The sequence below is a fragment of the Eurosta solidaginis genome, chromosome 4 (genome assembly GCF_040869045.1).
Source record: "Eurosta solidaginis isolate ZX-2024a chromosome 4, ASM4086904v1, whole genome shotgun sequence".
NCBI lineage: Eukaryota > Metazoa > Arthropoda > Insecta > Diptera > Tephritidae > Eurosta > Eurosta solidaginis.
This window is the reverse complement of record NC_090322.1, coordinates 19843880-20414644: the sequence shown is the minus strand read 5'-3', so window position 1 is coordinate 20414644 and position 570765 is coordinate 19843880. Positions and strand designations below refer to the sequence as shown.

The following is a 570765-nucleotide window of genomic DNA, read 5'->3' as shown; positions in this document are numbered from 1 at the left end:
TGGTTGCAAATACAAAAAAAAAAAAAAATTATTAAAAATACATTAAGGCAGTTCAGAGTTTTGTGCATTTGATATTGGAAACAATTTTTTTTCATTTGAAAACCTTTTTTAGATTTTGTTTTGATTGACAATGTTGAAAAAATTAACTCTGGTTTTTGATGTTGCGTATTTGCAATGATGGAGCAAATGCATATCCATATACATTTTTCGCCTTTTATGTAAAAGTACTACACCAGTTTACAAATATAACGATGGTAGACCATTTGCACAAAATCCTCAACTAACCAACTTTTTTATATGCCATAAAATGAGATTTTTGCCTCTATATATAAAATACCTCAATTTAATATGGAAATATTAAAACATTTTCATTCATTTAAATTTTTTAATGAAAGCGGTTTTATTTACCTGATTTACAGAAAGTCTATTTTATTTTCAAACAAACAACATGAAAGTACAAAAGGAATCATTATTTTCAATAAACATTACAAATTCAACATTAAAACAATAACTCACAATAATTTAATTAGTTGTACAAACACAATAATATCACAGGTTCAGGACAATCGACACGTTCATTTTTCTTATTTTCTATTTTTGTTTTTATCATTTTTTATTATTGCTGTATAAGCGCTATTTGTATTGTCAATGTCTTCTTTAAAATTCATGACATTCGTCATATGTTGTTGGATGCGGAGACTTTCCAGTGTCATCCTCCTTTTGCATCTTCTCTCAACATCTAAAATTCTTGCGTTCCCAAAATCAGCTGTATGTGGGTTGTCGAAGCAGCTAACAGATAAACACTGAACGTACTTGTAGGAAAAGTCCTGGCTATGACAAAACAAGATGGACGTGTTCCGGTAAGAGTACTCAATGAGTTTAAGTCACCATTCAAACTGACAAAAGGAGCTATATTGGGAAGATGCCAAGAGGCTCGAGTAGTTATTAATTTTGAACAAATGCAGGAAAACGTTTAAGCTAGCAAGATTAATCTTTCTAATGACATGACGGCATGGACGGAGGAACTAGAGGAAGACCATCGAAGGAAGGCAAGGAAATTGCTCCTAAAATACGCAAACATATTTGACCAAGATGGTTCCAAACCAGGCCGCACCAACGTTGTGAGACATCAAATTGATACTGGAGATGCGAGGCCGATCCGTTAAGCGCCTCGTAGTGTTCCACTGGCGAGGCGGGAAGTTGTGAGTCAAGTCGCACAAGAAATGAGTGACAGCGGCGTCATCGAACCATCAGCTAGTCCATGGATCTCACCGGTGGTACTTGTGAAGAAGAAAGACGGAAAAATGAGGTTCTGCGTGGACTACCGCAAGTTGAATGACGTCACGAAAAAAGACAGCTACCCATTGCCAAGAATTGACGGCACTCTGGACTCGTTCTATGTTACGAAATGGTTTTCCACACTGGACTTGAAAAGCGGCTACTGGCAAGTGCAAGTGAAGGAGGAAGACAAAGAGAAAACAGCCTTCAGTGTCGGTGATGGTCTTTGGCAATTTACAGTGATGCCGTTTGGACTATGTAATGCACCAGTTACTTTCGAAAGACTCATGGATCAGGTACTGAAAGGACTACATTGTAAAACATGCTTAGCGTACCTAGTCGACATAATCGTATTGGGAAAGAACTTCGAAGAACATCTGAAGAATTTGGAGGAGGTTTTCCAAAGAATAGCTGGTGCTGGTCTGAAACTTAATCCCAAAAAGTGTTCTCTGTTCAAGAAGTAAGTTAGTTACATGGCTCATAAAGTAACAACGGAGGGCATCTGCACCGCGAATGAAAAGATAGAAGCAGTAAAGAATCGGCCAAGACCACAGAATCTTCATGAGTTACGAAGTTTCCTTGAGCTGTGCACATATTACCGCCGATTTGAACCAAATGTTGCCAGCGTAGCCCATAGCCTCCACGAGCTTACAAGAAAAAATAAAGCTTTTGAATGGAAGAAGGAGCAAGAAGTGGCTTTCCAAACATTGAAAGAGCGTTTGTGCACTGCCCCAATGTTGGCATATCCGATTCCAGGAGCAACATTTATTCTAGATACCGGTGCGAGTGGATATGCTATAGGAGGCGTTTTATCATAACTGGTCGATGGACAGGCGAAGGTTGTTGCATATTACAGCCGTTCAATTGGGAAACCAGGGAGGAACTACTGCGTTACACGGAGAGGGCTGTTGGCATTGGTAGAGTGCATTAAACATTTTCATAAGTACCTCCACGGGCAGCGATTCCGCGTCAGGACAGAACACGCAGCGTTGAAATGGCTCCTGCAGTTCCGTAATCTGGAAGCTCAATTGGCACGATGGATCGAGCGACTCCAAAGCTATGACTTTTCCATTAAGCACCGAAACGGTAGTACCCATGGAAACGCTGATGCGATGTCACGAAGACCATGTCGTTTGGAATGCAAACATTGTTCAAAAGCTGAGGCTAAAGAAGACATTATAGATGTCCTGCTAAAGGAACAACTAAGGAAGTGTCAGCTAGAAGATTCAGATCTGTCGCATTTTATGCGAGGGCTCGAACGAAACGAAAAACCAAATAGAGAGGAGATGTCAGCAGAGAGTCCTATTGCCAAGTCATATTGGGCACAGTGGAACAGTTTAGAATTGATATCCGGTTGCCTGCATCGAGTATGGGAGAGGGAGGATAGTCAAAGTAAGAGGAAACTGAAAGTTCTTCCAAGGAAAAGGATTCCCGAAGTTCTCGGTGAGCTACATAACGGTCCAAGTGGAGGTCATCTTCTAATCACGAAGACGCTCGAGAAAAGCAGAGATTCTATTGGCTTGGTTGCCGTCAGATGTTCACCGAGTGGATTGCCAACTGCGAAGTTTGCAGCAGAGCGAAAGGGCCCAAACACGAAGTTATGGCCAGATGAAGCAGTATATTTCAGGTGCACCATTTGAAAGGATCGCCATGGATGGCGCAGGTACATTTCCTACTAGCAACCACGGAAACAAATACGTACTGGTTATGGATTATTTCGGTAAATAGCCAGAGGTATAACCAATCCCAAACCAAGAAGCGGAAACAGTAGCAGAAGTGGTTACAAACGATTGGGTTGCAAGGTATGGTATACCAATGCAGTTACATTCTGACCAAGGCAATGTGTAAGAAGTTGGGTATTCGAAAAATACGGCCAACTGCATTGCATCTTCAGTCCGATGGTATGGTGGAACGTTTCAATAGAACATTGGAGGACCATTTAATGAAAGTAGTAGACAAGTACCATAAGGAGTGGGATACACAAATATCATTATTCTTGATGGCCTACCGATCGGCAGTACATGAGACAACGGGCCAAACTCCCGCAAAGGTAATTTTTGGCAACTACCTTCGACTGCCAGCTGATTTGAAGTTTGGGATAGATGCCGATGCGGAGAGAAATGTCAAGAATTCGGAAGGTTTTGAGTAAGGAGATTTGATGCTGTTATACGACCCACAACGAAAAAGAGGTTTGTCCCCGAAATTGCAGTGTAATTGGGAAGACCCATACAAAGCTGTAAAACGGATCAACGATGTAGTTTATCGCATACAATACAAACCATTGGCAAACCACGAAGCAAAATGAAAGTGGTTCATTTGGAAAGGCTGGCAGCGTTTAGATCAAGAAATTTGTCTGATCGGGACGATGGTGGAGAGCAGTGTGACGAATATTACCATCACTAAGCCGATACTAAGCAGCTACTCAAAATGTACATAAACACGTTATTCATCATTTACCCACATACATACAAGGCAACGAAGAGATAACTCACACACAGATCACACAGTCATCAGTTGAAGTAGAACTCACATATACACGCGCAGATGGCTATGCGAGAGGCTATAAACTACAGATACACACGTGACGCGTATAGCTGGTAACCAAGTAGAAAGTTCTAGCAGAAGAAACGTCTAGATATTTGGACACAGAGTATAAAAGCAGCGAAAGCTGAGTAGTCATTAAACAGTTTGACTTAAGCACGCTATCAGTTGCGAAGTGAAATTTAATTGCGAAGTACTTTCAAAGTAGTCTAATAAAGACCATTTTGTAATACAGAATATTGAAGTGTTTTATTCAACAGTTTAGCGATACGAACGTAAACAGAACGTTGCAAATAGGCGGAATTTCACGTTTCGTTACAATATTGCATGATGGGAAAAGTTATTCAACACACAACAGGAGGACAAGGCAGGAGGTATACTAATTTGGTGGAATATTAATTGAGGTTCTGGCTTTAGTATTGATCCCTTAAAACTGAATTGTTTGAGCTGTGAGAAGGTCCGTTTTGGCAACCTATCATTGAATTCAACGCTGCTTCGAACTTTAGTCTGGGGCTCCGAAGCCGAATAGATCGTGTAAACATCTGCTCAAGCCTTCGTTGACAGTAACGATACCAAGCGAGCAGCATGTGCATGTTCTAACGAGCATAACGTCTTCATTATAGGGCGCACGTTGTTGCTTTAACGACAAAGGCAACCCCCAAATGCTTTGGGGGAGTGTTGGGTGTTGATAGTCCATTGCCGAGTATAGATTTGGTTCGATCCATTAAGGTTCTAGCAGGACCATCTCACACGGTAGAAAATATTCTAATAGCCATTTACCTGGAACTTATCATCGTGGGCGGCTCACTTATAGATCAATGGGGTCATTGTACAAAGGTTTAATGTAGCCATAATCCCCGTGCTGGGCTTTATTTATTTTTATATTTTTTCAGAAAAAACGTAGTTTTGTAAAGCGACCACATTTTATTTGTAAGGGCGTTCAAGATGGCGACCTTAGAGCGAGAAACTGCTTACATCCGTCACCTTCTATCGTTCCATCATGACTTAACATGAGGGGTTAAACTCATACAGTTTTTACAAATTTTTGAAATTAGCTCTGAGCTAAAAAAAATAACTTGCCGTTCTGCAAGTGGGCCTAAAAACCTAAAAAGTTTTAAGACCGTGTTCAAATTCGAACATGCTCGACTTTTTAGTAGCCAAAAAATAGTTTAGTTACAAAATTCAAATCTTCGCTTCCTTTTAATATCAAAAAATAAACTCGTTTTTTTTATTGTCTTAATTACCTGTGGTTTTTTTGTTTCAGATACATAAATATAAGTGACAACAACTACCAATACCCGTGCGATATTTGTGGCAAACGTTTTAAAACAACATCGGAAACAAACATACATAAACGAATTCATAGCGGTGAAAAGCCCCATAAATGTGATCTTTGCGAAAAGCGGTAAGTTATCATAAAAATCCGCGTCCAAATATGTATGTATATTTCACCAAATTTTTTCTAACTTTATTTTCTGCCTCTATTAAATAGATTTGTACAAACTGCGAACCTAAGGGAGCATATGCGTACTCATACCGGTGAAAAGCCATATAAATGCAAATACTGCCACCGGTGCTTTACGACAAAAAAATTACTGAATCAGCATTTACGCGTACATCTCGGTGATAATACTTATAGATGTAACTTTTGTCCCTTAGCTTTTCGTTTTGCTTTGGAGCTACGGTTACACTCAACTACGCATAAAGACGAAAATCCAGAGACGCGTGAGCGAAATATGAAGGCCTTAATGGAAATAGAAGCTAAATTAAAGCAGCAAGCGTTGAGAAGGAAATTATTAACATAGCGTAAATTGTAGGGCACTGTTATCCAAATTGCAACGCCGCATACCTTTCTTAAATCAGAAAACTTTTAAGTATAGAGACTAACCAAAAAAACAAACAATCGAAAAAAAATTACTGATTTTCTCGATAGCCTCTACCGACTTCATCGGTAATTATTAGGTGTTCGATTAGACATTTGTCGGACACGGCCGGATCGACCACTATAGCATATATCCCCCATACAACCGATTTTTCAAATATGATTTTTGTCATATCTTCCTCAATTTATCAGATTGAAGCTTCAAACTTCACCACATGCTTTCGTATTTTGCACATATTGTTTTGAAAAATTTTATAGATCGGTCGTATAAATAAATAAATGTAAGGCGCGATAACCTCCGAAGTGATCTAAGGCCGAGCTTCTCTTCCAATTTGCGTCGTGCTCCTCTTGATTTTCCCTACAAATTGGCCGGACGGGACCTACATGTTTTATGCCGACCCCGAACGGCATCTGCAAGGCAGATGAGTTTTCACTGAGAGCTTTTCATTGCAGAAGTACACCCGGAGCGCCTGCCAAACATTGCCGAGGGGCGACCCCGCTTAGAAAAATTTTCTTCTAATTGAAAAACCTTATTTCTAAAATTTTGATGTTGCTTTGTCCGGGGTGTGAACACAGGGCCTACGGTGTGGTAGGTGGAGCACGCTACCATCACACCACGGTGGCCGCCAACATATCAACATAGTCCAGCGAATTAAAACGCAGCGGCTGCGCTGGCTAGGCCATGTTATGCGAATGAAAGATGATGCTCCGGCCTAGAAAGTGTTTCTATCGGAACCCGCCTATGGAAGCAGAGGTAGAGGGCGGCCCCCACTCCGTTGGAAGGACCAGGTGGAAAACGATTTAAACTACCTTGGTGTGACCAATTGGCGCCAGTTGGCGGAGCGGAGGAGCGACTGGCGCGCCTTGTTGGAGGGCCATAACCGTTTAGACGGTTAAGCGCCAATTAAGTAAGTAAGTAAGCATTATATAAGTAATGTGGGATTGAAAACGGCGGTTTTTCCAATTGCCCAGACAATATGTAAAAAAATGTTGGATTAATGGGTTGGCGTCCAAAAGCTTTCATCATAAAACTAGCCAATTTTGTTATATCCAAAATAAATATATCCACTATTTTGGATTACGTTATGGCTATGCACTGATTATTTTGTACATCAAGTACATTGGTGGCTACCGCCACGGTGATGGACACATTTTTTTGCGGGTACACATACAACAACAACCACATGAAAATCGCCAACTTCAACTGCAAATATCTCCGAACAGAGCTAAAATGTTTCTTTTCCGCCTTGTGGTTGTTTAATTTTGATTTTGTTTGTGGGTAAAAGTGTTTTGCGCGGAATAGTTTTGGTCTCCAAACCGGTGGTGCATCCAACCAGGGTAATTTTTTATAAGCGCGGCCAAAGGCTGCCAATGCAGAAAGGTGTTCTGCGCAAAACTACTATCGATCCCACCCCTAGTTTCGGAGCGCTTCGGGCCATTTTTCGGGTTTTTTGGAAATATCTTTTGACATTTCGGATTCGTGGTCCTGGGATCAAAACGCGTCTTTTTACACCTCTCCCGATATTTGGTCGAGTTTTAGCAGTTGTGAGCTAAAGTAAAGAATAACCAAAATCGGTTCAAATTTGCATGTGGTTGTAGTTTTTTGCCAGATTTGTTGTACACGCACACACACTAATGCGGAAAGGTGTTCTGCGCGCATTTAGTTTTGATCCACAAACCGGTGTCGGACCCACCCATGGTAATTTTTTATAAGCACGGCCGAAGGCTGCTCGCGCCCCACGGCGCCACCAACTCATACGGCTGCTCCCACTCGTACCCACAATCTCCGTAGTAGAGTCGGGAGCAATGCCGGGCATCAGTCCCTGCCCCCGTCGCCCCTCCCCCACCCGAACCCACCCCCATTTTCCGGCAGCAATTGTGTAGGTCAGGGAAACAGACTCGTAAGTCCCTACCTCCCTTTGCAGTTTGTCAGCACAGACTATATATGTTTGCGACATCCGCCCAATGCTGCTCCTGCCATGGACGGTGCCACTCTCCTAGATGTTCTGGTCTCCGCGACGGCAACCCCCCGACGGGTTTCATTGCGCCAATGTGCCAGGCCGCATACCCAAATACACCGGGTACCCCAATGCTTACCCAAGGACGTCCACTCCCAGGACCACAACAGCGTCCTAGACTTCCACAACCCAGGCGTAGTCACCCGTCACTTACTCCCAGAGTGACGACGTCTCCCCCCATGCACTTCAGAATTCTGCAGTTAAACTGTAATGGATTAACTGGGAAGATCAAGGAGATAGTCGATTTCATGAAGCGGCACAACATCCGCATTGCTGCGATTCAAGAGACTAAACTCACAGCAAGATCTGCTCTGCAGACCTGTTCTGGGTATAATGTCCACAGAAAAGATCGCGAGAGCGGAAATGGAGGCGGCCTCGCGTTTATCATACATCACTCTGTGCAATATCATACAATTGATCCTGGCATCGGCCGCAGGGACAGTGTCTTAAAACGTCAAGGCTTATCTGTCCGGTCAGGCGATGCAAACCTAGAAATCATCAACATCTACATCCCTCCTGCTATAATACACTTCCACCTTGCGCACTTGTGTGTATTGAGCTTAGTATGCAATTGAAAATATTTGGATTTTTCAAATGCATAGTAGGCGAGGTGAAAAAATAATTTAGTTTGAGTTTTGGTAATTTGAATTGAAGGTGATCGAATGTGAAGTATCGTTGTTCATCTTATATGTAAATTAATAATCAAATTTTAAAAAAATACATTTTAATTATTAAATAAAATATTAATATAAATAATTATAAAATATACGTGTATGTGTGTTTTAATTAAAGCGTATTTGTGTGTAATGGTGCATAATTGCACGTAAGAAGACATTCCATTTATGGAGTCTTTATATGGCGACCGTGGGCCGGAGCCTTACAATAAGAAAAAACAAAACGAAAAGCGGAACGAAGAGAAATACTAATATTAATATATTAAGTGAACGAAAAAGGAACATAGAGAAATACTAATATTAATATATTAAGTGAACGAAAAGCGGAACTGAGAGAAATACTAATATTAACATATTAAGTGAACGAAAGAGGAACATAGAGAAATACTAATATTAATATATTAAGTGAACGAAAAGCAGAACTGAGAGAAATACTAATATTAACAATGGTATAAAAAGAATGGAACAAGTCAGCACTGAATATTAGCAATAATGAAACAATATATTACGAAACAATATATTACGAGCGGAAATCATACACTATTACAACAACAACAGCAACTAATAATGATTGCAGAATTGGGTATGGCGCACAGTGTACGAAACATGTAGTTTAGCAAATATAAAATAAATTTTTTTTTTCTTGAACTAAAATTTTCTTAATTTATATTATTTACACTTTTGCACATTTATTATAGTACCACCACACACATGTACTCATTACATATTTACATACAAACTATTACTAATATAATTTATCTAAATATTTAACAATAAAAAAAAAATTTAAAAAAAAAAGAAATAAAATTTAAATAATAATAATAATAATTAACATTTTACTAAACTTTATTTTAAATATATTAAAATATATTAACATATGTATGTACAAGTGTACATGTTAATGACAGTGGGCTGGTGTTGATGAAAATTTTAAAATATTTCTTTTTGTTTTTATTTGTTTTTGAAGACAAAATTAAAACAAAATAATTGAAATAAATAATTGAATTCAAATTATTTAATTTTTCTTTTTGAAAATTTACTTTTGCCCTACTGTCCTATATTCACATGTGGTAAAATTTACTTTAATTTAATACAAGTTTTTTTATATAAGGCAGTGTGTGCGTAAAATGAATATGTTACTTTTGAAATAAAGCGATACAATTCTCAAAGATGTGGCTTGAAAGCGATGCGTCAGTAATATAAAAAAATTTATTTTTCCCAAATTTTGTAAGCTCAGCGGAAATTTCATTTTATTACGATAAATTACACGGTAATTCTTTTACTATTACATATTCAATATTCAATTTAGTTTGCTTTTGTTTTGTTTTTTTTTTATATGTGCGATTCTAATAGTCCACATACATTTTCAAATACTAGAATAGAATTTAGTGCAGATAGAGATTCATTATTTGAAGACTTTTTAGGGTTTGATAACACAAATCATTCTACGCAAACTTCATCTTCTAGTTCGATTTCTAATTTTGACCTAACTTCAAATTCTAATTCTTATTTTACTTCTGATACTATTTCAAATTTTAACGATTTAAACATGGCTACTCTTGAGCAAAAGAGGTCATTCATTAGTACTTGTGCCTCGATTATTCGAGAAAACTATAGCGGTGATCCGTTATCACTGGCCTCGTTTATAGATAAAATTGATTTAATAGAAGATTTAACTGATGTATCTTTAACTACTACATTTATATCATTTTTAAAGTCGAAACTCGAAGGCAAAGCTCGCGAAGCTCTACCAACGCAAATAGATTCTATTAGTCAGATTAAAGATGCTTTACGTAGCAGAATTAGGCCAGATAACTCGAAGGTTGTTGCGGGTAAAATTGCGGCCTTAAGGGTAAACAATAATAATTTTACTGATTTTTCAAAACAAGTAGAAGATCTTTCTGATTCGCTAGAACGCTCTTTGATCATCGAAGGTATGACACAGGCAAAAGCTCATGAGATGGCGGTTGAGCAAACTGTTACTGTTTGTAGGTTGAACAGTCGTTCAGATATGGTGAAGTCTATCCTTGCATCAACAACTTTTAAGGATTCAAAGGATGTTGTTGCTAAAATGATTATTGAGCGTGAACAGGAGGTAAAAGAGCGGCAGGTGTTAGCGTATCGCTCACGTCCGATAAGATCTAATAGTTTTCGCGGGAATTTTAGAGGTAATAATAATTTCGGATACAATAACAATTTTAGATTCAATGGTAATGCAACTAGACCTAACAATAATTTACATTTTCGAAATACTAATTACAATGGAGGTAACAATAGGTATAATAATTACAACAACAATTACAATAGAAATAACAATCGGTCTGTAAATAACAGTAATTCAAATAATCAACGTGTAAATAACAGGAATTCAGTCAATGTTCGTCCTTTAAATGCCGAAGCCCCTCAGGAGCGAACACTGAGGGAGCAGGTGCTATTGGGTTAAATTCTTTTAAATCAATATATTGTCTAAATTTAAATTATTCTGACTTCATCGAAGTCAACTGTAGTGATTCTTATAAAATATGTTCTTTTCTTGTAGATTCTCAGGCAGATATTTCACTTATAAAAATTTCTAGTTTAGCAAGTGACGTAATAGTAAATAACAGTAATGTAATAAATATAACAGGTGTAACAACAGACACAGTAACAACTTTAGGCACAGTTAGTACGAACATAGTAGTTTCAAATATATTATTTCCTCTGACTATTCATGTTGTTGATGACAACTTTAATATTCCTTCGGATGGTATAATAGGAAAAGACTTTTTAAAAGCAAACAAATGTATAATCAATTATTCGAATGATACAATAACGATAGGACTAGGGAGAGAAAGAGTTAATATTTCAATTTTGCATTGCACTTCAACAGATACTCTTGTAATTCCACCAAGATGTGAAGTTTTTCGTGTTTTTAGTTTGAATAAATCGGAAAATCCAGTTTTTGTCGATTCTCATGAACTTTGTAGTGGTGTTTTTACCGCAAAATGTGTCATTGATACGGAACATCCTATTTTAAAAATTATTAATACTACTGATGAAGTGAAGTATGTTAAAAACTTCAATATTCAAACTGAGGACATAGAAAATTTTGATATCTATCGCATAAATGAAACATCTGTTGATTCAAAACGCATAGAAGAGCTTAAGTCAGTTTTAGTAAAACAAATACCTTCGTATGCAAAAGATAAATTACTTGACTTATGTTTGAAATATTCAGATATTTTTGCTCTAAAAACAGACTTAATGACGATTAATAATTTTTACGAACAAAAATTAAGACTAACGGACAAGACACCAGTGTACATAAAAAATTATAGATTGCCATATTCACAGCGTGCTGAAATAAATAAACAGGTTGATAATTTGTTAAAAAATGATTTAATTGAAGGAAGTTGTTCAAATTATAACAGCCCATTGATTTTAGTACCGAAAAACGACCCAAATGGACAAAAAGCATATCGAATGTGTGTAGACTTTAGAGCAGTCAATAAAAAACTTGTTGCAGATAAATTTCCTTTGGCACGTGTTGATGATATTTTGGATAACCTTGGTCGAGCTAAATATTTTTCGACTTTGGATCTTTTTTCGGGTTTCCATCAAATTCCATTACATAAAGATTCGAGAGATATAACATCATTTAGTACAGATCGTGGATCTTTTCGTTGGAAAGTTTTACCATTTGGACTAAATGTTGCTCCTAACTCATTTTCAAGAATGATGTCAATAGCATTTTCCGGTATTGCACCTAATCAAGCCTTTATGTATATAGACGATATTATAGTCATTGGATGTAGTGAGACCCATCATTTAAAAAATTTGGAGAAAGTTTTTGAGACATGCAGAAAGTTTAATTTGCGGCTTAATCCTAATAAATGTAATTTTCTTAGATCTGAGGTAACATTTTTGGGGCATAAATGTTCAGCAAAGGGTTTGTTACCTGATGATTCAAAAATAGAGGCAATTAAAAAGTATCCTAAGCCGCGTGACAAAGACGCAGTTAGAAGATTTGTTGCATTTGCAAACTATTATAGGAGATTTATACCTAATTTTGCTTGTTTAGCGGCACCTTTGAATCGTTTGAGTCGGAAAAATGTTGAATTTAATTGGGATACCTCGTGCGAGCTGGCATTTGAGAAACTAAGAAAAAGTTTAATGTCTCCAAAACTTTTGCAATATCCAGATTTCACTAAAGAATTTCTAATAACAGTTGATGCTTCGAAAATTGGGTGTGGTGCGATATTGAGTCAAGATCATAATGGTAACGATTTACCAATTTGTTTCGCTTCAAAAGCATTTAGCAAGTCTGAACAAAATAAAGCAATTATCGAATTAGAACTTTTGGCAATATATTTTGCAGTTAAGCAGTTTCGGCCATACGTTTATGGTACACACTTTATAGTGAGATCAGATCATCGGCCGTTAGTTTATTTATTTAATATGAAAGATCCTACGTCAAAACTGTCTAGAATACGTTTAGAGTTATCTGAGTATAATTTTACTATAGAGTATATAAAAGGTAAAGCGAATGTAGGTGCAGATGCTCTTTCTCGTATAACTATAGATGAGTTAAAAAATTCGACTAAACATATATTGGCAGTACAAACAAGGTCAATGACAAAGCAAAAAGAGGAAATACAGATACAAAACGATAACCGACAAATACAGACAGAAACATTACAAGTTTACGACAAATTTGCTTATAATTTTTCAAATAAAATCCCGAGAATAAAGTCGAATATAAATTATGATAAGAATGGTGATATTAGTAATATAGAAATATGTGCGCACTTAAAACATAAAAAGCTCGAGCTACTTAATTTTGAGATTGTTAACAAAATAGTGAATTTAGATGAGCTACTTTTGAGGCTGGAACATAATGCCGGCAATCACAATATTAAGAATATTGAATGGCAGAAAGATGATAATATTTTTCATCATTTTACTATTGCAAATTTTAAAGAAACCGGGAATAAAATTTTAAAACATTTAATAATTATATTGACAGAGCCAGTAGAGACGGTAACTGATGAAGACGCGAAATTAAAACTTATGACAGTTTATCATAATGATCCAATATCAGGTGGTCATTGTGGATATAAGAAGTTATACGCGAAAATACGTACAAAACATTTTTGGAAAAATATGACGCGCGATATTGCTAAATTTGTGAAAAATTGTGAAAAATGCCTGTTAAACAAAGTTAAGCCCAAAACAAAAGAAAATATGGTGCTTACACCAACACCTTCCAAGCCTTTTGATATAGTAGTTATAGACACGATAGGACCTTTGCCTGAGTCGAATAATGGGAATAAGTTCGCAGTTACCATTATGTGCGATTTGAGCAAATATTTAGTTACAATAGCTATTCCAGATAAGAGTGCAAAAACAGTTGCATCTGCAATTTTTGAAAGTTTTATTTTAATTTATGGAATAATGAAATCTATTAAATCAGATTTAGGTACAGAATTTAAAAATGAAATTTTTGCGGAATTGACTAAACTTTTGAAAATTGAGCATAATTTTTCAACACCTTATCATCATGAAACTGTTGGTACTATTGAAAGGAATCATCGTGTATTTAACGAATATTTAAGAGCTTACCTTGACGATTCATTTCCCGAATGGGACGTTTATTTAAAATATTTTACATTTTTGCATAATACAACAACAAGTACTGTTTTTGATAATCTATTTACACCTTTTGAATTAGTATTTGGTAGAAAAGTTACTTTGCCAAATGAGTTAAAGAAGGAAAATATAGATCCAATTTATAATGTTGAAAATTATGCAAAAGAGGTAAAATATCGTATGCAAAAGTCACATCTACTTGCAAAAGAATTAATTAATAAACATAAAATTAGAAATAAAAATGTTTACGATAAAACAACAAAACCTTTGACTATTAATATAAATGATCGAGTTCTAATAAAAAAAGAACCTAGAGATAAACATGCAAACATATATCAGGGCCCCTACACTATAACAAAAATTGATGGAGTTAATGTAACAATTTTTGATAACAAAATTAAAAAGAAAAAATTAGTACATAAAAATAGAATACATAAGATAAAATAAATATTCTTATATTTTAGTTTTAGCATAGACTAAAATTTAGTTGTTGGATTAATGAAAATTAAAAAAAAAAAATTCAAAAAAAAAAATACTAAATGAATAAATTGTTTAATAATACAAATTGAATTTAATATTTGAATTATTAACATAATGTTTAGAATATAAGTTAGTAATTATTTGTAAATTACTTAATGTAGTATTAACCTAATATAGTATTAACATAGTAGTAATAATAATAATTAATAAATAAGTTAGTCTGGTTTTTTTTTCTAAATAATGCATATTCGTTCATTTAAAACAATTAATCTTGCAGCTGAATAAGCAAGAAGGACGTGACAAAACTGATCAATTTGTCACATCCTTCTTTTCGAAAGGAGGGTGATATAATACACTTCCACCTTGCGCACTTGTGTGTATTGAGCTTAGTATGCAATTGAAAATATTTGGATTTTTCAAATGCATAGTAGGCGAGGTGAAAAAATAATTTAGTTTGAGTTTTGGTAATTTGAATTGAAGGTGATCGAATGTGAAGTATCGTTGTTCATCTTATATGTAAATTAATAATCAAATTTTAAAAAAATACATTTTAATTATTAAATAAAATATTAATATAAATAATTATAAAATATACGTGTATGTGTGTTTTAATTAAAGCGTATTTGTGTGTAATGGTGCATAATTGCACGTAAGAAGACATTCCATTTATGGAGTCTTTATACTGCCACCTGTTGCCCCAGTGGATACCGCCCTAATATCAGCGCCTTACTCACTGGCAACAATCGCATTATTTTAGGCGATTTCAATGCCCATTACGATCTATGGCATTCAAACTTGCGAGCGGACAGTAGGGGTGAGATGTTGGAAGATCAAATAGAAGAAACGACATTCTGCACAATAAACGGAGACGCCTCCACACGTATGGTAGAAAGCTGTCACAGTTCGCCGGATATATCAATCGTGAGCGCAGGACTCGTAAACTGCGTCAACTGGCAGGCGATGGCAACATTGGCATCTCACCACCTACCCATACTTATTTCGAGAGAACGTGACCTTATAAGACAGCTCGATCCCGGCGACCCCCAAATAAGGGGTATAAACCAACGCATCAGATTGCTTGTGGATGAACACAAGCGGGCGAAATGGGAGGAGCACCTGACCGGTTGTAACCTCTCTACCGGTATAGGTAAACTTTGGTCCACAAGTCCCTATCGAATCCGTCTAGGCACAATGACAAAGTTTCCATCGCCTTTGGCGATAAAGTGCTGTCGGATGCGAAAAAATGCACGAGCGCTTTCTCCCGACAATATATAATGCATTCTACGGTCGACAAAGATAGACGGAAGGCCAACAGACACGCACATAAACATAAATTCAGCGCGTCACCAATAGCCATCACCGCCAAAGAGGCGACTCGGGATTTTTCCCGACCAAGGACTGTCATTTCAGTGTAACCCCATTTAATTTGTTGCGTCCCTCCCACAAATTGTCATCCTCCCAGCAGCTCCTTGCAGCAGGACTGCTCCATATTCTCTTGCTCCGGGAAGGTACCGAATCCAATCCGGGTCCGTCTCCTGACCCCGGTCCTGAGAAATGGTTTTGCTGCATCTGCCGGAAAAGAATCTTTTTAGGACGGTCATACTCTGTTCAGTGTGTCTCGTGTAAGGGATGGTTGCATCGGACAGGTTGTTCTGGGCTTGATCCCAAAACCCGACGTCCACGTAACTTTTATAAATCTTTTGTGGCTCCTTGCTGTTCACGCCCAAGGGCGTCCCGTAGTCTACGTCTAAGCCCCCCCCACTACCTTCCAACAGCCCCGCTGCTCAGCAAGCCACAACAAGTACCCGCTGCTGCTCGCGCCCCACGGCGCCAACAACTCAAACAGCTGCTACCACTCATAACTACAATCTTCGTAGTAGAGTCGGAAGCAATGCTGAGCAACAGCCCCTGCCCCCGTCTTTTCCCCCCTATTTTCCGGCAGCAATCGTGTAGGTCAGGGAAACAGACTCTTAGTCCCTACCTCCGTTTGCACCGTTTGCCAGCACAGAATATATATGTTTGCGACATCCGCCCAATGCAGCTCCTGCCTTGGGTGGTGCCACTTTCCTAGATGTTCTGGTCTCCGCGACGGCAACCCCCCGACGAGTTTCATCGCGCCATGTTGCCAGGTCGCAAACCCACATCATCCGGGTACCCCAATGCTTGCCCAAGGACGCCCAGTCCCAGGGCCACAACAGCAATTGCGTCCTGGCCTTCCTCAACCCAGGCGTAGTCACCCGTCACTTACCCCCAGAGTGGCGACGTCTCCCCCCATGCACTTCAGAATTCTGCAGTTAAACTGTAATGGACTAACTGGGAAGATTACGGAGATAGTCAATTTCATGAAGCGGCACAACATCCGCATTGCTGCGTTTCAAGAGACTAAACTCACAGCACGATCTGCATTGCAGACCTGCTCTGGGTATAATGTCCACAGAAAAGATCGCGAGAGCGGAAATGGAGGCGGCCTCGCGTTTATAATACACCACTCTGTGCAATATCACATATTTGATCCTGGTATCGACCGCAGGGACAATGTCTTAGAGCGTCAAGGCCTATCTGTCCGGTCAGGCGATGCAAACCTAGAAATTATCAACATCTACATCCCCCCTGCCACCTGCTGCCCCAGTGGATACCGCCCTAATATCAGAGCCTTACTCACTGGCAACAATCGCATTATCTTAGGCGATTTCAATGCCCATCATTATCTATGGCATTCAAATTTGCGGGCGGACAGTAGGGGTGAGATGTTGACGGATCAAATAGAAGAAACGACGTTCTGCACAATAAACGGAGACGCCCCCACACGTATGGCAGGAAGCTGTCACAGTTCGCCAGATATCTCAATCGTGAGCGCAGAGCTCGTAAACTGCGTCAACTGGCAGCCGATGGTATCATTGGCATCCGACCACCTGCCTATACTTATTTCGCTCGAGCGTACCGCCGACTTCATCGTCACCGAAAAACGCACTTTCATAAACTTTAAAAAAGGAAAGTGGGAAGAATATAATGTATGCCCCGCTTGCAATGTGTCCCCACACGACACCAACCATCTCTTTAATTGTAATGTGGAACCAACGCCTCTAACACCCCTTTCATTATGGTCCACCCCTGTTGAAACAGGAAGTTTCCTTGAGCTCCCGTTAGAGGATATTGATGACAATTTGTGATCGGTCGCACCTATTAGGTGGGGCGAAGCACTGCTACAACAACGACAAGGCCGCCAACGCAGAAAGGTGTTCTATGCAAAAAAATTATCGATAAAAGTCTAGTTGAGGGGTCGACTGCTAATACGCTACCAAAAATATCGAGAGGTATCAAACGACGCGTCTTGACATCAGTATTATTAATCAGAAGGCGAAAAATAAAAATGTTAACTCGTTCAAAATATATTAACGAAAAACCGAAAAATGGTCCGCGGGTTCCTCCGAAACCGGGGGTGGTGTCCATAGTATTTTTGCGCAGAACACCTTTCTGCGTTGGCGGCCTTCGGCCACGCTTATAAAAAATTACCCTGAGTGGGTCCAACACCGGTTTGGAGGCCAAAACTATATCCGCACAAAACACGTATGTTCACAATTTTTTTGTGGCTACATTGCAGCAACCACATAAAAATCGCTAACTTCAAATATCTCCGAGGTCAATACGCGTCTTTTGACACCTCGCTCGATATTTTTGCTAATTCTTGACGACAGCACGACATTGCGTCAAAAAATATCGAAAGAGGTGTCAAATCAATTAATTTTATCTCGGTCCGGAGATATTAGCAGTTGAAGTTGGCGCTTTTCATGTGGTTGTTGTAATGTGTACCCACAAAAAAAGTTGTGAACGCAGAAGGACATTGGCGGTAGCCACGGCTATACCACACACCCGGACTTGGCATGGTGTAGCCCAGGGTTATTTTTTATAAGCACGGCCGAAGGCCGCCAACGCAGAAAGGTGTTCTGCGCAAAAATACTATGGATTTCACCCCCGGTTTCGGAGGGACGCTGCCAATCGATAGAGGTGTCAAACGACGCGTCTTGACATCAGTATTAATAATCCGAAGGCGGAAAATAAAAATCTTAAATCGGTCAACAGATATTAACGAAAAACCGAAAAAGACCCGCGGGTATCTCCGAAACCGGGGGTGGAATCCATAGTATTTTTGCGCAGAACACCTTTCTGCGTTGGCGGCTACGCCAAGCCAAGTCCGGGTGTGTGGTATAACCGTGGCTACCGCCACGGTGATGCACAAAATTTTTTTGCGGGTACAAATACAACAACAACCACATGAAAATCGCCAACTTCAACTGCAAATATCTCCGGACAGAGCTAAAATGTTTTTTTCCGCCTTCGGATTATTGTTCTCGAGATTAATACGCGTCTTTTGACACCTCTCTCGATATTTTTTGACGCGTATTAGCAGTCGACCCCTCAACTAGACTTTTACAAATTTTTAGAAGAAACCATTTATGTGCTTCTTAATTCACTAATTTATTCTTACCCGGCAGGTCACACGCGCTGGCACCAACCTCCAACGAAGCATATTGAAGATACCTCTCTGACTAAAGAATAACGATCAATTAAACCAAAACGATAATACATCCCTGCATGAGAATGAATACGAATCCATGCCACGATCGAACAACTCAACGCCAGCTGTACTGATCTTAGTAAGGTCATACATGTGCTCAAATATGCTATGCAATAGTAACGAAACGTTCGGCAATATAACAGAAGTATGTATCGATAGCATTGAGAAGACAAAAACGAGACGTACAGCGATCGTGAACAAGCTGATTGCGGTTCCTATCAACATGATTCTGATTTTGATGAATTAAGTTCACAGGGTGATGACAATGATCAAACATTACCAGCGCGAGTCAGAAGGTCATAATTCGTTTATAGAGAGAGCACACATATACAAATGGGGAGTGGCACAGCAATAACAATATCAACGGGGGCGCTGGCAACGGCACCAACACCGGCATTCTATCCAAATTCTGCAGAGTAACACGACGGAAAAACCAATGGTTATGAAAATGCTGATGTGATATTGAGCAGATGTAAGGCTCTGATATTGAGCAGATGTAAGGCTCTGTATGGCTATACACCAAAATTGACCCTTGAGGCATGTGTTACAAAACAGTACTTATAAAAATTTGGGCCAGGATGCCGACAATGGAGCTGGATATAGCTTAAATGTATAAAAAACGTAAAAGAATTTTTCCCATCCCACAAAATAAGGGAAATAATTGATTTCCACATAAGTACACCTGAAGACCCCCCGCCATTTACCTCAACTTTGCAGTAAGAAGTTAAAAAATAATAATATCCCATGGCCAGATGGCATTCCAGTAGAAGCCAATGAAAAATCGTAAAAATGTGCCCAGAGGTTATACTGGTAAATATGTATAATGTATGTCTTAAGGACGGATTGTTCCCCGAAGCATGGAAAAGGCAGTGGTTTGTGTTAATTGGTAAAGGCAAAGGAGAACGGAACTCACCATCAGCATGCCAGTCGTTATGCATGCTCGACACAGCCGAAACACTTTTCGAAAGGCTCCTAAAGCCACGTAGCGCAAGCGTCATAAAACAAGCAAGAATACTATAACCAAAGCAGCATAGCTCCAGGGCCAGAAAATGCACTTGGGGCGCAATTGACGGCGACCTTAGAATCGTAGAAATAGCACAGCGAGGTTAGGATCAGAATATACCCGCGGTAGGTATGCCTGTCGTAAGAGGCGACTAAAATACCAGATTCAAGAGGCTGTGTAGCGCAACCCTTCAGGTTGCCAGCGCAATATATAGCTCCTCCAAACCCAATTGTCAACCTGTGTGTTACCGGAGCGTACCGGATCTGTATCCGGCAAAGGACCATCACATAACACTCCCCAAAGCCTTCGGAGAGTAACTTTATCGCTAGAAGGCAAATGAAATGTGCTTGAAGTCATTTATTATGAACAAATGTTAGAATCTATTATATTCTTGTAAAGTTAAAATTAAATACATTAATTTTGTAGTTTTAGATTGCATTGAATTAATTTGAAGTAAAATGGTCTTTTTTCATGAATGTATATAGAATAGTGGTGAGTAGTTTTATATGATCTTGCCCAACTCTGTGGTTTTTTAAATACTCCGTACCTGGAAGTTGAACCCAGAATCTCGGCTAAGTATCTTGACCAACTACATCATAGAGAGATTCTCTGCTAAGTATCTTTACCAACAATACCATATCGGCATCAGAAATCATCGTCGCTGGCGGCAAATTTCTTTCCATTCTCGTTTTTGCATCTACAGCAATCACAATATCAAAAAATACCAGGCGCGCAAAACTGCATAAGCGGACGCCACTCACTAATGCGTGTGGGTGTTGTGTGTACAAATTTGTTGCTTCCTGTAAGTCATTAAAACGGGCATTGCATACTTATAGGCTGCATATGTTAACTTGTGTATGCACTTCCGCTCAAACAACTGAGTTGGCTTTGAAACATATGACTTCTGCCTAAAAGTATGCAATGTTTGTTTTCATGCATGAGATATTTTAACGCACACACATAGGCAAGTTAGTTATCTGCTTTTGTAGTTCTGCGTGCCTGGTAATAAAAGCGATCGTGGTAGAAACAAATGGAAAAATTGCAAATTATTGAAGGACCAAAGAAAGCACCAAGCAAAGTTTGTAAATTTTGTTTGTTCCATTGTGCAGCTACTTACTTGTCGATAAATCTAAAACTTTATGTAAAGTTCCATCATTGGTAACGTTTTACAAGACGGTGCACCACCTTTTTTTTATCGAAAATTATCAAAGGTGGTATCAACAGACGCGTCTCAACCTCCGTTTTTAGAATCTGAAAGCGAAAATTTTAATTTTTATTTGTGTCAAAAGATATAAGCAAAAAAACGGTTCAAATTTTCATGTGGTTGTTGTTTTTTGCCAGACTTATTGTACACACACACACACTAATGCAGAAAGGTGTTCTGCGCGCATTTAGTTTTGATCCCAAACCGGTGTCGGCCCCACCCAGGGTAATTTTTTATAAGCGCGGCCGAAGGCCGCCAACGCAGAAAAGTGTTCTATGCAAAAAAAACTATGGATCGGGCCCCATACTTCGGACCCTCTCGGGGTCTTTCTACGGTTTTTTGTAAATAACTTTCGACAGAAATAAAATTTTTGATTTCCGCTTTCGGATTCTTAAAACGGAGGTCGGGACGCGTCTTTTGATACCACCTTTGATAATTTTCGATAAAAATTAGGTGGTGCACCGACTTGTAAAACGTTACCCCATCATTAACCCTTCTAGGCGATTTTTTTTTTTTTTGTATTTTATAGACACCCCTTTTACTAGATTAAGACACGATTTGATTCAAGGTTGCTTCAACGGCTCGAGAGATGGACAGTAATAATGGAAAAACCGATTAATGCACTTAGCGCCGTAACCGTTAATGATAGAACCATGAATCATATTTTTTCTTAATGTAGCCTAAGGCCTTTGCTGCTATGGCTTTATAGCTATATTATAATTTCATATTATAATTTTAGCTTTTGAATAAATAAATAAATAAATTTTTTCTTAACCTACAAGTGAGTAGCTACACATATAATGAAATAAAAAAAAATGTTGAAATTTTTCTTGGTTCAAGAGATATACACAATAATCGGTTTGGTCATTCGTAGTTGTCGACAGGCCGATTATTGTGTATATCTCTTGAACCAAGCCGAATAACAAAGATTTTGTTTTTGCAATATGTAGGTATAATCTGGTAGTTTAATTTAATATTTGATAAAAAGTTCCATCATTAACCCTTATATACAATCTGCTTACGCGTAGACAGATTAAAACTGAGCTAGGTGGATGCGTGATCCGCAGACCGGTTGGCAGAGGCACTCCGCAGTGAGGTGTTCTCTCTCCGCTACTTTGGGTGGTGACCGTCAACCAACTACTACGCCTCATGAAATCAGAAGGTCACCAAGTGATCGCGTATGCAGCTGACATCTGCGTCACCATGCAGGGGAAATGTCCGCAAACTTTTGCGACCTAATGGAAGGGGCACTATCCAAAATTTCGCACTGGGCCACAGCCACAGGTTTGGAAGTCAACCCGGATAAAACCGAGCTCGTCCTCTTCACGAGGAGGTACAAAGTACCAAATCTAACACCGCCAAGAATTGGGGGTACGTTTTTAGCGTTTAGCGATCAAGTCAAGTATTTGGGAGTCATTCTGGATAGGAAGCTATTATGGAGTGACCATATAGTGGAGCGATGCAAGAAGGCAGCAGCAGCGCTGTTCACCTGCAAGGGGGCAATTGGCACCTCCTGGGGATTCTCCCCTAAGGTGGCCTACTGAATTTATACAGCCATTGTGCGCCCGTTTCTTCTTTATGGTGCCTAGGTCTGGTGGCCTGCACTAGCTAAAACTACCTATCTTAAAATGCTTCAAAAGGTGCAACGGAGTTCGGAGCTCTGCATTACCGGGGCTCTCGTCTCCACTCCATCTGAAGCACTCAACACAATGCTATACCTTCCACCTCTTGACCTGGTGGCGAAGGAAATAGCGTCATCGCCGCTCTACGCATAAGGGAAACAGGTCTCTGGTCAAATGGATCTAGTGGACACGCAACAATCATGGGCACGAACGCCCCAGTCCCAATACCGGTGCGCACTGACTACTGCACGCCAAAGAACGTATTCGTTAAAAACTATACTATATACATATATACCATCGCGACAGGACTGGAATACCAGACAACATACGGTACCGGGTGCCATCAACATATTCACGGATGGTTCTAAGCTTGACGGGAAGGTGGGAGCAAGTCTCTTTTCGCCGGATCTGGGTCTAGAGGTCTCTTCTCGCCTACCAGATCACTGTAGTGTTTACCAAGCGGAAATGCTGGCAATACACAGGGCTGTGAACCATCTCGGGTTTATGCCTAAGGATGGTAAACGGGTGTTTATTTTCTCAGACAGCCAGGCCGCATTAAAGGCCCTGGTCTCATTCGTCGACAACGCAAAGTCGGTCACTGAATGCCGCAGATCTCTTAAAAAGATGGCTCAGCACTTCAGTATCAGCCTTATATGGGTACCTGGGCACAGGGATGTTGAAGGCAATTGCAGAGCAGACGAGCTGACCAGAAGAGGCACCACCGACCATATATTTCCGGGAAATTATTCGGTAGGTATACCCATGGCCACTTTCAGGCTTCGTGTGAACACAAGCATTATAAGAATTGCAATGGACTATGGTCAGCCATATCATCGTGTGAGACATCCAGGCAAACCTGGCCCTCATATGACAAGGGGGACACAGGAGCGCTTCTGATTTTAAACAAATCAGGTCTATCGTCCCTGATAAGGGTTCTAACAGGGCATTGTTTAATAGGCACGCATGGTGCTAGAATGGGGGCAACGACCTTCGACTATTGTCGCAGCTGCAGATGAACAGAAGAGGAAGAGAGTGTCCAGCACCTTCTCTGTCATTGTCCAACGGTTAGTAGGCGTAGGTAGGCCATCCTTGGTAAACCTTTTCTACATGACCTCGCTGAGGTCTCTAGCTATGAAGTAAAGCCTCTAGCAAAATTTGTAATTTCCACGAGGTGGTTTCACCCGCTTTAGGCAGGGTAGGGGTTCCCTTTGAGACCGTATAGGGTATTACAATGGGCCCATTGGTGGCCTAAGTAATGAGCTATTACCATAGTGTCCAGCTCAACCCTCGCAACCTAACCTTACCTACATACTGCCTCGAAAATTTTCATCTTATTTGAGATACAAATGCGAGGGTTCAGACCTGGTAAATCTACCCGCGAAAAATAATCGTCATCGCCTCTTCGTCGATTTTAAAGCCGCCTTCGGCAGCACGCCTATATGCCGCTATGCCTGAATTTGGCTTCCCCGCAAAACTTATACGGCTGTGCAAAATGACGCTGAGCAACATCAGCTCAGTCAGAATTGGGAAGGCCCTCTCCGAGCACTTCGAAACTAAACGGGGTTTCAGACAGGGTGAACCCCTATCGTGCGATTTCTTGTATTTGATGCTGGAGAAAATTATACTAGCTGCAAAACTTAACCGCTCTGGGTTTGATGGTCAATGAGGACAAAACCAAGTAACTGCTGTCACCGAGCAAAGAGTCGGCGCATATGAGCCCTTGCAACCACGCTACTATTGGCAGCCATATTTTCGAAATAATAAGACTTCGTTTATTTGAGAACCAGCATCAACACTAGCAACAAAATCAGCTCCGAAATCCAGCGAAGAATCACTCTTGCCAATAAATGCTACTTTGGACTAAGTAGGCAATTGAAAAGTAAAGTATTGTGTTGGCAAACGAAAATCATACTCTACAAGTCACTTATCGTTACCGTTCTGCTATATGGTGCAGAAGCATGGACCATGAGAACATTGGATGAAGCGGTTCTGGGAGTATTCGAGAGAAGTTCTTCGAAAGATTTACGGACCTCTAAACGTTGGCGATGGCGAGTACCGAAGAAGATTTAACGATGAGCTGTACGAGCTATACGCAGACATCAATATAGTCCAGCGAATTAAAACGCAGCGGCTGCGCTGACTAGGCTATGTTATGCGAATGAAAAATGACACTCCGGCCAAGAAAGTGTTTCTATCGGAACCCGCCTATGGAAGCAGAGGTAGAGGGCGGCTCCCACTCCGATGGAAGGACCAGGTCGAAAACGATTTAAACTCCCTTAGTGTGACCAATTGGCGCCGGTTGGCAGAGAGGAGGAGCGACTGGCGCGCCTTGTTGGACGGTCATAACCGTTTAAACGGTTAAGCGCCAATTAAGTAAGTAAGCAGTGCGGATTCAGGATTTCATATCGTAGCTTTCCCAATTAAAATAATTACAACAAAACAAAAAGCTCAAGGAAAAACTTTTTATGTAATAGACTTAAATGAAGAAAAAAATTTGATGTTAGTTTTTTTTTTTTATAAAAATCATAAAATCAAAACAAAAAATTAAAAACTGAGAGCGGTGAGAAATTAAAAAAATTTTTAAACGTCATTTCGGCTCTCACCGGTTTTACCTTGTTATATTTGTATCATGCTTCGGCAAGGACCGAAAACTATTCAGATCTGTTTATTTCTTCTGCATTACTTTTCAGCTAACTACGATTCAACTAATTTAAACCAAAAAGTAAGTTAGGCTATTTCCATTGGTAATACATAACTGTTATAATAAAAATATTCCCGATCTTCAGTACCTCACATTCAGCTGAAAGCCAACCCTCAAGTGGCTTTTATTCTGGTTGCGTGAAATCAGTTCGCCAGACGTTACATTTATTTGTTTTGTTTTTTTTTTAGAAACTGCTAGAGCCCAAAACAATATCTGAAATTTGGCGTCAGAAAATACATTTTTTCTCATATTTCAAAATTTTTGCTGACTTTGAATAATTTCGATTTAAGTTTTTTTTGTTTTAATTCCACAGTGGTCAGAAGTCAACTAAAAGTGAGTTATACTCTGATATCTCGTAAAGTAGTCAACTATATTTAACTATTGATAATTTTTTGCTGTAGGTTATGGGCATGGTTCTGAGCCACACATCATATCATACTTTTATTTAGTTATTTATGTACATAATAACCTAAATTCAAAATTTTGATGTTGATAGCTAGGACATAATTTATTACCAATCCGTCGTCCCTTTCTCATATCAAGAGTTCTCAACGTTCATGCAAAAGCGTACAAAATTAATAGTAAATCCGTTTTGTTTATCAATGAATGTGTTATTAGAATCGCTGAATTGTTCTTAACTGATTATATCAGTGCTGTCAGAATGGACGTTATTTCGAGCAGCTGCATTCCAACCAACCGTCCAAATCATTGTTTTTGATAATTTAGCGCAATAAGTACGAGCTTGTTGTAATCCTTATAATAGTCCTTGTTTTTCTGTAGTGTGGCCTAAGGTTTATCTGAAAGGTAACATTATGTATAAGGGTTATAACTCATTTACAATAAAGGTCACATAAGGAATTATTAGAAGTCATTAGTAAGAAAATAACTACCTTATTAGAAGGCTTATAGATCAATTAAAATAAGGCTTACATAAGGAGATAAATATACCACTTTTGTAATACGAGCTTTTATAGAAGGATATAACCCACTACAAATCAAGCTTATATAAGGCGTTATAATACGATTGAGTAAAAGAATCTAATTAGAACAAATATAGATTTCCAATGATCCGGGTGAAAAAGAAACTCTTTTAGCCATGTGAATCCGATAACCTGAGTAAATTTTAAGATATCTTGTTGACATTTTATATGTGGATTCCGTGGCACTCATCTCTCATGGCTATTTAAAATGAGCGACATCAGACAATACCCACGCCCACTTTTTATATATATACATTTTAGAAAACCTCAAAAACGTGATTATTCAGTAAATGATGCAGCTACAATAACCAAATTGCATGTGTTGGTTGAACCACTTACTTCTAATTAAAATATTCAATAAGGGCGTAGCGCCGCATTTTTAAAATATTATTGGTCATAACTCAAAAAAGGTTTAAGATGCCATTACAAAACTTGGTAAGCTACTTCATTGTCTTAGGGAATGAGTCTGGAAAAATTACCGAAATTGGTAAAGGGCCGCGCGCAGTTTTATATAGAAGAGATTTAAAGAGACCGTTAAAGGATATAACAGGCTATATATCTGCAAAAAATACTTCTACAGTGTATTTAGGCGATTCTCGGTAAACTGTACAATTTCACCGGCGGATTTGGAATGAAAATTTTTCTCAGATAGAAGTTGTCCGGATTTATTTTTGTTATCATTGTGTAATAAAAAAGCTAAGCTGTTCACCATTCTACTACAACTATAATGAAAAAAAAGTTATTCATAAATATGTAGAATAGGGTGGCTGCTTAATGCTGGTGTTAACTATTTAGTATATAAATTGTTTTGCGGACTAAATTTGACCTTTTATGTGCTTTTATGTTTGATTCAAGGTTGTGGGTGTTGCTTAACATAATTTTTCGTGAGTTGGTTTGCTTGCTTCACTTTGCCACTGGCCTTTTCTTCTTCATATCTTGCTCGTTGTTTTTCACAGTATGCTGCATGAAGAACTGGGTTTTCTCTGATTTTCAGCCTTCTCAGTCGTTCAGCTTTTTTTTCCAGGCGTTTATTTCGATGAGCTGTACTTTCTTCATTTTTTTTCTTTCTGGATTTTTTCGCTCTTGAATTTTGCATATTTGATCCTTTATTCGATTTCTCTTCAATGCGGTAGACATTTTGATTTTTTGAGAATGCGCCATTTTTGAGAAATCCTGGAAGCGACGTTTCTAAATATTACGAAGTTTTAACATGTGATTAATCCTTTATTTCTCCTCTTTGTTTCACTTCAGATGCAAAATAATTATATAATTTTGCCACGTAACTAACATACAAATGCATACCAAGCAACTGACATTTCGACTACGTGCTCTACGCTTGTACTTAAAGTTTTTTTATATTCTATACCTTGATTTTTTCGTCTCAATGAAACCTTTCAGGATATAAAATAACCGGTATGATAAACTTATTTTCTGTTTTTTTTTTTACATCGTCGTTTTCCTCACTTTACTGCTATGCCAAACACTCAAGTGTCATTAACACCGAAACTTGTAAATACAAAAAATGTCAGTGCGATCGTCCTCTGTCATAATCTATCTTTCGCAGTGTCAAATTATACATCACATGGTGATAATGACAGCATAATGGAAAGTGAGCGAAATTATTCAAAACTGATGGACATGATTCAATACGTAATTTATGTTTCGAAATCTCCTTTTTTCATCACAAATCTATTCGTAAACAAAAGTTTTAACGAAAAACAATAAAATCATGCCAATTTATCGTACATATTTTTGAAATAAATCAATGATACTTTGACCGATATTTGAAAAACGTTGTTGAGAACATGCCACTCAACTGACATTTGGGGTATATAGTATAATCTCATAGACGTTCTATTCAAATATTTGACTGTTTATGCATGTGCTCTATTTAAACACATTAAAACTAACAAAATAACATCAAACTTGTACAGCCAATTATTAATTTTCCTGCTAATAATACCAATGGACACAAATTGTACAGTTTACTGAGAATCGCCCATTTATTTCATGAAAATTAAAAAAAATTCACAAATGGAGGGGAGGGTTTCCTCTTTTTCTCCAAGTTATTTCTAACGTTTCGAGAGACATAAGTAGAAGACCAGTTAAGTCTCTTGACAAACTTCGGTACACATATTTTCCTCATAACAGCTGATAGAACTTTTAAGAAAGGTATCGATACCGGTACTCATTTAAAATACTCGGATCAAAGTATCAACTCTAGTGCTCATACTCAGTAAAAGGTATCGAGTATACTCGATCCATGTGAGTACTTCGGAATTTCTACCAAAAGTGAAGAAACTTTTTTCTAAAGCGAGATCGTAGGTTTCGAATTTAGGAAAAAACAAGTAAGGAAGTTTAAGGTTGGACAAAACCGAACATTATATACCCAGCTGTCTGTTACATAGCACTTTCTAACGTTCCGAGAGCCATAAGTAGAAGACCAGTTAAGTCTCTTGACAAACTTCGGTACACATATTTTCCTCATAAAAGCTGATAGAACTTTAAAAAAAAGCATCGATACCGGTACTCATTTAAAATACTCGGATCAAAGTATCGACTCTAGTGCTCATAATCAGTAAAAGGTATCGAGTATACTCGATCCATGTGAGTATTTCGGAATTTCTACCAAAAGTGAAGAAACTTTATTCTAAAACGAGATCGTAGGTTTTCAATTTAGGAGAAAACAAGTAAGGAAGTTTAAGGTTGAACAAAACCGACCATTATATACCCAGTTGTCTGTTACATATATTTTAAGAATACGTTTAAAGAGAAACGTCACGAACGAAATGATTTAAAAGAAACATACATATTCAAATATCGTGTTCCGTAAGAGGCTATACAATATTTGCTATATTTAAAAATGACTTATGTATGTACTGTAGAATGCTTTATTTTTATTAATATAAATATTAACAGAAATGATTCAAAAGAAAATATTATAGGTATGTATCTTGATGATGTAAAATTGAATAATTATTTCAAATTTTTTAAAATTAAAATATTGATAAAACATATTGTGACGAATATTATATATGACTAAGTGATACTCACATCACTAAGCGGTTATTAAATAAAGGCACAACAATAAAGCAAGCAACCACTCTTACACTCGCACGTAAACTAATCAATCATCATGTACACACATACATACAAGGTAGTAGAGAGATACTCACAAACGCATGTCATCATCAGCCGAAGTAGTACTCACATATACACACGCATATGGATACAAACTACAAATATACATGTATATAGCTGATAACTAAGCATGAAGTTCACGAAATTATTGGACCTTAGTAGAAATGGGTGAACGAGGAAACCGAGAGTATAAAAGCAGCGAAGGCTGAGTAGTAAGCAAGCCGTTGGACTGAAGCACGCTATCAGTTGCGAAGTGAAGTTTAATTGCGAAGTACTCTTAAAGTAGTCTTATAAAGACCATTTTGTAATACAGAATATTGAAGTGTTTTATTTAACAGTTTAGCGATACGAATGTAAGCAGAAGGTTGCAAATAAGCGGAATTTCTCTAAATTCGTTACAATATTAAAATTACAAAGTTCAAAGTAACTTAGTCAATATAATTTAAGAAACCTACATGTACTTGCCAAATTTCAAAAAAAATTGGTCGATTTTTGATCGCCTTATAGCATTTAAAGAAACAAGTTATTTTAGTTAGAAAACAATTTTTTTTTAAACGGGGTCGCCCTCGGTGGTGCTTAGGCAAGCACTTCGAGTGTACTTCTGCCATGAAAAGCTTCTCGGTAAAAGTTCATCGGCATAAAATATGAACGTCTCGGCCACCCAATTCGTAAGGAAAATTAAAATAGCACGCCGCCTTAATCTCCTCTGAGGTAAAACGACTCAAGTATTTTTTTATGGCACTAAACGTTTTGTGGGAGGAATAACTAAATAGAAGGGGATCAGATCGATTTTCATTTTTTTAACTTTCATACTTCGCACTACCATATCTCTACTGATAGTGTTATTACGTATCATGTATATATTACAAATTTTGTTAAGATTAAAACTGCAAGAACCTTTTTTTAAGAAGTCGGGGTCTTTACCAGCAGCATAATGACCAAGTTGAGATTCCTGTGAAGGTCTCAAGGGTCGGGTTATCTCGTTAGGTCACGTTATCTTGCTAGGTTTGCAGCTTCGGCCGGGAAGTGTGGTTTGATTTCAGGTATTCCACCGGTCGGAATGAATAGTGTCGAAGCTTAACTGATGGCTTAACAAGAACTTAGCACATGTGATATACATAGGCTGCTGAATTGTATTCTTAAATCCAATTTTTATATAAGAAGCAACAGCAAATCATTCATAAGGGGTTTTAAATCATAGCACGTTCGACGAAGGCGACCTTGTCAATTGCCTAAATGTGGTTTTTTCCAAAATATTTTAATTATATTGTGGCTGAAAACTTAAATAAAATCCAGTGCTTCTTATTTATAATTTTTCCAAGATAAAAATATTATCTGTCAAATAAACTTCAAGTGGATGCAGTGTGGAGGGTGGAGCCGTGTGCAGAAGTCCACGAAAGTGGGGAAAGCTTCTGACCGCCATTCACCTGGAAATGGCCAGAGCGATCCTTTTGCATGCGGTTCAAGCAGCTCACTACTGCCGGTCGCTTGCGGCCAAGTATCCTCTGGGTAGCGGTGAGCTAATGTGAGAAGGCGACAACCTGGCTAGGCGACTCTGACATAATCGGTTTAAGGGCTAAGGGAGATCTCATCGGCAGCGTCTGTACACCTCTAGGTGCGGCTGCAAGCGGGCGTCTGTCTTGGAGCAAGCGGCTCGCTATATAAACGTGCAAGTAATATTTTCACCCCTGCTGAGCGGGTTGAGCGCTGGGCTTGGGATCCGCCACGTAAAACCATACTCCAATGAAATATAACAACAAGCCTCGGATAAATACACTCTCTATGGATCACGACCATGGCAAACGTTTGAAGGACAATGAATTGAGGGCATGCACCTGGAACGTCCGCTCCCTGAATGGGATTGGTGCAGATGCCCGGCTGGTTGATGTCCGCGTCAAAGCAAAATCTGACATCACCGCCATCCAAGAAATGCGTTGGACGAAGCAAGGAAGAAAGATCAAGAATTGTGACATTTATTGGAGTGGCCATACGAATAAGCGCAAGTTCGGCGTCGGATTCGTGGTGGGAGAGAGACTTTGTCGCAAAGTTCTGGCGTTCACGCCTGTGGACGAGCGTCTCGCCGCTATCCAAATAAAAGCAAATTTTTTTAATATGTCATTCATCTGCGCCCATGCGCCAACAGAGGAGAAAGACGATGAGGTGAAAGACACGTTTTATGAACAATTAGAACGCACATACGAGCGCTGCCCCCGTCATGATATAAAAGTCGTGCACGGCGACTTTACCGCCAGGGTGGGCAAAGAAGGTGTTTTTGTCCCTACATTCGGAAAGTTCAGCCTATACAATGAAACTTCTCCTAACGGACTGAGGCTAATTGACTTTGCCGCTGGTCGAAACATGGTCATATCCAGCACAGGGTTCACGCATAAAAAGATACATCAAGCTACATGGCTGTCTCCTGATCGAAATACTCGCAATCAGATCGATCACGTTGTGATAGACGGGCGGCATGCCTCCAGTGTTTTAGATGTGCGCACGATCCGAGGACCTAACATCGACTCGGACCATTATCTCGTTGCAGCCAAAATAGGCACCCGCCTCAGCGCGGCTAAAACCAAGGAACAAAAAACAAGGAAAGCTGGACGTTGAAAAGCTTCAATCACAACAGACTGCCAATGATTTCACAACTCGACTCTCACACCAGCTCTCTCAGAGCACAACTCATCCTGAAGGAATACAGGAGCAGTAGGAGCATATCTCCAAAGCACTTCGTACTGCCGCCGAGGAAAAAATTGGTTACCGGCGGTCCCGAAAAACAGCTGGTACGATGAAGAATGCCGCGTTGCAACCAAAAGAAAGACGCTGCCTACAGGGCTACGTTAAAAGCGAGCGCCACAAGAGGAGTGTGTGAACGCTACCGTGAGTTAAAAAAGGAAGGAGCGCCTTTCAGGAAGAAAAAATCCTAAGCAGAAAGGCGTGAGTGCAAGGAGCTGGAGCTACTAGCCACCAGGAATAACACCCGAAAATTTTACCAAAAAATACAGCGACAGACGGAAGGTTTTAAGATCGAGGCAAACTCCTGTAGGAACGAAAACGGCGACCATGTAACTGATGTCCAGAGAGTGCTTAGATTATGGAGGGAACACTTCTCTGCTCTCCTAAATGGAGGCAGCAATTCACCGCGCAGAGATGAAGAACCCGATCCCGCAATCGATAATGACCAGATTGAAAAACAACAAGGCCGTGGGCGCTGATGGATTGCCTGCGGAGCTATTCAAGAACGGCGGCGAGGAGTTGGTAAGGCGCATGCAGCAGCTTCTTAGCAAAATATGGGCGGAAGAGTGCATGCCCGACGGTTGAAATGTAAGTGTTCTTTGCCCAGTCCACAAGAAGGGGGATACTGCAAAATGCACAACTATCGTGGAATCAGCCTTTTTAATATCGCATATAAGGTCCTTTCAAGTGTATTGTGCGAAAGATTGAAGCACATCGTGAGCCGACTGATTGGACCTTATCAGTGCGGCTTCAGACCTGGTAAATCTACCATCGACCAGATTTTCACAATGCGCCAAATCTTGGAAAAAACCCGTGAAAAGAGAATCGACACACATCACCTCTTCGTCGACTTTAAAGCCGCCTTCGACAGCACGAAAAGGAGCTGCCTATATGCCGCTATGTCTGAATTTGGTTTCCCCGCAAAACTTATTCGGCTGTGCAAAATGACGTTGAGCAACACCATCAGCTCAGTCAGAATTGGGAAGGACCTCTCCGAGCCGTTCGAAACTAAGCGAGGTTTCAGACAGGGTGACCCCCTATCGTGCGATTTAATTTGATGCTGGAGAAAATTATACTAGATGCAGAACTTAACCGCACTGGAACAATATACTATAAAAGCGTGCAATTACTGGCATATGCTGATGACATTCATATCAACGGCCTCAACACCCGCGCTGTTAGTTCTGCTTACTCCAAACTGGAAAGAGAAGCGGTAAATATGGGTTTGATGGTGAATGAGGACAAAACGAAGTAACTGCTGTCATCGAGCAAAGAGTCAGCGAATACGCGCCTTGGCAACCACGCTACTGTTGGCAGCCATAATTTCGAAATAGTAAAAGACTTCGTTTATTTGGGAACCAGCATCACACTAGCAACAACATCAGCACTTAAATCCAGCGAAGAATCACTCTTGCCAATAAATTCTACTTTGGACTAGGTAGGCAATTGAAAAGTAAGGTCCTCTCTCGGCGAACGAAAATCATACTCTACAAGTCACTTATCGTACCCGTCCTGCTATATGGGGCAGAAGCATGGACCATGACATCAGCAGATGAAGCGGCTTTGGGAGTGTTCGAGAGAAAAGTTCTTCGAAAGATTTATGGACCTCTACGCGTTGGCGATGGCGAATACCGAAGAAGATTTAATGATGAGCTGTACGAGCTATACGCAGACATCAACATAAAAAAATAAAAATAAATGTAAGGCGCGATAACCTCCGAAGAGATCTAAGACCGAGATTCTCTTCCAATTTGCGTCGTGCTCTTGATTTTCCCTACAAATTGACCGGACGGGACCTACATGTTTTATGCCGACTCCGAACGGCATCTGCAAGGCAGATGAGTTTTCACTGAGAGCTTTTCATGGCAGAAATGCACCGAGAGCGCCTGCCAAACACTGCCGAGGGGCGACCCCGTTTAGAAAAATTTTCTTCTAATTGAAAAACCTTATTTCTAAAATGTTGATATTCCTTTGGCCGGGGTGTGAACCCAGGGCATACGGTGTGGTAGGCGGAGCACGCTACCATCACACCACGGTGGCCGCCAACATATCAACATAGTCCAGCGAATTAAAACGCAGCGGCTGCGCTGGCTGCCATGGTATGCGAATGAAAGATGATGCTCCGGCCAAGAAAGTGTTTCTATCGGAACCCGCCTATGGAAGCAGAGGTAGAGAACGGCCGCCACTTCGTTGGAAGGACCAGGTGGAAAACGATTTAAACTCCCTTAGTGTGACCAATTGGCGCCAGTTGGCGAAGCGAAGGAGCGACTGGCGCGCCTTGTTGGACGGCCATAACCGTTTAGACGGTAAGCGCCAATTAAGTAAGTAAGGATGCAGTGTAGGTTTAATTTGGGACGTGGCTCAATTATATGTTTGGCTCATCCCATCAGCCGATTTTATTTATTTCATTGCATGGTCGATGGGATTGTCAAAAAGAGATGGCAAACTCAAAATGAAACCAACACATTGCCAACATTTTCTTACACATACAAAAACTGCTAAGTTTTATGTTTCCATTCCATACCATTCGCACCAATACTATTACACAGATTTTGACAATTTGAACAGACATATTTTGTTATTGTACAGATGAACCAACCATATAGTTGAACCATGTAAAATAGCAAAATTGATATTTTTAAATAAAATTACTTCAAGCCATGCCGACAAGGGGAAAATAAAAATTTGTTGGGCTTTTTCTTATGATCTGGGTCCGTATCGTGTAATACGATCACGTATCGAAAAACGCTTTCACTCAAACAATAAATATGATCCTGTCAAGCTATTCGTAAAAATCAGAACGAATTGCAATTAGTACACGTAGCCACTATTTAGCATATTTCCTTAATCCGATCCACCATTTAAGAGATGTTGCCATATAAAAAATTGTTTCGATCACGGATCACAGTATAACACAATACCGGCCCTGGATTCCGCGCTTTACGGAGAAATTAACCTCAATATAATGAATGCCATGTTACCTATTAACTTTCGATTTAGCCTCATCATCCCTTAAAGCTGCCATATTTCGCTCACGCATCTCTGGATCTTCGTCTTTATGCGTAGTTGAGTGTAACCGCAGTTCCGAAGCCAAACGAAAAGCTAAGGGACAAGATTCACATCTGTGAATATTCTCACCGAGATGTACACGGAAATGCTTATTCAGTATGCTTTTTGTAGCAAAGCACCGTTCGCAGTATTTGCATTTATATGGTTTTTCACCGGTATGAGTACGCAAATGTTCCCTTAGGTTCGTAGCCCGTGAAAATCTATTTAATACAGGCAGAACATAAAGTTAGAAAAAATTTGGTGAAATATATGTATTAAGACTAGGATTTTTATGATAACTTACAGCTTTTCACAAAAATCACATTTATAGGGCTTTTCGCCGCTATGACTTCTTTCATGTCTATTTAAGTCCCATGTTGTTTTAAAATGTTTGCCACAAATATCGCACGGGTATTGGTAGCTCTTGTTACGTATGTTTTTGTATCTGAAAAAAAAAAACAAACACAAGTAATCAAGACAATAAACAAACGAGTTTATTTTTTGATATTAAAAGGAAGCGAGGATTTGAATTTTTAACTAAACTAACTATTTTTTGGCTACTAAAAAGTTGAGTATGTTTAAATTTAAACACGATCTTAATATTTTTAGGCCCACTTGCAGAACGGCAAGTTATTTTTTTAGTCCAGAGCTAATTTCAAAAATTTGTAAAAAATGTATGTTAGGTGATGATGCGTTTCTCGCTCTAACGTCGCCATCTTGAACGCCCTTACAAATAAGAATGTGGTCGCATTACAAAACTAGGTTTTTTCTGAAAAAATATACTGTAACGAAGCTTTTTCGTGCCCCGTTGCTTCTTTGATATTTGCTGGGGTATACTCGCCGTGCCCAGGGTTCGTTTACAATAAATTTGTATTAAAGGGGCACCTTGCAAATCGATTTCATATAAAATTCACTTTATTGCTTTACCTCTATGTACTACAACTGTAAAAATATAATAAAAGAAAGATTTGTGTATATTCTTCACTTCGCTTTATGCTTGCTCCATGATTGGTGGTGGGCTAACGGTCCTCTCGTCCCGTTAGGATCGTTCCGTTAGGACGCCCTGCTGGGTATGTGTAAATGTATCTCAGTGACGCCGTGCGTCGGCGTGTTTCTCTTACGGTTAGCGACTGCGTATCTCTGCTGCGGCCAACGTCGTATGTTAGCGTTGCGCTGCTGCGACCAGTGTCGTATGCTCGTATAATTCTGCTGCGGTGCTGTGTCGCGCCTTACGTCGGCGTCTACTTGTATTGCTGAGGCGATGCTCTGTCGCCGTGTTCCGTTAGACGGGTCCCGTTAGTATGTGGCGTCGGTGCCTTGACGCGCCTTACGCCGGCGTCTCTCTCTTCTGCGGTGCTCTGTCGCGCCTTACGTCGTTGCCGCTCTGTTGCGGCCTCTGCCGGCGTACTTCTACTGACGGAGGTGATCGAAAGACGCCTTCGCGGTTGCGCGTTACTGTGGCGGGGCCTTTGGTCTTTGGGGGGTGATGCGTAGAGAAGGTCAACCGCAATCACCATTCCACGACTCGCTCCTATGAAGTGGATTCCTATTGCATAGAGCAGGTCAACTGCAATAGGGATATACTTCGCTAGTAGCTCTGGTCACGACCACAGCTCCGTGCTGACTTGAAGCGTTTACTTGTATTACTCTGCTGGTGTACCTCTACTGACGGAGGTGAGCGGGTGTCACCTGTCGCGGTTGCGCGTTACTGTGGCGGGGCCTTTGGTCTCTGGAGGGTGATGCGTAGAGAAGGTCAACCGCAATCACCATTCCACGACTCGCTCCTATGAAGTGGATTCCTATTGCATAGAGTAGGCCAACTGCGATAGGGATCTATTTCGCTAGTAGCTCTGGTCACGACCACAGCTCCGTGCTGACTTGTATTGCTGAAGCGTTTATTTGTATTACTCTGCTGCGCCTTGCGTCGGCGTCTATTTGTATTGCTGGTTGTTGGGTGATTCTCTGTCACGCCTTGCGTCGGCGTCTACTCGCGTGTGCTGAACGATACTCTGTCGCGCCTTGTATTACTCTGCTGGTGTACCTCTACTGACGGGGGTGAGCGGGTGTCACCTGTCGCGGTTGCGCGTTACTGTGGCGGGGCCTTTGGTCTCTGGGGGGTGATGCGTAAAGAAGGTCAACCGCAATCACCATTCCACGACTCGCTCCTATGAAGTGGATTCCTATTGCATAGAGTAGGTCAACTGCGATAGGGATCTACTTCGCTAGTAGCTCTGGTCACGACCACAGCTCCGTGCTGACTGACTGCTGTGCTGCTGTGTCGCTCCTTTTATTGCCTTGTTTGGCATTGCTGGCTCAAATGGTTGCGTTGGTATGGTTGCTGTTCGATGTTGCGAACGCTCGTTGCGTTGCTGAAACTTGTTGGTTGGTCTGTTGCTATAGCCTTTTGTGACTGGTTGTTGTGTCAATGCTGTGTTGAACTTGTTGGTTGGTCTGTTGCTATAGCCTTTTGTGACTGGCTGTTGAGTTATTGTTGTATCGAATATGATGTATGCTGTATTGGACTTGTTGGTTGGTCTGTTGCTATAGCCTTTTGTGGCCACTTGTTGTGTTAATGTCGTGTCAAATATGTTGTGGGGTCGTTTTGTGTGGGCCAAATTAATGGGGATTTATTTGGTCCTCACAATACAAATAAATAAAGCCCAGCGCAGGGATTATGGTTACATTACACCTTTGTACAATGACCCCATTGATCTATAAGTGAGCCGCCCACGATGATAATTTTCAGGTGATTGGCTATTAGAATATTTTCTACCGTGTGAGATGGTCGTGCTAGAACCTTAATGGAACGAACCGAATCTATACCCGGCAAAGGACTATCAACACCCAACATTTTCCCAAAGCATTTGGTTTGCCTTTGTCGTTAAAGCAACAACGTGCGCCATACAATGAAGACGTTGTGCTCGTTAGAACATGCACATGCTGCTCGCCTGGTATCTTTACTGTCAACGAAGGCTTGGCCAGATGTTTACACGATCTATGCGGGTTCGGGGCCCCTGCCTAAAGTTCGCTGCAGCGTCGAATTCAATGATAGGTGGCCAAAATGGATCTTCTCACAGCTCAAACAATTCAGTTTTAAGGGATCAAGACTAAAGCCAAAACCTCAATTAATATTCCACCAAATTAGTATACCTCCTGCCTTGTCCTCCTGTTGTGTGTTGAATAACTTTTCCAATCTTGTAAATTGTAACGAATTTAGTGAAATTCCGCCTATTTGGAACCTTCTGTTTACGTTCGTATCGCTAAACTGTTGAATAAAACACTCCAATATTCCGTATTACAAAATGGTCTTTATTAGACTACTTTGAAAGTACTTCGCAACTGATAGCGAGCTTAAATGAAACTGATTACTGACTACTCAGCTTTCGCTGCTTTTATACTCCATGTCCAAATGTGTAGGAGTTTCTTCTCCTAGAATTTTCTACTTGGTTACCATCTATACGCGTCGCATGTGTATCTGTAGTTTATAGCCTCTCGCATAGCCATATGCGCGTGTATATGTGAGTACCACTTCAACTGGTGACTGTGTGAGTTTTCTCTTCGTTGACTTGTACGTATGTGGGTAAATTATGATTAATGTGTTTATATACATTTTGAGTGGCTGCTTAGTATCGGCTTAGTGATGGTAATATTCGTCACACTGCCCTCCACCTAAGTCTGATAGCCCCGATCAGAAAAATTTCCTGATCTAAACGCTGCCAGCCTTTCCAAATGAACCACTTTCATTTTAGTTTTGGTTTGCCAATGGTTTGTATGCGGTAAACTACATCGTTCATCCGCTTTACAACTTTGGCCTTCCCAATTACACTGCAATTTCGGGGACAAACTTTTTTTTCGTTGGGGGTTGTATAACAGCACCAAATCTCCTTGCTGAAAACCTTCCGAATTAATTGCTTTATCGTATCTCGCTTTCATCTTGTCACTCATAATCTTTGTTCGTTTCCTTACAAGATCGTGTATTTCTCTCAGCTCTTCTTCCAAGACACCATTTCTTGACATTTATCTCCGCATCGGCATCTATCCCAAACTTCAAATCAGCTGGCAGTCGTAGAACATTGCCAAAAATTACCTTTGCGGGAGTTTGGCCCGTTGTCTCATTCACTGCCGATCGGAAAGCCATCAAGAATAATGATATGTGTGTATCCCACTCCTTATGGTACTTGTCTACTACTTTCCTTAAATTTTCTATTGAAACGTTCCACCATACCATCGGACTGAGAATGGAATGCAGTTGTCCGTGTTTTTCGAATGCCCAACTTCTTACACATTTCTTGGAACACAGCTGATTCAAAATTCCTGCCTTGGTCAGAATGCAACTCCATTGGTAGAGCATACCTTGCAACCCAATCGTTTGTAACCACTTCTGCTACTGTTTCCGCTTCTTGGTTTGGGATTGGGTATGCCTCTGGCAATTTACTGAAATAATCCATAACCACCAGTACGTATTTGTTTCCGCGGTTGCTAGTAGGAAATGGACCTGCGACATTCATGGCGATCCTTTCAAATGGTGCACCTGAAATATACTGCTTCATCTGGCCATGGCTTCGTGTTTTGGGCCCTTTCGCTCTGCTGCAAACCTCGCAGTTGGCAATCCACGGTGTTTTCCAATGTAATCCTTTCAGTACCAGATCCATGAGTCTTTCGAAAGTAGCTGGTGCATTACACAGTCCAAAAGGCATCACTGTAAATTGCAATAGACCATCACCGACACTGAAGTACCACCGGTGAGCTTCATGGACTAGCTGATAGTTCAATGAGGCCGCTGTCGCTCATTTCTTGTACGATTTGACTCACAACTTCCCACTTCGCCAGTGGAACACTACGAGGAGCTTGACGGATCGGCCTCACATCTCCAGTATCAATTTGATGTTTCACAACGTTGGTGCGGCCTGGTATGGATCCATCTTGGTCAAATATGTTTGCGTATTTTAGGAGCAATTTCTTTGCCTTCCTTCGATAGTCTTCCTCTAGTCGCTCCGTCCATGCCGTGATGTCATTAGAAAGATTAATCTTGCGAGTTGAAACGTTTTCCTGGATCTGTTCACAGTTAATAACTACTTCACCCTCTTGGCATCTTCCCAATATAGCTCCTTTTGTCAGTTTGAGAGGTGACTTAAACTCATTGAGTACTCTTACCTGAATACGTCCATCTTGTTTTGTCATAGCCAGGGTTTATCCTACAAGTACGTTCAGTGTTGATCTGTTTGCTGCTTCGATAACCCACAATTTGTTTGTCCCACAATCTCCATCAACCTTCGCCCAGTTGACTGCTTCTGATTTTGGTGGTATTTGCTGACTCTCTTCCACCAGCACTCGTTTACTGCTGTAGCACTTCTCGTAGCCGAAATTAAGTGGCACATCCATGTTCTTGTATCGCATTGTCTTGCTTTGCAGGTCGATCTTGATGCCATGGTCGATTAAGAAGTCCACTCCAATTATGATTTCATCAACAATCTCTGCCACTATAAAATTGTGCACTACCGTGACGTCCCCAATTGCTACTTCGCATGCTACTTCTCCTAGAACCGTGGTATCTTCTCCAGTAGTTGTACGCAATCTTGCTCCATGCAATGGTCTTATCTCCTTGTTACTAAATTCGATCGAATGATGGAATGAGATGCACCCGTATCCACAGTCAGTAAACGTTCCCTTCCATCCACATGTCCTCCGACAGTAAGATTGTTTGACCTTCTTCCAATTTGCTAGATAGAGATTATGGGGCATTCAATTGAGGGAGCCAGCTGTCGCCCCTTGCGGCTGACTCGCTTTAGTTTAACGACTGAGTGGATTTGGATATTTGCTCCTCTCCTTCAGCTCTGCGTTTACGGCCACCCATATTGTTGGAACTATTAGGACCGGTGCTGCAATGACGTGCAATATGACCTGGGTTGCCGCACTTGAAACATTTAACTGCAGTATTTTTCTGCTGCGTGCCATTCAATGCTTCCAAAATTGTGTCTACCCACTCTGGTCTTTCTACTTCCACCCGATGGGCTTTGTACGCTGGTTTACTTTATATTGAGGCAGTCTCCTGAGTCAGTGCATGGGATACCGTTTCAGCAAATGTTAGCTTTGGGTTTGCGTACGTAGCCCGCTTCGTTTCGACGTCCCGTATTCCATTAATAAAACTCTGAATTTTTACCCTTTCGGTGTATTCCACGGGTGTGTCCGCATTCGCTAAATGTGCCAGCCTTTCAACATCCGAAGCAATCTCCTGCAGTTATCATTAGCTTTTTAATAACGGTTTTGCAACTCAATTTGGTATATCCGTTTTCTATGCTCGCTTCCATAACGTCTCTCGACAGCGGCCATCAATGCTTCATAACTGTTCCGTTCGTACTCTGGAATAGTCTGTAAGATTTCCGCTGCAGATCCTTTCAATGCCACGAACAGTGCAGCAACTTTATCTTCCGCATTCCAGTTGTTCACTGCTGACGTCTTCTCAAACTGAAGCTTAAACACATGGAAAGGAACAGAACCGTCAGAGGATGGTGTTTTTACCTTTGGATTATTCCCTGAAACCGCTGGGCGATTTAGTTGCAACTCCTGTATGCAACCTCTCAAAGCATCTATATCGGCATCAATTTTGTTCTCGAGCTGTACAATTTTTGTATCCTGTGCTTCCAGCTTTGATGTTACCCTTGCTTCCTGTGCTTCTAACTGCGAAGACATTTGTGCCACTTGCAATGATAAGCGCTCCCCTTGTGCTTCCATCTTAGATGTTATGCGGTTCTCCTGGGATTCTAATTGTGTTTCCATCTTGGATGTTATACGTGTCTCCTGTGATTTTAGTTGTGTATCCATCTTGGATGTTATACGTGTCTCCTGTGATTCCAGGTGCCATGACATGTTAGTGGATATTTGTGAAGACATTTCGGACATTTGCGCCGATATTGCAGCCAAAATCGTGTTCAAGTCTGTGTTCGCCATCGTCAACTCCTGTTGAGCTGGTGTCTCTTTAACTCACTTAACTTCGCCATGTCCTTGTTGTATTCAAAATCTTCGGAATTTATTCAACAATTCCTCTTCTGACACCAATTGTAACGAATTTAGTGAAATTCCGCCTATTTGCAACCTTCTGCTTACGTTCGTATCCCTACACTGTTGAATAAAACGCTCCCATATTCTGTATTACAAAATGGTCTTTATTAGACTACTGTGAAAGTACTTCGCAATTAAACTTCACTTCGCAACTGATAGCGTGCTTAAAAGAAACTGATTACTGACTACTCAGCTTTCGCTGCTTTTATACTCTGTGCCCAAATTTCTAGAGGTTTCTCCTGCTAGAATTTTCTACTTGGTTACCAGCCATACGCGTCGCGTGTGTATCTGTAGTTTATAGCCTCTCGCATAGCAATATGCGCTTGTATATGTGAGTACTACTTCAACTGATGACTGTGTGTGATCTGTGTGCGAGTTATCTCTTCGTTGCCTTGTATGTATGTGGGTAAATGATGATTAATGTGTTTAGAGGAGTAGACTGTTAATACACGTCCAAAAATGTCAAGATAGTGTTCAAAAGGCACGTTTTGACCTCGGTACCAATAATAATAACCCCGGCCGCTCTAAAACCCTGGGCAGGATCCAATTCTCTTTTTCGAAGAACACTTTTGTGCATAAAATTTTAAACGAATTTTTTCTTGCAAATATCTTTTGGTATCAGTGAAATCTTGCAAGTAAAACATGTCTTTTGACAACTCTGCCGACATTTTTGGTCGTTTATTAGCATTCGACCCTCGTGCTAGAATATTAGCAGCAAAATTGATGCGTTCAAAAGAAATTTATAACATGCAAACGTTTCAAAATTTGAAAAGGCAATCTTCATTTCACAATTTTTGAGATGAAATTGCGCAAAAATCAAGCTAAATACACTGCTTTTTGTATTTTAGAATTATTGAAAAAGTAGAAATTTAAGTACTTTCCCCATTCTCTTGTGCTCTCAAAATACAACCTCGAGCTAAGGGCGGTCGATTTGACAGATGTCAAAACATCCTCCACTTTCTATCATTCCATCATGTGTTAGATTAAGTCTGAGTTAAAAAAATTAACTTGCCGTTCTGCAAAATGGACAAATGAAAGAAAAGAAGGGGAAGTATAGGAGAGGAATTGGACGGAAAGGAAAGAAGAGGAAAGGAAATAAAAGGAGAGGAAATTACAGGGGAGGAAAGGAAGGGAGAAGACAGGACCGGACAGGAAAATGGAAATGAAAGAAAAGGAAAGGAAACGAAAGATAAGGAAATGATAGGAGAAAAGAGGACAAGAAAGGAAAGGATTGGAAAGGAAATGAAAAGAAAGGTAGGAAGGGTAAGAAGGAGAGGAAGGGAAGAGAAGGGAAAGGAAAGGAAAAGCAAGGCAAGGAGAGGAAATGAAAAAATGAAAAGAGAAAGGGAAAGGAGAGGAAATGAAAACAATTAATTAAGATTATTTGTCCTAAACTTTCATCCATGCAGTTTAATTTTTTAATAATAATTTATTGTTACGATTAAAATAAGTATTTGATCCGAGCTTTTCATAATAAGCAAATAAAAGGATAGGAAATTACAGAGGAGGAAAGGAAGGCAGAAGACAGGACCGGACAGCAAACGAAAGGACAGGAAATGAAAGAAAATTATAGGAAACGAAAGAAAAGGGAAGGATAGGAGAAAGGAGGAGAAATTAAAGGATAGGAAAGGAAATCCAAAGAAAGGAAGGAAGCTAAAGAATGAAAAGAAAGGAAAGGAAAAAAAGGAAAAGAGAAAGGGAAAAGAAAGGAAAGGATATGAATTATCTTTATTTTTTAATTGAACCATTAATTCAAATTACCATTTTTAAACATTGCAACCTGTGTGAAACAAGGTGCGGGTTGCTAGTAATTTAATAAAAAAACTAACACTCATTAAAATTTACAAATGTATAAAATAAAATAAAGTAAAATAAAATAATATGTTTTTAACTAGCGAGACAGGCTCATTTGCTTCATACAATTTCTTTTATTTTTTCTCCAACATCAATAACTAAAACAATGAAAAGTGAAAAGGAAACGAAAGGAAGGAAAATTAAGAAAAAAGAAAAGAGAGAAGAGAAGGCAAGGGAAAAGAAAAAGAAAAGGAAGAAAGGAAACTATGCGCTTTTTACAAGGCGTCATGTTCAAAACATGATTGAAAATAAACAATATGTCCAAAAAACTAATTTCTTTGCTCTGTAAAAACTTTTATCAACAATATTTTTTTAAGAAAATAATTTTAATTCCAATAACAAAAAGCTCAATCTGACTTATAACATATATTAAACTGAGTTTAAACCACACAACTTATTTGAATACACAAAGTGATTTTTCATATTCATACTTCATATTTTTAGCAATTCACAATATAGCTGTCAAAACGGGTTTTTTGCTCTTGTGAGTCATGATGGATTCCAAACTTAGTTTCAATCTTCATTTTAATGCTACAGTGAATAAAGGTGGTAAAAAGAATTTTACGACCCTTACATAACTAAAGCACTTTTTACAACATTAGCTAGGCCAATATTAGAACAGGGCTCAATAATTTGGAATCCGCGTTATCAAGTCCATGCAGGCAGTCTCGAATCAATACAAAAACAATTTTTACTATTTGCCTTAAGACATTTTCAATGGGACTCCTTATATGAGCCCTTTATTTTGAAAGTGGTACAAGTCGATATCTCGAAAACGCCTTCACATATGTATACAACTAAGAGCCACTCCCTTTTAAAACCCTCATTAATACCTTTAATTTGATGCCCATATCGTACAAACACATTATAGTCACCCCTGGTCCACCTTTATGGCGATTTCTCCACCTATAGAACTAAGGTCCACTCCCTTTTAAATTACTCATTAACACCTTTCATTTGATACCAATGTCATACAAACACATTCCAGTGTTACCCTATGTTCATTTTTCTACTTGGTGATTTTCCCTTATTTAGACTGGGTCGATTTATTAACCGATATCGCGCCATCGATTTTTCGATAGGGTTTGGGGTCAGGAAAAAAAGTTCCACTACGCATACCCAAACAAATAATTTTCGAGCCAGCGAAATTTCATTTTTTTTACTTTTTTCGACTTTGATTTTTAAGGTTTTTTTCATGACCTACTAAAAAAATTTTCGTATGTATACCCTGTCCGACCCAAAGATGTCCGCTAAAAACATTTTTATTTATATTTTTTTTTTTTTCAAAAAAACTTTTATCGACAACGTTTTTAGGGGACATTTTTTTCAAAAAAAACTTTTATCGACAACGTTTTTAGCGGACATTTTTGGGTCGGACAGGGTATACATGAAAATTTTACGATGAAATGAAAATGTTTTTAGTAGGTCATGAACATGATCGAATGAGCCAAGATCCTGCATTCCGGAATTGTTGTATTTGTAATCGAATTTGAGAAAAAAGTTGGATGACGTAGCGCTTTTGAAATTTTTCGATTTATTACATTTCTCTCACGGTTCACTATCAGTGTTCGTGGTATTTAAAACTGTTACCTGAGTAAACGACTACGCCGGAGTAAAAATTAAATTTTCGGAGTACATTTTTTCTTCCTTTTTGAAAGCGGGCGAACAACTAACATCAAAATGATTTGGTGGCTTGCCAATCCCTTCGATTGTGTGTTTGCCATGAAAATGTCTCATGATGAAAATGATGAAATGTATCTGCCTTATCAGATGCACATGGAGTCGGCCTAAAACGTGTAGGATGAACAATTAATGGTCCCATTACCCACCACATTCTATCTCCCCAGATATTTATCGCGAAAAAATATTGTTATTATTATTTTCTGTTTACCATACATATTTCATGCTCTTTTAATGACAGACGGTTTCAAGGCCGGTGCAGATTCCTGTAGGAACGATAATAGCGATCTGGTAACTGACGTACAGCGTGTGAAGGAAGACACCGGGTTCGTCTTACGATCGCCTATGATGAAAAGCACTCCCCGGCATCAAATATCACGGCTAAAAAATCACAAGGTGCCCGCCGGGCTGTTCAAACATGTAGGCGAAGAGTTGGTATAAGATAAAGAAGCAAAAAAAGTGGGTCTTGCAGTAAATTTGGACAAGACGAAGTACTTGCTGTCATCGCGGCGTTTGTAGCCACGTCACTGTTGACGGATATAAATTCGAGACTGTGAAGGATTTCGTTCATTTGGGAAGCAGTATTAAAAGCAAAAACAATGTCGGCCTAGAAATCAAAGTGCTTCCTTAGGCAATTGAAAAGTAAAGTCCTCTCGCGACGAAAAAAATTCCCGTTCTAAAAGTCACTCATCATACCTGTCCTGATGTATGGCTCGGAATCATGGAAGGTGTCCTATCCGTGATGTCGACGGCGAGTATAGAGGGAGGTATAATGATGAGCAATATGAGCTTTACGCAGACTTTCCGATAGTGAGGCGATTGGAAATCCAAAGGCTTCGCTAGCTAGAGTATGTTATGCGGATGACCGAAAACGCCCCGGCAGTTTGTAAACAGAGGAAAGTGAAAATCTCACTGAGTTGGCAGAGGCCGTTGGAGGAAAAGTTGACCTCGCTTGGTGCCCCCAATTGGCGACTGTTATTGCAAAACAGGGTTAACTGACCTCATTGACTCAACGTACTTCATTTTTATATAAAACTTCAAAAAGTGCTGTATGTTGAATTTTGGCAGGATTTACATATCGCGCCCGGACACATTTATTTTGCTTACATTTTACTCCTTCTTTTCTCATTCCGTACGAAAATAGTACAAAAACTGTGAGTAAAATGTGAACAAACATGTCTTAAGACACACACAGGGAATTCACGTCATTTCATCCAATCGTCACTTGTAAGCAATCAGCTTTTCATACGTATACAATAACAAGTAAGGAAGGTTAAGTTCGGGTGTAACCGAACATTACATACTCAGTTGAGAGCTATGGTGACAACATAAGGGAAAATAACCATGTAGGAAAATGAACCGAGGGAAACCCTGGAATGTGTTTGTATGACATGTGTATCAAATGAAAGGCATTAAAGAGTATTTTATGAGGGAGTGCGCCATAGTTCTATAGGTGGACGCCATTTAGGGATATAGCCATAAAGGTGGATCAGGGTTGACCCTAGAATGCGTTTGTACGATATGGGTATCAAATGAAAGGTATTAATGAGTATTTTAAAAGGGCGTGGACCTAAGTTCTATAGATGGACGCCTTTTCGAGATATCGCCGTAAAGATGGACCAGGGGTGACTCTAGAATGCGTTTGCACAATATGGGCATCAAACGAAAGGTGTTAATGAGTATTTTAAAAGGGAGTGGGCCTTAGTTCTATAGGTGGACGCCGTTTCGAGATATCGTCATAAAGGTGGACCAGGGGTGACTCTAGAATGCGTTTGTACGATATGGGTATCAAATGAAAGGTGTTAATGAGTATTTTAAAAGGGAGTAATCCTTAGTTCCATAGGTGGACGCCGTTTCGAGATATCGCCATAAAGGTGGACCAGGGGTGACCCTAGAATTTGTTTGTACAATATGGGCATCAAACGAATGGTGTTAATGAGTATTTTAAAAGGGAGTGGGCCTTAGTTCTATAGGTGGTCGCCTTTTCGAAATATCGCCATAAATGTGGACCAGGGGTGACTCTAGAATGCGTTTGTACGATATGGATATCAAATTAAAGGTATTAATGAGTATTTTAAAAGGGAGTAATCCTTAGTTCCATAGGTGGACGCCGTTTCGAGATATCGCCATAAAGGTGGACCAGGGGTGACCCTAGAATTTGTTTGTACAATATGGGTATCAAAAGAAAGGTGTTAATGAGTATTTTAAAAGGGAGTAATCCTTAGTTCCATAGGTGGACGCCGTTTCGAGATATCGCCATAAAGGTGGACCAGGGGTGACTCTAGAATGTGTTTGTACGATATGGGTATCAAATTAAAGGTATTAATGAGGGTTTTAAAAGGGAGTGGTGGTTGTTGTATAGGTGGTCGCATTTTCGAGATATCGCCATAAAGGTGGACCAGGGGTGACCCTAGAATTTGTTTGTACAATATGGGCATCAAAAGAAAGGTGATAATGAGTATTTTAAAAGGGAGTATTCCTTAGTTCCATAGGTGGACGCCGTTTCGAGATATCGCCATAAAGGTGGAGCAGGGGTGACCCTAGAATTTGTTTGTACAATATGGGTATCAAAAGAAAGGTGTTAATGAGTATTTTAAAAGGGTGTGGGGCTTAGTTCTATAGGTGGACGCCTTTTCGAGATATCGCCATAAAGGTGGACCAGGGGTGACTCTAGAAGAAGTTTGTACGATATGGGTATCAAATTAAAGGTATTAATGAGAGTTTTAAAAGGGAGTGGTGGTAGTTGTATATGTGAAGGCGTTTTCCAGATATCGACCAAAATGTGGACTAGGGTGACCCAGAACATTATCGGTTGGATACCGCTAATTTATTTATATATGTAATACCTGGCAAGATTTTAAGGGTGTTTTATTTCGCCCTGCAGAACTTTTTCATTTTCTTCTACTTAATATGGTAGGTGTCACAACCATGTTATAAAGTTTTTTCTAAAGTTATATTTCGCGTCAATAAAACAATCCAATTACCTTACCATGTTTCATCTCTTTTTTCGTATTTGGTATAGAATTATGGCATTTTTTTCATTTTACGCAATTTTCGATATCGAAAAAGTGGGCGTGGTCATAGTCGGATTTCGTTCATTTTTCATACCAAGGTAAAGTGGGTTCAGATAAGTACGTGAACTGAGTTTAGTAAAGATATATCGATTTTTGCTCAAGTTATCGTGTTAACGGCCATGCGGAAGGACAGACGGACGACTGTGTATAAAAACTGGGCGTGGCATCAACCGATTTCGCCCATTTTCACAGAAAACAGTTAGCGCCATAAAATCTATGCCCCTACCAAATTTCAAAAGGATTGGTTAATTTTTGTTCGATTTATGGCATTAAAAGTATCCTAGACAAATTAAATGAAAAAGGGCGGAGCCACGCCCATTTTTAAATTTTCTTTTATTTTTGTATTTTGTTGCACCATATCATTACTGGAGTTGAATCTTGACATAATTTACTTATATACTGTAAAGATATTAAATTTTTTGTTAAAATTTTACTTAAAAAAAAATTTTTTTTTTAAAGTGGGCGTGGTCCTTCTCCGATTTTGCTAATTTTTATTAAGCGTACATGCAGTAATAAGGGTAACGTTCCTGCCAAATTTCATCATGATATCTTCAACGACTGCCAAATTACAGCTTGCAAAAGTTTTAAATTACCTTCTTTAAAAAGTGGGCGGTGCCACGCCCATTGTCCAAAATTTTACTAATTTTATATTTTGCGTCATAAGTTCAACTCATCTACCAAGTTTCGTCGCTTTATCGGTCTTTTGTAATGAATTATCGCACTTTTTCGGTTTTTCGAAATTTTCGATATCGAAAAAGTGGGCGTGGTTATAGTCCGATATCGTTCATTTTAAATAGCGATCTGAGATGAGTGCTCAGGAACCTACATACCAAATTTCATCAAGATACCTCAAAATTTACTCAAGTTATCGTGTTAACGGACGGACGGACGGACGGACGGACATGGCTCAATCAAATTTTTTCTCGATCCTGATTATTTTGATATATGGAAGTCTATATCTATCTCGATTCCTTTATATATGTACAACCAACCGTTATCCAATCAAACTTAATATACTCTGTGAGCTCTGCTCAACTGAGTATAAAAACTTCAACCAAAATATAATAGGTAGTAATACTATTTAGTTTTCAACTCGACCCAAATAAATGTAGTAAGAGGTAAGAGCGGAGCAAAATACTCCGATTGGAATAAAGTCTGAACGCTGCATCAGCAACGAAACATGTTGTCAAAAGCGTGACGTCACGGCGAGAAAATTTATTTCACAGCCAACTATGATTTTTTGCTCTCTCATTTTTTAATGCGGGATCTGTTTATTGGTTCATGGTGTAATACGATCACGTATCGAAAAACGCTTTCACTCAAACAATAAATATGATTTTGTCAAGCTATTCGTAAAAATTAGAATGAATTGTAATTAGTTACCGTAGCCACTATTTACATATTTCCTTAATCCGATCCACCACTTAAAAGATATTGCGATGTAAAAAATTGTTTCGATCACGGATCGTATAACACAATACCGGGCCTGGATTCCGCGCTTTACGGAGTAATTAACCTTAATATAAGATCACAGTCTACGGAGTTTATGAATGCCATTTTACCTATATACTTTCAATTTAGCTTCTTCTTCTCTTAAAGCTGCCATATTTCGTTCACGCGTCTCTGGATCTTCGTCCTTATGCGTAGTTGAGTGTAACCGTAGCTCCGAAGCCAAACGAAAAGCTAAGGGACAAGATTCACATCTGTGAATATTATCACCCAGATGTACACGTAAATGCTTATTCAGTATGCTTTTTGACGCAACGCACCGTCCGCAGTATTTACATTTATATGGTTTTTCACCGGTATGAGTATGCATATGCTCTCTTAGGTGCTCAGCTTGCGCAAATCTATTTAATACAGGCAGAAAATAAAGATAGAAAAAATTTTGTGAAATATATTAGGACGATGATTTTTATGATAACTTACCCCTTTTCACAAAAATCACATTTATGGGGCTTTTCGCCGCTATGACTTCTTTCATGTCTATCTAAGTCCCATGTTGTTTTAAAATGTTTGCCACAAATATCGCACGGGTATTGGTAGTTCTTGTCACGTATGTTTTTGTATCTGAAAAAAAAAAAAAAAACACACAAGTAATCAAGACAATAAAAAAACGAGTTTATTTTTTGATATTAAAACGAAGCGAGGATTTGGATTTTATAACTAAACTATTTTTTGGCTACTAAAAAGTCGAGCATGTTTAAATTTAAAAACAATCTTAGTATTTTTAGGCCCACTTGCAGAACGGCAAGTTATTTTTTTAGCTCAGAGCTAATTTCAAAAATGTGTAAAAAATATATGAGTTTAACCCCTCGGTCATGATGGAATGATAGAAGGTATGGATGTAGCCAGTTTCTCGTTCTAACGTCGCCATCTTGAACGCCCTTACAAATAAGAATGTGGTCGCTTTACAAAACTAGGTTTTTTCTGAAAAAATATACAAATAAATAAAGCCCAGCACGGGGATTATGGTTACATTACACCTTTGTACAATGACCCCATTAATGTATAAGTGAGCCGCCCACGATGATAATTTCCAGGTGAATGGCTATTAGAATATTTTCTACCGTGTTAGAGGGTCGTGCTAGAACCTTAATGGAACGAACCGAATCTATATCCGGCAAAGGACTATCAACATCCAACATTACAAAGCATTTGGGGATTGTCTTTGTCGTTAAAGCAACAACGTGCGCCATATAATGATAACGTTATGCTTGTTAGAACATGCACATGCTGCTCGCTTGGTATCTTTACTGTCAGCGAAGGCTTGGCCAGATGTTTACACGATATATTGGGCTTCGGGGCCCCTGCCTAAGGTTCGCCGCAGCGTCGAATTCAATGATAGGTTGCCAAAACGGATCTTCTCACAGCTCAAACAATTCAGTTTTAAGGGATAAAATCCAGAACCAGGGACTAAATCCAGAACCTCAATTAATATTCTACCAAATTAGTATACCTCCTGCCTTGTCCGTCCTCCTGTTGTGTGTTGAATAACTTTTCCCATCATGTAATATATTAAAAACTACTTTAATACTCCAGAAGAGTAGTAGACTGTTAATACACGTCCAAAAATGTTAAGAGAGTGTTCAAAAGGCACGTTTTGACCTCGGTGCCAATAATCTGAACAATAACCCCAGGCCGCTCCAAAACCCGGGGTAGGATCCAAGTCTCTTTTTCGAAGAACACTTTTGTGCATAAAGTTTTAAACGATTTTTTTCTTGCACATATCTTTTGGCATCCGTGAAATTTTTCAGGATATTGATACCGAAGTAAAAACATTTTTTTTTTACAACTCTGTCGACATTTTTGGTCGTTTGTTAGCATTCGACCCCTGTACTAGAATATTAGCAGCAAAATTGATGCGCTCAAAAGAAATTTATAACCTGCAAACGTTTCAAAATTTAAAAAAGCAATCTTCATTTCATAATTTTTGAGATGAAATTACGCAAAAATCAAGCTAAATATACTCCTTTCTGTATTTTAGCAGATTAATTTGCACCACTCAGCTTCCGCCTCGCTCGACTTAGCGATATACATCGCAGAAAACGGAGTGGACATATCTCTAATCCAAGAACCCTGGCTGGTTATTGGCAGTTCGCGGAAACGCATAGAACGGGCCTTGTCATCGGACATCATGAGTTATGGGGAAGCAGCGACACAAACGCACGATGTGAGTCCATTTTTGACTACTTACTACTAACCTAATTGTATGCAACAAAGGCAACCAGCCAACGTTTAGGAATAGAATTAGAGAGGAGGTCATAGATATCACCCCACAAACTCTCCCACTGTAAGAATCGATGACTGGAGAGTGTCAGACATATGTTCCTTCTCGGGTCACAGTAGGATACTCTTCAACATCGATCTTGAAGAGGAAGTTCCCCGGCCATATAGAAATCCAAGAAAAACAGACTGGAACAAATATTAAGAAGTAGCTCACAAACTGGCATCCACGGAAATGGAAGTCAAACGGGGAGCTAACAATATAGACAGAGCGGTAAACCAACTGACAACTATATTGACAAGCACTTTTGAACTCTGTTGTCCCCTTACTAGACCACGGGTAAGACCTAGAACTACGTGGTGGAACAGAGCTAAGCCAACTCAAGTCAACAATAAGAAAACTCTTCAACAAAGCCAAACATAGCCGGCTGGAAAAGGACTGGGATGCCTACAGATGTAGCTTTAACAAATACAAAAGCTGCATCAAGAAGGCAAAAACGATATCATAGGAGCAATAGTGTGAGAACTTGGCGACGACATATGAGGCGTCAAGACTGCGCAAAATACTATCAGGATCTAGTTCAGCCCCGAGTAGCATAAGGAAGTCTGATGGCTCATGGACCGTCTCCTGTCAGGAAGCTCTAAGAGGTTTTGATGGAGACACACTTTCCGGGATGCACGGATACGACAGGCATGACGATGCCGGAAAACCGCGCATACCCTCCGGAAACCGACGTCACGGACATCGTTGACCGGGATAAAATATCATGGGCTATAAAATCATTCGAACCCTACAAATCGGCGGGACCGGATGGTGTGATACCGGCTATATTACAAGCCGCTTGTGACGAACTGATACCATATATACACGCCATCTTGTCAAAATGCCTACAAGATGGTTATGTACCTGAATCCTGGAGAAATGTGCGGGTGGTTTTCCTTCCCAAAGCAGGAAAACTTAACCACTCGGAAGCCAAAAACTATAGACCGCTAAGCCTCTCCTCCTTTATCCTTAAAACACTGGAGAGACTTATGGATCTACACATTAGCAACAATGTCAATCTCTGGCAGATAGATGCAGCACAGCATGCATACCAAAAAGGCAAATCAGTTGAAAGTGCCCTTCATGAAGTAGTCAGTGCCATCGAGAACTCACTAAGCTGCAAGGAATACACGTTGGCAGCTCTTCTCGACATTGAGGGCGCTTTCAACAATGTGCAGACAGAGGCCATCTGCAAGGCTCTTACACGATATGTAACCCAAAGCTCTATAGTTGCATGGATCAATTCTATGCTTAGGAGTGGAGTTGTCAACGCGACTTTAGGGACTGTTTCTATTGGCAAAATTACCACCAGAGGCATCCCCCAAGGCTGGGTGCTATCGCATCTTCTCTGGATACCGGTGGTCAAAGAAATTCTTGAAATTTGTAGCAGAAAAGGAAGAAAGGTAGTAGGGGTAAACCCAACAAAAACCGAACTTGTCCTGTTCACGACAAAGACTAAGATACCCTCTTTTAACTTACCGAGGCTAAACGGCACAACGTTAAACCTATCTCCAGAAGCGAAATATCTTGGAATTATACTCGATTCCAAGTTAAGCTGGAGAACGAACGTTGAGATGAGATCAAAGAAAGCTCTAGCAACATACTACGCCTTCAAAAGGGCTTTTGGGCGGAGCTGGGGACTGGCACCACATGTAATTCATGGCATGTACAGCAGTCATTCGACCGATACTAACATATGGAGCTCTAGCCTGGTGGAAGGCGCTAGACAAAAAGAGTAATCAACAGATGATCGGGAAGGTACAAAGGCTGGCATGCCTGGGAATGTCAGGCGCCGTGAGCAGCGCGCCTCAGGAAGCGCTAAATGTAATATTTCACTTGACGCCATTACAAGTCTTCGTGCAGGGATTAGCCGCTAGAGCAGCTCTACGACTAATAGAATCCAACATGTGGAAAACAGCTATGCACGGACACGCGACGTTTCTGGACGATATGACGAAGGGGCAATTAAACGGAATAATAACCGACCTAACAACCAAAACAAACCACATCACAGCGGTTTTGGACTTCCAGGTTCAGAACATACGATATCCTTCAAGGGAGGAATGGGAAGTAGGCCTATACAAAGGCAGGGGCATCACAATATACACCGACGGCTCGAAAATGGAAAAGGGAACTGGAGCTGGGATGTACTCGACACATCTACAGCTAAGCCAATCATTCCGACTTCCTGACGCATGCAGAGTATTCCAAGCCGATGTCTATGCCATAGACAGAGCGGCAAAGCTGCTCCAAGATAGCGCGGTCTCCAACACCGACGCAACAATCTTTGTTGACAGCCAAGCCGCCTTAAGGGCATTAGAGTCCAACATGATAAAATCGGATATCGTACGGAGGTGTAGAGCCTCTCTGGCTTCCATAAGTCATCTCAATGTCTCCCTTTGCTGGGTCCCTGGGCACAGCGGCATTGAAGGGAATTAACTCGCGGATGAGATGGCTAGGAAAGGTTCCGACTTAGACATAAATGAGGTGGACAGCTCCGACCGACCACCGCTTGTCTTCTATGGAGAATCGACGAATATGAGAACAGGGCAACGGACTCGCTAAGACACAACAGGGTTGACTGCGAAATCTCAAGGTCCTTATGGCCATGCTTCGATAGGAAGGCCACCAGCTTCCTTCTCAAACTGAACAAATCTGCGGTGAGGGTACTTACAGGTGTCATCACAGGTCATTGTGCTATCGCACCAATGCTCTGACGCTGGCGAGTACCAACAAGCTCCTTCTACAGAAGCTGGCAGGATGAGGAGGAAGAGGAGTCGATCTACCACTTTCTCTGCCGAAGCCCGGCGCTTCAAAGAAGAAGGCTTAGATTTCTGGGCTCACGCTTCTTCGACAGCCTGGCAGAGGTTGGGAAGGTGGACGTCTCGCTTATTCTTGGGTTCATCAGGGAAAGCAAGTGGTTCGTTGAGGACCGCTAGGAAGTAATGGGGCTAAAAGAATTTGCCGCCACCTTGTACTTACTGAGGGCACTCACAATGGACAAAAATTTCTCCGAGTGGAAGTGTGGGTATCACCCACGCACGCCCTCTTAACCTAACCTAACCTAAGTACCTTCCCCATTCTCATGTATGTACTTCCAAAATAAAACCTGACCTAAGGGCGGTCGAATTGACAGATGTCAAAACATCCTCCACCTTCTATCATTCCATCATGTGTTAGGTTAAGTCTGAGTTAAAAACTTAACTTGCCGTGCTGCAAACCTTAAAGAACATCATCCAAACCCTCTCTCTCCAAAACACAGTTTTTCAAGAGCAAAAAACCGTTTTGACAGCTATATTGTGAATTGCTAAAAATATGAAGCACAGCAGTGGGTGATGAAAAATCGCTTTGTGTATTCAAATAAGTTGTGTGGTTTAAGCTGTGTTTAATTGTAATATTTTCTTTAAAAAAATATTGGTGATACAAGTTTTTGCAGAGGAAAGAAAATATTAGTTTTTTAGACGTATCGTTTATTTTCAATCGTGTTTTGGACATGACGCCCATGGTGGAATATCCACGTGAAGTAAGAAGTGAATTATCTCGCTCTAAATTCTTCTTTGGTCATTCGGCTATCTGAAGATTGGTCACTTGGGTATCTTTGATGTTGGCTTCCATAAGTAAGGCTGTGTTAAACTAATACGTCCATATTTTTGATATTTCCATTATATATGTATGTTTAATTTGTTCCCAAAAAATGAGACAAGGTCTTTGTTAAAACAAATTATTTGCATTCACGTCATATTCAACCAAGAATATTTCCCTGTACAGTGCTACTGAAGACTTTTTCTCATTCCTACAAGAACACCAAAATTTTCGTGTTATATCTTATTTATGAAAATACTTCGCTAAAATAATGGTATTCTAAATATACAAAAAAATTTAACTCACTGTAGCTGTTTTGCCCTATAAATCAGACCACTAAGATGAAAGGAATGTTACACTAAAGAATTTTAATTTAGAATATATGAATCCAGCTCTCTTCGGATCAACATCTTCTGGTTCTATGTCGACTGCCGCTCGGCAATATATAATAACTTGGTAACATTGGAAATACGTCATGAATTCAACTGTCAAGAGTTTTTGGGAGATATTCTGATTAACTTTGTTATTATACCCCTCAAAAACAAATAAACAAAGCAGATGAACATAGCACATCTATCTTTTATGTCCGGTTTTTCAATGAAAGTTTCAACTGCAGTTGAAATTGAGGTCACTTTACTTTGGCCGCATCCATTGAATTTTACTTCTTTTCACAGTTTAAGTGGCCAAACTGATTTTTTTTTAATCGATCCTAAATGTAATGTAAACTTGCACTGATATGCTGAAAAAATCAATTTCTGTAATGGCTTTCGAAGAAAGGTTTTTATTTTTCTACTCCTATTTATTCAAACCGGGTAAAATATTTATCCTCTTCTGAACCTCGAAAATACATCCCTACCGTTTCAGATATCGTACATCTTCTGTCTTTTTTATTTACTTCACCTGGTGATTCCACCATGAGCAAAGGCTGCAAACATTTTTGTGTTTCATTCAACCACCGTGGTGTGATGGTAGCGTGCTCCGCCTGCCACACCGTATGCCCTGGGTTCACACCCCGGGCAAAGCAGCATCAACATTTTAGAAATGAGGTTTTTCAATTAGAAGAAAATTTTTCTAAGCGGGGTCACCCCTCAGCAGTGTTTGGGGCAAGCGCTCCGGGTGTATTTCTGCCTTGAAAAGCTCTCAGTGAAAACTCATCTGCCTTGCAGATGCCGTTCGGAGTCTGCATAAAACATGTAGGTCCCGTCCGGCCAATTTGTAGGAAAAATCAAGAGGAGCACGACACAAATTGGAAAAGAAGCTCGGCCTTAGATCTCTTCGGAGGTTATCGCGCCTTACATTTATTTTTGTAATTTTTTTTCTTCGAATGAGTTCAGGAGTGCAGTCTTTTCTTTCACTACAGAATGAAGACTTGGTTAACTTTTAAGCCCAATTCCTTAACATGGAATGAATGAATGAAGAAACAGCATTCTTAAATCAATGATTTAAAATTTCAGATGATTGCCCAGTTTTACAGCTCTGCTATAATTTGAGTAAATTTAAAAAATAAAAACAAAACTGAAAAAAAAAATGTAAAAAACGTTTTTAAAATGTTGATATATGTATAAAGAGATTATTATTATTAAGCCTGGAAGCACTGAGACCGTTGTGCAGATCTATTGTGCATGACCTTTCAGCCTAATTTTATATGTGGAGGCTTTTGATGTATCTAAGGACCTCTTCAGGATTTTTACTCCATATTACATCGGAATTAAGAGTCAAACCACCTAGATGGGAGTCTCTGCCTTGCCAGAGCGACGCGTTCGTAGAGAATGTGAACCGGCGTTTCATCCTCCAGCTCACAGAAACGACAAATTTGAGTATCGGATAGATTTAACTGACTTAGATATGTTGTTGTTGCTGTAGCGAAAAGGACCCTCCCCGGATAGGCGAGGTTGGCAATTGGGTTGGAGAAGCTATATATTGCGCTGGCAACCCCTTGAGAGGGTTGCGCTGAGGACTGCTTAGATTAATGAGTTTGGCTGATACTTGTTTTTGGCTCCCAGGTCATTAAGGGTTTCAGTGTAGTCATGCACTAGCTTAGATGTAACTGTGTAGGATTGCAAGGCACACAGGGCCGACTGGCTGTCCGACATAATGTTTGTAAACTTTGCAATTTTTCTGTGATATCAATCACCCTTATCGCGAGTTTTTTTTTTCGCCCGAAAATATTCACAGTTTTTGTTCACCCTATCGCAAAGGGTGGCGAAAGAATTTTTCGTGTTCGAAAAAGATTTCACCATATCGGCAACTCTTTGTTCGGGCGAAGTGAACAGCGCGGAAAACGAAATTTGTTCACTTATATTTTACAGGCGAACGAGAGGAAAACAAAATGTAAGTAATTTTGTTTTGAAATTTGGTACTCTTATAATTATATGTACTTTTAATATTAGAAATAAATCAATAAATATTGCACAATCGGAAGCTGAGTGGAAAAAAGTGAAATTCCTGTATTGCTGTAAATTCTATTTTTTATGACAACGTATCAGTCGGCCAAGTTATCCAGTGTGGACAAAGCAACGATTCCAAAATGTTGAGCACCTCACTGAAACAAGATCGGCTAGGACCCACTTCATGGTCCTTTCCGACGCCTTTTCCCTATGCGAAAAAACGAAGACATGTACTCAATTTTACAATTGGTGGAACTCCAAATTTTTGCTTCAATGCACAGTGTTTCGTGTAGAACAAGCTAGCTGGACAAAATTATTTTATGAGATTTTCCGTTTCATATGCAGTCATTTATTACAACTACGTCATTTGTTTCAGCCATATTTTCTTTTTTTTATTTTTTTCCAAAATTTTACTTCATATGCATACATTTGCTTATTTCATATACAGTAACTCATGTGAATAAGTGACATAGGTCCAAAAAAATTTAAAGGACTTAAGAATATTACTTTATTGTACTTAAATTGAATGGACTACAAATCTCAATACTCTAAAAAATTTTAAAAATTCCGAAAAAAAATTAAAATTTTTTATGAAAATACGTCGAATTTTTCAAACATTTTTTATATATAATTTAGTTTTTGTTATAGATCGTGACACATTTTCTTATGGGAAATTAGTTAAAATAAATTTGCGAAAGCGAAAATTGTAAGAATTGTCCAAAAAGGGGTGTCTACTTATTTATGTGAGTGACTGTACATATGTACATACATATTTTGTATTTATTTGAGTATTTATCCTGGCACTACAATTTTTACAAAATTATTTTAAGTACCAGTCAGGAATTAAAAGTGAATTACAATAATAATAATAACAATGTAAATAATTAAATTAATTATGTGAAAATTACTTACTACAAAAACTTAAAAGTAAAGTATCATACAAAGTATGATTAATAGATTAAATTAAATAAAACCTGATCCAACAACAAGTTATAGGGTAGGTTATCTTTTATAATTATGTTATTATTCGCTATCATCACTTTCATTCGATGAGTCACTTGTGGAATAGTCATGAGCATCAGCATCACTACTGTGAAAGCTTGAACAACTGGGGTATTTCTTGACTCCTCAACATTATCGGGGGACAGTAAATTTAAGACTTCTGAAGTCAGACATTTAAATTTTTTCTTAGGTATCTCCCAAAAAATGTTAACTAAAGGATCCGATATTATAAGCAACATATTCATAAGATCTCTATTCGTGGCTTCACGCGACTGCTTTTGTGTGTTATCGTCCCTGAATCGTCTCAAATCTTTGTTACGGGCTTCCTCAGAAAGTTGACCAATAGGTAAAATTGCTGATTGTATAATATCAGTACTATGCACTAAGATTTTATGAACTGTAACAGGCATATTAAACCATGGATAGAGATATATGTATAGTTTTTTAGTCTGGACCGCAAATTTTTCAAATTTTTGGATATTTATATTGTACGCAGATGCTAATGCGCGAAGGAGACTGTCGAATCTTTTGATTGGCGTTACATCCAATCCCGTATTCTCAGCACTAGCCTCAGAATTTTCAACAACCTACGAGCAGTGTTGCCGTCATCGGTATTGCCGAAACCTGGTTTTGGTTTATCTACTATCAATCCAAGTACACTTTTAAATTTATTCTGGATTTCGTTGGAACGTAGCTTTACACTCTCTTTATCTGCCTCATTCCTAAGCTGCCATTTTTTTACTGCAAGGCGATAACTTATGTGAAGCAAGCATTCAAAACATCTTATCCATGCATGGAGAGTAGACAAACCAAAACCAAGATTATCTAGGTTAGGCGTAAAGTCCCGTAACTCATTATTCATATCTTTTGGAGTGGCACCACAAATATAACACTTTTGTGCGGAAGAAGTTTCAGTCAAAGAATTGCAAACTTTTCTGTCAATCATTGTAAGAAGCATATTGTGATTTACGGAAACTTTGTATTCTTCGAGCATGTACTTTGTTGGCAACAACGCACTTATCTCCTCTAAAACTTTGTTCGTTTCAAAAAGAATAAAATCTTTTGTTTCTTTAGAAAAAATAAATTTAATTGGTAGAAGAAGGTCGAGGATTCTGCCAAACAATGTTACCTTTTTCATCCTGTAATTGAAGAGGAACGAAAGAAAATATAAACAAAAACTCATCAGTGTCAGAACTGCATGTAAACTTTTGCTTATATGTGCTATGGCCAGAGCTTCCATCGCAACCCCACTTGCTGATTAAAGTATACGTCAAGTTTGTAGGTAATAAACTAACAAAAACTTCTTGATTTGCTAAAACTAAACGCATTTGCTAAAACTAAAACACAGTTTTATCTAATACGGACTGGACTTTAATTTCCGCACGTGTTTCACCCACATCAATTTCATTTGGATAGCATTCTGCCTTAGCTTTTCTTAAACTATAAAATAATGGATAAACCTTATGGCCTGCCTTGATGCTCCACTTCCAAGTCGTTTTGTACCCATGAGTCGTCGACTTGCTATCCACGTAGTATGCTAAAGCTTCTACATTGCTCAATTATCTTGCCTCTGGCTCACATGTCATCTTTTTGCCGGATATTTGAGTGGTTTACTGTGATTTTTTTTATAATGTTAGCAACATTTCTGTTGCCGGACATACGCGTTGATATTTCTGCCGCATAAAGTAACTCACCAGGACTTCTAGATTGCAAGAGGTCATCCACTCGACGCCGTTTGGTTTTTTCACTGCAGCTAACAAAGTCCTTCTTTCGTTTTCCGGGGTCGGGCTTACCTGAAGAAGTGGTGGGTTGGTCTGATAGCAACTTTGAATACACCGTTATTGTAAATGTGAAGTCTGGACTCGAAAGCCACTCCGAGTTTTTATTCAAAAATCGCTCCTTATGTCTTCCAGAAGTGTTCCACTTTTGATCCAGCTTTGACGAATATGCCGATATTTGTAAGCTTAAACTTTTTATCGAATACTCGGCTGCTTCGCTTAAATCGTACTTAAGTACAACAAAACTCAATAATTCTTTATATCTGGTTTCCTTCGAATGTTGAACCCAAATGTCAAAAAACTCCGTTCTTGGTACGGTTATAACTAAACTGCTTTGTGTTGTTGATTTTCCGACAGGGTGAATAGCTGATGGTTGTTGTGCTGCCATCTTAAGTATCGTTGATCGTTCTGATTTATCAGTTGTGCAGTATTTATATTACATTCAGGTATTGGCGTAGATGCTACCAAATGGGGTTGTTTTGTGTAGCGTTCCTGTGTGGTTATACCTGCATTAGGATTGTTTTGTATGTACCTGTTTTTATGCCTTGGTGACTGGTGCGGTAGGTTGTAGCAGGTTGAAGTCAGTGATCTTCGCCTTTTTGCTATTGGTGTGCTCTGGTTGACCTTACGCGTTTATTTTTGTGTGTTTTATGGCTACGTGTTTGTTCCCTGTACCTGGGAATTGGTTTTGCCGTTTGTAGATCAGTTTTAAAGGTTCAAATATCTCGTCGGAGCTGGTACGTACATACATCCTATTTTATATGTGGAGATAACAAAATCTACAAAAAAAAAAAAAGTAAAAATAGATGTGCAAAGAATTCGCAATGGTTTTTTCTTTCTACTATTAGAGAATACTTCCGACTATAACATATGTAAAATTTAGTCCGACTGTCCGCGGATGTATGTAACTTTTTTGTCCCTAAATTTAAAAATATAGAGAAAAAATACCTTTTCTTATTAATAACGGAATGTTAAATATATTGAAAATACTCTAATTGCAAAAGAATTACTAATTTTACTTACCTTCGGGCTTAGAATACATCAAAAAAATTATATAAAAGTGTTCACTTAAAAGAAATATGAAGCTTAATATTCAACAAGAATTTTGCAAATTAATCAATGCATTTTACGGTCACTCCTGCCTTCTTACTTCAATTACTCAATATATATGAGCAAAAATACCAAAAAAAAAAGCAGAAATCCCGTTATTTTGTTTGTTTTCTTTCATTTCTCATTACACTTTTCTTGGAATAAGAACTTTGTTTTTGTCCAGCTAGCTTGTTCTACACGAAACACTGTGCAATGGTGGCAAGGAGTTGGTAAGAATAACTAGCAAATATTAGAATGCCGACTTGTTTAGCCTGTAATATTGGCGAAAGCTAATTGAAAAAAATTAACTTGTTATTCAAAAGTGCTGAAAATAGTAATTTTTAGCTTACAGTGAATCATTTAACTCCAAAGGGTTAGAACTGTCCCTTAATTGCCTCCGAATCGCTTTCACATTTATATTCTCCTCGAGCTCAATCAATACCAACCTAAGTGCAATACTAAACATTATTTTATAAATTTTTTATTTATATTTTTGTTGTATTTTAAGGAAATATATACTTGGTTACAAAATTTACACAATTGTAAGTAAATTATTTGTTCACTGCCAATTCGCAATAGAGCATCAGCTGTTTCGAAGTGAACTTTTGTTCGCCCGAAAATGCCGATAGGCGTGAACTTCGCGATAAGGGTGAATAACAACAATTACATAAAGCAATATGAGCATGCCTCGCTAATTAAATACAGATGATAACATTGATATAATAGTGAACAGCGGAAGCACTGTTAATATGTATAAAGAGTCACGATTTGGTAATGTAGTCAACTTAAATTTGTTTATTTCCTTTTTGCAAGTTCCCTTTAATGGTTGACCGCAAATTTCAGTACTTAAGTGCGCAATCTTGCAATCTGTTTTTGAGTAGCCCTCTGTGAAGGTAGAGTCTTGAAAGTTGGAAGTCCTCCGATTTTGAATATTTTGTGGTCAAGTTATAAGTCAATTCCCACTAAGCTAGGGACTTGAAATTTCGAACATAATTTAAAATTTTATTAAACTTAAATACTTGAGATATATGTTTCAGGCAGTGATTGAACATGCTACATTACTCCGGAGCCTTTTTTTTGTTTAACTCCGGCTCTGAACATAAACAGAGCATAGAGCAGAGGCGTAGCATAAAAAGTGATAGCATTTCTTATAGTCTTCTACGAGCTACAAAAAATTAAAAATCTTTCACGCAATAGTTGTGCACCAGCTAAATTGTATTTTGAAATCCAACTTTTATATAAGAAGCACCAGCAAATAATTCATGAGGGTTTTCAAATCATACCACTTTCGACGCAGACGACCTTGTGAATTGCCTAAATGCGTTTTTTCCAAAATCTTTTAATTATTTTGGGGCTGAAAACTTAGAAAATAAAATCCAGTGCTTCTTCTTTATAATTTTTCCAATATAAAAAAATTATACGTCAAATAACCTTCAAGTGGATGCTGTGTAGGTTAAAATTGAAAATGATATCGCATATTTGGTTAGGTTTACCTAAATTTAGTCAGTATAGAGTTACTCACTTTATAATTCAAGTTTTGTCTGTGATATTAATTCAAGTTACACTTTTTAAGCGGGGTGACCGATAAGAAAACAATTTTTTTACTTTTATTGAATAAATGAGAAGTTAATATTTAACTTTGACTTTCACTTTAACTTTAACTTTGACTTTGACTTTAACTTTAAACTTAACTTTAACTTTAAGTTTAACTTTAACTTTAATTTTCAATTTATCTTTAACTCTAACTTTATTTTTAACTTAACCTTTAATTTTAACTTTCACTTTAACTTTAACATTCACTTTAACTTTACCTTTAACTTCCACTTTAACTTTAACTTTATTTTTAACTTTAGCTTTAACTTTAACTTTCACTTTAACTTTAACATTCACTTTAACTTTAACTTCCACTTCAAATTTAACTTTAACTTTAACCTTAACTTTAACTTTAGCTTTATTTTTAACTTTAACTTTCACTTTAACTTTAACATTCACTTTAACTTTAACTTTGACTTTAACCTTAACTTTAACTTTATTTTTAACTTTAACTTTAATTTTAACTTTAACTTTAACATTCACTTTAACTTTAACTTTATGATAGAGATCCAATTTTATGTATTTGGCCTGTTGCTTACTCCGAACCTATTTCGAACCTTTTTTGACAAATATCCGTTACGGTTTTTTTTTTTTTGATTTAGTCGCAAAGCCCGCGATAAAATCTATGCAATAGCTTAAAAAGCAAAATTGATATTCAAAAAAAAATTACTTCAAGACATGCCGACAAGGCGAAAATAAAAATTTGTTGAGCGTTTTCTTATGATCTGGGTCCGTATCGTGTAATACGATCACGTATCGAAAAATGCTTTCACTCAAACAATAAATATGATTTTGTCAAGCTATTCGTAAAAATTAGAATGAATTGTAATTAGTACACGTAGCCACTATTTAGCATATTTCCTTAATCCGATTCACCATTTAAGAGATGTTGCGATGTAAAAAATTGTTTTCGATCACGGATGGTATAACACAATACCGGCCCTGGATTCCGCGCTTTACGGAGTAATTAACCTTAATATAAGATCACAGTCTACGGAGTTTATGAATGCCATTTTACCTATATACTTTCAATTTAGCCTCTTCTTCTCTTAAAGCTGCCATATTTCGTTCACGCGTCTCTGGATCTTCGTTCTTATGCGCAGTTGAGTGTAACCGTTGCTGCGAAGCAAAACGAAAAGCTAAGGGACAAAACTCACATCTGTATATATTATCACCAAGATGATTTACACGTAAATGCCTATTCAGTACACCTTTTGTAGCAAAGCACCGCTCGCAGTATTTGCATTTATATGGTTTTTCACCGGTGTGAGTACGCGTGTGCTGCCTTAGTTTCGAAGCTTCTGCAAATCTGTTTAACAAAGGCAAAAAATTAAGTTAGAAAAAATTTGGTGAAATATGTATATTAGGACGACGTTTTTTATGATAACTTACCGCTTTTCACAAAAATCACATTTAAGGGGCTTTTCGTCACTATGAATTAGTTTATGTCTAATTGTTTCCGATGGTGTTTTAAAATGTTTGCCACAAATATCGCATGGGTCTTGTTTGTTCTTGTTACGTATGTTTATGTATCTGAAAAAAAAACACAGGTAATCAAGACAATAAAAAAACGGGTTTATTTTTTGATATTAAAAGGAAGCGAGGATTTTAATTTTGTAACTAAACTAACCATTGTAAATAATAACTAAGTGTGATATCTTCTGCATAGACGTCAAAATTCCAAAGTGATTGGGTCACCTGATTTGTAATTGACTATCGCTGTCTCATTCTGTATCTCTTTCTATCACCCGCTGAAGATAGGCACCGTCATATTGAACACCCTGTCAAAACGCTAAAAAGTAGCCATATTGAACATCCTGTCAGGCAGTTGACAGATAAGATATCACACTTAGTTATTATTCACAATGAAACTAACAATTTTTTGGCTACTAAAAAGTCGAGTATGTTCAAATTTAAACACGGCCTTAAAACTTTTTAGTATTTCTAGGCCTACTTGCAGAGCGGCAAGTTATTTTTTTAGCTCAGAGCTACTTTCAAAAATGTGTCAAAAATGTATGAGTTTAAACCCTCATGTTATGTTAAGTCTGAGTTAAAAAACTTAACATGCCATTCTGCAAAAGAGCCTTAAAGAACATCTTCGGCTTTTATCCAAACCCTCTCCTAGCAAAAACACAGTTTTTCAACAGCAAAAAAAAAACCGTTTTGACAGCTATATTGTGAATTGTACAGCAGTGAGTGATGAAAAATCGCTTTGTGTATTCAAATAAGTTGGGTGGTTTAAACTCAGTTTAATATAGTTTATAAGTCAGATTGAGCTTTTTGTTATTCGAATTAAAATTATTTTCTTAAAAAAATATTGTCGATAAAAGTTTTTGCAGAGCAAAGAAATTAGTTTTTTGGACGTATCGTTTATTTTCAATCGTGTTTTTAACATGACGCCTTGAAAAAGCGCGCGGTTTCCTTTCCTTTCTTCCTTTTCTTTTCTTTTCTTTTCTCTTCTCCTCTCCTTTCTTCTCTTCTCTCTATTCTCTTTTCTTTCTTAGTTTTCCTTCCTTTCGTTTCCCTTTCATTCCTCTCCTTTACTTTCGCTTGCTTCCGTTTTTCCCGTCATTGTTTTAGTTATTGATGTTAGAGAAAAAAAGGAATTGTATGAAGCAAATGAGCCTGTCTGGCTGGTTAAAAACATATTATTTTATTTTACTTTTTTAGGTTGTTTTGGTTTTACTGGTCTGTAATTAATTAATTATTATATTAATTTGTTGTCTTCACGTCAAGGCTTCAATGTGTGGATCGCTGGGTTTTGAAATAGTCGGCTATACGGTATGTGAACTTTGTTTTTTTTTCTAATTTACTCGTTTTCTATGTATAATAATTTAATATAATATAACTTGTAAAATATACATTTTACAAAAATAACAAACCTGGCCATGAAGACAACAAATTAATATAATAATTACTTCGCTTCCCAAGGTAGTCGGTTCCATGTAGCGGAGCGACTCGGGATTTTTCTCGACCAAGGACTGTCATTTCAGTGTAACCCCATTTAATTTGTTGCGTCCCTCTCATAAATTGTCATCCTCCCAGCAGCTCCTTGCAGCGGGACTGTTCCATATTATCTTGCTCCGGGAAGGTACTGAACCCAATCCGGGTCCGTCTCCTGACCCCGGTCCTGAGAAATGGTTTTGCTGCGTCTGCCGGAAAATAATATTTTTAGGACGGTCATACTCTTGTCAGTGTATCTCGTGTAAGGGATGGTTGCATCGGACAGGTTGTTCTGGGCTAGACCCCAAAACCTAACGTAACTTCTATAAATCTTTTGTGGCTCCTTGCTGTTCACGCCCAAGGGCGACCCGTAGTCTACGCCTTGCTCACTGGCAATAATCGCATTATCTTAGACGATTTCAATGCCCATCACAATCTATGGCATTCAAACTTGCAGGCAGACAGTAGGGGTGAGATGTTGGCGGATTAAATAGAAGAAACGACGTTCTGCACAATAAACGGAGACGCCTCCACACGTATAGTAGGAAGCTGTGACAGTTCGCCGGATATATCAATCGTGAGCGCAGGACTAGTAAACTGCGTCAACTGGCGGCCGATGGTAACATTGGCATCCAACCACCTGCCTATACTTATTTCGATCGAGCGTACCGCCGACTTCATCGTCACATGCTTTCATAAACTTTAAAAAAGGAAAGTGGCACGAATATTAATCCTTTACAGACAAACGTTTTACTGCCCTCCCTATCCCTACTGATGCTCGCCAAGGGGAGCGTGCTTTCCGCAAGGTCATTGACTCCGCCTCGGCTCGCTTCATTCCCGCCGGTAGAATTCCCGAAATTCGGCCTCACTTTCCGGCGGAGGCCGCAAATTTAGCGAGAGAACGTGACCTTATAAGACAGCTCGATCCCGGCGACCCCCAAATAAGGAATATGAACCAACGCAACAGATTGCTTGTGGATGTACACAAGCGGGCGAAATGGGAGGAGCATATAAAAGGTTGTAACCCCCCAAAGCAGTGGGCCCAGACGGCATAGCCATGCCGATGCTTAAAAGCTTAGGGAAAGAGGGTTTCAAATATTTAGCGCATGTCATCAACCTGTCTCTTTCCACCTTTGTCATTCCCGAAAAATGGAAAATGGCCAAGGTGGTCCCGCTACTGATGCCTGGGAAACCTGCTAGCATAGGAGAGTCATTTCGCCCGATATCTCTTCTATCGCCAGTAGCCAAGACACTTGAAGCCACCATAGAATAGTACTCGTTGCGCTAGACCTATCAAAAGCTTTTGATTCGGTCAACCATGGCACGTTACTGCAAGACCTGGAAGGGTCTACCCTTCCCCCAAGTCTTAAAAGGTGGACCGCAAATTATCTGGGTTGTCGGCAGGCATCGGTGCAATTTAGAAACGAAACATCAAAACCAAGAAGAATTAAACAAGGGGTGCCACAGGGTGGTGTCCTATCCCCACTTTTGTTTAACTTCTACATATCAAAGCTACCTTCGCCACCAGAAGGAGTTACTATCGTTTCCTACGCCGATGACTGCACAATAATGGCCACAGGCCCAGGCCCACAGATCGATGAGCTTTGCAAAAGAATAAACGGCTACCCCCATGATCTCTCCGGTTTTTTCGCCTCGCGAAACCTGGCATCATCACCGACTGAATCCTTAGCGACCTTATTTACAACATGGACGTCCCAAATGTCGGCCATTTTGAACATCCACGTCGATGGCACTACGCTGCCGACTGTCCCAAACCCCAAAATCTTGGGTGACGTTTGATGAGGATCGACATTTTGGTGAGCATGCAGCCGCAATTGTACCGAAAATCCAGAGCCGTAATAAAATGCTCAAATCTCTTGCTGGCAGTACTTGGGGAAAAGACAAAGAAACGCTCATTACCACCTACAAAGCAATTGGCCAGCCGATTGCATGCTACGCGTCCCCTATATGGTCGCCAAGCCTTATAGCTACTCGCTGGAAGAAGCTACAGGCCGGTCAAAATACTGCTGTCAGAACCGCCACGGGCTGCCTTCTTATGTCCCCAGAACACCACCTACATAATAAGGCGAGAATACTCCCCATCAGGGAGAGAAATGAGATGCTAACCAAACAGTTCCTGTTGAATACCCAGAAACCTGGGCATCAGACATCTGATTGATGAGCCAACACCGCCCAGGGGCATAAGGTGTCATCTCCGTAAGCATTATGAGGAAATACGGCACCTGAGAACTAAGCCGTATGAAGCCAAAAAACATAAGCAGGTCCTCAGCGAACTCCACAAACAGGCGTCGGACCTTTATGCCAGGAATTGCCCGGTGAATCCAGTACTCAAAGAACAGTACCCAAAACTTGCGGAAGAGGAACGAATACTCCCCAGGGAAACGCGAGTCACTCTAACTCAACTTCGATCTGGATACTGTACAGATTAAACTCTTACCTATCCAGAATCAACCCCGACATACAAAATGTATGCCCCGCTTGCAATGTGTCCCCACATGACACCAACCATCTCTTTAATTGTAATGTGGAACCAACGCCTCTAACACCCCTCTTATTATGGTCCACCCCTATTGAAACTGCAAGTTTTTTTGGATTCCCGTTAGAGGATATTGATGACAATTTGTAATCGGTCGCACCTATTGGATGTGGCGAAGCACTGCTACAACAACAACAACAAGTTCTAATTTTTTTATTAAACTGTTATGCTTTATTATTGTACGATCAAACGAACTTACCTGAGTGAATTTCGATCGTAATTATATTGTGACGAATATTAGCAACACTAAGGGATACTATCATCTCTAAGCCGATACTAAGCAGTCACTTGTATCTACATAAACAAATCAATCATTATGTCCACAAATATGTACGTACACGCAGCGGAGAGAAACGCACAAACACATGCATATATCTTATCTTAAATGCTCACAAAAGTAGGCAATCATTTGTGCAAGTATCACTCACATATCCACGCGCATATGAGAAGCTATAAACGTAGTTTATAGCTGGTAATTTTATAGCTGGTAATTATGTAGTAAATTCTAGAAACGCCTAGAAGCATGCGAACGAAGGAAGGAATTAACGTGAACGATGATGTCTTTCATCCTGATAGGGACGAGACAACAACAAAAATTGAAGAGAAAAACGAAACATCGCAGACAGTTACGAGCACAGACTTCAACACGATTTTGGCTGCAATATCCGCTCAAACATCGACAGTGTCATATCAACTAGCAGAACAGAAGACAAGTATAGCATCCCAACTGGAATCGCAGGAGACACGCATAACATCAAAGATTGAAGCACAAGAAATGCGTATTTCAGAAATTTCGACACAGATTACATCAAAGATGGAAACACAACTGAAAGAACAAGAGGCACGCATATACAAGTCGAAGCGCAGGAGGCGCGTATATCATCAAAACTCGAAGCGCGTATGGACGAGAAAATAACGCAGTTTGAGGAAAAAAATCGAAGCCGAGGTGCTTCGGATGCTTTGAGAGGTCGTATACAGGAGTTGCAATTAAATCGCCCAGCTGTTTCAGCAAGCAATACGAAGGTAAAAACTACATCTTTTGATGGCTCTGTTCCTTTCCAGGTATTTAAGCTTCAATTTGAGAAGACGTCAGCAGTTAACAACTGGAATACTGAAGATAAGGTTACTGCGCTGTTCGTCGCATTGAAAGGACCTGCAGCGGAAATCTTGCAGACCATTCCAGAGGGAGAACGAAACAATTACGAAACATTGATGGGCGCTCTAGAAAGGCGATACGGAAGCGAACACGGGAAGCAAATACACCAAATAGAATTGCAAAACCTTTACCAAAAACTAATGACACTTTGCAGGAGTTTGCTTCGGATGTTGAAAGGTTGGCTCATTTGGCGGACACACCGTGCCTTATCATTGGAATACGAGATGTTGAAACGAAGCGAGCGACATATGCAAACCCAAAACCCACATTCGCAGAAACGGTATCACATGCATTGACTCAGGAAACTGCCTCCCTACTGAGTAAACCAGCATACAAGGCTCATCGTGTGGAAGTAGAAAGACCAGATTGGGTAGACACAATTTTGGAAACATTGCAGGGTACGCAGCAGAAGAATAATTATGCAGCCAAATGCTTTAAGTGTGGAAAGCCAGGGCACTTTTGTGCGTTATTGCAATACCAACTCTAATAGTTCCAACAATGTGGGTGATCGTAAACGCAGAGTTGAAGGAGATGAGCAAATCTCCAAATATACTCAATCGTTAAACTAAAGCGAGTCAGCCGCAAGGGGCGACAGCTGGCTCCTGCAATTGAATGCCCCATAATATATATCTCGCAAATTGGAAGAAGGTCAAGCAATATTACTGTCGGGGGACATGTGGATGGAAAGGAACGTTTACTGACGGTAGATACGGGCGCATCTCATTCCATCATCAGATTTAGCCAACAAGAAGATAAGACCATTGCATGGAGAAAGATTGCGTACAGCCACTGGAGAAGACACGGTCTATGAGAAGTAGCATGTGAAGTCGCAATTGGGAACGTCACGGTAGTACACAATTTTGTAGTAGCAGAGATTGTTGATGAAATCATAATTGGAGTGGACTTATTAATCGACCAGGGCATCAAGATCGACATGCAAAGCAAGACGATGCGATATAAGAACATGGATGTACCACTTAATTTCGGCTACGAGAGAGGCTACAGCAGTAAACTAGTGCTGGTGGAAGAGAGTCAGCAAATACCACCAAAATCAGAAGCAGTCATCTGGGCAAAGGTTGATGGAGATTGTGGGACAAACAAATTGTGGGTTGTCGAAGCAGCAAACAAATCAGCACGGAACATACTTGTAGGAAAAACCCTGGCTATGATAAGATGGACGTATTCCTGTAAGAGTACTCAATGAGTTCAAGTCACCACTCAAACTGACCAAAGGAGCTATTTTGGGAAGACGCCAAGAGGCTGAAGTAGTTATTAACTGTTAACAGCTCCAGGAACACGTTTCATCTAGTAATACTGAACTTTCAAATGACATCACGGCTTGGACGGAGGGGCTAGAGGAAGCCTATCAGAATAAGGCAAAACAACTGCTCCTAAAGTACGCGAACATATTTGAACAGGATGGCTCGAAAACAGGCCGCACCAACGTTGTGAAACATCAAATTGACAATTGGAGATGCGAGGCCGATCCGTCAAGCTCCACGTAGTGTTCCACTGGCGAAGCGGGAAGTTGTGAGTCAAATCATACAAGAAATAAACGACAGCGGCGTCATCTAATCATCAGCTAGTCCATGGAGCTCACCGCTAGTACTTGTAAAGAAGAAGGATGGAAAAATTAGGTTTTGTGTGGACTACCGGAAGTTGAATGACGTTACGAAAAAGGACAGCTACCCATTGCCAAGAATTGACGACACTCTGGACTCGCTCTCTGGTACGAAATGGTTTCCCACACTGGACTTGAAAAGTGGCTACTGGCAAGTGGAGGTGAAGGAGGAAGGTAACGACAGAGGGCATCTGCACTGAAACGAAAATATAGAGGCTGTAAAGGATTGGCCAAGACCACAGAACCTACATGAATTGAGAAGTTTCCTGTGCAAATATTACCGCCGATTTGTACCAAATTTTTCCAGCGTAGCCCATAGCCTCCACGAGCTTACAAGGAAAAATAAAGCTTTTGAATGGAAGAAGGAGCAAGAAGTGGCTTTCCAAACATTGAAAGAGTGTTTGTGCACTGCCCCATTGTTGGCATATCCGATTCCAGGAGCAACATTTATTCTAGATACAGGTGCGAGTGGATATGCTAAAGGGGGCGTTTTATCACAACTGGTCGATGGATAGGAGAAGGTAGTTGCATATTACAGCCGTTCAATTGGGAAACCAGAGAGGAACTACTGTGTTACACGGAGAGAGCTGTTGGCATTGGTAGAGAGCATTAAACATTTTCACAAATACCTCTACGGTCAGCGATTCCGCGTCAGCACAGATCACGCAGCGTTGAAATAGCTTCTGCAGTTCCTTAATCCAGAAGGACAATTTACCATTAAGCATCGGAAAGGTAGTAGCCATGGAAATGCTGATGCAATGTCACGAAGACCATGTAGTTTGGAATGCAAGCACTGTTCAAAAGCCGAGGCTAAAGAAGACATTATAGATGTCCGGCTAATGACTATAACATGTACAGATGAATGGGACAAGGAACAACTAAGGAAGTGTCAGCTATAAGATACAGATCTGTCACATGTTATGCAAGGACTCGAACGAAACGAAAGACCAAATAGAGAGATGTCAGCAGAGGGTCCCATTGCGAAGTCATATTGGACACAGTGGAACAGTTTAGAATTGATATCCGGTTGCTTACATCGAGTATGGGAGAGTGAGGATGGTTAATGCAAGAGGAAACTGATAGTTGTTCCCAGAAATAGGATTCTTGACCGACTCAGTGAGCTGCATAATGGTCCAAGCGAAGGTCATCTTGGAATCACGAAGACGCTCAAGAAGATTAAACAGAGATTCTATTGGGTTGGTTGCCGTCAGTCGATCACTGAGTGGATTGCGAACTGCAAGGTTTGCAGCAGAGCGAAAAGGCCCAAAACCCGAAGCCATGGCCAGATGAAGCAATATAACTCAGGTGCGCCATTTGAAAGGATCGCTATGGATGTCGCAGGTCCATTTCCTACTAGCAACTACGGAAACAAATATGTACTGGTGGTTATGGATTATTTCAGCAAATGGCCAGAGGTATACCCAATCCCAAATCAAGAAGCGGAAACAGTAGCAGAAGTGTATATAACAATTGCTTTTTAGTCTTTTTATTAATGATGTGTTCAATGTATGCAGATTTGTAAATATGCACGCTTATGCTGATGATATTCAGCTGTACTTGGCTGGTGACTTTAGTGCAACTCCTGATCTTTGCCTTAAAATCAATAGCGATTTGTCGGCGATATTTGGTTGGGCTAATAACAATGGCTTGTGCCTCAATGCCGGAAAATCGTACTGCTTGCCCATTGCGAAAAAGGATGCTTCGAGGCTTGAAATACCTAAAATAAGCATCGGGAACGCTGCTATAACAACCGTCAATAAAGCTAAAAACCTTGGAGTTGTGTTGAACTCGGGATTCACTGCGATCGATCATGTTAACACAGTAGTGGGTAAGGTATATGGGACTCTTCGTAATTTGAGGCAAACTGCGCCCTATACACCTCTTCAAATCAGGAAAAAACTTGCCATCCAACTCATGGTCCCAATCATTACGTATTCTGAGTTAGTTTACAACAAGCTTGACTCAAGCTCGGCTCATAAAATTGAGGTTGTGTTTAATCAAGTTACGCGTTATGTTTATGGACTGGGCAAGTTCGACCATATATCAGCATGGAGAAATCGAGTTTTAGGATGCAACATATTCGATTACCATAAGACTAGGAGCTGCATTTTTCTTTTCCGTCTTATTTCAACAAAGACGCCGCTGTACTTATACGATAAAATAGTCTTTAATAAATCGACAAGATCGTGCACCTTAGCTGTCCCTATTTTTAACTACGTAGAGTCTACTAGGTTGTTTTTCGTCAACACCATACGTCTCTGGAATTCTATTCCTACTGCTGTAAGAAACTCTCTGAACCAAAACAACTATAAACAGATTCTTTATAGTTTTTTCTCTAGTGATAGCACTTGAGCTTTTTATCTATTGGCACTTTTGATATCTACATATTTCTCTATACTCCTTAACCTTTCTGTTTCTACTTCACTCTCATCTATTTTCTATATTTTGAAACACAGCTTAAGATATAGAACTATATATATGTAAGTTAATTAGTATTATATAAACGACAATGGTTATGACATCTGTTCGTTGTACTATAAAAGATTTCATTATCTTAATGTACTAATAATTAAATTGCCTAAATTGCCAAATTGGGTTGCAAAGTATGGTGTACCAATAGTGTTACATTCTGACCAAGGCAGGAATTTCGAATCAGCTGTGTTCCAGAAAATGTGTAAATGTGGGCATTCGAAAAACACGGACAACTGCATTGCATCCTCAGTCCGATGGTATGGTGGAACGATTCAATAGAACATTGGAGGAGCACTTAAGGAAAGTATGGTCAAGTTCCATAAAGAGTGGGATACTCGTATACCAATATTCTTGATGGCTTACCGATCAGCAGTGCATGAGACAACGGGCCAAACCCTTGCAAAAGCAATTTTTGGCAATGACCTTCGACTGCCAGCTGATTTGAAGTTTGGGATAGATGCCGATGCGGAGAGAAATGCCAAGAAATCCACTGAGAAATACACGATCTGATAAGGCAACGAACAAAGATTATGAGTGACAAGATGAAAGCCAGATACGATAAATCAATTAATTCGGAAGGTTTTCAGGAAGGAGATTTGGTGCTGGTTTACAAACCACAACGGAAAAAAGGATTGTCCCCGTAATTGCAATGTAACTGGGAAGGCCCATACAAAGTTGTAAAACGGATCAACGATGTAGTTTACCGCATACAAACCATAGGTAAACCACGAACCAAAATGAAAGTGGTTCATCTGGAAAGGCTGGCAGCACTTAGATCAGGAAATTTTTTCTGATCGGGACGATCAGACTTAGGTGGAGGGCAGTGTGACGAATATTAGCAACACTAAGGGATAATATCATCTCTAAGCCGATACTAAGCAGTCACTTGTATCTACATAAACAAATCAATCATTATGTCTACACATATGTACATACAGCAGCGGAGAGATACTCACAAAAGTATGCAATCATCAGCAAAGTAGTTCTCACACATACATATGCATATATCTGAGATACTCACAAAAGTATGCAATCATCGGTGGAAGTATTACTCACATCTAAAAGAGTATAAAAGGAGCGGAAGCTGAGTAAGAAGCAATCAGTTTGATTTAAGCACGCTAACAGTTGCGAAGTATAAGTGTTACTGTGAAGTATTTTCAAATAAAGACCATTTTGCATTATTGAATAGTTATTTATTCAACAGTTTGGCGATATGAACGTTAGAAGAAGGTTGCAAATAAGCGAAATTGCACTAAAGTCGTTACAATATGAATCTAAGAAATAAAAAGATATTTTCAAAATTAGATCTTGTTAGAGCATATCACCAAATTGTCAGCACAAACTTTTCAAAGATTCATCAATGAAGTTGTAGGTGAATTAGATTTTGTTTACGCGTACATTGATGATCTTTTAGTCGCAAGTGAGAGTGAAGTGCAACATTTTAAAGATCTCCGTATACTTTTTGAAGGTTTGTCTGAATATGGTTTGAATGTTAAACCAAATAAATGCATTTTTGGTGTTACTAGAATTGATTTTCTAGGGCATAGTATTTCTGAATTAGGAATACGCCCATCTGAAAATAGAATAAAAGCTATTCGAGATTTTGAACTACCAAAATCCATTAAACAAACACAAAAGTTTATTGGTATGGTTAACTATTACCATAAATATATTTCACAATCAGGAGAATTTACTGGAGTTATATATGATTTAATTAATAAATCAAGTAAAAAACGAGACAAAACTCTAGTTGTAGATGATAAATCTATTATAGCGTTTGAATGTATTAAAGACAAATTTGCATCTAAGGTCTTGTTAAATCATTTTAGCAAAGCTGCAAAACTAACTTTAATTCTAGATGCATCCAATACGGCAGTCGGTGGTGTTCTACAACAAAATTTTAACAACAAATCTGAGCCTCTCGCATTTTTATACTCAGCGTGCTTTGCACACAGAGTATATTAACTTTGACTGGATAACGGTTGGTTGTACAGGTATAAAGGAATCGGGATAGATATAGACTTCCATATATCAAAATCATCAGTATCGAAAAATAGTAAATATTGAGATATCTTCACCAAATTTGGTACACGAGCTTATCTGGACCCAGAATAGATTGGTATTGCAATAAGCGAAATCTGATGATATCCTCGCCCACTTTTTATATATATAACATTTTGGAAAACACAAAAAACCTGATTATTTAGTAAATAATACACCTAGAATGTTGAAATTTGACGTTTGGGCTGATATTGAGACTCTTGATACAAATCTAAAAAAATTTAAAATGGGCGTGGCACCGCCCACTTGTGATAAAATAAATTTTACAAATATTATTAATAATAAATCAAAAATCGTAAAACCTATCGTAACAAAATTCGGCAGAGAGGTTTCCTTTACTACAAAGAATGCTGTGAAGAAAAATTAACGAAATCGGTTAAGGACCCTTTATATAAAAGATTTTTAAAAGGGTCGTGGACGGATAAAATAAGCTATATCTTTGGAAAAAAGAGCTTTATATCAATGGTATTTCATTTCCCAAGTGTATTTATAACAATAAATAGGAAAAACCTCAAATTTAAAAAATGGGCGTGGCACCGCCCCTTTTATGGACTAAGCAATTTCTATGTTTCGGGAGCCATAATTCGAAGAAAAATTAACGGATTGTAATAAAATTGGGTACACAAATTTTTCCTATAGCAGGAAATATTTCTAGAAAAAATGGACGAGATCGGTTAAAGACAACGCCCACTTTTATATAAAAGATTTTTAAAAGGGTCGTAGACGAAAATAATAAGCTATATCTTAGCGAAAAAGAGCTTTGTATCAATAGAATTTTACTTTGTAAATTGAATTATAACATTAAATTGGAAAACACTAAAATTTTTTAAAATGGGTATGGCACCGCCCCTTTTATGACTAAGCAATTTTCTATGTTTCGGGAGCCATAACTCGAAGAAAAATTAACATATCGTAATGAAATTATGTACACATATTTTCCTTATAGCAGAAAATATTTCTAGTAAAAATGGACGGGCTCGGTTAAAAACGACGGCAACTTAGATAGAAAACAAGTTTAAAATGGTCGTAGACTAGAATAACAAGTTAAAACTTATCAAAAAATAGTTTTGAATCAATGATATTTCTTTTATCAAGTTTTACTCTCAGAGGAAATGGGGAGACATTTTTCTTTTAAACGTTAGGTGCCACGTGTTATGTAGAAAAGTAATTTATCTGAAATGAAATGTACAATTGAAGCTCACGCTGAGTATATAATATGCGGTTACACCCGAACTTAGACACCTTTACTTGTTTTCGAAGAAACTTTCTCCAGCTGAAATGAAATATAGTGCTTTCGATAGAGAACTATTAGCAATTTATCTTAATATTAAACATTTTCGATATCTATTGGCAGGACGAGAATTCACTGTGTTTACTGATCATAAGCCCTTAATTTTCCCTCTCAATTCAAAAACCGAACGAAGTCCACGACAAACCAGACATCTTGAATTTATTGCACAATTTACAAGTGATATTCATCATATTACTGGGCAAGCAAATGTGGTAGCTGATACTTTATCTAGGACATTTAAAATAGAGGCAATTCAAAATTCAGAACTTAATTTTAAAATTTTTTAAAAGGAACAGCAACAAGATGATGAACTAAACAATCGTTTATCTCAACAATCATTTCAAAATTTAAAATTAGTTAAAATTCCTGTCTTCAATTTCAATATATGGTGTGAATCATCCGGAGATTGTCCTAGACCGTTCGTTCCAAATAATTTACGCAAAATAGCATTTGATAAGTTGCATGGGATAGTGCAAGTTAGCAACGCTTTTCTTCTCACGCCCGAAATTGCTGATGATACGTCTACCATTGGACGCGTGATCTGATACTTCCTACCGCTGGCTACTAGCACTAACTTTACAACATTATTCTCACGCCTAAACTGCTGACGATATGTCTACCATTGGTCGTGTGACCAAACACTCCACATAGCTTGCTATAAGCTTTACCTTTAGCAACAACAATATTGACTAAACCCGAAACTCACTTCCGTTCACATCAACGCGCAACAATAAGAATTCTCAAGCACCAAACTACAGCTACAGTGGCAACAACAACATCGGCTAACATCAGCGGCTAAGCGCAAGCAGTTAGGTTATGTTAGAGCTAAGTTATATTGTTAGAATTAATTCATTCTATAAAGAATCGTAATAAAGAGAACACGGCTCGATATAATAAGTGTCGCGTGTTTTATTTACTTGCATCCGGGTACTAAAGCTACTCGCCTTTTAATTATAAAAAAGATATTGTGGGCCAAACATGAATAAAGAAATGAATAGATGGTCCAAAGAATGTATTAGTTGTCAAAAATCGAAAGTTTATCGACATAAGAAGCCACCAGTTAGTAAAATTTCAATACCTTTTCCTATTTAAAAGGGGTCTATATATTAACTATTGTCGATAGATTCACACGTTGACCAGAAGCATACGGATTAAGGGAAATTTCTGCAGAAGCAATTGCAAATAAACTTTTACGTGAATATATACCTCGGTTTGTTGTAACTCTAGAAATAACTACTGATCAGGGTGCTTAATTTACTTCAAAATTGTTTACAGAATTAACAACGTTGTTAGGCAGTCATCAAGTTACAACGTCAGCTTATCATCCTCAAGCGAGTGGCATTGTAGAGCGATTTCATAGACAATTGAAATCTTCTTTAATGGCTACAAATGGAACCGAACCGTATGGTGAGCTACCCCGAATACTGTTAGGCTTGCGATCAACATTTAAAGAAGATATTTCTGCTACACCGGCTGAAATGGTTCTTGGACAAAATTTACGATTGCCCGGTGAACTTATTTGTCCAACATCTGAAAATTCATCGGCAAATGAAATTTTGGGAAAACTACGTGAAAAATTTAGAAATGTTCATTCGAGTTTAAATCATCACAACTCCAATGTTGGTATTTACGTTCCGAGAGATTTACAAGCATGTAAATTTGTTTTTGTTCGTTTAATTAATAAGCATTCTTTACAACAACCTTACGAAGGTCCATACAAGGTATTTTAAAATTGAAATTATTAATGAAATTAAAACTATTCCGTTTTTATTTATTCCGATTGACAGGCAAAAACCAGCGATTATTAAAAAGTTTCCTAACAACTCTAACAATTATCACAATTACAATAGAACAAAAAAGCAAGTCACATTTCATTTATTTAATGTTAATTCTCTAGAAGGGGGATTAATGTAGGGTCTCTATTATATTATACATTTTACCTGTTAACTTTATATACTTCGCGAATTCAATAATTTTATTTTCATTATTTTGAATTTTTAAATATCAAAAATTTTCATTCTATAAATAATCATAATCAAATATACATTATACCTTTAGGCGTTTGTCAATAAAATTTTTTTACTATAAAAATATATAACTGGTTTCTACCAATTCATTGAATTTGTGAATACGGTTTCTAATACTACAGTTGTAACCTCTCTGCCGGTATGGGTAAGCTTTTGGTCCACCGTAAAGTCCTTATCGAATCCGTCTAAACACAATGACAAAATTTCCATAGCCTTTGGCGATAAAATGCTGTCGGATGCGAAAAAATGCGCGAGCGCTTTTTGCCGACAATGCGTAATGCATTCTACGGTCGTCAAAGTTAGACGGCCAACAGACACGCACATAAACATAAATTCAGCGCGTCCCAATTACCATCACCGCCAAAGAGGTTGAGGTGCCATCGGCCATGCTAAATCATCTAAAGCAGTGGGCCCAGACGGCATGGCCATGCCTATGCTTAAACTCCTAGGAAAGGGTGTTAAATATTTAGCACATGTCTTCAACCTGGCCCTTTCGACCTTTGTCATTCCTGAAAAATGGAAAATGGCCAAGGTGGTCCCGCTACTAAAGCCTGGGAAACCAGCTAACATATAAGATTCATATCGCCCGATCTCTCTCCTATCGCCAGTAGCCAAGACACTTGAAGCCATTTTGCTCCCATACTTTCAAGCAAATTTGAAACTAGCCTATCTACAACATGGCTTTATAAAATTACATAGCATAACCACCGCGCTAAATGCCGTTAGCACCCAGATAAATTGTGGTTTAAATCAAAACCCCCACCATAGAACGGTACACGTTGTGCTAGACTTGTAAAAAATTTGATACGAAAAATTTGCACGTTACTGCAAGACCTGGAAGGGTCTAACCTTCCCCAAGGCTAAAGGTGGACCGGAAATTATCTGGGTGGTCGGCAGGCATCGGTGCAATTTAGGAACGCAACATCAAAACCAAGAAGAATTAAACAAGGGCGGGCACAGGTGGTGTCCTATCCCCACTTTTCTTCATATCAAAGCTACCTTCGCCACCAGAAAGAGTTACTATCGTTTCCTACGCCGATGACTGCACAATAATGGCCACAGGCCCAGGCCCACAGATCGATGAGCTTTGCAATAAAATAAACGGCTGCCACCTTGATCTCTCCAATTTTTTCGCCTCGCGAAACCTGACATTATCACCCACTAAATCAATGGCGACCTTATTCCCATGGACGTCCCAAATGTCGATCATTTTAAACATCCACGTCGATGGCACTACGCTACTGACTTGCTTACACCCCAAAATCTTGGGTGTGATGTTTGATCAGGATCTACATTTCGGAGAGCATGTAACCGTAATTATTCCTAAAATCCAGAGTCGTACTAAGATCCTCAAACCTCTTTCCGGCAGCACACCATATTGTGGGACGGGTACTATAAGTGACTTGCAGAGCATGATTTTCGTTTTCATATGGAGCACTTTTCTTTTTAATTGCCTACCTAGTCAAAAGTATTATTATTATTATTATGATTTATTAACATAATTAAATAAATTAACTAGTTAAATAGACTAGTGAGCACTAGCTGCCAGGGCTATCGGCTTTATATTATAACTTAAATATATTGTCACGGATATTACCATCACTAAGTTATCCCATCACTAAGGCGATGCTAAGGCCACGATAAGCAATATTTACGTCAATAATCAAATCATGTATACACATATATAAGGCAGCCGAAATAAGTCACACACAGATGCATTTACTTATACGCCTATGTATGCGCGAGAGACTGTAAACTACAAACATTCACATCAATAATTCAATCATTATGTATCTACATAAACGAATAAATAATTGCGTCTACATATATGTACCATGTACGTATACGAGCAGCGGAGCGGCAATGAACAAACACATGCATATATCTTATCTGAGTTGTCACAAGAGAGAGCAATAATTTGTGCACGTAGTTGTGGCTGGCGATTTTGTAGCCGAAAGTAACTTGTAAGTTCTGGAAATCGAAGAGCCTAGAAGTATGCAGCGTAAACTATAAAAGCGGGGCAGGCGAGTAAGAAGTAATTCAGTTTCATTTGAGCTATCAATCAGTTTGGTTATTAAGCCAGCTAGTTGCAAAGTATAAGTGTTATTGTGAAGTACTTTAATAAAGGCCATTTTTCCATTATTCAATATTGGAGTTATTTATTCAACAGTTTAGTGATTCGAACTTGGCAGAAGGGCAAATAAAAGGATTTGCAGTAAAATCGTTACAATTGGTGTCAGAAGAGGAATTGTTGAATAAATTCCAGAGGACAACAAGGACATGGCAAAGTTCAGTGAATTGAAGATCCAGCAACTAAAGAAGGAGTTGGAGAGCCGTGGATTGAATACAAGCGGCGTTAAACTTGAACTTCAGGCACGGCTACGAGAGGCAATGGAAGCAGAAGGAATTGATGTGGAAGAGTATGACTTTCATCTTGATGGCGAGGAAATAACAAAAATGGAAGAAACACCGCAGACAATGGCGAACACAGACTTCAACAAGATTTTGGCTGCAATATCTGCTCAAACATCGACAGTGGCTTCTCAACTGGAATCGCAGGAGACACGCATAACATCCAAGATGGAAAAACAACTAGAATCACAGGAGAACCGTATAACATCGAAGATTGAGGCACAAGAAACGCGTATGTCAGAAATGTCGACACAGACAACATCTAAGATGGAAACACATTTGGAAGAACAGAAGACATATTTGGCATCTCAACTGGAAGCGCAAGAGGCACGTATATCTGAAATGTTGGCACAAATTTCGGAACAGGTATCATCGCAGCTCTTTGTGAAACTGGAAGAGCAGGATGCAAAAATTTTACAACTCGAGGACAAAATTGATGCCGAAATAGAAGCGTTAAAAGGTCGTATGGAGCAGTTACAACTAAATCGCCCAGCTGTTTCAGCAAGCAATCCAAAGGTAAAAACACCATCATTTGACGGTTCTGTTCCTTTCCAGGTCTACAGTTTGAGAAGACCGCAGCAGTGAACAACTGGAATGCGGAAGATAAAGTTGCTGCACGCTTCGTGGCATTGAAAGGGCCTGCAGCGGAAATCTTACAGACGATTCCAGAGTACGAACGGAACAGTTATGAAACATTGATGGCTGCTGTAGAACGACGTTATGGAAGCGAGCATAGGAAACAGATATTCCAAATTGAGTTGCAAAACCGCTACCAAAAAGCAAATGAGACATTGCAGGAGTTTGCTTCAGATATTGAAAGATTGGCTCATCTTGCAAATGCGGACGCACCCGTGGAATACACGGAAAGAGTGAAGATTCAGAGCTTTATAAATGGCATACGGGACGTCGAAACGAAGCGAGCCACATACGCGAACCCAAAGCAAACATTTTCTGAAACGGTATCCCATGCATTGACTCAGGAAACGGCGTCATTATTGAGTAAACCAGCATACAAAGCTCATCGTGTGGAAGTAGAAAGGCCAGAGTGGGTAGATACAATTTTGGAAGCTCTGAAGGGATCACAACAGAAAAATGCCGGAGTTATGAAATGTTTCAAGTGCGGTAACCCAGGTCACATTGCACGTCATTGCAGTAGCAATTCCAATAGTTCCAACAATGTGGGTGGCCGTAAACGCAGAGCTGAAGGAGACGAGCAAATCTCCAAATCCACTCAATCGTTAAACTAAAGCGAGTCAGCCGCAAGGGGCGACAGCTGGCTGCCTCAATTGAATGCCCAATAATCTCTATCTCGCAAATTGGAAGAAGGTCAAGCAATCTTACTGTCGGAGGACATGTGGATGGAAAGGAACGTTTACTGACTGTAGATACGGGTGCATCCCATTCCATCATTCGATCAGATTTAGTCAACAAGAAGATAAGACCATTGCTTGGAGCAAGATTACGTACAGCCACGGGAGAGGACACCCAGGTAATTGGAGAAGTAGAATGTGAAGTAGCAATTGGGAACGTCACGGTACTTCACAATTTTATAGTGGCAGGTATTGTTGATGAAATCATAATTGGAGTGGACTTCTTAATCAACCAAGGCATCAAGATCGATATGCAAAGCAAGACGATGCGATATAAGAACATGGATGTGCCACTTAATTTCGGCTACGAGAGAGGCTACAGTAGTAAACGAGTGCTGGTGGAAGAGAGTCAGCAAATACCACCAAAATCAGAAGCAGTCATCTGGGCAAAGGTTGATGGAGATTGTGGGACAAACAAATTGTGGGTTGTCGAAGCAGCAAATAAATCAGCACTGAACATACTTGTAGGAAAAACCCTGGCTATGACAAAACAAGATGGACGTATTCCGGTAAGAGTACTCAATGAGTTCAAGTCACCATTCACTTTGACCAAAGGAGCTATTTTGGGAAGATGCCAAGAGGCCGAAGTAGTTATTAACTGTGAACAGCTCCAGGAACACGTTTCATCTAGTAATACTGATCTTTCAAATGATATCACGGCATGGACGCAAGAGCTAGAGGAAGCCTATCAGAGTAAGGCAAAACAACTGCTCATAAAATACGCGAACATATTTGACCAGGATGGTTCCAAACCAGGCCGCACCAATGTTGTGAAACATCAAATTGACACTGGAGACGCGAGGCCGATACGTCAAGCTCCACGTAGTGTTCCACTGGCGAAGCGGGAAGTAGTGAGTCAAATTATACAAGAAATGAGCGACAGCGGCGTCATCGAACCATCAGCTAGTCCTTGGAGCTCACCGGTAGTACTTGTAAAGAAGAAGGATGGAAAAATGAGGTTTTGCGTGGACTACCGGAAGTTAAATGACGTTACGAAAAAGGATAGCTACCCATTGCCAAGAATTGACGACACTCTGGACTCGCTATCTGGTACGAAATGGTTTTCCACACTGGACTTGAAAAGCGGCTATTGGCAAGTTGAGGTGAAGGAGGAAGATAAAGAGAAAACAGCCTTCAGTGTCGGTGATGGTCTTTGGCAATTTACAGTGATGCCTTTTGGACTTTGTAATGCACCAGCTACTTTTGAGAGACTCATGGACCAGGTACTGAAAGGACTACATTGGAAAACATGCTTGGTGTACCTGGACGACATCATCATATTGGGCAAGAGTTTTGATGAACATCTTAAGAACTTGGAGGAAGTTTTCCAGAGAATAGCTGGCGCTGGTCTGAAGTTAAGTCCCAAAAAGTGTACGCTGTTTAAAAAGGAAGTAAATTATTTGGGCCACAAAGTAACTACAGAAGGTGTCTGTACAGCGAATGAAAAGATAGAGGCAGTAAAGGATTGGCCAAGACCACAGAACCTACATGAATTGAGAAGTTTTCTTGGGCTATGCACATATAACCGCCGATTTGTACCAAATTTTTCCAGCGTAGCCCATAGCCTCCATGAGCTTCCAAGAAAAAACAAAGCTTTTGAATGGAAGAAGGAGCAAGAAGTGGCTTTCCGAACATTGAAGGAGCGTTTGTGCACTGCCCCAATGTTAGCATATCCGATTCCAGGAGCCACATTTATTCTAGATACAGATGCGAGTGGATATGCTATAGGAGGCGTTTTATCACAACTGGTCGATGGACAGGAGAAGGTAGTTGCATATTACAGCCGTTCGATTGGAAAACCAGAGAGGAACTACTGTGTTACGCGGAGAGAGCTGTTGGCATTGGTAGAGTGCATTAAACATTTTCACAAATACCTCTACGGCCAGCGATTCCGTGTCAGGACAGATCACGCAGCGTTGAAATGGCTTCTGCAGTTCCGTAATCCGGAAGGACAATTGGCACGGTGGATCGAGCGACTACAAAGCTACGACTTTTCCATTGAGCATCGAAAAGGTAGTACCCATGGAAATGCTGATGCAATGTCACGAAGACCATGTAGTTTGGAATGCAAGCACTGTTCAAAAGCCGAGGCTAAAGAAGACATTATAGATGTCCGGCTAATGAATATAACATGTACAGATGAATGGGACAAGGAACAGCTAAGAAAGTGCCAGCTAGAAGATGCAGATCTGTCACGTGTTATGCAAGGGCTCGAACGAAATGAAAGGCCAAACAGAGAAGAGATGTCAGCAGAGAGTCCCATTGCGAAGTCATATTGGGCACAGTGGAACAGTTTAGAATTGATATCCGGTTGCCTTCATCGAGTATGGGAGAGTGAGGATGGTAAATACAAGAATAAACTGATAGTTGTTCCCAGAAAGAGGATTCCTGACGTGCTCAGCGAGCTGCATAATGGTCCAAGCGGAGGTCATCTTGGAATCACGAAGACGCTCGAGAAGATTAAACAGAGATTCTATTGGGTTGGTTGCCGTCAGTCGGTCACTGAGTGGATTGCGAACTGCGAGGTTTGCAGCAGAGCGAAAGGGCCCAGAACACGAAGTCATGGCCAGATGAAGCAATATAACTCAGGTGCGCCAATTGAAAGGATCGCCATGGATGTCGCAGGTCCATTTCCTACTAGCAACCGCGGAAACAAATACGTACTGGTGGTTATGGATTATTTCAGTAAATGGCCAGAGGTATACCCAATCCCAAACCAAGAAGCAGAAACAGTAGCAGAAGTGGTTAAAAACGAATGGGTTGCAAGGTATGGTGTACCAATGGAGTTACATTCTGACCAAGGCAGGAATTTCGAATCAGCTGTGTTCCAGGAAATGTGTAAGTTATTGGGCATTCGGAAAACACGGACAACTGCATTGCATCCTCAATCCGATGGTATGGTAGAACGATTCAATAGAACATTGGAGGAGCACTTAAGGAAAGTAGTAGACAAGTACCATAAAGAATGGGATACCCGCATACCATTATTCTTGATGGCTTACCGATCAGCAGTGCATGAGACAACGGGCCAAACCCCTGCAAAAGTAATTTTTGGCAATGACCTTAGACTGCCAGCTGATTTGAAGTTTGGGATAGATGCCAATGCGGAGAGAAATGTCAGGAAATCCACTAGTGATTTGGAAGAAGAGCTAAGAGAAATACATGATCTGATAAGGCAACGAACAAAGATTATGAGTGACAAGATGAAAGCCAGATATGATAAAGCAATTAATTCAGAAGGTTTCAGGAAGGAGATTTGGTGCTGTTATACAACCCACAACGTAAAAAAGGTTTGTCCCCGAAATTGCAGTGTAATTGGGAAGGCCCATACAAAATTGTAAAACGGATCAACGATGTAGTGTACCGCATACAAACCATCGATAAACCACGAACCAAAATGAAAGTGGTCCATTTGGAAAGGCTGGCAACGTTTAGATCGAGAGATTTGTCTGACCGGGACGATCAGACTTAGGTGGAGGCCAGTGTCACGGATATTACCATCACTAAGTTATCCCATCACTAAGGCGATGCTAAGGCCACGATAAGCAATATTTACGTCAATAATCAAATCATGTATACACATATATAAGGCAGCCGAAATAAGTCACACACAGATGCATTTACTTATACGCCTATGTATGCGCGAGAGACTGTAAACTACAAACATTCACATCAATAATTCAATCATTATGTATCTACATAAACGAATAAATAATTGCGTCTACATATATGTACCATGTACGTATACGAGCAGCGGAGCGGCAATGAACAAACACATGCATATATCTTATCTGAGTTGTCACAAGAGAGAGCAATAATTTGTGCACGTAGTTGTGGCTGGCGATTTTGTAGCCGAAAGTAACTAGTAAGTTCTGGAAATCGAAGAGCCTAGAAGTATGCAGCGTAAACTATAAAAGCGGGGCAGGCGAGTAAGAAGTAATTCAGTTTCATTTGAGCTATCAATCAGTTTGGTTATTAAGCCAGCTAGTTGCAAAGTATAAGTGTTATTGTGAAGTACTTTAATAAAGGCCATTTTTCCATTATTCAATATTGGAGTTATTTATTCAACAGTTTAGTGATTCGAACTTGGCAGAAGGGCAAATAAAAGGATTTGCAGTAAAATCGTTACAATATGTAATTAAAAGAAGGAGTTTTTGTGTTGGTTTGCTAGATTGTTGCTTTAATAGCTCTGATGAAATTGTATATTGCGTTTAGGTTGTCGTTTGTGGGATTTTTTAGAATGGTTATCCAATTTTTCTTTAGATAGATGTTTCTTGTTGCTTGTAGTATGGTACAGTCGGAGAAAATATGTTTCAAGGTTAATGTATTTTGGCAGAGTGCGCATGTTGGTGCAGGCTCCCCTGAGAGCAGATACTCATGCGTACATCTTGTATGCCCAAGGCGAATGCGGGAATAGATTTCAATTTGTTTTTTCCAGATGTTTGGTGGATAGGTTGGAGATACCACCTCTTGGTTAATTGATTTATAGTGTTGGTGGTTGTAGCTATTCCATTTTTCTTTGTCTTCTTGTCGTAGACGGTGTAGAATATACCGGCGCATATAATTTTTTTCAATGGTGCTATCTGCCGTTACAGGCAAGTTGCTAGCTGATTTAACTGCGGTGTCTGCTGCTTCATTGCCTGAAATATGTACATGCCCTTGTATCCAGAGAAGTATAAGTGTTTCGCTGTTATCAATAAGATTATCTCTGATCATCTGAATTGTTTTTGACGAGATTTTTGGGTTAAGGACTGCTTTCAAAACCGACAGGCTATCGGTGCATATGATAGTTTTGGTGTTTTCTTCTATTGCTATAAGTATAGCATGCTGTATGGCTACGGCTTCAGCGGTGAAAGTTGAAGCAATATCTGTTAGGTTTTGTACCCTCAGTACGTAACTGTTAGTGTCTACGACAGAGTAGCTGGCGGGTTTGTCTACGGTTTTTGACCCATCTGTATATAAGAATTTCCATTTATTTTCGTCGTAGTAAGCTTTCCGTTCCGTTTCCGTAGAGTTGTAAATATATGATAGGTGGTGTGTTATGTTTTTTGTATCTGGACAGGCTGAGGTCGCATGATGTTTTTCGGATCGCCCACGGAGGGTTATTGGTTTGAGCCTCTTCTTCAACGTATAGTACTCCCAAGTTTGTTGCGGTATCGAATATTCTATGCAGAGCAGATCGCAGTCTTGGACTGCTACCAGGCGCACTTTGCATTATCATTTTTACGTCTTTATATATAACGGAATCGCATTCAATCATTATTTTGGGAGTTAATCGTGTCTCTATATGGTGGATTCTTTCTTCCAGTGTGGGTAGATTCGTTTCTGCCAAGATGTTTCTTACTGGTGTTGTTCGGAATGCATAGGTGCACAATCTTGCTGTTTGATGGTAACTCGGACTTAGTATTTTAAGAGTGGATTTCGGAGAGTTTCCGTAAAGGAATAGCCCATAGTCGATCTTACTTAAAACTAGTGCCTTACTGAGATAAATTAATGTATTTATGTGAATGTGACATTTTTTGCTTGAAAGATATGATATAAAATTTACTCTGGCAGCTAATGACTTCTTTAATTCTAGACAATGGTTATTCCATCTGTAATTATTGGAAAATACAATACCTAATATTTTAAGATGCTTCACATTCTCTACTTCGACATTGTCAATTGATATTTTTAAATTGTTAAAATCGCATTTGCTTGCGTTTTCTACATACGTGAAAGTTTTTTGTTTTGCGCAATGATATTTTGGCTCCAGAATATTTAGACCAATTCACAATGTCGTTCGATATATTTTCAAGTATGTTTTTTGTTTCTTTAGCATCTCTCTTGCAGAGAATGTACAAGTCATCTGCATAGAGACAGTGCTCTATGGAGTTGTTTGTTTTGATAATTTTACTAATTTCATTAAATGCGATAGAAAAAAGGACAACAGATAGGGAAGATCCTTGAGGGATTCCGTTATTAAGTGGGTAGACGTTGGAGAAAGTATAACCAATTCTTACCCTGAGTTGTCTATTTGATAAAAAGGATTTGACAAACTGAAATATTTTTGGGCCAATGCCCCAGTTATGCAGGCAATTGAGAATTACATGTGAACCAATTCGATCAAACGCTTTTTCGAAGTCAACCGAAAAAATAGTTGCGTGATGACGGGCAGATAGTGCTTTGCAAACGTAGTGGTCTATATGAAGTAGAGCGTCTGTACATCCTCTATTTGGCTTGAATGCTACTTGGGAAGAACCAACGAGATGTTGGGTTTCCCTAAACCAAGATATACGATTAGCTACTATTCGTTCCAGAGTCTTTGAAAGGCAGGACAATAGTGAGATCGGTCGATATCCGCTAGTTGAGAGTTGGTTTTTATTCGATTTAGGGATGGGAATTATTGTGGCTGTTTTCCAGCTTTGTGGAATTACACCGCAGTCAAAAATTTGATTGTAAAGTAATAATAGACGGGACTTGGCAAAAGGAGATGTTGACTTCATCATGGCATACGAGCCACGGTCGAAACCTGGCGTTTTCCCATTAGCTTTTCCGAGACACATTGTTAACTCTGTGGTTGTTATTTGGGTTTCGATGGCCCTAGCTTTTGTGTGAATGTTGGTTATTGAGGAAAGATCGATTACTTGGCTTTTAGCTAACTGAAATTCGTTTGCGAAGTTGGAGTCAGACGAGTAGTCGGACCATTCGGAGACAAATATATTTGCAATGGTATTTGGATCAGTTGTGGTTATATTGTTGGTTTTCAACGCTATTGGGGGTTTCGCTGTTTTTTTGTTGTCGAGTATATTAATTTTGTTCCATATTGACGAGATGGAAGAGTTAGGGTTAATAGATTCGGTGAACTGCCTAAAGTTATTTTTCTTTTGAATTTTCATTTCTTTGCGGAATTTTGCATTGTTTTTTTTTAAAAGAACTAGATTTTGAGTAGTGGGATTATTTTTGAAATCGTACCAAGCTTTTTAAATATAAACGAGCTCTAGGCCAAATATTTGTATATTCTTAATAAAACACAATACGTGAATTTTTGATATACAATTATATTATTTAATTTGTCGATATTTCGACTTCAGTCTGAAGTCATCATCAGGACTAGGTACGAAAAGAACAAACATACATATTAAAATCATAAAAATACACATTTGCACAAGTACAGAACTTACATTTTTGAATGCAATATGTCGACTAGTGTAACAAAAATATAAGTTTACGAACAGTGCAAAGCAAATAACAATAAAATGTAAATAACACACAGCCGTTATCATAAACAAAAAATGAACATAAGCAGAAAGTTATCTAAATGAGTAGTGAGCGCCGCTCAAGTGATATCAGCTGCAGCCTGCAGGTGAACTCTTTGGTAAACAGTGGGATATGCTCTTATCTATTATTGTTGTTGTTGTTGATCAGCTGCCTAAAGGCAGAGGCAATACCAATTGTATCAGATTTGAAGTTCATCCGTTTGTCGCTGGGTGTATTTATTATGTGCAGCATCTCTAATATGTAGCGTTTGCCAACAACAAATAGTGGGTTCCCTTTATTCAAGGTGATAGCAGACGGAGAAGACTGCATTCAAACTATCAAAGATAATGAGCAGCAAGAGATTGAGAGGAATAATTTAACAACACTAATACGGGATCATCTTAAGAAACCCAAAAATAGCGCGCGCGACAAATTTGTTTTAGATACCCTACACTCGGCCAAAACTTTTCTAAAAAACAACAAAGACTTATTGGTTCTGAATGCAGATAAGGGTAATGTTACCGTGTTAATGGATAAGTCGGACTATGAAAAGAAGTTACAACTTTTGGTAAATGACATTTCGGCATACCGGGTATTGAAACGAGATCCCACTAACAAATTACAAGAAAAAAATAACGAAATTGTAGAAAAATTGTTTAAAAACAAAGTTATAGATTTAAAAGAGAAATACAAACTAATAAGCAAAACGTCCAATGCACCTAGATTATATGGCCTGCCCAAAATTCATAAAGCAGATATCCCATTGAGACCTATTTGTTCGTCTGTCAACTCCCCTTCGTACAATTTATGCAAGTATGTGGTTAATATTCTCACGAACATAACCAAATCGTCCAAATATAACGTAAAAGACTCAATTGAATTTAAAAACAAAATAAAAGATACATACATATATGATGATGAGAGTCTCGTGTCATTTGATGTCATCTCACTTTTTCCCAGCATTCCCGTAGATCATGCCTTAGAAATTATAGCATCTAAGTGGAACCAGATAAAGAGCCACACCACACTCACAAAAGAACTTTTTCTAGAAGTTGTTCGTTTCTGCATTAGAGATAATAGATATTTTAAATTAAACAATAAAATTTATGAGCAACGCTGCGGTATGCCCATGGGTTCCCCAGCATCCCCCGTCATAGCAGACATTGTAATGGAAGAATTACTGGAGAAATTTGAAGATGACTCCCCTTATAAGCCACGTTTGCTTACCAAATACGTCGATGACCTTTTCGCAATTGTGAAAACTGATACGGTGGAAGAATTGCTAAATATTCTAAATGAATACAACAGGAGTATTAAATTTACAATTGAGGTGGAGAAGGACGGAAAACTACCGTTTCTCGATACTCTTATTATAAAAAAGAATAACCAATTATGTTTTGATTGGTATAAAAAACCTACCGCGTCAGGTAGATTAATTAACTTTAATTCTAAACATGACAAATCTACAATAGTCAATACGGCCAGAAATTTTATCAACAGAGTTCTCTCGATCAGCGATGAAGTTTATCATAAAGAAAACATTAAAATAATAATAAATGTTCTAGAAAATAATGAATTTCCTACACGCATAATAAAAAACTTTATAAGAGATTATTATAAGAAACCCACTGCGAGGAAAAATGCCGAAAATGATAAAATATATAAATCGACTACATATGTGTCAGGCCTGTCTAACAGAATAAAATATTCAAATATTTATGACAAAGAGAAATATAATTTAGCCTTTACCTACAATAATACGTTGCGACAAATTTTCAGTAATACCAAGAGTAGAATAGATAAATATGAGAAATCGGACTTGATATATAAAATTCTATGTAATGGTGACGGGTCCCACGTATGCGACAAAGTATATGTGGGGACTACTAAATCGAAATTAAAAACGAGGATTTCCGGGCATAAAACGAATATTAAAAATCGCAACAACCCTAATGATGGCAAAACGGCGCTAACACAGCATTGCAGAGAAACTGGACACTCTCCCAATTTAGAAAATGTAGAAATTCTACAGCAAGAGAGGAATTACAACAAACGCTACATATTAGAGATGCTGCACATAATAAATACACCCAGCGACAAACGGATGAACTTCAAATCTGATACAATTGGTATTGCCTCTGCCTTTAGGCAGCTGATCAACAACAACAACAATAATAGATAAGAGCATATCCCACTGTTTACCAAAGAGTTCACCTGCAGGCTGCAGCTGATATCACTTGAGCGGCGCTCACTACTCATTTAGATAACTTTCTGCTTATGTTCATTTTTTGTTTATGATAACGGCTGTGTGTTATTTACATTTTATTGTTATTTGCTTTGCACTGTTCGTAAACTTATATTTTTGTTACACTAGTCGACATATTGCATTCAAAAATGTAAGTTCTGTACTTGTGCAAATGTGTATTTTTATGATTTTAATATGTATGTTTGTTCTTTTCGTACCTAGTCCTGATGATGACTTCAGACTGAAGTCGAAATATCGACAAATTAAATAATATAATTGTATATCAAAAATTCACGTATTGTGTTTTATTAAGAATATACAAATATTTGGCCTCGAGCTCGTTTATATTTAAAAAGTTATAATTCAAAGGCCGTAAACAACAAAAATAATCGTACCAAGCTTTCATTTTTTCTGATCTTAGTTCTGCTAGGTCCCTGCTCCACCAGGCCACATTATGTCTTTTAGTATTTCGAGCTTGTGGGATAGATTGGTTTGCGGCTACTCGAATGGCTTTAGCGAAGTTTGCTGCATCGTGATTAGTCGCGGCTGTAGGAGTTCTAATTTCTAGCTCTAGGTCTACCAATCTTGCAAAGGTGTCCCAGTCGGCGAGGTTTAGTAAGAATTTCGGAAGATATTTAGTTCTGCTTGCTTTTCAAGACAATTGGGAAGTGGTCGCTATTATACAGATCGTCGATCGTTTGCCAGGAGATTATTGGAAGAAGGGAGGGTGAACAGAGTGAAATGTCTATATGTGTAAAAGTGGCGTGGGTGGAAAAGTGAGTTGCGCTACCATCATTCAAAACGCATAGGTTGCATTTTGTAATTGAATTTTCAACAAGTCTTCCTCGATGATTGATCACACTAGATCCCCATAAGTTACTCCAACTGTTGAAGTCTCCTAAAACAATGATAGGAGTATTAATAGCCGAAAAACTGTTTGTTAGGTCTCTGCTATTGAAGGTTTCATTTGGTGGTATGTAAATGGACAAAATAGTAAACTTAATATTCATTTCAACCTCGACGGCAACCACCTGAAGTTGGGTGTTAATATTTATTCGTTTGTGAGGTATAAAGTCTTTGATTAGAATGCTACTACCTTGTTTTGGCTGGGTGTTTGAGGCGGCGTTAGTAAAGTAGCCTTGGTATCCTTTAGGAAGTATTGGAGTGAAATTATTGTTACAGTGGGTTTCTTGGATTGCTATGATGTAAGGGTTGTAGTGCTTGAGAAGTATTTGAAGTTCTGAGTAGTTATTTATGAAACCTTTCATATTCCATTGAAGAATATTGAAGTCCATAAGTGCAGAAAAAAAATTTAACTATACAATTTTTGTAAACAAGGGTTTACAAAAACGATAGAATATATAGCAATGTAGGCGGTGTGTTTGCTGTTTAGAATAAAGCTTTTTCTATGGATCTTCCTAGGAAGAGTCCATAGAGTCGTCTATGTGTTTAGAAATATTGACAAAATCGTCATTGGTTTTTAGTAATTTTTGGGTAAATTGGGAAAATGGGGATATATTTGGAGATTGTTGGGATAAGGAATCTGGGGTTGTTAAATTGACAGAGCTGTGGGGCTCTGGGTGGTGGAAATTGGGGTAGGGAATGAGGTAGATTTATTTGATTCTGTGGTGGTTATGTTGTTGTTTTTGGTTGTTGTGTTGGATGGAGGTTTTTCTACTTGAGTTGATATTGGTTTAGTAGTGTATATACATATTTTGTGAAGGTGGTGGGTTAGTATTTGTTTCTGAAATGGATGAGGAGTTGGTTTTTTTGATAGGATTGGATGTTGTGTTGGTTTTTTGAGGAGGATGAGTTGTTTTGTTGGATTTTTTAGGATTGGTTTTGCTCATGTTAGCGTATGAGGCTGCTTGTTGTTGGAAAGGGAGTCTTTCCTTGTACATTCGGCGAGCTTCTCCGATGCTGCACTTCTCCAGCGTTAATATTTTGAGAATCTCTTTGGTTTTGATGTATTCGGGACACTTCCTATCTGATGATTGGTGCTCACTAGAGCAATTGGCGCAAAGGGTTCTTGTACATTTTTCCGGCGAATGGGGTGGGAGGTTGCATCCATTGCACATTGGGTCTTTTATGCACCGTTTTTGGGTATGTCCAAGTACTTGGCATTTTTTGCAACGCATGGGATTAGGTATATAAGGTTGTACTTTTACTTTATACCATGCGATATCAACGGATTCTGGAAGACGGAAAAGATCAAATGTGAGGACCATTAGTCCGGTGATGGTGGGTTTGCCTTCCATTAGACGCGAAAATTTATATACACCGGTGACATTTTGGCTTTTCATCTCGTTTACGATTTCATCTTCTGGGACGTGTTTCAAGCAAGGAGCGTATATTACACCCTTGACAGAGTTTAAACTGTCGTGAAGTTTTACGTTGATTGGGCATATATTTAGGAAGGTTTTAGCTTTTAAGAACTTTTAAGCGACTTTAGTATTGCGTGCTAGAATTAGGAGGTTGCCGTCCCTAATCTGCGAGATCGATTCTACTTCCGTGGAAATAGATTCAACCCACTTTTTGATAGCGAATGGGCTTAATTGTGAAAGACTGGTGTTATTATCATCAGATGATATTAGGATAAACTTGGGGTTATTGGTTGGGGTAGCTTTGTGGGGTAGTAGTGGAAAATCAAGTTGTGTACTGTTTATTTTTTTTCTTTTTTACCGGATTATCATCGAGATCCGCCAAAGCGGAAAATCGATTTGGTGGCCTATCCGTAGGCCACGGCATGTTGGCAAAATAGCTATATAATTTTAATTTTGTTATATTTGGTTGCTTGAAATTATACACGAGCAAATCATGTAAGAATGTCAGTAAAAGAATTGAAAAGTAAATAGAATAGCGGTACTTAGCACAGTAGTCAACACTAATACACGTCTGATCGCTTTGAATGATAGTCGGCGACTGACAAAAGTAACATTTATTGGCAAGAGTTATTCGCAATAACACTTTCCTTTTTTGGTTTTTCATGAAGATCTTTTAACACAGAGGTCAAAATATGTTTTTTTGTCAACTTATCCGCTGCACTATTTGTAAGACATAGCGAATCTCCCTTATATTTTAAAATATTACAAATCTTTCAAACAAAATGGTAAAAAGATTTGCCACAAATAACAAATTTTCCTTTGAATAAGGCTTAACGGACAAATTGCAATCACCAAAAAAGAAACATATAGCCTTGTTGTTCACTTAACTCAAACTTGTTATATATATGTAACCTTCTTCCAATATGTCGCCCATTTTATTGTAAACAGATATTTTCTATGTATTTCAAAACTTTATTTTGTTGGGAAAACGCAAACAAAGTTTTATTTTACATAAAGTTGCATTATAGAGATCCATATAGGATTCCAAGGCATATATGTCCCCTATTATGGCCTTTCTGAGTATTCTATAAATGTCAGCATAATCTTCTTAGTTGGTAGTAGTTGTTTAAAGATCTAAAAAAGTCAAATTTTTGCGATGTAATAGGATTTTGATATTTGGACTGTCGGTTTCTATCACAAACAGAAACTCCAGCGGCTTAGGGGATCAGAATATACCCGCGGTAGGTATGCCTGTCGTAAGAGGCGACTAAAATACCAGATTCAAGGGGTTGTGTAGCGCAACCCTTCAGGTTGCCAGCGCAACCCTTCAGGTTGCCAGCGCAATATACAGCTCCTACAAACCCTCAACCTCACCTATAAGCGGCGAATCCTGTTTCTTTAACAGACGAGGCTCTGGCGACCCCAAGCTCCTCCTGGAACTTGTGATGGAAAGGGAGGGTTGGCCTGAAGGTTTAATGTGGCCATATAAATCGTTCCCGATATGGTCGGGCTAGCACCTTAATGGTGCTGTTACCGGAGCGTACCGGATCTGTATCCGGCAAATGCCCATCACATCGATAACACTCCCCAAAGCCTTCGGGGAGCAAACTCATCGGTACAACAACAACATGCAGGTTTGTAGTCCACTCAATTTTATTCTAGTAAAGTAGAAGTAATGAGTCTCTCCAAAAAAGGGTAACTTTTTTCTTACATTTTCAAAGACAATTTTCTACGTCGAATACTCTCCAATTCGAGTACTTTCCGAGCCACCTTAACATGATGCGGGCATCGCGCTAGGTATCCTAACGCAACTCCTTATGGTATCCTATCTTGGCTAGGAGCGAGTTAATAGGCGCGATATACATAAATAAAACAAAAATTTGGCATTATAATCCTTATCATACTTACGGTACAGTTAATTCTTGCTCTTCCGTTGTAAGTTGTTCATTGCTCACAAAGGTTGTTGAATTGCTGTATTCAGTATTTTCTTCATCATCTTCAATGGGCTCGGTTTTGATATATTCGCTTAACTCGCCTTGCGCTTGGATTGTGTCGCTATATTCAGTATTTTCTTCATCATCTTCAATGCGCTCGTTTTTGATAAATTCGCCCAACCCACCTTGCGAATTTTCACAACAATCCAGTAATTGTTCGTTTTTTAGTAAATGCTCAGCAGTACTCCATTGTGCTGATTCCGACTCAATTGCTTGCTGTCTGCCTTCAAGAGCCGTTTCGGTTTCTGGAAGAAGTGAGTTTTGAGAAATGCATTTGGGCTGGCACCTGCTCAACGGGTATGAATCGGTATCGTTCGGTAAAACTTTATGGTCAAATTCTGCCTCCATCATCGACTTGTTTAAATCATCCCATTTTTTAGAAAACATTTCTCGCATCTTATGGTCGGATTGCACGCACAATTTTTGGAACCGATACACACTTATCAATTGGTGCAAACATTTACAACAAATTTTTTTTGGTAGCTCGTCACTTAGCTGCACTTCGACTATTTGGGGTATTGTGCGGGATAACAAATCAGCTATTCGTAATTTGTCGCATTCCTCAATAGTTTCAAAGATGGACTGATGTTGTGGTTCAGTGCTGCTTTCAGACGCGAAGGCTTCCAGTTTAATCATACATGTCCGACAGAGGTAATCGATATATAGATCACTTGTATCCATTTGAGCGAGCGTATTTGCTTCAGTAAAAATTATAAAAACACTACAGTAAAACACTATAAGGCATACTTGGGGATGAAACGATATTAGAAAATACAATTAGGTAGTGACACTTTTGGCCCGATACCAAGAAAATTTGTAGTCGATACTTTTGCATCGACAACTCAGGTATCGTAGAAAAGCACAAATCAAATGGAGATAACGCATTCACGAGTTCAAAATTGCTTCGTTCTGCTCAAATACGTCACACTTGAGCGCTTGACCGAAAGAAAAAAAAAGAGAGACAGGAAAATGACGTAAAAATGCCATTAAAAAACAGCTGATCTTTTGTTTACATGCGCAATGCATAATCTTGTGTGTGTGACTTGTGGGAGAGAAGTAATTGTATCGACAAGCACTCAATACCATTGTGCCCGATACGCTGTTGTTGTTGTTGTTGTAGCGATAAGGTTGCTCCCCGAAGGCTTTGGGGAGTGTTATCGATGTGATAGTCCTTTGCCGGATACAGATCCGGTACGCTCCGGTACCACAGCACCATTAAGATGCTGGCCCGACCATCTCGGGAACGATTTATGTGGCCACATTAAACCTTCAGGCCATCCCCTCCCTCCCCAACCCCAAGTTCCATAAGGAGCCTAGGGTCGCCAGAGCCTCGTCTGTTAGTGAAACAGGATTCGCCGCGGATAGGTGAGGTTGACAATTGGGTTTGGATAAGCTATATGTTGCGCTGGCAACCTGCAGGGTTGCGCTACACAGCCCCTTGAATCTGGTATTTTAGTGGCCTCTACGACAGGCATACCTACCGCGGGTATATTCTGACCCCCTGACCCGCTGGGGGACGCTCGTATCAATCAATTTGATTATTACATATAAGTACCTATATGACATTATTTTATTTTGTCTCAAAATCCAAGCTAGAAAAACTGACGAAACTTTATCGGAACTTCAAAATACAAAAACAATTTCTACCCTGATAAAGCGAGCCCACTATTCCCCAAAAAGTAGTATGTTTAAGATGTTTTTTTACATTAACATTTTTATCAACAAAAACAATGTAAATAACACGGGAAAATTATTCCGGTCCTTGATGGTTCCCTTTTTTCACAAGAAAGTTGATTTTAGTTATGCTTCTATGCACAAAATTTTGAAATTAAAAGCAAAATTTTCATTTGTCAGAAAAAAATAAAGAAAAATGCCCGAATGTCAAAAAACCTATCGAAATACAAACCGGTTCATTTGTTTTTAATGATGTAGGCTGTATTTTTCTGGTATTTCGTTAGCTTTTTTAAATACAGTTTACACACTTACACCAGTGTTGAAACCGTGTTAGGAGGAAAGGCGTCAGACAATCTCTGTTTTTATTGCACTTGTCGCGCGAAACAAAATAATAGACACTCACACTTACGTAAGAGAAAAGGTACCGCTCCCGGCCTGACTGACGACATGCGCGCGCAGCCATACACACGCGCTTGATGATACATAAGCTGCAGCGCGACGTCGGACGGTTGGCCGCCTTAAAAATAGTTAATTTCCCAATTGGATTCCTATAACTGGCAGTGATGCGCATACGTTGATACCCTTTCAACCATATCAGATAAATTTTTGAAATGAACAATAGCCGTGCTTTTTTTTTTACCCGCGTATACGTTTACGTTTACGCGTAAAAAAAAAAAACGTTTATCATCGCTTAGATAATGGTTAGGCGATCCATTTAGCGGCAGTGGTTAAATAACTAGCTACAGCACAGGGTGTACGGAGAAGCGGAGATGCAAACTTCTGTTGTATGGCTGTGTATAACATAGTTGCGATGAATTGTGGATACACACCATTTTTTGAGGTGCAACAAAGGATTAGTGTTGGGGTGAAACATAGACACATATTTCAGTTACATCTGAGTATAATGGGTATTGAAATTTATGCGCAGCAATTTCAGAGGTGTATTTAAAGTTTGACGCTTAGCAGTCCATATAAAGTTTAAGCGTAAACGTCTAAAGATGTAAAAAAAAACACGGCTAATAAATAACCTAACCAGTCTTAAATGAGTAGAAAATATACCGGATATCTCACGTGGTGCTAGAATCGTAAGTGATGGAACCTTGAATCAAATTGTGAATAAATCTTTAAGGTGGATATCTATATCAAAGTATACATTTTGAAAATCTTTCTTGGTTCAAGATATATGTGGCGATTTAAGTGCTGGGTCATTTGTGTACCGATATATTCCCATTTTGGCTTTGAAGGGTTAATGATGGAACTTAAATCGAATTGTGGCAAAACGGAAATTTAGAATCTTTGCCATTATGCTTAGTTCAAGAGATATATACAATAATATGTTTATCGGCAACTACCAAACTGATTACTCTCTTGATTCAAGAAAAATTAAAAAAAAAATTTTTTTCCGATGGGCGACCCCAATTAGAAAAACTTATTCCTCATTTAAAAAAAAGAATGGATCACCTCGTTTTTAATTGACTATCGCTGTTTCATGCTGTATCTCTTTGTATCACCCGCTGAAGATAGCCGACCCAATGCGTTGCCATATTGAACGCCCTGTCAAAACGTTTTTAAGCTGGAGACATTGGTGATTTATCGGTAACCGTATCGGTAACCTTATAACAGCTGATTCGACCAACCTTATGAAAATCAATGCAATCGATTATTGGTGCCGCTAAGGTCGTAACCGTATCGTAGCCAACCAATTGGGTTTTGGTTTACCGTCGTAACGACAAACAGCTGATTACGTTAGGGATACGGATACAGCGATACGACATACGGCACCAATGACTCCGGCTTAAGTTTTTACTTACTTCTCGTAACTATCAAAGTAGTTTCTTGATTATGAATTCGTGCGAAGTATTAATCACCATTTCCAATTTTTATTCCGCACGCGGAAGTTTCAAGTTATATTCTGCGCTTTAAGAGTTGGATCACAAACCCACATCGTCACGTCAATTAGCACAGCATATTCTGGTGCGTACTAAGCAAAATTTTTGGAAGAAACCATTTATGTAATTCTTAATTCACTAATTTATTCTTACCCGGCAGGTCACACGCGCTGGCACCAGCCTCCAACGAAGCATATTGAAGGTACCTCTCTGACTAATGAATAACGATCAATTAAACCAAAACGATAATACATCCCTGTATGAGAATGAATACGAATCAATGTTACGATCGAACAACTCAACGCCAGCTGTACTGATCTTAGTAAGGTCATACATGTGCGCAAATATGCTATGCAATAGTAACGAAACTTTCGGCAATATAACAGAAGTATGCATCGATAGCATTGATAAGACAAAAACGAAACAAGCAAATATTGATGATCCGTACAGCGATCGTGGACAAGCTGATTGCGGTTCCTATCAATAAGATTCCGATTATGATGAATTAAGTCGGTAATAGTCTAGTTGAGGGGTCGACTGCTAATACGCTACCAAAAATATCGAGTGAGGTGTCAAAAGACGCGTATTAATCTCGAGAACAATAATCCGAAGGCAGAAAAGAAAAATTTTATCTCTGTCCGGAGATATTTGCAGTTGAAGTTGGCGATTTCCATGTGGTTGTTGTTGTGTTTGTACCCACAAAAAAATTCGTGAATCACCGTGGCGGTAGCCACGGTTATACCACACACCCGGCCTTGGCATGACGTAGCCCAGGGTTATTTTTATAAGCGCGGCCGAAGGCCGCCAACGCAGAAAGGTGTTCTGCGCAAAAATTCCATGGATCCGACCCCCGGTTTCGGAGGTACCCGCGGGTCTTTTTTCGGGTTTTCGTTAATATCTTTTGAACGCGTTAAAATTTTTATTTTCCGCCTTCGGATTATTAATACTGATATCAAGGCGCGTCGTTTGACACCTCTCTCTTGGTAGCGTATTAGCAGTCGACCCCTCAACTAGACTATTACTTTAAGTTCACAGGGTGATGACAATGATCAACCAACCAGCGCGAGTCGCAAAGGTCATAATTACTTTCTAGAGAGAGCACACATATACAAATGGGGAGTGACACAGCAATAGCAATGTCAACAGGGGCGCCGACAACGGCACCAACACCGGGATTCTATCAAAATTCTGCAGAGTAACACAACGGAAAAACCAATGTTTATGAAAATGCCGATGTCGCACCACTGATATTGAGCAGATGTAAGGCTCTGTATAGCTATACACCAAAATTAACCCTTGAGGCATGAGTTACAAAAAAGTACGTATAAAGATTTGGGCCAGGATGCCGACACCGGAGCTAGATATAGCTTAAATGTATAAAAACGTAAACGAATTTTACCCCTCCCACAAAATAAGGGAAATAATTGATTTCCACATAAGTACACCTGAACATCCCCCGCCATTTACATCAACTTTGCAGTAAAAAGCTTAAAAAATAATAATACCCATTAGAGCAGGTCGATTTAAAAATCGCTCATTGCTCGTGAAAATCGTATTCTAGGGATCAAAATAAGAAACTTTGCCGAAGGAACCATACCTCTAAAACGAATTCTGATGTCCCCCAATTTGGGTCATACTTTTGGGTAGGGGCAAATTTTGAAAAATCGCACATTGACCCATTTAGAGTGATCCAATCGAGTCCAAATGTATGACCGCCTCCACTAACTTTGGAGGGCCGACCCACCGATGCCAGTGGCACACCCCCTGGAACCCCCTGGGGGTTCACCATACAAACATTTCAAAAAATCGCCGGTTTTGCACTTTACATGAAAAAATCAGCTAAATGGCTATGTTTTTCTTTATTTTTACTTATAATAATATCTATTTTTTCTCTTAAGAAATTTATTTAGTCAGAACATATATAAATGAAAAGATTAATTTAAGTGAGTTATAGAAAAGAAACTAAAAAAAAATATTGTTTGAAGTCTTTTTTACTTTCAAGTCTGGGCAATTTCGCACGGCTCTCTAATTTCGTCGCCATAACAGCCTCTACATTTTCCGGTATAACCCGTTTGGAAACGCTAGCTAGCAATTGAACATGTCATTCCGTCCCTTGTATGTGTGATGGAATTTTTGGATTATTAAACGGTGGATCATCTTGATTTAAATATTCTTTCAATGTATCGTACGGAATGCTTCGCGTGAATGGTGGTTCAAATACGATATTTATATCATTCAAATTGATCATTTCCGTATAACTTGTGCAATTAAAGTTTATATCTGGTTTTTTATATACTCTAAGTTCCATTGGCTCGTCAACATCGGTTCGATAGCGTAGAATTTTCTTGATGGCACAGTCGCGCTTTTCTTTGCTATCATCAAACAACATTGATAACAAGATTTTTTCCGAATGCGCATAATATGAATTATCTTTAATTACTTGATAGAAGATTTTGCGTAAACGAGGTTCTAGAAATCGTGACCAACCAATGAACTTGAAAAATAATGCACTGGCGTACACGACAGAGCTGTAATACTTGATATTGAAGTACATTGGCACATAACATTTAATTATAAATTCAACCAGAATTCTTAAATTTGCATCTGGATTTTCCGTTGTCACATATAATCGCAATAATCTAGCGACCTTGGTGAGCCACCGAGAATGTACAATTTTCCCTGATTTGATGTTAGCCAGATCCACCGGAACCACGCCGCTAGAAATTGCATGGGCCATGTCATAGAAGTACTTCGAATCGGTGGAAAATTCAATTTTTTCTGGAGCAGGGGGCATATTTTGCAACTCAATTTTCTAGAAGCCGTCCACCACCTGAAAATATATAATAATAAAATAATTAAAAATGGTTGACAATTATAATAAATGAGTGATAGCAATAACTTACCGGAAGAGTTTCACAAGTTTCGATTTGACGGCTCAGTTTTCCGGTTGCCGATCTTGGTCCAGTGCTGGTTGATTTATCCAAAGCTTCAAACAAATGCCGAAATGGAAGTTCGTTGAAGTGTAGAAGGCAAACGAACCAATGCAATGGTCTTTTTAACAGCAATTCGAATCGTCGTATAATTCCACCGTGTGGGCCAGTGTTTGTTGACTCACCGTCAGTGCATATTCCAATTAATGCATCCAGTGATATATATTTATCGTTGAAAAAACCATTTAATTTGGTTGTTTTCTATTCAGCGGTTTCATGTCCCAGTCTTACGTAACCAATCAATTCAGAATTTGGTTCTTTCAAAATAACAAGATGAAGGTATTTTACCATCCTAGTGTGATACTTCTCATCAATTTTATCTATCGTTAAAGTATCATCTTTTCTGCCATCGAATGAAAACGCTAACAAATTGGTTTGCGAAGCACTTCTTGTCTGCATTTCTCTTTTTCTCTGCGAACTTTCGATTTATCCATGATGAGAGGTTTCCCATGCTTATCTTTAATTTTAAAATCTTGCAAAAGAGCGGTTCCCAATGCTGATGCTACTCTGTCAGGCACACCAAATCTGTCACATACCAAGGCGAAGTTAAAACAATCGTATCTCTCCGTGTATTGTGAACTTGTGCTTCTATCCATATCTTCTTGAACCGGTGGCGGTGCGTATGTTGAATCATCGGGATCTTGGTATGTTGGCATTGATGACATAGACGTTGCTCCTTGCTCTTCAGTTTCCATCATAAATGTATCCATTGTTAGTCTTCTCTAATTATGTTGATCGTGCAAAGAGGCGTTCGGGAACCCAGCCGCATGCACATGGAGCTGCCTTCAAATCGCATTTACATGTTCCAATGTAAAAAATTGTTTCCAGAGATTTTACATACTCTGTAAATTGTTGGGTGTTGTTTCTTCTCTTGATTTGCTCTTGATACTTGTCAAGCAATTTATTCATTTTATTAAATACACTTTTTTTCAGCATTATTTCCATACCAAGTTTTTCCCAAATTCCAATCAACTTATCTTGTACTTGAATAGTGAATGATTTATGGGAAAACTTTTTTTGTTCTGTTTTAGCACGTTCGCTTAAGTAAAAACAATATCTCAAGATATCCAGATGGGTTGGCAAATTAAGATCAGTTAAATCAGTAGACACACCAAAAACAGTAACATCATGCTTGGGTATATGACTCATTGGGTTTTCGATAGTTGTTGATGTAGTTGCTTCATCTTGCGGTGTAGAGGATGATGGATGTATTGTAAACTTTTTGATTTGGAATGGTCACTTCACTTATTATTTTTTTAAAATATTTTTTTATCTGAAATTAGCACTTCACACTTTGAGTTCTTCACAACGACTTAATGCATTCACAAAAACTGTTGCGTTATATATGGTCTACGAGACGAGGTAATAAGAATGAAATGGTAATTTCAATTCTACCTGCTGTGTCTTGTGGTGGCTTAAAAAAAACAACACAAGCAATTGTGTCACAGTAACACCTTCATTTTTTAAAACGGTTGAATAAAAAACCCACACAACTATGTATGTTTACGACATGCAAATGCATCACAGTGATGCCTTGGTTTTAAAATGGTTGTAAAAACGCTAATTTCTAATAATTTTTTTTAATTTCTTTTCTATTACTAAGTTAAATGCATTTTTTTCATTTACATATGTTCTGACTAAATAAATTTCTAAAGAGAAAAATAAACTCCAAAAAGAAAAAACATAGGCATTTCGCTGATTTTTTCATGTAAAGTGCAAAACCGGCGATTTTTTGAAATGTTTGTATGGTGAACCCCCAGGGGGTTCCAGGGGGTGTGCCACTTGCATCAGTGGGTCGGGCCTCCAAAGTAAGTGTGGGTCAGTCATATATTTGGACTCGATTGGAGCACTCTAAATGGGTCAAAGTGGGATTTTTCAAAATTTGCCCCTACCTAAAAGTTCGACCCAAATTGGGGGACATCAGAATTCGCTTTAGAGGTATGGTTCCTTCGGCAAAGTTTCTTATTTTGATCCCTAGAATATGATTTTCACAGAGCAATGGGCGATTTTTTTGCCTCCCCACAAATCGACCCGGCCTAATACCCATGGTCAGATGGCATTCCAGTAGAAGCCAATGAAAAATAGCGAAAATGGGCCCAGAGGTTATACTGGTAAATATGTATAATGCATGACTTAAAGACGGATTGTTCACCGAAACATGGAAAAGGCAGTAGCTTGTGTTAATTGGTAAAGGCAAAAGGGAACCGAACTTGCCATCAGACACAGCCGAAACACTTTTTGAAAGGCTCATAAAACCACGTAGCACAAGCGTCATAGAAGAAGATAATCACCCAACAACTACATACTCACACAAACAGCATAGCTCCAGGGTCAGAAAATGCACTTGAAGCGCAATTGAAGGCGACCTTAGAAGCGTAGAAATAGCACAGCTAGGTAACGCTAAATCCAAATGATTTGTCCTCCTTTCAACCTTAGACGTAAGAAACGCTTTCACAGCGCGAGATGGGCAGTCGGTTTAGAGCAGCGATTTCAAATACTATACTACCTACAACCCGTCATTAAAAGCTACCTCAGTGATCGCATGCTTATATATGAAACTTCAGAGGTTCCGCAAACCATGAAAGTCACATGCGGAGCAGCACTGGAATCAATTATTGGTACTGACCTGTGGAACGCCAATTACGATACAATTTTCAATTTTGAAATGCCAAAAGATTCGTTCTTAGTATGATACGCAGACTACAGAGCTGCACTTAGGTAAAAGTCGCAGATCGATATTGTTTTCGCAACTTCACGTAAACTGATCGATTAGAAGGCAAATGAAATGTGCTTGAAGTCATTTATTATGAACAAATATTAGAATCTATTATATTCTTGTAAAGTTAACATTAAAACAATGTATTAATTTTGTAGTTTTAGATTGCAAAATTAAAATTGATTATTTTGAATTAATTTGATGTAAAATAGTTTTTTTTCATTAATGCATATACATAGATAGAATCGTGGTGAGTAGTTTTATATGATCTTGCCCAACTCTGTGCTTTTTAAATCCTCCGTACCTGGAAATTGAACCCAGAATCTCGGCTAAGTATCTTGACCAACTACATCATAGCGAGATTCTCTGCTAAGTATCTTTACCAACAATACCATATCGGCGTCAGAAATCATCATCGGCCGTGGCGGCATATTTCTTCCATTCTCGTGTTTTGCATCTACAGCGATCACAAATATCAAAAAATACCGGGCGCGCAAAACTGCATAAGCGGACGCCACTCACTAATACGTGTGGGTGTGTGTGTACAAATTTGTTGCTTCCTTAAGTCATGAATACGGGCATTGCATACTTATATGCTGCATATGTTAACTTGTCTATGCACTTCCACTCAAACAACTGAGTTGGCTTTAAAACATATGACTTCTGCCTAAAAGTATGCAATGTTTGTTTTCATGCATGAGATAATTTAACACACACACATAGCAAGTTAGGTATCTGCTTCTGTAGGTCTGCGTGCCTTGTAATAAAAGCGATCTTGGTAGAAACAAATGGAAAAATTGGAAATTATGAATTTTCTGCACTGTGGAAGGTAATTATGGCAAACCCATTATCAATTGATTGATTTCTGCGGCCCTACAAGGGTTAATCGGTTTATCGATAGTGACTGTCAATTTGCAAAGTTTGTAAATTTTGTTTGTTGCATTGTTCAGCTACTTGTCGATCACAATTTTATGTAAAGTTCCATCATTAACCCTTCTAGACGAAAACGGCATTTATCGGTACACAAATAGCCCAGCACCAAAACTCTAGAACCAATCAAAATTCTCAAACAATGTTTTTTGTATTTTATAGCCACCTATTACTAGATTAAGACACGATTTGATTCAAGGTTGCATCGTTAACGGCTCGAGAGATGGACAGTAATAATCGAAAAACCGATTAATGCACTTAGCGCCGTAACCGTTAATGATAGAACCATGAATCATATTTTTTCTTAACCTACGGCTGTATAATACGAAGACAAATTTTTGAAAATCTTTATTGTGTACCGATAAATTTCGATTTTCCGCTGAGGGGTTAATAATACACGTTCATATCAAGTTGTGGATTGGTCTACAAGTGGGTTACTATATATTGCAAAAACAATAGGAATTCCTGCATCTATTAACGTGAAAGCAAACAATCCCGGTGAAGCATTTGATAACATTACCAAATTGCCTGATGATGATTACGTTGGCGTTTTCGAAATGGGTCCATCGCAATATGCCAGTAAATGTTTCTTTCTTTCTTTTCAGTTTCTCTTAGAAAACATAATAATTGAAATTCAATTATTATAAGCCGGTGTTAAGCTCATGAATTCTTAAATATAAGTATAAACTGAACACACCATTAAACAAACATACACAAACAATGTTTTATTTTAAACCTTTTCATATTTTTTTCGTTTTTATTACTTTTTTTATTTTTTTTCAAATAGTAATTTAGGTAATTCGTGATCTAAATTGTATTTAAAGTTTTTAGCACATAAAATAAATAAAGTAAAACATATGAAAATGAGTTTTATGTGCCCATTTTGCAGAATTCTTTTTTGCTGGATTAACATTTTATTTTTGTAAATTGTAGATTTAATAACAATTTCAACATTTGTAGTTCCATGAATTTCTTTGCTTCGGTAGCCAATTTCACTTGCATTTCTTTGTTGTCGTTTTAAGTTTTAAGTTTATGTTGTTATTTGCTATTTTATTATAAACTATTTGTTTTTTTTTTCATGCTTCTATTTTATAATTTAAGTTCAATCTAATTTTTATCGACATATTTTATTTGTAGTACATACTTTTGTTTTTATTTTCAATCATCTGTTATTTAATTTTTTTACCAAATTGTAATTATAAGTAATAATAAAGGTTTTGAATTAAAATTTTGTCACCGTTTAATTTTAAAAGGTTTTAAGATCTTTATTATTGTAATAAGAGTGCAGGCTGCTAGCAGCAATGCAAGTGAGTTTTTTGTGAATCGAGCCTCCGTATCAGTGCACAGGCCACCGGACCAAACCACGCCCTTCATTAAAAGTCCAGCATTATACTCGAATTGGTCGGGGCCTTTTACTTCATTTGGGAAGAAGTTCGCTTCCTTGCCGCTTTGGACAACGTTGCTTTTATTTCGCATAGTGCAGTGCGCGCCTGTGAACGAACGTCTCGCCGCTATCCGAATAAAAGCAAAATTGTTTAATATATCATTCATCTGCGCCCATGCACTGACAGAGGAGAAAGACGATGAGGTGAAAGGCGCTTTTATGAGCAACTAGAACGCACATGCGAGCGCTGCCCCCGCCATGATATAAAAGTCGTGTTTGGCAGCTTTAAAGCCAGGGTGGGCAAAGAATGTGTTTTTTGCCATACAGTCGGAAAGTTCAGCCTACACAATGAAACTTCTCCTAATGGACTGAGGCTGATTGACTTTGCCGGTGCTCGAAACATGGTCATCATATCCAGCACGAGGTTCATGCATAAAAAGATACATCAAGCCACATGGCTGTCCCCCGATCGAAATACTCGCAATCAGATCGACAACGTTGTGATAGACGAACGACATGCCTCCAGTGTTTTAGATCTGCGCACGATCCGAGGACCTAACATCGACTCGGACCATTATCTCGCCGCAGCCAAATTACGCACCCGCCTCTACGTGGCTAAAACCAGGGAATAAAAAACACAAGGGAAGCTAGACATTGTTGTTGTTGTTGTTGTAGCGATTAGGTTACTCCCCGAAGGCTTTGGGGAGTGTTATCGATGTGATGGTCCTTTGTCGGATACAGATCCGATACGCTCCGGTAACACAGCACCATTAAGGTGCTGGCCCGACCGTCTCGGGAACGATTTATATTGCCACATTGAACCTTCAGGCCATCCCTCCCTCCCCACCTCCAAGTTCCATGAGGAGCTTGGGGTCGCCAGAGCCTCGTCTGTTAGTGAAACGGGATTCGCCGCTCGAAGGTGAGGTTGACAATTGGGTTGGAGAAGCTATATATTGCGCTACACAACCCTTTGAATCCCGGAAGCTAGACGTCAAAAGCTGCAATCGCAACAGACTGCCAATGATTTCGCAACTCGACTCTCACACCTGCTCTGTGAGAGCACAACTCAACCTGACGGAATGCAGGAGCAGGGGTAACATATCTTCCAAGCACTTCGTACTGCCGAGGAAAAAATTGGTTACCGGCGGCTACGAAAAAACAACTGGTACGATGAAGAATGCCACGCTGCAGCCGAAAGAAAAGACGCTGCCTACAGGGCTACGTTAAAAGCGAGCGCAACAAGAGTGTGTGAACGCTATCGCTAGTTAAAAAGGGAAGCGAGACACGTTTTCAGGAAGAAAAAAGCAGAGGCAGAAAGGCGTGAGTGCGAGGAGCTTGAGCTGCCAGCCACCAGGAATAAGGCCCAAAAATTTTACAAACAATTTCGGCGACAAACGGAAGGTTTAAGACCGGGGCAAACTCCTGAAAGAACGAAAACGGCGACTTTGTAACTGATGTCCAGAGAGTACTTAGATTATGGAGGGAACACTTCTCTGCCCCGAGAACCCGACCCCGCAATCGATGATGATGGAATAAACGTCCCCCAACCCGATTATGACGAAATCAGAATAGCAATAACCAGATTGAAGATCAACAAGGCCGCGGGCGCTGATGGATTGCCTGCGGAGCTATTGGAGTTGGTAAGGCACATGCATCAGCTTCTTCGCAAAATATGGGCGGACGATTGCATGCCCGACGATTGGAATCTAAGTGTCCTTTGCCCAGTCCACAAGAAAGGGGATACTGCAAACTGCACCAACTATCGCGGAATCAGCATCTTAATATCGCATATAAGGTCCTGTCAAGTGTATTGTGCGAAAAATTGAAGCCCACCATGAATCGGCTGATTGGACCTTATCAGTGCGGCTTCAGACCTGGTAAATCTACCCGCGAAAAAAGAAGCGACATCACCTTTTTTTAAAGCCGCTTTCGACAGCACGAAAAGGAGCTGCCTATATGCCGCTATGTCTGAATTTGGTTTCCCCGCAAAACTTGTACGGCTGTGCAAAATGACGCTGAGCAACATCAGCTCAGTCAGAATTGGGAAGGCCCTCTCCGAGCCCTTCGAAACTAAACGAGGTTTCAGACAGGGTGACCCCTATCGTGCAATTTCTTTTATTTCATGCTGGAGAAAATTATACTAGCTGTAGAACTTAACCGTTCTCTAACAGTATTCTATAAAAGCGTGCAATTATTGGCATATGCTGATGAAATTGATATCATTGGCCTAAACACCCGCGCCGTTAGTTCTGCTTACTCCAAACTGGAAAAAGAAGCGATAAAGATGGGTTTGATGATCAATGAGGACAAAACGAAGTAACTGCTGTCATTGAGCAAAGAGTCGGCGCATATGCGCCCTTGCAACCACGCTACTGTTGGCAGCCATATTTTCGAAATAGTATCAACTGAAATACAGCGAAGAATCACTCTTGCCAATAAATGCTACTTTGGACTAGGTAGGCAATTGACAAGTAAAGTCCTCTCTCGGCAAACAAAAATCATACTCTACAAGTCACTTATCGTACCCGTCCTGCTATATGGGGCAGAAGCATGGACCATGACAACAGCAAACGAAGCGGCTCTGGGAGCGTTCGAGAGATAAGTTCTTCGAAAGATTTATGGACCTCTACGCATTGGCGATGGCGAGTACCGAAGAAGTTTTAACGATGAGCTCTACGAGCTATACGCAGACATCAACATAGGCCAGCAAATTAAAACGCAGTGGCTGCGCTGGCTAGGCTATGAAAAAAGACACTCGGCCAAGAAAGTGTTTCTATCGGAACCCGCCTATGGAAGCAGAGGTAGAGGGCGGCCCCCACTCCGATGGAAGGACCAGGTCGAAAACGATTTAAACTCCCTTGGTGTGACCAATTGGCGCCGGTTGGCAGAGAGAAAGAGCGACTGGCGCGCCTTGTTGGACGGTCATAACCGTTTAAACGGTTAAGCGCCAATTAAGTAAGTAAGCAGTGCGGATTCAGGATTTCATATCGTAGCTTTCCCAATTAAAATAATTACAACAAAACAAAAAGCTCAAGGAAAAATGTTTCATGTAATAGAGTTAAATGAAGAAAAAATTTTGATGTTAAGAGTTTTTTTTATGAAAAACATAAAATCAAAACAAAAAATTAAAAACTGAGAGCGGTGAGAAATTAAAAAATGTTTAAACGTCATTTCGGCTCTCACCGGTTTTACCTTGTTATATTTGTATCATGCGTCGGCAATGACCGAAAACTATTCAAAGCTGTTTATTTCTTCTGCATTACTTTTCAGCTAACTACGATTCAACTAATTTAAACCACAAAGTAAGTTAGGCTATTTCCATCTGTAATACATAACTGTTATAATAAAAATATTTCCGATCTTCAGTACATCACATTCAGCTGAAAGCCAACCCAAGTGGCTTTTATTCTGGTTGCGTGAAATCAGTTCGCCAGACGTTACATTTATTTGTTTTTTTTTAGAAACTGCTAGAGCCCAAAACAATATCTGAAATTTGGAGTCAGAATATACATACATTTTTCTCATATTTCAAAATTTTTTCTGACTTTGAATAATTTCGGTTTTTTTTTTTAATTCCACAGTGGTCAGAAGTCAACTAAAAGTGGGTTATACTCTGATATCTCGTAAAGTAGTCAACTATATTTAACTATTGATAATTTTTTGCTGTAGGTTATGGGCATGGTTCTGAGCCACACATCATATCATACTTTTATTTAGTTATTTATGTACATAATAACCTAAATTCAAAATTTTGATGTTGATAGCTAGGACATAATTTATTACCACTGCGTCATCCCTTTGTCATATCAAGAGTTCTCAACGTTCATGCAAAAGCGTACAAAATTAATAGTAAATCCGTTTCGTGCATGATACAAAAAAAGGAGGTAGTTCCATTTAGTGTGACGTTAGCCACTTCACTTTTGCGGGGACAATGACAATGACACCAAAAACAAGCTACCAGATTGAAAAATGTTACGAATTTTTCTAATTTTGATGGATTTCATATTAACGAATAATAATAAATTACTTTCATAGTTATTTTAAATAAAAAAGAAAAAAAAATGAGCCCTATGCCTTGGAAATATTTTAATACGAAATATCAGCCTAGAAAAGAAGGTTTTTAATAAGTTTTTCGAGTTCCCGAAAATTGTTTTGGTGGAAGAAACATGGATCGAAGTATGCAAAGCAAGGGAATATAACCTTCTTAAATGTCCGTACGTTTGCTCAGAACATTTTGAGAAAACATACACGTTTGTCGATTGCTTGTCAAAGGAGGTCCTTATAAACCGACACCGCAATTTCTTGATAAATTGGCTACAAGTCCACGTTTTTTATTTATTGTATAATTCAAGCGTTGGCCTTTGGGACGGAATTGTTAAACCATTTTTTAGGGAGAACATTACCTTTTAGCTCTGCAGGTTAGCCAGTAGTTATTGCCCGTTGTACCAGGGTTCACCTTGGGGCTGCCCCGCATATCCACATTCTGTGCCCTTTTAGCATTTACATAGATGGGCAGACTTTGGAGGTACACTTTTTCTGAACATGCATTAAGAAATATTCATTGTAGGGGCATGATAATAGGGCCATGCTAGAACAACAGAATTTTTCGTGTATTTTTTTTTCTGTCTAGGGGTCAAGCTGCCATAAAGATATGAGTCATTAACCAATGTATGAGTATTATCCACTATTTTTCAATGAAATTGCATGTTTTACTGGATTCACAATCGATATATATGCTCATAAATCGTGCTAAAGCATATTATTATTGTCTCAGATGACCACTGCGTTTTCATCCTAAAGGAAATTTCCATCTCGAAAAACCACAATTTCGCCTTACACTGTCCCGGTATGGCAACGCTTCTGGCAAAACAACAGATATTATGAAACTTCAAAAATCCCCAAATTCGTCAAAAAAATTTGAGTGGAACTACCTACTTTTTTGTATCATGGTTTCGTGCATCATTGAATGTGTTATTAGAATCGCTGAATTGTTTTTAATTTCTTAATTGATTATCACTGCTGTCAGAATGGACGTTATTTCGAGCAGCTGCATTCCAACCAACCGTCCAAATCATTGTTTTTGATAATTTAACGCAATAAGTACGAGCTTGGTGTAATCCTTATAATAGTCCTGTACTGTGTGGCATACGATTTATCTGAAAGATAACGTTATGTATAAGGCTTATAACTCATTTAAAATAAAGCTCATATAAAGAATTATTAGAAGTCATTAGTAAGTAAATAACTACCTTATTAGAAGGCTTATAGATCAATTAAAATAAGGCTTACATAATGAGGTAAAGATACCACTTTTGTACTACGAGCTTTTATATAAGGATATAACCACTAAAAATCAAGCTTAAATAAGGCGTTATAATACGATTGAGTAAAACAATCTAACTAGAATAAATATAGATTTCCATATATCAAAATTATCCGGGAGAAAAATAAATATTTTTGCCATGTGAACCCGATCACTTGAGTAAATTTTAATATATCTTGTTGACATTTTATATGTGGATTCCCTGGCACTCATCTATCATAAATAAAATAAATGTAAGGCGCGATAACCTCCGAAGAGATCTAAGGCCGAGCTTCTCTTCCAATTTGCGTCGTGCTCCTCTTGATTTTCCCTACAAATTGGCCGGATGGGACCTACGTGTTTTATGCCGACTCCGAACGGCATCTGTTGTTTCACTTCAGATGCAAAATAATTATATAATTTTGCCACGTAACTAACATACAAATGCATACCACGCAACTGACATTTCAACTTTACGTGCTGAATACTACGCTTGTAGTTTTTTTATATTCTATACCTTGATTTTTTCGTCTCAATGAAACCTTTCAGGATATAAAATAATCGGTATGATAAACTTATTTGTTTTCTTGTAATAACATACCACGTAACTGACCTGTTTTTTTTTACATCGTCGTTTTCCCCACTTTACTGCTATGCCAAATAGAGGTTTACGCCGGTCACTTAATCGGCGGCGACGGCGTAGCCTCTATTATATACCGGCGGCGGCGGCGTGTTCGGCGCGTCGACAAAGTGATCGGCGTAAACCTCTGAATTGAATGGCTGGACTTCAGAGTATCACATTGTCCACAACTAATGAATATGGAAACATACTACTGACGTCAATGGTATGTTTGACGATCTGGAACAACATCATTAACTTGCGCATGGCTTGTAAAGCGAAAATTTAAAAGAAAAATATTTGGAAAAGTTTTGTTTATATGTATTTAAGGAAATCGACGTTTCGACCATTTCGAAAAGATCCGCGGTTTTTGCTTCTCGCGGATCGTTCAGAAAATTTTCTTCCAGAGAGGGAGAAATACTTAATATGGTAACACTTTTATAACGTAGTTTCACTGAAGAAAATGTTCTGGGCTGACTATAATACCCGTCGTCGGCACGATGTCTTTAAATCATTTGTGGCTCCTTGTTGGTTACGCACAAAGGCGACTTACGGTTGCTATTGATAGTCTATTAAAAGTCATGACTCTCGTGGCACAGTTTTAACGATTAGCATCAATGCTTCAATTGGCTCTTTTTAAGAGCTACAATTCCCGACGTGCGAACAGTGGCAATCCCGACCACCAGTCGCTACCACGCATCCTGGCCCTTATACAATATGCCAGCACAGAAGCTATAGAACTGCGACTTCTAACTCATACCTTCGTCGACTTCACTTTTCTAGGAGCTCTAGGTGTAGCTCCGAAGATTTTCTGACGGATGTTTTTGTCGTGCTATGCTTCCGAGCTACACCAAAAAAACACCTTGAAACATTAGGAAGTAACTATTCATAAGCAGTCTAAGTGGATATCATTGCATAACTCATGGGCGAAAATCGTATAATCCTTGGCGCATCTACATAATTTAAACTTGCAAGGACCGTGGATAAAAGTTGTAAAATGTAGACCAAAATTTGCATACGTTTGTGTTCGATAAATTTACTTAATAGTCTTCATTTCCGGCCTTATGTTATAAGAGCTCATTATGGATAACCGCTTTCAGTTTTCAGACTAGCTCGACTTTCCCCTACGTTAGGGTAGCAGAACACAAGGTCATCTGTTCGACTGTCCTGAGAAAGCTTTTGCTTCACCACTTTGAGTGTTCTTGCGAAGGACAAAGCCTTACCTGGTAAATATATGTGCTTGTATCCACATTTGTAACAGCAGCCGTAACGTGTAGGTGATATTTAAACTTGGTTGATAGGCTATAATCAATTAGATTCACTCCAAGGACTGGTTGGGGATAGGGCCACCAACTTTAGGAAATGTCAAACCGGGAGACTTGGGTGTCGAATGATGAAGTGTGAAAATCAAAATTAAAATTTGAAACGCTATTTTATAGTTAAGCAAATAAAGTGATTTTTCCAACCCTTCTGTTACATGTTGAAGATATATACAACTTAACTATGAGCCAAGAATCATTTCAAAGGAGAATTCAAACCACTGGAGCATACTAAAGGATTGTTAATCACTTATTTCCCTTACTCTTTCGGCCACTCGGGATACAAAATTGACTTGAGGACATTTTGAAAATGTGTTCTACATTTTGAGACATGGTAAGCTTTTAAATGTATTATATATAACTTTTCTTTAAGTGTTTTGTTTTAATAACTTGGTGAATTCGGTAATGCGAAATCCGGGATTGAAAGCGCCTGTTTTCTCAAATAACTTTTGACCGGTTAGTAAGTATTAAATTTCGCAATAGGATTTTTATAACTGGCAGTGATACGCATCCCTTGATACCCCTTTCGACTATATCGGACCAATTTTCGAGATGAACAATAAATGGCCTAGACAGTCTTAAATGAGTATAAAATATAGTAATGCGCCGAACGCCGCCGCCGCGCCGATAATTTTGACAACCGGCGGCGGCGTGCAAAAAAGCACGCTAATCGGCGGCGGCGGCGGCGTTTATCGGCGGCGTATATCTCTAATGCCAAACACTCAAGTGTCATTAACACCGAAACTTGTGAATACAAAAAATGTCAGTGCGATCGTCCTCTGTCATACTCTATCTTTCGCAGTGTCAAATTATACATCAGATGGTGATAATGACAGCATAATGGAAAGCGAGCGAAATTATTCAAAACTGATGGACAAGATTCGATACGTAATTTATGTTTCGAAATCGCCTTTTTTCATCACAAATCTATTCGTAAACAAAAGTTTTAACGAGTGACAAAAAAATCATGCCAATTTTTCGTACATATTTTTGAAATAAATCAAAGATACTGTAACGAATTCAGGGTAATCCCTCTTATTTGCAACTTTCTACTAACGTTCGAATCACTAAACTGTTGAATACGATTTGGTATGAGTGATTGACGCGAACAGACGTGTTTTTGCTGCGCTCTAGTGTTTTCTTTAAACTTGTGCTTTTGTCAAGTGTCGCTTAACAATTAAGATTACAATTTAAAATTGTGATAGAGACATTGACTTTCTTAGTTTTTCTATGTTTATCATAGTTAATTAATTGCAATATTATGCCTTGTTTTTGTGGCCATAGAGCGGATCGCGCCCAAACCTCGGCGCAATGTGAAAATTGCAGAGAAATTTACAATATGAGTTGTGTTGTTGGTAGCTCGCCTGCCGACCTAAACCATCTAAACAATGCTGAGAATATTTACATTTGTGGTTTGTGTGCTCCATCTCAACAAGATGAGTCTATTACTTCATGTTGTTGTTGTAGCAATGTTTCGCCCCACCGATCGCCGCGACCGATCACAAATTGTCATCAATATCCTCTAACGGGAGTCCAAGGAATCTTGCTGTTTCGACAGGGGTGGACCATAATGAAAGGGGTGTTACGAGGAATTGGTTCCACATTACAATTAAAGAGATGGTGGGTGTCATGTGGGGACACATTGCAAGCGTGGCATACATTTTGTATGCCGGGGTTGATTCTGGATATGTAAGAGTTTAACCTGTTACAGTATCCAGAACGAAGTTGAGCCAGAGTGACTCGCGTTTCCCTGAGGAGTATGCGTTCCTCTTCCGCAAGTTTTGGGTACTGTTCCCCGAGTACTGGATTCACCGGGCAATTCCCGGCATAAAGGTCCGACGCCTGTTTGTGGAGTTCACCAAGGACCTGCTTGTGTTTTTTTGCTTCATACGGCTGAGTTCTCAGGTGCCGTATTTCCTCAAAATGCTTACGGAGATGACTCCTTAAGTCCCTAGGCGGTGCTGGCTCATCAATCAGATGTCGGTTGGGATGCCCAGGTTTCTGAGTATTCAACAGGAACTGTTTGGTTAGCATCTCATTTCTCTCCCTGATGGGGAGTATTCTCGCCTCATTCACCATCTACAGGTGTTCTGGGGACATAAGACGATAGCCCGTGGCGGTTCTGAGCGCAGTATTTTGGCAGGCCTGTAGCTTCTTCCAGTGGGTAGTTTTTACGCTTGGCGACCATATAGGGGACGCGTAGCACGCAAACGGCTGGCCAATTGTTTTGTATGTGGTAATGAGCGTTTCTTTTCTTTTCCCCAAGTACTGCCAGCAAGGGATTTGAGGATTTTATTACGGCTCTGGATTTTCGGAACAACTGCGGCTGCGTGCTCACCAAAATGTAGATCCTGATCAAACGTCACACCCAAGACTTTGGGGTGTAGGACAGTCGGTAGCGTAGCGCCATCGACGTGGATGTTCAAAATGGTCGACATTTGGGACGTCCTAGTTGTAAATAGGGTCGCGGATGATTGAGTCGGTGATAATGCCAGGTTTCGCGAGGCGAAAAAACTGGAGAGATCAGGGAGGTAGCCGTTTATTCTGTTGCAAAGCTCATGGATCTTTGGGCCCGGGCCTGTGGCCATTATTGTGCAGTCATCGGCGTAAGCACCGATAGTAACTCCTTTTGGTGGCGAAGGTAGTTTTCGAATGTAAAAATTAAACAAAAGTGGGGATAGGACACCACCCTGAGGTACCCCTTGTTTAATTCTTCTTGGCTTTGATATTTCGTTTCTGAATTGCACCGATGCCTGCCGACCACCCAGATAATTTCCGGTCCACCTTTTAAGACATGGGGGAAGGGTAGACCCTTCCAAGTCTTGCAGTTACGTGCCATGGTTGATCGTATCAAAAGCTTTTGATAGCTCTAGCGCTACGAGTACTGTTATATGGCGGGGCTTCTGATTTAAACCACAATTTATCTGGGTGTTAATGGCATTTAGCGCGGTGGTGGTGCTATGGAGTTTTCTAAAGCCATGCTGATGACAGGCTAGCTGCAAATTTGCTTTGAAGTGGGGGAGCTAAATGGCTTCAAGCGTCTTGGCTACTGGCGATAGGAGAGATATCGGGCGATATGGGTCTCCTATGTTAGCTGGTTTCCCAGGCTTTAGTAGCGGGACCACCTTGGCCATTTTCCATTTTTCGGGTATGACAAAGGTGGAAAGAGACAGGTTGAAGACATGTGCTAAATATTTGAAACCCTATTTCCCTAGGCTTTTAAGCATCGGCATGGCTATGCCGTCTGGGCCCACTGCTTTGGATGGTTTAGCATGACCGATGGCATCCTCAACCTCTTTGGCGGTGATGGTAATTGGTGACGCGCTGAACTTATGTTTACGTGCGTGTCTGTTGGCCTTGCATCTATTTTTGTCGACCGTAGAATGCATTATGTATTGTAGGCAGAAAGCGCTCGCGCATTTTTTCGCATCCCACAGCACTTTGTCGCCAAAGTCGATGGAAACTTTATTATTGTGCCTAGACGGATTCGATAGGGACTTTACAGTGGACCAAAGTTTACCTACACCGGCAGAGAGGTTACAACCTCTTAGGTGCTCCTCCCATTTCGCCCGCTTGTGTTCATCCACAAGCAATCTGATGCGTTGGTTTATATCCCTTAAATAGGGGTCGCCGGGATCGAGCTGTCTTATAAGGTCACGTTCTCTCGCTAAACTTGCGGCCTCTGCCGGGAAGCGGGGCAGAATTTCGGGAATTCTCCCGGCGGGAATGAAACGAGCAGAGGCGGATTCAATGACCTTGCGGAAAGCACGCTCCCCTTGACGGGCATCAGTTGGGATAGGGAGGACAGCAAAGCGGTTGTCTGTAAAGGATTTGTATTCGTCCCACTTTCCTTTTTTAAAGTTAATGAAAGTGCATTTTTCTGCGACGATGAAGTCGGCGGGACGCTCGAGCGAAATAAGTATAGGCAGGTGGTCGGATGCCAGTTGACGCAGTTTACGAGTTCGGCGCTCACGATTGAAATATCCGGCGAACTGTGACAGCTTCCTACCATACGTGTGGGGGCGTCTCGGTTTATAGTGCAGAACGTCGTTTCTTCTATTTGATCCGCTAACATCTCACCCCTACTGTCCACCCGCAAGTTTGAATGCCATAGATCGTGATGGGCATTGAAATCGCCTAATATAATGCGATTGTTTTCAGTGAGTACGCAGCTGATATCAGGGCGGTATCCACTGGGGCAACAGGTGACAGGAGGGATGTAGATGTTGATGATTTCTAGATTTGCATCGCCCGACCGGACAGATAATCCTTGACGTTCTAAGACACTGTCCCTGCGGTCGATGTCGGGATCAAATATATGATAATGCACAGTATGGTGTATGATAAACGCGAGACCGCCTCCATTTCCGCTCTCGCGATCTTTTCTGTGGACATTATACCCAGAACAGGTCTGCAATGCAGATCTTGCTGTGAGTTTAGTCTCTTGAATCACAGCAATGCGGATGTTGTGCCGCTTCATGAAGTCGACTATCTCCGTGATCTTCCCAGTTAACCCATTACAGTTTAAATGCAGAATTCTGAAGTGCATAGGGGGATACGCCGACACTCTGGGAGTAAGTGACGGGTGACTACGCCTGGGCTGTGGAAGGCCAGTACGCGATTGCTGTTGAGGCCCTGGGACTAGACGTCCTTGGGTAGGCATTGGGATACCCGCTGTATTTGGGTATGCGGCCTGGCAACATGGCGCAATGAAACCCGTCGGAGGTTGCCGTCGCGTAGACCAGAACATCTAGGAAAGTGGCACCGTCCATGGCAGGAGCTGCATTGGGCGGATGTCGCAAACGTATATATTCTGTGCTGTCAACGGTGCAAAGGGAGGTAGGGACTAAGAGTCTGTTTCCCTGACCTACACATTTGCTGCCGGAAAAGAGGGGAGAAGAAGACGGGGGCAGGGGCATCACTTCATATAACTCTTCTTTACAACAACAACAAGCTACTCTAGTGCAAATGCCTAATCCGCTATCAGCTAATGATAATTTTGCTTCACATAACTCTTCGTTACAACAACAAAAAGCTACTCTAGTGCAAATGGCTAATCCGCTAACTGCTAATGATAATTTTGCTGAGTTGAACATTTTTAACTCTCAATTGCTTTTTGCTATGACTGTTTTGCATAAAGATAATGAGTGCTTACGAGAAAAAACAGATTATCTTCAAGCTGAGGTTCGTGACTTGCATTGTAAGCTCACTGAGAACAATTCTATTTTGTCTCATTTGCTCACGAAATTTGAGAAATTGTGCTGTGTAAACAGCAACTTGTCTACATCAAAGCAGTCAGCTTCTTCTTGCGTGTCAACAGTCGCTAGTGGCTCTGTCGATAGTACTGTTCATCCACCGTCGACACTGATGCCTAATAATGCTGCTGTTGCTTATACTTCACCTGCGTCTGGCTCTGCCGACGGCGTTGCTAGAGCCGTCGAGAGACTATACAACCAGACTGATACTGCTTCCTATGCACATCCACCGTCGAATATTCTGCCTCATGATGCTGCTGCTGTTGCTACCTCTTCAAGTGCGGTGCCTATTGTTAATGCGGCTGCTACGCAACTTACGTCGCCTACTCCGGTTACTGTTGGTAAATCCGGTAACTGAAACGAATGGAAAACAGTGCGAAATAAAAGGAATCAAAGAAATAAAAATTTAAATAAAGATAAAAATGAACATAAAATTCTAAACGACAATGGTGATCATGACGCTGGTACAGGTTCAATGCCTGAAGGTGTTAATATTAGTAATAATGCAGTCACGGTGAATGACAACATTAGACCCATCCCGCCATACAATAACAATACTTCAACCCACGAGCCTATTGTTGATGCTGTTGAAATTGTTGATAATGAAAATGGGCAGTTGACTGAGGTGATGCGTAGTGGGCGCAGGAATAATAATAATAACAATCAGGCTCGCATTATTGGTACTAGTGTTTGCACTGACCTTGATGTTGTCGATCGCTATAAATGGCTTCATATTTCCTCTTTTTCACCATCTGTGTCAGAGGTTAATATTATAGATAATGTGGCTAGGCAAACAAAGATAGAGGCGAAATTTCTATCATGTGCCAAACTGGTTAAAAAATATGTTTCGCTGTCTACTCTGACTCGAGTGAGTTTCAAGTTGAGTGTTCCTGAGTCGTCGTATGAGAAGTGGTTATACTCAGATCTTTGGCCGGTGAACGTCGTGGTAAAACCTTATCAGTTTTTTCGAAGGGCTCATCGGAAGCCGCTACGGAGGTAGTAAGGCGTGACTTCCCCCTATTAAAAATATCAATTTATAATCAAAATCTGTCTGACATGAGGACCAAAGCATACCTGGTGTACAAGTTTAGTGCGCACATAGATTATGACATCTTCGTATTCGGGGAAACATGGATTAATGAAAAATTAAGAATTCATGAGCTTAACACCGGCTTATAATAATTGAATTTCAATTATTATGTTTTTTCTAAGAGAAACTGAAAAGAAAGAAACATTTACTGGCATATTGCGATGGACCATTTCGAAAACCGCCAACGTAATCATCATCAGGCAATTTTGTAATGTTATCAAAGGTTTCACCGGGATTCGAACCGTGAATCACATGGTGAAACTGCAGTAGCCTTTAACCACTAGGCCATCCTGCTGGTATTTGTTTTCATGCTTAATTCAGGTTTTCTCATTTCTACACTAACAACACAATTGAGACATTCTGTCTCTATATTGATTTGTGTGCCGTGTAGATTTGTTTTTGTAAAGTTCTTCTTCGTTGCGAATGAGAAGCTTTGTCAACTCGGGCTCAGTTGTACATATTTATGTATGTTTGTTTAATGGTGTGTTCTGTTTATACTTATATTAAGAATTCATGAGCTTAACACCGGCTTATAATAATTGAATTTCAATTATTATGTTTTTTCTAAGAGAAACTGAAAAGAAAGAAACATTTACTGGCATATTGCGATGGACCATTTCGAAAACCGCCAACGTAATCATCATCAGGCAATTTTGTAATGTTATCAAAGGTTTCACCGGGATTCGAACCGTGAATCACATGGTGAAACTGCAGTAGCCTTTAACCACTAGGCCATCCTGCTGGTATTTGTTTTCATGCTTAATTCAGGTTTTCTCATTTCTACACTAACAACTGCAGTTTCACCATGTGATTCACGGTTCGAATCCCGGTGAAACCTTTGATAACATTACAAAATTGCCTGATGATGATTACGTTGGCGGTTTTCGAAATGGTCCATCGCAATATGCCAGTAAATGTTTCTTTCTTTTCAGTTTCTCTTAGAAAAAACATAATAATTGAAATTCAATTATTATAAGCCGGTGTTAAGCTCATGAATTCTTAATATAAGTATAAACAGAACACACCATTAAACAAACATACATAAATATGTACAACTGAGCCCGAGTTGACAAAGCTTCTCATTCGCAACGAAGAAGAACTTTACAAAAACAAATCTACACGGCACACAAATCAATATAGAGACAGAATGTCTCAATTGTGTTGTTAGTGTAGAAATGAGAAAACCTGAATTAAGCATGAAAACAAATACCAGCAGGATGGCCTAGTGGTTAAAGGCTACTGCAGTTTCACCATGTGATTCACGGTTCGAATCCCGGTGAAACCTTTGATAACATTACAAAATTGCCTGATGATGATTACGTTGGCGGTTTTCGAAATGGTCCATCGCAATATGCCAGTAAATGTTTCTTTCTTTTCAGTTTCTCTTAGAAAAAACATAATAATTGAAATTCAATTATTATAAGCCGGTGTTAAGCTCATGAATTCTTAATATAAGTATAAACAGAACACACCATTAAACAAACATACATTAATGAAAAATTTTTTGATTCTGAGTTTTTTTGACTCCAACCTTTTTAATGTATTTCGCAAGGATCGTGATGCAGAAAAACTGGCCTCAATCAAGGCGGTGGTGTTTTAATTGCCGTCAAACGTGAAATACGGGCTCTTTTGGTGCAACTAAAAATTGATGATTCTTTGCTGGACCAGATCTGCGTTTGCTTAACTGGCACCACCTCGCAAGGTTCTCTGTATGTTATGGCATCATATGTACCACCTTCGAGCGAACTTGAGTTATACAAGGCTCACGCAGACAATATTGGTTCTTTAGCTTTAAGTGATTTAAGTGATAACCATATCTGTGTGCTAGGTGATTTTAACCTATGTAATGTCAATTGGTCACCCAGTTTATCTAATAACGACCTTACGCCTCCTAATCTTTCTGGAAGTCATGAATTGTACCTCATTGATAATTTATTGAGCCTAAATTTATTTCAAATTAACAATAATGTTAATTCTCTAAACAGACTTTTGGATCTTGTATTTATAAGTGATAATATTAATTGTGAAGTAAGGGAGTGCATGAACCCTATTACGACTAGTGACAGACATCATTTGCCTCTGATTACTACAGTTAATTTTTATTGTTTTGCTTCGGAGAATTTTGAAAGCAGTGTTTCTTTCAATTTTAATTCATTTGATTTCTCCGGTTTTGATGATTGCTTATTTCAAATAAACTGGGAGGAGCTACTTGAGGGACTTGATAGCGCTAATAGTTTCCGCACTTTTAAACTATTTTATACAACCACTGCTTGGATTGGATTCCGCTTAAAAGAAAAATACCCTATAAATTGCCATGGTATTCAAGAGATTTAGAGAAATTGAAGAATCTTAGGAACAAATACCTTAAAAAATTCAAGAACACAAAGAATCATTTGTTTTTTATAAGCTTTTATTTAGTTTCACTTTTGTTGTCTGTAATGGAAACTTGCAAGTTAAATTTGATACACTTCCCGGTGTCCGATTGAGCTGAAATTTTGCACACATGTATAACTCCGATGGCAATGCAATATTACTTTGTTAAAATTCGATAAATTAATCGATAACACAGTTATCGGTAAAGATTTGTATTTACTTTGGCATAACAGCCTAAGTCCCATACAAACCCGCCGGTACCTATCCTTGGATTGTGATATTTGGACGTGGTGAATCACGCGTGTCACGCGTGGTGAATCTCAACGCTTGCGAAAAGCGGAGACACAACCCTCTGTTGTATTTCTGTGTATAACCAACATAGCTGAATTTTCAAGGCTGTTTAACTCTGTAATCTTTTCTGTAATTTATTTTGCTTTTGGAAAAATTACCTATTTGAAAAAAGCTGGCTGAAAAATATTGGCATAACAGCTTAAGTTAAAGCAAGAATGGAAAATCTTGGAAAATTTGAGCAGATGTGGCAATTTCGCGCGTCCGTTGAATGAAATATTGACAATCTGCTGATCATCGCTAGGAAATTAGCGACATTCCATCAACTAAGCAGCACTTTAGCAATACTACTGTTATTATTTGGCCGCTCAAACACACATATATTAATTGTGCATTAAATCTAAAATATACAAATACACCATAATAATTTACACGGCCAAAGCCATAATAATTTACACGGATCATCAATTCTTTCTCTGATTCAAAATCTGAACTACCAGCGCTACCGTCAACAGCTCAGTGTCATCATTGCCAGTAGCGCCAATAACACCAAACTCGTGCCTGACACACAAAAGTCGTTTCACTCAATAGCGCAAGTAAAATGTACTACGCACTCACTACTAAGTAGCGTCAAAAATTCGCTTGGAGTCATTTCGTCAATGAGCTACCATTGAGCTGGCACCGCATTGGCGCTGGCGCCATGCAATTTACATCACTAAAATTGCGCGAAAGCCCAGGCTCATGACTTCAATACTTATATTTACTATGCTTTAAACTTTGAATACACCGCTGAAGTTGCTGCGCATAAAATGTGTACTAATAAATTCCAATCCGCATTATATCAAAAATTTTTGAATATAAAGATATTGCATGCGCGAACTTCGGTGGATAACAAAATTCTAGTAGGTCACTTTCACCACACCAAAAACTTTAACACAATTTTTAACATAATTTAAGCACAGAAATACACTGATTGGAGTTTTAGTGAGTAAAAGTTAAAATTCTGAACATATTAGCTGAATAAAAACTGTACAAATAATTATTAAATAACAAATACAGACAGTGGTAGTTTAACAAATTCTGCTGTGGTAAGTGGTCAATGTGACCTACTAGAATTTTGAGAAGCTTGCCTCACACGATTTTTCGTCTATGCAATGTCTCTATATTATATCCTTTCTGATTATACGCAGATGTAACTGAAATATGTGTTTTTGTTTCACCTCCTTTACTTATATTTAAAGCTTTTCTAAGAACAAGCTTCTATTACTTGTTAATAAAACGAACTAAAAAGTAAAAAATAAAATTAAAGAAAAAAAAACTTTTTTAAAAATAAGCTTTTATTATTTTGGTTAATAAAATTAACTAAAAAGTAAACAATAAATTGACTCTAAAGAAATATAACACTTTATAAGTTCATTGTAAGCTTAAACGATAATTATGCTTTTTCGTCTGCGACAAAAAAATTCTATATTGTACATAATTATATATTTTTAACATTAAAACTTTACACCTAAATTATTAAATCTTACAGTTTATATCACAGTCCTAATTGTTCTAATAAAAGCGTGTTACATTGCGATAGCAAGAAAATGAGATCCTAAATGTTCTTAATTATACCATCAAAATTTAACACGTTTTTTATTAGAACAATTAGGACTGTGATATAAACTGTAAGATTTAATAATTTAGGTGTAAAGTTTTAATGTTAAAAATATATAATTATGTACAATATAGAATTTTTTTGTCGCAGACGAAAAAGCCTAATTATCGTTTAAGCTTACAATGAACTTATAAAGTGTTATATTTCTTTAGAGTCAATTTATTGTTTACTTTTTAGTTAATTTTATTAACCAAAATAATAAAAGCTTATTTTTAAAAAAGTTTTTTTTCTTTAATTTTATTTACTAAATACAAGTTTTATCTTAGGAGTTTCAACAATTTGCATAAGTATCCATACACCAATTACATTCGTAACATTGAGTCGAACATTAAATCGAACCCGAAATCCTTCTGGAATTATATAAAGTAAAAAAATGCTGCGCCAGTGTCCCAACAGGTGTTTTTCTCGATGATAATTGTGCGAATTCTCCAACTGAAACAGCCAATTTATTTGCGGAGTTGTTCAAATCGAATTTTTACCCAGAAGATAATAGTAATCAAATATTTGAATTTCCGAAGAGTCAGGACTGTGCTGTTAACTTTGGATCGCTATGTCTCTCTTCCGAGGATATTAGTAAAGCCATTATTAAATTAAAATCCTCCTATCCGTCTGATGCTGATAGCTTGTACCCTATAGTGCTAAAGTGCTGTCCAGCTATAATATATCCGTTAAGACTGATCTTCAATAAATCCTTGTCTTCTGGGACGTTCATTAATGATTGGAAAATAACTTCCATTACCCAGTCTTTAAAAGTGGTAACAAGAACGATGCCCGCAACTACAGGCCCATATCCAAGCTGTCTACTATTTCCAAGATTTTTGAGCATGCCGTCAATGCAAAGCTAAGTTTTGCTGTTAAATCTCTCATTTCTCCCTATCAACATGGATTTGTCGCTGGCAGATCAACTGTTTCTAAACTTGCTATCTTTAGTGACTATTGTATAGTCATTTTCTGCTGGGTTTCAAGTGGATTGCATCTACACAGATTTCTCTAAAGCTTTTGATAGAGTTTCTCCTAGAGTTTTACTAGGAAAATTAGCTTTTCTTGGCTTTCATTCCTCGTTTCTGCAATGGATTGCCTCTTATATATTTAACAGGCAATGTGTTGTTAATATTGATGGTGTATCCTTCGGGCCTTTTGTTGCCACTTCCGGTGTACCCCAGGTTAGTATATTCGGACCATTATTTTTTATTATTTTTATCAACGACATTAGTAGTTGCTTCTCGTTCGCCAAATGTTTGCTTCACGCTGAAGCTATTCTCAGCAATTAAGGGGCAGATGATGCCTCAAGATTACAAAATGACATTAAGAAACTCTATCACTGGTGCGAGGAATCTTATCTTTCCTGGAACCCCGCCAAATGTTTCCACATAACTTATGCGAAAACAACTAGTACATTACATACGATTTACAGAATTTCAAATTGTGAGATTCAGTGTATTAATGAGATTAAAGTTCTTGGTATTACCTTTGATAGTAAGTTCTCGTTTAACAATCACGTAAACTATATGATTGCTAAATCATATTCTATGCTTGGTCTCGTTAGGCGTAATACTATAAAATTCTCAGATCCGTATATGATCAAGTTATTATTCATGGCCTTTGTTAGGTCGCGTTTGGAATATGCAGTTTTTATTTTGAGGCCAAGCCAGCAGACAGCTGTAAATAGAATAGAGCGTATACAGAAGATCTTTCTTAAATATGCTCTTCGACCTTTAAACTTCTCTGAACCTATGCCTCCTTATTCTTCTGGTCTCTTGCTATTAAACCTTAAGTCCTTGTTGGATCGTAGATCTATTATCTGCTTAAGTTTCGCTTATAACATTATTAAGGGGTTTATTGACTGCCTGTATTGCTGAAGCGGTTTCGATTTAATGTTCCTCAACGTTCTCTCCGAAATTTCTATCCCTTTTATGGTGATAATCTTAGAACTAATTATGCCTGTAATGCTCCTATTGCCTGTGCTATAAGTGAGTTTAACTCACTGAGCGTTACGGTTTCCTTGGATTTTTCACTACCAAGTTTAAATTTTTAATTATTTTAAACTCTGCATTTTAAGTTCTTCGGCCCATATATGTATACAAGTTTCATACTTTAAGCTCTACATTTAATTTAAGAACTATTTAATATATTTAGTCTGTAAGGATTTATTCCATTGACTGCAAATAAATGAAATGAATAAATAACTCCACTATTCAATAATGCAAAATAGCCTTTATTAAAGTATTTCATAATAACACTTCTACTTCTCGACAGATAGCGTGCTTAAATCAAACTGATCCGTCGTGCCTCAGCTGCTGCTTTTATACACTTTGATTTCCTCGTTGACATATTTCTAGGCGTTTCTATTTCTAGAATTTGCTACGCGTTTACCAGCTATAAAACTACCAGTTATAGCTGGTGCACGTTATAACTTCTCATATGCGCGTGTATATGTGAGTGATACTTCCACAGACGATTGCCTACTTTTGGGAGTACCTCAGATAAATATATATGCATGTGTTTGGCCGTCTCTCTCCGCTGCGTGTACGTACATATGTGTAGACATAATGATTGATTCGTTTATGTAGATACAAATGACTGCCTGCTTTATTGTTGTTGTGGCTTCATTTACTTAGCATCAGACCTGTGATGCGAGTATCACCTAGTGTCACTAATATTCGTCACAATACTTTGACCGAGATTTGAAAAACGTTGTTGAGGACATGCCACGCAACTGACATTTGGGGTATATAGTATAATAATTGTTGGCTGGTAGGATCGCCAGTTGTAGAATGCTTTATTTTTTATTAATATAAATTTTAACCGAAATTATTCAAAAGAAAATATTATAGGTATGTATCTTGCTGATGTAAAATAGAATAATTATTCGAAAATTTTTGAAAATTAAAATATCAGTATTAAAATTAAAATATTAATAAAACATATTGTGACGAAATTAGCATAGCTAAGTGATACATCACTAAGCGGTTATTAAATAAAGGCACCACAACAATAAAGCAAGCTACCACTCTTACACTCGCACGAAAACAAATCAATCATCATGTACACACGTACATACAAGGTAGCAGAGAGATACTCACAAACGCATGTCATCATCAGCCGAAGTAGTACTCACATATACACACGCATATGGATACAAACTACAAATATACATGTATATAGCTGATAACTAAGCATGAAGTTCACGAAATTACTAGACCTTAGTAGAAATGGGTGAACGAGGAAACCGAGAGTATAAGAGCAACGAAAGCTGAGTAGTTAGCAAGCAGTTTGACTTAAGCACGCTATCAGTTGCGAAGTGAAGTTTAATTGTGAAGTACTTTCAAAGCAGTCTAATAAAGACCTTCCAGAGAATTAACATTAAATAAATTAAATGTAATTTTCTTTTTCGTTCCAATGTTATTGTGACAAGTGTTAGAGTTGTTAGGTAACGTTTAAATAATCGCTGGTTTTAGCCTGTCAACCGCAATAGTTGTAATTTCATTATCAATTTCAATTTTAAAATACTTCTTGTTCTTTTGAAATACCTTGTATGGACCTTCATGTGGTTGTTGTAAAGAACGCTTATTAATTAAACGAACAAAAACAAATTTACATGTCTGTAAATCTCTCAGAACGTAAATACCAACATTGAAGTTGTGATGATTTAAACTCGAATGAACATTTCTAAAATTTTCACGTAATTTACCCAAAATTTCATTTGCCGATTAATTTTCAGATGGTGTAACAATAAGCTCACCAGACAACCGTAAATTTTGTTCAGGAACCATTTCAGCCGGTGTAGCAGAAATATCTTCTTTAAATGTTGATCGCAATCCTAACAGTATTAGAGGTAGCTCACCATACCAATCTCTGGTTACATTTGTAGCCATTAAAGAATATTTCAATTGTCTATGAAATCGCGCTACAATGCCATTTGCTTGAGGATGATAAGCAGACGTTGTAACTTGATGACTGCCTAATAACTTTGTTAATTCTGTAAACAATTTTGAAGTAAATTGAGCACCCTGATCAGTAGTAATTTCTAAAGGTACACCAAACCGAGGTATATATTCACGTAAACATTTATTTGCAATTGCTTCTGCAGAAATTTCCCTTAATCCATATGCTTCTGGTCAACGTGTGAATCTATCGGTAATAGTCAAAATATAGTGATACCCCTTTGAAATAGTAAAAGGTATTGAAATTTTACTAACTGGTGACTTCGTATGTTGATAAACTTTCGATTTTTGACAACTAATACATTCTTTGGATCATCTATTAGTTTCTTTATTCATCTATATATTTTTTTATAATTAAACGGCGAGAAGCTTTAGTACCCGGATGCACTATCCCATGTAACTTATCAAATGCTATTTTGCGTAAATTATTTGGAACGAACGGTTCACGACAATCTCCGGATGATTCACACCATATACTGAAATTTTAAACAAGGAATTTTAACTTATTTTAAATTTTGAATGATTGTTGAGATAAAAGATTGTTTAGTTCATCATCTTGTTGGATAGCTTTTGAAAATTTTCACAAATCAAAGATGCTGTCTTAACCAAATTAGTAATAATAGAATTTTCTCCTTTTGAATTTTGAGAACTATTTACCAAAGCGATTTCATTTTTGCTGATAATTTCCAACAATGTTGTTGCAAACACAAATGTTACGTTTTCTTTATTTTTATAATTTTCGCATAAAAGAAATATGATTTTGATCTGTCGATTTTTTTTGTTGTTAATTAACGTAGCTTAACGTTGTAGCTACAATGCATTTAAGCCTTTACGCAAAAGCGACGGCGGCTGATGTTGTCAGTGTTATTAATGCTGGTTGGGCTCTTGTATGTCTAAAATGTCGAACGTCATTTGTGATTTTGAATTGCGAAGTCGGGTTTATGTTGAATTACTAATCGTTTAATGTTGATTCATTTATATTAAAGTAGATGCGCTTAGTGCTGTTGCATATAAAGTTTGATTGATTATGTGATGCGTTGCGTTTGGTATTTTGCTGATTTTTATATTTGAAAGCGTTTGTTTAATTCACTGATACATATACATATGTATTAATGTTTATGATTATTTAGTTAAGTGCACTGGTTTAGAGTTAAATGCTTACTCAACATTGCACAATTTTGCTTAAGTATATGAGTTGATATGTACTAAATTCAAAAGTTGATCTATCGATAATACTCATTATTTGTATATTCTTGATATTTTACGCACGGTTCTGTTCCTTTTCAGGTCTTTAAGCTACATTTTGAGAAGACCGCAGCAGTGAACAACTGGAATGCTGAAGCTAAAGTTGCAGCTCTGTTCGTGGCATTGAAAGGGCCTGCAGCGGAAATCTTATAGACGATTCCAGAGTACGAACGGAACAGTTATGAAGCATTGATGGCTACTGTTGTTGTTGCTGTAGCGATAAGGTTGCTCCCCGAAGGCTTTGGAGAGTGTTATCGATGTGGTCCTTTGCCGGATACAGATCCGGTACGCTCCGGTAACACAGCACCATTAAGGTGCTAGCCTGACCATCTCGGGAACGATTTATGTGGCCACATTAAACCTTCAGGCCATTTCCTCCCTCCCCACTCCCAAGTTCCATGAGGAGCTTGGGGTCGCCAGAGCCTCGTCTGTTAGTGAAACAGGATTCGCCGCGGATAGGTGAGGTTGACAATTGGGTTTGGAGAAGCTATATATTGCGCTGGCAACCTGAAGGGTTGCGCTACACAGCCCCTTGAATCTGGTATTTTAGTCGCCTCTTACGACAGGCATAGCTACCGCGGGTATATTCCGATCCCCTGACCCGCTGGGGTTGATGGCTGCTGTCGAGAGACGTTATGGAAGCGAGCATAGAAAACAGATATACCAAATTGAGTTGCAAAACCGAGCGAATGTAAGCGATTGTAAGCCCTATTCTATACTATAGAGTTCTTGTTTGTTGGAAAGCCACACAAAAAACAACATACCTCAAAACATTAGAGGGGGTATGCAGACTATCGATGCTTAGCGCCCTGAAAACAACCCCGACGGCTGCACTGTCTGCCATTCTGCACATCCCACCTGTGGACCTGGTAGCAAAGAACAAGGCGTTAACGACCGCAACCAGGCTCGGTGCTTCGGGCAGCTTGAGCGCCGACCATATGGCCATAGGAGTATAGCGTCATCAATCACAAGACGAACAGACTACATGATTCCCTATCTGCGCTTCGAGGGAGATCTTAAAGCCACAATAGAGGTGGACGGTTGGCGCAAGGGTGCGCAAATGGCGGACGAGGCGAAACATGTGTACACCGATGGTTCAAAAGTAGTGGAAGGAGTAGGGTCTGCGGTATACTGCGCTGATCCGGAAATAAGCAGATCCTAAAGGCTGCCGGATTACTGTAGCCTTTTCCAAGCGGAAATATTAGCCGCAACCAAAGCAGTAGAAACCCTGGAAGAGAATAGCTTAAGCTGCAACCGTGTTAACGTTTATATTGACAATCAAGCAGCAATTAAGGCAATAATCTCGCATAGCACAGCATCTAAATGCCTGTTAGAGTGTAAGCAGTCTCTGGAGAGAATCGGGACAGGGAGAAGCATACATCTATAATGGGTCCCAGGGCATATGGGAATAGATGGGAATGAAAAAACGGACGAACTAGCTAAAAAGGGGCATCCCTTGAAGCTTGCTCCGTAGATGTCCCAATTAGATTGGGCGAGATTAAGCGAAGGCGAGAGATGCACATGATCGACCAAGCGGGAAAGGCGTAGGTTCAAGCGCGGGGCTGTAAAGTGTCGAAGATTATGTGTAGGTCTTACAACCCTAGACTAACACAGTTGCTCCTATCATTAAAAAGAGAGGACTGTAGACTCATGACGGGTATTCTGACTGGACACTGCCTTCTGGCGTCACATGCCTTTAAATTAGGCTTGGTCAGTGATAGCAGATGTAGGAAGTGCGGGTTGGAGGAGGAAACGATCGAGCACGTTCTGTGCTCGTGCCCTGCACTTGCCAGGCTAACACCCCAGCTATTAGGAGTGATACAGCTGTCAGATCTAGAAGCAGCAAGTGGCTTAAGTCCTAGGAAGCTTCTAGTATTTGCCAAGAGGACGGAGTTATTTTATAACATAGGTCCTGGTTTTTGATAGGGTTTTTCAGTTTGGTCGTTAAAACAAACTTCTGGTAACACTACGGACTCAATCAGTCTATGTGAGGTCCTCATGGACCGGCCAGTTCAACCTACCAACCTACCTTGCAGGAGTTTGCGTTGGATGTTGAAAGATTGGCTCATCTCGCAAATGCAGACGCACCCGTGGAATACACCGAGAGGGTTAAAATTCAGATCTTTATAATTGGAATACGGGATGTCGAAACGAAACGAGCTACATATGCGAACCCAAAGCCAACAATTGCTGAAACGGTATCCCATGCACTGACTCAGGAAACTACCTCACTTTTGAGTAAGCCAGCGTACAAAGCTCATCGCGTGGAAGTGGAAAGGCCAGACTGGGTAGACATAATTTCGGAAGCACTAAAGGGGTCACAACAGAAAAACTCTGGAGTTATGTAATGTTTCAAGTGCGACAACCCAGGCCACATTGCACGTCATTGCAGCACCGGTCCTAATAGTTCCAATAATGTGGGTGGACGTAAACGCAGAGTTGAAGGAGATGAGCAAATCTCCAAATCTACTAAATCGTTAAACTAAAGCGAGTCAGCCGAAAGGGGCAACAGCTGGCTCCCGCAATTGAATGCCCCATAATCTCTATCTCACAAATTGGAAGAAGGTCAAACAATCTCACTGTCGGAGGACATGTGGATGGAAAGGAACGTTTACTGACTGTAGATACGGGTGCATCTCATTCCATCATTCGAGCGGATTTAGTCAACAAGAAGATAAGACCATTGCTAAACCATCCAAAGCAGTGGGCCCAGACGGCATAGCCATGCCGATGCTTAAAAACCTAGGGTAAGAGGGTTTCAAATATTTAGCGCATGTCTTCAACCTGTCTCTTTCCACCTTTGTCATACCCGAGAAATGGAAAACGGCCAAGGTGGTCCCGCTACTAAAGCCTGGGAAACCAGCTAACGTAGGTGAGTCATATCGTCCGATATCTCTCCTATCGCCAGTGGCAAAGACGCTTGAAGCCATTTTGCTCCCTTATTTCCAAGCACATTTGCAGCTAGCCCCTCATCAGCATGGCTTCAGAAAACTCCATAGCACTACCTCCGCGCTAAATGTCATTGGCACCCAGATAAATTGCGGTTTGAATCAATATCCCCACCATAGAACAGTACTCGTAGCGTTAGACCTATCAAAAGCTTTTGATACGGTCAACCATGGCTCGTTACTGCAAGACCTGGAAGGGTCTACCCTTCCCCCAAGTCTTAAAAGGTGGCCCGCAAATTATCTGGGTGGTCGGCAGGCATCGGTGCAATTCAGAAACGAAACATCAAAACAAAGGAGAATTAAACAAGGGGTGCCACAGGGTGGTGTCCTATCCCCGCTTTTGTTTAATTTCTACATATCTAAGCTACCTTCACCACCGGAAGGAGTCACAATCGTTTCCTACGCCGATGACTGCACAATAATGGCCACAGGCCCAGGCCCAAAGATCGATGAGCTATGCAATAAAATACACGGCTATCTCCCTGATCTCTCCAGTTTTTTCGCCTCGCGAAACCTGGCATTGCCACCGACTAAATCTTCCGCGACCTTATTTACAACATGGACGCCCCAAATGTCGACCATATTGAACATCCACGTCGATGGCACTACGCTACCGACTGTTCTACACCCCAAAATCTTGGGTGTGACGTTTGATCAGGATCTACATTTTGGTGCGCACGCAACCGCAATTGTTCCAAGAATTCAGAGCCGTAATAAAATCCTCAAATCCCTTGCTGGCAGTACCTGGGGAAAAGATAAAGAAACGCTCTTGACCACATACAAAGCAATTAGCCAGCCGATTACGTGCTACGCGTCACCCATATGGTCGCCAAGCCTAAAAACCACCCACTGGAAGAAACTACAGGCCTGCCAAAATACTGCTCTCAGAATCGCCACGGGCTGTCTTCTTATGTCCCCAGAACACCATCTGCATAATGAGGCGAGAATACTACCCATCAGGGAGAGAAATGAGATGCTGACCAAACAGTTTCTGTTGAATACCCAGAAATCTGGGCATCCCAACAGACATCTGATTGACGAACCAGCACCACCTAGGGGCCTAAGGAGTCATCTCCGTAAGCATTTTGAGGAAATACGGCACCTGAGAACCCAGCCGTATGAAGCGGAAAAACACAAGCAGGTCCTTGGTGAACTCCATAGACAGGCGTCGGACCTTTATGTCGGGAATTGCCCGGTGAATCCAGTACTTGAAGAAAAATATCCAGAACTCGCGGAAGAGGAACGCATACTCCCCAGGGAAACGCGTGTCACTCTTGCTCAACTTCGTTCTGGATACTGTAACAGGTTAAACTCTTACCTATCCAGAATCAACCCCGACATACAAAATGTATGCCCTGCTTGCAATGTGTCCCCACATGACACCAACCATCTCTTTAATTGTAATGTGTAACCAACGCCTCTAACACCCCTTTCCTTATGGTCCACCCCTGTTGAAACGGAAAGTTTCCTTGGACTCCCGTTAGAGGATATTGATGACAATTTGTGATCGGTCGCGGCTATTCGGTGGGGCGAGCATTGCTACAACAACAACAACAACCATTGCATGGAGCAAGATGCGTGCAGCCACTGGAGAAGACACCACGGTTCTAGGAGAAGTAGCATGTGAAGTCGCAATTGGGAACGTCACGGTAGTACACAATTTTATAGTGGCAGAGATTTTTGATGAAATCATAATTGGAGTGGACTTCTTAATCGACCAGGGCATCAAGTACGACATGCAAAGCAAGACGATGCGATATAAGAACATGGATGTACCACTTAATTTCGGCTACGAGAGAGGCTACAGCAGTAAACGAGTGCTGGTGAAAGAGAGTCAGCAAATACCACCAAAATCAGAAGCAGTCATCTGGGCAAAGGTTGATGGAGATTGTGGGACAAACAAATTGTGGGTTGTCGAAGCAGCAAACAAATCAGCACCGAACATACTTGTAGGAAAAACCCTGGCTATGACAAAGCAAGATGGACGTATTCCGGTAAGAGTACTCAATGAGTTCAAGTCACCACTCAAACTAACCAAAGGAGCTATTTTGGGAAGATGCCAAGAGGCCAAGATGACCAAGATGGCTCCAAACCAGGCCGCACCAACATTGTGAAACATCAAATTGACACTGGAGATGCGAGGTCGATCCGTCAAGCTCCTCGTAGTGTTCCACTGGCGAAGCGGGAAGTTGTGAGTCAAATCGTACAAGAAATGAGCGACAGCGGCGTCATCGAATCATCAGCTATTCCACGGAGCTCACCTGTGGTACTTGTGAAGAAGAAAGATGGAAAAATTAAGTTCTGCGTGGACTATCGAAAGTTGAACGACGTTACTAAAAAGGATAGCTACCCATTGCCAAGAATTGACGACACACTGGACTCGCTATCTGGTACGAAATGGTTTTCCACACTGGACTTAAAAAGCGGCTACTGGCAAGTGGAAGTAAAGGAGGAAGACTAAGAGAAAACAGCTTTCAGTGTCGGTGATGGTCTTTGGCAATTCACAGTAATGCCCTTTGGACTATGTAATGCACCAGCTACTTTCGAGAGACTCATGGATCAGGTATTGAAAGGACTACATTGGAAAACATGCTGGGTGTACCTGGACGATATCATCGTATTGGGCAAGAACTTTGATGAACATCTTAAAAACATAGAGGAAGTTTTCCAGAGAATAGCTGGAGCTGGTCTGAAACTTAGTCCCAAAAAGTGTTCTCTGTTCAAGAAGCAAGTTAGTTACTTGGGTCATAAAGTAACGACGGAGGGCATCCGCACCGCGAATGAAAAGATAGATGCAGTGAAGGATTGGCCAAGACCACAGAATCTGCATGAATTGAGAAGTTTCCTTGGGCTGTGCACATATTACCGGCGATTTGTACCAAATTTTGCCAGTGTAACCCATAGCCTCCACGAGCTAACAAGAAAAAATAAAGCTTTTGAATGGAAGAAGGAGCAGGAAGTAGCTTTCCAAACATTGAAAGAGCGTTTGTGCACTGCCCCAATGTTGGCATATCCGATTCCAGGAGCAACGTTTATTCTAGATACAGATGCGAGCGGATATGCTATAGGAGGCGGTTTGTCACAACTGGTCGATGGACAGGAGAAGGTAGTTGCATATTACAGCCGTTCAATTGGAAAACCAGCGAGCAACTACTGCGTTACACGGAGAGAGCTATTGGAATTGGTAGACTGCATTAAACATTTTCACAAATACCTCTACGGCCAGCGATTCCGCGTCAGGACAGATCACGCAGCGTTGAAATGGCTTCTGAAGTTCCGTAATCCGGAAGGAAAATTGACACGGTGAATCGAGCGGCTACAAAGCTATGACTTTTCCAATGAGCATCAGAAACGTAGTACCCATGGGAATGCCGATGCAATGTCACGAAGACCATGTAGTTTGGAATGCAAGCACTGTTCAAATGCCGAGGCTAAAGAAGACATTATAGATGTACGGCTAATGACTATAACATGTACGGACGAATGGGACAAGGAACAACTAAGGAAGTGTCAGCTAGAAGATACTGATCTGTCACATGTTATGCAAGGGCTCGAACGAAACAAAAGACCAAATAGAGAGATGTCAGCAGAGATTCCCATTGCGAAGTCATATTGGGCACAGTGGAACAGTTTAGAATTGATATACGGTTGCTTGCATCGAGTATGGGAGAGTAAGGATGGTCAATGCAAGAAGAAACTGATAGTTGTTCCCAGAAAGAGGACTCCTGACGTGCTCAGCGAGCTGCATAATGGTCCAAGTGGAGGTCATCTTGAAATCACGAAGACGCTCGAGAAAATTAAGCTGAGATTCTATTGGGTTGGTTGCCGTCAGTCGGTCACCGAGTGGATTGCCAACTGCGAGGTTTGCAACAGAGCGAAGGGCCCAAAACACGAAGTCATGGCCAGATGAAGCAGTATATTTCAGGTGCACCATTTGAAAGGATCCCAAACCAAGAAGCGGAAATAGTAGCAGAAGTAGTTACAAACGATTAGGTTGCAAGGTATTGTGTACCAATGCACAGTGTTTCGTGTAGAACAAGCTAGCTGGACAAAAACAAAGTTCTTATTCCAAGAAAAGTGTAATGAGAAATGAAAGAAAACAAACAAAATAACGGGATTTGTGTTTTTTTTGATATTTTTGCTCATATATATTGAGTAATTGAAGTAAGAAGGCAGGAGTGGCCGTAAAAAGCATTGATTAATTTGCAAAATTCTTGTTGAATATTGAGCTTCATATTTCTTTTAAGTGAACACTTTTATATAATTTTTTTTTATGGATTCTAAGCACGAAGGTAAGTAAAATTTTTTAATAGTAATTCTTTCGCAATTAGAGTATTTTCAATATATTTAACATTCCGTTATTAAGAAGAAAAGGTATTTTTTGTCTATATTTTTAACTTTAGGGACAAAAAAGTTACATACATCCGCGGACATCCGGGCTAAATTTTACATATGTTATAGTCGCAAGTATTCTCTAATAGTCGAAAGAAAAAACCATAGCGAATTATTTGCACATCTATTTAAAATTTTTTTTTTGTAGATTTAGTTATCTCTACATATAAAATAGGATGTATGTACGTACCAGCTCCGACGAGATATTTGAACCTTTAAAGCTGATCTACAAACAGCAAAACCAATTCCCAGGTACAGGGAACAAACACGTAGCCATAAAACACACAAAAATAAACGCGCAAGGTCAACAAGAGCACACCAAAAGCAAAAAGGCGAAGATCACTGACTTCAACATGCCACAACCTACCGCACCAGTCAATAAGGCATAAAACAGGTACATACAAAGCAATCCTAATGCAGATATAACCACACAGGAACGCTACACAAAGCAACCCCATTTGGTAGCATCTACGACAATACCTGAATGTAATATAAATACTGCGCAACTGATAACAAATCAGAACGATCAACGACACTTAAGATGGCAGCACAACAATCATCAACTATTCACCCTGTCGGAAAATCAACAACACAAAGCAGTTTAGTTATAACCGTACCAATAACGGAGTTTTTTGACATTTGGGTTCAACATTCGAAGGAAACCAGATATTTTTATTTTATTTTTTTATTTAAAGTTTAAGCTTACAAATATCGGCATATTCGTCGAAGCTGGATCAAAAGTGGAACACTTCTGGAAGACATAAGGAGCGATTTTTGATTAAAAACTCGCAGTGGCTTTCGGGTCCAGACTTCACATTTACAATAACGGTGGATTCAAAGTTGCCATCAGACCAACCAACCACTTTTTCAGGTAACCCCGGCCCCGGAAGACGAGAGAAGGACTTTGTTAGCTGCAGTGAAAAAACCAAACGGCGTCGAGTGACCTCTTGCAATCTAGAAGTCCTGGTGAGTTACTTTATGCGGCAGAAGTATCAACGCGTATGTCCGGCAACAGAAATGTTGCTAACATTATAAAAATATCACAGGAAACCACTCAAATATCCGGCAAAAAGATGACATGTTAGCCAGATGCACGATGCTTGAGCAATGTAGAAGCTTTAGCATACTACGTAGATAGCAAGTCGACGACTCATGGGTACAAAACGACTCGGAAGTGGAGCATGAAGGCAGGCCATAAGGTTTATCCATCATTTTATAGTCTAAGAAAAGCTAAGGCAGAATGCTATCCAAATGAAATTGATGTGGGTGAAACACGTGCGGAAATTAAAGTCCAACCCGTATTAGATAAAACTGTTGAGCGTTTAGTTTTAGCAAATCAATAAGTTTTTGTTAGTTTATTACCTACAAACTTGATGTATACTTTAATCAGCAAGTGGGGTTGCGATGGAAGCTCAGGCCATAGCACGTATAAGCAAAAGTTGACATTGTTATTATTATTATTGTAATTCACTTTTACATTCCTGACTGGTACTATAAAATAATTTTGTAAAAACTGTAGTGCCAGGATAAATACTCAAATAAATACAAAATATGTTTGTACATATATACAGTCACTCACATAAATAAGTAGACACCCCTTTTTGGACAATTCTTACAATTTTCGCTTTCGCAAATTTATTTTAACTAATTTCCCATAAGAAAATTTGTCACGATCTATAACAAAAACTAAATAATATTTAAAAAATGTTTGAAAAATTCGACGAATTTTCATAAAAAATTTAAATTTTTTTTCCGAATTTTTAGAATTTTTTAGAGTATTGAGATTTGTAGTCCATTTAGTTTAAGTACAATAAAGTAATAGTAGCCGTGCTTTTTAACACGCGCGTATACGTTTCGTTTGTGCGTGTAAAAAAAACGCCTATCTTTGCTTAGATAATGCTTAGGAGACCCATCTAGCGGCTGTGGTTAAACAACTAGCTACAGCAACAGGGTGTACCGAAAAGCGGAGACGCAACGCTCTGATGGCCATAGGGTATAACATATAGCTGAATCAGTTGCGATGAATTGTGGACACACATAGAATACATAGAATTAGTGTAGAGGGCGAAACAAAGACATATATTTCATTTACATCTGAGTATAATGCGTATTGAAATTTAGTAGGACAAAATTTATGCGCAGCAATTTCAGAGGTGTATTTATAGTTTGTCTCTTAGCAGTCAATATAAAGTCTAAGCGTAAACGGATATACGCGTGTTAAAAACACGGCTATTATTAAGTCCTTTAAATTTTTTTTGGATATATGTCACTTATTCACACGAGTTACTGTATATGAAATAAGCAAATGTATGCATATGTAGTAAAATTTTGGAAAAAAATAAAAAAACAAGAAGATATGGCTGAAAAAAATTACGTAGTTGTAACAAATGACTGCATATGAAACGGAAAATCTCATAAAATAATTTTGTCCAGCTAGCCTGTTCTACACGAAACACTGTGCAATGGAGTTACATTCTGACCAAGGCAGGAATTTTGAAACAGCTGTGTTCCAAGAAATGTGTAAGAAGTTGGGCATTCGGAGAACACGGACAATTACATTGCATCCTCAGTCCGATGGTATGGTGGAACGTTTCAATAGAACATTGGAGGAGCATTTGAGGAAAGTAGTAGACAAGTACCATAAGGAGTGCGATACACACATATCATTATTCTTGATGGCTTACCGATCGGCAGTACATGAGACAACGGGCCGAACTCCCGCAAAGGTAATTTTTGGCAATGACCTTCGATTGCCAGCTGATTTGAAGTATAGGATAGATCGCGATGCGGAGAGAAATGTCAAGAAATCCACTGGTGTCTTGGAAGAAGAGCTGAGAGAGATACACGATCTGGTAAGGCAACGAAATTGCAGTGTAATTGGGAAGGCCCATACAAAGTTGTAAAACGGATCAACGATGTAGTGTACCGCATACAAACCATTGGCAAACCACGAACCAAAATGAAAGTGGTTCATTTGGAAAGGCTGGCAGCGTTTAGATCGAGAGATTTGTCTGATCGGGACGATCAGATTTAGGTGGAGGGCAGTTTGACGAATATTAGCAACATTAAGAGATACTATCATCTCTAAGCCGATGCTAAGCAGTGACTTTCATGCACATCATTAAATCAATCATTATGTCTACCCATATGACCATACGAGCAGCGGAGAAGAGATGCACAAACACATGCATATATCTTATGTGAGATGCTCACAAAAGAAGGCAATGATTTGTGAAAGTATTACTCACGTATACACGCGCATATGAGAAGCTATAAACGTAGTTGTGGCTGCTGATTTTGTAGCTGATAACTAACTAGAAAATCTAGAATAGAAAAGCCGAGAAGTATGCAACGAGGAAACAAGACAGTATAAAAGGCGGTAACAGTAGAGGCACGACAATCAGTTTCATTTAAGCAAGCTATTGGTTGTGAAGTATCAGTGTTATTGTGAAGTACTTTAATAAAGGCCATTTTGCATTATTAAATATTGGAGTTACTTATTCAACAGTTTAGCATACGAACGTTAGTAGGAGATTTGGAATAAGCGGAATTTCAGTAAACTCGTTACAATATGAACGTCTCGTCCACCCATTTCGTAAGGAAAATTAAAAGAGCACGTCGCTAATTGGAAGAGAAGCTCGGCCTTAATCTCCTCTGAGGTAAAACGACTCAAGTATTTTTTTATGGCAGTAAACGTTTTGTGGGGGAATAACTAAATAGAAGGGGATCAGAACTATTTTAATTTTTTTTTAACTTTCGTACTTCGCACTACCATATCTCTACTGGTAGTGTTATTACGTATCATGTATATATTGCAAATTTTGTTAAGATTAAAACTGCAAGAACCTTTTTTTAAGAAGTCGGGGTCTTTACCAGCAGCATAATGACCAAGTTGAGATTCCTGTGAAGGTCTCAAGGGTCGGGTTATCTCGTTAGGTCACGCTCTCTTGCTAGGTTTGCAGCTTCGGCCGGGAAGTGTGGTTTTCAGGTCAGGTCGGAATGAATAGTGTCGAAGCTGAACTGATGGCTTAACAAGAACTTAGCACATGTGATATACATAGGCTGCTGAATTGTATTCTTAAATCCAACTTTTATATGAGAAGCAACCGCAAATCATTTATAAGGGTTTTCAAATCATAGCACGTTCGACAAAGGCGACCTTGTGAGTTGCCTAAATGTGTTTTTTTTCCAAAATATTTTAACTATTTTGTGGCTGCAAACTTAAAAAAAAAAATGCAGTGCTTCTTATTTATAATTTTTCCAATATAAAAAAATGATCCGTCAAATAAACTTCAAGTGGATGCAGTGTAGGTTTAAATTGGGACATGGCTCAATTATATGGTTGGCTCATCTCATCAGCTGTTTTTATTTTTTACATTGCATGGTCGATGGGATTGTCAAAAGGAGATAGCAAACTCAAAATTAAAGCAACACATTGGCAGCGTTTTCTTACAACATACAAAAACTGCTAAGTTTTATGTTTTCATTCCATTCCATTCGCATAACACCAACACGGAGATTTTGACAATCTGAACTAACATATTTTGTTGTTGTACATATGAGCCAACCATAGTTATAGTTGAAACATGAATTGGGATTAAATAAATCTCTACATTTAAAGCTTGACATGGAGACGTAGTGAAAATGATATCGCATATTTGGTTACATTTATCTTAATTTTGTCAGTATAGAGTTACCCGCTTTAAATAAAAATACCAATAGGACAATAATATTTTGGAATTTTATAGTTATTTTATAGCGCGGTATTCAGATCATAACGCACGAAAACCGCATTTTTAACGAAAATGTGAAGAAAATGGTAAATAAAAAAGCAAAATTGATATTTAAAAAAAAAAAAACTTCAAGCCAAGGTATAAATATTACAAGGTAAACCCGGTGAGAGCCGAAATGACGTTTAGAATAATTTTAAAATTCCCACTGCTCTCACATTTTAATTTTTTTATTTTGGTTTTGTTTTCATAACAGAAATATAACAAACTGTAATATATTTGGTAATTCTATACGACAGCATGACACGTCCAAAAATATGAAAAGGGGTATCAAAAGACGCGTTTTTGATCCAGGATCGCGAATCCGAAAGCGGAGGTAAAAAATGTTGGGTATGTCAAGAGATATTTGCAAAAGAAATTTTGATAATTTTCATGCGGTTGTAATTTTGATGATTTTGGGGTACCCACAAAAAAAAATAACATAAGTGAACATAAGTGTTTTGCGCGGATATAATTTTGGTCTCCAAACCGGTGTTGGACCCACACAAGGTAATTTTTTATAAGCGCGGTCAAAGGCCGCCAATACAGAAAGGTGTTCTGCGCAAAAAAACTATGGATTTCACCCTGGGTTTCGGAGCACTCCGGGGTCATTTTTCGGTTTTTCGTTAATATCTTTTGAACGATCTAAAATTTTTATTTTCCGCCTTCGGATTATTGTTGTCGAGGTCAATACGAGTCTTTTTACACCTCTCTCGGTATTTTTGAACGCGTATTACCAGTGTCATGATGTCGTATAGAATTACCATATATTTTTGCTTTCTACCATTAATATTATGATATTTTATCCAATTTCGGAATTGTATTGTGGTTTCCCGCAAAAATAAGCATCATGCCACGATCATCTTCTGAGGAATTGTCTTCAACAAATTGTTGTGCCAAGGTGTACGTAAGACATACATACCTAGTAATAATAAAAATTTGGTGTGACATATATCCGAGGAGATTAAGGTCTAGCTTTCCATCCAATTTGAAGGCTATGTATCGTGTATTCATTTTTCTACAAACTGGCTCACCTAAATACATGTTCTATGCCGAACCAAAACTTTATCTGCTAAGGCGGACGAACTTTTGGTGCCAAGGTAATGCCGAGGGACAGTCGATACCACTTATACAAATTTTCTTAAATATTTTTGATGGATAGGCCAACACACTAGCTCTAGACCACGGCCTCAACGAACTATCACACTCCAACTGAACGATGCTGTTTAGCTAAGCTGCGAAGAGTTACAGCGCTTTTGCTGGCGTGGGCAAGTTATGGGAAGATCTCGACTGAGTTTGGAGAAGCTGGTGGGGGAAGACTTTGATCTCTCTTGGTGCCCCCTGTTGGCGTCAGTTATTGCGAAACAGGGTTAGCTGGAGTGACTTGTTACGCAACGACCAGCATCTCCTAAACGGTTAAGCGCCAATTAACGAATTTATCTTCCAACCGCGAGGAACATTTGACACTACTGATCTCTTATGAAGTCAAGTTTCAGCATATTTAAGGGTTAAAGAAGTATTAACCAAGTGAAGAAGGATGAATGAAAAATCAATAGGGGTGGTCTCCAACATTCGCTTCTTAATTAGAAGAGGTTAAGAAGAAAGGTCCCCTACAAGAATACTGACTATCATATGACTATCATCTGATTGTCAGCAATGCCAACCTAACGATCAGCGGTTTCTATTTGGTGTTCTCAATTCCGATTGTAAAAAATCGATTCGAAGTCGATTTCGAATCGTTTTCATTCCGATTCGGTAACCAGTTTAATCAGCTGCTTTTGTTTATGTGTTTTGGTTTAAGTATCATAAAATTTTATTTTAATTAAAAAATGCCTGCAGATATGGTTTTTGATGCGCTGACGCAAGAATACGTGCTATTGTGCGTGCGAATCGTAAAAATGCGCTGGATCGGAATTCAGAACAGGTCGACTTCATTTCGATCAGCATCGATTTGTTTGCCTAATAGATTTCTTGATAGAAGTTTTTAAAGAAAGATTTATTATGCCAATTTAACTCAAATTTAAACAAAAAATACACACAACTCTTCCAAATAAAATGAAGAATTTAAAAAAAATTATTTGAAAGACAAATATCGCAACATTTGTGTATAATCTGCCAATTAATTTTCATTCCGACTGCTCAGAGGCAATACTTTTCAAACCGATAATTTTTGGTCGGAATCGAAATCCAGAACAGGCCTGATAACTAGCTTTAATAACATTCGCCGCAGCGCAACCACAACCAAGTTAACGTGTTTTCAAAAGCTCTACGAGAGGTAGAGACAAAAAATTTAAAGAAAATCGAAACAGTAATTTTTGAGTGGTTCACGCGCGTCGGATTCTAAAAAGTCGTATTAAAAGAATTTTTGGGAAATTATATACATTTTCTAAAATATAATAAAGAGGCTAATCACCAACGCTTCTGTAAGCAAACACATCGGGTTTTTAATTAGTGCCTTCGTAACAAAAACATGAAGTTTACGATGGCGCGTGGCCATTTTAAAGCTACTGTGAGTGCAACCTCAATAGACTCCAATTTGGAGTCGTTTCATGGCGACCGTGACCGTGTGCCTGCCTGCAAAATTGGCGGACACGAGATGACGTAGCGGCAGCTACGATAAAATATAAAAAAGCTTAAAACAGAAATTTTTTGATGAAATGAATTCCTAAGTTCGTGCTAGTGGCCAGCAACGTATAACAAAAACTTACAAAAAACCCTCAAAAAAAAAAAAAAAAAAAAACTTGTAAAAAAACTACAAAAAAAAACATTTAAAAATTTTCAAAAAACTACAAAAACAAAAAATTTAAAAACTCAAAAAATTACAAAAAACTATTAACAAGTTTACAAAGATTTTTTCATTACAACATAAAATTCTAAAGAACTATAATAAGAAAGAATTTTATATTTGAATTTTGGACAATTGAAATACAAACAACTCGTGAAATTTAACAAATATAGAAATATATTTGAAAAAAAAGGCTATATAGCTGTTTTTGACCAAAAGGTTTCGAAGTCCCCTTTAGAAAATGTGCGTTTTTGAGGTGATTGTACAAAAATTGCAAGTGTACGGTATTAATAAAGTGCTGGTGGCGTGAGTTAGTAAAATCAAAGGCATTTAAATAACGGTTGAGAGAGACTTGAATATACATATGTATGTATTTAAATAGAAAGTACAGCCTGTGCCAAGCGACAAAACAGTGCATCAATAATTTGGTTCATAGCGGTACGCAAAACTCTACCGAAAAAAAAACCAATAGAAACAAAGAAACTGTAATAGCGGTAAACAAAAACACGCCACCACAGCACAGTAACACACATACATATATGCCAAAAAGAAGTAGCGAAAAATAACGCTAAAATCATCTTTAACTAGCAGCAGCGAAATCACAGCACGAGCATGGAAAGACGAAGAGTAGCCAAAGCCAGCAGCAGCAACAAAGAAGCAACATACATAAGTATATACTAACACCTACGTATATATATTCTTTCATATACATACATTAATTATATTCTTTTAAATTTTGATACATATATTTAACTTGCATATAAAATCAATTAACACTAATGTTTTTCAATTTTCTTATATGGTCATTAGCACACAAATATTATTCCCAATTATTTCTCTTTAAATTTAAATTTCAAAATTGTTTTTTTAAACAATTTTTTTTCTTTTTCCCAATAAATTTTTCACATAAACCTAAATACATATGTATTGGAACACTTAAATACATACATATATGTATACATATGAAATATCATTTTAATAATAACCATCTAAAACATATTTATATGTACTGTTCTTTCTTATTTGGAATATTGGTTTAAACATACAGTTTTGCGAAAAAATATAAGCGTTTACTTGAATTTCTTTTGACACAAAAGAATAAAATAATAAATTTGCACTTATAAACCCCTTTTGCTATTTAAATGCGTTTCCCGACGGAAAATATAAAATTTTTTTTTTATTAAAAGCCTGCTATGAAAAGGCTAGCAATAATTTGGAAATACAGTACCTACCAACAAATTCGAAAACCCTTGTACAATTATTTTGCAAAAAAACATTATTTTCTTATAAATACAAAATAAATTTGTGCCTACATTCTTTTGCTTTTATTTAAAGCTACAGTGCCAACCAACATTTTTCATAATAACTTTAATACAATTTCAACTTCGAATTTTTTTTAATATTGTCGATTTTTAGAAATTTTTCTCTGAAACTACAGTGCCTTCTACAAATTTATAAAATTTTTTCGATTTTTTTTTGCATCTGTGTCTACAAAATATTTTTTTCATAAAATAAACCTACAGTGCCTATAACAACGTATTCTGAATCCTCTAATGTGAATACCTCGTTACCAAGTGCCTATAACAACAATTTAACATTTACTCTACTTACAAACTTTTCAAAGTCTATATTTTGAGTGTCACCATAAAGCCATTGCCGCCTCTTCCCTTGAGCCAAACTAGATTTTTTTGATAAACCTACACATTTTTTTTTCAACTTTGCTATAAATTCTCAACACAAGTTATCGAATGTTACTGTAGATGTCAGATTCTGAAAAAGATTTCCATGACGCGAGCTCAGAGGAAGCATCATTTACGTATAGCCCTCCACCAAGAATATCCTTAGGTGAAGATTTTCGGGGGTTTAATAACGAATCGAGCACAACAGACGCCTCAGATAATAGTACAATCATTAGCGTAAATAGCAGCAATACAATTTCTAACGGAAGCAGCAACGATACAATATCCACTAATCGCGTGAACACAACTGCTGATAGAGATATAAACATGGTTACACCGAAACAGAAAAGAGCAGCTATTAGCCTATGGGCTTCTATGATGCGCGAAAATTATAGCGGAGACCCGTTATCGCTTCCGTCTTTCATTGACAAGATAAACCTAATAGATCTTTCAGATGATTCACTAACGCCAACACTAATAGCTTTTCTCAAATCAAAGTTGGAAGGCAAAGCGCGCGAGTCATTACCAACAGAAGTTAGTACAGTTATTCAGATAAAAGAAGCGTTAAGTAGCAAAATAAAACCCGACAACTCCAAAGTTGTCGCTGGCAAAATCGCAGCATTAAAAATCACCAATAACAACTATGCCGAATTTGCAAAACAGGTAGAAGAATTGTCTGATTCGTTAGAACGCTCTCTTATAATAGAAGGCATGACCCAAGCAAAAGCCCATGAAATGGCCGTGGAACAAACAATTAAGGTTTGTAGACTCAACAGCAGATCAGACATGGTCAAATCCATTTTAGCTTCGTCCACCTTCACCGATTCGAAAGACGTGGTCGCGAAGATGGTAATAGGAAAGGATAACGAAGTAAAAGAGAGACAAGTATTGGCATTTCGCTCTAGACCAATACGGGCAAACAATTTTAGAGGTAACTTCCGTGGTAACAATTTTAGATACAATAACAATAATTACAGGTACAGTAATACAAATAGGCAAAGTACTAGTTCAAATTATAGAGGAAATAACAATTAACGAACGCTCGTTTCGCCTCAGAGATGAATCGCTGTGTATTTGCACTGTGTTAAACGATGGCAACATATCATTTGAGAATTGCTTTCGCCTTTCTTTTTGACATAAAGTAAGAAAAGTAAAGGCCAAACGAAAATGATAAATAATAGCATTGCTAGACGAAATCGTTCGGAGGCGAATGGTTCCTCTAAGGTTTCGTTCGCAATACAGAATGATGCCCTAAATAACTTTTACCAACAAAAACTTAGACTTTCGGACAAAACACCAGTTTACATTAAAAATTACAGATTACCGTATTCACAGCGCAGAGAAATTAATAGACAAGTTGACAATTTACTGCAAAATGATTTGATTGAACATAGTCATTCGAATTATAACAGCCCGCTAATATTGGTACCCAAAAAAGACCCAAGTGTACAGAAAAAATACCGCATGTGTGTCGATTTTAGGGCAGTTAATAAAAAACTAATAGCCGACAAATTCCCGCTAGCACGCGTGGATGACATTTTAGATAACCTTGGTCGAGCAAAATATTTTTCTATTTTGGACTTATACTCAGGTTTCCACCAAATCCCGTTACATAAAGATTCGAGATACATCACCTCTTTCAGCACTGATCGTGGTGCTTTCCGTTGGAAGGTTTTACCCTTCGGTTTAAATGTCGCGCCTAACTCGTTTTCACGAATGATGTCCATTGCTTTTTCCGGTATTTCCCCAATCCAAGCCTTTTTATACGTAGACGATGTAATAGTCATAGGGTGTAGCGAGTCTCACCACCTCAACAATTTGGAGAAGGTCTTTCAAACATGTAAAAAGTTTAACTTGCGTTTAAATCCCAAAAAATGCAATTTCATGCGCTCAGAAGTCACATTTCTAGGGCATAAATGCTCGTCCGAAGGACTGCTACCGGATGATTCGAAAATAGTTGCAATTAAGATTCGTTGCATTCGCTAACTACTACAGAAGATTCATACCCAATTTCGCATCAATAGCAGCACCTTTGAACAGACTGAGCAGAAAGAAAGTAGAATTTAAATGGGATGACCAATGTGAAAGTGTGTTTGAAAAACTCCGCAAATCTCTCATTCCCCCTCAAATACTGCAATATCCGGACTTCACAAAGGAATTTACTATTACAGTTGATGCGTCGAAGATTGGTTGCGGTGCCATTTTGAGCCAAAATCACAATGACAACGACTTACCAATCTGTTTTGCTTCAAAATCATTTAATAATGCAGAACAAAAAAGGCAATAATCGAACTGGAACTTTTAGCTATATATTTTGCTATCAAACAATTTCGACCCTATGTCTATGGTACGCATTTTAACGTAAAATCAGATCATCGTCCTTTAGTTTATTTGTTTAACATGAAAGACCCTCTTCAAAACTTTCACGCATAAGACTAGAACTATCGGAATACAATTTCACTATAGAATATATAAAAGGAAAATCTAATGTCGGTGCAGATGCATTATCTCGAATTTCAATTGATGAACTTAAAAACTCAAGAAATCAAATTTTAGGGCAATGTCGAAACAAAACAAACAACAGCAACAAAAACATGAAGACATGGACGAAGAAATAAAATTACAAGTATACGACAAATTTTCATACCATCTCGATGAATTACTTTTGAAGCTAGAAAAAGAAGCTAGTATACGCGGTATTAAACAAGTAGAATGGCAAAAAAATGATAATTTTTTCAAATATTTTTCGATATCGAATCTAAAAGTGACCGGGAACAAAATTCTAAAACATTTAGAAATTATATTGACTGACCCCGTAGAAACAGTGACCGACAACGACAAAAAACTTAAACTGATCACAATCTACCATAACGATCCCATAACAGGTGGACATTTTGGAAGCAAAAAACTATACGCGAAATTACGTACTAAATATTATTGGAAGAATATGACACGTGAAATTGCAAAATTCGTAAAAAATTGCGAAAAATGTTTGATAAACAAAGCAAAACCAAAAGACAAAGAAAGAATGATACTTACGCCAACTCCCTGCAAGCCTTTCGATATCGTCGTTATGGACACTATAGGACCCTTACCTCAGTCAATTAATGGTAATAAGTTCGCAGTTACCATTATATGTGACTTAACAAAATATTTAGTAACAATACCAATACCCGGTAAAAGCGCTAAAACTGTCGCTTCTGCCGTTTTCGAATGTTTTATTTTGATATACGGCACTATGAAATCAATAAAAACCGACCTTGTCACAGAATTCAAAAACGAAATATTTTCAGAATTAACGAAACTTTTAAAAATTACACATAATTTTTCTACACCATATCACCACGAAACAGTTGGCACTGTTGAAAGAAACCACCGAGTTTTTAATGAGTATTTACTTACTTACTTAATTGGCGCTTAACCGTCTAAACGGTTATGGCCGTCCAACAAGGCGCGCCAGTCGCTCCTTCGCTCCGCCAACCGGCGCCAATTGGTCACACCAAGGGAGTTTAAATCGTTTTCCACCTGGTCCTTCCAACGGAGTGGGGGCCGCCCTCTACCTCTGCTTCCATAGGCGGGTTCCGATAGAAACACTTTCTTGGCCGGAGCATCATCTTTCATTCGCATAACATGGCCTAGCCAGCGCAGCCGCTGCGTTTTAATTCGCTGGACTATGTTGATGTCTGCGTATAGCTCGTACAGCTCATCATTAAATCTTCTTCGGTACTCGCCATGTTCAACGCGTAGAGGTCCATAAATCTTTCGAAGAACTTTTCTCTCGAACACTCCCAAAGCCGCTTCATCTGCTGTTGTCATGGTCCATGCTTCTGCCCCATATAGCAGGACGGGTACGATAAGTGACTTGTAGAGTATGATTTTCGTTCGCCGAGAGAGGACTTTACTTTTCAATTGCCTACCTAGTCCAAAGTAGCATTTATTGGCAAGATTGATTCTTCGCTGGATTTCAGTGCTGATGTTGTTGCTAGTGTTGATGCTGGTTCCCAAATAAACGAAGTCTTTTACTATTTCGAAATTATGGCTGCCAACAGTAGCGTGGTTGCCAAGGCGCATATGCGCTGACTCTTTGCTCGATGACAGCAGGTACTTCGTTTTGTCCTCATTCACCATCAAACCCATCTTTACCGCTTCTTTTTCCAGCTTGGAGTAAGCAGAACTAACAGCGCGGGTGTTTAGGCCGATGATATCAATGTCATCAGCATATGCCAGTAATTGCACGCTTTTATAGTATATTGTTCCAGTGCGGTTAAGTTCTGCAGCTAGTATAATTTTCTCCAGCATCAAATTAAAGAAATCGCACGATAGGGGGTCACCCTGTCTGAAACCTCGTTTAGTTTCGAACGGCTCGGACTGAGCTGATGGTGTTGCTCAACGTCATTTTGCACAGCCGTATAAGTTTTGCGGGGAAACCAAATTCAGACATAGCGGCATATAGGCAGCTCCTTTTCGTGCTGTCGAAGGCGGCTTTAAAGTCGACGAAGAGGTGATGTGTGTCGATTCTCTTTTCACGGGTTTTTTCCAAGATTTGGCGCATTGTGAAAATCTGGTCGATGGTAGATTTACCAGGTCTGAAGCCGCACTGATAAGGTCCAATCAGCCGGTTCACGGTGGGCTTCAATCTTTCGCACAATACACTTGAAAGGACCTTATATGCGATATTAAGAAGGCTGATTCCACGATAGTTGGTGAATTTTGCAGTATCCTCCTTCTTGTGGACTGGGCAAAGAACACTTAGATTCCAACCGTCGGGCATGCTTTCGTCCGCCCATATTTTGCTAAGAAGCTGCTGCATGCGCCTTACCAACTCCTCGCCGCCGAACTTGAATAGCTCCGCAGGCAATCCCTCAGGCAATGAGTATTTACGGGCTTATTTAAAAGACAACTTCGATGATTGGGACGTTTATTTACGTTATTTCACTTTTTTGCATAATACAACGACAAACACTGTATTCGATAGTAAGCTAACACCGTATGAATTAATATTCGGAAAAAAAGCAAATTTGCCACTCGAAATGCAAAAAGATGAAATTGACCCAATCTACAATATTGAAAATTACGCGAAAGAAGTAAAATATCGTTTTCAAAAAACAAACTCACTCGCGGAAAAATACGTTAAAAAGCACAAGGTTCAAAACGAAGTCGGATACAACCGGGACTCGCAGCCAATATCGGTTAAAGTTCATGACAAGGTTTTATTACAAAAAGAACCTCGCGATAAACATGCTAGCATTTACCAGGGTCCACACGTCGTAACAAAAATCGACGGCGTTAACATAACATATTTTGATAAAACAAAGAACAAAGAAAAGACAGTACATAAAAATAGGATACGAAAATTGTAACCTAAATAGCTTAAAAATAAAAAAAAAAAATAAATGTAAGGCGCGATAACCTCCGAAGAGATCTAAGGCCGAGCTTCTCTTCCAATTTGCGTCGTGCTCCTCTTGATTTTTCCCTACAAATTGGCCGGACGGGACCTACATGTTTTATGCCGACTCCGAACGGCATCTGCAAGGCAGATGAGTTTTCACTGAGAGCTTTTCATGGCAGAAATACAATCGGAGCGCTTGCCAGACACTGCCGAGGGGCGACCCCGCTTAGAAAAATTTTCTTCTAATTGAAAAATCTTATTTCTAAAATTTTGATGTTGCTTTGCCCGGGAGTTGAACCCAGGGCATACGGTGTGATAGGCGGAGCACGCTACCATCACACCACGGTGGCCACCTAAATAGCTTGGGAATACAAAAATCAATATTTTTTTCAAATAAATAGTATTTTTCTAAACATACATTAAAACGAAATACATAACATTTACCTTACAACAAAAAATATATCTTAACTTTACTAGTTAGTATTAAACATTACTCACCTTAGCATAAAATTTAATAAGTAGCTAGCAATAATAACCTACTTTAAAACGTAGAAATTTAAGTTCTTTTAAGATGTGAACTTTATTTTTAATTGTATCAAGTGTTTTGAACGAGCGAAAACGAGGAATGGATTCAGTAATACATAAATTCGCTCATTCAAGGCAATTTACATCATCTGGGTCAAGAAGAGTTGGTCAAGATTGATCACCTTGACAAACTCTTCTTTTCCAAAGGGGAATGATGTAATGGAACCATGCAAATATATTTAAAACCTACATAGCATAATACGGCCCTTAGGATATAAATAGTAATAGAACTAGCTTTAATGACATTCGCCGCAGCGCAACCACAACCAAGTTAACGTGCTTTCAAAAGCTCTACGAGAGGTAGACAAAAAATTTAAAGAAAATCGAAACAGTCATTTTTGAGTGGTTCACGCGCGTCGGATACTAAAAAGTCGTATTAAAAGAATTTTTGTGAAATTATATACATTTTCTAAAATATAATAAAGAGGCTAATCACCAACGCTTCTGTAAGCAAACAAATCGGGTTTTTAATTAGTGCCTTCGTAACAAAAACATGAAGTTTACGATGGCGCGTGGCCATTTTAAAGCTACTGTGAGTGCAACCTCAATAGACTCCAATTTGGAGTCGTTTCATTGTTTTCGATCACGTATCGTAGTATAACACAATACCGGCCATGGATTCCGCGCTTTACGGAGAAATTAACCTCAATATAAGATCACAGTCCAGGGAGTTTATGAATGCCATGTTACCTATTAACTTTCTTTAGCCTCATCTCCCCTTAAAGCTGCCATATTTCGCTCACGCGTCTCTGGATCTTCGTCTTTATGCGTAGTTGAGTGTAACAGTAGCTCCGAAGCCAAACGAAAAGCTAAGGGACAAGATTCACATCTGTAAATATTATCACCCAGATGTACACGGAAATGCTTATTCAGTATGCTTTTTGTAGCAAAGCACCGTTCGCAGTATTTGCATTTATATGGTTTTTCACCGGTATGAGTACGCAAATGCTGCCTTAGGTTAGTAGTTTTTGCAAATCTATTTAATAGAGGCAGAAAATAAAGTTAGAAAAAACTTGGTGAAATATATTAAGACGAAGATTTTTATGATAACTTACCGCTTTTCACAAAAATCACATTTATGGGGCTTTCCGCGGCTATGACTTCTTTCATGTCTATTTAAGTCACATTTTGTTTTAAAACGTTTGCCACAAATATCGCATCTGAAAAAAAAACACAGCTAATCAAGACAATAAAAAAACGAGTTTATTTTTTGATATTAAAAGGAAGCGAGGATTTGAATTTTCTAACTAGTGGAGTATGTCCAAATTTTAAACACGGTTTTAAAAATTTTTAGTATTTTAGACCCACTTGCAGAACGGCAAGTTATTTTTTTACCTCAAAGCTAATTTTAAAAATTGGTCAAAAATGTATGAGTTTAACCCCTAATGTTAGGTTAATTCTGAGTTAGAAAACTTAACTTGCCGTTCTGCAAAAGAGGCTTAAAGAACATTTTCGACTTATATCCAAACCCTCTCTCAGCAAAAACAGTTTTTTTGTTTTTTTTTTTAATGAACGTTGTGGCAGCGCGCTGCCTTCAAGTGACCCAAAGAAACCAGGCTAATCCTGTTTACGCGTTCAATTTATATATATACATATATAATAACTTTTTTTTTTTTTGCCGAGTGTTTGATGGGCTCCGCTACAGAAGATATTTCATGAGCCAAGCGTAATACATGAAGGGAATGGAAGCAAACGTATTATACATTAATTATTAAGAGAGGTGAGAATAATCTTTTTTATAGAAAAAAGGGAGTCCGAGCTATCAAATGTGTTTGAGTGAGAGTTATAATCTTGGCATAAACGCCGAAAAGGCTCATTTTGTGTGAAATTTGTTCTACATTGTTTCAGCAGAAGAGGTTTGAAGTGGCTCGATGTCCGAGAGGGAACTCAAAAGTTCACTTCATTCAGAAGGAATGGGCTCGAAATTGATCCATTTAAAAGTTTTGTCATAAATTTACACCAAGCATTTCCCTTCGACTAACAAGGGTTGGAAGATTGATTAGCTTTAATCGGTTAGTATAAGGTGGAAGATTATATAAGGAGTTCCATTGAAAATTTCTTAACGTAAATAGTAAAAACTGTTTTTGTATTGATTCGAGACTGCCTGCATGGACTTGATAACGCGGATTCCAAATTATTGAGCCGTGTTCTAATATTGGCCTAACTAATGTTGTAAAAAGTGCTTTAGTTATCTAAGGGTCGTTAAATTCTTTTGACCACCGTTTAACAAATGCAAAAACTCCTTTGCCTTTATTCACTGTAGCATTAACATGAAGATTGAAACTAAGTTTGGAATCCATCATGACTCCCAAGAGCAAAAAAAACCGTTTTGACAGCTATATTGTGAATTGCTAAAAATATGAAGTACAGCAGCGAGTAATGAAAAATCGCTTTGTGTATTCAAATAAGTAGTGTGGTTTAAACTCAGTTTAATATATGTTATAAGTCAGATTGAGCTTTTTGTTATTGGAATTAAAATTTTCTTAAAAAAATATTGTTGATACAAGTTTTTACAGAGCAAAGAAATTAGTTTTTTGGTCATATTTTTTATTTTCAATCATGTTTTGAACATGACGCCTTGTAAAAAGCGCATAGTTTCCTTTCTTCCTTTTCCCTTGCCTTCTCTTCTCTCTTTTCTTTTTTCTTAATTTTCCTTCCTTTCGTTTCCTTTTTATTCCTTTCCTTTACTTTCGCTTGTTTCCGTTTCTTCTCATCCTTTCATTGTTTTAGTTATTGATGTTGGAGAAAAAATAAAAGAAATTGTATGAAGCAAATGAGCCTGTCTCGCTAGTTAAAAACATATTATTTTATTTTACCGTGGTGTGATGGTAGCGTGCTCCACCTATCACACCGTATGCCCTGGGTTCACACCCCGGGCAAAGCAACATCAAAATTTTAGAAATAAGGTTTTTCAATTAGAAGAAAATTTTTCTAAGCGGAGTCGCCCCTCGGCAGTGTTTGGCAAGCGCTCCGGGTGTATTTCTGCCATGAAAAGCTCTCAGTGAAAACTCATCTGCCTTGCAGATGCCGTTCGGAGTCGGCAAAAAACATGTAGGTCCCGTCCGGCCAATTTGTAGGGAAAATCAAGAGGAGCACGACGCAAATTGGAAGAGAAGCTCGGCCTTAGATCTCTTCGGAGGTTATCGCGCCTTACATTTATTTTTTTATTTTTTATTTTATTTTATACATTTGTAAATTTTTGTGAGTGTTAGTTTTTTATTAAATTACTAGCAACCCGCACCTTGTTTCACACAGGTTGCAATGTTTAAAAATGGTAATTTGAATTAATGGTTCAATTAAAAAATAAAGATAATTCATATCCTTTCCTTTCTTTTCCCTTTCTCTTTTCCTTTTTTCCTTTCCTTTCATTCTTTCCCTTCCTTTCTTTTGATTTCCTTTCCTATCCTTTAATTTCTCCTCCTTTCTCCTATCCTTCCCTTTTTTTCGTTTCCTATAATTTTCTTTCATTTCCTGTCCTTTCGTTTGCTGTCCGGTCTTGTCTTCTGCCTTCCTTTCCTCCTCTGTAATTTCCTATCATCTTATTTGCTTATTATGAAAAGCTCAGATCAAATACTTATTTAAATCGTAACAATAAATTATTATTAAAAAATGAAACTGCATGGATGAAAGTTTAGGACAAATTATCTTAATTAATTGTTTTCATTTCCTCTCATTTCTCTTTCTCTTTTCATTTTTGCATTTCCTTTCTTTGCCTTCCTTTTCCTTTCCCTTCCTTTCCTTTCCTTCTTTCCTTTCCTTCCTTTCTTTTCATTTCCTTTCCTATCCTTTTCTTGTTTCTACTTTCTTGTCCTTTTTTCTCCTATCATTTCCTTATCTTTCGTTTCCTTTCCTTTTCTTTCATTTCCATTTTCCTGTCCGGTCCTGTCTTCTCCCTTCCTTTCCTCCCCTGTAATTTCCTCTCCTTTTATTTCCTTTCCTCTTCTTTCCTTTCCGTTCAATTCCTCTCCTATACTTCCCTTTCTTTTCTTTCATTTGTCCTTTCGAAAAATTATACCAAATAATATAGAAAATCGCACTGTATGGTACTTACCTTTGCAATAATATTGATAAAAAATTTATAAAAAAGCTCACTTTTGTTTTGATTTTAAATAAAACAAAATAAATTATTAGCACAGCTTAAACAACTTACATAGTGTTAACTAGTAAAGAAAAACGAACGTCTTCTCTGATTCACGCCTCTCCGTATAATAATTTTATTTGCAAAATCTCCAGTACATAGTTGTCCACATATATATATATGTATGTGCGTATATACATAGGTTCATATAGGATACAGCTAAGGTTATTGTTTTATAAATAAGTACATAAGTGCAGTTTGAGAAGTAGCAAATAGTAGCACAAAGGAAAACAAGCAAGAATGCCAAGGGCTGATAGGGTTGCCGTGAGACTTCAAATACTTAACATTCCGCCCACCTCGTCCGAAACTGGGACGAAATCATGTTAACACAGACCGCCCACCGTCTGCTATACTATTTGCAATAGGTAAGATCGAGAGTTTGGTGATTGGTCGTTTAAGGGTGGTTGATTTTGTTTTGACAGTAGCGACTCGAGCGATGCCGTCTGACCCTGGATGGATATCCACTATTCTACCCAACGGCCATTGCGTAGGTGGCAACCGTTCATCTCGTATCAACACGAGTTGTCCGATGGCTATTTCACTTTGTTGGTGCTGCCATTTGTTTCTCGCTTGAAGCCCTTGTAAATATTCGCTCGACCACCGTGCCCAGAAATCGTGGTACATTTGTGTTAATTGTTTCCACCTGCTTACGTGAGTCATCTTGGCGTTGAGCGAACACGCCTCTGGGTTGCTGGTTAAGGCTCTGCCGATTAAAAAGTGGCCCGGAGTCAACGCCGTGAGTTCGTTGGGATCGTCGGTTATGGCAGTTAATGGCCGCGAATTCAAACAGGCCTCGATTTGTTTTAAGACTGTGTAAAACTCCTCAAATGTCAATGTAGTGGTCCCAACTACTCGCTTCAGATGCACCTTCATGCTTTTCACCGCCGCCTCCCAAAGCCCCCCAAAGTTTGGAGCAGCAGGTGGTATAAAGTGCCAGTTAATTTCGCGACGCGATGTGTATGATGCAGCTGCTCTAAGTTGTGCTTGCAGAGCCTTTCGTTCGCTGACCAAAAGGGTGTTTGCGCCTATGAAGGTGGTACCATTATCGCTGTACATGTCGGTGCAGAGTCCCCTCGTAGCAATGAATCGGTTCAGCGCAGCGATAAATGCTTCGGTTGTCATGTCGCTGACAAGCTCTAGATGGCAGGCCTTTGTTGCTAGACAGACCAGTACGACTACATATCCTTTGTATGCACGATGCCCTCTCCCCTTGGTAGTACGGATATGAAATGGACCTGCGTAATCCACACCGGTGTGCCCAAATGGTACGGAAATATTGCATCTAGGAGCGGGTAATTGGCCCATCAGCTGCGTCTGTGATTTACAGGACTGTCGGAAACAAGGCAGGCAATTCCTGATTATACCTTTGACTGCATCGCGGCCGTTTATCACCCAGAATCGTCGTCTGATGTGACTCAGTGTCGCTTGCGTTCCAGCGTGGAGTAATGGTTTGTGTGCATGTTTAATGAGTAAAACAGTTAAGCTGCTGTTTTTTGGTAATATCATTGGGTGTCGCTCGTTTAATGATAAATCAGCGTTTTTGAGCCGCCCACCAACACGTAATATACCTTCTGAGTCCAGAAAGGGATCTAGGCTAACCAGTTTGCTCTTTTTCTCTATGCTCTTGCTTGCACGTAGCTGTCGCACTTCAATGGTATACTCTTCTTGCTGTACTCGTTTGATCCATGACTTCAGCGCGGCATAGCGTTCAGTCCATAGGCAGTATGGTGTTGTGGAGTGTGGCCACCCAAGAGTAATAGCAATGAAACGCTGACACCAGGCCGTTATAACAAGCACCTTATCAAGATCCGAATACCTTTCGAGAATGGACACATCAGCCGGTTGCGTGTTTAGCACTTTAACAGATTTAGTTTCTGGTAGTGTATTAGGAGTTCCTGGATGCAGTTGTGGCCATCCGTCTTCAGGTAAGCGTAGCCATGGTGGACCAGTCCACCAGAGTGTATGGTTTATTAGCTGATTCGGCGATATTCCCCTCGATGCGCAGTCAGCTGGATTGTCATCTGTGCACACATATCTCCACTGTTCATTAGACGTGATTTCATGGATTTGAGTTACCCTGTTGCACACAAACTCTTTCAGGTTGCCGGGATCGGATCTGATCCAGCCAAGTGCCGTGGTTGAGTCGGACCAAAGATATGTGGCGAATTTTTGAAGTTTAAGTACTTCCTGAACCTTCGCGATAAGCTTGGATGCCAGAAGGGCAGCGCAGAGTTCAAGCCTTGGTATGGTCATCCTTTTAAGTGGTGCTACTTTAGTTTTAGCTATAAGCAGTGTTATGTGTATGCCAAGTTCCGAAACCACCTTTAAGTACACCACCGCGGCAAAGGCTTGTGTCGATGCATCTGCAAATGTATGGTATTCCAGTGCAGTGGCATTGCCAGATGTGTGTATCCAGTGTGGAATTCTTAGAGTGCGTAAGTTTGTTAGTTCTTTGCGAAGCGACTCCCATTCGCTTTGGATTGAAATAGGCAATTCCTCATCCCATTCGATTCCAAGGGTCCAAAGATGTTGAAATAATATTTTCCCTTTGATAAGCACTGGAGACAGAAACCCCAGCGGATCAAATAACTTAGCGATATCCGAGAGGAATTCTCGTTTGGTGACCCGCCGATCGACAGGGTTGAGTTTTATGCTGTAAGTGAAGCTATCAGCGTGTGTCATCCAAACAATTCTTAGTGCCTTGGATTCAGTTTCCGTACCAAGCTCATGGGAGCCCTTCTCCTCCCGATCGGTAGGGTCAATTTCATAAAGAGCGCCAGGACAATTTGAGTTAAACTTACGAAGCTTGAATCCTCCAGCTAGCAAAAGTTGTTGTAATTCGCTCCTGAGTTGATTGACGCCAGCTATGGTTTCACCACCAGACAGAACGTCGTCGACATAGAATTCTTGTCGTAGAGTGTTGCAAGCGAGAGGGAACCTATGTTCTTCGTCTTTGGCGAGCGTCTGCAGCACTTTCATCGCAAGGAATGGCGCACAATTGGTGTCATAAGTAACCGTTAACAAGCGAAAGGTTGAAGCTGGCTCCCGGTCGTCAAATCTCCATAAAATGCGTTGCAGGTCAACGTCGTCGGCATGAACCTGTATTTGCCTGTACATTTTTTCAATATCCGCTGTGAATGCGATACGGTACCTTCGCCAGTTCAAAACAATAGAGGCGAGATCACCTTGTAATTTTGGACCGGTGTACAGACAATCGTTCAATGACAGTCCTGACTCACTGCGCTTGGATGCGTTAAACACTACGCGTAGCTTAGTTGTTGTTCTGGAGTCTTTTAGCACACTATGATGGGGGAGATAATTGGCGCGCCCGGTTGTCGTAGCATCCTTAGCGAGTTCCATATGACCAAGTGAATAATATTCGGACATAAAATCATGATACAACTTTCGCACTGTAGCATCACGATGCAAACGACGTTCCATCGTGTTCAAAAGGGATAGTGCAGCTCCTTGAGTTGATGCGAGTTCAGTGAGATGCGACTAATTTTTGACAGGAAGTCGTACCACATACCGACCTGTTGCAGTGCGTTGGGTGGTTGACTCAAAGATGGCAATGCAAAGTGTTTCATCTTTGTTGAGGGTTTGTTGAACCGTTACCTCTTCTTCCTCCCAGAACCGACGAATAAGCTCGTCAAGCTCTAAACTAGTGGAGTAACAATCATAAGCGGGTTTGAGGAAAGGACTGTCTTGTGTTGGCAATCTACCAAAGATGACCCATCCTAATTGTGTTTTTTGCGCGATTATGTTTGAGTTGGGACAATGCTTTATATCGTTAAGTATGATAGCAGCATAGTCACCTGCACTTAGAATTACGTCTATAGCTCCAGACTTATGGAAGTTAGGATCAGCAAGCTCAAGTTGGCAAAAGGTTGTGAATTGCTCGGGAGGTCTGCTGACGGATGGACATGGGTTTCCCACGCGTGGTAATACAAGCGCATGGCAACGCTTTTCAAATGTAGATGTAGTCGAGTGTAGCGTGAACTCAACCGAGCCAGTCGTTGTGGTCAATCTTTCGCCATTTGCACCATTTAATGGTATGCGCAGCGGCGACTTTAGTAACCTCAATTGGGTTACAGCGTACTCGCTGATAAACGTTGCTTCGGCTCCGCTATCTAGCAAGGCACGGAGCACCATTGTGTGACCGCTGTCAGAACTTACTTCAATTAATGCTGTGCCGAGTAGTACTGAAGGAATATCATATGCAGTCGCCTTGGCGATTGATGCGTTGTGTGTAGATATCGGCCGTTGGTTTGAGTTAGCTGGCATAGAGCTGAACTGATTTGAAGAGGTATTCGTGTAATACTCATGTAGCATTGTGTGATGAGTCAAATTACACTTTTGGCAACGGCCGGTTGAAGGGCATTGTTGGCACTTATGATTCGGTCGTAAGCAGTTTGAGCATAGTTTCGACTGTTGTACTACCTTGTAGCGCTGTTGTGGCGTTTGGTTTCGAAAACTTGTACAGAAAAGGATGTAATGCTTGCCCGCACAGCAAGGACAGTTTGATGTGGTGGTGTGATACGTCCTCACACCCGGCTGTTTCGATTTCGGATCGTCCTTAGATGTTAGACTGTTTGGCTTAGAGTCCGAAAAACTTTGCATAACTTCTAATGATTTGGTTTGGTTTTCGATGTATTGGCAAAACTCCTCAAAAGTTGGGAGTGTTTTCTTGGCAGAAATAGATAGCTCCCAAGCACGCACCGAGGCACTGTCCAATTTGTGTACAACCGTGTAGATCAACCAATCGTCCCAATGTGCAATTGGACGCCCAAGTTGTTCCAATGCACGCAACGATCCAGTGACTTTGTCAATTAATGATCGCAAACTCGCAGCTGATTCCTTTCGAATTGGTGTCAGTGTCATTATTTCGGTGAGATGTGCATTGATAATGATCCGCTTGTTGTCAAACTTGCGTTCTAGGAGCTCCCAAGCTACAGCAAAGTTAGCGTCTGTTGTTGCGATATTATCCAATGAGGTTTTAGCTTCACCGGTGAGACTGTCCTTTAGGTACTGTAAGCGCTGCGTGTTGGATAGGTTTCGACTTTGGATAACAATTGATGTAAACAAATCCTTGAAAGGATACCAACGTAGAAACGAGCCGTCAAACGGTGGGATTTTGATTGGTGGTAGTCTTTGACTTAACTGCACGTCAAGTGGCGTGGTTGTTGTCGCATTCTGTGACTCTGAAATGGTAGAAGAATTAGTAGCTGCCTCAATCATGTCGTTCAACTCTCCTAATGTTTCCGTGTAAATACGCTCGATTTCAGTGTAAGCATCCAAAATCGGTTGAGCCAGCTCACTGGTTGTGGCGTCTTCAGCAGCACTTGATACGTCATCGTACCCCTTTACATATTTTTCCCAGTATTGGCAAAGCAGCGAACGACGACCGATTAAGAAGCCTTTGGTTTGCTTGGTTTTGGCTGTTTTGCGTAAATTTGCCATGAAATTCATGATTAAATTTGCAACACATGTTTGTTGCTTTATTAAAGTCTTCATGGTGCTATGTACCGCTTTGTGGACGTGCAAAAAATTACCAAAATACCGGCGTAGAGCTGAAATATTGCTTCAAGTTGAAGTATAAAAATATCCAGTTAGAATCACGTGATATTTCCACAGTATGTATCCGTTATGTGTAGAGCAGCAATTATCGCATTGTTTGAATGTACGTAGCTTGCGTAGAGCAAAACGTAGATACCTGCGAATAATCTGCGTATAATATACACAAGAATCGTTCGAAAGGCCTTTATTTTTTAAGTTAATTATACGGCCGTGATTTTTTCCTATGACTTTTCAAAGGTCGCGGGCTTTTTTCCCCGCAAGGGATGCCAAATGTTAACTAGTAAAGAAAAACGAACGTCTTCTCTGATTCACGCCTCTCCGTATAATAATTTTATTTGCAAAATCTCCAGTACATAGTTGTCCACATATATATATATGTATGTGCGTATATACATAGGTTCATATAGGATACAGCTAAGGTTATTGTTTTATAAATAAGTACATAAGTGCAGTTTGAGAAGTAGCAAATAGTAGCACAAAGGAAAACAAGCAAGAATGCCAAGGGCTGATAGGGTTGCCGTGAGACTTCAAATACTTAACACATAGAAATTTTAATAAGAAAATTTGTGAAAACTGTTCTCTCTAAAATAACTCCTTTAGGGCTGCCATAAAAAGCATTAAAAATAGGATACTCATTTAATTTGTCTTTACGATCAACATACAAATTAGCGTAAAAAATATATTGAAGAATTAAATCTTCTTAGTGTACAAATACTAGCATATACATGCAAACATACAAAAAAATTTGTTGAAGAGTTTTAAGGAAATGTTCAATATTTTTAACGAGAGTATTTTTATGTTGCATTAACTTGGCAACACGCATAAATATGTATGTACAATGTACAGATGATGTTCTGGGTCACCCTGGTCCACATTTTGGTCGATATTCCGAAAACGCCTTCACATATACAACTAAGGGCCTCTCCCTTTTAAAACCCCCATTAATACCTTTAATTTGATGCCCATATCGTACAAACACATCATCACATAGAGTCACCCTTGGTCCACCTTTATGGCGATATCTCGAAAAGGCGTCCACCCACAGAACTAAGGCCCACTCCCTTTTAAATTACTCATTAACAACTTTCATTTGATACCCATATTATACAAACACATTCCAGGGTTACCCTATGTTCATTTTCGTACATGGTGATTTTCCCTTATTTAGACTGGGTCGATTTATTAACCGATATCGCACCATCGATTTTTCGATAGGATTTGTGGTCAGGAAAAAAAGTTCCACTACGCATACCCAAACAAATAATTTTCGAGCCTGTGAAATTTCATTTTTCTTGACTTTTTTCAACTTTGATTTTTAAGGTTTTTTAATGACCTACTAAAAAATTTTCATATGTATACTCTGTCCGACCCAAAGATGTCTGCTAAAAACATTTTTATTTATACTTTTTTTTTCAAAAAAACTTTTATCGACAACGTTTTTAGCGGACATTTTTGGGTCGGACAGGGTATACATGAAAATTTTACAATCAAATGAAACTTTTTTTAGTAGGTGATGAACAAAACCTTAAAAATCAAAGTCGAAAAGAAGTAAACAAATGAAATTTCGCAGGCTGGACAAGGTATACATATGAACATTTTTTTAGTAGGTCTGAAAAAAACTTAAAAATCAAAGTCGAAAAAAAGTCAAAAAATTAAATTTCGCAGGCTCGAAAATTATTTGTTTGAGTATGCGTAGTGGATCTTTTTTCCTGAGCCCAAATCCTATCGAAAAATCGATGGCGCGATATCGGTTAACTTTCGTCCACACAAATCGACCCTCCCTAATGTACATACATATCGCACACTAACTACAAAAGAGTCATAACTTAAAATTTTTCAAAATCGGTTTTTTCCATAAACCAATTCACAGTACACATCTCTAACTGCCCCTTAAATTTCGTTGTCATTATTTTCTTCTTTAACTGGAAAATTACCGTTATTCCAGTTTTGGTGTTGATTGCATCTCTTGCGCTGTATCAACTAATGAGTACTATTTTTAGTTGTGTCAATGTGCTTAAGAACACGTGAACATTTTTTTTACGCATAAAGCGTATTATTTTAAATTCTGACTATCTTGTTGCAAAAAACTTTTAACTTTGTTGTGTATTAATTAGAATTGTGTCTTTTTATACGTAAAGAGTAAATTTGCTTGTATTATTGTGAAATAAGCCTTTTTTGATGAAATAATTGTGAATGTACGATTAGTAAGTTTTCTTAGAAATAGTCATAATTAAAAATTGCTATATATTTTGTCCGTAAACAAATAATTACAACAAAATTTCGTCCGTTCATTTTATAATGAAGGTCTCCTTCTTTGTAAAACTGGATTTCAGTATAACATTACAGACGTTTTCACATAAATCGTTTTTCTTCTCTCCTGAACATTTTCATTTTTCAATTTTTGACTAATTGGTAGTTAGTGTGCGATATGTCAAGCTGATATGATAAGAAAATACATACATACATCCATACATATAAATGTACTCCCGAAGTTAAATAACTCTGCGAATGCTATGTATGTACGTATGTGATGCATCATGCCTCACTCAAAAGCAATTTGCGCGAACAGTTGACAGCGAACAACCACACACACGCATTTTTTGGTAAAAATGTTATTTTGTTTAAACAATTTGGCTGATATAAGAAAGAAATCAAGTATTTCTTTTGATGCAGAACTAAGGTAATTATTTCAAAGTTTTACTGCAAAGTAGAATTTTTTAAATCCATCCATCCCTTTATTAGTTATAGCTATGTAAACAAAAATTTTATGATTTTTTACTACATTTTGACAATTTGCCACGCCCCTATAACACATACCTTCAAATTATATTGAAAATATCCATCTCACGTAGGTAAGATTTAAAATGCAAAAACCCCTTTTAAAATCGGAGCATTCTGTGTGAAGTGATGGGCGTACAATGACGCTTAGCGACTTTATTTTATAAGATTTACTAGAAGACCCGGCAGACGTTGTCCTGCCCTAAATTTGGCCAATCTGCATTCATTTTAATAAGCTTTTTCCGTCTGACCACATTTTGGCCTATATCCCGAGACCATAGTCACCCAGGGGTATGAAAATTACCTTCTAATAAAGCACTCATCAACAGCTTACATTTGATATCCACATTTTATAAACACATTTTAGGGGTACCCGGGTCCTCGTTTTCGCCTATATCTCGAGACCCTAGTCACCCAGGGGTATGAAAATTACCCTCTACTAAAGCACTCATCAACAGCTTTCATATGATATCCATATTCTATAAACACACTCTAGGGGTACCCGGGTCCACGTTTTGGCCTATATCTCGAGGAAATATGCTCTTTTGAGTATTTTCCCGGCAAGTATTCGAATTTCTCTCACCTTTTAAACCTTACCTAGACCTCCACGAATAATTCAAGACCAAGATAAGATAAATCCGTTCAGCCGTTCTCGAGTTTTAGCGAGACTAACGAACAGCAATTCATTTTTATATATATAAATAGATTGCTGCCAAAGATTTCATCATGATTACAAATTTTATTTTTCCCATTGTAAATCTTAACAAGCAGCGCAACTAACAGCTGATCGCTCAAAATTAGCACACCCACAAACAGCACTAATGGCCATATTGCAAAAATCTTTCAGAAAATGCAAGTTACATTTTGAAACAGCCATAAACTGTGATAATTTTGGAATATATAGCACTTAGGACATTTGAAGTAATTAAGAGAAAATATTTGCTTATATTCAAGCATTTAGTTATTTTTTCTACATTTATCTGTAATATTGAAACATAGATTGAAGGTATATTAATGCAACGCAACTCTGCTCTTCCTGGTTCTTCATTCCACTCCATTCGACTGCCTTCTTTACTGCCTTCCACTGTATTCGTAACATAACCTCAATATATATACTATATAGTAAACAATGACCCTCCCCGTGTTTAGATTCGATTTCGAGCTGTATTTTTAATCCCGCAGCCCAGCCATTTATAAAAAAAATTATTCCTAATGTATAAGATGAACAGCCATTAAAATCTAACGCCTATTTTATTTTAGTTTATTCAACTTGAATATTCTGTTGTTGTAGCAGTGCTTCGCCCCATCCAATAGGCGCGACCACTCACAAATTGTAATCAATATTCTCTAACGGAAGTCCAAGGAAACTTGCAGTTCCAACAGGGGTGGACAAGAGTGAGAGCGGTGTTAGAGACGTTGGTTCCACATTGCATACCACTCGTATGGTAGGAAGCTGTCACAGTTCGCCAGACTTATCTATCGTGAGCGCAGGTCTAGTAACCTGCGTCAACTGGCAACCAATGGTGACTTTGGCATCTGACCACCTACCCATACTCCTCTCGCTCGAGCGAGCTACCGACTTCATCACCAGCGGAAAACGCACTTTAAAGAAAGGAAAGTGGGATGATTTACAAAACTTATACTGAAAATCGCTTTGCTGGCCTCCTTATACCGACTGATGCTCGTCAAGGGGAGCGTGCTTTCCGCAAGGTTATTGAATCCGGTTCGGCTCGTTTTATTCCCACCGGAAGAATCCCGGATATCCGGCCATATTTTCCGGCGGAGGCCGCAACTTTAACGAAAGAACGTGACCTTATAAGACAGCACGACCACAGCGACCCCCAATAAGAAGCTAAGAAACTTGAAGCCATTCTGCTTCCCTATTTCACTGCAAATTTGCGTCTTGCCAATCATAAGCATGGCTTTCCAAAATTACATAGCACTACCACCGCGCTAAACGCCAGTAACATACAAATAAATTGCGGATTAAATCAAAACCCCCCTCCATAGTACAGTACTCGTTCCGTTAGAGCTGTCAAAAGCTTTTGACACGGTCAACCACGGCACGTTACTGCAAGACCTGGGTCCTCCCTACCCCATGTCTCAAAAGGCGCACCGCAAATTATCTCTCTGGTCGGCAATCATCGTTGCAATTCAGGAAAATAACATCCAAACCAAGAAGAATTAAACAAGAGGTACCACTACCGTCACCGCTAGAAGGAGTCACTATCGTTTCCTACGCCCACGACTGCACAATAATGGCCACAGGCCCAGGCCAACACATCGATGAGCTTTGTAATAAAATAAACAGCTATCTTCCTGATCTCTCCTGTTTCTCACGAAACCTGACATTGTCACCAACCAAATCATCGGCGACCTTATTTAGAACATGGACGCGCCAAATGTCGACCATTTTGAACATCCACGTCGATGGCATTACGCCACCGACTGTCTTACACCCAAAAATCCTGGGTGTGACGTTTGATCAGGATCTACATTTCGGAGAGCATAAAACCGCAATTCTTCCTAAAATCCAGAGCCGTAATAAAATTCCAAAATCTCTTGCCGGCAGCACTTGGGTAAAGACAAAGAAACGATTACTACTTTCAAAGCAATTGGCCTGCCGATTGCATGCTACGCGTTCGCGATATGGTCGCCAAGCCTAAAGGTTACTCACTGGAAGAAAATACAGGCCTGCCAAAATACTGCCCTCAGAACCCCTACGGGCTTTCTTATGTCCCCAGAACACCACCTACACGATGAGGCGAGAGTACTCCCCATTAAGGAGATAAATGAAATGCTGGACAAACAGTTTCTGTTGAAAACCCAGAAACCTGGGCATCCCAACAGACACTTGATTGATGAGGCTACACCTCCCAGAGGCTTAACTGATATCATCAGTGAAATCCTCAAAAAGGCGTTGGACCTCTAGGCTGGGAATTTCCCAGTTTTTAAAGATAAATAAAAACAATGCAAATAACACGGTAAAGGGGTCGGCTATACACTAAGGTACGAAGTGGTTTTATTCGTAAACCAAAGGGGTTTGACCTTTGAAATTTTGCACGTAGGTTCTCAGAAAGTTCCCCAACGAGAATCAGTGAGTAATGTTTAATTGTTATTAACAATTTACTAGTAATTAATTGTTAAAGTTACCATGGTATAACTATCACTTTTTATCTACATACGAACACTTTCACAAGAATTTTATACATAAGTACACTTTATAATGTTTATAAACAATGAACAACTATTTTCTTTTGTTTAAATTTACGTATTGCTGTAAAATTTTATAATTTATTTGTTTACTTCCCGCGAATACAAGCATACAGCCATTTTATCTAATTCACTGCTTGCTTGGTGCTACCAGATGCTTTAAATTGTACCAACGAATTAAAAATATTTTAAATAGTACCAACGAGGAAAACGGTCCTTTTTCCGCTTCCCAAGGCAGTCGGTTCTATGTACCGGAGCGACTCGGGATTTTTCTCGACCAAGGACTCTCATTTCAGTGTGACCCCATCTAATTTGTTTCGTCCCTCACACAAATTGTCATCCTCCCAGCAGCTCCTTGCAGCAGGACTGCTCCATATTCTCTTACTCCGGGAAGGCATCGAATCCAATCCGGTTCCGTCTCCTGACCCCGGTCCTGAGAAATGGTTTTACTGCATCTGCAGGAAAAGAATCTTTTTAGGACGGTCATACTCTGTTCTCAGTGTGTCTCGTGCAAGGGATGGTTGCATCGGACAGGTTGTTCTGGGCTTGATCCCAAAACCCGACGTCCACGTAACTTTTATAAATCTTTTGTGGCTCCTTGCTGTTCACGCCCAAGTGCGTCCCGTAGTCTACGCCTAAGCGCCCCCCCCCCCCCCCCCCACTACCTTCCAGCAGCCCCGCTGCTCAGCAAGCCACAACAAGTACCCGCTGCTGGTCGCGCCCCACGGCGCCAACAACTCAAACAGCTGATACCACTCATAACTACTACCTTCGTAGTACAGTTGGTAGCAATGCGGAGCATCAGCCCCTGCCCCCGTCTTCTCCCCCCCCCCCCCCCCCTCTTTTCCGGCAGCAATCGTGCAGGTCAGGGAAACAGACTCTTAGTCCCTACCTCCGTTTGCACCGTCTGCCAGCACAGAATATATAGGTTTGCGACATCCGCCCAATGCAGCTCCTGCTATGTTGCCAGGTCGCAAACCCAAATCATCCGGGTACCCCAATGCTTGGCCAAGGACGCCCAGTCCCAGGGCCACAACAGCAATTGCGTCCTGGCCTTCCACAACCCAGGCGTAGTCACCCGTCACTTACCCCCAGAGTGGCGACCTCTCCCCTTACGCACTTCAGAATTCTGCAGTTAAACTGTAATGGACTAACTGGGAAGATTACGGATAGTCGATTTCGTGAAGCGGCACAACATCCGCATTGTTGCGATTCAAGAGACTAAACTCACAGCAAGATCTGTATTGCAGACCTGCTCTGGGTATAATGTCCACAGGAAAGACCGCGAGAGCGGAAATGGAGGCGGTCTCGCGTTTATCATACACCACTCTGTGCAATATTATATATTTGATCCTGGCATCGACCGCAGGGACAATGTCTTAGAACGTCAAGGCCTATCTGTCCGGTAAGGCGATGCAAACCTAGAAATCATCAACATCAACATCCCTCCTGCCACCTGCTGCCCCAGGGTATACCGCCCTAATATCAGGGCCTTACTCACTGGCAACAATCGCATTATCTCAGGCGATTTCAATGCCCATCATGATCTATGGCATTCAAACTTGCGGGCGGACAGTAGGGGTGAGATGTTGGCGGATCAAATAGAAGAAACGACGTTCTGCACAATAAATGGAGACGCCCCCAGACGTATGGTAGGAAGCTGTCACAGCTCGCCAGATATCTCAATCGTGAGCGCAGAACTCGTAAACTGCGTCAACTGGCAGCCGATGGTAACATTGGCATCCGACCACCTGCCCATACTTATTTCGCTTGAGCGCACCGCCGACTTCATCGTCACTGAAAAACGCACTTTCATAAACTTAAAAAAAGGAAAGTGGGAAGAATATAAATCCTTTACAGACAGCCGCTTTGCTGCCCTCCCTATCCCGACTGATGCCCGCCAAGGGGAGCGTGCCTTCCGTAAGGTCATTAAATCCGCCTCGGCACATTTCATTCCCGCCGGGAGAATTCCCGAAATCCGGCCCACTTCCCGGCGGAGGCCGCAAACTTAGGGAGAGAACGTGACCTTATAAGACAGCTTGATCCAGGCGACCCCCAAATAAGGGATATAAACCAACGCATCAGATTGCTTGTGGATGAACACAAGCGGGCGAAATGGGAGGAGCACCTAAGAGGTTGTAACCTCTCTACCGGTGTGGGTAAACTTTGGTCCACCGTAAAGTCCCTATCGAATCCGACTAAGCACAAAGACAAAGTTTCCATCGCCTTTGGCGACAAAGTGCTGCCGACAATATATAATGCATCCTACGGTCGACAAAGATAGACGGAGAGCCAATAGACACGCACATAAACACAAATTCAGCGCGTCACCAATCACCATCACCGCTAAAGAGGTTGAGGACGCCATTGGTCGTGCTAAACCATCCAAAGCAGTGGGCCCAGACGGCATAGCCATGCCGATGCTTAAAAGCCTAGGGAAAGAGGGTTTCAAATATTTAGCGCATGTCTTCAACCTGTCTCTTTCCACCTTTGTCATACCTGAGAAATGGAAAATGAAGGTGGTCCCGCTGCTAAAGCCTGGGAAACCAGTTAAAATAGGTGAGTCGAAACGTCCGATATCTCTCCTATCGCCAGTGGCAAAGACGCTTGAAGCCGTTTTGCTCCCTTATTTCCAAGCAAATTTGCAGCTAGCCTCTCATCAGCATGGCTTCAGAAAACTCCATAGCACTACCACCGCGCTAAATGCCATTAGCACCCATATAAATTGAGGTTTAAATCAATACCCCACCATAGAACAGTACTCGTAGCGCTAGACCTATCAAAAGCTTTTGGTACGGTCAACCATGGCTCGTTACTGCAGGACCTGGAAGGGTCTACCCTTCCCCCATGTCTTAAAAGGTGGACCGCAAATTATCTGGGTGGTCGGCAGGCATTAGAAACGAAACATCAAAACCAAGGAGAATTAAACAAGGGGTGCCACAGGGTGGTGTCCTATCCCCACTTTTGTTTAATTTCTACATATCTAAGCTACCTTCACCACCGGAAGGAGTCACAATCGTTTCCTACGCCGATGACTGCACAATAATGGCCACAGGCCCAGGCCCACAGATCGATGCGCTATGCAATAAAATAAACGGCTACCTCCCTGATATCTCCAGTTTTTTCGCCTCGCGGAACCTGGCATTATCACCGACTAGATCTTCCGCGACCTTATTTACAACATGGACGTCCCAAATGTCGACCATTTTGAACGTCCACGTCGATGGCACTACGCTACCTGTCTTACACCCCAAAATCTTGGGTGTGACGTTTGATCAGGATCTACATTTTGGTGAGCACGCAGCCGCAATTGTTCCGAGAATTCAGAGCCGTAACAAAATCCTCAAATCCCTCGCTGGCAGTACTTGGGGAAAAGATAAAGAAACGCTCATGACTACATACAAAGCAATTAGCCAGCCGATTACGTGCTACGCGTCACCCATATGGTCGCCAAGCCTAAAAATCACCCACTGGAAGAAACTACAGGCCTGCCACGGGCTGTCTTCTTATGTCCCCAGAACACCATCTGCATAATGAGGCGAGAATACTCCCCATCAGGGAGAGAAATGAGATGCTGACCAAACAGTTCCTGTTGAATACCCAGAAACCTGGGCATCCCAACAGACATCTGTTTGATGAACCAGCACCGGCTAGGGGCTTAAGGAGTCATCTCCGTACGCATTTTGAGGAAATACGGCACCTGAGAACCCAGCCGTATGAAGTGAAAAAACACAAGCAGGTCCTTGGTGAACTCCGTAAACAGGCGTCGGACCTTTATGCCGGGAATTGCCCGGTGAATCCAGTACTTAACGAAAATTATCCAAAACTCGCGGAAGAGGAACGCATACTCCCCAGGGAAACGCGTGTCACTCTTGCTCAACTTCGTTCTGGATACTGTAACAGGTTAAACTCTTACCCATCCAGAATCAACCACGACATAAAGAATGTATGCCCCGCTTGCAATGTGTCCCCACACGACACCAACCATCTCTTCAATTGTAATGTGGAACCAACGCCTCTAACACCCCTTTCCTTATGGTCCACCCCTGTTGAAACGGCAAGTTTCCTTGGACTCCCGTTAAAGGATATTGATGACAATTTGTGATCGGTCGCGGCTATTAGGTGGGGCGAGCATTGCTACAACAACAACAACAACAACACGGACCTTTTTCTTTCAACTCCGTATATTTATTTCACGAAAAAATAGGAAATTTGGAATAAAAAATTGCGCGATTTTTAAAAATAAATTACGTTTACTTCATAAAAAAAGAGAAAATCTGGAATAAAAAATGGCGCGATTAAAATAGATTGAGTCGTTTTTATTTATACATATTTTGAAGTCTGGTAGCACCATATTTGCTCAATTCACTGCGTTTTCTTGAATTTTTTTGGTAACTTTAATATTAAATTGTGGGTGGGGGTGGTGTTTTTCGAAAGGGGGAGTCACTCCCACCACCCTCTCACCCTGGTCCCACAATGTATAGTCTACCCCGGCAAAGTTATTTCAGTTTCTGATGTTTCACTTTTTTCACAAAACATTTTATTTTAGTTGTGTTTTTATCCACAAAATTTTCAAACTAAAAACTAAATTTTTATTTGTCAGAAAAAATAAAGAAAAAACGGCCGAATGTCTAAAAAACCTATCGAAATACAAACTGGCTCATTCGTTTTTAATGAACTAGATTGTATTTTTCTTGTATTTCGTTAGTTTTGTGAAATATAGTTTACACACTTGTACCAGTACTGAAATCTTGTTAGGAGGGAGGGCGAAAAAAACATAAGAGAAAATACAGAAAAAATAAATATAAAATTAAGGGTATAAACTTGAAATGAATGCACACTTTTCTTTCATTCAGTACTAAATACTTTTTCCGCAAGGTTATTTTTTTGTACACCTTCATAGCTTACAGATTTGTTAAATCAATTTAGGAGTTGGATGCAAAAAAAATGTAAAGCGGGTCAATGGAAATAATAGCCCCGTCTAATTATTCTAGTAGTTTATTATAAAACAGTTTGTTGGTTTCCTTTTTAGGTATATCTCGCAGATAACTTATATAAAAGCACGGGGCTCTTGATTATATAAAGTATTTCAAGATCATGAAGATATTGTAACGAGTTTTGGGAAATTCTGATTGTATTGCACCTTCCCTATCGTTCGAATCGCTAAACTGTCGAATCAATAACTCCAATATTCAGTTTTGCAAAATGGTCTTTATTTAGACTACTTTGTGAGTAGTACTTCACAACTACAATTATACTTCACTAATAGCGTGTTTAATCAAACTCCTAGCGCTGCTTTTATTCTCTCTGTTGCCTCGTTGACATAATCCTGCCAAGGTCTAGGCTTTTCACGAACGTGCCTTCTGGAACAGTTATATCTCATACTTGGTAATTTAGCGATATGCGTGTGTATATGTAACAACTTCTGCTCTTAGCTGATGATAACGTGATGTGTGATGTGAAATAATCTCTTTGCTTCAAGCTGCTGTTTATGTGTATGTGTGGCTGCTTGATTTAATGTGTACATGTACATAAGTGTGACTGCTTGCTTTAATGTGTACATGTACATAAGTGTGGCTGCTTGCTTTGTTGTTGTGCATTTATTTAGTAGCAGCATAGTCTATATATATAAAAATCAAATTGTGTGTTTTCGCTATGGAAACGTATTTCCCACACTTCAATCATCACCAAATTTTGGCTATAGGTTCCTTCGATCAACAAGAAGGTTTTAGGATAAAAATAATTTCGATATATAAGAGGCGTGTGGCACCTCCCATACAAATGAAATCTTTGGTACTGCATAACTCTGAAGGTATAAATGCCAGAACATTGAAATTCAGTGAGGAGTTATATGAGGTCGTGGTACCTCCCATACAAATGGAATATATCATACTGCATATCTCTGGGTGTAGTAATGGTAGTATAATGAAAATTGGTAAGGAGCTATATGACGTTTAGTCCTAACACCTACAGTAAAATGTGGAATTGGGAAAAAAGGGGCCTTCGCTACAAATATGGTTTTTCAGAACTATGGCTGCCGTATAAACTGAGATTATTTTAAAACCTACAGTTTGACTGCATTGTTGAGTTTGGCTGTTATTCCTTTTGGACGTTTAAAGTAATCTGCCGCCGTTAAAAAAAATTTGTTAGCTTCAGTCTATCTACATCTTCTATAAAAATCAAATTCTGTGTGTGTGTTCCCTATGGAAACGTATGTCCCACAGGTCAATCATCACCAAATTTTGGCTATAGGTTCCTTCGATCAGGACGAAGGTTTTTCATATTTCAGAATTAAGAATTTTAAATTAAACTTGTTTTTTGGCTATGCGAACGAGCAAGCTTAGCTCCCAAAAATTATCAGGTTAACAAAATCAATGATCGCATTCAAAACCAAATTACTGGTGAAGTGACGAAATATATATCGATCGACACAGTTACAGATGAAGATCAAATTGTGAATTATCCAATTGAATTTCTAAACTCTTTAAAACCACCTAGAATGCCTGCGCATATATTAACTTTAAATTATTTTATTTTTATTAATTAATTAAATAAAATTAAAATTCGCTCACCAAACATGCTCCTTCGGAATTTAGACCCACCACAATTGTGCAATGGAACCAGACTTTGCATTAAGAAATTAATGCCGAATGTAATCGAAGCAACAATTATCAGTGGTAAAAGCAATGGTGAAGATATGCTCATACCACGGATCCCAATGATTCCTACAGATTTGCCATTCAATTTTAAGCGCTTACAGTTTCCTGTACGTCTTGCTTTTGCAATTACAATCAACAAAGCACAAGGACAATCGCTTACTGTTGCAGGATTAAATTTAAAGGGTCCGTGCTTTTCTCATGACCAGCTATATGTTGCTTGCTCTAGAGTTGGAACGCCAAAAAATTTGTTTATCTTTGCACCGAACGAAAAAACCAAAAATACTGTGTACCCACATGTATTACAATAAGAAACAATAATAAAAGGTTTTAAACGAAAAGTTCACCAAATATGCGTACAAAATTCAATTCAATTTACAGAACAATAAACTAAATTATTAACAAACAAAACAGAAAAAAAGGCAACATTCATTCGATTTCGGGCGTTACAACGTACTCCGGGTAAAGCTAGTGATGTATAAAACTGCTAATAGTCGCCACATTATAGTCGCATTTTGGTAAAACTTCGCAAAGACAATCTATTGCTTTCTTGCTATATGTCAAAATATTACTACATGTCCTATTTATTTTGCTATTTTTGTAAAATGGATTTTGTAAATGAACACATTGTGAATTGACCAAATAAAATAAATTGTGGACATTTTATGGCTACAACAACAAAAATAGACATTAGAGTTTAAGTTATTTCAATTTAAATAAATCAAAGTGCATAGGTCTATTGGAAATTCCGTTGGAGATTCCTAATTCCGATAAAATTATGTCCATTTCCTATTCATCTGTGACCAAAAAAAAATGTCCATTGGTGGAAACTCTTCAGAGGTTATTAATTTCCCTCCTCACAAAAATAATGAGTGGCTTCATCGGACTACGGTTTTTTTACAGCTGATGTTTTGACAGTCTTTGGCGGGATATAAATGCAGGACGCGAGTGATTGAGAAGGACCCTTAGTCTATCTGCCTATTTGCACGGAATTGTTAAAATATTGAAATTGCTTTTGAAGGTTGAATTCTATCTTATCTGAGCAGATTTGTATTGAAAGTCAATTTTCTTTACTGTCAAAAAAGCTACAAGCCACATACAGAGCCTACGTTAATTGACTGTAATTACAAACTATTGCATTGTGGCGAATATTAGCATTTCTAACAACACTATGCTGTTAGTAAATAAACACCACAACAGTAAGTCATTTACACACATAAATAGAAGGCAACGATGAATATTTCACACAAATAAACAGCTGCTTAGGTTAGGTTAGGTTGAACTGGCCGGTCCATGAGGACCTCACATAGACTGAATGAGTCCGTAGTGTTACCAGAAGTTTATTTTAACGACCAAATTGAAAACCCCTATCAAAAACCTGTACCTATGTTATACACTAAATCCGTCCTCTTGACAAATGCTAGAAGCTTTCTAGGAGTTAAGCTATTTGCTGCTTCTAGATCTGACAGCTGTATCACTGCTAATAGTTGGAGTCTTAGCCTGGCAAGCGCAGAGCACGAGCACGAAACGATCATCGATCGTTTGTTCCTCCAACCCGCACTTCCTACAACTGCTATTACTGACCAAGCCTAATTTAAAGGCATGTGACCCCAGAAGGCCGTATCCAGTCAGAATACCCGTCATGAGGCTACAGTCTTTTCTTTTTAATGAGAGAAGCAACAAAAACAGAAGCTTGAAGCAAAGAGATTATTTCACATACATATATGTAGTTATCAGCTAAGAGCAGTAGTTACTCACACATACACAAACATATAGTTAGAAGAAAAACATAAACTATAGATATAGCTAAATAACCAAGCATTAGATACAACTGTTCCAGAAGGCATGTTCATGAAAAGTCTAGACCTTAGGAGAAAGAGGTGAACGAGGCTAACTGAGACTAGAAAAGCAGCGCGGTGCAAGCCATAATAAGTCAGTTTGATTTTAACACGCTATTAGTGAGGTACGCGAGTATCGTAATTGTGAAGTATTCCTACAGTAAAGTTGTAAATAAAGGAGATATTGCTATACTGAATATTTGAGTTATTTATTCGACAGTTCAGCGATTCGAACGATAGAAGAAGGTGCAAAACAATCAGAATTTCCCAAAATTCGTTACAGTATTTAGAAGAATATTTTTCTTAGAAAATAGAGAAAAATAGTATTTTGCTATTGCAATTTGCAAATTTACAAACCAGTATAGATACAGTATTCGGCCATATACCGCTAAGAAGAATGCATGAAGGAACTTGTACTAAGAACTTTTATTGTGAATTGCCTTTTCTTCAATTGTTTAATCACCAATTGAGGGCGTACAAATGTAGGTTAGTACTTTTCAATGCAAGCATAAATGGTACATTGGCAACACTTATTTAGAACGATGACAATTTTCGGAACAAGGATGTTCGAAATATTTGTTATTCGCTTTTTTTATTATTAAATTTTTCGAACTATTTCAATAAAAAATATTTGTCCAGTTAACTCCCTTGGGCTTTATTACCATTTAAATAACGAAAAAACTGGTCATACCGGTCAATAATTAAACTTTGGTATTGATATTTTAGAGTGGCTTTAATCAAATGCAACCGTGTGATATTTGAGTGGGTTTTGTGCATGTACGACATTTTTCATAATTGATTGGTACTAGAAAAGTGTGTGCACACTTAGCAAAGGCATAGTGGGATAACCAGGTGAAGTAAGCCGTCAATCTCGCTCTAAATTCTTCTTTGTTCTATCATTCGGCTATCTGAAGATTGTTCACTTGGGTATCTTTGGTGTTGGCTTCCATAAGTAAGGCTGTCTTAAACTAATACGGCCATATTTTTGATATTTCCATTATATATGTTTAATTTGTTTCCAAAAAAAATTAAACAGGTCTTTGTTAAAACAAATTATTTGCATTCACGTCATATTCAATCAAGGATATTTCCCTGTACAGTGCTACTGAAGACTTTCGAAAAATGTTTTTCTCATTCCTACAAGAACACCAAAATTTTCTTATTACACCTTATTTGTGAAAATACTTCGCTAAAATAATGGTATTCTAAATATTAAAAATAATTTAACTCACTGTTGCGGTTTTGCCCTAAAAATCAGACCACTAAGATGAAAGGAATTTTACACTATAGAATTGTGATTTAGAATATATGTATGAATCCAGCTCGCTTCGGATCAACATCTTTTGGTTCTATGCCGACTGCCGCTGGGCTGGTCTATCCCCCGGCATATTTTGGAAAATAATAACTTGGTAACATTAGAAATACATCATGAATTCAACTGTCAAGAGTTTTTGGGAGATATTCTGATTAACTTTGTTATTATACCCCTCAAAGACAAATAAACAAAGCAGATGAACATAGCTCATCTATCTTTTATGCCCGGTTTTTCAATGAAAGTTTCAACTTCAGTTGAAATAGAGGTCACTTTACTTTGGCCGCATCCATTGAATTTTACTGCTCTTCACAGTTTAAGTGACCAAATTGAATTTTTTTTATTCGATCCTAAATGTAATATAAACTAGCACTGGTCCTTTATATTCCCTTTTGAATATGCGTTAGGTGGCACTGACATGCTGAAAAAAGCAAATTTCTGTAATGGCTTTCGTAGAAAGGTATTTATTTTTCTACTCCTATTTTTTCAAAGCGGATAAAAACTATCCTCTTCTGACCGTCGAAAATACATCCCTACCGTTTCAGATATCGTACATCTTCTGTCTTTTTTTATTTACTTCACCTGGTGATTCCACCATGAGCAAAGGATGCAAACATTTTTGTGTTTCATTCAATTACTTCATTCTTTCTGCGAATGATTTCAGGAGTGCAGTCTTTTCTTCCACTACGGAATGAAGACTTGGTTAACTTTTAACCCTAATTCCTTAACAAGGAATGAATGAAGAAACAGCATTCTTAAATCAATGATTTAAAATTTCAGATGATGCCACAGTTTTACAGCTTTGCTGTAATTTGAGTAAATCTAAAAACTAAAAACAAAACTGGAAAAAAATGTAAAAATTTTTTTAAAATGTTGATATATGTATAAAGAGATTATTAATATTAAGCCTGGAAGCACTGAGACCGTTGTGCAGATCTATTGTGCATGACCTTTCAGCCTAATTTTATATGTGGAGGCTTTTGATGTATCTAAGTACCTCTTCAGGATTTTTACTCCATATTTCATCGGAATTAAGAGTCAAACCACCTAGATGGGAGAGTCTCTGCCTTGCCAGAGCGATGCGTTCGTAGAGAATGTGAACCCGCGTTTCATCCTCCAGCTCACAGATAGACAAATTTCAGTATCGGATAGATTTAACTTACTTAGATGATATGTTGTTGTTGCTGTAGCGATAAGGACCCTCCCCGAAGGCCTTATGAAGTGTTATCGATGTTGATGGTCCTTCGCCGTATGCAGATCCAGTACGTTCCGGTACCAAGCCCGCTCATCTAGGGAACGATTTGTTATGACCCATGCGACCTTCTAGTCCCCTAGATCCATGAGGAATTCGGAGTCGCCAGAGCCTCCGTTGTTGTTGTTGTAGCAGTGCTGTTAATGAAACAGGATTCGCCACGGATAGGCGAGGTTGGCAATTGGGTTGGAAGCTATATATTGCGCTGGCAACCCCTTGAGAGGGTTGCGCTAGACAGCCCCTTGAATCCATGTGGTATTCTAGTCGCCTCTTAAGACAGGTATACCTACCGCGGGTATATTCTCACCCCCCCAACCCGCTGGGGTACTTAGGTGATATTGTAGACCACAGTGTCCCGTACAGTACCCAGTGAGAGTTCGTAGCAGGGAGGACTGCTTAGATTAATGAGTTTGACTGATACTTTCGTTGCCGGAAGTATAAACAGTTTGGCCTGTGTTTGCCCTGGGCAGTCAATCCAGTGACGTCTGAATTGCTTTATTTCCCAGTTACTTATGGTTTCCCTGGTGTGTGCTTTTGTGAGTCCACAGAAGGGTTCTGGACTACAGAATGCTGCTTTAGCACCCTGCTTTGCTAGCAAATCTGCATGTTCATTACCTTCATGTCCCTGATGTCCGGGCACCAACCCTAACAAAACCTTATTTTTGGCTCCCAGCTCATTAGGATTTCAGTGCAGTCATGCACTAGCTTAGATGTACCTGTGTAGGATTGCAAGGCACGCAGGGCCGACTGGCTGTCCGACATAATGTTTGTAAACTTAGCAATTTTTCTCTAATATCAATAACAAAACAATTGCATAAAGCAATATGAGCATGCCTCGCTAATTAAATACCGATGATAACATTGACATAATAATGAACAGCAGAAGCACTGTTAATAATACAAAGAGAGTCACGATTTGGTAATGTAGTCAACTTAAATTTGTTTATTTCCTTTTTATAAGATCCTTTTAATGGTTGACCGCAAATTTCAGTACAAAAGTGCTCAATCTTGCAATATGTTTTTTAGTAGCTCCCTGTGAAGCTAAAGTCTTGAAAGTTGGAACATACTTCGGAACCCGATGAGAACGCGACATGAGGAAAAGAAATTTCGCTTGGTGGTGCAAAAATCGTGATATTTTAAAAACTTCTCCGATTTCTAATATTTTGTGGTCAAGTTATAAGTCAATTCTCGGTGTGCTAGGGACTTGAAATTTCGAACATAGTTTAAAATTTTATTAAACTTAAATACTTGAGATATATGCTACATTACTCCGGAGCCTTTTTTTTGCTTATGCTCCGGCTCTGAACATAAACAGAACATAGAGCAGAGACGTAGCATAAAAAGTGATAGCATTTCTTATACAAAAAATTATAATCTTTCACGCAATAGTTGTGCACCAGCTGAATTGTATTTTTAAATCCAACTTTTATATGAGAAGCAACAGCAAAACATTCGTGAGGGTTTTGAAATCATAGCACGTTCGACGAAGACGACCTTGTGAATTGCCTAAATGCGTTTTTTCCAAAATCTTTTAATTATTTTGGGGCTGAAAACTTAAAAAATAAAATCTAGTGATTCTTCTTTATAATTTTTCCAATATAAAAAAATTATCCGTCAAATAAAGTTCAAGTGGATGCTGTGTAGGTTAAAATTGAAAATGATATCGGATATTTGGTTAGGTTTACCTAAATTTAGTCAGTATAAAGAGTTACCCACTTTAAATAAAAATACCAATAGCACAATAATTATTTTTGGAATCTTATAGTTAAGCGCGGTATCCAGATCATAATGCATAAAACCGCATATAAAAAAAAGCAGAATTGATATTTAAAAAAAATTACTTCAAGCTATGCCGATAAGGGGAAAATAAAAATTTGTTGAGCGTTTTCTTATGATCTGGGTCCGTATCGTGTAATACGATCACGTATCGAAAAACGCATTCACTCAAACAATAAATATGATTTTGTCACGGTATTCGTAAAAATTAGAATGAATTGTAATTAGTTACCGTAGCACTATTTACATATTTCTTTAGTCCGATCCACCACTAAAAAGATATAGCGATGTAAAAAATGTTTTCGATCACGGATCTTATATCACAATACCGGCCCTGGATTCCGCGCTTTACGGAGTAATTAACCTTAATATAAGATCACAGTCTACGGAGTGTATGAATGCCATTTTACCTATATACTTTCAATTTAGCCTCTTCTTCTCTTAAAGCTGCCATATTTCGTTCACGCGTCTCTGGATCTTCGTCCTTATGCGTAGTTGAGTGTAACCGTAGCTCCGAATCCAAACGAAAAGCTAAGGGACAAAACTTACATCTACGTGTATTATCTCCCAGATGTACACGTAAATGGCCATTCAGTGTGCTTTTTGTAGAAAAGCACCGGTCGCAGTATTTGCATTTATGTGGTTTTTCACCTGTATGAGTACGCAAATGCTCCCTTAGGGCCGCAGATCGTGAAAATCTATTTAATACAGGCAGAAAATAAAGTTAGAAAAAATTTGGTGAAATCTGTATATTAGCACAACGTTTTTTATGATAACTTACCGCTTTTCACAAAAATCACATTTATGGGGCTTTTCGCCGCTATGAGTACTCATATGCTGGCTTAGGGATGTAGCTTGTGAAAATCTATTTAATACAGGCAGAAAATAAAGTTAGAAAAAGTTTGGTGAAATATATTAGGGCGATGATTTGTATGATAACTTACCGCTTTTCACAAAAATCACATTTATGGGGCTTTTCGCCGCTATGACTTCTTTCATGTCTATCTAAGTCCCATGTTGTTTTAAAATGTTTGCCACAAATATCGCACGGGTATTGGTAGTTCTTGTCACGTATGTATTTGTATCTGAAAAAAATAAAAAACACACAAGTAATCGAGACAATAAAAAAACGAGTTTATTTTTTGATATTAAAAGGAAGCGAGGGTTTGAATTTTGTAACTACACTATTTTTTGGCTACTAAAAAGTCGAGTATGTTTAAATTTAAACACGATCTTAATATTTTTAGGCCCACTTGCAGAACGGCAAGTTATTTTTTTAGCTCAGAGCTAATTTCAAAAACTTGTAAAAATGTATGAGTTTAGGTCATAATGGAATGATAGAAGGTGACGGATGTAAGCAGTTTCTCGCTCTAACGTCGCCATCTTGAACGCCTATACAAATAAGAACGTGGTCGCTTTACAAAACTACGTTTTTTCTGAAAAAATATACAAATAAATATGATTAATATGCAGCCCTGCATTTCGACTTGGATTGGAATTTTTTCGATTCGGCAATTTTGGTATTCTGTGTTCCAATCTCTTTCGATCCAACTTCGAATCGTTCGATTTTTTGTATTCTGCATTTCGATCGTATTTCCGTTTTTCTAAGTTGCAAATTAGTTGGCGGAAAAATATTTTCTTTTTATTTTTTTATTAATTTATAACAGAATTTTAACAAAAATGTAAGTAAAACTTGTTAAGAAACGTAGAAGGCTTGATGATGATTGTTTTTTATACGTTTCCAGGTCAAAAACAATATGTCGATGTCGAAGTCCTTGGACGTATTTGCCCCGCAAAAGTATCTAACACATACTTGAAAGCATCCTTGTTAAGTCGAAAGTTTTTTTTGAACCTAAATAAGAAAATAAGTCATTAAACTTTACTACTTTTAAGTTCAATTTCTTACAATTCGTCACTCATCTCAAATGGATTACACAAATCTCGCAATATTTGCCTTTCCATTCTCGCCTGGCAATTTTCGTATGCGTTGCTTTCCAACTCCATAAATAATGCCGCGGCTATTGATTCCATTATAATAGACAGCTATAATTTGTGTCTGTTCGTTGGGTCCAGTTATATGCCAAAGCAAGCTGCCGGCGTAGAGGAAGGTGAAGCGAAAACGCAAACAATCCTTGCGGAAAGAATAAATAAACCTTTATAAAGTACTTTAGGCCAGTGCAATGAAATTAGCATTCTTAAAATTCAGAAAATGTTAACTATATTCGTGCAGGAATCCGTTTTAACAAAACTCTGTGGCCACGGCAGGGAATTGGCCAAAAGAACGACAAAAGCACACTTACAATTATGAAAGCACTTCACTCGAAAAAATATAACAGTGCGGCAATATATTCTAATGCTTTTGTTTGTACAAAATGACGTGGATAATAAAATATAAACGTTTTTCAGTGTTTTTACAAATTTTCTTTAATTTATTTTGTTCCAATGTTCACACATTCCGTACCAACAGCTAATTTCGAAAAATCATTTGCTCTTCCTCTTCTCTTTACGATTCCGTCGTAATGCAGAATACCAAACTTCGATTAAAGCGGAGCGTAGAACAGGAACGTAATCGAAATGCAGAATAGGGGTGATGATTATTATGGTTACATTACACCTTTGTACAATGACCCCATTGATCTATAAGTGAGCCGCCCACGATGGTAATTTCCAGGTGAATTGCTATTAGAATATTTTCTACCGTGTGAGATAGTCGTGCTAGCACCTTAATGGAATGAACCGAATCTATACCCGGCAAAGGACTCTCAACACCCAACACTCCCCCAAAGCATTTGGGGATTGTCTTTGTCGTTAAAGCAACAACGTGCGCCATATAATGAAGACGTTATGCTCGTTAGAACATGCACATGCAGCTCGCTTGGTATCTTTACTGTCAACAAAGGCTTGGCCAGATGTTTACACGATATATTCGGCTTCGGAGCCCCTGCCTAAAGTTCGAAAAGCAGCGTCGAATTCAATGATATGTTGCCAAAACGGATCTTCTCACAGCTCAAACAATTCCGTTTTAAGAGATCAAGACTAAAGCCAGAACCTCAATTAATATTCTACCAAATTAGTATACCTCCTGCCGTGTCCGTCCTCCTGTTGTGTGTTGAATAACTTTTCCCATCATGTAATATATTAAAAACTACTTTAATACTCCAGAAGAGGAGTAGAATGTTAATACACGTCCAAAAATGTCAAGAGAGTGTTCAAAAGGCACGTTTTGACCAATAATCTGAACAATAACCCCAGGCCGCTCCAAAACCGGGGGTAGGATCCAAGTCTCTTTTTCGAAGAACACTTTTGTGCATAAAATTTTAAAGGATTTTTTTCTTGCATATATCTTTTGGCATCCGTGAAATCTTTCAGGTTATTGATACCGAAGTAAAAACATGTATTTGACAACTCTGCCGACATTTTTGGTCGTTTGTTAGCATTCGACCCCTGTACTAGAATATTAGCAGCAAAATTTATGCGTTCAAAAGAAATTTATAACCTGCAAACGTTTCAAAATTTAAAAAAGCAATCTTCATTTCATAACTTTTGAGATAAAATTGCGCGAAAATCAAGCTAAATACACTCCTTTCTGCATTTTAGCATTATTGAAAAAGTAGGAATATAGCGACCTACTGATCGCAATCGATCAAACATCGCTGCAAGCCATAAAGAGGCTCAACGGGGTTGTTAGGTGTGGGCTGGGCTCCCTTAAGGTCTTTGTGCCTGTTAACAGGCTAGCTGCCCAAAGGGAGAAGCTCGCGGTGGTGCAGATTAATTTGCACAACTCAGCTTCCGCCTCGCCAGACCTAACGATATACATCGCAGAAAACGGAGTGGACATAGCTCTAATCCAATAACCCTGGCTGGTTAGGGGCAGGGTTTGCGGATTAGGGCTAGACAGGTACCGTCTACTTGCACCACAAGAGGGTAAAATTAGAACATGCACTGTAGCAACGGAGACCTCGTCACTGTAGTATGCGAACAAAAGCAGGGGCGCAAGCTGCTGCTATCGTCCGCATACTTCCGTTCGAGGGCGATACGCCACCACCGACACCTGTCCGCGAACTGGTGAAGTTCGCGGAAACGTATAGAACCGGCCTTTTCATCGGCTGCGACGCCAACGGACATCATGAGCTATGGGGGAGCAGCGACACAAACGCAAGATGTGAGTCCATTTTCGACTACTTACTTACTACTAACCTAATTGTATGCAACAAAGGCAACCAGCCAACGTTTAGGAATAGAATTAGAGAGGAGGTCATAAATATCACCCTGGCCACAGACTCTCCCACTGTAAGAATCGATGACTGGAGAGTGTCAGACACATGCTCCTTCTCGGACCACAGTAGGATACTCTTCAACATCGATATTCAAGTGGAAGTTCCCCGGCCATATAGAAATCTAAGGAAAACAGAATGAAACAAATATTAAGAAGTAGCTCACAAACTGGCATCCACGGAAATGGAAGTCAGACGGGGAGCTAACAATATAGACAGAGCGGTAAACCGACTGACAACTATATTGACAAGCACTTTTGAACTCTGTTGCCCCTTACTAGACCACGGGTAAGACCTAGAACTACGTGGTGGAACACAGAGCTAAGCCAACTCAGGTCAACAAGAAAACTCTTCAACAAAGCCAAACATAGCCGGCTGGATGAGGACTGGTATGCCTACAGATGTAGTTTTAACAAATACAAAATCTGCATCAAGAAGGCAAAAAGAATATCATGGGAGCAATACTGTGAGAACTTGCCGATGACATATGAGGCATCAAGACTTTGCAAAATACTATCAGGATCTAGTTCAGCCCCTAGTAACATGAGGAAGTCTGATGGCTCATGCACCGTCTCCAGTCAGGAAACTCTCGAGGTCTTGATGGAGACACACGTTCCGGGATGCACGGATACAACAGGCATGACGATGCCAGAAAACCGCGCATACCCTCAGGAAACCGGCGTCACGGACATCGTTGACCGGGATAAATTATCATGGGCTATAAAATCATTCGAACCCTACAAATCGGCGGAACCTGATGGTGTGTTACCGGCTATATTACAAGCCGCTTGTGACGAACTGATACCATATCTACACGTCATCTTCTCAAAATGCCTACAAGATGGTTATGTACCCGAAGCCTGGAGAAATGTGCGGGTGGGTTTCATTCCCAAAGCAAGAAAACTTAACCACTCGGAAGCCAAAAACTATAGACCAATAAGCCGCTCCTCCTTTATCCTTAAAACACTGGAGAGACTTATGGATCTAGACATTAGAAACAATGCCAATCTCTGGCAGATAGATGCAGCACAGCATGCATACCAAAAAGGCAAATTAGTTGAAAGTGCCCTTCATGAGGCAGTTAGTGCCATCGAGAACTCACTAAGCTGCAAGGAATACACGTTGGCACCTTTCCTCGACATTGAGACATTGAGGGCGCTTTCAACAACGTGCAGACGGAGGCCATCTGCAAGGCTCTTACACGATATGGAACCCAAAGCTCTATAGTTGAATGGATCGATTCTATGCTTAGGAGTGGAGTTGTCAACGCGACTTTGAGGACTGGTTATATTGGCAAAATGACCACCAGAGGCACCCCCCCCGGCTGGGTGCTCTCGCCTCTTCTCTGGATACTGGTGTTCAACGAAATTCTTGAAATCTGTAGGAGAAAAGGAAGAAAGGTAGTAGGGGTAAACCCAACAAAAACCGAACTTGTCCTGTTCACGACAAAGACAAAGATACCCTCTTTTAACTTACCGAGGCTAAAAGGCATAACGTTAAACCTATCCCCGGAAGCGAAATATCTTGAAATTATACTCGATTCCAAGTTAAGCTGAGAAGGAACGTTGAGATGAGATCAAAGAAAGCTCTAGCAACATACTACGCCTGCAAAAGGGCTTTTGGGCGAAAATGGGGACTGGCACCACATATCATTCATGGCATGTACAGCACAGTCATTCGACCGATACTAACATATGGAGCTCTAGCCTGGTGGAAGGCGCTAGACAAAAAGAGTAATCAACAGAGGATCGGGAAGGTACAAAGGCTGGCATGCCTGGGAATGTCAGGCGCCGTGAGCAGCGCGCCTCAGGAAGCGCTAAATGTAATCTTTCCCTTGACTCCTCTACAAGTATTTGTGCAGGGATTAGCCGCTAGAGGAGCTCTACGACTAAGAGAATCCAACATGTGGAAAACAGCTAAGCACGGACACGCGACGATTCTGGACGATATGACGAAGGGGCAATTAAACGGAATAATAACCGACCCTAACATCCAAAACAGACATCACAGAGGTTTTGGACTTCCAGGTTCAGAACATACGATATCCTTTAAGGGAGGAATGGGAAGTAGGCCTAGACAACGGCAGGGGCATCACAATATACACCGCCGGCTGGAAAATGGAAAAGGGAACTGGCGCTGGGATGTACTCGACACATCTACAGCTAAGCCAATCATTCCGACTTCCTGACGCATGCAGTGTATTCCAAGCCGAGGTCTATGCCATAGACAGAGCGGCAAAGCTGTTCCAAGATAGCGCAGTCGCCAATACTGACGTAACAATCTTTGTTGACAGCCAAGCCGCCTTAGGGGCATTAGAGTCCAACCTGATAAAATCGGATATCGTGCGGAGGTGTAGAGCCTCTCTGGCTTCTACAAGTCATCTCAATGTCTCCCTTTGCTGGGTCCCTGGGCACAGCGGCATTGAAGGGAATGAACTCGCGGATGAGATGGCTAGGAAAGGTTCCGACTTAGACATAAGTGAGGTGGACAGCTCCAACCGATCGCCGCTGAATTGTGTCCTAGGGAGAATCGACGAATATGAGAACAGGGCAACGGACTCGCTATGCATCAATAGGGTTGACTGCGAAGTCTCAAGGTCTTTATGGCAATGCTTGGATAGGAAGGCCACCAACTTCCTTCTCAAACTGAACAAATCTGCGGTGAGGGAACTTACGAGTGTCATCACAAGTCGTTGTGCTATCGCACCAATGCTGACGTTGGCGAATACCAACAAGCTCCCTCTGGAGAAGCTGTCAGGATGAGAAGGAAGAGCTCTGCCACTTTCTATGCCGATGCCCGGCGCTTCAAAGAGGAAGGCTTAGATTTCTGGGCTCACGCTTCGTCGACAGCCTGGCAGAGGTTGGGAAGGTGGACGTCTCGCTTCTTCTTGGGTTCATCAGAGAAAGCAAGTGGTTCATGGAGGACCGCTAGGAGGTAATGGGGCTAAACGAATTTGCCGCCACCCTGTACTTACTGAGGGCCCTCACAATGGATAAAAATTTCTCCGAGTGGAAGTTTTGGGTATCACCCACGCACGCCCTCTTAACGTAACAACCTAAGTACCTTCCCCACTCTTATGTACTTCCAAAATACAACCTGGAGCTAAGGGCGGTCGATTTGACAGATGTCAAAACATCCTCCACCTTCTATCATTCCATCATGTGTTAGGTTAAGTCTGAGTTAAAAACTTAACTTGCCGTTCTGCAAACCTTAAAGAACATTTTCGGCTTATATCCAAACCCTCTCTCAGCAGTTTTTCAAGAGCAAAAACCCGTTTTGACAGCTATATTGTGAATTGCTAAAAATATGAAGCACAGTAGTAAGTGATGACAAATCGCTTTGTGTATTCAAATAAGTTGTGTGGTTTAAGCTCTGTTTAATTGTAATTATTTTCTTTACAAAAATATTGGTGATAAAAGTTTTTGCAGAGTAAAGAAAATATTAGTTTTTTAGACGTATCGTTTATTTTCAATCGTGTTTTGAACATGACGCCCATGGTGGAATATCCAAGTGAAGTAAGCCGTCAATTGTCTCGCTCTAAATTCTTCTTTGGTCATTCGGCTATCTGAAGCTTGTTCACTTGGGTATCTTTGGTGTTGTCTTCCATAAGTAAGGCTGTGTTACATCCATATTTTTGATATTTCCATTATATATGTTTAATTTGTTTCCAAAAAAATTAAGCAGGTCTTTATTAAAACAAATTATTTGCATTCACGTCATATTCAATCGAGGATATTTCCCTGTACAGCGCTACTGAAGACTTTTTCTCATTACAACAACAACAACAACTTTTTCTCATCCTACAAGAACACCAAAATTTTCTTATTACACCTTATTTATGAAAATACTTCGCTAAAATAATGGTATTCTAAATATAAAAAAAATTTAACTCACTGTTGCGGTTTTGCCCTAAAAATCAGACCATTAAGATGAAAGGAATTTTACACTATAGAATTGTGATTTAGAATATATGTATGAATCCAGCTCGCTTCGGATCAACATCTTTTGGTTCTATGCCGACTGCCGCTGGGCTGGTCTATCCCCCGACATATTTTGACAAATAATAACTTGGTAACATTAGAAATACATCATGAATTCAACTGACAAGGGTTTTTGGGAGATATTCTGATTAACTTTGTTATTATACCCCTCAAAGACAAATAAACAAAGCAGATGAACATAGCACATCTATCTTTTATGCCCGGGTTTTCAATGAAAGTTTCAACTTCAGTTGAAATAGAGGGGTCACTTTACTTTGGCCGCATCCATTGAATTTTACTGCTCTTCACAGTTTAAGTGGCCAAATTGAATTTTTTTTTATTCGATCCTAAATGTAATATAAACTAGCACTGGTCCTTTATATTCCCTTTTGAATATGCGTTAGGTGGCACTGATATGCTGAAAAAAGCAAATTTCTGTAATGGATTTCGTAGAAAGGTATTTATTTTTCTACTCCTATTTATTCAAAGCGGGTAAAAACTTTATCCTCTTCTGACCGTCGAAAATACATCCCTACCGTTTCAGATATCGTACATCTTCTGTCTTTTTTTATTTACTTCACCTGGTGATTCCACCATGAGGAAAAGCTGCAAACATTTTTGTGTTCATTCAATTACTTCATTCTTTCTTCGAATAGGCGGCCACCGTGGTGTGATGGTGGCGTGCTCCGCCAACCACACCGTATGCCCTGGGTTCACACCCCGGGCAAAGCAACATCAAAATTTTAGAAATAAGGTTTTTCAATTAGAAGAAAATTTTTCTAAGCGGGGTCACCCCTCGGCAGTGTTTGGCAAGCGCTCCGAGTGTATTTCTGCCATGAAGAGCTCTCAGTGAAAACTCATCTGCCTTGCAGATGCCGTTCGGAGTCGGCATAAAACATGTAGGTCCCGTCCGGCCAATTTGTAGGGAAAATCAAGAGGAGCACGACGCAAATTGGAAGAGAACCTCGGCCTTAGATCTCTTCGGAGGTTATCGCGCCTTAAATTTATTTTTTTATTATTTTTTTTCTTCGAATTAGTTCAGAAGTGCAGTCTTTTCTTCCACTACAGAATGAAGACTTGGTTATATGTTAGGCCTAATTCCTTAACAAGGAATGAATGAATGAATGAGGCATTAGGCCTAAGCAAACAGCACTCTTAAATCAGTTATTTAAAATTTCAGATGATTGCCCAGTTTTACAGCTCTGCTATAATTTGAGTAAACCTAAAAACTAAAAACAAAACTGGAAAAAAATGTAAAAAAATGTTTTTAAAATGTTGATATATGTATAAAGAATTTATTATTATTAAGAAGCCTGGAAGTACTGAGACCGTTGTGCAGATCTATTGTGAATGACCTTTCAGCCTAATTTTATATGTGGAGGTCTTTGATGTATCTAAGTACCTCTTCAGGATTTTTGCTCCATATTTCATCGGAATTAAGAGTCAAACCACCTAGATGGGAGAGTATCTGCCTTGCCAGAGCGACGCGTTCGTAGAGAATGTGAACCGGCGCTTCATCCTCCAGTTCACAGAAACGACAAATTTGAGTATCGGATAGATTTAACTTACTTAGATGATATGTTGTTGTTACTGTAGCGATAAGGACCCTCCCCGAAGGCCTTGGTGAGTGTTATCGATGTTGATGGTCCTCCGCCGGATGCAGATCCAGTACGTTCCGGTTCCAAGCTCGCCCGTCTAGGGAACGATTTGTTATGACCCATGCGACCTTCTAGGCCCCTAGATCCATGAGGAATTCGGGGTCGCCAGAGCCTCCGTTGTTGTTGTAGCAGTGCTGTTAATGAAACAGGATTCGTCACGGATAGGCGAGGTTGGTAATTGGGTTGGAGAAGCTATATATTGCGCTAGCAACCACTTGAGAGGGTTGCGCTACACAACCCCTTGAATCCATGTGGTATTTTAGTCGCCTCTTACGACAGGTATACCTACCGCGGGTATATTCTCACCACCTTACCCGCTGGAGTACTTAGGTAGGTACATTGTAGACCACAGTGTCCCGTATAGTACCCAGTGACAGTTCTTAGCAGGGAGGACTGCTTAGATTAATGAGTTTGGCTGATACTTTCGTTGCCGGAAGTATAAACAGTTTGGCCTGTCTTTACCCTGGGCAGTCAATCCAGTGACGTCTGAATTGTTTTGTTTCCCAGTTACTTATGGTTTCCCTGCTGTGTGCTTTTGTGAGTCCACAGAAGGGTTCTGGACTATAGAATGCTGCTTTAGCACCCTGCTTTGCTAGCAAATCTGCATGTTCATTACCTTCATGTCCCTGATGTCCGGGAACCAACCCTAACAAAACCTTATTTTTGGGTCCCAGGTCATTAGGATTTCAGTGCAGTCATGCACTAGCTTAGATGTAACTGTGTAGGATTGCAAGGCACGCAGGGCCGACTGGCTGTCCCACATAATGTTTGTAAACTTAGCAATTTTTCTCTAATATCAATAACAAAACAATTGCATAAAGCAATATGAGATGCCTCTCTAATTAAAAACCGATGATAACATTGACATAACGAACAAGCTACATTATTCCGGAGCCTCTTTTTGCTTATGCTCCGGCTCTGAACCTAAACAGAGCATAGAGCAGAGGCGTACCATAAAAAGTGATAGCATTTCTTATAGTCTTCTACGAGCTACAAAAAATTAAAAATTTTTCACACAATAGTTGTGCACCAGCTGAATTGTATTTTTAAATCTAGCTTTTATATAAGAAGCAACAGCAAAGCATTCGTGAGGGTTTTTAAATCATAGCACGTTCGACGAAGACGACCTTGTGAATTGCCTAAATGCGTTTTTCAAAAATCTTTTAATTATTTTGGGACTGAAAACTTAAAAAATAAATACAATAAATATAAAAAAATTATCCGTCAAATAAACTTCAAGTGGATGCAGTGTAGGTTAAAATTGAAAATGATATTGCATATTTGATTAAGTTTACCTAAATTTAGTCAGTATAGAGTTACCACTTTAAATAAAAATACCAATAGCACAATAATTATTTTTGGAATTTTATAGTTAAGCGCGGTATCCAGATCATAATGCATGAAAACAATGAATAAAAAAGCAAAATTGATATTAAAAAAAAAAAAATACTTCAAGCCATGCCGACAAGGGGAAAATAAAAATTTGTTGAGCGTTTTCTTATGATCTGGGTCCGTATCGTGTAATACGATCACGTATCGAAAAACGCTTTCACTCAAACAATAAATATGATTTTGTCAAGCTATTCGTAAAAATTAGAATGAATTGTAATTAGTTACCGTAGCACTATTTACATATTTCTTTAATCCGATCCACCACTTAAAAGATATTGCGATGTAAAAATTTTTTTCGATCATGGATCGTATAACACAATACCGGCCCTGGATTCCGCGCTTTACGGAGTAATTAACCTTAATATAAGATCACAGTCTACGGAGTTTATGAATGCCATTTTACCTATATACTTTCAATTTAGCCTCTTCTTCTCTTAAAGCTGCCATATTTCGTTCACGCGTCTCTGGATCTTCGTCCTTATGCGTAGTTGAGTGTAACCGTTGCTGCGAAGCCGAATGAAAAGCTAAGGGACAAAACTCACATCTGTATATATTATCACCAAGATGATTTGCACGTAAATGCCTATTCAGTACACCTTTTGTAGCAAAGCACCGGTCGCAGTATTTGCATTTATATGGTTTTTCACCGGTATGAGTACGCATATGCTCCCTTAGGTTCGCAGTTTTTACAAATCTGTTTAACAGAGGCAAAAAATAAAGTTAGAACAAATTTGGTGAAATATATTAGGACGAGGATTTTTATGACAACTTACCGCTTTTCACATAAATCACACTTATGGAGCTTTTTGTCGCTATGAATTAGTTTATGTATATTTAAATGCGATTTTGTTTTAAAATGTTTGCCACAATTATCGCACGGGTATTGGTAGTTCTTGTCACGTATGTTTTTGTATCTGAAAGAACAAAAAAATCACACAGGTAATCAAGACAAACAAAAATAACAAGTTTATTCTTTGATATTGAAAAGAAGCGAGGGTTTGAATTTTGTAACTAAACTAACAATTATTTTACTACTAAAAGTTGAGTATTTTCAAATTTAAACACGGTCTTAAGATTTTTTAGTATTTTTAGGCTCGCTTGCAGAACGGCAAGTTATTTTTTTAGCTCAGAGCTAATTTCAAAAATGTGTCAAAAATGTATGAGTTTAACCCCTCATGTTAGGTTAATTTTAAATTAAAAAAACTTAACTTGCCGTTCTGCAAACCTTAAAGAACATTTTCGGCTTATATCCAAACCCTCTCTCAGCAAAAACACAGTTTTCAAGAGCAAAAAAACCATTGTGAATTGCTAAAAATATGCAGTACAGCAGTGAGTGATGAAAAATCGCTTTGTGTATTCAAATAAATTGGGTGGTTTAAACTCAGTTTAATATAGTTTATAAGTCAGATTGAGCTTTTTATATTGAGCTTTTTGTTATTCGAATTAAAATTATTTTCTTAAAAAAATATTGTCGACAAAAGTTTTTGCAGAGCAAAGAAAATATTAGTTTTTTGGACGCATCGTTTATTTTCTATCGTGTTTTCAATATGACGCATTGAAAAAGAGCGTGGTTTTCTTTCCTTTCTTCCTTTTCTTTTCTGTTTTTTCTCTTCTCCTCTCCTCTCTTCTCTTCTCTCTATTCTCTTCTCTTTCTTAGTTTTCCTTCCTTTCGTTTCCCTTTCATTCCTCTCCTTTACTTTCGCTTACTTCCGTTTTTTCCCGTCATTGTTTTAGTTATTGATGTTAGAGAAAAAAAGGAATTGTATGAAGCAAATAAGCCTGTTTGGCTGGTTAAAACACATTATTTTATTTTACTTTTTTTATTTTGTTTTGGTTTTACTGGTCTGTAATTAATTAGTTATTATGTTAATTTGTTGTCTTCACGTCAAGCCTTCAATGTGTGGATCGCTGATGTTAAATCGTCATGGGTTTTGAAATAGTCGGCTATACGGTATATGAACTTTGTTTTTTTTTTTTTAATTTACTCGTTTTCTATGTGTAATAATTTAATATAATATAACTTGTAAAATATACATTTTACAAAAATAACAAACTTGGCCATGAAGACAACAAATTAATATAATAATTACTTCGCTTTCCAAGGCAGTCGGTTCCATGTACCGGAACGACTCGGGATTTTTCCCGACCAAGGACTGTCATTTCAGTGCAACCCCATTTAATTTGTTGCGTCCCTCCCATAAATTGTCATCCTCCCAGCAGCTCCTTGAAGCCGAACTGCTCCAAATTCTCTTGCTCCGGGAAGGTATTGAACCCAATCCGGGTCCGTCTCCTGACCCCGGTCCTGAGAAATGGTTTTGCTGCGTGTGCCGGAAAAGAATCTTTTTAGGACGGTCATACTCTTGTCAGTGTATCTCGTGTAAGGGATGGTTGCATAGGACAGGTTGTTCTGGGCTAGACCCCAAAACCATAGGTCCACGTAACTTCTATAAATCTTTTGTGGCTCCTTGCTGTTCACGCCCAAGGGCGCCCCGTAGTCTACGCCTTAGTCCCCCCCCCCGTACCTTCCAGCAGCCCCGCTACCAGCAAGACAAAACAAGTACCCGCTGCTGCTCGCGCTCCACGGCGCCACCAACTCATACGGCTGCTCCAACTCACACCTACAATCTCCGTGGCAGAGTCGGTAGCAATGCCGGGCATCAGCCCCTGCCCCCGTCTTCTCTCCCCCTATTTTTCGGCAGCAATCGTGTAGGTCAGAGAAACAGACTTTTAGTCCCTACCTCCTTTTGCACCGTTTGTCAGCACAGAATATATATGTTTGCGACATCCGCCCAATGCAGCTCCTGCCTTGGACGGTGCCACTTTCCCAGATGTTCTGGTCTCCGCGACGGCAACCCCCCGACGGGTTTCATTGCGCCATGTTGCCACTCCACATACCCAAATACACCGGGTACCCCAATGCTTACCCAAGGACGTCCAGTCCAAGAGTCACAACAGCAGTTGCGTCCCAGCCTTTCACAACCCAGGCGTAGCCACCCATCACTTACTCCTAGAGTGACAACGTCTCCCCCGCTGCACTTGAGAATTCTGCAGTTAAACTGTAATGGATTAACCGGGACGATCACGGTGATAGTCGATTTCATGAGCGGCACAACATCCCCATTGCTGCGATGCAAGAGACTAAACTCAGAGCAGGATCTGCTCTGCAGACCTGTTGTGGTATAATGTCCACAGAAAATATCGGGAGAGCTGAATTGGAGGCGGCCTCGCGTTTATCATACATCACTCTGTGCAATATCATATATTTGATCCCGACATCGGCCGCAGGGACAGTGTCTTAGAACGTCAAGGCTTATCTGTCCGGTCAGGTGATGCAAACCTAGAAATTATCAACATCTACATCCCTCCTGTCACCTGTTGCCCCAGTGGATACCGCCCCAATATCAGCGCCTTACTCACTGGCAATAATCGCATTATCTTAGGCGATAGTAGGGGTGAGATGTTGGCGGATGAAATAGAAGAAACGACGTTCTGCACAATAAACGGAGACGCCTCCACACGTATGGTAGGAAGCTGTCACAGTTCGCCGGATATATCAATCGTGAGCGCAGAACTCGTAAACTGCGTCAACTGGCAGCCGATGGTAACATTGACATCCGAACACCTGCCTATACTTATTTCGCTCGAGCGTACCGCCGACTTCATCGTCACAGAAAAACGCGCTGTCATAAACTTTAAAAAAGGAAAGTGGGACGAATATAAATCATTTACAGACAACCGCTTTGCTGCCCTCCCTATCCCGACTGATGCTCGCCAAGGGGAGCGGGCTTTCCGCAAGGTCATTGAATCCGCCTCGGTTCGCTTCATTCCCGCCGGTAGAATTATCGAAATTCGGCCTCACTTTCCGGCGTAGGCCGCAAATTTAGCGAGAGAACGTGAACTTATAAGACAGCTCGCTCCCGGCGACCCCTAAATAAGGGATATAAACCAACGCAACAGATTGCTTGTGGATGAACACAAGCGGGCGAAATGGGAGGAGCACCTAAGCGGTTCTAACTTCTCTACCGGTGTAGGTAAACTTTGGTCCACCGTAAAGTCCCTATCGAATCCGTCTAAGCACAATGACAAAATTTCCATCGCCTTTGGCGATAAAGTGCTGTCGGATTCGAAAAATGCGCGAGCGCCTTCTGCCGACAATATATATTGCATTCTACGGTCGACAAAGATAGACGGAGGGCCAACAGGCGCGCACATAAACATAAATTGAGCGCGTCTCCAATTACCATCACCGCCAAAGAGGTTGAGGACGCCATCGGTTACGCTAAACCATCCAAAGCAGTGGGCCCAGACGGCATAGCCATGCCGATGCTTAAAAGCTTAGGGAAAGAGGGTTTAAAATATTTAGCGCATGTCTTCAACCTGTCTCTTTCCACCTTTGTCATTCCCGAAAAATGGAAAATGGCCAAGGTGGTCCCGCTACTAAAGTCTGGGAAGCCAGCTAACATAGGAGTCATATCGCCCGATATCTCTCCTGTCGCCAGTAGCCAAGACGCTTGAAGCCATTTTGCTCCCCTACTTCAAAGCAAATTTGCAGCTAACCTGTCATCAGCATGGCTTCAGAAAACTCCATGGCACCACCCCCGCGCTAAATGACATTAGCACCCAGATAAATTGCGGTTTAAATCAAAACCCCCACCATAGAACAGTACTCGTTGCGCTAGACCTATCAAAAGCTTTTGATACGGTCAACCATGGCACGTTACTGCAAGACCTGAAAGGGTCTACCCTTCCCCCATGTCTTAAAAGGTGGACCGCAAATTATCTGGGTGATCGGCAGGCATCGGTGCAATTTAGAAACGAAACATCAAAACCAAGAATTAAACAAGGGGTGCCACAGGGTGGTGTCATATCCCCCCTTTTGTTTAACTTCTACATATCGTTTCCTAGTCGGTGACTGCACAATAATGGTCACAGGCCCAGGCCCACAGATCGATGAGCTTTGCAACGTAGACGTCCCAAATGTCGACCATTTTGAACATCCACGTCGATGGCACTACGCTGACGACTGTCCCACACCCCAAAATCTTGGGTGTGACGTTTGATCAGGATCGACATTTTTGTGAGAATGCAGGCGCAAATGTACTGAAAATCCAGAGCCGTAATCTCTTGCTGGCAGTACTTGGGGAAAAGACAAAGAAACGCTCATTACCACCTACAAAGCAATTGGCCAGCCGATTGCATGGTCGCCAAGCCTTAAAACTACTCACTGGAAGAAGCTACAGGCCTGCCAAAATACTGCTCTCAGAACCGCCACGGGCTGTCTTCTTATGTCCCCAGAACACCACCTACATAATGAGGCGAAAATACTCCCCATCAGGGAGAGAAATGAGATGCTAACCAAACAGTTCCTGTTGAATACCCAGAAACTTGGGCATCCCAACAGACATCTGATTGATGATCCAACTCCGCCCAGGGGCTTAAGGAGTCATCCCCGTAAGCATTATGAGGAAATACGGCACCTGAGAACTCAGCCGTATGAAGCCAAAAAACATAAGCAGATCCTCAGCGAGCTCCACACACAAGCGTAGGACCTTTATGCCAGGAATTACCTGGTGAATCCAGTACTCAAAGAACAGTACCCAAAACTTGCGGAAGGGGAACGCATACTCCCCATGGAAACGCGAGTCACCCTAGCTCAACTTCGATCAGGATACTGTAACAGATTAAACTCTTACCTATCCAGGATCAACCCCGACATACAAAATGTATGCCGCGCTTGCAATGTGTCCCCACATGACACCAACCATCTTTTTAATTGTAATGCGGAACCAATGCCTCTAACATCCCTCTCATTATGGTCCACCCCTGTTGAAACTGCAAGTTTTCTTGGACTCCCGTTAGAGGATATTGATGGCAATTTGTGATCGGTCGCACCTATTGGATGGGGCGAAGCATTGCTACAACAACAACAACAGAAAAATCTCCAAGACCACTCAATCGTTAAACTAAAGCGAGTCAGCCGCAAGGGACGACAGCTGGCTCCCGCAATTGAATGCCCCATAATCTCTATTTCGCAGATTGGAAGAAGGTCGAGCAATCTTACTGTCGGATGGCATGTGGATGGAAAGGAACGTTTACTGACTGTAGATACGGGTGCATCTCATTCCATCATTCGAGCGGATTTAATCTTCAAGAAGATAATATCATTGCATGCTAGAGCAAGATTGCGTACAGCCACTGGAGAAGACACCACGGTTCTAGGAGAAGTAGCATGTGAAGTCGCAATTGGGAACGTCACGGTAGTACACAATTTTATAGTGGCAGAGATTTTTGATGAAATCATAATTGGAGTGGACTTCTTAATCGACCAGGGCATCAAGTACGACATGCAAAGCAAGACGATGCGATATAAGAACATGGATGTACCACTTAATTTCGGCTAGGAGAGAGGCTACAGCAGTAAACGAGTGCTGGTGAAAGAGAGTCAGCAAATACCACCAAAATCAGAAGCAGTCATCTGGGCAAAGGTTGATGGAGATTGTGGGACAAACAAATTGTGGGTTGTCGAAGTAGCAAACAAATCAGCACCGAACATACTTGTAGGAAAAACCATGGCTATGACAAAACAAGATGGACGTATTCCGGTAAGAGTACTCAATGAGTTCGAGTCACCACTCAAACTGACCAAAGGAGCTATTTTGGGAAGACGCCAAGAGGCTGAAGTAGTTACTAACTGTGAACAGCTCCAGGAACACGTTTCATCTAGTATGGTCTTTCAAATGACATCACGGCATGTACGGAGGGGCTAGATGAAGCCTATCAGAGTAAGGCAAAACAACTGCTCCTAAAGTACGCGAACATATTTGACCAGGATGGCTCCAAACCAGGCCACACCAACGCACAGTGTTTCGTGTAGAACAAGCTAGCTGGACAAAATTATTTTATGAGATTTTCCGTTTCGCATGCAGTCATTTATTACAACATCATGTTTTTCAGCCATATGTTCTTTTTTTTTATTTTTTTCCAAAATTTTACTTCATATGCATACATTTGCTTATTTCATATACAGTAACTCATGTGAATAAGTGGCATAGATCCAAAAAAATTTAAAGGACTTAAGAATATTACTTTATTGTACTTAAATTGAATGGAATACAAATCTCAATACTCTAAAAAATTCTAAAAATTCGGAAAAAAAATTAAAATTTTTTATGAAAATTCGTCGAATTTTTTAAATATAATTTAGTTTTTGTTATAGATCGTGACAAATTTTCTTATGGGAAATTAGTTAAAATAAATTTGCGAAAGCAAAAATTGTAAGAATTATCCAAAAAGGGATGTCTACTTATTTATGTGAGTGACTGTACATATGTACATACATATTTTGTATTTATTTGAGTATTTATCCTGGCACTACAATTTTTACAGAATTATTTTATAGTACCAGTCAGGAATGTAAAAGTGAATTACAATAATAATAATAACAATGTAAATAATTAAATTAATTATGTCAAAATTACTTATTACAAAAACTTAAAAGTAAAGTATCATACAAAGTAGAAAAGACAATAGATTTAAATTGAATAAAACCTGATCCAACAAAAAGTTATAGGGTAGGTTATCTTTTATGTTATTATTCGCTATCATCACTTTCATTGGATGAGTCACTTGTGGAATAGTCATGAACATCAGCAACACTACTGTGAAAGCTTGAAACAACTGGGGTATTTACTGACTCCTCCACATTATCGGGGGACAGTAAATTTAAGACTTCTGAAGTCAGACTTTTAAATTTTTTCTTAGGTATCTCCCTAAAACTGTTAACTAAAGGATCCGATGTTATAAGCAAAATATTCATAAGATCTCTATTCGTGGCTTCACGCGACTGCTTTTGTGTCCTATCATCCCTGAATCGTCTCAAATCTTTGTTACGGGATTCCTGTGCTTCCTCAGAAAGTTGACCAATAGGTAAAATTGTTGATTTTATAATATCAGTACTATGCACTAAGAATTTATGAACTGTAACAGGCATATTAAAGCATGGATAGAGATCTATGTATAGTTTTTTAGTCTCGACCGCAAATTTTTCAAATTTTTGGATATTTATATTGTACCCAGATGCTAATGCGCGAAGGAGAGTGTCGAATCTTTTGATGAGCGTTACATCCAATCAGTACTAGCCTAAGAATTTTCGAAAAACCTACGAGCAGTGTTGCCGTCATTGGTATTGCCGAAACCTGGTTTTAGTTTATCTTCATCAATCCATTGTATGTACCTGTTTTTATGCCTTGGTGACTGGTGCGGTAGGTTGTGGCAGGTTGAAGTCAATGATCTTCGCCTTTTTGCTTTTGGTGTGGTCTTGTTGACCTTGTGCGTTTATTTTTGTATGTTTTATGGCTACGTGTTTGTTCCCTGTACCAGGGAATTGGTTTTGCCGTTTGTAGATCAGCTTTAAAGGTTCAAATATCTCGTCGGAGCTGGTACGTACATACCTCCTATTTGATATGTAGAGATAACTAAATCTACAAAAAAAAAAATTAAAAATAGATGTGCAAAGAATTCGCAATGGTTTTTTCTTTCGACTATTAGAGAATACTTGCGACTATAACATACTATAAAATTAAGCCCGGATGTTCGCGGATGTATGTAACTTTTTTGTCCCTAAAGTTAAAAATATAGGGAAAAAATACCTTTTCTTCTTAATAACGGAATGTTAAATATATTGAAAATACTCTAATTATGAAAGAATTACTATTAAAAAATTTTACTTACCTTCGAGCTTAGAATCCATCAAAAAAATTATGTAAAAGTGTTCACTTAAAAGAAATATGAATCTTAATATTCAACAAGAATTTTGCAAATTAATCAATGTATTTTACGGCCACTCCTGCCTTCTTACTTCAATTACTCAATATATATGAGCAAACATTTCAAAAAAAAAAAGTAAAAATTCCGTTATTTTGTTTGTTTTCTTTCATTTCTCATTACACTTTTCTTGGAATAAGAACTTTGTTTTTGTCCAGCTAGCTTGTTCTACACGAAACACTGTGCAACGTTGTGAAACAACAAAGTGACACTGGAGATGCGAGGCCGATCCGTCAAGCTCCACGTAGTGTTCCACTGGCGAAGCGGGAAGTTGTGAGTCAAATCATAAAAGAAATGAGCGAGAGCGGCGTCATCGAACCATCAGCTAGTCCATGGAGCTCACCGGTAGTAGTGTAAAGAAGAAGGATGGAAAAATTAGGTTTTGCGTGGACCACCGGAAGTTGAATGACGTTACGAAAAAGGATAGCTATCCATTGCCAAGAATTGACGACACTCTGGACTCGCTCTCTGGTACGAAATGGTTTTCCACACTGGACTTGAAAAGTGGCTACTGGCAAGTGGAGGTGAAGGAGTAAGACAAAGAGAAAAGAGCCTTCATCGGTGGAGATGGTCTTTGGCAATTTACAGTAATGCCCTTTGGACTATGTAGCTACTTTCGAGACTCATGGATCAGGTATTGAAAGGACTACATTGGAAAGCATGCTTGGTGTACCTGGACGACATCATCGTATTGGGCAAGAACTTTGATGAACATCTTAAGAACTTAGAGGAAGTTTCCCAGAGAATAGCTGGCGCTGGTCTGAAACTAAGTCCCAAAAAGTGTGCGCTGTATAAAAATGAAATAAATTATGTGGGTCACAAGGTAACGACAGAGGGCATCTGCACTGGGACCGAAAAGATAGAGGCTGTAAAGGATTGGCCAAGAACACAGAACCTACATGAATTGAGAAGTTTCCTTGGGCTGTGCACATATTACCGCCGAGTTGTGCCAAATTTTGCCAGCATAGCCCATAGCCTCCACGAGCTTACAAGAAAAAATAAAGCTTTTGAATGGAAGAAGGAGCAAGAAGTGGCTTTCTAAACATTGAAAGAGCGTTTGTGCACTGACCCAATGTTGGCATATCCGATTCCAGGAGCAACATGTATTCTAGATACAGATGCGAGTGGATATGCTATAGGAGGCGTTTTGTCACAACTGGTTGATGGACAGGAGAAGGTAGATGCATATTACAGCCGTTCAATTGGGAAACCAGAGGGGAACTACTGCGTTACACGGAGAGAGCTGTTGGCATTGGTAGAGTGCATTAAACATTTTCACAAATACCTCTACGGCCAGCGATTCCGCGTCAGGACAGATCACGCAGCGTTGAAATGGCTTCTGCAGTTCCGTAACCCAGAAGGACAATTGGCACGGTTGATCAAGCGACTGCAAAACTATGACTTTTCCATTGAGCATCGAAAAGGTAGTACCCATGGGAGTGCTGATGCAATGTCACGAAGACCATGTAGTTTGGAATGCAAGCAATGTTCAAAGGCCGAGGCTAAAGAAGACATTATAGATGTCGGGCTGATGACTATAACAAGTACGGATGAATGGAACAAGGAACAAAAAAGGAAGTGACAGCTAGAAGATACAGATCTGTCACATGTTATGCAAGGGCTCGAACGAAACGAAAGACCAAATAGAGAGGGGATGTCAGCAGAGAGTCCCATTGCGAAGTCATATTGGGCACAGTGGAACAGTTTAGAATTGATATCCGGTTGCTAGCATCGAGTATGGGAGAGTGAGGATGGTCAATGCAAGAAGAAACTGATAGTTGTTCCTAGAAAGAGGATTCCTGACGTGCTCAGCGAGCTGCATAATGGTCCAAGCGGAGGTCGTCTTGGAATCACGAAGACGCTCGAGAAGATTAAACAGAGATTCTATTGGGTTGGTTGCCGTCAGTCGGTCACTGAGTGGATTGCGAACTGCGAGGTTTGCAGGAGAGCGAAAAGGCCCAACATCCGAAGTCATGGCCAGATGAAGCAATATAACTCAGGTTCGCCATTTGAAAGGATCGCTATGGTTGTCGCAGCTCCATTTCCTACTAGCAACTTCGGAAACAAATATGTACTGGTAGTTATGGATTATTTCAGCAAATGGCCAGAGGTATACCCAATCCCAAATCAAGAAGCGGAAACAGTAGCAGTGCAGTAGTATGCATGATACCTCCTTATGTCAATAAGTTTGTAGTGTTATGCAGCATACTCTAATACGCCAATGTACTTTCTATGCAGACCACCCATGATACATTCACATACAATATCGACCTAAATACATTTCGTTTACCCCAACACAGCGGGAGTTCAACATCACTTTCTAATGCCGACAGCAAGACCTGTATCTGGTTACAATTCTACTGACGTATTGACGAGTTCGTTAATAGCACAACAGAGTGTCAATGACAACTCGACAATACGCCTGCCAAAATATTTCTACAGTTACAATTTGTTAAAATAGATCGAACTAATATGCTGACTCAGTATGTAAATGTTAAGAATGCAATGTATTAGTGTTAGTGTAAATATGTATGTGTAGACTAGATAATTTTGTATAAAAGGAAAGACAATTATCAAATAAATTCAATCGCTTTCCAACGTTACTCATCAGTGTTTTTATTCAATCACATATTACATGGCGACCCTGCCAAACTAGATTAAAATTGGCAAAGCTGCTAAAAAAAATCTAGTTGGAGGAAGATCCTGCCAGTTCAATCTTTGATGAATAAGGTTGCTGAACAAGCAATGCAAAAAAAGATCTAAACTGACCAGAGATCCTGCCAAGTTTTTTTATTTACTCAAAATTAATGGCCACAAACTTGGGCCAAAAAGCTTTATTTGACAAGCAAATCGAAGCTAACCAATAGAAAAATTTGAACTGGTAATGAAGATGGATAAAGAACTTTTTCATCAAACCGCATAAAGAGTGGAACAGAAATGGTAATAGAGATGGAGAAAGAACTTCTTCATCAAACCGCATAGAGAAGTGGGATTCCACATTAACATATCAAATTGGCAACAAAACCACAAGGATTCCCGTTTTGGATGAAGAAAATCACAACATAACCAGATGCAATTTAAGTATCTAAATTATTCTAATGATATATAAAATTAACTTATTTTGTTTTGTTGATTTTCCGACAGGGTGGATAAATGATGTATATTGGAAAGATTTTCCGTCATCCTTTGTCAAATTTGGGTTTGAGACAAACCGGTTTCGGCGTTGTGCCATCATCAGTGTCGATTTTCGTTCTGATCTGTTGTTGTCGTTTGTCTTGTATTTATAGTTCGTAGGTACATGAGCAGGTATTATCAAAATTGATGCTTGTGTATATTTAGTTAGTTAGTTAGTGCGTTAATTGTTTTGGGTTTATTTGTTGTTGTGTGCTTGTCTGTTGTACCTGTGTACACAGCAACAAATAAACACAAAACAATTAACGCACCAAAACAACAAACCCACAAAGAAGATCAATCGACTTAAATTACGGATTTTTAACTGCCCAGTCAGCCACACAAATCGATCAGTAAAAGCCACCCTCGGTTCTGAATAAACACACAGCACATACACATAACTAAATATACACAAGCATCAATTTTGACAATACCTGCTCATGTACGTACAAACTATAAATACAGGACAAACGACAACAATAGATCAAAACGAAAATCGACACTGATGATGGCACAACGCCGAAACCGGTTTGTCTCAAAACCAAATTTGACAAGGGATGACGGAAAATCGTTCCAATATACATCATATAAAATTAACATTAAGTCTTAGAATCAATTGAGCGGCCTTATGGACTAGAGGTTTACGCCGATCACTTTATCGGCGGCGGAGGCGTGGGCGGCGCGCCGGCATACGCCGGTGTTCTTACTTTTCTTGATTTTTCTATTTAAAAAAATAATATTTAGGAAAGGTTTTGTTTGTATGTATTTAAGGAAATCAACGTTTTGGCCATTTCGGAAGGATCCTGGGTTTTTGCCTCAAAATCTCGCAGATCGTTCAAAAATTTTCAGGAGTATCTCCTTGCGGAGGGATTTTCCCTCGTTCACTTACTCCAGAGAGGCTTCGAAATTAACCCCGGTCTTTGGAATTGGTACTGCTGCGTCTGCTGAAAATAAATAGAGATACATAAAATGGTCACACTTTCGCCTGTATATCTCGCGCAAAGCGTAGTTTCACTTGGGGTTAACTCCTAATAATAGTCGCGAACACAATTTCTTTAAATCATTTGTTGCTCCTTGGAGGTCACGCACAAAGGCGACTTACGGTTGCTATTAATGGTCTATTAATACTCGTGACTCTCGTGTGTTCGCATCGGGTCATTTTATTCATTGTTCAATATTAATTTTTTGAAAAAAAAATATGCAAAGTGAGAATATAAATTTATCATATAAATTTTCTTTTAGTGTTTTGTTTTAATAACTTGGTGAATTGGGTGATGCAAAGTCCGTCTTAAGCTGACATCGAAAGCACCCCTTTTTTTAAATAACTTTTCAACAGTTAGAAAGAGTTGAATTTCGCAATTAGTTTCTTGTAACTGGCAGTGATGCGCATCCGTTGATACCACTTTAGCTCATATCCGACCAATTTTCGACATGAACAATAAATGGCCTAAACAGTCTTAAACGAGTAGAAAATATAGTAACGCGCCGGACGCCGCCGCCGCGCCGATATTTTTGACATTCAGCGGCGGCGTGCCAAAAACGACGACTTCGTTTTTGCTTAGGATTCTTTTTTTCAATTAGGACTAGGAGAATTCAGAAACTAATTTTAGTAAAACGAAAAGAATAAATGTAAAAATTTAAAGAAAAATATTGAAAAAAGTAAGGAAATATAAAGGAAATTAAAATGCCTTATTTTAAATGTTAAAATATAACGGAATTTTTTTTTTTTGAAAAAAAGGAGAAGAATAAAAAATTTGCAAATAATTTGTCAAAAAAAAAATGTCAGATCATTATAACTAAATAAGTAAGTAAATTGGAATGCTCAGGTCATCCTAGTAGATACGGGAGCAGATAATTCAATCATAAAAAAGAATCAAATAGAGAATCATACAAAAATAAATACAACGCAAATAATAGAATTAAAGGGCAAAGGTGAAGGTATCACCAGCACAATAGGCACAGTCAAAGCGGACTTAAAAGGTGATCCCATTTATCAAAAATTTCACGTCGTACAAGACGACTTCCCAATACCATGCGATGGAATCATAGGTTTGGACTTTATTAAAAAATATAATTGCATTATGGATTATGGCAAATCAGAGGATAAACTAATCCTAAGACCATATGATTTTCCCCAAACAATAACAATGCACCTAACAAATTGTCTGTCCGTCAATACAATTACGATCCCTGCTAGATCTGAAGTCATTAGAAAAGTAACAGTAAACACTGATAGTAAAAACATCTTCATACCCCATCAACAATTATCTGCAGGCATTTTTATAGCAAACACAATCACAAATAAAGATCAAACTTTCGTCAGAATTATTAACACAACAAATAAAAACGCAACTATTCAAAATTACAAAATTAATACTGAACATTTAGATGACCGCAAGTTAGCAACGCTTTTCTTCTCACGCTCGAAATTGCTGATGATACGTCTACCATTGGACGCGTGATCTGATACTTCCTACCTCTGGCTACTAGCACTAACTTTACAACATTATTCTCACGCCTAAACTGTTGACGATATGTCTACCATTGGGCGTGTGACCAAACACTCCACACAGCTTGCTATAAGCTTTAACTTTAGCAACAACAATATTGACTAAACCCGAAACTCACTTCCGTTCACATCAACGTGCAACAATAAGAATTCTCAAGCACCAAACTACAGCTACAGTGGCAACAACAACATCGGCTAACATCAGCGGCTAAGCGCAAGCAGTTAGGTTAGGTTAGAGCTAAGTTATATTGTTAGAATTAATTCATTCTATAAATAATCGTAATAAAGAGCACACGGCTCGATATAATAAGTGTCGCGTGTTTTATTTACTGGCGCCCTACAAGGATTCACCAAATTTTACCTCAACCGGGATTTAACTAATCAAAACAAGGAAGTGTCCGATAATGATCTGGATGCTAACAATTACATTGTAAGAACAAAATTTATGAATAATGCGAGTGTTCTTTTAAATTTATTGATTTGTAGTGAAAAAACTTAAAAATAAATTAGGAGAAGTGATACAAAAAACAATTGCGTACGAAAACAATTATAAAATCAATATTTGAAAATTTTAGTGAACGCATGTCCTTTTATTAAACGCACAATTTTAAATAAATTTACCATCGAGTTGCCCTGGCGTACTATACTTTACGGTTTTCGATCCCGCCTTGCTGTTTTTTTTTGTTTTTGTTTTTGTGGTAAACTCGTATAGCCCTATAATGGATGCTGAAGCATTTCAAGCCGCTATCGCGGCGCTCTTGAAAATAATAATGCGCAATATGACGCAAAAATTTACGAGTTAACAAAAAAAATTGAAAAGCTCGAAACGGGCCCAAAAATAGAGACTTATTCGGAGGTAAATATGAAAAATTCATTTCCAACGACTTTAGAGGCGGTAAAGAACCTGCCAGAATTCAAAGGTGATAGATTAGCATACCCTTCATGGAGACGATTAGCGTTGTATATGGACAAAGTGTATAAAAGAGCAACAATCTATATCCAAGCCCTCCTTATAATTAGAACAAATCAAAAAACAAAGGTGACTGGCCAAGCCGACCAGGTTCTATCCGAATATAATACTGTACTCAATTTAGACGCCATAGTGGCGAGGCTAGACCACGTATATGCAGATAAAAGGCCGTTACACGTACTGGAGCGACAGCTTAGTACCATGAGGCAAGGAAAGTTGAGTATTAGCGAGTATTATGATAGAATTGAAAAACAGTTTACACTGATATCGTCGAAGATAATGATGGAAAACAAGTCAGGAAATAATAGATGTTTTGCTCAAAAAATATAGATCCGATGCTCTTCGGACTTTTGTATCAGGTCTACAACCCTCAATAGGTAATATTATTTACTCAAAAGGTTCGCAGGACATGCCACTGCGCTTGCGATGGCTCATGAAATAGAGAGCAACCGGTGGAGATACCAGTTTGCTATCTCCTTCGAAGAATTCACCTACAGGCACCCACACAAAAAACCTTATTACTAACAGGTTTCCAGGGGAGAAAATAGAAGTTCCAAGGGACCTGTTCCAATGGATGTAGATCCATCGCTATCTCAGTACAAAAGAAATGTGCGAACAAACGACTTTAACCAAGCAGGAAATTGTCAATTCTGAACACAACAGGGCATACAGGCATTACATAGAGAACCTTTGTCAAATTTTGAACCAATACTACTTCCCAGAAATGAAGGAAATGTTAAAGTCCGTTACGAAAGGTTGCTCTGTATGCCAGGTGTGCAAATATGACAAGAAACCCAAGCAGCAGCTATTACGTGAAACGCCTATACCTACCGAAATAGGTGAGATCCTACATGTGGATATTTTCTCAACAGAGAATAACTTGTTTCTTAACTGCTTAGATAAATTTTCAAAATTAGCCATAGTGAAGCCAATTAAAACAAAATCTATAATTGATGTAAAATCAGCTCTTTTAGAGATTCTTACAAATTTAGGTATAACCCACTATAAAGTACTTCCGCTTCACAGCAGAAGCAACGGTCAAGTAGAGAGTTTTCACTCGACTCTGATTGAAATTGCCAGATGCTTGAGGTGTGAGAACCCCACAATGGAGTTGACGGAGCTGGTGCTTAAAAGCACTTCAAAGTATAACAATACCATTCACTCTACAACCGGTAAAAATCCTTGGAGTATTATTAAATCCATTACAGAGAAAACGAAATCCGAAATTATTGATAAGTTGAAAGAGAATCAAAGTAGAAGTAATAAAATACACAATAAGAAAAAGGAGAAAAAGTGCTTTTAAAGGTAAATCATAGATTAGGGGGTAAAATTAAAAACATTTTCAAAGAGGTTGAAGTTAGAGAAGATTTAGGAACGACCGTTAAATTAAAAGGCGGACGTATAATCCATAAGGATAACATTAAAGTAATAAATCATATCTTATGGGCACGTAGTGCATTCGGTTGTAAATCATGGGAAGGTAGCTATTGCGAAGGGACATTTCTTTATCATCCATGCCGTTAATTTAAAACAATATGAAGATATTTTGAAGGAAAATGAAGAACTCTACGAAGTCTACGGCAAGGAAAAGGCGAAAAAACAATTTTGGAACACGATATAAACCAAATTAAAAAGCTTCTTTCTTTATTTAAAAATTCAAGGTCGAAAAGATCTATTAATTTAATCGGATCTGTTTGGAAGCTTATATCTGGCTTCCTAGGCAACGATGATTTGGTACAGTTGCATGCCACGGAAGAGGCTCTCATAAAGACGGAAATACGCAAATTAACAATCAAAATTTGCAGGTTCAGATGAACGATATAACAAACAAAATCAATCAATTGATTAAAAGAACAAACGCAATACCTAAGCATGATAGTGAAAGCAGTAAGCTAGTAGAATTAAGTATGATAAGAAATAGAATTATAATATCCGACTTGACTAATATTGTAAACAGTACAGCACTTTCTAAACTAAACATCATAAATCCTATGATATTTGACCTGTATGAAATAAATGAGTTAATAAAATTAGATTTTATAATTTCAATAGCCGATCTAATGCTGTTAGCAAAAGTAAAAATTTATTCATCGGAACACGAAATCAAATACCTTGTGAAATTTCCTAAACTTAGTGAATGTTGTAACTTAGTTAAGATATACCCCGTTATTCATAGCGGTTCATTTTTAAATTTAGAAACTAATATTATGGGTAGGTGTATTGAAGCTGTGAAAGCGCTTACCGCATGCCAATCAGCCGCAGACATGTTAGTGTGCATATTGTGTTGTTATTGTTGTAACGATAAGGTTGCTCCCCGAAGGCTTTGGGGAGTGTTATCGATGTGATGGTCCTTTGCCGGATACAAATCCGGTACGCCCCGGTACCATAGCACCATTAAGGTGCTAGCCCGACCATCTCGGGAACGTGTTAGTGTGCATCGAATCCGTAGACTCGTCATGTGTAACCGCACTACTGAACAATAATATAGCAACATGTCAGACAATAACAGCAGTCGGAATACCCAAAATACAGCATGTTGATGATGGTCTCGTGATATTCAACGAAGCCTCGGCTGATGTGCGAGAAGATGGTAAAACTACAATGACACTAGTGAAAGGAACCTACTTGATTAACTTTAAAAATATTTTATTGGTTAATGACTCAAAGTTTGAAACCAGCCAAAGCCCAGCACATATCGTTGAGCCGCCAAAAAAGATATCGATAAACATCTCCGACCATAAAGAGCCCCTAACTATTGAGTATTTCAACAACCTTCATATAATCAACACTAAAAGGCTAAATCATATCGCAGTCGAAGCTGAGCAGAAAAATGCCGTAACCTGGCTATGGCTCGCACTTACGTTTATTTCAATATGTTTCATTACATTTCTCCTGATTAAACTAAATCGAAATCCTAAAATAACTGTTAACAATAAAACCTACGGAGGAGAGCGTTCCATTAGTGTGGAAGACATGCAAATAGCTACAATTAACGCTATAAAACAAGTCAACCGAAACAGGGACGTCTCAGTTTAAGAGGGGGAGAAGTTAACAACGCTTTTCTTCTCACGCCCGAAATTGCTGATGATACGTCTACCATTGGACGTGTGATCTGATACTTTCTACCGCTGGCTACTAGCACTAACTTTACAACATTATTCTCACACCTAAACTGCTGACGATATGTCTACCATTGGGCGTGTGACCAAACACTCCACATAGCTTGCTATAAGCTTTAACTTTAGCAACAACAATATTGAGTAAACCCGAAACTCACTTCCGTTCACATCAACGCGCAACAATAAGAATTCTCAAGCACCAAACTACAGCTACAGTGGCAACAACAACATCGGCTAACATCAGCGGCTAAGCGCAAGCAGTTAGGTTATGTTAGAGCTAAGGTATATTGTTAGAATTAACTCATTCTATAAAGAATCATAATAAAGAGCACACGGCTCGATATAAAAGTGTCGCGTGTTTTATTTACTTGCATCCGGGTACTAAAGCTAATCGCCGTTTAATTATGAGAAAAATATTGTTGTACAAACATGAATAAAGAAATGAATAGATGGTCCAAAGAATGTATTAGTTGTCAAAAATCGAAAGTTTGTCGACATACGAAGTCACCAGTTAGTAAAATTTAAATACCTTTTCCTATTTCAAAGGGGTATCACTATATTTTAACTATTATCGATAGATTCACACGTTGACCAGAAGCATACGGATTAGAGGAAATTTCTGCAGAAGCAATTGCAAATAAACTTTTACGTGAATATATACCTCGGTTTGGTGTAACTCTAGAAATAACTACTGATCAGGGTGCTCAATTTACTTCAAAATTGTTTACAGAATTAACAACGTTGTTAGGCAGTCATCAAGTTACAACGTCAGCTTATCATCCTCCAGCGAGTGGCATTGTAGAGCGATTTCATAGACAATTGAAATCTTCTTTAATGGCTACAAATGGAACCGAACCAGAGACTGGTATGGTGAGCTACCCCGAATACTATTAGGCTTGCGATCAACAGTTAAAGAAGATATTTCTGCTACCCCGGCTGAAATGGTTCTTGGACAAAATTTACGATTGCCCGATGAACTTATTTGTCCAACATCTGAAAATTCATTGGCAAATGAAATTTTGGGTAAATTACGTGAAAAATTTAGAAATGTTCATTCGAGTTTAAATCATCACAACTCCAATGTTGGTATTTACGTTCCAAGAGTTTTACAAACATGTAAATTTGTTTTTGTTCGTTCAATTAATAAGCATTCTTTCCAACAACCTTACGAAGGTCCATACAAGGTATTTTAAAATTGAAATTGATAATGAAATTAAAACTATTCCGTTTTTATTTATTCCGATTGACAGACAACTCTAACAATTATCACAATTACAATAGAACAAAAAAGCAAGTCACATTTAATTTATTTAATGTTAATTCTCTGGAAGGGGGAGTAATGTAGGGTTTCTATTATATTATACATTTTACCTGTTAACTTTATATACTTTGCGAATTCAATAATTTATATTCAATAATTTTATTTTCATTATTTTGAATTTTTAAATATCAAAAATTTTCATTCTATAAAAAATCATAATCAAATATACAGTATACCTTTAGGCGTTTGTCAATAAAATTTTTTTACTATAAAAATATAATGGTGGTTTCGACCAATTCATTGAACTTGTGAATACGGTTTGTAATACTACAGTTGTAACCTCTCTGCCGGTGTGAGTAAGCTTTTGGTCCACCGTAAAGTCCTTATCGAATCCGTCTAAGCACAATGACAAAATTTCCGTAGCCTTTGGCGATAAAATGCTGTCGGATGCGAAAAAATGCGCGAGCGCTTTTTGCCGACAATGCGTAATGCATTCTACGGTCGACAAAGTTAGACGGCCAACAGACACGCACATAAACATAAATTCAGCGCGTCCCAATTACCATCACCACCAAAGAGGTTGAGGGTGCCATCGGTCATGCTAAACCATCCAAAGCAGTGGGCCCAGACGGCATAGCCATGCCAATGCTTAAAAGCCTAGGTAAAGAGGGTTTAAAATATTTAGCACATGTCTTCAACCTGTCTCTTTCCACCTTTGTCATTCCTGAAAAATGACCTACTAAAGCTTGGGAAACCAGCTAACATATAAGACTCATATCGCCCGATATCTCTCCTATCGCCAGTAGCCAAGACACTTGAAGCCATTTTGCTCCCATACTTTCAAGCAAATTTGCAACTAGCCTATCATCAACATGGCTTTATAAAACTACATAGCACAACCACCGCGCTAAATGCCATTAGCACCCAGATAAATTGTGGTTTAAATCAAAACCCCCACCATAGAACGGTACTCGTTGCGCTAGTCTTGTAAAAAATTTGATACGAAAAATTTGCACGTTACTGCAAGACCTGGAAGGGTCTAACCTTCCCCCAAGTCTAAAGGTGGACCGCAAATTATCTGGGTGGTCGGCAGGCATTGGTGCAATTTCGGAACGCAACATCAAAACCAAGATGAATTAAACAAGGGGTGCCACAGGTGGTGTCCAATTCTCACTTTTCTTCATATGAAAGCTACCTTTGCCACCAGAAAGAGTTACTATCGTTTCCTACGCCGGTGACTGCACAATAATGGCCACAGGCCCAGGCCCACAGATCGATGAGCTTTGCAACAAAATAAACGGCTGCCACCTTGATCTCTCCAATTTTTTCGCCTCGCGAAACCTGACATTATCACCCACTAAATCAATGGCGACCTTATTCACAACATGGACGTCCCAAATGTCGACCATTTTAAACATCCACGTCGATGGGACTACGCTACTGACTGTCTCACACCCCAAAATCTTGGGTATGACGTTTGATCAGGATCTACATTTCGGAGAGCATGCCATATTGTGGGACGGGTACTATAAGTGACTTGCAGAGCATGATTTTCATTTGCAGAGGGAGCACTTTTCTTTTTAATTGCCTACCTAGTCAAAAGTAACATTTATTTGCAAGAGTTATTCGCAATAACACTTTCCTTTTTTGGTTTTTCATGAAGATCTTTTAACACAGAGGTCAAAATATGTTTTTTTATCCGAATAAGTTGACAACTGTTTGCAAGACATAGTGAATCTCCCTTATATTTTAAAATATTACAAATCTTTCAAACAAAATGGTAAAAAGATTTTCCCAAATCGACAAATTGCAAGCACCAAAAAAGAAACATACAGCCTTGTTGTGCACTTAACTCAAACTTGTTATATATATATGTATGTATGTAACTTTCTTCCAATATGTCGCCCATTTTATTGTAAACAGATATATGTATTTCAAAACTTCATTTTGTTGGGAAAACGCAAACAAAGTTTTGTTTTTCATAAAGTTTCATTATAGAGTTCCATATAAGATTCCAAGGCATATATGTCCCCTATTGTGGCCTTTCTGAGTATTCTATAAATATCAGCATAATCTTCTTAGTTTGTAGTAGTTGTTGAAAGATCTAAAAAACTCAAAATTTTGAGTTTAATCAGTTTACAATTAAACGTGCGATGCAGTAGGATTTTGATATTTGGACTCTCGGTTTCTATCACAAACAGAAACCCCAGCGGCTTAGGGGATCAGAATATACCCGCGGTAGGTATGCCTGTCGTAAGAGGCGACCAAAATACCAGATTCAAAGGGTTGTGTAGCGCAACCCTTCAGGTTGCCAGCGGAATATATAGCTTCTCCAAACCCAATTGTCAACCTCACCTATGCGCGGCGAATACTGTTTCACTAACAGACGAGGCTCTGGCGACCCCAAGCTCCTCATGGAACTTGGGGGTGGGGAGGGAGGGAATGGCTTGAAGGTTTAATGTGACAACATAAATCGTTCCCGAGATGGTCGGCTAGCACCTTAATGGTGCTGTGGTACCGGAGCGTAGCGGATCTGTATCCGGCAAAAGGACCATCACATCGATAACACTCCCCAAAGCCTTCGGGGAGCAACCTTATCGCTACAACAACAAGAACAACATCACAAACAGAAATTCAAACATAACATTGTCCAGCACTTTTGGCGTTTATTGCTCAATTAATAGCCGAAACTACGCGAACCAAAAAAAGTTTTCGAAAAAATTCAATAATCGAAAAGTATCAAAATTTGCAGGAAAGTCTCGAAGCATGCAGTTTTGTCCCCAGCAGGTTATGGGGTCAGAATATACCCGCGGTAGGTATGCCTGTCGTAAGAGGCGACTAAAATATATTTTATAAGGGCCTGAAATATTTCAATGAACTTCCTAATCACATAAAAAGTAGTAATAACTTCAATACCTTTAAAAAAAGCTTATTGGAGCATTGTAAAACCCTTCCAATAAGATAAAGTTTTTTTTCTTTTATTTTTTACATGACATACCGATACTGGAGCGCGAAAAGGGAATGGTAATACTGGTAGCAGCAAAATACAATGCACCCGGCCCTAAGGAAAAGAAAATCAGTCGCCACCTGTAACTCCAGACAGTTCCAACAACAAATTTCGCTGGAATTCGGTATTTTCAGCCTATATTTACTGTTGCTGATCGGGATCACTCGCATTCCGACAGCATTAATATAACAATAAAATTATATGATGTGTAACCAAAATAAGGTCAAACAAAAGTTGGAGCAGGGGGGATTGGAAACACGTCCTTTTCAACCTCCCAATATATTTTGAGATGTGCTGATCGGAATCTTCATGCGTTCCGACAGCGTCTTTACTAAACAAAGTTGAGGGGTGATTGGGTACACTTCAATTTCCAACATCCAAAGACAAATTTAGCTGTGTTGATCGGAGACCAATACATTCCGACAGCTTAAAATACAAATATAATTGAAAAATACAAGTTCCAAATTTTGTTGCCTTAAGCTGGGAGCCCTGGAGGATTGGAAACGCGTCCTTTCCAAACTTCCTTAAATGACTGGCTCCCAGACTCGTCCGTTTGTTACGCCAGTAAATATGCTGATCGGAATCACATGGCATTCCAACAGCATATTCAATAGAAATAAATGATATAATAATAAATTGTACTTAGTAGTTCAAGTTTTAGGCCTAAACAGCCGTAATAATAAATAAATTAAATTGAATTAAAATACCAGATTCAAGGTGTTGTGTAGCGCACCCCTTCAGGTTACCAACGCAATATACAACTCCTCCAAACCCTCAACCTCACCTTTAAGCGGCGAATCATGTTTCTTTAACAGACGAGGCTCTTGCGACCCCAAGCTCCTCATGGAACTTGGGGTGGGGAGGGAGGGATGGCCTGAAGGTTTAATGTGGCCATATAAATCGTTCCCGATATGATCGGGCTAGCACCTTAATGGTGCTGTTACCGGAGCGTACCGGATCTGTATCCGGCAAAGGCCCATTACATCGATAACATTCCCCAAAGCCTTCGGGGAGCAACCTCATCACTACAACAACAACAACAACAACATGCAGGTTTGTAGGCCACTCAATTTTAGTCTAGTAAAGTAGAAGTAATGAATCTCTCCAAAAAAAGGGTAATTTTTTTTTTTCTTTTCTTTTTTTTTCTACATCGAATACGCTCCAATTCGAGTACTTTCCGAGCCACGTTAACATGATGCGGGCATCGCGCTAGGTATCCTAACGCAGCTCCTTATGGTATCCTATGTTGGCTGGGAGCGAGCTAATAGGCGCGACATACATAAATAAAACAAAAAGTTAGCATTATAATCCTTATCATACTCACGGTACAGTTAATTCTTGCTCTTCCGTTGTAAATTCTTCATTGCTCACAAAGGTTGTGGAATTGCTATATTCAGTGTTTTCTTCATCATCTTCAATGGGCTCGGTTTTGATATATTCGCTTAATTCGCCTTGCGCTTGGATTGTGTCGCTATATTCAGTATTTTCTTCATCATCTTCAATGGGCTCGTTTTTGATAAATTCGCCTATCCCTCCTTGCGAATTTTCACAATACAGTAATTGTTCGTTATTTAGTAAATGCTCAGCAGTACTCAATTGTGCTGATTCCGACTCGATTGCTTCCTGTCTGCCTTCAAGAGCCGTTTCGGTTTCTGGAAGAAGTGAGTTTTGAGCAGTGCATTTGGGCTGGCAACTGCTCAACGGGTATAAATCTGTGTCGTTTGGTAATACTTTATGGTCAAATTCTGCCTCCATCATCGACATGTTTAAATCATCCCACTTTTTAGAAACCATTTCTCGCATCTTATGGTCGGATTGCACGCACAATTTTTGGAACCGATACACACTTATCAATTGGTGCAAACATTTACAACAAATTTTTTTTGGTAGCTCGTCACTTAGCTGCACTTCGACTATTTGGGGTATTGTGCTGGATAACAAAACAGCTATTCGTAATTCGTCGCATTCCTCAATAGTTTCAAAGATGGATTGGTGTTGTGGTTCAGTGCTGCCTTCAGACGCGATGGCTTCCAGTTTAATCATACAGGTCCGACAGAGGTAATCGATATATAGATCACTTGTATCCATTTAAGCGAGTGTATTTGCTTCAGTAAAAATTATAAATACACTACAGTAAAACACTATAAGGCAGACTTAGGGATGAAACTATATTAGAAAATACAATTAGGTAGTCACACTTTTGGCCCGATACCAAGAAAATTTGTAGTCGATACTTTTGCATCGACAACTCAGGTATCGGAGAAAAGCACAAATCAAATGGAGATAACGCATTCACGAGTTCAAAATTGCTTCGTTCTGCTCAAATACGACACACTTGAGTGCTTAAGCGAAAGAAAGAAGAGAGATAAAAACAGGGTAACAGAAAATGACGTAAAAATTGCCATTAAAAAACAGCTGATCTTTTGTTTACATGCGCAATGCGCAATCAGTTGAGTGTGATTTGTGAGATAAAAATAATTGTATCGACAAGCACTCGATACCATTGTGCTCGATACGCTCGTATCAATCAATTTGATTATCACATATTCCCATATGACATTACTCTATTTCAATTTGTCTCAAAATCCAAGCTAGAAAAACTGACGAAACTTTATCGGAACTTCAAAATACAAAAACAATTTCTACCACGAGATAGCTAGTCCACTATTCCCCAAAAAGTAGCGTGTTTAACATGTTTTATTTTTACATTAACATTTTCATCAATAAAAACAATGCAAATAACGAATGTCAAAAAAACCTATCGAAATACAAACCGGTTCGTTTGTTGTTTTTTTAAACTAGGCTGTATTTCTCTTGTATTTCGTTGGGTTTTTTAAATACAGTTTACACACTTACACCAGTGCTGAAATCGTGTTAAGCTGCAGACATTGGTGCTTTATCGGTTACCGTATCGGTAACCTTTTAACAGCTGATTCGACCAACCTTATGAGAATCAATGCAATCGATTATTCGTGCCGCTAAGGTCGTAACCGTATCGTAGCCAACCAATTGGGTTTTGGTTTATCGTCGTAACGATAAACAGCTGATTACGTTAGGGATACGGATACAGCAATACGTCATACGGCACCAATGACTCCGGCTTTAGTTCAAGAGCTATATACCATAATATGTTTATCGACAACTACTAAACTGATTACTGTGTATATCTCTTGATTCAAGAAAAATTAAAAATTTTTTTTTTCCGATATGCGACCCCAATTAGAAAAACTTATTCCTCATTTAAAAAAAGAATGGATCACCTCGTTTTTAATTGACAATCGCTGTTAATTGATGTATCTCTTTGTATCACCCGCGGAAGATAGCCGACCCAATGCGTTGCCATATTGAACAAAATGTCAAAACGTTTTTAATTGGCTATCGCTGTTTTATTCTGTATCTCTTTGTATCACCCGCTGAAGATAGCCGACTCAATGCGACGTCATATTAAACAAACACCCTGTCAAAACGCTGCCAAAATGCTAAAAACTAGCCATATTGAACATCCTGTCAGGCAGTTGACGGTAGTGTTGGGCGATACAGCGATTTTTGAATCGCGGCTATATTTTACAGCTTATAGCGATCGCCTTAAATTATTTCTCACAAGGTAATGTGCAATTTGGATATAAAAAAGTAATGTTTCAGTTTGTTTGCCGGAGTAGAATGGATGTATTACACTAATTTAGTTTAGAATACAGAATATATGAACCAAAATTGCAATAAAAAGAAAAAATATGTACTTTTTATTGTAAACTGATGTAATGCGAAATTCCAATTTTCTGACATATTATGCAGGAGTTATCGTCCTTGATATTACTTGCCGAATATGTAATTCATAGACAGGATTTAGCGCTTTTACAACGTACGAAATCGTCTGTCTTCAACTATGCTGAACGGCTGCAAATCGCTTATGAAAATCATATGTATGGCTTCGTCAATTTCCTTTTTAGCCTTTGCGGAAATTCTTATATTATTTAGAGATTATGTTATTTTTGTTTGCTGCAAAGTGGGTTCTGAGAACATGTTAAGTTGTTTTAACTCAGATTCTATTTTGTAAATAAAGGAGTTTAGTATGTTGTACACTTGCTTCGGTAACTGTTTCCAGCTGAATTTTTTACTGAAAGTACGGTTGAGGTTGCCTTTGCATTACCGCTGCCATTGGGAGTTCGACAGTTGGATGACAGCTTTGCATATGTTTTTTTAAATTACTGTGGAATGTTTTGTACGAAATTTTTTTTTTGCATATATTACATTTTGCATGCGTTTCATTTATGGGCTCGTAAATTGGCACATTCCACTTTTTTACCATAGTTTGCTGTCATCTTTCACTCGGTATTAAAAACGATTTTTACTTAATTATACAACCCAATTTTCGCGGTCAACCAGATCAAAACGTCGTTTATAAAAATATCAATTCAAAATAACGTCGCCAGAAAGAGCAAACTAGCTACAAGTAAACACCACGGAGTGCTGCTAGATGGTTTTTCATTCTTCATGAAGAAATATCGCCGCAGTCCCTATTGGCGAAATGCCGCGAAAGGTGATTGTCATTCAAAAGAATTGAATGAAGGAAAATAGCCAATCACTGAGATATCTATCACTCCCCATCAGGGAGAGAAATGAGATGCTGACCAAACAGTTTCTGTTGAATACCCAGAAACCTGGGCATCCGAACAGACATCTGATTGACGAACCAGCACCGCCTAGGGGCCTAAGGAGTCATCTCCGTAAGCATTTTGAGGAAATACGGCATCTGAGAACCCAGCCGTATGAAGCGGAAAAACACAAGCAGGTCCTTGGTGAACTCCATAGACAGGCGTCGGACCTTTATGTCGGGAATTGCCCGGTGAATCCAGTACTTGAAGAAAAATATCCAGAACTCGCAGAAGAGGAACGCATACTCCCCAGGGAAACGCGTGTCACTCTTGCTCAACTTCGTTCTGGATACTGTAACAGGTTAAACTCTTACCTATCCAGAATCAACCCCGACATACAAAATGTATGCCCTGCTTGCAATGTGTCCCCACATGACACCAACCATCTCTTTAATTGTAATGTGGAACCAACGCCTCTAACACCCCTTTCCTTATGGTCCACCCCTGTTGAAACGGCAAGTTTCCTTGGACTCCCGTTAGAGGATATTGATGACAATTTGTGATCGGTCGCGGTTATTAGGTGGGGCGAGCATTGCTACAACAACAACAACAACAATATCTATCACTCCTCGTGTTCCAATGACACGTGAACCATATACGAGTAGAGATTTAACATGCAAATGCAACAACAATGTTCACATCTCTATACGTATCTGGTTCATGTGTCATTGGAACACGAGGACTATCACTATTACCGATTTTTCATTTGCGGTGATACAATCACCGATGTTACCATCGGCTGCCAGTTGACGCAGTTTACGAGTTCTGCACTCACGATTGATATATCCAACGAACTGTGACAGCTTCCCATAGTGTACAAGTACAAGTGTGTTGACTTATCTGTCAAGCATTCTGACAGGCACTCGCTGGATTCGGCAGACCGAAAATGACAGCGAATTCAGAATGGATACCATTACCGAATGCGCCGAATGATTGAAAAAGTCGAGACGATTGGTGGACTTCGGAAAAACATAACGGGAAATTCTGGGTTGTCGTCGTTGGTTTGGTTGAAAACGGTAAAAAAGTGTTTTGTGCAAAAACGTAAAACACTGAAACAGGGTTTATGTAGGCGCAAAAGTGTTGCTGTAGTGCACAATTTTTTTCACTTTATTTCGTGGCGGAAAAATTTACTCTTGTACCTGAGGGTTTTTTTTTTACTTTTCCTGCCATGGCTCAATTATATGGTTGGCTGCCGTGGTGGTAAAAAAAATTATTTGTTAAATAATAATTACACATCACTTTCAGTTATATGTTCAATAAATGAATCTAGTTTAGCGCATTTTTTCGCCACAACACCCAAGAATTGCAAAGTTTTATAATTTCGCTCCATTTCATTCGCCTAATACCGTTTTCCCACAGAAACTTTATCAAATCACAATTCTATTTAATGAAATAATTAAGTTTCCCTTTTCATACAGGCGCTTTTGTTTCATTAAGCGAACATCTGTCAACAGCCCCAAAAAATAATTCGTTTTTAGAAAAAATAGATAAATTGAAAGCAGCCGTTTTCTTTTTAACTATAAATACAATCAAAATAAAATGCATGCGGAACTACCCAAAGATGTTGCTCCTAACCAAATATGTGACTAATTTCGAAAAAGCCATATCATCTTTTGCAGCAAATGCAGCGAAAATTAAATTTAGAATTTTTTCGTGTTTTTCTATTTTTTGTAAATTATTGAAAATAATTTATTTTTGATTGTCATTTCTTACATTGACAATTAAATTCTAAGCTCTAAGCAAAACCGATTCAATTTTTCACTCGATTAGGCATTCAATAAAGCAATAATGAGATAATTAAAAATTTGTATTTTGTATGGAAGATTGAGTTCAATTAGGTCTTTAATGGAGAAAAGTTCATTAATTATTTCATTAAGCCTATGTGTGAAATTGGCATAACACCGACACATAAAACATAATTTCATGAAAAGCAAATAAAAATTAACATAAAATACATCAAACCGTTCTACATTTCTACAAATATGCCGATATTTAGAATTATATATGCCGATATAAGAATTCAAAAAGTTATTTTGTCAAAACTTTTTACACAGAATATAAATATTTGAGTTGACAAGTTTCTAAATTTTTAGCGTTGAACCTTTACATACATACACGAAATTACAAAAATTTATTTCCACGTTTCTACAATAGTGTATAAGTGAGATTTAATTTATACATTATTATTAAATTCGTCTTTTTTACAACAATCAAAAGAAATAACCAACTGAGATTTAACCTGGCTTTATGGATAAACGTCCGTGCCATTAAACCTAACCAAAAAAAAAAAAAAAATATTGAATTTTAATAATATATTCCTTTATTTCTTTTCTTTTCCAGGTTTCTAGAGGCAACAAAGGAAACTTATTCGGTAGGTATTTGTATGAAGTGTTATATTATGTAGTTATTGTCAATTTCTAAAATGTACATTTCTGTAAGTTTATGTGTAATACTAATAATATTTCGTTTTATTTCAGATATCAACATTTTCCCACCAACAACAACAACAACAATTTGGTAAGTTTTAAACATAAATATCGTCGCCAACATGGCCAGAAACATGGTTAATGCTTTACAGATAAAACTCCGTCCAAAAATGTCGAGAGTGTTGTCAGAAGACGAAGAACCATTTTTCTGGCGAGAGGCCGGCGATATGTAAATATTGTAAATTTGTGAAATAACTTATGGTAATTCTTTACTTTAGCTCACAACTGCTAAAACTCGTCCAAACATGTCGGGAGAGGTGTCAAAAGACGCGCTTTGGACTCAGGATCACGAATCCGAAGGCGGAAATTCAAAGCTTTATTTCGTTTCGGAGATATTTGCAAACAAAATTGAAAATTTTAATATAGTTGTTGTAATTTTGATGATTTTGTAGTACCCACAAGAAAAACTGTGGGTAAAAGTGTTTTGCGCGTTATAGTTTTGGTCTCCAAACCGGTGTTGGACCCACCCAGGGTAATTTTTTATAAACGCGCTCTCGGTAAGTTAATCTATTTATTTATTTTTCTTATTCCAGACAAATGGTTAATAGAGTATGCATCGGTGGATGTGGATAGGAGTTCCACTACATGCCTTTCCATTGGAGGCAGAAATGTGAGTAGACTATTAATGTTTAAATTTTTTCTATATATTATACAAAATTTTACCGGTAAAAGTCTAGTTGAGGGGTCGACTGCTAATACGCGTGCAAAAATTTTGTGTACAAATAGTTTTTGCACGCATTTAATTTTGATGCCACCCCATTGGTGGACCGGTCAGGGTAATTTTTTATAATCGCGGCCGCAGGCCTCCAATGCAAAAAGGTGTTCTTCGCAAAAATACTATGAATCCCACCCTCGGTTTCGGAGGGACTCTCGGGTCATTTTTCGTGTTTTTCTTTAATATCTTTTGAACTAGTTAAAATTTTCATTTTCCGCCTTTGGATTATTGTTGTCGAGGTCAAGGCATGTGTTCTGACACCTCTCTGCTTTTTGATTCGACGCCTATTAACAGTCGACACCTCAACTATACTTTTACCTTTTTACCAACTATATTTTATAAATTTTCAATTAAATTCCATACCATACCATACCATAATACCTGTATGACACTACTTTATTTTGACTCGCCCACTCAGCATTTAAATGATTGAATTTTGAATTTCCTAACATATAAATACAATTTGATTACTCTTTCTGACTAACCAAATATACTTACATTTGATGATCAATAAACCGAATATAGCTTTTCAGTCAGATTTTGGAAACATATTTGAATCAAATGTGTTTACTTTGGGTGATCAAAAATTTATAATCATTTTTAATTCAGCTTTCTGAATCTTTTCTGACCATATTTGTTGACTGAATAGTGAATTTTATACTTGTTAAAATTTTAATTTTCATTAAAAATCTTGTTTCTTTCACATACCTACACACATTTTTTCAATCATGAAGTTCAGAAAAAATGTGTAGGTATTTAAAAATTTTATTATTAAGATATTCTTCAAGACAATATAATGCAAATGCTGCTCGTGGCCGAAGATTTCCGCAACCATTTCTCCACCTTCGGCTTTCCAGAAAATACATAATCTTAATATATAAAAAACACGTGTCACACAATTGAGGCAAATGGACTCCTAAACTTCTGAACCAATTTTGAATTTGTTTTGCACCCCGTGTGTAGTTTGATCTAACTTGAAACATAGGATAGGTGACTGGGTGACTAGGGTCTCGAGATATAGGCCAAGACGTGGACCCGGGTACCCCTAGAGTGTGTTTATAGAATATGGATATCAAATGAAAGCTGTTGATGAGTTCTTTAGTAGAGGGTAATTTTCATACCCCTGGGTGACTAGGGTCTCGAGCTATAGGCCAAAAAGTGGACCCGGGTACCCCTAGAATGTGTTTATAGAATATTGATATCAAATGAAAGCTGTTGATGAGTGCTTTAATAAAGGGTAATTTTCATACCCCTGGGTGACTAGGGTCTCGAGATATAGGCCAAAACGTGGACGCGGGTACCCCTAGAATGTGTTAATAGAATGGAGGGAGGGCAGCAAAGCGGTTGTCTGTAAAAGATTTATATTCTTCTTTATCATACACCACTCTCTTCAATATCATATATTTGATCCCGGCATCGACCCCAGGGACAGTGTCTTAGAACGTCAAGGATTATCTATCCGGTCGGGCGATGCAAATCTAGAAATCATCAACATCTACGGATGTCACCTGTTGCCCCAGTGGATACCGCCCTGGCATCAGCGTTTATATCAGGCATTATCACCGACTAAATCATCCGCGACCCTATTTACAACTTAGACGTCCCAAATGTCGACCATTTTGAACATCCACGTCGATGGCACTACGCTACCGACTGTCCTACACCCCAAAATCTTGGGTGTGACGTTTGATCAGGATCTACATTTTGGTGAGCACGCAACCGAAATTGTTCCGAAAATCCAGAGCCGTAATAAAATGCTCAAATCCCTCGCTGGCAGTACCTGGGGAAAAGATAAAGAAACGCTCATGACTACATACAAAGCAATTAGCCAGCCGATTACGTGCTACGCGTCACCCATATGGTCGCAAAGCCTAAAAATTACCCACTGGAAGAAACTACAGGCATGCCAAAATACTGCTCTCAGAATCGCCACGGGCTGTCGTCTTATGTCCCCAGAACACCATCTGCATAATGAGGCGAGAATACTCCCCATCAGGGAGAGAAATGAGATGCTGACCAAACAGTTCCTGTTGAATACCAAGAAACCTGGGCATCCCAACAGACATCTGATTGATGAACCAGCACCGCCTAGGGGCTTAAGGAGTCATCTCCGTAAGCATTTTGAGGAAATACGGCACCTGAGAACCCAGCCGTATGAAGCGAAAAAACACAAGCAGGTCCTTGGTGAACTCCATAAACAGGCGTCGGACCTTTATGCCGGGAATTGCCCGGTGAATCCAGTACTTGCGGAAGAGGAACGCATACTCCCCAGGGAAACGCGTGTCACTCTTGCTGAACTTCGTTCTGGATACTGTAACAGGTTAAACTCTTACCTATCCAGAATCAACCCCGACATACAAAATGTATGCCCCGCTTGCAATGTGTCCCCACATGACACCAACCATCTCTTTAATTGTAATGTGGAACCAACGCCTCTAACACCCCTTTCCTAATGGTCCACCTCTGTTGAAACGGCAAGTTTCCTTGGACTCCCGTTAGAGGATATTGATGACAATTTGTGATCGTTCGCGGCTATTAGGTGGGGCGAGCATTACTACAACAACAACATCATCACTTTCAGCATGACAACATCCCATAGCACACTGCCGAAATTGTTCAATAGTGGATCTTATATAACACTCCCCACACCTTAAAAACAACCCACAATTACCGGACTTAAATCCCATAGAACATCTATGAGATCATCTTGACAGAAAGGAGAGAGAGCGCCATATAACATCAAAAAACTTACTAAAGGAATTTATAAAGGAAGAATTTGACAAAGTCGGTCCTGATGTTACAAAAAATTGGTGCCTAATCGGCTTCAAGAAGCCGTAAAGTCCAAGGGACGACAAAGCAAATATCAGAGACTAGCATATTTCATTATTTTTATTAATTAATTCAAGGTGACACTTTTGTCCACATAATTTATTACCTATTTTAATTAAATCGTGTCTATTTAAAATATGGAAGCGTTGATTAAAAGCTTTTCAGTACTATAACAAAGCTAATACATTTTAATAACTAACAAGACTTGAATTAAAAATATTTCAATAAATTTATGGGTGTGGCATATTATTAAAGAGCACATACGTTAAATGACGAACACTTTTGTCTATATGTGTACATTTTTTTTTATTTATACAAAAGATATTGTAAATGCTGATCGTAACCGAAGATGTCCCCAATCATTTCTCCACCTTCGGCCTCCAAGAAAATACATAATGGTTGGACAATACAAAGTTTGTGAGCTATTTGAACCCCAGATAAGTGAAACTCTCCTGACATACCTGAATACGGCTTCAACATCCCGTACCTTATCGTTTTTTAAGATATTGACGATCGTAACTGAGGGTGGATGTTGTAGTCGCAGGTGTATATCAGTCAAGTTTATTTGCGACTTACCTTTGGTTCAAGTAGCTCACTTCCGCATGCCTTCTTGAAATATGATTATCATGTAGTATCTTAGTTTGTATGAGATAAGAAGAATAAATCATGATGATCGTATTCAAAAATCTCAACCAAAACGATTGAAATATGTTCACGAATATGAGCAGAAAATGACCGTGAAAAGCAGTCGAATATTACTCTAAAACAATTAAAGTTCAACAAAGATAACATCCAATTCAGCGCTCTTAAAACTTGATTGGCCTCTGAGGCATGCATAGATTATAATAGCTCTCTTTATCCCAAAAGTCTCCACCCTTCCAACGACACCAACTTTTTGCCTGTATCGCTTGTAAATCATCGCCACCCGTGTAATGAGGATCCAATATCAAAAATTTTACTTTTCCTGTTTGTGAGCAGTAATCAATGCCGATAATAGTATATGCCAACACACCACCACCTATCATAATTGGCGTACCTTCTGTTTGGAAATGCATAGCTAGGCCGGAAGCTAACGTTGCAACATCGGCACCAGAAGTAGCATGATAATGATAGTATTGATAGTTTCCTTGAATAAGATATTGTTTGCCATCAATAACGTCACTAGGGCGCAACCCAATATGTGTGTTCATTAAGGGTGTTAATTCTCCCAATTCCTTACGGAATATACAGCGGTTGACACGACGAAAATATGGGCGTTACGGGTAAGCCAAAATGACGGTGCAACTTTTTACGTTTTTCCAGTATCCTAGTTCGTCATCCGATAAAGTGACCAAATTTATCATTTAATTTAAAAAAAGGAACTACAATACTAAATACATACCTGAGGAAAAAAGTGATACCTAGAGGGAATAAGTAACTGCGGCTTTTCTGTAGTTTCTTCCAGCTAATCTACCATACTTTGTTGGAATAAACGTAGCGAACGACATATGCTCTCAATAAGTATATCATACAGTCGGCTTACTTTTGTATTTTTGCAAAGGATAGCCATTGCTTCGATTTCTAGTGGTACGCAAACTTTGTCTTCCTCTCGTTTTACACACATAGCAACTGCCGGTGGCGGAGTACCTATGCTGCCGTTCTCACTGTCTGCCATGTTTCGTTCTCGTGTCTTGCAGCGAAGCACATTGATACCTCAAATATCAAAAACGCTTGCTAATGGTAAAGTCGCAATTCCGTTTTTCTTTTTATTTTTCTTCTCCACATTTTCACTTGTACCATCGCACTGCTGATTGCTTTACTAACTGCCATCACTGCTATGAAGGTATCATTGGTAATACCCTGGCCCTGGGCTCCTGAGCTTGTCAAAAAAAATTTTGTAGATTCCAAGCAAAAGGCTAAGCTGCCACCTGAAAGAATTTTCCGCAAAATATGCATTTCTCGTCGTACATCCTATAAGTAAAAGTTAATGAATACATATAAATGGCATAGGTATCTCTTCTCTTACCTCCACTCTTTGCTGCGTATAAGAATTCACACTACATTTCAGTCCTCTGAAGCAGAAATCTCGATATAACTGATCTGCTTCCATTACTTCATAAGGCTGCTCCTCCAATTTACTGTGCATAAAAACTGATGCAGGGAGTCCCACAAGTGTACCCAGCTCGCAGTGCAATAATATTGGATTGTCTGTAATGTCCACGTCATTTAATATTTCTCCAATCTCCAAGTTTCACCAACCCATAGATCCAATTCTGCTGGAAACTTGATTTGGATTTGTTCATAATTCAAATAACCGATTGTAGATTAGGGCAGTAAAATTGCTTGGCAAGAACCCCTTCGTTGATTTGGCGATCAACTTTCTTTTGTGGAAAGCCTAAAAAAATTAATTTGAACATATAAGTAACATGTAAAGAAATATTGAATAATGAAAAATGAATTAACTTACCAAATAAAAAAGTATAAATAAATGTTTACAAAAATACGCCGTGTTGCATTTTCAAGTTGCTTTTATGCACAAGTATCTTTTAAAATCTTTAACACGTTAGTAAAACTTTTGCAAAAATAAATTGTAACCCGGGTAAAACTTAAGTTAAACTTTAAAAAATGTATTTATAATTATATAATTTATATTATAGACACTTATTTATTTGCTATTTTTAAAGTTTTTGAAAATATTCAAAATCATTACACCTTTTAACATTACTTAATTATTTTTCACTATCGAATGCAACCCAGCGCAAATTGTTGTACTTGAGACCAAAAATGCGACTCTAGACCTGAGATTTCCATCAGGTAAGCAAGGCTGTTAGTAGTTTTGACGTTTATCGCTTAGTGAACACACTTGTATAGGTACACTATGCAGCTTCCTACCATACGTGTGGGGGCGTCTCCGTTTATTGTGCAGAACGTCGTTTCTTCTATTTGATCCGCCAACATCTCACCCCTACTGTCCGCCCGCAAGTTTGAATGCCATAGATCGTGATGGGCATTAAAGTCGCCTAAGATAATGCGATTTTTGCCAGTGAGTAAGGCGCTAATATTAGGGCGGTATCCACTGGGGCAACAGGTGGCAGGAGGGATGTAGATGTTGATGATTTCTAGGTGTGCATCGCCTGACCGGACAGAAAGGCTTGACGTTCTAAGACATTGTCCCTGCGGTCGATGCCAGGATCAAATATATGATATCGCACAGAGTGGTGTATGATAAACGCGAGGCTGCCTCCATTTCCGCTCATGCGATCTTTTCTGTGGACATTGTACCCAGAACAGGTTTGCAGTGCAGATCTTGCTGTGAGTTTAGTCTCTTGAATCGCAGCAATGCGGATGTTGTGGCGCTTCATGAAATCGACTATCTCCGTGATCTTCCCAGTTAGTCCATTACAGTTTAACTGCAGAATTCTGAAGTGCATAGGGGGAGACGTCGCCACTCTGGGAGTAAGTGACGGGTGGCTACGCCTGGGTTGAGGAAGGCCGGGACGCAACTGCTGTTGTGGCCCTGGGACTGGGCGTCCTTGGGCAAGCATTGGGGTAACCGGTAGATTGGGTTTTGCGACCTGGCAACATGGCGCAATGAAACCCGTCGGGGGTTTCCGTCGCGGAGATAAAATATTTGGTAATAGTCTAGTTGAGGGGTCGACTGCTAATACACGAAAATATCGAGAGAGGTGTCAAAACACGCGTATTAATCTCGAGAACAATAATCCGATGGCGGAGATATTTGCAGTTGAAGTTGGCGATTTTCATGTTGTTGTTGTTGTGTTGTATCCACAAAAAAAATTGTGCATCACCGTGGCGGTAGCCACGGTTATACCACACACCCGGACTTGGCACGGCGTAGCCCAGGGTTATTTTCTATAAGCGCGGCCGAAGGCCGCCAACTCAGAAAGGTGTTCTGCGTAAAAATACTATGGATCCCACCTCCGGTTTCGGAGGTACCCGTGGGTCTTTTTTCGGGTTTTCGTTAATATCTTTTGAACGAGTTAATATTTTTATTTTCCGCCATCGGATTATGAATACTGATGTCAAGACGCGTCGTTTGACACCTCTCTCGATATTTTTGGTAGCGTATTAGCAGTCGACCCCTCAACTAGACTATTACCAAATTTTTCTTTTCCGCCTTCGGATTATTGTTCTCGAGATTAATACGCGTCTTTTGATACCTCACTCGAAAATATTGGCCCAACTTTAGGGTGGGGCCCCTAAACTGCACTAATACCAAAAAAAATTGTGAACATAAGTGTTTTGTGCGGATATAGTTTTGGTCTCCAAACCGGTGTTGGACCCATCCAGGGTAATTTTTTATAACCCGCCCGAAGGCCGCCAATGCAGAAAGGTGTTCTGCGCAAAAATACTATGGATTCCACCACCGGTTTCGGAGCGCTCCTGGGCCATTTTTCGTTTTTTTGGAAATAACTTTTGACAGAAATAAAATTTTAAATTTCCGCTCTCGTATTCGTGGTCCTGGGATCAAAACGAGTCTTTTGACACACCTCCCGACATTTTGGGTCGGGTTTTTGCAGTTGTGAGCTAAAGTAAACAATTACCAAGACCCGTTCTTTGGTATCTCTCTCAATATTTTTGGAAGCGTATTAGCAATGTCATGCTGTCGTAAAGAATTACCAAATCGTTCCCGAGATGGTCGGGCTAGCACCTTAATGTGTTACCGGAGCGTTCCGGATCTGTATCCGGCAAAGGACCATCACATCGATAACACTCCTCAAAGCCTTCGGGGAGCAACCTTATCGCTACAACAACAACAACAGGCGTTTGTACGCTTTAGCCAAAGTTCACATTATCAGGTATGAAATAGTGAATATTAGCATTTATGGCAAAGTCTAATGCTGTTCATTCCAGAATTTCCCTTGGCTATGAAATGTGTTCAAAGAGAAAGCAGAAAGAAACGCAACACTTCTACCACTTACCTGTTTGGATACCTTAGGATTGAAACTGAATTTAGAGCAATTTAACTAAAAACCTTAGAACGGTGAATTTAATACTCGTATTATAGATAACACAAAAGCAAAATCATTAAAGTTAAATCTTGAATGTTTACAGCAATTCCTGACGTTTTAAATCTTCATATGTATTTCGATTTACCACATTCCCTAGAGAAGCTTTAAACTCTTCTTCCTGATCAGCTATCCAACGTTCACTTTGCTTTGAAGCTAGCCGAACGTTTTAGGGAGTGTTATCGATGTTGATGGCCTTTGCCGAATACAAATCCGGTACGTTCCTGGAATAAAGCACCATTAAGGTACCAGCCCAACCATCTCGGGAAAGATTAGCATGAGCATATTAAACCTTCTAAACCATACCGCCATATTATGCAGGCAATGAGTTTTGAATTCGAAATCAAGAAAAGATATGTAGCTGCCTTCAAAATGTTTGTGATTGTGTAGTATAAGAACTAATCATCATAATAAGGTCTTCAGGAGTAAAGAACACGCATTCATAAAAACAAATAGTGTTGAACATTTACAAAACCGTCAACCGAATATATTGACACAGCTGCCAGCTCATTGTGCATAAGTACACTATGTGCCAACTGATCAATGGGAATCTGATGTAAGCGTAAATATCTGTTTTTATTAGTATAACGAGATTATTATACTTGTACTTACAGTTGAAAGAGAATGTATGCAGGTTCATTAATACGTACGTAGAAAATCAAATTTGAAAAACGGCCAAAGCTATTAGTTACTCTGTACAAAAGAAAATTTCAGATGGTGATGTTATACTAACAATTGACTGTTGAGTCCAAACGTCTATCGCATATGCATATCGTTCGTGAAAGTAAAAAAGTTGCATATTATATTTAATACCGAGATAGCAACATAATAACTTAACCTATTTTGTGACCAAGAATTAAATAATGTCACGATTAGTTTTTTAGTCAAGATCGTTTCCTCGACTATTCGACTGTAGAACAACTAAAGCTTTATTAACAATTAACTTAATTGTCCAAGTCAAGGAAAATGTGGGTGTGATGTTTGATCAGGATCTTCATTTTGGAGAGCATGCAGCCGTAATTGTACCGAAAATCCAGAGCGGTGCAAAACATAACGAGCACATCCTCAGTGATATCCACAAACAGGCGTCGAACCTCTATGCCGGAATTGGCCGGCGAATCCAGTTCTTAAAGAAAATACCAAGAACTCCCAGAAGAGGAACGCATTCTCCCTAGGGAAACGCGAATCGATCTAGCTCAACTTCGATCTGGATACTGTAACAGATTAAACTCTTACCTATTCAGAATCAACCCCGTCATACAATATGTATGTCCCGCTTGAAATGTGGCCCCACATGACACTAACCATCTTTTCACCTGTATTGTCGAACCAACGCCTCTAACACCTCTCATTATGGTCCACCCCTGTTGAAATAGCAGTTTCCTTGAACTCCCGTTAGAGGACATTGATGACAATTTGAGATTGGTCGCACCTATTGGATAGGGCGAAGCACTTTACAACAACAACAACAACCACTCGTCCATTAAGCCCTCATCTCCTTGACAGTACCTCATCCAAGCCTACTTCCTTGATGGACCCTAGAAGTTCTCTTGGCTTGAGGAATTGAATGTGGAAATGATCTGGCCATGGTGGGCCCATAAACTTAGCCCTACGTCTTGAGATTGCGTCGCATTCCAGGAGGATATGGATCACAAAATCAGCATGTACTATTCGATAGTATGCCCAGTTTCTGCATACGTTCAGTTCTACAATGTCCAGTAAAATAACTGTTAGGATTCTTTCGTTTTCCTTCGAGAGGCCTATTATTTCCCTGTAACGACTTGTGCTATAACCTCCTAACAGTATTGCGCCAGTGTTCTTTTCTCTTTCCCTCTTCAGCTTCCAAACAATACCAACAACAACATGACACTCCAATAATCTGATCAAGAGACATATACAATGCAAACCCCTAACTAATCGCTAATAACTTCACAAACAAACTTAACGTCATCTCCTCTCACTCAAATAACACAACAACTATTAAATGAAAATAACTACTTCATGTCTGCTTCCGACACTGAAGAAGAGCCACAACTATAAATTTAAAACACAAAGAACAAGCTAAAAAAAAAAAAAATACCTAAAAAAAAACAAAAACTAAAAAAAAAAAACAAATTAAAACACAAAAAAAAAAAAAATTTAAACAAACTAAAAAAACATTATGGATTTTAAAATCGTACTTCAACAACATCTCCGAACTTAGCCAGCTAGTAAAGGAGCAAACTCCGTCATTCGTTTCACTGCAGGAAACACACTGCAAATACAATTTTACCCCATTCCCTCTGCGTGGATACGACTCCTATTTTCAAAACTCATCTGCCAATACAACAGGCAAACAAGGTGTAGGTGTGCTTATAAAAGCCAACATCCCACATAAACAAATCTTCTTACAAACCGATTTACAAATTATAGCCATCGAAGTCAATCTTAATATCAAGTTTACCATAATATCATGCTACTTTCCACCAGCGGAACAAATTCCCACAAAAGAAGTAATAGATTTACTAATACCATTCAAACACCAATAATCGTTTTAGGGGACTTCAACAGCTGGAATCCGTTGTGGGGTTCACCAACATACAACAATCGAGGCAAAATTATAGAACATATTATGAACCAATCAAACATCAAGCTACATGGCTGTCTCCTGATCGAAATACTCGCAATCAGATCGATCACGTTGTGATAGACGGACGGCATGCCTCCAGTGTTTTAGATGTGCGAACGATCCGAGGACCTAACATCGATTCGGACCATTATCTCGTTGCAGCCAAAATACGCACCCGCCTCAACGCGGCTAAAAACAAGGAACAAAAAACACAAGGAAAGCTAGACATCGAAAAGCTTCAATCACAACAGACTGCCAATGATTTCGCAACTCGACTCTCACACCTGCTCTCTGAGGGCACAACTCATCCTGAAGGAATACAGGAGCAGTGGGAGCATATCTCCAAAGCACTTCATACTGCCGCCGAGGAAAAAATTGGTTACCGGCGGCCACGAAAAAACAACTGGTATGATGAAGAATGCCGCGTTGCAACCGAAAGAAAAGACGCTGCCTACAGGGCTACGTTAAAAGCGAGCGCGACAAGAGGAGTGTGTGAACGCTATCGTGAGTTGAAAAGGGAAGCGAGACGCCTTTTCAGGAAGAAAAAAGCAGAAGCAGGAAGGCGTGAGTGCGAGGAGCTTGAGCTGCTAGCCACCAGGAATAACGCCCGAAAATTCTACCAAAAAATACGGCGACAGACGGAAGGTTTTAAGACCGGGGCAAACTCCTGTAGGAATGAAAACGGCGACCTTGTAACTGATGTCCAGAGAGTGCTTAGATTATGGAGGGAACACTTCCCTGCTCTCCTAAATGGAGGCAGCAATTCACCGCGCAGAGATGAAGAACCCGATCCCGCAATCGATGATGATGGAATATATGTCCCCCCGCCCGATTATGACGAAGTTAGAATAGCAATAACCAGATTGAAAAACAACAAGGCCGTGGGCGCTGATGGATTGCCTGCGGAGCTATTCAAGTTCGGCGGCGAGGAGTTGGTAAGGCGCATGCAGCAGCTTCTTAGCAAAATATGGGCGGACGAAAGCATGCCCGACGGTTGGAATCTAAGTGTTCTTTGCCCAGTCCACAAGAAGGGGGATACTGCAAAATGCACCAACTATCGTGGAATCAGCCTTCTTAATATCGCATATAAGGTCCTTTCAAGTGTATTGTGCGAAAGATTGAAGCCTACCGTGAACCGGCTGATTGGACCTTATCAGTGCGGCTTCAGACCTGGTAAATCTACCATCGACCAGATTTTCACAATGCGCCAAATCTTGGAAAAAACCCGTGAAAAGAGAATCGACACACATCACCTCTTCGTCGACTTTAAAGCCGCCTTCGACAGCACGAAAAGGAGCTGCCTATATGCCGCTATGTCTGAATTTGGTTTCCCCGCAAAACTTATACGGCTGTGCAAAATGACGTTGAGCAACACCATCAGCTCAGTCAGAATTGGGAAGGACCTCTCCGAGCCGTTCGAAACTAAACAAGGTTTCAGACAGGGTGACCCCCTATCGTGCGATTTCTTTAATTTGATGCTGGAGAAAATTATACTAGCTGCAGAACTTAACCGCACTGGAACAATATACTATAAAAGCGTGCAATTACTGGCATATGCTGATGACATTGATATCATCGGCCTAAACACCCGCGCTGTTAGTTCTGCTTACTCCAAGCTGGAAAAAGAAGCGGTAAAGATGGGTTTGATGGTGAATGAGGACAAAACGAAGTACCTGCTGTCATCGAGCAAAGAGTCAGCGCATATGCGCCTTGGCAACCATGTTACTGTTGGCAGCCATAATTTCGAAATAGTAAAAGACTTCGTTTATTTGGGAACCAGCATTAACATTAGCAACAACATCAGCACTGAAATCCAGCGAAGAATCGCTCTTGCCAATAAATGCTACTTTGGACTAGGTAGGCAATTGAAAAGTAAAGTCCTCTCTCGGCGAACGAAAATCATACTCTACAAGTCACTTATCGTACCCGTCCTGCTATATGGGGCAGAAGCATGGACCATGACAACAGCAGATGAAGCGGCTTTGGGAGTGTTCGAGAGAAAAGTTCTTCGAAAGATTTATGGACCTCTACGCGTTGGCGATGGCGAGTACCGAAGAAGATTTAATGATGAGCTGTACGAGCTATACGCAGACATCAACATAGTCCAGCGAATTAAAACGCAGCGGCTGCGCTGGCTAGGCCATGTTATGCGAATGAAAGATGATGCTCCGGCCAAGAAAGTGTTTCTATCGGAACCCGCCTATGGAAGCAGAGGTAGAGGGCGGCCCCCACTCCGTTGGAAGGACCAGGTGGAAAACGATTTAAACTCCCTTGGTGTGACCAATTGGCGCCGGTTGGCGGAGCGAAGGAGCGACTGGCGCGCCTTGTTGGACGGCCATAACCGTTTAGACGGTTAAGCGCCAATTAAGTAAGTAAGTATTATGAACCAATCGGACGTTTTCTATCTAAATGATGGCAGACCAACACATCTTTCTACACACGGGACACTCACGCATGTCGATATCACATGCTGTTCAGCTAGCCTCCTTCCGATGACGAAATGGAATGTCTTAGACGATCTGTACCACAGCGACCATTTTCCAATAGTCACTACAGTTCAACTGACACAGACCACCAAAAAACAATACACCGATAAAAAATTTTTACTTAAGTTTGCTGACTGGGAGTTGTTTAGCAACACCGCGGATGAAGAACTTTCGAAAAGACCAAGCTCTAGTAACATAAACCAAGAAGCTAGTCATATTACTAAAGCAATACGCATAGCAGCCAATGCTTCGATCCCCCAATCTTCCCATAAACGTCCCTTGCTTGGTGGAACAGCAACCTTGCAAATCTCCGAAAACAAAAAATGATTGCATGGGAAGCCTTTAAAAAATATCCAACGCAACAGAATCTTCTCATGTACAAAAAAAGAAAAGCAGCTTTCCGGAGGGAAATGAAAACAGCAAAAAAAATCTAGCTTCGGAGACTTTCAAAAAGTATAAACATAAACACATCTTAACAAGAATTATAGAATAAAGTCCGAAAACTTACAAATCGGCACACACAATCAACAATAGTAGCAATTCAAACTCCACAAAGAACAACAATCGAACCACAAACAATAGCCCATCTCTTTGCATCCAACTGGTCCCAATATTCGAATGACACCAATTTTCCAGATGAATTTAATCAAGCCAAATCGTTGAATATAACACCTAACAACATCACCAACCCAACAGCAATGAAAATGGAAACGAATATCTCAATGGACGAAATGTACTACACTCTAAAAAGTACTAAAGGAAAAACTCCAGGGTATGACCGCATTTCATACAATATGATTAAACACTTCAGTATTGCCACAAAAACGAGGCTCTTGGACCTTTACAATAATATCTTCCAATAGGGAATTATCCCCCAAAACTCGAAAACGGCAACCATTATTCCGATCGCAAACCCAAAAAAAGCCGTCAATCTTCTAGAATCGTATCGACCTATCTCTCTAATCTCGTGTTTGTCGAAATTAGTTGAGAAAATAGTCGCTGCACGTCTAGTTTGGTTTACAGAGGCAAAGAAGCTAACAGGTCGGATTCCGACCAGGAAGAGGATGTGCAAATGCGCAGAGCATCGACGATATTGTGGCCAAAATGCTATCTACACATAACCACATCTCGATATTATCTTTAGACTTCGAAAAAGCATTTGATAGAGTGGGAGCTCATATCATCTTGGACAAACTTCACCAGTGGAGAATTGGACCCAAGATATTCAACTTTGTCAAATCATTTCTCGAGAACCGAAAAATCAGAATCAAAGTAAATGGAACATACTCCAAATTATACCCTCTATCAAACGGGATTCCGCAAGGGTCACCCATATTACTGCTATTTTCAATCACATTTAACGAAATAAGCCATATCATACAAAAACACAAAAGCGTTAACCACTGCATCTACGCTGACGACTTATATATATTATGTAACACTAAGAGCAACAGCGAGGCGAACGAAGAACTACAGAACGTACTAAAAGAAATCGAATTATGTATTATGTATAAGTCAGGTGCCAAAATCTCCTTAGAAAAAACCAAAAAACTACATATTTGTAAAAAACACAAATGCGACTACAATAACCACCTAATAGAGTTAAACCAACAAACCATACAGAACATTGATGAACTGCGAATACTAGGGCTTACATTTACAAAAAATTATACCTGGAAAAGTCACCTTCTAAAACTAAAAAGAGATCTACTTCCCAGATTAAATCTGATTTCGTATTTGTCTTACAACGGATACGTGCATATAAACACCCTCGTACATATTACAAAAATCATTATACTAAGCAAAATCGACTACGGGTTATCACAAAGCAATACGAACTAGTTTGTTTGCTTTCCGCACCACCCCGATGCAAAACCTATTAACTGAGTCCGGCTTGCCCACTTTAGAAAACGGATTCACATAGTCAACAGTAACCTGGTTTCAAAAATGCTATTTTTAAATTCCTCAATAATAAGCGAATATGTCAAAAAAATAGTCTCACATAAACGCACATTCAACATCCCACCATCACTTCTTCGTATCATCAAGCTATGCAGCGAATACAACTTGGAACAAAAGTCCAGCACACTTCGATCGTATGACCCAACATGGACTCTAGATACCCAATCATGCGATATATCACTACACACCTACAAAAAAGAGACCACCCCGAACTCAGTTTTTCAACAATTGTTCCTGGAAAAGGCGAACACCTACAAAAATAACGGCTGGAAAATAATATACACCTATGGATCGAAAACGCAAAACAGTGTTGCTTTCAGTATATCAACCGATACTGGCGTCTGTATCGGCATGAAATCGATGCTCCCCTTCTCTTCAATCTTTTCGGCGGAAGCAGAAGCAATACATGAAGCTGCACTCTACGCTCTTCACAAAAAAACAAAATACGTGATATGCTCCGACGGTCTGTCGGTGCTTCAAGCAGTCAAAAATATAATCTGCAACAATTGGGAAACAGTTAATCAAATAAGAGACTTAATAATAAAAAATAAGAAAAAACTAAAACTACTATGGATACCGGGACACGCAGAAATCAGTGGCAACAAATACGCCGACGAAGCAGCAAAATTTGCTTGCAATGCACCAATAATACACACATCAAAAACCGAAAAAGTAGATGTAAAACGACGCATCAGATGCATCATAATGGACGAACTACGCCAATCACGAGCAAACCACAAACATGATCATTACTCCATATTCAACAAAGATGGGACCGCCCCACAATACCAAACAAATATTCACGGCTTCAAAACTAGAATTTTCTCACGACTCCGACTTGGACACACTACAAGCACTCACCAACATATCTTAAAAAGAGAAAACCAACCAATGTGTACAAGCTGCAATACCTACCAAACCTTGGATCACACCCTCAACCAATGTGCAAAACATCGCAACTTAAAAATAACGCTTTTCAACACAGACAACTTAAACAGCATCCTAAATACACCTAGCCAGGAAAATATTGAAAAAATTGCAAAATTCATCAAAATCATAGATATGATTATTTAAAGAACTAAAATCATAACAAAAAAAAAAACAAATTAATCATCAAAATTGAGCTGATGGCCTGAGTAGCCAATGCTCTTTTAGTTAGTTCTGATATTCATACCAGTACCTAACCAATAATAATAATAATAATAAAATAATATCAGTAAGGATAGATTAAAGTTTTTAATATATTTAACCCGAAAAGTGTTCTATAAATAGCGCTCCACAATAAGCTCTTTTCTGAGAGGCCAAAGGCACAAGGTTATTCTTGAATACATAAAAAAAAAACAATTATAAGAACAATACACCTCGTACCGTTTTGATTTCACAAAAAGGCGGCCATCACATGATCCGCCCGACAAAACTGCAAACCGTTTCTCAATATTGAGTGAAATGGATACATCAGACACATACACATTCCCTACACTAAAACCAAAAACCACGACACCCAACCAACCAAAATACATAATAATAACATCAACGAACGGTGAATTAGCCAAACTATCTCCTTTTGTATTAAAAAAGGGTATTGATAATATATCAACCCAAATAGATGAAATCAAACAATTAAAAGACGGTTCCCTCCTTGTTTTGGCTCGGAACTCTAAAATTTCTGAAAAGTTCTTGAATACAAAATTCCTTTTAAATACTTACCCAATCACGGTTAAACTGCAAGACAATTTAAACACCATCAAAGGAATAATATATGCACCATGTCTCATCCCAGTAAAAGAAGAAGAGATAGTGGAAGAACTCAAAAGTCAAGGAGTTACTAGTATGCATAAATTTACGCGAACCAAGGATGGAAAAACTGGACCCACCGGACAGATCGTCGTCAACTTTGATCTTTATCACCTTCCAAAAACCCTCGACGTAGCATGGTACAAGGTACAAGTAATACCATATTTTCTAAACCCAATGCGCTGTAAAAAGTGTCAACTTTTGGGCCACACCATAAACAAATGCCCTAACGAAGCTGCCTGTGAAAACTGCAACCTACCACCCCACTCTCCTCATAACTGCACACGGATAGAATGCGCCAACTGCGAGCAACAACATACCTCATCCGACAAAAACTGCCTTATATACCAAGAAACTAAACAAATATTAAAAATAAAAACATTAGAAAAATGCTCTATGGGCGAAGCCCGTCGCAAATACAATGAAAAACAAACCCATACACAAAACCAACAACCATCATATGCCAACATTACAAACCCAAAACCAAATAAAAAACGGCACAAAAACCTGCAACGAAAAAACGCCCGGCATCGCCTGCAATAACTGATTCAAACAAAATAGTAAGATCTCAAACGCCTGAAAATAACTCCACAAAAGTAATAACTCTACTACAAACAGACAAAATACAACCTCCACTATAATATCAAAAAAAAAAAAAAAAAAAAAACATAAATACCAACAAGGAACTACCAACCTGTCCCATTTACACTCACAACAACCAATCACAAACATACCCACTTACCAACGCACCACAACAGCTTCCAAACAATACCAACAACAACATGGCACTCCAATAATCTGATCAAGAGACATATACAATGCAAACCCCTAACTAATCGCTAATAACTTCACAAACAAACTTAACGTCATCTCCTCTCACTCAAATAACACAACAACTATTAAATGAAAATAACTACTTCATGTCTGTGTCAGACACTGAAGAAGAGCCACAACTATAAATTTAAAACACAAAGAACAAGCTAAAAAAAAAACAAAAACCTAAAAAAAAAAAAACAAAAACTAAAAAAAAAAAACAAATTAAAACACCAAAAAAAAAAAAAATTAAAACAAACTAAAAAAAACATTATGGATTTTAAAATCGTACTTCAACAACATCTCCGAACTTAGCCTGCTAGTAAAGGAGCAAACTCCGTCATTCGTTTCACTGCAAGAAACACACTGGAAATACAATTTTACCCCATTCCCTCTGCGTGGATACGACTCCTATTTTCAAAACTCATCTGCCAATACAACACGCAAACAAGGTGTAGGTGTGCTTATAAAAGCCAACATCCCACATAAACAAATCTTCTTACAAACCGATTTACAAATTATAGCCATCGAAGTCAATCTTAATATCAAGTTTACCATAATATCATGCTACTTTCCACCAGCGGAACAAATTCCCACAAAAGAAGTAATAGACTTACTCAATACCATTCAAACACTAATAATCGTTTTAGGGGACTTCAACAGCTGGAATCCGTTGTGGGGTTCACCAACATACAACAATCGAGGCAAAATTATAGAACATATTATGAACCAATCGGACCTTTTCTATCTAAATGATGGCAGACCAACACATCTTTCTACACACGGGACACTCACGCATGTCGATATCACATGCTGTTCAGCTAGCCTCCTTCCGATGACGAAATGGAATGTCTTAGACGACCTGTACCACAGCGACCATTTTCCAAGTCACTACAGTTCAACTGACACAAACCACCAAAAAACAATACACCGATAAAAATTTTTTACTTAAGTTTGCTGACTGGGAGATGTTTAGCAACACCGCGGATGAAGAACTTTCGAATAGACCAAGCTCTAGTAACATAAACCAAGAAGCTAGTCATATTACTAAAGCAATACGCATAGCAGCCAATGCTTCGATCCCCCAATCTTCCCATAAACGTCCCTTGGTGGAACAGCAACCTTGCAAATCTCCGAAAACAAAAAATGATTGCATGGGAAGCCTTTAAAAAATATCCAACGCAACAGAATCTTCTCGTGTACAAAAAAAGAAACGCAGCTTTCCGTAGGGAAATGAAAACAGCAAAAAAAATCTAGCTTCGAAGACTTCGCAAAAAGTATAAACATAAACACATCTTAACAAGAATTATAGAATAAAGTCCGAAAACTTACAAATCGGCACACACAATCAACAATAGCAGCAATTCAAACTCCACAAAGAACAACAATCGAACCACAAACAATAGCCCATCTGTATGATTTAATAATCGGGGATTGCCCATATTGCTTTTTCAAATGTATGAAAACATTTATTTGAAGCAATTTTTTAATTTTATAATTTATTTAATAATTTGGGAAAAATTTAAACAACGTGACATCAGGACGGACAAGGCGACAGCTGTTTCGATTATACCTTGTAAATCTCTTCAAAGCCTTTTCTCCCGGGAGTGGGAGTCGAACGCGCACTCCTACGATAGTTGAAATGGTTGTAAACGCATTCAGCTACGTCATGCCTGTTGTAAAGTTCTTCCCAATTGCCTTCTTTTTGCATATTTTAATCTTTTACACATTGCATACTTCGTATGCAATTATGTGTTAAAGCTATGCTTGGTACGGCGGTTTTCAAAGAAACTTTGGTTTTTGTTGCTGTTTTCGTTCTATTTATAGAACTACAACGAATTAACCAATTTTGTCTGTTTGTATGATTTAATAATCGGGGATTGCCCATATTGCTTTTTCAAATGTATGAAAACATTTATTTGAAGCAATTTTTTAATTTTATAATTTATTTAATAATTTGGGAAAAATTTAAACAACGTGACATCAGGACGGACAAGGCGACAGCTGTTTCGATTATACCTTGTAAATCTCTTCAAAGCCTTTTCTCCCGGGAGTGGGAGTCGAACGCATTCAGCTACGTCATGCCTGTTGTAAAGTTCTTCCCAATTGCCTTCTTTTTGCATATTTTAATCTTTTACACATTGCATACTTCGTATGCAATTATGTGTTAAAGCTATGCTTGGTACGGCGGTTTTCAAAGAAACTTTGGTTTTTGTTGCTGTTTTCGTTCTATTTATAGAACTACAACGAATTAACCAATTTTGTCTGTTTGTATGATTTAATAATCGGGGATTGCCCATATTGCTTTTTCAAATGTATGAAAACATTTATTTGAAGCAATTTTTTAATTTTATAATTTATTTAATAATTTGGGAAAAATTTAAACAACGTGACATCAGGACGGACAAGGCGACAGCTGTTTCGATTATACCTTGTAAATCTCTTCAAAGCCTTTTATTCCGGGAGTGGGAGTCGAACTCGCACTCCTACGATAGTTGAAATGGTTGTAAACGCATTCAGCTACGTCATGCCTGTTGTAAAGTTCTTCCCAATTGCCTTCTTTTTGCATATTTTAATCTTTTACACATTGCATACTTCGTATGCAATTATGTGTTAAAGCTATGCTTGGTACGGCGATTTTCAAAGAAACTTTGGTTTTTGTTGCTGTTTTCGTTCTATTTATAGAACTACAACGAATTAACCAATTTTGTCTGTTTGTATGATTTAATAATCGGGGATTGCCCATATTGCTTTTTCAAATGTATGAAAACATTTATTTGAAGCAATTTTTTAATTTTATAATTTATTTAATAATTTGGGAAAAATTTAAACAACGTGACATCAGGACGGACAAGGCGACAGCTGTTTCGATTATACCTTGTAAATCTCTTCAAAGCCTTTTCTTCCGGGAGTGGGAGTCGAACTCGCACTCCTACGATAGTTGAAATGGTTGTAAACGCATTCAGCTACGTCATGCCTGTTGTAAAGTTCTTCCCAATTGCCTTCTTTTTGCATATTTTAATCTTTTACACATTGCATACTTCGTATGCAATTATGTGTTAAAGCTATGCTTGGTACGGCGATTTTCAAAGAAACTTTGGTTTTTGTTGCTGTTTTCGTTCTATTTATAGAACTACAACGAATTAACCAATTTTGTCTGTTTGTATGATTTAATAATCGGGGATTGCCCATATTGCTTTTTCAAATGTATGAAAACATTTATTTGAAGCAATTTTTTAATTTTATAATTTATTTAATAATTTGGGAAAAATTTAAACAACGTGACATCAGGACGGACAAGGCGACAGCTGTTTCGATTATACCTTGTAAATCTCTTCAAAGCCTTTTCTCCCGGGAGTGGGAGTCGAACGCATTCAGCTACGTCATGCCTGTTGTAAAGTTCTTCCCAATTGCCTTCTTTTTGCATATTTTAATCTTTTACACATTGCATACTTCGTATGCAATTATGTGTTAAAGCTATGCTTGGTACGGCGATTTTCAAAGAAACTTTGGTTTTTGTTGCTGTTTTCGTTCTATTTATAGAACTACAACGAATTAACCAATTTTGTCTGTTTGTATGATTTAATAATCGGGGATTGCCCATATTGCTTTTTCAAATGTATGAAAACATTTATTTGAAGCAATTTTTTAATTTTATAATTTATTTAATAATTTGGGAAAAATTTAAACAACGTGACATCAGGACGGACAAGGCGACAGCTGTTTCGATTATACCTTGTAAATCTCTTCAAAGCCTTTTCTCCCGGGAGTGGGAGTCGAACTCGCACTCCTACGATAGTTGATCTCTTTGCATCCAACTGGTCCCAATATTCGAATGACACCAATTTTCCAGATGGATTTAATCAAGCCAAATCGTTGAATAAAACACCTAATAACATCACCAACCCAACAGCAATGAAAATGGAAACGAATATCTCAATGGACGAAACGTACTACACTCTAAAAAGTACTAAAGGAAAAACTCCAGGGTATGACCGCATTTCATACAATATGATTAAACACTTCAGTATTGCCACAAAAACGAGGCTCTTGGACCTTTACAATAATATCTTCCAATCGGGAATTATCCCCCAAAACTCGAAAACGGCAACCATTATTCCGATCGCAAAACCAAAAAAAGCCGTCAATCTTCTAGAATCGTATCGACCTATCTCTCTAATCTCGTGTTTGTCGAAATTAGTTGAGAAAATAGTCGCTGCACGTCTAGTTTGGTTTACAGAGGCAAAGAAGCTAACAGGTCGGATTCCGACCAGGAAGAGGATGTGCAAATGCGCAGAGCATCGACGATATTGTGGCCAAAATGCTATCTACACATAACCACATCTCGATATTATCCTTAGACTTCGAAAAAGCATTTGATAGAGTGGGAGCTCATATCATCTTGGACAAACTTCACCAGTGGAGAATTGGACCCAAGATATTCAATTTTGTCAAATCATTTCTCGAGAACCGAAAAATCAGAATCAAAGTAAATGGAACATACTCCAAACTATACCCTCTATCAAACGGGATTCCGCAAGGGTCACCCCTATTACTGCTATTTTCAATCACATTTAACGAAATAAGCCATATCATACAAAAACACAAAAGCGTTAACCACTGCATCTACGCTGACGACTTATATATATTATGTAACACTAAGAGCAACAGCGAGGCGAACGAAGAACTACAGAACGTACTAAAAGAAATCGAATTATGTATTATGTATAAGTCAGGTGCCAAAATCTCCTTAGAAAAAACCAAAAAACTACATATTTGTAAAAAACACAAATGCGACTACAATAACCACCTAATAGAGTTAAACCAACAAACCATACAGAACATTGATGAACTGCGAATACTAGGGCTTACATTTACAAAAAATTATACCTGGAAAAGTCACCTTCTAAAACTAAAAAGAGATCTACTTCCCAGATTAAATCTGATTTCGTATTTGTCTTACATCGGATACGTGCATATAAACACCCTCGTACATATTACAAAAATCATTATACTAAGCAAAATCGACTACGGGCTGTATATATACAGGTCCGCTTCAAAAACAACCCTCAACATAATAAAACCTACGTATCACAAAGCAATACGAACTAGTTTGTTTGCTTTCCGCACCACCCCGATAAAAAACCTATTAACTGAGTCCGGCTTGCCCACTTTAGAAGAACGGATTCACATAGTCAACAGTAACCTGGTTTCAAAAATGCTATTTTTAAATTCCTCAATAATAAGCGAAGATGTCAAAAAATAGTCTCACATAAACGCACATTCAACATCCCACCATCACTTCTTCGTATCATCAAGCTATGCAGCGAATACAACTTGGAACAAAAGTCCAGCACACTTCGATCGTATGACCCAACATGGACTCTAGATACCCAATCATCTACAAAAAAGAGACCACCCCGAACTCAGTTTTTCAACAATTGTTCCTGGAAAAGGCGAACACCTACAAAAATAACGGCTGGAAAATAATATACACCTATGGATCGAAAACGCAAAACAGTGTTGCTTTCAGTATATCAACCGATACTGGCGACTGTATCGGCATGAAATCGATGCTCCCCTTCTCTTCAATCTTTTCGGCGGAAGCAGAAGCAATACATGAAGCTGCACTCTACGCTCTTCACAAAAAAACAAAATACGTGATATGCTCCGACGGTCTGTCGGTGTTTCAAGCAGTCAAAAATATAATCTGCAACAATTGGGAAACAGTTAATCAAATAAGAGACTTAATAATAAAAAATAAGAAAAAACTAAAACTACTATAGATACCGGGACACGCAGAAATCAGTGGCAACAAATACGCCGACGAAGCAGCAAAATTTGCTTGCAATGCACCAATAATACACACATCAAAAACCAAAAAAGTAGATGTAAAACGACACATCAGATGAATCATAATGGACGAACTACGCCAATCACGAGCAAACCACAAACATGATCATTACTCCATATTCAACAAAGATGGGACCGCCCCACAATACCCAACAAATATTCACGGCTTCAAAACAAGAATTTTCTCACGACTCCGACTTGGACAAACTACAAGCACTCACCAACATATCTTAAAAAGAGAAAACCAACCAATGTGTACAAGCTGCAATACCTACCAAACCTTGAATCACACCCTCAACCAATGTGCAAAACATCGCAACTTAAAAATAACGCTTTTCAACACAGACAACTTAAACAGCATCCTAAATACACCTAGCCAGGAAAATATTGAAAAAATTGCAAAATTCATCAAAATCATAGATATGATTATTTAAAGAACTAAAATCTTAACAAAAAAAAAAACAAATTAACCCGAAAAGTGTTCTATAAATAGCGCCCCACAATAAGTTCTTTTTTGAGAGGCCAAAGGCACAAGGGACTCAAGGAGATTTCAGATAACTAGAATCAGGGGTACCCGAAGATACTTCGCTGTTGCATTCATAGAGAACACAATATTATAACAAGGGATAATTGATTGATGTTACGAAGTAAATTAGACGTGCTACAAAAACAAACAAATGCAGATGACTGTTTAATTCAACAACAACAACTGTTTAATTCATTATCCGAAGTTCTTGTATGGACGTGCAGTATGAAAAGGGCAAATTACTGATAAAAATGCTTTCCCCGAGTAACCCGGGAACGAATTGATATGACTACGTCTATCCTTCTTTAGCAGCAGGGTCTAGAACCAGTTCCCTGTTGGACAGGAAAATAAACGCTTGGTTGTCTCCAAGTTGATCATATGCTATTACAGAATATACTCGTTTGGTGCATCCGACCAGTACATCCAATTTTCCCAGATTTTCTGGGCTCAGCAAGGGTATCCTCCTGAATGGTGCATTTGTTGCACGGTGCTGCCTGGCCGCTCACCCAACAACACTAAGCTGACATCGCTTACTTAAACGGTTGATTCCAAAGTAAAACCCAAAACAAAATATAGGTTAGGTTGAACTGGCGGTGTCATGAGGACCTCACATAGACTGAATGAGTCCGTAGTGTTACCAGAAGTTTGTTTTAACGACCAAGCTAAAAACCCTATCAACAACCAGGACCTATCTTATAAAATAACTCCGCCCTCTTGACAAATACTAGAAGCTTCTTAGAACTCACTACTGCTTCTAGATCTGACAGCTGTCAGCTGGAGTCTTAGCCTGGCAAGCGCAGGGCACGAGCACAGAACGTAATCGATCGTTTCCCCCTCCAACCCGCACTTCCTACATCTGCTATCACTGGCCAAGCCTAATTTAAAGACATGTGACGCCAGAAGGCAGTGTCCAGTAAGAATACCCGTCATGAGTCTACAGTCTACAGTTTAATGATAATGAAAATATAAGAATCAGTGTTTATGAATAACATATTTTAATTAATCTCTTACAACAACCTGATCGGTGGCTACATCGCCATGTAGGTAGTGTGGTGTTCCACCTTGTATAAACGTAGGTACTGTATGTGCTCAACCGTGCAAATGGACATTAGCAGTAACATTATTTACATAAACATAACTTGTTATTTGTGCAGGCATCAATATAGCATACATTGGTCCAGTTTGGTGTGCACCAGCCACTGGTACAAACACTTTTGAATGCATAGCTTTCATATAGATTGGATGTCCAGCAGTGCTCCGGTTGTGCCAATATGTAATGGGCTGCTCCGTCTCTTGGTACGGCTGTATAGGTATGGGCGGGTGCAATGTATTATTAGTCTGCTTAAGATCGTATGGTACATAGATGGCCCGAAGACGCCAGAGGGGATTGGAGCCAGAGTTTTCGGAGCCAGAGCCAAAATATCAGTACCTCTAAAAGCACATCCAAGAATTTTTCAAGCGGAAGTATTCGCCATAAGTGCGCTAAGCTGAACCTTCAGCGCTGATACGACAATGAAACAATTGCCTGTCTGACTGGCATGCCCCACTAAAGGCATTTGCGGCGTTCGAAATAAAGTCAGCACTGGTCCTTCAGTGCGTAGAAAAGCTGAATCAATTAGGAGCAGACAACGTAGTACTGTTACTCTGGGTCCTAGGCCACAGGGGAGTAGAGGGTAATGAGCAGGCGGACTCAGTGTTTAATTTGTTGCGTCCCTCCCACAAATTGTCATCCTCCCAGCAGATCCTTGCAGCGGGTCTGCGCCATACTCTCCTCTTCCGGGAAGGTATCGACCCCAATCCGGGTCCTTCTCCTGACCACGTGCCTGAGAAATGGGTTTGCTGTGTTTGCCGGAAAAGAATCTTTTTAGTCCGGTCATATTTATAAGGGTCTGAAATATTTCAATGAACTTCCTAATCACATAAAAAGTAGTAATAACTTCAATACTTTTAAAAAAAGTTTATTGGAGCATTGTAAAACCCTTCCAATAAGATAAAGTTTTTCTCCTCTTATTTTTTACATGATATATCCGATACTGGAGCGCGAAAAGGGAATGGTAATATTGGAAGCAGCAAAATACATTGCATCCGGCCCTAAGGAAAAGAAAATCGGTCGCCACCTGTAACTCCAGACAGTTCCAACAACTAATTTTGCTGGAATTCGGTATTTTCAACCGATGTTGCTGATCGGAAGCACTCGCATTCCGACAGCATTAATATAACAATAAAATTATATAATGTGTAACAAAAATAACGAAAATAAGGCCAAACAAAAGTTGGAGCAGGGGGGATTGGAAACACGTCCTTTTCAACCTCCCATTATATGTTGAGCTGTGCTGATCGGAATCTTCATGCATTCCGACAGCGTCTTTACTAAACCAAGTTGAGGGGTGATTGGATACACGTTATTTTCAATTTCCAACATCCAAAGACATGTTTAGCTGTGTTAATCGGAGACTAATACATTCCGACAGCTTAAAATACAAATATAATTGAAAAATATAAGTTCAAAATTTTGTTGCCTTAAGCTGGGAGCACTCGAGGATTGGAAATGCGTCCTTTCCAACCTTCCTTAAATGAGTGGCTCCCAGACTCGTCCGTTTGTCACGCTAGTAAATATGCTGATCGGAATCACATGGCATTCCAACAGCATATTCAATAGAAATAAGTGATTATAACAATGAATTGTTCTTAGTAGTTTAAGTTTTAGGCCTAAACAGCCGTAATAATAAATAAATTAAATTAAAAAAATAAATACTCTTGTCAGTGTTTCACGTGCAAGGAATGGTTGCATCGGACAGGTTGCTCTGGGCTAGATCCCAAAATCCAGCGTCCTCGTAACTTGTATAAATCTTGTGTGGCTCTTGTTGTTCACGCCCTCATTACATTATGAGGAAATACGGCACCTGAGAACACAGCCGTATGCAGCTAAAAAACACAAGCATGTCTTCAGTGAACTCCACAAACAGGCGTCGGACCTCTATGCCGGTGATTCCTGTACTCAAAAAACAAAACTAGCAGAGGAGGAACGCACTCTCCCTAGGGAAACGCGAGTAGTCACTCTAGTTCAACTCCAATCTGGATGCCGTAACAGGTTAAACTCTTACCTATCCAGAATCAACCCCGACATACAAAACATTGTTCTGCTTGTAATGTGTCCCCACATTACACCAACCATCTCTTTAACTGTATTGTGGAACCAACGCCTCTAACACTCCTCTCATTATGGTCCACCCCTGTTGAAACAGAAAGTTTCCTTGGACTCCCGTTAGAGGACATTGATGACAATTTGTGATCGGTCGCACCTATTGGATGGGCCGAAGCACTGCTACAACAACAGCACGCGAACAACCCGGAAAGAGAGGCAGCAACTGCATGACCCATCGATCCCGAGCCGCTCCTGCCAGTTGGCTCACAGGGGCATTTATTAGTAGAAGGGAGGGAAAAGAGAGAAGAACACTGGCGCAATATGCCAGGCCTGAGTCAATCTAAGTTACTGTAAGGGGGTTACAGCACAAATCGATATAGGGCATTAATAGGCCTCTCGAAAGATAACCTAAGAATCCTAAAGGCTATTCTTACAGGACACTGTAGACTGAACAGTCACATGCAAAAGCTGGGTATAATATCGAACAACACATACCGATTTTGTGATGGATCAGCAGACGGCGGACGATATCCTTCTAGAATGCGACGCAATTTCAAGACATAGGGCTAAGTTTATGGGTTCACCATGGCTAGAGCATTCCCACATTTAATCCCTCAAGCCAAGAACACTGCTAGGGCTCATCAAGGAAGTCGGCTAGGATGAGGTGCTGTGAAGGAGATGTGCAAGTTACTGTGCAATCCTCAATAAATTATCCATCTATCTACGTTCCAGAAACAAGCACCATTGAGGTACTAGCCCCACCATTTCGGGAATTATTGATATGACTACATTATACCTTCTAGGGATTGAATATTAATAATGACCGTAATGCGAAAGTCTGCTAAAATGTACCATTCTCCATGGAGTGCTCGATATATAACTTTCCACGTTTTGAAACAGTGATGAAAAGAGCAAATGTAATGACAACTGCGACGCAGGGAAAATGACAAAAATCTTGTAAATCTACTGATAATAATTAATTAATTCCTCCCCTTTTATGCAGTTATATGATACATACATATGTATTTTGCTCTCCAAACGCTAATTAAAAAAATCAATTGGTATTTACATGAACTTCGAACTCTGTCGTATTTGCATTCTTCAGTTGATTATCAACAAAAGCATGACAAATAATCACTAACAAATTCATACATGTTGCTTATATATTTAATATGGTAGCCAATTTACTTACCCTTTCTGGTGCGATGATTCCTGGACAATCGGGCCTGACTAGACGCGATTTATTCGCCTTAAGAGAGCGTACTTAACGCGAACCATATCATGTTATGGCACACCTTTGGTGATGCAAACAATCAAAGAAACTTCTGCTTCTAATGCTTCTAGGATAGCAGCAGCAGCTCCCGGTGGCGCCACATAAATAACAGTTGCATGCGGATCAGTTGCCTTTTTTGCTACGGCTACCTATTCAATTTTAATTCACATTACATTATCTACTATTGCAATTTTTAATCAATACAAATCAATATAAATTACCGAAGCAAATACTGGCAAACCAAGATGCGTAGCTCCACCCTTTTTTAGGGAAATACATCCAACCAGTTTGGTACCGTATTCCAAAGCATGTTGGTTGTGTAAAGTACCTTGTTTAGCGGTAAATCCTTGGCAAATGACACGTGAATCTGCATTTAATTGTAGGTTTCCTCTGGTTTTGGCATATTCTGAGCTAAATCGCACGCCGGCGGAGATGCTTTCTATTAGAAGAATATAACATTTTTTTATTATTTAAAAATGCACATACGTATGAATGAAAATCAGAAAGTAAATAATGTTGTTGTTGTAGCGATAAGGACACTCCCCGTTATCGACTTTGTTGGTCCTTTGCCGGATGCAGATCGGGTACGTTCCGGGAACCATTAAGGTACTAGCCCGACCATATCGGGAGCGATTTAGTATGACATGAAACCTTGTAGGCCATCCCCTCGAGTCTATACAACTTAATATGGTAACGATTTAAAAGACGGTGCACCACCTATTTTTTATCAAAAATTATCAAACGTGTAATCAAAAGACGCGCCTCGAGCTCCGTGCCAAAACCAGAGGAAACCTACAATTAAATGCAGATTCACCGGTCATTTGCCAAGGATTTGCCGCTAAACAAGGTACTTTACACAACCAACATGCTTTGGAATACGGTACCAAACTGGTTGGATGTATTTCCCTAAAAAAGGGTGGAACTACGCATCTTGGTTTGCCAGTATTTGCTTCGGTAATTTATATTGATTTGTATTGATTAAAAACTGCAATAGTTGATAATGTAATGTGAATTAAAATTGAATAGGTAGCCGTAGCAAAAAAGGCAACTGATCCGCATGCAACTGTTATTTATGTGGCGCCACCGGGAGCTGCTGCTGCTATCCTAGAAGCATTAGAAGCAGAAGTTTCTTTGATTGTTTGCATCACCAAAGGTGTGCCATAACATGATATGGTTCGCGTTAAGTACGCTCTCTTAAAGCGAATAAATCGCGTCTAGTCAGGCCCGATTGTCCAGGAATCATCGCACCAGAAAGGGTAAGTAAATTGGCTACCATATTAAATATATAAGCAACATGTATGAATTTGTTAGTGATTATTTGTCATGCTTTTGTTGATAATCAACTAAAGAATGCAAATAAGACAGAGTTCGAAGTTCATGTGAAAACCAATAAATTTTTTTAATTAGCGTTTGGAGAGAAAAATACATATGTATGTCTGCATAGAAGTGCATAGAAGGGGTGGAATTAATTAAATATTATCAGTAGATTTGTAAGATTTTTGTCATTTTCCCTGCATCGCAGTTGTCATAACATTAAGAGAGGACATCAACACCTTACTACCCACAGGCAGTTAAAATTTTAGTAAATTTTGCTCTTTTCATCACTGTTTCAAAACGTGGAAAGTTATATATCGAGCATTCCATGGAGAATGGTACATTTTAGCAGACTTTCGCATTGAGGTCATTATTAATATTCAATCCCTAGAAGGTTTACTGTAGTGGTGGGGCTAGTACCACAATGGTTCTTGTTACCGGAACGTAGATAGATAGATATTTTATTGAGGATTGCACAGTGACTTGCACATCTCCTTCACAGCACGTCATCCTATGCGACTTGCTTGATGAACCCCAGCAGTGTTCTTGGCTTGAGGAATTAAATGTGGGAATGCTCTGGCCATGGTGAGCCCATAAACTTAGCCCTACGTCTTGAAATTGCGCCGCAATCTAGAAGCATATGGTCCGCCGTCTGCTGATCCATCACAAAATTGGTATGTGTTGTTCGATATTATACCCAGCTTTTGCATGTGACTGTTCAGTCTACAGTGTCTTGTGAGAATAGCCGTTAGGGTTGTTAGGTTATCTTTTTGAGAGGCCTATTAATGCCTATATATCGAGTTGTGCTGTAGCCCCCTAACAGTAACTTAGACTGACTCAGGCCTGGCATATTGCGCCAGTGTTCTCTCTATTCCCTCCCTTCTGCTAATAAATGCCCCTGTGAGCCAACTGGCAGGAAAGGCTCGGGATCGATGGCTCATGCAGTTGCTGCCTCTCTTTCCGTGTTGTTCGCCTGCTGTTGTTGTTGTAGCAGTGATTCGCCCCATCCAATAGGTGCGACCGATCACAAATTGTCATCAATGTCCTCTAAATGGAGTCCAAAGAAACTCTGTTTCAACAGGGGTGGACCATAATGAGAGGAGTGTTAGAGGAGTTTGTTCCACAATACAGTTAAAGAGATGGTTGGTGTCATGTGGGGACACATTACAAGCAGGACAATGTTTTGTATGTCGGGGCTGATTCTGGATAGGTAAGGGTTTAACCTGTTACGGTATCCAGATCGAAGTTGAGAGTGACTACTCGCGTTTCCCTAGGGAGAGTGCGTTCCTCCTCTGCTAGTTTTGTTCTTTGAGTACAGGAATCACCGGCATAGAGGTCCGACGCCTGTTTGTGGAGTTCACTGAAGACATGCTTGTGTTTTTTAGCTTCATACGGCTGTGTTCTCAGGTGCCGTATTTCCTCATAATGTAATGCGAGTGATTCCGATCAGCAACAGTAAATATCGGCTGAAAACACCGAATTCCAGCGAAATTAGTTTTTGGAACTGTTTGGAGCTACAGGTGGCGACCGATATTCTTTTCCATATGGCCGGATGCATTGTATTTTGCTGCTTCCAATATTACCATTCCCTTTTCGCGCTCCAGTTTCGGATATATCATGTAAAAAATAAGAGGAGAAAAACTTTATCTTATTGGAAGGGTTTTACAATGATCCAATAAACTTTTTTTAAAAGTAATGAAGTTATTACTACTTTTTATGTGATTAGGATGTTCATTGAAATATTTCAGGCCCTTATATATATGACGGTCCTAAAAAGATTATTTTCCGGCAAACGCAGCAAACCCTTTTCTCAGTACCGGGGTAGGAGAAGGACCCGGATTGGGGTCGATACCTTCCCGGAAGAGGAGAGTATGGCGCAGACCCGCTGCAAGGATCTGCTGGGAGGTTGAAAATTTGTGCGAGAGACGCAACAAATTAAACACTGAGTCCGCCTGCTCATTACCCTCCACTCCCCTGTGGCCTAGGACCCAGAGCAACAGTACTACGTTGTGTGCTCCTATTGATTCAGCTTTTCTACGCACTGAAGGACCAGTGCTGACTTTATTTCGAACGCCGCAAATGCCTTTAGTGGGGACTGACTGTCTGACTGAGTATGGCAATTGTTCCATTGGGGTATCAGCGCTGAAGGTTCAGCTTAGCGCACTAACTTATGGCGAATACTTCCGCTTGGAAAATGCTCGGATGTGCTTTTGGAGGTACTGATAATTTGGCTCTGGGTCCGAAAACTCTGGCTCCAATCCCCTCTGGCGTCTTCGAGCCATGTACCATACGATCTTGAGCAGACTAGTAATACATTGCACCCGCCTATACCTATACAGCCGTACCAAGAGACGGAGCAGCCCATTACATATTGGCACAACCGGAGCACTGCTGGATATCCATCCTATATGAAAGCTATGCATTCAAAGGTGTTTGTACCAGTGGCTGGTGCACACCGAACTGGACCAATGTATGCTATATTGAGGCCTGCACAAATACCAAGCTATGTTTATGTAAATAATGTTACTGCTAATGTCAATTTGCACGGTTGAGCACATACAGTACCTACGTTTATACAAGGTGGAACACCACACTACCTACATGGCGATGTAGCCACCGATAAGGTTGTTGTAAGAGATTAATTAAAATATGTTATTCATAAACACTGATTCTTTCTTTCATTATCATTAATCTGTAGACTAGACTCATGATGGGTATTCTTACTGGGCACTGCCTTCTGGCGTCACATGCCTTTAAATTAGGCTTGGTCAGTGATAGCCGATGTAGGAAGTGCGGGTTGGAGGAGGAAAGGATCGATTAGGTTCTGTGCCCGTGCCCTGCACTTTCCAGGCTAAGACTCCAGCTGACAGCTGTCAGATCTAGAAGCAGCAAGTGGCTTAAGTTCTAGGAAGCCGCTAACCCGCTGGAGCCATGAGAAGCGTGAGTGCACTTTGGGTGTCCCAAGACAAGTTCCGTACCTGCTTCGAATAATTTGTAGCTATCTAAGCGACAAAGTAGTCCCTTTTTATACGGATGAGGGACTAAGAAAACACAACACCACGGGCGGTGTCCCTCAGGGATCTGTTCTAGGTCCAACTCTTTGGAATGCGATGTATGACGGGGTGCTGCAAATCGACCTTCCCGGAGGCACGGAAATTGTCGGCTATGCAGATGATATTATCGTAGTAGCAGTGGCCAAGAAACTTGATCTGCTCCAAGCATTATGTAATAACGCCGTGGGAAGAATAAAGGAATGGTTGACGAACATGGGGCCGGAGATGGCTAGCAATAAGACAGAAGTGGTTCTGATGAGCTGTTGTTGTTTTTGTTGTTGTTGTAGCGATAAGGTTGCTCCCCGAAGGCTTTGGGGAGTGTTATCGATGTGATGGTACTTTACCGGAAACAGATCCGGTACGCTCCGGTACCACAGCACCATTAAGGTGCTAGCCCGACCATCTCGGGAACGATTTATGTGGCCACATTAAACCTTCAGGCCATCCCCTCCCTCCCCACCCCCAAGTTCCATGAGGAGCTTGGGGTCGCCAGAGCCTCGTCTGTTAGTGAAACAGGATTCGCCGTGGATAGGTGAGGTTGACAATTAGGTTTGGAGAAGCTATATATTGCGCTAGCAACCTGAAGGGTTGCGCTACACACCCCTTGAATCTGGTATTTTAGTCGCCTCTTACGACAGGCATACCTACCGCGGGTATATTTTTACCCCCTTACCCGCTGGGGATGTTCTGATGAGCTCAAAGCGGACTGTGGATGAATTGGTCCTAACCATAGGATATTATCAAATAAATTCAAAGCCCTCCTTGAAATATCTAGGAGTAATCATTGACTCAAAACTAACTTTTAGGGAGCACTTCAGGGCGCTGGGGGAGAAAGTTTCTAGAGTTAGTGGAACCCTAACGCGAATAATGCCCAACATCGGCGGCCCAAGCGAAGCTACCCGTCAGCTATTATCCAACGTAACCAGCTCTATAATATTATATGCAGCACCAGTATGGCACAGATCTAAAATGGTCCACCAAAAAGATATACTAGCAGCCTACCGCATTACTGCTATACGAATAGCATGTGCTGTTCCGACGACGCGATCCATGTTTTATCCGAGAAAATCCCAGTAGATCTACTCTCAGGTGAAATGGCCGATCTGTATGGCATTGGATTCAGCCGACCATCTGAAGATGCTAAGAAAAGCGCAAGGTCACGAACAATAGTTAGGTGGCAAGAGCGGTGGGAAGATTCGAGAAAAGAGCGCTGGACCTTCATGCTAGTCCGGAATATAGCGGAATGGTACGAGCGAAAACACGGCAAACTAAATTACCATCTCACACAGATATTGAGCGGGCACGGTGGCTTCAAGGAATATCTACATAAGCGTGGCATAGAGGAGGATCCTTCCTGTCCAAGCTGTCCGTCCGAATTGGAAAGCGCAGAACATGTAATGTTTCACTGCCCTCGTTTTCACGGCGAAAGACTGTCTGTAAACAGAGTTTTTGGAGAGGAATTTAGTTCCACGAATTTGCCGACAAATAGATTGTTGGATTGCTGTGAGCAAGATGGCCTTTATAGTAATGACGAAATTGATGCATGCCGAAAGGAAGCGCAGAGAAATGCGCATACGAAGTAGTGGCGACTAAATCGCCTTTCCCCCCGTGATGTTATGCCTATCGGCGGTCCCACGGCGTGCGGACACATGAACAGGATTAGGCTGGCTTCATTGGGCCACTTGAGGGTAGTGCGCTACTACAACGTCCAATAAAAAAAGACAAGTTCCGTGTTGTTGTTGTTGTTGTTGTAGCAGTGCTTCGCCCCACCTAACAGACGCGACCGATCACAAACTGTCATCAATATCCTCTAACGGGAGTCCAAGGAAACTTGCTGTTTCAACAGGGGTGGACCATAGGGAAAGGGGTGTTAGAGGCGTTGGTTCCACATTACAATTAAAGAGATGGTTGGTGTCATGTGGGGACACATTGCAAGCGGGGCATACATTTTGTATGTCGGGGTTGATTCTGGATAGGTAAGAGTTTAACCTGTTACAGTATCCAGAACGAAGTTGAGCCAGAGTGACACGCGTTTCCCTGGGGAGTATGCGTTCCTCTTCCGCAAGTTTTGGATACTTTACTTTGAGTACTGGGTTCACCGGGCAATTCCCGGCATAAAGGTCCGACGCCTGTTTGTGGAGTTCACCAAGGACCTGCTTATGTTTTTCCGCTTCATACGGCTGTGTTCTCAGATGCCGTATTTCCTCAAAATGCTTACGGAGATGACTCCTTAAGCCCCTAGGCGGTGCTGGCTCGTCAATCAGATGTCTGTTGGGATGCCCAGGTTTCTGGGTATTCAACAGGAACTGTTTGGTCAGCATCTCGTTTCTTTCCCTGATGGGGAGTATTCTCGCCTCATTATGTAGATGGTGTTCTGGGGACATAAGAAGACAGCCCGTGGCAATTCTGAGAGCAGTATTTTGGCAGGCCTGTAGCTTCTTCCAGTGGGTAATTTTTAGGCTTGGCGACCATATGGGTGACGCGTAGCACATAATCGGCTGGCTAATTGCTTTGTATGTAGTCATGAGCGTTTCTTTATCTTTTCCCCAGGTACTGCCAGCAAGGGATTTGAGGATTTTGTTACGGCTCTGAATTCTCGGAACAATTGCGGCTGCGTGCTCACCAAAATGTAGATCCTGATCAAACGTCACACCCAAGATTTTGGGGTGTAGGACAGTCGGTAGCGTAGAGCCATCGACGTGGATGTTCAAAATGGTCGACATTTGGGACGTCCATGTTGTAAATAAGGTCGCGGAAGATTTAGTCGGTGATAATGCCAGGTTTCGCGAGGCGAAAAAACTGGAGAGATCAGGGAGGTAGCCGTTTATTTTATTGCATAGCTCATCGATCTGTGGGCCTGGGCCTGTGGCCATTACTGTGCAGTCATCGGCGTAGGAAACGATTGTGACTCCTTCCGGTGGTGAAGGTAGCTTAGATATGTAGAAATTAAACAAAAGTGGGGATAGGACACCACCCTGTGGCACCCCTTGTTTAATTCTCCTTGGCTTTGATGTTTCGTTTCTAAATAGCACCGATGCCTGCCGACCACCCAGATAATTTGCGGTCCACCTTTTAAGACATGGGGGAAGGGTAGACCCTTCCAGGTCTTGCAGTAACGAGCCATGGTTGACCGTATCAAAAGCTTTTGATAGGTCTAGCGCTACGAGTACTGTTCTATGGTGGGGGTTTTGATTTAAACCGCAATTTATCTGGGTGCTGATGGCATTTAGCGCGGAGGTAGTGCTATGGAGTTTTCTGAAGCCATGCTGATAGGAGGCTAGTTGCAAATTTGCTTGGAAATAAGGGAGCAAAATGGCTTCGAGCGTCTTTGCTACTGGCGATAGGAGAGATATCGGACGATACGACTCTCCTATGTTAGCTGGTTTACCAGGCTTTAGTAGCGGGACCACCTTGGCCATTCTCCATTTCTCGGGTATGACAAAGGTGGAAAGAGACAGGTTTAAGACCTGCGCTAAATATTTGAAACCCTCTTTCCCTAGGCTTTTAAGCATCGGCATGGCTATGCCGTCTGGGCCCACTGCTTTGGATGGTTTAGCGCGACCAATGGCGTCCTCAACCTCTTTAGCGGTGATGGTGATTGGTGACGCGCTGAATTTGTGTTTATGTGCGTGTCTGTTGGCCCTCCGTTTAACTTTGTCGACCGTAGAATGCATTATATATTGTCGGCAGAAAGCGCTCGCGCATTTTTTCGGACTCGATAGGGACTTTACGGTGGACCAAAGTTTACCCACACCGGTAGAGAGGTTACAACCTCTTAGGTGCTCCTCCCATTTCGCCCGCTTGTGTTCATCCACAAGCAATCTGATGCGTTGGTTTATATCCCTTATTTGGGGGTCGCCTGGATCAAGCTGCCTTATAAGGTCACGTTCTCTCGCTAAGTTTGCGGCCTCCGCCGGGAAGTGGGGCCGGATTTCGGGAATTCTCCCGGCGGGAATGAAACGTGCCGAGGCGGATTCAATGACCTTACGGAAGGCACGCTCCCCTTGGCGGGCATCAGTCGGGATAGGGAGGGCAGCAAAGAGGTTGTCTGTAAAGGATTTATATTCTTCCCACTTTCCTTTTTTAAAGTTTATGAAAGTGCGTTTTTCGGTGACGATGAAGTCGGCGGTACGCTCGAGCGAAACAAGTATAGGCAGGTGGTCGGATGCCAATGATATCATCGGCTGCCAGTTGACGCAGTTTACGAGTTCTGCGCTCACGATTGAGATATCTGGCGAACTGTGACAGCTTCCTACCATACGTGTGGGGGCGTCTCCGTTTATTGTGCAGAACGTCGTTTCTTCTATTTGATCCGCCAACATCTCGCCCCTACTGTCCGCCCGCAAATTTGAATGCCATAGATCATGATGGGCATTGAAGTCGCCTAAAATAATGCGATTGTTTCCAGTGAGTAAGGCTCTGATATTAGGGCGGTATCCACCGGGGCAACAGGTGGCAGGGGGGATGTAGATGTTGATGATTTCTAGGTTTGCATCGCCTGACCGGACAGATAGGCCTTGACGTTCTAAGACGTTGTCCCTGCGGTCGATGCCAGGATCAAATATGTGATACTGCACAGAGTGGTGTATTATAAACGCGAGGCCGCCTCCATTTCCGCTCTCGCGATCTTTTCTGTGGACCTTATACCCAGAGCAGGTCTGCAATGCAGATCGTGCTGTGAGTTTAGTCTCTTGAATCGCAGCAATGCGGATGTTGTGCCGCTTCATGAAATTGACTATCTCCGTAATCTTCCCAGTTAGTCCATTACAGTTTAACTGCAGAATTCTGAAGTGCATGAGGGGAGACGTCGCCACTCTGGGGGTAAGTGACGGGTGACTACGCCTGGGTTGAGGAAGGCCAGGACGCAATTGCTGTTGTGGCCCTGGGACTGGGTGTCCTTGGGCAAGCATTGGGGTACCCGGATGATTTGGGTTTGCGACCTGGCAACATGGCGCGATGAAACCCGTCGAGGGGTTGCCGTCGCGGAGACCAGAACATCTAGGAAAGTGGCACCACCCAAGGCAGGAGCTGCATTGGGCGGATGTCGCAAACATATATATTCTGTGCTGGCAAACGGTGCAAACGGAGGTAGGGACTAAGAGTCTGGTTCCCTGACCTACACGATTGCTGCCGGAAAAGAGGGGGGGAGAAGACGGGGGCAGGGGCTGTTGCTCAGCATTGCTTCCGACTCTACTACGAAGATTGTAGTTATGAGTGGTAGCAGCTGTTTGAGTTGTTGGCGCCGTAAGGCGCGAGCAGCAGCGGGTACTTGTTGTGGCTTGCTGAGCAGCGGGGCTGCTGGAAGGTAATGGGGGGCGCTTAGACGTAGACTACGAGGCGCCCTTGGGCGTGAACAGCAAGGAGCCACAAAAGATTTATAAAAGTTACGTGGACGTCGGGTTTTGGGATCAAGCCCAGAACAACCTGTCCGATGCAACCATCCCTTACACGAGACACACTGAACAGAGTATGACCGTCCTAAAAAGATTCTTTTCCGGCAGATGCAGCAAAACCATTTCTCAGGACCGGGGTCAGGAGACGGACCCGGATTGGATTCGATACCTTCCCGGAGCAAGAGAATATGGAGCAGTCCTGCTGCAAGGAGCTGCTGGGAGGATGACAATTTGTGGGAGGGACGAAACAAATTAAATGGGGTTACACTGAAATGACAGTCCTTGGTCGGGAAAAATCCCGAGTCGCAAACGAGTATATTCTGTATCATATGATCAACTTGGAGACAACCAAACGTTTATTTTCCTGTCCAAAACAGAACTGGTGCACGGCACTGCTGCTAAAGAAGGATAGGCGTAGTCATATCAATTCGTTCCCGGGTTAGTCGGGGAAAGCAATTTTAGCATTAATTTGCCCTTTTCAATTTGAATATCCATTCAAGAACTTCGCATAATAGATTAAACAGTCATCTGTATTTATTTGTTATTGTAGCACGTCTAATTTACTTCGTAACATCAATCAGTTGTCCTTGTTATAATTTTATTTTCTCTATGAATGCAACAGCAAAGTATCTTTGGGTACCCCTGCCATCGGAAGATGCATAGGCATGGTGGAGGTTCATTTGAAGTTACTTTACCAGGTCCTGATTCTAGTTATCTGAAATTTCTCTTGTGCCTTTGGCCTCTCAGAAAAGAGCTAATTGTGGAGCCCTACTTAGGGAACACTTTTCGGCTTATATTAACAACTTTTAATCTATTCTTACTGATATGAGTTTCTTTTTCATTCTAGGTAATTTGATTTTGACGATGTGCGGATATAATTATCCCAAATATTCCAGCTGTGGCTGTAAGAACATACATTTGCTCAAATTAGAAGAAAACTGCACGGTTGAGCACATCCAGTACCTACGTTTATACAAGGAGGAACACCACACTACTTTCACGGGGATGTAGCCGCCGATCACGTTGTTGTAAGAGCTTATTTTAAACATGTTATTCATGAACACTGATTCTAATATTTTGTTTTGGTTTTTACTTTAAAGTCAACCGGTTATATAAGCCATGTCAGCTATGCCTGTAACTTAAGCGCCTTCAGATGTAATAGTTAGCGCGGACGCGGCCACAGGAGTAGTTCACTACGTGGGGATTACACTAATCAAGGACTTTCAATATCGGAAGGTTTTCCAGCACCATAACAACACCAACAATATGTGCAAGCACCTGAATAAATTGTACAACAATCGCAACAAGTTGAAACTTCTAAACAATTAATGACTAGTGAACCACCAACATATCCGCAATATGCGCATCCATCAACACCAACATATGTCGCCTACTTTGGAACACAAAATCCAATGCTTCATCCCGCGTCAGCTGCATAACAAGCCTCTGGTACACCGTTATATGTCTCACATATGCAACAAATGTATGCGAATGCACATCAGGTGTGCAATTATAAGTGGTCCATTTGTTTATTCGCCCGAATATCAATATATACCCGGTGAAGATGGCCAAGGCCATTCTGATTCTAATACTGATAAAGGCGAACCATTGGCAAATTTAAAAACTCAAACATACTTCGAAAAATGTTGATAATGGTATTAATTCTAGTACGGATAGTGAAGAATTTAAACCTAGGAAAAAAGCTAAACTTGATAAAAACTTAACCGAAGATGACAATGTTTCTAATTCTAATACTAAGGAAGATGAACCTTTGATAAATATGAAGCTTAAAACAGAGTTATCAAAAAATGGCGATGATGATAATGATGTTGATCCAAAGTCCAATGTTGAAAATGATGAAAATTATGAAACAGAATCTGAAAATAGTATGAGTGTGGATTATAACCTGAAGCAAAACTGTCATATCCGGTACGACCAGAATTAGATGTTAAGAAAAGAGCCTACATAAAGAGGCTCAGTATATTTATGGAAAATTTATCATGAGACACGGCCCAATGTATATATTTCAATTAAATTCAGCACATTGGTGGAAAAAGCATCTAAACTTTATGCATCGTGTAGAGAAACCAGAACATTTTTCAATTTAAATATAACGAACGTGGTGCAAAATGTAAATTTTGTGATATTCAAGCAGCTACACCAAGCTTCAACAAATTATTGGACCATGAGATTACTCATATGCCCAATAGTCATTATTTAAAATGTAAATTATGCGATTGGAAGACGAAAATACATTCAAGTATGAATTTTCATTTACGTGTACAACACGCTGAAACAATTGATGTAACAACGAAAAGTTTAGAATTAACTGTTTGTTCATTTACGCAAACACTTAATACAGGAACATGAGAAATCAGTGGATGAAAGATCATCTTTTCTATGTTTAGAATGTGGTGAACAATTTAGAACAAATACAAGTTTACGTGTACATGTTTATGAAAAGTTTGCTCATTGTACACCACAAGATTTGAACGGAAAGATCTTGAGGGTATGGTTACACCTATGTGGCATCTACAAGCTATTTATAATGACTAGTATGGAATTAATCCGGATATGGAAGAAAACGGAGGTGACGAAATGAATCACCATGCTTCTTTGGATTCTGGTGATACTCCTGACATGCTTCCTAATTTCGCTACGTCTGATCTTACTATACCTACCAAACTAAGATGACTCTGCAAACTGATGAGCAACACTACCAGCGCAGGCAAAATAAGAACTTCAAAACAAGGTTTCGGAAAGGGCACGACTATGAATAGACGTTAATGTATTTATATAGTTTATAAATATAAAAATGCACATGTAAAAATTACTAGTATAATAGCACATGATTTTAACTGTAAAAACCATTTTAAACATGCATAATTTATTAATTTAATATTATTTAAACAAAAAGGACGCGTTTCATTCATATAAAAAGCGAATTTACAGAAGGTAACCGGTACGGGTAACCGATAGGCCAGTTACCCGTGTTGTTGTTGTTGCATATGTTTTGGTTAGCGATAACGAAAACATACGTAATGAAGTAAAAATGTAAATAACATCGAGCGAGAAGGAATGTCGAAAACACAATAGGTAAGAGCGAGAAAGCGAGTAACACGTACACTATTTTGAGAGAGCCCATGCGTTACCTTTTTTACGACAGCAATGTAAAAGTCACTAAGACGATAATTGGTGACCAAGTTATTGGTAACGATTAAGTAATCGATTAGGTAACGAGTACCTGTCTTGTAGGGGTAAAGTTCCATCATTAACCCTTCTAGGCGAAAACGGCATTTATCGGTACACAAATAGCCCAGCACCAAAACTCTAGAACCAATGATTATTTAAAAAAAATTTTTTTTGTATTTTATAGCCACCTATTACTAGATTAAGACTCGATTTTATTCAAGGTTGTAGTGATGGAACGATATTTCGCTATTGGTGATTGCATCGCCGCTATTGACAAATCGCTAATAGCTATAGCTATTGCAATCCAAATATATCAGTGATTGGCGATTTTCCTTCATTCGATTCTTTTGAATGACAATCACCTCTGGCAGAATATCGCCAATAGCGATTGGTGATTTTCCTTCAGCATGACATTCTAATACTAATAGTGATAGCGGGGATGCAATCATCGATAGTGAAATATCGTTCATCACTACTCATCTGTGTGCTTTACTTTCCGACTGAGTAAACAAGTTTTTTGGATACAAAAAGGAATAATTTTCTCGAAAATTGGAAAAAATATACTTTTACAAAAGTTTGCCAGCTATTATCTTAAAATGGGGATAGTTTTCTTAAGAACTGCAAAACGAAAAAAAATTTCTCGTCATCAGATAGTGGTAAATAAGAGTGAAAAAAGTGTGCTTTTTGTGCAGAGAAATTGTGGAAACGGCGAACGAAACAAAGCAAACTTGTGCAACAACAATTTCGACGACGAAGTGATATGAAATAATTGTAAAAAATGATTTTGCAATGGGCGTGGAAGCACATCTGGATCCCAAATTGTTAATCTTTCGGTGAGGGCTAAACATAGGGAAGTCACCCTACATTCTGAAGGTCTACCTGGAGAAACAGTACTAAAATGTTACTAGTGTGGCGTACGTAATGTATATGAATTGGGATCAAGAACAATGGAAGCCAATTATAACTGATCGTTCGTTTTTGCCGTGGTTGGTTAAGGTGCTTACCGAGCAAGAGCAGTGGCGTGCACGACAAATATCAGCAGCACAAATAAACAAACTATAGGAATTATGGAAGGAAAATATTGATGCAACATTTCAGGTATAGATACAGAACCATCACAAGTGCTATTGCGTTATGAAGATGGTTATCAATACGAGAAAGTTTTTGGTCCACTTGTGCGCCTAGAAACAGAATACGATAAAAATTTAAAAGAATCGCAAACGCAGGAGGGTATAGAAATTAGATGGGACGTTGGCCTAAACAAAAAAACAATAGCATATTTTACCATTGCTAAAACTGATTCGGACATGAAACTAATGCATGTGTTATTCATAAGTTAATACTTCTAGGCTGTAGCCGTTAACAGTTTTATAAAATTTGTGTTTTTGATGGAAAAATAAAAGAATTATAGAAACATATATCACTCGTCTTATTGTAAACAGATTAACTCAAAATTTAAGTTTTTTGGGAGAATGCAATTCAAGCTTTGGCATATGCTTTGTATATGGTTGAATTCTCCGGCTAATTTCTAGGGCACTGAAGTGGGTGGCTAATTTTCTGCTAAAGAATATTTTAATAATAGTTTGAAGAATTTGCTATATTTTTCCTTTGTATTTTTCAAATTGATTAACTTTACTATACAAATATTATGCAGCCAAATACAACTTTCAGAATAAATTCATACGGTGTATTTCTGAATACACCGGTGTAGTATAATATAGCAAATAAATCATATTTTTATGGTGTTACATATACAGATTTATTTCGGGTTGATTCATCTTACATTTAAAAATCAAAGCATTTTCAATTACCAAAATTTTTAAAACAAAGACTCATAGACATCTATTTCAGCTAGTTTCATCTCATTGAGTGTAATACGAGACTGAACATATTATCGTAAGTCAGTTAATAATATATATCATAACATCTCAGAAAATTAGAATTTCACATTACATTAGTTTACAATAAAGGGTACATATTTTTGTCTTTTTATTCCAATTTTGGTTCATATATTCTGTATACTAAATTAAATTAATGTATAACATTCAACCTACTCCGGTAAACAAACTTAAACATTCATTTTTTATATCCAAGTATACAAGTAATTGCAGATTCGCTTATCAAAGATAAATGAAAGGGATCGCCATAGCTGTAAAAATAGCCATATCTATATTCACTGATAGTTCAAAATCGCTGTATCGCCCATCATATCTTCCGTATAGAATCGCTTGTTAAAATAAAGCGATCGCTATAGCTATAAAAAATTGCCGTGATTCAAAAATAGCCATATCTATTTTCACTGATAGCTCAAAATAGCCATATCGTCCATCACTACAAGGTTGCATCGTTAACGGCTCGAGAGATGGACAGTAATAATCGAAAAACCGATTAATGCACTTAGCGCCGTAACCGTTATACCTATATGACACTACTTTATTTTCGTGTATTTTTTTCAGGCATGCTTAACCAACGAAACGATATCATTTCGTTACGATAATCAACGTTAATAAACGAAACGAAGTCATTTCGTTTCGTTTATTAACGTTAAGATCGTCAAATTAACGAAGTGATTTCGTTTCGTTTTCTGCCATATCAAAACGAAATCAAATCGTTTATGTTGATTATTAATTTCAAACTATGCTGGCAAAGCTGATTGATGGCGGAGTCATTAAAGGTGAAAGCATTAGCCAGGCTGATTGCAACTTTTCTCATGAATTTTGACAGTACGAACATTTCTCAGAGTATTTTTGACATTACCACCAACGAATTACACAAACAAATTACATGGAGTTTGTGTGTGTATGTGCGCTCGTTGTTGCCACCTTACGGCTTCACCATGGCTATAGCATTGCCAGCACAATTCAAACATAAAGTATCACGTTTTTGTTAACGTTTTTAACGTTAACGAAAGCTTTTCGTTTCGGTTAAAAACGAGATACAATTTATCTTGATAATTTCTTTATCGATAATATTTCGAAGTGTTTCAACGGAAACGGTGGAAATTTTTTGATAAACGATTAGCTTAACGTTAAGGTGCATCCCTGATTTTTTTTGTATTTTATCTTAAATTTTTTGTCGCACTCCCTCCTAATACGGCTTCAGTTCGGTGTTTTGAAGTTCCGATAAAGTTTCCTCAGCTTTTTTAGCTTGGAATCCAAGCAAAAATAAAGTAGTGTCATATATGCTTTAATGATAGAACCATGAATCGTATTATTTCTTAACCTACAAGTGATTAGCTATATAACGAAACAAAAAAATGTTGAAGTTTTTCTTGGTTCAAGATATATACATAATAATCGGTTCGGTCATTCGTAGTTGTCGACAGGCCGATTATTGTGTATATATCTTGAACCAAGCCGAATAACAAAGATTTTATTTTTGCAATATGTAAGTATAATCTAGTAGTTTAATTTAATACTTGATAAAAAGTTCCATCATTAACCCTTCAAGGCAAAAACTAGGATTTATCGGTACACAAATGACCCAGCACGTAAGTCGGCCCATATCTCTTGAACCAAGCAAGATTTAAAAAAATTGTTTCTTGCCTTATATAGGCACATCTTTTTAGATTTATGCTCAACTTAAAATGAAGTTCCATCGCTAACCCTTCTAGGTGAAAATTGGAATTTAACGGTATAAAAATCACTCAGCACCTAAATCGGCCTATATCTCTTGAACCGACATGGGTTTTTCAAATTATCGTTTTGCATTATGTTGCCACTTACTTGTCGATTAATTCAGAATTTTATTCGCGGTTATAGCATTATCGGTTCAAGTTTTATGAGCGACTTATCGATTGATCGATCAGTGCTGACTACCAACAGCTTTTTGTGTATATCTATTGAACCAAGAAAAATTTCCAATTTTTTTGTTTCGTTATATAGCTACAGGTGAGTAGGTTAAGAAAAAATATGATTCATGGTTCTATCATTAACGGTTAAGGCACTAAGTGCATTGATCGGTTTTTCGATTATTAAGGTCCATATTTCGAGCCGTTAACGATGCAACCTTGAATCAAATCGTGTCTTAACTTACTAATAGGTGGCTGTATAATACGAAGAAAAATTTTTGAAAATCTTTATTGTGTACCGATAAATTTCGATTTTCCGCTGAGGGGTTAATAATAGACGTTCATATCAAGTTGTGGATTGGTCTACAAGTGGGTTACTATATATTGCAAAACCAATAGGAGTTCCTGCATCTATTATGTTTTATTTTAAACCTTTTCATATTTTTTTCGTTTTTATTAAATTTTTTATTTTTTTCAAATAGTAATTTAGATAATTCATTATTTAAATTGTATTTAAGTTTTTAGCACATAAAATAAATAAAGTAAAACATATGAAAATGAGTTTTATGTGCCAATTTGCAGAATTCTTTTTTGTTGGATAACATTTTATTTTTGTAAATTGTAGATTTACGGCCCGATTCTTAGCGTTACCGGTAAAATAGTACCCAGAACATTATGTAACCGAAAATCGTTACCAGTTGTTTTATTCGCGATTCTGGCCAAAGTGGTAACGCTGTCATCACCAAAAAACTCACCAGCGTCTGTGGTGAAATTTAAAAGTTGGTTTTCTTCGCTTTACCCATGGCGGAACGATACAAGGTGGCAGCATGGGACAGCTGAATAAAAACTTTTTTTATTTAATTTGATACATCAACTTCCGGCGCAGCACGATTTTGACATTTGTCCATCGAATTTACAAAAACGAAGTACATGGAATTTTTATTTATGTTTGTAGGTATGTCACCATGTTGCTACCGTGTATGGTTCCGCCATTGCTTTACCGACGATGTGTCACTCGTAGATACGATGTTAACGAATAAACGGGACGATGTGTATATACATATGTGCATACATGTATACGTTTTTAGATAGCTATATTGTAATATATACTGTGAAAGTACATGGAAACAAATATGTATAGCAAGAGGCATCACTTTTTATTATTATGTTTACTTATTTGCGCTCACAATTCTTTATTTTTCAGTATTGCCTTTTTCTAAACAACAGCTTTTGTGTGGTTACATCGATGTTACCACCCATTTTAGTTGTTACCACATTAGAATCAGGCTGTTAATAACAATTTCAACATTATTTCACATTTGTAGTTCCATGAATTTCTTTGATTCGGTAGCTAATTTCACTTGCATTTTTTTGTTGTCGTTTTAAGTTTTAAGTTTATGTTGTTATTTGCTATTTTATTACAAACTATTTGTTTTTTTTTTTTATGCTTCTATTTTATATTTTAAGTTCAATCTAATTTTTATCGACATAGTTTATTTGTAGCACATACTTTTGTTTTTATTTTCAACCATCTGTTATTTAATTTTTTTACCAAATTGTATAAGTAATAATAAAGTTTTGAATTAAAATTTTGTCACCGTATAATTTTAAAAGGTTTTAAGTTCTTTATTATTGTAATAAGAATGCAGGCTGCTAGCAGGAATGCAAGTGAGTTTTTTGTGAATCGGCCTCCGCATCAGTGCACAGGCCACCGGACCAAACCACGCCCTTCATTAAAAGTTCAGCATTATACTCGAATTGGGTTGGGGCCTTTTACTTCGTTGGGAAGAAGTTTGCTTCCTTGCCGCCCTTGGACAACGTTGCTTTTATTTCGCATAGTGCAGTGCGCGCCTGTGAACGAACGTCTCGCCACTATCCGAATAAAAGCACAAGTTTTTAATATATCATTCATCTGCGCCCATGCACCGACAGAGGAGAAAGACGATGAGGTGAAAGACGCTTTTTATGAACAACTAGAACGCACATGCGAGCGCTGCCCCCGCCATGATATAAAAGTCGTGCTTGGCGGCTTTAAAGCCAGGGTGGGCAAATAATGTGTTTTTTGCCATACAGTCGGAAAGTTCAGCCTACACAATGAAACTTCTCCTAATGGACTGAGGCTGATTGACTTTGCCGGTGCTCGAAACATGGTCATATCCAGCATGAGGTTCATGCATAAAAATATACATCAAGCTACATGGCTGTCCCCCGATCGAAATACTCGCAATCAGATCGACCACGGACGGCATGCCTCCTGTGTTTTAGATCTACGCACGATCCGAGGAGCTACCATCGACTCGGACCATTATCTCGCCGCAGCCAAATTACGCACCCGCCTCTACGCGGCTAAAACCACAAAACCACAAAAAAAACACAAGGAAAGCTAGACGTCAAAAGCTGCAATCGCAACAAACTGCCAATGATTTCGCAACTCGACTCTCACACCTGCTCTGTGAGAGCACAACTCGACCTGACGGAATGCAGGAACAGTGGGAACATATCTCCCAAGCACTTCGTACTGCCGAGGAAAAAATTGGTTACCGGCGGCTACGAAAAAACAACTGGTACGATGAAGAATGCCACGTTGCAACCGAAAGAAAACACGCTGCCTACAGGGCTACGTTAAAAGCGAGCGCAACAAGAGGAGTGTGTGAACGCTATCGCTAGTTAAAAGGGAAAGCGAGACAGAGGCAGAAAGGCGTCAGTGCGAGGAGCTTGAGCTGCCAGCCACCAGGGATAAGGCCCGAAAATTTTACAAACAATTTCGGAGACAGACGGAAGGTTTAAGACCGGGGCAAACTCCTGTAAGAATGAAAACGGCGACTTTGTAACTGATGTCCAGAGAGTACTTAGATTATGGAGGGAACACTTCTCTGCCCCGAGAACCCGACTCCGCAATCGATGATGATGGAATAAATGCCCCCCAACCCGATTATGACGAAGTCAGAATAGCAATAACCAGATTGAAGATCAACAAGGCCGCGGGCACTGATGGATTGCCTGCGGAGCTATTCAAATACGGTGGCGAGGAGTTGGTAAGGCGCATGCATCAGCTTCTTCGCAAAATATGGGCGGACGTGTGCATGCCCGACGATTGGAATCTAAGTGTCCTTTGCCCAGTCCACAAGAAAGGGGATACTGCAAACTGCACCAACTATCGCGGAATCAGCCTTCTTAATATCGCATATAAGGTCCTGTCAAGTTTTATTGTGCGAAAGATTGAAGCCCACCGTGAATCGGCTGATTGGACCTTATCAGTGCGGCTTCAGACCTGGTAAATCTTACCGCGAAAAAAGAAGCGACATCACCTCTTCGTCGATTTTAAAGTCGCCTTCGACAGCACGAAAAGGAGCTGCCTATATGCCGCTATGTCTGAATTTGGTTTCCCCGCAAAGCTTGTACGGCTGTTCATAATGACGCTGAGCAACATCAGCTCAGTGAGAATTGGGAAGGCCATCTCCGAGCCCTTCGAAACTAAACGAGGTTTCAGATAGGGTGACCCCTATCGTGCAATTTCTTTTATTTCATGCTGGAGAAAATTATACTAGCTGTAGAACTTAACCGTTCTCGAACAATATTCTATAAAAGCGTGCAATTACTGGCGTATGCTGATGAAATTGATATCATTAGCCGTGTTTTTTTACACGCGTATACGTTTCGTTGCGAGTGAAAAAACGCCTATCCTCGCTTAGATAATGCTGAGGACACCCATGTAGCGGCTGTGGTTAAACAACTAGCTACAGCAACAGGTTGTACCGAAAAGCGGGGACACAACGCTCTGATGGCCATAGGGTATAACATATAGCTGAATCAGTTGCGATGAATTGTGGACACACATAGAATACATAGAATTAGTGTAGAGGGTGAAACAAAGACACATATTTCAGTTACATCTGAGTATAATGCGTATTGAAATTTAGTAGGACAAAATTTATGCGCAGCAATTTCAGAGGTGTATTTAAAGTTTGTCGCTTAGCAGTCCATATAAAGTTTAAGCGTAAACGGATATTCGCGTGTTAAAAAACACGGCTATTGGCCTAAACACCCGCGCCGTTAGTTCTGCTTACTCCAAACTGGGAAAAGAAGCGGTAAAGATGGGTTTGATGGTCAATGAGGACAAAACGAAGTAACTGCTGTCATTAAGCAAAGCGTCGGCGCATATGCGCCTTTGCAACCACGCTACTATTGGCAGCCATATTTTCGAAATAGTATCAACACTAGCAACATCACCTCTGAAATCAAGCGAAGAATCACTCTTGCCAATAAATGCTACTTTGGACTAGGTAGGCAATTGACAAGTAAAGTCCTCTCTCGGCAAACGAAAATCATACTCTACAAGTCACTTATCGTGCCCGTCCTCCTATATGGGGCAGAAGCATGGACCATGACAACAGCAGACGAAGCGGCTCTGGGAGTGTTCGAGAGAAAAGTTCTTCGAAAGATTTATGAACCTCTACGCGTTGGCGATGGCGAGTACCGAAGAAGATTTAACGATGAGCTGTACGAGCTATACGCAGACATCAACATAGTCCAGCGCATTAAAACGCAGCGGTTGCCTAGCGGCTATGTTATGCGAATGAAAAATGACACTCGCCCAAGAAGGTGTTTCTATCGGAACCCGCCTATGGAAGCAGAGGTAGAGGGCGGCCCCACTCCGATGGAAGGACCAGGTCGAAAACGATTTAAACTCCCTTGGTGTGACCAATTGGCGCCGGTTGGCAGAGAGAAAGAGCGACTGGCGCGCCTTGTTGGACGGTCATAACCGTTTAAACGGTTAAGCGCCAATTAAAATAATTACAACAAAACAAAAAGCTTCAAGGAAAAACGTTTTATGTAAGACTTAAATGAAGAAAAAAATTTGAAAAACATAAAATCAGAACAAAAAATTAAAAACTGAGAGCGGTTAGAAATTAAAAAAATGTTTAAACCTCATTTCGGCTCTCACCAGGTTTACCTTGTTATATTTATATCATGCTTCGGCAATGACCGAAAACTATTCAGGGCTGTTTATTTCTTCTGCATTACTTTTCACGTAACTACGATTCAACTAATTTAAACCAAAAAGTAAGTTAGCCTATTTCCATCTGAAATACATAACTGTTATATTAAAAATATTCCCGATCTTCAGTACGTCATATTCAGCCATTGTGAATTCATAAAAGTGGCGAATGTTTGATAAGAACGTTCACAATAGTAAACAGCCTCGATCACCTGTTAATTCGCTGTTCGAATACTAAAATCATTTTCTCAATAGTGATTTTCAAACATTTTTGTAGACGACTGGTATATTGCATTATTTACATATTTTTAAATGTCTGCTTAACTGGCTGCTCATATTTTATATAATAACTAGATTTTAGAAATTAATATTAATATGTAGTCTGTGTTGCTGCATACACATTTAAAAGAAAAGCTGATTTGAAACACAAATGACCAATTCATGGCACTTTCATTTTATTAACCGCGAGCAAAAAACAAACCTTTCTTCCATTCTCTGGCCATTCGCGACAGCCGTTCTCCCTGTCAGCTTTTATTTGTCAGGTAGGTATGGCAATGGAGGAATAGAAAGATTTTTCACTTGTATGAATTTACAATGTATTCAGCTGAAAGCCAATCTCAAGTGGCTTTTATTCTGGTTGCGTGAAATCAGTTCGCCAGACGTAGAAACTGCTAGAGCCCAAAACATTATCTGAAATTCGGCGTTAGTAGATAAGTTTTTTCTCATATGTAAACATTTTTGTTGATAAATTTTTTTGTTACTTTGAATTATTTTGGTTTGAGTTCTTCTAATTCCACAAATGTTGCCATTGCAATGCTGCGTGGCTTTACAATCGGTTATTAGCAAACTTTCAGAAGTCAACTAAAAGTGAGTTATACTCTGGTATCCCGTAAAGTAGTCAACTATTAGTCAACTATATTTAACTATTGATAATTTTTTGCTGTAGGTTATGGGCATGGCTCTGAGCCACACATCATATCATACTTTTATTTAGTTATTTATGTACATAATAACCTAATTTCAAAATTTTGATGTTGATATCTATGATATAATTCATTACCACTTCGCCATCCCTTTCCCATAGCAAGAGTTCTCAACGTTCATGCAAAAGCATACAAAATTAATAGTAAATCCGTTTTGTGTATCATTGAATGTGTTATTAGAATCGCTGAATTGTTCTTAATTTCTTAATTGATTATCACTGCTGTCAGAATGGACGTGATTTCGAGCAGCTGCATTCCAACCAACTGTCCAAATTACTGTTTTCGATCATTTAGCGCAATAAGTACGAGCTTGGTGTAATCCTTAAAATGTCCTTGCTTTTCTGTACTGTGTGGCATACGGTTTATCTGAAATATAACGTTATGTATAAGGCACTCATTAAAATAAAGGTCACATAAGGAATTATTAGAAGTCATTAGTAAGAAAATAACTACCTTATTAGAAGGCCTATAGATCAATTAAAATAAGGCTTACATAATGAGGTAAAGATACCACTTTTGTATTACGAGCTTTTATATAAGGATATAACCCACTAAAAATCAAGCATACATAAGGCGTTATAAAACGATTGAGTAAAACAATCTAAGTAGAATAAATACGGATTTCCATATATCAAAATGATCCGGGTGAAAAAGAAATTCTTTTAGCCACGTGAACCCGATCACTTGAGTAAATTTTAAGATATCCTGTTGACATTTTATATGTCGATTCCCTGGCACTCATCTATCATAGCTATTTAAAATGAGCGACATCAGACAATACCCACGCCCACTTTTTATGTATACACATTTTAGAAAACTTAAAAAACGTGAAAAACGTGATTATTCAGTAAATGATGCAGCTACAATAACCAAATTTCATGTGTTGGTTGAAATACCTTCCTCTAATTAAAATATTCAATAAAGGGCGTAGCGCGCATTTTTAAAATATTATTGGTCATAACTCAAAAAAGGTTTAAGTTGCCATTACAAAACTTGTTAAACTACTTCATTGTCTTAGGGAATGAGTCTGGAAAAATTACCGAGCTTGGTAAAGGGCCGCGCGAACAAAATTTAAAGAGAAAGAAAATAACAGGCTATACATATATTTTAAGAATATGTTTAAAGAGAAACGTCACGAACGAAATGATTTAAAAGAAAGTACCCTATAAGACGAAAGTAACTACCCAGCAAAAACTGCCTAACGCATTCACATATACAAATGCAAAGTATTGAGCTGTCATCTCCTCTACAACAAAAAAAGTTTGTTCTTGCTATGGCGGAACTATACAAGGTCGTAGCACGGTGACAGCTGATTGTTCTTTTTTAATATGATTTGATACATCAACTTCCGGCGCATTACGATTTTGAAATTAGTCCATCGATTTACAAAAACAAAGTATACGAAACTTTTATTTATGTTTGTAGGTGTGTCACCATATATACCACTTTGTATGGTTTCGACATGGTTCTGGCTGAATGTCAAAGAAGGAAGGCGAGATATCATTTTTGCATTATTGTCTATTGTATGCATTCCCACTCATTTGTTTTAATTTCTTGACAGATTGCACGCGTCAAAAAATATTAATAGTATTCAATTTAATTAATAGTTTAGTGCACGTGTAAATATATCAAATGGGTCTGACGAAAAAATACTTGGCTTATAGGCCTATAGACAGTTTTAATATTATCAATAGTGGCCGATCTAATGGAAATGTTGTTATATATAATAAAACTGAAGGCCGATATGCACTGGTCGCAGCTGTTGAAAATGTTATTATTTGGAATTTGGGGTAAGAGTTGGACTGCAATTATTTATGTAATTACACTGAAACTGATTTTGCGTTTACATTAGATTGGGTGAACGTGCATTGACGCTGCGTCGTGATAAGCAGGAAAATACCGCACTACGTGCCTCACCCGATCGCACACATATTGACGGAGTTTTTGAGCTTTTTGACTTGTGTGCCCCCGAACAATCTGTATGCACATTGGCATTGCATAAGTGTGGTGTCCGTCTACGCTTCGATGATATGGGCATACGATTATTGAGCGGCAGCCTTAATACCGAATTAATTGTGGTGGATAATGTAGAACAGGCGGGACGTCAACGTCTCATTGGTCATAACGCGCCCATAACGGACGAACATTTCTTACAACATTTTGCTGCAGAACAAAACATCATTGTTAGCTGTTCATAGGATGATCAGATAAAATTGTGGAATTTAATATATAAAGTAGTCAACTATATTTAACTATTGATAATTTTTTGCTGTAGGTTATGGACATAGTTCTGAGCCACACATCATATCGTACCTTTATTTAGTTATTTATGTACATAATAACCTAAATTCAAAATTTTGATGTTGATAGCTATGATATAATTCATTACCACTTCGCCATCCCTTTCCCATAGCAAGAGTTCTCAACGTTCATGCAAAAGCATACAAAATTAATAGTAAATCCGTTTTGTGTATCATTGAATGTGTTATTAGAATCGCTGAATTGTTCTTAATTTCTTAACTAATTATCACTGCTGTCAGAATGGACGTGATTTCGAGCAGCTGCATTCCAACCAACTGTCCAAATTACTGTTTTCGATCATTTAGCGCAATAAGTACGAGCTTGGTGTAATCCTTATAATAGTCCTTGTTTTTCTGTACTGTGTGGCATACGGTTTATCTGAAATATAACGTTGTGTATAAGGCACTCATTTAAAATAAAGGTCAAATAAGGAATTAATTGTTAATTTTATATAAAAATTTTATAAAAAAAAAGTTAATTGTTATTTTTTTCGCTAGAAAATTTGTTATTTATTCCATTATATATGAATTAAGAATATCAGATAAGTACAACAGCTAGATAATATGTTATTTATGCCATAACGCTAACGCATAGCTTTATGACATTCGTTGCTGTATAAATCATGTTATATATGGCATATGAATAGCATATTGAAAAGAGAAAAATATATGAAAGCGTAATAGCAGAATTTAGTGAACATAAAAAAGAAGGCTGCTCACATGTATAGAAAAATATACGTGAGGATTTGTCACTCTGTCTTAACAAACTGATGTAAACTTTTTGAATTTCTCACGCATAGTTTTTGTAGCACTACGGATAGCTTAATGCATTATATAACACGTAGCGTTCTAACTGGGTAGTTCACCCACACATTCAAAGCTTTTTTCGCTTTCCACTAACCCATCGACTTTTCATGCTGTCATCTAAATGACAGTTCATTAATTATTCCGGGAAACTTTGAAACGGAGAAAAAATATCATTGTTTACAACGAAAAATATCTTGTGCTTTTAGTTGTGACATGTGACGGAAATTAAAAATTTTGTTGCAGAGACCATCTTTTTGCGTTGGCGGCCTTCGCCCAAAATAATATTAAGGGTAACGTTTTACAAGACGGTGCACCACCTAATTTAAAAATATCAAATAATAATAAAAACGGAGCTCGAGGCGCGTCTTTTGATTCCACGTTTGATAATTTTTGATAAAAATTAGGTGATGCACCGTCTTTTAAATCGTTACCATATTTAGTTGTATAGAATCGACGGGATGGCCTACAAGGTTTCATGTCATACTAAATCGCTCCCGATATGGTCGGGCTAGTACCTTAATGGTTCCCGGAACGTACCCGATCTGCATCCGGCAAAGGACCAACAAAGTCGATAACGGGGAGTGTCCTTATCGCTACAACAACACCAACATTATTTACTTTCTGATTTTCATTCATACGTATGTGCATTTTTAAATAATAAAAAAAATGTTATATTATTCTAATAGATAGCATCTCCGCCAGGTTGCGATTCAGCTCAGAATATGCCAAAATCAGAGGAAATCTACAATTAAATGCAGATTCATGTGTCATTTGCCAAGGATACAAGGTACTTTACAACCAACATGCTTTGGAATACGGTACCAAACTGGTTGGATGTATTTCCCTAAAAAAGGGTGGCACTACGCGCCACCGGGAGCTGCTGCTGCTATCCTAGAAGCATTAGAAGCAGAAATGTCTTGGATTGTTTTCATCACCAAAGGTGTGCCATAACATGATATGGTTCGCGTTAAGCACGCTCTCTTAAGGCAAAAAAAAATCGCGTCTAGTCAGGCCCGATTGTCCAGAAATCATCGCACCAGAAAGGGTAAGTAAATTGGCTACCATATTAAATATATAAGCAACATGTATGAATTTTTAGTGATAATTTGTCATGCTTTTGTTGATAATCAACTGAAGAATTCAAATACGACAGAGTTCATGTGAAAACCAATTAATTTTTTTAATTAGCGTTTGGAGAGAAAAATACATATGTATGTATGCATAGAACTGCATAGAAGGGGAGGAATTAATTATTATCAGTAGATTTGCAAGATTTTTGTCATTTTCCCTGCATCGCAGTTGTAATTACATTGCGTTAAGAGAGGACATCAACACCTTAATACCCACAGCCAGTTAAAATTTTAGTAAATTTTGCTCTTTTCATCGCTGTTTCAAAACGTGGAAAGTTATATATCGAGCATTCCATGGAGAATGGTACATTTTAGCAGACTTTCGCATTGCGGTCATTATTATTACTCAATCCCTAGAAGGTTTAATGTAGTCATATCAATAGTTCCCGAGATGGTGGGGCTAGTACCACAATGGTGCTTGTTACCGGAACGTAGATAGATAGATAATTTATTGAGGATTGCACAGTGGCTTGCACATCTCATTCATAGCACCTCATCCTAGCCGACTTCCTTGATGAACCCCAGCAGTGTTCTTGGCTTGAGGGATTAAATGTGGGAATGCTCAGGCCATGGTGAGCCCATAAACATAGCCCTACGTCTTGAAATTGCGCCGCAATCTAGAAGGATATGGTCCGCCGTCTGCTGATCCATCACAAAATCGGTATGTGTTGTTCGATATTATACCCAGCTTTTGCATGTGACTGTTCAGTCCACAGTGTCTTGTAAGAATAGCCGTTAGGGTTCTTAGGTTATCTTTTTGAGAGGCCTATTAATGCCCTATATCGAGTTGTGCTGTAACCCCCTAACAGTAACTTAGATTGACCCAGGCCTGGCATATTGCGCCAGTGTTCTCTCTTTTCCCTCCCTTCTGCTAATAAATACCCCTGTGAGCCAACTGGCAGGAACGGCTCGGGATCGATGGGTCATGCAGTTGCTGCCTCTCTTTCCGTGTTGTCCGCCTGCTGTTGTTGTTGTAGCAGTGCTTCGCCCCATCCAATAGGTGCAACCGATCACAAATTGTCATCAATGTCCTCTAACGGGAGTCCAAAGAAACTTTCTGTTTCAACAGGGTGGACAATAATGAGAGGAGTGTTAGAGGCGTTTGTTCCACAATACAGTTAAAGAGATGGTTGGTGTCATGTGGGGACACATTGCAAGCGGGGCATACATTTTGTATGTCGGGGTTGATTCTGGATAGGTAAGAGTTTAACCTGTTACGGTATCCAGATCGAAGTTGAGAGTGACTACTCGCGTTTCCCTAGGGAGAGTGCGTTCCACCTCTGCTAGTTTTGTTCTTTGAGTACAGGAATCACCGGAATAGAGGTCCGACGCCTGTTTGTGGAGTTCACTGAACACATGCTTGTGTTTTTTAGCTTCATACGGCTGTGTTCTCAGGTGCCGTATTTCCTCATAATGTAATGCGAGTGATTCCGATCAGCAACAGTAAATATCGGCTGAAAATACCGAATTTCAGCGAAATTAGTTTTTGGAAATGTTTGGAGTTACAGGTGGGGACCGATTTTCTTTTCCATAGGGCCGGGTGCATTGTATTTTGCTGCTTCCAATATTGCCATTCCCTTTTCGCGCTCCAGTATCGGATATATCATGCACAGAGCCAAAAATGTCACCTAAAAAATATGAGTTTAACGTCTTAAAATATTTTTAGGCGATGGGGTATGACGGGAGATGAAAACGAAGAAATTTTTAGAAGATATTATTTTTATTTTCATGTTGAAAATCCTATTAAATTTATTAAAACGATAATCAGTTTGAAATTACCATATATCGCCTTATTTTCAAATTTTTCTGTTGAAAATGTGGCATTTTCAGTTAATAATTCAAAAATAAAACGGAGAACGGCTTAATTGCAACAAGTAACACTTTTTTCTTTATTTAAAAGGGTTACTTCTAATTTTTACAAGGAGCTTCTTGATTTTATTAAGACGTATTTCCTCTAAACACTACTAGATAGCATATATTTTGTTTTTTTTTTTTTTTTTGTAGCGATAGTACCGTTACGAAAACAGTATTAATTCAGTGGTATATTTCTTGTTCTTGCAAATGTAGTTAGCGAAATGCTCAGTGTTTTTCTATTCGTGGGACAGACAAGCCGGACAAATGAAGTTTATGATTTTAATGTTTAAATTCAATCGCTGTGAAATTATTTAAATCTTTTTAAACCTTATATGAACATAAATTTATAAAAGTTTTCATTCAATTTCATATGTATGTATATGCAATTGAAAGTTTTTATATTGAAATGTGTTAAAAACTCAAAGTGCAAACATTTTCAGTGAGCTTTACAACGCAACAACGCACAAAAATTAAAATGGCGGATATCGACGCGCTCCTAGTGTAGCTGAAATATTGGAATTGATGAAATCATGGGAATTGAATGATGAAATCATGCACATTTTAAATGAACGCGGCATCATGACTTATCCCGTTTTAAAAAAAAATTGAAATTGAAGATTTAGAAGCTCTCTTTAATAGTTTGGAAAGCAAATTTTTCGGCGAGAAAATAAAGTTCAAGTCTGGATTGAGGGAGTGGAGAAATCGTTTGGTAAGTTTTTATCTTTAAATAAATATATGATTGCTCTAATTATAGTTTTTCCAGAATATTCCATTAATGTGTGACAGAGATACCGACTCAGGGCATAGTACAATATTGAGTTGGTTGGAAAAAATATCGAACGATTTAGACACCGTTAAATCCAGAGAATCAACACCAATTTCATTGCCGTCTGAAAATACGTCATTTAACGTTTATGATCTTTTGAAATCGACTGTCAGAGGCCAACTTGTGCTTGCTTTTCACGATCAGAAGGGATATATTGATAATAAACATCAAAAGACGCTCACACATTAGGGGGACTCATGAAAGCATATAAACTTATAAGGTGTAAAATTATATCCATTTACACACGCTGTTATATGAACGCACCTAGTAATACTATTGATAAACTTGAATGTTTATCAGCTGTATTATTGCCGAACAAAATTTTTTTGATTATTATACAAATTAAAAAATGCCAAGATTAAGTGAAAAATCAAAACTAAAATGCATTTACTTGTTGATGTTGGATATTTCTGATGAAAATGCCTGCTGTAATGTCTGCAAGGTTGCATTCCTTTGAGTTTACCGCGTTTACACAATGAAATGTGCGCGTAAATTTATACAAATTGTGTAAATGATTTTTCATACAAAATTTGACAGCTCGTTTACGCACTAGATAAATTTATACGTTTACACACTTTATAAGGCATTTATACGGTTACATGAGTCCCCCTATTGTATTATAGAAAGCTATACAGGCACCGGTCGGAAGATGAAATTACTCAGACATGAAGCAATGGGCAAATGCAATATGTCAAATATTCCCAAAGGAAAAACCGGTAATTTAAATAGTTTGTTAGATTTTTTGACTGTGGCTTACATATTTTAGCTTTGTGGAAAACAATTACGTCAATTACTTTCTAACTTTCTTTTAGAAAAATGCAAAGTATGCAAATTTATAGCCCATTATATTTGAGTATAACGAAGTGATTGTTTTATGATGCTAAAATATTGCGTTTATTTTAGATAATTTATTTTGTTTACAGTGCATTTTTTTCAAAAGATGATTGCGTTATCTTTTCAGGATAGAAAAAAAGGAAAGAAGAATCCCTCCGGCAAACTGTATTCACGTTGCGCAAACTCTATCAGGATTGAAAGACCTTCAAGCACTGAAATTGAAACAGAAGAAACATCGCATGGTTAGAAATACTAGTCTCCATTTGAAAATTATTTAATAATTTAATTTAATTAATTATTATTTTTTGAAATTTTAGAAGAGTTCCTAGAAAAGAAATTTTGGCTAACACACAACTACACACCGTGGGATCAAGTTAAATCGTATTGGAAAGAAACATCTGTTATGAGGCTAAAAAGTGCAAACTCCATAAAAGATTTGTTGGAGGATTGGCCTAGGTATAGCGATTCCAACGGTTATGAATTAGTAAGTATTTTGATTTAGCTTTCGTTTAAAAATTTAAATAAATTTATTCTTAGGTCGAGATAGATTTCGAAAATATGTATCCAGGCAAATCAAATCAATTATTTTTGAAGCTGGACAACTTTTATAAAAAAATAATGCCAATCTTGCAGTGTGATGTTAAGGACAAAGCAAGCAGAGAACTGCTCCTCTCTAAAGTTTTTAACACAAATATTTCAATGTCAGTTTATTTAAATTTTATCTAATCATATACCTTCAACTATGTTGCTACTGCAATGTATTCTGCAATGAAAAACCTACGATTGCTGATACCCAATACGATTTTATAACTCTGGTTTCAACCCCAAATAACATAATGCCAAGTATTCCTGCACTAATTAAGGATTATGCTGACAAAAAACGGACACTACAGCCTCGTATAATAGCTGTGGGCACAGATTTTTCGGATATATCGCAATGTTATGTATTTTGTGGCGGCCTCAAATGGAAATGTTTCTCATTTATGAAAGCTGTTGAGTACATTATTAAGTCATGTTTTTCAAATTTAATACGCACACAATAGCAAGTTTGGGCATTTTTGGAGCAATACTTTTTTGAACTAAAGTCTGAAGATTTCCCCTCAGTTTCAAGTTTATTAAGTAAATTAGATTTGTCTTAAATAAAAAACAGAAAATATTCCAAAATGCCCAAACTTTCTTGCTTCGTGTGTGACCAAAATTTCCTTAGTACAAGCGCTTTTATCAGCCACATCAAAGTTTACCATGGCGTGCCAGATATTTATAAATTTATATGTAAATTCGAAAGTTGTGATCAAATGTTCACTAACATTTATCGTTTTCAAAAACATGTAGACAAACACATAAAGGACCTTAATTTGAAATTAAGTATTGAAATACCAAAACAAAATGTTGTTGAAGAAAGTGAAATGAATATTGAGCATTCAGTATATAACTCAATTGAACAGTTCCGAACATTCAATTTAGATTTTAAAAAATCGATTATCTATTTTCTTCTTAATCTTCATAACAATCCAAATTTTTCAAGAAAAAGTGTTCTTGACATTCAACATTCAATAACAGAAAATATTACTGCCCCCATATGTGAAGTAATTAAACTTTTGATTGTAAACAATAGTAATGAACTATTTTTTAAAGAGATAATGCATTGTATATATCAGCCTTTTTCGTTTGTTGATACTGAATATAAATTTTTTAACGAATTGGAAAATATGCAATATTTCAAGCCTCCAAAGAAATATGTTTTAAGCAATGAGTTATCAGTAATAGCTTTGAATAATAATCCTACTTTAACAGGAACAAAAACAGAAATAACCCTTGTAGATATTCCGTTTCAAATTAAAAAGTTTCTCGAAAGCGACAGTGTCCTAAAAGAAATAATTTCTTGTATTCAAGAAATAGCAAATTCCCACACGTATTCTACTTTTCTGAGTGGAAGTCTTTGGATTAAATGTTATACCGATCCGACTTGTTTAACAATACCTCTATTCCTATATTTGGACGACTTTGAAATTAATGACCCATTAGGGTCGAAATGTGGCCAACAGAAAATTTGTGGTATTATTATACATTTGCGTGTTTGCGAAAGAGCCAAAGTAGTCGTCTTTCAAATATATTTGTCGCTGGATTTATAAAATCTATAGATCTATATGAAAATGGTATTAATAAAGCCTTAAAGCCACTAATAGAAATATTAAATACATTGCAGACAGACGGTTTGGTCATCGAAGCAGATGGCAAGAGCTTCAAAATATTCATTAAACTTGTGCAAATATTAGGCGACAATTTAGGTCTTAACGCAGAGTTGGGATACGTTAAATCATTTTCGGAAAATTCTTTTTGCCGAATATGTAAAAGAATGAGGCAACAAACACAAAGAGATTGCATTGAGATTTCCGATTCTTCAAGAAATAAAAGTAATTACGATATTGATATATCTTTGAATAACTCAAAAGAAACTGGCATAAAAGAAACTTCTATATTTAATTCACTGCCAGACTTTCATGTTGTTGATAACATAGCATGCGACATTATGCATGATTTGTTCAGCGGAGTTTGTAAGTACAACTTTTCAAAAATTTAAAATTATTTTATTTATGAAAAGAAAATGTTTACTTTAGAGACCTTAAATTACAGAAAACAAATGTTTCAATACGGTGAGCCCCCCCTATTCATAAAAATCACATAGCAAGTACAAGTTTTAAAATGAGTGCGAAGCAAATGAAATCGTTTACCATTTTCATACTGCTAATTATAGGTGACCTAGTTGACAAAAACGATGTTGTTTTCAAATTTTTAGTTATTTTTATAAAAAATGTTGATATAGTTTCATATCCAAATTTTGACAACAGTATTCTTCTAAACTTACAACTTTTGATAAGATAACATATTTCTTTATATCAAAAACTATTCAAAGAAAACTTAAAACCCAAACATCACAATATGCTTCATTATACTACAGTTATTAAAAAACTAGGCCCTCTTAGGTACTTGTGGTCATTTAGATTTGAATCTGAACATCAAATACATAAAAAGTATGCGCGAAGTATTACGTCAAGGGTCAATGTACCTCTAACATTAGCGACAAAAGCGTCTTTGGGATTTGCAAATGCCATTCTAAATAAAAAATTTATTCAACCGAATATATAATAAATAATTAGTGTCCTTTGAAAGTAGAAAATAATGCTTACATTTCCTCAATGAATCTGAAAGATTTTCATTTATACAATCGAACAGACGCTATTGTTTTTAGAGGCCATAATTTTAAAATTGGACAAATTGTCACAATAACTGAAGATGTAGTTAAAATAAATGAAATTTGTGATTTTTTAGTAAAAGAACAATATGTTTTTATCGTTGCAAAAAGGCATGTGTATTTGAGTTGTTCCGAAAGATTTCAATCATATCTAATTGGAAGTGAAACTAAAGAGTACAATCTTTTAACTTTTGATATGATAGATGGTCCACCAGTGCACTTTTATGTTTTAAATAATTGTATTAAGTTGTAAGACCAAAAAGATATTGGAATGTAAGTTGTAATAAATAATAAGATACAATAAAAAGAACTTTTATACAAGAAATAAAAACGAAAAAACAACAAAAATGAAGAATTACTACCTACATATGAAATACAAATACGGGTATAATACTTGCATCACTTTAAAACATTTTAGCAAGCAAAAACAAAAGTTGGCCAACCTAAACAGTCAACTAAAGTTTTTGTTGGAATGCAAAAAATATAACCTAACCCCAACCCATCTAAGTAATGCCATCAAAAACATCACAATTAACACCACTTCCCAAAAGGTAAAAAAACAACTAGAAAAAACCAAACAACTATTTCTAAACAAAATATTAAACATTGAAATCACACAAACAAACATAAACATAAAAAGCACAAGTAACAACATATATCATGCAGAACACAGATTAAAGCGAGAGTTAGATGAGACAGATTTTTGCGACTTTACCGAGAAACAAAACTTCTTGAGCCAAAGAGTAACAAAAGAAAGAGAAGAAACACATAAGTCAAAATTAAATAAACTAAAGTACCAACAAATTTGCGTTATGGGTATTCAAATGAACAACGACTTTTTTGTAAACAAAACCGATATTGACTTTCCAGACGAAGTCAAGTGGCTACTTTCTCTTGGCAAGAAATTTACAATACCCACAACAAAAACAAACTTCACACCAATAAATATTATTGCTGAAATGGAACAGTTTATACAAAACATAGGAGACGATAAAGCTAAAGACGTGGCGAGAAATAAATTGAGCAATCGAATATTGCATTTCAAAAGAAATTCCAGACACAGTGCAAAAGAAAAATTTATTCTGCAAGCTTTTAATAAAACGAAATCCTTTCTTACTTTACATAAAAACATCATCATAACAGACACGGACAAAGGAAATAAAACAGTGGCACTGTATAAAGAAGATTACATGAGAAAGATGAACAAAATATTAGAAGACAAGAGTACGTATAGAGCTATGAGAGAATACCCCACTAATGATCTGCAAAAGAAAAATAACAAAATAGTGGACGAGCTTTACAAAAATAAAATAATCGATTCTAAAGAGAAGCAACGATTGGCATGTTCCACGGCAATCGCCCCAAGAATATATGGGCTTCCTAAAATTCATAAGCCTGATATTCCCCTTCGTCCAATTATATCAGCAGTTAATGTACCATGCTACAATCTGTCAAAGTACGTAGGAAATATACTAAAAAATCTTGTGTCGGAAGAATATAATATAAAAAATGTGTTCCAGTTTAAAGAAAAACTGAAAAACATAAGTGTTAAAGACGAAGACATATTTGTTTCCTTTGACGTTGTGTCATTGTTCACCAATATTCCAATTCTTCTCGCCACAAAAATAATTTTAAAAAAGTGGGAGGAAATACAAAAAACCACAAAAATACCGAGGCGAATTTTCCAACAAATGTTGGATTTCTGTCTAAAAGACAATAATTATTTCCTGTGGGGTGAAAAATTGTATGCCCAAACATTTGGTATGCCTATGGGCAACCCTCTTTCGCCAACCATTGCAGACATAGTCTTAGATGACTTACTAAACGACGCCATATCCAAACTTAAAACACAACATAACATAGATATAAAGTTCATGGTGAAATACGTTGACGACATCTTCGCTATAGTCAAAAGAAAAGACCTAGACACTATTCTAGATACATTCAACAAGTACCACGACAAACTTAAGTTCACCCTGGAAACAGAAACAAATTTCAGCATCCCCTTCTTAGACACGCGCGTTCATAGAAAGAGCAACATACTTATGCTAGACTGGTACACAAAACCTACCTCTTCTGGCCGGTTGATAAATTTCTTATCTGCCCAACCATTCAAGTACAAAATGAACACTGCAAACAACCTTATCAACAAAGCTTTAGATATCAGCCATGAACAGTTCTGGGATGCAAACATTAGAAAAATTAAAGAAATTCTCACCAGCAACAACTACCCACAAACACTTATACACAGCCTAATAAGGGAAAAAATAGCAAATATTGAAAACAATCGCAATAAGAGAGCAACAAAAGATACCACAGATCAGCCCAAACAATATTACAGTGTTACATATATACCTAGACTGACAGAGAACTTCGACAAAACCATCACATCCAACAAAAGTAACATACGCTTGGCATATAAATCCAACAAAACATTGGAAGCATTTTTACAAAAACAAAAACACCACTTCAAACTTCACAACATAATAATATTGTATACGAAATACCATGCAAAGGAACAGAGAACGAAAGCTGTGGTAAAATATACATAGGCACAACCAAACGAAGCTTTGGCGTTCGCCTAAATGAACATGAAGCGGACATTAGAAAGAAGAAAACAAACACAGCTCTCTCACAGCACACCACAGCGAGTGGCCACACAGCTGATTTACAAAATGCCAAAATATTAGATAAAGAAAAACGGACAAAGATCAGATACACCATAGAGAGCTTAAGAATAATGCAGAAAAGGGACAAAACAGTAAACATAAAAGAGGACACTGACTGCATTGCAGCGGCTTATTTGCTTTGCATATAATTTTCAATTTTAGTTGACAAATGTACCACGCACAGATGGTATTGATGTGTTAGTTGTAGTTATGCAAATTGTGATATTTTACGTACATATATTTGTAAGTGACCTTATACAAAAATTTTATTGTTTCGGTATATTAACAAAATTCAAAATTTTTACAATTTCATGTAATTCTTCAATGTTTTTTGATGAAAATAATGTTAAATAAATGCATTTTCGCCCCTGAGGAAGCTAAGGTGCTTAGCGAAACGTTGGGTCGCAATAGTGAAGTTTTACTTGCACTAAAAATAGCAACCATATGGTCAAGAAAAGCCTATTCTCATATAAAATTTAATACAAAAAATTGTTGACCGGCTATCATTGAAAATAAATGATTTCTTTTATTAAAAAAATATTTTTATTCTCAAAAAAATGAGAATATATGTATCTCATTAATATTAGAAAATATATTTTTAATGTAGCTTGGAAAGGACATTTCTAAATTCTAGTGTATTTCCTATTGATTCAATTAAAAGGGAAAGTCGTTTCATTTTTATATGAATTCTTCTTGATTTTATCGAATCGAAAGTCTACTCAAATCGCTAATTTTTCTTCTTATTTTTAGCAGATTTTCTTATTGATTTAATTAAAAGGGGAAGTCGTTTCAGTTTCATGTGAATTCTTATTAACTTTTTCAAAGAGAAACTCTTTTCAAATCGCTATTGTTTCTTCTTATTTTTAAGCAGATTTTTCTTCTCGCTGCTCAATGATAACTTTTTAATTTTATTAAAAAGAAATACCAACTTATAATAAGAAGAAAGTTCAGCTTGGAGAAAAAACATAGAGAAACTATGTAAAAATTCTTCTAGTATATAGGGTATTATATGTGTGATTTTCGCTCTGTGTGTAAAAAATAAAAGCAGAAAAACTTTATCTTATTGGAAGGGTTTTACAATGCTCCAATAAACTTTTTTTAAAAGTATTGAAGTTATTACTACTCTTTATTTGATGAGGAAGTTCATTGAAATATTTCAGACCCTTATATATATGACCGTCCTAAAAAGATTCTTTTCCGGCAAACGCAGCAAACCCATTTCTCAGTACCGGGGTCAAGAGAAGGACCGGATTGGGGTCGATACCTTCCCAGAAGAGGAGAGTATGGCGCAGACCCGCTGCAAGAATCTGCCAGGAGGTTGACAATTTGAGGGAGAGACGCAACAAATTAAACACTGAGTCCGCCTGCTCATTACGCTCCACTCCCCTGTGGCCTAGGACCCAGGGCAACACTACTACATTGTGTGCTCCTAATTGATTCAGCTTTTCTACGCACTGAGGGACCAGTGCTGACTTTATTTCAAACGCCGCAAATGCCTTTAGTGGGGACTGACTGTCTGACTGAGTATGGAAATTGTTTCAGTGGGGTATCAGCGCTGAAGGTTCAGTTTAGCACACTAACTTATGGCGAATACTTCCGCTTGGAAAATGCTCGGATGTGCTTTTAGAGGTACTGATAATTTGGCTCTGGGTCCGAAAACTCTGGCTCCAATCCCCTCTGGCGTCTTCGTGCCATCTATGTACCATACGATCTTGAGCAGACTAGTAATACATTGCACCCGCGCTTCCCAAGGCAGTCGGTTCTATGTACCGGAGCGACTCGGGATTTTTCCCGACCAAGGACTGTCATTTCAGTGTAACCCCATTTAATTTGTTGCGTCCCTCCCACAAATTGTCATCCTCCCAGCAGCTCCTTGCAGCGGGTCTGCTCCATATTCTCTTGATCCGGGAAGGTATCGAATCCAATCCGGATCCGTCTCCTGACCCCGGTCCTGAGAAACGGTTTTGCTGCATCTGCCGGAAAAGAATCTTTTTAGGACGGTCATACTCTGTTCAGTGTGCCTCGTGTAAGGGATGGTTGCATCGGACAGGTTGTTCTGGGCTCGATCCCAAAACCCGACGTCCACGTAACTTTTATACATCTTTTGTGGCTCCTTGCTGTTCATGTCCAAGGGCGTCCCGTAGTCTACGCCTTAGCGCCCCCCCCCCCCCCCTCACTACCTTCAAGCAGCCCAGCTGCTCAGCAAGCCACAACTAGTACCCGCTGCTGCTCGCGCCCCGCGGCGCCATCAACTCAAACAGCTGCTATCACTCATAAGTACTATCTTCGTAGTAGAGTCGGTAGCAATGCTGAGCATCAGCCCCTGCCACCGTCTTCTCTCCCCCCCCCCCCCCCCCCCCCTCTTTTCCGAAGCAATCATGTAGGTCAGGGAAAAAGACTCTTAGTCCCTAACCCCGTTTGCACCGTTTGCCAGCACAGAATATATATGTTTGCGACATCCGCCCAATGCAGCTCCTGCGTAGTCGACCCAGGCGTAGTCACCCGTCACTTACTCCCAGAGTGGCGACGTCTCTCCCTATGCACTTCAGAATTCTGCAGTTAAACTGTAATGGATTAACTGGAAAGATCACGGAGATAGTCGATTTCATGAAGCGGCACAACATCCGAATTGTTGCGATTCAAGAGACTAAACTCACAGCAAGATCTGCACTGCAAACCTGTTCTGGGTATAATGTCCACAGAAAAAATCGCATGAGCGGAAATGGAGGCAGCCTCGCGTTTATCATACACCACTCTGTGCAATATCATATATTTGATCCTGGCATCGACCGCAGGGACAATGTCTTAGAACGTCTAGGCCTATCTGTCCGGTCAGGCGATGCAAACCTAGAAATCATCAACATCTACATCCCTCCTGCCACCTGTTGCCCCAGTGGATACCGCCCTAATATTAGCGCCTTACTCACTGGCAACAATCGCATTATCTTAGTCGACTTTAATGCCCATCACGATCTATGGCATTCAAACTTGCGGGCGGACAGTAGGGGTGAGATGTTGGCGGATCAAATAGAAGAAACGACGTTCTGCACAATAAACGGAGACGCCCCCACACGTATGGTAGGAAGCTGTCACAGTTCGCCGGATATCTCAATCGTGAGCGCAGAACTTGGTAAACTGCGTCAACTGGCATCCGATGGTAACATTGGTATCCGACCACCTGCCTATACTTATTTCGTTCGAGCGTTCCGCCGACTTCATCGTTACAGAAAAACGCACTTTAATAAACTTTAAAAAAGGAAAGTGGGAGGAATACAAATCTTTTACAGACAACCTCTTTGCTGCCCTCCCTATCCCGACTGATGTCCGCCAAGGGGAGCGTCCTTTCCGCAAGGTCATTGAATCCGCCTCGGCACGTTTCATTCCCGCCTTCCCGAAATTCGGCCCCACTTCCCGGCGGAGGCCGCAAATTTAGCGAGAGAACGTGACCTTATAAGACAGCTCGACCCAGGCGACCCCTAAATAAGGGATATAAACCAACGCATCAGATTGCTTGTGGATGAACACAAGCGGGCGGAATGGGAGGAGAACCTAAGAGGTTGTAACCTCTCTGCCGGTGTGGGTAAACTTTGGTCCACCGTAAAGTCCCTATCGAATCCGTCTAAGCACAATGACAAAGTTTCCATCGCCTTCGGCGATAAAGTGCTGTCGAATTCGAAAAAATGCGCTAGCGCTTTCTGCCGTCAATATGTAATGCATTCTACGGTCGACAAAGATAGACGGAGGGCCAACAGACACGCACATAAACATAAATTCAGCGCGTCACAAATTACCATCACCGCCAGAGAGGTTGAAGATGCCATTGGTCACGCTAAACCATCCAAAGCATTGGGCCCAGACGGCATAGCCATGCCGATGCTTAAAAGCCTAGGGAAAGAGGGTTTCAAATACTTAGCACATGGCTTCAACCTGTCTCTTTCCACCTTTGTCATACCCGAAAAATGGAAAATGGCCAAGGTGGTCCCGCTACTAAAGCCTGGGAAACCAGCTAACATAGGAGAGTCGTATCGTCCGATATCTCTCCTATCATCAGTAGCAAAGACGCTTGAAGCCATTTTGCTCCCCTACTTCCAAGCAAATTGGCAGCTATCCTCTCATCAGCATGGCTTCAGAAAACTCCATAGCACAACCACCGTGCTAAATGCCATCAGCACCCAGATAAATTGCGGTTTAAATCAAAACCCCCACCATAGAACAGTACTCGTAGCGCTAGACCTATCAAAAGCTTTTGATACGGTCAACCATGGCACGTTACTGCAAGACCTGGAAGGGTCTACCCTTCCCCCATGTCTTAAAAGGTGGACCGCAAATTATCTGGGTGGTCGGCAGGCATCGGTGCAATTTAGAAACGAAACATCAAAACCAAGAAGAATTAAACAAGGGGTGCCACAGGGTGGTGTCCTATCTCCTCTTGTTTAATTTCTACATATCTCAGCTACCTTCACCACCAGAAGGAGTCACTATCGTTTCATACGCCGATGACGGCACAATAATGGCCACAGGCACAGGCCCACAGATCGATGAGCTCTGCAACAGAATAAACGGCTACCTCCCTCATCTCTCCAGTTTTTTCGACTAAATCTTCCGCGACCTTATTTACAACTTGGACGTCCCAAATGTCGACCATTTTGAACATCCACGTCGATGGCACTACGCTACCGACTGTCCTACACCCCAAAAGCTTGGGTATGACGTTTGATCAGGATCTACATTTTGGTGAGCACGCAGCCGCAATTGTTCCGAAAATCCAGAGCCGTAATAAAATCCTCAAATCCCTTGCTGGCAGTACCTGGGGAAAAGATAAAGAAACGCTCATTACTACATACAAAGCAATTGGCCAGCCGTTTACGTGCTACGCGTCACCCATATGGTCGCTAAGCCTAAAAATTACCCACTGGAAGAAGCTACAGGCCTGCCAAAATACTGCTCTCACAATCACCACGGGCTGCCTTCTTATGTCCCCAGAACACCACCTACATAATGAGGTGAGAATACTCCCCATCAGGGAGAGAAATGAGATGCTAACCAAACAGTTCCTGTTGAATACTCAGAAACCTGGGCATCCAAACAGACATCTGATTGATGAGCCAACACCGCCTAGGGGCCTAAGGAGTCATCTCCGTAAGCATTTTGAGGAAATACGGCACCTGAGAACCCAGCCGTATGAAGCAAAAAAAAAACACAAGCAGGTCCTTGGTGAACTCCACAAACAGGCGTCGGACCTTTATGCCGGGAATTGCCCGGTGAATCCAGTACTCAAAGAAAAGTACCCAAAACTTGTGGAAGAGGAACGCATACTCCCCAGGGAAACGCGTGTCACTCTTGCTCAACTTCGTTCTGGATACTGACAGGTTAAACTCTTACCTATCCAGAATCAACCCCGACATACAAAATGTATGCCCCGCTTGCAATGTGTCCCCACATGACACCAACCATCTCTTTAATTGTAATGTGGAACCAACGCCAAACGCCCCTTTCATTATAGTCCACCCCTGTTGAAACAGCAAGTTTCCTTGGACTCCCGTTAGAGGATATTGATGACAATTTATGATCGGTCGCGGCTGTTAGGTGGGGCGAAGCACTGCTACAACAACAACAACAACCCGCCTATACCTATACAGCCGTACCAAGAGACGGAGCAGCTCATTACATATTGGCACAACCGGAGCACTGCTGGACATCCATCCTATATGAAAGATATGCATTCAAAGGTGTTAGTACCAGTGGCTGGTGCACACCGAACTGGACCAATGTATGCTATATTGAGGCCTGCACAAATACCAAGCTATTTTTATGTAAATAATGTTACTGCTAATGTCAATTTGCACGGTTGAGCACATACAGTACCTACGTTTATACAATGTGGAACACCACACTACCTACATGGCGATGTAGCCACCGATCAGGTTGTTGTAAGAGTTTAATTAAAATATGTTATTCATAAACACTGATTCTTATATTTTCATTATCATTAAACTGTAGACTAGACTCATGACGGGTATTCTTACTGGACAGCCTTCTGGCGTCACATGCCTTTAAATTAGGCTTGGTCAGTGATAGCAGATGTAGGAAGTGCGGGTTGGAGGAGGAAACCATCGATTACTTTCTGTGCTCGTGTCCTGCGCTTGCCAGGCTAAGACTCCAGCTGAAAGCTGTCAGATCTAGAAGCAGCAAGTGGCTTAAGTTCTAGGAAGCCGCTAACCCGCTGGAGCCATGAGAAGCGTGAGTGCACTTTGGGTGTCCCAAGACAAGTTCCGTACCTGCTCCGAATAATTTGTAGCTATCTAAGCGACAAAGTACTCCCTTTTGATACGGATGAGGGACTAAGAAAGCACAACACCACGGGCGGTGTCCCTCAGGGATCTGTTCTAGGTCCAACTCTTTGGAATGCGATGTATGACGGGGTGCTACAAATCGACCTTCCCGGAGGCACGGAAATTGTCGGCTATGCCGATGATATTGTCGTAGTACAATAAAGGAATGGTTGACGAACATGGGGCTGGAGATGGCTAGCAATAGGACAGAAGTGGTTCTGATGAGCTCAAAGCGGACTGTGGATGAGTTGGTCCTAACCATAGGAGATTATCAAATAAATTCAAAGCCCTCCTTGAAATATCTAGGAGTAATCATTGACTCAAAACTAACTTTCAGGGAGCACTTCAGGGCGATGGGGGAGAAAGTTTCTAGAGTTAGTGGAACTCTAATGCGAATAATGCCCAACATCGGCGGCCCAAGCGAAGCTACCCGTCAGCTATTATCCAACGTAACCACCTCTATAATATTATATGCAGCACCAGTATGGCACAGATCTAAAATGGTCCACCAAAAGATATACTAGCAGCCTACCGTATTACTGCTATACGAATAGCATGTGCTGTTCCGACGACGCGATCCATGTTTTATCCAGGAAAATTCCAATAGATCTACTCTCGGGTGAAATGGCCGATCTGTATGGCATTGGATTCAGCCGACCATCTGAAGACGCTAAGAAAAGCGCAAGGTCACGAACAATAGTTAGGTGGCAAGAACGGTGGGAAGATTCGAGAAAAGAGCGCTGGACCTTCATGCTAGTCCGGAATATAGCGGAATGGTACGAGCGAAAACACGGCAAACTAAATTACCATCTCACACAGATATTGAGCGGGCACGGTGGCTTCAAGGAATATCTACATAAGCGTGGGATAGAGGAGGATCCTTTCTGTCCAAGCTGTCCGTCCGAATTGGAAAGCGCAGAACATGTAATATTTCACTGCCCTCGTTTTCACGGCGAAAGATTGTCTGTAAACAGAGTTTTTGGAGGGGAACCTTCCATTAGGAATTTAGTTCCACGAATTTGTGGACAAATAGATTGTTGGCTTGCTGTGAGCAAGATGGCCTTTATAGTAATGACGAAATTGATGCATGCCGAAAGGGAGCGCAGAGAAATGCGCATACGAAGTAGTGGCGACTAAATCGCCTTTCCCCCCGTGACGTTATGCCTAACGGCGGTCCCACGGGGTGCGGACACATGAACAGGATTAGGCTGGTTTCATTGGGCCACTTGAGGGTAGTGCGCTACCACAACGTCCAATAAAAAAAGACAAGTTCCGTCGTGCCTGGTGTTGTTGGGTGAGCGGCCAAACAACAGGGTGCAACAAATGCACCTTTCAGGGGAAAATTAGATGTAGCAAACGAGTATATTCTGTATCATATGATCAACTTGGAGACAACCAAACGTTTATTTTCCTGTCCAAAACAGAACTGGTGCACGGCACTGCTGCTAAAGAAGGATAGGCGTAGTCATATCATTAGCATTAATTTGCCCTTTTCAATTTGAACATCCATTCAAGAACTTCGCATAATAGATTAAACAGTAATCTGTATTTATTTGTTATTGCAGCACGTCTAATTTACTTCGTAACATCAATCAATTGTCCCTTGTTATAATTTTATGTTCTCTATGAACGCAACAGCAACGTATCTTTGGGTACCCCTGCCATCGGAAGATGCATAGGCATGGTGCAGGTTCATTTGAAGTTACTTTACCAGGTCCTGATTCTATTTATCTGAAATTTCTCTTGTTTTGGTTTTTACTTTAGAGTCAACCGGTTATATAAGCGATGTCAGCTATGCCTGTAACTTAAGCGCCTTCAGATGTAATAGTTACCGCGGACGCGGTCACAGAAGTAGTTCACTAATTGGGGATTACACTAATCAAGGACTTTCAATATCGGAAGGTTTTCCAGCACCATAACAACACCAACAATATGTGCAAGCACCCGAATAAATTGTACAACAAACGTTAACACCACATCAGCAGCCAGCAACAACAACAACAATCGCAACAAGTTGAAGCTTCTAAACAATTAATGACTATTGAACCACCAACATATCCGCAATAATATGCGCATCCATCAACACCAACATATGTCGCCTTCTTTGCAACACAAAATTCAATGCTTCACCCGGCGTCAGCTGCATAACAGGCCACTGGTACACCGTTATATGTTTGACATATGCAACATATGTATGCGAATGCACATCAGGTGTGCAATTATAAGTGGTCCATTTGTTTATTCGCCCGAATATCAATATATACCCGGTGAAGATGGCCAAGGCCATTCTGATTCTAATACTGATAAAGGCGAACCATTGGCAAATTTAAAAACTCAAACAGACTACGAAAAATGTTGATGATGGTATTAATTCTAGTACGGATAGTGAAGAATTTGAACCTAGGAAAAAAGCTAAACTTGATAAAAACTTAACCGAAGATGACGATGTATCTAATTCTAATACTAAGGAAGATGAACCTTTGATAAATATGAAGCTTAAAACAGAGTTATCAAAAAATTACGATGATGATAATGATGTTGATGCAAAGTCCAATGTAGAAAATGATGAAAGTTATGAAACAGAATCTGAAAATAGTATGAGTGTGGATTATAACTTGAAGCAAAACTGTCATATCCGGTACGACCAGAATTAGATGTAAGAAAAGAGCCTACATAAAGAGGCTCAGTATATTTATGGAAAATGTATCATGAGACAATGCCCAATGTATGTATTTCAATTAAATTCAGCACATTGTTGGAAAAAGCATCTAAACTTTATGCATCGTGTAGAGAAACCAGAACATCTACAATTTAAATATAACGAACGTGGTGCAAAATGTAAATTTTGTGATATTCAAGCAGCTACACCAAGCTTCAACAAATTATTGGACCATGAGATTTCTCATATGCCCAATGTCATTATTTAAAATGTAAATTATGCGATTGGATGACGAAAATACATTCAAGTATGAATTTTCATTTACGTGTACAACACGCTGAAACAATTGATGTAACAACGAAAAGTTTAGAATTAACTGTTTGTCCATATTGTAATCACACTGGTATTTACGCAAATACTTAATACAGGAACATGAGAAATCAGTGGATGAAAGATCATCTTTTCTATGTTTAGAATGTGGTGAACAATTTAGAACAAATACAAGTTTACGTGTACATGTTTATGAAAAGTTTGCTCATTGTACACCACAAGATTTGAACGGAAAGATCTTGAGGGTATGGTTACACCTATGTGGCATCTACAAGCTATTTATAATGACTAGTATGGAATGAATCCGTATATGGAAGAAAATGGAGGTGACGAAATTAATCACCATGCTTCTTTGGATTCTGGTGATACTCCTGACATGCTTCCTAATTTCGCTACGTCTGATCTTACTATACCTACCAAACTAATTTGACTCCGCAAACTGATGAGCAACACTACCAGCGCAGGAAAAATAAGAACTTCAAAACAAGGTTTCGGAAAGGGCACGACTATGAATAGACGTTAATGCATTTATATAGTTTATAAAAATTAAAAATGCACATATGTAAAAACTACTAGTATAATAGCACATGATTTTAACTGTAAAAACCATTTTAAACATGCATTATTTATTAATTAAATATTATTTAAACAAAAAGGACGCGTTTCATTCATATAAAAAACGAATTGACAGAAGGTAACCGGTACGGGTAACCGATAGGCCAGTTACCCGTGTTGTTGTTGTTGCATATGTTTTGGTTAGCGATAACGAAAACATACCTAATGAAGTAACTTAAAAATGTAAATAACATCGAGCGAGAAGGAATGTCGAAAACACCACAGGTAAGAGCGAGAAAGCGAGTCAAACGTACAATATTTTGAGAGAGCGCATGCGTTACCTTTTTCACGACAGCAATGTAAAAGTCATTAAGACGATAATTGGTGACCAAGTTATTGGTGACGATTAAGTAATCGATTAGGTAACGGGTACCTATCTGGTAGGGTAGTTATACGTATTCTGCAATGGCACCACTAACTAACTAAATATGGCAACGCAAGTTAAAAGAATGCAATATCGATAGTGGGCTGGCAATGCCGTCATTCCCATTGGAATATAATAACGGATGTGCGAAAATTTGGAATTCGATTCATGGTAGATACGCGCTTTGATAAGTAAAAGTCACTGTCTTGCCGTTACCGGATTTTTGTGTAATAAATATATATATTAATTTACTTTAAATAAATTAGTAGTACGTTTGCTTTAATTAAAAGTTTTAATAAAAGTCATAATACACAGTCAGTGTTAGAGCCCAGAACTTATTTCATTTGGTAATCAAGTGTGAATTTACACACTGACATCGGTGCGCAATGTTAAGATATGTGTAAAGTGAGTAGCAAGATCACCGGCATGAAATGCCACGAGATTTCCCATGGTGACCGTGGGCCGTGCCGCAAAATGGCGGTCACACGCATCAGAAGTGCGGATTTAAAAGGCGTAAACAATTTATATTTGCCGTAGCTGCAAACAAATGCCTGCAACTAAGGCATGACGTAGCTGAATGCGTTTGTAACCATTTCAACTATCGTAGGAGTGCGGGTTCGACTACCACTCCCGGGAGAAAAGGCTTTGAAGAGATTTACAAGGTATAATCGAAACAGCTGTCGCCTTGTCCGTCCTGATGTCACGTTGTTTAAATTTTTCCCAAATTATTAAATAAATTATAAAATTAAAAATTGCTTGAGATAAATGTTCATACATTTAAAGCAATACGGGCATTCCCGATTAATTCATATAAAGAGACAACATTTGGTTAATTCGTTGTAGTTCTATAAATAGAACAAAAAACAGCAAAATACCAAGTTTCTATGAAACCGCCTTACAAACATGCATAACTTCAACACATAACTACATACGAAGTATGGGATGTGTGGAAGATAATATATGCGAAAGAAGGCAATTGGGGAAAAACTTTACAACAACTAAGGCATGACGTAGCTGAATGCGTTTGTAACCATTTCAACTATCGTAGGAGTGCGGGTTTGACTCCCACTCCCGGGAGAAAAGGCTTTGAAGAGATTTACAAGGTATAATCGAAACAGCTGTCGCCTTGTCCGTCCTGATGTCACGTTGTTTAAATTTTTCCCAAATTATTAAATAAATTATAAAATTAAAAATTGCTTGAGATAAATGTTCATACATTAAAGCAATACGGGCATTCCCCGATTAATTCATATAAAATGCCGTTTCAGTTGGTTAAAAAAAAATTCAAAAATTCTTAAAAAATGTGAAAATTTAAAGGTTCTCTAAGGGTGTGGAGGTTGAAAAATTACAAAAAATTTATTTAAAATACAAGGAAGTAATTTAAAAAACATTCAGAAAACCCATACAAAAAGATTCAAAAACTTAAAAAAAACCCTACAAAAAAAATTAAAAAAAAAAACAAAAAAAAATGTGAAAAAATTATAAGAATTCAAGGGATTTACAGGAGAATGCTGAAAGGGCAATTAAATTAAAATCCAAATTTTTCTACTCAAAAAATTTGTTTTTATCATACATTTTTCAAAGTTTCTACATCGTCCGGGTTGGTGATGGTAAAGTGTTGGCAATGGTGTGACAGTGCAGCTAAGCAAACTACGAACATAATAAATACAAACTAATATGGAAATTTTTAAATAACTTATGCAGAGATAATACTACGTAAAATAAATAAAGTCGTAAAAATTAATAATTTATACGGAGATAATAAAAATACTTAATCGCTAAAGAACTTTTTAAAAAAATACAGAGATAATCAACAACACTACTAAAAATGAAAAATCTATAACTTTAATACAAAACGGAGATAAATCACAAATTAACAAAAACAGAGATAAAATCGAATTATTAAATACGGAAAATCTAAAAAACTAATAAAAACAGAGATAAATATAATACTACTAACAACGAAAAATCTACAAATTTAGTACAATACGGCGATAATTTACAAAAGCGAAGGTAATTTATAAAAACGGAAAATTCTACAAATTAATAAAAACGGAAATAAACTATAAAATACACCACAAACTGTACATAACGGTCAAAGACAAAACACGCCATCAGTACATACAGCTAGAAGTATAGCTATATATATTTACACCGAAAAATTTTTACACATAATAACGCCGAAAACCAGCAGCAGCTATTATATGGCAGACTGGCAGCGAACAGCAGCAGCGGCAGAGGAGGTTATTATTCATCAGCGAACATTTGGCATCACAATTGGCAGTTTAAATATTTTACATCGGTATGGCGCACAGTGTGCACAAGACATATGTAGACAATTACAAATATTTTTGTAATACAAATTTTAAAATTGAAAAATCTTCTAAACTTCATTTCTTTTAAACACATTGTAGTTTTCAATTCTCGTTTCATCTCTTTATAAATAATTTACTATAACTATCAATTTGTTTCTTTTCTACAAATACTTCACTATATCATAATTTACTTTTCCTACAAATAACACACTGTAACATCACCTCTGTAGTTTCTATCGCTAAGAGAAAAAAACACAAATACATTTCTAAAATTTGCTATGAATTTATTAAAACATAATATGGGTCACAATTAGACAAAATAAATAAAAAAAAGGAAGGCGCGATAACCTCCGAAGAGATCTAAGGCCGAGCTTCTCTTCCAATTTGCGTCGTGCTCCTCTTGATTTTCCCTACAAATTGGCCGGACAGGACCTAAATGTTTTATGCCGACTCTGAACGGTATCTGCAAGACAGATGAGTTTTAACAGAGAGCTTTTCATGGCAGCAATACACCCGGAGCGCTTGCCAAACACTGTCGAGGGGCGACCTCGCTTAGAAAAATTTTCTTCTAATTGAAAAATTGTCTTCTAATTGAAAAATCTTATTTCTAAAATTTTGATGTTGCTTTGCCCGGGGTGTGAACAAAAGCGGGGTGTAGACAAAAGCAAACTTAGAATTTTCCATTTAATGTATCTAATCAATTAAATTCCCTTTTCTACTTTTCCCCATTCGGTACATTTCAACTGTTTTAATCTCAACTTCAAAATATGTAAAAATTTCACTTCGTGATTCTAAATACAATTTATAAATAAAAAATTCTAATCATTGTAAACTTTCACAAAAACATTACAAGTTTACGATAAATACACCTATAATTTTTCAAAAAGGATCCCGAGGGCAAAATCAAATATAAATTATTATAGAAATGATAAAATTAAAAACATACAAATATGCGCACATTTAAAATATAAAAAGCTCGAGTTACTTAATTAAAAAAATGTACGATAGAGATGCTCACCCAGTAAATGTAAATAAAAATGATATGGTATTAGTTCAAAAAGAGCTCGTGATAAACACAAAAATGTATATAAAGGTCCATACAAAGTGATTGAGGTAGACGGTGTTAATGTAAAGCTAAAAACAAAGAAAAAACCATTCACAAAAACCGTATACAAAAAATTACTTAAAGAAATTAATAAATGAATTCTGAATTATATTTAATCAGATTTAAGATTTTATAAATATTAAAATGTTCTTTCTCAAACCATGAAAAACGGTTATGTAGTTTTAAACTATATATAATGAAAATTTAATACCTATCGCTAATATAATTAGTAATATAACTAGTAATATAATTAGTAATTAAAATTTAATATATCACGGCAGGGTAAAAGGATTTTCGTAAGACTGCTCACCTTACAAATATCTTATGATGTAATGGCTCCACTAACGATATGGCAACGCAAGTTAAAGGAGTGCAATATCGATAGTGGGCTGGTGATGCCGTCATTCCCATTGGAATATAATAACGGGAGTGTGAAAATTTGGAATTCGATTCATGGTAGATACTCGCTTTTATAAGTAAAAGTCACTCTCTTGCCTTTACCGGGTTTTTGTGTAATAAATATATATATTAATTTACTTTAATTAAAGTAGTAGTAGGTTTGCTTTAATTAAAAGTTTTAATAAAAGTATGTATTACAGGGACTGTTAGAGCCCAGAACTTATTTCATTTGGTAATCAAGTGTGAAATTACACACTGACATCGGTGCGCAATGTTAAGACACAAGCAATCCCGGCGTGGGCATCGATTCATAGAGTAATTATCAAGATCACCGGCATGAAATGCCACGAGATTTCACAAATATCGTGTTCCGTAAGAGGCTATACAACATTTGCTATATTTAAAAACGACTTATGGCATTTAAAAAAAAAAATATTTTAGTTAGAAAAAAGTTTTTTTAAATGGGGTCGCCCTCGGTGGTGCTTTCGCAAGCACCTCGAGTGTATTTCTGCCATGAAATGATTCTCGATACAAGTTCATCATGCAGATGCCGTTCGGAGTCGGCATAAAATATGAACGTCTCGTCCACCCAATTCGTAAGAAAAATTAAAAAAAGCACGACGCTAATTGAAAGAGAAGCTCGGACTCAATCTCCTCTGAGATAAAACTACTCAATTATTTTTTACGACACTAAACGTTTTGTGGAGGGAATAACTAAATAGAAAGGGATCAGAACGATTTTCATTTTGGTGGTAGTACAGTTTAAGGGTCCCACTCTAAAGTTGGGCCAAGATGTATCAAACGACGCGTATTTACGTCTAGATTAAGAAACCGGAAGCGGAAGTAAACTTTTTTCACCCGTTTAAAAGTGATCGGCGAAAAACAGGTTTCTGTGATATATATTGTTCCCGCACGTTTACAATCTTTTAAGCGCACACATCACTTTACTTTTTATATTTATTTAGTATATTAACATAATCTAACTTGCACGAATTAACGAAAAAATTATGTTAAATTTCACTAATTTACTTATAAAATATCAATACAAATATTGCAAAAAATGTATGTCCAAATGAAAACACACGAAAGTGAACAGTGTTGCCAGCTCAGCAACGATGGGAATTACCTTTGTTGTTCTCTGTTAGGATTAATACAAGGCGGTGGCAGCTCAACATAAATTTAAATAAACATACAATTCATTGTTTTTGTAATTTACTGAATATTTTGCAATTTAATATATTAAAAGAGAAGATAATACGTCTATTTGTCCAAATAAAGTGATGCTCGCAAATATTTGGAATTTTCATTTTTATTTAGGCGCAGTCTTTTCTCATCTTCTCTTCTCTCTTGTCTTCCTTTCTCTTCCCTTTCCCTCTCTTCTCCACCCTTTCCTTTTCTTCTCCACCCCTTCCTTCTCTTCACTTCCCTTTCCTTATCTAATATTCTCTCCTCTTCTCTTCCCTTCTATTTTCTTCTCTCCACCCTTTCCTTTTCTTCTCCTCCCTTTCCTTCTCTTCCTTTTCCCTTCCTTTCCTTCTCTTTTCTTCCCTACCCCTCTCGCTTAAATCGTATCATAAAATACGAAAATTTGGAATAAATAATCGCGCGATTTTTTATTCCAAATTTTTGCCTGCGGCGCTTTTTTCGTTAACTGAAAAAATCTCTGTGCTTCTTTTCATTTCGTATCATTAAAGATGAAAATTTGGAATAAAAAATCTCGCAGCGCTTTTTTCGTTAAATGAAAAAATCTCTGTGCTTCTTTTCATTTCGTATCATTAAATATGAAAATATGGAACAGAAAATCTCTGTGCTTCTTTTCATTTCGTATCATAAAATATGAATATTTGGAATAAAAAAATTGTTGTATGCTGCGCTTTTTCGTTAAATGAAAAAATCTCTTTGATTCTTTTCATTTCGCATCATAAAACATAAATTTTCGCCTCTTTTCGATAATTTAAAAACTTATCTCCTTAAATATGTACATATATTAAATTGCAAATTCTTCAACAAAAGCAAAACCATAGGGCATGGATGTTTATCTGAATTTATGTCGAGCCGCCACCACCTTGCATTGTTCCGACTAGAGAAAAGCATAAGTAATTTCTATTGTTGCTGAGCTGGCATCACTATTCACCTATATATAACTGCAACAAAGAAATAGGCGAGTCTTTTGATATTTGGGTTTCCTTAATAAGAATAAATAAGTGAAATTCAAAGTTATTTCTTCCTTAATTCGTGTATATTAAATTACATTAATATACCAAATATCGGAATTGAGTTGATTCATGTGCCTACAGTAACGTAATTGTGCCGGAACAAAATTTTCCCAATGGAACAGTTTTTCGCGGATAACTTTTAAACGGTAAAAAAAATTAACTTCCGCTTTCGGATTCTTGATCTAGACGTGAATACGCGTCTTCTGAACTCGAAAAATGGGCCCAATTTTAGGGTAGGGCCCCTAACTTTCGTACTTCGCACTACCATATCTCTACTGGTAGTTTATTACGTATTATGTATATTAAGCTGGGTTGATTTGCATGGACTAAAGTTAACCCATATCGCAATTGTGTAGGTCAGGGAAACAGACTCTTAGTCCCTACCCCCCTTTGCACCGTTTGCCAGCACAGAATATATACGTTTGCGACATCCGCCCAATGCAGCTCCTGCCATGGACGGTGCCACTTTCCTAGATGTTCTGGTCTCCGCGACGGCAACCCCCCGACGGGTTTCATTGAGCCATGTTGCCAGGCCGCATACCCAAATACACCGGGTACCCCAATGCCTACCCAAGGACGTCTAGTCCCAGGGCCACAAGAGCAATCGCGTTCTGGCCTTCCACAACCCAGGCGTAGTCACCCGTCACTTACTCCCAGAGTGACGACGTCTCCCCCTATGCATTTCAGAATTCTGCAACAAAGAAATAGGCGAGTCTTTTGATATTTGGGTTTCCTTAATAAGAATAAATAAGTGAAATTCAAAGTTATTTCTTCCTTAATTCGTGTATATTAAATTACATTAATATACCAAATATCGGAATTGAGTTGATTCATGTGCCTACAGTAACGTAATTGTGCCGGAACAAAATTTTCCCAATGGAACAGTTTTTCGCGGATAACTTTTAAACGGTAAAAAAAATTAACTTCCGCTTTCGGATTCTTGATCTAGACGTGAATACGCGTCTTCTGAACTCGAAAAATGGGCCCAATTTTAGGGTAGGGCCCCTAACTTTCGTACTTCGCACTACCATATCTCTACTGGTAGTTTATTACGTATTATGTATATTAAGCTGGGTTGATTTGCATGGACTAAAGTTAACCCATATCGCAATTGTGTAGGTCAGGGAAACAGACTCTTAGTCCCTACCCCCCTTTGCACCGTTTGCCAGCACAGAATATATACGTTTGCGACATCCGCCCAATGCAGCTCCTGCCATGGACGGTGCCACTTTCCTAGATGTTCTGGTCTCCGCGACGGCAACCCCCCGACGGGTTTCATTGAGCCATGTTGCCAGGCCGCATACCCAAATACACCGGGTACCCCAATGCCTACCCAAGGACGTCTAGTCCCAGGGCCACAAGAGCAATCGCGTTCTGGCCTTCCACAACCCAGGCGTAGTCACCCGTCACTTACTCCCAGAGTGACGACGTCTCCCCCTATGCATTTCAGAATTCTGCAGTTAAACTGTAATGGATTAACTGGGAAGATCACGGAGATGGTCGACTTCATGAAGCGGCACAACATCCGCATTGCTGCGATTCAAGAGACTAAATTCACAGCAAGATCTGCAGTGTAGACCTGTCCACAGAAAAGATCGCGATAGCGGAAATGGAGGCGGGCTCGCGTTTATCATACACCACACTGTGCAATATCATATATTTTATCCCGACATCGACCGCAGGGACAGTGTCTTAGAACGTCAAGGATTATCTGTCCGGTCGGGCGATGCAAATCTAGAAATCATCAACATCTACATCCCTCCTGTCACCTGTTGCCCCAGTGGATATCGCCCTGATATCAGCGGCGTACTCACTGGAAACAATCGCATTATCTTAGGCGATTTCAATGCCCATCACGATCTATGGCATTCAAACTTGCGGGTGGACAGTATGGGTGAGATGTTAGCGGATCAAATAGAAGAAACGACATTCTGCACAATAAACGGAGACGCCCCCACACGTATTGTAGGAAGCTGTCACAGTTCGCCGGATATTTCAATCGTGAGCGCAGAACTCGTAAACTGCGTGAACTGGTAGCCGATGGTAACATTGGCATCCGACCACCTGCCAATACTTATTTCGCTCGAGCATCCCGCCGACTTCATCGTCGCAGAAAAGCGCACTTTCCCTAACTTTAAAAAAGGAAAGTGGGACGAATGCAAATCCTCTACAGACAACCGCTTTGCTGCCCTCCCTATCCCAACTGATGCCCGCCAAGGGGAGCGTGCTTTCCGCAAGGTCATTGAATCCTCGGCTCGTTTCATCCCCGCCGGTAGAATTCCCGAAATTCGGCGCCACTTCCCGGCAGAGGCCGTAAGTTTAGTGAGAGAACGTGACCTTATAAAACAGCTCGATCCCGGCGACCCCCAAATAAGGAATATAAACCAACGCATCAGATTGCTTGTGGATGAACACAAGCGGCCGAAATGGGAGGAACACCTAAGCGGTTGTAACTTCTCTGCCGGTGTAGGTAAACTTTGGTCCACTGTAAAGTCCCTATCGAATCCGTCTAGGCACAATGACAAAGTTTCCATCGCCTTTGGCGATAAAGTGCTGTCGGATGCAAAAAAATGCGCGAGCTCTTTCTGCCGACAATATATAACGCATTCTACGGTCGACAAAAATAGACGGAGGGCCAACAGACACGCACGTAAACATAAGTTCAGCGCGTCACCAATTACCATCACCGCCAAAGAGGTTGAGGATGCCATCGATCATGCTAAACTATCCAAAGCAGTGGGCCCAGACAGCATAGCCATGCCGATGCTTAAAAGCCTAGGGAAAGAGGGTTTCAAATATTTAGCTCATGTCTTCAACCTGTCTCTTTCCACCTTTGTCATACCCGAAAAATGGAAAATGGCCAAGGTGGTCCCGCTACTAAAGCCTGGGAAACCAGTAAACATAGTAGAGTCATATCGCCCGATATCTCTCCTATCGCCAGTAGCCAAGACGCTTGAAGCCATTTTGCTCCCCTACTTCAAAGCAAATTTGCAGCTAGCCTGCCATCAGCATGGCTTTAGAAAACTCCATTAAATCAGAAGCCCCACCACAGTACGGTAATCGAAGCGCTAGACTTATCAAAAGCTTTTGATACGGTCAACCATGGCACGTTACTGCAAGACTTGGAAGGGTCTACCCTTCCCCCATATCTTAAAAGGTGGACCGCAAATTATTTGGGTGGTCGGCAGGCATCGGTGCAATTCAGAAACGAAACATCAAAGCCAAGAAGAATTAAACAAGGGGTGCCACAGGGTGGTGTCCTATCCCCACTTTTGTTTAATTTTTACATATTAAAACTACCTTCACCACCGGAAGGAGTTACTATCGTTTCTTACGCCGATGACTGCACAATAATGGCCACAGGCCCGGGCCCACAGATCGATGAGCTTTGCAACAGAATAAACGGCTACCTCCCTGATCTCTCCAGTTCTTTCGCCTCGCGAAACCTGGCATTATCACCGACTAAATCATCCGCGACCTTATTTACAACTTGGACGTCCCAAATGTCGACCATTTTGAACATCCACGTCGATGGCACTACGCTACCGACTTCTAACACCCCAAAATCTTGGGTGTGACGTTTGATCAGGATCTACATTTTGGTGAGCACGCAGCCGCAATTGTTCCGAAAGTCCAGAGCCGTAATAAAATCCTCAAATCCCTTGCTGGCAGTACTTGGGGAAAAGACAAAGAAACGCTCATTACCACATACAAAGCAATTGGCCAGCCGTTTGCGTGCTACGCGTCCCCTATATGGTCGCCAAACCTAAAAACTACCCACTGGAAGAAGCTACAGGTCTGCCAAAATACTGCGTTCAGAACTACCACGGGCTGTCTTCTTATGTCCCCAGAACACCATCTACATAATGAGGCGAGAATACTCCCCATCAGGGAGAGAAATGAGATGCTAACCAAACAGTTCCTGCTGAATACCCAGAAACCTGGGCATCCCAACAGACACCTGATTGATGAGCCCACACCGCCTAGGGACTTAAGGAATCATCTCCGTAAGCATTTTGAGGAAATACGGCACCTGAAAACTCAGTTGTATGAAGCAAAAAAACACAAGCAGGTCCTTGGTGAACTCCACAAACAGGCGTCGGACCCCTATGCAGGGAATTGCCCGGTGAATCCAGTACTCAGGGAACAGTACCCAAAACTTGCGGAAGAGGAACGCATACGCCCCAGGGAAATGCGAGTCACTCTGGCTCAACTTCGTTCTGGATACTGTAACAGGTTAAACTCTTACATATCCAGAATCAACCCCGACATAGAAAATGTATGCCCCGCTTGCAATGTGTCCCAACATGACACCAACCATCTCTTTAATTGTAATGTGGAACCAACGCCTCTAACACCCCTTTCATTATGGTCCACCCCTGTCGAAACAGCAAGTTTCCTTGGACTCCCGTTAGAGGATATTGATAACAATTTGTGATCGGTCGCGGCTATTAGGTAGGGCGAAACATTGCTACAACAACAACAACAACCCATAACGCACCATCGATTTTTCAATAGGTTTTGGGCTCGGGAAAAAAAGTTCCACTAATCATACCCAAAAAATTATTTTCGAGCCTGCAAAATTTGAGTTTTTTGACTTTTTTTCTTTGATTTTTAAGGTTTTTTTCATCACCTACTTAAAAAATTTGCATTTGATTTTAAAATTTTCATGTATGTATACCCTGTCCGACTCAAAATTGTACGCTAAAAACTTTGGCGATAACAGTTTTTTGAATAAAAAAAAAATATTTTTTGGGTTTTGAGGAGTGTTTTGGTGAAAAAATTTATTTTTTCGCCATTTTTTTAAGGGTTTCTTCAGAATTGTGCAAGTGTTGCGATGAAAACGAATTTCTCTCATAGTTCCTATCCCACTTAAAATTATGCGATAAAAATTTTTTTTTTTTGGTTTTTGGGACTTGTTTTGGTCGAAATCAATTTTTTTCATTTTCAAGGCCCCAAATCATTTTTTATGTATATGTTTCCGTTAGACCCACCAATAAGTATACCAAAATGATCAGGGGACGAGCTAAGTTGATTTAGCCATGTCCGTCTGTCCGTTTGTTTGACCGCAAACTAGTCCCTCAATTTTTGAGATATCTTGATGAAATTTGTAAGCAGGCATATTTTGATGGGGGATTTGACATTTGTCGGTTATCTCGCTAGGTCACGTTCTCTTGCTAGGTTTGCAGCTTCGGCCGGGAAGTGTGGTTTGATTGCACGTATTCCACCGTCGGAATGAATAATGTCGAAGCTGAACTGATGGATTTCTTTAACAAGGTCTTAGCACATGTGATATACATACGCTGCTGAATTGTATTCTTAAATCCAACTTTTATATGAGAAGCAACAGCAAATCATTCATGAGGGTTTTCAAATCATAGCACGTTCGACGAAGGCGACCTTGTGAATTGCCTAAATGTGTTTTTTTTTTTCAAAATATTTTAATTATTTTGTGGCTGAAAACTTAAAAAATAAAATCCAGCGCTGCTAATACAAAAAAAATATCTGTCAAATAAACTTGCAGTGTAGGTTAAAATTGAGATTAAATAAATCTCAACATTTAAAGCTTGACATGGAGACGTAGTGAAAATGATATCGCATATTTGGTTAGGTTTACTTTAAATAAAAATACCAATAGGACAATAATTATTTTTGGAATTTTATAGTATCCAGATCATAATGCACAAAACCCCCATCTTTAACGAAATTTTGTGAAGAAAATGGTAAATAAAAAAGCAAAATTGACATTTAAAAAAATTACTTCAAGCCGTGCTGATCTTATGATTTGGGTCCGTATCGTGTAATACGATCACGTATCGAAAACCGCTTTCACTCAAACAATAAATATGATTTTGTCAAGCTATTCGTAAAAATTAGAATGAATTGCAATTAGTACACGTAGCCACTATTTAGCATATTTCCAAATCACCATTTAAGAGATATTGCGATGTATAAAAAATTGTTTTCGATCACGGATCGTATAGCACGATACTGGCCCTGGATTCCGCGCTTTGCGGAGAAATTAACACTAATATAAGATCACAGTCTACGGAGTTTATGAATCCCATTTTACCTATTTACTTTCAATTTAGCTTCTTCTTACCTTAAAGCTGCCATATTTCGCTCACGCGTCTCTGGATCTTCGTCTTTATGCGTAGTTGAGTGTAACCGTAGCTCCGAAGCCAAACGAAAAGCTAAGGGACAAGATTCACATCTGTAAATATTATCACCCAGATGTACACGTAAATGCGTATTCAGTAATTTTTTTGTCGTAAAGCACCGGTCGCAGTATTTGCATTTATATGGTTTTTCACCGGTATGAGTACGCATATGCTGCCTTTGGTTCGCAGCTTGTGCAAATCTGTTTAATACAGGTTGAAAATAAAGTTAAAATTTTGGTGAAATAGGATTTTTGTTATAACTTACCGCTTTTCACAAAAATCACATTTAAGAGGCTTTTCGTCACTATGAATTAATTTATGTCTATTTAAGACCGATTTTGTTTTAAAATGTTTGCCACAAATATCGCATGGGTATTGTTCGATCTTGTTACGTACGTTTATGTATCTGAAAAAACAAAAAAATCACAAAGATAATCAAGACAAACAAAAATAACAAGTTTATTTTTTGATATTAAAAAGAAGCGAGGATTTGAATTTTGTAACTAAACTAACAATTATTTTACTACAAAAAGTCGAGTATTTTCAAATTTAAGCACGGTCTTAAGATTTTTTTGGTATTTTTAGGCTCGCTTGCAGAACGGCAAGTTATTTTTTAGCTCGGAGCTAATTTCAAAAATGTGTCAAAAATGTATGAGTTTAACCCCTCATGTTAGGTTAATTTTAAATTAAAAAACTTAACTTGCCGTTCTGCAAAAGAGCCTTAAAGAACATCTTCGGCTTATATCCAAACCCTCTCTCAGCAAAAACACAGTTGTTCAAGCGCAAAAACCATTTTCACAGCTATATTGTGAGTTTCTAAAAATATGAAGTACAGCAGTGAGTGATGAAAAATCGCTTTGTGTATTCAAATAAGTTGTGTGGTTTAAAATCAGTTTAATATATGTAGTTTATAAGACACAGCTTTTCGTTATTCGAATTAAAATTATTGATTTTATTAAATTTTTTTTTTTGTGACAAAACAAATTTTAATTTAGGTACATTCCATGGCTCAATTATATGGTTGGCTCATCTCATCAGCTGATTTTATTTATTTCATTGCATGGTCGATGGGATTGTCAAAAGGAGATGGCAAACTCAAAATGAAACCAACACATTGGCAACATTTTCTTACACATACAAAAACTGCTAAGTTTTATGTTTCCATTCCATACCATTCGCACCAACACCAATACACAGATTTTGACAATTTGAGCAGACATATTTTGTTATTGTACAGATGAGCCAACCATATAGTTGAACCATGGTACATTCGATTATTGAATGCAAAAACAAAAACATTTAAACAGCAATATATCTGCACTCTAATATTTGGGAATGTACCTAGCCTTTTGTAGCAATATAGCCCTGAATGTGTATGATTTTTGCAATAATTACATTATTGATATTTTATATGAAAAATCAATTTGACAAAATAAGTCAATGAATGATGTGTGAAATTCGCGCGAATTATTTCGACATTTTTTCCACATTTTATTTTTTAACATATTATTTTTCGCGCTTTTTGGTGTTCGAAATATTTGTTTCGACATTTTTTCGGCATTTTTAGATTCGACATTAAAATTTTCTACATATCGTACCAAATCCGCCCGATCCATCACAGAGCTAATCGTTGGAAGGCACTTTCCACGTTTGAAAATTGCAACGTCATCTGCGTAAGCCGTAAGTTTTTCGGGTCCCTCATCGAATCACAATCCCCATTGTGATGTATCCCAAAACCGAAGACCTCATAGAGGATATGAAATGTCGGAGAGGATCCAACGAATGAATACCAGAAAGAAATCAAAGTTGCTATAAAAAATGAAACAAATATAGTAGATTCTAACATGGCACATAGATTGGTCCAAATGAACCCTTCGGCTCCTCCACTGATTGCGCTACCAAAAATCCACATGCCGGACACGCCAATGAGGCCCATCATTAATTTTAAATCGGCACCATGTTACAAACTGTCCAAATATTTAAAAACGATATTGAAATATACTATGGAGCTAAGGAACGAATATGCAATAGCTAACACAACAGAACTAATAGAGAGACTTGAGACCGTAGAGCTAACAAAGAACAGCAAATTGGTATCTTTTGACATACAAGATTTATACCCATCAATACCACTATCGGAGACTTTGGACATAGTTAGCTCAACATTAGTTCATAATACAAAAAACAATGTGAAAAGTATGCAAATCACAAATACGCAAGAACCACTTTACATCAAAACTGTTTACAATTCAACAATAAAATATATAGACAAACAAACGGTCTTGGATGGGAAGCCCCACATCAGCAATTCTTATGGAAGTGTTCATGCAAAATCTGGAAGAAAAGTACATACAGGAGCTGAAGTCCACATTAGGCGTGCCATTTTATTCTAGATACGTGGATGACATAATATGCGTTTTAACTACTAATAACGAAGAGCTTGTACTGGAGTACCTCAACAAGCAGCATGGAAATAAAAAATTTACAATGGAAACCGAAAAAGACTGAGGAATCTACTATCTAGACCTCACGATAAATATTGATAAAGAAGCCAAGAGATTTAGCTATGACATATATAGAAAGCCAACGGCCACCGACACAATAATACATAATACCTCAAATCACCCCCAACAGCATAAAAATGCAGCATTAAGGCACTTGATACATAGACTTGGAAGAAAACCTCTTACACAATAGGCATATAAGATAGAACTTGAGGTCATATACAACATCGCTGCAAACAACGGATATAAAAAAGCACTAGTAGATAAGCTCAGAATAGCTGGACGACTATGACATATACTGGAAAAGCAACATATAAATTGGCAAAAAAAAAAAAATAAATGTAAGGCGCGATAACCTCCGAAGAGATCTAAGGCCGAGCTTCTCTTCCAATTTGCGTCGTGCTCCTCTTGATTTTCCCTACAAATTGGCCGGACGGGACCTACATGTTTTATGCCGACTCCGAACGGCATCTGCAAAGCAGATGAGTTTTCACTGAGAGCTTTTCATGGCAGAAATAAACCCGGAGTGCTTACCAAACACTGCCGAGGGGCGACCCCGCTTAGAAAAATTTTCTTCTAATTGAAAAATCTTATTTCTAAAATTTTGATGTTGCTTTGCCCGGGAGTTGAACCCAGGGCATACGGTGTGATAGGCGGAGCACGCTACCCATCACACCACGGTGGCCGCGTAACGTAACGTAAATATTTCAACTATTTGGCGATTCTGCTGGCTCAAGGTCTCTTTAAATAAAACACATAGGTTTTTTTCCTTTCCGATATATTTCGGTTACACTACGGTAACCGTCCTCAGGGAACTACAAACGTACAAAAAATTTTTTATTAATAAATAAAACCAAAAACTTTACACTAAAATTGATTAAAAATATCACATACATTATTTTACACGTCCTTTCGCCGTGACTTGGAGTTTGGTACTGGTCGTTTGTTTGTTAGTAAATATTTATAGTTGTGAGCGGAATGGTCAATGTCAGTTTTATAGTTCAGTCTAATGTGTTCTGGAGTGTTTACGATATGTAGCATTTCCAATGTAAATCGCTTATTGTAGTGTTGCTCTTGTTGTAGAATGCTCGCGCTCTCGAAGCTCGGTATATGGCCGCTAGCTGCACAGTGAGACATTAGTGCAGTTTTTTGATTATTAGACTGTTGGCAATATTTTAAATCTGATTTGTGTTGTGACAATCTGGTTTTTAATTTTGATTTTGTTGTTCCTACGTAAACGCTGTTACATGGTTCGTTGTTTTTGCCGCCGAATGGGATTTTATATATGACATTACTTTTTTCGGTTTCGGGTATCTTTGCTTTTGTTTTGTTAAAGAAACACCTTAATGTGTTGTTAGGTTTATGTGCAATTTTAACTTTTTCTCCGTCATAGCAATCAGACTTTGCGAGTCGTTCTGATAACCGCGGTATATATGTTACGGATCTAAAAATGGTAGGTTTTTCTGATTTTTGTATTCCTTTGTTAGATTTTGCATTTTTAATTAATGTTTTAATAATGTTGTTCGGGAAATCATTGCTCTTCAATATATTTTCCGCTTCTCTTATTACCTCGTTGTGGTACGTGTCGTCCGATATACGCAGCATCCGTTGTATACAGCACATTGCTGTATTCATTATCATTGACTTCGGGTGTTTTGAGTGGAAGTTAATGATTCGTCCTGAAGATATTTGCTTCTTATACCACGATAACTTTAGCTGATTTCCTCTTTTTATCACAATGGAGTCTAGATACGGTAGTTTTCCATCTTCCTCTATTTCTAATGTAAATTTAATGTTTTTATGAAAAGTGTTGAGAGCGTTGAGTGTGTTATGTACTTCTTTTTCGGGGACAATCGCGAACAGATCATCAACGTACTTTGTTAGCAATCTCGGTGGCTGTGCTAGTTTTTTTATTGTGGTGGTTAAAAGTTCTTCCAATATTATGTCCGCAATCACTGGGGACAACGGGGATCCCATAGGCATTCCTTTTAGTTGTGTGTATACCTGGTCGTTGAACTTGAAATAACGGCTCTCTTCAATACAGAATGTTACAATTTCCATAAATGTTTGTTTTGGTATCTTCGTGTAGTTTTTTATCAGCAGCCATTTACTTTGTATTATTTCGAGTGCTAACTGTGTTGGGATACTCGGAAACAGCGAGACCACATCGAAAGAAACCAATTTTTCATCGTCGCATATAAATGTGTTATTAATTCTCTCTTTAAAATCAATTGTATTTTTGATATTAAATGCAAAGTTCGCTATTATGTTGCTTAAAATGTTGGTGATGAATCTGTATAAACTATATGAACGTGATCCTACGGCTGAGCATATTGGTCTCAGTGGGGTTCCTTCTTTGTGTATTTTCGGGAGACCATATATCCTTGGAGGCAATGCAGTAGTTGTGGACAGTTTAAATTTTTCTTTCTTTGAAATAATTCCCATTTTAAAAAGTTTTTCCACCAAACTATTATTTTTGCTTTGAAGTTTCGATGTGGGATCTTGTCTTTGAACTCTGTAGGTCGTCAGGTCGCTTAATATATTGGTAATTTTATTTTCAAGTTTGCGCTATTATTAAAAGAGCACATAAAAACAAACAACCAAAGTGCAGTAGATCGTGCAATAATAGACACAGTGGGGCAAACGCGGAAATTTTTAAATCAAAATAAAAACATTAAAATTTTAACTTCTGACAAAGGAAATAAAACTGTAGCAATGGAAAAAGATGACTATGAAAATAAAATGACCAATATATTAAGCGACCTGGCGACCTACAGAGTTCAAAGACAAGATCCCACATCGAAACTTCAAAGCAAAAATAATAGTTTGGTGGAAAAACTTTTTAAAATGGGAATTATTTCAAAGAAAGAAAAATTTAAACTGTCCACAACTACTGCATTGCCTCCAAGGATATATGGTCTCCCGAAAATACACAAAGAAGGAACCCCACTGAGACCAATATGCTCAGCCGTAGGATCACCTTCATATAGTTTATGCAAATTCATCACCAACATTTTAAGCAACATAACAGCGAACTCTGCATTTAATATCAAAAATACAATTGATTTTAAAGAGAGAATTAATAAAACATTTATATGCGACGATGAAAAATTGGTTTCTTTCGATGTGGTCTCGCTGTTTCCGAGTATCCCAACACAGTTAGCACTCGAAATAATACAAAGTAAATGGCTGCTGATAAAAAACTACACGAAGATACCAAAACAAACATTTATGGAAATTGTAACATTCTGTATTGAAGAGAGCCGTTATTTCAAGTTCAACGACCAGGTATACACACAACTAAAGGGAATGCCTATGTGATCCCCGTTGTCCCCAGTGATTGCGGACATAATATTGGAAGAACTTTTAACCACCACAATAAAAAAACTAGCACAGCCACCGAGATTGCTAACAAAGTACGTTGATGATCTGTTCGCGATTGTCCCCGAAAAAGAAGTACATAACACACTCAACGCTCTCAACACTTTTCATAAAAACATTAAATTTACATTAGAAATAGAGGAAGATGGAAAACTACCGTATCTAGACTCCATTGTGATAAAAAGAGGAAATCAGCTAAAGTTATCGTGGTATAAGAAGCAAATATCTTCAGGACGAATCATTAACTTCCACTCAAAACACCCGAAGTCAATGATAATGAATACAGCAATGTGCTGTATACAACGGATGCTGCGTATATCGGACGACACGTACCACAACGAGGTAATAAGAGAAGCGGAAAATATATTGAAGAGCAATGATTTCCCGAACAACATTATTAAAACATTAATTAAAAATGCAAAATCTAACAAAGGAATACAAAAATCAGAAAAACCTACCATTTTTAGATCCGTAACATATATACCGCGGTTATCAGAACGACTCGCAAAGTCTGATTGCTATGACGGAGAAAAAGTTAAAATTGCACATAAACCTAACAACACATTAAGGTGTTTCTTTAACAAAACAAAAGCAAAGATACCCGAAACCGAAAAAAGTAATGTCATATATAAAATCCCATTCGGCGGCAAAAACAACGAACCATGTAACAGCGTTTACGTAGGAACAACAAAATCAAAATTAAAAACCAGATTGTCACAACACAAATCAGATTTAAAATATTGCCAACAGTCTAATAATCAAAAAACTGCACTAATGTCTCACTGTGCAGCTAGCGGCCATATACCGAGCTTCGAGAGCGCGAGCATTCTACAACAAGAGCAACACTACAATAAGCGATTTACATTGGAAATGCTACATATCGTAAACACTCCAGAACACATTAGACTGAACTATAAAACTGACATTGACCATTCCGCTCACAACTATAAATATTTACTAACAAACAAACGACCAGTACCAAACTCCACGTCACGGCGGAAGGACGTGTAAAATAATGTATGTGATATTTTTAATCAATTTTAGTGTAAAGTTTTTGGTTTTATTTATTAATAAAAAATTTTTTGTACGTTTTTAGTTCCCTGAGGACGGTTACCGTAGTGTAACCGAAATATATCGGAAAGGAAAAAAACCTATGTGTTTTATTTAAAGAGACCTTGAGCCAGCAGAATCGCCAAATAGTTGCAAGAACACAGGTCGCAAAAAAATCCAATAGTAAATATTTTAATTGAATAATTTTCTTCCGATCAGTATGTCATATGTGGAGATTAAGTTTCTTTTAAGCTATTCTGATCTATTACGTTATAGTGCGAATAAAAACAAGGATTATTCCACCTTACGGCCTAACGTTTCACCAAATTTCCTTGGCATCATGCACTTTGGCGACTTGCTTTACAAAAACAAAAAGCCCTGTAGATCTCCAACAATAAAGCAACGTGGTGTATCAAATACAATGCAAAGGAAACAACGAAGAAAAATGCAACAAAGTGTATATCGAGACGACCACACCAGCTTTAGGTACGCGACTATCTGAGCTTGAAGCCGATATACGAAAACAAAAACAAAGCACAGCATTAGCGCAGCATGCAATAACAAATAATCACAGAGCTGATTTTGAAGGCGCGAAAGTTTTAGATAAAGAAATGAGAGAAAGAAACCGATACACTTTAGAGAGCGTACGAATACTGCAAAATAGAGAAAAGACAATCAACAGGAAGGAAGATACTGACAATATTGCCGCAGCTTATTTATTATGTTTATAGTGTTTAATGTGACAAAGTGTACCAAAAATCGATGGTACCGATTTTCTATGTAACTAATGGTGTAATTTTTGTAACTTTTATTTATTTTCCATTTGTAATTTTGTCTACCGCCACATCTTAAGTAAGTTGATTTTCAGAAGTATGTTGTAATTGTTCAATCTGTTTCATTGTATTTTGTCTGTGGATATATGTATATTCATAAGCATTGGAAAATTTTATTATTGTAACTTATTGGAATTCTTTGTTGTTTTTATTTTGTATAGAAAAATAAATAGAATATTTTAAGTTTTAAGACAATTGAATTGGGTAGCTGTGATGGATTCTGATATTTCAGGTAAATACTAACATTATTAATGGTGTTTGTGATTTTTAGAAGTTATAAATTGATAAAAATAAAATAAATAAATGTAAGGCGCAATAACCTCCGAAGAGATCTAAGGCCGAGCTTCTCATCCAATTTGCGTCGTGCTCCTCTTGATTTGCCCTACAAATTGGCCGGACGGGACCTACATGTTTTATGCCGACTCCGAACGCCATCTGCATGGCAGATGAGTTTTCACTGAGAGCTTTTCATGGCAGAAATATACCCGGAGCGCTTGCCAAACACTGCCGAGGGGCGACCCCGCTTAGAAAAATTTTCTTCTAATTGAAAAACCTTATTTCTAAAATTTTGATGTTGCTTTGCCCGGGGTGCGAACCCAGGGCATATGGTGTGGTAGGCGGAGCACGCTACCATCACACCACGGTGGCCGCCAAATAATAAGGAACCTATTTTATTTAGGATGTTAAAAAAATTTTTTTTTGTATTTTGGTTTTCAAAATCAGTTTTGTTATGTTTCCAAGTCCGTTCAAGTGAAAATTAGTTTTGAACATGGTACTTGGCACAATTAGCTTGCCAACTGCATTAAATTTAGCTGCAGATACTTGCAGATATGGGGTTAGATAGAGGGTTTGATATACCCTTGTTGCTGTACAACATGAAAAATAGCCTCACTGCGCAGGTATTTTTAGGTGTTACACAGTGTAATATCTATTCTAATATAACCGATTAGTTACACAAATTATTATAATTTTTCATAAAACCAATTAAAAATTTACCCTAGATAAAGACAGTTAAGTTATTACACTTCTTGCTGTACAACAAGAAAAATAGCCTCACTGCGCAGAAATTTTTTAGTGTTACACAGTGTAATATCTATTTTTTTAATATAACCGATTAATTACACAAATTATTATAATTTCTCATTTAATAAACAGTTTTAAGAAGATATAGGCAATACAATATATTTGGCCGCCTAAAACTTGAAAATCTACCTATGTGCGGCGTATACAAGCTTACCTGCGGATGCCAACATAGTTACATAGGACAAACAGGACGGCAAATAAGAACGAGGTTCAGAGAACATATAAGAGATTACAACAAAAAAATACGGAATCCAAATATTATACCCGAGTCTAACTTCGCTAATCACATGGTCGAGAATGAATGTTCCCCAGCAAACATCAATAAAACAGTTAGGGTTCTTCACATACAAGCAAAAGCCGACGTCTCAACGTACTCGAAAAATGGACATCTAAAAACAGAAAACATTCGAAAGTAGAATAATAAACGAACAGATAAACACAATTTCTGACACAATATTCGAGCCTTTAAAACTTGTTTACAAGAAACAAAGTAATCGCACAGGCACAACAGACAAACACACAACAACAAATAAACACAAAACAATTAACACACCAAAAAAACAAACCCACAAAGAAGGTCAAACGACTAAAATTACGGATTTTTACCTACCCCAGTCAGCCACACAAATCGATTAGTAAACCACCCTCGGTTCTGAATGAACCCACAGCACATACACATAACTAAATATACACAAGCATCAATTTTGACAATACCTGCTCATATACCTACGAACTATAAATACGGGACAAACGACAACAACAGATCAGAACTAAAATTTACACTGATGAGAGCACAACGCCGAAACCGGTTTATCTCAAAACCAAATTTGACAAGGGATGACGGAAAATCGTTCCAATATACATCATTTATCCACCCTGTCGGAAAATCAGCAAAACAAAATAAGTCAGTTATTGCTTGTCAGGCTTTTAACTTGAACGCGAACGCACTACTAACAATTTACAAGCGACGCCTACTGAAAATATATAAAGCAAAGGCGAGCATTTGGTTCAACAAACAATGCCTGGAATTGAATGTTACTCAAAAATTCGCTAAAATAACAATAAAGGCAAATACCAAATCTAGCAGGAAAACAGTTAGAAAAGCGGAAAAGGATTTTTTAAAATATGAGTTGGAAAGCTTATACTCGAAGAAGGATGAGATAAATGCCGAGTTATTATCTATCCATTTAAGATTGGCAGAACAACTACCTACGACTGAATTAATGGAATGTTTCGACCGCATTAAGACAGAGGTCGATCAGGAACTACAACAAAAATACAGGTCGCTGAACCGAAAATTGGACAAGCTGGCAGGACGACGAGAGTGTAAACCAAAACCAGAAAACTCACCAGTTTCATGACAAGTTTGTTAACCTCACAACAGTGGCCATTACCAAGGAAGAGGCACAACTTCTCGAAAAGGGCCTGAAGCACAATATCATGGACCAAAATACAGTAAGAAAAACGGAGCAAGCGATTGTAGATGCGGAGATCGCAATATCATTGATACCACAGGAGGAACAGGAGCACGCAAGACACATGTGCAGGGAAAACATAAAAAAGGAGGTGAAAGCACAGGAAGGACAAAAATCTAATACAGAGGAGAAAACAATAAAGAACCTACGGCATAAACTAAGGAAAAACAACGTTGTCACAACGAAAGCGGAAAAGAAACACCACTGTGCTAATCGAAAACGAAAAATATATATCCAAAACCGAAGATCTCATAGAGGAAATGAAATGTCATAGAATGAGAGAGGATCCCACAGATGAATACCAAAAACAAATCAAAGTTGCTATAAAAATGCAACAAATATAGTAGATTCTAACATGACACATAGATTGGTCCAAATGAACCCTTCGGCTCCTCCACTGATTGTGCTACCAAAAATCCACAAGCCAGGCACGCCAATGAGGCCCATCATTAATTTTAAATCGGCACCATGTTACAAACTGTCCAAATATTTAAAAACGTAATTGAAATATACTCTGGAGCTAAGGAACGAATATGCAATAGCTAACACAACAGAACCAATAGAGAGACTTGAGACCGTAGAGCTAACAAAGAATAGCAAATTGGTATCTTTTGACATAAACGATTTATACCCATCAATACCACTATCGGAGACTTTGGACATAGTTAGCTCAACATTAGTTCATAATACAAAAAACAATGTGAAAAGTATGCAAATGACAAATACGCAAGATCCACTTTACATCAAAACTGTTTTCAATTCAACAATAAAATATATAGACAAACAAACGGTCTTGGAATGGGAAGCCCCACATCAGCAATTCTTATGGAAGTGTTCATGCAAAATCTGGAAGAAAAGTACATACAGGAGCTGAAGTCCACATTAGGCGTGCCATTTTATTCTAGATATGTGGATGACATAATATGCGTTTTAACTACTAATAACGAAGAGCTTGTACTGGAGTACCTCAACAAGCAGCATGGAAATATAAAATTTACAATGGAAACCGAAAAAGACGGGAGGAGTCAACTATCTAGACTTCACGATAAATATTGATAAAGAAGCCAAAAGATTTAACTATGACATATATAGAAAGCCAACGGCCACCGACACAATAATACATAATACCTCACATCACCCCCAACAGCATCAAAATGCAGCATTAAGGCACTTGGTACATAGACTTGAAAGAACACCTCTTACACAAGAGGCATATAAGAGAAAACTTGAGGTCATATATAACACCGCTGCAAACAACGGATATAAAAAAGCACTAGTAGATAAGCTCAGAAGGACGCATGGAGAACCAAAAAGAAATAATGAAAACGAAAATAATAACACCTGGACGACTATGACATATACTGGAAAAGCAACATATAAATTGGCAAACATTTTAAAAGTAAGTAAAGGTGTCTAAGTTCGGGTGTAACCGAACATTATATACTCAGCGTGAGCTTCAATTGCAGATTTCATTTCAGATAAATTACTTTTCTACATAACACGTGGCAGCGCCCGTTTAAAAAAAATGTCTCCCCATTAAAACTTGATAAGTGAAATATCATTGATTCAAAACTATTTTTTGCTAAGTTATAGCTTATTATTCTAGTCTACGACCATTTTAAACTTGTTTTCTATCTAAGTTGCCGTGGTTTTTAACCGAGCCCGTCCATGTTTACTAGAAATATTTTTTGCTATAAAGAAAATATGTGTACCCAATTTTGTTACGATATGTAAATTTTTCTTGGAGTTATGGCTCCCGAAACATTGAAAATTGCTTAGACTAAAAAGGGGCAATGCCACACCCATTTTTTCAAATTTAAGTATTTTCCAATTTAATGTTATAATTCAATTTAGAAAGTAAAATTCTATTGATACAAAGCTCTTTTTTGCAAAGATATAGCTTATGTTATTCGTCCACGACCCTTTTAAAAATCTTTTATATAAAAATGGGCGTGGTCCTTAACCGATTTCGTTAATTTTTCTACAAAGCATTCCTTATAGTAAAGGCAACCTCTCTGCCGAATTTTGTTACGATAGGTTTAACGATTTTTGATTTATGATTAATAATATTTGTAAAATTGATTTTATCACAAGTGGGCGGTGCCACGCCCATTTTAAAATTCTTTTTCAAATTTTTTTTCAAATTTTTATCAAGTCTCAATATCAGTCCACATGTCAAATTTCAGCATTCTAGGTGTATTATTTACTAACAGGTTTTTTGTGTTTTCCAAAATGTTATACATATAAAAAATGGGCGTCGTTATCATCCGATTTCGCTCATTTTCAATACCAATTTATTCTGGGTCCAGATAAGCTCGTGTACCTAATTTGGTGAAGATATCTCAATATTTACTCAAGTTATCGTGTTAACGGACAGCCGGACGGACGGACGGGCATGGTTTAATCAACTTTTTTTGATACTGATGATTTTGATATATGGAAATCTATATCTATCTCGATTTCTTTATACCTGTACAACCAACCGTTATCCAATCAAAGTTAATATACTCTTATTTCTTCAAACTGGCTCTAGGTCAATAAATTAAACAAGTTGTTGTTGTTCCAATATATTTCATATAACAGCATCTCGAAGTGATTAAACATGATTTTTATGTTTTTGTTTTATCATTATTATTTATTCTTAATTTTTTTTCTTACTGTTTTTTACGTTACATATTGGTGCCTTTGATGGGGGTGTTGCGCCTTGCACTCACCGGCGTCATCCCAAATCGTCGACTCGTAGGTGTTTTTGCACCCTACCTCCCTCATAGAGGGGCGGAGCCTCCTCGTGGTGGCACCTGGGAACGCTTCTCTGTCCAGGTGGACCTTTCCCCTTCTCCGCTACTCGTGGATTTTTAGTATGGAGAACAAAATTTCTGATGGAAAAAATAATGAGGGCGGCTCTCCTAGCAAGAAGTCGACAGGAGCTTGCTCCGCAAAGGTCACGGCTCAGCAGGACCTCAAGTCATCTGAGAGAACTCCTCAGATGTTCGCTGCCGCAGCGGCAGCCAGACAGAAAAGGGCCAAGAGAATATCCGATCGGAGTAGTCCGAGGGCCAGTACCTCTAATGGAGGGGATACTGACCGGAAGGCTATCAGTGCCGCTACCGCCCCTCTCTATGCCCCCCGCAGCTGGCCTTCCACCCAGCGACAAGCGTCTGGAGGGTCGATTGCTGGGGGTCATAGGGTGGGCTATAGGGCCAAGGGCCAATCTAGGCAGGGTAGGGCTGAGAGAGAATCCAGCCCGGGGAGTCCGAAGGCCGGTACCTCTCGGGGAGGGGCCGGGAGGCCTTTGGGACGGCTGCCTCCCATCCCGACAGCATGGCTGCCACTCATCGTCAAGCGTCTGGTGGGTTGGCTGCTGGGGGCTCCAGGGATGTGGGGGTGGCCAGCTCTAGGGCAAAGGGAAAAACAAGCCCAGTCACCAAGATAAGAGCTGGGCTGCCCGGATCCTGCGCAGGAATGCCTCCTCGCCGATTAGGGAGAGGGAAATGTCTGCGGAGGACGGCGGAGGCGCAGCGTGATCTTGCTTGGGCGAGACAAATGTTGCCAAACTTCAGGCTGGACTGGGTCGAGAGTGATGAAACCTCGCAACGCCAGCGGTCCATGGATGAATCCAACCCCACGGCACCGAAAAGGGTCAAAACGCAGGGAGGCTGGACGCAGTCTTTCGCCGAAATTGCCAAAGGTCGGCAGATCATTGGCATTATAGACGAGAGCAGCGAAGATGGCAGGATCCCGAAACATCAGTGGAAGTGGATCCTGGCCGCGCTCGCTACGGTGGTCGTTAAGGTTAAGAAAGACAACCCTGGCCCACCGCCATCTTACACCGATGCAGGGTGGTTCCAGGGCAATGTCAAGGTAATTGTCTGTGACGACGCCATGTCGGTAAACCTCTATAGGGCCGCATTCACGCTGATAGGTGAGGTATATCCGGGCGCACGCCTCAAGGTAGTGGAGGCGTGTGACATCCTCTCACGACCAAGGGCTAGAGCCTGGGTTCCAGTGACGCCAACGGACCCAGCTGACATCCTGGAGCTGCTCCAGGAGTACAACCCGGGTCTACCGAACAAGAACTGGAAGGTGGTCAACATGGAGAAATCTGAACGGGCCACGATGCAGATAGTCCTGTTGCTCGACAGCGCTAGCGTCGAAGCACTGAAAAAGCAGGACTTCAAAGTAAGCTACGGCTTCAAACATATAAGCCTTAAGATTTATAAAACTGATGTCGAAGCCTTGGTAAACCTTCAGTCTCGCACGGAGGTGGTTGAACGTCAGGGTCCTCCAAATTAACCTGCATCATTGTAAAGCAGCATCAGCTGCACTCCTACTGCACCTGTCATCAGGTGCGGTAGACATCGTACTAGTCCAGGAGCCGTGGATCACTGGCAATAGGATCTGTGGCCTGTGGACGCCAGCGTATAATTCATTCGAGCATTTTCTATTAGCAATAACAATTCAAAATACATCGATCACAAAAAAAAATTAATTTTTCATTCTTACGTGCTGTGGGCACTGATGTGTAAATGTGCTAAGTCGTCAGTGTTAAAAAGAATGTGGTAAGTCAACCTGTCAATAATATCAATCTAAATTACTATTCATTTCTTTGCGCGCATTTTATTTATCTATTTAATTCATTCAGTCTAAAAGTACATGCTTTGTTGTTGTTGTTGTTGTATTAACGATAAAGACACTCCCCGAAGGCTTTGGGGAGTGTTAGCGATGTTGATGGTCCTTTGCCGGATATAGATCCGGTACGTTCCGATAACAAAGCACTATTAAGGTACTAGCCCGACCATCTCAGGAACGATTTATAGGATCACATTAAACGTTCTAGGCCATACCGCCCTCCCCACCCCCTAGTTCCATGAGGAACTTCGGGTCGCCAGAGCCTCGGCCGTCAATGAAACAAGAATCGCTATGGTTATATGAGGTTGACAATTGGATTGGGGAATCCATAATTTGCGCTGGAAACCCCTTGAAATTGGATTCACCCAGTTGAGACATGACTTTGGTATTTGATAAATGCTTTGCGCTGACTATAATCTACTTCAACTCTTAGATGTCGATAACTACATGCTTTCTTACAGACTATTTAAAAATAGAAAACAATTCAAGCTTAAACTTATATACGCTGTTATTAAAATTAATAGCACTACTGAATCGATTTGTTAGATGTATAGTCCTCCTAGTTATAGATTCATTCATAGCATAATTCGTTTTATGAGCTAATTCGATAAATAATCTATCATGCCGGAGATCACACAGTAGAATATATGGAATGAACAAATTAGATAAATGAGAGCAATTCGTGCTAAAGTTTGTTACATTATACGCAAGCATGAGTGAGATAAAAGTTCTTCTATCTCATGCAAAGCCTGAAGACCAAGCAATTTGTGCCTGCTGGTATATGATGAGAGGCCGTCTGGCCAGTGAAGCATACGTAAAAGAATGTTTGTAAAAATTTTGTTTCTCAATTTTATAGGAGTTAGATTCAAAGGTTTCCATATTATTGATCAATATTCAAGACCACTTATGACCAAGGATATATAAAGGTCCTTCATTGCCATAGGGTCCTTAAAGTCTCTGGTGTTACGTCTACTGAACCCAACCATTGCAACAAATTTTGAAACAATGAAGTCAATGTGACTAGAAAAAGAGAGTTTACAGTCAAAAATTACACCCAAGTCTCTACTCTCTTGACAACGATTAAGAGATTTAGCATTTAGTTTGCAGATAAAGTATGTGGCAGTTGTCCTTATGGAATAAGACACAACACATCATTTGTTTGAATTTAAAAATAAATTATTGTCTGCACACCATCCGGCAAAAGAGTTCAGATCAGAACCGTTAGAAACAGATTGACAAATAAATGGTATTTTTTGCGAAATATATAGTTTTGCTGTTATATTTCAATCTTTAAAGGTGAGGTGTGATGGGGGAAACATATTGAGTATTGAGTTTTGAAAAAAAGGTTATTTCAAAAATTATTAATTTTTTTTCGTCCCCTTTCACATGAAGTTAACGATATACTAAAATAAAATAAGAAATATCAAATGAAATTAGCATAAAAGACAATATAAATATTTTAATGTTATATTTTTGGAGCAAATTTATTTATTTTTTGTTCAGTATAAGACGTGCTATATCTAAAATGAGCATAAAATCTGGAAATGCAAAAAAAAATTTTGGGGCAAAATTGCAATTAATTGTTATAAATAAATTTAGTCAGTTTCAACAAAAGTTAAATCATTATTTGTGATTTCATGTTTTTTTTTTTGTTTCTAAAATAAAAAACAAAGAATCTGTTAAATAAAGACCTATGTATGCATTTACGTGTAAGTTAAATTTGTCCAAAAAAATTAGCCGGTTAAAAATTACTTCTCTTTAAAGTTTGCTTGTGTGCTAACAATTGTTTTGGAAAATTTTTTTTAGGATTTTGGTACAGACCAATATAGGTAAGTGGCAACAATGGGGAAACAATATTTTATTCGAACTGAAAATGAGTTAGGGAGTAGTTCTCTCACCGTTTGCGCGTACGCATATGTATGTAGGTGAAACATTTGAGCAACACGACTACGCAGCTTTTCGAATTTCTAATTCAGCGGGGCTACATCATAGGTTTGTGTCTTAGAGCACTTACATAATTGGTCCTACAGATGGTGCCCTTTTGTGCACGAAAGTAAATAACGATATTTGGAGAGATTGTTCGAGTTTACAAAACACTTTTTCTATTAATTATAAACAAATAGAGTAATATTTGTTAACAAAAATAGGCCTATGTACTGCGGCTGATCCATAAGAATCGATTCATATAACTTTTATATGATTCTACGTATGCTAAGTATGCGAAACAGCCTGCCAATTGATTGTATGGAAATTTGGTTAGTGTATTAATATATAGATACTGTGCATTGTTTATACTTTATTTATTAATTTCAAACAAATTCGCGACAATAATTAAACTTTTAAATTTATAAACAAAATAAGAAATACGCAACGAGATTTCAACTAACTTCGAAAATTCGAAATTCCTATTCCCCAAGTATTGTTCTCCCTAGGAGAAAAAATTGGAGGAATTTTTCCGCGGGAATAAAAAATCTGCGAGAACAAAATTCCGAGGGAATATTTGGAATTGGGCTGAATATTTGAGCCTTTAAAACTTGTTTACAAGAAACAAAGTAATCACACAGGTACAACAGACAAACACACAACAACAAATAAACACAAAACAATAAACGCACCAAAGCAACAAACCCACAAAGAAGGTCAAGCGACGAGAATTAGACTTTTACCAGCCTCAGTCAGCAAGATCAGTAAAAACCACCATCGATTCTGAATGAACACACAGCAACATCGTTAATAAACATACTAAACAAGAGCGGGCCAAGGATTGAGCCTTGCGGGACACCTGCTTTGATAGCTCTGAACTGAGATGAGGCATTATCACATATAACGCGTTGAACTCTTCCCGTTAGATAACTTAACAACAGTTTCGAAGAGCTATCAGAGAACCCAAAAAAATGCCTTAGCTTCCAGCATAACAGAGAATGGTTGACTGAGTCAAATGCCTGAGAGAAATCTAAGAGGAAAAGTATAGTTATATCTCCTTTATCAAAAGACGTTCTTATGTCATCTACAATTTTAAGCATAGCACAGTAGCACAACTGTGCCCAGGCCTAAACCCAGACTGCAATGGAGAAAGCAAATTATTCCTTTGAATATGCACCGCAATTTGGTCAGCTATCAAATTTTCACACACTTTGGAAAATTACGGTAGGATACTAATTGGTCTATAGTCACTCGTGTTGGACGCAAGAGGTTTTTTTGGAGTCGGAAAAATAATTGCCTTTTTCCAAGCATCTGGAAAACAGCCACTTGTGAAGATATCGTTAATAATGTGAGTGAGAGCACCCACTATATACGGAAGTAAAATTTTAACAAATTTCAAGTATATACCATCATTTCCAACTGCGTAAGACTTGATCGCCATGACAGCTTTGTACACTTCATTTTCGCTGACGCAGATGAATTCAAAGGGGTTTTGGATTAAAAGTTGTGAGGGCAACTCTGTGTCGACACTAATACTAACGGGACTTACATTCTCAGTGAAATAATCGTTTATAACATCAGGGTCAATTTCACATTGCACATTATTCTTTCCATGGATGTGCAGACTTTTTAGATTGCTCCACAGCTTCTTATATGGGAGAGACGGGTTCAATTTTAGTTGACAGTACCATCTTTTTGCTTGCCTAGTAACAACTGTCGCCGTGTTGCGGGCAACTTTATACTCAACCGTACTGTTTCGCTGGATCACTCTATGTCCGGACAGAATCTTTTCCATGAGATTCTCTTCGCAATGGAAATTTCACGCTCGTAGATACTCGGTAGATCCCTGTACTCGTCCCGACACGCTTCGATTTCCACGGTAATTGCTAGCTTATACATTTCTTTTACCTTTCCTCTTAGAAGACTCAGCTCATTGCTCTGCCCTGGCGGCTTTGCTTTCTCTCTGAATCTTCTCAGAGGGCATGCTCTCGTATACGCAATAATAAGCGTCCTTGTTAGGAATTCGTTGGACTCCTCCAGTTCCTCAACATTGGAAACCTCTTTGGGTTGTCCCAGTTTTGTTTCTACCTGTTTCTGGAATTTCGTTATGATTTTGGGGATGAAAACTTAAAAAATAAAATCCAGTGCTTTTTCTGTATAATTTTTTCAATATAAAAAATTATGCGTCAAATAAGCTTCAAGTGAATGCAGTGTAGGTTAAAACTGAGATTAAATAAATTTCAGTATTTAAAGCTTGACTTGGAGACGTAGTGAAAATGATATCGCATATCTTAGGTTTACCTAAGTTTTGTCAGTATAGAGCAGAGCTGTAAAAAGATTGAATCAATTGAGTGTGCATTCTCTCAGCATTCTTTTAAAAATTGTGATTTTTTGGTTGCATATTATAAACCTCCATCCCTGAATGGCTTAAAATACTTTAAACTCAAAGCCAAAGTGTGTGTGTTATTGAATTGTAAAATATAATTCAATATAGTGTGAAGATAGGAACCATTCCCAATCTTTATTGAACGTAAAGTGGAAATGAATGCACACTTTTTTCCATTCAGTACTAAATACTTTTTCCCCAAGGTTATTTTTGTGTATACTTTCATTGCCCTCAGATATGTTAAATCAATTTAGGAGATGGGTGCAAAAAAGGCGTAAAACTGGTCAATAGAAATAATAGCCCCTTCTAATTATTCAAGTAGTTTATTATAAAACTAGAAAGTCTTAAATCATCTTCATGGTGTCCAAACATAAGACATACAAAAAAAACCCTTCAAAACACGCGAGTACTCCATAAATAATGTAAGGAATACTCCTTTGGGAGTATAGGAGTGTTCCAAAACTAATCTGTATTTATACAAAAAATGTGCTCCAATTAACATTGCGATGTCCTAGGAGAGGAGTAGGTGATCCCACTCTCGCTTTGTTTGTGAGTATTCCATAGAGTACATACGTGAGAGTACTTTCCAAAGTACTTTCACTGTAGTACTCCATGGAGCACCCACAGAGGATCATATGCCAAAGTACTAAAGAGGAATTGTGTCGGAAAGAATTATCGGAGTGAATTTAATTTAAAATGAAAGTAAATGAAGAGGGGCAATACAACTTTTATATTTTTTACTACGAATATTCTTATGTTATTTAGCATTTGCGTGAATAAAGAAACTGATATTTATCTATACTATAGTATGTATACATAAAACCAGTGCGCGGTTGCATTTTATCAGAGTTGCCATAGTAAAATTTTATTATCAGTTATTTGTATGCAATATTTTACTTTTGGCAACTCTGTTCGATCGTCATCGTGTCGTGATCACGATCGTTAAAAAACGAGCAATGATCGGCTGATGGTGGTTCGCAAACGCATTGCAAAGGAGTATTGTTAGAGTACTCCAACATGAAGAAAATGGAACACGTAATCTAACAATTTTTGCAGGGTAGTACTTCATAGCAGATTTTGTATACTTCATAATTGGGTTGATTTTTCTTTCATTAATCTTGTAAGATAAAAAAATTTGAGGCTCTTGTGGGTTGACTGGTTTCCTTTTTAGCTATATCTCGCGGCTAACTCGCTTATATAAAAGCACAGGGCTCTTGATTATGTAAAGTATTCAAAAAATGAAGATATAGTCGAATTTTGCTGAAACTTCGGCAAGACAATCTATTGCTTTCTTGCTATGTGTCAAAATGTTACTATGCGCCCTACTTATTTTGCTATTGTTGTAAAATGGATTATGTAAATGAACATATTGTGCATTGGCCAAATAGAATATATTGTGGTTATTTTTTGGCGATCATATAACAAAAACAGATACTTGAGTTTAAGTAATATTAATTTAAATACATCAAAGTACATTGATCTATCGGCAATTTCGTTGGAGCTTCATAATTCCGAGAATTTCTATAAAATTATATCTATTTCCATGGCGTCGTCGTACAGCGATTCAGGTTTTTCTATTCACCTCTGTCACCTTCCCCGTTTTCTTTCATCTGTGCCACAAAAATTGGTAGAAGCTCTTCAGAGGTTATTAATTTCCCTCCCCACAAAGAGATTAACTGGCTCCATCGGACTACAGTTTTTTAAAGCTGATGTTTTGACAGTGTTTAACGGGATATAAATATAGGACCCGAGTCATTGCCTATTGCGCGGCATTGGTAAAAGATTGAAATTGCTGAATTCTATGTTACCTGGGTATATTTGTATTCAAAGTCAATTTTCTTTGATATCAAAAAAGCTACAAGTACATATAGACCTTCGGTTAATTGACTGTAATTACAAACTATTGAGTTTAGAGGAGTATTTTTCTTAGAAAATAGAGAAAAATAGTATATTGCTATTACAATTTGCAAACTCACAAACCAGTATTTGACCATACACCGCTAAGAAGAATACATGAAGGAACTTAAAGGGCTTTTTTTTTATTAAATTGCCTTTTCTTCAATTGTTTAATCACCAATTGAGGACGTTCAAATGTAGGTTAGTACTTTTTCATGCAAGTACCTTTTATATGGCACATTGGCAACACTTATTTGAAACGATGACAATTTTTAAAACAGAGATGTTGAAATATTTCTCATTTGCTTTTTTATTATTAAATGTTTAGGAAAATTTCAATAAAAATACTTTTGCAGTTAACTTCTTTGTGTTTTATTACCATCTAAATAACGAATAAACTGGTCATCGCAGACAATAATTAAATTTTTGTGATAATATTTTGAAGTGGCTTTAATTAAATGCAACAATGTGATATTTGAGAAGGTTTTGTGTATGTACGAAATTTTTCATAATTGATTGGTACTAGAAAAGTGTGTGCACACTAAGCAAAGGCTGCATTCATTTGAATGCTTCTTCCATATGTCGGTACATTCAACTACTGTGTTAGAATCTACTTTGCATATTTGGTATTGCGTCATTGAATTAAATTTGTAACATAGTATGCTGTGAAAGGCACATGTGATCTTTCCTTTTTTTACTGAGATATTCACCCTTATCGCGAAGTTCACGCGGAAAATTATTCGCCTTCACTTCTTTTGTTCGGGTGAACTTTTTTCGCCTATCGGCAATTTCGGGCGAACAAAAGTTCACTTCGAAACAGCTGATGCTCTATTGTGAATTAGCAGTGAACAAATAACTACTTACAATTGTGTAAATTTTGTAACCAAGTATATACTTCCTTAAAATACAACAAAAATAGAAATAAAAAATTTATAAAATAATGTTTAGTATTGCAATTAGGTTGGTATTGATTGAGCGCGAGGAGAAAGCTTTCGCCAATATTACAAGCCGGCATTCTAATATTGGCTAGATATTCTTACCAACTCCTTGCCACCATTGAAGCAAAAACTTGGAGTTCCACCAATTGTAAAGTTGAGTAAATGTATTCGTTTTTTCGCATAGGGAAAAGGCGTTAGGAAGGACGAAATGGGTTTTAGCGAATCTTGTTTCAGTGAGGTGTTCAACATTTTGGAACCGTCGCTTTGTCCACAATGGATAACTTGGCCGACTGATACGTTGTCATAAAAAATAGAATTTACATATTAGCAATACAGGAGTTTCACTTTTTTCCACTCAGCTTCTGATTGTGTATTATTTATTGATTTATTTCTAATAATAAAAGTACATATTGTTACGAATATTAGCAAAACTAAGGGTGCTGCTATCTCTAAGCCGATGCTAAGCAGTGACGTGAATTCACATCAATAATTCAATCATTATGTATCTACATAAACGAAACAATAATTGCGTCTACACATATGTACCATGTACGTATACGAGCAGCGGAGAGTCAATCCACAAACACTTGCATATATCTGAGATACTCCTGAAAGTATGCAATGAGAGAAGCAATCATGCAATTGTTGAGAAGTGTGAGAGCTGATGGCAACTAGTAGTTTCTGGAAGCACCTAGAAGATGCGAACGTTGAAATCAGAGAATATAAAAGACAGCAAATGTAGAGGCGCTGGAATTCAGTTTGAGTTGAGCTATCAAGCAGTTTCGTTTAAGAGGCTATCTAGCGAGCCATAGCAGTATTATTTTGAAAGTAGAGTTTCATTTGAGCTATCAATTAGTTTGGTTATTAAGCCAGCTAGTTGCAAAGTATAAGTGTTATTGTGAAGTACTTTAATAAAGGCCATTTTTCCATTATTCAATATTGGAGTTATTTATTCAACAGTTTAGTGATGCGAACGTTGGCAGAAGATTGTAAATAAGAGGATTTGCAAATAAATTCGTCACAATTGGTGTCAAAAGAGGAATTGTTGAATAAATTCCAGAGGACAACAAGGACATGGCAAAGTTCAGTGAATTGAAGATCCAGCAACTGAAGAAGGAGTTTGAGAGCCGTGGATTGAATATAAGCGGCGTTAAACTTGAACTTCAGGCACGGCTACGAGAGGCAATGGAAGTAGAAGGAATTGACGTGGAAGAGTATGACTTTCATCTTGATGGCGAGGAAACAACAAAAATGGAAGAGACAGTTACGCAGACAGTTACGAGCACAGACTTGAACATGATTTTGGCTGCAATATCTGCTCAAACATCGACAACGGCATCTCAACTGGAATCACAGGAGACACGTATAACATCCAAGATGGAAACTCAACTGGAAGAACAGAAAACATATATGGCATCTAAGATGGAATCACAGGAGACACGTATTGCAGAAATGTCGTCAGAAATAAAATCGAAGATTGAAGCCCAAGAAACGCGTATTTCAGAAATGTCGACACAGATTACATCCAAGATGGAAGCACAAGAGGAGCGCTTGTTATTGCAGGTGGCACAAATGTCTTCGCAGTTAGAAGCACAGAATATAAAAATTGTACAGCTCGAGGACAAAATGGATGCCGAGATAGAAGCTTTGAGAGGTCGTATACAGGAGTTGCAACTAATTCGCCCAGTTGTTTCAGCAAGCAATACGAAGGTAAAAACTCCATCTTTTGACGGCTCTGTTCCTTTCCAGGTGTTTAAGATTCAGTTTGAGAAAACCGCAGCAGTGAACAACTGGAATGCGGAAGATAAAGTTGCTGCACTGTTCATGGCGTTGAAAGGGCCTGCAGCTGAGATTTTACAAACCATTCCAGAGGGCGAACGGAACTGTTATGAAGCATTGATGGGCTAGAGAGACGATACGGAACTGAGCATAGGAGACAGATATACCAAATGGAGTTGCTGAACCGCTTCCAGAGGCCTGGTGAAACACTGCAAGAGTTTGCGTCGGATATTGAAAGGCTAGCACATTTAGCGAATGCGGACGCACCCGTGGAATACACTGAAAGGGTAAAGATTCAGAGCTTTATAAATGGCATAAGGGACGTCGAAACAAAGCGAGCTACATACGCAAACCCAAAGCCAAAATTCGCAGAAACGGTGTCACAAGCTCTGACTCAGGAAACAGCGTCGCTTCTGTGTAAGCCAGTTATCAAAGCACGCCGTGTGGAAGTAGAAAGACCAGAGTGGGTAGACGCAATATTGGAGGCGCTGAAAGGATCGCAAAAGCGAAGTGAAAAAGTTATCAAATACTTCAAATGTCCGGTCACATTGCACGTCATTGCGATCTTGGTCCTAATAGTTCCAACAATGTGGGTGGCCGTAAACGCAAAGCTGGAAGAGATGAGCAAGAGCGAGTAAGAGGTAGAGATCGAGAGCTAGATCCAGCTATTGAATGCCCTGTGATATCTGTGTTGCAAATTGGTAGAAAATCGAACAGTCTTACCGTCAGAGGGAATGTGGATGGTAAAGAACGTGTACTGACTGTAGATACGGGCGCATCTCATTCCTTGATCCGATCTGACTTGGTCAAGAATAAAACCGTTACCTGGAGCAAGGTTGCGTACGGCCACTGGCGAGTATAACCAAGTCCAGGGAGAAGTGATATGTGAAGTCCTAATTGGGAAGGTCATGGTTTTACACAAATTCGTTGTGGCGGAGATCGCTGATGAAGTCATATTGGGAGTGGACTTCTTGGTTGACCATGACATCAAGATCGATATGCAGAAAAGGGTAATGCGTTATAAGAACCAGGATATACCACTTAACTTCAGTTTGCAGAAAGGCTTCAGTAGTAATCGAGTACTGGTGGAGAAGACTCGACAAAAACCACGGAAGTCAAAGGCAAAGGTTAATAGGTCGAATGGGCCAAATAAAGCAAAATCAAAAGTACCTGCGAGAGAAACACTGGCATTGACAAAACCTCAAAGACGCAGGAAAACGAAGCAACGAATTTCCGAGAAATAATGCGAGGGTAGTTTCAAGCCGGAGCGCACTACTGTTGTGAAACGTGGGAACGATACTGATTATGCGAAGCCAATCCGTCAAGCGCAAGCTCTACGAAGTAGTTTATTGGCCAAGCAACAGAGTGCGAGGGAATGATCCAGGATAATGAGTAGTAAGATGAAACACAGGTACGACAAGGAAAATAATTTGGAAGGTTTCCGGGAGGGAGATTTGGTACGCTATACAACCCTCACCGGCGGAAAGGTGTTCCCTCCAAATATCGGTGCAGTTGGGAAGGCCCGTACAGAGTTGTGAAGACGATAAATGATGTCATCTACCGCATACAAGCAATTGGGAAATCACGAAATAGAAGAGTGGTAAATTTGGCGAGGCTAGCAGCGTTTAGAACGAGAGATTTGTCTGATCGGGACGAGTTGCTATCTCTAAGCAGATGCTAAGCAGTGACGTGAATTCAAATCAATAATTCAATCATTATGTATCTACATAAACGAAACAATAATTGCGTCTACACATATGTACCATGTACGTATACGAGCAGCGGAGAGTCAATGCACAAACACATGCATATATCTGAGATACTCCTGAAAGTATGCAATGAGAGAAGCTATAAAATCGTGCAATTGTAGTTACAGCTGAGAAGTTTGAGAGCTGATGGCAACTAGTAGTTTCTGGAAGCGCCTAGAAGATGCGAACGTTGAAATCAGAGAGTATAAAAGGCAGCAAATGTAGAGGCAGTTCAAGCAGTTTCGTTTAAGACGCTATCTAGCGAGCCATAGCAGTATTATTTTGAAAGTAGAGTTTCATTTGAGCTATCAATCAGTTTGGTTGTTAAGCCAGCTAGTTGCAAAGTATAAGTGTTATTGTGAAGTACTTTAATAAAGACCATTTTTCCATTATTCAATATTGGAGTTATTTATTCAACAGTTTAGTGATACGAACGTTGGCAGAAGATTGCACATAAGAGGATTTGCAAGTAAATTCGTTACAATATAATTATAAGAGTTCCAAATTTCAAAACAAAAAATTACTTAACATTTTCTTTTCCTCTCGTTCGCCTGTAAAATATAAGTGAACAAATTTGGGTTTCCCCGCTGTTCATTTCGCCCGAACAAAGAGTTGCCGATAAGGTGAAATCTTTTTCGAACACGTGGAATTTTTTCGCTATCCTCTGCGATAGGGTGAACAAAAACTGTGAATATTTTCGGGTGAAAACAAAACTCGCGATAAGGGTGATTATTTTGCTAGAAGCAAGTAGAGTAATATTGCTCTATCGAATGTGGCCCTGAGTGATGTGCCAAAGCGAGTTTTATGATGCAAAGCACTTGTTGATTCAGATATGTGGAGTTAGTTGAAATACATGATTGAGATTTTTGAAGAGTTAGTTTTTATATTGGCAGCAATATCGACACATCGTTCGGGGACTCATTACGCTTCATAAAATTATGCCTTTAGAACATAATCGTGTCAGCGAAACGGAATCAAATGAAAACGTCGAGGTAACTCCGACATCAGAAGTAGGATGGACTTCGCCTCAAGAAAATGAAAGCGACCGTTGGCGTGCACTATTGGAGACCCAAAACCGTAACTTCCTTGAGCTGGTCAAGGCCTTGCAAATGCAGAAATCGTCAAATCAAGAGGGCAAAATAATTGCACTACTGAAATTCAATCCTGAATGTCGTGGTGTTCAACAGTGGACATGATTCTGTTAGAAAACCCTTTAGCGAGTAGTAAACTTATTATCACGTTGAGTAAATCTTTGCAGGGAAGTGCATCGCAGTGGTTGTCGTACATATCGTTCACCGGCATATCGTGGGATCAATTCAAAGAACATTTTTTGCAACGTTTTGTGGGTGTTTAAACACCAGCTGCTACTTTGATTATTATTATGAATGGTCGTCCAAAAGATGGGGAATGTCTTTCACTGTATGGGCGTCGTTTGGTTACATCTTTGCCTTTTCATTCGGTAAGCGTAAGGTCCAGGAAGACATTTATGGCGGCACTGAGAACAAGAAACTAAAGCTGGATGCCTACGTGAAGTGTCATTTTAGTGGGAAAATTGGCGATAAAATCGCTGACTGTCGTCTTAAAAACAACAAAGCGAAATCAATCAACAATCAGGTACAGCGTGGACGTTTACAGGTAGGGATCTGAAATCATTAACTTGTTTCAAATGTGGTGAAGTTGGACACATTGCAACAACATGCCTCAAGAGTATCAGTTCGGCTTCAGCTGAAAAAAAAGAAAATATGTCAGAAAAACGGGTGAACGTGTGTTCAGTGGTTCAACCAAATGGAGTTCTTCTTCATTCTGGTGAGTCATATAATTTTTGTTTTGATTCAGGAGCTGAATGTTCTCTTTAAATTTAATGGAAAGCGAATTAGCAATGTTGTAGTATTAAAAGGTATAGCTAATAGTGCCAGTATGTAGTACGTTACAAGTTTTATCTAAAGTTGTAATAGGTGGTCATGTTTTAGAAATTTTGTTTCATGTTATTTCGGATTGTTATTTAAAATTTGATATAATGCTTGGCCGTGAAGTTTTAAGTCAAGGTTTCGGTGTTATAATGACTGTTGACAAATTTGATATATTTTTTATCAAGAAATCAAAATATAAATTCGTGCTCAGTTACAGCGAAAATTGAGGATTTTGTTAATAATGATAAAGAATTAGATATGTGTGGTAAAAAGCAGTTATTGGAGTTGTTAAAAGAATATTCTAATTGGTTCATTGATGGTATTCCACAAACGCGTGTCAACTCTGGTCGGCTAGATGTACGTTTGATTGACTCAAATAAAACGGTACAGAGGCGACCTTACAGAGTTAGTTGAGAGGAAAAAAAGTTGTCAGAGAAAGAATACGAGAGTTGTTAGAGGTAAATAGCATTCGTCCAAGCTGTTCCCCTTTTGCCAGCCCAATTCTTTTAGTCAAAAAGAAAAATTGCTCTGGCCGTCTTTGCGTTGACTATCGCAAACTAAATTCCAACAATATCTCTGACAAATACCCACTTTCTCTCATATCAGACCATATATCTAGACTGCGTGGAGCAAAATACTTTTCTAGTCTTGACAAGTGGATTTTATCAGATTCCCGTACATCCCGATTCTGTGGAACGTACATCTTTGTTACACCAGAGGGACAGTATGAATTTTTGGCTATGCCTTTCGGTTTCAAAAATGCTCCTTCAGTTTTCAGCGGTCTGTTATGTCTAAGTGATATTGCTCATTCTTTTGTAATAGTATATATGGATGATATTACGGTAGTTGCGACCACTAAGGAGAAAGCGTTTGAACGGCTAGAAACTGCTGTAGACATTCTTACTAAAACAGGGTAGATGTTTCGCTAGTAAAGATTTTCGCTATTTTTGTACCTCGCAAAAAATGGATTCACATTTAATAGCTACAGGTGCAAGTCGTGCTAATGGTCAAGTTGAGCGTGTTATGAGCACCTTAAAGAATCTGCTAACTGCTGTTGAAACTAGTAATCGATCTTGGCAAGATGCACTATACGAAATACAATTGGCTTTAAATTCCACGGCCAATCGGGTAATTAAGGCCAGTCCATTAGAATTACTTATAGGGAAAGTGGCCCACTATGCCTCATTCCAATTACTGATGAAGAAGATACTGTAGATATATTATTTGTCAGATCGCTTGCATCGGAAAATATGCAACGCAATGCTTGTAACGAAAAATGCAGATTTGATAAAGACAAAGCTAATTGTTAAACATAATGTAGGCGATTACGTTTTACTTAAAAATGAAGAAAGACATCAGACTAAGTGAGATCCTAAGATCAGAAGTCCATTTTTAGTGACAGATATACATATGTTGAAATCATTAACAAGTAAATAGAGTATAAATACTCACATGAGTATTTGAGAAAACTGCCAGAAGAAAAAGTTCCCACAGAGTTAGATACAGATGATGCAGTTAGCGAAAAAGAAGATGAGAGCATTGAAGACTTTAAAAAGATGTCGATCAGGCTTAAAGCTGTAGACAGCACCACAGTCATTTTATGCAAACACAAGTTGTTGTTGTAGCAATGCTCGCCCCACCTAATAGCCGCGACCGATCACAAATTGTCATCAATATCCTCTAACGGGAGTCCAAGGAAACTTGCCGTTTCAACAGGGGTGGACCATAAGGAAAGGGGTGTTAAAGGCGTTGGTTCCACATTACAATTAAAGAGATGGTTGGTGTCATGTGGGGACACATTGCAAGCGGGGCATACATTTTGTATGTCGGGGTTGATTCTGGATAGGTAAGAGTTTAACCTGTTACAGTATCCAGAACGAAGTTGAGCAAGAGTTACACGCGTTTCCCTGGGGAGTATGCGTTCCTCTTCCGCGAGTTCTGGATATTTTTCTTCAAGTACTGGATTCACCGGGCAATTCCCGACATAAAGGTCCGACGCCTGTCTATGGAGTTCGCCAAGGACTGCTTGTGTTTTTTCGCTTCATACGGCTGGGTTCTCAGGTGCCGTATTTCGTCAAAATGCTTACAGAGATGACTCCTTAGGCCCCTAGGCGGTGCTGGTTCGTCAATCAGATGTCTGTTGGGATGCCCAGGTTTCTGGGTATTCAACAGAAACTGTTTGGTCAGCATCTCATTGCTCTCCCTGATGGGGAGTATTCTCGCCTCATTATGCAGATGGTGTTCTGGGGACATAAGAAGACAGCCCGTGGCGATTCTGAGAGCAGCATTTTGGCAGGCCTGTAGTTTCTTCCAGTGGGTAGTTTTTAGGCTTGGCGACCATATGGGTGACGCGTAGCACGTAATCGGCCGGCTAATTGCTTTGTATGTGGTCATGAGCGTTTCTTTATCTTTTCCCCAGGTACTGCCAGCAAGGGATTTGAGGATTTTATTACGGCTCTGAATTCTCGGAACAATTGCGGTTGTGTGCGCACCAAAATGTAGATCCTGATCAAACGTCACACCCAAGGTCATGGTTTTACACAAATTCGTTGTGGCGGAGATCGCTGATGAAGTCATATTGGGAGTGGACTTCTTGGTTGACCATGACATCAAGATCGATATGCAGAAAAGGGTAATGCGTTATAAGAACCAGGATATACCACTTAACTTCAGTTTGCAGAAAGGCTTCAGTAGTAATCGAGTACTGGTGGAGAAGACTCGACAAAAACCACGGAAGTCAAAGGCAAAGGTTAATAGGTCGAATGGGCCAAATAAAGCAAAATCAAAAGTACCTGCGAGAGAAACACTGGCATTGACAAAACCTCAAAGACGCAGGAAAACGAAGCAACGAATTTCCGAGAAATAATGCGAGGGTAGTTTCAAGCCGGAGCGCACTACTGTTGTGAAACGTGGGAACGATACTGATTATGCGAAGCCAATCCGTCAAGCGCAAGCTCTACGAAGTAGTTTATTGGCCAAGCAACAGAGTGCGAGGGAATGATCCAGGATAATGAGTAGTAAGATGAAACACAGGTACGACAAGGAAAATAATTTGGAAGGTTTCCGGGAGGGAGATTTGGTACGCTATACAACCCTCACCGGCGGAAAGGTGTTCCCTCCAAATATCGGTGCAGTTGGGAAGGCCCGTACAGAGTTGTGAAGACGATAAATGATGTCATCTACCGCATACAAGCAATTGGGAAATCACGAAATAGAAGAGTGGTAAATTTGGCGAGGCTAGCAGCGTTTAGAACGAGAGATTTGTCTGATCGGGACGAGTTGCTATCTCTAAGCAGATGCTAAGCAGTGACGTGAATTCAAATCAATAATTCAATCATTATGTATCTACATAAACGAAACAATAATTGCGTCTACACATATGGACCATGTACGTATACGAGCAGCGGAGAGTCAATGCACAAACACATGCATATATCTGAGATACTCCTGAAAGTATGCAATGAGAGAAGCTATAAAATCGTGCAATTGTAGTTACAGCTGAGAAGTTTGAGAGCTGATGGCAACTAGTAGTTTCTGGAAGCGCCTAGAAGATGCGAACGTTGAAATCAGAGAGTATAAAAGGCAGCAAATGTAGAGGCAGTTCAAGCAGTTTCGTTTAAGACGCTATCTAGCGAGCCATAGCAGTATTATTTTGAAAGTAGAGTTTCATTTGAGCTATCAATCAGTTTGGTTGTTAAGCCAGCTAGTTGCAAAGTATAAGTGTTATTGTGAAGTACTTTAATAAAGACCATTTTTCCATTATTCAATATTGGAGTTATTTATTCAACAGTTTAGTGATACGAACGTTGGCAGAAGATTGCACATAAGAGGATTTGCAAGTAAATTCGTTACAATATAATTATAAGAGTTCCAAATTTCAAAACAAAAAATTACTTAACATTTTCTTTTCCTCTCGTTCGCCTGTAAAATATAAGTGAGCAAATTTGGGTTTCCCCGCTGTTCATTTCGCCCGAACAAAGAGTTGCCGATAAGGTGAAATCTTTTTCGAACACGTGGAATTTTTGCGCTATCCTCTGCGATAGGGTGAACAAAAACTGTGAATATTTTCGGGTGAAAACAAAACTCGCGATAAGGGTGATTATTTTGCTAGAAGCAAGTAGAGTAATATTGCTCTATCGAATGTGGCCCTGAGTGATGTGCCAAAGCGAGTTTTATGATGCAAAGCACTTGTTGATTCAGATATGTGGAGTTAGTTGAAATACATGATTGAGATTTTTGAAGAGTTAGTTTTTATATTGGCAGCAATATCGACACATCGTTCGGGGACTCATTACGCTTCATAAAATTATGCCTTTAGAACATAATCGTGTCAGCGAAACGGAATCAAATGAAAACTTCGAGGTAACTCCGACATCAGAAGTAGGATGGACTTCGCCTCAAGAAAATGAAAGCGACCGTTGGCGTGCACTATTGGAGACCCAAAACCGTAACTTCCTTGAGCTGGTCAAGGCCTTGCAAATGCAGAAATCGTCAAATCAAGAGGGCAAAATAATTGCACTACTGAAATTCAATCCTGAATGTCGTGGTGTTCAACAGTGGACATGATTCTGTTAGAAAACCCTTTAGCGAGTAGTAAACTTATTATCACGTTGAGTAAATCTTTGCAGGGAAGTGCATCGCAGTGGTTGTCGTACATATCGTTCACCGGCATATCGTGGGATCAATTCAAAGAACATTTTTTGCAACGTTTTGTGAGTGTTTAAACACCAGCTGCTACTTTGATTATTATTATGAATGGTCGTCCAAAAGATGGGGAATGTCTTTCACTGTATGGGCGTCGTTTGGTTACATCTTTGCCTTTTCATTCGGTAAGCGTAAGGTCCAGGAAGACATTTATGGCGGCACTGAGAACAAGAAACTAAAGCTGGATGCCTACGTGAAGTGTCATTTTAGTGGGAAAATTGGCGATAAAATCGCTGACTGTCGTCTTAAAAACAACAAAGCGAAATCAATCAACAATCAGGTACAGCGTGGACGTTTACAGGTAGGGATCTGAAATCATTAACTTGTTTCAAATGTGGTGAAGTTGGACACATTGCAACAACATGCCTCAAGAGTATCAGTTCGGCTTCAGCTGAAAAAAAAGAAAATATGTCAGAAAAACGGGTGAACGTGTGTTCAGTGGTTCAACCAAATGGAGTTCTTCTTCATTCTGGTGAGTCATATAATTTTTGTTTTGATTCAGGAGCTGAATGTTCTCTTTAAATTTAATGGAAAGCGAATTAGCAATGTTGTAGTATTAAAAGGTATAGCTAATAGTGCCAGTATGTAGTACGTTACAAGTTTTATCTAAAGTTGTAATAGGTGGTCATGTTTTAGAAATTTTGTTTCATGTTATTTCGGATTGTTATTTAAAATTTGATATAATGCTTGGCCGTGAAGTTTTAAGTCAAGGTTTCGGTGTTATAATGACTGTTGACAAATTTGATATATTTTTTATCAAGAAATCAAAATATAAATTCGTGCTCAGTTACAGCGAAAATTGAGGATTTTGTTAATAATGATAAAGAATTAGATATGTGTGGTAAAAAGCAGTTATTGGAGTTGTTAAAAGAATATTCTAATTGGTTCATTGATGGTATTCCACAAACGCGTGTCAACTCTGGTCGGCTAGATGTACGTTTGATTGACTCAAATAAAACGGTACAGAGGCGACCTTACAGAGTTAGTTGAGAGGAAAAAGAAGTTGTCAGAGAAAGAATACGAGAGTTGTTAGAGGTAAATAGCATTCGTCCAAGCTGTTCCCCTTTTGCCAGCCCAATTCTTTTAGTCAAAAAGAAAAGTTGCTCTGGCCGTCTTTGCGTTGACTATCGCAAACTAAATTCCAACAATATCTCTGACAAATACCCACTTTCTCTCATATCAGACCATATATCTAGACTGCGTGGAGCAAAATACTTTTCTAGTCTTGACAAGTGGATTTTATCAGATTCCCGTACATCCCGATTCTGTGGAACGTACATCTTTGTTACACCAGAGGGACAGTATGAATTTTTGGCTATGCCTTTCGGTTTCAAAAATGCTCCTTCAGTTTTCAGCGGTCTGTTATGTCTAAGTGATATTGCTCATTCTTTTGTAATAGTATATATGGATGATATTACGGTAGTTGCGACCACTAAGGAGAAAGCGTTTGAACGGCTAGAAACTGTTGTAGACATTCTTACTAAAACAGGGTAGATGTTTCGCTAGTAAAGATTTTCGCTATTTTTGTACCTCGCAAAAAATGGATTCACATTTAATAGCTACAGGTGCAAGTCGTGCTAATGGTCAAGTTGAGCGTGTTATGAGCACCTTAAAGAATCTGCTAACTGCTGTTGAAACTAGTAATCGATCTTGGCAAGATGCACTATACGAAATACAATTGGCTTTAAATTCCACGGCCAATCGGGTAACTAAGGCCAGTCCATTAGAATTACTTATAGGGAAAGTGGCCCACTATGCCTCATTCCAATTACTGATGAAGAAGATACTGTAGATATATTATTTGTCAGATCGCTTGCATCGGAAAATATGCAACGCAATGCTTGTAACGAAAAATGCAGATTTGATAAAGACAAAGCTAATTGTTAAACATAATGTAGGCGATTACGTTTTACTTAAAAATGAAGAAAGACATCAGACTAAGTGAGATCCTAAGATCAGAAGTCCATTTTTAGTGACAGATATACATATGTTGAAATCATTAACAAGTAAATAGAGTATAAATACTCACATGAGTATTTGAGAAAACTGCCAGAAGAAAAAGTTCCCACAGAGTTAGATACAGATGATGCAGTTAGCGAAAAAGAAGATGAGAGCATTGAAGACTTTAAAAAGATGTCGATCAGGCTTAAAGCTGTAGACAGCACCACAGTCATTTTATGCAAACACAAGTTGTTGTTGTAGCAATGCTCGCCCCACCTAATAGCCGCGACCGATCACAAATTGTCATCAATATCCTCTAACGGGAGTCCAAGGAAACTTGCCGTTTCAACAGGGGTGGACCATAAGGAAAGGGGTGTTAGAGGCGTTGGTTCCACATTACAATTAAAGAGATGGTTGGTGTCATGTGGGGACACATTGCAAGCGGGGCATACATTTTGTGTCGGGGTTGATTCTGGATAGGTAAGAGTTTAACCTGTTACAGTATCCAGAACGAAGTTGAGCAAGAGTTACACGCGTTTCCCTGGGGAGTATGCGTTCCTCTTCCGCGAGTTCTGGATATTTTTCTTCAAGTACTGGATTCACCGGGCAATTCCCGACATAAAGGTCCGACGCCTGTCTATGGAGTTCGCCAAGGACTGCTTGTGTTTTTTCGCTTCATACGGCTGGGTTCTCAGGTGCCGTATTTCGTCAAAATGCTTACAGAGATGACTCCTTAGGCCCCTAGGCGGTGCTGGTTCGTCAATCAGATGTCTGTTGGGATGCCCAGGTTTCTGGGTATTCAACAGAAACTGTTTGGTCAGCATCTCATTGCTCTCCCTGATGGGGAGTATTCTCGCCTCATTATGCAGATGGTGTTCTGGGGACATAAGAAGACAGCCCGTGGCGATTCTGAGAGCAGCATTTTGGCAGGCCTGTAGTTTCTTCCAGTGGGTAGTTTTTAGGCTTGGCGACCATATGGGTGACGCGTAGCACGTAATCGGCCGGCTAATTGCTTTGTATGTGGTCATGAGCGTTTCTTTATCTTTTCCCCAGGTACTGCCAGCAAGGGATTTGAGGATTTTATTACGGCTCTGAATTCTCGGAACAATTGCGGTTGTGTGCGCACCAAAATGTAGATCCTGATCAAACGTCACACCCAAGATTTTGGGGTGTAGGACAGTCGGTAGCGTAGTGCCATCGACGTGGATGTTCAATATGGTCGACATTTGGGGCGTCCATGTTGTAAATAAGGTCGCGGAAGATTTAGTCGGTGACAATGCCAGGTTTCGCGAGGCGAAAAAACTGGAGAGATCAGGGAGATAGTCGTTTATTTTATTGCATAGCTCATCGATCTCTGGGCCTGGGCCTGTGGCCATTATTGTGCGCTCATCGGCGTAGGAAACGATTGTGACTCCTTCCGGTGGTGAAGGTAGCTTAGATATGTAGAAATTAAACAAAAGTGGGGATAGGACACCACTCTGTGGCACCCCTTGTTTAATTCTCCTTGGTTTTGATGTTTCGTTTCTAAATTGCACCGATGCCTGCCGACCACCCAGATAATTTGCGGTCCACCTTTTAAGACATGGGGGAAGGGTAGACCCTTCCAGGTCTTGCAGTAATGAGCCATGGTTGACCGTATCAAAGGCTTTTGATAGGTCTAGCGCTGCGAGTACTCTTCTATGGTGGGGGTATTGATTCAAACCGCAATTTATCTGGGTGCTAATGACATTTAGCGCGGAGGTAGTGCTATAGAGTTTTCTGAAGCCATGCTGATGAGGGGCTAGCTGCAAATGTGCTTGGAAATAAGGGAGCAAAATGGCTTCAAGCGTCTTTGCCACTGGCGATAGGAGAGATATCGGACGATATGACTCACCTACGTTAGCTGGTTTCCCAGGCTTTAGTAGCGGGACCACCTTGGCCATTTTCCATTTCTCGGGTATGGCAAAGGTGGAGAGAGACAGGTTGAAGACATGCGCTAAATATTTGAAACCCTCTTTCCCTAGGGTTTTAAGCATCGGCATGGCTATGCCGTCTGGGCCCACTGCTTTGGATGGTTTAGCACGACCAATGGCGTCCTCAACCTCTCTAGCGGTGATGGTGATTGGTGACGCGCTGAATTTGTGTTTATGTGCGTGTCTATTGGCTCTCCGTCTATCTTTGTCGACCGTAGGATGCATTATATATTGTCGGCAGAAAGCGCTCGCGCATTTTTCCGCATCCGACAGCACCTTATCGCCAAAGGCGATGGAAACTTTGTCTTTGTGCTTAGTCGGATTCGATAGGGACTTTACGGTGGACCAAAGTTTACCTACACCGGTAGAGAGGTTACAACCTCTTAGGTGCTCTTCCCATTTCGCCCGCTTGTGTTCGTCCACAAGCAATCTGATGCGTTGGTTTATATCCCTTATTTGGGGGTCGCCTGGATCAAGCTGTCTTATAAGGTCGCGTTCCCTCGCTAAGCTCGCGGCCGCCGCCGGGAAGTGGGGCCGGATTTCGGGAATTCTCCCGGCGGGAATGAAATGTGCCGAGGCGGATTCAATGACCTTACGGAATGCCCTGGCGGGCATCAGTCGGGATAGGGAGGGCAGCAAAGCTGCTGTCTGTTGCAGATTTATATTCTTCCCACTTTCCTTTTTTGAAGTTTATGAAAGTGCGTTTTTCGGTGACGATGAAGTCGGCGGTACGCTCGAACGAAATAAGTATGGGCAGGTGGTCGGATGCCAATGTTACCATCGGCTGCCAGTTGACGCAGTTTACGAGTTCTGCGCTCACGATTGAGATATCTGGCGAACTATGACAGCTTCCTTTATTGTGCAGAACGTCGTTTCTTCTATTTGATCCGCCAACATCTCACCCCTACTGTCCGCCCGCAAGTTTGAATGCCATAGGTCGTGATGGGCATTGAAATCGCCTAAGATAATGCGATTGTTGCCAGTGAGTAAGGCCTCGATTTTAGGGCGGTATCCACTGGGGCAACAGGTGACAGGAGGGATGTAGATGTTGATGATTTCTAGATTTGCATCGCCTGACCGGACAGATAGGCCTTGACGTTCTAAGACATTGTCCCTGCGGTCGATGCCAGGATCAAATATATGATATTGCACAGAGTGTTGTATCATAAACGCGAGGCCGCCTCCATTTCCGCTCTCGCGGTCCTTCCTGTGGACATTATACCCAGAGCAGGTCTGCAATGCAGATCTTGCTGTGAGTTTAGTCTCTTGAATCGCAGAAATGCGGATGTTGTGCCGCTTCATGAAATCGACTATCTCCGTAATCTTCCCAGTTAGTCCATTACAGTTTAACTGCAGAATTCTGAAGTGCATGAGGGGTGACGCCGCCACTCTAGGGGTAAGTGACGGGTGACTACGCCTAGGTTGTGGAAGGTCAGGACGCAATTGCTGTTGTGGCCTTGGGACTGGGCGCCCTTGGGCAAGCATTGGGGTACCCGGATGATTTGGGTTTGCGACCTGGCAACATGGCGCGATGAAACCCGTCGAGGGGTTGCCGTCGCGGAGACCAGAACATCTAGGAAAGTGGCTCCAACCAAGGCAGGAGCTGCATTGAGCGGATGTCGCAAACCTATATATTCTGTGCTGGCAGACGGTGCAAACGGAGGTAGGGACTAAGAGTCTGTTTCCCTGACCTGCACGATTGCTGCCAGAAAAGAGGGGGGGAGAAGAAGACGGGGGCAGGGGCTGATGCTCAGCATTGCTACCAGCTCTACTACGAAGGTAGTAGTTATGAGTGGTATCAGCTGTTTCAGTTGTTGGCGCCGTGGGGCGCGAGCAACAGCGGGTACTTGTTGTGGCTTGCTGAGCAGCGAGGCTGCTGGAAGGTAGTGGAGGGGCGCTTAGGCGTAGACTACGGGACGCCCTTGGGCGTGAGCAGCAAGGAGCCACAAAAGATTTATAAAAGTTACGTGGAGGTCGGGTTTTGGGATCAAGCCCAGAACAACCTGTCCGATGCAACCATCCCTTGCACGAGACACACTGAACAGAGTATGACCGTCCTAAAAAGATTCTTTTCTGGCAAATGCAGCAAAACCATTTCTCAGGACCGGGGTCAGGAGACGGACCCGGATTGGGTTCGATACCTTCCCGGAGTAAGAGAATATGTAGCAGTCCTGCTGCAAGGAGCTGCTGGGAGGATGACAATTTGTGGGAGGGACGAAACAAATTAAATGGGGTCACACTGAAATGACAGTCCTTGGTCGGGAAAAATCCCGAGTCGCTCCGGTACATAGAACCGACTGCCTTGGGAAGCGTAGCAAGCACAAGTGCAAACGTATTGTTTGACCATGACGTGTGCGGCATTTAAAGATGTGGCGGGGGTCTGTGTGGTGGTCGTGTCGACCGTTTTATTGTTATATATGGTAAGAAGAGTCTTATGTGTGAAAAAATATTGAGCAACTTGTGGGAGCTGTTGTCCTAAGCAATTGTTTTGTAATTTTAATCAATGATTTCGCCTATCAACATGGTACTAGAAATGGATCCCTAAACATAACAAAAAAAAAAAAAACAATAAGTAATCTTGTTTTTCACAACGGACTCATTCAGTCTATATGAGGTCCTCATGGACCGGCCAGTTCAACCTAATCTTGTTTTTGTTTATGTTAAATACACCCGAGGGCGTGTGATAGTCAGGAAGGCCGTGTCGGTACATTCAACTACTGTGTTAGAATCTACTTTGCATATTTGGTATTGCGTCACTGAATTAAATTTGTAACATAGTATGCGGTGAAAGGCACATATGATCTTTCCTTTTTTACTGAGATATTATTTTGCTAGAAGCAAGGTAGAGTAATATTGCTCTATCGAACGTGGCCCTGAGTGATGTGTCAAAGAGAGTTTTATGATGAAAAGCGCTTGTTGAAATTGCAAAGAGTATATGATGAAAATATATGATTCAGATATGTGGAGTTAGTTGAAATACATGATTGAGATTTTTGAAGTTAGTTTTTATATTGGCAGCAATATCGACACATCGTTCGGGGCTCATTACGCTTCATAAAATGATGCCTTTAGAACATAATCGTGTCAGCGAAACGGAATCAAATGAAAACGTCGAGGTAACTCCGACACATATATGTAATACTCCTATATTGCTAGTAGTATTACATATATGGCTTATTCTGTGTTGAAAAATGTTTGTGTTTCATTCAATTACTTCATTCTTTCTTCGAAAGAGTTCAGGAGTACAGTATTTTCTTCCACTACTGAATGAAGAATGGGTTAACTTTTATCAAAAAATGAATGAATCTTAAATCAATGATTTAAAATTTCAAATGATTGCACAGTTTTACAGCTCTGGTATAGAGTTACCGACTTTAAATAAAAATACCAATAGGACGATAATTATTTTTGGAATTTTATAGTTAAGTGCGGTATCCCGATCATAATGCACGAAAACCGCATCTTTAACGAAATTTTGTGAAGAAAATGTTAAATAAAAAGGCAAAATTGATATTTTTAAATACAATTACTTCAAGCCATGCTGATGTTATGATCTGGGTCCGTATCGTGTAATAAGATCACATATTGAAAAACGCTTTCACTCAAACAATAAATATGATTTTGTCAAACTATTCGTAAAAATTAGAGTGAATTGTAATTAGTACACGTAGCCACTATTCAAAATATTTCCTTTATCCGATTCACCATTTAAGAGATGTTGTGATGTAAAAAATTGTTTTCGATCACGGATCGTAAAACAAAATACCGGCCCTGGATTCCGCGCTTTACGGAGTAATTAACCTTAATATAAGATCACAGTCTACGGAATTTATGAATGTCATTTTACCTATTATATGAAGATGGCTGTAGGGATTTCGGGATTCCGCTAGCCACCTGTGGATTGCTCCTCCATAGCTGGGCCTCGAGTCAGCTCAGCAAACGTTAGGCGGACACTACGTCTTGTAGGGTAGCAACATCTTTCTGGCCGAAATAATTGGGCTCACTAAGGCTCACCTATCAGTGGTCATTGGAGTTTTGACAGGGCACTGTTCCATGGGTATCCATGCGGTACGTCTCAATATATTGGAAACTCCATCCTGCTGCAGCTGTATGGAGGATGATGAAGTGGAATCACCAAATCACTTTATGCTTTTGCCAGAACTATGCGAAAGTAGTTCGGTCGCGACTCTCTTGGATCTCCCGAGGAGCTATCCACGGTTGAGATCGGGATCATTCGGAATTTTATCGTTGCTACCCAACGATTCTCTAAGTAATTATATCTACGTCACCGTTAGTTTAGTTTACTATATGTGGTATCACAACGGACCTTCATGTTGTCTAAGTGAGCTTCCCCTATCAGGGAAGCTACCGCCCAATCCTATTTATTTTCAATTTAGCCTCTTCTTCCCTTAAAGCTGCCATATTTCGCTGATGCGTCTCTGGATCTTCCTTTTTATGAGAAGTTAAGTGAAATCGTAACTGATATGGCTTGTCGCCGGTATGAGTACGCATATGAAGGCCTAGGCTCCAAGATTTGGAAGTTGGAATAAATAAAAATATGATTTGTAAAGTTATGAACGGTTGACGATCAATAGAAATTTCACGCGCCCAACCCTTTTATTTATTTGTCTGATCAACACACTAGATTGATGAAGAGTGTGATAACTAGTACCTAGGACCTACCTAATTATTTTCTATCTTTTAGTATTATTATTATTACTTAATGTAAGTATTGTTTCCAATAAAGCCGTTTAACTTAAAATGTGTTTAAAATTATTTTATTTGAATACCACGCTCCGTTCTATTCATGTATATAATATGTGTTCCAAATATGAGCCAATCGGACCCCAAATACGATTTTTTGACTATCTCGATCCTTGCGCAACCTGGCGGCGATTTTTTCATATGCCACTTTCTATTCATGTATGTATTATGTGTTCCAAATATGAACCAAATCGGAGCACAAATGCGATTTTTTGAAATATTTCGATCCATGCGCCAACTATCGCAGTTTTTTTTTTATTATTGCATTGTCATCGCGTTCTGAACTATATTCCAAGTTTCAAGGTTGTAGATTATCGGGAAGTTACTTAACTTTCAATTACAAAATTTGTAACGCTCGCTACGCAGAGTCAAGCCAAATAAAAAAGGTTTAAAAATAGCTAGGTAGTTTGTGTGAGGATGCAGAGTGTAGTCTGCATGAAAGAGCTAGGACAATGAATCACTTATCTCAACAATGTATGATGAAAACGCAAGTATTTGATCAAATTTGAAGCTTCTAGCTGTTCAAATGGTGTAGAAATTGCGAAGTTTGTTATCTGAACAACCGGTTGTATGACATATACACTATATATACCACAGATCCATACAATTTTTCCAGACAACAATGAATGCTCTAAAAATGAATAATTTTTGCAATAACCATTTTTTTCAAAACTGTGAATGAGGATACCTTAGTTGCAATATATTTGAGTGTAGAAGCTTCGAAAAAGTTAAATAAAAATCATGTATGCTAACCCTGCAGATATTTTATGACTTAGCACAATTTCCGCACTCAAAGCAAATTTTTTCTCCTAACTAAGCCCTTTTTACCCAATATGTTTCCCCCATCACACCTCACCTTTAATGATTGAAATATAACAGTAAAACTATATATTTCACAAAAAATACTATTTATTTGTCAAACTATTTCTAACGGTTCTGATCTGGACTCTTCTGGACTCTTTCGGATGGTGTGCAAACAATAATTTATTTTTAAATTCAAACAAATGATGTGTTGTGTCTTATTCCATTAAGACAACTGTCACATACTTTATCTACAAACTAAACATCTTAATCGTTGTGAAGAGAGTAAAGACTTGGGTGTCAATTTTGACTGCAAACTCTCTTTTTCTAGTCACATTGACTTCATTGTTTCAAAATTTGTTGCAATGGTTGGGTTCAGTAGACGTAACACCAGTGACTTTAAGGACCCTATGACATTGAAGGAACTTTATATATCCTTGGTCAGAAGTGGTCTTGAATATTGCTCAATAAAATTGAGAAACACAATTTTTACAAAAATTCTTTTACGTATGCTTCACTGGCCAAACGGCCTCTCATCATATACCAGCAGGCACAAATTGCTTGGTCTTCAGGCTTTGCATGAGATAGAAGAACTTTTATCTCACTCATGCTTGCCTATAATGTAACAAACTTTAGCACGAATTGCTCTCATTTATCTAATTTGTTCATTCCATATATTCTACTGCGTGATCTCCGGCATGATAGATTATTTATCGAATTAGCTTATAAAACGAATTATGCTATGAATGAATCTATAACTAGGAGGACTATACATCTAACAAATCGATTCAGTAGTGCTATTAATTTTAATAACAGCGTATATAAGTTTAAGCTTGAATTGTTTTCTATTTTTAACTAGTCTGTAAGAAAGCATGTAGTTATCGACATGTAAGAGTTGAAGTAGATTATAGTCAGCGCAAAGCATTTATCAAACACCAAAGGCATGTCTCAACTGGGTGAATCCAATTTCAAGGGGTTGCCAGCGCAATTTATAGATTCTCCAATCCAATTGTCAACCTCATATAACCGTAGCGAATCTTGTTTCATTGACAGCCGAGGCTCTGGCGACCCGAAGTTCCTCATGGAACTAGGGGGTGGGGACGGCGGAATGGCCTAGAAGGTTTAATGTGGTCCTATAAATCGTTTCTGAGGTGGTCGGGCTAGTACCTTAATAGTGCTTTGTTATCGGAACGTACCGGATCTATATCCGGCAAAGGGCCATCAACATCGGTAACACTCCCCAAAGCCTTCGGGGAGTGTCTTTATCGTTAATACAACAACAACAACAAAGTATGTACTTTTAGACTGAATGAATTAGGTAGATAAATAAAATGCGCGCACAAAGAAATGAATAGTAATTCAGATTGATATTATTGACAGGTTGACTTAGCACATTCTTTTTAACAGCTGACGACTTAGCACATTCACACATCATTGCCCACAGCACGTAAAAATGAAAAATTTAAATTTTTTTTTTTTGTGATCGATGTATTTCGAATTCTGTTTTAAAACTGCATTAAAATAAAATTTTTCAAAAAAAGTGACTTAGCAATTTTTCACATTAAGCTAACGATATGACAAAAATTATCTTTTCTGAAAAATCGATTGTATAGGGGATAAATGCTATAGTGGTCGATCGGTAGATTTTTTTGCCGATTGTTTTTTTTTATTGGTTAGTCCCTATACTTAAAAGTTTTCTGATTTAAGAAAGGTATGCGGCGTTGCAATTTCGATAACAGTGCCCTACAATTTACGCTATGTTAATACTTTCCTTTTCAACGCTTGCTGCTTTAATTTAGCTTCTATTTGCATTAAGGCTTGCTGCTTTAATTTAGCTTCTATTTCCAATAAGGCCTTCATATTTCGCTCACGCGTCTCTGGATTATCGTCTTTATGCGTAGTTGAGTGTAACCGTAGCTCCGAAGCAAAACGAAAAGCTAAGGGACAAAACCTACATCTGTGTATATTATCACCCAGATGATGTACACGTAAATGCTCATTCAGTATGCTTTTTGACCCAACGCACCGTTCGCAGTATTTGCATTTATATGGTTTTTCACCGGTATGAGTACGCATATGCTGGCTTACGGATGTAGTTTGTGCAAATCTATTTAATACAGGCAGAAAATAAAGTTAGAAAAAATTTGGTGAAATATATTACGACGATGACTTTTATGATAACTTACCGCTTTTCACAAAAATCACATTTATGGGGCTTTTCGCCGCTATGAATTAGTTTATGTCTTTTTAAGACCAATTTTGTTTTAAAATGTTTTCCACAAACATCGCACGGGTTCTTGTCAGATATTTTTGTGTGTCTGAAAAAGCAAAAAAAAAAACAAAAACACAGGTAATCAACATGATTCAAAAACTACAGCTTTGTTCTCCAATGATGACAGAGCTTTGACACTCCCAAGTTTAAAAATCTGGACGGGTGCTTTTACGAAGTAAGGAAAAAGGGTAATAATTCAATCCCCCTCAGCGTAAATTTTAGTAGAAAAGTTGAAAGATGTAAATAAATTGAGGACAAACGTAGTTGGTTCGCGTCTGACAATAATTGTTCTGTATTGAAAAATGCTTTCTCTTTTATACAATTTTCTTACTTTACATATACATAATTACACTAATACTTACAAACTAAAAGTATCTACATTCCTAATGCATGTATGCCAAGTCAGCATATTATTTCATTGACCTATTTATGGATACAATGTAATTAAGTATATACATATAAATATTTTGACAGTCACATCGCCAAACCGACAATGTCGATCATTCACGCTGATCGATAAGTGTATTGCTCAATGTGACGGGTTGGCAAATAGGGTTGATAAATGTAAACAGATATGTGCCTTGTGTGTCGGCATGTTATATGATGTTGAACTCCTGCTGGGTTCAAAGTAATTTATGTAGGTCGCTATGACCTTTTGATGCTAATAATTTCATGTATTGATAGAGTTATGTTGGTTTGGTCATTCTTTCAGAATTTGTTTGAAGGATGCCGTACATCAGAATTTTATTCAAAAATACGCTATCTCAAAATTTGTTTCTAAAACGCCCTATCTGAGCATAAGTTCAATGCATTTTGACATAAGAGGGAGTTAAGTAAAATCATTCTGAGATAAGGCGTTCTTGCGACAAATCCTGAAACGGAAAATTTTTGAAAACTGTAACGTAGCGTTACAATAACGTATCCCCCTGTATTTCCTTATTCACTTAAACCTGAACCTCCCTGTACTTATTTTTCTATAGCACCACTTGTACTTATTCTTTTATAGCACAGTCAACAACCATAAGATAGCAAACCAATGAAAACCACAATAATGGTGTGTTGACTTCTCAACCAGTTTGCGGCACCACCCATATAGACATCGAATTTGCATTTTTGCAATTCAGTCCTCGCAGGTGAGCCAGCTTGAGTGGATGTCTTTTTAAAGACATACTTTTCCCTCCTGCTAGCTAGCTGAGTGGAAGGGGCGCCGTCATGGCAGGGTCACCCTTCACTTAGGTAAGGACGACGGGGAGGATGCCTTGTGCTACTTTGCCCCCCGCGCCCTCCTAGGTGTTGAAAAAAAAGGGCGCTGTCATGGCGCGGGTCACCCTTCACTTGGGTAAGGACGACGGGGAGGATGCCTTGTGCTACTTTGCCCTCCGCGCCCTCCTAGGTGTTGAGCGGCCCGACGCCTTCATGACCATTCCACCCCTTCCCCTCAGCACTGGTTTCGGCCGTGAGCCGATGCGTGCGCACAGGGGCTACCGCTGTGCCGTTAAGGTGCACTTCCCCTCCGCCCACGGGTCGACCCACGGTGTATCGGCTGGTACAACCCCGCCCCCCTTACGCACCTTCTACTAGTGTGCAAGTAGGGAGGCGGGGGTGTCCAGCGGTGAAACCAGCACTAACGAGTCCTCGCAGTCTCTTCCTCAGGTGACTGACCCCGCGGACTACCGATCCGGCCGAAGACTACCGATCAATCCGATACCGTCAACCGCCATCGCTAGCCTACTCCCCCTCTCACCACGGCTCTGAGACGCGCTCCGTAGCCCACCGCCGCTGCCGTCGCATCGTCGCCCCTCTGGCGCCGCCGCTGCACTCATCCCGCTGGTGCTACGCCGACCGCTGGCCGTCCGCCACACTACCGCCGTGCCCCTTCCGCCTTCCTGGTGCCGCCGCTGCCACACCAACCACTGGCCGTTCTCCGTCCTATCGCCATTCAGCCCCCGCTGCTACGACGACCGTTGGCCGTCCGCCATCATACCGCCGTTAAACCGCTGCATCCGTCCCGCCGCTGCTACGGCGACCGTTGGCCGTCCCCCATCCTACCACCGTTAACCCGCTGCATCCGTCCCGCCGCTGTTACGGCGACCGTTGGCCGTCCGCCATCCTACCGCCGTTAAGCCGCTGCATCCGTCCCGCCGCTGCTACGACGACCGTTGGAAGTCCGCCGTCCCCTCGCCATCTTGCGACGGATAGCTGTTTCCCGCCTAATATCTCCAGCCGTGTGTGTGTGTGTTCGCAACACATAAATATTGTGTATTTATTCAGTAGGGGTTTGTGGGACCTTTACTCGACTCTGGATTGACTGAGTGTTACCCCAGCCTTAGACAAAACCCACCTCATAAATGGCGCCCGAGCAGGGACCCTCCTCCGCAGATGACCGTGGAAAAACAAATACAACAACCACCAACACTGCCGGGGCGGATTCGACGAACACACCATCAGAAACAACAAACACACCGGCCCCCGAAGTTACGACGCTGAATACCGATTCACTCAATTGGATCTACTTATTGAAAAGCGAGAGGCTGGGAGCGTAAGAAGCATAGCATTTCCGTGGAAAGCCAAACCGTAGCCGATCTACGCCGCGCACTGAGCACGTACGTGCAAGCAAAACGCACGAGGAAATCAAGTGAAGACCTACTGAAGGAGTTGGAGAAGGAAGTAGAAGAGGACGAAGGGAAACCAGTTAAAATACCAACACCGACACTAAACATCACGCCAACACAACCGACCAAGTCAATAACCGCCATCCAGGTACAAAATTACCTCTCGCATGCGCATGAGAGAGAACGCGCGCAACCGAAACGAGACGAAATGAGCACCAGTGAGCTAATGAATACCGTCCACCACTGGGATCTGCATTTTTCGGGAGAGGAGTCGCTGCACGAATTTCTGGAGAGAATAAAGGAGCTCGCCGAATGTTACCGCATCCCCGTCGACCGGATCCTCCTAACGCTGCCGGAACTGCTGCGTGGCAAAGCACTCCAATGGTACCGCATCCGTAAGCAACAAATCAACCACTGAACCGATTTTCGAAGGGAGGTGAAATTTTTTTTCTGCCTAAGCGTCATCTTCAACATTTAGAAGAGGCCATCCGAAAACGCAGGCAACAAGGCCGAGAAAAAGCCAAGGACTACGTCCTCGCATTGGAAACGCTGATCCGCCAGCATCCGACAATGTGCAAGGAAGATCACCTCGAGCGAATATACGATGGGCTACGCGTTGAATACCGCCTCTTCGTCAAGCGCAGCGAGTTTAAGACGATCGATGAGCTCCTGGAAATAACGGAGGAATATAAGCTGCTAAAAAGCGAGGAAGCTAAACAGGACAAAGAGGCGATCCACAGCCTGTATCATCTTCAAAAGGGGTACGAGAGCAAGGAGTGCTGCTGGCGCTGCAAGGAACGTGGACACCGCCGCTTCCAACGCAGGGGCCGCTGGAGAATGTTCTGCTCCAGGTGTGGACAAGACAACATCCTCTCCAGGGACTGCCTATGCCCTTCGACCAACCAATCCACCGACAACACATCCAGGATGCCGTCAAGTTATGTGAGAGGAAGCCGCCAAGCATTATTTGTGCGGCCACAGAAGCCTATTGAACCACCAGCCTGCGATCCCGCTGCCGAAATGCAAGTAGATGACCGTTTTTATATACCGATAACCATCGAGGGCATGAGCGTGCGCGCGCTAGTGGACACCGGCGCCACCCTTTCATACGTCGATGAGTCAATACGAAATCACCTGGAGAGAAGCAACATCAAACGACGTCTTAACAGACGGAGCGTCCAATTGGCAGACCAGACGTGTGTCTATAGTTCGAATTCCTATACAGCAAGGATTACGTACCCAGGACGAACGACCAACACAATGATGTCCGTCATCCCGAACCTGGCAGAACGGATGATCGTAGGAATGTACTTTTTACGGGAAAGGGGAATCACCCTCACGCTAGATGGCCAGCCGTTAGAAGTCACCTTGACCAGAAGATCAGCCGAGTTAGACACACTATATGCAATGACCAGCTGGGAACACGCGAACAATGGCCAAAATTCGGAGCAGGAAACCTTTTCGGCGCCCTACCAGAAGCGATCGAGCAAAACCGTTAGCACAATTACCGCAGCCGAAAATTCGACCATCCGTAAGCATAACCGACCGCTGAAGCAAAGCTTCTACCCCCGTTACCCGGCTATACAAAAATACAACTTCAATAAAGAGTACCGAAAAAGAACGCCATACGCGACCCCGCGGACTACCGATCCGGCCGAAGACTACCGATCAATCCGATACCGTCAACCGACCCCGCCCGGAACGAGCCGCCGCTGTCCAGGCAAACACCATCGCTAGCCTACTCCCCCTCTCACCACGGCCCTGATACGCGCTCCGTAGCCCACCGCCGCTGCCGTCGCATCGTCGCCCCTCTGGCGCCGCCGCTGCACCCATCCCGCTGGTGCTACGCCGGCCGTTGGCCGTCCGCCATACTACCGCCGTGCCCCTCCATCCTTCCTGGTGCAGCCGCTGCCACACCAACCACTGGCCGTTCGCCGTCCTATCGCCATTCAGCCGCCGCTGCTACGACGACCGTTGGCCGTCTGCCATCATACCGCCGTTAAGCCGCTGCGTCCATCCCGCCGCTGCTACGGCGACCGTTGGCCGTCCCCCATCCTACCGCCGTTAAGCCGCTGCATCCGTCCCGCCGCTGTTACGGCGACCGTTGGCCGTCCGCCATCCTACCGCCGTTAAGCCGCTGCATCCGTCCCGCCGCTGCTACGACGACCGTTGGCCGTCCGCCGGCCTACCGCCGTTAAGCCGCTGCTACTACCCCGCCGCTGCTTCCGTACCACCGTACCAATCCGTCCGTTACCCGACCGTTCAACCGCCCTACCGAACCTCCTCTACTCCAACGACCGTTAGCCGCCGCTCCGCCCCCTCGCCATCTTGCGACGGAAAGCTGCTGCCCGCCTAATATCTCCAGCTGTGTGTGCGTGTGTTCGTAAAACATAAATATTGTGTATTTATTCAGTAGGGGTTTGTGGGACCTTTACTCGACTCTGGATTGACTGAGCGTTACCCCAGCCTTAGACAAAACCCACCTCATAAAACTATTTTGATATAGGGCGATTTCGAACTGGTAGCCGGCATGGTGCGATACTCTACTCAGTAGCCGCAATGAACTGAGAAAAAAAATTAAAGAAAATGGCGTATTGTCTTAGAACTTTATATTCCGAACTTGACTTGGCAGAAAAGATAAGCTGCGATCCTGCTACATAGGAGTATTTACCTTTTTTAAAGGGTTTTATTTGGTTTGACTCTGTGTAGCGGCCGTTGTGAACGAATTTTGTAATTGAAATTTATGTAGCTTCCCGATATGCTACAAGCTTGAAACTTGCAATATAGTTCAGAACCCGATGACAATGCAATAATAAGAAAAAACTCCGATAGGTGGCGCATGGATCGAAATATTTCAAAAAATCGTATTTGTGGTCCGATTTGGCTCATATTTGGACCACATAATACATACATTAAAAGAAAGTGACCCATGATTCAATTACAAGAGGTTCCGGATGTAGCTTTTTTTTAAAATGTGACACTCCGCACTCATGGTTGTTTTTAAGAAGGAGAGGAAAAAGGTAATACAATTTCACAAAACGGTATGGATTGAAGTTACTAATATCGTTTTAAAATAGCATATATCTGAGGAAAGTAATGAATTTAATGCCCGGTTTTTCAGTGCGAGTTTAAACTCCAGTTAAAGTTGACTAGAGTTTACCTTACCAATTCATCCGCTTAAGCAAAGATGAACCGCAAAAATTTGTTATTGAACAAAAAGGCAAGGTTAAGTCCTAGTCAACTTTAACTGGAGTTTAAACTCGCACTAAAAAACCCGGCCTAAGCATCTTATTTGCAAAACTTGCCCTGAGGCACAGTGTTGAATTACCTATAAACATTTTGCCGCTCGAAGCCAGACGTTCTGTTCAAAATTTAATGTTAATCTTCGATAATATCGTCTTCTTGGACAAATGTTTCAATGTTCCCAATAGAACTCTCCGTTCTTATAACATATTTTACATTGGACATATTTACTTGAAGAGTTTAATCGGATCTCTAGAATCTGGATCTTGGCTTTACGATGTCAAGACCTTTGTTTAAGTTACTGATTGAGTCTTACTACCGAGCAAATACAACTCTTCCTTGAACTCATTGTTAATCGGTTTTATAACATTATAAACCTAGTTAGTAAGGTCTTTTGCCATTGACTTAATCACCCTTATCGCGAGTTTTATTTTCACCCGAAAATATTCACAGTTTTTGTTCACCCTATCGCAGAGGGTGGCGAAAAAATTGTTCATGTTCGAAAAAGATTTCACCTTATCGGCAACACTTTGTTCGGGCGAAATGAACAGCGGGAAACCCAAATTTGTTCACTTATATTTTACAGGCGTAAGTGATTTTTTGTTTTGAAATCTGATACTTTTATTATTAGAAATAAATCAATAAATAATGCACAATCGGAAGCTGAGTGGAATAAAGTGAAATTCCTGTATTGCTGTAAATTCTATTTTTTATGACAACGTATCAGTCGGCCAAGTTATCCATTGTGGAAAAAGCAACGGTTCCAAAATGTTGAGCACCTCACTGAAACAAGATCGGCTAAGACACACTTCATGGTCCTTTCCGACGCCTTTTCCCTATGCGAAAAAACGAAGACATGTACTCAATTTTACAATTGGTGGAACTCCAAATTTGTGCTTCAATGGTGGCAAGGAGTTGTTAAGAATAACTATCAAATATTAGAATGCCGACTTGTTTAGCCTGTAATATTGGCGAAAGCTAATTGAATAAAATTAACTTGTTATTCAAAAGTGCTGAAAATAGTAATTTTTAGCTTACAGTGAATCATTTAGCTCCAAAGGGTTAGAACAGTCCCTTAATTGCCTCCGAATCGCTTTCACATTTATATTCTCCTCGGCCTCAATCAATACCAACCTAAGTGCATACTAAACATTATTTTATTAATTTTTTATTTATATTTTTGTTGTATTTTAAGGAAATATATGCTTGGTTACAAAATTTACACAATTGCAAGTAAATTATTTAGTCACTGCCAATTCGCAATAGAGCATCAGCTGTTTCGAAGTGAACTTTTGTTCGCCCGAAATTGCCGATAGGCGGAAAAAGTTCACCCGAACAAAAGAAGTGAAGGCGAACACTTTTCCGCGTGAACTTCGCGATAAGGGTGAATAAAGATATGAACATGAATATGAATAAACAGCAACTTCTTTATAGACCAACGCAATAAAGCCTAAGAAATTGATCGATCGCAATGTGTTGAATTGCGTTGGTCAACTCCTTTTATAACTCAAAAGTACAATTGTTTTGTATTTAAACATAAGAATTGAATTTATTTATTTATATTAAGTGTACAGTACAAAGCACCCAACAAACTGCACTGGTATTGATAATCTCATGTCTCCATATAACTTTACACGTTTATGTGTGGGGTCTTCATAGGTATATTTCACGGAAACGAGAAAATAATCCAAAACGTTCATAATAATCGGCTAAAGAGTTGCATAAAGGGCCAAGTTGGTCGGTGTAGCGCCTAAGCCCACAGCGCATAGGCACCTACATTCAACAATCAAGATTCTTCAAATCACAAAATTTGTTCCATAACTGATTTGATTTTCTGTGCTTAGACAAAACATTTTCATTGTCCACCGCCGAAGCTTAGTATTGTGCAGCTTCATCCCAACGTCCCACATATGTTAAATACTAAATACACTCTTCCGCATCCTCCGGGCGTTATTTCAACTAGCTTCTATACATGCGCAAAGCATTGTACAAATTTCAAATAATAAATAGGTACGTGGCGTTTTGTCCATAAATACAATTTGGCGCCTTCGGTCTCCTCTTCATAGGGCACGTCTTCAGCGGGAATCGATATCCTCAGGGACCAGTGTACATGAGCATCATTTTATAATTTTCGCTTTAATTTCAAACGTAAAGATCTTTCGGGAGGGAGGGAATGGCCTGAAGGTTTAATGTGGCCACATAAATCGTTCCCGATATGGTCGGGCTAGTACCTCAATGGTGCTGTGATACCGGAGCGTACCGGATCTGTATCCGGCAAAGGTCCATCACATCGATAACACTCCCCAAAGCCTTCGGGGAGCAACCTTATCGCTACAACAAAAAAGTAAAACTTTAAATACGTTTTTAAAAATTTTGTTCAATATTCTAAAAGGAGTTCAAAAAGAAGTAACACCTTAAGCTTTTAGGAGCAATGTGGGAGTTTGGAAGGTGAAAAGTACAGGGTAACCTTGTATAATTAAACCATGATCCACCCTTGGTTTCGGAGCACTCCGGGGTAATTTTTCGGTTTTTCGTTAATATCTTTTGAACGATCTAAAATTTTTATTTTCCGCCTTCGGATTATTGTTTTCGAGGTCAATACCAGTCTTTTGACACCTCCTTCGGTATTTTTGGATGCGTATTACCAGTGTCATGCTGTCATATAGATTTACCATATAGTTTTGCGTTCTAATAATAATATTATGATATTTTATCCAAAACCGAATTTTTTATTGGTGGAAATAACTTTTGTTGGTGGGAAAGAAATCCCTACGGTCAACCGCATTCCAGAATTTTCAATTCAAGAATTGTATTGTGGTTTCCCACAGAAAGAAGCATCATGCCACGATCCTCTTCTGAGGAATTTTCTTCAACAAATTGTTTAGAAACTTATCTGCGTCTGCGCGACGAGAAGAAATACCCCACTTAGTGCCAAGGTGTACGTAAGAGATACATATCTACTAATAATAACAATTTGGTGTGATTATATCCGAGGAGATTAAGGTCTAGCTTTCTGGCTCACCTAAATACATGTTTTATGCCGACCCAAAACTTGATATTCTAAGGCGGACGAACTTTTAGTGCCAAGGTAATGCCGAGGGACAATCGATACCATTTATACAAATTTTCTTAAATATTTTTGATGGACAGGCCAACACCACGCCGGCAGATTTTGGCCGTACAGCTGATAAATTCAGCCTCCACGAACTATCATACTCCAACTGGACGATGATGTTTAGCGAAACTGCGAAAAGCTACAGCGTTTTTGCTGGCATGGGCAAGTTATGGGAAGATCTCCAATGGGTTCGGAGAAGCAGGTGGGGGAAGACTTTGATCTCTTTTGGTGCCCCCTGTTGGCGTCAGTTATCGCGAAACATGGTTAGCTGGAAGGACATCAGTAAGTTTACAGTTTTAAACAAGTGGTTTGAGTAAAGCAATACGCAGGGTACATCAGCCAACATATAATTGGTTCCAAGAGAAAGTGCATCAAAATGGCGCCTAGAGCGCTATTTGGGCCCCGCTCCATAGCCGGGCAGCACAGCAACCAACCAACCAGAATACCCAACCCGAAATCCCTATTCCCTGTGTGAAATACATTCACATTCACACAGAAAATGGGAAACTTTGATGAAGGCGACTAAACACCCAAATGATTCATAGGGTCGTGCAGCGCAACCCTCTCAAGGGATTGCTAACGCAATTTATAGCTTATCCAACCCAATTGTAAACCGCACTTAGCCGTGGCGAATCGTGTTTCTTTAGCAGGCGAGGTCCTGGCGACCTCAAGTTCTTCATGGAACTCGGGGATGGGGCGGGATGGCCTAGAAGTTGCTATGTGGTCATATTGAATCGTTCCCGAGATGGTCGGGCTTGTATCTTAATGGTACTTGTGACCGTACCGTACCGGGTCTATACCAGGAAAGGACCATCAACATCGATTATAAACCCAAAACCCTTCAGGAAGTGTCGCTACAACAACATGATAGTGTTTAGTTGTTGTTGTTGTAGCGATAAGGGGAGTGTTATCGATGTGATGGTCCTTTGCCGGATACAAATCCGGTACGCTCCGGTACCATAGCACCATTAAGGTGCTAGCCCGACCCTCTCGGGAACGATTTATGTGGCCACATTAAACTTTCAGGCCATTCCCTCCCTCCCTACCCTCAAGTTCCATGAGGAGCTCGGGGTTGCCAGAGCCTCGTCTGTTAGCGAAACAGGATTCGCCGCGGATAGGTGAGGTTGACAATTGGGTTTGGAGAAGCTATATATTGCGCTGGCAACCTGAAGAGTTGCGCTACACAGCCCCTTGAATCTGGTATTTTAGTCGCCTCTTACGACAGGCATACCTACCGCGGGTATATTCTGATCCCCTAACCGCTAGTGTTTAGTCAGTGCCCTCGGTAAAGGAGCGGTCTGCCAACTCGGAAACAGAACTAATTTTGGGACGGAAGCGATAGAGGGAGTTTAGGAGAACCCTCTCACAATATCGGGCCTAGAAGGTCGAATGTGGTCATAAGAAATCGTCCCCAAAATGATCGGGCTTGGTACTGGAACGTACCGGATGTGCATCCGGCAAAGGACCATCAACTCAATAACACTCACCAAAGCCTTTGTGGAGTGTCCTTATCGCTACAACAACAATAACCGCGAAAGCGAGCGTTTGGCATGGACCCATGACACAGTGGAAGAATGTCGAAGGCAGTTCACTCACAAAGACTTTGCTGTGAGCAATTCTCAACTTTCCAGCCTGATTGTAAGAGACAGAGGAGGAAGGGTAAACAGGAACCATACCTCTAAATCTGCTAAGCAGAGCGAAGAGGGAAGTCTAAGTACTGAAATACCACGCACCTCAAAAGCTGCAATGCATAAATAGGAGGGCTGGCAATAAAGGTAAAGACGAAAATACTAGAAAGCTAACGGGTGATGCAGCCGGTGGTACTAAAGGGATCCAACGCTGAGCTGAGACACCGATTTCCACCGAGAAGAAGATGAATGAAGGTGGTGAATATAGCGCTGATACTGGTACTGAGCACCAAAGGCCCATGTTTGAATATCACGTGTGGTGAAGTCGAAGGATACGCTAAATATGTTTCAGCGTCAAAACCCGAATATACCAATACCTGAAAGTAGCGACAAATGACGAGGGCCTGCTTATGCTTGTCTGGATCAAACGGTTGTGTTGGCAGGTGCCGGATATCGTCATAGTGCTTATGGATGTTCCCTTAACCCCCGTGGAGGCGGGGCTAGATCAAGCAGTTGTTTGCTAGGATGTCCTGGTTTTTGGCAATTTAACAAAAACTGCCTGTTCAGCATTTCGTTGTGCTCTTGAATGTTGAGCTCTTTGACCTCACTGCTTTCACTTTCCAACGTTTCTTTATGTTTTCCCCAGGTGCTGCAGGCAAGCGCCTTGAGGATTTTGTTGCGGCTTTGTATTTTAAATACAATTTCGGTGGCATGCGTTTTGAAGGTTAGAGTATTATCGAACGTTACTCCTAATATCTTTGGATGATTGACAGTCGGTATTGTGACACGTGCAATATTTGCGACATCTGTTCCTTCCACGTCGTAAACAGAGTGGCCGTGGATTTTGTTGGTGATAATGCCAGGTTGCGCGAAGTGAAGAAACTAGAAATATCGGGGAGATAGCTGGTTATTTTAGAAACAAGTTCATCAATTGAGGGGCCAGGTCCTGTTGCCAAAGGCGTGCAGTCGTCAGCATAGGAAATGATTGTAAGTCCTTGTGGGGGAGGGAGTTTTCATATGTAGAAATTAAACAGGAGAGGGGAAAGGACACCACCCTGTTTTATCCCCTGTTTATTTTTCCAAGGCTTTGGGATTTCGTTCCTGAATTGAACCGACGCTTGCCGACCATTCATATAATTTGCGATGCATACTTTTAGACAAGGGGAAAGTGGTAGTCCCCATTTCAAAGCGTTTACATTGGCGTGATTCGCGTTTTCTTTAACCTTTCGCACTCGACTGCCACGACGTGAATGCATCGCAAGAAAACGCACTAGCTTTTACGCTTGGCTTTTCGCCGCTATGAAGTCGTTTATGTTGCCTTAAATAACTTTTTCGATAAAAACATTTACCAGAAATATCGCACTTGAGTTCGTTGCCTTGATGTTTAAGTTTTTTGCCTTCTTCAAGTTTTTTTGCATCTGAATAAATAAAAAAACATATAATCAAGTTGTTTTAAGATGTAAGAATAGTTTAGATGCATATTATCTTGATAGAGTTTATTAAAATACTAGCTGACCCCGGCAAACTTCGTTTTGCCCAAAATCAAGTGCGCAGAAAAGCATACAATATTTAGTACCATGTGGTCGATAGCAAATACCACCTAAGTGATAGAAGTTAGGCTGTTATCGCTTATGATCACATGGTACTAAATGCTGCACACTTTTCTGCGCACTTGATTTTCTTTTAGAGATTTTTGGCGATGGAATTTTAGCTTAGCGAAAGTTGGAATTTGGGGGCTGGTGTCAGGTGAAGATAACACACTGTTACGTTATACCGTGGCGCAATGACGCCACTAACAGCAGTACCACTACAGACTCATCTTCGACATAACATCAATTCTCAACACTTCAACCAAAGACTCTTTAAATATAAGATGGTGCATTGTAGAGTTCTAAAACTTTGTGGAAATTGTAGGACGGCTGTAAGAGGAGTTCACCATACCTTTTGCTATGCTGTCCGCCTTAACATAGCTGACTTTTTAAAGTTGTATAACTCTGTAATTTATTTTGCCTTTGGAAAAATTACCTATTTGAAAATAAGCTGGCTGAAAAATATTGACATAACCAAAGAGAGTAGATTAATAAGAGGGAGCAACAAGGAATTCACCATACGTTTTGCCCCTGCTTCGTTTTCTCCATCTGGATTAAAAAAGTCATAAGCCTGTTGATGTAAATTGCATGGCGTCAGCGCCAATGCCGGTGCTAGTTGAATGGTAGCTCGTTGACGCAATGACTCAAAGCGAATTTTTGACGCTACTCAGTAGTGAGTGTGTAGTATATTTCACTTGCGCTATTGAGTGAAAAGATTTTTGTGTGTCAGGCACGAGTTTGGTGTTATTGGCGCTACTGGCAATGATGACACTGAGCTGATGACGGTAGTTTTAATATATATCCTATACAACCGATCGTTCAGATAGAAAGATTTTTAGCCATTTCTCCCTTAATTTCCAATATAAAAACGTTAAACTTGGTGATATTTATTCTAATATATCATAGAAGATTTCCTGAAAAAATCACTTTGACCGGAGCTATATGTATATAGTATATACCTATCCCATACAACCGATCGTTCATATAGAACATTTTTTGGCCATTTCTCCCTTAGTTTCCAATATAAAAACGTGAAACTTGGTGATATATATTCTAATATATCATAGAAGATTTCCTGTGAAAATCATTTCGATCGGAGCTATATATAATATATATCCCATACAACCGATCGTTCAGATAAGGGGTTTTTTGTCATTTTTTATTTTATATTTATCTTAAAATCGTTTAGGTACGTACATCTGTTCACTATATATTTCTTATCTTATACATCCGATTATTTGGAGATTACGAACGGGATAAGATTATTGTTCAGCCCCATTGATTAAAGGTATGAAGTCTTCGGCATAGCCGAAGACAGTGCCGTCCTTACTTGTTTACTTTCACTTGGCTGTTGTTTGTAATCAAATCTTGCAAGTTAAATTTGACACACTTCCCGGTGTCCGATTGAGCTGAAATTTTGCACACATGTATAACTCCGATGACAATGCAATATTACTTTGCGAGAATTCGATAAATTAATCGATAACAGAGCTATCGGTAAAGATTTGTGTTCACAAGGGAATAAAAGCCTAAGTCCTTTGTTTAGAGGGATGGTGAATAACCTACAGCGGCTAAAGAAAGAGGTAACTTCGCTTTGTTTGTGTATACAACGAACGTAGAAGTTAGGCTGTTATCGCTAACTGTTACTTTTGTTTAAGTAAAAAAAAGGATTTGGAAAACATATGATTTGGTCTTATCCCACGATTTCAGCTGGTGGTTTTACTCTTCCCGTGCTAGATTCAGATGGAGTTCCACGTCCTGAAAATCAACATGATACGTATACTGAAGTTCCTCCATCGCCTATTTCTTCGTCTTCAAAAATCTCCAGCGTATCAGATGGATTTTGCCCAAAGCCTCTGACACAGTCCTTGTTAAACGATCTTATAAGAGACCTAGGGCTTCCAAAAGATAAGTCAGAGCTACTTGCATCCCGTCTAAAAGAAAGACATTTATTAGAAAAACAGGATACGATAACTACCTATCGTGAGCGACATAAGCCATATGCTTGTTTTTATAGAAATAAAAACAATATATGTTTTTCCTATGATATAACTGGACTTTTTGGAAAGCTTGACCAAACATATGACACAATTGAATGCAGATTATTTATTGACAGTAACAAAGAAAGCCATAAAACAGTTTTAATACACAATGGCAATCAGAAGCCATCAATGCCCATCGCACACGCCGTAAATATGAAGGAGACTTATGTCCAAACTTTTAAAATATATTCATTATGAAAAACACGATTGGAAAATATGTTGCGACTTGAAAGTGGTAGCTTTACTAACTGGACTACAAGGTGGTTACACAAAACATTGTTGTTTTCTTTGCCTTTGGGATAGCCGAAATCGAAGCGCACATTATGTAAGGAAGGACTGGCCAGCAAGAACCAATCTCGAAGTAGGCACACACAATATAAAATATGCTGCTCTAATAAAAAAGGAGAATGTGATTTTTCCACCATTACACATCAAGCTTGGATTAGTCAAGAATTTTGTTAAGGCGCTAAACAAAAATGAAAAAGCATTCGATTATATTCAAACTGCTTGGAACTCATTTAGGGATTGTTTCAAATTTTTTAGGAAATAATTGGGGTCCAAATTATAAGGAAATCATTTCTGATTTACTAACCAACTATTCGAAAATCGGTAAGTAGGAATATGATATGACTTTTGTATATTCATCATAATAATGTAATCTAAATTACATATACATATAATTTCAGGTGCAAACATGTCACTAAAAAAGGATTTCTTACACTCCCATTTGGATTTTTTCCCTTCTAATCTTGGTGATGTCAGTGACGAGCGTGGAGAACGATTTCACCAACAACTTAAGTCAATGGAGGAGCGTTATCAAGGATTCTGGAACGAAAATATGATGGGGGATTATAATTGGTTTCTTATACGAGAATCAAATTCAGAAAATTACAGTAGTCAAGCAAAAAAACAGAAACTATTTTCAAATATTTCAATTACTAAATTTTGTAGAATTTCTTTAATAAAGGTATCTTAAATAGCTAAATAAACAAAAATAATAAAAATACGTATTTTCCCTTCATTCACTTAAATAAATAAAAAATAAATGTAAGGCGCGATAACCTCCGAAGAGATCTAAGGCCGAGCTTCTCTTCCAATTTGCGTCGTGCTCCTCTTGATTTTTCCCTACAAATTGGCCGGACGGGACCTACATGTTTTATGCCGACTCCGAACGGCATCTGCAAGGCAGATGAGTTTTCACTTAGAGTTTTTCATGGCAGAAATACAATCGGAGCGCTTGCCAGACACTGCCGAGGGGCGACCCCGCTTAGAAAAATTTTCTTCTAATTGAAAAATCTTATTTCTAAAATTTTGATGTTGCTTTGCCCGGGAGTTGAACCCAGGGCATACGGTGTGATAGGCGGAGCACGCTACCATCACACCACGGTGGCCGCCATTTCATTCACTTAATTATTAATAATATTACCGTTTATCCATGGATTTTCATGAAATAAAGCTTGCCTGATTTAGAATGTTCACAGTTTTACGATCATCTAATAAAAGTTGTAAGTTTTTGTCTCTTTCGATTTTTTACGAATTAAAGAAGAAAAAAAAAATGGAAATTTTTAATACAAAAAATCGATCTTTTATAATGCGATGCAAATAACTCTGAAACCAATAAGTATTTAAAAAAATGGTATTTAAACAATTTTAAGGTAATTTGCTATTATATGCTGTTTTCTCAAACAAAATCGGACAACCCGTTCCAGAGATATGATAAAATCAATGGATCTCCCTTTTCAAAAAAGGCAAATTTTAGAAAAAAAAAAAAAAAAAAACAAAAACGTATCCATAGAATTTAAAATTTCGACCATTTTTATAATTAGGAAAATATAACAAATAAAAAAAAAAAATAGTGGTGATCCAGGGTAATGCAAAAAGTTTAATTTTGTACAGCAGTGTAGTTCACCACGTATACAAGCTCGAAACAAATTCCAAGACAAATATTCTTGACTTATCCAGTGGAGGAGCCGAAGGGTTGCGCTACCAAAAATCCACAAGCCGGACACGCCAATGAGGCCCATCATTAATTTTAAATCGGCACCATGTTACAAACTGTCCAAATATTTAAAAACGATATTGATAGATACTCTGGAGCTAAGGAACGAATATGCAATAGCTAACACAACAGAACTAATAGAGAGACTCGAGACCGTAGAGCTAACAAGAAACAGCAAATTGGTATCTTTTGACATAAAAGATTTATACCCATCTATACCACTATCGGAGACTTTGGACATAGTTAGCTCAACAATAGTTCATAACACAAAAAACAAAGTGAAAAGTATGCAAATCACAAATACGCTAAGAACCACTTTACGTCAAAACTATTTTAAATTCAACAATAAAATATATAGACAAACAAACGGTCTTGGAATGGGAAGCCCCACATCAGCAATTCTTATGGAAGTGTTCATGCAAAATCTGGAAGAAAAGTACATACAGGAGCTGAAGTCCAAATTAGGCGTGTCATTTTATGCTAGATACGTGGATGACATAATATGCGCTTTAACTACTAATAACGAAGAGCTCGTACTGGAGTACCTCAACAAACAGCACGGCAATATAAAATTTACAATGGAAACCGAAAAAGACGGAGGAATCAACTATCTAGACCTCACGCTAAATATTGATAAAGAAGCCAAAAGATTTAACTATGACATATATAGAAAGTCAACGGCCACCGACACAATAATACACAATACCTCAACATCATAAAAATGCAGCATTAAGGCACTTGGTACATAGACTTGAAAGAACACCTCTTACACAAGAGGTATATAAGAGAGAACTTGAGGTCATATATAATATCGCTGCAAACAACGGATATAAAAAAGCACTAGTAGATAAGCTCAGAAGGACAAATGGAGAACCAAAAAGAAATAATGAAAAGGAAAATAATAGCTGGACGACTATGACATATACTGGAAAAGCAACATATAAATTGGCAAACTTCTTTAAAAAATACAACATTAACACAGCATTCAAAACATCGAACAATCTAGGGCGAAAACTAAGAACTAACATTAACTCAGAGGATCCGTTTAGCAGCCACGGCGTATACAAGCTTACCTGCGGATGCCAGCATAGTTACATAGGACAAACAGGACGGCAAATAAGAACGAGGTTCAGAGAACATATTAGAGATTACAACAAAAAAATACGGAATCCAAACATTATACCCGAGTCTAACTTCGCGAATCACATGGTCGAGAATGAATGTTCCCCAGCAAACATCAACAAAACAGTTAGGGTTCTTCACATACAAGAAAAGGGCCGACGTCTCAACGTACTCAACGTACTCGAAAACATGGAAATCTACAAACAGAAAACATTCGACGGTAGAATAATAAACGAACAGATAAACACAATTTCTGACACAATATTCGAGCCTTTAAAACTTGTTTAAAGGAAACAACTTAATCACACAGGTACAACAGACAAACACACAACAACAAATAAACACAAAACAATTAACACACCAAAACAAAAAACCGACAAAGAAGGTCAAACGACTAAAATCACAGATTTCTACCTACCCCAGTCAGCCACACAAATCGATTAGTAAACCACCCTCGGTTCTGAACGAACACACAGCACATACACATAACTAAATATACACAAGCAACAATTTGACAATACCTGCTCATATACCTACGAACTATAAATACAGGACAAATGACAACAACAGATCAGAACGAAAATCGACACTGATGATGGCACAACGCCGAAACCGGTTTGTCTCAAAACCAAATTTGACAAGGGATGACGGAAAATCGTTCCAATATACATCACAAATATTCTTATTAAAACTTGTGATACAGATGTTTTAATAATCATGTTGGGAAACATGGATCACCTTCAAAGCGATGATCTTCATATTTTCATGGAATATGGCACCGGAAATGCAAAAAGATATATAGATATAACTAAATTATACATCGAGTTAGGGTCATCTTTATGCGCAAGTTTACCTGGCTATCATTCATTAGCAGGGTGCGATTATAATCCATCTTTTTTCAAAAAGGGAAGATAAAACCATTGAAAATCTTACAGAAAAATTAGGACTATCAAACAGCATTAATAAGTCTTGGAGTTGCCCACATATGCGGTTCGCACAATATTTTTTAAAAATTATAAATAATATTTGATTTAAATATAAAAAAATGATTTTGCAATGACCTGGTAAAGTTTTAGACCCAACCAAATAATCTGGCTTATTCATTTTTATATTTTTCAAATATTAAATTTTAACATATTTAATTTTCAAAATGGCACAAATACATTTTTTCAATCTAAAAAATGATTTTGCAATGACCTGGCAAAGTTTTAGGCCCATCCTAATAATCTGGCTTATTTCTTTTATATTTTTCAAATATTAAATGTTAACATATGTAATTTTCAAAGTGCCTCAAAAATATTTTTTCAATAAAAAAAAGTTATTTTGCAATGACCTGGTAAAGTTTTAGACCCAACCTAATAATCTGGACTTATTTCTTTTTATATTTTTCAAATGTTAAATTTTAACATATCCAATTTTCAAAGTGCCCCGAAAACATTATATCAATTAAAAAAAAAAATATTTTGCAATGACCTGGCAAAGTTTTAGGCCCATCCTAATAATCTGGCTTATTTCTTTTATATTTTTCAAATATTAAATGTTAACATATCTAATTTTCAAAGTGCCTCAAAAATATTTTTTCAATAAAAAAAAAGTTATTTTGCAATGACCTGGTAAAGTTTTAGACCCAACCTAATAATCTGGACTTATTTCTTTTTATATTTTTCAAATGTTAAATTTTAACATATCCAATTTTCAAAGTGCCCCGAAAACATTATATCAATTAAAAAAAAAATATTTTGCAATGACCTGGCAAAGTTTTAGGCCCATCCTAATAATCTGGCTTATTTCTTTTTATATTTTTCAAATATTAAGTTTTAACATATCTAATCTTCAAAGTGCCTCAAAAACATTTTTAGCATACAAAAATTAATTTTTTTGTTAAATTCAAGGGTTGTTTCAGCCCCGCCACCCCTTAGCCAGTTCTGCGTTTCTATATTTAGATACCATTAAAAAAGCATTGCACATAATTTTCATTGTGCCTCAAATACCTGCTCAAAAATGCTTACCAGCTCTCCTATTACATGAAGTTATCGAACGATTTCCAAAATACAGTAGTCGCTTACAAATTGGAACCTTCAATAATTTGTAGTGGCGCTTGTAGCCGAATTAACATTTCTATCTCACATTAACTATAATTCTACTTGACAGAATAATTTTGTTTTGCATAAGATTCATAGAATGCGAATTCTTCGATCAAAGGCTTCCAATCAAAATTTTTGATTGAATTTTAGTACAACTATATCTACATTTTTTTATATACCTATCATATCTATGCTATTATTACTCATTAAAACTATGTTTTTTATACCTACTATATCTGCTTTATCTTTATTATTTTGTTCTATGAGTTTAGTTCTTATTTAGTTATATGTGCAAACCTAAAAGCGAATATATTTCAAATTACTTTACCATATTAAGGTTAAATTCTAATTAGAAGTACCGAATTTCCAATTACTTTCATATCGAAAGATTCGATCTTCCGGTTTTGTTATTTGCTAATCTATGAATTGCCACTTGGTGTAAACAATATTAATGTTTACACTGACATTTATCATTATGTCTTTTTAAGATCTTGAAAATCACGCCACTCGCGATGATTAAGCAAGAACAAAAAAATCCCGCAAGTTGCGGTAAGCCAAGCTTAAGAACGCGGTGGTTCGCCCTTTTAGTTTGATCTTTCAAAGAGTGAAGATCTCATATTTTTTAATCCGAGCTTCGCTACCGTGTGAAATTTCTGAGTCTAAAGTGTGACTCATGTGGTTTTTTTTAAAGCGAAAGCTAAACTTAAAAGTCGCTTCGAAATGTTCCCGATAATCGAAATAAAATAATTCATAAAATTCGCGATATTTTGATCAACGAAATTAATTATACTACATTAAAATTTCAAAAATGGAAAGGTTTCCCGTAATCCGCATGCAGTCTCATCATTCTCTGAGGACGAGTTCCTGTGGATATTTTCCCTCATTTCATCTTTCCTTTGGATGCGGCATATTCCCTAGTGCATAAAACAGTGAAGTTCGCCGCCAAGTTTTTACTTAGCTTTGAAAAAAAATAAGCTAAATTTTTCTAACATGAAATATTGTTTTTATTTCTAAAACTTTTGATTAAAATTTAAATCTTGTTTTCTTAGAAATTTAAAGAAAAAAAAGAAAAGAAAATTCATACATTTAATCATTACACATATTGGTGTCTATACTCTCTCATAAGGAAGAATAAGCAGTAATGATATAGTGATTTTTTGAGGAGAAAACTTAATAAAATTAAATTTTGAATTCCTCTTGCAAAAGAAAAAATAGTTAGAAAATATATATTAAATCATTAGCTTCTAAAAAATGTGTAAAAAATCATTAAAAGCTAAAAATACATAAAATAATGTGAAATAAAATATGTATACCTAAATATTCACAAAGTATACACATATGTATAAACATGTATACTAGCGCATACCACAAATCACACAGAGAAGATTGTGCATTCACGAGTTCAAAATTGCTTTCTTTTGCGCATCTACGTTACACTTGACTGCTTCAGCGAATGAAAGAAAGAGAGAAAAAACAAGAGCTAAAGGAAAATGACGTAAAAATTGCCTATAAAAAACAGCTGAACTAATGTTTACATGCGCAATGCGCCACCTTCTCTTATTCCATCATGAGCACATACCTATATCAGTGAGAGGATTTTCAGTGTGTAACTAGTATTTTGATTAAAAAAAGAAAAATACATAAAAATGGAATTTGATTTTAAAGTGTATTAAATATTAATAGAATTGCGATAAATTTGATTAATTAAGTGGTTAGTGTTCCCTACCATAACTTTGCATTATTAAATGTGCGATAAAGTGTGATTCAAAAGAAAATCGCATGCGATTTTTCGAATGCGATATAATTCTCATAGAATCGGTACAGTTTCACCTCATAGTGATTTTTAATAAATTATGTAGTTCGAAGACTACACAGGAAAGGGAAATAAATAATTTTTTCTTGTTTTTGTTTAACATATAAACCGAAAACAACAACAAGTTTAGATGTTAATAATTTAATGCTGAAAGATCTTTCAACGTTGGAGCAGTAAGTGGTGAGTTAACTTTGTTTTTGTTATTTCTCTCAAATATTTTTTTTTGGTTATGCTGCGTCAGTGATGATAATCATGGTACATTTCAATTTTTTTTTTTTGTACATTTCTGAATGTACAAAAAAATTTAAAATTTTTCGAAGAAAATATATAGATAGTTAAGTTGTTTTGTTGCCGAGCACAATTTGCCATTTCCAATTATGGATCATTTAAACATGCTTATGAAAAATAGCATAACTAAAATTGTGAACAAATTTTACATCAATAGAATTAAGCACAGAAAATAATAACTCAAACATATATGTAATACTCCTATATTGCTACAAAAGGCTAGGTACATTCCCAAACATCAGAGGGCCGATATATTGCTGTTTAAGCATATTTTTTTTGTATTCAATAATCGAAGTACCTAAATTTAAATTTTTTTTTCTCACACTTATGCTGTTACAATCACAAAAATTTTATAGGCGGTCTTGTTTTTATTTCGAATTCAAAACACAATGCGAGCATTTTCTATTAGCAATATAGGAGTATTACATATATGAACTCAAATAACAGGGCCAGAAAATTATAAATCCATAATTGCATCTTGTCAGAAGAATTATTACTCTCTAATAACACTACTCGACAAAAAAAACTCCAAAAATAAAATAGGCCTTTCCTAAAGTAAAATTTTCTCCTGATTCCGAATATGACTTCCATTTTCCTGTGGCAGATCTAGTTTCCGAGATATCGGCGAAAATATAAGAATTCCCATTTTTGCAGAACACTACTTCATATAGGTAGGGCAAAAATTTGTAGTTTTCATTTTTTCGTTTTAAACTGTTGAATTACACATTATAATAATTACCATAAACATTTCTTGCCTTCACCTCCTTTCAGTATCTTCGGTAGTTTGGCCACTATGCCAAAAAACGTTGAAAAAATTTTGAGAAAAAAAATTTTTTACAAAATTTCAGATTTAACCACTTTAAAATCGGAAAAATTCTATGGACGAAAAAAGCTAGCCCTCCTATGTTGTAGGTAATTTAACTACGAAAATTTTAAGCATACCAGTACAACAATCGGACGTGCCGTTGAGACTATAGCCCCGTTAACTTGCAAGCGTCCATCCTACAATTTTTTATAGAGACAATTTTTATTCAAACTACGTTTTTATTTTTTATAACGTTTTATTATAGACATATGTTTGCACGTTAAACTGTATTCAATTGAGTAATATGAGTATAAATCAGCAATTCAGTAAAAAACAACAACGACAACAACATTAAATACGTACATATCTACATCTAAAAAAGTCAAATTGAGCTATTTTACCGTGGTGGTCAATAGTGATGGACGTGGGTACTTTTAACTACCCGTTTATAATTTTCTGGGTTTTTCTCCCGTATTATTGTCCAGCAATAATCTCCCATCATTTCTTCATTCTTGGTGAAACCTTTCACCCTGTTCATCACTTTCAGCACCTAGCTTTGCCGGAAAATTATCCAAATGTGATGCAAAAAATGTATTTTGAGGGACATATTGCATTTCATAGCACTGTAGTTTTTCAACAAGGCTTTGACCATCTCTCTATAGTTGGGATCTTTGTTGTTGCCAAGAAATCCACTAACGATTCGCAAAATTTTCGTCTTTCAGCAACTTTCTAATTTACGGACCATCAAATATACCTTCTTTTGATTTGGCTTGAGTTATTTTAGGGAAAAATTTCGTTAGGTACTGAAAGGATGGCGCTCCTTATTTAAAGCATTTACAAAAGTTTTCATTAATCCTAATTTGATGAGAAGTGCTGGCAAAATAACTCGTTCGGGATTTACTAAAGGCGGGTTTGCGATATTGAAGGCACCTGGTTCGTACTCAGCTCTTGGTGGCCAGTTTTCCTGAATATAATGGGTTTTTCTAGCACGGCTGTCCCAAAGACAGAGAAAACAGCAATATTTAGTGAAACCTCCTTGAAGTCCGAGAATTATAGCTACAACCTGGGATTTGTTTCATATACTATTTATTTTAAATTGTACCACCGAAACTGCTTACCTTTAAGTCCGCACAAATTTTCCAATTAAATTGTTTATATTGAATGAGCTCAAGTAAATTGGATATGCTTAAATAAGTTTCTTTAGTATTCTCAGAATGTGCCATTGGTATTGACGGTAACGAATTTCCTTTTTTGGAGTAATGCTGCTTTTAAACTATCCTTTGAACTGTTTATAAACAAGCGTCAATCATCCACTTCATTTTCTAATTTTAGTGCTTCAAATAAACCTTGAACATCATTGCAGCAGCAAATATTTTCACTTTTAGTAAAAAAAGAAGAGAAAGTCTTGTGTCTATTTCGAAATTTTGAAGTACTTGTCGAAGGGCCCAGGCTGCCCCATTACTGCAAACGAGATCCTAGAACTTCGCTTTCAAATTTCGATAATTTCAAATCTCTGGCCAAGTCATTAAGTTCGGCTTGTGACACTCGATGTGGGACCTCTTATTCTTGTTCAGTGTCTGAATTATCTGCTTCGAAGTCACTTTTGCTTGAGGCTTCAAAAATTATAGGCGGCCTAGGTATGGGTAAGGTATGGTCATGTAGTTTTGGTTTTTTAGCTGATGCGACATTTGGATAACTTATTAATTTCTTCTTTTTTCTCGTTTTACCTTTAAGGTCTATCACGCAAAAATAGCACTGGTCGTGGTTAAAGGGTTCAGTCCACATCATTGGAACACCAAACTTCATGTTATGACCTTTACCCGATGCCCATCTCATTAAAGTTAATCTACAGGAGGCGCAAATAAAATGAGGTGTCCAAGATTTATCGAGATTTTTTACACGGAAACCGAAATAATGAAAGTATGCATCTTTGACAGAATTAGGTATTTTCCGAGCTGAGTTTCCGAAAATATAATGTCCGCAAATAAAGCAAAATCATCCGGATTATTTTTAAATTTAAAATCTCTTTTGCAACAAGCCATTTCATTAACACATCTACCGATATAGTAAAAAAAAAAAAAATTTAGGGCGCGATATCCTCCGAAGAGATCTAAGGCCGAGCTTCTCTTCCAATTTGCGTCGTGCTTCTATTGATTTTCCCTACAAATCGGCCGGACGGGACCTACATGTTTTATGCCGACTCCGAACGGCATCTGCAAGGCAGATGAGTTTTCACTGAGAGCTTTTCATGGCAGAAATACACCCGGAGCGCTTGCCAAACACTGCCGAGGGGCGACCCCGCTTAGAAAAATTTTCTTCTAATTGAAAAACCTTATTTCTAAAATTTTGATGTTGCTTTGCCCGGGGTGTGGACCCAGGGCATACGGTGTAGTAGGCGGAGCACGCTACCATCAGACCACGGTGGCCGCCATATAGTATTGTAACGAATTTACTACAAATCCTCTTATTTGCAACCTTCTGCTAAGTTCGAATCACTAAACTGTTGAATAAATAACTCCAATATTTAATAATGCAAGATGGCCTTTATTAAAGTACTTCACAATAAATAACTCTACTATTGCCCGACAGATTGCGTGCTTAATCAAAACTGATTCTAGCGCCTCTATCTGTCGCTGCCTTTTATACTCTTTGATTTCCTCGTTCGCATCTTCTAGGCGCTTCCATTCTACTAGTTGGCCATCAGCTATCAAACTTCTCAGCTGTAACTACAATTGCACGATTTTATAGCTTCTCTCATTGCATACTTTCGGGAGTATCTCAGATATATGCATGTGGTTGTGCGTTGCATCTCAGCTGCGTATACGTACATATGTGTAGACATAATGATTGATTCGTTTATGTAGATACATAATGATTGATTTATGAATGTGCATACAAGGCGCTGCTTAGCATCGCTTAGAGATGGCAGTACCCCTTACGTGTTGCTAATATTCGTAACACTGCCCTCCACCTAAGTCTGATCGTCCCGATCAGACAAATCTCTCGATCTTACCGCTGCTAACCTCTCCAAATGAACCACCCTTCTATTTCGTGGTTTCCCAATTATTTGTATGCTGTAGATGACATCACTGATCCTCTTCACAACTCTGTACGGGCCCTTCCAACTGCACCGACATTTGAATGGAACACCTTCCCGCCGGTGAGGGTTGTATAGCAGTACAACTACTTCGCAGAGCTTGTGCTTGACGGATTGGCTTCGCATAATCAGTATCGTTCCCACGTTTCACAACAGTAGTGTGCTCCGGCTTGAAACTACCCTCGCATTCTTTCTGGGAATTGCGTTGCTTCGTTTTTGTGCCCCCATTAGGTTTTGTCAATGCCAGTGTTTCTCTCGCAGGTACTTTTGATTTTGCTTTATTTGGCCCATTCGATCTATCACCCATTGCCTTTGGCTTCCGTGGTCTTTGTCGAGTCTTCTCCACCAGTACTCGATTACTACTGAACCCTTTCTGCAAACTGAAATTAAGTGGTATATCCTGGTTTGTATAACGCATCAACCTTCTCTGCATATCGATCTTGATGTCATGGTCAACCAAGAAGTCCACTCCCAATATGACTTCATCAACGATCTCCGCCACAACGAATTTGTGTAGAACTGTGACCTTTCCAATCAAGACTTCACATACCACTTCTCCCTGGACTTGGTTATACTCGCCAGTGACCGTACGCAACCTTGCTCCAGGTAACGTTTTTACTCTCCTGTTGGCAAAGTCAGATCGAATTAAGGAATGAGATGCGTCCGTATCTACAGTCAGTACACGTTCTTTGCCATCCACATTCCCTCTGACGGTAAGACTGCTCGATTTTGTATTAATTTGCGACACAGATATTACAGGACATTCAATAGCTCGAGCTAGCTCTCGATCTCTACATCTTACTCGCTCTTGCTCATCCCCTCCAGCTTTGTTATTAAGACCACCCATGCTGTTGAAACCACTAGGATGAAGATCGCAATGACGTGCAATGTGACCGGGCTTCCCGCATTTGAAGCATTTGATAACTTTTTCACTCCGCTTTTGTGATCCTTTCAGCGCCTCCAATATTGCGTCTACCCACTCTGGCCTTTCTACTTCCACACGGCGTGCTTTGATAACTGGCTTACACAGAAGCGACACTGTTTCCTGAATCAGAGCATGTGATACCGTTTCTGCGAATGTTAGCTTTGGGTTTGCGTATGTGGCTCGCTTCGTTTCGACGTCCCGTATGCCATTTATAAAGCTCTGAATTTTTACCCTTTCGGTGTATTCCACTAGTGCGTCGGCATTCGCCAAATGTGCAAGCCTTTCGACATCTGACGCAAACTCCTGCAAAGTCTCATTAGCTTTTTGGAAGCGGTTTTGCAACTCTATTTGGTGTATCTGCTTCCTGTGTTCGCTTCCGTATCGCCTCTCTAGAGCGCTCATCAATGTTTCATAGTTGTTCCGCTCTCCCTCGGGAATAGTCTGTAGGATTTCAGCAGCAGATCCTTTCAATGCCACGAATAGTGCAGCAACTTTATCTTCAGCACTCCAGTTGTTCACTACTGCGGTCTTCTCAAACTGTAGCTTAAAGACCTGAAAAGGAACAGAACCGTCAAAGGATGGTGTCTTTACCTTTGGATTACTCGCTAAAACTGTTGGGCGATTTATTTGCAACTCCTGTATACGACCTCTCAAAGCTTCTATCTCGGCATCCATTTTGTCCTCGAGATGTACAATTTTTGTATTCTGTGCTTCTAACTGCGAAGACATTTGTGCCACCTGCAATGATAAGCGCTCCTCTTGTGCTTCCATCTTGGATGTAATCTGTATCGACATTTCTGAAATACGCGTTTCTTGTGCTTCAATCTTCGATGTTATTTCTGACGACATTTCTGCAATACGTGTCTCCTGTGATTCCATGTTGGATGACATATATGTCTTCTGTTCTTCCATCTTGGATGTTATACGGTTCTCCTGGAATTCTAATTGAGATGACACATACGACCTCTCAAAGCTTCTATCTCGGCATCCATTTTGTCCTCGAGATGTACAATTTTTGTATTCTGTGCTTCTAACTGCGAAGACATTTTTGCCACCTGCAATGATAAGCGCTCCTCTTGTGCTTCCATCTTGGATGTAATCTGTATCGACATTTCTGAAATACGCGTTTCTTGTGCTTCAATCTTCGATGTTATTTCTGACGACATTTCTGCAATACGTGTCTCCTGTGATTCCATCTTGGATGACATATATGTCTTCTGTTCTTCCATCTTGGATGTTATACGGTTCTCCTGGGATTCTAATTGAGATGACACTGTCGATGTCTGAGCAGATATTGCAGCTAAAATCATGTTCAAGTTTGTGCTCGTAACTGTCTGCGATGTTTCATTTTTCTCTTTAATTTTTGTTGTCGACATCAATTAATCAATTGTCTTTATTAAAGTACTTCACAATAAATAACTCTACTATTGCCCGACAGATTGCGTGCTTAATCAAAACTGATTCTAGCGCCTCTATCTGTCGCTGCCTTTTATAGTCTTTGATTTCCTCGTTCGCATCTTATAGGCGCTTCCATTTCCAGAATCTACTAGTTGGCCATCAGCTATCAAATTTCTCAGCTGTAACTACAATTGCACGATTTTATAGCTTCTCTCATTGCATACTTTCGGGAGTATCTCAGGTATATGCATGTGGTTGTGCGTTGCTTCTCAGCTGCGTATACGAACATATGTGTAGACATAATGATTGATTCGTTTATGTAGATACATAATGATTGATTTATGGATGTGCATACAAGGCGCTGCTTAGCATCGCTTAGAGATGGCAGTACCCCTTAGTGTTGCTAATATTCGTAACAGTATGTATAAATTTGCACTACAATTTGAAAAACAAAATTTACAACAAACAGTAGTGACAATTAAATACTTGATGTCTTTTTAAATTTATTAGACCCTAAGGTAGAGTGACCAAATGAAATGTCTCGCCAATTTTATCAAAGTAATACTAAAATTTTAGGGTAGACGCTTGCAAGTTAACGGGGCTATAGTCTCAACGGCACGTCCGATTGTTGTACTGGTATGCTTAAAATTTTTGTAGTTAAATTACCTACAACACAGGAGGGCTAACTTTTTTTCGTCCATAGAATTTTTCCGATTTTAAAGTGGTTAAATCTGAAATTTTGTAAAAAAAAAATTTTTTTTTCTCAAAATTTTTTCAACGTTTTTTGGCATAGTGGCCAAACTACTGAAGATACTGAAAGGAGGTGAAGGCAAGAAATGTTTATGGAAATTAGTATAATGTATAATTCAACAGTTTAAAACGAAAAAATGAAAAATACAAATTTTTGCCGTACCTATATGAAGTAGTGCCGATATCTCGTAAACTAGATCTACCACAGGAAAATGGAAGTCATATTCGGAATCAGGAGAAAATTTCACTTTAGGAAAGGCCTATTTTATTCTTGGAGACTAAAGTTGATCAAAATTTGTTGATTAGTGTAATCGATGAAACGACTGATATATGTATATCAAAAAATTTGGCAGTTTCGATTCGAATTTTTGATAAAAAGTGTATTGATAGATTTTTAGATTTCATACCATTGACCGAGGGTATTTTTAATGCCATTATTAAATCTTTGAAAGACCATTCAATACCACTTGAAAAAATGATTGGTTTTACTGCCGACAATTGCTCGGTTATGATGGGAGCAAAAGCGGAGTGCAAGCAATGCTGAAGCAAGTTATTCCAAATCTGCATGTTAATGGATGTCTTTGTCACATTTTAAATTTAGCTTCAATGGCCGCTTGTAATGTATTTCCCAGCAAAATTGATAAATTTTTAAAAGACGTAAACTCTAATTTTTGGAGAAACTCCCGTTAGGACGGCAGACTTTCAGAGTTTTCAAGAACATTTCGGTACAGAAATACATGTTATACTAAAGTACGCCCCCACAAGGTGGCTTTCTGGACAAGCAGTCATAGATAGAATTCTTGAGCAATGGGATACCCTCAGGTATTATTTAAAACTTTACGTATTTGAAAATAAAAGCAATAATCAAAATATTTATCTTACATCTCAAATTTTTCCTCAAAAGTCCTATTTATAAAGTATATTTTACATTTCATTTTAAAAAAACATCTTATTTAGACTCCAGTCCTATTTGGATGTTAAATATTGATTCAGACGAAAATCACTTAACCCCAGATGAAGTTTACTTCGGTGTTAATGTGGATATTATTCTATCAAACAACCTTTTCGAAAAAGATGACGTACACATATTTAAGAGCTGTGCTAAACAATTTTATATACAAATTTGTAGTACATTATTCAAGAAAGTAAATTTAAATGATACAACTTTGTTGGGCGCAAGGCTTTCACCAGGAAGTATTTTAAGCGGCGAAACAGATAGTATTGTGCCTTTAGTTATGGACTTGTTTCCGAAATCTGAATTTGATAAAATAGAGAAAATTAATTCCGAATTTAGAGCTTTAGCAGAGAAGCCTTAAAATTCAAGAATTTAAATATATGCAGCTTTTGGGCAGAATTAAGATCAGTTAAAAATTAATTAAACGCGCAAATGCTTTCCAATATTTATAGAATAGTTCAAGGCGTATTGTCGATTCCACATTCATCCACAAACCTAGAAATGATATTTTTTATACAAAATTTAATTAAAACTAAGTGCAGAAATATAATTCAAATAAACACAGTTTCCAATTTAATAAATACTAAAGACTCGATGAAATCAGCTAACAGTAGTTGTCATAATATAGATACGAAAAAAAGCTTTTTGTCAACTGAGGTATTTAAAGAACTCTAAGGGTTTCCTGACTAAAAACAGTTTTTGGATAAAGAAGCAGAATATAACTCTCGTTTGGTTCAAATTCGCATCCGAAAACTTTTTTCCCTCGTTTGGTACAAAATGAAAGAATCCATTTATCATCCCTGTGCTGTGTTAGTATGGTGAGCGCATGATTTACACATTATCATTTCTCTTTTCGCACAATTTTTCTAACTTAGATAAAGTTGGTATTGCCAGATTCGTACAAAAGAGTACCAAAATACCTTATTTTTTGCTCACGATTTTAATCATGCAAAGTAATAATCAAACAACTACAATGGCAATTTTTTTCCGATAATTTTAAAATGCTTATTTTAAAAAAATTTTTGAATATTAGTTGCAACATAAACTTTTATTTCAAAACAGCGAAGCTTTTCACTTAGGATTAATAATGGTTGAATTTAAGTTTTTGGTTTATTTAATAAATATTCTCAATTTCAAAATGACTTGCTAAACTTTTATTTTGTGATTCCTTGGCCTGATATTAGATAAGTGTGGTAAGTGTTAGGGATTTCCATTTTTTGTTTTTGGTTATCATATGGAAATCATGGTAGGGAGGGCGATTGTTGCAACAACACCATGCAAAATGCCCCATACTGAAACCAATGCGACATCAAGACTTGTAAGTAAACGTAGGTATCCGTTTCCCTTTAGGTATCTTTTTTTCTTTTCCATTTGCACGTTAAATAAAATAATTGTGCTGTAGTGTGAGTTTACAGCGAAAGGTAGGAGCAAGAACTCCACCCCGTTAGCCGACGAGCAAGAGCCGGATTTAAAGACGCTCCTTACTTTTTGCATACACTGCTTACTACAAAACGTTGCATGCTACAAATTATAATGTCCAGAAATTAGAATCAACTTTTCCAATACATTACACGACCGGAAATTAGAATCGGAAATTCTAATTTCTGAGCGTTTTTTTTTTTGTTGCAAAATAGATATAAAAAGGGGAATCCCCAATTAATTCATGTTACGCTCGGTAGTCGTTAGATTTTCTTCGCGGTTCTGTACAGTTTTTGTGTAAAATTCGATGCGCGTCCACGTGTTTTGGCATTGTTTCTTTAAAAGTAAAAGTAGTTCGCTGAAATGCCAAATAAATCTAAGAAAAATACTTTGTCCTTGGAAACCAAAGTTCAATTCTTGGAAAAGGCTGACAAAAGTATTCAAGGGAAGCGGTAAGCGCTGGAATTTGATGTGGCGCCATCTGCAATCAAATCGAATAAATTATAAATTTTAAACGTTGTTTCGAATACCTATCATGAGGCTAACAAAAAATCATTGCACATCGCTGAATAGAAGTTATGAAGTTTTTGATTAATTTTTTGGCCTTTTTTAATGTATTTCTATCGATTTTTTTTTATGTATTTTTAATGAAAAAATATATATTTACTGTAATTGGAGATCTTGTTTTGATTTAGCATATATACACATATGTATATTTAATAAAAAAAACATGTGATATGTATTGTACTGGATTGTTATCTTATGTTTTCTCGTTTTTATGAATAAAATTGAATAAGACAAAATTTCATTTATCTTGTTTTGTTGATTTTCCGACAGGGTGGATAAATAATGTATATTGGAACGATTTTCCGTCATCCCTTGTCAAATTTGGTTTTGAGACAAACCGGTTTCGGCGTTGTGCCGGGATGACGGAAAATCGTTCCAATATACATCACAAAATTTCATCGTAGTTTTTTAATCAAAATTGGCTCAATTTAAGGTTTTATAGAAATAAAAAAACGTCCATGAATAGAATTTTTCAGAAATTAGAATCACCCTAAAACAAAGTGGTTTTAATTTGTGAGAGTCTACTGTACTTTAAAGTTTCACTTCAAGATAAAATTGAAAACATTTCTATAGACCGTTTGAAACCAGTCTTTCAATCGAATGAATTGCCATATTAATTATTATTATTTTGACTTTTATCTAATTTCTTAGAGGGGAGCTATGTAGTAACCCACTTGTTATGTAATATTCTACTTGTTTTAATATTTTTATTTCAAGAACTCATTGTGAAATGTTTAAATGTGTTGACATTTGAAAAAAACTTCTTTCACTTCATAATTTTTTTTTTGTGTAATAAAAAAGATATTTTTTAAAAAATAATTGTTTAATTTCAACACAGAACATGTGAACGAAATCAGAAAAATTCATCAGAAACTGCCTAAAATGCATCATGTATGCTACACCTCCGCAAGCTAGGGAGAAAACTTACAAGCCATGCCTAAGACTCCACTGCGATTTGACACTATCCACATAGACCACTTCGGATCACTACCGTCGATCAGATCAAAACGAAAACATATCTTAGTAGTAGTTGACGCCTTTACGAAATTCGTCAAACTTTACCCAACCAATTCCACCAGTAGTCGAGAAGTTATAGCCGCCCTCGGGAAATACTTGAGCTTTACAGTCGATCGAGACGGATCATAAGTGACAGAGAGACCTGTTTTACGTCCATGGAGTTCGGTGCTTTCTTGACGAGGCAGAACATAGGTCATATGAAGGTCGCTGTTGCCTCTCCGCAGACCAACGGGCCAGTGGAAAGAGTAAACAAAATATTAAAATCTACGTTAGGGAAGTTAACAAACCAAATAAACCACGATGACTGGGTTAAAAGATTACATGGAGATGAGCAATTGAGGTTGAGTATGCTATAAACAACTCAACCCATAGCACCTGCCGGGATACACCCAGCCGCCTTTTGTTTTGTGAATTCACTGAATTCTTTCAGAGCAAAATATGTCCAGATGATGGACGGGATTTAGAGAAGATACGCAAAGACGCATCGAATTCCATCCAAGCTAGGCAGAAATATGATAACAAACGCTCCGGCAATGGCCACTTCGGGGCTAAGACAAACATATAGGTGACTACGTTGTCGGGAGAAATGTCGATACAACAGTAGGGAGTAATAAGAAACTTATACCACAATATAAGCGCCCTCAAGTAATCCATAAAATATTAGGAAACGATAGATATGTATGTCGTTAGAGACAGAAATAATTGCCAGCTAACCCAACTACCTTATGGCGGGGTAATTGAAGCTTATCGGACAAGGAGATGGCGGCAGGTGCCCGGAGGGTGTACTGACGAACCAGAGCATGATCCCCTGCGGATTGGCTAGTTACTTTAATCCTTTCTTTGATCGAGGTCGGTCCGTTATCAGGATTGGCCGACTGGTAAAGATGCAAATTGTAAACGTACTGTAAACATACTGTAACTCTGCCTATATACCAAAAGCTGAATATTGTGGAATATTAATAGATAATAAGTATTTATAACCACAGCCAACTTATAAAAACATGGAGATGAGCAATAAAGGAAGAAGAACTTACTTCCGCTAGAACATTGAACACCGTAACACTTTTTTATTCAACAAGGACATAATATATCTAGTAATCGACTTTAAATACATATAAAATGTTAATTTTATATATTACTAGCGGGACCCCGGTGTGCTTCCCTACACCTATAGAAATATTTGAAAAATAATAAAATATCATAGAATTTTTTAATCTTTATTTCAATTCTTAATCCAAAATATTTGGATACACTACATTTTTCGTTTTTCCATCTGGGATATGAATAAACAAACAATTTGGAATGCCTACTCTGGAACAGGCAACGTATAGCTGTCCGTGCGAAAAGCGCGGTTCCTCCAAATTCAATCCGCATACTCGAAGCGTTTGTCCTTGCGCCTTGCTGACTGACATAGCAAATGACAGGCGCACTGGAAATTGCAAACGCTTGAATTCAGATGGCATGTCTGTTGGTATCAGTGGGATTCGCTTTGTCGGTCAGTATTGTTGCTTCAATTAAATTCGTCATCAACTTTTTTACATTCAGCCTTGTTCTATTACACAATTTTGGTGCATTTAAATTCCGTAATAAAATAACTGATGAGCCGACCTTCAAATTTAAACAATGCGGTGGCATATCAGACGGGAATTCAAAAATTCAACTGCATAATACACTGCGTCATCTTGATTCATTGTGCTATCCACTGACTTGTATGTTGTCACCACACCTGGCAATTTTTTCAGAATGTGATGATTGATTTCATTGACATGTACATTTTTTGGTGCCAGTATTGCGCGTTCTCTCAACCAATCGTGATTCATGTAATTTTGAACAATATTTGGAAACATCCGTTCAATTAATTCTTCTTTTGATTGGATAATTGTACACAAAATGTTTGACAATGTAATCAAACCATTTGTTTTGTCGATTGGAATTTTCCCATTTCCGATCTCTAACAATTGCTTCGAGAACTGCTCTGCACACTAATCATTGTGGAACTGAACACGCATGTTTATGTTGCACGTATCGCCACAAAAGGGAAGACTTCAAACATGCATTGATCTCATCTGCCGGTGTTGATCGTGGAATAACGGGCAATATATGTCGAGTCACCTGACAATAAAATTAAAGTACCACCAAAAAGCTTTCGGTTTCCACGTAAATCTTGCATCGTTCGATTTAATGCTTCCAATGATTTTTTGTTTGCCATTGTACACTCATCCCATAGAATGACCGCTGCTTGTTGCAAAACTTTTGGCATCGCTGAATTTTTGGATATGTTACAGGTTGGACTCTCAACCACATGTATATTCAATGGCAATTTTAAAGCTGAATAAGCTGTTCGTCCTCCATCCAAAAAAGTTGCAGCAATTCCAGAAGAAGCGAGTACCAAACCAATTTTCTGTTGCGATCGAATAGTTGCAAAAATCAATGATATCACAAATGTTTTTCCGGTGCCGCCAGGTGGATCCAAAAAATATAATCCACCAGTGTTATCAGAAACAGCTTGCATGATTTTGTCATATATATCCTTTTGTTGATTGTTCAATTTGGTGATGTTGGATTGAACAAATGTATATACGTAAATCGTCACAATCGCATTGTTGTTCACGCTGCAACTCTCGATCAAATAAATCATGCATTGGACGATTTGGTTAAATCAAAGCTAACTGCCCCAATGCTTTATTGGCAATCGCAAGACACATATCTTCAATAATTATCAAAGCTTCATTGTACATTTCCAATGTAATCAGCAAATCAGGATCCATTGCTCTACGACGCATCCGAATTAAAATATCTTCAGTCATTTAATCTTTATATTTATTCCACAATTCAATGGGATTCGATGGCATGCATGTTGATATTATAATCGAAAATAGCATTCGTATTTGCTGTGGATGAGATGAAATCGATGCATCATGAAGTGTTGCGTCCCAATGAGTGTTATCTTCTAACAAATGCAAGAGCTGACATGCTTCGCGATATGTCTGACAAAAATGACCGTGAACTGTTCTTAAATCCTGAAATGATTTTGGTCCTCGAACGTTTGCCAACAACATTCGCAAATCGAAACATTCAGCATTGTTGGGATGTACCGTATACATACTGCCCAAAGCATCTGTTTGGAAAATACCTGGATGACCATCAACTGGTATTCCTTGTTTACGCCGTTGAAATTTTTTCGATGATGCATTCCAGGTGTAATATTGCGCTATATCAACATATATCAAATTTCTGGCAAATGTGTCGATTTCACACAATTGAAAAAAAGCAGTTAAAATAGTTGCTAGTGGTTGTGCTCTACATTCTCAGTAGTGAAATAAACTCGTTGACCATTCTCCAGATGAACTGCCAAATGGACAACAACAGGATGTCTTTCGTGCAAAGGAAACGAAAAGATACGCCAAACTGCTTCATTACTGCTTATGTATCGCCCCATTTGATATTGAGTGATTTCATCATTTCTATTTTCACCATCTACTCTAAAAACAGCCATTTCAATTCCTTTATTCATATATTTACAAATTTAATTGATAGACTTTACTGAGTTACAGTACCCAACATTTATGTGAGTCTGAAAAATTTTTGACAGTATCGGTGAATATGGCACGACCCAACGATTTTCAACTTCGATGCCTTGATTGCGCACTCTTATTATCGCCGTTTTACCATTATTTTCAAATGATCGGCGTCGATACAATGGATATACATCATTGCCTGTTATGGTATCGGAAATTAATGCTCTCGGATATCGCTTTGAACATTTCCCATCGATCATACATGGTGAATTCATATTTATTTCACCGCATGGACCGTGAATCATGTTTTTTGTTACCACTTCAAATAATTCTGGATCGATGGTTTGATCTGGTATTTCGGCTCATATGACGCTATCAATCTCGTCCGGTGTTATTTTACGTACCAGCCATATGAATATATGTGCGTGTGGCAAACCTCCTCTTTGCCATTAAATAGATTACATCCAACATTTTACCTTTCCCAAAACACTTAATTTCACAATTAAATTCATCAGCGTCTTCAATTTTTGCGGGAATACACGTGCTGTAACATCGTGTCGATCTGTTGGTGACTGACCGTCGAATAAATTATTTTTTATATCGTTTCACATCGGATTACACGTAAAAGTGATGAAAAGATCTGGTCGGCCGTATTTTCGAACATATGACGTAGCATCTTGTGCATATATTCGTGCATGTAGCGTGGACTACCAATATAAGAAGCTGGTAATATCGTCAGACATCCGATATCATTCACATTTGCATCATTCGATATTGCATCCTGCAAATGTATGATTTCCTATTTTGAAATATAATGCAAATTTTACATTATTTTCCATGTAGAAAACATATTATTATAATGTAATATCTACATTGTTTTTCATGTTAAAATCACATTCCAAAAATGTAAAATTCAAATTATTTGATAAATGAAAAAATAATGTTTTTTAATAATCGGGGATCCCATATTGCTTTTTTTAAATGTATGAAAACATTTATTTGAAGCAATTTTTTAATTTTATAATTTATTTAATAATTTGGGAAAAATTTAAACAACGTGACATCAGGACGGACAAGGCGACAGCTGTTTCGATTATACCTTGTAAATCTCTTCAAAGCCTTTTCTCCCGGGAGTGGGAGTCGAACTCGCACCCCAACGATAGTTGAAATGGTTGTAAACGCATTCAGCTACGTCATGCCTGTTGTGAAGTCTTTCCCAATTGCCTTCTTTTTGCATATTTTAATCTTTTACACATTGCATACTTCGTACGCAATGTAATGTGTTTTTCACATTTTAAAATGTAAAAAAAAACACATTACTGTTTTTCCGTGTAGATATGAATTTTTTAAATAAAATTGTTTTCTAATCGATTAGTTTCTTTCTTTCGAATTTTATATACGTATATGTTAGATCTCATGCATAGGCTCAAAAAGCATGAATTCTACTTATTCCTGAAGGAGGTACTTCGTTTTTTTAAATCAATTTATCTATGATTAATATTACAGGAATGCGATTCTGTGGCTTTTCCTAATGTTCACATGTTGTTGAAAATGCTGTGTACGCTTCCAGTAACAACGGCAACGAACGAGAGATCTTTTGCAACTCTTAGGCTGATTAAAAACTATTTGAGAAACACGATGAGTGAAAATCGATTGAATGGCTGTGCATCACTAAGCATCCACCGTCATCAAATTGCTACCTTTGATGAAGTTTTAGATGAAATGGCAAAGAAAAGCCGACGCATGCGCTTGAGTTTTTAATGTAACCTTTTTCATATCATATTTTAAATACGCGTACTTAATGTTAAAGCTAAAGAAAACATTTTTTTTTTTTTGATACTTTGCGCTCTTCTTTGACGTAACATTCTGTTAGCACTACGCGTACTTACTAACTTAATTGGCGCTTAACCGTCTAAACGGTTATGGCCGTCCAACAAAGCGCGCCAGTCGCTCCTTCTTTCTGCCAACCGGCGCCAATTGGTCACACCAAGGGAGTTTAAATCGTTTTCCACCTGGTCCTTCCAACGGAGTATGGGCCGCCCTCTACCTCTGCTTCCATAGGCGGGTTCCGATAGAAACACTTTCTTGGCCGGAGCATCATCTTTCATTCGCATAACATGGCCTAGCCAGCGCAGCCGCTGCGTTTTAATTCGCTGGACTATGTTGATGTCTGCGTATAGCTCGTACAGCTCATCACTAAATCTTCTTCGGTACTCGCCATCGCCAACGCGTAGAGGTCCATAAATCTTTCGAAGAACTTTTCTCTCGAACACTCCCAAAGCCGCTTCATCTGCTGTTGTCATGGTCCATGCTTCTGCCCCATATAGCAGGACAGGTACGATAAGTGACTTGTAGAGTATGATTTTCGTTCGCCGAGAGAGGACTTTACTTCTCAATTGCCTACCTAGTCCAAAGTAGCATTTATTGGCAAGATTGATTCTTCGCTGGATTTCAGTGCTGATGTTGTTACTAGTGTTGATGCTGGTTCCTAAATAAACGAAGTCTTTTACTATTTCGAAATTATGGCTGCCAACAGCAGCGTGGTTGCCAAGGCGCGTATGCGCTGACTCTTTGCTCGATGACAGCAGGTACCTCGTTTTGTCCTCATTCACCATCAAACCCATCTTTACCGCTTCTTTTTCCAGTTTGGAGTACGCAGAACTAACAGCGCGGGTGTTTAGGCCGATGATATCAATGTCATCAGCATATGCCAGTAACTGCATGCTTTTATAGAATATTGTTCCAGTGCGGTTAAGTTCTGCAGCTAGTATAATTTTCTCCAGCATCAAATTAAAGAAATCGCACGATAGGGGGTCACCCTGTCTGAAACCTCTTTTAGTTTCGAACGGTTCGGAGAGGTCCTTCCCAATTCTGACTGAGCTGATGGTGTTGCTCAACGTCATTTTGCACATCCGTATAAGTTTTGCGGGGAAACCAAATTCAGACATAGCGGCATATAGGCAGCTCCTTCTCGTGCTGTCGAAGGCGGCTTTAAAGTCGACGAAGAGGTGATGTTTGTCGATTCTCTTTTCACGGGTTTTTTCCAAGGTTTGGCGCATTGTGAAAATCTGGTCGATGGTAGATTTACCAGGTCTGAAGCCGCACTGATAAGGTCCAATCAGCCGGTTCATGGTGGGCTTCAATCTTTCGCACAATACACTTGAAAGGACCTTATATGCGATATTAAGAAGGCTGATTCCACGATAGTTGGTGCATTTTGCAGTATCCCCCTTCTTGTGGACTGGGCAAAGAACACTTAGATTCCAAATGTCGGGCATGCACTCGTCCGCCCATATTTTGCTAAGAAGCTGTTGCATGCGCCTTACCAACTCCTCGCCGCCGTACTTGAATAGCTCCGCAGGCAATCCATCAGCGCCCACGGCCTTGTTGTTTTTCAATCTGGTTATTGCTATTCTAGCTTCGTCATAATCGGGCGGGGGGACATATATTCCATCATCATCGATTGCGGGATCGGGTTCGTCATCTCTGCGCGGTGAATCGCTGCTTCCATTTAGGAGAGCAGAGAAGTGTTCCCTCCATAATCTAAGCACTCTCTGGACATCAGTTACAACGTCGCCATTTTCGTACCTACAAGAGTTTGCCCCGGTCTTAAAACCTTCCGTCTGTCGCCGTATTTTTTGGTAAAATTTTCGGGCGTTATTCCTGGTGGCTAGCAGCTCAAGCTCCTCGCACTCACGCCTTTCTGCTTCCGCTTTTTTCTTCCTGAAAAGTCGTCTCGCTTCCCTTTTCAACTCACGATAGCGTTCACACACTCCTCTTGTTGCACTCGCTTTTAACGTAGCCCTGTAGGCAGCGTCTTTTCTTTCGGTTGCAACGCGGCATTCTTCATCGTACCAGTGGCCGCCGGTAACCAATTTTTTCATCGGCGGCAGTACGAAGTGCTTTGGAGATATGCTCCCACTGCTCCTGTATTCCTTTAGGATGAGTTGTGCTCTCAGAGAGCAGGTGTGAGAGTCGAGTTGCGAAATCATTGGCAGTCTGTTGTGATTGAAGCTTTTCGACGTCTAGCTTTCCTTGTGTTTTTTGTTCCTTGGTTTTAGCCGCGCTGAGGCGGGTGCGTATTTTGGCTGCAACGAGATAATGGTCCGAGTCGATGTTAGGTCCTCGTATCGTGCGCACATCTAAAACACTGGGGCATGCCGTCCGTCTATCACAACGTGATCGATCTGATTGCGAGTATTTCGATCAGGAGACAGCCATGTAGCTTGATGTATCTTTTTATGCATGAACCTCGTGCTGGATATGACCATGTTTCGAGCACCGCGTACGTCGACCGATATTTTGACGTCTGGCTCGAGGCATTTTCTTCAAGAGAAAGGAAAAAAATTCACTAAAACTAAATGTTCAACGCAAGAAATTTAATTTAAGAAAAGCGCATGTGCAAACAAAAAATGCGCGGTCGAAATACACTCACACGTATATGTCCAAAAGACAAAACGAAGATACAAACTGTGCAAAAAATTTGATGAAAAACACAATAAAACACGTGCGTACGATTAGATACAGTTGAAATCACTAAATATATTCTGTAAAATGAAATCACAAAATGTATTCTGTAGAATTGCCACAATTTTCTACTATGTTTTTGTTCAACGATACGACATACTTACAGAAGAAATTCCCAATGTATTATAAATATTGATATGAATTCAATTGAATATGAAGAAATACTCAACTATGAATCCAAAACTACATAAATATTGAACACACGTGTTGATTCTCCATAGTCCATAACAAAAAGACCTAATGTCAATATACACCGAAAGTACGATGTGACAGATATGTTGTGTTGTGGTGTATCTCCTTCCATTGTATCTGAAAAATCCCTATTGCCAAAATGGCAGCCATGTTCATTGTTCATACTCTTGTCTAAGAAAACTCGATCAGATGCAGATGAATTAGTACAACACATCATAAATACGTTTCTTCATTACTTTTTTTAATTTTTTAATTCTTAAGGCATCAGAGTAAAAAAGTTAGTAAGTGTGTAGGAACAATAATTTTCGGGACGCTGGTGAATATATTCGTTGAACTCGAGGCATCCATGAGTTAGGTTACCAAATAGTTGTAGCGATGTTGATTCGAAAACAGGTGGGCGAACGTTTCTAATGTTGACTTGATCCGTATTTCGAAGAAACATTGTATATGTAAATCTTATGGCTATCGGATTTGGTAGTCGTAAATTTGCAAGTTGAATGGCAACAGTCAACGATTCTGTATATTCGTTTTCCCAATAAGTGATTTCTCGTTGTGAAAGAAGATTGAACACGTTGCGCCGAACCGTTGTTTGTTGGGACAGTTGTGTCATGAAGAGATATTGTAAATTTTCAGTAAGGAAGCGACCATTTGAAAAGAACCAGTTGAAATTTGCGGAATATCGGGTTTTGATTTCGAGAAATCTAAAATATTGACCGAAATAATGCATCAGCGCTTCGTCGTAAAAAATGCGATGAACTCGATACTCTTGAATTCTTGTTGCCAAAATCCCAGCCAAAAATGAATTTGCCGATGCGAAATGTATGACATCTTCATCGGAATGCAGTCGGTCAGCAATTTCCAAGATTATTTGAACTGTATTCATGGTTGTTTCTGAAGAAAAGCAACGCAATTCTATTACAATGTTGTTTCTTTGAAACAACAAAATCACATTTAATAAATTTAGTGGGACATTACTCATCAAATTGAAGCACAGCATATACCGAATTTACTTAAATCCAGTTCATTTATTTTTTTTTCACAGTTTTTATGAAAAAAAAAAAAACAAAACAAAACAAATGACTTCTTTTTTCTATTTTGTGATTTTCCGGTCAATTTATTTATAACATTTACTAATGCTTACTTAGGCTCTTTTGACCATTAGCGTTTGGTGCAAATAAAAACAAACTTATTTCACCATTCCAACCCGACGTTTCGCTAGTCTCTCTAGCTTTTTCAAGGGCGATCTGTGTATTTTAATAACAAAAAGCAATACATTAATATAAAAACAGAAAAGGCATAAGTGCGTAACATTTCAATATTAGTAATCACAGTATTACATACAAACAAATATCACAAAACAAGAGGCAAAAAACACTTTGAATAATATAACACGATTTATATAGAAAACTCACATAATTGGACTATTTAAACAAATTTGTTAGAACTAAAAATATTTTCGGTACCATTCCATAGTGGTATCATTGTCATACTAAAACGAATTAATGTTAGAGACAGAGGGTGTAGGCAGCAGCAACGTCATCTGTATCTTCCTTTTTGTTTATTGTCTTGTCTCTTCTTTGCAATGTTCGCAGGCTTTCTAATGTGTACCTGGCTTTTCCTTCTTTTTTCGTTTGGTTTTCACATGGGAAATTCCGAACGTCAAATTATAATTCTAGAAACGTCAATTCCATTGAATAATGCAAAATATAAATAAGCACCACCTATTCCATTTCATGAAATAACGTAAATATGCAAATAAGCACCATCTATTGGTATGAAACGTAGCCGTAGCTTGGTGTGATATATCTCATGAAGCGCTCGACCAAAGTCAATGAAACTTTACAGAAACCATCTACATGATAGCCCCAATGTAACGTAGAAATTTGGTTGAATTTGGTGGAGCCGGTCTCAAGTTATAAAGTAACACCAAAAATGTGCACTTATTTTTATGTATATAGAATAGATATATTCAGTTAACGCCCTTGTTCCTGCTATCACCCACGCTACGGATACCTCCAACGCTATTCCCACTGCTAATTCTGCTGCTATAAATTGTGAACCATCTAACGCTATTGCACCATTTGTTAATATTGGCACCAAAGTTGATACTGCGCATCAAAACAATAGGAGAACAATAGTTTACGGCTGCAATGGAAGCACTGAGCAAGAAGCCATAGTAAAAATGAAGTGGGTACACATTTCATCTTTCAAGGCGACCGTATCGGAGAGCAACGTCTTTGACTTTGTTTCGAAACATGCCAACATTGACCGTAAGCATATTTCGTGCCAGAAGCTAATTAAGAAGGGTGTTCTGCTTGAAAGCCTGGAGAGTGAACTTTAAACTCGGAGTCGCTACTGCCCACTACGATAAAATCTTAAGTCCTAATGTATGGCCAACTGCCGTTAATGTTCGGCCCTTTCAAATCATTCAACGCCAAGGCAGTGACATATAGCGCAAACAATGTTATTAATGCTGAACGTCCAACCTCTTCAAGTTCTGGAATGGACGCATCTTTGAAAGTATACTTTCAAAATATAAGCAGCATGCGCACGAAAGCTAAGGACATTTTCCTGTCTACTTCCCGTATGGACTACGATGTTTCCGTCATCGTTGAAATTTGGCTCAACGCCGATTTCTTCGATGAAGAATATTTTGATACAAAGTTATTTTTGGCATTCCGTAAGGATAGAGATTATGATAGAACTGGTCAGAGGAAGGGTGGTGGCATTCTCATTGCAGTAAGAAGGTGCCTACACTCGTCAGTATTTCAGCTAATTCATCACGACTCTCTAGTAGATCAGCTGTGCGTACGCATATCAAGCGCCTCTGGGTGTACTTTTATTTGCTGCTCTTATATACCCCCTAACAGATGTGAAATCCTCTATAATCATCACATCGAGAACATTGTTAATCTTTGTGAATCTAATAGTGATTCTCACTTTTGCATTCAGGGAGATTTTAATATGCCTGATATTATTTGGCTAGACTTTCAAAATAATGGTTTTTTAACTCCTACTAATGTTTGTCGTTCTTTCGAAATTAATCTAATTGATAGTTTATTAAGCTGTAATCTTATTCAAATTAATAATTTATTTAATACTCGTTCTAGGCTACTTGACCTTGTTTTTGTCGCCGATAATTTATTATTTGATCTCCCTGCGGCAACCCATTCAGGGAATCTCTCTTTTAACTTCCGTTTAGCTAATCTGCATGAACTTAGCGATACCTTTTTTGATTTAAACTGGGAAAGTATCCTTCGCTCCAATGAGATCACTGCCTGTTTAGGCTGAGATATTTTATAGTAAGGTGCCCCTGTGTGGCCATAGGCCTCATAAACTTCCTTGGTACAATAAAACCCTCAAGCACTTGAAAAATAAGCGTAACAAATTTAAGAAGTTGTGTAAGGCAAAACCTATGAATTCAAGACTAAAAGACCAATACTTATATAGTGTTAAGCAATTTAATATATGTTACCCGGTCTATGAAAAGGTGGCTTATGACTCAAAAAAGAAATTGCGAGAAACAACTGGTAAAGATAAACAATGCATTTCTTCAGTTTCTTAGTAGTTTTTCTTTTGCATTATGAATATTCATGCCCAAAAGGCAAAGCACAAACCAGTTTCTGACCGATATTTTCGCTCCATTGCCATCGAAAAAAATGCTGTCAAAAAAATCTGAAGATGCTTTATCAGCCACCTGTCATTTGTGCTCTTGTTTCTCTACTTCTAAGCAAGTTAGGACTTTCTAGTTTTCACCACGTGAAAGAGCGTCTCAAAAACTATCGAAACCAGAAAAAAAGTGGAAAAAATTGTTTGAGTCATAAGCCACCTTTTCATAGACCGGGTCACATATTGGAAAAATTTCTTTATAATCAATACATGAGAAGGTTTGAATCTGAACTCAAGGAAAATCCAAAGGCTTTTGGAATTTTGTTCGATCTAAACGCGGTTCTTCTAATATTCCGGTATGCATGAATTTGAATGGTAAACGTTCAAAGGATATAAATGAAACCGTTGAACTTTTCGCTGATTTTTTTTAAATCTAACCATGAAGTTGGCTCTGAAGTTCCGAACTCGCTACCATGTGTACCTGATGTGGGGGATTCGCCATGCTCACGCTAAAGCCTTCGCTAAAGTGTGACAGTGATGGCCTTTGTGCCTTCGTTTTAAAGCATTGTTGCTTATCTTTATGGACACCTTTATGTTATATCTTTAACTTATCTCTGTCTTCTGGGATTTTTATTGATAAAAGAAAGGTAGCTTCGATCGCGCCGATTTACAAATCTGTAACAAAAATGATGTCGCTAACTATAGGCCTATTGCCAAACTTCAGTTTGCTCCAAGCTTTTCGAAAAAATTGTTAAGGAAAAATTGTCGTTTGTGACCAAGAGCCTTGTAAGAGGCCCCACCAACATGGTTCATCGCTGGACGTTGAACTGTCACTAATCTGGTCACGTTCTCGGAATTCTGTATCTCGGATTTCAAAGATGGGTCTCAGGTTGACACCACATATACTGACTTCTCAAAGGGATCGATAAAGTCTCTCATCATATGTGACCCGGTCTATGAAAAGGTGGCTTATGACTCAAAAAACAGCTGTTAAGAGCTGTTTCTCGCAAAAAAAAAAAAACAGCTCTTAACAGCTGTTTCTCTCAATTTCTTTTTTGAGTCATAAGACACCTTTTCATAGACCGGGTTGTTGTTGTTGTTGTAGCGATAACGTTGCTCCCTTTAAAAGATCCATGTGGATCTGTGGAAATGTTCTGCACGCACGTGAACTGCACAAAAAACGCGTACGCACTTCGTATTATCTTTCTATCTAGGACTAGAGATACCTTTGAATCTTTTAATTAATAAAACTTATTTATTTTTTTTTTTAGTATATAAATGCATAGTCTTTTATTTAACCTTTTTAAATTTGTGTTACACTAGGCACTTATATTTTAGTTTTTTTTATTTGTAGGACTAACGCGTGTAGATAATTGGCCGGTTCACTATAAACTGAAAACTGCCGCTAACGCAACTCTGTAGCTCTTTACGTACCTTAGCAACGAAATTAATGATGGCGTCGAAATAAATCATGGCGTCGAGCAACGGCAGTTTCAGCCAATCAGAAACTCTCCGTGTTGCTCGACTCTAACAATTTTAGTGATGCCAAGTGCATCTGATGTATGGTTGCATCTTGCACATTTCTAAAGAGGGTTGCCATCTACAATTTATTTTAATGCAATTTACTATGGCACTACATCATCCCCCTTTAGAAAAGAAGAATTTGGTAAGATTAGTAATTAATCTTGCCACATTCTTCTTTGGGCTTTAGTAATTTGTTGTAATGTTTTGAATGAACGGTGTTAACCCGGGATTCGTTCGTTCAGAACAGTGCAACTTTTGGAAATATAGTGAAAAATTTAAACTAACAAGAAAATTGAATGTGCAAGAAAAGTTAATTTTTAGAGATTTATAATTAATAGAAATTTTGTTTGAAATTAACCGGTTTTTCTATTCTTATTGTAGGATCTACGTTAGTAAATTTATTTTTTACATTTTCATAAAATTGCTTCCTTTAACCTTCATTGGCGGATTCTTAAAACATACTTGTATATTTATATCTAAAGATTATTTAGTAACTTTTATAGGAATAAGTACAGACTAAATTTAATTAATTTTTTGTACTCTATTTTTATGTACAATTTTTTCATTCTGATTACTTCTATCACTAATCGTTATATTTGGTCCATCAATATTTTTTACAATGTAGGGACCTTGATATATATTTTTATGTTTATTTCTAGGTTCTGTTTCTACTAAAACTCTATCATTAATTTTAATTTCTAAAGGCTTAGCCGTTTTATCGTATAAATCTTTATTTCTAATCTTATGCTTATTAATCAAATTTTTTGCCATTATATGCGATTTTTGCATTCTAAACTTAAGCTCTTTTGTGTAGTTTTCTACATTGTAGATCGGATCAATTTGCTCTTTTTGCAATTCATGTGGCATTGTAGTTTTTCTGCCAAATATTAATTCAAAGGGAGTAAATTTATTATCAAAAACCGAACTACTTGTAGTATTGTGTAAAAATGTAAAGTATTTTAAATATGTATCCCAATCTGAATACGTTTCATTTAGATATGCACGCAAGTATTCGTTAAAGACTCTATGATTTCTTTCAACAGTACTAACAGTTTCGTGGTGGTAAGCTGTTGAGAAATCATGATCAATCTTTAAAAGTTTTGTCAATTCAGAGAATAATTCGTTTTTATATTCCGTTCCTAAATCGGATCAAATAGCTTTCATTGTACCATATGTTAATATAAAGGTTTCAAAAATAGCACAAACAATAGTTTTTGCTGATTTATCTGGTACAGCTACTGTTACCAGGTATTTAGAAAAGTCACAAATCATAGTAACAGCGAACTTGTTACCATATTTGGATTCCGGAAGTGGACCTATTGTATCGGCAATTACTATGTCAAAGGGTTTGCAGGGTGTTGGAGTCAACACAAGATTTTCCTTTGTTTTTGGTTTTACCTTATTCAAAAGGCATTTATTGCAATTTTTGACAAACTTAGCTATGTCACGAGTCATATTTTTCCAATAGTATTTTGTTCTTAATTTGGAATATAATCGTTTTGTACCGCAATGACCGCCAAACAAAGGGTCCTCAATTGTCATACGTTTTTGTTTTTGCTCTGCTTCTGTTACAGTTTCTACAGGGTCTGTTAGTATTATTTGTAATGATTTTAAAATTTTATTACCGCTGATTTTAAAATTTGTAATTGAAAATTCTTTGAAAAATATATCATTTTTTGGCCATTCTAACTGCTTAATATTGTGACTGCCGGCTGCTTTTTCAAGCCTCGAAAATAACTCATCTAAATTTGCTTTTCCGGTAGCATTCACTAAATTAAGTAAATTTAGTTTTTTATGTTTTAAATGCGTATTAATTTGTATTTTGGAGATCTCATTATTTTTATTAAATTGTATAGTCGACTTTATTCGCGGTATCTTTTTTGAAAAATTTTATAAAAATTTGTCATAAACTTGTACTTTAGGCGTTTCGCAAAAAGTATCAGTAAAGTTATCGTCTTTATTTTGTAATTCCTTTTGTTTGGTTTGTGATCGCGTTTGGACTGCTAAACATGCTTTGTAGATTCTTTTATTTCGTCTATACTACACGCATGCGTGAAAGAGCATCAGCCACAACGTTAGATTTTCCTTTTATATATTCAATCGTAAATTTATATTCTGACAGTTCTAATTGAATTCTAGAAAGTTTAGACGAAGGGTCTTTCATATTAAAAAGATAAGCTAGTGGTCTATGATCGGATTTTACTGTGAAATTTGTACCGTAAACATATGGACGAAAATGCTTTATAGCAAAATGTATTGCTAGGAGTTCTAATTCGATAATTGCTTTTTTCTGTTCTGCTTTATTAAAAGATTTTGACGCGAAACAAATTGGTAAATCGTTATCACCATGCTTTTGGCTTAATATAGCACCACAGCCACTCTTAGAAGCATCTACTGTAATTATAAATTCTTTTGTAAAGTCAGGGTATTGTAGAAGTTGAGGAGACATTAATGCAACTTTTAGTTTTTCGAAAGCGTTTTCGCACGCTTCGTCCCAAACAAATTCAACTTTTTTTCGATTTAAACGATTTAAAGGCGCTGCCAGAGACGCAAAATTCGGTATAAATCGCCTGTAATAATTTGCAAATGCGACAAATCGCCTAACCGCATCTTTGTCTTTTGGCTTAGTATACCTTTTGATAGCGTCTATTTTTGAATCGTCTGGCAGCAAACCTTTTGACGTACATTTATGGCTTAGAAAAGTTACTTCGGAACGAAGGAAATTGACTTGTTTGGATTCAGCTTTAAATTGAACTTTCTACAGGTTTCGAAAACTTTTTCTAAATTTTTAAGGTGGTGTGTTTCACTACAACCAATGACGATAACGTCGTCAATATACATAAAAGCCTGATTGGGCGAAATGCCTGAAAATGCTATTGACATCATACGAGAAAGAGTTTGGTGCTATATTTAACCCGAAAGGTAAAACTTTCCAACGAAAAGCTCCTCGATCTGTACTGAAAGAAGTTACGTCTCTAGATTTACGGTGAAGGGGTATTTGGTGAAAACCAGAAAAAAGATCTAGAGTTGAGAAGTATTTGGCTCTGCCAAGATTGTCGAGTATGTCATCAACGCGTGCTAGTGGAAATTTGTCGGCTATAAGCTTTTTATTGACTGCTCTAAAATCTACGCACATGCGATACGATTTTTTGCCTGTTGGATCTTTTTTCGGTACCAAAATTAAAGGACTGTTATAATTTGAAAAACTAGGTTCGATTAAATCATTCTGTAATAGGTTTTCGACTTGTTTATTTATTTCTTCGCGTTGTGTGTATGGCAAACGGTAATTTTTAATATAGACAGGGGTTTTGTCAGTTAATCTAAGTTTTTGTTCGTAGAAATTATTAAGCGTCATTAAGTCGGTTTTTAATGCAAAAATATCAGAATATTTCAAACATAAATCAAGTAATTTCTTTTTAGCGTAAGAAGGCATTTGTTTTGCCAAAATTGATTTAAGCTCTTCTATACGTTTTGAATCGATAGGTGTATCATTTATGCGATAGACATTGAAGTTTTTAATGTCTTCAGTTTGAATATTGAAGTCTTTTACGTACTTGACCTCGTCGGTGGTGTTGATAACTTTTATTATTGGATTTTTTGTATCAACGATAGATTTTGCTGTGAAAACACCGTTACAGAGTTCCTGATAATCTACAAAAACTGGACTGGTCGAATTTTTCAAACTAAAAACACGAAAAACTTCGCATCTTGGTGGAATTACAAGAGTATTTGTTGAAGTGCTACGCAAAATTGAAATATTTACCTTTTCTGTCCCTTGTCCGAATGTAATTGTGTCATTAGCATAATTGATTATGCATTTGTTCGCTTTTAGAGTCTTTCCCTATTATACCGTCCGAAGGGATATTAAAGTTGTCATTGACAACGTGAAGGGTCAGAGGAAAAAATGTATTTGATGCGATTATACTTGTATAAATTGTTCCTAGTGTTGTTACCGTGTCTGTTGTAACGCCTGTTATATTTATTACGTTACTATCGTCTACTTCTACATCGTTTGCCAAACTGGAAATTTTTATTAGTGAAATGTCTGCCTGTGAATCTACTAGAAAAGAACATATTTTATGCGAATCGCTACAAGCGACTTCGACGAAATCGGAAAAATTTAAATTTAGACAATATATTGACTGAGAAGTATTTAGTCGAATTGCTCCTGTTCCCTCAGTGATCGCGTCTGAGGGGCTTCGGCATTTAAAGAACGAACATTGGCTGAGTTTCTAGAATTTGAACCCTGATTATTGGAATTTCTGTTATTTCCGGACCGATTATTATTGTTATTGTTGGAATTGCTTTGCCTCTATTGTAATTACGATTATTGCCTCTGTTATAATTGTTATGTCGGAAATTTGTATTACTGTGTTGCCTATTTGCATTACCGTTATATCGAAAATTACTATTGTTGTTATATCTGAAATTACTGTTACCTCTGGAATTTCCACGGAAATTACTATATCTTATCGGATGTGACCGAAACGCTAACACTTGCCGCTCTTTAACTTCTTGTTCTCGCTCTATCATCATTTTTGCTACTACGTCCTTTGAATCTTTAAAGGTTGTTGACGCAAGGATTGATTTCACCATATCTGATCTACAATTTAATCTACAAACGCTAATGGTTTGTTCAACCGCCATCTCATGGGCTTTTGCCTTCGTCATACCTTCAATGATTAGACAGCGCTCTAACGAGTCAGAAAGCTTTTCTACCTGCTTTGAAAATTCTGAAAAATTGTTATTGGTTACTCTTAAGGCTGTAATTTTTCCCGCGACAACTTTCGAGTTGTCTGGCCTAATTTTACTACATAGCGCTTCTTTAATTTGGCTGACTGATTCTATATGCGTTGGTAGGGCTTCGCGAGCTTTGCCTTCGAGCTTGGATTTTAAAAATGCAATAAAAGTAGGAGTTAAATTTTTGTTAGAGAATACTTCCATTAATTCAACTTTATTTATAAATGAGCCAAGTGCTAACGGGTCTCCACTGTAGTTGTCTCGCATAATCGAGGCACAAGTACTAATAAACGATTTTTTCTCCTCGATTGTGGTCATGGTTGTAACGTTGAGAATAGGAGTTAGAATAGAAAAACTAGAATTTGGAATTACAGGTTGATCAGCAAATCCTAAAAAGTCTGCACTCAGGGATAATTTATTATGTTCACTGTTAAGGTATCAGTTGAAGATGCAACTGAAGATGAATCGGAATCTGAATTATTGGAATCTAAATCTTGCTCTGAGTTTTTGGAATCTAAATCTTGCTCTGTATTTTTGGAACTTGAACTTGGATGTGAATTTTTAGAAACTACCTTCCCGTTTCTTAGGTCCGTACGTGTTGAAACGAACAGACAAAATATTAAAATTTTTGTTGCAGGATATATGGAATTTGTTTATGAAGATTGAATAGAAATTGAATTTAAAGGAAATTAAATTTGAACGAGAGAATTATTAGAAAATGGATTGTGATTGAGTACAAAAGTTACGCAGAATTGAAAGACAAGTGGGATTTGAGAGAGTAAAACTGAAATAATTTAAAAGATGTTGAATACTGTTTATGAATATATTTATTGAAATGTAAGAATTTTTAATTGTCCAGAATGTGAAAAAATTTTGAATCTGAAATGTATGGCAAAATTATAAGTTTATTTCAATTTAAATGCAAAGATTATAGAATGGCAAATATTTTTGTACAGGCTTATCAAAATTTATTGTTTTTATTTTTATAGATACGGGCGCACCGCATCTTTTCAAAATTGTAATATAAATGTCCTCGAACACACCGGGATTTAAAAAAATGTATGTCATATTTATTCACGGACGCACCGCTTTAAAGAAAATTTGTAATTATATTTTTATGCGGACGCACCGCTTAGGAAAAAGTAAAAACAAATTTTTTTTTTTTTTGTTTCTAATTTTTTTGATGGAGCCCACTGTAGGGCAGAGTGGGACTAAAACTAGAAGCAATTAATGAAAAATTAAAAAAAAATTTTTTTGTTTTTGTCCGACCCTGCCCCATAGTGCCTACCTAAAATCTTACCCATATACCTAAAGTATGTGAAATTCAATTAATTTATGTATTATATGTATGTAAATAAAATTTTTGAATATAATGAAAAAATTTTTGTAATACGTATGGTAAGTAATTTTTGAATAATTGGGAAAATTAAGTGAAATAAAATGTGTTTACATTTTAATGAGTACGGTAAGTGGATTTTTTTTCTTTTTTTTTATTTAATTTAATTAATTAATTAAAATATATTCGTAAGTTTTATAATAAGTTTTGAAAAATAGTTGGAAATTGAAAAATAGTTATATATAAAAAATTGAAAAATATTATTTTATAATAATGTAGATAATAAAATTTTCGCACACCATACCAATTGATGCTGGACTTGCTTCTTTGTTTGCTGTACCTGCTGTGCCTGCTGTTCAGCTGCTGGTGCTGTTGTTCTGCTGCCGCTTGTTCTTGTTGTTGATGTACGGTGGTTTGCCGTTATGATGGTGGCGTGGCTAGTGCCGTTATTGAAGTGGCGTGGCTAGTGCCGTTTTTCTACTAGTTTTTTGGTACAGTTTCGGTTTTTTGATTTTATAGTTCAAAATTTCATTTTTTTCTTTCCAGTTTCTTTCTAATTTCTTTTATTATTTCTGCTGCCGATTAGTTTGTTGTTTTATAAGCTTGAATTTTCGTATTATTTCCGATTTTTATTAAGTCTTGGTATTATGTGTATATGTATATTTTTTCAACCGATTTTTTTCTACCACTAGCCACGACCAAAAAAATCCACCACCACTGCCTTATTTGTTGATTTTGCAAAACGTTTTTTCTTTTACAGTTTCAAATTGTGGGTTTTTGTTAATTTTTACATATTTTTTGGTTTTTAATGATTTTAAATTTTTTGTAAATTTTCCTCAGTTTTATATATTTTTTTTTGTAATGATTTTAAATATTATAATTTTTTGAAATGGTTCTTGAAATTTTTGTATTTTTTGTAGATTTTCCAAATTTTTTAAATTTTTTTGTAATGGTTTTTAATCTTTTGTACTTTTTGATTTTAAACTTTTTGTGCTATATTTTTTTGATTTTATTTATTTGTAGAATTTTAAACTTGTATTTCATGTAGATTTTTCAATGTTTTTTTTTTAATTTTTTTTTTTTTTTTTTGAAGGGTTTTTGGTTGATTTTGTATTTTTTGTATCTTTTTTTTCAAATTTTTATATTTTTTTGTAAATTATTCATTTTTTCATTATTTTTTTAAATTTTGTGCTGGGCTTCTTTTTTCTTCTTTAATTTGAGCACCCACGCCTGTTGGGAGGCTTGCCTCCTTTCGGCCACACACCGTTTTTACAGGGCTTCGGGCCACGGTCGCCATTTAAAAGATCCATGTGGATCTGTGGAAATGTTCTGCACGCACGTCAACTGCACAAAAAACGCGCACGCACTTCGTATTATCTTTCTGTCTAGGACTAGAGAGGCCTTTGAATCTTTTAATTAATAAAACTTATTTATTTTTTTTTTAGTATATAAATGTATAGTCTTTTATTTAACCTTTTCAAATTTGTGTTACACTAGGCACTTATATTTTAGTTTTTTTTTTTATTTGTAGGACTAACGCGTGTAGATAATTGGCCGGTTCACTATAAACTGAAAACTGCCGCTAACGCAACTCTGTATCTCGGCAGTTTTTCTTTACGTTGCTTAGCAACGAAATTAATGATGGCGTCGAAATAAATCATGGCGTCGAGCAACGGCAGTTTCAGCCAATCAGAAACTCTCCGTGTTGCTCGACTCTAACAATTTTAGTGATGTCAAGTGCATCTGATGTATGGTTGCATCTTGCACATTTCTAAAGAGGGTTGGCATCTACAATTTATTTTAATGCAATTTACTATGGCACTACATATGGGGAGTATTATCGATGTGATGGTCCTTTGCCGGATACAGATCCGGTACGCTCCGGTAACACAGCACCATTAAGGTGCTAGCCCGACCATCTCGGGAACGATTTATATGGCCACATTAAACCTTCAGGCCATCCCTCCCTCCCCACCCCCAAGTTCCATGGGGAGCTTGGGGTCGCCAGAGCCTCGTCTGTTAGTGAAACAGGATTCGCCGCGGATAGGTGAGGTTGAAAATTGGGTTTGGAGAAGCTGTATATTGCGCTGGCAACCTGAAGGGTTGCGCTACACAGCCCCTTGAATCTGGTATTTTAGTCGCCTCTTACGACAGGCATACCTACTGCGGGTATATTCTGACCCCCTAACCCGCTGGGGTCATAGACCGAGTCACATATCTTAATTCATAAACTTGAGCACATTGGCTTCCACTCTGTGTTTTTATGTTGGTTGAAGTCTTATTTGTCGAGTAGACTCCTGTGTGTCGAAATAGAAAGCTGTAAGTCTCGTCCGTTCGTTACCACATCAGAGGTTCCTCAATGAAGTATTCTTGGCCCTCTCCTGTTTGTTCTGTTCATAAATGATATAGGTTCCTGATTGAAATATTCTAGTTTTCTACTGTACGCTGATGACCTTAAGCTTTTTTCGCAAAATTATTGGACCATCTGATTCCACACTTTTGCAGAACGACCTTAACAATCTTGCTGACTGGTGTGAGGCCAATAACCTATTTTTAAATGTTAAAAAATGCTGATTTATGACTTTTTCTAAGTCCTCTAGCTCTCTTTCATCTTCCTACAATATTTTAGGCGGCCATTTGGTCTCAGTTAATGAGTATGTTGATTTAGGCGTTGTTTTCGAGACCAACTTCTCTTTGACGCACCACATCTGTTATGTGCTTCCAAGGCTTATAATAATCTTGCTTTCCTTCGTAGGTAACGACTTTGTGGATCCTTATACAAGAAAATCTCTATATATATATTTAGTGCGCCCAAAATTAGAGTACGCCTCTATCATTTGGAATCACTTATGTAACTGTCACTCAGCGAGAATAGAAAGGGTTTAAAGAAAGTTTGTCCGCTTTGGTCTAAGTTCCCTCAATTTTGTTGACCCAATTCCGTCTTATCTCGCTCTGTGTAAACTTATCAATCTGCATCCACTCGAAACAAGGAGGGTTCTTCAGTTGCTCATGTTTGTATACAACCTTTTCGCTGGCTCTCTTCACTGTCCACCTCTCCGTGAAACGATATCGTTTAACGTACCTAGTATATCCCTTCGCTCTTTTTATTTGCGTGCATGTAGAGCCAATTATTTTCAATTCAACCCTATTTCCCGTGCTCTGTCTGAATTTAATAAGCTCTCTAAGAGTCAAAATATTTATTTCTCCATGTCGAAAGAAGCTTGCAAATCATCCATTCATATTAGAGATATACATCGCCGATAAACGCCGCCGCCGCCGCCGATTTTTGTCGTTTTTGGCACGCCGCCGCCGAATGTCAAAAATATCGGCGCGGTGGCGGCGGCGGCGGCGTCCGGCGCGTTACTATATTTTCTACTCGTTTAAGACTGTTTAGGCCATTTATTGTTCATGTCGAAAATTGGTCGGATATGAGCTAAAGTGGTATCAACGGATGCGCATCACTGCCAGTTATAAGAAACTAATTGCGAAATTTAACTCTTTCTAACTGTTTAAAAGTTATTTAAAAAAACGGGTGCTTTCGATGTCAGCTTAAGACGGACTTTGCATCACCCAATTCACCAAGTTATTAAAACAAAACACTAAAAGAAAAGTTATATAATAAATTTATATGCTCACTTTGCATATTTTTTTTTCAAAAAGTTAATAATGAACAATGAATTCAAATAAAATGACCCGATGCAAACATGTTTTCAAATTGTAAAAAGTTGTTAAAAAACGAAAATTACCCAAAAAAAGTGCCGATTTTTTTTTTAAGTTTATATTGCGATTGGCTGAAAGAATAAGCGAAATTAGTTATGCAAAATCCTTTATCCTTAATCCTGATTCTTACCTCATACTTAAGTTGAGGATATACATACATATTTACGTATGAGAAGGGTTTGAAAAATCACTTAGGTTTACATTCAAACATCTGTTGTTTATTTGCGAAACAATACAATAGCGTCTGAAATGTTAATTTTGATTTTCACACTTCATCCTTCAACACCAAAGTCTCCCGGTTTAACATTTCCTAAAGTTGGCGGCCCTATCCAAAACTAGTTCCTTGGAGTGAATCATGTAGGGTTATATTTATATTCAACTTTAAATGTACCTACTTTAAATAAATTGAATTTTTTTGTTCTTGTTAATTTTTATTTTTCAATTGTAAAATATTGTCTTTCAAAAATTTTCATTCGGTTGAAATATTTAAAAACGTTTTGTAACATACTTTTAGGAGCGGTTAAATAAAATATTTTATAAAAATAAATAGTGCTTATTATTAAATAGTGATTTATATATTAAATACCACATTGGCGATCTAGCCAGCCAAACATAAAAACCGTCCTTCAAAAACAACGAATCAAATTTTAATTCTTGTATGCTGTATGAAATAATAACGCCACCAGTTATATATTATGCGAGTGGAAACCATATTGACTTCCGAAAACGATACCATAGTTCTGTTTACTATATCCAACTTATTACGTTTTTATCAGCAAATTCTTAAACAAATTGTTAAAGGTGGTGCACTTGAACAAACTTTAATTGATTTACAAAAGACCAGCGAAGAGATTTATTTAAATTCACTTTCAAATAAAGTGCGTAACATCTTGCAACGTCCAGCTCTAACTCGCTAAAAGTTTTGTAATTCGTACCTTTAAACTAGTGTGAAGTGTCCTCACTACTCGAAGAATTATCTGAAAAACAAGTTGAAAATATATACCAAATATATCGTGAACATCACAAGAGCCCTCTCTAACGCGTATTTGACGTAGACGTGGTGGTCCAAAAACTAGATTCACTTCTATAAAATTAGTTTATTTTCAACTGCACGACGTCGTCTTCGTCGTATTTTTGGATTGTCATTATTTCAGACGTTACCGCTGCTTCATTAACATCAGCCTTTCAATCAAACATTGCAAGAGCAACAACAACAAAAGCTACAAATACAAAACAATTAAAGCCATTGCACAATACATTGTCTAATTTCATCAATCAATTTTAAAGCCATTGCACAATACATTGTCCAATTTCATCAATCAATTTTAAAGCCATTGCACAATAAATTGTCTAAATTCATCAATCAATTTTAAAACTATTGCAACAAATACTTGGTGAGCTGTATCTAGTATTAATATTATTTATATGTATTTGTATATGTATCAAAATAGATTAATAATTTGGGTTTTGCAAACGCTCCTTTCCGGACATTTTTTTTATTTCTTCCTATAATATAATTTTTGTAGTTATTTCTATTAACAATGTTTCATTCACCATCAAATAATATACGTACATCTACACCACGAAATCAAGTAAACGATTCACTTATTGATTTGGATAATGAAAATTATCAAAATGATTTACCAAATCCATATGTGAATCAAAATAATGAAATTTTTGCTACATCGGTAAAACTTCCCCAATTTTGGACTAATTGCCCTGAAGCATGGTTCATCCATGCTGAAATGCAATTTAGTCGAAAGAACATTACTCAGGAAGGCACAAAATATGAATATGTCATAACTGCACTTCCACAGGATGTAATTATGACAATTCTTGATTTTATTCAAAATCCTCCTGAAAATGACAAATTTTCTGCATTAAAGAAAATTTTAATTGAACGGCACTCATTAAGTGAGAATGCCAAATTAGATCGAGTGTTATCCGATTCAGAAATGGGAGATCGTAAACCTTCTGAGTTTTATCGGTCTCTAGTGCTACTCTCTGGAAACAATTTTAGCAAAGAAATTCTTAAAAATCTTTGGATAAGGAAGTTGTCCAAAAATTTAAGTATTATTCTTACTAGTTCGAATTTGAATGAAATAAGTGAATTAGTTAAATTAGCCGATAATATTTGGGAAGTTTATAATAAAAATGAAATAACCTCAGTTAGTAATTTTCCAAATTCTAAAAGCGAAAATGCAATTATTTCAAATTTGGTTCAAACAACTAACATGATGTGCAAAAATTTTGAAAAATTGTCATTAGAGATCAGTGAAATTAAAAATCAGATGAGTCGAAATTATTCAAGGTCCCGATCTTTTAGTAGGAATCGTTTTAGAAGTCCTTCTAGATATCGATCAAAGTCTCGTGACAACCCAAATTGGCTCTGTAGGTATCATTATAAGTTTGGTAATCAGGCTTTGAAGTGCGAACAACCATGCGCTTTTAAAAATAATAGTTTGTCAAATTAAGTTATCCGTTGTTACGGCGACAAACAACGGACATTTAGACACCTTTACACGTCGCTTATTTATTTTTGATAAACAAACAAACTTAATTTTTTAATAGATAGTGGAGCAGAAATTTCAGTGCTTCCGGTTTCAAAATCTTCAAGTTCGAAAAAGTCATCAGATATTATTTTAACTGCAGCTAACGGTTCAACGATTTTGACATACGGTAAAAAAATTTTAAATATTAATTTAGGACTGCGTCGCGAATTTCCGTTCACGTTTTTAACAGCGGATATAGCTAAACCAATTATCGGTGCTGATTTTTTGTGTAAATATGGTCTCTTAGTTGATGTTAAACGCAAATGCTTAGTAGATCCGATAACAAGTCTTTCAGTTAATACAATTTCATGTGTTTGTAATGTTTCGCTGTTTTCGCTGTTGATAACAAATTTACAAAGTTACTAAAAGAATTTCCTTCTTTATTTTCTGAACCAGATTATTCACAACCAGTTAGACATACAACAGTTCATAGATTAGTCACTGAAGGAAATTTGCCATTTTCTAAACCAAGACGTTTAGACCCCATTAAATTCAAAGTAGCTAAAACTGAATTCGATTTTTTAGTAAAGACAGGGATATGTAGACCTTCTAATTCAGCAGTAGCATCTCCTTTACATCTTGTACCCAAGAAGGAGTTAAATGACTGGCGTCCTTGTGGAGAGTTTAGAAGAATTAATGTCGTAACAGTTCCTGATCGTTATCCTTTGCCCCATGTTCATGACCATGAATCTAAGAAATAAGAAAATATTTTCAAAATTAGATTTGGTAAGAGCTTATCACCAAATTCCAATGGCAGAAGAGGATATCTATAAAACTGCAATCACTACGCCTTTTGGCATGTTTGAATTTGTACGAATGCCTTTCGGGCTTAGGAACTCCGCGCAAACTTTTCAACGATTTATTAATGAAGTAGTTAATGATTTAGACTTTGTTTTTACATATATTGATGATCTCTTAGTGGCAAGCGAAAATGAGGAACAACATTTCAAAGATCTTCGCGTACTATTTCAGCGCATAACGGAGTACGGTTTAAATATAAAACCAAGTAAATGTACTTTTGGCGTAACAAATGTTGACTTTTTAGGACATAATATTTCTGAAACGGGAAATAGACCCTCAGAAGAAAAAGTTTTAGCCATTCGAAATTTTGATCGTCCAAAATCTATTAAGCAGGCACAAAAATTTATTGGTATGGTTAATTATTACCATCGATATATACCAAAATTAGCAGAGTTTACGACAGTTATCTATGATTTAATTAATAGAACAAATAAGAAGCGAGGCAAGATTTTAATTTGGGACGATACATCTAATAAATCTTTCGAATGCATTAAAGAAAGGTTTGCATCTGCGATATTCTTAAATCATTTTAACAAAGATGCAAAACTTTCTTTAAATGTAGATGCATCCAATACGGCAATAGGTGGTGTCATACATCAAACGTTTAATAATAAGTCAGAACCACTTGCATTCTTTTCAAAGAAATTGTCTCCATCCGAAATTAAATATAGTGCATTTGATAGGGAACTATTAGCTATTTATTTGAACATTAAACATTTTCGTTACCTTCTAGAAGGACGTGAATTTACAGTTTTCACAGATCACAAGCCTCTTGTATTTGCTTTAAATTCAAAAACAGAACGCAGTCCAAGACAGACTAGACATATGGAATTCATTGCTCAGTTTACGAAGGACATTAGGTATATTAAAGGACAGGAAAATGTTGTAGCTGATACATTATCTCGTGCGTTTGAAGTAGAAGCGATTAATAATTCGGACATTAATTTAAAAATTTTACAAAGTGAACAACAACAAGACAGTGAATTAAGCAAACTTACCTCAGAGCAAACATTTTTAAATTTGAAACTAATAAAAATTCCTGTTCTTAACTTTAATATATGGTGCGAAGTGTCAGGAGAAAATCCTAGGCCTTTCATTCCAAACAATTTAAGAAAAATAATATTTGATATGTTACATGGGATTTCACATCCTGGTAGTAGAGCTACACGTCGTTTGATAGTTAAGAAATATTTTTGGCCTAAAATGAATAAAGATATTAACACTTGGTCTAAAGAATGTATAAGTTGTCAAAAATCGAAAGTACATCGTCATACAAAATCTCCAGTTATGAAAATTCCAATTCCAAAATCTAGATTTGAACACATTCACTTAGATATTGTTGAACCCTTACCTGTTTCAAAAGGATATCGTTACATATTAACTATAATTGATAGATTTACACGTTGGCCAGAGGCATTTACACTAAGAGATATTTCTGCAGTTACGGTTGTAAATAAATTTTTTAAAGACTATATTTCACGTTTTGGAGTTCCATTAGAAATAACAACAGATCAGGGATCTCAATTTACTTCAAACTTGTTTTCAGAATTAACGAAACTTCTTGGAAGTCATCAAATAACAACTTCTCCTTATCATCCCCAAGCTAATGGAATGATAGAACGTTTTCATAGACAGCTTAAATCTTCAATAATGGCTAGGAATGGATCCAGAGATTGGTATGAAGAGTTACCAGTAGTACTTATGGGTTTGCGATCGATTTTTAAAGAAGATATTTCAGCAACACCGGCTGAAATGGTTTATGGACAAAATTTAAGATTACCTGGTGAATTATTTGTTTCAACTACAGAGAATATAACTTCAACGGATGTTTTAGGTAGTTTGCGTGAACATTTTAAAAATTTTAAATCAAATTTGGAACATCATCAAAATTCTAGTGGTATTTTTGTTCCAAAAGATTTAAAAGATTGTCATTTTGTTTTTGTACGTGTAATAAACAAACATTGCTTGCAACATCCGTATGAAGGTCCTTATAGAGTTATTGAAAAAGATATTAAAAACTTTAAAATTGAAATACACAATGAAATTAAATCTATTCCTATTGATCGTTTAAAACCAGCAATGATTGATAAAATACAGATACCTAACACAAAAACAAAAAAGAAAGTTACTTTTAATTTATTTAACATTAAATCTCCGGAAGGGGGAGTATTGTAGGGTTATATTTATATTCAACTTTAAATGTACCTACTTTAAATAAATTGAATTTTTTTGTTCTTGTTAATTTTTATTTTTCAATTGTAAAATATTGTCTTTCAAAAATTTTCATTCGGTTGAAATATTTAAAAACGTTTTGTAACATACTTTTAGGAGCGGTTAAATAAAATATTTTATAAAAATAAATAGTGCTTATTATTAAATAGTGATTTATATATTAAATACCACAAATCACATTGATTATAGCTTATCAACCAAGTTTAAATATCACCTACACGTTACGGCTCCTTTTACAAATGTGAATACGTAGGCACATATATTTATCAGGCTTTGTCCTTCGCAAGAAGAACACTCAAAGTGGCGAAGCAAAAGCTTTCCCAAGACAGTCGAACTAATGACCGTGTGTGCTACTACCCTACCGTAGTGAACAGTCGAACTAGTCTGAAAACTGAAGCTATGCAGTCATCCATAATGAGCTCTTATATCAAAAGGCCGGAAAACAGCAGTTAACATCTTTCAACTTAAAATCGGTCGACTTTCATTCTTAAATATGGTTTTGATTTAACGAAGACTATTGAAATCAATGTTGTGAACACAAACGTCTGCAAACTTTGGTCTACATTTTAAAAATTTTATTCAGGGTCCTTGTAAAATTTTAATATGCAGATGCGCCGACGATTATACGATTCTCGCCCATGAGTTACGCAATGAAAGGCGTGGTAGCGCCTGGTGGTCGGTATTGTTACTGTTCGCACATCGGGAATTGTAGCTCTTAAAAACAGCCGAAAAAACTGGAGGCGTCCTGTGCCACGAGAGTCATGAGTATTAACCATTGTATTAAGACCATTAATAGCAACCGTAAGTCCCCCAGCGGGCCAGGGGGTTAGAATATACCCGCGGTAGGTATGTCTGTCGTAAGAGGCGACTAAAATACCGGATTGGCCTGAAGGTTTAATGTGGCCATATAAATCGTTCCCGAGATGGTCGGGCCAGCACCTTAATGATGCTGTGTTACCGGAGCGTACCGGATCTGTCGCCTTTGTGCGTGACCTCCAAGGAGCCACAAATGATTTAAAGAAATTGTATTCGCGACGTGTATTAGGAGTTAACCCCAGGTGAAACTACGCTTTGCGCGAGATATACAGGCAAAAGTGTGACCATTTTATGTATCTCTATTTCTTTTCAGCAGACGCAGCAGTACCAATTCCAAAGACCGGGGTTAATTTCGAAGCCTCTCTGGAGTAAGTGAACGACGGACAATCCCTACGCAAGGAGCTACTCCTGAAAATTTTTGAACGACCTGCGAGATTTTGAGGCAAAACCCAGGATCTTACCGAAATGGCCAAAACGTTGATTTTCTTAAATACATACAAACAAAACCTTTCCTAAATATTATTTTTTTAAATAGAAAAATCAAGAAAAGTAAGAACACCGGCGTACGCCGGCGCGCCACCCGCACTGCCGCCGATAAAGTGATCGGCATAAACCTCTAATTCATATAACTAATTTTTGAAATTTTTATATTTTATTTTTAATTTATTTTACTTTCTACTTGTTCTAAGTATTTAGTCTTATATATTCGTACCTAGTCCGTAAGATCACTGATCATAGACCGAATAAACTAAACTAACATGAAATATCACCTGGTGATGCGAAATACCTCTTTATGACCTAGGTGGCACAGTGCAATAAATTTCTAGTGCTGATGGAAGAATTTTATACTATCACCAAATATTTCGTAGTATCTACACAGAATAATTTGGCATTCAATGTTCTAAAAACCTAATAACTTTTTTATTTATTGTATCTAAAAAATAAAACGAGTAACGGTCTGCTTTCCCTTCGTATTCGAATACTTCCTAAAGAAACAAGATTCGCCACGGATAGGCGAGGTTCACAATTGGGCTGAGTAAGCTATAAATTGCACTGGCAACCCCTTGAAAGGGTTGCGCTTCACAACCCTTTGAATCATTTGGGTATTTTAGTCGCCTCTTACGACAGGCATACATGCCGCTTGTTTAAGCTAAACCTCCTAACCAGAGTGTGAAACAGTGACCTGCAATTATTCATCTTTTAAGGTTATTAGTGGACTAACCAAAAAATGAGTATTAGTGCGTATGCTAACAAAGAATACCAAGCAGGTATATCCACTAACACACATATTTACATAGTCATGCTTCGTAAAATGAATAACCGCTCATAAGCCACGAAGCAGTTCAGTACTCAAGAAAGTCAACTGTGTTATACGAAAACACTAATTGGAATAAGTAAGACTAACAGTGCAATAAAATGAATAAAGTCATATCAGTATTCTGACGCCAGCAACATACACAACGATGTACATGAAACTAAACTGAATACAGCGCCAAAGTAAAACCGATGATAAACGAGGTATACAGTGTATTACACACGAAATAAACGTGCTACTGAACTAAAGCGACTATGACATTAGTTGTTGTTGTTGTTGTAGCGATAAGGTTGCTCCCCGAAGGCTTTGGGGAGTGCTATCGATGTGATGGTCCTTTGTAGGATACAGATCCGGTACGCTCCGGTACCACAGCACCATTAAGGTGCTAGCCCGACCACCTCGGGAACGATTTATGTGGCCACATTAAACCTTCAGGCCATTCCCTCCCTCCCCACCCCCAAGTTCCATGAGGAGCTTGGGGTCGCCAGAGCCTCGTCTGTTAGTGAAACAGGATTCGCCGCGGATAGGTGAGGTTGACAATTGGGTTTGGAGAAGCTATATATTGCGCTGGCAACCTGAAGGGTTGCGCTACACAGCCCGTTGAATCTGTTATTTTAGTCGCCTCTTACGACAGGCATACCTACCGCGGGTATATTCTGATCCCCTAACCCGCTGGGTTATATATCAGTTTATACTCAACAATGTCATATATGTATGAGACATATGTGTTACGGGGCACTCGTATGTGTTTTCTATTTTATTTGCTAATCACTCATAGTATTTGTCTGTACTTGACTAAGTACACATTTAGACACAATTTTTTGGCTCATGACTAAGTGCACTAATTTTATTAGTACTCAAAGCAGATCTCTGGTGTGAAACTTGCCCTGACTACCTGCGTAGTGAAACACAAAACTCCTTCGAATTGTACGTGCATTTGTCCGGCACACTAAGCCGTCTGTTTTGTGTATTTCAATGCACACTAAGAGTTTTGCGTAATATTGTGCCACACAAATTCAATACGCAAAACAAATTCGAGATTTGCCAGGTATTTTATTATATTGTGTTCGAATACTATACAATTGAATTGTACCGTTTTGTAAGGATGCACACACTGATTGTAGTAATATGAGTAACGCGGTTGATTAATATATTGTAACGAATTTACTTGCAAATCCTCTTATTTGCAATCCTCTGCTAAGTTCGAATCACTAAACTGTTGAATAAATAACTCCAATTTGTAATAATGCAAAATGGCCTTTATTAAAGTACTTCACAATACACTCAACTGTGCAACGAATAGCTTGCTTAATAACCACACTGATTGACAGCTCAATGAAACTCTACTATTCAAAATAATACTGCTATTGCTCGCTAGATATCGTCTTAATCGCAACTGCTTGACAACTCAAATCAAACTGAATTACTTCTTACTCGCCTGCACCGCTTTTATAGTTTATGCTGCATACTTCTAGGCTCTTCGATTTCCAGAAGTTACTAGTTGTTTCGGCTACAAAATCGCCAGCCACAACTACGTGCACAAATTATTGCCCTCTCTTGTGACCACTGAGATAAGATATATGCATGTGTTTGTGCATTGCCACTCCGCTGCTCGTATACGTACATATGTGTAGACGCAATTATTTATTCGTTTATGTAAACACATACAGATTGAATTATTGATGTGAATGTTTGTAGTTTACAGTCTCTCGCGCGCACATAGCCGTATAAGTAAATGCATCTGTGTGTGACATCTCTCTGGGCTGCCTTATATATGTGTATACTTGATTTGATTATTAACGTAAATACTGCTTGGCATGGCCTTAGCATCGCCTTAGTGATGGGATAACTTAGGGGTGGTAATATCCGTGACACTGCCCTCCACCTAAGTCTGATCGTCCCGATCAGACAAATCTCTCGATCTAAACGTTGCCAGCCTTTCCAAATGGACCACTTTCATTTTGGTTCGTGGTTTACCGATGGTTTGTATGCGGTACACTACATCGTTGATCCGTTTTACAACTTTGTATGGGCCTTCCCAATTACACTGCAATTTCGGGGACAAACCTTTTTTACGTTGTGGGTTGTATAACAGCACCAAATCTCCTTCCTGAAAACCTTCTGAATTAATTGCTTTATCGTATCTGGCTTTCATCTTGTCACTCATAATCTTTGTTCGTTGCCTTATCAGATCATGTATTTCTCTTAGCTCTTCTTCCAAATCACTAGTGGATTTCCTGACATTTCTCTCCGCATTGGCATCTATCCCAAACTTCAAATCAGCTGCCAGTCTAAGGTCATTGCCAAAAATTACTTTTGCAGGGGTTTGGCCCGTTGTCTCATGCACTGCTGATCGGTAAGCCATCAATAATAATGGTATGCGGGTATCCCATTCTTTATGGTACTTGTCTACTACTTTCCTTAAGTGCTCCTCCAATGTTCTATTGAATCGTTCTACCATACCATCGGATTGAGGATGCAATGCAGTTGTCCGTGTTTTTCGAATGCCCAATGACTTACACATTTCCTGGAACACAGCTGATTCGAAATTCCTGCCTTGGTCAGAATGCAACTCCATTGGTACACCATACCTTGCAACCCATTCGTTTTTAACCACTTCTGCTACTGTTTCTGCTTCTTGGTTTGGGATTGGGTATACCTCTGGCCATTTACTGAAATAATCCATAACCACCAGTACGTATTTGTTTCCGCGGTTACTAGTAGGAAATGGACCTGCGACATCCATGGCGATCCTTTCAAATGGCGCACCTGAGTTATATTGCTTCATCTGGCCATGACTTCGTGTTCTGGGCCCTTTCGCTCTGCTGCAAACCTCGCAGTTCGCAATCCACTCAGTGACCGACTGACGGCAACCAACCCAATAGAATCTCTGTTTAATCTTCTCGAGCGTCTTCGTGATTCCAAGATGACCTCCGCTTGGACCATTATGCAGCTCGCTGAGCACGTCAGGAATCCTCTTTCTGGGAACAACTATCAGTTTATTCTTGTATTTACCATCCTCACTCTCCCATACTCGATGAAGGCAACCGGATATCAATTCTAAACTGTTCCACTGTGCCCAATATGACTTCGCAATGGGACTCTCTGCTGACATCTCTTCTCTGTTTGGTCTTTCATTTCGTTCGAGCCCTTGCATAACACGCGACAGATCTGCATCTTCTAGCTGGCACTTTCTTAGCTGTTCCTTGTCCCATTCATCTGTACATGTTATATTCATTAGCCGGACATCTATAATGTCTTCTTTAGCCTCGGCTTTTGAACAGTGCTTGCATTCCAAACTACATGGTCTTCGCGACATTGCATCAGCATGTCCATGGGTACTACCTTTTCGATGCTCAATGGAAAAGTCGTAGCTTTGTAGTCGCTCGATCCACCGTGCCAATTGTCCTTCCGGATTACGGAACTGCAGAAGCCATTTCAACGCTGCGTGATCTGTCCTGACACGGAATCGCTGGCCGTAGAGGTATTTGTGAAAATGTTTAATGCAGTCTACCAATGCCAACAGCTCCCTCCGCGTAACACAGTAGTTCCTCTCTGGTTTTCCAATCGAACGGCTGTAATATGCAACTACCTTCTCCTGTCCATCGACCAGTTGTGATAAAACGCCTCCTATAGCATATCCACTCGCATCTGTATCCAGAATAAATGTTGCTCCTGGAATCGGATATGCTAACATTGGGGCAGTGCACAAACGCTCCTTCAATGTTTGGAAAGCCACTTCTTGCTCCTTCTTCCATTCAAAAGCTTTGTTTTTTCTTGTAAGCTCATGGAGGCTATGGGCTACGCTGGAAAAATGTGGTACAAATCGGCGGTAATATGTGCACAGCCCAAGAAAACTTCTCAATTCATGTAGGTTCTGTGGTCTTGGCCAATCCTTTACAGCCTCTATTTTTTCGTTCGCAGTGCAGATGCCCTCTGTCGTTACCTTGTGACCCAAATAATTGACTTCCTTTTTAAACAGCGCACACTTTTTGGGACTTAACTTCAAACCAGCGCCAGCTATTCTCTGGAAAACTTCCTCCAAGTTCTTAAGATGTTCATCAAAACTCTTGCCCAATACGATGATGTCGTCCAGGTACACCAAGCATGTTTTCCAATGTAGTCCTTTCAGTACCTGGTCCATGAGTCACTCAAAAGTAGCTGGTGCATTACAAAGTCCAAAAGGCATCACTGTAAATTGCCAAAGACCATCACCGACACTGAAGGCTGTTTTCTCTTTATCTTCCTCCTTCACCTCAACTTGCCAGTAACCGCTTTTCAAGTCCAGTGTGGAAAACCATTTCGTACCAGATAGCGAGTCCAGAGTGTCGTCAATTCTTGGCAACGGGTAGCTATCCTTTTTCGTAACGTCATTCAACTTCCGGTAGTCCACGCAAAACCTCATTTTTCCATCCTTCTTCTTCACAAGTACTACCGGTGAGGTCCATGGACTAGCTGATGGTTCGATGACGCCGCTGTCACTCATTTCTTGTATGATTTGACTCACAACTTCCCGCTTCGCTAGTGGAACACTACGTGGAGCTTGACGGATCGGCCTCGCATCTCCAGTGTCAATTTGATGTTTCACAACATTGGTGCGGCCTGGTTTGGAACCATCCTGGTCAAATATGTTCGCGTATTTTATGAGCAGTTGTTTTGCCTTACTCTGATAGGCTTCCTCTAGCCCATGCGTCCATGCCGTGATATCATTTGAAAGATCAGTATTACTAGATGAAACGTGTTCCTGGAGCTGTTCACAGTTAATAACTACTTCGGCCTCTTGGCATCTTCCCAAAATAGCTCCTTTGGTCAAATTGAATGGTGACTTGAACTCATTTAGTACTCTTACCGGAATACGTCCATCTTGTTTTGTCATAGCCAGGGTTTTTCCTACAAGTATGTTCAGTGCTGATTTATTTGCTGCTTCGACAACCCACAATTTGTTTGTCCCACAATCTCCATCAACCTTTGCCCAGATGACTGCTTCTGATTTTGGTGGTATTTGCTGACTCTCTTCCACCAGCACTCGTTTACTACTGTAGCCTCTCTCGTAGCCGAAATTAAGTGGCACATCCATGTTCTTATATCGCATCGTCTTGCTTTGCATATCGATTTTGATGCCTTGGTTGATTAAGAAGTCCACTCCAATTATGATTTCATCAACAATATCTGCCACTATAAAATTGTGTAGTACCGTGACGTTCCCAATTGCTACTTCACATTCTACTTCTCCAATTACCTGGGTGTCTTCTCCAGTGGCTGTACGCAATATTGCTCCATGCAATGGTCTTATCTTCTTGTTGACTAAATCCGCTCGAATGATGGAATGAGATGCACCCGTATCTACAGTCAGTAAACGTTCCTTTCCATCCACATTTCCTCCGACAGTAAGATTGCTCGACCTTCTTCCAATTTGTGAGATAGAGATTATGGGGCATTCAATTGAGGGAGTCAGCTGTCGCCCCTTGCTGCTGACTCGCTTTAGTTTAACGATTGATTTGTCTTGGAGATTTGCTCATCTCCTTCTGCTCTGCGTTTACGACCACCCACATTGTTGGAACTGTTAGGGTTGGTGTTGCAATAACGCGCAATATGCCCTGGCTTTCCACACTTAAAGCATTTGACTGCATCATTATTCTTCTGCTGCGTACCCTTCAATACTTCCAAAATTGCGTCTACCCAGTCTGGCTTTTCCACTTCCACGCGATGAGCTTTGTACGCTGGCTTACTCAAAAGTGAGGCTGTTTCCTGAGTCAGTGCATGCAATACCGTTTCAGCAAACGTTAGTTTTGGATTCGCATATGTAGCCCGCTTCGTTTCCACATCTCGTATGCCATTTATGAAACTCTGGATTTTTACCCTTTCAGTGTATTCCACGGGTGCGTCTGCATTTGCAAGATGAGCCAATCTTTCAATATCTGAAGCAAACTCCTGCAATGTCTCATTTGCTTTTTGGTAGCGGTTTTGCAACTCAATTTGGAATATCTGTTTCCTATGCTCGCTTCCGTAACGTCTCTCTAAAGCGCTCATCAATGTTTCGTAGTGGTTCCGCTCGTACTCTGGGATGGTCTGTAAGATTTCCGCGGCAGGCCCTTTCAGTGCCACGAACAGAGCTGCAACTTTATCTTCAGCATTCCATTGGTTCACTGCTGCGGTCTTCTCAAACTGTAGCTTAAAGACCTGAAAAGGAACAGAACCGTCAAAGGATGGTGTCTTTACCTTTGGATTACTCGCTGAAACAGCTGGGCGGTTTAGTTGTAACTGCTCCATACGACCTTTTAACGCTTCTATTTCGGCATCAATTTTGTCCTCGAGTTGTAAAATTTTTGCATCCTGTTCTTCCAGTTTCACAAAGAGCTGCGATGATACCTGTTCCGAAATTTGTGCCGACATTGCAGATATACGTGCCTCTTGCGCTTCCAGTTGAGACGCCAAATGTGTCTTCTGTTCTTCCAATTGTGATGTTATACGGGTTTCCTGCGATTCCAGTTGGGATACCATATACGTCTTCTGTTCGTCAAGTTGTGAAGAAATTTGTGTTTCCTGTGCTTCAATCTTCGATGTTATTCGTGTCTCTTGGGATTCCATCTGTGATGACATATACGTTTTCTGTTCTTCTAGTTGAGATGACATATACGTTTACTGTTCTTCTAGTTGAGATGACATATACGTTTTCTGTTCTTCCATCTTGGATGTTAAACGTGTCTCCTGCGATTCCAGCTGAGATGCCACTGTCGATGTTTGAGCAGTTATTGCAGCCAATATCATGTTCAAGTCTGTGCTCGTAACTGTCTGCGATGTTTCGTTTTTCTCTTCAATTTTTGTTGTTGTTTCGTCCCCATCAGGATAAAAGACAAACTCGTCCACATCAATTCCTTGCGATTCCATTACCTCTCGTAGCCGTGCTTGAAGTTCGATCTTATTCCCAGTTGTATTTAATCCCCGGTTTTCCAACTCCTTTTTCAGTTGCTGGATCTTCAATTCACTGAACTTTGCCATGTCCAAGTTGTATTCCCAATCTTCGGAATTTATTCAACAATTCCTCTTCTGACACCAATTGTAACGAATTTACTTGCAAATCCTCTTATTTGCAATCCTCTGCTAAGTTCGAATCACTAAACTGTTGAATAAATAACTCCAATTTGTAATAATGCAAAATGGCCTTTATTAAAGTACTTCACAATACACTCAACTGTGCAACGAATAGCTTGCTTAATAACCACACTGATTGACAGCTTAATGAAACTCTACTATTCAAAATAATACTGCTATTGCTCGCTAGATATCGTCTTAATCGCAACTGCTTGACAACTCAAATCAAACTGAATTACTTCTTACTCGCCTGCACCGCTTTTATAGTTTATGCTGCATACTTCTAGGCTCTTCGATTTCCAGAAGTTACTAGTTGTTTCGGCTACAAAATCGCCAGCCACAACTACGTGCACAAATTATTGCCCTCTCTTGTGACCACTGAGATAAGATATATGCATGTGTTTGTGCATTGCCACTCCGCTGCTCGTATACGTACATATGTGTAGACGCAATTATTTATTCGTTTATGTAAACACATACAGATTGAATTATTGATGTGAATGTTTGTAGTTTACAGTCTCTCGCGCGCACATAGCCGTATAAGTAAATGCATCTGTGTGTGACATCTCTCTGGGCTGCCTTATATATGTGTATACTTGATTTGATTATTAACGTAAATACTGCTTGGCATGGCCTTAGCATCGCCTTAGTGATGGGATAACTTAGGGGTGGTAATATCCGTGACAATATTTTTATATTTATTTAAAATCGTTTCTATCGAATCCAACTTTTATATCATGAAATTTTGATAATTGATAAATCAATATTGAAAATCAAAATATTGATAAAACAAAAGTTAAATAAAAACAATAAGAACCCTACACTACTCATAACCCGCTGGAATACATCTGATATTGTCATGGTTCACGCTTCTGCGCCATATATGACGGGTACTATAAATCACTTGTAGAGAATGATTTCATTGTAGAGCATGATTCGTTGGCAGGAATTATTCGCAATAACACTTTAATTTTTGATACAGAGGTCAAAATATTGTGACGAATATTACCATCACTAAGCTGCGGCTAAGTAAATAATCACGCAACAACAAAAACATTGAAGCGAGTAATCCATGTACATGTACATGTGTACATGAATACATCAGTCATCATTTACACACATACATACAAGGCAACGAAGAGATATTATGCGGACACACTTGTGGGCATCAGCTGAATTAGTGCTTACATATAGAAACGCCTAAACTATTATTCCTTAATGAATATTGGAGTTATTTATTCGACAATTTAGCGATTCAAACACGTCCCTTATTTTAGCGGCGAAAGGTTGGCGGAATAAGTTGAAAATTTTACATAATTAGTAGCTAATTAAATGCAAATTAAGTGGGAGAAAAAAAATTTATAGCTTTACAAATTTTTTTTTTATGACATTCTGCGCTAAAATAAGACTGAAGTTAGCGAAACCAATCGGCGAAAGGTTGGCGGAATAAGTTGAAAATTTTACATAATGAGTACATAATTTATTGCAAATTAACTGCGAGAAAAAAAATTATAGCTTTACAAATTTTTTTTATGACATTCTGCGCTAAAATAAGACTGAAGTTAGCGAAACCAATCGGGGAAAGGTTGGCGGAAGAAGTTGAAAATTTTACATAATGAGTACCTAATTTATTGCAAATTAACTGCGAAAAAAAAATTTATAGCTTTACAAATTTTTTTTTATGACATTCCGATTGGTTTCGTTAACTTCAGTCTTATTTTAGCGCAGAATGTCATAAAAAAAAATTTGTAAAGCTATACAGGTTTGTTTCTCGCTGTTAATTTGCAATAAATTAGGTACTTATTATGTAAAATTTTCAACTTCTTCCGCCAACCTTTCGCCGATTGGTTTCGCTAACTTCAGTCTTATTTTAGCGCAGAATGTCATAAAAAATTTTGTAAAGCTATAAATTTTTTTTCTCGCACTTAATTTGCATTTAATTAGCTACTAATTATGTAAAATTTTCAACTTATTCCGCCAACCTTTCGCCGATTGGTTTCGCTAACTTCAGTCTTATTTTAGCGCAGAATGTCACAAAAAAAAATTGTAAAGCTATAAATTTTTTTCTCGCACTTAATTTGCAATTTTCAACTTATTCCGCCAACCTTTCGCCGCTAAAATAAGGGACGTGATTCAAACGTTTGCAGAAGGTTGGAAATAAGCGGAATTTCCTAATTCGTTACAATATGTTTTTTGTCAACTTACTTACTTACTTACTTAATTGGCGCTTAACCGTCTAAACGGTTATGGCCGTCCAACAAGGCGCGCCAGTCGCTCCTTCGCTCCGCCAACCGGCGCCAATTGGTCACACCAAGGGAGTTTAAATCGTTTTCCACCTGGTCCTTCCAACGGAGTGGGGGCCGCCCTCTACCTCTGCTTCCATAGGCGGGTTCCGATAGAAACACTTTCTTGGCCGGAGCATCATCTTTCATTCGCATAACATGGCCTAGCCAGCGCAGCCGCTGCGTTTTAATTCGCTGGACTATGTTGATGTCTGCGTATAGCTCGTACAGCTCATCATTAAATCATCTTCGGTACTCGCCATCGCCAAAGCGTAGAGGTCCATAAATCTTTCGAAGAACTTTTCTCTCGAACACTCCCAAAGCCGCTTCATCTGCTGTTGTCATGGTCCATGCTTCTGCCCCATATAGCAGGACGGGTACGATAAGTGACTTGTAGAGTATGATTTTCGTTCGCCGAGGGAGGACTTTACTTTTCAATTGCCTACCTAGTCCAAAGTAGCATTTATTGGCAAGATTGATTTTTCGCTGGATTTCAGTGCTGATGTTGTTGCTAGTGTTGATGCTGGTTCCCAAATAAACGAAATCTTTTACTATTTCGAAATTATGGCTGCCAACAGTAGCGTGGTTGCCAAGGTGCATATGCGCTGACTCTTTGCTCGATGACAGCAGGTACTTCGTTTTGTCCTCATTCACCATCAAACCCATCTTTACCGCTTCTTTTTCCAGCTTGGAGTAAGCAGAACTAACAGCGCGGGTGTTTAGGCCGATGATATCAATGTCATCAGCATATGCCAGTAATTGCACGCTTTTATAGTATATTGTTCCAGTGCGGTTAAGTTCTGCAGCTAGTATAATTTTCTCCAGCATCAAATTAAAGAAATCACACGATAGGGGGTCACCCTGTCTGAAACCTCGTTTAGTTTCGAACGGCTCGGAGAGGTCCTTCCCAATTCTGACTGAGCTGATGGTGTTGCTCAACGTCATTTTGCACAGCCGTATAAGTTTTGCGGGGAAACCAAATTCAGACATAGCGGCATATAGGCAGCTCCTTTTCGTGCTGTCGAAGGCGGCTTTAAAGTCGACGAAGAGATGATGTGTGTCGATTCTCTTTTCACGGGTTTTTTGTCAACTTACCCATTATTTTTAGAGGCGAATTAGCATTCGACCGTGGTTCTAGACTTTGCAATGCAATCCATGTAATCCGAGCACTGTTTGCAAGACAAAGCGAATCCCCCTTATATTTTAAAATATTACACACAAAATGGTAAAAATATTTGCCCCAAATCGACAAATTTTCCATTGAATAAGGCTTAACGGACAAAGTAAGGACCAAAAAATATAAACAAACAGCCTTGTCGCGCACTTAACTCAAAATTGCTTTATATAAAACTTCGTTCCAATATGTCGCCCATTTTATTGTAAACAGATGTATTTCAAAAGTTTATTTTGTTGAGAAAACCCAAACGTAGTTCTGTTTTGTTGGTAATTCTTTACTTTAGCTCACAACTGCTAAAACTATTCCAAAAATATCGGGAGAGGTGTCAAAAGACGCGCTTTGGACACAGGATCGTGAATCCGAAAGCGGAAATTGGAAATTTTATTTCTTCTCGGAGATATTTGCAAACAATTTTTTTTTTTTGGTTTTGGTTGAATCGCACGGACGTTAGTCCATAACCCCAGGTTGTATATCAGATGGTTCTTTCTTCGTGTATATGTAATTTTCGCGTCACTGGTACACAATGGCAATACCATAGAGGCCAGAACCATGTGTAGCCGCTTGCGATTTGGTATTAATTCTTGTAATTGTTCGTATTTCCAATTAGGATTGGTTTTTTCATGGCACCTCGCCAGGTTATATTCAATTTTAATTTTCGATTGTAATTTATCTTTAGTTAAGTTATTTGGGTAACAGGTTATACCACACCCGGACTTAGCATGGCGTAGCCTAGGGTTATTTTTTATAAGTGCGACAAAAGGCCGCCAACGCAGAAAGGTGTTCTGCGCAAAAATACTATGGATCCCACCCCCGGTTTCGGAGGTACCCGCGGGTCTTTTTCCGGTTTTTCGTTTATATCTTTTGAACGAGTTAAAATTTTTATTCTCCGTCTTCAGATTATTAATACTGATGTCAGGACGCGTCGTTTGACACCTCCCTCGATATTTTTGGTAGCGTATTAGCAAACGACCCCTCAACTAGACTATTACCGTTATTTGTTTTTCATTTAGAATTGATGGTTTTTGTCCAAAAATATATTCAATTAAAATTTGTCCCCACATGGCATCAAGCCAGTCACAAAATTAGTAATGTTTTTATTACCACGCCAGTCACGCATTCAGTAATGCTTTTAAGTTTTATATATTTCCATATTCATAAAAATGATTTTCACTTTTTGCAATAAAAATTGCAGTTTGATATATGAATGCAATGAATACTGCATAGTATGTAAATCGAACTGCTTTTTTAGCATCAAGATGTATATATGATTAACACTCCGTTAATTTATTCCGTCAATTATTTTCGAGAATTTTCTTTTCTTTTAGTTATGTATGTATGTATATGAAAGTTAATTTTCAATGTGGACTGTCGCCAAGTGTCATTCCCGACCCGTTACGATTGTTTATGTATGTATATAAAGCGAGTTGGTATTTTATATTTGCACGAGTTTTTGTTCCTGTTAGGAGTGCAAGAACACCACCCTAACTCCAGGTCAGGGAGGCATCGCATCTCCTAACTCCGCCAAAACGCCCGAGGGAAGCACAGAAGCCAAACTTGATGCCTATTCTAATTATCTACTCAACGCAAAAAAAGACCCAAAAAATTGACTTTGAGTCGAGGATGACACCACACGTCCACTCACGCGAAAAGAAAAGACCGGAATGCAAACAAAATTTAAAAATTTCGGAATAATTTAGGAATGTGACATCAGGACGGAAGGCTGTAGCCTAGTCTGTCCTGATGTCAAGTTGTTTAAATTTTTCACAAATTATTAAATAAATTATAAATTAAAAATTGCTTCAAATAAATGCTTTCATACATTTAAAGCAATAAGGGTAATCCCCGCTTAAAACTCATACAAATTTTAAAATTTTCATGCGGTTATTGTAATTTTGATGAGTTTTTCGTACCCACAAGAAAAACCGTGGGTAAAAGTGTTTTGCGCGGATATAGTTTTGGTCTCCAAACCGGTGTTGGACCCACCCAGGGTACTTTTTTATAAGCGCGGCCGAAGGCCGCCAATGCAGAAAGACGTTCTGCGGAAATATACTATGGATGCTACCCCCGGTTTCGGAGCGCTCCGGGGCATTTTTCGGCTCTTTGGAAATAAAATTTTTAATTTCCGCTTTCGGATTCGTGGTCCTGGGTTCAAAACGCGTTCTTTGACACCTCTCCCGATATTTTTGGACGAGTTTTAGCAGTGTTGAACTAAAGTAAAGAATTACCTTATTTTTTCGTAGACTTTCAGTATAGAATTGAGATTCAAGGCATATATGTCCCCTATTTTGGTATTTCTGAGTATTCTATAAATTTCAGCATAATGTTGTTGTTGTTGTAGCGATAAGGTTACTCCCAGAAGGCTTTGGGGAGTGTTATCGATGTGATGGTCTTTTGCCAGATACAGATCCGGTACGCTCCGGTAACACAGCACCTTTAAAGTGCTAGCCCTTTCGGGACCGACTTATGTAGCCACATTAAACCTTCAGGCCATCCCTCCCTCCTTGTGGAGCTTGGGGTCGCCAGAGCCTCGCCTGTTAGCGAAACAGGATTCGCCACGGATAGGTGAGGTTGAAAATTAGGTTTGGAGAAGCTAAATATTGCGCTGGCAACCTGAAAGGGTTGCGCTACACAGCCCCTTTAATCTGCTATTTTAGTCGCCTCTTACGACAGGCATACCTACCGCGGGCATATTCTGACCCCTAAGCCGCTGGGGTATGTCAGCATAATGTTCTTAGTTGGTTTTATTCGTGTATCGAAAAATCTAAAAAATTCAAAATTTTAAGTTTAATCAATTTACAATTAAACGTGCGATGTAGCAGGCCCTCGATGTTTGGACCGCAGGTTTCTATCACAAAACAAAAATTCAAACATAATATATGTAAATCCAGGGCCGTAAAAAATCCTCAAATCTCTTGCTGGCAGTACTTGGGGAAAAGATAAAGAAACGCTCATTACCACTTACAAAGCAATTGGTCAGCCGATTGCATGCTACGCGTCCCCGATATGGTCGCCAAGCCACTGGAAGAAGCTACAGGCCTGCCAAAATACTGCCCTAAGAACCGCCAAGGGTTGTCTCCTTATGTCCCCAGAACACCATCTACATAATGAGGCGAGAATACTCCCAATAAGGGAAAGAAATGAAATGCTAATCAAACAGTTTCTGTTGAACACCCAGAACCCTGGGCATCCCAACAGACATCTGATTGATGCTCCAACACCGCCCAGGGACTTAAGGGGTCACCTCCGTAAGCACTATGAGGAAATACGGCACCTCAGAACAGAGCTGTATGAAGCCAAAAAACAAAAGCAGGTCCTTGGTGAACTCCATAAACAGGCGTCGGACCTCTATGTCCGGAATTGCCCGGTGAATCCAGTACTCAAAGAACAATACTCTTAAACTTGCAGAGGAGGAACGCACACTCCCTAAGGAAACGCAAGTCACTCTAGCCCAACTTCGATCTGGATACTGTAACAGGTTAAACTCTCACCTATCCAGAATCAACCCCGATATACAAAGTGCATGCCCTGCTTGCAATGTGTCCCCACATGACACCAACCATCTTTTCAATTGTAATGTGGAAACAACGCCTCTAACACCCCTCTCATTATGGTCCACCCCTGTTGAAACAGAAAGTTTCCTCGGACTCCCGTTAGAGGACATTGATGACAATTTGTGAGTTGTCAGACCTATTGGATGGGGCGAAACACTGCTACAACAACAACAACAACAAACATAATATTGTCCAGGCCTTTTGGCCCTTATTGCTCAATTATTAGCCGAAACTACGCAAGGCAAAAAAAGTTTTCAAAAAAAAATTCAATAATCGAGAAGTATCAAAATTTGCAGAAAAGTCTCGAAGTATGCAGTTTTGTAGTCCACTCAATTTTAGTCTATCAAAGTAGAATGAATGACCCTCTCTAAAAAAGGAGCACTTTTTTCATACATTTTCAAATACTATTTTCTACGTCGAAAACACTCCAATTTGAGCATTTTCCGAGCCACCCTAAGATGATGCGGGCATTGCGCTGGGTATCCGAACGTAGCTCCTTATGCTACCCTATGTTGGCTGGGGATGAGCTAATAGGTGCGATATACATACTTAAAACAAAAAGTTAGCAATATAATCCTTGTCATCATTCACCGACGAACCTTCGCCGCATACAGTCGCTTTTGTTCAACCGTGTGATTTTTTTCGTGTGCTTACTTAGCCTTCGCTTCAGTACATTTTGCATACCGTTACCAATTTACCGTTTTTTTTCCACTTTTAACTTTGTGACTGCAAATAAGTGAATTTGACTACATTTATCAGCAATGGCCCAAGTGGCCACTAAATTCGGGAACAATAGGTTTTCCCTATTGTCCCCACCACCCAAAACAAAACGTAAAAAGCCGGAAAACTCAATAATGGAAATTTTTCCTGATCTACCAATAACAAAAAGGATTATCCTCGTTTTTTGGTTATGTCATCACTTGACGAAAAAAAACCACTCGCATCATTTTCCTGTTTCGCCATCCACAAGGGATTACAAGCTATTAGCAAAGAAATCAACAACATTACCCAACTTCGTGATGGTAACTTCTTACTACTCGTTAAAAATCAAAAGATCGCTGACAGATTTCTTGCTTCGACACACTTGCCTGGAGTTACCAATATCTCAGTCATCCTACATGAAACTCTCAACTGCGTCAAGGGCACCATATACGCTCCTTACCTTAGCCACCTTCCTGAAGATGAAATCGTTGATGGCCTCAAGGATAGCGGGGTGATTAAAGCCTACAAATTCTCTCGTATGATCGACGGTACCCGTAAGTTTACAGGATCCATATTACTAACTTTCAATAAATACCACCTACCAGAAAAAATTGAAGTCGCTTGGAGAACCCTTTCCATTCGCCCCTATTTTCCCAATCCAATGCGTTGTAAACAATGTCAGATTCTTGGACAAACTGCTAAGTTTTGTCGCAATGCTCCTGTTTGTGCCACTTGTAACTCTCCTCCTCATACAGAATCAGATTGGACTAGAGTTATGTGTGCCAATTGCCTCTCCGACCACCCATCCTACTCAAACCTTTGTCCTAAATTTCAACAAACTAAAGAAATCCTAAAAATCAAAACCATAAACAAATGTAGTATGCGGGAAGCCGTACAAAAATACAAAGACCTACTACCTTCTACGCCAAACCCAAAATCTTTTGCTAATATAGCAAAATCCTCTATTAATAATGTAAATATTACCACACCTAAAACTGAATCTTCTAACACAACTATACTTACACAGGTAAACTCCCAATACTCTTCCCCCTTAGACACCCCTTCTCCCCTCCCTTCTACCCCCTGTCCACTGGACTCTCTACCCCACTCCCTCCATCTATGATGGATACCTCCCCTCTCCCCTCCCCTCACATAGACCCAGATTTTTCTCTAATTCTCCCAAAACCTCAACCCCAACTCTTAAAGTAACTGTTTTTTCTTTCTCCTCTTTCCATTTTTCATGGTTATGTCTCTTATTCAATGGAACATGAACGGATACTTAAACAATTACGTTAATCTTGAAGTATTAATTAAAACTCACAACCCCTCTTTTGTTCTTTTAAACGAAACTCACATCGCCGCTAACGTTACCCCTCCCACCCCTTCTGCTTACATAGGTCACTTTTATAACCATCCTCACATAACCTCCAGTAAACAAGGAATTGCCATCCTTGTTAAAAAGAACCTTCCCCATTCATCCTACCTTCCTCATTCCACAATCTCCTCTGTGGCAATTGAGATCCAATCCCCAAATAAATTAACAATTGTCTGTGCCTATTCACCTCCTAGTCAATCAATAACATCTACAGATTTCAATAACCTAATCCCTTGCTCCCCCCATCCTTTTATCATAGCTGGTGACTTTAACGCTTGGAGCGATCTTTGGGGCTCAGCCTCGGATAACTCCAAGGGCCGCGCGATCGAAGACTCTATTTTAGCTGCCAACTGCTTCGTCCTAAATAACGGATCTCCTACTCACTTTTCCACTCATTCCACTTTTACCCACATAGACCTCACTATATGTTCCTCATCCCTCTCCTCTAAATTGTCTTGGCACCCTATCGATGACCTTCATGGCAGTGACCATTTCCCTATTCTTACCAAAATCCATACCCATCGCCCATTAACTTATTTCAAACCCAGACCCGTTTTTAAAACTAACCTTGCTGACTGGAAATTTAGCGAATCCTGTGAATCCCTCTCCTCCTCCCTCTCCTTTTCATCCAACATCAACCAGGAAACTTCCAATCTCCACAAAATCATTCGTTCCTCAGCGAACCTATCCATTCCTCTAACTACTACGAAACCTTTCAGGCCTGCCCCTGTGTGGTGGAATAGAGAACTTTCGTTACTAAGGAATAAAAAGCAACAGTTATGGCATGCATTTGAACGCAACCCTACTTCTTCTAACCTTATTCATTATAAAAAACAGAATGCTCTTTTTCGACGCGATGCTAAAATTGCTAAAACTCGCTCTTTTCAAGATTTTACTTCCAATATTTCTGCATCATCGGACATGAAAAAAATATGGTCCGACATTAAGAGACTCACAGGCCTTTCCTCGCGCTCCAATATAACCTCCCTTAACTCCCCTCGGGGCAATCTACTCTATCCACAGGATATAGCCTTAGAACTTGCCAACCATTTTTCCTCTGTTTCCTCAGACTCTAATTTCCCTCCCGAGTTTTTCGCAGCTAAACTCTCCTTGCTTAACTCCAATAGAACTCCTCCTCATTCCTTATCCCCTTCTGCCAAACATTTAGAAGCCAACTTATCAGTGTCCGAACTTCATTCGGCCCTCTCAGCAGTCAAAGGCAAAACACCTGGCTTTGACAAAATATCATATCCTATTATCAAACACCTACCCTTACCCGTTCAGTCCCGTCTGCTCGATCACTACAACATTTTCAATTCTGGCTACTACCCCCACCTTTGGAAAACTAGTTCCGTGATCCCCATTCTAAAACCTGGCAAACCCCCACTTGAAGCTACCAGCTACCGTCCCATTGCCCTACTACCATGCTTAGGTAAGTTGATAGAGAAAATGATTGCAACCAGACTCGCTTGGTACGTTCACACAAACAAACTAATTCATCCGAACCAGGTTGCTTTTAAACGAGGTCAAGGAACAATGGATGCTATCCTTCACCTTGATCATCTTATTTCTGAAGCATTGTCCAGCAAAAATCATGTTACTCTTCTTTCACTTGACTTTGCCAAAGCCTTCGACAGAATTGGTATCCAAGTGGTACTGAGACAACTTAACAAGTGGAAAGTGGGTCCAAAAATCTACAACTTTATCAAATCCTTCTTATCCTCCAGGAAGATCTGCGTTCTTGTTTCGAACCACCGATCCCCCATCCTCCCCCTAGACAATGGCACTCCTCAAGGTTCACCTCTTTCAGTCATCCTATTCACCATAGCTTTTGATGAACTTAGTTCTATTTTTTCCGATTTCCCTAAAGTCTCCCATCTGCTTTATGCAGATGATGTACTATTGTTTTCTAAAACCTCCCACCTAGACTCCGTTATTGCAAACTTTTCCGATATCCTTGCCCGTATCTCCTACTGGTCCCTCTCCTCTGGCGATTCAATATCCATTAGTAAAACTAAGATTCTTCATATATGTAAGAAACGTAATTGCAATACCCCCTCATTGCTTTTTGATAATGTAAATATTCCTACTAGTGATAGTCTTAAGTTTCTAGGATTAATGTTTGATTCTAATTACACCTTTAAACAACATTGTAAATACGTTAGGGATAGGCTATTCTCTAAGTTAAACATTGTTAAATATTTATCTTGTAAACGCTCGCTTATCACCCCGCAACTCCTTATCAATGTAACTACGGCGCTTATCTTATCAACTATCAACTACGGTTTAGAAGTTTATGGTCACCACGCTAAAAATAATCTCAAAATGCTGGCTGCTCCTTATCACACCGCAACACGGAGATCATTACATGCCTTCCCTACTTCACCTATTAAAAATATCCTGGCTGAATCTGGGCTGCCTCTGCTATTCGATAATATGACGGACAGTATAAGCAAACTTTACACGAAGCTTGCATTGACTCCAAACATTTTCCTTCAAAATGATTTTCGCAATGCTTCTTCTCGGTCACGTCTACCAAAAGTTGCTTCCACCATCTACAAATGCGCTTCCTTCGCCAAAGTCAATGGTCTGCCCATCATCTTGCCTACTCAACGTTCCAGTGTGCACCCTCCCTGGACCTTTAACGAAACGTGTCTAGTTAATGATTTAACTTTCCTGCGAAAATCTAACACTTCAATAGCTGAATACAAATCCCGGTTTTTGGAGGTTACCGATCACCTTAAATCTACCAATTGGCAATTGATTTTCACCGATGGTTCGAAATCTGACTACACTTCCTACGCTGTAGTTAAAGAAAACGGAGATCCAATTTCATATGGTTTTGTATTTTCCTTTTGTTCCATCTTTACTGCTGAAGCTACTGCGATTCTACTTGCCACTCAGTACGCCTCCAAGGCTAATGGAAAATTCACTATATGCTCAGATAGCATGTCCTTCTTTGATGCCATTAACAAAATGAATAACGCAAACCATATTATTAAAGGAATTCGTAACATTTGAATGGCCCACCCAAATAAGATTAAGATAATGTGGGTACCAGGGCATTCACACATAAGTGGTAACACATTTGCTGATATTACTGCCAAAGATATGAAAATGACTCCTACAATTACATCAATATCATTCTGTAAAAGCGATGTTCTCAGACTCATTAAGCAGCAGAGGAAAATTAAAATAGATGCAGATTGGGTCACCTACAACCATCACTACTCTAGAGTTAATCCTACCCACAGTAAGCCTATTTATTCAGATCAGATTCCTGCCAATTAAATTACGCCTTACATTCGCCTTCGAATCGGGCATACAATAATTACAAATGCACATTTACTACAAGGACATCCGCCTAGCCAATGCCCCTTTTGCAACGAGACGGTCAGCGTATTACATCTTATAACCTTCTGTTCCGGTTTGATCCCACAGAGACAACTTCACATCGATAACTCAGATCCTATACTTCTTCTCAAGGAACTATCATTCTCCAACATAACTATTATATACAAATTTTTAAAGGATTCTGATCTTCTCCGTCTAATCTAAACCAACGTTCCTATACCAGCCAGCCGAAAGCCTCCGTCGCTAGCGCTGCACTTAATTATAGTTTATATATTAATTTTATTTTTATATAAGCTTTCATAAATAAATAAAATAAATAAATAATCCTTGTCATACTTACGGCACAGTTATTTTTTGCTCTTCAGTTGTAAATTCTTCTTTGGTCACAAAGGTTGTTGAATGGATTGTGTCGCTATATTCAGTATTTTCATCATCGTCTTCAATGGGCTCGTTTTTGATAAATTCGCTTAACTCGCCTTTCGCTTGGATTGTGTCGCTATATTCAGTATTTTCTTCATCTTCAATGGGATCGTTTTTGATAAATTCGCTTAACTTGCCTTGCGAATTTTCACGAAAATCCAGTAATTGATCGTTTTTTAGTAAATGCTCAGCAGTACTCCATTGTGCTGATTCCGACTCAATTGTTTCATGTCTGCCTTCAAGCGCCGTTTCGGTTTCTGGAAGAAGTGAGTTTTGAGCAGTGCATTTGGGCTGGCAACTGCTCAACGGGCATGAATCTGTGTGGTTTGGTAATACTTCATTGTCAATTTCTGCCTCCATCATCGACATATTTAAATCATCCAATTTTTTACAAACTATTTCTCGCATCTTATGGTCCGATTGTAGGCACATTTTTTGGAACCGATATACAATTATCAATTGGTGCAAGCATTTACAACAAATTTTTTTTGGTAGCTCGTCACTTAGCTGCACTTCCACTATTTGGGGTATTGTGCTGGATAACAAATCAGCTATTCGTAATTCGTCGCATTCATAAATAGTTTCAAAGATAGATTGGTGTTGTGGTTCAGTGCTTCCTTCAGACGCGAAGGCTTCCGGTTTAATCATACAAGTCCGACAGAGGTAATCGATATATAGATCACTTGTATCCATTTGAGCGAGTGTATTTGTTCAGTAAGGATTATAAAAACGCTATAGTAAAACACTATAAGGGAGGTTTAGGGATGAAACGATACTACAAAATAGAATTCGGTAGCGGCACTTTTGGCCCGATACCAAGAAAATTTGTATTCGATACTTTTGAATCGACTACTCAGGTATCGGAGAAAAGTGAAGGGCCAATTAAACTTCCTTAAGGGCCAGTTAAACTTTCTTAAGTTCCAAATATGGAATTGACACATCCGCGCAACCAACAAAAATTACCAGCGAGACTGAAGTGTAGGCCGATTCTGTATCTCTTAACAATAAGAAAACTTGTTAGCTTAGTCAAAAGCTTTTGCCGTTTGCACTAACAATTCATTGATTCTGTAACTCGGTCTAAACAATGGCATAGAGCTGATGGCATCTCCGGCGAAAAAATGCGAAAAACACAAAGAGGAAATATCAAAAGTAAGTTTGTACGCGCAAAATTAGTTTTACAAAAGTGGAAATAATTCGGGGAATTTTGATTGCGGTTATTATTATTATATAAATTGAAGGTAAGTATATAGTGCAGTGCATATTTTGCTAACTGAAAGTGTTTAACCTATTTGTATTTTACTAGGATGTGTGATAAAGCAAAAAGGAGTCGTGCTTCGGGTGAGCAGTTGAGTGCAATGCTCGATTTTTTTATTTCCACCCCGAATCTTGCCAGCTGAAAGTTCCAAAAGTTGCATGGAAAGTTGGAGAATAAAAAAAAGTGGACCCAAATGGCGGCGAAGCTGAATGCCATTGGAGGGGCGGTAAAGACGGTTGAGCAGTGGCAAAATGTAAGTTTATCTTGATTTATTTTCAAACAAGATAGGCGCCTTTTTTGTCCCCTCCTTTTCGTGTTCCTTTCGTACTTTAGCGTTTCTTTTATAAAATATCCGATTTTAAAAAGGTAAAAATGTCACTTTTTGTGCCCTGGGAAACCATTATTAGTAAAATGTAGTTGTAACATTTCTTTCGTCGTGGGAGAGCTCTTTCTTTCCATTAGCTAACAACTGCTAAGACACGTCTAAAAATGTCGGGAGAGAGGTATCAAAAGATGCGTTTTGACCTCGTTACCAAAACTCGAAAGTGGAAATTAAAAATTTAGTTCTGTATATACATTTGTAATTGTTAAATAAACTAAAGCCAAAGCTCGGGCATAACAAAACAGAGTAAGTGGGGTCCGCTTGTAACAAATAAAATATAAAAATACCTTTTTCTATGTAGGTCTGGCGGGATTTAAAAAGTCGCACATCTACTCATGTGCGCGATCTGAAGAAGGAACAGAATATGACTGGAAACAGACCCCTTCAACAATCTCCTCTTACCAACTTAGAGAAAAAAGTCATAGATTTAGTAGGGATCACCTACATGGAAGGAGAGGCAGATGTTAACGAGAATATTCCCATGCAAGAAGTAATTCGTTTTGTATCATCTTTTATGTGCTCATCAAATTTCATTTTAATGATGCGTTTATAGGATCTGCAATTGTTCCTGGAACACGATGAAGATTTTCAACTGGTCGTAGATGACGAGGAGAGCCCTGAATTACTGTTATTAAATTTGCCCGAAGGCGAATCGGAATTACGGTGCGAAACTCCAAAAACCCCAAACCACGTAGGGGAAGTAAGAGGAAGCGGTCTGAAGAATCACCCATCACAACAACATTTTTAAAGATTGCCGAAACACAAAGGGTATACACGCATATGGTAAAACACTGCATTTCATTGCAAAAATTGTTTCGTTTATTAGATGCATGTAGAGTCCTCGCAGAACCAGATTGAGGCAATAAATAGAATTGCTGCTGCCACAGAAAAAATGGCAGACGCAATGATAGCATTTAGCGAGGTGGTGAAAACCTGTGCGAATGCTTTCACGCAATTAACATATTCTTTGGGTCCTCCGCAGTAGATACTTAGTAAAAAAGTTTTTTTGCATACTAAAAATTTCGGAAATTTGGCTTCAAGTGATGGTTTTTTTAAAACCACCGTATTTTTCTAAACTGTAACAATAGCTTAAATATTAATCAATATGTTGTATAAGTCCATTTTTATTTTATTTTATGAAAGGCATTGTACGCAAATCGAAACAAAAGCAAGCGAACGGGTAATATTTAAATTTTATTGAGTTAGATTTTCAGTCGTTTGTAAAGCATATTTTTAAGTTTAAAAATTAATGATACAGGGTGTACGGTATCGTCAGGTTCATGATGTAGTTGTCTCACTCATCTTCAGAATCCCTAGAAAATACTTAAAATAACCCTTCTGATTCTCACAAAAAATAATAAAAACTGCTATCTCCACAGATTTTGAAACTTCAAAGACTTAGTCTAATTTCCGGCAATAGAACGACCTTCACCTTTTTGCTTAATGAACAAAATGCACTTTTTATGCATTTTGGCATGCAATAAAATATTTTGCAAGTGGGTTGCCTGAAAATCTCCTAGCAAGGATTTTTTCAATTAATTTTTTAAAAGTGCATTATTGCTTAAAATTTTGTACCCATTTACTTAATGACCAAATTATACACTAATACTGTTTTCACACAGACGGCTTATTGAATAATAAAGGCAGTTTTCTATATTAAGACGCTTATTGAGCTCAATCTTCCCTACAAAATTCGTTTCTATATTTATTTCATTAGTAGCTAATCGAATGCCTAATGAAGTCAAAAGCACAATGCAACTCTGTTGGCAGCGTTCCCCTTCCGTTTCCGCTTCTTAATTTTTGGTGTGTTCAGTGCTTAAAAATGTCATTTGTCAAAGTAAATGTAATTGTCTACATGGCGGAACGATACAAGGTGGCCGCATCGAACAGCTGATTATAGCCTTTTTTATTTGATTTAAAACATCAACTACCGGTGCAGTACGATATTGACATTTGTCCATCGAATTTACAAGTACATGGCATTTTTTATGTTTGTAGGTATGTCACCATGCTGCCACCTTGTATCGTTTCGCCATGATTGTCTGTCATATAGCATTGTCATTTTATTCGCTTGACATTTCATCCTTCATACTAATCGAGCCGTTACTTCTGTGTGAAAGCAAAAAATTTACGATTTCATTAGAAGGTGAAATGAGATCATTAAGCATCTGTGTGAAAATAGTATAATCGAAATTATAAAACCTATGGAACCCGAAGGGTTTTATTTTATTTCACTGTATAGAGGATATTATTACTGTATAATTTGTTCCTCAAGCAAATGGTTGCATTATTCGAAAAAAAATTCCTTTAGAGAAAATACTTTAAAGTATCATTGCAATTATTTAATTGAGCTGAACGATAAAGTATCTCGTCTGGACGCTGTTTTTGATCGTTTAGGACATCTCGAGGAAGAAGTTTCTCGTCTGGAGACAGCACTCGTGTGCATTGGGCATCTGGAGGATGAAATATCCATTCTAAAGGTAAAGCTGACCACACAAGAGAGCAAAAGAGAAAACCAAGTAGCTGCTTGCGACGTCCGGGTTCATGGTATCCCAGCTGAGGAAGGGGAAAATCTTCAAAGCATTTTCCACCATTTGTGTTTCACATTGAACTTGCAGCCACCCCCCATAAACGGCATCTTTCAGTCTCGGAAATTACGCGACAGTGTCACTGATCCAACCATCGTCATAAGGTTCAAGTCTCCATCCGATAAAAATACCCTCCTAAAAACAATTTCGAGCTTCAGGCGTGCGGACCCTGAAAATAAAAGTAAAAGAGGGCTCCGTCTAGTAGATGTGGGTATAAACTCCGAAGCTCCATTTTACGTAAATGCATCGCTGACGAAACGGAATTATGAAATATTCAAGGCAGCGATCCGCCTTAAAAGAAGGAAAAAGTAGCCGCTGTCTTCACAATCAGAGGCATAGTTCACATAAATCGTAAAACCAACGATAACCCCGAAAAAATCCCTAGCTTGGAGTCACTCAAGGACCTTGAGAATTCAAGCCCAGATGATGGTAGCTCCTTTCGAGACGAATCCATTAATCGATCTACTAATGCACAGAACGGGCTTCCACGTATTTAGTGTAATAAGTATAATACGTATAAGTCATTTCTTTCCTTTCTGTCTCTTTTCCTCTTTCACCTTCATATGCCATAGCAATTTGCATTTAACCAAAAGCAGTGCAAAGCTTATTGCCAAACCTTTTTATATCTCTGGTGCTAAACTATTATAAGTCCCCAAGTTTCAAAGACTGCTCTCGAACGTTGCTGCGCATACTCAGCAGGCGTGCGAAAGGTATAAATGTCATACACATCAACGCGCAAAGCCTCTATAGAAAACTTGATGAGTTAAGATATCTTTGCGAGGCCTCCGATATAGATATTATCTGCATCTCCGAGACCTGGTTTTCTTCACGCCATAACGATGAGATAGTGAAACTAAATGGCTATCGACTTTTCAGAGCTGACAGAAGTGGTCATGGTGGTGGTGTCTCTATATATGTTAAAAGTAGTTTGTCATGAAAATTACATTGTAGTTCTTGTACCGGCGATTCTGTAGAATTTGTGTTCGTTGATGTTTTTTCATCAAAGGGTGATAAGCTCCTTGTCGGCTGTGCATACAGACCTAATCGCCAAGTAAATTTTGCTGACTTTAAGGATTTTCTGCAACCTCTACTCTTAAGTTACGAAAATATAGTCCTAGCTTGTGACTTCAATAGCAACCTGCTCACAGATTCAAGTCTTAAGCTAAGTATGGAATCTCTGGGACTCTTCTCGGCTAACATTACCATACCAACACATTTTACCAACACTAGTTCCTCGCTGCTAGACCTCTTCTTTGTAAACGACTCAGATAAAGTACTTCTTTACGATCAGCTGTCTGCTCCCAATTTTTCTAAACACGACCTCCTATTCATTACTTACAACTTTCAAACGTTGTTTACACCGAGCTCGTTTACATATCGTGACTTTAAAAGTATAAATTATAGTGCACTTGCTGAAGCAGTGGAGTCTGTCGACTGGAGATTGATTCGAACGATGGCATCGGTGGATGGGCAAACTAAATTCCTTCAAGACAGTATAAATAAGCTCTTCGACGACCACGTTCCTATGAAACTTAAGGTGACGAAACACAATAGCAATCCATGGTTTGACGCCAGTATTATGCAACTAATTCACTTGCGTAATCTAGCTTATTCCCGGTGGAAAAGATACAGAACTGTGGAAATGCACATGCGCTTCAAAGCTGCACGAGTCACTGCCAATAAAGCCATAGGATCGGCTAAAGTACATTTCTACGAAAATAAGTTCAGCACCGCTTTAAATTCAAAAGAAACTTGGAATAGGATCAAGAAAATTGGAATTGGCAAATCCAAGGCCGATCTCTCTGTCCCACCTGATGTAGATGTTAACGACATCAATGATAGTTTTTTAAAGTTACCTCCCTCGGCTGCTATATGTATTGACAACTACGGTGATCGTGTAAATGTTGATGCTAGTCCCCTCGAGTTTGTTCGTGTCGATGACTGTGATGTTGTGAAAGCCATACTTTCTGTGAAGTCCACCGCTATAGGCTTAGACGGAATATGTGCAAAATTTGTGAAAATTATTCTACCCGTAATCCTGCCCCATATAACCTATTTAATATACTCTATCCTAACCACCTCTGTCTTTCCAAATTGTTGGAAAGCTGTTAAAGTTATCCCCATTCCCAAACAAAACAAAGAGTACAGGCCGATAGCCATACTGCCTTTTCTTTCGAAGGTCGTTGAGCGCATTCTACATGGGCAGATCGCCACATATGTGCATGTAAATAAACTTTTAACGGACCATCAGTCCGGTTTCAGACCAAAAAGGAGCTGTACTACGGCACTTATTTCTGTGGTAGAAGATATACGGGAGCGCATAGGTGATAACTTTACGGCTTTCCTAACCCTTCTTGACCACTCTAAAGCCTTTGACTCTGTTGACCATACCCTACTATGTAAAAAGCTGGAAAACATGTTTAATTTTTCCAGTCACGCAACCAACCTAATCAGATCTTATCTAGACGGCAGAACGCAGGCAGTATGTGTAGATAATAGAAAGTCAAACTTGTTAGACGTTTCGCGTGGTGTACCCCAAGGGTCAATCCTTGGTCCTTTGTTGTTTGTATTGTACATTAATGACCTGCCTCGTGTTCTTAAGTATTGTGACGTCCATATCTACGCTGACGATGTTCAATTGTATACGTGCTGTCCTGTCGATTGTATGAGTTTATGTATAAGTAACTTGAATCAAGATCTTAGTCAAATAGGTGTATGGGCTTCCATGAATGGTTTATGTCTAAATCCTAGAAAGTCGAAGTGCATTGTTATCCGTAGAAAGCCGCTAGCTACAAATGGCTTAAACAATATTATGTTTGAAAATTCTGTTATAGAATATGTTGACACGGCAAGAAATCTTGGCATAGTTTTTAACAAATCATTGTCCTGGAGAGACCATATCTTTAGAACCGTAGGAAAAGTGTACGGTATGCTCCGTACCCTAGAAACCTACAGTTGAAAAAATAGGTGAATAAAATACCGACTGCATTTTATGGAATTCAATTGCCGATAAATCCAAAAAAATACACGTGTTTCATTATTTTGACTAAAGAACAACATATTAAAATTTCATCGAAATTCAAAATCATGTCCTGCGCGGACCGGGTGTCTTGAAATGGAATGAGCCAACACTAATTGTGGCAATAAATGATTTTTTCGCAATTTCGATGAAATTAAAGTTTTTATCTACATTTTTATTTTATTTTCGAAACGGACATAAGGTTGCAGGTTATATCGTTTTGAATATTTTTATACCTGAAATGACGTTTTTGAAGATTAACATATTCCCATAAAGGATTTTTCAAGACAATCGAAATTCGAAAGCCAACTTTTATGCAAAATGGTCAATGGCAACAGTGCTTAAGCGCACATAAGTTTACTAGGCAACTCTGTCTAGTGAGAGAGCGATCAGCTGACACGTTCTTACGGAAAAAATCTAAATTGTTTTGATTTCTACGTTCCGGGCTACGTACGTACGGGCGTTGCACGTCGGTGAGTTTTCGTTTACATTGCACAGTCATAAGATAGGTCGTGTCAGCTGACACGTTTTTGGTACGTACGTTCGTGAGTAACTGCCGCATAAGTCGTCGCTTGGCACTTGGCGTAGCAACATCAGTGGTGGGTATCCGCAGATCGGTATCAAAATATGTAAGAAAAATTATGCGCGATACACATGCTTGTTGTTAGCTCGTTGCTTGCTAGTAAGCGACTAAATGAAAAATCAATTCACCCGCACGATCATCGCGACGATTGCGCTCTCACTAATACAGGTGCACTTTCAGTTTTGAATGGCCCTGGTCTACATATATGTACCATGTACGTATACGAGCAGCGGAGAGTCAATGCACAAACACATGCATATATCTGAGATACTCCTATAAGCATGCAATGAGAAAAACTATAAAATTGTGCAATTGTAGTTACAGCTGAGAAGTTTGAGAGCTGCTGGACTAGTAGATTCTGGAAGCGCCTAGAAGATGCGAAGGTTGAAATCAAAGAGTATAAGAGGCGGCAATTGTAGAGGCACTGGAATTCAGTTTGATTTGAGTTGTCAAGCAGTTACGACTAAGACACTATCTAGCGAACAAGAGCAGTATTATTTTGAATAGTAGAGTTTCATTTGAGCTATCAATCAGTTTGGGTATTAAGCAAGCTATTCGTTGCACAGTTTGATTTAGTGATTCGAACTTAGCAGAGGATTGCAAATAAGAGGATTTGCAAGTAAATTCGTTACAGTACTAAAATTTCATCGAAATCAAAAATCATGGCCTGCGCGGACCGGGTGTCTTGAAATGGAATGAGCCTGTTTGAATAATTCTGCATACTGGAAAAGCAAATATATCTGAAAACTTTTAAAACCACTGATGCCGCTTTTCAAAATAAAAGCAAGAAAAAAAATGATTCAGAAACATTTCTTTACTTTTAAAGTTTTACATTCAAAAAAATTTTTAATTTCGAAAACTCCTAAAACTAAAAAATTTATTGCTCAAATAGAATTGCACTTTTCGTCAGGTAAAGGCTTTCGAAAACTAAAAAGTGTATGAGAAAAACTTTTAATTTCAAAAACGTAGATATACAAGAGTCGAACATATTGCGCTTCAAAGGCGAGTTAAACTATTGACCAATTGGTCATTTCAACACTTTTTTCAAAAGCTTTTTGAGCAAAGTAAATGGCTTTGGAATTTCGATTTTCTTTAGGATCAAAACCTTTATGGAAAACAAAATCTTTAAAAATGTCATTTTAATTATAAAATAGTTCAATTCAATATATAATATGCGACATTGCAATTTACTACATTCGAAGAGATGTGTTATTATAGCATGTTTTTACTATAGGAATATAGTAGAGTTACAAATACGTTCCGAGTTTTATGAAGCACATGAAATTTGAACTTCTCGAGCAAATGCAATATTCATAATCAATTGTTTAAAATCATCACATTATTTTCAAGAATAACACATTTATAAAAATGTATACATACTAACAAACGTAAATACAGATAATACATAGTATATTTAGAAATACGAATTATATTTCAGTCATGTTTTGAGATAACGATAATTAACATTAATTTGAATATACAAATCAAATGCAATACACCACACCGTACACAGAAACTTATATATATTAAAATTACAAAAAAAGCATTGTAATTAATTTGTAAAAATAAAATTTGTAATAGAATTCAGTAAAAAAATATATATGTATGTAAGATCTTTTACAAAATAAAAGGATAAAAAAAAATTGAGATAATAAGCTGGAAACAGGCATACGCCTTTAGTTTGGCTTTGCATAAGTGACATTAAAAGTCTCCATTTATCAGTAATCTATCATGATATAAAGTTTGAGTGGCAATTTGTGCTATGTATCTCAGAAATGGCTGAGCACATGAAAAAACGTATTATGTAAATTCGTACTTAAGACGCGCACAATTTATTTATTTTACTTTAAATGCCACTTATACAATGCCAAATTTTATTTGTAAAAATGACTAAAATAATGGTTGACATATAATTTGAAAAAAAGAATAGTTATTTAAAAATATAATACATCAAATTTAAGCCTAAATATTTTTAAATAACTGTTCTTTTTTTCAAATTATGTGTCAACCATTATTTTAGCCATTTTTACAAATAAAATTTTCTTGTTGTTTCTGTTGGAGAAGTATTACATTTGTATTACATTTTACTTAAAAAATTTTTTTGTAATTTCTGTTGGAGAAGTATTACATTTGTATTACATTTTACTTTAAGAAAAGACAAATGAAAACCATTGCACAAAAAGGCCAAAACAAAAGCAATTAAAGGGGTGAAGTGTAGTAGTACGAAGAAACTCAGTACAATGAAAACTGTACTCAAATAGTAGGAGATCCAGATATACAACGACCTTGACCCATCTGCTCAATGAACGAAATGCACTTTATATGCATTTTGGAATACATGCAAATATTTTGAGGGTTGGTTGCCTGGAAATATCCTTTTGTATTTGTATTTTATTAAATTTTTCCTAACACAACAATTTGACAAAATTATTTTATAGTGCTAGTCAGAACAGTGACAGAACAAAGGCGAAAATTCAAAAAATGCTTCAATAACTTAGATAAACAATAGATAATTTGTAAAATAAGACTTAATGGTTACAATAAATTTTAAAGAGCTTAGCCTAGGGACACAGAACAGAAATAAGAATAAAGGGGACATTGCAAGGGTAGGTAGTACAGTAATAATATTAGGTTCTATCCTTTGAGGAAATAGGAGGTGGCAAGAAAAACGGATAGAAGATCAGTAAAGAGAGTCAGTTGAAGAAGGAGAGGTGAGTCAATTAAAGAACAAGATTAATTCTTTTTTGAAATGCATTGCATTACTTATTTGTCTTATTCTGGCTGGAAGGGAGTTCCAAAGACGGATCGAAGTATCGAAGAATTGGCGTTCAGAAATTAGCATACGGTGTTTAACATGTGCAAGAACCATTGTCCTCGTAGAATGAAGAAATTGAAGCCTTCGATATAAGTAATAAGGCTCCTTCGTGTAGATTATCTTATGCAAGGTAATAAGTGTTCTAAACTTTAAAAGGTTGTCAAAAGAAATGTCTAGCAACTTTGCAGAATAACAGGAAAAGTGATCAAGTCTATTCAGCCCGTAAACGTATCTAGCAATGTTATTGTAGACAACATTAAGCTTCTTTTTACTCACAGCGTCACAGTTAGAAAAAATCTCACAGCCGAAGAGGAGCGTAGGTATTAAGTACTCTTTGGATAAAAGTAGTCGAATATGTAGCGGAGTGAAATACTGTGTCAACCACAGTGTACGGAGCATACCGTACACTTTTCCTACGGTTCTAAAGATATGGTCTCTCCAGGACAATGTTTTGTTAAAAACTATGCCAAGATTTCTTGCCGTTTCAACATTTTCTATAACAGAATTTTCAAACATAATATTGTTTAAGCCATTCCCACGAGAAAGAAATGTTACAACTACATTTTACTAATAATGGTTTCCCAGGGCAGAAAAAGTGACATTTTTACCTTTTTAAAATCGGATATTTTATAAAAGAAACGCTAAAGTACGAAACGAACACGAAAAGGAGGGGACAAAAAAGGCGCCTATCTTGTTTGAAAATAAATCAAGATAAACTTACATTTTGCCACTGCTCAACCGTCTTTACCGCCCCTCCAATGGCATTCAGCTTCGCCGCCATTTGGGTCCACTTTTTTTTGTTCTCCAACTTTCCATGCAACTTTTGGAACTTTCAGCTGGCAAGATTCGGGGTGAAAATAAAAAAAATCGAGCATTGCACTCAACTGCTCACCCGAAGCACGACTCCTTTTTGCTTTATCACACATCCTAGTAAAATACAAATAGGTTAAACACTTTCAGTTAGCAAAATATGCACTGCACTATATACTTAACTTCAATTTATATAATAATAATAACCGCAATCAAAATTCCCCGAATTATTTCCACTTTTGTAAAACAAATTTTGCGCGTACAAACTTACTTTTGATATTTCCTCTTTGTGTTTTTCGCATTTTTTCGCCGGAGATGCCATCAGCTCTATGCCATTGTTTAGACCGAGTTACAGAATCAATGAATTGTTAGTGCAAACGGCAAAAGCTTTTGACTAAGCTAACAAGTTTTCTTATTGTTAAGAGATACAGAATCGGCCTACACTTCAGTCTCGCTGGTAATTTTTGTTGGTTGCGCGGATGTGTCAATTCCATATTTGGAACTTAAGAAAGTTTAACTGGCCCTTAAGGTAGTTTAATTGGCCCTTCACTTTTCTCCGATACCTGAGTAGTCGATTCAAAAGTATCGAATACAAATTTTCTTGGTATCGGGCTAAAAGTGCCGCTACCGAATTCTATTTTGTAGTATCGTTTCATCCCTAAACCTCCCTTATAGTGTTTTACTATAGCGTTTTTATAATCCTTACTGAACAAATACACTCGCTCAAATGGATACAAGTGATCTATATATCGATTACCTCTGTCGGACTTGTATGATTAAACCGGAAGCCTTCGCGTCTGAAGGAAGCACTGAACCACAACACCAATCTATCTTTGAAACTATTTATGAATGCGACGAATTACGAATAGCTGATTTGTTATCCAGCACAATACCCCAAATAGTGGAAGTGCAGCTAAGTGACGAGCTACCAAAAAAAATTTGTTGTAAATGCTTGCACCAATTGATAATTGTATATCGGTTCCAAAAAATGTGCCTACAATCGGACCATAAGATGCGAGAAATAGTTTGTAAAAAATTGGATGATTTAAATATGTCGATGATGGAGGCAGAAATTGACAATGAAGTATTACCAAACCACATAGATTCATGCCCGTTGAGCAGTTGCCAGCCCAAATGCACTGCTCAAAACTCACTTCTTCCAGAAACCGAAACGGCGCTTGAAGGCAGACATGAAGCAATTGAGTCGGAATCAGCACAATGGAGTACTGCTGAGCATTTACTAAAAAACGATCAATTACTGGATTTTCGTGAAAATTCGCAAGGCAAGTTAAGCGAATTTATCAAAAACGATCCCATTGAAGATGAAGAAAATACTGAATATAGCGACACAATCCAAGCGAAAGGTGAGTTAAGCGAATTTATCAAAAACGAGCCCATTGAAGACGATGATGAAAATACTGAATATAGCGACACAATCCATTCAACAACCTTTGTGACCAAAGAAGAATTTACAACTGAAGAGCAAAAAATAACTGTGCCGTAAGTATGACAAGGATTATTTATTTATTTTATTTATTTATGAAAGCTTATATAAAAATAAAATTAATATATAAACTATAATTAAGTGCAGCGCTAGCGACGGAGGCTTTCGGCTGGCTGGTATAGGAACGTTGGTTTAGATTAGACGGAGAAGATCAGAATCCTTTAAAAATTTGTATATAATCGTTATGTTGGAGACGGATAGTTCATTGAGAAGAAGTATAGGATCTGAGTTATCGATGTGAAGTTGTCTCTGTGGGATCAAACCGGAACAGAAGGTTATAAGATGTAATACGCTGACTGTCTCGTTGCAAAAGGGGCATTGGCTAGGCGGATGTCCTTGTAGTAAATGTGCATTTGTAATTATTGTATGCCCGATTCGAAGGCGAATGTAAGGCGTAATTTAATTGGCAGGAATCTGATCTGAATAAATAGGCTTACTGTGGGTAGGATTAACTCTAGAGTAGTGATGGTTGTAGGTGACCCAATCTGCATCTATTTTAATTTTCCTCTGCTGCTTAATGAGTCTGAGAACATCGCTTTTACAGAATGATATTGATGTAATTGTAGGAGTCATTTTCATATCTTTGGCAGTAATATCAGCAAATGTGTTACCACTTATGTGTGAATGCCCTGGTACCCACATTATCTTAATCTTATTTGGGTGGGCCATTAAAATGTTACGAATTCCTTTAATAATATGGTTTGCGTTATTCATTTTGTTAATCGCATCAAAGAAGGACATGCTATCTGAGCATATAGTGAATTTTCCATTAGCCTTGGAGGCGTACTGAGTGGCAAGTAGAATCGCAGTAGCTTCAGCAGCAAAGATGGAACAAAAGGAAAATAGTAAACCATATGAAATTGGATCTCCGTTTTCTTTAACTACAGCGTAGGAAGTGTAGTCAGATTTCGGACCATCGGTGAAAATCAATTGCCAATTGGTAGATTTAAGGTGATCGGTAACCTCCAAAAACCGGGATTTGTATTCAGCTATTGAAGTGTTAGATTTTCGCAGGAAAGTTAAATCATTAACTAGACACGATTCGTTAAAGGTCCAGGGAGGGTGCACACTGGAACGTTGAGTAGGCAAGATGATGGGCAGACCATTGACTTTGGCGAAGGAAGCGCATTTGTAGATGGTGGAAGCAACTTTTGGTAGACGTGACCGAGAAGAAGCATTGCGAAAATCATTTTGAAGGAAAATGTTTGGAGTCAATGCAAGCTTCGTGTAAAGTTTGCTTATACTGTCCGTCATATTATCGAATAGCAGAGGCAGCCCAGATTCAGCCAGGATATTTTTAATAGGTGAAGTAGGGAAGGCATGTAATGATCTCCGTGTTGCGGTGTGATAAGGAGCAGCCAGCATTTTGAGATTATTTTTAGCGTGGTGACCATAAACTTCTAAACCGTAGTTGATAGTTGATAAGATAAGCGCCGTAGTTACATTGATAAGGAGTTGCGGGGTGATAAGCGAGCGTTTACAAGATAAATATTTAACAATGTTTAACTTAGAGAATAGCCTATCCCTAACGTATTTACAATGTTGTTTAAAGGTGTAATTAGAATCAAACATTAATCCTAGAAACTTAAGACTATCACTAGCAGGAATATTTACATTATCAAAAAGCAATGAGGGGGTATTGCAATTACGTTTCTTACATATATGAAGCATCTTAGTTTTACTAATGGATATTGAAGCGCCAGAGGAGAGGGACCAGTAGGAGATACGGGCAAGGATATCGGAAAAGTTTGCAATAACGGAGTCTAGGTGAGAGGTTTTAGAAAACAATAGTACATCATCTGCATAAAGCAGATGGGAGACTTTAGGGAAATCGGAAAAAATAGAACTAAGTTCATTAAAAGCTATGGTGAATAGGATGACTGAAAGAGGTGAACCTTGAGGAGTGCCATTGTCTAGGGGGAGGATGGGGGATCGGTGGTTCGAAACAAGAACGCAGATCTTCCTGGAGGATAAGAAGGATTTGATAAAGTTGTAGATTTTTGGACCCACTTTCCACTTGTTAAGTTGTCTCAGTACCACTTGGATACCAATTCTGTCGAAGGCTTTGGCAAAGTCAAGTGAAAGAAGAGTAACATGATTTTTGCTGGACAATGCTTCAGAAATAAGATGATCAAGGTGAAGGATAGCATCCATTGTTCCTTGACCTCGTTTAAAAGCAACCTGGTTCGGATGAATTAGTTTGTTTGTGTGAACGTACCAAGCGAGTCTGGTTGCAATCATTTTCTCTATCAACTTACCTAAGCATGGTAGTAGGGCAATGGGACGGTAGCTGGTAGCTTCAAGTGGGGGTTTGCCAGGTTTTAGAATGGGGATCACGGAACTAGTTTTCCAAAGGTGGGGGTAGTAGCCAGAATTGAAAATGTTGTAGTGATCGAGCAGACGGGACTGAACGGGTAAGGGTAGGTGTTTGATAATAGGATATGATATTTTGTCAAAGCCAGGTGTTTTGCCTTTGACTGCTGAGAGGGCCGAATGAAGTTCGGACACTGATAAGTTGGCTTCTAAATGTTTGGCAGAAGGGGATAAGGAATGAGGAGGAGTTCTATTGGAGTTAAGCAAGGAGAGTTTAGCTGCGAAAAACTCGGGAGGGAAATTAGAGTCTGAGGAAACAGAGGAAAAATGGTTGGCAAGTTCTAAGGCTATATCCTGTGGATAGAGTAGATTGCCCCGAGGGGAGTTAAGGGAGGTTATATTGGAGCGCGAGGAGAGGCCTGTGAGTCTCTTAATGTCGGACCATATTTTTTTCATGTCCGATGATGCAGAAATATTGGAAGTAAAATCTTGAAAAGAGCGAGTTTTAGCAATTTTAGCATCGCGTCGAAAAAGAGCATTCTGTTTTTTATAATGAATAAGGTTAGAAGAAGTAGGGTTGCGTTCAAATGCATGCCATAACTGTTGCTTTTTATTCCTTAGTAACGAAAGTTCTCTATTCCACCACACAGGGGCAGGCCTGAAAGGTTTCGTAGTAGTTAGAGGAATGGATAGGTTCGCTGAGGAACGAATGATTTTGTGGAGATTGGAAGTTTCCTGGTTGATGTTGGATGAAAAGGAGAGGGAGGAGGAGAGGGATTCACAGGATTCGCTAAATTTCCAGTCAGCAAGGTTAGTTTTAAAAACGGGTCTGGGTTTGAAATAAGTTAATGGGCGATGGGTATGGATTTTGGTAAGAATAGGGAAATGGTCACTGCCATGAAGGTCATCGATAGGGTGCCAAGACAATTTAGAGGAGAGGGATGAGGAACATATAGTGAGGTCTATGTGGGTAAAAGTGGAATGAGTGGAAAAGTGAGTAGGAGATCCGTTATTTAGGACGAAGCAGTTGGCAGCTAAAATAGAGTCTTCGATCGCGCGGCCCTTGGAGTTATCCGAGGCTGAGCCCCAAAGATCGCTCCAAGCGTTAAAGTCACCAGCTATGATAAAAGGATGGGGGGAGCAAGGGATTAGGTTATTGAAATCTGTAGATGTTATTGATTGACTAGGAGGTGAATAGGCACAGACAATTGTTAATTTATTTGGGGATTGGATCTCAATTGCCACAGAGGAGATTGTGGAATGAGGAAGGTAGGATGAATGGGGAAGGTTCTTTTTAACAAGGATGGCAATTCCTTGTTTACTGGAGGTTATGTGAGGATGGTTATAAAAGTGACCTATGTAAGCAGAAGGGGTGGGAGGGGTAACGTTAGCGGCGATGTGAGTTTCGTTTAAAAGAACAAAAGAGGGGTTGTGAGTTTTAATTAATACTTCAAGATTAACGTAATTGTTTAAGTATCCGTTCATGTTCCATTGAATAAGAGACATAACCATGAAAAATGGAAAGAGGAGAAAGAAAAAACAGTTACTTTAAGAGTTGGGGTTGAGGTTTTGGGAGAATTAGAGACAAAATCTGGGTCTATGTGAGGGGAGGGGAGAGGGGAGGTATCCATCATAGACGGAGGGAGTGGGGTAGAGAGTCCAGTGGACAGGGGGTAGAAGGGAGGGGAGAAGGGGTGTCTAAGGGGGAAGAGTATTGGGAGTTTACCTGTGTAAGTATAGTTGTGTTAGAAGATTCAGTTTTAGGTGTGGTAATATTTACATTATTAATAGAGGATTTTGCTATATTAACAAAAGATTTTGGGTTTGGCGTAGAAGGTAGAAGGTCTTTGTATTTTTGTACGGCTTCCCGCATACTACATTTGTTTATGGTTTTGATTTTTAGGATTTCTTTAGTTTGTTGAAATTTAGGACAAAGGTTTGAGTAGGATGGGTGGTCGGAGAGGCAATTGGCACACATAACTCTAGTACAATCTGATTCTGTATGAGGAGGAGAGTTACAAGTGGCACAAACAGGAGCATTGCGACAAAACTTAGCAGTGTGTCCAAGAATCTGACATTGTTTACAACGCATTGGATTGGGAAAATAGGGGCGAATGGAAAGGGTTCTCCAAGCGGCTTCAATTTTTTCTGGTAGGTGGTATTTATTGAAAGTTAGTAATATGGATCCTGTAAACTTACGGGTACCGTCGATCATACGAGAGAATTTGTAGGCTTTAATCACCCCGCTATCCTTGAGGCCATCAACGATTTCATCTTCAGGAAGGTGGCTAAGGTAAGGAGCGTATATGGTGCCCTTGACGCAGTTGAGAGTTTCATGTAGGATGACTGAGATATTGGTAACTCCAGGCAAGTGTGTCGAAGCAAGAAATCTGTCAGCGATCTTTTGATTTTTAACGAGTAGTAAGAAGTTACCATCACGAAGTTGGGTAATGTTGTTGATTTCTTTGCTAATAGCTTGTAATCCCTTGTGGATGGCGAAACAGGAAAATGATGCGAGTGGTTTTTTTTCGTCAAGTGATGACATAACCAAAAAACGAGGATCATCCTTTTTGTTATTGGTAGATCAGGAAAAATGTCCATTATTGAGCTTTCCGGCTTTTTACGTTTTGTTTTGGGTGGTGGGGACAATAGGGAAAACCTATTGTTCCCGAATTTAGTGGCCACTTGGGCCATTGGTGATAAATGTAGTCAAATTCACTTATTTGCAGTCACAAAGTTAAAAGTGGAAAAAAACGGTAAATTGGTAACGGTATGCAAAATGTACTGAAGCGAAGGCTAAGTAAGCACACGAAAAAAATCACACGGTTGAACAAAAGCGACTGTATGCGGCGAAGGTTCGTCGGTGAATGATGACAAGGATTATATTGCTAACTTTTTGTTTTAAGTATGTATATCGCACCTATTAGCTCATCCCCAGCCAACATAGGGTAGCATAAGGAGCTACGTTCGGATACCCAGCGCAATGCCCGCATCATCTTAGGGTGGCTCGGAAAATGCTCAAATTGGAGTGTTTTCGACGTAGAAAATAGTATTTGAAAATGTATGAAAAAAGTGCTCCTTTTTTAGAGAGGGTCATTCATTCTACTTTGATAGACTAAAATTGAGTGGACTACAAAACTGCATACTTCGAGACTTTTCTGCAAATTTTGATCCTTCTCGATTATTGAATTTTTTTTGAAAACTTTTTTTGCCTTGCGTAGTTTCGGCTAATAATTGAGCAATAAGGGCCAAAAGGCCTGGACAATATTATGTTTGTTGTTGTTGTTGTTGTAGCAGTGTTTCGCCCCATCCAATAGGTCTGACAACTCACAAATTGTCATCAATGTCCTCTAACGGGAGTCCGAGGAAACTTTCTGTTTCACCAGGGGTGGACCATAATGAGAGGGGTGTTAGAGGCGTTGTTTCCACATTACAATTGAAAAGATGGTTGGTGTCATGTGGGGACACATTGCAAGCAGGGCATGCACTTTGTATATCGGGGTTGATTCTGTATAGGTGAGAGTTTAACCTGTTACAGTATCCAGATCGAAGTTGGGCTAGAGTGACTTGCGTTTCCTTAGGGAGTGTGCGTTCCTCCTCTGCAAGTTTAAGAGTATTGTTCTTTGAGTACTGGATTCACCGGGCAATTCCGGACATAGAGGTCCGACGCCTGTTTATGGAGTTCACCAAGGACCTGCTTTTGTTTTTTGGCTTCATACAGCTCTGTTCTGAGGTGCCGTATTTCCTCATAGTGCTTACGGGGGGGACCCCTTAAGTCCCTGGGCGGTGTTGGAGCATCAATCAGATGTCTGTTGGGATGCCCAGGTTTCTGGGTGTTCAACAGAAACTGTTTGATTAGCATTTCATTTCTTTCCCTTATTGGGAGTATTCTCGCCTCATTATGTAGATGGTGTTCTGGGGACATAAGGAGACAACCCTTGGCGGTTCTTAGGGCAGTATTTTGGCAGGCCTGTAGCTTTTTCCAGTGGCTTGGCGACCATATCGGGGACGCGTAGCATGCAATCGGCTGACCAATTGTTTTGTAAGTGGTAATGAGCGTTTCTTTATCTTTTCCCCAAGTACTGCCAGCAAGAGATTTGAGGATTTTTTACGGCCCTGGATTTTCATATATTATGTTTGAATTTTTGTTTTGTGATAGAAACCTGCGGTCCAAACATCGAGGGCCTGCTACATCGCACGTTTAATTGTAAATTGATTAAACTTAAAATTTTGAATTTTTTAGATTTTACGATACACGAATAAAACCAACTAAGAACATTATGCTGACATAACCCAGCGGCTTAGGGGGTCAGAATATGCCCGCGGTAGGTATGCCTGTCGTAAGAGGCGACTAAAATAGCAGATTAAAGGGGCTGTGTAGCGCAACCCTTTCAGGTTGCCAGCGCAATATTTAGCTTCTCCAAACCTAATTTTCAACCTCACCTATCCGTGGCGAATCCTGTTTCGCTAACAGACGAGGCTCTGGCGACCCCAAGCTCCACAAGGAGGGAGGGATGGCCTGAAGGTTTAATGTGGCTACATAAGTCGGTCCCGAAAGGGCTAGCACTTTAAAGGTGCTGTGTTACCGGAGCGTACCGGATCTGTATCTGGCAAAAGACCATCACATCGATAACACTCCTCAAAGCCTTCTGGGAGTAACCTTATCGCTACAACAACAACAACATTATGCTGAAATTTATAGAATACTCAGAAATACCAAAATAGGGGACATATATGCCTTGAATCTCAATTCTATACTGAAAGTCTACGAAAAAATAAGGTAATTCTTTACTTTAGTTCAACACTGCTAAAACTCGTCCAAAAATATCGGGAGAGGTGTCAAAGAACGCGTTTTGAACCCAGGACCACGAATCCGAAAGCGGAAATTAAAAATTTTATTTCCAAAAAGCCGAAAAATGCCCCGGAGCGCTCCGAAACCGGGGGTAGCATCCATAGTATATTTCCGCAGAACGTCTTTCTGCATTGGCGGCCTTCGGCCGCGCTTATAAAAAAGTACCCTGGGTGGGTCCAACACCGGTTTGGAGACCAAAACTATATCCGCGCAAAACACTTTTACCCACAGTTTTTCTTGTGGGTACGAAAAACTCATCAAAATTACAATAACCGCATGAAAATTTTAAAATTTGTATGAGTTTTAAGCGGGGATTACCCTTATTGCTTTAAATGTATGAAAGCATTTATTTGAAGCAATTTTTAATTTATAATTTATTTAATAATTTGTGAAAAATTTAAACAAATTGACATCAGGACAGACTAGGCTACAGCCTTCCGTCCTGATGTCACATTCCTAAATTATTCCGAAATTTTTAAATTTTGTTTGCATTCCGGTCTTTTCTTTTCGCGTGAGTGGACGTGCGGTGTCATCCTCGACTCAAAGTCAATTTTTTGGGTCTTTTTTTGCGTTGAGTAGATAATTAGAATAGGCATCAAGTTTGGCTTCTGTGCTTCCCTCGGGCGTTTTGGCGGAGTTAGGAGATGCGATGCCTCCCTGACCTGGAGTTAGGGTGGTGTTCTTGCACTCCTAACAGGATCAAAAACTCGTGCAAATATAAAATACCAACTCGCTTTATATACATACATAAACAATCGTAACGGGTCGGGAATGACACTTGGCGACAGTCCACATTGAAAATTAACTTTCATATACATACATACATACCTACTAAAAGAAAAGAAAATTCTCGAAAATAATTGACGGAATAAATTAACGGAGTGTTAATCATATATACATACTTGATGCTAAAAAAGCAGTTCGATTTACATGCTATGCAGTATTCATTGCATTCATATATCAAACTGCAATTTTTATTGCAAAAAGTGAAAATCATTTTTATGAATATGGAAATATATAAAAATTAAAAGCATTACTGAATGCGTGACTGGCGTGGTAATAAAAACATTACTAATTTTGTGGCTGGCTTGATGCCATGTGGGGACAAATTTTAATTGAATATATTTTTGGACAAAAACCATCAATTCTAAATGAAAAACAAATAACAGTAATAGTCTAGTTGAGGGGCCGATTGCTAATACGCTACCAATATCGAGAGAGGTGTCAAACGACGCGTCCTGACATCAGTATTAATAATCCGAAGACGGAGAATAAAAATTTTAACTCGTTCAAAAGATATAAACGAAAAACCGGAAAAAGACCTGCGGGTACCTCCGAAACCGGGGGTGGGATCCATAGTATTTTTGGGCAGAACACCTTTCTGCGTTGGCGGCCTTTGGCCGCACTTATAAAAAATAACCCTAGGCTACGCCATGCCAAGTCCGGGTGTGTAGTATAACCTGTTACCCAAATAACTTAACTAAAGATAAATTACAATCGAAAATTAAAATTGAATATAACCTGGCGTGGTGCCATGAAAAAACCAATCCTAATTGGAAATACGAACAATTACAAGAATTAATACCAAATCGCAAGCGGCCACACATGTTGTTGTTGTTGTTGTAGCAGTGCTTCGCCCCACCTAACAGACGCGACCGATCACAAACTGTCATCAATATCCTCTAACGGGAGTCCAAGGAAACTTGCTGTTTCAACAGGGGTGGACCATAGGGAAAGGGGTGTTAGAGGCGTTGGTTCCACATTACAATTAAAGAGATGGTTGGTGTCATGTGGGGACACATTGCAAGCGGGGCATACATTTTGTATGTCGGGGTTGATTCTGGATAGGTAAGAGTTTAACCTGTTACAGTATCCAGAACGAAGTTGAGCCAGAGTGACACGCGTTTCCCTGGGGAGTATGCGTTCCTCTTCCGCAAGTTTTGGATACTTTACTTTGAGTACTGGGTTCACCGGGCAATTCCCGGCATAAAGGTCCGACGCCTGTTTGTGGAGTTCACCAAGGACCTGCTTGTGTTTTTTCGCTTCATACGGCTGTGTTCTCAGATGCCGTATTTCCTCAAAATGCTTACGGAGATGACTCCTTAAGCCCCTAGACGGTGCTGGCTCGTCAATCAGATGTCTGTTGGGATGCCCAGGTTTCTGGGTATTCAACAGGAACTGTTTGGTCAGCATCTCGTTTCTTTCCCTGATGGGGAGTATTCTCGCCTCATTATGTAGATGGTGTTCTGGGGACATAAGAAGACAGCCCGTGGCAATTCTGAGAGCAGTATTTTGGCAGGCCTGTAGCTTCTTCCAGTGGGTAATTTTTAGGCTTGGCGACCATATGGGTGACGCGTAGCACGTAATCGGCTGGCTAATTGCCAGGTTTCGCGAGGCGAAAAAACTGGAGAGATCAGGGAGGTAGCCGTTTATTTTATTGCATAGCTCATCGATCTGTGGGCCTGGGCCTGTGGCCATTACTGTGCAGTCATCGGCGTAGGAAACGATTGTGACTCCTTCCGGTGGTGAAGGTAGTTTAGATATGTAGAAATTAAACAAAAGTGGGGATAGGACACCACCCTGTGGCACCCCTTGTTTAATTCTCCTTGGCTTTGATGTTTCGTTTCTAAATAGCACCGATGCCTGCCGACCACCCAGATAATTTGCGGTCCACCTTTTAAGACATGGGGGAAAGGTAGACCCTTCCAGGTCTTGCAGTAACGAGCCGTGGTTGACCGTATCAAAAGCTTTTGATAGGTCTAGCGCTACGAGTACTGTTCTATGGTGGGGGTTTTGATTTAAACCGCAATTTATCTGGGTACTAATGGCATTTAGCGCGGAGGTAGTGCTATGGAGTTTTCTGAAGCCATGCTGATGGGAGGCTAGTTGCAAATTTGCTTGGAAATAAGGGAGCAAAATGGCTTCGAGCGTCTTTGCTACTGGCGATAGGAGAGATATCGGACGATACGACTCTCCTATGTTAGCTGGTTTACCAGGCTTTAGTAGCGGGACCACCTTGGCCATTCTCCATTTCTCGGGTATGACAAAGGTGGAAAGAGACAGGTTGAAGACCTGCGCTAAATATTTGAAACCCTCTTTCCCTAGGCTTTTAAGCATCGGCATGGCTATGCCGTCTGGGCCCACTGCTTTGGATGGTTTAGCGCGACCAATGGCGTCCTCAACCTCTTTAGCGGTGATGGTGATTGGTGACGCGCTGAATTTGTGTTTATGTGCGTGTCTGTTGGCCCTCCGTCTAACTTTGTCGACCGTAGAATGCATTATATATTGTCGGCAGAAAGCGCTCGCGCATTTTTTCGCATCCGACAGCACTTTGTCGCCAAAGGCGATGGAAACTTTGTCTTTGTGCTTAGTCGGATTCGATAGGGACTTTACGGTGGACCAAAGTTTACCCACACCGGTAGAGAGGTTACAACCTCTTAGGTGCTCCTCCCATTTCGCCCGCTTGTGTTCATCCACAAGCAATCTGATGCGTTGGTTTATATCCCTTATTTGGGGGTCGCCTGGATCAAGCTGCCTTATAAGGTCACGTTCTCTCGCTAAGTTTGCGGCCTCCGCCGGGAAGTGGGGCCGGATTTCGGGAATTCTCCCGGCGGGAATGAAACGTGCCGAGGCGGATTCAATGACCTTGCGAAAGGCACGCTCCCCTTGGCGGGCATCAGTCGGGATAGGGAGGGCAGCAAAGAGGTTGTCTGTAAAGGATTTATATTCTCCCCACTTTCCTTTTTTAAAGTTTATGAAAGTGCGTTTTTCGGTGACGATGAAGTCGGCGGTACGCTCGAGCGAAACAAGTATAGGCAGGTGGTCGGATGCCAATGATACCATCGGCTGCCAGTTGACGCAGTTTACGAGTTCTGCGCTCACGATTGAGATATCTGGCGAACTGTGACAGCTTCCTACCATACGTGTGGGGGCGTCTCCGTTTATTGTGCAGAACGTCGTTTCTTCTATTTGATCCGCCAACATCTCGCCCCTACTGTCCGCCCGCAAATTTGAATGCCATAGATCATGATGGGCATTGAAGTCGCCTAAAATAATGCGATTGTTTCCAGTGAGTAAGGCTCTAATATTAGGGTGGTATCCACCGGGGCAACAGGTGGCAGGGGGGATGTAGATGTTGATGATTTCTAGGTTTGCATCGCCTGACCGGACAGATAGGCCTTGACGTTCTAAGACGTTGTCCCTGCGGTCGATGCCAGGATCAAATATGTGATATTGCACAGAGTGGTGTATTATAAACGCGAGGCCGCCTCCATTTGCGCTCTCGCGATCTTTTCTGTGGACATTATACCCAGAGCAGGACTGCAATGCAGATCGTGCTGTGAGTTTAGTCTCTTGAATCGCAGCAATGCGGATGTTGTGCCGCTTCATGAAATTGACTATCTCCGTAATCTTCCCAGTTAGTCCATTACAGTTTAACTGCAGAATTCTGAAGTGCATGAGGGGAGACGTCGCCACTCTGGGGGTAAGTGACGGGTGACTACGCCTGGGTTCAGGAAGGCCAGGACGCAATTGCTGTTGTGGCCCTGGGACTGGGCGTCCTTGGGCAAGCATTGGGGTACCCGGATGATTTGGGTTTGCGACCTGGCAACATGGCGCGATGAAACCCGCCGAGGGGTTGCCGTCGCGGAGACCAGAACATCTAGGAAAGTGGCACCACCCGAGGCAGGAGCTGCATTGGGCGGATGTCGCAAACATATATATTCTGTGCTGGCAAACGGTGCAAACGGAGGTAGGGACTAAGAGTCTGTTTCCCTGACCTACACGATTGCTGCCGGAAAAGAGGGGGGGAGAAGACGGGGGCAGGGGCTGTTGCTCAGCATTGCTTCCGACTCTACTACGAAGATTGTAGTTATGAGTGGTAGCAGCTGTTTGAGTTGTTGGCGCCGTAAGGCGCGAGCAGCAGCGGGTACTTGTTGTGGCTTGCTGAGCAGCGGGGCTGCTGGAAGGTAATGGGGGGGGGGGGGGGGGGCGCTTAGACGTAGACTACGGGACGCCCTTGGGCGTGAACAGCAAGGAGCCACAAAAGATTTATAAAAGTTACGTGGACGTCGGGTTTTGGGATCAAGCCCAGAACAACCTGTCCGATGCAACCATCCCTTACACGAGACACACTGAACAGAGTATGACCGTCCTAAAAAGATTCTTTTCCGGCAGATGCAGCAAAACCATTTCTCAGGACCGAGGTCAGGAGACGGACCCGGATTGGATTCGATACCTTCTCGGAGCAAGAGAATATGGAGCAGTCCTGCTGCAAGGAGCTGCTGGGAGGATGACAATTTGTGGGAGGGACGAAACAAATTAAATGGGGTTACACTGAAATGACAGTCCTTGGTCGGGAAAAATCCCGAGTCGCTCCGGTCCATAGAACCGACTGCCTTGGGACCACACATGGTTCTGGCCTCTATGGTATTGCCATTGTGTACCAGTGACGCGAAAATTACATATACACGAAGAAAGAACCATCTGATATACAACCTGGGGTTATGGACTAACGTCCGTGCGATTCAACCAAAACCAAAAAAAAAAAATTGTTTGCAAATATCTCCGAGAAGAAATAAAATTTCCAATTTCCGCTTTCGGATTCACGATCCTGTGTCCAAAGCGCGTCTTTTGACATCTCTCCCGATATTTTTGGAATAGTTTTAGCAGTTGTGAGCTAAAGTAAAGAATTACCAACAAAACAGAACTTCGTTTGGGTTTTCCCAACAAAATAAACTTTTGAAATACATCTGTTTACAATAAAATGGGCGACATATTGGAACGAAGTTTTATATAAAGCAATTTTGAGTTAAGTGCGCTTCAAGGCTGTTTGTTTATATTTTTTGGTCCTTGCTTTGTCCGTTAAGCCTTATTCAATGGAAAATTTGTCGATTTGGGGCAAATATTTTTACCATTTTGTGTGTAATATTTTAAAATACAAGGGGGATTCGCTTTGTCTTGCAAACAGTGCTCGGATTACATGGATTGCATTGCAAAGTCTAGAACCACGGTCTAATGCTAATTCGCCTCTAAAAATAATGGGTAAGTTGACAAAAAACATATTGTAACGAATTAGGAAATTCCGCTTATTTCCAACCTTCTGCAAACGTTTGAATCACTGTAACGACAGCCTTCCTCATAAGCACTGGTTCGAGTGAATGGCATGATGTATCTGTGACTACGTGTGATGTGACCAGTGCGTGTGTTGGCCGCAATGTTGCAACGTCGATTGCTACAGCAAGATGGCAACATTGAGTTTGGAGTAGATGCGATGTTGCTGATGATGTAGCAACATTGCAGCCAAGACACGAACTAAATAAATGTATCTGTGTAGGTGTTAGGTTGTGTAAGCGTTTAAGTGTATGAATGTGTGAGCGTGGGAATGGATCAGTGTTAGCGGGCAAGGCACGAAGGCTATGGATCCATGTGGGTGTGTTGCCTTGTTAAGTATGAAAATGTTAAGTGGTATAAGCGTGTATGTGTGAACATATGAGTGTATGATTGCGTGGACACATAAAAGAAAATACGGGAAAGCCGAGAAGAAAGTTTAACATGTATAGGTGAAAGTTGTCCGTTTCTGGATAACGTTCTTTGCCACGGCGGTGGCTATAAAAGGGCATCAAGCTAGACAACGGGAAAACGTTTTCTTGTAACAGTGCCCAGTGCAAGTGAAGTGAAGTGAAACTCCAAGTTCATAAGACCTTTTTAAAGGTTTACAAGTTTTTAGTGTCCGTGAATTTAAACCGGCAACAAACCTTCACGAAGTTTTTAGTGCGCAGGATTTTAAAACGCCAAAAAAATCTACGCGAAAAGTTTTAGCGCGCGAAGTGCTTCAAGGCGTACACGCCCTAGTCCGGCGGTATATTTGGATTTCGCCACCAAAATTTATGGTACCAGGTAAGTGTATATTTTTGTGTTTTATCTCCCTCTCACAAGGTGGCATGCCCACTGGGAAGTTGGCTCCTATATAGCCAAGTTTCCAAGCAAGCCAAAAGTAAACCTGCATGCATAAATTTACATCCCTATATATATGTATATAAGCATGTAGGTGAGGAAATAAAGCAGGCAAACAAGTGGGCATACGTTGGTAGAAAGGCATACGTTTCTTAAATCCATTTCTTTTATGTAAATAATAATTTTTTTTTTTTTGGCAGATCGCTTAGACTTGGCGGAAATTGTGCACTGGGCACTAGCTTCGAAGCAAAGGTGGCTAAAACCCAGATTTGTTGGCGCAAAAAGGCCCAAATTGGCGGCAGTCAACACAACAGCCACAACAATAATTTCCACACGACGTAGCGTACCACAGCAACCACCGCAACAATTACAACGAATTTAGGTCACACCACAACTAAACAGTGTCTTCAGTAGCCACAAGTAGAACGAAATAAATGGTAAAAGATTTTGTGATTGGTAGCAACGCAACGCCATCAGACACAGGCACACATACAGCAGTTGAATCAAGCAACAGTAAGAAAAAAAAACAAAAGATTTGGTAATACCAAGGATAAAATTTTTCACTGGCGTACTGGACCGCAACAATAACAGCCACGACACTACACACAACAAAAATTTTTTAAGAGCACACCACTCGAATCAAACCAATACAATTTTTGGCAAGGCTGAAAACAAGAGCAACAACGATTATAAAATCGGTAGCAACAAATACGAGAAAGTTGGTAGCAATACATGGACATCGTTCCGCCGGCGCATCTAATAAACGCGGCGGGAGCAGCATTTCCGGCTCTAAACTTATACATTTATGTTTTATCATTCTTGCATATTTCTGTATGTTATTATATTTTATGTAAATACCATCGTAAAGGGTAGGATTTTGGTAAGAAACGGACAAAAGGGTCATTGAGTTTCCGGAGCCGGTCATTTTTCTTGTTCAAAACAAAAAAAAAAAAAATTATATACTTTTCAGGCTTTACCTCAACTCCAGGTTTCATGAACTAATTTTGGGGGCACTCTTGCATCCATTGCTGCTTTTCTACTTTTCGTTTATCCACTTTTCTTTCTCTTTCCACAGTTTCTCCAGTTTGACATTCGAATTTTTCTTGGTCTTTCAATATCTTTCTTGGCCATATAGATACACATCTTTCGCATATGTCTGCTCCTATGTGTAGTAGTACTTTTTCAAAGCCTCCGAATTCTGAAGCGTAACCTTTTTTTTTTTTTTAATTTTTTTACTACCGATTTAATCCCGGCCAAGCTACCTCTTCTTTTTTTTTCTTGCTTTTTGCCAGCCCCACACCCAGAACGGGTATATGCATAGGATGCCTGCAGCACCAAGAACACTTGTTGATCCACAGTTTTAGTTATTTTTAGTTGGCGTTTTGCCACCACGAGGGTAGATTTAATACTGCCAAAGCACTCATCGTCAAAGATCACCAGCGAGTGATCTTGGCTGAGTGGTTGAGAGTGGCTACCTTGAGTGTGGTCATATAAATATATGTATGTTTTTTTTTTGACTCTTACTATTTCAGCAAATTCAACACATCTACTCAACTGCACCGGCGCCGTTGGAGCATGAGTATATGGGTGAGTGAAACTTGAGTACCATATTTTTGCCAATACACATATTTGAATGTATGTATGTACATATATTAACATATATTGCCGGATCTTCTTGAGAAAATAGAAGAAGGAAACATAAACTTAAGGAATATATGTACATACGTAGCTATAAACATACACACATTTTAATAATATACCAAACTGGTTTTTTTTTGTTGTATTTATGAACTGCTCCTGCTTCCATAATTGATAATTGAGGAAGGTCAGGGATTTGCAGATGACAAGCAAAAATCACATATGCTTGTTATCACTTGCTTCACCTTGATGAACCTTGCGGATAACGTAGTTTTGAACCTTGAATGATCGAAGTAGATAGTTGGGCATAGCCATTAGGGTGGTTCCCCCTCCCCCCAGATTGTCAAGTATTTAGATTGGATATTTAGGGAATAACTATTAAGTTTAAGTATATATAGTTCTGTTACATGAAGTAAAATTGAATTGGAAGACTAGTGTTAGGACGTAGCAATTTTCGCATCATCATCATACCTAAGTTGGATTGGTTTTTGTATTTAAATTTTAATTGATTGGATATTTAGGGAATAACTATTAAGCTTAAGTATATATAGTTCTGTTACATGAAGTAAAATTGAATTGGAAGACTAGTGTTAGAACGTAGCAATTTTCGCATCATCACTATACCTAAGTTAGATTGATTTTTGTATTTAATTTTAAATGATTTTATATTTATACTTACGGTCTTTGAAATCTTGAAATTGAATCATTAATAATTAGACGTTAAGTTGAATTATTATTTTTTTTTTGGACACCGTAGTATCTTCTCTTACCTAAGTTCAATCTAAGTACATTTGAAGTAGGCATATAGGTATTAGGGTATTACTTATTAATATTACTCAGAGATATATTTCAAAAATAAAATTTGTAATTTATGGATGGATGAAAATTTTAGTCGTTGTTGCAAGTATGCAGGGCTAGGTTAAATCCATTTGGTGTTGGCGCTGCGCTTGTGCGCGGCAAGGTAAGGTGAAGGTGAGTTGTTAGGGAAAGTGACTGAGTGACAGGGGACAGACTTCTGTCAGGTTTGGGGGCACTGTAAGGTAAACAGGAGTCAGCACAGTGCCCACGGTGCAGTGCAAGTTGCACTGCAGAGGGAGGGTAGACTCCACCTGACAGGACAGGCCTTCATCTGTTTCTACCCCATATGCTTTCCCCTCTATAACGTTGCCCCTCACGTTTATTCCTAAATTTTTCAGCTTTTTCACTCCTTCCTATACACACGCAGGTATGAACCCTCATTTTGTTCATGTGGCAGCGGGTGAGGTCGGTGGTGCAATACCCCGCCCAAGACGACGAGCTAGCCTGGGCCCGCAAGCATACCTGCTTGCCGCCGCTCCTCACCACCCCAACAAGTCAGCTACGTAACATCACGTCCCTTATTTTAGCGGCGAAAGGTTGGCGGAATAAGTTGAAAATTGCAAATTAAGTGCGAGAAAAAAAATGTATAGCTTTAAAATTTTTTTTTGTGACATTCTGCGCTAAAATAAGACTGAAGTTAGCGAAACCAATCGGCGAAAGGTTGGCGGAATAAGTTGAAAATTTTACATAATGAGTACATAATTTATTGCAAATTAACTGCGAGAAAAAAAATTATAGCTTTACAAATTTTTTTTTATGACATTCTGCGCTAAAATAAGACTGAAGTTAGCGAAACCAATCGGCGAAAGGTTGGCGGAATAAGTTGAAAATTTTACATAATTAGTAGCTAATTAAATGCAAATTAAGTGCGAGAAAAAAAATTTATAGCTTTACAATTTTTTTTTATGACATTCTGCGCTAGAATAAGACTGTTAGCGAAACCAATCGGGGAAAGGTTGGCGGAAGAAGTTGAAAATTTTACATAATGAGTACCTAATTTATTGCAAATTAACTGCGAGGAACAAACCTGTATAGCTTTACAAATTTTTTTTATGACATTCTGCGCTAAAATAAGACTGAAGTTAGCGAAACCAATCGGCGAAAGGTTGGCGGAATAAGTTGAAAATTTTACATAATCAGTACCTAATTTATTGCAAATTAACAGCGAGAAAAAAAATTTATAGCTTTACAAATTTTTTTTCACTCTAGACCCCATTATCATCCATTTTGTCTTTTCTATGTTTATTTTAAGCATATTTTGGCACAACCACTTATATATTGCCTGTAGGTCCGATTGTATTTTTGAGGCTGCCTCATCAATTGTGTTACCGCTTATAGTCAAAAGTGCATCATCAGCGAATAATCTTATTTTGCAGTATTTGATACAGTTTTTAATATCATTTATGTAAATTATAAAAAGAATTGCTGCAAGCACCGATCCCTGTGGCAATCCTATTTCAATGTCCACTTCGGGGGAAATCTTATTTCTTATTACAGTTTTCTGCTTTCTTCCACTAAGGTAACTTTTGAACCAGTTAAGCGCTATGTTTCTTATGCCAATTTTATACAGTTTTCTTATAAGAATATCTCTGTCTACTGTTTCGAAAGCTCTTTTTAGGTCGAGGAAAACTGAAATTGTAAATTGTTTCTTCGTTCTACTTTCTTTCCATTCTGCAAATACCAGGTTAAGTGCAGTTTCACACGAGTGTTTTGATCTAAACCCCGACTGCTCCTTTATAATAATTTCGTTTTTATTTAAGTAATCCAGCAATTGGTTCTTAACTACAGTTTCTATTATTTTCTCATCGCTAGGTAAGGTATTTATGGGTCGTATCTCCTCTGGTTTAATTGTTCCCTTTACTTTTTCCACAGGTACAATTACTGAGGTCTTCCAGCAGTCTGGAAATACACCAAATTGCAAACTTTCATTAATTACACATGTGTAGGTATATCCTAAGTACTCCATGCTGTCTTTTAATACACCGTCCGTTTTAATACACTTACCGTAAATTGTTCATACTTCAGCTTATTCAACTCTGTTAGTTCATGGTCGTACCATTTATTAATCAATTTAACTTGAACTCGCTTTTTATATGTTAAAGTGGCCATTACGTCATTAAGGATGTTGTTTATTCTTTGGACCTTTAGGCTAACTTCGCAGTTGTTTAGTTCAGCTAAGTTGTAAGTTCTAAGGAGATTTACTAAGTGGTCTTTTGCATAGTGTGTTGGAATACGCGGTTTTCAAAGATTCTCATTTGGTACTTCTTTTGAATTGGTAGTTTGAATGAAATAGTTTCATGATCCGATATTTTATGCGAATCCAAATTCGATACTTCAACTTCAGTTTTGTTACTAAAGAGTAGATCTATTCTCGTTTGCGTTGTTTCTGTTATTCTTGTATTAAAATTAATTAATTGATACATTGCTAGTGATTCGAATGTCCTAATTAGCTGTCTCGAGTATGTTGTGTGTGTATTGACATTTATATTAAAGTCGCCAATAACGATATTGTTGCCGCTTTCAGAAAAGCAATCTTCCATCATCTCATTAATATGTCTTATGAATTCGGCATCACTGGTGTTTGGTGAGTGATATAACGCACAAACCCTCCACTTAGTTATACATCGTATTGTTTCAAACACAATACACCATATATTATTACCTATGCTCCTATTGAATATAACTTTGAAATCAATTTTCTTATGAATATAGGTTAAGGCACCACCGGTGTGACGACTATGCGAGTCGCATCTAATATGATTGAACCCAGCAATCTCCAGTTCCGAGTCATATACATCCTCCGTAGTATGTGTTTCTGCACAAAGTACAATATCTGGATTTTCTTCCTCGATCATTATTTCAACTTCATTTTTATTAGCTGTGATACTATTTGTGTTAAGATATATACATTTTAGTTTATTTTTGGGTTTCTTGAATTTGTAATTATATATTTTTTGTGAGCTTTCTGCATCTTCATTTAGTTGCTAATATCCTAATTTTTGTTTTTTTATCTCTAGTTTATTATTGTAGCAGTGACAGTTCCTGTCAAATGTATCATGATTTATGTCTAAAGCTAGGTTTAAGTTTGTGTTCGCTTTTATGAAATTTAGACACTTGTTAATTGGATTTTCTTCACATGTTTTATCGTTGTGTTTTCCGTGGCATTTGTGGCAAGCTTCTTCGTTTTTACAGTCGGCTGATTTATGATTAAATCCTTTGCATTTGTAGCACATTAGTATATTAATAGCATCGAAGACTTTACATCTATCCCACCCGATATTTATTCGCTCTGCGGCAAGAACCTTTGTAAAATCCTCTTTATCTATTTCGATGATTGCATTATACACCTTTATGTTGCCTCGATTTCTTTCAAACTGCTTCAATACTTTTAATGAGCCTTGGATCAGGTTAATATTTTGCTTCTTTATTGATTCTATTAAATCGCTGTTTTCGTATTTAAAATTCATTCCTGTAATTAAAAAGCTTGGGCGAATTGAATTTGGCACTTTTATTTCATATTCCTTGCCAATGTTTTTTTCAATGGCATCTTTGATTTTTTTGCGTTCATCATTATTTTGACTATGAATCACCATTACACCATTATTTTTTGATACAATTTTCGAAATATTCAAATCTTTGGGATCAACTTTGCTGTTCAGGTCTATTTTCGTTTTTTGCAACCGCTTGCTTCACTTTGGGTTTCACAATTATTGCAACATCGTTTTTTAACTCTGGCAATGCCTTTTTCTTTATATTGTTTTTAATAGTTTCTGCATATGACATTTGTATTTCATTAGTGTTGTTGTTCAGCTTTTTAATTTCACTATGCACCTTTTCGTTGTCTTTGCCGATTGTTTCAGTTTTGTTTTTTACTTCTTCAACCATTTCATATAAGTTTTTTACTTCTCCAATTTTTTGTCAAATAATTTCTGAGATTTTTCCATCATTGCAACATGCTGTGTATACCGCGTTTCAACTGCTTCCAATAATGACTTTATCTCATTTTGACTTTTTTTCATAGTTTCTTCGAATTCGCTCTTGTATTCATTTAATATAGAGTTATTTTTTTTTACACTCATCTGCATATCTTGTAGCACCAGGTCGACGTTTTGTATGTATGTTATACATTCGTCACACATAAATCGTATCATGTTGTTTTTTTCACCAATAATTTTTGCGCTATATTTATCTACTCCTGAGCATTGTAGGCTCTCATGGTACACTTTCCCACACACTCCTTCACATGCTATTCCACTTTCCGCTCTTATTGTGGAATTGCATTTTGCACACACACCCATTATTGCCGTTTATTTATCCGTGTATATGATCTATGTTTATAGTTTGTATAAATGTGAAAAAATTTATTTTCAATATAAAATAGTTAATTATGGAGTTTTGTTCACTTTATTTGTGATTACTAGAACACAAATTCGTTTATTGAGTCTCTACCTCGCATTTTTAACGATTTTAACACTTACAAGAGGAAAATACCAAAATATAACACAGCACTTCACATTCGCCTTGCTAGTTTATAGTTATAGTTTCAACAACCATGAAACATGTAAATGATTTTTTCATGATTTTTGATGCTTTTCATAAATGATAAAGTTTTACAAGTAGACAAGTGAGAATTCAATGAACGGATACACTCATAAAAAAAAAATTTGTAAAGCTATACATTTTTTTTTCTCGCTGTTAATTTGCAATAAATTAGGTACTCATTATGAAAAATTTTCAACTTATTCCGCCAACCTTTCGCCGATTGGTTTCGCTAACTTCAGTCTTATTTTAGCGCAGAATGTCATAAAAAAAAATTTGTAAAGCTATAATTTTTTTTTCTCGCTGTTAATTTGCAATAAATTTTTTCGTCATTCGAATTTTAGCATCTCTAAGGCGGCCACCGTGGTGTGATGGGTAGCGTGCTCCGCCTATCACACCGTATGCCCTGGGTTCAACTCCCGGGCAAAGCAACATCAAAATTTTAGAAATAAGATTTTTCAATTAGAAGAAAATTTTTCTAAGCGGGGTCGCCCCTCGGCAGTGTTTGGCAAGCACTCCGGGTGTATTTCTGCCATGAAAAGCTCTCAGTGAAAACTCATCTGCTTTGCAGATGCCGTTCGGAGTCGGCATAAAACATGTAGGTCCCGTCCGGCCAATTTGTAGGGAAAATCAAGAGGAGCACGACGCAAATTGGAAGAGAAGCTCGGCCTTAGATCTCTTCGGAGGTTATCGCGCCTTACATTTATTTTTTTTATTTTTAAGCTGTTAATAAAGGCCCAACAACAATAAGGCAAGCTGCCACTCATGCACTCGTACATGAACACATGAATTTAATCCATTTACACACGTACACGTACAAGGCAACGAAGAGATCATCAACCGAAGTAGTGCTCACAATACACACGCATATGACTATGAGAAACGCATAAACTACAAATATACATGTATATCGCTGGTAACCAAGCAAGAGATTCTAGAAGGCGAAACGTCTAGACTTTAGTAGAAATATGCGAATGAAGCAACGGAGAGTATAAGGGCAGCGCAAACTGAGTAATCAGGATCAGTTTAATTTAAACACGCTATCAGTTGAGAAGTGTAGTTTAATTGTGAAGTATAATTTTACTATTCCCAAAGTATATAATAAAGGCCATTTTGCAATACAGAATATATATATGGAGTGATTTATTCAACAGCTAAGTGATTCGAACGTTAGCAGAAGGTTGCGAATAAGCGGAATTTCTCTAAATTCGTTACAATACAAAAATTTGGTGCATTACTTTGAGATTTGGTGCTTTTTTTCGATGAATTTTGATCCCAAATGCAAACAAGGGGTGGCAACCGTTAATACGAGCGTATCGAGTGTTTATCGATACAATTTTTTTCTCCAATACCTGAGTAGTCGATGCAAAAGTATCGACTACAAATTTTCTTGGTATCGGGTCAAAATTGTGAATACTTAATTGTTCTTACTAGTATCGTTTCATCCCTAACTCTCCTTACTGGTTTACTTGTGTAGTTTTAATAATTTTTACCGAAGTAGAAACATTCGCTCAAATGGATACAAGTGATCTATATATCGATTACCTTTGTCGGACCTGTATGATTAAGCTTGAAGCCTTCACGTCTGAAGGCAGCACTGAACCACAGCACCAATCTATCTTTTTTTTTTTTTTTTTGGGGTTTGGTTGAATGGCACGGACGCTAGTCCATAACGCCAGGTTGTATGTCGGATTGTTCTTTTTTCAGATTGTTGTATATGTAATTTTTGCTCCACTAATACACAATGGTAGTACCAAGGTGGCCAGAACCATGTGTAGCAGCTTGCAATTTGGTATTATTATAATTGTTCGTATTTTCAATTAGGGTTGGTTTTTTCTTGGCACCACGCCATGTTATATTCAATTGGATTTAATGGTTTACTCCAAGTACAATAAATTTTAAGTTTTTCAATTATTTTTTTTTTTTTTGAAATATGGTTTAATGGAGGGGAATTTTCCCGTTACAACAGTTATACGTAATTCAATTTGGTATTATTTGGCCCACGCCAGGTTATCAATTCCCGTTACATGTTCCGTTTGTTGCACTTGATGATAGTATCATGAAGTAATGTATGTATATGTGTAAAACGAAAGTTTTACTTGTGTTTTAATTTCTTTTAATTTGTTTGTATGTTTGATATATTTATTAACACTTTAGTGTTAGATTTGATTTTGCACGATAGCAATTATATGTATGTTTTTGCATAAATTGCATGTTTTATTTTAAAGTTTTTTAGGATTTTTGCCCGATAGCAAATAATTGTTATTTTTTGCACAATTTGCATATTTTTATGATACAGCGCACAATTCGTAAGTATTTTTAATTAATATTGTCATTTCGACTCCCGCACTATCCGCCATTTTATTCTCAAACCGCGTGAGTAAAGCCCCTTAATAACACGCGGTTGAGTTGTGGGGAAAACCGAACTTGACGCCATAGTGTACCTATACCAAGTGACCAATCTATCTTTGAAACTATTGAGGAATGCGACCAATTGCGAATAGCTGATTTGTTATCCAGCACAATACCCCAAATAGTCGAAGTGCAGCTAAGGGACGAGCTACCAAAAAAAAATTGTTGTAAATGTTTGCACCAATTGATAAGTGTGTATCGGTTCCAAAAATTGTTGCGTGCAATCCGACCATAAGATGCGAGAAATGGTTTCTAAAAAATGGGATGATTTAAACATGTCGATGATGGAGGCAGAAATTGACAATAAAGTATTACCAAACGACACAGATTCATACCCGATGAGCAGTTGCCAGCCCAAATGCACTGCTCGAAACTCACTTCCAGAAATAGGAACGGCTCTTAAAGGCAGACAGCAGGCAGTGGATTCGGAATCAGCACAATTTAGTACTGCTGAGAATTTACTAAGAAACGAACAATTACTGGATTATTGTGAAAATTCGCAAGGCGAGTTAAGCGAATTTATCAAAAACGAGCCCATTGAAGATGATGAAGAAAATACTGAATATACCGACACAATCCATTCAACATACTTTGTGAACAAAGAAGAATTTACAACGGAAGAGCAAAAAGTAACTGTGCCGTAAGTAGGATAAGGATTATATTGCTAACTTTTTGATTTATGTATGTAAATCGCGCCTAATAGCTCGTCCCCAGCCAACATAGGATACCATAAGGAGCTGCCTTAGGAAACCCAGCGTAATGCCCGCATCACCTTAGGGTGGCTCGGAAAATGATCGAATTGGAGTGTATTCGACGTAGAAAATTGTATTTGAAAATGTATGAAAAAAGTGACCATTTTTTAGAGAGACTTATTGTACTTTGAGAGACTAAAATTGAGTGGACTACAAAACTGCATACTTCGAGACTTTCCTGCAGATTTTGATACTCGTCCATTATTGAATTTTTTCGAAATTTTTTTTTGGATCGCGTAGTTTCGGCTAAATATTGAGCAATAACCCCCAAAAGGGCTGGACAATATTATGTTTGAAATTCTTTTTGTGATAGAAACCGACAGTCCAAATATCGAAGCCCTACTACATCGCACGTTTAATTGTAAATTGATTCAACTCAAAATTTTGACTTTTTTCGATTTTTCGATATACCAACAAAACCAACTAGAAGATTATGCTGATATATATATAGAATACTCAGAAAGGCCAAAATAGGGGACATACATACTCGCATACATGATGCACGTATATACCTTGGAATCTCAATTCTATAATGGAAGTTTATGAGAAAATAAAACTTAGCATTTTCACAACAAAATAAAATTTTGAATTACATCTGTTTACAATAAAATGGGCGAGATATTGGAATGAAGTTATATATACAGTAATTTTGAGTTAAGTGCACAAGGCAGTTTGTTTATATTTTTTGGTGCTTGCAATTTGTCCGTTAAGCCTTATTCAAAGGAAAATTTGTAGATTTGGGGCAAATCCTTTTACCATTTTGTTTGAAAGATTTGTAATATTTTAAAATATTAGGGGACTCGCTTTGTCTTGCAAACATTGCTCGGATTACACGGATTGCATTGCAAAGGCTAGAACCACGGCCGAATGCTAATTCGCTTCTGAAAATAGCGGGTAAGTTGACAAAAAAACATATTTTGACCTCTGTAACAAAAGATCTTAATGAAAACCCGAAAAATATAATTGTTATTGCGAATAACTCTTGCCAATAAATGCTAATTTTGACTAGGTAGGCAATTGAAAAGTAAAATCCTCTCTCTGCAAACGAAAATCATGCTCTACAAGTCACTTATAGTACCCGTCCTGATATATGGCGCAGAAGCGTGAACCAATACATTACAAAACGGCACAATTAAATTGTATAGTATTCTAACACAATATAATCAAATACTTGGCAAATCTCGAATTGGTTTTGGGTATTATATTTGTGCGGCACAATATGACCAAAACTCTTAGTGTGCATTGAAATACATAAAACAGACAGGCAGTCAGGGCAAGTTGAACACTCTGGTTAGGAGGCTTAGCTTAAACCCGCGGCAGGCATGCCTGTCGTAAGAGGCAACTAAAATACCCAAATGAATCAAAGGGTTGTGAAGCGCACTCCTTTCAAGGGGTTTCCAGTGCAATTTATAGCTTACTCAGCCCAATTGTCAACCTCACCTATCCGTGGCGAATCTTGTTTCTTTAGGAAATATTAAAATAGGAAGGGACAGCAGACCACGCGTAGAAAGTTCTTCCATCAGCACTTAAAATAGAATTTATTGCACTGTTATACATAGTTCATAAAGAGAGGTATTTTGCAACACCAGGTGATATTTCATGTTGTGCATTAATTTATGAACTAAGGGCTAAAAGAAAATTATATCTTAATATATAAAAAACACGTGTCACAGGTTTGAGGCCAATGGACTCCTAAAGTACTGAATCGATTTTGAATTTGTTTTGCATCCCGTGTGTAGTTTGATCTAACTTGAAATATAGGATAGGTTATATCTCAGTTTATAGTCGCAATATTATTTTACTGCACTTTTTTTTATTTGTTTAGACGTAATAATAAAATGTTACGTATACGCAGTGCACTCATATTTTCAGGTTGTCCGGATATACTTCCGTGTAATTGCTTGGTGTTTAATTAAACAACCTGCTTATCAATAAAAAATTTATAGCGAATGATATCAAGTATAGCACATCACCAGGCCGGCGAGAGGGGGGGGGGGGGGGGGAGGGGGTTTATGAGGGGGCCCGCGATTTAGAGGTACGATGACATTTTTTTAATACAGGAGAGTCTTTAGTTGTGCAATTTTTAAGCCGAATTTCAAAAACAACGAAAATCTGCATTTCGTTTTAATATTATAGTGAAGTGTGAAAAATAAAAATCTATATATATAAAAAGAAAGGCTAAAATGTGTGTTAGTTGGTCGCCGGTGTTTGAAGAGATGCGTCGGTCGATTTTGTTCAAACTTTCACACAAGTTGCGTAAACCTCACGCGATGGTTACTACAGGTACAGGTTCTCGAGATATAGGCCAAAACGTGGGCCAGTGAATGCCTAGACAGTGTTTATACAATATGGATATCAAATGAAAGCTGTTGATGGGTGCTTTGGTACAGAGTAATAGATTATCCAGAGACGGACTGGGACTGGGATTAGGACTAGGACTGGGACTGAGACTCTGAGTGGGACTGGGACTGAGACTCGGAGTGGGACTGGGACTGGAATAAAATACATACCACCCTCTGGGACCTGCCCCCAGCGGGTTAGGGGATCAGAATATACCCGCGGTAGGTATGCCTGTCGTAAGAGGCGACTAAAATACCAGATTCAAGGGGCTGTGTAGCGCAACCTTTCAGGTTGCCAGCGCAATATATAGCTTCTCCAAACCCAATTGTCAACCTCACCTATCCGCGGCGAATCCTGTTTCACTAACAGACGAGGCTCTGGCGACCCCAAGCTCCTCATGGAACTTGGGGGTAGGGAGGGAGGGAATGGCCTGAAGGTTTAATGTGGCCACATAAATCGTTCCCGAGATGGTCGGGCTAGCACCTTAATGGTGCTATGGTACCGGAGCGTACCGGATTTGTATCCGGCAAAGGACCATCACATCGATAACACTCCCCAAAGCCTTCGGGGAGCAACCTTATCGCTACAACAACAACAACAGGCAATAAGGGATGCAGAAGATTGAGAAGGAATTGAGAGAAGAGAAAAGAGAGAAGGAGATTTAGAAAGAGATAGAATGAGACGAAAATGGAGATAGATGAAGCGAAAAAGACGGAGGGATGAGTGAATAAAAAGATTAGGAAAAAGTGAAGAGGGGGGGGGGGGGGGGGGGTGATGAGTGAATAAAAAGATTAGGAAAAAGTGAAGAGGGGGGCAGAGTCAGACGGAAAAAGTTTATTAAAATGTATGCAGATAGGCCAAATTTAGGGAAGGACAACGTCTGCCGGGTGTTGTTGTTGTTGTTGTAGCGATAAGGTTGCTCCCCGAAGGCTTTGGGGAGTGCTATCGATGTGATGGTCCTTTGCCGGATACAGATCCGGTACGCTCCGGTACCACAGTACCATTAAGTTACTAGCCCGACCATCTCGGGAACGATTTATGTGGCCACATTAAACCTTCAGGCCATTCCCTCCCTCCCCACCCCCAAGTTCCATAAGGAGCTTGGAGTCGCCAGAGCCTCGTCTGTAGGTGAAACAGGATTTGCCGCGGATAGGTGAGGTTGACAATTGGGTTTGGAGAAGCTATATATTGCTACCTCACTACTCAAATGTATGGCGTCTTTTAGACATTTCCACATTAACTTTTGGTTATTAGTATTTCTTGAGATTTTGTTTTCCATAAATGTTTTCTTTTTTATTTTAACTGCTTTTTTGTAATATCGTTTTATTGTAATATAGTTATCCCAAATATTGGTTCTCTCTGCTATTTTAAATTGTTCATACTTCAGCTTATTCAACTCTGTTAGTTCATGGTCGTACCATTTATTAATCAATTTAACTTGAACTCGCTTTTTATATGTTAAAGTGGCCATTACGTCATTAAGGATGTTGTTTATTCTTTGGACCTTTAGGCTAACTTCGCAGTTGTTTAGTTCAGCTAAGTTGTAAGTTCTAAGGAGATTTACTAAGTGGTCTTTTGCATAGTTATTCCAACACACGCGGTTTTCAAAGATTCTCATTTGGTACTTATTTTGAATTGGTAGTTTGAATGAAATAGTTTCATGATCCGATATTTTATGCGAATCCAAATTCGATACTTCAACTTCAGTTTTGTTACTAAAGAGTAGATCTATTCTCGTTTGCGTTGTTTCTGTTATTCTTGTATTAAAATTAATTAATTGATACATTGCTAGTGATTCGAATGTCCTAATTAGCTGTCTCGAGTATGTTGTGTGTGTATTGACATTTATATTAAAGTCGCCAATAACGATATTGTTGCCGCTTTCAGAAAAGCAATCTTCCATCATCTCATTAATATGTCTTATGAATTCGGCATCACTGGTGTTTGGTGAGTGATATAACGCACAAACCCTCCACTTAGTTATACATCGTATTGTTTCAAACACAATACACCATATATTATTACCTATGCTCCTATTGAATATAACTTTGAAATCAATTTTCTTATGAATATAGGTTAAGACACCACCGGTGTGACGACTATGCGAGTCGCATCTAATATGATTGAACCCAGCAATCTCCAGTTCCGAGTCATATACATCCTCCGTAGTATGTGTTTCTGCACAAAGTACAATATCTGGATTTTCTTCCTCGATCATTATTTCAACTTCATTTTTATTAGCTGTGATACTATTTGTGTTAAGATATATACATTTTAGTTTATTTTTGGGTTTCTTGAATTTGTAATTATATATTTTTTGTGAGCTTTCTGCATCTTCATTTAGTTGCTAATATCCTAATTTTTGTTTTTTTATCTCTAGTTTATTATTGTAGCAGTGACAGTTCCTGTCAAATGTATCATGATTTATGTCTAAAGCTAGGTTTAAGTTTGTGTTCGCTTTTATGAAATTTAGACACTTGTTAATTGGATTTTCTTCACATGTTTTATCGTTGTGTTTTCCGTGGCATTTGTGGCAAGCTTCTTCGTTTTTACAGTCGGCTGATTTATGATTAAATCCTTTGCATTTGTAGCACATTAGTATATTAATAGCATCGAAGACTTTACATCTATCCCACCCGATATTTATTCGCTCTGCGGCAAGAACCTTTGTAAAATCCTCTTTATCTATTTCGATGATTGCATTATACACCTTTATGTTGCCTCGATTTCTTTCAAACTGCTTCAATACTTTTAATGAGCCTTGGATCAGGTTAATATTTTGCTTCTTTATTGATTCTATTAAATCGCTGTTTTCGTATTTAAAATTCATTCCTGTAATTAAAAAGCTTGGGCGAATTGAATTTGGCACTTTTATTTCATATTCCTTGCCAATGTTTTTTTCAATGGCATCTTTGATTTTTTTGCGTTCATCATTATTTTGACTATGAATCACCATTACACCATTATTTTTTGATACAATTTTCGAAATATTCAAATCTTTGGGATCAACTTTGCTGTTCAGGTCTATTTTCGTTTTTTGCAACCGCTTGCTTCACTTTGGGTTTCACAATTATTGCAACATCGTTTTTTAACTCTGGCAATGCCTTTTTCTTTATATTGTTTTTAATAGTTTCTGCATATGACATTTGTATTTCATTAGTGTTGTTGTTCAGCTTTTTAATTTCACTATGCACCTTTTCGTTGTCTTTGCCGATTGTTTCAGTTTTGTTTTTTACTTCTTCAACCATTTCATATAAGTTTTTTACTTCTCCAATTTTTTGTCAAATAATTTCTGAGATTTTTCCATCATTGCAACATGCTGTGTATACCGCGTTTCAACTGCTTCCAATAATGACTATCTCATTTTGACTTTTTTTCATAGTTTCTTCGAATTCGCTCTTGTATTCATTTAATATAGAGTTATTTTTTTTTACACTCATCTGCATATCTTGTAGCACCAGGTCGACGTTTTGTATGTATGTTATACATTCGTCACACATAAATCGTATCATGTTGTTTTTTTCACCAATAATTTTTGCGCTATATTTATCTACTCCTGAGCATTGTAGGCTCTCATGGTACACTTTCCCACACACTCCTTCACATGCTATTCCACTTTCCGCTCTTATTGTGGAATTGCATTTTGCACACACACCCATTATTGCCGTTTATTTATCCGTGTATATGATCTATGTTTATAAAAAAAAAATAAAAAAATATAAAATTTTCAATATAAAATAGTTAATTATGGAGTTTTGTTCACTTTATTTGTGATTACTAGAACACAAATTCGCTTATTGAGTCTCTACCTCGCATTTTTAACGATTTTAACACTTACAAGAGGAAAATACCAAAATATAACACAGCACTTCACATTCGCCTTGCTAGTTTATAGTTATAGTTTCAACAACCATGAAACATGTAAATGATTTTTTCATGATTTTTGATGCTTTTCATAAATGATAAAGTTTTACAAGTAGACAAGTGAGAATTCAATGAACGGATACACTCATAAAAAAAAAATTTGTAAAGCTATACATTTTTTTTCTCGCTGTTAATTTGCAATAAATTAGGTACTCATTATGAAAAATTTTCAACTTATTCCGCCAACCTTTCGCCGATTGGTTTCGCTAACTTCAGTCTTATTTTAGCGCAGAATGTCATAAAAAAAAATTTGTAAAGCTATAATTTTTTTTTCTCGCTGTTAATTTGCAATAAATTTTTTCGTCATTCGAATTTTAGCATCACTAAGCTGTTAATAAAGGACCAACAACAATAAGGCAAGCTGCCACTCATGCACTCGTACATGAACACATGAATTTAATCTATTTACACACGTACACGTACAAGGCAACGAAGAGATCATCAACCGAAGTAGTGCTCACAATACACACGCATATGACGATGAGAAACGCATAAACTACAAATATACATGTATATCGCTGGTAACCAAGCAAGAGATTCTAGAAGGCGAAACGTCTAGACTTTAGTAGAAATATGCGATTGAAGCAACGGAGAGTATAAGGGCAGCGCAAACTGAGTAATCAGGATCAGTTTAATTTAAACACGCTATCAGTTGAGAAGTGTAGTTTAATTGTGAAGTATAATTTTACTATTCCCAAAGTATATAATAAAGGCCATTTTGCAATACAGAATATATATATGGAGTGATTTATTCAACAGCTAAGTGATTCGAACGTTAGCAGAAGGTTGCGAATAAGCGGAATTTCTCTAAATTCGTTACAATACAAAAATTTGGTGCATTACTTTGAGATTTGGTGCTTTTTTTCGATGAATTTTGATCCCAAATGCAAACAAGGGGTGGCAACCGTTAATACGAGCGTATCGAGTGTTTATCGATACAATTTTTTTCTCCAATACCTGAGTAGTCGATGAAGTATCGACTACAAATTTTCTTGGTATCGGGCCAAAAGTGTGAATACTTAATTGTTCTTACTAGTATCGTTTCATCCCTAACTCTCCTTACTGGTTTACTTGTGTAGTTTTAATAATTTTTACCGAAGTAGAAACATTCGCTCAAATGGATACAAGTGATCTATATATCGATTACCTTTGTCGGACCTGTATGATTAAGCTTGAAGCCACGTCTGAAGGCAGCACTGAACCACAGCACCAATCTATCTTTGAAACTATTGAGGAATGCGACCAATTGCGAATAGCTGATTTGTTATCCAGCACAATACCCCAAATGGTCGAAGTGCAGCTAAGTGACGAGCTACCAAAAAAAATTTGTTGTAAATGTTTGCACCAATTGATAAGTGTGTATCGGTTCCAAAAATTGTGCGTGCAATCCGACCATAAGATGCGAGAAATGGTTTCTAAAAAATGGGATGATTTAAACATGTCGATGATGGAGGCAGAAATTGACAATAAAGTATTACCAAACGACACATACCCGATGAGCAGTTGCCAGCCCAAATGCACTGCTCGAAACTCACTTCCAGAAATAGGAACGGTTCTTAAAGGCAGACAGCAGGCAGTGGATTCGGAATCAGCACAATTTAGTACTGCTGAGAATTTACTAAGAAACGAACAATTACTGGATTATTGTGAAAATTCGCAAGGCGAGTTAAGCGAATTTATCAAAAACGAGCCCATTGAAGATGATGAAGAAAATACTGAATATACCGACACAATCCATTCAACATACTTTGTGAACAAAGAAGAATTTACAACGGAAGAGCAAAAAGTAACTGTGCCGTAAGTAGGATAAGGATTATATTGCTAACTTTTTGATTTATGTATGTAAATCGCGCCTAATAGCTCGTCCCCAGCCAACATAGGATACCATAAGGAGCTGCCTTAGGAAACCCAGCGTAATGCCCGCATCACCTTAGGGTGGCTCGGAAAATGATCGAATTGGAGTGTATTCGACGTAGAAAATTGTATTTGAAAATGTATGAAAAAAGTGACCATTTTTTAGAGAGACTTATTGTACTTTGAGAGACTAAAATTGAGTGGACTACAAAACTGCATACTTCGAGACTTTCCTGCAGATTTTGATACTCGTCCATTATTGAATTTTTTCGAAATTTTTTTTTGGGTCGCGTAGTTTCGGCTAAATATTGAGCAATAACCCCCAAAAGGGCTGGACAATATTATGTTTGAAATTCTTTTTGTGATAGAAACCGACAGTCCAAATATCGAAGCCCTACTACATCGCACGTTTAATTGTAAATTGATTCAACTCAAAATTTTGACTTTTTTCGATTTTTCGATATACCAACAAAACCAACTAGAAGATTATGCTGATATATATATATATAGAATACTCAGAAAGGCCAAAATAGGGGACATACATACTCGCATACATGATGCACGTATATACCTTGGAATCTCAATTCTATAATGGAAGTTAATGAGAAAATAAAACTTAGCATTTTCACAACAAAATAAAATTTTGAATTACATCTGTTTACAATAAAATGGGCGAGATATTGGAATGAAGTTATATATACAGTAATTTTGAGTTAAGTGCACAAGGCTGTTTGTTTATATTTTTTGGTGCTTGCAATTTGTCCGTTAAGCCTTATTCAAAGGAAAATTTGTAGATTTGGGGCAAATCCTTTTACCATTTTGTTTGAAAGATTTGTAATATTTTAAAATATTAGGGGACTCGCTTTGTCTTGCAAACAGTGCTCGGATTACACGGATTGCATTGCAAAGGCTAGAACCACGGCCGAATGCTAATTCGCTTCTGAAAATAGCGGGTAAGTTGACAAAAAAACATATTTTGACCTCTGTAACAAAAGATCTTAATGAAAACCCGAAAAATATAATTGTTATTGCGAATAACTCTTGCCAATAAATGCTAATTTTGACTAGGTAGGCAATTGAAAAGTAAAATCCTCTCTCTGCAAACGAAAATCATGCTCTACAAGTCACTTATAGTACCCGTCCTGATATATGGCGCAGAAGCGTGAACCATTACATTACAAAACGGCACAATTAAATTGTATAGTATTCTAACACAATATAATCAAATACTTGGCAAATCTCGAATTGGTTTTGGGTATTATATTTGTGCGGCACAATATGACCAAAACTCTTAGTGTGCATTGAAATACATAAAACAGACAGGCAGTCAGGGCAAGTTGAACACTCTGGTTAGGAGGCTTAGCTTAAACCCGCGGCAGGCATGCCTGTCGTAAGAGGCGACTAAAATACCCAAATGAATCAAAGGGTTGTGAAGCGCACTCCTTTCAAGGGGTTTCCAGTGCAATTTATAGCTTACTCAGCCCAATTGTCAACCTCACCTATCCGTGGCGAATCTTGTTTCTTTAGGAAATATTAAAATAGGAAGGGACAGCAGACCACGCGTAGAAAGTTCTTCCATCAGCACTTAAAATAGAATTTATTGCACTGTTATACATAGTTCATAAAGAGAGGTATTTTGCAACACCAGGTGATATTTCATGTTGTGCATTAATTTATGAACTAAGGGCTAAAAGAAAATTATATCTTAATATATAAAAAACACGTGTCACAGGTTTGAGGCCAATGGACTCCTAAAGTACTGAACCGATTTTGAATTTGTTTTGCATCCCGTGTGTAGTTTGATCTAACTTGAAATATAGGATAGGTTATATCTCAGTTTATAGTCGCAATATTATTTTACTGCACTTTTTTTTATTTGTTTAGACGTAATAATAAAATGTTACGTATACGCAGTGCACTCATATTTTCAGGTTGTCCGGATATACTTCCGTGTAATTGCTTGGTGTTTAATTAAACAACCTGCTTATCAATAAAAAATTTATAGCGAATGATATCAAGTATAGCACATCACCAGGCCGGCGAGAGGGGGGGGGGGGGGGGGAGGGGGTTTATGAGGGGGCCCGCGATTTAGAGGTACGATGACATTTTTTTAATACAGGAGAGTCTTTAGTTGTGCAATTTTTAAGCCGAATTTCAAAAACAACGAAAATCTGCATTTCGTTTTAATATTATAGTGAAGTGTGAAAAATAAAAATCTATATATATAAAAAGAAAGGCTAAAATGTGTGTTAGTTGGTCGCCGGTGTTTGAAGAGATGCGTCGGTCGATTTTGTTCAAACTTTCACACAAGTTGCGTAAACCTCACGCGATGGTTACTACAGGTACAGGTTCTCGAGATATAGGCCAAAACGTGGGCCAGTGAATGCCTAGACAGTGTTTATACAATATGGATATCAAATGAAAGCTGTTGATGGGTGCTTTGGTACAGAGTAATAGATTATCCAGAGACGGACTGGGACTGGGATTAGGACTAGGACTGGGACTGAGACTCTGAGTGGGACTGGGACTGAGACTTGGAGTGGGACTGGGACTGGAATAAAATACATACCACCCTCTGGGACCTGCCCCCAGCGGGTTAGGGGATCAGAATATACCCGCGGTAGGTATGCCTGTCGTAAGAGGCGACTAAAATACCAGATTCAAGGGGCTGTGTAGCGCAACCTTTCAGGTTGCCAGCGCAATATATAGCTTCTCCAAACCCAATTGTCAACCTCACCTATCCGCGGCGAATCCTGTTTCACTAACAGACGAGGCTCTGGCGACCCCAAGCTCCTCATGGAACTTGGGGGTAGGGAGGGAGGGAATGGCCTGAAGGTTTAATGTGGCCACATAAATCGTTCCCGAGATGGTCGGGCTAGCACCTTAATGGTGCTATGGTACCGGAGCGTACCGGATTTGTATCCGGCAAAGGACCATCACATCGATAACACTCCCCAAAGCCTTCGGGGAGCAACCTTATCGCTACAACAACAACAACAGGCAATAAGGGATGCAGAAGATTGAGAAGGAATTGAGAGAAGAGAAAAGAGAGAAGGAGATTTAGAAAGAGATAGAATGAGACGAAAATGGAGATAGATGAAGCGAAAAAGACGGAGGGATGAGTGAATAAAAAGATTAGGAAAAAGTGAAGAGGGGGGGTGATGAGTGAATAAAAAGATTAAGAAAAAGTGAAGAGGGGGGCAGAGTCAGACGGAAAAAGTTTATTAAAATGTATGCAGATAGGCCAAATTTAGGGAAGGACAACGTCTGCCGGGTGTCGTTGTTGTTGTTGTAGCGATAAGGTTGCTCCCCGAAGGCTTTGGGGAGTGCTATCGATGTGATGGTCCTTTGCCGGATACAGATCCGGTACGCTCCGGTACCACAGTACCATTATGTTGCTAGCCCGACCATCTCGAGAACGATTTATGTGGCCACATTAAACCTTCAGGCCATTCCCTCCCTCCCCACCCCCAAGTTCCATAAGGAGCTTGGAGTCGCCAGAGCCTCGTCTGTAGGTGAAACAGGATTTGCCGCGGATAGGTGAGGTTGACAATTGGGTTTGGAGAAGCTATATATTGCGCTGGCAACCTGAAGGGTTGCGCTACACAGCCCCTTGAATCTGGTATTTTAGTCGCCTCTTACGACAGGCATACCTACCGCGGGTATATTCTGATCCCCTAACCTGCTGGGGTCCCCTAACTCTGCCGGGTCTTCTAGTATTATATAATAATTAAATTATGAATTGGCTTTAATTCCATTGACGTTATTGGACGTCATATTTTAATAAACTCTATCATGATAATATGCATCTAACCTATTCTTATATCTTAAAACAACTTCGTTTCTTTGATTATCTGTGTTTTTTATTTATTCAGATGCAAAGAAAATCTTGAAGAAGGCAAACAACTTAAACATCAAGGCAACGAACTCGAGTGCGATATTTGTGGTAAATGTTTTTATCGAAAAAGTTATTTAAGGCAACATAAACGAACCCATAGCGGCGAAAAGCCTTATAAATGTGATATCTGTGAAAGGCGGTAAGTTATCTTATGTAACATTTACACTGGACCAAATGCGTCAGTTTGGGTTCAAAATTCCAAATGCGACGCTTTTCAGAAATAATTTGATCGCATTTTTTGGCCTGAAAACACGATCCACTATAAAGACTCCATAAATGGAATGTCTTCTTACGTGCAATTATGCACCATTACACACAAATACGCTTTAATTAAAACACACATACACGTATATTTTATAATTATTTATATTAATATTTTATTTAATAATTAAAATGTATTTTTTTAAAATTTGATTATTAATTTACATATAAGATGAACAACGATACTTCACATTCGATCACCTTCAATTCAAATTACCAAAACTCAAACTAAATTATTTTTTTCACCTCGCCTACTATGCATTTGAAAAATCCAAATATTTTCAATTGCATACTAAGCTCAATACACACAAGTGCGCAAGGTGGAAGTGTATTATATCACCCTCCTTTCGAAAAGAAGGATGTGACAAATTGATCAGTTTTGTCACGTCCTTCTTGCTTATTCAGCTGCAAGATTAATTGTTTTGAATGAACGAATATGCATTATTTAGAAAAAAAAACCAGACTAACTTATTTATTAATTATTATTATTACTACTATGTTAATACTATATTAGGTTAATACTACATTAAGTAATTTACAAATAATTACTAACTTATATTCTAAACATTATGTTAATAATTCAAATATTAAATTCAATTTGTATTATTAAACAATTTATTCATTTAGTATTTTTTTTTTTTTTGAATTTTTTTTTTTTTAATTTTCATTAATCCAACAACTAAATTTTAGTCTATGCTAAAACTAAAATATAAGAATATTTATTTTATCTTATGTATTCTATTTTTATGTACTAATTTTTTCTTTTTAATTTTGTTATCAAAAATTGTTACATTAACTCCATCAATTTTTGTTATAGTGTAGGGGCCCTGATATATGTTTGCATGTTTATCTCTAGGTTCTTTTTTTTTATTAGAACTCGATCATTTATATTAATAGTCAAAGGTTTTGTTGTTTTATCGTAAACATTTTTATTTCTAATTTTATGTTTATTAATTAATTCTTTTGCAAGTAGATGTGACTTTTGCATACGATATTTTACCTCTTTTGCATAATTTTCAACATTATAAATTGGATCTATATTTTCCTTCTTTAACTCATTTGGCAAAGTAACTTTTCTACCAAATACTAATTCAAAAGGTGTAAATAGATTATCAAAAACAGTACTTGTTGTTGTATTATGCAAAAATGTAAAATATTTTAAATAAACGTCCCATTCGGGAAATGAATCGTCAAGGTAAGCTCTTAAATATTCGTTAAATACACGATGATTCCTTTCAATAGTACCAACAGTTTCATGATGATAAGGTGTTGAAAAATTATGCTCAATTTTCAAAAGTTTAGTCAATTCCGCAAAAATTTCATTTTTAAATTCTGTACCTAAATCTGATTTAATAGATTTCATTATTCCATAAATTAAAATAAAACTTTCAAAAATTGCAGATGCAACTGTTTTTGCACTCTTATCTGGAATAGCTATTGTAACTAAATATTTGCTCAAATCGCACATAATGGTAACTGCGAACTTATTCCCATTATTCGACTCAGGCAAAGGTCCTATCGTGTCTATAACTACTATATCAAAAGGCTTGCAAGGTGTTGGTGTAAGCACCATATTTTCTTTTGTTTTGGGCTTAACTTTGTTTAACAGGCATTTTTCACAATTTTTCACAAATTTAGCAATATCGCGCGTCATATTTTTCCAAAAATGTTTTGTACGTATTTTCGCGTATAACTTCTTATATCCACAATGACCACCTGATATTGGATCATTATGATAAACTGTCATAAGTTTTAATTTCGTGTCTTCATCAGTTACCGTCTCTACTGGCTCTGTCAATATAATTATTAAATGTTTTAAAATTTTATTCCCGGTTTCTTTAAAATTTGCAATAGTAAAATGATGAAAAATATTATCATCTTTCTGCCATTCAATATTCTTAATATTGTGATTGCCGGCATTATGTTCCAGCCTCAAAAGTAGCTCATCTAAATTCACTATTTTGTTAACAATCTCAAAATTAAGTAGCTCGAGCTTTTTATGTTTTAAGTGCGCACATATTTCTATATTACTAATATCACCATTCTTATCATAATTTATATTCGACTTTATTCTCGGGATTTTATTTGAAAAATTATAAGCAAATTTGTCGTAAACTTGTAATGTTTCTGTCTGTATTTGTCGGTTATCGTTTTGTATCTGTATTTCCTCTTTTTGCTTTGTCATTGACCTTGTTTGTACTGCCAATATATGTTTAGTCGAATTTTTTAACTCATCTATAGTTATACGAGAAAGAGCATCTGCACCTACATTCGCTTTACCTTTTATATACTCTATAGTAAAATTATACTCAGATAACTCTAAACGTATTCTAGACAGTTTTGACGTAGGATCTTTCATATTAAATAAATAAACTAACGGCCGATGATCTGATCTCACTATAAAGTGTGTACCATAAACGTATGGCCGAAACTGCTTAACTGCAAAATATATTGCCAAAAGTTCTAATTCGATAATTGCTTTATTTTGTTCAGACTTGCTAAATGCTTTTGAAGCGAAACAAATTGGTAAATCGTTACCATTATGATCTTGACTCAATATCGCACCACACCCAATTTTCGAAGCATCAACTGTTATTAGAAATTCTTTAGTGAAATCTGGATATTGCAAAAGTTTTGGAGACATTAAACTTTTTCTTAGTTTCTCAAATGCCAGCTCGCACGAGGTATCCCAATTAAATTCAACATTTTTCCGACTCAAACGATTCAAAGGTGCCGCTAAACAAGCAAAATTAGGTATAAATCTCCTATAATAGTTTGCAAATGCAACAAATCTTCTAACTGCGTCTTTGTCACGCGGCTTAGGATACTTTTTAATTGCCTCTATTTTTGAATCATCAGGTAACAAACCCTTTGCTGAACATTTATGCCCCAAAAATGTTACCTCAGATCTAAGAAAATTACATTTATTAGGATTAAGCCGCAAATTAAACTTTCTGCATGTCTCAAAAACTTTCTCCAAATTTTTTAAATGATGGGTCTCACTACATCCAATGACTATAATATCGTCTATATACATAAAGGCTTGATTAGGTGCAATACCGGAAAATGCTATTGACATCATTCTTGAAAATGAGTTAGGAGCAACATTTAGTCCAAATGGTAAAACTTTCCAACGAAAAGATCCACGATCTGTACTAAATGATGTTATATCTCTCGAATCTTTATGTAATGGAATTTGATGGAAACCCGAAAAAAGATCCAAAGTCGAAAAATATTTAGCTCGACCAAGGTTATCCAAAATATCATCAACACGTGCCAAAGGAAATTTATCTGCAACAAGTTTTTTATTGACTGCTCTAAAGTCTACACACATTCGATATGCTTTTTGTCCATTTGGGTCGTTTTTCGGTACTAAAATCAATGGGCTGTTATAATTTGAACAACTTCCTTCAATTAAATCATTTTTTAACAAATTATCAACCTGTTTATTTATTTCAGCACGCTGTGAATATGGCAATCTATAATTTTTTATGTACACTGGTGTCTTGTCCGTTAGTCTTAATTTTTGTTCGTAAAAATTATTAATCGTCATTAAGTCTGTTTTTAGAGCAAAAATATCTGAATATTTCAAACATAAGTCAAGTAATTTATCTTTTGCATACGAAGGTATTTGTTTTACTAAAACTGACTTAAGCTCTTCTATGCGTTTTGAATCAACAGATGTTTCATTTATGCGATAGATATCAAAATTTTCTATGTCCTCAGTTTGAATATTGAAGTTTTTAACATACTTCACTTCATCAGTAGTATTAATAATTTTTAAAATAGGATGTTCCGTATCAATGACACATTTTGCGGTAAAAACACCACTACAAAGTTCATGAGAATCGACAAAAACTGGATTTTCCGATTTATTCAAACTAAAAACACGAAAAACTTCACATCTTGGTGGAATTACAAGAGTATCTGTTGAAGTGCAATGCAAAATTGAAATATTAACTCTTTCTCTCCCTAGTCCTATCGTTATTGTATCATTCGAATAATTGATTATACATTTGTTTGCTTTTAAAAAGTCTTTTCCTATTATACCATCCGAAGGAATATTAAAGTTGTCATCAACAACATGAATAGTCAGAGGAAATAATATATTTGAAACTACTATGTTCGTACTAACTGTGCCTAAAGTTGTTACTGTGTCTGTTGTTACACCTGTTATATTTATTACATTACTGTTATTTACTATTACGTCACTTGCTAAACTAGAAATTTTTATAAGTGAAATATCTGCCTGAGAATCTACAAGAAAAGAACATATTTTATAAGAATCACTACAGTTGACTTCGATGAAGTCAGAATAATTTAAATTTAGACAATATATTGATTTAAAAGAATTTAACCCAATAGCACCTGCTCCCTCAGTGTTCGCTCCTGAGGGGCTTCGGCATTTAAAGGACGAACATTGACTGAATTCCTGTTATTTACACGTTGATTATTTGAATTACTGTTATTTACAGACCGATTGTTATTTCTATTGTAATTGTTGTTGTAATTATTATACCTATTGTTACCTCCATTGTAATTAGTATTTCGAAAATGTAAATTATTGTTAGGTCTAGTTGCATTACCATTGAATCTAAAATTGTTATTGTATCCGAAATTATTATTACCTCTAAAATTCCCGCGAAAACTATTAGATCTTATCGGACGTGAGCGATACGCTAACACCTGCCGCTCTTTTACCTCCTGTTCACGCTCAATAATCATTTTAGCAACAACATCCTTTGAATCCTTAAAAGTTGTTGATGCAAGGATAGACTTCACCATATCTGAACGACTGTTCAACCTACAAACAGTAACAGTTTGCTCAACCGCCATCTCATGAGCTTTTGCCTGTGTCATACCTTCGATGATCAAAGAGCGTTCTAGCGAATCAGAAAGATCTTCTACTTGTTTTGAAAAATCAGTAAAATTATTATTGTTTACCCTTAAGGCCGCAATTTTACCCGCAACAACCTTCGAGTTATCTGGCCTAATTCTGCTACGTAAAGCATCTTTAATCTGACTAATAGAATCTATTTGCGTTGGTAGAGCTTCGCGAGCTTTGCCTTCGAGTTTCGACTTTAAAAATGATATAAATGTAGTAGTTAAAGATACATCAGTTAAATCTTCTATTAAATCAATTTTATCTATAAACGAGGCCAGTGATAACGGATCACCGCTATAGTTTTCTCGAATAATCGAGGCACAAGTACTAATGAATGACCTCTTTTGCTCAAGAGTAGCCATGTTTAAATCGTTAAAATTTGAAATAGTATCAGAAGTAAAATAAGAATTAGAATTTGAAGTTAGGTCAAAATTAGAAATCGAACTAGAAGATGAAGTTTGCGTAGAATGATTTGTGTTATCAAACCCTAAAAAGTCTTCAAATAATGAATCTCTATCTGCACTAAATTCTATTCTAGTATTTGAAAATGTATGTGGACTATTAGAATCGCACATATAAAAAAAAACAAAACAAAAGCAAACTAAATTGAATATTGAATATGTAATAGTAAAAGAATTACCGTGTAATTTATCGTAATAAAATGAAATTTCCGCTGAGCTTACAAAATTTGGGAAAAATAAATTTTTTTATATTACTGACGCATCGCTTTCAAGCCACATCTTTGAGAATTGTATCGCTTTATTTCAAAAGTAACATATTCATTTTACGCACACACTGCCTTATATAAAAAAACTTGTATTAAATTAAAGTAAATTTTACCACATGTGAATATAGGACAGTAGGGCAAAAGTAAATTTTCAAAAAGAAAAATTAAATAATTTGAATTCAATTATTTATTTCAATTATTTTGTTTTAATTTTGTCTTCAAAAACAAATAAAAACAAAAAGAAATATTTTAAAATTTTCATCAACACCAGCCCACTGTCATTAACATGTACACTTGTACATACATATGTTAATATATTTTAATATATTTAAAATAAAGTTTAGTAAAATGTTAATTATTATTATTATTATTTAAATTTTATTTCTTTTTTTTTTAAATTTTTTTTTTTATTGTTAAATATTTAGATAAATTATATTAGTAATAGTTTGTATGTAAATATGTAATGAGTACATGTGTGTGGTGGTACTATAATAAATGTGCAAAAGTGTAAATAATATAAATTAAGAAAATTTTAGTTCAAGAAAAAAAAAATTTATTTTATATTTGCTAAACTACATGTTTCGTACACTGTGCGCCATACCCAATTCTGCAATCATTATTAGTTGCTGTTGTTGTTGTAATAGTGTATGATTTCCGCTCGTAATATATTGTTTCGTAATATATTGTTTCATTATTGCTAATATTCAGTGCTGACTTGTTCCATTCTTTTTATACCATTGTTAATATTAGTATTTCTCTCAGTTCTGCTTTTCGTTCACTTAATATATTAATATTAGTATTTCTCTATGTTCCTCTTTCGTTCACTTAATATGTTAATATTAGTATTTCTCTCAGTTCCGCTTTTCGTTCACTTAATATATTAATATTAGTATTTCTCTATGTTCCTTTTTCGTTCACTTAATATATTAATATTAGTATTTCTCTTCGTTCCGCTTTTCGTTTTGTTTTTTCTTATTGTAAGGCTCCGGCCCACGGTCGCCATATAAAGACTCCATAAATGGAATGTCTTCTTACGTGCAATTATGCACCATTACACACAAATACGCTTTAATTAAAACACACATACACGTATATTTTATAATTATTTATATTAATATTTTATTTAATAATTAAAATGTATTTTTTTAAAATTTGATTATTAATTTACATATAAGATGAACAACGATACTTCACATTCGATCACCTTCAATTCAAATTACCAAAACTCAAACTAAATTATTTTTTCACCTCGCCTACTATGCATTTGAAAAATCCAAATATTTTCAATTGCATACTAAGCTCAATACACACAAGTGCGCAAGGTGGAAGTGTATTATACCACCTATGCGATATATTTCTTTATCGCATTTTTAGGTAGAGCAATTTCTTGCGATGTATTTATGTTCTGGCAGTCGAGTGCGAAAGGTTAAAGAAAATGCGAATGACGCCAATGTAAACGCTTTGAAATGGGGACTAACACTAAGGGTGAGATTCATAGTAGTATTTTTTGCAGAACACTTTTCTTCCGTCCGCATACACCTGGGTACAATATTACAAAAACCACATGAAAAATGCCAACCTTAACTGCAAATATCTCATTTCTTTTCGCCTTCAGATTATTGTTGTCGAGGTCAATACGCGTCTTTTGACTCCTCTCCCACAGTATTAACGGTCGACCCCTGTTCTAGACTTTTACTCTTTTACTAACGAAGGCGAGTCATATCGACCGATATCACTCCTTTCGCCAGTAGCGAAGACATTGGAAACCGTTTTGCTTTCTCATTTCACGGCAAATCTTCGCCTAGCCACGCACAAACATGGCTTCCGCAAAATTTACAGCACCACCACCGCGCCAAATGCCATAAACACCCTAATTAATTACGGAGTAAATCAGGTAAAACCCACGACCTCCCTGTTTACGACGTGGAAGGAACAGATTTTGCAAATATTGGACGTACGCGTCGATGGTGTCATACTACCGACTGTCAGTTACCCAAAGATCTTAGGGGTAACGTTCGATAATACTCTGACCTTCAAGACGCATGCCACCGAAATTGTATCTAAAGTACAAAGCCGCAAAAAAATTCTGAAGTCGCTTGCCGGCAGCACCTGGCGAAAAGATAAAGAAACGTTGGAAACCACGTACAAAGCATTTGGCCGGCCGCTCATGAGCTATGCGTCACCAGTTTGGTCGCCTGGTCTTAAAAACACATACTGGAAAAGGCCAGTGTTTAAAAAACTGCAGTCGGTATAGTAAAAGTCACTAAAATTTAGACTTTCATAGACTTTACCGTTCGTCGACTTATAAATACGAACACTTGCTGTGCTTGCGCTTTTGAGAAAAACAACAGTCTCAGTTCTAGCACAAGCAAACAACGAAAAGCGAAAGAAATGAAATGCCGTAAACAGTCGCAGTTTCGCATATTTAATTATTGATATTACTGCGGCTTTCCTCAGTGGTCACAGTCGCTGTAAAATCAATAGTGTTGATTTTAACAGTCGAAAAAATTAACAGTCGCGAAAAGCAGCAGTCGTGAAATATGAAAATCAACGCTTTTTGCAAACTGCAAGCGACTGATCTTTTGAGTTTGGTTATGATTATTGTTTACTACATGCATTGTTTTCTTGACACAGCCATAGAAAATTTGCCCCTTTTTGACCATGAGGATTTTTAACTATCGTTTTACTTTATTATTTATTTATATTTTAATTAAAGAGATTGAATTTAAATTTAAAATGTTTCAAAATAAAATATACACACATGTAAATATGTACATATATATGCAGAAATATCTCATATATTCTATTTTTTTTTTTTTTTTTTTTGAAATGGAAATGCATGTATGTACATTTATATGTACAGCGTATTACGTACAATGCTGTACCGTCTCGTCTTAGTAAACAAAAATCATAACAAAAACGCAAAATATCAGTCGCTTGCAGTTTGCAAAAAGCGTTGATTTTCATATTTCACTACTGTTGCTTTTTGCGACTGTTAATTTCTGCGACTGTTAAAATCAACACTATTGATTTTACAGCGACTGTGGCCACTGAGGAAAGCCACAGTAATATCAATAATTAAATATACGAAGGTGCGACTGTTTACGGCATTTCATTTCTTTCGTTTTTCGTGTTTTGCTTGTGCTAGAACTGAGACTGTTGTTTTCCTCAAAAGCGCAAGCACAAGCAAACTCAAATAACATGACAGTTCACACAGTTTTTTAAACACTGGAAAAGGCTGCAGGCCTGTCAAAATGCTGCTATCAGAACTGCCACCGGGTGTCTTCTTATGAACCCCGAACACCACCTGCATAGTGAGGCCAAAGAGCTCAACATTAACGAGCACAACGAAATGCTGAACCGGCAGTTTTTGTTAAATTGCCGCAAACCAGGACATCCTAGCGAACAACTGCTTGATCTAGCCCCGCGGGCGGTAAGGGAACATCTCAATAAGCACTATGACGAGATCCGGCACCTGCCAACACAACCGTTTGATCCAGACAAGCATAAGCAGGCCCTCGTCATTTGTCGCTACTTTCAAGAATTTGTATATTCGGTTTTTGAAGCTGCAACATATTTAGGGTATCCTCCGACTTCCCCACACGTGATATTCAAACATGGACCTGTATCAGTGCTGTATGCACCACCTTCATTCATCTCCTTCTCTGTGAAAATCGGTGTCTCAGCGTTGGATCCCTTTAGTATCATCGAGGAAGCTGCATCACCCGTTAGCTTACTAGTCTTTTCGTCTTTACCTTTATTACCACTATTGCCCTCCTATTTATGCATTGGAGCTTTTGAGGTACGTGGCATTTCAATACTTATACTTCCCTCTTCGCTCTGCTTTGCAGATTTAGAGGTGTGGTTCCTTTTTACCCTTCCTTTCTGTCTCTTAAAATCATGCTGCAAAGTTGAGAATTGCTCATAGCAAGGTCTTTGTGAGTGAACTGTCTTCGAGATTCTTCCACTGTGCCATGGGTCCATGCCAAACGCTCGCTTTCGCGGTCGGTTGGGTCAATCACTGCAGTCAAGCGCTGCATAATTCTTAATGCTGCCCGGTATTGTGAGAGGGTTCTCCTAAACTTCCTGTATCGCTTCCGTCCCAACATTAGTTCCGAGCGCACTGACTACACACTATCAAGTTGTTGTAGCGACACTTCCCGAAGGGTTTTGGGATTGTAAAGACCCGGCTCGTCCCTGTCGCAAGTACTATTAAGATACAAGTCCGACCATCTCGGGAACTATTTAATATGACCACATTGCACCGTGTAGGCCATCTCGACTCCATCCCGAGTTTCATGAAGAGCTTGTGGTGGTCAGGACCTCGCCTGCTAAAGAAACACGGTTCGGCACGGGTAAGTGAGGTTTACAATTGGGTTGGATAAGCTATAAATTGCGCTAGCAATTCCTTGAGAGGGTTGCGCTCCGCAACTCAATGAATCATTTTCGTATTTAGTCGTCTTCATTTGGGTATTTAGTCGCCTCCATCAAAGTTTCCCGTTTTCCGTGTGAATGTGAATGTATTTCACACGGAGAATAGGGATTTCGTGTTGGGTATTCTGAATATAGGCATTTTTATTTTGGTGATAAAGAGGGTACCTCAACTCATTTGAAGGTACGTATTTGGAGCTAGTGTAAATGTAGTATTAAAAACGTCATAACGCCGTTTTTTATAACAATTTTTCATTCTGTCTTTAAATAGCTTTGCTAACCTGTCACATGTATCCGTCCATATGCGCACTCATACCGGTGAAAAACCATACAAGTGCAAGTACTGCGAAAGCGTCTTTGTGCAACTAAATGTACTACATAGGCATTTACGCATGCATCTGGGTGTAAATATTCATAGATGCAAGTTTTGTCCCTTGGCTTTTCCTTTAGCTTCGGAGCTACGATTACACTTAGCGTGTCATAAAAACGAAGAGCCAGAAACGCGTGAACGAAATATTACAGCTTTAAAGGAAGAGGCTAAATTAAAGCAGAAATTATTGGAGATAAGGTAAGAAAATAACGTGGCATTAACAGAATCAATCACCGTAATGTAGTGGTAGTCAAACATTTTCAAATATGACGGCTTCTTGCGGGCGTATTTTTAGATATCGGGCATAAATAGAGTGAAGAATTGTATAATGTATCATTTCCCCTTCCAAAAATACCAAATATTTATATGTATATACTGGATAACTACTTGGTGTGTGATATATTGTTACGAAGTTATAGTTAATTAAATTTTTAGTCAAGTGCACAATAATTAAATGCAATGTTCCGGTTAATCTTTTTCTTAGATGAATATTTGTCATTTGGGTGCACAACTATTATGTGAAAGATTTATAATTTTTTGTAGCTCGTAGAAATGCTATCACTTTTTATGCTACGCCTCTGCTCCATGCTCTGTTTATGTTCAGAGCCGGAGCATAAGCAAAAAAAAAACTCTGGAGTAACGTAGTATGTTCAATCACTGTCTGAAACATATATCTCAATTATTTAAGTTCAATAAAACTTTAAACTATGTTCGAAATTTCAAGTCCCTAGCTCACCTGGAATTGACTTCTAACTTGACCACAAAATATTCAAAATCGGAGGAGTTTTTAAAATATCACGATTCCTGAGTCACCAACCGAAATTTCTTTTCCTCATGTCGCATTATCATCGGGTTCCGAAGTATGTTCCAACTTTGAAGACTCTAGCTTCATAGGGAGCTATTCAAAGACAGATTGCAAGATTCCGCATTTTTATACTGAAATTTGCGGTCAACCATTAAACGAACTTATAAAAAGGAAATAAACAACTTTAAATTGACTACATTATCAAATCGTGGCTGTGAGCATCTCTCATACATATATCAACATTCATGGTGGAATCACCAGGTGAAGTAAATAAAAAAAAGATAGAAAATGTATGCTATCTGAAACGGTAGGGATGTATTTTCAACGGTCAGAAGAGGGTAAAATTTTTACCCCCTTCGAAAAAATAGAAGTAGGAAAACAAATACATTGCTACGCAAGCCAATAGAGAAACTATTTTTTCAGCATATCACCTAACGCCAATGCAAAAGGGGATACATAGTACCCATGCGAGCTTATATTACTTTTGGCATCGAATAAAAATAAAAAAACTTAAACTGTGATGAGCAATAAAATTCAATAATGCGTCTATAGTAAACTGACCTCAACTTCAACTGCAGTTGATTCTTTCTTCGAAAAACCGGACATAAAAGGGAGAGGTGTTATTTAGCTGAACTGTAGTAACTTTGCGCACTTAAATGGGTTTCGGGTTTGATGAAAAGTTTTACAGTCACACTCTTAAATGTGTTGATTTGTCGTTGAGAGTCATTCGACATATGCCCTTCTAATATATCATACAAATTTAATCAGAAGATCCCCCAAAAGCTCTTAACAGTTGAATTCACGATGTATTACTGATTTTACCAAGTTATTATTTATTAAAATATGCTTCGGGGATATGATATTCGGCCTAGAACCAGAAGATGCTGATTCGATTGAGCCGGATTCATATATTATAAATTACAATCCATAACTGTAACATCTCTCTTATCTTAGTGATCTGATTTTTATATTTAGAAATCCATTGTTTTAGCGAAGCTTTTACAGCTGAAAACCATTTTCACGATAACTATGCAACTGTCAAGCTTTTTCTAAATTTTATAATACTGTAAATGAATGGGGTTGACCCCCCTCTTCAAATAGGTTTCGGTTACTTGACCCAGATAATGACCTACCTAGCAAACGCATAAGGCCCGACGATTTCACGCCCCTCAAGCCGACAAAGCAAAACGATGACCACATTCCGCGATATCTCATTGCAAGCGCAGTGGGACCAAAAGTAGGTGATGAGATTCGAACCCTTTCGTCGTATAATGTGTTCCAAATCGACAAAGGACTCAAAAACATAAGTTCTGACTATTTGGAAGTGTCTGCATTAAGATCTGGCGATCTACTCATCAAAACACTTAATGTAAAAGCAGCTGAAAAGTTCCAGAAATCAACCTTTATTAGTATCATTCCAGTCAAGATTACCTCACATAAAGCGCTTAACACCTCACAAGGAAGAATCTATTCAAGGAATATCATCAATCTCTCGAAGAAAGAATTACGAGAAGGTCTAGCTAGCAAAAAAGTAGTCGATGTCAAAAAAATTATGAAAAAAGCCGGAGACCAGTTGGTGCCCACTGGGGCAGCCATAATCACCATTGACTTAATTCGTAGACCAGACGTGATCAGACTTGGATGGGAAAGAGTTAGGGTACAGGAATATATACCCAACCCAATGAGATGTCGGAATTGCCAGAGGCTCGGACATACTAAGAATAGGTGCAGAAACATCGAGCTCTGCAAGGAATGCGCCACCCCCCTAGTCACGAACAGTGTACCGGTAAATACTGCATCAACTGTGATGACAACACACACACCTCGTATGACACAACCTGCCATAGCTTCTTAAAGCAGGCATGCTTAACCAACGAACCGATATCATTTCGTTACGATAATTAACGTTAATAAACGAAACAAAGTCATTTCGTTTCGTTTATTAACGTTAAGAACGTCAAATTAACGAAATGATTTTGTTTCGTTTTCTGCCATATCAAAACGAAATCAAATCGTTTATGTTGATTATTAATTTAAAACTATGCTGGCAAAGCTGATTGATGGCGGAGTCATTAAAGGTGAAAGCGTTAGCCAAGCTGATTGCAACTTTTCTCATGAATTTTGACAGTACGAACATTTCTCAGAGTATTTTTGACATTACCACCAACGAATTACACAAACAAATTACATGGAGTTTGTGCGTATTGTGCGTATTTCCGCTCGCTGTTACCACCTTACGGCTTCACCATGGCTATAGCATTGCCAGCACAATTCAAACATAAAGTATCACGTTTTTGTTAACGTTTTTAACGTTAACGAAAGCTTTTTGTTTCGGTTAAAAACGAGATACAATTTATCTTGATAATTTCTTTATCGATAATATTTCGAAGTGTTTCAACGGAAACGTTGGAAATTTTTTGATAAACGATTAGCTTAACGTTAAGGTGCATCCCTGTCTTAAAGCATAAAGCGGTAAACAAAATAAAAATCGATCGACGATGCACCGTACGGGAAGCATGGAAGGTGTACAATAGCAACCCATCTACTTACCAAATCGAACCATTTGCGAAGCAAAGAAAAAACCTACAATGGCACAAATAGTTAAAAACACAACCTTTAACACTGCAAGTGATCAAGAGAAGCAACTCAAGACAAATACAGAATCAAACAAAAACAAATCAACCAACAATAAACCTCAAACAGTTAACAGTACGTCAAAGAAAACGGACAAGAATGAATTTTCGAAAAGAACAATACCTTCATCTCCATTCATCGAAAACACTCAAGCAAATGCAAAAACCCCAACAAACCAAAATACACAAAAAACAAACACCACAACTAAATACAACGATACACACATAGAAGACATACCTATGGAAATCTCCCCAACAAGGGAGCTTTACAACACTTTTCCCCAATTAAACGTAATCATCACACCCAACACATATAAAAACACACTGTCTCAGCGCACCGAAAATAGTGACAACCCCGTCTAAATATCATAATGGACCATGATTCAATTACTAGAGGCTTGTTCTTCAATGATGACATATCTTTGACACTCCCAAATTGAAATATCTGGACGGGTTGCTTTTACGATGTAAGGAAAACGGGGAAGAATTCAATCCCCTTCAGTGAAATTATAGTAGACAAGTATCTTTACTAGTATATTAGTAGTGATAATAAATTTGTAAATGCCAAAAGTTTTTGGAGAAATAATTCATTTTCTACTAAATGTTTCGTTGATTGATAAAGTTATGTTGGTTTGGTCATTCTTTCAGAAACTGTTTGAAGAATGCCGTACGTTAGAATTTTACTCAAAAATGCACTATCCCAAATTTGTTTCCAAAACTCCCTACATGAGCATAAGTTCAATGCATTTTGTCATAAGAGGGAGTAAACGAAAAGCATTCTGATATGAAGCGTTCTTCAATCTAACTCTAATATAGGGCGGTTTTGTGACAAATCCGGAATTGGGAAATTTTTGAAAAATATTTTGAGATAGCACGATTTTGAACAGGCAGCCGACATGGTGTGATACGCTACTCAGCAGCCGCAATGAACTGACAAAAACAAAAATAAAAGAAAATGGCTTATTGTCTTAGAACCTTTTATTCCTACCTTGACTTCGACAGAAGAGTTAAGCTTTTGTGCGGTCCTGCTACACAGGGAGTATTCACCTTTTTATTCTGAAATTTCGGAAAGCTCTTTTCCGTTAAGTATTCATGGAAGCGTTCCGGATAAACCGTTAATTTAGAATACTCGGAATACGTTCATTTGATACTACCTCACGAGGTCCGAATATGCATAATATTCCAAATATAAACCGATTCTCCAAATTCTTAAATGGAGCCGAATGTTCCGAACATACGGAATTAATAGAACAGGCGCACAGTTGCGCCTTTTGAGTTTTTTCTTTGCAAAAATCATAACTTTTGAACCAATGAAGATATTTTAAAAATTTAAAATGCAAATGAAAGCTAATTATTTGAAGTTTTATTGTGTGAAAGCTCAGAATGTCACAGATACAGGGTGCTCCAAAAAAATTAAAAAATAAAATGAGATTTGTCTTATAATGACATATTTAAGCTTAAATAAGATAAACCAATGATTTTGATAAGATAGCGTGGCACTGCCCACTTATGATAAAAAGTTGTATCTAAGTAGTCACGTAATCAATAACTACCAAAATCGATATATGGCAATACTCTTATAAAACTCAAATGTCCGTTTTTGGTGCCACAATAACAAGGTGCTTCAAAATTCATCGTACAATTTTACATGTTTTTTTTTTTTTAATTTACAAGCCAAAAATGTAATTTTACAAGTAAAAAATGTATGTTGTTAACAAGTTCCAATAACAAAAACGACCTTACGGCCGTACTGAATTATATATACCTGCTCAGGCGCGTATTTATGCCCAAGGTTGTTTAACTTTATTTGATGTAAAAAGTGAAGTTGCAGCTGGACGCAGGTAGACTTTATGAATTTAGGTAACTGAATATTTCACAAATAACTACTGTTAATTTGATGTACCACATATTTTAACATTTTTTTTTTCTTCTATCAAAGTTTTAAAAAGGGCCTAAAAATAGGCATTTCGAAAAACAGGTATATCCGCCAACTTTTAACAAAAAAAAATTGTTTTTTTTTTTTGTTTCAATCCTAAATTAAATTATCTTTAATTGCTATACAAGAAAACGACAACCGGCCGCCTTATTTACTCACAAAACCATTTTAAATACAACGAAAAAGAAGAAAAATTTCAAATTTTTCCCAATATTGAAAATTGGTCAACTTTGAGCGGCTCTACCTGGTAAACTATAATTTTCTGTGAAAAAACAGTTGCATATTCTTGATCCGTGGAAAATGTATTAGATTTAGCGAACGCTTTCATGATTTTTTTGATTTTTGCCATGCTTTAACGGCAGAGGCGCCACTGTGAGACGGTCGACTTTTAATACGCGCCCAAAAATATCGAGAGAATTGGCAAAAACACCTCGATAACAATAATTCGAAGGCGGAAATAAATATTTTAGCTCGTTCAAAACATATTGACGAAAAACCGAAAAATGACCCTGGGTTGCGTTGGCGGCCTTCAGCCGAGTTTATAAAAAATTACCCTGGCCGGTCCCTTTGTACACAAAATCTTTTTCAGTGCACAAAAATATTACAACAACCACATGAAAATTGTCAACTTCAACTGCAAATATCTCCGGACAGACATACAATTTTTCTTCTCCGCCTTGGGATTATTGTTGTCGAGGTCACCTCTCTCGATATTTTTGGATGCGTATTAGCAGTAGACTCCTGTTCTAGACTTTTACCTGAATAAGTTAACATGCCCAATGAGTACATATCGTTATGGCATCTCCATTATTTACTAATGTCATTTTTACGTGAATAGATTTAATAGTCGAGGTTTTGACGTTGAACGATGAATTTTGAATTGGTTTAGGTTTCGTATGTCCATATGTAGGTTCACGAAAGTGCACGATTCCTTGGTGTCCCTACTTTTCATAAAACCTATGTTCAGCCACACTAATATCTCATGGCATAGTTAATAAATTCATCATAAAATTAAAATAAATGTTCTAAAGAATTATGCAGTTAAGTACTTATCGGGTATTTGTAAACTGATTGCTTCCTATTTCTACTACTAATATTTTTCGAAAATTCGCAAAGAAACAACACAGTTAACGGATGTCACTTCGATTTGGGAGCAAAATGGCTGCAATTGTCAAAAAATGTGTCTGTCGAGCAAACCTCTTGTGATTGAATCATGATAATGGACATTGGCTTAGATTTATTTATACTTCAATGGAACATCCAGGGATTTATTAATAATAAATTTGCCCTGGAGTACCTAATTTCCACACATAAGCCAGATATCATATTATTACAAGAAACCCACATAACACAAAAAAACAAACAATTTCTTTACTTACCGAATTATCAAACGTTTCACCACAACAAAGACAGCGTATGCAAAGTCAGGTATAGCAATTTTTGTAAAAAAAACTAAAGGCTTCAAATCATATAACATCAACCAATCAACTCCTACATCAAACCATAACTATACACGGAATAAAGGACTTATACATTACTAACATTTACAAAGAAACGGACATCAATCTAACCCAACAACTCCTTTAAGACATATCAGGCACATATGGATCACATCACCTAGTTGCAGCGGATCTAAACGCTCAAAATACACTATGGGGGTCCGAGTATACCTCCAGGAGTGGAAATGTATGGGAATCATTCGCTCATGACCGCAACATGGTAATATTAAACAATGGTGCGCCAACACTCCTCAATACAAGAAATACGCTCACCTCGGTAGATGTATCCATGGCTAGTGCTGATTTGGCAGTGTCCCTGTTATGGAGCTGCCCTTCCCACCCAATCGCTGGTGACCACTTTCCAATCTTCATACAAAAAGGCACCAAACACATCCATAAAAAGTTTATTGGAAAATTCAAAGAAGCGAAAGCAAATTGGGACGTATTTTCTACCAAAACAGATTCCCTCAGCTCCCAAAGCACACAATCGAATAACATAAATAGGAAGGCAGCCTTAATAAAAAAAATTGTGAGAAGATCAGCGAACGAATCCATGCCAACAACAAGATGCCCGAGACAAAACCATAATCCTGCTTGGTTCAACAGCGAAATAGGTGTACTTATAAAAAAGAAGAATAAAGCTTGGAAAAAATTCCGTGAAAAGAAAACTCCGACAACAACGTTAGCTTATAAAAAGCTCTGTGCACAGGTTGGGCGAGTTTGCAAAACAGCAAAGTAAGAAACGTGGAAACGTTTCGTAAATTCCTTAAACCCATCAATGGATGCCAGAACACTATGGGCCAAGGTAAAAAGAATCCGTTCGAATACGCCTTCCAGCTTTCCATCAATTTTAAACAATAACTCCATCTTATCACATCCTGAAGAGATAGCAAATGATTTTGGCGAGGCATGGTGCTCAATAGCCTCAAATGAGAAATTTAATAGAAATATAATACAAGAAAAGATGAATTTCGACATCGATAGATGGAGAACATTCGGAAATGAGCTAGATAGCATAACAGATCAAGTAACATTGTTCGAATTAAACCTGGTACTAAATAAAACTAAAGGAACAACACCGGGTAGAGACAGGATTACCTACACAATGATCAAAAACTCATCAATAGCTCTTAAAACCAGATTATGTGAACTATACAGCAACATCCTGAAAATAGGAACCTATCCACACGAATGGAAACAAGCCGTCCTAATACCCATACCAAAGGTCGGTAAAAACCAAAATTCCCCCGAAGGTTATCGTCCCATTTCGCTATTGTCCGTACTGTCGAAACTTTTCGACAAAATCATTACACGTAGACTATGGAAAGCATGCGAAGGAAAAATCCTAAAACACAACACGCCTACAGGGAAAACAGTGGAGTGCATACACTCTGTCATCAGATTGAAACATAAATAAAGAAGAATTTAACAGCCCAAAAGCATTGTGTACTTATATCCGAAGACCTCGAAAAAGCTTTTGACCGGGTGGTATACACTTACGTATTAAAAGAACTTCACGAATGGGGCCTACCCAAAACTCTCCTAAAATTAGCTTTATCTTTCCTTTCCAATAGAAGAATTGCGGCCAGAGTAGATAGCTATACATCTAGGAGCTTTAACCTTGACAACGGAGTTCCGCAAGGGTCCCCTCTTTCTGTTTTTTTGTTCAATGCCTATACCAATTCTTTGTCAAACAGGTTGCATCAGGTAAATGGGGTACAATACATAGGCATATACGCAGATAACATCTTCGCACTTGCATCAGGGACACCCGCAAAAGTAGGTGAAAACCTAAATGAACTTGACAAAATCATTTATGAATGGGCGCTGGGAACAGGAGCGGTCATCTCAGCTAACAAAACTGAAGCTTTGCACATCTGCAGAAAGAGAAATTGTAGTACTACCTCCATCACCCTGAGGAACGTTGATGTAGAACTTAAATCAAAAATGAAAATCCTAGGTGTGATTTTCACTCGAAATCTGCTGTGGAATGAGCATGTTAAAACAATCATAGCAAAACTCGGCGGGGTACATAATTTACTTAAAAAAATATGCACCAGGAATAAAGGTCCTCACATTGGCATTGCAATAGGCATATGTAGGGCACTAATGGAAGGAGTTCTAAACTACTGCATCACAATGTATGGACATACCTCCGATACCAATATAAACAAAATAAATACAGCCCTAAATAATTGCTATAAAAAAGCAGCTGGCCTTTTGAAAGCCACACCAACTATATCCGCCAAAGTCGAAGCACGCTACAACGACTTTCAGTGGCTTGTCCATAGTCGTTCAGGAAAATTAGCGGCCAACGCCATTGTAACTACCTCTCATCCACTACACAAGGCATTCTGCAGTTTCTTAACTAGGCCAAAGAAAAACCTAAAGGCCTACAGGAGCACTTGCGGTATTCAAGCTATTTCCTAGTACCTCCTTGACATCCACACTCTAATACCACCAAAACCACCAGACAAGTACGAAACCACCACAAACATCTCAATTAACCTTTCATTGAGAATCGCAAAGAAAAACGATACATCTCCGGAGGTGTACAACCAAATGTTCTTACACTATAAACCAAGACATCCAACTCATATATTTTATTTCACCGACGGGTCTCTTATTGGAGAAACACCGACATACGGCGTAGTAGAACAGCTGATTGACGAGACCTACAAAACAACCCATCAAGCTCTTGTATCGCAACATGCTGGTATATTTAATGCAAAACTATCAGCAATCAAATTCGCGCTGCATCACGCAGCAACTAACAACAGACGGGCGGTAATTGCCTCGGATAGTTTAAGTGTGCTAAAAGCGTTAACCGACGAACACAGTGAAGCTCGCAGATTTGCACTAAGTGGAGTTAATATACGTAGCGATATTAATCTTCTATGCATACCAGGTCACGTGGGGATAGCAGGCAATGAGCTAGCGGACAAAGCTGCTAAGCAATCCTTTAGCATGCCACTTGTAGCTGAGACTCCATGCTTGTCGTCCACCATAACGAATTGCATAAAAACACGCCTTAAAAACCTAAAAGAAAAATCGTGGCAAACAGAAAACTGTTTTTTGAAAACCCACAACATAAACCCCGATCGTTCGAACTATCACGAGAGCTATTTGAGAAAGGAATGCATCCAAATAGGGAGAATGAGAGTAGGTGTAACAAAATTCACATCCGAGCATTACTACAATCATACCAGTCAACGCTGCTGTCACCAATGCAATGTTCCTCTAACCATCAAACACCTACTTATTGATTGTCCCACATCTAGGACCAACTCCAACTTATCAGCACTACTTGATTGCAGCAAGGATTCCACAATAAAGCAGACAACCGAAGCACTCAAGAAACATAACCTACTCCACGAAATATAAATCTACCGAAAGCCAAATGGCCTAGTAGCCCAGTATCTAAAATATATTTTACAAATTAATTTGTAAAATATAAATTTAAATAAAATTTGATTGTAACGACCTTTTTACTTTGACTTTATCAAACTGTGATTTTTGCCGGCTCAAGGTCCAATGTAATAAAACACTTTTTTAAATATTTCCCAATATATTTCAATCTCCTTCGGAGATCGTCTTCAGGGGCTATAACAATAACAAACAAATATTCACATATAAAACTGAATACAATTTTTCCATACATACATACATTAATTATCTTGTCCGATACACGACACTTGTTAATTCGCCATGCAGTTCAGAACTAATTTTTTTTTTTTTTTTTTTTTTTTTTTTTTTGACTGGTATCAAAAGCCCACATCATCAGGAAGAATAATAAATTTTAAATCAAAACACCCAAGGGGTATGATTATAAACACGGCAAAAAACTTTATTAGACGAGTATTAGATACGAGTGACACGGTTTTTCACTCCGAGAACAAAAAACGTATAACACACATACTAAAGATGAATGACTTCCCTCCTAACGCAATACAGAGGTTAATAAAAGAATACCCGAAAGATAAATGCCGGAAGAACAGAGAGAACACGACTACAAAATATAGATCTGTAGTATATATACCAGGTTTTTCAGAAAGATTGCAGGGCTCAGACATCTATGACAAGGAGAATATAAGAATTGCACACAAACCATCGTACACAACAAACATATTTTTTAATAACATGAAAAGCAAAATAACAAATTCAGACAAACATAATGTAATATATAAGATTACGTGTGCGGGAAATGAAAATAATAACTGTGAAAAAGAATATGTGGGTACAACAAAGAACAAATTAAAAACAAGAATAGCAGGACACAGATCGGATATTAAATGTAGATCATCGGGCAACATTCATAAAACAGCACTTGCGGCCCACTGTACAGAGAACGGACACCAACCAGATTTTAAAGCGGTGAGCATACTAGAGCAGGAGACAAATTATAGCAAAAGGTTTACGTTAGAAATGCTACACATAGCAAATACATCACCAAGCAAGAGACTAAATTACAAAACAGACACAGAAAATTGCTCACATATTTATAGACACTTACTTGACTCACAAAAGAACAAAAAAAAAAAAAAAAAAAAAAAAAAAAAAAATTAGTTCTGAACTGCATGGCGAATTAACAAGTGTCGTGTATCGGACAAGATAATTAATGTATGTATGTATGGAAAAATTGTATTCAGTTTTATATGTGAATATTTGTTTGTTATTGTTATAGCCCCTGAAGACGATCTCCGAAGGAGATTGAAATATATTGGGAAATATTTAAAAAAGTGTTTTATTACATTGGACCTTGAGCCGGCAAGAATCACAGTTTGATAAATTTAAATAAATAAATAATACTGTAACGAACCTTCTGCTAACGTTCGTATCGCTAAATAGTTGAATAAATAACTCCAATATTCAATAATGCAAGATGGTCTTTATTAGGCTACTTTGAAAGTACTTCACAATAACACTTATACTTCGCAACCAATAGCGTGCTTAAATCAAACTGATTCCCTGACTAGTCAGCTTTCGCTCTTTTATACTCTCTGCTGCTTCATTCACATATTTCTACTACAGTCTAGACGTTTCGCCTGCTAGAACTGCTGTACATATCTCCTACTTGGTAATTAGCTATATACATACATGTAAATTTGTAGTTTATGCGATTCTCATAGTCATATGAGTGTGTATGTGTAGCAACTCTTCGGCTGATAACTACAAGTGTGTGCGCGTAATATCTCTTCGTGCCTTATATATATGGGTATAAATGATGATTGATGCGTTTATGTACACAGTGTGGCTCGCTTCAATGCTTTTGTGTTGGGAGTTTATTACTAAAAAAAATATGTATTCGTCAATACGTTATGGATTTAACGAGTACTATTTGTAGGCTAGTTCAAATATGCCATTAATCCGTTCCCCCATTTCAGAGCTATTGTGATTTAAAAAATGAGTTTCAATCACGGATCGTAACACGTAATACGGGCCCTAGTTTATGTGAAAAAAGTAGTAACACTACCATACTTTAATACTGAAGAATGCAAAAAACAACACTTTTTCGGGGACAGCATTGGTGAAAATTTTTCAGATAGCCGTATGACAGAACAAAGAAGAATTTAGAGCGACACAACCGACGGCTTACTTCACCTGGTTATTGCACCATGATCAACATTTTATTATTGACCGGTTTAAATTTTTTACATTTTTTTTCCAGTTTTGTTTTTAGTTTTTACATTTACTCAAATTATAGAACGTTTATTGCTCAATAATTTAATGAGCTTTGTGTTTCAATAAGTTTTTAGGTTACTACAATTTTACTGGGAAACAAACACAAGAAAGCTCTACACCTTTTCCAGTTTAAGTTCAGAAATTTACAATTCAAGTTCAGAAAATTGCGATTCAAGTTCAGAAAATTACAATTCAAGTTCAGAATTTCCAATTTAAATTCAGAAGTTTAAAATTCAAGTTCAGAAATTTACAATTCAAGTTCAGATTTTCCAATTCAAGTTCAGAAATGCCAATTTAAATTTAGATAATTACAATTAAAGTTCAGTAAATTACAACTCATGCGTTTTCACGCTTAAAAAGAACAGAGGTCAATTAGGGTCCGCGGTAAGTACCTATCCCAAGATAGCAGTTCAAGAAAATGCAGTGGCTCCGTTTTATAAGGCTTTTTTTCGGACATAGTGGAGCACGTGCACAATTACCTTTTCCACAATCTCGAATTCAATACAGTTATGTTGGTACGGCTGCAATAACTCTTTTAGGCCAATTAGTGCACTTGGCTGCCAAATATGTTCAGATTGCGGTCCATATTTTAGAATGATCCCATTCTTGTGTCGCCAACATAAGCTTGAACAAAATTAAGCTCACCATCACGTACAATAGATCGGACCTTCATCGCAGCAGGGATAATAGCTCTATGATCTATGATTTACTTAAATTGACTGGACAAGAGCCATTTATTTGCATATACAATATTGAAAAATCAATATTTTTGTTTTTGAAATTTGAGTTTTGAATTTAGGTTGAAAAGTATGCTCATAAAAATTCTAAATTTTTATTTTGCACTGCCTTACCGACAGTTGCCAGTGATTTTGGTTTTTTCTCTATTTAGGTAGAAATTTAGGTCAACTCGCACACAGCCTTAAACTGAAAAATGTGTAGATATTTTGTTATAATATGACATTAAAACTTCCAGTTGGTAAATTAACAAGTCAAAATTAGAAGGGGCTTTGTGCAGTGTAAATGTGTTTAAAATATTAAAGATTAAATTGAAGATCAAATCCCAATATGGCTGGACCATAAAGCGAACTGATATTTTAAAATATATTTCAATTATGTTCTGAAAGTAATTTTTTATAGGAAATATTAAGTAGGCGATTTTATTTTTTCACAGTGAACTTTATAGTTATTATTATATGTTTTTTAAATTAATATGTTTTTTAATAATGCTAAAAAGTTTTAAGACCCTGTTCAAGTTGAAACTTACTCGACTTTTAAATAGTCAAATAATTGTTAGTTTAGGCTGGGTGCGAGTTCGCCAAAATTTTAGGTACCTAAACTAATATTCCACTGGAACTTTCCAGTACTGCAATAATTTAGGAAAAAGCTGTCAAAGCTGTGCGAGTTGATTTGATAGCCTAAATTGTTTATTTGTGCTAAGAAAATAATAACAATGCGGGAAATTTTGTATTTTCGATGCATTTTCACGCTTAAAAAGAACAGAGATCAATTAGGGTCCGCGGTAAGTACCTATCCCAAGATAGCAGTTCAAGAAAATGCAGTGGCTCCGTTTTATAAGGCTTTTTTTCGGACATAGTGGAGCACGTGCACAATTACCTTTTCCACAATCTCGAATTCAATACTGTTATGTTGGTACGGCTCCAATAACTCTTTTAGGCCAATTAGTGCACTTGGCTGCCAAATATGTTCAGATTGCGGTCCATATTTTAGAATGATCCCATTCTTGTGTCGCCAACATAAGCTTGAACAAAATTAAGCTCACCATCACGTACAATAGATCGGACCTTAATCGCAGCAGGGAGCATCGCTCTATGATCTATGATTTACTTAAATTGAATGGACAAGAGCCATTTATTTGCATATACAATATTAAAAAATCAATATTTTTGTTTTTGAATTTAGGTTGAAAAGATGCTCATAAAAATTCTAAATTATTATTTTGCACTGCCTTTAGGTTGAAAAGATGCTCATAAAAATTCTAAATTATTATTTTGCACTGCCTTACCGACATTTTCCAGTGATTTAGGTTTTTTTCTCTATTTAGGTAGAAATTTAGGTCAACTCGCACCCATCTTTAATTAACAAATTCAAATCCTCGCTTCCTTTTAATATCAAAAAATACACTTTTTTTTTTGTTTTTTTCAGATACAAAAACATACGTAAAAAGAACCAACAATACCCGTGCGATATTTGTGGCAAACATTTTAAAACAAACTGGGTTTTAAAAATACATAAAAGAAATCATAGCGGCGAAAAGCCCCATAAATGTGATTTTTGTGAAATGCGGTAAGTTATCATAAAAATCCTCGTCCTAATATATTGTTACGAATTTTGGGGATTCTGCTTATTTGTAACCTTCGGCTAACGTTCGTATCGCTAAACTGTTGAATAAAACACTACAATATTCTGTATTGCAAAATGGTCTTTATTAGCCTACTTTGAGAGTACTTCACAATTAAACTTCACTTCGCAACTGATAGCGTACTTAATCAAATCTGAATACTGACTACTCAACTTGTGCTGCTTTTATACTCTCAAATGTCTAGACGTTTCTCCTTCTAGAATCTACTACTTAGTTACCAGATATATGCATGTGTATTTGTAGTTTATAGCCTCTCGCAAAGCCATATGCGTGTGTATAGGTGAGTACTACTTCGGTTGATGATTACATGTGTTTATGAGTATCTCTCCGTTGCCTTGTATGTATGTGTGTAGATGATAATTGATTTGTGTACATATGAGTGGCGGCTTAGTATCGGCTTAGTGATAGTAGTATCGCTTAGTTATCGTCACACTGCCCTCCACCTAAGTCGGATCGTCCCGATCAGACAAATTTCCTGATCTAAACGCTGCCGTTTTACAATTTTGTATGGGCCTTCCCAATTACACTGCAATTTTGGGGACAAACCTTTTTTCCGTTGTGTGTTGTATAACTGCACCAAATCACCTTCGGAATTAATTGCTTTCTCTTATCTGGCTTTTATCTTTTTACTCATAATCTTCGTTCGTTGCCTTACAAGATCGTGTATTTCTCTCATCTCTTCTTCCAAGACACCAGTGGATTTCTTGGTATTTCTCTCCGCATCGGCATCTATGCCAAACTTCAAATCAGCTGGCAATCGAAGGTCATTTCCAAAACTTACCTTTGCGGTAGTTTGGCCCGTTGTCTTATGCACTGCCGATAGGTAAGCCATCAAGAATAATGGTATGCGTGTATCCCACTCTTTATGGAACTTGTCCACTACTTTCCTTAAGTGCTCCTCCAATGTTCTATTGAATGGTTCCACCATACCATCGGACTGAGGATGCAATGCAGTTGTCCGTGTTTTTCGAATGCCCAATTTCTTACACATTTCTTGGAACATAGCTGACTCAAAATTTCTCCCTTGGTCAGAATGTAACTCCATTGGTACACCATACCTTGCGCAGGTCGCAATCCACTCAGTGACCGACTAATGGCAAGCAGCCCAATAGAATCTCTGCTTAATCTTCTCGAGCGTCTTCGTAATTCCAGGATGACCTCCACTTGGACCGTTATGTAGCTCACTGAGAATGTCAGGACTCCTTTTCCTGGGAACAACTATCAGTTTCCTCTTACATTGACCATCTTCATTCACTCTCCCACACTCGCCTCCCAAGGCAGTCGGTTCTATATATTGGAGCGACTTGGGATTTTTCCCGACCACGGACTGTCATTTCAGTGTAACCCCTTCTAATTTGTTGCGCCCTTCCCACAAATTGTCATCCTCCCAGTAGCTCGTTACAGCGGGACTGCTCCATATTCTCTTGCTCCGGGAAGGTATCGAACCCAATCCGGCTCCGTCTTCTGACCCCGGTCCTGAGAAATTGTTTTGCTGCATCTGCCGGAAAAGAAGAAAATAATCATTTTAGGACGGTTGCGAAGATCGCGAGAGCGGAAATCATGCAGCACTCAGTGCAATATCATATATTTGTTCCCGACATCGGCCGCAGGGACAATGTCCTGGAACGTCATGGCTAATCTGTCCGGTCAGACGATGTAAACCTAGAAATCATCAACATCTACATCCCTCCTACCACCTTCTGCCCCGGTGGATACCGCCCTAAAATTATTGCGTTACTCACTGGCGACAATCGCATTATCTTAGGCGATTTCAATGCCCATCACGACCTATGTCATTAAACTTGTAGACGGAAAGCAGAGGTGAGATGTTGGCGGATCAAATAGAAGAAACGACGTTCGTTTCGCTCGAGCGTACCGCCGACTTCATCCTCACAGAAAAACGCGCTTTCATAAACTTTGAAAAAGGAAAGTGGGATGAATATAAATTCTTTACAGACAACCGCTTTGCTGCCCTCCCTATCCCGACTGATGCTCGCCAAGGGGAGCGTGCTTTCCGCAAGGTCATTGAATCCGCCTCGACTCGCTTCATTCCCGCCGATAGAATTCCTGAAATTCGGCCTCACTTTCCGGCGGAGGCCGCAAATTTAGCGAGAGAACGTGAACTTATAAGACAGCTCGCTCCCGGCGACCCCTAAATAAGGGATATAAACCAACGCAACAGATTGCTTGTGGATGAACACAAGCGGGCGAAATGGGAGGAGCACCTAAGCGGTTCTAACTTCTCTACCGGTGTAGGTAAACTTTGGTCCACCGTAAAGTCCCTATCGAATCCGTCTAAGCACAATGACAAAATTTCCATCGCCTTTGGCGATAAAGTGCTGTCGGATGCGAAAAAATGCGCGAGCGCTTTCTGCCGACAATATATAATGCATTCTACGGTCGACAAAGATAGACGGAGGACCAACAGGCGCGCACATAAACATAAATTCAACGCGTCTCCAATTACCATCACCGCCAAAGAGGTTGAGGACGCCATCGGTCATGCTAAACCCTCAAAAGCAGTGGGCCCAGACGGCATTGCCATGCCGATGCTTAAAAGCCTAGGGAAAGAGGGTTTCAAATATTTAGCGCATGTCTTCAACCTGTCTCTTTCCACCTTTGTCATTCCCGAAAAATGGAAAATGGCCAAGGTGGTCCCACTACTAAAGCCTGGGAAGCCAGCTAACATAGGAGAGTCATATCGCCCGATATCTCCCCTGTCGCCAGTAGCCAAGACGCTTGAAGCTATTTGGCTCCCCTACTTCAAAGCAAATTTGCAGCTAGCCTGTCATCAGCATGGCTTCAGCTCCATAGCACCACTACCGCGCTAAATGTCATTAGCACCCAGATAAATTGCGGTTTAAATCAAAACCCTCACCATAGAACAGTACTCGTTTCGCTAGACCTATCAAAAGCTTTTGATGCGGTCAACCATGGCACGTTACTGCAAGACCTGGAAGGGTCTTAAAAGATGCACCGCAAATTATGTGGGTGGTCGGCAGGCATCGGTGCAATTTAGAAACGACACATCAAAACCAACAAGAATTAAACAAGGGGTGCCACAGGGTCGTGTCCTATCCCCACTTTTGTTGTTTAATTTCTACATATCTAAGCTACCTTCGCCACCAGAAGGAGTTACTATCGTTTCCGTTTTTCCAACAACAACAACAACAACTATCGTTTCCTACGCCGATGACTGCACAATAATGGCCACAGGCTCAGGCCCACAGATCGATGAGCTTTGCAACGGAATAGACGGCTACCTCCCTGATCTCTCCAGTTTTTCGCCTCGCGAAACCTGGCATCATCACCGACTAAATCCTCCGCGACCTTATTTACAACATGGATGTCCGAAATGTCGACCATTTCCAACATCCACGTCGATGGCACTACGCTGCCGACTGTCCCACACCCCAAAATCTTGGGGTTGACGTTTGATCAGGATCGACATTTTGGTGAGCATGCAGCCGCAATTGTACCGAAAATCCAGAGCCGTAATAAAATCCTCAAATCTCTTGCTGGCAGTACTTGGGGAAAAGACAAAGAAACGCTCATTACCACCTACAAAGGCCAGCCGATTGCATGCTACGCGTCCCATATATGGTCGCCAAGCCTTAAAACTACTCACTGGAAGAAGCTAAAGGCCTGCCAAAATACTGCTCTCAGAACCGCCACGGGCTCTCTCCTTATGTCCCCAGAACACCATCTACATAATGAGGCGACAATACTCCCCATAAGGGATAGAAATGAAATGCTATCCAAACAGTTCCTGTTGAATACCCAGAAACCTGGGCATCCCAACAGACATCTGATTGATGAGCCAACGCCGCCTAGGGTATTAAGGAGTCATCTTCGTAAGCATTATGAGGAAATACGGCACCTGAGAACTCAGCCGTATGAAGCAAAAAAACACAAGCAGGTCCTCACTGAACTCCACAAACAGGCGTCGGACCTTTATGCCAGGAATTGCCCGGTGAATGCAGTACTCAAAGAACAGTACCCAAAACTTGCGGAAGAGGAACGCATACTCCCCAGGGAAACGCGAGTCACTCTAGCTCAACTTCGATCTGGATACTGTAACAGATTAAACTCTTACCTATCCAGAATCAACCCCGACATACAAAATGTATGACCCGCTTGCAATGTGTCTCCACATGACACCAACCACATCTTTAATTGTAATCTGGAACCAAACCCCCCAAAAACACCCCTTTCATTATGGTCCACCCCTGTTGAAACAGCAAGTTTCCTTGGACTCCCGTTAGAGGATATTGATGACAATTTGTGATTGGTCGCGGCTGTTAGGTGGGGCGAAGTACTGCTACAACAACAGCAACTCCCCACACTCGGATATCAACTCTAAACTGTTCCACTGTGCCCAATAGGACTTCGCAATAGGACTCTCTGCTGACATATCCTCCCTATTTGGTCTTTCGTTTCGTTCGAGCCCTTGCATAACATGTGACAGATCTGTATCTTCTAGCTGACACTTCCTTAGTTGTTTCTTGTCCCATTCATCCATACTCGTTATAGTCATTAGCCGGACATCTATAATGTTTTCTTTAGCCTCAGTCTTTGAACAGTGTTTGCATTCCGAACTACATGGTCTTCTTCACATTGCATCAGCATTTCCATGGGTACTACCTTTTTGATGCTCAATGGAAAAGTCATAGCTTTGTAGTCGCTCGATCCACCATGCCAATTGACCTTCTGGATTACGGAACTGCAAGAGCCATTTCAACGCTGCGTGATCTGTCCTGACGCGGAATCGCTGCCCGTAGAGGTACTTGTGAAAATGTGTAATGCACTCTACCAATGCCAACAGCTCTCTCCGTGTAACACAATAGTTCCTGTCTGGTTTTCCAATTGATCGGCTGTAATATGCAACTACCTTCTCCTGTCCATCGACCAGTTGTGACAAAACTCCTCCTATAGCATATCTGCTCGCATCGCATCTAGAATAAACGTTGCTCATGGAATCGGGTATGCCAACATTGGGGCAGTGCACAAACGCTCTTTCAATGTTTGGAAAGCCACTTCTTGCTCCTTCTTCCATTCAAAAGCTTTTTTTCTTGTAAGCTCGTGGAGGCTATGGGCTACGCTGGAAAAGTTTGGTACAAATCGGCGGTAATATGTGCACAGCCCAAGGAAACTTCTCAATTCATGCAGGTTCTGTGGTCTTCGCCAATCCTTTACAGCCTCTATCTTTTCATTCGCAGTGCAGATGCCCTCTGTCGTTACCTTGTGTCAAGGATGAACGTCGAACGTTTAATAAAAATTATTTATTGAAATCAGCAAATTCTCTTGAACATAAAATTGGAAAAAGAAAAAAAAACAATTAACTGAAAAATTATGACAAAATCTAAATTCAAATTTCGTAGTCTACTTCATAGCCTGTGATATAGTATTTTATCAAATCATGTGACACAGTATCTTACAGTTCGGCCTCTCCTGACTTCAATTAGCGGCCTCGATTAATCGTCGGTTGAACTATCATCGCTGTCCTCTGTCTCAAGTTCTGGACTAAGCTGGCACCAACGCTTCATTTGATCACTTGAAATAATTCCGCAATAACGTCTTTGAGTTACAGGTACATCGGGAATATCTTCTACAATATATCGGTCATAATCCAAAACCTTTATAACCATATATGGGCCTTTGTATTTTGCATCTAACTTGTGTGATTCCCCTGTGGCTGTTGATACATTGGTAATCATAACTAAGTCGCCTTTGTTATATCGTGTCGGTTGCTGATGGCGTTGATTAAATCGCTGCTGCCACTTTATTCTCTCTTTTTCAATTTGCTCTTTCGTTTGTAAATATAAGTCACCTCGTTTGGTATTTGTTTCCTGGTTTTCCTCGTCGTGAATTGACTGTATAAGCCTATTCAAACTATAGTCACGCATGTCGTAGTTAAATATGACATCAGTCGGACTCACTTTTGTCGTTGCATTTAGCTGCGAATTTAGACTCCATTGTACAGAGCGTACAGAGGGTAGTTTTCATCATAGTGCGTATGGCTGGCAAAATGGTCTTGTTTACACGTTCGGCTTGACCATTTCCTCGCGGAATCCGTACTGCAATCTTAATATGTCGAATACCATATGTTTGTAAGAACGTCTCGAAATCTTGTGAAGTGTATGCTGTACCACGATCCGTAGTTATCTGAACTGGTTGACCAAACGTCGACATCACTTCTTGTAGCATGCCAATAACTGGAGCTGATTTGGAATTTCGCACCGCCTTCAAAATTGTATATTTTGAAAACGCACACACCAAAACAATTATATGCTGATTCCCTTTCTTGCTCTTGGGAAACGGCCCCAAATGATCCATATGTATTGACCGAAACGGTATTGGTGTTATCTCTGTGAGATGCATTTGCCCCTCGGGTTTGCCTCCACGTACCTTATATATGCAACATTCTGGACATGCCGCTATGTATCCTTTAACATAACGCCTCATACGATGAAACCAGAAATCTCGTTGAAGTCGTTGTAATGTCTTCTCAACACCAAAATGCCCAGAATCATCATGACAAGTCTTCGTGATACGCCATCTTACGGCCTGAGGAATTACCAAACGTCGTCCACCTTCAGCTTTGCGGTATAACCTACCCTTGTGTAACTCATAATCTTGTTGAATTTGCTTTGCTGATACTGAACTAGATTTCAATGCTTCCACGATATCCTGAAGTTTCTTATCTTGCATTTGCATTGTATACACCCAATCAAGGCTTCCTTCTGTTGTGATAGCTAAAATATTCTCTGCAACCGTCTGGCATTCGCTTGGTGGTAAACTAGGTGATCTGCTCATACAGTCTACATGCTGCATTTTATGACCCTGTCGATGAATCGTTTTGAAATCAAATTCTTGTAATCTGAACCACCATCTCGCAATACTTGGAAGAAGTGGTGTTGTAGCTTTCGTTGTAACAATGGCATTGCAATCAGTTACTACTGTGAATGTTTTTCCCAAAAGATACATACGGAAGCGTGTTAACGTTTCAACTATCGCTAATACTTCCAACTCGTGACTCGGAAATCTCGACTCAGGGTCACTACATTGCCTACTATAAAAGAAAACTGGTTTTATACCTTCATCTCCATATTGGAATAAAATTCCAGAAAGGCCCACATGACTAGCATCAGTGTGTACCTCGTGCTGCTTATGAGAATCGTACAACGCCAACACTGGCTTGCTTGATATGGCACCCTTCAACTGATCAAAAGCTTGTTGCTGTGAAGAACCCCACTCAAAACCGGCATCCTTCTTTAACAACATAGTGAGTGGAATTGCGATATGACTGTAGCCTTCAACAAATTTGCGAAAGAATCCTGTTAATCCAAGAAATTGCCTTACCTGGGTAACAGTTGTCGGCTGAGGAAACTCTTCAACACATATCGTCTTCTTTTTCCCCGGAGCTATACCTGCTTTAGACACCTCGTGACCCAAGAAAATAACATCGTTCGCCAAGAATTGGCACTTTGAAGGTCGTAACGTAAGACCATCTTGCTTAATCGCTTCCAACTCCTCTCTTAAAACTATTATTCCTTCCTCGAATAATGGGGTGGCTATGATCACTTCATCCACATAACTGATTACATTGTCTCTGTGCTTCAATGACGACATTACTCGTACTACCATTTCTTGAAATACCATCGGTGCATTAACTAACCCAAAAGGCATCACATTATGTTCATACAATCCCTCATGCGTCAGAAACGCTGTAAATTTCTTACAATCTTCTTGAATCGGGACTTCATAATATCCGCTAGTCATATCCAAAGTTGTAAAAAATTGTCCGCCACTTAACTTAGCCAATTGCTCCTCAACCACTGGCATGGGAAAATGTTTCCTTACAGTAACTGTATTTAATGCACGGTAGTCTACGCACATCCTGTTCTCCCCATTGGCCTTTGCTACCATCACTACAGACGCGGCGTGTGGAGAAGAACTGCGTCGAATAATGTTATTGTCTAAGAGTTCTTTTAATATTCTTGAAAGTTCATGTTGTTTTGCAAATGGTACCTGGTACCGTTTACCCACAATAGGGCTCTCAGTAGAAACACGTATGTCCATTATTGTAGTTTTGGATCTTCCCAGAGTAGATATGCCTTCTGCAAAACATTCGTCAAAATCATTTAATAATTTGAGTACTTCCTGCTGTTGCTTCTGAACTAAGTTCTTGTTTACATTGAACTGTGTTCCGCTTTTAATTTCCAATACTATTGATCCAGAGTCAATTATCAAACGACGATCTTGACCGCATAGCACATCCCTTCCTAGCAAAAAGTCATGATTGAGCATGTTATCTGGTACCTCATACAATTTGGCACTGATAACCTTGTCTGCAAATTTAATCTTAGTATTTACAACGTAAGTAACCTCAACTATAGAGCCACCAAAACCTTTCAATCGTTGATATGTTGGCATTCGATTTCCGCTAAACCACACCGCTGACTTCTTTATAAGTGAATGATCACTACCAGTATCTATAAGGGCTTGGTACTTCCGTTCTTCACACTCGACCTCTTCGACAATTGGCGGAACCATTCGTTGTATATTTTCATTTCCATCTATTTTTGGAACAGTATGTTTAGATTCTGCTGAACACTTTTTTGCGTCGTGTCCAACTTTTGAACACTTAGTACATCGCTGCTTCTTTTGAGGTTGCGGGCATTTCGCTGCCACATGACCATATGCATTACAATTATAACATTTCACCTGTTTCTCTTTAGTGTCGACTGTTAACGGGCTGTACTCCGATGAACTCCCACATAGTATGTTTCGATGTCCGCTTCTTTCTGCCGTTGAGCGTAAATTTTCAAGACATTGTCTCAACTCATTGCTGGTTCGTAAACTCATCGCTAATAGCGTTCTAGTAAGCCCACTGTCGTTTAAACCGTCGATAGTGTATGAGTTTATTGATTGCTCATCAACATCCCCTCGCCTTCCAATAGTCAGCATTATATAATAATACTCAATAAGGGACTCATTTGGCTTACGTCGCCGTGCTGCTAACTCGCGATGAACATCAGCTGAAGTCAATGCATATGGAAAATCACGTAACAACATTTGGACAAACTCTGTCCAAGACTTGAACACTGGTTGAGCATCCAACCACATTTTTGCAACACCTTTAAGCTTATGCTGCACAGCAAGGAGCACAGTTTCATTTTTCCACATGTACACCTTTTGTAACTGCTCAACTTTTACCACAAACTGATGCGCTGAAATTGTCTTCCGAACTGGATCAAATTAAGGAAGAACTCCTACCACTTCCTGAACATTCTGAGTATGCACTACATGCGTTGATAAACTACGCTGCGATAAAGGATCAGAAATTCGCCCACTTTCCTGTGCACTTGCCATTTCTACCGAATCGACTCCATCGTTTCTTAGCGCTGCTGGCTTAATTGCAGCTTCTATAGCCTTCACCGAATTTGCCAAACTGCATACTAACTCCTGTAGCTGATTTAATGGCTGCTCCCATGGCTCCGCTGAAGAAATCTCCTCAATCTCTACTTCATCTGAACCCAACACTTCCAACAAAGCCGCAACTTTATGTGTTTTAGTACCACTAATAGCGATATCGTTTTGACGCAATAGTGCGTTTAATTGAGATACATTTAAGCTGGATAATTTCACCATCGTACTATACCGTTTACGTTGTATAAATGTTTAATGTGCGTTATGAGCACAATTTGTGAAACTCACGAATTGTTCTTTTGAATACGTTGAATGTTCTCTTTCACGTTGAGCTTCGTCCAACGTATTCCCCAATGATTGCTGTTGGTTTTTCAACGCCGTTGGTTGTTTTGCCTGAATGTACCTTCCGTCGTACAATCGTAGCCGTTTTATACGTTACACATTAACCGTTAACCGTTTTTCTTTAATAATACTGTTGCACAAGCGTTCGAACCACTTCTGATTCTGTCAAGGATGAACGTCGGACGTTTAATAAAAATTATTTATTGAAATCAGCAAATTCTCTTGAACATAAAATTGGAAAAAGAAAAAAAAACATTTAACTGAAAAATTATGACAAAACCTAAATTCAAATTTCGTAGTCTACTTCATAGCCTGTGATACAGTATTTTATCAAATCATGTGACACAGTATCTTACACTTGTGACCTAAAAAACTTACTTCCTTTTTAAACAGCGAACACTTTTTAGGACTTAGTTTCAGACCAGTGCCAGCTATTCTCTGGAAAACTTCTAAACTAAGTTCTTAAGATGTTCTTCAAAGTTCTTTCCCAATACGATAATGTCGTCCACGTACACCAAGCATGTTTTCCAATGTAGTCCTTTCAATACCTGATCCATGAGTCTCTCGAAAGTACTGGTGCATTACAAAGTCCAAAAGGCATCACTGTAAATTGCCAAAGACCATCACCGACACTGAAGGCTGCTTTTTCTTTGTCTTCCTCCTTCACCTCCACTTGCCAGCAGCCGCATTTCAAGTCCAGTGTGGAAAACCATTTCGTACCAGATAGCGAGTCCAGAGTATCGTCAATTCTTGGCAATGGGTAGCTATCCTTTTTCGTAAATTCGTTCAACTTGCGGTAGTCCCCGCAAAACCTCATTTTTTCATCCTTCTTCTTCACAAGTACCACCGGTGAGCTCCATGGACTAGCTGATTGTTCGATGACGCCGCTGTCGCTCATTTCTTGTACGATTTGACTCACAACTTCCCGCTTCGCCAGTGCAACACTACGAGGACCTTGACGGATCGGCCTCGCATCTCCAGTATCAATTTGAAACCATCTTGGTCAAATATGTTTGCGTATTTTAGGAGCAATTGTTTGCCTTGCTTTGATGGTCCTCCTCTAGTCCCTTCGTCCATGCCGTGATGTCATTCGAAAGATTAATCTTGCTAGTTGAACCGTTTTCCTGGAGCTGTTCACAGTCAATAACAACTTCAGCCTCTTGGCAGCTTCCCAATATAGCTCCTTTCGTCAGTTTGAGTGGTGACTTGAACTCATTGAGTACTCTTACCGGAATATGTCCATCTTGTTTTGTCATAGCCAGGGTTTTTCCTACAAGTACGTTCGGTGTTGAACTGTTTGCTGCTTCGACAACCCACAATTTGTTTTTCCCACAATCTCCATCAACCTTAGCCCAGATGACTGCTTCTTATTTTGGTGGTATTTGCTCACTCTCTTCCACCAGCGCTCGTTTACTGCTGTAGCCTCTCTCGTAGCCGAAATTAAGTGGCACATCCATGTTCTTATATCGCATCCTCTTGCTTTGCATATCGATCTTGATGCCTTGGTCGATTAAGAAGTCCACTCCAATTATGATTTCATCAACTATATCTGCCACTATACAATTGTGTAGTACCGTGACGTTCCCAATTGCTACTTCACATGCTACTTCTCCAATTACCTGGGTGTCCTCTTCCAACGACAGTAAGATTGCCCGACCTTCTTCCAATCTGCGAGATGGAGATTATGGGGCATTCAATTTCGGGAGCCAGCTGTCACCCCTTGCGGCTGACGCGCTTTAATTTAGAGATTGAGTAGATTTGTAGATTTGCTTACCTCCTTCAGCTCTGCGTTTACGGCCAGCTACATTGTTGGAAGGTGGTGCAATGATGTGCAATGTGCCCTGGGTTGCCGTACTTGAAACATTTTATAACTCCGGCACTTTTCTGTTGTGATCCCTTCAGTGCTTCCAAAATTGTTTCTACCCAATCTGGCCTTTCCACTTCCACACGATGAGCTTTGTATGCTGGTTTACTCAATAGTGAGGCAGTTTCCTGAGTCAATGCATGGGATACCGTTTCTGCGAATGTTGGGTTTGGGTTTGCATATGTCGCTCGCTTCGTTTCAACATCTCGTTTTCCATTGACAAAGCACTGAATTTTTACCCTTTCGGTGTATTCCACGGGTGCGTCCGCATTTGCCAAATGAGCCAACCTTTCAACATCCGAAGCAAACTCCTGCAAAGTCTCATTAGCTTTTTTGTAACGGTTTTGCAATTCTATTTGGCGTATTTGCTTCCTGTGTTCGCTTCCGTATCACCTTTCTAGAGCGCCCATCAATGTTTCGTAATTGTTTCGTTCTCCCTCTGCAATGGTCTGTAAGTTGCAGATCCTTTCAATGCGACGAACAGCGCAGCAACCTTATCTTCAGTATTGCAGTTGTTAACTGCTGACGTCTTCTCGAATTGAAGCTTAAATACCTGGAAAGGAACAGAACCGTCAAAGGATGGTGTTTTCACCTTTGGATTACTCGCTGAAACTGCTGGGCGATTTAGTTGTAACTACTCGATACGTCCTCTCAAAGCATCCACCTCTGCCTCGATTTTTTCCTCAAACTGTAAAATTTTTGTATCCTGGGTCTCCAGCTTCGATGATACCCTTATCTCCTGTGCCTCCAGCTGCGAGGATATCCGAGCCTCCTGTGCTTTCAACTGCTCAGCCAACTGAGATGTCATATATTTCTTCTGCTCTTCCAGTTGAGATGCCATATATGTATTCTGTTGTTCCAGTTTAGATGACATTTGCGACGAAATTTCTGAAATACGTGCCTCCTGTGTTCCTAGTTGGGAGGCCATATTTGTGGATATTTGTGATGACATTTCGGACATTTGTGCCGATATTGCAGCCAATATCATGTTCAAGTCTTTGCCATTGTGTGCGGTGTTTCGTTTTTCTCTTCCATTTTTGTTGTTGTCTCATCCCCATCAGAATGAAAGACATAATAGTCTACATTAATTCCTTCTGACTCCATTACCTCTCGTAGTCGTGCTTGAAGTTCTATCTTATTGCCGGTTGTATTCAATTCACGGTTCTCCAACTCCTTTCTCAGTTGCCAGATCCTTAATTCACTTAATTTTGCCATGTCCAAGTTGTATTCGAACTCTTCAGAATTTATTCAACAATTCCTCTTCTGACACCAATTGTTACGAATTTTGGGGATTTGTGCTTATTTGTAACCTTCTGCTAACGTTCGTATCGCTAAACTGTTGAATAAAACACTCCAATATTCTGTATTGCAAAATGGTCTTTATTAGATTACTTTGAGAGTACTTCACAATTAAACCTCACTTCGCAACTGATAGTGTCCTTAATCAAAACTGAATACTGCCTACTCAGCTTGTACTGCTTTTATACTCTCTGTTGCCTTGTCCGCATACTTCTCCAAATGTCTAGACGTTTCTCCTTCTAGAATCTACTTACTTACTTAATTGGCGCTTAACCGTCTAAACGGTTATGGCCGTCCAACAAGGCGCACCAGACGCTCCTTCGCTCCGCCAACCGGCGCCAATTGGTCACACCAAGGGAGTTTAAATCGTTTTCCACCTGGTCCTTCCAACGGATTCGCATTCGCATAACATGGCCTAGCCAGCGCAGCCGCCGCGTTTTAATTCGCTGAACTATGTTAATGTCTGCGTATAGCTCGTACAGCTCATCATTAAATCTTCTTCGGTAGTCACCATCGCCATCGCGTAGAGGTCCATAAATCTTTCGAAGAACTTTTCTATCGAACACTCCCAAAGCCGCTTCATCTGTTGATGTCATGATCCATGCTTCTGCCACATATAGCAGGACGGGTACGATAAGTGACTTGTAGAGTATGATTTTCGTTCTCCAAGAGAGGACTTTACTTTTCAATTGCCTACTTAGTCCAATGTAGCATTTATTGGCAAGATTGATTCTTCGCTGGATTTCAGTGCTGATGTTGTTGCTAGTGTTGACGCTGGTTCCCAAATAAACGAAATCTTTTACTATTTCGAAATTATGCTGCCAACAGTAGCGTGGTTGCCAAGGCGCGCATGCGCTGACTCTTTGCTCGATGACAGCAGGTACTTCGTTTTGTCCTCATTCACCATCAAACCCATCTTTACCGCTTTTTTTTTTCCAGTTTGGAGTAAGCAGAGCTAACAGCGTGGGTGTTTAGGCCGATGATATCTATGTCATCAGCATATGCCAGTAATTGCACTCTTTTATAGAATATAGTTCCAGTGCGGTTAAGTTCTGCAGGTAGTATAATTTTCTCCAGCAACAAATTAAAGAAATCGCACGGTAGGGGGTCACCCTGTCTGAAACCTCGTTTAGTTTCGAACGGCTCGGAGAGGTCCTTCCCAATTCTGACTAAGCTGATGGTGTTGCTCAACGTCATTTTGCACAGCCGTATAAATTTTGCGGGGAAACCAAATTCAGACATAGTGGCATATAGGCAGCTCCTTTTCGTGCTGTCGAAGGCGGCTTTAAAGTCGACGAAGAGGTGATGTTTGTCGATTCTCTTTTTACGGGTTTTTTCCAAGATTTGGCGCATTGTGAAAATCTGGTCGATAGTAGATTTACCAGGTCTGAAGCTGCACTGATAAGGTCCAATCAGCCGGTTCACGGTGGGCTTCAATCTTTCGCACAATACACTTGAAAGGACCTTATATGCGATATTAAGAAGGCTGATTCCACGATAGTTGGTGCATTGTGCAGTATCCCCCTTCTTGTGGACTGGGCAAAGAACACTTAGATTTCAACCGTCGGGCATGCACTCGTGCGCCCATATTTAGCTAAGAAGCTGCTGCATGCGCCTTACCAACTCCTCGCCGCCGTACTTGAATAGCTCCGCAGGCAACCTATCAGCGAATCTACTACTTGGTTACCAAATATATGCATGTGTATTTGTAGTTTATTGCCACTTGCGTATGTATAGGTGAGTACTACTTGGGCTGATGATTACATGTGTTTATGAGTATATCTCCGTTGCCTTGTATGTATGTATGTGTGTAGATCAGTGTTTCCCAACCTTTTTTTCGTTGAGGCTCCCCTGACAAATAATAATATTCTCACGCCCCCTACTTTTCAATAAATACAAAAAAACTCACATTACATATTTAAAGCCTTTTATTTTCATTCCATTAAATACACTTTAAAAGTTTTAATTAAAATAATAAACAATTTTTATCCAAAAAATTTTTTAAATTGAGAATAGGTACTAATGTGACACTTGAGACTGCATGTTCTGCACCAGTTGGTTTATTCTAGGTTCGGTTTTTGGCAGAGCTGTTATCAGATCGCTTTCGACTTCAAGATGATTTCGATGTTTAGTTTTAATTAAAACTAAAGCAGAAAAGCCTAGTTCACATAAATAAGTTGACGAGAAAGGAACTAGAACTCGTAAAGCAAGAGATGCAAGTTTCGAATTAACAGGCAATGTTTTGATCCAAAATTTCTTCAATGTCAAAAGATGGAAGTCGTCCCTCAAGGACGAATCTGCCTTCATTTCTAGAAATTCTTCCTGAACATCTTCTGGTAATTGCAACGCATCCACAACAAATAGATTTCTTGTCATGTGCCATATTGGTGACTCTGAAGCCATATCTCGATAGTAACGGTGAAACTCTTCTTCCAGCGCTTGCAGATGGGTTTTTATGTCAGCTTTCAAATTTGCATCCAGCTTGTTATTTCTTATTGTTTCGAATAGCCGAGAAAAGTTAATGACATTTTCAGAAGACAAGTTTTGATTCCACAGTTGAAGCTTTGCGATGAACCCCTGAATGCAGTCATAATTGCTTATTAAAGTGCGGTTCCTGCCCTGAAGTTTCAAGTTTAGCTCATTCAAGGCGCTAAATATATCAGTTAAATAAGCCAACCTCCATTGAAATGTGTCTTCTTTAAACATTGTAAGAAAATCATATTTTTCTTTGAACTCAAGAAAAATAATTACCTCTTCTTTTAATTCATAAAGGCGAGATAACATGTTTCCCTTCAACAACCAGCGTACCTCTGTATGGAACAGAAGAACTTTGTGATCAGAATCGAGATCCTCGCAAAGTAATGTAAATAAACGACTGTTCAAAGCGCTGCTCTTAATGTAATTTACAATTTTTATAGCCGAATCCAAAGTCCGGCGTAATGTCTGTGGTAATGTTTTAGAAGCCAAAGCTTGCCTATGTATAACACAATGTGTACTAACCATTGTGGCATTTTTTTCCTTCAGCTTTATAGCCAAGCCCGATCTGACACCCATCATTGCAGGTGCGCCATATGTGCAAAGTCCAATTATCTTATTCCAATCCAAATCATTTTTTTCAACAAAACTTGATATTGAATTAAATATATCTTCAGATGTAGTACCTGCTGCCAAGGCGTGGGAGTACAAAATCTCTTCTTCGATGCTATCTTGGCCGATGTAACGAACATAAACTATTAACTGTGCACAATTAGCGATGTCGGTAGATTCATCGCAACTAATGGCAAAAAATGGCGACAATTTTACTTTGTTTATTATTTGTGACTTAATATCTGCTGCAATGTCGTCGATTCTACGTTTGACTGTGTTATTTGAAAGAGAAATAGCCTTGAGTTTTTGCTCTGCAGTGTCTGCTAAAACTATCTGAGTGGCTTTTAGGATACATGATTTTATTAAGTCTTCACCGATAGTATGGGGTTTCTTTTGCTTTGTTATCATAAAAGCTATTTCAAATGATGCTTTGAGATGCTGCGATACACCTATGTGATGACTTCCCGATTTATCCAATCACATCTTCTTGAGTGATTCTGCTTTAGCAGAAAAAAACTCTTTTGTCTTCAAAGCCATAGTAGGGTGTTGTTGATTCAAATGCCTTTCAAGGCGAGTGGGCCTCATGCTATCATTACTTAAAACTTTCATACATACCACACACTGAGGCAATTGTAACTCGTCTTTTTCTATGAAAGTAAATCCAAACTTAATGTAATCTTCGGAAAACTTTCTTTTCTTCGCTGCCATGTTTTCACCTTTAGCACTAAAACAAATAATTAATCACTGTCAATGACCGGTCTAGCACCAACTTAGTAAACGAAATAAAATTGAAAATGCACAAACTTACCTTTAACCGTGAGATACTAAGATTTTGCACACTAAAACTGATTTTTCAACACAAAAATGTACACCGAAATGTAGAAAATATAGCAAAATTTGCCTTAATGAATTCACTGACGCTCCAAATTTAAAAAAAGTTATCGCGACATCGGATATTTTGATTTTTGCAAGTTGCAAGCAGCATCGCGTTTCTTAGCCGTTAGCAATTGATTTTTTGTGATTCTGTTACATACATACTCATACATACATATTGCAGCCGAATCTAAATGAGATGCGTTCTACGCCAACGTCTAGCAGCGCGCTTCTCTTAGTTTTGCTCTCTTTCCTTCACATATTTCTCACTTCGCCGCGAAAAGCGCTGTCGAAATTAAGAATTTCAATTGCACAGTGTTGGCGCAGTGCTGTTATGGTTTGGTTAATAGAAATTGTATGAGTAATTATGAGGATTTTTGACATCTATTTTGCATTTGACGCGTTCATTAAAGTATGGCTGTAAGAAAACATAAAATCAAAATACACGATCTTTATTCTTGAACTTCGACTTTTGTCTTTTTTAATGTGCCCCCCTTGCCAACTCGCTATGCCCCCTGGGGGGCACGCCCCACCGGTTGGGAAACACTGATGTAGATGATAATTGATTTGTGTACATATGAGTGGCAGCTTAGTATCGGCTTAGTAATAGAAGTATCGCTTAGTGATACTAATATTCGTCACAATATTTATCTAAGTTTTTTCTAACTTTATTTTCTGTCTGTATTAAATAGATTTTCACGAGTTACGTACCTAAGGCAGCATATGCGTATTCATACCGGTGAAAAACCATATAAATGCAAATACTGCGAACGGTGCTTTACTGTAGCAGGTGTACTGAATGAGCATTTACGTGTACATCTGGGTGATAATATTCACAGATGTGAATCTTGTCCCTTAGCTTTTCGTTTGGTTTCGGAGCTACGGTTACACTCAACTACGCATAAAGACGAAGATCCAGAGACGCGTGAGCGAAATATGGCAGCTTTAAGGGAAGAAGAGGCTAAATTGAAAGTAAATAGGTAAAATGGGATTCATAAACTCCATAGACTGTGATTTTATATTAAGGTTAATTACTCCGTAAAGCGCGGATTCCAGGGTCGGTATCGTGTTATACGATCCGTGATCGAAAACAATTTTTTACATCGCAATATTTCTTAAATGGTGGATCCGATTATGCAAATATGCTAAATAGCGGCTACGTGTACTAATTACAATTCATTCCAATTTTTACGAATAGCTTGACAAAATCATATTTATTGTTGGAGTGAAAGCGTTTTTCGATACATTGTGGATAAAACAAGTGTAATATCTTATCCGTCAACTGCCTGACAAGATGTTCAATATGGCTACTTTTTAGCATTTTGGCAACGTTTTGACAGGGTGTTCAATATGGCGGCGTATAGGGCCAGCTATTTTTAGCGGTTGGTAGAAAGGGGTACTGAATGAGACAGCAATAGTCAATAAAAATCAGGTGATCCATTCTATTTGTAATTTTGACGTCTATGCAGAAGTTATCACTTGTTTTATCCACAATGTTTCGATACGTGATCGTATTACACGATACGGACCCATGATTCAATCACAAGAGGTTTGCTCGGCAGACACATTTTTTGACAATTGCAGCCATTTTGCTTCCAAATTGAATTGACATCCGATAAGTGTGTTGTTTCTTTGCGAATTTTCTAAAAATATTAGTAGTAGCAACAGGATGCAATCAGTTTACAAATACCCGATAAGTACTTAACTGCATAATTCCTTACAACATTTATTTTAATTTTATGATGAATTTATTAACTGTGCCATGATCTATTAGTGTGGCTGAACATAGGTTTTATGAAAAGTACGGACACCAAGGAACCGTGCACTTTCGTAAACCTATGAACATACGACACCTAAACCAATTAAAAATTCATCGTTCAACGTCAAAACCTCGACTATTAAATCGATTCACGTAAAAATATCATTAGTAAATAATGGAGATGCCATAACGATATGTACTCATTGGGCATGTTAACTTATTCAGGTAAAAGTCTAGAAGAGGAGTCTACTGCTAATATGCGTCCAAAAATATCGGTAGAGGTGACCTCGACAACAATAATCCTAAAACGGAAAAGAAAAATTGTATCTCTGTCCGGAGATATTTGCAGTTGAAGTTGGCAAATTTTCATGTGGTCGTTGTAATTTTTTTGTGCACTGAAAAAGATTTTGTGTACAAAGGGATTTTGCACGTATTTAATTTTGATCCCACCTCATTGGTGGACCGGCCAGGGTAATTTTTTATAAGATCAGCTGAAGGCCGCCAACGCAACCCGGGGTCATTTTTCGGTTTTTCGTCAATATATTTTGAACGAGATAACATTTTTATTTCCGCCTTCGAATTATTGTTATCGAGGTCAATACGCGTCTTTTGACACTTCTGTAGATATTTTTGGGCGCGTATTAAAAGTCGACCTTCTGTTCTATTAATTCCGTATGTTCGGAACATTCGTCCCCATTTAAGAATTTGGAGAATTGGTTTATATTTGGAATATTATGCATTTTCGGACCTCGTGAGGTAGTATCAAATGAACGTATTCCGAATTTTCTAAATTAACGGTTTATCCGGAACGCTTCCATGAATACTTAACGGAAAAGAGCTTTCCGAAATGTCAGAATAAAAAGGTGAATACTCCCTGATTAGCAGGACCGGACAAAAGCTTAACTCTTCTGTCAAAGTCAAGGTAGGAATATAAAGTTTTAATACAATAAGCCATTTTCTTTTATTTTTGTTTTTGTTAGTTCGTTGCAGCTGCTGAGTAGCGTATCACGCCATGTCGGCTGCCTGTTCAAAATCATGCTATCTCAAAATCTTTTTCCAAAATTTCCCAATTCAGGATTTGTCCTAAAACCGCCCTGTATTAGAAGAAGAACGCTTCATCTCAGAATGCTTTTCATTAACTCCCTCTTATGACAAAATGCATTGAACTTATGCTCATGTAGGGAGTTTTGGAAACAAATTTTCAACAAATTCTTCAAACGATTTCTGAAAGAATGTCCAAACCAACATAACTTTATCAATTCACGAAATATTTAGTAGAAAATTAATTATTTCCCCAAAAACTTTTGGCATCTACAAATTTATTATCACTACTAATATACTACCAAAGATACTTATCTACTACAATTTCACTGAAAGGGATTGAATTATTCCCCGTTTTCCTTACTTCGTAAAAGCAACCCATCCAGATTTTTCAATTTGAGAGTGTCAAAGATCTGTCATCATTGAAGAACAAACCTCTAGTAATTGAATCATGATACGGACCCAAATCTTAAGAAAACACTCAATAAATTTTTATTTTGCCCTTGTCAGCATGGCTTGCAAGAATTTTAGTTAAAAATATCAATTTTGCTTTTTTATTTACCATTTTCTTCACAAAATTTCGTTAAAAATTCGGTTTCGTGGATTATGATCTGGATACCGCGCATAACTATAAAATTCCAAAAATTATTATTGTCCTATTGGTATTTTTATTTAAAGTGGGTAACTCTTTATACTGACACAATTTATGTAAACCGAATCAAATATGCGATATCATTTTCACTACGTCTCCATGTCAAGCTTTAAATGTTGAGATTTATTTAATCTCAATTTTAACCTACACTGCATCCACTTGATGTTTATTTGACGCATAATTTTTTTATATTGGAAAAATTATAAAGAAGAAGTCGAACGTGCTATGATTTGAAAACCCTCATGAATGCTTTGCTGTTGCTTCTCATATAAAAGTAGGGTTTAAAAATACAACTCAGCAGCCTATTTATAACACATGTGCTAAGTTCTTGTTAAAGAAAGCCCTCAGTTCAGCTTGTTGTTGTTGTTGTAGCGATACGGTTGCTCCCCGAAGGTTTAGGGAGTGATCGATGTGATGGTCCTTTGCCGTTTACAGATCCGGTACGCTCCGGTAACACAGCATCATTAAGGTGCTGGCCCGACCATCTCGGGAACGATTTATATGGCCACATTAAACCTTCAGGCCAATCCGGTATTTTAGTCGCCTCTTACGACAGGCATACCTACCGCGGGTATATTCTAAACCCCTGACCCGCCGCTTCGACACTATTTATTCCAACCGGTGGAATACCTGAAATCAAACCACACTTCCCGGCCGAAGCTGCAAACCTAGAAAGAGAACGTGACCTAGCGAGATAACCCGACCCTAGAGACCCTCACACTAGGAATCTCAACTTGGACATTATGCTTCTGCTAAAGAATATACATATTTTGGGAGCATCCCTCCCTCCCCACCCCCAAGTTCCATGAGGAGCTTGGGGTCGCCACAGCCTCGTCTGTTAGTGAAACAGGATTCGCCGCGGATAGGTGAGGTTGACAATTGAGTTTGGAGAAGCTATATATTGCGCTGGCAACCTGAACGGGTGCGCTACTGACCCCCTAACCCGGTGGGGCTGTTGATGTTGCAGAATGTTGTACGGCTGCAATTACTTTCTTCGGAGTTGTACAAAAATATCTTACTATTTTCAGCAGCGCTCCACAACGATGGGACATCCTCAAAAAAAAAAAAAAAAAAAAAAAAAAAAAAAAAAAAAAAAAAACATTTACCGAGCTCTCTTCATAATCTTTCAGCCAAAAGCCAAATTTGACTGCGAAAACATACGGCGATGTTACCGGCATTCTCAAGTACATCAACACGTTCGAATGTATCTTGCTCTCCTCAATTTGGTTCAAAATACTGACTACCATTAATGAAAGAAAAGTGGTCCTCCAAGGTAGAGACGCCAACATAGATGTTGAGGTCTGATATCTAGATGCCTTAGTAACTGATTTGGAAGCAATGGGAAACAATTTTAAACAAATACATAACAGTTGCTATTCAATTGAACATCTCGCCAAAGTTTCCGGACATTCGAAAGAGAAAACCCAAAAGGCGTTCTGAAGATAATTTAAATGAGATGATTACGGATGATTCAGAGTCTGATTTTAAAAACAATACATTCCTGGTGATCGTTGGTTCGGTAATCACTGGCACTACTGAGCGATTTGCAGCTATGAGAAATTTGAGCGAGACGTTTTCCTTTTTGTGGCAATTTGAAGACAGGGATGAAACTACGGTTCGGGCGAGGGCAGCAAAATTTGTCGAAAAATACAAGTCGGACATTTCTCAAAGCTTAGAATGCGAAATAATTCACTTGAAACATATTTACGAAGCAAATTTTGATAAAGGTCTGTCACCATTGGAGTTGCTAAATGCCATCTACATATGTTCAAAATCTGTATACAATTTTCCCCAACATTTGTGTTAATTAACGTATCTTTTGCACTATACCTGTCACTGTAGCTAGTACAGAACGTTCCTTCAGCGTCCTTTTAACAATCAAAAACTTTTATAGATCGTGTTCATCTCAAGAGCGAGTTTCAGGACTTGCCACGCTTTGTGTTGAATCCGTTTTGGCAAGATAGTTAAATTTTGATATTATTATAAAAAATTTTGCGGAGAAAAAAGCAAGAAAAGCCACTCTTTGATATCTGAACCTTCTATATTGAATAATTAAAATTTATAATCATCATTAAATTTATCTGAAATGTATTAAAATGTTACCAAATAACTATAAAAGATTATTTGAAACAATATGTGGCGGATGAAAATGAATTTTATTTCTACGTTACAATAAAATAGTATAAATAGTAAATATTTTGTGTTAATTTTATTTTCAGCTCTTAGTCCAAAAATCATTTAGTAAAATTTTATTTTTGATACAATCCATCAATAATGATTAATGAATGAGACGTCATTAATTCAAATGTATTAGTGGATTTTAAAAAATCATTTAGTAAAATTTTTTTTTGATATAATCCATCAATAATGATTAATGAATGAGACGTCATTAATTCAAATGTATTAGTGGATTTTTTATAAATTGTTTAGTCCCGGGCCCGGATTTTCTCTCTACGGCCCTGCATATGAATATAGAAGTGAAAATAGTAGTCCAAAACTGATTCTCAATTCTTTCAGTTGCAGCTCAGCTCAGCATTCTCAATTTCTTCTCTCGCATGTAGTTGCCACACTTGATTGTTTCGAACAAAAGTTGTAGTATAAATGACGTAACATTTTAAAAAGAGAACTTGTAAGTTATAGAAAAGTAAAGAATCAAATCCCAGGAAGGTAATTCACCACTGGAGTAACTTTACATGTAATTCGGCAAGTTTGATTTTCGTAACACTTTAAGTTGAAACAATTCCAAAACAACTCAAACTTTTATTTTGTCGGAAACATAACATTAAAAAAAGGATGTTTTTTTATTATCTTATTAGATTCGTTCGCGTGAGTGAAAATTCATAAAAACTTGAACAAAATGTTACTAACCTTGGAAAAATCCTTTTCGTTCATGCAAAACTTTTGCAACAAGTGGGCTAAATTTTGCATTTGGCTTGGACGAGAAGTTGCAAAATTGTATCCGATAAATAGGTGTCCCGGTATATCATAACTTTTTGCACAGCAAATTCAAAAAAGGGTTTTTTTATTGATAACTGAAAAACTAGTTTTTTGTTGTTTTCCCATTTTGTGCGTTTTTTCGATTTGATGGTTTTCTTATTTTGGTGTTTTTTTTAACAAGTGGCACCATCGTCATAAGTACAAAGTAGAGAGCGCAGTGAGCGTAAAATTCTTTTTGAAATTGACAGTTGAACGCCGTTGAAATTACCTGTAAGATCAGTTGTGTTAACAGAAAAATCATTTAGATTGATTGAGAATCTGTCAATTTTACAAACTTTTGTTAACTTAAGAGCCACAATTTCTCTTCTGTTGAAATGACTAAACTAATTTGTCCACTTGCCAAAAAATTCGGTCGAATTAATCTTAATTCGATCATTTTCTTCGAATTTCCGTTAAGTCAAGAACAACAGAATCGATTTGTTGATTTTACTAGCACCATTTCTTTCAGTGTACTACCAGTATAGATATGGTAGTGCGAAGTACGAAAGCTTAAAAAAAATGAAAATCTTTCTGATCCCCTTCTATTTAGTTATTCCCTCCACAAAACGTTTAGTGCCTTAAAAAATACTTCAGTCGTTTTACCTCAGAGGAGATTAATTCCGAGCTTCTCTTCCACTTAGCGTCGTGCTATTTTTAATTTTCCTTACAAATTGGGGGACGAGATCTTCATATTTTATGCCGACTCCCAACGGCATCTGCAATTCAGATGAACTTTTACCAAGAAGCTTTTCATGGCAGAAATACACCCGGAACGCTTGCGAAACCACCACCGAGGGCAACCCCGTTTAGAAAAACTTTTTTCTAACTAACTTTTTTTAAATGCCATAAGTCGGGCGGGATGTCGGTGACCAAGAACTGCCAACCCCCTAATCTAGGGTGTTATGCGGACCTTGTCTATTGGACGATTTGCAGCCAGGGGATAAATAAATTCGGCTGTATTCGAACGGAGCCTTCCCGATACCGGGCCACCTCGGGAAGTATTGATGGCCTTACCACAGTAAGGGGCGCTGCTGTGGCGGGCGTATATAACACCGCAGAGCCTGGCATGTGGGGCAGGTGATCGTACGACCAAGATGAATGACTCACCTCATTTTAATAAGGACGATGATAAGGGGAGGGCTGAGTCGCAAGCCAAGGAAGACAAAAACGCATTAAGCGATGCGTCGGACTCGGGGAGCGAGAGTAGTGCTGATTCAATGAAAGCATTCAAATAAAAACGGAATAGTAGAGTGGAGAAGAGTACGAAGCAGAGGAAGCAAGAGAGCTCTCTCGCAGTACAGTGCAGCACTAAGAATTGTCCAACGCCTGGGGTCAGTGATCGCCCCAACAGAAGTGGAGATCGAGCGCTTGGAATGGGCTCGTAAGGAGTAGAGGTAGGTCGAAGTCAGTTCAAAAGGTTTGCTGCGAGAAAACCTCGGTACTGCAACCGGTACTAGGAGGAAGAAGCGCCGAATGGCAGAATGGAGAGACAACGTTCGGCGGAAGGCGACAAGCCTGCTTTTAAGAGGCAAAACGGACGCAGTCCCAGACCCGCGAGGCAGGGCAGCCGCATGGACAGGCCAAGTAGGCCCAGAGCTGTAAGACAGATGAGCCCTAATAGCGAGGTAGCAACTATCTCGAAAGCTGCAAGTCAGAGGGAGGATACCAAAAGTGGCGAAGTGCCAACTACGGAAGTAGGATATAAGTCAAATGGAGATAACGCTAAAACTCCGGCTTTCTCGGAGGTGCCAAAAGGAGATAACACTACGACTCCGATGGTATGAAGAGGATAGCATGCAATCACATCGCGAGCTTGCGGTGGCTGGAGGAAATGGTTCCAAACCTCCAAAGCCAAGGCACAAACGCGAGGATGGAGGTGGTGGATAAAGCGCCAATCCTCACGGTACCCAAAGTTGAGGTGTGGATACCATGCGTAATGAAGTCGGAGGATGCACTGCGACTTCTACAGAATCAGAACCCCAACATACCGGCACAGCATTGGAAAGTACTTACTGTATCTCGGCCTACGTAGGAAGGTCCATTCTACATCTTCCAAACAAACGAGCAGGCGGAGCATGTATTGTTCACGCAGCCTGGCAAAATGTCCTGGGGTACAGGAAAAATTAACATGCGACTCAGGAAAAGAAGTCCCGAGGATAACAATCCTAACACGCTAGAAGTGGGCGAAGTCGAAAAGGACCTCAAAAGCCTAGGAGAAAAAGGACAGGTGGAGGTATACCGAGGTCACCACGAAGGTGGCGACCCGAGAAAAGAAGTCCCGATTATACCAATCTCAATTTGCAAGAAGAGGCTGAAGGGGGCCTCGAAAACTCTAAACCAAAAGGGCAAGGGGAGGAAGAAGACGTCACGAAAAAGGTGCTCGAGGGGGGCGAAGAGACCAATGGTGCTGCGAGTCTTACAGATAAACCTCCAACACAGTAAAGTAGCGTTGAGCGAACTCCTAACCCTTGAGGAGGGTTCGTTTGACGTGGCGCTGATCCAGGAGCCGTGACTCATCGGGAGTAAATATTTGTGGACTCAGCGCGCGCGGATTTGGCGTTTACTACGCGCAAACGGAAGGACGGGTGCGAGCTGTAGTCATGGTAAGGAAACTGCTGCATTAATATATGCTGCCTAAATCCACTACTGAGGACCTCGTAGTGGTGGCCGTTGAGCAAAAGCATAAGCAGGCATTTATCCTGGCATCCTGCTACATGGTGCATGCTGCGGAGGTTCCACCGATGGAGTGCAAGAGGCTAGCTCAGGACGAAGGGTGGTTGGTCATAGGCACGGATGCAAATAAGCACCACAATGCGTGGGGAGGAGGAGATACGAATGAGAGAGGCGAACCTCTATTTTGTTACATCCTGCAAACCAATTTGCATATAGCCAACAGGGGAAGTGTCCCTACATACATTGGTCCAACATCCAGCAATGTTCTTGATATTACATTGAGATTCGAACGTGATATATTAACGTATGATTGGATTGTTCTTGATAGACCATCCTCCGACCATGCGTATATCATCCCCCTAAATAGGGGGGTTGAAAGAAGTTCTAGCAAGGGGAAACATAGTCCAGGGGCTAATAAGGAAAGATTGGGGAATGGTCACGTAATAGTGAGGAGTCCCTTTAGGTGCTTTTCGATACACATTTCCCATCCGGAGATGATTTAGTAGAGCCAGCAGCCAGCACTCACACTTCGATCACGTAGCGGGGCTTGGTGACCAATACCAAGATCGATTAGGCGGTGAAGCCGTTTTGTTGTTGTATTTGTTGTATTAACAGTGCTTCGACCCATTCAATGGCCACGACCACTCACAAATTGTTAGCTAAGTCCTCTAACGGGAGTCGAAGGAAACTGGCTGTTTCAACAGGGGTGGACCGTAATGAGAGGGGTGTGACCATAGGGAGATTCGTGTTAGAGGCGTAGCTTCCACATTACAATTGAAAAGATGGTTGGTGTCATGTGGGGACACACCGCATGCAGGACATACATTACGTATGTCGGGGTTGATTCTGGATAAGTATGAGTTTAACCTGTTACAGTATCCAGAACGAAGTTGGGCCAGGCTGACTCGTGTCTCCCTTGGTAATGTGCCTTCTTCTTCTGCAAAGGTGCGATATTGCATATTAATAACGGGGTTCACCGGGCGCGCCTGACAAAGGCGTTTACCGATTCTGTGTGAATTTGGCAAAGGGCCTGCTTCTGCTTGCCAGGATCAAACGGCTGTGTTGGCGGGTGCCGGATCTCGTCATAGTGCATTAGGAGGTGTTCCCTTAATCTCCGTGGAAGCGGTACTAGATGAAGCAGTTGTTTGCTTGAATGTCCTGATTTGTGACAATTTAGCAAAAACTCTGATAATTAGCTTTCCATCTTTTTAGATAAGCGGGAAGGTGTGATCCTTCAATATCTTGGAGTAGCGTGCCGTGGATGACTGTGTCAAAAGCTTTTGACAGGTAAAGTTCCACGAGCACCGTCTTATGATGGGGTTTTTCCTGATTTGGTCCGTAATTAATCTGCGTCTTAATGGAATTGAGCGTGGTGGTGGTGCTGTGCATTTTGCGGAAGCCATGTTGGTGCGTGGCTAGGCGAAGATTTGCCGTGAAATGAGGGAGCAAAACGGTTTCAATGTCTTTGCTACTGGCGAAAGGAGTGATATCGGTCGATAAGACTCGCCTTCGTTAGCTAGTTTGCCAGGCTTTAGTAGCGGAATTATCCTTGCCATTTTCCATTTTTCGGGAATAACGAAGGATTTCAGTGACAGGTTGAAAACATGTGTTAGGTATTTTATTTCCTCATCGCCAAGGTGTTTAAGCATTGACATTGATATTCCGTCGGGGCCTGGCCTTGCGGATGGCTGTTTCAACCTCTGTGGGGGTATTGGTAATGGGTGGGACGTCGTGTTTATGTTTATAAGCTCGTCTGTTAGCACAACGTCTGGCTTTGTCTACAGAAGAACAGGGTTGGGTTTTTCGATAAAATTGTACTTTTTTGATACAATTTGACTGAAGAAAGTACTGAAGTACTACGCTGCCATTTTTGGTACAATTTTGCCTACAGCTAATATTCTAATTTAAGTATTTTGACGCTATGGCAACCTTTCGAACAAACGACAACGTTCCTTTCATCTGTGTATTTGCACTAGTAGTTCGACTAGCACTGTCTTTCTTATCACATACGATTTTTCAAGCAACAATTACAGCTCCGACACATAAGCACTTTTTCATATAGATGAGTTTAACACATCCTTATGCATTATGAGTAGATTGCACGTACCTTTATGGAGAATGGTAGAATAAGCGACACTGGCGCCATCTGATAATGAAAAGTAACTAACTCCCCAATTTTGTTCCAAGCAAATCATAAGAAGAAGAATTTGACATTTGCTTTGGCTAAGGGTCTTGGCACACTTTGCAAATGAAATTATTTTTCCCACTGGTTGGTAAATTTTCTAACATTTTTCACAATTAAAAACTGCAATATAACAATCTAATACGACACAAAATGTGTTAGCAAGTATTTTTGTTGTATAGGGAGAATGTTTACAACAGTGCTTCGCGAAATTTTGTATGTGAATGGGCAAGGCGTAATAAACTTCAATTGCCAAGTCTGAAGTTCCTTCATATTTACAAACGCAACATCTTGGTTGATTGTGGCGATGTTATTGGAATGCATAAGCTTGTCTTAAACGCATCTGTATGAAAAATGTCATTGTACCACGGCCTTCAGTTTGAAATAATATGTACCTACATACATATGTATGAAACCCACCTGTTTTCACTGAAATCAAAAATAATATTTTCTATATTTCTAAAATAGATGTAAACAAAAACCATATGGATATTGATAGTATATATTGCGGCGCTGAAGTAGATCTATTCATTTGTAAAAACTTATTGGAAAAACAAGATATTCAAAATTTTAAAATAAACGTCAAACTATGTTACATGGATTTTTGTAAAAACCTACAGACGAAAAATGACTTTAATAATGAAATTTTGAATTGGGTCACAAAGCTTGCTCCTGAAACTGTTTTATCAGGAGAAGTAACTAGCATTGTTCCGCTGGTTGCTAAATTATTTCCTGCATGTGAAATTGATAAAATCGAGGAAATTAATTCGGAATATCGAGCCCTGTCAGAAAACGAAGAATTGCGTGCTCTTAAAAATCATTCCATTTCTGAGTTTTGGGCAAAGGTGCGATTATTGAAAAATGAACTGAACGAACCGTTTTTTGCAAATATATACAGAATTGCACAGGGGGTTTTATCAATTTCACATTCTTCAGCGAATGTTGAAAGAATATTTTCGATACAGAATATAATTAAAACCAGGTGTAGAAATCGTTTACTTGTTGAATCAGTTTCTTCTTTGACAAAAACAAAGGATTTTATTAAGACCAGGGGGCAACGTTGTTATAATATGCAAATTGATAAGGGAGTTAGTTGTGAACAAAGTTTAACCGTTGACGAGGATGAAAAGTTTTTTGATTAACAAACATACATATCTATGTAATAATAGTATGTTTTATGTATGAGAAAAGAATATTTATGTTTTTCAAAAACTCTTATTGAACTAAAAAAAATTTTTCCTTCTAAATAAAAAGTAAAATTAATTTCAAATGAATACATACATTAACCGTCCTGTTCATAGATGGCTACCCGGGTACCTTTTGCATATTCAAAAACCATTTTTACATAATCTACAAATAGAAACGAGTCCAAATTTTGTGGCATCCTATGGGAATAAGTTGTCATATTTTCAAATATAATTTCATAAAGATGATTTTTTTAATAAATTAGTTTTTTATTACTAGTTCTCATGGCTGGGATACCCAGGTACCAGGTAGTAGTTCTCACGTATGAACTGCCTTGTGGTAATCGTGTACCCAACCATGCGAACTAAGAAGAAAAATTATTCATGAACAGGACGGTTAAGCACGTATTTTTATTTCGGTACTAAAAAGTAAATGAGTAATAGTGAAATATATGTAAATCCATACACAAAAAAATTCAGTACAATTTCAACGAAAAAAGTACGATTTTTGAGTGGATTTAATACAATTCATGAAATGTTATTTCCCAACCCTGCAGAAGAATGCATTATAAATTGTCGGCAAAAGCCGCACGAATAACATTTGTGAACTTAAGCCATTTATAGATTGAAGGTGGAAAAGGGATGGGAGTAATGACATGTAACTCACGCGCATTTCTTCGAATCAGTTAAAGTTTTGTCGCCGAAAGCTATAGATACTTTATCGTTGATTTTAGTTGGATTAGACAAGGATTTGATGGTTGACCAGAATTTACGAACACCCGCATAGAGGTTGCATTCTTTAGATGCTCCTCTCATTTGGTACGTTTATGTTCTTTTACCAGCTGCATGATATCCAAGTTAAGACTCCTAATAAGGGGGTCTCTAGAGTTGAGGTGTCTCGCAAGATCACGTTCTCTTTCTAAATTTGCGGCTTCGGCCGGGAAATGCGGTATGATTTAAGGTATTCTACCGGGAACGCGAAAAGCAGCAAAAGATTGATTAGTATAGGTTGTATAGTCTTCCCAATTGGCGTTTTTAAAATTAATGAAAACCCGCTTTTCAGAGGTGACAAAATTGGCAGGTCGCTCAATTGACAGGAGTATGGGCAGGTGATCAGAAACTATAGTAAGGATCGGTTGCCATTCAAACCAATTTATTAGCCCTGCACTGACGATTGAGATGTCAGGTGAGCTGTGGCAATTACCCACAATTCTGGTGGGCGCATCGCCGTTTATCGTGCAGAAAGTCCTATTGTCTATTTGTTCTGCTAGATGCCTAACTCTGCTGTCGACTGGTAAGCTGGAATGCCAGAGATCGTGGTGAGCCTTGAAATCACCAAGGATAAGACGGTTTTCGCCACAGAGTAGCTTACTGATATCAGGGCGATAGCCACTTGGACACCAGGTGGCAGGGCGAATATACATATATGTTAATTATTTCTAGGTCAATATCGCCTGACCGGATGGTTATGCATTGACTTTCTAAGGTATTATCCCTGCGGCTGATGTTAGATTGAAATATACTATATTGCACGGTGCCGCGATCGTAAATACTCTGAGCTGGCATACGGAACACACGGTGTGAGGGACAAGGAAGACTCTTACGCGAGTACGAGTGTCGTAAAGTAAGGGGGTGCGGAGGGGGGGGGGGGTGGGTAACTGCTTCCCAAGGCAGTCGGTTCTATGTACCGGAGCGACTCGGGATTTTTCCCGACCAAGGGCTGTCATTTCAGCGTAACCCCATTTAATTTATTGTGTCCCTCCCACAAATAGTCATCCTCCCAGCAGCGGGACTGGGTTATACTCTCCTGCTCCGGGCAGGTATCGAACCCAATCCGGGTCCGTCTCCTGAGCCCGGACCTGATAAATCGTTTTGCTGGGTTTGTCGGAAAAGAATTTTTTAGGACGGTCATACTCTTTTCAGTGTGTCACGTATAAGGGATGGTTGCATCGGACAGTTTGTTCTGGGCTGGATCCCAGGACCCGACCTCCTCGTAACTTTTATAAATCTTTTGTGGCCCCCTGCTGTTGACGCCCAAGGGCGTCCCTTAGTCTGCACCTTAGCGCCCCCCCCCCCCCCCCCCCCTCCTACCTTCTGCTGCTCAGCACGCCACTACATGGTCCCCCTGCTACTCGCGCTCTACGGTGCCTCCAGAGCTCATACGGCCGCTCCAACTCATAACTACAATCTCCGTAGTAGAGTGGGCAACAACGCCTACCATTAGCCCCCGCCCGTCTTCTTCCCCCTTCTTTTCCGGCAGCAATCGTGTAAGTCAGGGAAACATACTCTTAGTTCCTACCACCTTTTGCACCGTTTGCAAGCACATGTTTGCGACATCCGCCAAATGCCGCGTTGCCAGACCGCAAACCCAAATAAACCGGGTACCCCAATGCTTACCCAGGGACGACCAGTCCCAGGGCCACAACAGCAATTGCATCCTAGCTTTTACAACCCAGGGATGAAGCGGCACAACATCCGCATTGCTGCGATTCAAGATTCTAAACACACAGCAAGATCTGCTCTGCAGACCTGTTCTGGGTACAATGTCCACAGAAAAGATCGGGAGAGTGGGAATGGAGGCGGTCTCACATTTATCATACACCAGTCAGTGCAATATCATATATTTGATCCCCGACATCGGCCGCAGGGACAATGTCCTGGAACGTCATGGCTTATCTGTCCGGTCAGGCAATGTAAACCTAGAAATCATCAACATCTACATCGTTCCTGCCACCTGCTGCCCCAGTGGATACCGCCCTAATATTAACGCGTTGTCACTGGCGACAATCGCATTATCTTAGGCGATTTCAATGCCCATCACGACTTATAACATTCAAACTTGCAGGCGGACAGCGACGTGAGATGTTGGCGGATCAAATAGAAGAAACGACGTTCTGCGCAATAAACGGAGACGCCCCCACTCGTATGCAAGGAAGCTGTCACAGTTCGCCAGATATATCAATCGTGAGCGCAGGACTCGTAAACTGCGTCAACTGGCAGCCGATGGTAACATTGGCATCCGATCACTTGCCAATACTCAATTCGCTCGAGCGTACCGCCGACTTTATCGTCACCGAAAAACGCACTTTCATAAACTTTAAAAAAGGAAAGTGGGATTAATACAAATTCTTTACAGACAGCCGCTTTGCTGCCCTCCCTATCCCGACTGATGCTCGCCAAGGGGAGCGTGCTTTCCGCAAGGTCATTGAATCCGCCTCGGCTCGCTTTATTCCTGCCGGAAGAATTCCCGAAATTGGCCTCATTTTTCGGCGGAGGCCGCAAATTTAGCAAGAGAACGTGACCTTATAAGACAGCTCGATACCGGCGACCCCCAAATAAGGGATATAAACCAACACATCAGATTGCTTGTGGATGAACACAAGCGGGCGAAATGGGAGGAGCATCTAAGAAGCTGTAACCTCTCTGTCGGTGTGGGTAAGCTTTGATCCACCCTAAAGTCCCTATCGAATCCGTCCAAGTACAACGACAAATTTTCCACAGCCTTTAGCGATAAAATGCTGTCGGATGCGAAAAAATGAGCGACCGCTGTATAGCTAAATGGTTAGCGCAGCATGCCTAAAGCGTACTGATGATGAAGGCTTAGCACCCTTCGAAATGGATCTATCTGCGCCATTATGGCAGGTTGTCTGAACAATTTTCTACTTACTATTCCAAAATAAAATACAATTTTTCAAATTTAGAAAAATTAAAAAATAACAATAATTATCATTAGAAAAAAATTATTGTTCTGGCCTTGATCTCGATTCGAACCTTGAATGAGTTATCAATAGGCCGATAAAAACAAAAACAATTGACAATATATAATGCATTCTACGGTTGACAAAATTAGCCGGAGGGTCAACGGACACGCGCACAAACATAAATTCAGCGCGTCCCCAATTGCCATCACCGCCAAAGAGGTTGAAGATGCCATCGGTCAAGCTAAACCATCTAAAGCGGTGGGCCGTGACGGCATAGCCATGCCGATGCTTAAAAGCCTAGAAAATGAGGGTTTTAAATATTTAGCACATGTCTTCTTCCACCTTTGTCATTCCCGAAAAATGGAAAATGGCCAAGGTGGTCCCGCTACTAAAGCCTGGGAAACCAGCTAACATAGGAGAGTCATATCGCCCGAAATCTTTCCTATCGCCAGTAGTCGAGACGCTTGAAGTAATTTTACTGCCCAATCTTGGGTGTCACGTTCGATCAGGATGTACATTTTGGTGAGCATGCAGCCGCAATTGCACCGAAAATCCAGAGCCGTAATAAAATCCTTAAATCTCTTGCTGGCAGTACTTGGGGAAAAGACAAAGAAACGCTCATTACCACCTACAAAGCAATTGGCCAGCCGATTGCATGCTACGCGTCCCATATATGGTCGCCAAGCCTTAAAAATACTCACTGGAAGAAACTTCAGGCCTGCCAAAATACTGCCCTCAGAACCGCCACGGGTTGTCTCCTTATGTCCCCAGAATATCATTTACATAATGAGGTGAGAATACTCCCCATAAGGGAAAGAAATGAAATGATAACCAAACAGTTCCTGTTGAATACCCAGAAACCTGGGCATCCCAACAGACATCTGATTGATGAACCAACAGCGCCGAGGGGCTTAAGGAGTCATCTCCGTAAGCACCATGAGGAAATACGGCACCTGAGAACACAGCCGTATGAAGCCAAAAAACATAAGCAGGTCCTTAGTGAACTCCATAAACAGGCGTCAGACCTCTATGTCAGGAATTGCCCGGTGAATCCAGTACTCAAAGAACAATACCCTAAATTTGAAGTAGAGGAACGCACGCTCCCAAGGGAAATGCGAGTCACTTTAGCCCAACTTCGATTTGGATACTGTAACAGGTTAAATTCTTACCTATCCAGAATCAACCCCGACATACAAAATGTATGCACTGCTTGCAATGTGTCCCCACATGACACCAACGCCTCTAATACCCCTCTCATTATGGTCCACCCCCGTTGAAACAGCAAGTTTTCTCGGACTCCCGTTAGAGGACATTGATGACAATTTGTGATCGGTCACACCTATTGGATGGGGCGAAGCATTGCTACAAGAACAACAACAACGGGGGTAAAAGCTTGAGCTCCATGGTACGTAGATTGTAATGATGGGTTGTAGCGGCCGCGTTAGGTGAAGGTGCCATTTGGCGCGAGCAACAGCGGACGGTTCATTTGGACTGCTGAGCAGCATCGCTGCTAGGAGGTGGCGCAGGTACGTTTAAGAGTGAACCGCGGGACATCCTTGGACGTGAGCAGCAGGGAGCCACAAAGGTTTTATAGAAATTTCGGGGGTGACGAACGTTGGGTTGGGTTCTAACCTAGAACAGTCCGAGCGATGCAACCATCTTTTACACGTGACACTGACAAAAGTATGACCGTCTGAAATAAATCCTTTTGCAGCAGAACCACAGCCTGGGACCGGGGTTAGATTCAATACCTTCCAGGAGCAGGAAGGTATGGAGCAGCCCAGCTGCGAGGAGCTGCTCCGAGGATGACAATTTGTGAGAGGGACGCAACAAATTAAATGGGGTTACACTGAAATTACAGCCCTGGGTCGGGATAAAAATCCCGGATCGCTTCGGTACGAAGAACCGGCTGCCGTGGGAAGCGGTGAAGGCGTTTTCTAAGTTTAAATCGCCGGGCCGGTATATTCCCGACCATGCTACATGTTTCAAGTAGAGCGTTCTTGGAATGGCTTAAAATAATATTCGATGGGTGCATAAGACTGAATCATGTACCGTACTCTTGGAGAACTGCTCGTGTAGCTTTCCTACCAAAGGCGGGAAGATCAGTCACGTGTATCCCAAAGATTATAGACCCATTAGCTTAACATCATTTTTGCTCAAAACCTTTTAGAGGCTGATAGATGTGTACATAAAGTCCAACGTGGATGAAAAGCTGCTCTCCACAAAACAACATGCGTACACCAAAAGCAAGTCGGTAGACACCGCATTACATAGGGTGGTAATAAGCATAGAGAAAGCCCTGGAATATAAGGAACATTCTCTAGCAGCATTCTTACACATTGCCAGGGCTTTCAACAATGTTTCTAAATGGGCGATTATGGATAGTCTTAATTACATTAAAGTACATCCAGCCTTAACCAGATGAATCGGCTGCATGTTAAATTTCAGGAAGATTACATCACTATGGGGATTGTATGAGGCCACGAAATCAGTGGACGCGCCGCAGTGAGGGATGCTATCGCCTCTGTTGAGGACGCTGGTCATCAACCAACTGCTCAGGCGATTCGATGAGGGACCCGTACAACTTACGGCTTACGCAGATGACGTTGGAATTCTCATAAGTGGAAAGTGCCTTCCAACGGTTAGGTCTGTGATGGATCGGACGCTTCGGGATATTCATACCTGGGCATCTAATGTCAGGTTGACAGCCAACGCGGAGAAGACGGATATAGTCTTGTTTACAAAGAGGTACAAGGTCCCAAATCGGACCTGGCCTATGTTAGGAGGGGTGACCCTACAGGAGAAACCTTGCACAAGATATATAGGAATCATCCTAAACAGTAAGCTGTCATGGAAGCTATACGTGGATGAGAGGGAGAAGAAGGCCTCAACGGCACTTGATGCGTGTAAAAGAATGCTGGGGTGTACGTGGGCTTTATCATCCTCTCTTTCTTATTGGGGTTTTACAGCGAATGTAAGCCCTATTCTATACTGTGGAGTTCTTGTTTGGTGGAAAGCCACACAAAAACAACCTACGTCAAAAAATTAGAGAGGGTATGCAGACTCTCAATGCTTAGCATTAGGGGAGCCCTGAAAACAACCCCGACGGCTGCACTGTATGCCATTCTGCACATTCCACCTGTAGACCTGGTAGCAAGGAACATAGCGTTAACAACTGCAACCAGGCTCAGTGTCTCGGGGCACCTTGAGCGCCGACCATACGGCCATAGTGGTATAGCGTCATCAATTACAGGACGAACAGACTACCTGATTTCCTATCATCAAATCGCCTGTTCACTGATTTCGTGGCGTCGTACAATCCCCATTGTGATGTAATCTTTCTGCAATTTAACATGCAGCCGATCCATCTCGTTAAGGCTGGATGTACTTTAATGTAATTAAGACCATCCATAATCGCCCATTTAAAAATTTTATTGAAAGCCCCGGCAATGTCTAGGAAGACTCCTAGAGCATATTCCTTATATTCCAGGGCTTTCTCTATGCTTATTACCACCCTATGCAATGCGGTGTCTACCGACTTGCCTTTGGTGTGTACGCATGTTGTTTTGTGGAGAGCAGCTTTTCATCCACGTTGGACTTTATGTACACATCTATCAGCCTCTCAAAGGTTTTGAGCAGAAATGATGTTAAGCTAATGGGTTTTCTTTATTGGGCGTTTTGGGGTAGCGCACTACCTTCATGTGTCCGCCCCCCGTGGGACCGCCGTTAGGCATAAAGTCACGGGAACTAAATTCCTAATGGAAGGCTTCTCTCCAAAAACTCTGTTTACAGACAGTATTTCGCCGTGAAAACGAGGGCAGTGAAACATTACATGTTCTGCGATTTCCAATTCGCGAGGGACAGCTTGGACAGAAGGGATCCTCCTCTATCCCACGCTTATGTAGATATTCCTTGAAGTCGCCGTGCGCGCTCAATATCTGTGTGAGGTGGTAATTTAGTTCGCCGTGTTTTCGCTCGTACTATTCCGCTATATTCAGGACTAGCATGAAGGTCCAGCGCCCTTTTCTCGAATCTTCCCACCATTCTTCCCACCTAACTATTCTTCGTGACCTTGCGCTTTTCTTAGCATCTTCAGATGGTCGGCTGATTCCAATGCCATACAGATCGGCCATTTCACCTGAGAGTAGATCTACTGTGATTTTCCTGGATAAAACATGGATCGTCGTCGGACACCGTCCGATAAGCACATGCTATTCATATAGCAGTAATGCGGTAGGCTGTTAATATATCTTTCTGGTGGACCATTTTAGATCCGTGCTATACTGGTGCTGCATATAATTTTATAGAGCTGGTTACGTTGGATAATATCTGACGGGTAGCTTCGCTTGGGCCGCGGATATTGGGCATTATTCGCGTTAGGGCTCCACTAACTCTAGAAACTTTCTCCCCCACCGCCCTGAAGTGCTCCCTAAAAGTTAGTTTTGAGTCAACGATTACTCCTAGATATTTCAAGGAGGCTTTGAATTTATTTGATAATCTCCTATGGTTAGGACCAACTCATCCACAGTCCGCTTTGAGCTCACCAGAACCACTTCTGTCTTATTGCTAGCCATCTCCGGCCCTATGTTCGTTAACCATTCCTTTATTCTTCCGACGGCGTCATTACATAATGCTTGGAGCAGATCAAGTTTCTTGGCATCTGCATAGCCGACAATTTCCGTGCCTCCAGAAAGGTCGATTTGTAGCACCCCGTAATACATCGCATTCCAAAGAGTTGGACCTAGAACAGATCCCTGAGGGACACCGCCCGTGATGTTGTGCTTTCTTGGTCCCTCAGCCGTATCAAAAAGGAGTCTCTTAGACAGCTACCAATTATTCGGAGCAGGTAAGCAGGTGTGCCAAAGTTTCGTAGCGCTGTCATTATCTGCATCCAGTTCGCGGTGTTAAAAGCATTTCTAATGTCCAAAGTTATCAGTGCACAGAGCTTCCTTTTACTTTGGCCTCCGGTTATGGCTCCGCGGGCTGTATTGACAACTGTTTGTATTGCATATATCGTGGAGCTCGATTTTCGAAATCCAAACTGACTATTTGACAAGCCACCTGGGCTTTCCAGGGTCTGCTGCAGACGCCCACTAATAATACGTTCGAGAATTTTTCCTATTGAATCCAACATACAAAGTGGCCTGTATGAAGATGGCTGATCGGGCATCTTACCAGGTTTCAGCAATAGAACCAGTCTTTGACGTTTCCATGAGCTGGGGAAGACACCTTCTTGGAAACAGGCGTTGAAGAGATCCGTTAATACCGATGTTCTAGACCTTATCGCTGATTTAAGAGCTATATTTGGCACTCCATCAGGTCCTGGAGACTTACTGTCCGCAACTCTTTGTGTTGCATCTAGTACCTCCTGCTCTGTTATTTCTGGGATTTCCATTCCTTCGAGAACCTCACTTTGCTAGGTCCGGTTATTTTGTGTCGGAAAAAGAGTTTCTACGATTCTTCGGGCATGTAGGCTGCTCTGGTTTCCGCCCTTTTATTTTCGCCATCACCGTTCTGTAAGCCAATCCCCAAGGATCAAGATCAGCACTACCCATCAATTCCTCGAAGCAGGCTCTCTTGCTCTTTTTTCCACTAGCTCTAGGCTAATAGCTTTGTGGTTGCTGTGTGTGTAGACGTTACTGATGTACCATTTTGCTCGTCCCGCTATTTCGCTACTAGCAAACGTGAGATCTATAATGGAGCGTCTATTGCCAGTGTCGAATGTATATTTCCCTGCCTCATTTAGAAGTTCTAGCCTCAGGGGTGTAAGGCTTTCAAGAAGAACTCTACCTCTATCGGTAGTTCTACTACTACCGCATACAGTTGACCATGCATTGAAGTCTCCACATATTATAAGCGGGTGTTTACAATGTGCTTCTATGGCCATCCCAAGAATCATGTTCTCAAACTCTGTGCTACTCATGCTCGGAGGTGCATAGCAACTAAAAATGTATATTCCTTTGATTTTTGCCCACGTAAATCCTGCCACTGTTGGTGCCATCTTTTCCTGCGGAAGAAGTCTTCCTGGTATCCAAATTGAGGCTTTCCCAGGCGAGTCCGTGAGCCAGCCTTGCTCCTGCTTATTTTTGTATGGCTCAGAGAGTACCGCTAAGTCAAATCCTCCTTCAAACATTGTTTGGGATAAGAGGTCTTGGGCCGCTTCACAGTGCTTTAAATTGAGTTGCAACAATCTCATAGCGCAATCTGACTGCTTCCTTCCCGCTGTGGGCATCTAAAACTTCCTGCCGAATGTTCTCCCCCACATAACGCACATTTCGGTACGTTGGAGCAGTTCGCGGCCTTGTGTCCCTCCTGACCGCATTTCCTGCAAAGTTTTGACCTATCTATAGTCTCTTTGTATTTCTGGGCTATATGTCCATAGGCCCAGCACCTATAACAGTATCTCTCCTGTTTCACCTCTCTAATTCGACAAGATACCCATCCTACTCTTATTCTTTGCGCCTTTAGAACAACTTTGGCATCATCCGCTGTAAGGCTTACAAGTGCCGATTTTGTACCGCTGTACCCTGTACGTAATCTTTTTATGGCAGTTGAATCAGGCCGTTCTATCCTACATTGCTGATGGATCGCATCACAAATCTCATCCGCCGTAGTTATTTCATCGAGGTCTCTGAACTGTAGAGTGATCATTTGAGATTCTGCTGTGACCTTCGCTGACTCCTTTAGCACTGCTCCAATCTCCGCTTGGTAGGTGCTTGTTTTTCCCTCTTGGGCTCTTTAAAGCTGCAGCAACAAATCTTCTTTTACCGTTCTTCTAATAGTTTTGGCATCACCCCCTAGGGATTTTAGTTCATCGCAACTGCTCACTTTTCGCAGTATGTCAGCATATGTAGCATCTCCAGCCTTCGAAATTATGATTGCATCCGGCGTGGCTTTAATAATTTTCTTTCTAATCGCCTTTTTGGGTTTGGCTACCTGCCACTCTCCCGACTTTTGAGTTGTGGCGTCTTCTGTCCTTTCGACCTTTCTCTGGTTCAGTGACTCGTGCGATTTTACTCGCTTGTGACTCTCCTCATGTCTTGGCGTAATGTCCTTGACGAGCTTCCATCCTTAGCCGTATCATTCGAAATTATTTTCTTCTCTAGGTCCTTTACCTCCAGCGCGGAATCTATGTACAATGCCTTGATTACGGAGGCTAAACGCATAATTTCAGTGTGTATATTATTACGCCCTTTAAAAAACTCAAACATATCATCAATTGATCTCCCTTGCTTGATAATCTTGTTTTCGATCCCTCCTGAGGCCTGAGAATTTTGAAGATCTTCTGCAGCCTTTTTAATGAGGTCACTTAATGAAGGAGTGCCTGTTTTAGCCTTCCCCTGTCTTGCCCTTGGAGTAACAGCCGGAGAAGCTTCTTTCCTGCCGTTTGCTTCCGCTCCTTTTGGTTTTGTCCCCGTGTGCGACGAAACATTTTGACCTACGGCCGATAGACCAGGTCCTTCTGGGGAACGAGGTAGCTTTCGTCCCATAAATGGGTTGAACGTACCTTCCCTATCTTGATTTTTATTTTTATTTTGGTTAGTCATTTATGTGATTGGGTCCCCACTTGGGACCGCTATCTTAGTCCGGATGTACAGTCACCTTGGATGATCCCGTGGTTATATTGCGAAGGCAGGTAGGCCACGTGAAGGCTGACGCAGTTCCTTATGAAAACTGCGTTCAGAGCCAGATCAGCGTTAATCGGGAGAATCTCAACCGAATCTGCACCACCAACTTAATGGTGACGGACTTCGAACGTACCCCAAGGCCTGCCAATATTTTAACGGGACGGAGACGAATGTCACATTAGCCGGAAAGTCGTTTTGACGGGGTGTCAAGCCATGTACTAAGATTTCCGAATGTCACTCTCGCCAGCCCTTAGCAAACATATCCAAATCGTTATTCCAGTATACCTTAATTAAGACCTTACTGGGCTCAGTCTTAATATGCTATCAAATATAAGCTTTCTTAATAATTCAGAATTTATTTATTTATATATTTATTTATTTAATTTCAGTCTACTGATTTATAAATCTTACAGACTAGACAGTTTATCACATAAGTATAAATATAACAAATTTAATTAAATAGTGTAAACAAGATTAATTTAAACGTATAAAAACTTGAATTGAGATCAATAATCATGTAAAGACTGCAGGCCGAGAAGCAATGTAAGGCGGACGGCCACCTTCGAAGTTAGTTTTATATAAAGCATATTTCGTAAAGACTCTCTGTACTCTTTCAATTTTTGCTGAGTATAGATCGTAGTACGGACTCCAAACCAAGGAGCAATATTCTAACCGGCTCCGTACAAGAGCAGTAAACAAAGATTTAAGGGTATTTGGGTCTCTAAAATCCCTAGTATTTCTTTGAATGAAACCTATCAGTGCAAACGACTTGGAGGTTATAAAATCGATATGTTTATTAAAAGAGAGCTTGGTGTCAAATATCACACCCAGGTCATTCATATCTGACAGACGATTAAGCACATTAGTATCCAACTGATAGTTGAAGAGCACAATATCCGGCTTCCTAGCATATGTTACTATAGAGCATTTTGTGATATTTAAATATAAATGATTTAAACTACACCACGCTTCGAAAGAAGTTAAATCATGCTGCAACTTAACGCCATCAGAGGTACTATCAACTTTCAGAAAGAGTTTGACATCGTCAGCAAACATTAAACCATTCGCATATTTAAAGTGGAAGGGTAAATCATTAATAAATAGTAGAAACAATAGAGCGCCGCTGTGGGTTCTTTGCGGAATACCTGACCACGCATTAACACAAGTGCTGGACGTGGTGGACCCCATTTTCACAAATAGTTTCCTACCACTAAGAAAACTAGAGAAAAATTTCAGTAGCTGACCAGTAATGCCTTACATTTTTAATTTATGCAACAAAACTTCATGGTCTACAATATCAAAGGTTTTAGAGAAATCTGTGTATATCACATCAAGTTGGGACTGGCAATTGAATGCCTTAACGATCTCGTGCGTGACTAGGAGTAGATTAGTACACGTAGATCTACCAGGCATAAAACCGTGCTGGCAGGGATGAAGTATATTACGTACGTGAAGATAAAGTTTTGATTGAATGACACTGTCAAACAAATTTGCCACTGTGCTCTGTTTCACTATGGGCCTATAGTTACAAATGTTATGTCGGTCCCCTGATTTAAAAATTGGGTGTAAAGAGCACACCTTCCAGTCATCAATAAAAATGACGTTGGAAAGACATGCGTTGAATATACTAGTAATTGGACCCACTAAAACTTGTGAACAAGTTTTGAAAACTGCGGAACAAAGTCCCTCGTTATCCAACTTTGTGCCGAACTTAAGGTTCGAAATCGCAAGAGTCACATCACACTCGTCCACAACAAACGTTGATATTGGCGGTAATGATGGGAAAACCGTGGTAGGAAGAGACTGGTTGTCGTGCACTTCAAAGACCCCCTGATAAAATTCAGCGAACAGATTGCATGAAGCCTGTGGGTTATAGAAACTAAACCGTTAAACACAAATGTAGTTGAACTAATGTACTGCCAGAAAGATGATGAATTGGATTTGAGATCTGATTCAACTTTAAACATATACTGCTTGAACAAAAATTTGTGAAGGCAATCAAAGTCAATACGAAGTCGCTCAAAGTATTAAAAATCCCTCTCGTTTTGACTTAATTTGAAACATTTAAAGGTCTCGGCGATGGCGATAATATCAAATTCATGAAATGATGTGCAGCGAAGAAACTGGAGGGATTTACTACGCATGGCACTCACATTCTGGTAGTACAGAGAATATTTAATGCTTGGACATAATACTGAGCTCGGTACTTGGGAGGATGGTAATAGATTTCCGGAGCTTATTCCCCCAATTAAAGAAAATTCCGGAAGGGTCTCACGTTCACTCCAGATGGCCAAAGCGATTGGCCGAAAAGCTGGCTATAATAATTAGGCGGTACTCCCAATTTGAAGGTTATACGTTTTAACGAATCCGGAGCCACATCTTTCTTCACCAAAGCGAAACATTAAATTTCATTCGCATTAATAGCAGCATTCTTCGCAACATAGTCGATGATATCTGCAGTGGTAACCGAAGTCCTAAATGAGGACACATGTACACATTCATTGCGAAATGCTACCTCCAACTCGTTCGATATATTACTACCTCTAACCACATTATGCAAACTTTCTCCACTGGGCATGCTGGTATTTGCCCTACTGGGTTTGTTGTTATTTGCCTTACTGGGCAAGCTATTATTGAGAGGCAGTGGTACACTAGTATTTTCAGCTGTGTCGGCATTAACGTTGGTTGGTAACGTTGGTTGCATTGCGGTAGGATGGCGAACGACCAACGGTCGTCGTAGCAGCGGCGGGACGGATGCAGCGGCTTAACGGCGGTAGGATGGCAGACGGCCAACGGTCTTCGTAGCAGTGGCTTAACGCCGGTAGGATGGCAAACGGTCAACGGTCGTTGTAGTAGCGGCGTGACGGATGCAGCGGCTTAACGGTGGTAGAACGGCGAACGGCCAACGGTCGTCGTAGCAGCGGCGGCTGAATGGCGATAGGACGGCGAACGGCCAGTGGTTGGTGTACCAGCAAGGCGGGATGGGCACGGCAGTAGTATGGCGGACGGCCAACGGTCGGCGTAGCACCGGCGAGATGGAAGCAGCGGCGGCACTGGAGGGGCGACGATGCGACGGCAGCGGCGGTGGGCTACGGAGCGCGTACCAGGGCTGTGGTGAGAGGGGAAGTAGGCTGGCGATGGCGTTTACCTGGATAGCGGCGGCTCGTTCCGGGCAGGGTCGGTTGACGGTTTCGGCGGGATCGGATTGATCGGTATTATTCGGCAGGACCGGTAGTCCGCGGGGTCGGTCACCTGGGGAAGAGACTGTGAGGACTCGGTTCACCGCTGGACACCTCCGCCTCCCCACTTGCACGCTAATAGAAGGTGTGTCTAGAGCTATGGAGAGGGGTCGTGCGGTCGTTCAGGCAGCGGGTCATTCCTTACCAGACCAGGGCGACGGAGGGAAAAGTAGCCCGAAGACACCACTCTCGTCGTCCTAGTGCAGCAAGGGGTGACTCGCGCTACGGCCGCACCCTCTTCTCCCTAGCTAACTAGTGGGAGTGGTCCCACCGCTCCGGCTATCCTATTAAACCAGAGCTGAGGGGGGAGGGGTGCTTTGGGTCATTGAGGCGGCAGGCCGCTCAAGCACCAAGATGGGCGACGGAGGGAAAAGTAGTCCGAAGACACCACTCGCGTCGTCCGGCCCTGCTGCAGGGTGACCCGCGCCATGACGGCGCCACTGCCACGCAGCCCGAGCTGAGGGGGAAGGGGATATTTGGTCATTGAGGCAGCGGGCCGCTCAAGCACCAAGATTGGCGACGGAGGAAAAAGTAGTCCGAAGACACCACTCGCGTCGTCCAGCCCTGGTGGAGGGTAACACGCGCCATGACAGCGCCCCTTCCACTCAGCTAGCTAGCCGGAGTGGTTATTTTGTCTTTAAAAGGACAACCACTCCCGCTGGCTCACCTTTGAGGACTGAATTGCAAAAATGAAAATTCGCTGTTTATATGGGTGGTGCCGCATACTGGTTGAGAAACCAATACACCATTATTGTGATTTTCTTGTGATTTTCCTCTGTTGACGGAACACACCACTATGCTATAGAAAAATAAGTACAGCGAGGTTCAGGTTTAAGTGAGTAAGGAAATACAGGGGGGTGATGTTATTGTAACGCTACGTTACAGTTTCATATTGGGGATGGTTGTCGAAGATTGCAAAAGTAAGTTAGAGGCTGCAGCGCCAACGGCGTTAGCATATGTGGGTAATAATGTTTGTGTTGAGTCGAGGGTGGGGCAGAGGTGGAGGCATCGTCTAACAAAGACGGCAGAGCAGATTGTATGCCAGAGATGTCGAGAGAATTATTGGTATCTACTGGCATAGCGTGCAGAGCACCATCTTTGCCTGTAACCAAAGGCAAGCGGGCAGAGCGCTGAGGCTTATTGCGAGAGCGAGACAGCACTTGTTTCTTTACTTGTTGTTGTTGTTGCTTAACGTTAGCACGGCAAAGATCATTGCTGGCAAATTGATGACGTAGGTTATTAATTTCAACAGTGAGCGCATTAAGAGCAGTGGTGACTTCGTTATCGTGCAATTGTTTTTTCACCAAGCCCAACTCCGACTGCAGGTTTTTTGTTACTTCCAACAATCTCCCTTGTCATTATTAAGACTCTTAATTTAAGAGCGTTAATCAGAGTTATTGCGCGAGCATATTCAGAACGAAGGGCGACCAACTCGTTAAAAACACTTTGCAGTGTCAACTCTTCGAATACGTCAACTTCTTCAATTTGTTCTTGCTCTTGTTCATTATTACTCTCGCTCAAGTTGATTAGGCAAGGGGTAGTGGGTGGAGTTCGGAGGGATAGGCGACGAGCATTAGCACAGCTTTTGCAAAGATACCTGCTGTCAGTGTTGAGATAATAATCCAAGTCGTCGTGAGAAACACCAACACAAACCAAGTGGAAGAATTCGTTGCATTCGGCACATTGAACCTTCTCGCTATCTTTGCGATCGACTTTAGAGCCACAAACACACGGCATTATAAACAATTATGTATGTACGATTATGTGGAAATATGTCACTTTTTTAATTATTAAGCGGTAGGACAATGTTTATTTTCATTTAAGTTGAGCTCACTTAAGTTCACTTAATAAAATCATGTATCAAACTTAGCAGTGTGTCACTTTTCAATTATTAAGCGGTCGGGTAATGATTATTTTAATTTAAGTTCATATATTTTTAATAATTAAATCAGAGCGACAATCAACACGTCCGAACAGTTCAAGCGAAGTATGATTTGGTATCGGTCGCCAGGCCAAGAATTGAGCTAATGGGTCTATAATCTTTGGGATACACGTGACTGATCTTCCCCGCCTTTGGTAGGAAAGCTACACGAGCAGTTCTCCAAGAGTGCGGTACATGATTCAGTCTTATGCACCCATCGAATATTATTTTAAGCCATTCCAAGACCGCCCTACTTGAAACTTGTAGCATGGCCGGGAATATACCACCTGAGCCCAGCGATTTAAACTTAGAAAACGTCTTCACTGCCCATTCGATCTTGGTATCGGTCGCCAAGCCCGGCACTACCCGATCCGTGATCGAAGTGTGAGTGCTGTCTGCTGGCTCTTCTAAACCATCTCCATATGGGGAAATGTGTATCAAGAAGCACCTCAAGGGATTCCTCACTATTACGTGACCATTCCCCGATCTCTTTCTTTATTAGTCCCTGGACTATATTTCCCCTTGCTAGGACTTTTCTCAACCGTGCTGCTTCGCTGGAGCACTCTATGTCCGTACAGAAACTTTTCCATGAGATTCTCTTCGCCCTGGAAATTTCACGCTTGTAGATCCTCAGGAGATCACTGTACTCGTCCCGATACGCTTCGCTTTTAGGGGTCTTTGCTAGCTTAACCATTTATTTTACCTGTCTTAGAAGACTCAGCTCATTGCCACCATCATGGCGGCTTTGCTTTGAATCTTCTTTGAGGGCAAGCTTTGTTATACGCAGTCCTCAGCGTCCTTGTTAGGAATTCATTAGGCTCCTCCAGTTCTTCCACATTGGCAACCTCTTTGGGTTGTCCTAGTCTATCAAGAACCATCCAATCATACCTTGATATATCACGTTCGGAGCTCAGTGTAATATCCAAAATATTGCTGGATGTTGGACCAATGTATGTAGGAACATTTCCCCTGTTGACTATCTGCAAATTGGTTTGCAGGATGTAACAACATAGAAATTCGCCTCACTCGTTGGTATCTGCTCATCCCCACGCATTGTGGTGCGCATTTGCATCCGCGCCTATGACCAACCGCCCTTTGCGCCCTTCGTCCTGTACTAGCCTCTTGCACTCCATCGGTGGAACCTCCGCAGCATGGGCCATGTAGCAGGATGCCAGGATAAGTGCCCGCTTATTCCTTTGCTCAACGGCCACCACGAGGTCCTCAGTAGTGTAATTAGGCAGCATATATGAATGCAGCTTTTTCTTTGCCATTACCACAGCTCGCACCCGTCCTTCCGTTTGCGCATAGTAAACGCTAAATCCGCACCTTTCCTCCCTATGAGAGCCCCGGCTCCTGGATCAGCGCCACGTCAAACGAACCCTCCTCAAGGGTTAGGAGGAGTTCACTCGACGCCACTTTATTGTGTTGGAGGTTTATCTGTAAGACTCGCAGCATCATTGGGCTGTTTGTCCCCCTCCAGCGCCTTCGTCGTGACGTCGTCGTCCTCCCCTTGCCCTTTTGGTTTAGAGTGTTCGAAGCCCCCTTCAGCCTCTTGCAACTGTTGTGACGGGTGTTCCTCTGTGCTGTGAATCACAGTACCATCTGGCTGTTCGTCATCTAACACCTTCGTAGTGACGTCGGCTACCTCCACCTGTCCTTTTTCCCTTAGGCTTTTGAGGTCCTTTTCGACTTCGCCCACTTCCAGCGTGTTAGGATTTCTATCCTCGGTACTTCTTTTCCTGAGTCGCATATAAATTTTGCCTTTACCAAAGGACATTTTTACAAACTGCGTGTACAATATATCCTCCGCCTGCTTGTTTATTTGGAAGATGTAGAACTGACCTTCCTCCGAAGGCCGAGATACTGTAAGTACCTTCCAATCCTGTGTCGGTTTGTTCCTTTGGAGGTTTGGAACCACTTCCTCCAGCCTCCGCAAGCTCGCGATGATGTTGTCGCACGCTATCATCTTCACACCATTATACTATCCCCCCGAATCAAAGGTTGGAAGGGGCTTAATTGGTTGTTCCCGCATCATATTAAGCATTAAGCTAATAAGCTCCCTTTCTACAGATCTCCACCTTTCAGTAGGTATCTGTCGGAAAGGACTGCTACGATCAACCAGCGCCACAGTCAATGACGGCTTTGCCACATCAGTCATCTTCTCGGGAAAAGCCGGCGTCTTAGTGTTAACTCCCTTTGGCGCCTCCGAGAAAGCCGGAGTCTTAGCTTTAACTCCCTTTAGCACCCGCGAGAAAGCCGGAGTCTTAGCGTTATCTCCCTTTGGCTTATCTCCTACTTCCGTAGTTGGAACTTCCCTCTGATTCGCAGCTTTCGAGGTAGTTGCTACCTCGCTATTGGGGCCCATCTGTCTTAGAGCTTTGGGCCTACTTGTCTTGTCTATGCGACTGCCCTGCCTCGCACTCTGGGGCTGAGTCCTTTCTGCCTCTTGAAAGCAGGCTTGTCGCCTTCCGCCGAACGTTGCCTCTTCATTCTGCCATTCGACGCTTCTTCCTCCTTGTATCTGTTGCAGAACCGAGGGTTTCTAGCAGCAAACCTTTTGAACTGCCTTCGACCTACTTCTACCGCCTCGTGGGCCCATTCCAAGCGCTCGATCTCCACTTCTGTTGGGTCGACCACTGCTCCCAGGCGTTGGACAATTCTTAGTGCTGCACGGTACTGCGAGAGAGCTCTTTTACTTCCTCTGCTCTGTACCCTTCTCCACTCTTCTACTCCGTTTTCATTTTGTACTTTTCCAACACGGAGTTCATTGAATCAGCACTACTCTCGCTTCTCGAGTCCGATGCATCGCTAAATGTCGTATTTGTCGTCCTTGGCTTGCGACTCAGTCCTCTTATCATCCTCCTTATTACCATTTGGTAATGATCCGTTCGAATACAGCCGAATGTATCCCCTGGCTGCAAATCGTCCAATAGGCACGGTCCGCATAACACCCTGTATTAGGGGGTTGGCAGTTCCTGAAAATGGGTCTAAAAATACTAAAAGACCGTGTTTAAATTTGAACATACTCGACTTTTTAGTAGCCAAAAATTGGTGAGTTTAGTTACAAAATTGAAATCCTCGCTTCCTTTTAATATCAAAAATAAACTCGTTTTTGTTTTTGATTGTCTTGATTACTTGTTTTTTTTTTCAGACACATAAACATAGGTAACAAGAACGAACAATACCCATGCGATATTTGTGGCAAACATTTTAAAACAAAATCGCGTTTAAATATACATAAACTAATTCATAGCGACGAAAAGCCCCATAAGTGTGAGTTATGTGAAAAGCGGTAAGTTGTCATAAAAATCTTCGTCCTAATATATTTCACAAAATTTTTTCTAACTTTATTTTCTGCCTGTATTAAATAGATTTTCACGAGCTACGACCTTAAGCCATCATATGCGTACTCATACCGGTGAAAAACCATATAAATGCAAATACTGCGACCGGTGCTTTACGACAAAACACCATATGAATAAGCATTTACGTATTCATATTGGTCATAATATTTATAGATGTGAATCTTGTCCCTTAGCTTTTCGTTTTGCTACGGATCTACGGTTACACTCAACTACGCATAAAGACGAAGATCCAGAGACGCGGGAGCGAAATATGAAGGCCTTAATGGAAATAGAAGCTAAATTAAAGCAGCAAGCCTTAATGGAAATAGAAGCTAAATTAAAGCAGAAAGCGTTGAAAAGGAAAGTATTAACATAGCATTAATTGTAGGGCACTGTTATCGAAATTGCAACGCCGCATACCTTTCATAAATCAGAAAACTGTTGAGTATAGAGACTAATCCACAAAAAAAAAAGCGTCTGAAAAAATCATAGAGATCGGTGGCAATATATACCGATTTTATATATAATGAATTTAAGGAAACTCCACCTATTTTACACCTTCTGCTAACGCTCGAATCGCTAAACTGTTGAATAAATAACTCCAATATTCAATAATGCAAAATAATCTTTATTAGACTACTTTGAAAGTACTTCACAATAACACTTATACTTCACAACCAATAGCGTGCTTAAATCAAAACTGATTACTGACTACTCAGCTTGTGCTGCTTTTATAATTTCTGTTGCCTTGTCCGCATATTTCTCCAAATATCTAGACGTTTCTCCTTCTATAATCTACTAGTTGGTTACCAGATATATGCATGTGTATTTGTAGTTTATAGCCTCTCGCATAGCCATATGCGTGTGCATAGGTGAGTACTACTTGGGCTGATGATTACATGTGTTTGTGAGTATCTCTCAGTTGCCTTGTATGTATGTGTGTAGAGGATAGTTGATTTGTGTACATATGAGTAGCTGCTGAGTATCGGCTTAGTGATGGTAGTATCGCTTATTGATACTAATATTCGTCACAATATATTATATACCCCATAAAACTGTCTTTTCTGTCCCCTTTTCAACAGCTTCAAATTTCATCAAATACTTACGTTTTCGTCATATATTGTTGAGATAGGAGATTCATCGTCATAGCTAATTGATGTAGACTACAAAAACGTGAAACTGTGCATCCTTACACAAACTACCTACCTATTTTTAAACGGGTTTATTTAGCTTCACTCTATGTAGTGAGCGTTACGAATTTTGTAATTGAAATTTAAGGAACTTCCCGATCATGATTCAATTACTAGAGGTTTGTTCTTCAATGATGACAGATCTTTGACACTCCCAAATTGAAAAAATCTGGACGGCTGGCTTTGACGAAGTAAGGAAAACGGGGAATAATTTAATCCCCTTCAGTGAAATTGTAGTAGACAAGTATCTTTGGTAGAATATTAGTTGTGATAATAAATTTGTAAATGCCAAAAGTTTTTTGAGAAATAATTAATTTTCTACTAAATATTTGATGAATTGATAAAGTTATGTTGGCTTGGTCATTCTTTCAGAAATTGTTTGAAGAACGTTAGAATTTTATTCAAAAATGCACTATCTCAAAATTTGTTTCAAATAGGGAGTGAGCATAAGTTCAGTGCATTTTGCAATAAGGAGTTAATGAAAAGCATTCTGATATGAAGCGTTCTCCAATCTAACTCTAATATAGGGCGGTTTTCTGACAAATGCTGAATTGGGAAATTTTTGATAAATATTTTGAGATAGCACGATTTTGAACAGGCAGCCGACATGGTGTGATACGCTACTCAGCAGCCGCAATGAACTGACAAAAACAAAAATAAAAGAAAATGGTTTATTGTCTTAGAACTTTATGTTCCTACCTTGACTTTGACAGAAGAGTTAAGCTTTTGTGCGGTCCTGCTACTCAGGGAGTATTCACCTTTTTATTCTGACATTTCGGAAAACTCTTTTCCGTTAAGTATTCATGGAAGCGTTTCGGATAAACCGTTAATTTAGAAAATTCGGAATACGTTCATTTGATACTACCTCACGAGGTCCGAATATGCATAATATTCCAAATATAAACCGATTCTCCAAATTCTTAAATGGAGAGGAATGTTACGAACATACGGAATTAATAGAACAGAAGGTCGACTTTTAATACGCGCCCTAAAATATCTAGAGAAATGTCAAAAGACGCGTATTGACCTCGATAACAATAATTCGAAGGCGGAAATAAAAATTTTAGCTCGTTCAAAAGATATTGACGAAAAACCGAAAAATGACCCCGGGTTGCGTTGGCGGCCTTCAGCCGATCTTATAAAAAATTACCATCCGAACAGGACAACAGAGAGTATAAATAGAGAGTATAAAGGTCTTGGGAGAATGTCCTTATCGCTACAACAACAACAACAACCCCGACTACTTTAAAAAAGGCTGCTTACATTTTTAGTCTTAACAAATTTTGCAATATATACATGATACGTAATAACACTACCAGTTCTGATCCCCTTCTATTTAATTAATCTCTCCACAAAACGTTTAGTGCGATAAAAAAATACTTAACTCGTTTTACCTCAGAGGAGATTTGAAACGAGCTTCTCTTCCAATTAGCGTCGTGCTATTTTTAATTTTCCTTACGAATTGGGTGAACGAGACGTCCATATGATTGGGACCATTTTCCGTCATCCCTTTTCAAATTTGGTTTCGAGACAAACCGGTTTCGGCGTTGTGCCATCATCAGTATCGATTTTCGTTGTGATCTGTTGGTGTCGTTTGGCTTGTATTTGTAGTTCGTAAGTACATGAGCAGGTATTGTCAAAATTGATGCTTGTGTATATTTATGTGTATGTGCTGGGTGTCCGAGGGTGGGTTTTACTGATCGATTTGTGTGGCTGACTGAGGTAAAAGTTAGTAATTCTACTCGTTTGACCTTCTTTGTGGGTTCGTTGCTTTGGTGCGATTATTGTTTTGTGTTTGTCTGCTGTACCTGTGTGATTACTTTGTTTCCTGTAAACAAGTTTTAAAAGCTCAAATATTGTGTCAGAAATTGTGTTTATCTGTTCGTTTATTATTCTACTGTCGAATGTTTTCTCTTTGTAGATTTCCATGTTTTCGTGTACCGTTCAGACGTCGGCCTTTTGCTTGCATGTGAAGGACCCTAACTGTTTTATTGATGTTTGCTGGGGAACATTCATTTTTGACCATGTGATTCCGAAAGTTAGACTCTGATATAATGTTTGGATTCCGTGTTTTTCTGTTGTAATCTTTAATGTGTTCTTTGAACCTCTTTCTTGTTTGTCCTATGTAACTGTGTTGGCATCCGCAGGTAAGCTTGAATACGCTGTGGCTGCTAAACGGATCCTCTGAGTTAGTATTAATTCTTAGTTTTCGCCCTAGATTGTTCTATGTTTTGAACACTGTGTGAATGTTGTATTTTTTAAAGAAGTTTGCCAATTTATATGTTGCTTTTCCAGTACATGTCATAGTCGGCCAGGTTTTATTATATTCCTTTTCATTATTATTTTTTTTTGGTTCTCCATGCGTCCTTCTGAGCTTATCTACTAGTGCTTTTTTATATCCATGTTTGCAGCAATGTTATATATTACTTCAAGCGCTCTCTTATATGCTTCTTCTTCTTGTGTTGTTGTAGCAGTGAGTAAGAAGTGTTCTTTCAAGTCTATGTACCAAATATTTTATGCCGACTCCGAACGGCATCTGCTATTCAGAAGAACTTTTACCGACAGGCTTTTCATGGCAGAAATACACTCGAAGTGCCTGCGCAAACACCACCGAGGGCGACCCCGCTGCTACAACAACAACAACAACCCCGTTTAGAAAAACTTTTTGCTAACTAAAAAAAACTTTTTTTGTAATGCCACAAGTCGATCAAAAATCTACCAATTTTATTGAAATTTGGCGAGTACATACTTACATAAGTCATTTTTAAATATAGCAAATGTTCTATAGCCTCTTACGGAACACGATATTTGAATATGTGTAACTAGTTTCTTATAAATCATTTCGTTCGTGACGTTTCTCTTTAAACTTATATATGTAAGAGTAGATAACTGGGCATATAATGTTCGGTTTTGTCCAACCTCAAACTTCCTTAATTTTTTTCTTCTAAATTCGAAACCTACGATCTCGTTTTAGAAAAGAGTTTCTTCTCTTTGGTTAAAATTCCGAAGTACTCACTTATATCGAGTATACTCGATACCTTTTACTGAGTATGAGCACTAGTAGGTATCGATGCTTTTTTTAAAAGTTCTATCACTAGTTATGAGGAAAATATGTGTGCCGAAGTTTGTCAAGAGACATAAACTCTTCTATTTATGGCTCACGACTTGAGAAAAAGAGGAAAACCTCCCCTCCATTGCCAATTTTGCCAATTTTTTTAATTTTTTAATTTTCATGGAATAAATACACTGTAGAAGTTTTTTTCTTTTCTATGTATATAAAACTGCGCGTGGCCCTTTACCAAGTTCGGTAATTTTTCCAGACCCATTCCCTAAGACAATGAAGTAGTTTACCAAGTTTTTAATGGCAACATAAACTGTTTTTGAATTTTTACCTATAATATTTTAAAAATTTAATATTTCAGAAATGAGCGGCGCTACGCTCCTTATTGAAAATTTTAGTTAGAGGTACTAAGTGTTTCAACCAAACACATTCAATTTGGTAATTGTAGCTGCATCATGTACTGAATAATCATGTTTTTGAGTTTTTCTAAAATGTATATACATAAAAAGTGGGCGTGGGTATTGTCTGATGTCGCTCATTTTAAATAACTATGAGAGATGGGTGCCAAGGAATCCACTATAAAATGTCAACAAGATATCTTAAAATTTACTCAAGTTATCGGGTTCACATGGCTAAAAGAATTTCTTTTTCACCCGGATCATTTTGATTTATGGAAATCTTTATTCTAATTATATATAATTATATGGTTTTACTCAATCCTATTATAACGCCTTATATAAGCTTGACTTTTAGTGGGTTATATCATTATATAAAAGCTCGTAATACAAAACTGGTATCTATATCTCCTTATGTAAACCTTATTTTAATTGATCTATAAGCCTTCTAATAAGGTAGTTATTTTCTTACTAATGATTTCTAATAATTCCTTATGTGAGCTTTATCTTAAATGAGTTATAAGCCTTATACATAACGTTATCTTTCAGATAAACCGTATGCCACACAGTACAGAAAAACAAGGAGTATTATAAGGATTACACCCAGCTCGTACTTGTTACTCGAAATTATCGAAAACAGTAATTTGGACAGTTGGTTGGAATGCAGCTGCTCGAAATCACGTCAATTGTGACTGCCGTCATAATCGATTAAGAACAATGCAGCGATTCTAATAAAACTTTTAATGATGCACAAAACGGATTTACTATTAATTTTGTATGCTTTTGCATGAACGTTGAGAACTCTTTTTATGAGAAAGGGATGACGGAGTGGTAACGAATTATGTCATAGCTATCAACATCAAAATTTTGAATATATAAATAAACTATAAACTATATATAAATAACTAAATAAAAGTATGATATGATGTGTGGCTCGGAACCATGCCCATAACCTGCAGCATAAAATGATCAGTAGTTAAATATAGTGGACTACTTTACGGGATACCAGAGTATAACTCACTTTTAGTTGACTTCTGAAAGTTAGCTAATAACTGGTTGTAAAGGCATGCAGCATTGCAATGGCAACTTTTGTGGAAATAGAAGAACTCAAACCGAAATAATTCTTAGTCGAAAAAAAATTTATCAACAAAAATTTTTAAATATGAGAAAAAATTTATCTTCTAACGCCGAATTTCAGATAATGTTTTGGGCTCTAGCAGTTTCTAGAAAAAACTGCAAAAAAAAAAGAACAATTAAATGTAACTTCTGACGAACTGATTTGACGCCAGACATGGTACAGGTTTACAAGTATGATATGTACATTGTAAAGGTCTACAAGTAGGATATGTAGCAGCACGCACATACACAGTCATGCTCACCTGATAACAAGGCGAATTCAGTACCAGCCACGTCCTTGTATGGATTCACCTTGCCTGATAAAATGCTTGTTCTTGTTCGTTTACAAGTGTGATATGTTTGAGAAGGAAATGATTCCTTTCTCTTTCTAACACACTGCCGTTTGACACTTCGGTCAGTGTCAAACTATTGTGCATAGCGGAATGATAGAAGGTGGCAGCATGGTGACATACCTACAAACATAAATAAAAATTCCATGTACTTTGTTTTTGTAAATTCGATGGGCAAATGTCAAAATCGTACGGCACCGGAAGTTGATGTATCAAATCAA

General features: G+C 38.9%; 7 protein-coding genes, 1 long non-coding RNA gene and 1 pseudogene across 15 annotated transcripts; 6 read left to right on the top strand and 3 right to left on the bottom strand.

Moving 5' to 3' along the window:
- Positions 1-25477: 25477 nt before the first annotated feature.
- LOC137248422 (zinc finger protein 91-like) lies at positions 25478-220176 on the bottom strand. Its single transcript, XM_067779360.1, has 17 exons — positions 219345-220176; positions 195934-196074; positions 195564-195854; positions 184801-184941; positions 184638-184721; positions 184267-184554; positions 156372-156476; positions 156015-156292; positions 131323-131694; positions 98006-98861; positions 65772-65912; positions 65398-65688; positions 51109-51249; positions 50742-51029; positions 35817-35957; positions 35446-35733; positions 25478-26404 (listed from the first exon to the last, which is right to left on the bottom strand). The coding sequence occupies exons 1-17, from the start codon at positions 220106-220108 to the stop codon at positions 26401-26403; spliced, it is 4614 nt and encodes a 1537-aa protein (XP_067635461.1). The 5' UTR covers positions 220109-220176; the 3' UTR covers positions 25478-26400.
- LOC137249233 (uncharacterized) lies at positions 91791-94020 on the top strand. The gene is made up of 2 exons (XM_067780545.1): positions 91791-93924; positions 93996-94020. The coding sequence occupies exon 1, from the start codon at positions 92058-92060 to the stop codon at positions 93708-93710; it is 1653 nt and encodes a 550-aa protein (XP_067636646.1). The 5' UTR covers positions 91791-92057; the 3' UTR covers positions 93711-93924; positions 93996-94020.
- Positions 101449-106363, top strand: LOC137249236 (uncharacterized). Of its 2 annotated transcripts, none has more exons than XR_010952299.1 (3): positions 101449-101739; positions 101815-102167; positions 102690-106363. It is a non-coding gene; the product is annotated as an uncharacterized lncRNA (long non-coding RNA). The 2 variants fall into 2 exon arrangements; XR_010952298.1 differs by having other exon boundaries at positions 102683-106363.
- A 9332-nt stretch (positions 220177-229508) lies between the features above and the next one.
- Positions 229509-231006, bottom strand: LOC137248421 (probable Ufm1-specific protease 2; annotated as a pseudogene).
- A 36625-nt stretch (positions 231007-267631) lies between these two features.
- Positions 267632-279287, top strand: LOC137249235 (WD repeat-containing protein 3-like). Its single transcript, XM_067780547.1, has 3 exons — positions 267632-268221; positions 278503-278685; positions 278748-279287. The coding sequence occupies exons 2-3, from the start codon at positions 278528-278530 to the stop codon at positions 279091-279093; spliced, it is 504 nt and encodes a 167-aa protein (XP_067636648.1). The 5' UTR covers positions 267632-268221; positions 278503-278527; the 3' UTR covers positions 279094-279287.
- Positions 271355-441134, bottom strand: LOC137249234 (zinc finger protein 93-like). Its single transcript, XM_067780546.1, has 7 exons — positions 440257-441134; positions 356948-357079; positions 356535-356868; positions 313330-313472; positions 313007-313264; positions 279285-279574; positions 271355-277261 (listed from the first exon to the last, which is right to left on the bottom strand). Exons 1-6 carry the CDS (start codon positions 441027-441029, stop codon positions 279571-279573), a joined length of 1644 nt encoding a protein of 547 aa, XP_067636647.1. The 5' UTR covers positions 441030-441134; the 3' UTR covers positions 271355-277261; positions 279285-279570.
- LOC137247699 (uncharacterized) lies at positions 280154-288133 on the top strand. 4 transcript variants are annotated; one of them, XM_067778662.1, is made up of 7 exons: positions 280154-280292; positions 280443-281047; positions 283427-283695; positions 283750-284528; positions 284774-284888; positions 284964-285130; positions 285184-288133. In XM_067778662.1, the coding sequence occupies exon 7, from the start codon at positions 285810-285812 to the stop codon at positions 286776-286778; it is 969 nt and encodes a 322-aa protein (XP_067634763.1). In that variant the 5' UTR covers positions 280154-280292; positions 280443-281047; positions 283427-283695; positions 283750-284528; positions 284774-284888; positions 284964-285130; positions 285184-285809; the 3' UTR covers positions 286779-288133. The 4 variants fall into 3 exon arrangements, with proteins under 4 accessions (XP_067634763.1, XP_067634761.1, XP_067634765.1 ...); XM_067778660.1 differs by having other exon boundaries at positions 280154-281047; XM_067778663.1 differs by lacking the exons at positions 280154-280292; positions 280443-281047; positions 283427-283695; positions 283750-284528 and having other exon boundaries at positions 284565-284888.
- An 11297-nt stretch (positions 441135-452431) lies between the features above and the next one.
- LOC137249220 (zinc finger protein 431-like) lies at positions 452432-570044 on the top strand. 3 transcript variants are annotated; one of them, XM_067780528.1, is made up of 8 exons: positions 452432-453288; positions 489604-489765; positions 500202-500498; positions 515019-515159; positions 532825-533112; positions 564240-564380; positions 564460-564792; positions 569628-570044. In XM_067780528.1, exons 1-8 carry the CDS (start codon positions 452516-452518, stop codon positions 569629-569631), a joined length of 2139 nt encoding a protein of 712 aa, XP_067636629.1. In that variant the 5' UTR covers positions 452432-452515; the 3' UTR covers positions 569632-570044. The 3 variants fall into 3 exon arrangements, with proteins under 3 accessions (XP_067636629.1, XP_067636631.1, XP_067636630.1); XM_067780529.1 differs by lacking the exon at positions 452432-453288 and adding an exon at positions 484891-485671; XM_067780530.1 differs by lacking the exon at positions 532825-533112.
- LOC137249221 (uncharacterized) lies at positions 471117-484757 on the top strand. Of its 2 annotated transcripts, XM_067780531.1 has the most exons (3): positions 471117-476004; positions 476929-477498; positions 477562-479580. In XM_067780531.1, exons 2-3 carry the CDS (start codon positions 477095-477097, stop codon positions 477602-477604), a joined length of 447 nt encoding a protein of 148 aa, XP_067636632.1. In that variant the 5' UTR covers positions 471117-476004; positions 476929-477094; the 3' UTR covers positions 477605-479580. The 2 variants fall into 2 exon arrangements, with proteins under 2 accessions (XP_067636632.1, XP_067636633.1); XM_067780532.1 differs by lacking the exons at positions 471117-476004; positions 477562-479580 and adding an exon at positions 484193-484757 and having other exon boundaries at positions 476954-477498.
- Positions 570045-570765: the final 721 nt, after the last annotated feature.

Bases quoted from the DNA above. Each gene is read 5' to 3' on its own strand.
- LOC137249233 (XM_067780545.1), top strand. From the start codon at position 92,058: ATGGATAAGTCGGACTATGAAAAGAAGTTACAACTTTTGGTAAATGAC.
- LOC137248422 (XM_067779360.1), bottom strand. From the start codon at position 220,108: ATGGATACAAGTGATCTATATATCGATTACCTCTGTCGGACCTGTATG. The intron at 195,855-195,933 runs GTAAGTTGTCAT...TCTGTTAAACAG, and splicing joins TGTGATTTATGTGAAAAGCG to ATTTGTAAAAACTGCGAACC. The intron at 184,555-184,637 runs GTAAGTTATCAT...TGTATTAAATAG, and splicing joins TGTGATTTTTGTGAAAAGCG to ATTTTCACGATCTGCGGCCC.
- LOC137249235 (XM_067780547.1), top strand. From the start codon at position 278,528: ATGGGTCTGACGAAAAAATACTTGGCTTATAGGCCTATAGACAGTTTT. The intron at 278,686-278,747 runs GTAAGAGTTGGA...CGTTTACATTAG, and splicing joins GTTATTATTTGGAATTTGGG to ATTGGGTGAACGTGCATTGA.
- LOC137247699 (XM_067778662.1), top strand. From the start codon at position 285,810: ATGCCCAAACTTTCTTGCTTCGTGTGTGACCAAAATTTCCTTAGTACA.
- LOC137249234 (XM_067780546.1), bottom strand. From the start codon at position 441,029: ATGGATACAAGTGATCTATATATCGATTACCTCTGTCGGACTTGTATG. The intron at 356,869-356,947 runs GTAAGTTATCAT...TGTATTAAATAG, and splicing joins TGTGATTTTTGTGAAAAGCG to ATTTGCACAAACTACATCCG. The intron at 313,265-313,329 runs GTAAGTTATAAC...TGTATTAAACAG, and splicing joins TGTGATTTTTGTGAAAAGCG to ATTTGCACAAGCTGCGAACC.
- LOC137249220 (XM_067780528.1), top strand. From the start codon at position 452,516: ATGGATACAAGTGATCTATATATCGATTACCTCTGTCGGACTTGTATG. The intron at 453,289-489,603 runs GTAAGTATGACA...TTATTTATTCAG, and splicing joins GAGCAAAAAATAACTGTGCC to ATGCAAAGAAAATCTTGAAG. The intron at 533,113-564,239 runs GTAAAATGGGAT...TTTTTTTTTCAG, and splicing joins GCTAAATTGAAAGTAAATAG to ACACATAAACATAGGTAACA.
- LOC137249221 (XM_067780531.1), top strand. From the start codon at position 477,095: ATGCGAGAAATGGTTTCTAAAAAATGGGATGATTTAAACATGTCGATG. The intron at 477,499-477,561 runs GTAAGTAGGATA...CGCGCCTAATAG, and splicing joins GAGCAAAAAGTAACTGTGCC to CTCGTCCCCAGCCAACATAG.